Here is a 576,716-nt window from a genome sequence, read left to right as displayed (position 1 = left end):
ATTGAGATACTTGATGTGCATTAGCTTTCGGAGATTGTGCAGTATACTCTCACCAAGCACAAAGGCGAATGATCAGTTTGAACCACAGGAGTTTCACTGCAATAGACAGTAACGAAGCTTTAACATTTTCACATCCACATTCATCAATAACAAAGAACTACACAACTTTACATCAGTCGGGACCTGGTCTGACTGAGGCACCAATACAATTATTGCTTCCCGCACTGAGGGCCAGATTTATAATTTGGCAGACGGCCCATCCTCTGCTAAATTGATCGAGTGAGTTATTCTGTCACCCCCATGGAGATGCCATCCCTCAAATTGTGAAATGTTTGCTGGCCCAGTGGACATTTTAAGGATTGACAAGAACCACCATCATAGTGGTTCTTGTCTATGCATTGTAATTTTGCTGAACAATTCAGTCAAACATGATGAAGCCATGTGTCAAAGTTACATTTTTTAAACTTTTTAAAAAGAAAATCTCAAAGCTGAATTTTCCTTTTGAAAATAAAAAAACACAATGCCCCCTTCCTTGTGGAAGTTTCATCACATAGAAGGTGAGGCACTGAGCCCTCTTCAGTGCCCCTTACTGCCTGTACTATAAAGTGCTAGAAATCTACCCATCTAAAATAGGTGGGCGGACATATAGCCAAACCTCTGATGGCTCATACTGTGTCAGGTAGTTGGAGGAGTTTCACCATAATGACACACGCCATTATTTGCACTACCTGCTTTGCTGCTACTAGGGTTTTGGGTGAACATGAACTTTACTTACTTTACTCACTTTTGAATTGTGTGGAGGGCAGGGCAGGGGACATTTTAATCTTTTTTATTTGCTTATTTTTGCCATGTCTAGTGCCACTTCCTCATTACTTGCTGTTTCTACCGACCAGAGCCACTATCGTGAGTTCGCGGTCTAGTCATTAGTGCTTCTCAGTCCAGCCTGCTACATAACATCATTTGCCCTACCTGCTTTGCTGCTAGTAGAGTCCAACTAGACGTGGGTATATGGACGTTTACTCTTAAAGAAACCACTCCTGCCCTGGAAGGTGACACAATTGAAATGTATAGTAAATTTAAAAGCTAGCTAACTGAGTCACTTAATATATAGGTACCAGGTAAACTTCTGAACTTGAAGCATATTAGTGGTCGGGCTACATTGTATATGTCTGAGCTTGCCGATCTGAAGAAAGAGACAAAGAGAAAGGAGAGAATTTAGAGGAAATCATATGACACTGCCAGTAGAACAATCTAGGAAAGCTATAAAGAGCTACTAATAGGCAATAAGGGAGGCCAGAATCTCTCCTTTTACCACCAGAATTGAAAAAGCCAACAACTCTTCTAATTTTTCGAAGTGGTAAATAGTTTGATGAACACCCACCAGCACTGCAGGCACTCCCCCCTCAATGGACAGATGCAATATGTTTGCTAATGCTGTCATTAACAAAATAAAACATATTGTAAGCTCTCTACCAATGACAGGAGCACACAGCCCGATAATTCTGAAAGACCATACAACTACAATCCAATTACATAAACTCCTCATTTTAGATTCCAAAGATATTGAAGGTATCATAGCCTCTAAAAAAAGGTTCTCCTTTAGACCCAGCTCCACCAGATGTTTTATGAAAAGTAAGCAATACCATCTTACCTTCTCTTCTCGAAATTTTTAATAGCTTCTTGTCTAGTGGTATTGTACCCAACATCTTGGAAACATGCGGTAGTCAAACGCTTACTTAAGAAACTGTCAGCAGACCCGCTTTTGACAGAGAATCATCAGCTAATTTCCTTACTTCCGCTAGCTAGTAAAATTTTGGAGAAGCATGTTAATAAGCATCTTTTGAGCTTTGTGGAAAATAATTCAACTCTTCATCCTAGTCAAAGAGGATTCCGGCCAGGAAGTGGCCCTGAAGCCGCCTGACTGGTAGCTACAAAAGAACTTCGGGCCCTCTTGGATCATGGTGGTTCAGCATTATTAATTATGCTAGATCTCAGTGCGGCTTTTGATACCGTCTCACACCCTATTTTCATTGAAAGAATGAGAGAAGCCAGCATTACCAGATCTGCCCTCAATTGGTTTATATCTTTTCTAGAGAAGTTAAGCTTTCAGGTTTATGATGTGTGCTTCTTGTTAGCCCCATATTCTCATATATAGAAGATACACAGCTGATCCTAGCTCGCACTCCTGAAACACAGCAGTCATCCTGTCAACTAAATGCTTGCCTCAAGAAGGTTACGGTTTGGATGTCAGTGAGCACCCTTAAGCTCAATGGGGGAAAACAGATGTGCTAGTAGTCGGCAGCAATCCATCTACATGGAGTAAGTTAACGTGGACGAACTGCCTAGGAGAACAACTATAGCCCTCCGAGTCAGTAAAGAACTTGGGCTTCTGGATGAACAGTAAATTATCAATGGACACTCAAGCTAATAAATTGTCTGCAACATGCTTTGGACTTTTAAGAAGGTTGAGAATATGTATCCAATGGCTACCTCTGATATCAAGGCACTTGATCATACAAGGAATAACCAAATCCCATCTGGACTATGGCATTTCCCTCTTCTTGGGTAGCCTTAAATACATCTTCAGACTTCTTCAGGTTGTTCAGAATGCCACGGCACGCACTCTTCTCAAATGCTGCAAACACCAATCTGCAGCCCCAGCTTTGGCTGCATTGCAATGGCTTACAATACATAAGAGTATTCATTTTAAAGTTCTGTGCATGGCTCATTGAGCTATACATGGAAAAGGTTGCCCTCTTATTTTGCAACTCTTAAGTTCTTACTCTCCAAATAGAACATTGCGATCCAAGAACACCAGGCTGCTGACCATGGTGTGGAGGTCACTCCTTCACATACTTGACTGCTAAATTGTGGAATGATCTTCCGGCTAATCTCAGATTTGAACCATCTGAAATTTCTTTTAAGAAACGTTTAATGACACATCTTTTTTAGCTGTCTGCGTGTCTCTCTTATTTTGGTTAGGAACTAACAGGGTGCCAGTCTCAAGTGCTGGGAGGCCCTTATGGGTAGCCATGCGCTATATAAAAATACTTGAATAGAATTGAAAAGAATAGATTAGAAAGGTGAAGATGGGGTAGTCGCCTCCGTTGTCAAACTATCATCTGTATGAATTTAAATCAGGCAGTTGAACTATAGTCTTGGTGGGGAGGGAAATCTGTATCTATTGCAAGAGAGGTCTCCCTCTGCCAGGCTATAAATAAGGCCATGAGTCACGAAACTGATCAGCCTTTATTACCTCCACCTTAACAATGACTAATTTGTCTATTATAATAGCAGATGCACACTGGTAGCACTCAACTGGGAATCCATCCATTCTTGTGGTCTTTCTTCTGAGCATATCACCATGGAATTCTACCACAGTAGCCAGCTCTTCCAGTCAACCTAGGCGGCACTGCCCGCCAAGCTATTCCAATTATTCCACATTTAGAGCAGCAGTCCAAGTTAAAATGCCACCAGATAATGTGTAAAGACTTTATTGATAGCCCTCTGAGTGTTACCTGATGCTTCCTGGTAATCCAGGTAGTCTCCCTCGTCAGTAATAAAGCCAACATTCTGCCTAACTCATCCACCTCTCTCTGAAACCTCTGTCTGTAGAAGGCATATGAACACTTATTCAAAGACATAAATATGACCCCTAATTTATGTTTATGATCTGTGACATTCCATTGATTATTCGAGCACAGAATCATGTATATGTCTACATTTGTGATTTCACTACCAACTTTTGAAATTCTGGATTGTATGTTGTTGAAAGCCACACATTTCGCCTAAACAGGCCACCCTCACCACAGTTTTCATGGTCTCCCATCCCAATACTCCAGAGGACATCAGGTGCCAAATGATATCATATTAGCCTCAGAGATCTCTGCATAGATCAGTCCTAAAGTTCATGTTCTTAGGTACGCCAGACCTAAGTTTCAAGGTCGGTATGCAAGGTCTCTGTCCGGCCAAGTATATGCCAATCAGTGTAGCCTGTGGTCTTGTTTAAGTATTCAATGTTTTGGGTAATAAAGACATAGGCAGAAAGAAGGAGGAGGTTGCCCATACAATTGGGGCTTCAACATACATAACTAAAGTAACAGTATATAGTGGGGATCAATTATGTTAAACCTGTATTAATCACAATGAAACAATTGATTATAATTGGAAAACCTGATTTAATCAAGTACCATATTCAAGTTAATGAGAAATATTAAATATGCCAGGACAATAATTACATCCGGCATATCCCAGTCCCTAACTACAATTTTTTTTTTAAACATCTATTTTATTGTTTTCAGCACAGGTACATAGCGATAAATGCAGCTAACGAAGCATCAGGATACCAACTGTTCTGTAATAACATAGTAGGGTAGCAACAAACTAGGTCTAGATCCGAATAGCAGGATTTACATTCATCAGTAAACAACTTTATCGAGAATTATTGGTATTACTGCAATCTTTTACTTTTTAATGGAGTCCACTGCCCTCCTCTCCAACCATTGTGCGCTGGTGGATTGTGTTGTAGTGCTGTGTGATATATAACATGTATTCCGGATGTTTGTTTTTTGTGGAGCGTGCGAGTTTTCACTTGTCATCTATCATGTCCGTTATTATGATTACATGACCCTGTGATATTTTTGGGTGTGCCGGCATTTCTATCTCAACTTTGTTATTTAGCCCATACTTTTAACTGATCCAGCATCGGTTTCCCAGTGTGCTCTCGCTGGGTGTATTTTGTGTGGTTACCTCATTGTGTACATGGAACGGTGAATGGGTATCCCCCCACTCCTGGCCTCCTATGCAATTATTGTGCTATAAGGGGAGAGAGCAAATAATGCAGGAGATGAGTGCATGCAGCGCAATCAAGATACCCCCTCCCCAATATGTGTGCTCCGTGCTATCAGATTCACGGCAGGCACTGATCGTTCTTAGCCTCTAGTCTAGTGACAAATGTTTCCCACGCGCCACTTCCTGTGTGGGTCTGGCCTCTGTCTCACAGCCTGCGTAATACTTGATTCTCCGTACGCACCCAGCGTAGTGTCAGGGCACACCACAACTTAAGTTCTGGTGCCTTGGTGGCCTTCCAGTTCATTGCAATCAATCTTTTGTACATTATGAGTGCTAGGTCTGCAAACTTATGAATGTATATGTTTTGTTTGTTCCTAATTCTGACACCCAGTAAACAAGATCTAGGTTCTAGCGGGAGCAAATAATCCGTTATTTATGAGATATCCGCTACTACTTCCCGCCACAATTCTTCTAGGGGACCGCACTCCCATATCATATGATAGAAGTGGGGCAACGGGGAGCCACAGCTGGGGCATAGAGGATTGGACGCAGGGAACATATGCCTCAAACGGGACAGTGATAGGTACATCTGATGTATATAATTGAATTGAGTGTAGTGAAACCTGGGGTTCCTCAACACCTGTCGGGTGTGACCGAGGGCCTGCGACCAATCCTTAGGGGATAACAGGTTCGGGAGAACAGCGTTCCACCGCCCTCTTGCGTTTTCCAAACCATTTTCGGGAGATCTGTTTAAGACTTTACAGAGATTTGTTATGACTTTAGTTTGACTGTCATACAACAACATGTGGTGTAGTGCAGGGGAAATGGCTGTTTTCTGGTCGCCTGACGTCCACGCCCTCCTGATTAGATGGCATATAGAGTAGTCTGCTATGAATTGACCTGGCCCCACTGACGTAAGATCTTTTACAGCCTCAGATGACATCAAAACACCGTCCTCAAAGCAGTCTCCTAATGTTAATATTCCTGCCTCTGCCCAAGCAGCAGTGGAGTACGCTCTGGTCGTGTTGACCCTTCCCGGAAGCTGTCCCAAGGGAATGAGGGGAGAGTATGGGGACCTCGTGCGTTTTTTTTTGTATATACCGTTTCCAGCATTCGTGTGCAGCTATCATTAAGGGGTTACCAGTGGCACCCTTCACCAAGTTATTCGACAGCCATGTGAGCAACGGCACACCATGTAGCTGCGTGTTAACCCACGCAGACTCTGCCGATTCAGGCCTTTGGATCCAGTTCAGTACCCATTGCAGTTGCGCGGAAGCAAAATAAAGTCCAAAGTTGGGGGCGCCTAGCCCGCCCTCGCTTAATGGCCGGTGTAGGGTGGCAAGCGCAACTCAAGTCCTGCCCTTTCCCCATATGAGTCCCAGTAGTAGTTTATTCAGCTTGTGAAGAAAGCTTTTGGGTACTGCGACCGGTAGTGCAGCGAAATAGTAAAGAAGACGGGGAAGTAGTAACATATTCGTCACCGCTACTCTGCCCAACAGTGACAATGGGAGCGAGCACCAAAAACGCAAAGATCCTTTCATGGAGTTCAGCGTTCGACCCAAATTGCCATCCCTCAGGTCCACGGGTTTATGATAAATATGGACTACCAGGTATTTAAATGTGTCAAAACACCACCTCAGACGACCCGCAGGAGCATCCTCCCTCGTGCCCAGGGGCCAAACAGTCAAGGGAAACAAGCAAGATTTGTCCCAGTTGGCACCAATCCCGATATACCCCCATAATCATCTAACAGGGATATCACTGAAGACATCATCTCGCTCCCCCTTTCCAAATATATCAATGCGTCATCCGCATATAGCGAAATAATGTGATGCATTCCAGATCTGCACACTCCCCACTGCCTCTCCACTGTACGGAACCTAGTCGCCAATGGCTCCATCGCAATGGCGAACAGCAAGGGAGACAGTGGGCATCCCTGCCTGGTTCCTCTGCTGATGGGGAAGCTATCAGATATGATGCCTCCTGTTTTCACCCTAGCCCTGGGTTCAGCATATAGGGGGTCATTACGACCTTGGCGGCCGCCAATGCGGCCGCACTCCCACCGCAGCCATCAGGAGATCCCCGCTGGGCCGGCGGGCGGAAACCTGGTTTCCGCCCGCCGGCCCAGCAGGGATCTCGGCCACAACACAGGAGCCAGCTCCAAATGGAGCCGACGGTGTTGCGGCCGTGCGACGACTGTCGCGCTTTTCACTGTCTGCATAGCAGACAGTGAAAAGCTGCACGGGGCCTTGGCAGGGGGCCCCCGACTCCCCTTTCCGCCAGCCTTTTCATGGCGGTGCAAACCGCCATGAAAAGGCTGGCGGGAGGGGGACTCGTAATCCCCTAGGCAGAGCTGCAAGCAGCGCTGCCCTGGAGGATCACTCCCACTGGGACTAAAGTGGCGGGAAACCGCCGGTCCTGGCAGTGCAACTGCGGCGCTTCCGCCGCGGGCGTAATACCAGGGATTTCACCGCCAGCCTGCTGGTGGTGAAATCCGCCAAAATAACCCTAGCCAGGGCTGTAATGACCCCCATAATGTCTGTACGCAGCGTATGAAGCCGGGGCCAAACCCCATATCATGCATGGTGGCAAACAGAAAGTCCCAACCTAGCGTGTCAAATGCCTTCTCAATGTCTAATGACATTGCCACGTTATCGTATGCCTCCAGCGGAGTGTCCCCAATGACGCTAAGCAATCTACGAATATTTAGGAATGTACTGCGTTTTGGAATAAAGCCATTCTGGTCTTCATGAATTAAAGTGTGTATTATGGGTGCAAGTCTATTTGCCAATACTTTACCCAAGATTTTGCAATCTAGGTTTTAGTAGAGAGAGCGATCTGTATGACCTAACGTTTTGTGAGATCCCGGCCCTGTTTAGGAAGGACCACTATCAGCGCCTCTCTTTGCGATGGTGGGAGCAGACTGCGGGACCACGCCTCCTCGAATACTGCCAACAAGTGGCGTTTCAAATGTTGCGATTAAGTGATGTAGTACTCTATTGGCAAGCCATCCATCCCTGGTGCTTTATTACAGGACATCTGTGCCACGGCCACCTCCAGTTCCTCCACTGTAAGAGGAGCCTCTAATGTCACCTTGTCTAATTGTGACAACTGTGCCAGGGGCGCCCCCCCAAGAAAGGTCCCAAGTTGTTGAGTGTTGCATATGGTTTGCCCCTTGTACAAGCCCGTGTAATATTCTTTAAACGCTTTATTAATCGCTTCCTGGGTGGTGGCCATAGTTCCATCAGCCAAGCATATAGCTCCTATGGGAGTCTGCTGGCGGTCCTCTCGAAGAAGCCATGCCAGCAGTCTCCCCGATCTGTCACCTTCTGTTTGTAAGCGCACCAGGTGGTAATTATAATCATGCCGGCGGAGCTGTAGGTCCGCCTCCTCGTACTTCATCCACTGAGCCCTAAGCTCCGTGAATGGTGCCTCATTTTGAGCTACCGCAACCTCCAAAACTCTCATTTCCTTCTCCAGCTTGGCGACCTCCGCATGGAGGGTACGCCGCACTCCCCAAGAGGCCGACAGGCAGTGATACCGCACGATAACCTTATGTGCATCCCGCTCCATCGCTCTCGTTTCTGTAGAGCCACTGTTTGTTTCCCAGTATTGCCTTATTGTTGTGTTCAATTCTTCCTTAAATGCCTGATCCTGGAGGGCCTCCACCTGCAGGCGCCAATTAGGGACCTCGGGGCGTCTCCTGCCCCATCCCATTGTCAACATTAGCGGGGAACGATCAGGTAGTGTCTTGTCTAAGTGACACCTAGTGTCATAGTGTCGGGTGGCCAATACGCCAAATGTCGTGCAGCCTCATGTCGCCTGCCCAGGCCAACAGTGGACTAGTGTCGCACCTGCATTTCAACCCCCCTGGGGGTGGGATCGATCGATCCAGTGATATATCTGGGGGGCTATTCAAATCACCGCCCCACACGGCAGGCGATGCATTGTTCATCAGCAGAGCAGGAGACAGTGTGCATAGAAATTCAGTCAACGCGCTGTTAGGGGCGTAAATCCCTATTATTGTGAGTTGTTTGCCATCTAACTGTCCCTCTGTCACCACATATCTGCCCCCCTGGTCTTTCCTATGTGTATGTTGGACATATGGCACCCCTTGTGCTATCCACACCAATACCCCCCTTACGTAGGCCGAGAATGATGTGCCTAAGATCTGTCCTCCCCAGTGCCCCCTTAGCGCCCTCAAATCAGCCTCCAGTAGGTGTGTCTCCTGCAGGATAGCAATGTGACGTTTGAGGTAAGTGTAAATTCGGTGTCTCTTGCCCTGTGCAGCCATGCCTCGCACATTCCACGTAATTATATTATACTCGTGCATAATGCGTAATGCACACTGAACCATGTCCTGTGTAAAATGTTTGTGTGTGTGTTGTGTCCCGGGTTCCAGCTCCATTACAAGTTGCACTACTCCATTTCTGAGAATTACTGTGAACTAACAGCTGTGAGGATATACTTTGCAATCTAGATAGACCTAGTAAACATAAACAAAACCACTCCCAACCCCCACCCACCCCTTCAAACCCCCAAGAACGGTGGCATTACTGCACTTTTCTAACTGCCATCCATGGTAGCAAAAAACACAGCACACTTCTAACATCGAGAAACTGTATCCATGTGGATACCATCTGGGGAGCCATGGTAGCAATTGGAGGTGGCCCTTGTAAGGGGTCCCCAACATTTAAGCAAAAAGTAAACGTATTGGCGCTCTCAGGGTTCATAGCCGCCTAATCCCCCAGGGCTCAAGGCAATGTGCTACAGGTGTAAAGGAAAATACTATCCGGCTGATACTTGTATGTAAAAGCAATGTCATTCCAATCCTACTTAACCCTGTAACCTCGAGGTTCCACTGCAGGGCTGTGGAATAAAAGAAAGAATGAAGCAACTCCCGCCCCTCCATGGCAATCACAGTACATCTGCAGATCTGAGCGTGAATGCCAGGCCCCTCAGCGCCTCCAAAACAGTCGAGTCAGAGCTACCAGAGTCCGAGTCCGTATGTTCACTTAGATTAGCCTGTAGCACTCCGAAAGAGTTTTGTGTGTGCAAAGTCATCTCCTTTAACACTTTTGCTCTCTCGGCCGCAGCTTGTGTTTCCGTGGGTTGCGCCTTTGAGTGCTTCCTGGGTCTCCTCCGTGCCGGCGATGTGAGCAATGCATCACCATCTCCTGCCTCCTCTTGGGTCTGTGCTATGCCCTTGGCGTGCATCATGTCCAGGCGTCCGCCGGGGTGGTGAAAACGTGGGTTTGATCATCCGAGATCTCTCTAAGTTTAGCAGGAAACATCAGGGCATACTTAATATTGTGCTCACGGAGGCGCTGTTTGATTTTCATGTAAGAGTGGCGTTGCCGCTGTACTTCCTGGATAAAATCCGGATAGGCAGTGATAGAGGTCCCCTCATATTGGATTGGTCCTTTACTGCTAAAGTGTTGAAGTATTGCATCTCGATCTCTATAATTAAGGAATTGGGCAATCATAGGTCTAGGCGGCAGTCCTGGAGCCGGTTGTCTCGCCCGGAACTCTGTGTGCCCTTTCCACTGAGAACAACTTTGATGGGACACCATGCAGCACCTCCTTGATCAGCCATTGCTCCAGGAATAACTGAGTTTTGCCCTTCCGATCTTTCAGGAAATCCCAGAAAGCGGACACTGTTACGGCGCGACCTGCCCTCAGCTTCCTCAGCAAGTCTCCAAAGGGCTTTCACCTCAGAGTCCAAGCGTTGAATTTGTTTCTGGTTCTCTGAGACCATTTGGTCCATCCCGCCCAGCGTGATCTCTACTGTCCCGACTCTCTCTGCCAGATTACGATGATCCACCCTTAGCAAATTGAGGTCTTAAGATACTGTGTCATGTCCAGGCGTCCGCCGGGGTGGTGAAAACGTGGGTTTGATCATCCGAGATCTCTCTAAGTTTAGCAGGAAACATCAGGGCATACTTAATATTGTGCTCACGGAGGCGCTGTTTGATTTTCATGTAAGAGTGGCGTTGCCGCTGTACTTCCTGGATAAAATCCGGATAGGCAGTGATAGAGGTCCCCTCATATTGGATTGGTCCTTTACTGCTAAAGTGTTGAAGTATTGCATCTCGATCTCTATAATTAAGGAATCGGGCAATCATAGGTCTAGGCGGCAGTCCTGGATCCGGTTGTCTCCCCGGAACTCTGTGTGCCCTTTCCACTGAGAACAACTTTGATGGGACACCATGCAGCACCTCCTTGATCAGCCATTGCTCCAGGAATAACTCTGAGTTTTGCCCTTCCGATCTTTCAGGAAATCCCAGAAAGCGGACATTGTTACGGCGAGACCTGCCCTCAGCTTCCTCAGCACGTCTCCAAAGGGCTTTCACCTCAGAGTCCAAGCGTTGAATTTGTTTCTGGTTCTCTGAGACCATTTGGTCCATCCCACCCAGCGTGATCTCTACTGTCCCGACTCTCTCTGCCAGATTACGATGATCCACCCTTAGCAAATTGAGGTCTTAAGATACTGTGTCAATTCTATTTTCAAGTGAAGATTTAGGCCCTCATTACGACCCTGGCGGTTTGTAACCGCCATGGCCGCTGGACGCGGAGGCACCTCCGACAGGCCGGCGGTGCCCCGCGGGGCATTCTTACCGCGGCGGCTTAGCCGCGGTCAGAGAAGGGAAAAAGGCGGTCTCCCGCCGGTTTCCCGCTGCCCCCAAGGAATCCTCCAAGCCGGCGCAGCTTGCTGCGCCGGCTTGGGGATTCCGACTCCCCCTCCCGCCATCCAGTTCCTGGCGGTTCTCCCGCCGGGAACCGGATGGCGGGAGGGGGAGTCGCGGGGCCCCTGGGGGCCCCTGCAGTGCCCATGCCAATGGCATGGGCACTGCAGGGGCCCCCGTAAGAGGGCCCCAAAATGTATTTCACTGTCTGCCTTGCAGACAGTGAAATACGCGACGGGTGCAACAGCACCCGTCGCACCTTCCCACTCCGCCGGCTCTATTACGAGCCGGCATCCTCGTGGGAAGGGAGTTTTTCCCTGGGCTGGCGGGCGGTCTTTTGGAGACCGCCCGCCAGCCCAGGGAAAAACTCATAATACCCTCCGCGGTCTTCTGACCGCGGAGCGGTATTACGGAGGGCGGAATTCTGGCGGGCGGCCTCCGCCGCCCGCCGGAGTCATAATGAGGGCCTTAGTGTCTATGATTGCTTGTAGGATTTTCTCAAATTAGGCCAAGTGGGATTGTAGCGTGGTTTCCAGGGACTGCAGACCAGGCACCGTCTGTTGCCCACCCGGGAACACTGCGGAGACAGAACGCTCTTGGGCTTTAGCCGCCTTGGAGTTCCCCGCCATGTCAGCCGGCCAGGATCACTCCTCTGTGTTCTAAATTGTTCCTCCAGTGCGTGATCTGCGCGCCAAACTTCGCCTGGGGATCAACACCCACGAACCAGTGAGAGACCACAGTGCGAGCCATGCCACCCCGAACCAGCAATAGTCACCGCAAGTAGGACAGCATGGAATCCAGGAGTCGCCGCTCCTTGTAATGATGGTAATCAGTTGCGAGGCCAGTAAAACTGCCAAAGCGGCCTAGTCCTTCTTGGTATTGTTGTGACATTTGGGGCATCCCAGTGCCCAAATCAGGTAGTCATGTGCACTCCCTGCTTCTTCTGTGGCCCATTGTCTTGACACTATTTAATTATTTATGATGGTGTGGCTCACCGCAAACAGGCCTTTGGTCTCTCAGATGCACTCCTTTCAACAGCGGAGTAGCGAGGAGTGGAGAGGGGGGAGGAGATCCCCATTATATGGATTTGAATTGGGCCCATTAGTTTCAGCGGCGCCTTGCTCCCACGCGCCATATCACCAGTTTATGCAGCATCTCGGGACACTGGCAGGAGGGGGGATAAGGGCCTCCTGGCTGACAACAGCCCCTCTTGCTGGCGACCACCCCCAGCCACTCACTGCACCCTCCTACGTCTGGCCACTCCGACCGCAGTTCGCTCCAGGGCACCGCACTGCCGCATCTCCTCTGTACGCGAGCCCCATGCTCTGTCGGCCAGCAAGGCCTCACTCGCATCTGAGGTCCGCAGGGACGCAGCAGCCGCCCCGCGTCGCTTCTGTGCGTTCCAGCCGGCTCCTGAGGGATTCCGCCGATCGGCGCTATGGGTTTCTGCCATACCGGGAGCGCCGAGCAGGATAATTTGCTAGGCCCGGATCGGAGCCTACATTTTAGGCGACAGCAGCGGCCACCATTTTAGCCACGCCCCCAGTCCCTAACTACACATCTGTCTAACTGTACATGAATGAACACTCAAGTGTAAAATTACACAACATTCACCACAAACTAGTATATACAAGCTACAAAACATATACAACATTAAGGTGCCTGAATAATTTGTCCATTTCAAAGTCCACGTAAGAGGTAGTTAATCTGACAAGGAGAACACAGAGAAACTGCACTGAATTTTTTTCTCCTCATCGTCCCAGTGCATTGGCACAACCTAATCCATTTTGTGAAGACCCCTCCACAGAAAAAGTCAACATGTTTCGGGTATGACAATTTATGGCCTCCTTAGGACAAAGAAGAAAGGCAAGAATGTATGTGGCACGCCACAAAGGCACTCGTGAGTCAATCAGAAAGTGAACAATTTATGTCCTCTAAGTTGTTTCTTTAAACACATTTTTTTCAGAAAATGGCTGAACAAGTTTACACCAAATAACAAAAAATACACTTTCTGCCAAATTTGGTGAAACTCCATTCAGCTGCTTTTTCCCTAAAACTTCCCAAAATCTTCTATGAGAATGAACATGGGGAAGCAATGTTTTCCTGCTTTTCGTTTGTTTTCTTGGCCCACACTTAATGGATGCAAGTAGCTTAAGTAGATGAATTTTGTTTTGTGAAAGTTTTGTGAAGATTTGTCAAATTGTGTTAAAGTTCTCAGAGACACTAGTTACGACCATGTTTCCATAGGAAATATTTTTTTTTAGGTTTGCAAAGAACTTTGGTGACCTTAACCCGTTCGCTGCCAGGTCTTTTCCCCTCCTGTGCCGAGCCCTTTTTTGGCTATTTGGGGCAGTTCGCACTTAGGCCCTCATAACTTTTTGTTCACATAAGCTACCCACGCCAAATTTGCGTCCTTTTTTTCCAACATCCTAGGAATTCTAGAGGTACCCAGACTGTGTGGGCTCCCCTGAAGGAGTCCAAGAAATTAGCCAAAATACAGCAAATTTTTTTTTTTTTTTTTTTAAATGGGAAAAAAGGGCTGCAGAAGAAGGCTTGTGTTTTTTTCCCAAAAAATGGCATCAAAGGGTTTGCGGTGGTAAAATCACCATTTTCCCAGCAGGCAGAGATGAATTAGAAAACCCAATTTTTCAACACAATGTTGACATTTTACTTGGACATACCCCATTTTTACTATTTTGTGTGCTTTCAGCCTCCTTCCAGTTAGTGACAGAAATGGGTGAGAAATCAATGCTGGATCCCAAACAACTAAACATTTCTGAAAAGTAGACAAAGTTCTGAATTCAGCAAAGGGTCATTTGTGTAGATCCTACAAGTGTTTCCTACAGAAAATAACAGCTGAAATAAAAGAATATTGAAATCGAGGTGAAAAAAACAGCCATTTTTCTCCACGTTTTACTCGTTCCTGCGATGTCAGATTTTTCAAAGCAATATACCGTTACGTCAGCTGGACTCTTTTGGTTGCGGGGATATATAGGGCTTGTAGGTTCATCAAGAACCCTAGGTACCCAGAGCCAATAAATGAGCTGCACCTTACAATGGGTTTTCATTTTACACCGGGCAGTTCACTTGCTGAAATATAAAAAGTGAAAAATAGGTATCAAGAAAACCTTTGTATTTCCAAAATGGCCACAAGATAAGGTGTTGAGAAGCAGTGGTTATTTGCACATCTCTGAATTCTGGGCTGCCCATACTAGCATGTGAATTACAGGGCATTTCTCAAATAGACGTCTTTTTTACACACTGTCTTACATTTGGAAGGAACAAATGTAGAGAAAGACAAGGGGCAATAACACTTGTTTTGCTATTCTGTGTTCACCCAAGTCTCCCGATAAAAATGGTACCTCACTTGCGTGGGTAGGCCTAGCGCCCGCGTCACGAATCACAAAATGGACACATCACATTTTCACAAAGAAAACAGAGCTGTTTTTTACAAATTGCCTAGCTGGGGATTTTGGCCTCTAGCTCAGCCGGCACCTGGGGAAACCTAGCAAACCTGCACATTTCTGAAAACTAGACACCTAGGGGAATCCAGGATGGGGTGACTTGTGGGGCTCTGACCAGGTTCTGTTACCCATAATCCTTTGCAAACCTCAAAATTTGGCCACGAAAACACTTTTTCCTCTCAGGCACAAATTTCCTTCCAACCAGCGTTTCCCCAACTCTCCCGATAAAAATGGTACCTCATTTGTGTGGGTAGGCCTAGCGCCCATGACAGGAAATGCCCCATAAAACAACGTGGACACACCACATTTTCACAAAGAAAACAGAGCTGTTTTTTACAAAGTTCCTAGCTGTGGATTTTGGCCTCTAGCTGAGCCAGCACCTGGGGATACCTAGCAAACCTGTGCATTTTTGAAAACTAGACACCTAGGGGAATCTAAGATGGGGTGACTTGTGGGGCTCTGACCAGGTTCTGTTACCCTGAATCCCCTGCAAACCTCAAAATGTGGCAAAAAAACACTTTTTCCTCTCATTTTGTTGACAGAATTTTCTGGAATCTGAGACGAGCCACAAATTTCCTTCCACCCAGCGTCCCTCCAAGTCTCCCGATAAAAATGGTACCTCACTTGTGTGGGTAGGCCTAGTGCCAGTGACAGGAAATGCCCCATACCACACAATGTGGACACACCACATTTTCACAAAGAAAACAGAGCTGTTTTTTACAAAGTGCCTAGCTGTGGATTTTGGCCTCTAGCTCAGCCGGCACCTGGGGAAACCTACCAAACCTGTGCATTTATGAAAACTAGACACCTAGAGGAATCCAAAATGGGGTGACTTGTTGGGCTCTGACCAGGTTCTGTTACCCAGAATCCTTTGCAAACCTCGAAATGTGGCCAAAAAAACACTTTTCTCTCTCATTTCGGGGAAAGAAAGTTCTTGAATCTGAGAGGAGCCACATATTTCCTTCCACCCAGCGTTCCCCCAAGTCCCACGATAAAAATGGTACCTCACTTGTGTGGGTAGGCCTAGCGTCCACGACAGGAAATGCCCCAAAATACAACATGGACACACCACCATTTCAGAAAGAAAACAGAGCTGTTTTTTACAAAGTGCCTAGCTGTGGATTTTGCCCTCTAGCTCAGCCGGCACCTGTTGAAACCTAGCAAACCTGCACATTTTTTTAAACTAGACACCTAGGAGAATCCAAGATGGGGTGACTTGTGGGGCTCTGACCAGGTTCTGTTACCCAGAATCCTCTGCAAACCTCAAAATGTGGCCAAAAAACACTTTTTCCTCTCATTTCAGTGACAGAAAGTCCTGGAGTCTGAGAGGAGCCACAAATGTCCTTCCACCCAGCGCTCCCCCAAGTCTCTTGATACAAATGGTACCTCACTTGTGTGGGTAGGCCTAGCGCCTGCGACAGGAAATGCCCCAAAACACAACGTGGACACACCACATTTTCACAAAGAAAACAGAGCTGTTTTTTACAAAGTGCCTACCTATGGAATTTGGCCTCTAGCTCAGCCGGCACCTTGGGAAACCTACCAAACCTGTGCATTTGTGAAAACTAGACACCTAGAGGAATCCAAAATGGGGTGACTTGTTGGGCTCTGACCAGGTTCTGTTACCCAGAATCCTTTGCAAACCTCACAATTTGGCCACAAAAACACTTTTCCCTTTCATTTCGCTGACAGAAAGTTCTGGAATTTGAGAGGAGCCACCTGGGAAAACCTAGCAAACCTGCACAGTTTTGAAAACTAGACACCTAGGGGAGTCCAAGATGGTGTGACTTGTGGGGCTCTGACCAGGTTCTGTTACCCAGAATCATCTGCAAACATCAAAATGTGGCCCAAAAAACACTTTTTCTTCTCATTTTGTTGACAGAATTTTCTGGAATCTGAGACGAGCCACAAATTTCCTTCCACCCAGCGTCCCTCCAAGTCTCCCGATAAAAAGTTTACCTCACTTGTGTGGGTAGGCCTAGTGCCAGTGACAGGAAATGCCCCATACCACACAATGTGGACATACCACATTTTCACAAAGAAAACAGAGCTGTTTTTTACAAAGTGCCTAGCTGTGGATGTTGGCCTCTAGCTCAGCCAGCACCTAGGGAAACCTACCAAACCTGTGCATTTCTGAAAACTAGACACCTAGGGGAATCCAAAATGGGGTGACTTGTTGGGCTCTGACCAGGTTCTGTTACCCAGAATCCTTTGCAAACCTCGAAATGTGGCCAAAAAACACTTTTCTCTCTCATTTCGGGGAAAGAAAGTTCTTGAATCTGAGAGGAGCCACATATTTCCTTCCACCCAGTGTTCCCCCAAGTCCCACGATAAAAATGGTACCTCACTTGTGTGGGTAGGCCTAGCGTCTACGACAGGAAATGCCCCAAAATACAACATGAACACACCACCATTTCAGAAAAAAAACAGAGCTGTTTTTTACAAAGTGCCTACCTATGGATTTTGGCCTCTAGCTCAGCCGGCACCTTGGGAAACCTACCAAACCTGTGCATTTGTGAAAACTAGACACCTAGAGGAATCCAAAATGGGGTGACTTGTTGGGCTCTGACCAGGTTCTGTTACCCAGAATCCTTTGCAAACCTCACAATTTGGCCACAAAAACACTTTTCCCTTTCATTTCGCTGACAGAAAGTTCTGGAATTTGAGAGGAGCCACCTGGGAAAACCTAGCAAACCTGCACAGTTTTGAAAACTAGACACCTAGGGGAGTCCAAGATGGTGTGACTTGTGGGGCTCTGACCAGGTTCTGTTACCCAGAATCCTCTGCAAACCTCAAAATGTGGCCCAAAAAACACTTTTTCTTCTCATTTTGTTGACAGAATTTTCTGGAATCTGAGACGAGCCACAAATTTCCTTCTACCCAGCGTCCCTCCAAGTCTCCCGATAAAAAGTTTACCTCACTTGTGTGGGTAGGCCTAGTGCCAGTGACAGGAAATGCCCCATACCACACAATGTGGACATACCACATTTTCACAAAGAAAACAGAGCTGTTTTTTACAAAGTGCCTAGCTGTGGATGTTGGCCTCTAGCTCAGCCAGCACCTAGGGAAACCTACCAAACCTGTGCATTTCTGAAAACTAGACACCTAGGGGAATCCAAAATGGGGTGACTTGTTGGGCTCTGACCAGGTTCTGTTACCCAGAATCCTTTGCAAACCTCGAAATGTGGCCAAAAAAACACTTTTCTCTCTCATTTCGGGGACAGAAAGTTCTTGAATCTGAGAGGAGCCACAAATTTCCTTCCACCCAGTGTTCTCCCAAGTCCCACGATAAAAATGGTACCTCACTTGTGTGGGTAGGCCTAGCGTCTACGACAGGAAATACCCCAAAATACAACATGGACACACCACCATTTCAGAAAGAAAACAGAGCTATTTTTTACAAAGTGCCTAGCTGTGGATTTTGCCCTCTAGCTCAGCCGGCACCTGGGGAAACCTAGCACACCTGCGCATTTTTTTAAACTAGACACCTAGGAGAATCCAAGATGGGGTGACTTGTGGGGCTCTGACCAGGTTCTGTTACCCAGAATCCTCTGCAAACCTCAAAATGTGCCCCAAAAAACACTTTTTCTTCTCATTTTGTTGACAGAATTTTCTGGAATCTGAGACGAGCCACAAATTTCCTTCCACCCAGCGTCCCTCCAAGTCTCCCGATAAAAAGTTTACCTCACTTGTGTGGGTAGGCCTGGTGCCAGTGACAGGAAATGCCCCATACCACACAATGTGGACACACCACATTTTCACAAAGAAAACAGAGCTGTTTTTTACAAAGTGCCTAGCTGTGGATGTTGGCCTCTAGCTCAGCCAGCACATAGGGAAACCTACCAAACCTGTGCATTTCTGAAAACTAGACACCTAGGGGAATCCAAAATGGGGTGACTTGTTGGGCTCTGACCAGGTTCTGTTACCCAGAATCCTTTGCAAACCTCGAAATGTGGCCAAAAAAACACTTTTCTCTCTCATTTCGGGGACAGAAAGTTCTTGAATCTGAGAGGAGCCACAAATTTCCTTCCACCCAGTGTTCCCCCAAGTCCCATGATAAAAATGGTATCTCACTTGTGTGGGTAGGCCTAGCGCCTGCAACAGGAAATGCCCCAAAACACAACGTGGACACACCACATTTTCACAAAGAAAACAGAGCTGTTTTTTACAAAGTGCCTACCTGTGGATTTTTGCCTCCAGCTCAGCCGGCACCTGGGGAAACCTACCAAACCTGTGCATTTCTGAAAACTAGACACCTAGAGGAATCCAAAATGGGGTGACTTGTTGGGCTCTGACCAGGTTCTGTTACCCAGAATCCTTTGCAAACCTCGAAATGTGGCCAAAAAAACACTTTTCTCTCTCATTTCGGGGACAGAAAGTTCTTGAATCTGAGAGGAGCCACAAATTTCCTTCCACCCAGCGTTCCCCCAAGTCTCACGATAAAAATGGTACCTCACTTGTGTGGGTAGGCCTAGCGCCTACGACAGGAAATGCCCCAAAATACAACATGGACACACCACCATTTCAGAAAGAAAACAGAGCTGTTTTTTACAAAGTGCCTAGCTGTGGATTTTGCCCTCTATCTCAGCCGGCACCTGGGGAAACCTAGCAAACCTGCGCATTTTTTTAAACTAGACACCTAGGAGAATCCAAGATGGGGTGACTTGTGGGGCTCTGACCAGGTTCTGTTACCCAGGATCCTCTGCAAACCTCAAAATGTGGCCAAAAAACACTTTTTCCTCTCATTTCGGTGACAGAAAGTCCTGGAATCTGAGAGGAGCCACAAATGTCCTTCCACCCAGCGTTCCCCCAAGTCTCTTGATAAAAATGGTACCTCACTTGTGTGGGTAGGCCTAGCGCCTGCGTCAGGAAATGCCCCAAACACAATGTGGACACACCACATTTTCACAAATAAAACAGAGCTGTTTTTTACAAAGTGCCTAGCTGTGGATTTTGGCCTCTAGCTCAGCCGGCACCTGGGGAAACCTAGCAAACCTGTGCATTTTTGAAAACTAGACACCTAGGGGAATCCAAGATGGGGTGACTTGTGGGGCTCTGACCAGCTTCTGTTACCCAGAATCCTTTGCAAACCTCAAAATTTGGCCACAAAAACACTTTTTCCTCTCATTTCGGTGACAGAAAGTTCTGGAATATGAGAGTAGCCACAAATTTCCTTCCAACCAGCATTTCCCCAAGTCTCCCGATAAAAATGGTACCTCACTTGTGTTGGTAGGCCTAGCACCTGCGACAGGAAATGCCCCAAAACACAACGTGGACACACCACATTTTCAGAAAGAAACCAGAGCTGTTTTTTACAAAGTGCCTAGCTGTGGATTTTGGCCTCTAGCTCAGCCGGCACCTGGGGAAACCTAGCAAACCTGCGCATTTTTTAAAACTAGACACCTAGGGGAATGCAAGTTGGGGTGACTTGTGGGGCTCTGACCAGATTCTGTTATTCAGAATCCTCCGTAAACCTCAAAATGTGGCCAAAAAAAACACTTTTTCCTCTCATTTCGGTGACAGACTGTTCTGGAATCCGATAGGAGCCACACATTTCCTTCCACCCAACGTTCCCCCAAGTCTCCCGATAAAAATGGTACCTTAGGTGTGTGAGTAGGCCTAGCGCCCACGACAGGAAATGCCCTAAAACACAACGTGGACACACCACCTTTTCAGAAAGAAAACAAAGCTGTTTTTTACAAAGTGCCTAGCTGTGGATTTTGGCCTCTAGCTCAGCCGGCATCTGGGGAAATGGTGGAGGCTGGCCTGGCTTATAGTGGGTACCTTGTGGTACTTAAACCTTGTGCCAGGTCCAGTTATCCCTTATTAGTAGAATAGAGGTGTTTCTAGCAGCTTAGGCTGGTAGAGGTAGCTATGGCAAAGCAGCTTAGGCTGAACTAAGACATGCAAAGCTACTACTATACCACTTATATCATGTAGCACAATATCATAAGAAAACACAATATTCAGAGTTCCTAAAAATAAAGGTACTTTATTTTAGTGACAATATGCCAGAAGTATCTCAGAGGATACCCTCACTTAGGAGGTAAGTAATATACACAAATTATATGTACAGAAACCCAAAACAGGTAAGTAACAGTAAGAAAAGTAGTGCAAAAAATGTAGAATCACAATAGGATGCAATAGGTAGACATAGGCCTAGGGGCAACACAAACCATATACTCCAAAAGTAGAATGCGAATCACGAATGGACCCTAGGCCTATGGGAGATTGTAGAGGGTCACTAGGACTGTAAAAAAACAGTAAGGGTGTCCAAACTACCCCACCCCAAGACCCTGAAAAGTAGGAGTAAAGTTACCCTACTAGCCCAGAAAGACAGTATAGTCGTGATAGGGGATTCTGCAAGAACCACAACTGCTACCAAAGCACTGAAGACGGATTCCTGGACCCGAGGACCTGTAAAAGAAGGGGTCCAAGTCCAACAGTCACGCAAGTGTCTAGGGGGGCAGGAGCCCACTAAACCCCGGATGAAGGTGCAAAAGGGCTGCCTCCGGGTGGAAGAAGCCGAAGATTCTGCAACAACGGAAGGTGCCAGGAAATTCTGCTTTGGTCAGAAGATGTCCCATGGCATGCTGGAGGTTGCAGAGGTGTTTCCACACAGAAATACCCAAACAAGCCTTGCTAGCTGCAAGAGTCGCGGTTGAGGATTTTGAGTGCTGCTGAGGACCAGGAAGGACCAGGATGTCGCCCCTTGGAGGAGGAGAGGGGGCACTCAGCAACTCAGCCCCCGCAGAAGGAGGCAGCACCCGTAGAAGTACCGGAACAGGCACTTAGAAGATCTGAGGACAGCGGTCAACTCAGAGTCACTAAGGAGGGTCCCACGACGTCAGAGTCCAACTCAGCGAGTTGGGCAATGCAGGACGGAGTGCTGGGGACCCAGACTAGGCTGTGCACAAAGGAAGTCCTGGAAAAGTGCACAGAAGCCAGAGCAGCTGCAAATCACGCAGTATACAGGGTTGCTGTCTGGCGTGGGGAGGCAAGGACTTACCTCCACCAAATTTGGACAGAAGGGTCACTGGACTGTGGGAAGACACTTGGACCCAGCTCCTGTGTTCCAGGGACCACGCTCGTCAGGATGAGAGGGGACCCAGAGGACCGGTGATGCAGAAGTTTGGTGCCTGCGTTGGCAGGGGGGAGATTCCGTCGACCCACAGGAGATTTCTTCTTGGCTTCCAGTGCAAGGTGAAGGCAGACAGCCCTCAGAGCATGCACCACCAGGAAACAGTTGAGAAAGCCGGCAGGATGAGGCGATACAATGTTGCTGGTAGTCGTCTTGCTACTTTGTTGCGGTTTTGCAGGCGTCCTGGAGCAGTCAGCGTTCAATCCTTGGCAGAAGTCGAAGAGGGAAGTGCAGATGAACTCTGGTGAGCTCTTGCATTCGTTATCTGAGGAATAGCCCAGAGGAGAGACCCTAAATAGCCAGAAAAGGAGGTTTGGCTACTGAGAAAGGAGGCTTGGCTACTGAAAGAGGTAAGCACCTATTAGGAGGGGTCTCTGATGTCACCTGCTGGCACTGGCCACTCAGAGCTGTCCATTGTGCCCCAACACCTCTGAATCCAAGATGGCAGCGGTCTGGGACACACCGGAGGAGCTGTGGGTACCTCCCCTGGGAGTTACTGGTCAGGGGAGTGGTCACTCTCCTTTCCTTTGTCCAGTTTCGTGCCAGAGCAGGGCTGGGGGATCCCTGAACTGGTGTAGACTGGCTTATGCAGAGATGGGCACCATCTGTGCCCATCAAAGCATTTCCAGAGGCTGGGGGAGGCTACTCCTCCCCAGCCCTTCACACCCATTTCCAAATGGAGAGGGTGCAACACCCTCTTTCTGAGGAAATCCTTTGCTCTGCCTTCCTAGGACTGGGCTGCCCAGGCCCCAGGGGGGCAAAAACCTGTCTGAGGGGTTGGCAGCAGCTGCAGTGGAGACCCCGGAAAGGCAGTTAGGCAGTACCCGGGTTCTGTGCTAGAAACCCGGGGATGAATGGAATTGTCCCCCCCAATACCAGAATGGTATTGGGGTGACAATTCCATGATCCTAGACATGTTACATGGCCATTTTCGGAGTTACCATTGTGACGCTACATATAGGTAGTGACCTATATGCAGTGCACGCATGAAATGGTGTCCCTCCACTCACAAAGTCCGGGGAATATGCCCTGAACAATGTGGGGACACCTTGGCTAATGCCAGGGTGCCCATACACTAAGTAACTTGGCACCTAACCTTCACCAAGTGAGGGTTAGACATATAGGTGACTTATAATTTACTTATGCGCAGTGAAAAATGGCTGTGAAATAACATGGACATTATTTCACTCAGGCTGCAGTGGCAGTCATGTATAAGAATTGTCTGAGCTCCCTATGGGTGGCAAAAGAAATGCTGCAGCCCATAGGGATTTCCTGGAACCCCAATACCCTGGGTACCTAGGTACCATATACAAGGGAATTATAAGGGTGTTCCAGTGTGCCAATGAGAATTGGTAAAATTAGTCACTAGCCTGCAGTGACAATTTTAAAGCAAAGAGAGAGCATAAACACTGAGGTTCTGGTTAGCAGAGCCTCAGTGATACAGTTAGGCACCACCCAGGGAACACATACAGGGCATACATTATGAGCACTGGGGTCCTGCTTGGCAGGATCCCAGTGACACATAGGCAAAAACAAACATACATACAGTGAAAATGGGGGTAACATGTCAGGCAAGATCATACTTTCCTACAGGAAACCTAGCAAACCTGCCCATTTTTGAAAACAAGACACCTAGGGGAATCCAAGATGGGGTGATTTGTGGGGCTCTGACCAGGTTCTGTTACCCAGAATCCTCTGCAAACCTCGGAATTTTGCAAAAAAAAACACTTTTTCCTCTCATTTCGGTAACAGAGACTTCTGGAATCTGAGAGGAGCCACGAATTTCCTCCCACCCAGCGTTCCCCCAAGTCTCCCGATAAAAATGGTACCTCACTTGTGTGGGTAGGCCTAGCATCCGCGACAGGAAATGCCCCAAAACACAACATGGACACACTACATTTGCAGAAAGAAGACAGAGCTGTTTTTTACAAAGTGCCCAGCTGTGGATTTTGGCCTCTAGCTCAGCCGGCACCTGGGAAAACCTAGCAAACCTGCACAGTTTTGAAAACTAGATACCTAGGGGAGTCCAAGATGGGGTGACTTGTTGGGCTCTGACCAGGTTCTGTTACCCAGAATCCTCTGCAAACCTCAAAATTTGGCCACAAAAACACTTTTCCCTCTCATTTAGCTGACAGAAAGTTCTGGAATTTGAGAGGAGCCACAAATTTCCTTCCAACCAGCATTCCCCCAAGTCTCTCGATAAAAATGGTACCTCACTTGTGTGGGTAGGCCTAGCACCCACGACAGAAAATGCCCCAAAACACAATGTGGACACACCACATTTGCAGAAAGAAAACAGAGCTGTTTTATACAAAGTGCCCAGCTGTGGATTTTGGCCTCTAGCTCAGCCGGCACCTGGGAAAACCTAGCAAACCTGCACAGTTTTGAAAACTAGACACCTAGGAGAATCCAAGATGAGACTTGTGGAGCTCTGACCAGGTTCTGTTACCCAGAATCCTCTGCAAACCTCAAAATGTGGCCAAAAAACACTTTTTCCTCTCATTTCGGTGACAGAAAGTCCTGGAATCTGAGAGGAGCCACAAATTTCCTTCCACCCAGCGTTCCCCCAAGTCTCCCGATAAAAATGGTACCTCACTTGTGTGGGTAGGCCTAGAAGCCGCAACAGGAAATTCCCCAAAATACAACGTGGACACAACACATTTTCAGAAAGAAAACAGAGCTGTTTTTTACAAAGTGCCTAGCTGTGGATTTTGGCCTCTAGCTGAGCCGGCACCTGGGGAAACCTACCAAACCTGCACATTTGTGAAAACTAGACACCTAGAGGAATCCAAAATGGGGTGATTTGTTCGGCTCTGACCAGGTTCTGTTACCTAGAATCCTTTGCAAACCTCAAAATGTGGCCACAAAAACACTTTTCCCTCTCATTTCGCTGACAGAAAGTTCTGGAATTTGAGAGGAGCCACAAATTTCCTTCCAACCAGCATTCCCCCAACTCTCCCAATACAAATGGTACCTCACTTGTGTGGGTAGGCCTAGAGTCCACAACAGGAAATGCCCCAAAATACAGAGTGGACACACCACCATTTCAGAAAGAAAACAGAGCTGTTTTTTACAAAGTGCGTAGCTGTGGATTTTGCCCTCTAGCTCAGCCGGCACCTGGGGAAACCTAGCAAACCTGCACATTTTTGAAAACTAGACACCTAGGAGAATCCAAGATGGGGTGACTTGTGGGGCTCTGACCAGGTTCTGTTACCCAGAATCCTCTGCAAACCTCAAAATGTGGCCAAAAAACACTTTTTCCTCTCATTTCGGTGACAGAATGTCCTGGAATCTGAGAGGAGCCACAAATTTCCTTCCACTTAGCGTTCCCCCAAGTCTCTTGATAAAAATGTTACCTCACTTGTGTGGGTAGGCCTAGCGCCTGCGATAGGAAATGCCCCAAAACAAAACGTGGACACACCACATTTTCACAAAGAAAACAGAGCTGTTTTTTACAAAGTGCCTAGCTGTGGATTTTGTGCTCCAGCTCTGCCAGCTCCTGGGGAAACCTAGCAAACCTGCACATTTTTGAAAACTAGACACCTAGGGGAATGCAAGATGGGGGGACTTGTGGGGCTCTGACCAGGTTCTGTTACCCAGAATCCTCTGCAAACCTCAAAATCTGGCCAAAAAAACACTTTTTCCTCTCATTGCGGTGACAGAACGTTCTGGAATCTGAGAGGAGCCACACATTTCCTTCCACCCAGTGTTCCCCCAAGTCTCTCGAAAAAAATGGTACCTCACTTGTGTGGGTAGGCCTAGCGCCCGTGACAGGAAATGCCCCATAACACAACGTGGACACACCACATTTTCAGAAAGAAAACAGAGCTGTTTTTAACAAAGTGCCTAGCTGTGGATTTTGTCCTCCAGGTCTGCCAGCTCCTAGGGAAACCTAGCAAACCTGCACATTTTGGATAACTAGACACCTAGGGGAATGCAAGATGGGGTGACTTGTGGGGCTCTGACCAGGTTCTGTTACCCAGAATCCTCTGCAAACCTCAAAATGTGGCAAAAAAAACACTTTTTACTCTCATTGCGGTGACAGAACGTTCTGGAATCTGAGAGGAGCCACAAATTTCCTTCCACCCAGTGTTCCCCCAAGTCTCCCGATAAAAATGGTACCTCACTTGTGTGGGTAGGCCTAGCAGCCGCAACAGGAAATACCCCAAAACACAACGTGGACACACCACATTTTCAGAAAGAAAACAGTGCTGTTTTTTACAAAGTGCCTAGCTGTGGATTTTGCCCTCTAGCTCAGCCAGCACCTGGGGAAACCTAGCAAACCTGTGCATTTTTTAAAACTAGACACCTAGGAGAATCCAAGATGGGGTGACTTGTGGGGCTCTGAACAGGTTCTGTTACCCAGAATCCTCTGCAAACCTCAAAATGTGGCCAAAAACACTTTTTCCTCTCATTTCGGTGACAGAAAGTCCTGGAATCTGAGAGGAGCCACAAATTTCCTTCCACCCAGCATTCCCCCAAGTCTCTTGATAAAAATGGTACCTCACTTTAGTGCGTAGGCCTAGCACCTGCGACAGGAAATGCACCAAAACACAACGTGGACACACCACATTTTCACAAAGAAAACAGAGCTGTTTTCTACAAAGTGCCTAGCTCTGGAGTTTGGCCTCTAGCTCAGCCGGCACCTAAGGGAAACCTACCAAACCTGTGCATTTGTGAAAACTAGACACCTAGGGGAATCCAAAATGGGGTGACTTGTTTGGCTCTGACCAGGTCCTGTTACCCAGAGTCCTTTGCAAACCTCAAAATGTTGCCAAAAAAACACTTTTCCCTCTCATTTAGGTGACAGAAAGTTCTGGATTCACCACCAGAGGGTTACTACTAGTTCAGGGCCATGCCCTTTGCGTTGAAAATGCCCCAGCCACCTTTCAGAGGTTGTTCAACCAGACTTTGGCTGGGTTGGTGGATTTTAGCGCTGCCTACCTGGATGACATTGCAGTGTTCAGCTCCAGCTGGGAGGACCACCTGCAGCAGCTCTGTGAAGTGTTGAGGGCCCTGCAGAAGGCAGGGCTCACTATCAAGGCTAGTAAATACCAAATAGGACAGGGATCAGTGGTTTACCTGGGACACCAGGGGGTGTGGCCAGGTGCCCCCTACAACCCACATACGAGGCCATTCTGGCCTGGGACCCCCCCCCCCCCCCCAGACAGAGGTGACAGCCTTATTGGGTCTCACTGGGTACTACAGGAGGTTTGTCAAGGGGTATGGCACCTTGGTCTGGTTTCCCCTGTCTTTTTGCCTCTGCTTCCTGTATTTTTGACTGTGTGCTGGACTTTGTTTTTGCTAGTTTTTGGCACTCTGGGCACTTTTCAACTGCTGACCAGTGCTAAAGTGCAAGTGCTTCCTGTGTAAATTGTGATTATGATTAGTTATCCCTGGTTGGCATATTTGATTTTCTAGTACATCCTTAGTAAAGTGCATTGGAGGTGCCCAGGGCCTGTAAATCAAATGCTACTTGTGTGCCTGCAGCCCTGATTTTGCCACCCACATGCTTAGCCCTGTAAACATGTCTCAGACCTGCCACTGCAATGTCTGAGTGTGCGATTGTGCACTGCCAATTCTACATGGCAAGTGTACCCACTTGCCAGGCCCAAACATTCCCATTTACTTCATGTAAGTCACCCCTAGGGTAGCCCCACGGGGAGGGTGCAGTTTATTTAAAAGGTAGGACATGTACTGGTGTGTTTTACATGTCCTAATAGTGAAATATTGCCAAATTCAATTTTCACTATTGCAATGCCTATCCCTCCCAAAGGTCAACATGGGGACTGCCTTTAAATATCTTTTACTTGCAGTTTATCATTGAGAGCAGATAGATATATGGACTTCAGGGTCTAGGGAGCTCAATTTTAAAATACATCTTTTGGTGGAGATGGTTTTGAAATTGTCTGTTTGAAAATGCCACTTTTAAAAAGTGGGCATTTTCTTGCTTAACCATTCTGTGCCTTCGTCTGCCTTTGGATTCCACATCTGGATCAGACTGGCAGTTGAGGTATTTGTGAATTCCCTCTAGACAGTGACACAAAAGGAGCTGAGGAGTGTCCTGCATATTTCGATGAGTCTCCTGGCCTAGAGTGGGGAGGGGGAGCTGACACTTACACCTGAAAGGGTTGTGCTTATCCTCACACTGTGCAGTCTCCAAACCCCTAGTGTGTGTCTGGGGCCAGGCACGGGTAAGGTAGGATCTTGTGAACAACAGAGACTTTACTTTGAAGTCTGCCTACTTCAAAGTCAGAAATGAGTATATGTAGTGGACCCAAAACCCCAGACTTCCAGAACACTTCTGGATCAATAGGAACCACTGCCAAGGAGAAGAGTTGAAGAGCTGGAGTACTTCCCCTTTGCTGTGTTTGCTTTCCTGGGTTCGCATGCAGTTGCTGCTTATGCCTTAAAGAGGACAAAGACTGGGCTTTGCTGGTATCCTGTTTGTGAAGTTTCTCCAAGGGCTTGGACTGAGTTTGCCACTGTTCTGAAGTCTCAGGGCCATCAAAGACTTCATCTGCCAGCAGCTGGACTTTCTTGCTGAGATCCCTACCCTGCCAAATGGTGCCACATCCAGTCCCTGGGGCCTTGAGAGGAGAAGCTGGTGAACCCAGGGTGAAAATCCACACACCGGAGCCAAGTGTCAGGAAAATCAATGCATCGCCGCTAAAATTGACGCATCACCAGCTCAGTGCAGATTCATCGCTGCCCTGCATCCAGATTTTCCACGCATTGTCCATGGGCGTCAAAACCTGCAACATCACTGCACCAACCTGAGGCTGCTGGTGGGGAAACCAACACATCTCTTCCCTGCAAGGAAAGAATCAACGCATCACTTGCCTGAAGGAGAAAGAACTGGACGCACGTCCTCACTTGTGAGTAAGGAATTGACGCATTGCTTGCTTTTCTGACACACGCTCGCCTGTGCAGCTTTATTTTTGACGCATACCAGATACTTTGTGCTAAAACAACGCATCCATTGATTTCAATGGATTGAGACTCATTTTACTTTAAAAACTAATATCTTTGTTTGTGTATGTTGCATTTTTGTTGCTTTGGTCTTATTTGATTTGGACAGATAATGGCTATTTTTATAAACTGGCGTGGAGTCCTTTTGTGGTGTTTTCATTGTTACTGTGTGTGTTGGTACAAATACTTTACACAGTGCCTCTGAGATAAGCCTGACTGCTTGTGCCAAGCTACCAAGGGGTGAACAGGGGTTATCTGAGCTTGGATCTCTCTTATCCTTTCTAGAGTGAGGGGCCCTACTTGGTCAGGGTGTAAACTAACTTCCAACTAAACACCCAATTTCTAACAATGAGTATTAGAATATACTGTGAAACTCTAACAGGTATTATTATTAGTATTATTAAATTATTTAGATTTCAGTACTTCATAATATTCATCTGTCTCCTCTGCCGACACTCTCAGCCTCCTGGACCTCACAGGCATCACCACAGCCACAAAATCATCGGTTGGAACCAGCTCACCACCCAAATCACCACCAACATCATGCACTCCTTTTACTCAGGATCTCCTGCAGACCCCTGCCCCCACCACATGTTCAAACTCAGGCTCAACACCATCAGCAACAAGCTCTCCTACATCCTTAACTCATCCATCACTGCAGCCAACTACATGGACAACTGGAAACATGCCGGAATCAGACCTCTCTTCAAGAAACCTTTGGCCAACCCCAACAAACTGAAACACTTCCGACTGATCTCTCTACTCCCCTTTCCCACCAAAGTCCTCGAGAAATCTATCAATCTGCAACTTATGGAATACCTTGAAAGCAACAACCTCATGGACACCACCTAAACAGGCTTCCACCCCAACTGCAGCACCAAAACCACCCTTATCACAGCCACAGATGACATCAGGACCCTTCTGGACCAAGGAGAATCAGCTGCTTTCATCCTCCTCAACCTCTCAGCCTTCAACTCTGTCTTTCATCATACCCTAAACAAGAGGCTCCACCAGACCGGCATCCAAGACAATGCCCTCAGACTCCAGGCAAACAAGACTGAAGCCATGATCTTTGGAAGCACCACCTCTCCATGGGACAACTCTGGGTGGCCTGCCACCCTCGGATCCCCAAGGCCCAAGCCTGCAAACTCAGCAGATCAATGCAGCCCCCTCTGCCTGCTTCCTCACACTCCGCATGCGATGCAAGGTCTTCGAGGGGCTACTGGTTTCCATCAGATGCACTGTCAAACAGGCCTTCATCACCAGGTCTATGGCAACACTCTATACACTGGTATCACTTCAAGACTCACATATATACTACAAATCAAACACAACGCAGTGGCCCGACTCATCCTGAAACCCCCTCAGAAGGACCCACATCACTCTCCATCCAAGAAACCTCCATTGGCTCCCCATACACTAAAGATGTCAATTCAAGATGCTGACCACGCTTACAAAGCCCTTCATAACCAAGGAGCAGCATACCTCCACCACTGCCTCTGCTTCCACTCATCCCCTAGACACCTTTACTCTGCGTCCCTCTCTCGCTAACACCCCTTGCATCCACTGCTGCAATATCGGAGGCCACTCCTTCTCCTACCTTGCATTGAAATCTTGGAACAGCCTCCGCATCCACAGCAGAACGGCACACTCCCCCTGGAATTCAGAAAGGGGCTTAATACCTGGCTCTCTGACTGATCATCCAGCAGCAGAACACAGCACTGGGATACCCTCATGGATTATTAGCGTGCTATACAAATCCTGAATGATTATGTACAAACGTCTTAGAGTGTTCTAACATGTTCATATCTCAATTTACGAACAACACAGATTCTACGGAAGAGTCAGATTTACATTTTGGGAGCCTCTGTGCATCTCCCCTGTGTCCTGATACAGCCCAGTGTTCAAGGATTGCAAAAAGACCTAGGTAAGGAGCCCAGAGATTTTTCAGGGTAAATAGTATTATTTGTTCAAAATTGTTTGTTTCAGCTACCTGTGTGTGTTTTACTGTGGAGTCTCTGTGTTTCAGGCAGCCTGGCCTCTTTTAAAGTGGTACCCCCCCCCCCTTTTTTTCTCTCCTAAGTAAAAAGGCTACATACATCTTGCAGAGTGTGTCTTTTAGGAGACTGTTTTAATCTGTTTGTGGGATTTAAATTGTGCTTAAAAACTGTCTGCCCCCCTGTATTTTTGCCTTTAAAAAAAAGCCCGATTTTAGAGTGTGCGCCCAGCACTATTGCAGTGTTTGTATCTTAAACAATCTCCCCCTTACCTGGAAAGTAGACTCTGCTAGCTTGGAAGTGTGGATTCAGCCTGTCTGTATCCAAGGAGATTCTGAATAGAGCAGCAGTTGCCTTTCCCTTTGACCACAAGGACTGGAGTTCAGTTAACTTGCTCCTTATATAAGTTCCTATTGGTTGTTGCATATGCTGTTGTGCTAGGTTGTTGGGAGACGGTCTTTCATTGGTTGCTGGCTCCAGGGCTGCAGTTATGATTGGTGGACAGGGTTGGGATTCTGATTGGCTGTTGGCTCTAGGTCTGTGATTCTGATTGGCTGTTGGTTCTAGGGCTGTGATTGGTGGATAGGTCTGAGATTCTGATTGGCTGTTGGTTCTAGGGCTGTGATTGGTGGATAGGGCTGGGATTCTTCACCAATTACACACAACCCCCACATTTCACTCCACCACACATATTACCTCTTCCGGGCATCGCAACTAATACTAACTCCCCTGACACACACCCATCACCTCTTACACACCTCATACATTCATCTCCAAAACACAGCAACACCCCATCTAACACTCAAATTCCACTTAGAAGCACTAACTCACATACAAATCCCTCACCAAAAACAACTACACAAATATCCCCTCTCAATATTCCACAAAAACAATACCAACCACAAACATCAGCACATCAAAGCAACACAAACTTACATTACACTCATCATCATATCCACTCCCACCCCTAGGACTACACAAAGAATACAAATTCCATCCTATCTCCACCCCGACCCCCCCCACTCTTCACAAACACCTACCACAAGCACCCCAACCCAGCAACTTTCATACACTCACCTCTCCTCCATTGCACAGTTTAGAGACTTACATCATTATCCACATGCTCCTCCACCACCCCAACCCATACTCAATCCACACTAAACAAACGCAAACAAAATAAAAAACATGCCACTCATAGCAACCTCGCATCCCCTTGTCTGTTACATAATAAAACTACCCTACAAAAAACACTACACTCCTCATGGCTCTCTCAGCCACCAAGTCCACCACCCACACACACAGACCCAACAAAATGCCTCCTTAACCTGCTGGAAGAGGAACACTATGTTGAAAAGCAAGACTATTGTGAGCCTCAATCAGTTATCACAACTAGCAACACTCCTGCTTCAAGCTCACATTACACTACTTACCCTTCTACTAAACAAAACAACACTACCACTAACACACCTTTTCTAAACTGCCAGCTCATAAATGTTCGATCGCTCTCAAAAAACAAGGACCACATCTACGACCTGCTCACAGACACACAACCTGACTTACTATTCATTACTGAATAATGGTTGGGAGATGACATGGCACCAGTGTTGCACGAAGCCGTTCTTCCGGGCTATCAAACCATCACTTAAAACCGTATAGGCAAGAGAGGAGGTGGACTAGCCAATATAGTCAAACAGGCAATGAACCTCAGTAAAACAGACAACATCTCCAAACAAGGTTGTGAAGCCCTCCTTAGCAGATGCCACCCTACTCCAACTTCCTCCTGTAACTTTCTCCTCCTTTACAGACCTCCACCTAACAACTCCACTTTCCCAGATGCTTTTCTAGACACAGTCTCAAACCTTATTACACTATACTCCAATCTATGCATTCTTGGGGATCTAAACATTTGGTTTGACAAACCCAATATGCCCCATCCAAAAGCTATCACCACTGGCCTACTCGCATTGAACCTACATCAGATTGTACACAATCCCACACACATCGCTGGTCACATCCTAGATGTCATTTTTGCTAAGCCTGAACTAGTTACTATTCATAGCATCACGCCAATCACCTGGTCAGACTACCATATGATAACTTTCCGACATACAACTCCGCAAATCAACACACCCCAAAACTACTTACATACATACACCTATCGACCATGGAGCAAACTCAATTTGGATCACTTAGAAACACAACTAACAGCAAACACAGATCTAGATACAATTAATTTTGTACCAAAACTTTATGAGTGGCTACAGGAAGCTTTTGATGTCCTAATACCACTCAGAAAAACTAAACACGACAAAAGAAAACCAACACCTTGTAGAAACACAGAACTTAAAAAGATAAAGCAACAAATCAGAAAGTTGCAGCGGACCTGGCTCAAAACAAACAACAGTCAAGACAAACTGCAGCTACACAAACTTAACAGGATATACAAATCATCAATCAAAAAAGCTAAAAAAAGATACTACTCAGACAGAATTCAAAATGCTCAATCTACAACCAAGGAATTTTATAAAATTCTCAATGAATTTCAAAAACCGACATGCATGGAAGGAAGTCATCCCACTACTCAAGATTTCACAAACAAATTGGCAACTCACTACACAACCAAGGCAGACACATTGGACTCCTATTTAAAACAGAAGAAAACCATCAGCACCAACCCCTTTCCTAAAATACCCTTTAAGAATAAACCATCCCAACCTCTACAGTCCTTCAAACAAATATCCCAGGATGAATTTATGGATTTGGTCAAAGCAAGCAGACCTTCTGGTTGCCCTTCTGACCCTTGCCCACCACAAATCTTCAAGAACATCCTTCTATCTACTTCTGCTGCCACACCTGTAAGAAGAATCATCAACAACTCTTTAACTTCAGGGACTTTTCCTGCAGACCTGAAAAAGGCATACATACGACCTTTATTAAAGAAAACAAACCTAGACCCGCAAGACCCCAACAACTACAGACCAATCACAAATGGACCTTTCCTGTGCAAATTGATAGAAAGGGCAGCATTCGCCCAGATGTCACAATTCATTGAAGACAATTCTATACTTTCAGACTTCCAAACTGGATTCTGCCCAGGAAGAAGCACTGAATCGGCACTCATGGCAATCTGGGATGATCTTAAAAACACAGTAGACCGAAATGGAGTTGCTGCACTACTTCTCTTGGACCTCTCGGCTGCCTTTGATACGGTTGACCATGACACCCTAACTCAAAGACTCCACGAAGCCGGCATACAAGGGATTGCTCTCGACTGGATTACTTCCTATCTTCAAAAAAGATCAAATATCATCCACTCGCCCACCTTCTCGTCCGAACCCTACCTCACAAAAGCAGGGGTCCCCCAAGGGTCAATCATCTCACCTTTGCTTTTCAACATCTACATGATATCTTTACCAGAACTGATCAATGATTTCCATCTCACATGCTACAACTATGCAGATGACACACAAATACTACTTAAATTAGAATGCCCCAAAAACATTGAAAACTCACAAATCTTCAGTTGCCTCAGAGCCGTTGATCAGTGGATGACCTGGAGCCATCTCAAACTAAATACCTCCAAAACAGAAATACTCATATGTGGTGACTGGAAATATTATGACCCTCTGTGCGTCTGGCCCGACGATCTCGGACCACCTCCTCAATTATCCAAGGAAGTTAAAAACCTAGGAATCACCATGGATTCCAAGTTAACTATGAATGCCCAAGTAGACAAATTAGCACGCACAAGCTTCATCACCTTAAAGACTTTATGACGCATCTTCCCCCACCTCAGATTTCCACACAAGGTGCAAGCTACTATCTCGCTTGTACTATCCAAACTGGATTATGCCAATAGCCTCTACCATGGATCATCTCTATCTGTTATGAAAAAACTACAACATATCCAGAATTCTGCAGCCAGGCTACTATTACATATAAAGCCGCAAGCCCACATCTCCCCTGCCTTGAGAGCACTACATTGGTTACCCGTTGCCAGAAGATGCACTTTCAAGCTGCTTTGTATCACCCACAAAGCTATACATGGAACAGGACCGCTTTTTATCAGAAAGAAAATTACCAAATACATCCAACAAAGAACCCTCCGCTCAAGATTGGCACACCGCCTTAGAACACCACCATACAAGAAAAAGACTATAGGTGGTACATCCTTCTCCGTCCAAGCAGCTAAACTATGGAATTCATTACCCCCAACTATAAGAGCCACAGATAACTTTCTTGTCTTCAGAAAACTACTCAAGAGTTGGCTCTTTCCTTCATAACCACCTTATTCAAACAAATATGAACTGCATATGCCTATGTTGATAAATATTTTTTCAGATTATATGTATATTTCTATTTATTTATAGTTTCTTTCGAAAATATGTATTGCTACTATGTCATAACAATAAAATACACACACACTCTTTAAACCTGTTTGACTAAGTATTTTTTACCCATGATTCTAATTATGTATTGTATGTGCATATGTGTGTGTATTCATGTGTATGTGTGTGTGTATATATATATATACATATATATATATATATATGTATGTATGTGTATATGTTGTTTCTGTGCTTGGCATGGTCGTAGATCATTGCATGGCTCCTGGGTGGGTTGTTATACTAGATATCTATGAATTCCTGCTCTCATCTTATCACACTTATCTACTCATCACTCTTATGTCATGTCCCTATCAAACTATCCTCCATTCTCACTCTGACTCATCCCAAATCCCTTCTACCACTTTCATCTCCTAAATATCTCTGCCTAAGCTCTTCCCTCTGCTTCCACATCTAACTCACCAAACCTCACTCTGACCTCCCACACAACCCTACTAAATTCTCCTGCATTTATCTCACCCTGCTAATATGCTCTCCCTAACCCTTCCACATACTCTTCCCCCTCCGCCCCCCTTTACTCATCCCAAGCCTTTGGATTGAGTAAATGAAGGATATACTCCCAATTAACATTTCTGGATTTCTTTCCTCCTCCACCCCTCCATTACTCCAGTCAATCTAACTAACAAACTCTCATATCCGCGGCTCAAATTAACTCATAATAATACTAAAACTGTACTCATTATTTAACGATACGAATCCAGCACTAATTCTTGTTGGGTTCCAGAGTAGCGTGCTAATCATCGAAAACCGCTTTGACGCCTGCCTCGTCAGGGGTAGTAAGCGCTATATAAATACGATTACAATACAATACAATAATTAAGGAAATCCATGAATTACTTTATCAAAAATTTAATTATTATGATTTTTCTAAACCTCTGAAAATACTCCAATGTTTGTGAGGTTTATGTAACAAGAAGAAATACTCTGTTAAAGTTACTCCATCAAGTACGAAAGCAGAGCTGAAATGCATATTTTAGGAGGAAAGAGTTTGATACATTAAATTTGAGATATTATAAATTTTAAAATAGTTTCAGTACCTGATACAGAATCACAACATCTTACTGAGATGAAGTTATGTTTGCAATTCCACGGTCAACACTAGGAGCAGATTTCCATACAAAAATAAGCAACATCCATTACATAAATTGGTACCCCAGGTAGAGATGGAATTCAAATTCTCCAATCAGAACATCAGCACTAAATGAAAACAGACATCTTCAACAGAACTAGAATTAGATGTTTTTTTTCTAAGACTTTGCTTTCGTTCAACCACCCTTTGCAGCAAGTATTCATTCTTGAACTTAGAATTCACTCTTTAAGAACACAGATGTGTAATTTCCTGTGGTAATTTTTTAAATAAACGTTTCTCTCTTGTATATTTTTATTTAGTAAACCATTGTTTTCTGGCTAATTTCAACATTTGTATTTGATATGCCATAGTTGCATGACAATTCAAATTCAAATTTGCATGACAGTTGTAACATTCATATAAAGAACAAATTGCGTGTTTGACTATAACAAACGATATAACCACTGCAGGAAAATCAACATGATAAATTGTAATTCCTGTTGCATGCCTAAGTCACTAATGTTGTCATCTCCCACGGAGCAGGATGCTACCCACAAGTAAAGAGATTCAGCTCCTCGTCAAGAATAAAAAGCTCTATATAAAAACTCTTACAACACCTTTTGCTTCCCGCCTCCCTCAGACTCCCAGTGGATCTTTTTCATTTTAGGAAAGCCCAACAAAATTGGCTTTTCCCTCAGAAAGCATCTTTTAATTTATTGGAAGTGCAGCCGCCTTTTCTTCCTGCCATTTTTGGCTACCAGTGCCATGATACATTTTGGTGATAAGTGCACCATATAAATATAAATAAATAAAAAATCTATAGCTGCTTCATCGCTTGTGCATCATCCCCTGTATGTCCATACTTGCTATTTATAAAAGGGCATAACGTAAAGTGGGCAAAGACCTGTATGGGTTCTGGTTGGATTTTTCTTTAAATTTTAGGTATTTCCTAAATTGAAATCATTTTATTTGGACAGAATGGTCTGTACTTTTTTTGTTTCTTTCTGGAGTTTTTGTGGCATAGTTATGTTTCCCCTTTATTTTCAAAAACGTGGCTTCACCCTCAACTTCCCACCAGAAAGCAAGTACATTCTCCTGGAGCTTGTTACCCTTTTTGTACCAGGTAGGTGGGTAGGTAGAAGGGAAGGAAGAAAGGCAAGAAGAAGCAGTGAGGGAAGTAAGAAAATACAGACAGAAGGAAGTAAAGAAGGACGAAATTAAAGAAAGAAGGATCTCAGAGAGGAAGATATGGATGGAGGAGATATGAAGGAAGGAAGGGAGAAAGGGTGGGAAGGAGGAAAAAGGAACATTGGAAGGTTTGCATCACTTTTGATTGGGTGGGCATGTAGACTTTTGATAATCCTGCTCCTTAAAAACAAAACGCATGCACTCAGAAGAGCCTCAGCCTCCGGTGAGTTAGCCGGATACAACAGGCCTACATGTACTGTACCAGGAGCCAGGAAAAGGAAAATGAATCTCTGTAGTCTGCTGTCCTCTCATACTGAGGATAGGTTTGATTTGGAAACGTGCTGCTCCCGAAAGTGGCGGATAGCTTGATCTCTATAAAGGACTTGAGGGGGTCATGTTCCTTAAAATCAACAACTATTTCCCGGATTATCGTTCTTAAACCATTGGAAGGAGACTGTTCTGTTCAGGATGAAGATTAAATTTACATGGCATAGTAAGTACCCTGGTTTAGTAAACCTGGGCTTTTAGCATGTGAATCCTGTTGAAGCAGAAGTTGATAATTATATTTTCTGGACACTTGACTTAAGTGATGGTCCAGCCAATGCCCCGGAAAAAAAGGACAGCGGCTAAACCACTTGGAGGTGATTTGCCTTGGTAGTGCACAAAGCAGGCTTAAGTCACATGACCACACTGCAGTTTTAAACTAATATTGAAGCGTCAAACTCAGAATGAAAACATAGGGGGGAAATTTGAGGATTGATCATGAGTGCTTTTCGGGTGTTATAGGTTCATCTACTGTAGACTTTATCTTTGGCAACCGGTTATCAGAGATAAGGGTGAGGTGGCTTGAATTGATGCCCATAAATAAAACCGAGCATCGCCTGGCACTACTGTGTCTGGGTTGGTTAGCAAATGTGTAGCACGGATCAAACCACAAACAGTACAGAACAATTTGACTATGTACACCTTGGAAGACCTTCACCAGCAGGTCAATGTAAACATGAGTATGTTGAATAAAATTATATCTGTAGCCCACATGAACACAACTGACAATCTGTGATACTGAAGGCATTTTAGTTAGCAACAAGCAATTGGAAAACTCAGTGGGGAAAAGTATTTTAGGGAGAGAAGGTAGGAGGGGGGGGGGAAGAGGGAGATATGAAGAAAAGAAAGAAAGGAGGAAGGAAGGAAGGAAGGGAGGGACGGGGGAAGAAAGAAGAAGGAAGGGAGGAAGGAGTGCATGAATGAATTCCATAGCCCTGATAAGGCACTTCCGGGAGGAAGCAAGCTCACGTTGCTGGTTTTGCCGGCTGCAGTGTGCTGGGGCCCTATATGCCATGAGAAAAAGCTCACACTCACGGGGCACAGCTGGGGGCAGCTAGCAGTGCGGGGCACACATTTCACTGCGGGGTACGACAGGGAGGATGCTCGTTCTGCTGAGGCCTCAAACAAAGCGCTATGGTGACACACTAAAGGGGGCGTACAGTTCTGAAGGGGCACCGTTAGGCAGGAGCCTCCAGGGAGGTAACAGAGAGACCGCATTGTTTTAGAGACCAACACACACAGCCCGTGAGGTGGGAGAAAGAGGATTAGCCGAGAAGAAATGAGAAATATGTGCCATAATCTGTCTAATCCTGTAATGAGGGCGGGAGATTTCACCTTTCCCTGCTCAGAGTCCTCTCTGAGAATCAGACTAACAGATCACCGCGAGTTCTTGGCGCTCCCACCACTCCGTCCCCCCTCACATACACACTTAATGTATAGATCACATGAAATGTACCTAGAATTAGCTGTCGCGCTCATTAAATCATTGACTGGGAGGGCTAGGTCCTAAACCTTGCTCCCTCTGGCGTCGAGGCGATAATCGTCCCCGCGTCTACGTATAACGTGAGTGATGCCAACACACAGGGCTCTGGGGAGGGATTTGAGGGTTGCAGGAAGTTTCTTCCATCTGCCACAGTCCCCTCAGAGTTTGCTACCCCTTTCCAGTGTGGGAACTCTTGTGCACTAAAAGCGGGGACCAGAGTGTCTAGGAATCTGATGTTTCTGTCTACACAACGACGTTTCAAAGCATGATTAGAGTGGGCAATTGCCTCGGGCCTCCACCTTCCAAGGTGATAATTCACTTTATATCAGCTGTTTCTCTTTCTCTTTTTCAACCTCTTTCTGCCTACCTCTACCCACTACCTCTCACCCTTTTTCCTATTCCCCAGTAACAATCTAAGCATTTTGGGCCTCAGAGCAAGACATATTACATCTGTTTTCGTGTGACTCGATTTTTAAAAACTGACGTATACATCTATATTGTTTAGTATCACGCGTGCTTTTATTTTTATTTTTTTTAACGCGTTTTATTTTGTAGAAAAACACAACCAAAACACACATGGCAGGATAGCACAGTACATTTTCAATAGCATTCCCCCGGACTGACACTTTAAACCCCAAAGCCCCTCCACCTCCACAAAGGCACTTGTCATTCATGACCGTTATCCCAGGTGGGATACTACTGCCCCAAAGGGCTATCCCGGAGGCCCCAATAGGCCCCCCACATACGCCATACTTTCTCCCACTTGCAGGGGCACCCTCTACCTTCATAGACCTGTCGCTCAGGAGCCCTGCACCAATCCCTGTCAGATTTCCACCCCTCAACACTCGGTGGATTAGGTGTTTCCCACCTGCGAACAATATTTTGCTTAGCCACTGCGAATCCCAGGGTGGATAGCAGGACGGGGTACTTTCCAGGATTCTCCTCTCCCCAGACATTCGCGAGGATCATTTTCGTGAGATCTTAGCTAATAGGCTGGCTCCCTACTGGAGTCCCTCCACGACACCTGTTCTCAAGTCCGCTAGTCATGCACAGTCCTATATTGTATGTAGAACCCCCCCTGCAACCCGCATCCCCTAGCACACTTGTTGGTGGTGGCCCTCCATACCCTGTGCAGAAGCACTCTTTTGTAATAGGACCTATGTAATAGTCGTAGCTGGATCAGTCTAAATTGTGCTCTGTTTGCCACTTCTCTCGGTGAACTGATCACCTCCTCCCATTCCTCGTCCCTTAGCTCCCCAGTGTCTGACTCCCGGGCCTCTTTCAACTTCAAAAAGGGGTTGGGGCGTTATTCATCAACTTGCTGTGAGGGAGATAGCATTTTTGAGGAGTGGTTCAGTCAACAATCTATCCTCTAATAGCGAGGCATCTTCCAGCAGCTAGTACAGCTCCACATGCACCCGTAAAAGGAGTGAGGAGTGCCTTAGCTACTGATATTGAAAAATGTCTTTGGGTGCCATCTCATGTTCTACCTGCAATGCATCCCAGGCAATCAGGTCCTCCTCTTCCACACATGTGCCAATGTTGAGATGCCTATCAGGTCACAATCAGAAAACCCTTCAAGTCTCCCCATCTCAGCCAAGTTATCAGTATCCAACAACGGGGTCATCACCAGGAGTCTTCCCTGTTAGCCCAAAAACCTGCTTGCTGCCCACAGATGGAGGCCGTGAATTTCATGGAAGGCAGGAGAGATCTGCAACCTCTCCAGCAGAATAATGCCCATGGAAAGCCCTTAGGACTCAGGGCCCTGTGGTTTGCATTGATCAGGGCTCCGTCAGGGGGTCAAAGGCCCACTCATGGAAAAGTATCAATTGCAACGCCCAATAGTACCTGGGAGTGCCTCACCGCCCCTTTTAGGAGCTCGAGCCGCAACTGCTTTCACCCACCCTATATAGTGAGGACCAAAGCCCATGCTTTTTAACACACCCCCCAGGTACTCTCACTCAAGGGTATCAAAGGCCTTGGCCGCATCAAGTGACAGAACCACTGCCATCTCAGACTCTGTTCTGGTGCCATCAATACAAGCATATAGTCGCCTAAGGTTCAACCGCGTCCCTCTGTTTGGCATAAAGCCTGAATGGTCAGGGTATATTAGCTTCTGTGTCATTCTTCTTAGTCGGGTTGGCAAGAATTTAGCAAGGATTTTAACCCCACATTCAGGGGGGAAATTGGTCGTAAGTGGTGCAATCTTTATAATGCTATCCTTCCTTGTGGATCTTTGGTTGTGTAGGAGGACACTCCAATGCTTCATGTCCTAAAACATGTTGCATAGGTGCGGGGTCAGCTCTCTGCACAGTTCTCTGCATAGCTCTGTCGGTTGGCTGTTCAGTCCCTGCATCTTTCTTCATCTGTATATCGCTAACTATCTCTTCCTCACTAATGTCCACGTCCATGTCCGGCCTCGCCTCAGTCATGAGCTCCTGCACAGTAATATCCCCAGAATCTCCCTAACATCTGCATTGTATCGTCTGGTGTATTTACTATAGAGGGAGTGGTAGTAGACTGCAAATTCTTCTGCAGTTTCCCCATTGCCTCTGGCTACCACGCCCTTCTCAGTCTACAGCTCATGGAAAAAGTGTATCTCCCAATCTCTATTGCCCAATCACACCTGTAACCACCTCACCTTGTCTCCCACCCTGTACACCCTCCTTTGGGTGGCAACAGCAATGCTGCGGGCTGTGTTCTCTACCAGGTCCCTTTACTCTTGTTTTTGTGTAGCAACTTGCCATGCTGCTTCAGCAGTAGAGGTTTCCTCAACCCTCTCAGCCCATTCCAGCTTCTTTCTTTTTCCTCCTACTATCAGTGATATTGCTTCGCCACTGATGACCATCTTATAGGCCTCCCATAACATGACCAGCGACTTCACCATGCACACATTTTCTTGGAAATATAGTATGGTGCCCTGCCTGATGCCATCCATAATACCTTTGTTTCTTAGATACCAAGGGTCTAACTTGCAACTTACCCTGGCCACCGAGCAGGGTCCCTGAAGCTCCACCCACAGAGGTGCGTGGTCTGATATTTCTTGCACTATAATTCTGGCATCTCAGAAGCGTGCCAACAATGCATGATTGATAATGAGGTAGTCTGTACAGGTGAGGTAGGGTGTGACCCAAGTAATATGTAAACTGTTTTCTCCTAGGGTTAAGAGTCCGCCAAGTGTCTCCTAGTCCCATTGCCTCCAGAAAAGTCTGATAACCCAAGCATGTGAGACCCTCACATGTTCACAAGGTCTGATCTACCTTTATGTCTAGTATATGGATGAGGTCACCTTGCAGTAAAGAATCCCATCCGGTAACTGTAGAAGCACCTCCCCCAGATCTCTCAGCATTTGCACTTTTAATGTGGGTGGACCTACACCGCATTCAAATTTAGAGTTAACCCATTCCAAATGCCAGATTGAGCAACATACCTCCCCTGACTGTCATCCCAGGTGCAGTGTGAAAGATGTAGCTTTCCTAAGCAGAATCCCCACCACCCTAAAGTCCGAGGTGAAGCTCGCATGAGGACTCATTTTATACCCTTTTCTGTTTAACAACTTTATCTCCGTTCCTTTCGGATGGGTTTCTTGCATCATCACAATGTTGGGCCATGACGTCTCAAGCATTGCATAATAATCCCTCTCTTAAGTTTACCCCTTAGGCCATTCACATTCTAAGATATAAGGTTAAATTACCCCTATGCCTACCTAGAAGGGTTTGAATCTGTAAGGCACTGATAGTAAAGGGTCTGTAGCCCTAGGGCAGTCAGTCCCACCATGTGCCTGTGTTGGGTCCACGGTTATGATACAACAGCGTGCCAGCAACATGGTAACAAAACTGTTCCCTCCCAACTACTCCCTACCCCGCCCTCCTTGCAACATAGCTCCAAACAACCTGTCACCCCCAATTCGCAGTGTGCCTGTCGCCTTAACAACAACATTCCCCCTCATGTTCACAAGAACTCGTACTCATAAAGAGTTAGTACATCATAGTAGTCCCTGTGAGAGCTACACTGACCATGTCTACTGGCTGATACCTCCTAGCATATGAAACAGTACCAATCAGCAGTTTCGAGGTGTATGCACAAATGCCATCCGGGCGGTGGGATGAGGGAGAACGTCCCCCTCTACGACTGACCCAAGCATTGTTTCAAGTTGTCTGCAGAACCATTCAAGGCACTCAAATGGGTTATGAACCTCCATTTGAAAAGAGGGGTGGAGATCGACACCCCACTGCAGTCGCATTGCCAGTCTCCTCAGTTTCCTCTTTATGAGGTTGCTTAGCCCCTCGTGTGACTGGGCCGTCGAGTATCTCAAATCTGCCATTCCCTAGTTGCTCCTCCGGCCCCATGCTCTGTGTCCTAGCTGGCCTTCAGGCCCCAGGTCCCAAACCAGTCAGGTGCCACTCTCCAACAAGTTCTGACTCACCGCTTCTCCACACATCTCCAGCCCTCAAGCCAGTCCCAAGCCTCCTGTTGAAGATCCAGTATTTGCCCTCATGAAGCACCCCGAGGCGCGCAGGGAACAGCATTATGTAAACTTGGAGTTTATCCTTGGTGTACACGGCCTGTTAAATCGCATCCTTGTCTCTGTGGTTAAAGATGCATGCAAGAATTGTTCTCGGCGGGGCCCTGGGCCACAGCGAAGGAACAGCCGCCCTATGGGCACGCTCCACAGAGAAGAATTTTGACAGTCTTTTGGGTTTCAGTATCTGGAGTATAAACTCTTTCAAAAACAGTTCGACACTAAGCCCTTCCCCCTGCTCCGGGATCCCCACTACTCGGAGATTATTACATCTGGAGTGGTCCACACTGTCCTTTAATATTGCCTGAACTGCTGTGCTCCCTGTAATTGTTCAACCTTGACTTTCAGAGATTTTGACTCCTCTTTAAGTTGAGACAGAGTTTTTTCAGTCTGTGTGGTTCTTTCATTGACCTTTCTTAAGTTGGCCTGTAATAGGGTGACCTCCGTAGTCACAATGTCAATTTTTGACTCCAGAGGCTCCAATGCCACCTGGGTGCCATGAATAGCAAGGGTTCCTCTGCATCTCCTTCTTTCTTAGCCCCTTTCAAGCCCGGGGTCCCGACTGCTAAGTCCACTCCAAGGGGTTGCAAATTTGATCATGCTTGTTTGCTGCTGGAGTCTGCCACTGCAACCCTCCCAAGTCATGATCGTACTGCAAGTGGGAGGGGGTGGGGAACCTTGGGGAATCTGTCAATGGGCCCCAGCTCAGATAAGATCCTGAGCAATTGCAGATCAACCAGAGTGAGGAGGGTTTTGTGGGGGGATAGTTATCGCTACCTACTGGGTATGGGCAGGGGGCCCCTTACAGGAGGCCCCCCAGTAACCTGTGGCTTGTCGTTTTTCTCCCCTCCCAGCCTACTACCCCACTACTCCCATGTTACTGCGCTCCTTTCTGTTCTTGGTGAAGCATAGGACAGCAGCTGGGGTTCATTTTATTTGAAGGGTTGGCCACAGGATGGGCACCTCAACCCAGGCTTCTCCTCTGGCTGTGATTGTTTTCCAGTAATGCACTCTTCATCCAGGCCGAGGGCTCGCCAGACTCCTAAGCTGGGAGATCCGTGGGCCTCCAGACTTGCCCCAGGCCCAGTCTGCTGCAAAAGGGTCACGATGCAGCAGTTTCAGGCACTTCGGTCCTGCCCCCTTGAGTTGGCACTTCACTGCTCTAGCCGACTTGGCCCCTCCCGACAGGGACCCCCAAGGGAGCTACATTCAGACAACACCGGCTGCATGCACTTCAAAGTCACTGCTTTGCCATTCTGTGAAGGGCGCGCCCGCCTCACAGGTACAGAGGCCTGTGGGCTGACTCATCTGCTGAGTCTCTGGCCCGCTGCCTCCATCTCTGGGGTCACATCCAGCATCACCCACTGGTTCCTCCAGAGCCCCGCTGGTCTGCCTCATGAGGGGCACGCCTACTTCCCATGAGGGGAGTCTACAGGTCAAATTACCTGCCATTGGAAAGAGAGGCCAAGGCGCCTTCCTGCATGCAGGCCACAGACACACTGCTTCTATTGGGGCCACCACTGCATGTCCCGGGACTGCAAGCAGCAACAAAAAGGTGCTGCTCCCCCAAAAGCACTCAGGGGAAGGGGCAGGTGGTGCCAACAGGATTCCTGTTGGATTCTGGGGGATTTTGGGCTCAAGTACAGAACTCTAAAGAAGTGCAGCCATCTTGCCTGCCAGTCAGGCCACAACCCCTGGATAATGCAGGCTTGAATTTGCAAAAAATTTGTACTAAGGGATTTTCTCTTTATTCCATGTCATATCGATTGTTATTCTCAGGTAGGTTCCTACCCACGTTGGGGGGCAGAGGGGTTTGGGCCCTTCATATCGGTGCATTGGGCGCCTTTTTTGGTTATTGTTTGATGTTTTTCGTATATTTGGTTATATGTTGTTGGACACATTGACACGTCTAGGCCAATCTTATCATGGGAAGACATGCACTGACCTGTGTGTGTTTCACTGGGATGGTGCTTTCTATCTTGTTAACTTATGGCACTTCATTTGGTTACTCTGGCTGTACAGGGACTTCATCCCCCCATTAAACGCAGGACGCTGACTAACTGGCTTCATTGTCAGGAAGTCGATGTCGCCTTCTTACAGAGACACATCTCCTTAGGGCTGACACTAGATGTCTGCAATCATACTGGTACCTTACACAATTTCACTCATCTTAAAGTTGTAAAGCACAGGGGTTGGCCCTGCTATTTCATAGGGGGCTTTCCTTCCAACTCAAAGCTACTCATAGGGTTGCAGAGGGGCATTTGGTGGATGCCAGGGTTTTCCTGGGTGCTTCTATAGTTATCTTAATGTCAATCTATGGTCCCACCACGAATGGTGACTCTTTCTACCTTACATAGTTTCCCACCATCTCCCATTTCACTTGTGATTCTATTATTCTGGGGGAAGATTTAAATGCCACACTTGATCCTTGTACTTATAGATCTGGAGAGGGAGTGGGCGGGAGACAACGTCCCTCTGCTTTACTTCAGGGCATGGGGCCGATCTCTCCCTGCATGATGCTTGGAGACACCTTCATCCTCGAGAACATGATTACACGTTTTACTCCAATGTTCATAAAACTTTCTCATGCATTGATTATTTTTTGGCCCCCAATGCTGTGGCCTCGTGGCTTTTCAATTCTCTAATTGATGTCAGGGCCCTGTCAGACCATGCACCTGTGTATTTAGATATAGGGCCAATACCCCTTGGTCCCCTTTCCCTTGTCCTTGGGTGATGAATGAAGTGGTGTTTCAAGATCCCTCCCTTCGTGATAGGATTAAAGGCACTGTAGAACATTATTTTTTGGAAAATGACACAGGGGATGTGCCTTCAGTGACCCTCTAGGATGCGGCAAAGGCTGTTTTCACGGGCAAATTGATATCTCACACAGGCACGCACAACTGAGAAGGCGGTAATTAGAATCTAACTTGGTTGAGGCAGAAACCCATTATACGCCCAAGGGTATGACCCGCACTTTCAAGGGCCTCAGAAATATTAGGGAGAGTTAGAGCACTTCCTTATGAAAGAGGCAGCTAAGAAACTTTTTTACATTGGTCTGACATACTATGAGCGAGGAGATAAGGTGGATAGATTATTAGCGCACAAATTACGCCTCCATTCCACACGTAACCACAAACATGAAATTTGGGATGATGGAGACCGCAGTTTCTCCTCTACCCTAGATATAATGAAGGTCTTCCACGACTACTATTCGGCCCTCTACCAGTCTCAGGCTCTGTCTGAGCAGTTGCAGGATGATTACCTGGATGGTTTTGACTCCCCTGATTGCAGGTAAGATTTACTACAGCTCGAGTCCGAGATAAACTCGGATGATGTTAAATTGGTCATCACTGGGTTACCTGCATGGGTTTTCAGCTACGTTTTATAAGGCCTTTGTTCACCTCCTAGCCGAACCCCTAACACAAGTCTTCAACTATTTGTCAACTACCGGATCGGTCACTGACACAATGATGGATTCTCATATCACTCTGCTTTTAAAGCCGAACAAACCTCCCACTAGATGCACATCATACCGTCCCATCGCCCTCCTCAACTGTGATGTCATCATTTTTGCATCTGTCTTGGTTAGGCATCTCAAATATGTCTTGCCCCACATGATCACCCCACAGCAGTCGGGCTTCATACAAAACCGCCAAGCCAATGACAACACACGTTTGGCTATTGCTGGTATGGAAGTAGCAGAACCCATTGGTCAGCCCCTGCTCCTTCTTTCTCTGGACACTGAGAAGGCGTTTAATAGGGTAGACTGGGCCTTCCTTTTTAAACTTCTGGTTAAATTCCACATGGGCCCCAAACTGCCAACCTATATCCAATCCCATTTCTGTTGACCCAGGGCAAAATTGAAAATCAACTAAACTTTTTCCGCGTCCATCCCCCATCCCCCTCATGAGGGGGGCTCGTCAAGGCTGCTCCCTCTCACCCTCTATTTTTGCGCTCTCTATGGAGCCCCTGGTTGCCAGAATCCAGGGCAACCCTGACATTCAGGGCATAAAGGTAGGGGGCTAGGAGCACGGGGGCTGGAGCACACATTGGCTCTATTTGCGGATGCCGTTCTTTGCTTCCTTACCCAACCCTCCACTTCTATTCTGGCTCTGAGGAAGGAACTCAGGCCCGTATTTATACTCCGTTTGCGCCGAATTAGCGTCGTTTTTTTCGACGCAAATTCGGCGCAAAACGAACGCCATATTTATACTTTGGCGTTAGACGCGTCTAGCGCCAAAGTATGGGCAAATAGCGTAATTTTTTTGCGTGAACGCCTTCCTTGCGTTAATGAGATGCAAGGAAGGCGTTCCCGTCTAAAAAAATGACGGCGACGCAAATGCGTCGTATTTATACTCCCGGGCAAAAATCACGCCCGGGAGTTGGCGGGTCAAAAAACCCCGCATTTGCGCCACTTTTTAACGCCTGGGTCAGGGTAGGCGTTAAGGAGCCTGTGGGCTTAAAATGAGCCCACAGGTGCCCTCCCCTGCCCCCAGGGACCCCCCCTGCCACCCCTGCCCACCCCAGGAGGACACCCAAGGATGGAGGGACCCACCCCAGGGACATTCAGGTAAGTTCAGGTAAGTATAAATTTTTATATTTTTTAATTTTTTTGGGTGGCATAGGGGGGCCTTATTTGTGCCCCCCTACATGCCACTATGCCCAATGACCATGCCCAGGGGACATAAGTCCCCTGGGCATGGCCATTGGGCAAGGGGGCATGACTCCTGTCTTTACTAAGACAGGAGTCATTTAAATGGCGTCTGGGCGTCGAAAATAATGGCGCAAATCGGGTTGAGGCGATTTTTTTGCCTCAACCTGACTTGCCCCATTTTAAGACGCCCTAACGCCATTTTCCCCCTACGCCGGCGCTGCCTGGTCTACGTGGTTTTTTTCCACGCACACCAGGCAGCGCCGGTCTGCTAGCGCCGGCTAACGCCATTCCATAAATACGGCGCCCGCATGGCGCTTCAGAATGGCGTTAGACGGCGCTAAATATTTTGACGCTAAACTGCGTTAGCGCAGTTTAGCGTCAAAAAGTATAAATATGGGCCTCAATACTTTCTCAGCAGTCTCAGGCTTTAGGCTCAATTTAACAAAATCTTGGGGTATGGGTGTGGCTGATACCCGGGGCCCTTTGGAACAACCCTTGTGACAGGCGGGGTTTCAACGGACATCAGACAACATTACATATCTAGGAATTCAACTCACATCCCCCACCACAGCTTTGTTTCTAGGAAATGTTCTCCCCCGTTAAATGCCTTATTTAAAGATCTTTGCCGATATGGCAAGCTGGAGATTTCTTGGTTAGGCAGTCTCGACTGTCTTAAGATGAATTTCATGCCGCGTCTTCTATATGCCCTCAAGACCCTTCCTCTCCCTGTTCCCATATCCACACTAGTCCACATCCATGCTAAAATGACTAGTTTTGTCTGGGGCAATAAATCTCAGAGGGTGGCAAGGGTGACTAAGTGCCTTGTTAAATCTGGTAGAGGCCTAAGGTTTCCAGATATACGTACTTATACACTTGCAGTGCAGCTATGCCCCGCCCCTGATTGGAATCACAACCCTGACAACAAACCATGGGTTCAGGTCGAACAAGCTTACCCCTGGGTGCCCATGGATGGCCTGTTGTGGCTTTTCCTTATGAGAGTCCCTCCAGGCCCCCCTCTTCTTCCACTGACTTCCCTTTTATTGTGATACTGGTGGAAATATGGTCTAAACGTATGTTCCCCTCTTACCCCTTTCCTCTTACACCACTGGCTGCTAATCGCAACTTTCCGCCTGGTGCTACCCATCCTGGTCTATATGCGCGGAGCAATAATGAGGCTCTGCGGATTCAGGCCTTTTACAATGAGGGCACCCTGAAGTCAGGTGACTCCCTCCGGGAACAGATTGGTCTCTCCAGGCATGTGTCATATCGCTTAGTCCAAGCTTTACATTGAGCAGGACCGCCAAAGAGCCCGCGCTGCGATGGAGCAAGACAAATCTGACATTGAATCACTTTTTCGCTCAAAATACTTGACATACAGGCATTTCATTACTCTGCTGCTATATCTTGGCCCTCACACCTTCCAGGAAGCATACCTATGCAGCACAGTGGGAGAGGGAGCTGGGGATGGCGATCCCGGAAGCCACATGGCAGTTCATCTGGCAAAGGGCTTCTGGCTCTTTCATATGCCCGAAACATAAAGAAAATGCATACAAACCTATCATCCGTTGGTACCTGACCCCTGTTTGTCTGCATAAAATGTTTGGAAGGTCAGACATCTGCTGGAAGGGGTGTGGGGAGCGCTATTTTACATGCTTGGTGGGCATGCTCCTCCATACAGTCTTTCTGGGATACTATCCTGCAGAACATTTACTATAACACCAACATTACTTTGCCACACAAGCCACTGCTTGTTCTGTTGGGTGAATTTGGGGCAGAAAGGGCTCTCCCTACAACTACTCCTAGAGGAAAATGTATGTCCTTTCTCTTATTAGCAGCACTCCTCGTGTATAGCCCAGATGTGGAAACAGCCTCACACACCTACCCTTAACATGTGGTGGACAAGGTGTGGAACATATACGCTATGGAGAAACCTACTGCAATACTTAAAGGCAAATAGACTAAATTTGAGTCCATGTGGCGTCCCTTTCTTACTGACATCGGCTTCCAAGGCAGGTTAGGGGGCATACACCTTACTATGTCAAAAACACTTCGAGTCTCAGACATGTGGACACTTTTATCCCCGGAGTCTGAAGAGGATACCTCATGATAGAGCTATAACATAGCTACCTGGAGAGTTTGAGGACTGCCAGTACAGCTACCCATACCTCCTTTCCTTGGGCTGTCAGATATTGATATATGGCCCTGTTTATTGCCTATCACTGTACTTAGTGCTACCTCATTCATCCAATGTAGTAACATAATAATATTGATATTGTGAATTGTCTTTCTGATTCATTTTGATATACTACTTTGTCTCCCACAAGGTTGATTGTTTTGATCAATGTGTCATGCTTATTAATAATTATTAAAATGCAAAAATAAAGCTTTCAAAAATGTGTACTAAAATTCAAAGTTGTTTGGAACAAGAGGCCCCAAAATATGTTTTGCCTGAGGCCCCAAAAATCTTTTAGATTACACTGTTTCTAGAGCTGATGCAACTGCGCTCCGAGCTGCTGCAAGCTTGAAACATTTGTCCAGAGCACCTGAGGATTTGATATCTCTACTGCTATCCAGAAGTCTCAGGTCCTGAGGATGTGTTACCTATGTTTCATGACCCTGGAAGTCTGACACCAGTGCCATTACATCCTCAGGGTGCTTGCTTTTCTCTTCAGCTGATCAAGTTTGCAAACCTCAGCCTAGGTCACCTAAGGGTAGCTGTGCGCTGAGTGCCTAAGGGTGCAAAAACTAGAAGGAGGTAAGTTGCTGCTTATAAAATGCACTGCCATAAGGGCCTCATGATTTTCCTAGCCTGTTAATTGGAAGATGGGTTTGTGAATTACTCCTGTTGGAATTAGAGTTGGGCGAGCCCACAAATTAACAGAGAGAGTTGAGACGGAGGCGAGTCAGCGTTCTAGCCTGGCTCTAAGAGCCCCTGCATGAGCTGAGCCTTGAAAGCAGTTGGCACCAAAATCATGCAACAAACATTATTTGAACATTTGATAGTCTTTCTAAAATAAAAAAGGAATTTCTTTAACACAGAGAAGTGTTTCTCCTTAATACAGCAGATTACAGGGGCGGTTCCTTATCTATGGCGTTGGGGCGTTGACCCGCCACCCAGCTGGTGTGAGGCACTAATGCATAATTTGATAAATTAAATCCTGCTCATGCTCGTTACGACGCTGTGGGGGCAGTGTAACAAGGCAGGGAGAAAGGGCAAAAGTGGGTGATTGGAGTGGCATGTACGATCATCGGAAGTGTGCATGTCGGGCTGGACAAGACTCTGGTTGCGGCCAACTCGACAGGCACACTTCAGGACTCTTATCGGTGCTCTATTACGGAGACAAGGGGAACTCAGCACATCTCCCCTGGTCTCCTTTGGAGCGCTGGGTTTGTCTGACCCAGCCGTTCCTTGCTTTGCTTTCATGGAGTTTTAAGGATAAAAAGCATGAGAGCAAAGCCAAGATTGGTTTGGACACCTGCGCTTTCAATGAGGTGCGGGGTAGGGATGATGAAAGACATGACCAATGGCTGTGTGGAGCAGTCATTGGTTATGTTTTTGTAATGATGACGCAATGGTGCTGCTTTTTCCTCTCATGCACAGCGCCAGTAACTGCATTGTGCATTAGAGGAGGGGAAATTAGCAGTCGTCACATGTTGTAGTTGCAGGCCCACATTCAGAGCATGAGTGACTACACTCCAGGCCTGTGCGACGTTAGAACATGACTGTGATAATTTTAAACCGTTTGGTGCTGTGGACGTAATGGTTACGCTCTGCCAAGGATGTAACCATTACGTCCTGGCACAGACCCCGTGGGCCACCCCCTAGCAGAGATGGAAATGGAAGCGCTCCTGCTGCCACCCCGACCATCCTCATGGCATCTAATGATGTCAGTGTGCACAAGCGCTGACGTCATTTAGAAGCCGGCCTCACCCCAACAGCGCTGGAAGCAATTTGCTTCTGGCGAATCCTTGGAAAAACTGGTGAGTTTCTCCTTGGGGAAGGGGATAGGGGATTGGGAAGATCAAAGAGACATTGGGGGAAAGGAGAGGATTTTCCTTTCCTCCAATGTCTCTTTGAGCATTCCTGCTGCACGATTGCATAGCAGGAATGTCCACTAGACACCAGGGAGTATTTTATGTAGGGGGAGCGGCCTCTAGGGAAAGAGTCATTCCCCCTTGGGGGCACATTACTTTTGACCATTTCTGCCTCCTTTGGGGACAGAATTGCCTATTTATGTGAGGCCTATCTGGCCCCGGGGGGCAGAAACCACTAAGCACAAGGGAATATGTTGTGTGTATATGTTTTTTAGTTTGGGGGGGTGGACCATTAAGCAAGGGTCGCTCCCATTTTGGGGGCTTTCAAATTGGCCGTTTCTGCCCCCCTTGGGGGCAGCTCAGCCTCCTTATGTTAGGCCCATCTGCCCTCAAGGAAGGCAGAATCCACTAGGCATCAGGGATTATGGTGTGTGTGTTTTGTTTTTGTTTGGGTGGGGTGGCTCATTGGGCAAGGGTCACTCCCCTTTGGGGGCATTCATTTTGGCCATTTCTTCCCCCTTTGAGGGCAGTTCAGGCTAGTTCAGGCTTTAAACCACTAGACACCAGGGAGTATGTTGTATGTGTTTTGTTTTTGTTTGGGGAGCCCTTAGGCAAGGGTTGCTCCCCTTTAGTGGGCATTAGTTTTGGCCATTTCTGCCCCATTTGGGGGCAGATCGACCTATTACCATCTGCCCCAAGGGGGGCAGAAACCACAAAGCACCAGGGATCATTTTGTGTGTGTATGCTTTTTGTTTTTTTGGGGGGGAGTCACGTTGGGCAATGATCGCTCCCCTTTGGGGGGCATTCAATTTGGCCAGGTGCTGCCTTGCAAAAAACAGGTAGTTTTGTAATAGATCATTTTGATGTGTCCGCATTCAGTTTTGGGCCATTCTCTGTCGCGGGCACTAGGCCTATCCACACAAGTGAGGTACCAGTTTTATCGGAAAACTTGAGGGAATGCTGGGTGGAAGGAAGTTTGAGCCTCTCCTCAAATTCCAGAACTTTACATCACCGAAATGTGAGGAAAATGTGTGTTTTTAGACACATTTTGAGGTTTGCAAGGTATTCTGGGTAGCAGAATCTGGTGAGAGCCCCACAAGTTGCCCGATCCTGTTTTCAGTGTAAAAAATGTATGTTTCCAAGTTGCGTTTTGGGGTGTTTCCTGCTGCAGGCACCAGGCCTACCCACACAAGTGAGGTACCATTTTTGTCAGGATACTTGGTTGAATGCTGGGTGGAAGGTAGTTTGTGGCTCCCCTTGGATTCCAGAACTTTCCATCACTGAAATGTGAGGAAAAAGTGTTATATATCCATATTTTGAGGTTTGCAATAGATCCTGGGTGACAGAACGTAGTGAGAGCCACACAAGCCACCCAATCCTGGATTCCCCTTAGTGTCTAGTTTAAAGAAATGTACAGGTTTGGTAGGGTTCCCTAAGTGCCAGCTGAGCTACAGTCCAAAATCCATAGCAAGGCACTTTGCAAAATATACATCAGTTTTCAGGGGAAAAATGTGATGTGTCCATGTTGCGTTTTGGGCCGTTTCCCATCACTGGCACTGGGCCTACCCAGTATTATTGTCAATTGTCTTTCTCTAAATGTAAGACTGTGTGTAAGAAAGAAGTCATTTTGAAAAATGCACTGTTATTCACATGCTAGATTGGGGACCTCCAAATTCAGAGATGTGCAAATAACCACTGCTTCTAAACTCCATATCTTCTGCTCATTTCGGAAATACATAGGTTTCCTTGATACCTATTTTCCACTCTTTATATTTTGCCAAATGAGTTGCTGTATACCCGGTATACAATGAAAAGCCATTGCAAGGTGCAGCTCACTTATTGGCTATGGGTACTTTGGGTTCTTGATGAACCTACAAGTCCTATATATCTCCGCAACCAGAAGGGTCCACCAGATGTAACAGTATATTGCTTTAAAAAATCTGCCATAGATGGAAAAAGTTACAGAAGAAAACGTAGAAGAAATGGCTGTTTTTCTCAACTCAATTTCAACATTTGCTGTTTTCAACTGTTACTTTCTATAGGAAAAACTTTAACAATCTACACAAATGACCCCTTGCTGAATTTAGAATTTTGTCTACTCTTCAGGAATGTTTAGCTGTCTGGGATTCACCATTGGTTTCATGCCCATTTCTGACACTAACTGGAAGAAGATTGAAAGCACAAAAACAGTAAAAACAGGTATGTCCCAGTAAAACACCAAAACTGTGTTGAAAAATGTGTTTTTCTGACTCAAGTCTGCCTGTTCCTAAAAGCTGTGAAGATGGTGATGTTAGCACCGCAAACCTTTTGTTGGTGCCATTTGCAGGGAAGTAAACAGATGCTTTCTTCTGCAGCACGTTTTTTCCCATGGTTCCCCCCCAAACAAATTTTTGCTGCATTTTGGCTAATTTCTCGGTCTCTTGGAGGAGAACCCACAAACTCTGGGTACCTTTAGAATCCCCAGGATGTTGGAAAAAAGGAATGCAAATTTGATGTGGTTAGTTTATGTGGACAAAAAGTTATGGGGGCCTAATAGTGAACTACGCCAAATAGCCAAAAAGGGCTTGGCACAGGAGGGGAAAATGGTGTGGCAACGAAGGGGGTTAACAGATTTTATTCTGGCCCTGGTTCATTGCTCCTTGCTCCTCTGTATCGTGTATGCACAATTATGCTATTACGGCGCTCTCAAAGGTAGCGACTCGACGTTGGCAATGCAGAATATTCTCAGATAAAATGTGCTTTGCCTTATTAATCTGTATGTATTTTACCCTACAGTCTCCTAGAGATTTGTGTCAGCACACAGGCAATGTTGAAATCTCGAGAAAGAGAGAGAGAGAGAGAGAGACAGAGAGAGAGGTGCCACCTGCTCCCCTATAATAAATTCAGTGGTGTGAGGTTTTGTGGAGAGCATAAATCCCTGGCATGGAAAGGAGCAGGGCTGTCACAGGACAGGACATGGGTTGGAGGGTGGGCTGGCGCACACACTAGCAATGTGAAAACTTTGCTCTCACCTGATTGTAGCTTGTAGGTTAGCCCTTGGGGTGCAGCCTGCAGGTGCTCTTACTCTGGATCAGTGAGCATGATGGTGTCCTTGCCTGCAGGACTCTGGCTCCAGGCTGCTTCTGCCCAGCAGAGCCTGCAGGATCCTGGTAACAGGGAGAATGTACTCTGCCCCGCAGGTGGGAGTATCAAGCTAAGTTAGCTGGGCTATCCATGCTGAAGCCCTTTGTGCTGCTGCCAACGATATTCTTGAGCTAGACACACAGCCTGGAGCCGGAAAATTAGTTGCTGTAATCTCAGCAGTTCTGGTCCTGTCCAGATCTTGGGATCTCTTACGTTATCCCAGTAGAAAGATAACTTTCACTGCTCCTGCCCACTATGTGGCACAGCAAACATTGAGGAGGGCTACACATAAGACAAGATGAGCATGAGTATTTCCTTTCATCTGTCTAAAATCCCTAGATTTCCGAAACTCTAGTCTTCAGAGTCCATAGAAGTGACAGTGACATTTGAGGGGTTTGAGAAAAAGATTCGTGTTTTGACCCCCCAAAAAGTATTTAGCCATGGTACTTTTTTTAAAAAGCCATGCTACTTTCTAAAAGTAAATTAGTATTGGAACAGACCAACGTTGAGGTGCAGTACCTATCAGTGGGACACATTGCTTGTCTCAAGATGTGAGGCTTGCATCAGCCCGTACCATTGTATGAGACTCTCACATCCAACAATTAGACTGTCTCCATTGTCTGAGACTCAGTGACTGCTGTGAGTCACTGGTCCATGTTGCGAGTTTGAGTTCCGTGGGAGACCTACACGGAGTTCCAGTGTGTGAGAATAGCATCTAGTGGGTGATGCTGAGCACCGAGGTGTGAGACGCAAACTCGCTGCATAATCCTGTACTGGTGAGTTGGAAGGTGCTTCAGGGTGAGACTCAGACCGTATCCAATTGTTGCAACTTTTTCCCAAAGTGGGAGAAATATAAGAGTGAGGCTGTACTCTAAGGCATGAGGCTCTACAATCTGCAGCATGTGGCATTTGAGGAGGACTCGAATGTAGTGTCTGCCTTGGTTTCTGAGAGCAACATGATATTTTGAGGACCATCAGCTATTTTTAACGCACTTTAGTTGGCACTGCACACTGAAATGTTTCTGCGCGCTAAAATAATAGATGAAGGTAAACCCTTCCCTTCAACATTCATAACCTGTGTGCGTGGAGCCTTCCTGTAGCACGCAGACTAAAGCCAAGCTCTTCTCTAACCCCTTGGCACAATGAACGAGCAAGCAAACGAAAACACTGAAGGGAGAAAACAAACGTGTATTCTCAACACAAAACAAGCACGAGTTGTCTTCACTCCACACAGAGACAGTCTAGTCGAGAAACTAACGATAGCATGCTCTAAAGCAACAAAACAAAACTAAATTCTTTCTCTCTCCTGTTCTTTCCCATTTTGTTAATTAATGTAGCTATGAATGTTCATTCACCAATCACTTATTATTATCATTACTATTATAGTTATCAAATGACATTGAATTGTATGGTGATGAGAGGAAAAGAGTCAGGGAGCAGTGGAACGAAAGACTTAAAACTGACAAAGATGAGACTGGGCCCAAAAAAAACAGCACTACACCAGAGAGGAGGATTGAAATGCCTTCCCCCTTGATTAGCGACGATATTTATTTTGCAAAATCAAAGTAATTCCTATTCTGAAAGGTTTCTACTGACACAGAGTTGTGCTCATTGTAAACTAGACAATATGCCATGAGAAAAAAAACATCACAGTTCAATTATTAGGAAAAACCTCTTGAATAACAAGAAAACACATGCTTTGTTTACCTTCTTGCTTTCTCACTAACTTGTTTATTGAATTTTGCTTTAGCCCCTTGTATGCCAAGGAGCTAACAGTTACGTCCTGGGGCACAGTGCTGCTGTGCCACGGACGTAACTGTTACATCCCAGCTGTGATGTGCGGGGGAAGTGTTGATTCTCCCCCCGTGGGCCACCAACCCACACCCCGACTGGGAATGGCAGCAGAAGACCTTCCTCTGCCACCCCTGACCCCCCCGGCAATCTGATGACATCAGCACGCTCATAGCGCGCCAATGTCATCACATGCTGCCATGGATGCGCTGGAAGTATTTGCTTCCAGCGCGCTGAGGAGAGAAGACCCAATCTAGGTAAGTCCTTCTCCTGGGGGGGGAACAGACACAGGGGGAATGTAAAGAGTTTTTATTTTCCCCCTGTGCCTGTTTTGAATGGATTCCTGCTCCACGGTCGCAGGCAAGGCGAGGCAAGGGGGTCGAAACCCACTATGCGCCAGGGAGTGTTTTTAGTTTCTTTTTTGGGCAGCAACCCCTTGGGCAAGAGTTGCTGGCCTGGGGGCAATATGTTTCTCTGTGTTTCAGCCCCCGGGACTAGATCAGCTATTTTTTAGGCCGATCTGGCCCCTGGGTTGTGGGGGGGGGTTGAAACTCACTAGGTGCCACGGATTAATCTTATTTTTTACATTTAGCGCAGCAACCTTTTGGGCAAGGGTCGCTGCCATAGGGCAAAATGTTTTTCCTTGTTTTGGCCCCCTTTGAGGCTAGATTGGCCATTTTTGGGCCAATCTGCTCTATGGGGCGTCAAAACCCACTAGGCACCAGGGATTTTTTGGTAAATTATTTTTTTAAGGGTAGCGACCCCTTGGGCAAGGGTCGCTGTCATGGGGCAATAAGTGTTTCTGTGTTTTGCCCCCCTCCTGGACCTAGATCGACCGTTTTTGTGGCCGATCTGGCCCCCAGAGTTGGGAGTGGGTCAAAATCCATTTTTTTGACATTTTCTTTCACATTTAGGGCAGCGACCCCTTGGATAAGGGTCCCTGCCCTGGAGGCAAATTGTTTTTCTGTGTTTTGCCCCCCCCCCAGCTAGAGCACCCATTTTGCAGGTTGATCTAGCCCCCAGGGGGTCCAAACCCACTAGAAGCCAGGCATTTGATGTATAATGAATACGGGGAGAAACCCCTCCGGCAAGGGTCTCTCCCCTTTTGTAAGTAAATACTTTGGCCATTTATGGCCCCCCTTGTGCCAGATCAGCCTTATGTTTTAGGCCCATCTGCCCCCAAGGGAGACAGAAGCCCCTAGACCACTAGGGATTATTTTTATGTGGTGCATAATGTTTTGGGGAGGGGCCCCTTGGCAAGGGTCACTCCCCTTTTGGGGATGAATGTTTTGGCCATTTCTGCCCCTATTGGGAGCAGATTAGCCTTATATTTGCAGGCCCATCTGCCCCCCAAGGAGGGGAATGGGCCACTAGACCATCAGGGATTTTATTAAATATGGCACATGTTTTGGGGGAGAGGCACGATTGCCCTAGGGTTGCTCCCCTTGAGTGGCTATATATTTTGGCCTTTCCTGCCCCTCTTGGTGGCAGATCGGCCATATTTTTAGGCTCATCTGCCCCAAGGGGGGGGGGGGGGCAAAATACCACAAGACACCAGGGAAAGTCTGTATGTGTGAGCCTGGAGTTCAGCTGACGGTCTGCGTGTACTTGGTGTGTATGGGCTAGCGATTGGCTGGCGGTGTGCGTGGGCTGGTCCTTGGCTAGGGGTGTATATGAAGTGGTGCTCGGTGGGCAGTGCGCGTGGACTGGTGTTTGGCTGACTGTGTGTGGCGGGCATTTGAATGGTGATTTCATAGTGTTTTATAATGTTAACTGTTTTATTTTTTGTCATCATCTGTGACTGTAATGTTTTATTTCTCCTTTTTATTCGAGTGCAAAACTTTTGCTTTCTTTTGGTGTGACTCATGCTTGCGGTTTCAGCACAGGCAGGTCTGCAGTTTGTGTAGTTGCAAGTGTTTGGTAAGAAAACTATTTTTTTTACTGTTTACTCCAAATGAGTATCAATGACTTGCATGAATGTGTTTTTTGGAAAAGTAATAATATCAGCATATTTAGCCTCTGTTTGAATGTATATGCAATTTTCCTTGTATCCGTGCACAACGAGTATTGTATTGTCCTTTGTGCTTTTTTCTTTCCACTTGGATATCATTGGTGCTTTCTGTGAGTGTGCAGAGTAGGTGCTGGTGAGCCTAGCTGTCTCTGGCAATTGAGTGGTATTTTCAGTGTATAGGTCTTTGGGTGCTTTGATTTGATTGACTTTACCTTGCATTTGCTATATGCCATTAATTGTACTTTTAGTTTGATCAAGCCACACTTTGTTAATTACTTATTTTACAGAGTGTTGGGTATTGTCAAGTTACTTGCTCTAGTAAGGATTGTGGTTAGCCGCAGGGTGACCGCTCAGCAAGCTGTTGGTATGCTTTTTGAGGGTTTCTCTGACCATGATTATGAGACTGACTGCATCTGAGGCAGAGAAGGAAGGCCAGGATTCTGGCAGTGAATTTTCTATCCGAGAGGAATCATCTGATGATGATGCCACTCTCAGTGCGGATGAAATGCCGCTTTTAGAGGAAGACACTAATGAGCCAACAGTGCAGCAGGAGGTATCTGGATTGCAGTCTGGGGCTGAAAGACTTACCATTGGAAGTGCTGGACTGTGGGTTGCCCTAAAAACGGTGCAGCTGGTGTTGCCTGCCTTTTGGTGGTGTTGCAGGGTATAGAGTGAATATAGAAAACTTTCTGCCTATACATTTCTTTCACCTGTTTATGGACAATGTATTTTTGGATGAGATTGTTCAGCAGACTAATTTGTATGCTGAACAGTATTTGAGGGACAACAGTTCCAGGCTTAGGCCATACTATCTACCCGGTGGATCCCCTCAAATCTGGAAGAGTTGAAGAAGTTATTGGGTTTAACTTTTTTTGATGGGGCTGATAAGGAAGCGATCACTGTCTTCATATTGGTCTACTAGTCCCTTGATGGCAACAGCTATATTTCCTGCAACCGTGAGTCCTAATCAGTATTTGCTTCTTCTTCGGATGCTGCATTTTGTTCATAATGCTTTAGCATTGTCACAAGATCACCCTGATTGTGGCCATCTTTTTAAGATTCGGTCTGTCCTTGATCACTTTGTAGATCAGTTTTCAGAGATCTATGTTCCAGGGAAAGAAATAGCTGTGAACGAGTCTTTGGTCCTGTTCAAGGGATGTTTGGCTTTTAGGCAGTACATTCCAAACAAGAGGGCAAACAAGAGGGCACGTTGTGGAATTAAGATGTATTTGCTGAATGAGAGTAGTACAGGATATTGCTATAATCTCTGGGTCTACACTGGTAGGGATTCCATTATTGACCCCCCCATGTTGTCCATCCACTTTTTGAGTTAGTGAGGAAATTGTGTAAGGAACTTGGAAGACGACTATTTAACAAAGGTCACCATTTGTACCTAGATAACTTTTACACTTGTTTGCAATTGTTCAGGAAATTATTCAAAGTGGACACGGTTGCTTGTGGCACAATCCGCTCTAACTGTAAAGGTTATCCAGGGGAGCCTGTATGAAAAAACTTGAGAGGGGACAGTGGAGTGCCTTGTGTAATGATGAGCTGCAAGCTATGAAATTTGCAGACAGGAGGCATGTCTACATGCTGACTCCCATTGCACCTGGGACCGTTTGGGGTCAGGTTATTGAAGCGATCAAACCGGCATGCATTTCAGACTACAATAAGCACTTGGGTGGTAGAGATAGAGTAGGTCAGAGGTTGGAACATTACACTGCTGTTCGTAAGGCTTACATTTGGTATAAGAAGTTGGCTATACATCTCTTTCATTTAGCAACTTTTAATGCCTTTGTTGTGTGCAAGGATTTTTCTCCTGAGTCAAAGATGACATTTGTTAAGTTCCAGGAGTCCGTGATAGAGAGCCTTGTTGTAGTGGAAAGGGCACGAGTTCCTAGAGAAGCAGTGGTGGAGGATGTGGCTAGATTGAAAGATGGCAACTCTCCTGATCATATTCCTCCCACGCATGAAAAAGACTTTCCCTCAAAGAAATGTAGAGTCTGTGCCCGAAGAGGTATCTGGAGGGAGACTCGTATGTACTTCCCTGATTGTTCTTCTAAGCCTGGGCTGTGTGTCGCCGGCTGTTTTAGAAGTTACCACACCCAAACCAATTACTGAGAAATACCGTAAAGTGAACTGCCTGTTCTGTATTGTTTTATATTTTTAGTTCAGTTTCACAGTTGTCATTACTGTCATGTATTTAGTTAAAGCTTTTCTGTTTGTAGTTTTGTACTTACTTATAATTAGTGTTCTCCTTTTTGTTAAAAAACAGTGATGGCGGTGTGCGTGGAGTGGGGCTTGGCTGACGTGCGCGGAGTGGCGCTTGGCTGGCGGTGTGCGTGGAGTAGCGCTTGGATGGGGTGTGCATGGAGTGACGCTTGGCTGGGGTGTGTGTGGAGTGGCGCTTGGCTGGCGGTGTGCAAGGAGTGGCTTTTGGTTAAGAAAACGTTGGAGGATCCAAGCAAGCCAAACCTCCCTTGACTCCACCGGGTTTCTGGGTTTGGTAGGTTTCCCGAGATGACATCCGGGAAAAATGCAGATGCCCCCCTTGCAAAAACAGGTAGTTTTGTAATAGATAGTTTTGATATGTCCTCATTGCGTTTTGGGGTGTTTCCTGTCATGGGCACTAGGTCTACCCACACAAGTGATGTACCATTTTTATTGGGAGACTAGGGGAATGCTGGGTGGAAGAAAGTTTGTGGCTCCCCTCAGATTCCAGAACTTTTCAGCACCGAAATGTGAGGAAAATGTGTTTTTTAAGCCCAGTTTTGTGGTTTGCAAAGGATTGTGGGTGACAGAACCCAGTGAGAACCCCACATGTCACCCCATCCTGGATCCCCATAGATGTCTAGTTTCCAAAAATGTACTGTTGTGGTAGGTTTTCCTGGGTGCTGGCTAAGCTACAGCCCAAAATTCACAGCTAGGCACTTTACAAAAAACACGTCCGTTTTCATTGGAAAAATTTGATGTGTCCACATTGTGTTTTGGCCATTCCCTATCACAGGATGGAGACTTGGGGGAACGCTGGGTGGAAGGAAGTTTGTGGCTCCTCTCAGATTCCAGAACTTTGCAGCACCAAAATGTGAGAAAAAAGTGTTTTTTAGCCTAATTTTGAGGTTTCCAAAGGATTCTGGATGACAGAACCAAGTAAAAGCTCCACAAGTCACCCCATCCTGGATTCCCCTAGGTGTCTAGTTTCCAAAAATGTACAAGTTTGGTAGGTTTTCCTAGGTGTCGGCTGAGCTAGAGGCCACAATCTGCTGCTAGGCACTTTGCAAAAAGCATGTCTGTTTTCATTGGAAAAATGTGATGTGTTCATGTTACGTTTTGGGAGGTTTCCTGTTGTGGGCACTAGGCCTGCCCCCACAAGTGAAGTACCATTTTTATTGGGAGACTTCGGTAGACTTGGGGGAACACAGAATAGAAGAACAAGTGTTATTGCGAATTGTCTTTCTCTACATTTTTGACTTCCAAATGTAAGACAGTGTAAGAAAGAAGACATTTTGAGAAATTCCCTGTAATTCAAACACTAGTATGGGGCCCCCAAAATGGGGTGTGTCCCAGTAAAATGCCAAAATTGTGTTGGAAAATGTGTTTTTCTGATTTAAGTCTGCCTGTTCCTGAAAGCTGGGAAGATAGTCATTTTAGCACCACATACCCTTTGTTGAAGCCATACAATATGCAGGGAAAACAGGCTTTTGCAATGCACGGGTCTCGCATTAAGTCGACTTAGAGCTATGTGTTATAAACTCCTAACCGGACTTTTCTTGCCACATTAAATGAAAAAAAAACGAGTGCGAAAGCGCGATCGTGCTGAGAAATAAAGAGAAAAAGTAGATCAGAAACCATACAGAAAACATGGAGCCTCGTATGTTTCCAGTAGTTTACCGGTGCTCGTGGGGAGGGCTAAACACTGTAAAAGGCATGACGTTTGCATGCCTTTCACAAATGAAAACAAGCTGATTTTAAAAGACAAACCCACGAACCAATGAAAGTGACTGATGTAACATGGGCATGGTTAAAATCCCCCTAAAGAGAGATAAGAAGAGGGACGCCCCTAGAAAACTGATACTTTCTTCTGCAGCCCTTTTTTCTCATTTTTCCCCCAAAGAACGAAGTTTAGCTGTCTTTTGGCTAATTTCTTGGTCTACTCCAAGGGAACCCATAAACTTTTGGCACCATTAGAATCCCCAGAATGTTAGGGAAAAAAAACACAAATTTGGCGTGGATACCTTATGTGGACAAAAAGTAATGAGGTCCTAAGCATGAACTACCCCAAATAGCCAAAAAAGGCTTGGCACAGGAAGGGTTAATGGCCTGGCAGCAAACGGGTTAAAATGCAGCCTTTGTCACTTTCTTTCCAACATTTTCTTGGGGGGTGGGGGAAGAATCACCCATAATATCCTAGGTCAGTAGGGCTCACTCGCTTTGCTTGCTTGTCATCCCCAACTTTTACCCCCAGCCACTTAGAAATGTCACTATCCGTCCCTCACAGATTATTTTTGTACAAGTCACACCCTGAACTAACATGTTGAAGGTGTTCTCATATATGATAACGAAGAAAAAAGGAGACTTTGTTAAATCAAATATTTGCCTAGGATCACACAATTTGGTAAAGCAGGGAAGCTAGGACTGTTCCTGTGATTTCTTGTTTCACATTATGCATTTCATCCGCTAGATGAGTACCTTTTTCTCTCATTTTAACACCAAAGGTTAATGCTTTCATTTTTGTTCTTGGCGCATGATGATATGGCAAGGGTGGCAGGCAGAAGCCACACCAAAGCTCGGCTCGTTTTGGGCTTGAGGTTCTAAGACGACCCGCAGCCAAGTCAGAGCCAGATCTCTGGCTCGAGCCTTAAGTGGCTGGCATACCTCAAACTGAATTGGAGAACCTTTGGTGCACACTTCACAGGCCCGGGGCTCTTGGTCACGCTGCTCCGGGTGAGGGCATACCTGTATGTGACGCAGCAGTTCTGATCCATGGACGCCTGCATTGGCACTAGGATTCCTAGACCCCGTCCTATGTTCGGCCGGAGATATTAACAAACTTCCAAGCTTGAAAGGACAGAAGGAAGCTGTCGACAGAGATGGCTGGCGGATAGGGCGACAGCTGGCTCCATGGTTCTGTACAATCACGTGGAGATCTGACAAAACAAGGCAGGTAAATAACTTTCTCTCAGCGCACGAAGGGAAACGGAGGAGATAGATCTTGCGAGACTGGAGAGTGGTGAGAGGCGAGGGATAAGCTGAGGGAGATGGAGAAAGCAGATATCCATGTAAGCCATTCTACAATAATACTACAGATTCACCGTAGAGACAAGTGAATGTCTAAGCCTAAAAGACATGCCTGATGGCCTAAAGTTTTTCTTAGACGCCCACCGAAAGCATTGCAGAATACCAAGGCTTCTCAGTCTTCTTGATTCCTCCTCATACCTCTTTTTTCCACCACCCCACACTTCCTATCCCTCTATTCCAATCTCACAAGTTCTTTTTCCTCCTAACTTGCCCACCTTGTCATTTTTTGTCTTTATTTCTCTTCCTTCTTTGACCCTTTTCTGCCTTTCTATCTCGGCCTGCGGGTCAGAGTGTGAGGATGAAACGCACGTTCTGGTCCCCGAAAATGAGTGCCTAGGCCCACAACCTGAAACCACTGGCAAAAATCAAACTCTGGATGACATTACCTGCCACATATTATGCTCCATTTTAGCAAAGCAATCTTAGGACAGCAGTGCAACGTAAAGGACTAGCCAAAAATGTATCTTCAGAAAAAGGGGTATTCTCTTAATATTCTACCAAAAAATTACATTCCCAGTAAAGCATATATCAATATTCTTTTATGCCTGGCAACCTAGGCCACCTCCTGCAAGATTTGTCTTTCGAATTTCCAGTGTGCTATGCTCTCTGTGGCATGCATCTATTCTCGTAGTCCGGTGTGGTTGTAGGCCACTGACCTGTACTAGAGCCGTTGGGCTTCATGAGAGGTAGGTGGTTAAAAGACGGTGTTAGTCTGTGGGTTGGCATGTGTGATGATGTCTTGCATTGTGCTAAAAAAGCCTCCTCTACCTTTTGTGCTCACAAGACCACTATCACAATGGAACACATTAGGACCTTGAAAGTAAATTAGGAGGGGACACTTTGGTTGCTGTTACATCAATACTTCACACAATTTGATGCAGAAATTCTTCCTTACTGTAAGACTCAAACCCCTGGCACCAGCTCTACATTTGACTTCTTCAACCGTCTGTCCTGTTCTGCTCCCAACCTTCTAGCGACCAAGCCTATTTACATTCTAGAGCTTCATACATTCCCATGACAACCCTGCATGCCAAGGTAAACCCAGCATGCCCACAACACATCTTCCCCCTTTTATTTTTCAAACAAAAAACGAATTCTGACTATTCTGGCTAACTATTCTTAATGCTTCTGCAAGGGTTCAACAGTTTAAAGGAGATAAATTGAGCTAGAGAAACAATTAGACAGAAAGAAGACTTCTACTAATTGCCCCTGCAATAAAATTACATAAAGGGTCTCATGATTTAGGTGGACGGTTTAAGCTGTCTGCCGAAATTCCGACAGGGAGGCTGCTGCCAATGTGGCTACCTCACTGCCAGGCCCATTATGAGCTTCTTGCTAGGTCGGTAGGTGGAAACTTGAGTTTCCCCCTGCCGGCCCAGCGGGAAACACCATACAGCACTGTCTTTGGCTCATAATAGAGCTGGTGGCAATGCTGCGGAGCGCAGGGTGCACCAGCACCCTCGCAATGTTTACTGTCTGCAAAGCAGACGCTGAACATTGCAATGGTGCTGGCCAGCGGGGCCCCTGCACTGCCCATGCCAAGTGCATGGGCAGTACAGGGGCCCCCTGAACCAGTTCTCCGCCAGGCTTCTCATGGTAGTGCTACTGCCATGGAATGGCTGGCGGAGAACAGTCATAATCCCCAGGGCAGCGATTAAACCCAGATCTGTGACTGGGGGTGAATGTTTGATTTGTTCTGCATTCCGTCCAATATCTGTTGTTTTTGCATTTGTCGCCCCAAGTGGGAAGGGTATGCCCAGACGTGGGTCCCGTGCTGGATATGCCACAAGATCCAAGCTAGCCCGGCTGATGAAGGGTGATACCCTGAAACCAGTCTCAGGATGCTTTTTTCTGGTCTAGGGAGGACCTGGCAGTTCAGGCTGGACTTTTCCCAAGGGGAACAAGGTCAAGACTGATTTGCATTTGGCTGGGTTCAAACTGGAATGGCATGGCAAGCAAAAAAAACTGATGAGTTAAACCCAGATCTGTGACTGGGGGTGAATGTTTGATTTGTTCTGCATTCTGTCCATCATCTGTTGTTTTTGCCCTGGCGAACTAGGACCGCCACGACCGCCAGACCGCTGGGACAACTAATCCTGGTGGTGCTGGCAGTCCGACCGCAGCAGGACTGCTGAGGTCGTAATATCGGCAGTCCGAATGCCATCCGTGAACCTGGCGGTCATAAGACTGCCAGGTTTGTAATCAAGGCCAACGTTTGTACATATATCTTTTAATTAATAAGATAAAGAAAAGTCAATACTTTAAGTGCAAGAATTTTTATACAAACATAAAATCATTGCAACAATTCCACAAAATCATCAAAGTGCTTGGGTTTCACAATCGGTTTTCCTAGTCTAGATATTCTGGGTAATTGAATTTTCTTGGTAGAACTAATCTCTTCTCTCTGATATTCTTTAGTTACAGATGTTGGAGTAACCACAGGTCTTTCCACGCTAGACATACTAGTTTCAGTTGAACAAATGTACTTTCTCAGGCTTCTTTAGGTAACACAATTTAATTTGGGATTCCACTGGTTCTTGTAGTTGCATCTCAACGATTGGATACATATCATCAACCCAATCATAACTTCTTACATTAGGCTTATTTCCTTGCCCCACAATAATTCTTTCATTTTTAAATAATGACAATCTTTCTGCATGCCAAACGTTCCCATCACTCAATAAAGCAGAGTCACATACAATATTTTCAACCCTAAAGGATCCGAATACCTGCTCTCTCCTTTCTTAACTAGTCTTCCTTTTGTTACTTTCACAAAGTTCCCAATCTTGAGGTTGTCTTTCTTTACTCCATGTAATGAATCATATCTGTTTTTGTACTTTACTTGATTCATTTTCATTCTCTCTCTAACCTCAGCGGCTGACCAATCTACCTTTCTCGTCATACAAAACCATTCCATATTATCTTTGCTACAAGGAGTTCTTCCTCTCATTAATTTGAATGGACTGTTTGTGGTAGAATCACATGGAGTGATCCTATATGCTGCCACTGTCTTAATTGATTCTTCCTCCCTATCCATGTCATTGCTGTTTGCTAATTCAATGATACCTTTGATTACCATATTAAAGCACTCAACATTACCATTTCCTTCAGGATGATAAATGGCAGTGGTTTTATGCTCAGTACCACTGGTAATTATAATTGTTTTGAAAATATCTGAAATAAATTGTCCTCCATTGTCACTCACCAAAACCTTGGGCAAACCTTCTCTACTGAAGATTTCTCTTAAAAAGTTCACAACTTCTTTTGCATCTGCTTTCCTTACAATTTTAATCTCTGACTATTTAGAGAAATGGTCTATGGCTACTTAAATGAGTTTATAAGTTCCATACACATCTTGTACAGGTTCAAAATTATCCAGTCCTATCCTTTTCCACAGCATGCTAGGCATTTCCATGGGATGTAGTGATGGGTTGAATGTAGCCATGGCTTTATCTGAATTCATTCTGAATTAATTCATTTTAAACATTTTCTCACCAGTATTTCAATTTCTTTATCAGCTCCTGGCCACCAATAAGAATGCTTGACTCTAGCTTCGGTTTTTATTATCCCAAGGTGACCCTCATGACACAGGTTGATAACTCTTTTGCATATGATCTCAGTGGTATTAGTCTTCCCCCTCGCCAAAGGGAATCCTTCTTCTACAGACAATTTGTCAAATCCTTGTAAAGCTGGAGCTCTGCAAATATCACTTTTGACACTATTGATAGTTTCTTGACATTCTTTTGTTCATGCAAATTTACAACCTTTTTTGAGTAATTGCTTAATAGGATACATCTTGCCGAGAATTTACATACAAATTTGGAATAGAATTCTGCAACTCCTAAAAAGAAACAGACCCTATTTTTATTTTGAGGCATGGGAGCTTGTTTAATAGCCATAATCAATTCTACCTTGGATGTAAAGCTTTTCAAACTGATTTCATGTCCTAAGTAAGTAACCCTCTTTATTGCAAACTTACAGTTAGACAATTCTGCTGTCAAACCATAACTTTCTAGTGCAACCCTGCATGTCCACAACACAACAGTTGCCATGTTTGTCTGTCTGTCAGATTTCACCTACTGTCCATGCTCTCGTATGAAATATTATGTAGGAAGGAGGGTAAGACAGCAGTGATAGGTTGCTGCACAGTGGTTGGTGCAGTGACAGAGGTTGTTGGTGCATCAACAAGCCCTATTTCGTGGGGGCCTTATGTATGCATGTATGTGGTATTTGTATAGCACAAACCTAGCGAAACGTTAGAAAAGTGCAGTGCAGTGTCAAAGACAAGCATACGGTCAAGGTGTTATTGGAGAGGTAGATTCTGTGAGCAGAGGTGTACTGTTACTGCATTGTGATGTGGAGTTCTTTAAATAAATTAGATATTGGAAGTGAGGGAGCTTGGAGGCAAGTCTGGAATTATGTGTGCTAAGCGGATTTCGTTTTCTTAATGTGGAGAAGCCAATCTTGACTGTAATGGTTTTGGCCTGGTGGATGAGTGGAATATGCACCACACTTCAGCATTGCTGCATTTAAGCAAAAACGGCAGCTTGGAGAACCCATTGTTAGTTCAATGGTTCTTAGCATGTGCATGTGAGCAGTACATAATATAGCTTGTGCTTGCTTGCATTGATGGTGGTATTTGCTTCTTTGCCTCTCCTCTTCATAAGCCATATGTGAGTGGTTTGGTCCTCCTGCAGCCCTGTTCATTTGTGGGCTCTTCGGCCACAGGCTGTTGTGGCTTGTTTCTGTGGACTTTCTGAACCTGAGTGGCACTGGACCGCAAGTGGGTCTTAGGACCATTGGCCTTTCTAGTGCTTTCTACAATAGTACTGTTTTCTTTGGCCCACATTACCTTTCTGAAAGTTAGCAATGCTGGGAATGTTTACTATACCCTACTGTTGGCCTCCACCATTTAGGCTGCGGTAGACCTGTCTTTAGTGAGGTTTGCATTCATAGTAGAGTTTGCCGGCATCTGGAGGTGTTTGCCTGTATGTGCACTGGTGTAGCATAGGCCACCACGTATGATGTGAAGGCAGTGTGTGGTCGCTGTTGTTGCAGGTTTGTGGTGAGTTTTCTTGAGGTGGTCCGTGGGCAGTTAACCCAAGACAGCCATTCCAGATTCCTACTATTTGTATCTGATGTCTGGCAGGGATACAAGTACAGGCATGAGCTGCAGCCACCAATTAGAGTTGGCCTTTGGCGGCAGTGGATGTGTGCTGAGGCCTGTGCTATATGGTACAGTGGATTTGTGGCTGCTGCTACTTCCTGTAGGGTTGCAACTGCCTGTCATGCCTTATACCTCTTTTGCATACTTCACATTAGTAAGTGGCATACCTGCATCACAGGTGCGTGGTTAGCTCCTTTGGCAGGGCTTGGCTATCTTCGAGGGGGGTTGTGAGAGGACTTCAAAAGAGACTCGGGATAGGAGGAGGCGTCATTGTGTAGTGATGAAGAGATGATATGAATGTAAGAGTTCCAGAAGTGTCATAATTAGTGGTTGAGAGATTGTAATACATTATAACTTTGAGGTGTGTTTACCACATATTGTTTGGGGTGTTTTGTTTTTATGTTCAATGATTTTGCCATCACTTGCTGTTTGACATATGTATAAGTGATCCGCTAAAAATTATGTACAAGCAAGCTAATGTTTACATAGTTCCATAGATAAAAAAAACAAATACACCTATGTAACAAATAGTCAGAAAAAGACAAGAGCAATCCAAATGTCCACATGAACATGGGTATCAAGTAAAGGTTCAGACAAGCATTCACATGAAACTCATTTTGCAATATCAATATGGTTAAACAGGAAGTTCTGCGTGGAATAAATCAACAAACAAAGATTTCTATTAAGAGTACAAATTCTGTCAGGCCTTAGTCCATAATAATAACTGGACAACAACTAGTATATCAGTATGTTACTCAATCAGACTGGATTGAATTATATTTATATATGCACTAAAAGTAGCATAGACCATTATATCATGAATGGTGAGTGGTGACGTAGTAGCAAGCACACCATGAGTGAAACGAACCAAAACCAAAGAACGAGGAAGGGTGATCTATATTGTGGAAATAAATGGTATATTGCTATCAAATTCAAAGACAACCACAAATATTTAGTGCAGATAACCACATGGGGTAATTTCCCAGTGTCCAATTGACATTGAAAAAGGTCTGACTTATTTGGTGTCGATGGCGTTTTGACCCTATATGGGGTATCAGTTTCTCATCAGGACATGAAGTAACATGGGGGACTAATGAAATGTATGCTCTTTCTGTAAATTATTTCTATTCGGGCGTGACTACAACCAAAAATGCTCAGGGACATCTATGGTAGCAATTTCTGCACAGCATCTGGCAAATCTCTATGTCAGCCAATCTGAACATGACTTTATCAACACAGAACTCCACCTGTCTGACAGAATTTGCACTGCTAAAAATAAGTCACTCATGGCTATGGTAATCATTGGTGTTTTATAAAGCCCAGTGACTTGATTCCACTGCTACTGTTATAATTACAACTATGTTTTCATCCTGTCTGCGCCACACAAAAGGCCATGCATTCCTTTTCATCCACCTACCTAACAGGTACAAAATGGGGTTCAAGAAACTCACAATCCCTTCCTGTGTGGCCACCTACCTTCAAATGAATGAGAGCAATACATGAACCAATCATTCTTGGGAAATGCTACAAGAACCAGGAACTCCTTCCCTGTTTATGACCCAATGCCATGCTACCTTTAAGATTGAACTTCAGACCAGTGACCCATTTACACAAAAATTACTCTGGGAACCCATTAATTGGGGATCAAGGTAGGCAATAAAAAGGGGGTGGAGTCACAAGGGGTGAAGTAATGCAAACTACCCAGACAGTCAATGAATACATTTCTTTTTTAAAAACTCTAAGGAGAAACATGACAGTAAATCTGTTCTGGCTTGGGTGCAAAGGCTTAATTTTAAAATATCTAATGGTGTTAAAACACTTGCTGGAGAGAGGTGTATGTGCCCAGTACATCTCAGGTAATAATAATAATGGTAATATATCTCTGTTGGTGACCCTGAGCAGCATAGAAGGTTAACATGTCTCCTGCAGAGAACATGTGTAACATGCAGATGACAGATTTTTATTTAATCAGATGACACAGAGATCCTTTTATTACTTGCGACTCATACACTGCAATCCTTTCATCCCTAATACAGCACATTGAGCTATGAATCAGCATCAAGGACTTTCATGCAAACTGCAAGACACGGATTTAGAATCTTATTGTTTTTTTCTCAATGTGTTATTATAAGTCTGACAAAAAGGGTTTCTTTGGGTAGTAATAAAGAAAAACCTCAAGCGTTGCATTATATTTTAAATCCTGGCATTATGTTTCTCCCAGCCATACAATCTTAACATATAATCCCCACCAGTAAAGACAATGTGTGACTCCTAACAACTTGAAACCCTGTTTGTCTTATGTAACATCCTTCAGAATGATTTACACAACATACTTGTACAATGACAACTGTTTATATTATTTAGATGCACAATGAGATCCATATTATAACATATGCAAAATACATAATCAATACAAATCTCAAAACCTTTACAAGTTTTAAATATTTTAAACACATCATTTAATTCCCAGGGTTGAATAATAATTAGAACATTCGAACGTTGGCAGCTCCATTGAAAACAATGGAGTGCTGCGGGCTTTTACTGGCCGGTAAAAGCCTGCAGCGCCAACATTCCAATGTTCGCTTTGTTCACAGCAACAGCTGTGAACAAAGCCTCACGGAGCCCGAGGGGATTTTAATCCCCTCGGGCTCCGTGAGCAATTTGGTTTTTTTAATAGAACATGCTGCCCTGAGTGGCAGAATGTTCTAATAGCCTTAGAACCCGCCGTAGCGGGCTCTACCGGCTATTAAAGGCCCTTTCCCTTGTTAAATGTCCTCGCCTTCGGCTCGGGCATTTAACGCGGGAGCGGGCCTTTAATAGCCGGTAGAGCCCGCTACGGCGGGTTCTAAGGCTATATTAGAACATTGGAATGTTGGCATGTCCATTGCAGACAATGGAGTGCTGCGGGCTTTTATTGGCCGGTAAAAGCCCGCAGCGCCAACATTCCAATGTTCGCTTTGTTCACAGCAACAGCTGTGAACAAAGCCTCACGGAGCCCGAGGGGATTTTAATCCCCTCGGGCTCCGTGAGCAATTTGTTTTTTTTAATAGAACATTCTGCCCTGAGTGGCAGAATGTTCTAATAGCCTTAGAACCCGCCGTAGCGGGCTCTACCGGCTATTAAAGGCCCTTTCCCTTGTTAAATGCCCTCGCCTTCGGCTCGGGCATTTAACACGGGAGCGGGCCTTTAATAGCCGGTAGAGCCCGCTACGGCGGGTTCTAAGGCTAAATTGTAGCGTTTTTTTTTGTTGAGCGAACCTCATGTTCAAACAAGCATTTGCAATGCATTTTAAACTCCTAATTGGACATTTCTTACCACATAAACTGAAAAGCAAAACAGTTTCACATAAGCGAGCCGACGGCCCCCATGAGAGCGAATCAGACACACAAAAGAAAACAGAAGTTCACTTGCAGTGAAAAGTATCGGCAAAGTGCAATCATCCACGTAACCCTCAAAAGTGCAATTATCCATGTAACCGGCAAAAGTGCAGTTATCCATGTAACAGGGTCAATGTCATGCAAAGCGCTTGATGTTGTGGCTGTGCCGCTGGGAGGAGCTTCTCTTGGACCCAGCTTGGTGCATGCCCTTCTTCGGAACCCACAACTGCCTAAGACGTGCACGACCTGAGACACCTGGGCTGTGCAGTCGGGAGGCACAGGAGGGCCTTGGAATGTGGCTGAACTGCATCTTCTTGCTTCTCCCTCCCGTAACCTTGCTGCCCACCAATTTATGCTGCAGATGGCGGTAAGAAGGGGAGTTAACTTTGTGTTCTAGAGGGACAGATGCATTGGGGGCCTGTGCCCCCCCCCCCCCTTGCTGGCAACTTGAATCATGGCCTGATTTCAGTCTTTCACCCATTATATAACCCCCGAAGGTCTTGGGATGCAGAAAGTGAAGCACAAGTGTTGTGCACGCTGGGATGCAGCGTGCACAACACTTGTCCTTCACTCCCCCGCAGGCCAGAAGTTCAGATCGACCTCGCTCAGTGACACTGACAGTCCTTGCACTTCATATGCATTATCTCAATGGGAGGTCTGAGGCTAGGGCCTGGAATTGTAAATCATAGTCCCCATTCCACTGAGGTAAATTTACATAATGTTTACACTTCGCCATGCGCCCCGTACACTGGTGCCTTGGACGGCGCAGTCTGAATCTTCACTTCCTCTGGAGGGTACACGACTGCATCCCTTCCGGTCTTCTCCCTGGACCTGGTATTTCTTCATACCCACTACTGCAAATAGCAATCCACACAACTAAGATGGGCTGTGGGGACCACAAACAAAAACAACGCACCCTTGAGGCTGCAAGCTGAGGGCCTCTCTGGTAGCGGAGACGCAGACCCCTGCTTGACGAGCTGCTGCTATTATGATTGAGCTGCGTGCTAGCTTCAAGGCCATTGACTCTAGATTTGATGCCCTCTCTCACCGCTTGGACAGTATGAGTGAGCACCTCGATCAGCATACCACCAGGCTTGACAACGCGGAGTGCAGAATTTCGGTGGCCGAAGATGGGAGCTCAGAAATGTTAAAGCACCTTGAACGTGTTGAGCGTATTTTGAAAACCACGGCCACCAAGAACAAGGATTTGGAGGCATATCCGGCTGCAATAACAATTGTGTAACTGGCATAGCAGAGTACATCAACACTGGGAGTATGGACATTTTTGTGGAGAGACTACTGATGGAACTCTTTGCCAGAAACTCTTTCACTGACACCTTTGTAGTTGAGATGGTGCAACAATCACTCGGCCAGCTTCTGTGGCTGATCATCGCTAAACTCAACTTTAGAAACTGAGATACTGCTCTACACCTCGCTCGAGACAAAGGCCCTCTGCAATACCAGGGTGCTGCAGTATCCTTCTTCTCACACTTCACTTCATTGGTTCAAGAGGTCGGTCGCAAATTTGCTGATGTCAAGTGCACTCTCCAAAATCGAGGCTTCAAATACGGGATGCTGTACCCCGCAAAACTTCATGTGGAGGTTGATGGTCACCACTATGTCTTCAATACCCCTGCTGATGCCATGCAGTTCTGCAAACAGAAACAATTGTGTGGAACCTTCCCAATCGCTGTTCCATCATCTGGCACCCCCACCGATTCTGAACCTGACTCCCCCTCTGTACTAACGCAATAACTGTTCTTTATTTCTTGGACGCATTGTTGATTGCTGAAGTGAGGGCCTTGCTGCATCCTGGGGCTCCCCGTCCTCATTTGGTTTAGCAGTCACACTGTAACTAGCTTCCTTTCTCCACAGAGGTTTGCTTGATGACCTTCTACTGTACATGACAACATTGTTTATAAGGGCTTTGCTCCTCTGAGCATTGCCACCCCGAGGTGTAGAGCACTAGGTTTGTACTATTGATTTGTTTTTGGGTGTTTGGGGCTCTCTGGCCTTTGTTACTGCCGCAATGGAAGGGGAGTAGGGGCATTTGTTCTGCTGTTTTTATGCTTATTGGAGCTACACCTTCATTACGTTGTGTGATACTTTGACACGTTGTCCCACCACATGCATGCCATTGTATTGCTCGGTATAATGGTTGTGCATACTTATGGGGTCTGGTAATTACCCTCTTCTGCATGACATGGATTACTAGGGGACTTAACAATCCAAGGGAAGGGAAACAGGTCCTCACATACCTTAATCTTCACTGGGTTAAATTAGCCTTCTTTCAAGAGACCCACATGTCACCCAGATCTGAGTGCACCTATGCCACCTCATGGGGCCCTCACTGCTAGTTGTCCTATTACAGTTCCTACTTCCTCAGGGTCTGGTTTCTAATCCATAATAGTTCCTTTTACATGCTTTCAGAGTGTCTCGGACCCTGAAGGATGATACTTGTTGGTATTGGATAAATTAGCAGGCAGCCTATCTTGCTTGTCAACGTGTACACAACAAATACAGATTCCTCTGAGTTCTATTCTGACCTTGCTGTCCAGATTAGTTGGCATCATACTGATTACATTGTACTGGGTGGTGATCTAAATATTACATGCCAACCCAATCTCGACTCTACTGGCCCCTCTGCGATCACTAACCCATGCTCTTTTCAGTTCCTCACCGACCTTCTCGATACCTTCCAGCTTACTGACGCGTGCCACCACAACCACTCACAAGGGAAGGACTACACCTTCTATTCGGCCCCACACAATGTATGAACCCATATTGACCACTGGTACATGTTTGAGGGTGCGTTATTATGGCCGAAAAATATAATACATTTCCCTCGCATACTATTGGATCACACCCCTGTGCTGGCAACACTACACATATCTTATCACACTCCCATCACTTGACACTGGTGCTTAGCTGCAAGTGCACTCCACAATGCCATTTTCCACACCAAGGTCAAGAGATGCTACCACTAAATACTTTGCCATCAATAGAGGCACAGTCCAGAATTATTCTACCCTTTGGGAGGCCTTTAATGCCTATATAAGAGGCATATGTATTGCTAAACAGGCTGGGATCCTCCGTCATATTCATAACAATCTGGCCAAATTGGAAGGGAAGTGGTGGGACATAGATATGGCTGGCAAAGCTTCCACACACACTGAGACACTTCATACCAGGTCAGCACTATTACATGAGCTTTGCGACCTGTTGCCTATTTGGGCAAATACGCAGGAGCTCTCAGATACGGTGAGCAAGAGAGACCTGGCCGTACATTGGCCCGTCTGTTACAGCCCCATATCATGCTATTTAGGTGACTCACCTGCAGAGGACGGATGACACGGTCACTACAGACGAGGCCACCATCCTAAGAGACTTTACAGCATATTACAAAACACTCTATACGTCTCGGTAAGGTGCCAATGAAGCCACCCTGGCCGATTATTTGGCTGAGATAGCCACGGTGTGGCTTGAACCTGGCCAACAGCAATTCTTAGCTGCCCCCAATACTTATGAAGAAATATTGCAGGCCACCGATGTCCTGAGTGGCTCCAAGGCTCAACGAGTTTTCGGGAGACTTTTGTAAAGCATACAAGACAATTTTGCCCCCCCCATCTCTTGGAGGTATACGCTGAATTCCTCAAACATGGTACACTTCGCCCCATGCTCCGGGAAGCATTGATCACCTTGTTGCTCAAACCCAATAGACCTCCCCACCTGTGCACTTCATACACACCATTGTCCCTGATAAATCTTGACAATAACATTTTGCCTAAAGTGATAGCTACTCGTCTCTCCTTACTAATGGACCGCATAATCTCCCCCATGCAGTCTGGTTTCGTGCCATACCGTTCAACCTCCATTAATCTCCGTACTCTCTTTGCAGTACTCAATCAGGTCTCCCTCAATATCCCTGCCGCGGTCGCCCTCTGGGATGCTGAAAAAGCATTTAATTCCCTCGAAAACTGGGCATGCCCAACGACTCTTGGAACGTTATTAGGCTATTGTACAAAGATCCCCGGGGTCTACCTGTGTTTAAATGGTGCATGGGGCATCCCCTTTAACATGCTGCACCCAACAGGGCTGCCCGCTCTCTCCCCTCCTGTTCATTATCGCTATGGACCCCCTGGCCCGGCATTTGCAGGAATTACGTCTTCAGAGGGCCTGGTATTCCCCCACAGGACACTATTTTCCTCCCTCTATGCAGATGATATATTGCTGTTTATTCACAACCAGTCTACCAATCTTCCCCCTCTTATTCGAGAGGTGCAGCGATTTGAGGAATTTTCCAGATTACATGTTAATTGGGATAAATCAGAATTGTTCCCACTCACTGGTGCTACTGCACCATGTGACCTTGAGTCTCCTTTGCCGTGGTGTACGGGCTCCACAAAATACTTGGGCATCTATATCTATAGAGACTGGTCTGAGGTGATCCAGCGAAACTATGGCCCGACCACAAACAAGCTTGCAACACAAGTGGATCACTTGATTTAAATTACCATTTGGTATGGATGGGCGCATAGGCATTGTAACAAGCATTTGCAATGCAATGGGTCTCGCATTTGCTTGAGTTAGAGCTACTGGCATTGTAAATTCATAACTGGACTTTTCTTGCCACATAAATTGGCCAATCCTGCCTCATATTTTGGTCTTTTCCTGCCACATAATTCAGGTGGCCCTACATATAATTAAAACACTTCCATTTACCTTCTTCTTCTGGTTGCAGCCAAAAATGAAAATGTTGCCATTTAGTATCCTAATTTAAATCTGCAATGCTAATGTCAATAGAATACCACTTTCACCACCCCAAAAGCAGAGTTGCTGTCTGGCTAACACAATTCCCAAACAAAAAGGACACAAGGTAGCCACGGAGGAGTAACAAGGGAAATAAACTAGAAAGGTCACCCAAACATATCAAGAGTGTTCAAACAGTCATAGTGTAATAAGGATGTTAAGCTGGCCTAAATCATGGTCATAATTGCAATAAGGAGAGATTAGTAAAACATATACAATTATCATATAAACCCAATAAAAACCCTTATCAGAAATATACTCTTGGCATTAGACTGTAACGCTCAGAACAGCCCCTAAAAAAACAACACAATAAAAAATAGCATTTGTAAGAAACATGGTCATGTAACAATATAGTTAGCCCCTAGAGGGCATAACCACATGAAAACAGAACAGCTGAACGTAGTGCAATGCAACCGTAGATTAAGCCTCTAGAGGGCGTAGTGCATTGCACATTTCCAGAACCAGCAAACCTACTAGAATATTATTACAAACTAGGCCCTTAAAACACAAACTACTCTCAGCTGTAAAATAAAAGTTCCAGCCATAAGAGAACTTAGAAAGACATTGACTGGTGGGAGGGGTTATTATTTTAGGGTCCCCACTAACCTAGTATGGGGACCCAGAGATGACCTAAACAGAAAGAGTCTGTTGTGCTGAATGTTTTGGTGGTGGCCACATTATCCTAGGACCACCACAGGCTGAGTTATGGGGAAAAAATTTTGGGAAAAAGAATGCCCTGCAAAGAATTATGGGATGAGTTTCCGAGTGCAGCGAATATTGTAGTATTTTGACTGTAATGCTCAGAACATCCCCTGGAAGACACCACAATAAAAATAGCATTTGTAAGAAACATGGTCATGTAACCATATAATTAGCACCTAGAGGACATAACCACATGAAATGAGAATCACAGAAAGTAATGCAGTGATGCATATATTTAGCCCCTAGAGGGAATAGTGCCATTTACATTTTCAGGCCTAGCAAGCCCACTACAATACTATTACAAACAAGGCCCTTAAAACACAAACTGCTCTCAACTGTATAATAAAAATTCCAGCCATAACAGTGCTTCATAAGACACTGCAAGGTTTGAGGAGTTAATATTTTGGAGGCCTCACTAACCTAGTGTGGGTACCCAGAGATGACCTAAGTCGGAAGAGTGTGACATGCTGAAGGTTTTAGTGGTAGTCCTATTGTCCTAGGACCACAACAGGCTGAGTTATGGGCAAATATGTTTTGTTAAAGAATGCTTGCAAAGCATTATGGGGCGAGTTTCCCTGAGTGCAGTGAATATTGTAGTATCAGCTCTCCCGCTGTGTGGGGAGAGCCACTTTGAGATTTCTGTGTTTTTTACGTAAAGCATTTACCAATTTGAAGTGTTTTTGTGAAAGCTATGGTGCGCAAAGGGGAGAGCCAAAAGAAATTACTTTCATTAGGTAACAGTGTGAAGAATGTGATCAGCGCTTCAGTATTGCCAATGGAGTACACACGGCTGTTCTGTGCTATTTGCGCTGTGAGCGCCATGGCCGCAGTGGAGCATGAAGGGGAAAGACAAAAGTGAAACATAGTTAATTTTTTTCACCACGCTGCAGGGCTGTTGATACGTCTTGTATGGGCAGGTAGCCGGCCACGTATTTCCTCGGACGTACTAACTCTCACTTATGAACGTTGCACCTTTGGAGTCCCCAATCTACAACTATATTACCTAGCGGCACAGGCTCCTTATGGCTACCATTTGTACCACCCAGGTGCTAGGCTGCCATTTCTTAAACCCGAAAGAGCACAAATATCTTATCTCCAACTGTCCACTATCCTACCACAGGGCCTGCCACGCAACCCTGCTGAAAAACAGATGCTTGCTACTACTAGCTGGGCCTGGTCTAAACTTCTGCGCTACCTTGGCATGGACACCCTTTATTTCCCACATCTTCCTCTTATAAATAATCCATGGCTCTCGCTGACTCCTGGTGCAACACACCCTTCACGCCCATTGTCTACGAGTCACAGGGAATTTATTTCTTAAAGGTATGCTAAAACCCAGTTCTGCCATGGCCGAGGGGGGTGACATGACACTGATGGATGGCTTCACATTTCATCGTTTACACAGCATACTTTGTGTGACTCTACCTACCTATCCAGAGGAGCCTGCAGATTTCCCTTCTCTTACCCTGGTGATGACCTCACCCCATAACTGCCACATTATCTCGAAGCTGTGCCATGCTTCCTTGCACTTTAGACTCACTGGCACAGAGAAAGCTAGGGCTGCATGGGAGCGCAATCTGAATATCTCCATCCCAGATGAAAACTGGTATTAGTGCTGGACACATACAAAACTCATTTCCAGCAACCATCGGCACAAATTGCTGCATTACAGATATCTTCATCTATCTTACCAGACCCCTAAGACCCTGACCAAACTAGATCCCACCAGATCCCACCATTGTCCTATGTGTCAGGCGGAACAGGCTGACTTTCTTCATCTCTCATGGACTCCATGGGCGACTGTCGCCTATTGGGGGGAATTCTATGCCACGTAGTCTCTCGTGCTTTAACAGCCACTTGCCCCAGACCTCCTCAGGGCCCTGCTGGGGTATGTCAAACCGCTGACCCTGGTGATACAGTTGCTATACCACTGTTGCGTTGCTTCTGGCTAGACAGCAGATCTCGTTTAACTGGGGCACTGGTACCATCCTTACAGTGTCTGCTTGGCTGGCGGACATGTCATTTTGCGAAACCTTCTTTGAACTCTATGCCTCCCTCCAAATAATCACTTCCAGACCCAGAGATATTTGGCAGCCACCTCGTGACTACCTCCTGACACTAGATCATCCTGAAGATAGTGGGAAGGTGGACTTGGACCCCATTATTCCCCGATTGCCGGGGGACCCCACCAGGGCGCCCACTGTGTTGCCCTGATATGCTGTACCATGTGTTTTTTTGTTTCTTTTTCTCTCTCGTTGTCACATGCATCCTTGGTATATTGGATCCTTAGCACTGTTCCCCTTTCTTTCACTCACTGCTTATCCTTGTTTCTTTCATGTCTCTCTTCCATTTCCTACTCCTGGTGTATCACACCTGGCAATGTTTTATTTTCTTTTAGAACATTAGCGTTGTTGTTTGTATTATGTTGAAAAATTATAACTTTTGTAAAAAAAAAAGTATTGTTGTTTGATACTTTCATATTTCGTTTTTCTCATATAATTTGGGTGTGCAGATAACACTTGATTCTATGCTCTAGCAATGGACGGTACAACACACTGAAATAATGTAATTTGGTAAATAAAAAACATTGGTCCGATAATAATCAATATGTTATTGTTGACTAAGTATTTACATATCTCCTTCAAGAGTCATAAGTTTGTTTGCTGCTCCTGTGAGACGCCCAGGACGCAAAAGGGTTAATTTGGGCAGCCCCCTTATTTTGCTAAAAATCCTTCTAAAAAATCATTATTTTCCAAAAACAAGTTTACAATAACTTTGAAGATGAAAGTGACCCTTGATCTCTTATCAGTTGAGGACTTCTTTATTAGTACAGCTGAAAGATCGTTACTACTTATCAACCTTAAGGGACCTATTTCTGACATACATTTTAGTAACAGAACAATGCAAAAAAAAAAGTTCTTCTTCAAACAGAACAATAAAATCAAGAGATAGTGAAGGATCTTTCGTTTCAGGGACTACTCAAAATAAAGCTGAAGTAGTCTGAATACTATGGCAATAAGGGGACTAAATAGGGTTGAATGAATCTGCCAGTGGACATAAGATACAGTGAGGACCAGGGGTGTGGAATTTAATAAAATATCTATTTGTCCATGGAATAGGTTGCTTCTGAAATCTACTTGTCCTGTAAAAGAATGTACTTGTCTCTTTGGTGCCATGTAGTGTGGCAACAAATTATGGCAGCAATCTCATTATGTAAGAGCTCTGATAATATCTTCTCTGATTATGCCAATTCAATCCCTACTATAGCAATTTCCTTATTTTGCCACCTTCCTGCAGATCTACATACCTGGGCTGGGGGAAGCAGTAAGCACTAGTTCAGGGATGGAATACCTTTGAGTCTGCAAACCTACTAACGTGCATGTTTTATGGCCTTCCACCAGCTATTCTATAATCTTTTCCCTTAATAAGAAAGGTTGGAAATTTACTACTGACAATGGCAGAAGTAGAAGTTCTTCCAAGGTTGGGAAAAAAGTGGTTGGAGGGAAAGTGAACTTCTAAACGCTCAACAGATTTTCACATGAGCAAATCTACCCATGCATATTTGCTTGCGCTAAAATACAGTCCACAAATATTTTCTAGGAGTACGATATCCTGGTCTACTTCTGTAAGTTCACGAAAGCCACTAATTCAAAAACATATACCATTGCTGCACTTTTGTGACTTTCTTTAAGAATTGGGTCCCTAATTAAGTCTGGCATTAACAAGTACATTTTGTTTTTATTACATTTCTATTTCTCTATCGATTGGCTGGGTTTACTGTGAGTGATCACATTCTGCTCTTCCACAAGGAACATATCGGCACCAAAGTAGTTTTGTTCAGTGCCAGGAACTACTGTGGCAATCAGTGGTGTAACGAAACTAGAGGGGGCCCCCCTGCAAAGAGCCTGGAGCCCCCCCCCTCCAGATTCACTCAGGACAGGTGCTGTGCTGAGAGTGGGCCCTGCAGGAGGGCCATAGACCTCTGTTACACCATTGGTGGCAATGTTTGAGACCAAAAGAACGAGTTACTTACCTTCGGTAACGACTTTTCTGGTGGATACATTAGCTACCTGTGGATTCCTCACCTAATGAATACTCCCATGGCGCCAGCATTCGACGGAAATCTTCTTCCTAGTCTCTGCACGTCGACGAGGACGTCATTCCAGCCACGCGACGCCGTCTGACGTCATACAGGCAATAAGAGGTCCTCGACGATGTGCCGACGTCAGTACCAACATTTTTTACGTGCATGAGAACAACAATCCAATGCAATGAAAGAGCAAGGTAACATCCCATAACATTGTAAAACACACAACATTGCAATGAATAGCTGTAAATTTAATATAAATCTCTTTTTTTTTTTTTTTTTTTTTAAAACCAACAAATATATGCAAATCATGTATATACACAAAGATATATACATATATACATATATATATATACAGATAAATATACACAAATATCCATATATACAACATCTATTGCAACCTTGAAGACCAAGAGGAGCGCACTCAAGGATTACTTGGTAAGACCAGAAAGGCAACGGGGAGGCGGGTGGGACCGTGAGGAATCCACAGGTAGCTAATGTATCCACCAGAAAAGTCGTTACCGAAGGTAAGTAACTCGTTCTTCTGATGGATACAACTACCTGTGGATTCCTCACCTAATGAATAGAGTCCCAAAGCAGTACCACGCCCGGTGGCGGGTGCCTAAATGGTCAAACCAAGAAATCCTGCAGCACTGACCGTGCAAAATGGCCGTCCCTTCTAACCTCAGAATCCAAACAGTAATGTTTCGCAAAAGTGTGAAGGGACGACCAAGTTGCGGCCTTGCAGATGTCGACCACAGGAACACCTCTGGCCAAGGCCGAAGTGGCCGACTTAGCTCTGGTGGAATGAGCTCTAATGCCCTCAGGAGGATCCTTCTTTGCCAAAGAGTAACAGATTTTAATGCAAAGAACAACCCACCTGGATAGTGTTCTCTTGTGGACTGCCTTTCCTCTCCTCTTGCCCACGTATCCAATGAACAGCTGATCCTCCAGCCTGAAATCCTTTGTTCTATCAATAAAAAAACTCAACGCCCTCTTTGGGTCCAGCCGGTGCAGTCTTTCTTCCTCTTTGGAAGGATGAGGCGGAGGATAGAACGTGGACAAAGTAATTGTCTGAGCCAAATGGAAAGGTGAAACAACCTTCGTGAGGAAAGCAGCCTTGGTCCTCAACACCACCTTATCCCCATAAAAAGTTGTATAAGGGGGCTTTACCGACAAGGCCTGCAACTCACTCACTCTCCTTGCAGATGTTATAGCTACCAGGAAGACTGTTTTCATAACCAGATACCTTAAGGGGCAAGAATGCATAGGTTCAAAAGGGGCCCCCATAAGGAAAGACAGGACCAGGGACAAATCCCATTGCGGCATAACGAATGGTTTTGGAGGATATTTATTTAGAAGACCTTTCAAGAACCTGATAACAATAGGGGATTTAAATAACGATGGTTGGTCTGGAAGACATATGAAGGCTGACAAGGCCGATAAATAACCCTTAATGGTAGCCACTGCACAGCCTTTCTGCGCTAGAAACAGAGCAAAAGACAAAACGTCCGATAAATGAGCTTGCAAAGGATTAATCTGCCTCTCTCCACACCACGTCACAAATTTAGACCACCTATTAGCGTAGATAGATTTAGTGGAGTGTCGCCTGGCCGCTAATATAACATCCACTACATCAGGCGGGAGAGAAAAGGAACTCAGGTTGCCCCGTTCAATCTCCAGGCATGTAGGTGCAGACTCTGGAGGTTGGGGTGTAAAACCTGCCCCTGCGACTGCGAGAGGAGGTCTGCCCTGAGAGGGAGACGGAGCGGAGGGCACATTGAGAGTTGGAGAAGGTCGGAGTACCACACCCTCCTTGGCCAATCCCGAGCTATAAAGATGACCTGGGCCCGGTCTTGGCGAATCTTCCTCAATACTCGAGGAATCAAGGGTATGGGAGGAAACGCGTAAAACAACTGGCTGCACCAGGTTATTTGAAACGCGTCCCCCAACGCTCCCTGCATCGGATACTGGAGGCTGCAGAATAACGGACAATGCGCGTTCTCCAGAGTGGCAAACAGATCTACCCGAGGAAACCCCCAACTTTGGAAGATTAAACGGACTTGATCTGGATGGAGACGCCACTCGTGGTCTGCCGAGAATTGGCGACTGAGACTGTCCGCACGTACATTCAAGACCCCGGCCAGATGATTTGCTACCAAACAAATCTGATGGTCCTCTGCCCAGGACCATAGTCGAAGAGCTTCTCTGCAGAGAAGGTACGACCCTACTCCTCCCTGTTTGTTTATGTACCACATCGTGGTAGTATTGTCCGTTAGGACCTGTACCGACTGACCACGAAGGGAAGGGAGGAAGGCCTTGAGAGCCAGACGTACAGCCCGTAACTCTAACAGATTGATATGAAACATCTGTTCCTCTGGAGACCAAAGGCCTTTGATCTCCAGATCCCCCAGATGAGCTCCCCACCCTAGAGTGGAAGCATCCGTTATGACCGTGGCCACTGGTGGCGACTGCGCAAACGGCTTTCCTTGTGAAAGATTGTTGCCCGCAATCCACCACCTCAATTCCACAGCAGCATCTCTGGAGATCTTGACAGCACCTTCTAGATCCCCTTTGTGTTGAGACCACTGCCTTCGGAGGCACCACTGAAGAGCCCTCATGTGCCAGCGAGCATGCGTGACCAACAGAATGCAGGAGGCAAACAGACCGAGCAGACGAAGGACCTTGAGGACTGGAACTACCGCTCCATTTCGAAACATTGGAACCAATTCCTGAATATCTTGGATCCGCTGAGGCGGAGGAAAGGCTCGACCCAATGTCGTATCCAGTACTGCCCCTATGAACAGGAGGCGCTGAGAGGGCTCCAGGTGAGATTTGGGCTCGTTCACCGAAAAACCCAGGTCGAACAACAGCTGGGTTGTTGACTGCAGATGATGCGACACAAGCTCCGGAGACTTGGCTTTGATCAACCAGTCGTCCAAGTAAGGGAATACTGCTATCCCCTTCCTTCTGAGCTCTGCCGCAACCACTGACATCACCTTCGTGAAGACTCGAGGAGCTGAAGTAAGACCAAACGGGAGGACCGCAAACTGATAGTGTTGCGACCCTACCACAAACCGGAGATACTTCCTGTGCGACTTGAGTATCGGGATGTGAAAGTAAGCATCCTGCAAGTCGACAGACACCATCCAATCTTCTTTGTTCAACGCCAAAAGCACCTGTGCTAGGGTCAGCATCTTGAACTTTTCCTGATTGAGGAACCAATTCAAGATCCTCAGATCCTCAGATCCAGGATCGGTCTCAACCGACCATCCTTCTTGGGAATCAGGAAATACCTTGAGTAACAACCTCGACCCCTTTCCTGCTCTGGGACCAACTCCACCGCGCCCTTTGAAAGGAGGACTTGAACCTCCTGTTCTAGCAACAGGAGGTGTTCTTCTGAACAATAAGATGGGCGGGGCGGGATGAGGGGCGGGAACTCCCGAAAGGGAAGGGTGTAGCCTTTTCCCACAATACTGAGAACCCAAGTGTCCGTTGTAACAGTCTTCCATTTGCGGAGAAAATGCTGTAATCTCCCCCCTACAGGAGAGGAGTGAGTGGGAAATGGTGGAAGCCTAAGGCTGCTTCCCCTGCTGCACCCCTCCAGAGGATGAGGAAGAGGCAGAGTGCTGCTGAGAGGCTCCTCTGGTGCGGGCCCTACCTCTCCCTCTAAAAGATCTATAGGGATGGGAAGAAACAGGTTGCTGGTATCTCCCCCGAAAGGAAGAGGAGGAAGAGCCACGCCCAAATCCACTAAACCTCCTGAAAAATCTGGAAGAGGCAGAGGAAGAAGGAGCTTGGAGCCCTAATGATTTAGCTGTGGCCCTGCTCTCCTTAAAACGTTCCAAGGCCGAATCTGCCTTGGCCCCAAACAGCTTGTCTCCATCAAAAGGGAGATCCAATAAGGTTGACTGCACATCCGCAGAAAACCCCGAGTTACGGAGCCAGGCCTGCCTCCTTGCCACCACAGTTGTGCCCATCGCTCTGGCCACCGAGTCGGTTGTGTCTAGCCCAGTCTGAATAATCTGGGTCGCGGCAGCCTGGGCATCTGAAACAACATCCAAAAGACCCTGGGGAAGCTCCGTAAATGATGAGGAAATGTCATCCATAAGAGCATGAATATATCTCCCCAGGATACAAGTTGCATTGGTGGCCTTCAACGCCAGACTGCAGGACGAAAAAATCTTCTTGGACTGCGCATCCAGTTTCTTCGAGTCCCTGTCTCCAGGCACCGTCGGGAACGAACCAGGCGCTGATTTGGATGAACAGGAGGCCTGCACCACCAAGCTCTCCGGTGTAGGGTGCCTAGAAAGAAAGCCAGGGTCAGTTGGTGCAGCTCGATACCTCCTGGCTACGGCTCTGTGAACCGCTGGGGAAGATACTGGTCTCTTCCACACCTCTAGCACCGAATCCAGCAAAGCGTCATTAAACGGCAAGAGTGGTTCCGCCGCAGCTGAGGCCGGATGTAGCACCTCTGTCAAAATGTTCTGTTTTGCCTCTACCACCGGCAAAGGCAGGTCCAGAAAACTAGCCGCCTTCCGTACCACTGCGTGAAAGGAAGCAGCCTCCTCCGTGTATTCCCCTGGAGACGAAAGATCCCACTCAGGGGAAGTGTCCAGCCCACTGGCCGTCTCTAGACCATGCAGTCCATCACCCGAGTCCTCTAGTTCTCCTTCTTCCAGGACTCTTTGGTACTCCTGCTCCTCTAATAAACGGAGAGCACGTCTCCTCGAATGAAGCCTATGCTCGATACGCGGAGTCGACAATGCCTCCGCCGAATTCGAAGATCGGCGCCGATCTTCAGAAGCCACCGACGCCACGTCCGGCGCCACAGGTAACTTCGGCGCCGATGAAAGAGCACTCGGAGCGGATGGACCCAACGGAGTCACAGGACGAAATCCCGACGTCGACGGGATGGAAATCTCTGGGGCCAATCCCTCTGAAGCCACCGGAGCAGCCACCGGCGCCGACACCGGCGCCGAGCCCACGTTCCCAAAAGGGAGAAAGGGCATAAAGGGTGCCGGCCGTAGAGGCGCAGGATCACCCAAAGAAAAGGCCAAAGGGCCAGCTGGAGCACCCCCTGGAGCCATCTGTTGGAAGATGGTATACATCGCATTTAGGAATGCGGTACTATCGGCTCCAGGGGTGGGGAAAGCCGGATACTGGGGTGCCTGTCTCGAAGGCGACCCCGACGCCGGCCTCGACGTCTGAGACGCCGGAGACAACACTTGAGGCTGCACCACTTCAATCACCGACGCCTGTCCAGGTGAAGTCGGCGACGCCGGAGAGGGCAACGGCGTCGATGGATGCGGCGTGACCGTGGGACTGACCTCCCAAGCCCTCCGGCACCGATCCGAAGACCTAGAACGAGTCTCCTTGCTTGAATGGCGCCGTGATTCTTTACGGCGCCGGGAGTCTCGATGACGCCGATGCCTTGGTGAAGAAGACTTCTTGTGATGTTTTTCTTTTTTCGACTTCGCCATAAATAACTTTGCCTCACGTTCCTTGAGGGCCTTTGGATTCATGTGCTGGCATGAATCGCAAGTCGCGACGTCGTGGTCGGAGCTCAAACACCAAAGGCAGTCGGAGTGAGGGTCCGTAACTGACATCTTGCCCCCACACTCACGACAAGGCTTAAAACCCGACTTTCTCTGCGACATTCTTACTGTAGCGAAGGACTACGCAGCAAAAATACACTGTAACCATGAAAGTAACAGTTGCTCCCTCGAAGATAACCGTTTCGAATGCACAGAAAAAAGGGAACTGACGTCGGCACGTCGTCGAGGACCTCTTATTGCCTGTATGACGTCAGACGGCGTCGCGTGGCTGGAATGACGTCCTCGTCGACGTGCAGAGACTAGGAAGAAGATTTCCGTCGAATGCTGGCGCCATGGGAGTATTCATTAGGTGAGGAATCCACAGGTAGTTGTATCCATCAGAAACGTTTTTTTCTTTTTGCCATTATCTGTTACAATGGCGAGGGTCTGGCAGTTCCCACAATAATAAAGTGTTACAAAAGCTATGTCAAAACAAGACACACATTGACAAAACAGAAAAGACTCACAAAAAATGTCAGGTCAGTTGGCTTTGCCAGTGCTTGTTTATTTTCATGCTTCCCATAAACATGTTGAAAATGGTTACACTGATTTTCCATTAGGAATATTTTTTGGAAATACTAGCATAGCATGTATCAACACATGTTACTAAATGACACTTCAAAGAAATAGTACATAAGAAAACAAGTTACTTACCTGTAACTACAGTTATCCAGTATTGGTATCTTTCATAAATTCACATGCTTGAATCATCCCCGTCGTCAAAGTGGGAGTCCCACGGTACATAAAATAGCAATAAATAATAAATAATTTTTAATTGCCATAGGCTATAATGGAGCCAGAGCTTGCTCATATAGCCTATCCATGTCCTTTTGTGAAAGGACCCAAACCTGCCTGCTGTCCAATCAGGCACCAGCACCCTCTAGAACCTTCTCCAGAGAAGCTCCCTTCCTCAGATTTTGATAAAATTTCATAGTAACGAAACTTTTTTTTCCTACTTGCATTTTTTTCTGAACATTTTATTTTGAAAGCAAAGAATCATCACTCTTGCTTACAAGCCTCTGCAAATATTTGCAAATAATCAGAGAACATTCTGGGAGAATGTAGATTTTCCTAGTAATTTATGAAGGAAAGTCTTAATTTTATTAAAGACACGGAGGCGAGTATTATGCAGTTGTCTTTTCTTTATTTTCAATAGCAGCTCCAGTCAAGATTCACTACAACTCCCATAAGGCAAACCACAAGTAGCCAATGGGAGAACAACAGTAGTCAATAACAGTGCACCAATCACTGTCGATTCCACGGAATAATACCCATCTTGACTGAAAACAGCCCTCTTTTCTTGTGCGAAACTCAATAAGAAGTAAACAATGGAATAATAACCCAACAAACACAAAACGCCAAACAAAGCGAGAAAACTTCTTGCAGATAAAATATAAGTCTCTGGAGGAAAACCGGCAGGTCTTGTCTACTCGTCGCTTGAGATTCCTTGAAAGGAAACATCACGGAAGCCACCGCACCTAAACGATCTCTATGCAGAGGTTTGCTGTGTTGAAGTAGAAGCTAAAAGGGAGGGCAATAAAACACAGAGTTAGAATTTATAGTGGTGGGATAATACTTGCCTCCGTGTCTTTAATAAAATTAAGACTTTCCTTCATAAATTACTAGGAAAATCTACATTTTATGACAAGACCGGAGGCTCCTATTATGCAATTTTAAAGTGAATCGATCACATTAAATGAAGCATGCTGAATCGGTTTGCAATAAAACACTTTGAATACATTATCATTAGACCAGTCAGCCGATCTGAGAATATCCTCTAAACGAGAACCAGCCCAAAAAGCTTTAGATGCCATGGCTCCCCTAGCTGAATGCGCACCAAAAGCAGAGGTATCAATACCAGCTAAAGTCATAATCCAGCGAACCCAACGGGCCAAAGTAGGAGAGGATACAGGATTGTAAGGTTTCCTAAAAGAAATCAATAACTGAGTAGAAGAAGACTTTCTCAAATCGGCTGTCCGTTGTTCATAAACTTTTAAACATTGACCCACACAGAGCTTGGGATGATCAGGAAAAAAGGGATAAAAAACTGAAGAAAGGTTAGTTTTGGTACGTCTCACTACATTAAACAGAACTCCGGAGGGAGTAAAATAGCGAGCAGTAACGTCGAGAGCTCTAACATCGGATAACCGTTTAAAAGATACCAAACATAAAAGCATAGCTAGCTTAGCCGATAATTGCTTCAAAGATAACAAAGGATTGTCGGGCCAAGAGACAAACAACGTTAAAACTGTATTAACATCCCATAAACAACTGTATTTAGGTTTTGGCGGGTTAGAAAATTTTACTCCCTTTAATAGACGACAAACCAGTGGATGTTCGCCAATAGGCTTACCTTGAAAGTAATCATGAGTCGAAGAAATCGCAGATCTATATAAATTAATAGTACGAAAGGACTTACCTTTACTGGCTTCCGACGCCAGAAAATTGACCATCAAAGACACATCCGCTGTAATGGGATCAACTTGTCTTCCCAAACACTAGCAACACCAGAGAGACCAAGCTGATCTATAAGCCTTCTTTGTCCCAGGAGCTGTAGCCTGGTCAATGAAGGCTGCAGCTTCTGTCGAAATTGAACGCTAGATCGAGATTCCCTGAAATTTTCCACGCCGACAAGATCAGGGACTCTTGAAGAATTAAACTGTGACGGAGGCCTTGATGATTGGTCAGGAGATCTGGAAAGGAGGGTATCAGAATCGGGGATTCGATTGACAGTTCCAGGAGGGAAGGGAACCACACCTGGGAGTGCCAAAAAGGGACTATGAGAACTAGAGAAGCTTGCTGACGTCTGACTTGTGCCAGAACTCTGGGAATCAAAATAAAAGGAGGAAAGGCGTAATTGAGGGAAGACGACCAATCCTGAGTAAACGCATCGAAGGCTAGAGCTAGAGGGTCTGGAAGCCAACTGAAAAATCGTGGAAGTTGAGTGTTTAACCGTGAAGCAAAGAGATCTATGTGGAAGGGTCCCCACTTGTGTAGTAGGGCGTTGAACACCTGTAAGTTGAGCATCCAGTCGCTGGAGTCCCGAAAGAAACGGGAGTACCAGTCCGCTACCAAATTGAGATTGCCCGGAAAATATTCGGCTTGAACCGAGATTTTGTTTTGAAGACAGAACTCCCAAAACCCTTTCGCTAATTCCGCTAAAGGCCTGGATTTTGTGCCTCCTAACCGATTGATGTAACGCACCGCCAAAATGTTGTCCATTCTGAGCAGAACTGAACAAGAAATCCTGTCTCTTGCGAGGCTCCTGATTGCAAAGGAGCCTGCAAGCATCTCTAAACAGTTTATGTGCAATTTTGACTCCTCTAGAGACCATGAACCTCCAGTCGAGATTGCACCACACCGGGCTCCCCAACCCGTCAGACTTGCATCTGACTCTAATACAAGATCTGGGGCTGATGCAAAGATAGTTCTGCCGTTCCAGGCATCTAAATGGTCTATCCACCACTGGAGTTCTGCCCGAGACTCCTGATCCAGAGCTATAACATCTGAATAAGCTAGGCCTTTTTGGATATGCCGAATCTTTAGTCTTTGCAATGCCCGATAATGCAGGGGACCCGGAAAAATCGCTTGAATTGAGGACGAAAGCCGACCCACGATTCTTGCTAAAGATCTGAGGGATAAAACAGAACTGCGAAGAATTAAGAGAATTTCGGACTTTATGGATTTGATCTTTGATGACGGTAGAAGGAGAGTACCTGATATGGAATCTACCAGAAAGCCTAGGAACTCGATTTGCTGAACTGGATCTAGAGAAGATTTCTCGTAATTTACGATAAAACCTAGATCTTCCAATAGAGCGCAAGCTAGACGCACTTGTGACAAAAGCAAATCGCGAGTCTGACTCATGATCAAGATGTCGTCCAAGTAAATCACCAGACGAATGCCTCGAGCTCTGAGGAAAGCCGCCACTGGCCTCATTAACTTCGTGAAGCACCACGGGGCGGAGGAAAGGCCGAAAGGAAGAGAGGTGAAACGAAAATACTGACCTGCCCAGTGGAATTGGAGAAACTTCTGCGAGACGGGATGAATGGGAACTGACAGATAAGCATCCCGAAGATCTAACCTCACCAACCAATCGCCCCGAAGAAGGGTATCTCTGAGATGAAGAATAGTCTCCATCTTGAAATGCCGATAAAGAACAAACTGATTGAACTGTTTCAAATTGATGACCGGACGCATTTTCTTGCTCTTTTTCTGAACCAGAAAAACAGAACTGAGGAAACCTGAAGGATCTAGAGAACAAGGAACAATAGCTTGTTTTTGCAGTAGAGATTGAATCTCCAACGAAATTAAATCTGTCATTTGATCTGAAAACTGAGGAGGGGGAGGAAAAACCTCTTGAAAAGGCTCTGACAAGAGTTCTATAACATAACCTCGCACTGTGTTTAGAACCCAAGGATCCCTTGTGAGATCCTCCCATTTTGATAGACATAGCGCAATGCGTCCCCCCACCACCGGAATAAAGGAAGTCTGACTTACCGAGTTGGGTCGCACCTCTGGAGTTACGTCCTCCTTTTGCCCTGAAGCCCCTGCTTCTTTGGGGATAGAATTGAGGCCTGTAATCCTGATAGGTGTTCTGGTAGGCACCGCGGGAACCTTGATTGGCATAAACTCGGCCGGCAAAGCGGTTCCTACCTCTGCCGGCCCTGGTGAAAACCCGAGAAGCGAACATCTTCTTCAAAGATTGCTGTGCCTTATCCAACGAAGAAAAAGTGGTCACATACTTGCTTAACTGTTTAATGAAGGAATCACCAAACAATAATCCTTCTGCCTTCACCCCCGGATCCGAACCGGCTAAGTTAACCAACTTTGGGTCCAACTTGAGCAAGAGTCCTTTCCTCCGCTCGTGAGTAATAGAGGAATTAGCATTTCCTAACAAACAAACAGCTCATGCGCCCATAAAGAGAGGTCTTCAGGGTCAATAGCGACTTGTTCCAGCCGAGCTGCTTCCGCTATATCAAAAATACGTGTCAAGGGACCCACGATGTCCAAAAGCTTATCCTGACATGTGGACCAGGCCTTATCCACTCCTTTACGGGGATCTTTGCCGTATCTGGTAAAGAAAGTCAGGAGCGAAGAATCAATCGCTGGAGTCGCTGTTATCTTAGAAGACAGAGCCGGGCGGGGACACTCCGATTTTAACTTCGCCCGGACCTGTTTATCCAAGGGAGTACGAAGTCTTGCAGTGACATAATTCGCCACATGTTCTGAGGGAAGCCACTCTGTGGAATTCGGATGTTGTATATCTCCCGGATCAAACATAGGCACCCCTTCAGAATGGCTGAGGACTCCGAAACATATTTGGGCTTTTTAAGAGGAGGAGGGAAAAGTAACCCTCCAACATCCTCATCCGAACTACCCTCATCCGACTCTGGAGCGTTTTCTTCCTCATCCGTGTCCAAAATCTTTGTTATTCTGATAGGAGAAGAAATGTGTTTGGTTTTAACCATGCATTTTCTCATAGACTTAGCTATTAACCCCTCCTTATTAGGAGGCCCATGAGGAACCACGTCCTCCGCCATGTGTGAAACCTTGTCACTTCCAGTTAGCGTCTCTTTTTTATTTTTTGAGGAGATTGGACGCTTTCTGCTTTCCCCCGCAGAATGGGCCAGCATGGTCTTGGACACGATATTAACTACCGAATTTTCCAAATTTTTTGACAGTTTTTGCCAAGAGGTAGCCATAGCCTGATCCACAGAAGACTGAATAAAATCATTTAAATGTTCCTTTAAAACATCTTCCTCCTCCTCATGAGTTAACTGAGGCTGAGAACTATCCGTAGTAACAAGATGAAACACAATCCTCCCTCAGCAAAACCAGGTAAGGGTTAAACCTCTCACACAGAGAGAAAAGAAAGTATCTGGGAAAGGGTTAAACCGGAAAGGGTTAAACCTCTCACCCAGAGAGGAAAAAGAGATATCTGCTCCGACAAGTCTCAGCGATCCCCGGAGCACGGGTGAAATATGCCAACGCTGCCGAAGAAACTCAAACGGTCACAGAGACCGTTACCGGCCCTGTGCGAGCCGGGAAATGTCAAAACCTCAATGTCAAACTCATACAAAACGACGCGCCACCATTAAAATTGAGGAGAAAAGCTAAATAATACTTATCTTGACTGAGGAGCAGCAAGAAAAGAGGGCTGTTTTCAGTCAAGATGGGTATTATTCCATGGAATCGACGGTGATTGGTGCACTGTTATGGACTACTGTTGTTCTCCCATTGGCTACTTGTGGTTTGTCTTATGGGAGTTGTAGTGAATCTTGACTGGAGCTGCTATTGAAAATAAAGAAAAGACAACTGCATAATAGGAGCCTCCGGTCTTGTCATAAATTATACGTAGCCTCCTATTGTTAAACTTTTCAAACATGTGTGTACACTTTTTTTTTATTGGAACCACTTTCAGTAGCGCAGTGTGACCTTAAAAGGTTTATTTACAGGATTCACCGTAATAATGAAGGCTTTTCAATAATGAACCATAAATACATGTTTCAACAGCATTAACAAACGGAAACATATATTACCTTAGCTGCAGACAGTTCGCTTCTCTGTAAACTGGCAGCCAAAGGGTTTTTGCTGCAGTGGGTTGGGCCTACTTGTCCCTCAGACGAAATAAACATGAAAACTTGTTGCCTTTGACCCCAAACTATATGTCCAGGGCGTCGGCGATAGGAATTCCACATCCCTGAAGGACAGTCTGATTTACGATCCAATGGCTGCGACAAGAGAGTCTAGTTTTGTGTGAGATCGCATTCAACACCATCCAACAGTCGTCTTTGGTCAATAAGCACCTTGGGAAAAGCAGATTGAAAGATACAGGTTGGTTCTAAAGTCTCTACTGGCCAGTCCGAGGTTTGAAACTATGTAGCATCCTTGGTATAAAATATTATTTTCTTTGTTCCCTTGTTACTTATCCTGTGAAGTTTCCTCTTAACTCTCCGATTTTTTACATTTTTTTGCAATTGTTGAACCCCATACCTTATTGAAGACTCGAGACTCTCGCTTTTCTTTTGTATTAAAAATCAGGACGGAAGCTCAAGGGGCATTCGAGGAGAGGCTGCTGGTCTCCTTATGGAGTTCATGTGGGAGCTTTAAAAGGTCCTCGAAGGAAATAGTCAGTGCCAATTTCAGGGACTTTCCCTGCTGTCTTGCAGGCGCCGTCAAGAACGAGCTTCAGATTTATTTTCATTGGTCATGACCTCTGCTTTTGTAAGGAGTTCTTTTAGCATGACAGTTAAATTATTGAGTATATGATACGAGTTATCGGTTGTTTTTTTTCAAGCAAATTCAAGACAGAGGGGAAGATTTTATGCAAGCAGTGGAGAGCTTCTGAATATTGGATTTTATTCCAAGGAAACTGGGTTCCAGTGATTTTGATAAACTTTAGACCAACAATAACAGTTTACTTGAAGTACTGCAGAGTAAGGACATTAGGATTTTGTTGACTGGAGAACCCCAGGAATTTAGGGTTGTCTACATTTTAGATGATCGAGTGCAAGCAGCAGGTAGAGCAGCTGGGTTAATGTCTGGCAAAGTATAATCTAGCACTAAACCTCTTTATTGGGCCTTCCCCATTTATCAATTGTAGGCAGTGGGGAATTTGATTTGATGAGCTGATGCCAATGTTACTTTGAAGCTCTACCCTGTTGTTGGCCCCAGATAATTTGGGAAAATACACAGAGATTGAGGAGAGCCATTTCAGTGTCCCGATGTGATTAGATATATTTTTGGGGGTTTAATTTTTTTTATAACAGAGTCTGGCATACAATAGTCTTCTCGATCTCAATTTCTTAGCCGTCATTTTGGAAAGGAGGAACCATGCAGTCCCCACAGAGGCATAAAAGGAACTTCAATCCTTTACCATTAGCCAAACTGGGTAATAGGCCTTCTCTGACTTAAGAGAGGTGTTAGATACATGAAGGCATTGGTTAAACTTAATCCCAGTGGGGGAGGGGAGTGGCTGGGAAGGGAACTCAACATCTACATTGCTTGGTCGTAATACGTGCTTCCTGATTGGGGGGGGAGGGATGGGGATGTGCACTGCCAGCAGCAAACTGCACCAACCAACGCTGGCTGCTTTTGTGGACTGGAGGTGCCATCACTACCTATTGTGCGGCCCTCCATCTCAGCCGATCTGGTCACAAGTCATGACTCCCTTGATGGCTCACAAATGTATACTGGTGTCGCCAGACCACGTAAAAAGCCTACCCCTGGCAGCAAAAAAGAGGATGCACTCCAGAAGGGCCCCTCCTTTCCACTTGACTCCTTAACACTGTGGGGGCCCCCAGGAAAGCAGGGACTATGGGACCAGGTTCATCACAACCCCTTCAAACTAATCACGGCTGAACAGTGGGTCCCAGCATGAGCACACAAGTGACCTAAAGCTCCCAAGACCGGAGGCTAAGGGAGATATCTGAGAAGAATATCCAGGGAGAAGAAGGAACTCAAATCAGAGTGAGTACGAGCTCCAAAAGCAGTATCAGAAGAAAGCACCAGAAAACAGCAGAAGGTCCTCTTACGGAAGCTCAATCCCTGATAGTCATAGCCACCTAGATGTGTGAGACAGCAGGGATTGCAGCAAAAATTGCTCCAGGCCACTGAAATGTGTGGCCCCTGGGCTCTCTCCACAGCCTGTCTACCTCCTTCCTCTCACAGGACAGTAAGAAGGAACAGTGCACACGGCAAACTCTAAGCCAAGCAGCAACCGCTCACCTCTGGCTGCGTCGGGAACACCTCTGGCAGCTCACGTGACCCCAGCAGGTGTGACAGTGTCCAGCAGGACCCTTTGGGCCATGTGAGCCTTGTGTGCTCCTTCTTCTCGGGGTAGCGTAGCGTGCAGCGTGACTGAAGCCGACTGCCTTCATGGCCACACCCGACAGATCTCAGCTCAGACCTGGCGGGCTAGACAAGCCCCAAGTAAACTCTTTTTTTCCACTTACAGCTCCTGGGACACAGCAACGGCCACAACTCGAGCCTTTTCCATGTCGCAAACAAGCTTGAGATAGCCACAGCTGACCTGAATCTGGTGCTCTTTAGGTCTTGTAGGATTTACTGGTAATGTGTGCGTGTGAGATAAAGTAGTCAGATACCATGGAGTGGGATGAGTAGCACTAAAAAAGTATTAAATTAAAAAACAAAGCAGCACGTGCTGTTTAAATTGTTATTCATGTAAATACTTGCACACACTGATACTTCTGACATTAACATTTCTCAAACAAAAGGAAAGCTAATGGCCCTTTAAATTTACCTTTTCTTTTGGGCCCAAGCTGGAATGGAAAATAAAGGTCCCCTCGCCGCCTGCACGTTGCTGCTCTGAACAGAAAGCAGACAGTGGACAGTAGCTGCTGAATTGTGTTCTGGTGTTTGCAAAATACACTGGGGCCAATTCGCCATATTTCACCGGGGCCAGATGACTACCCGATCTGGCAGAATAATAGCTCAGAGAGCCAGCTGGTTCCACTTCATTCCCGCACTGCTGTAGACTCTTCTCTTTGAAAGACACTTGGGGTAAATCTGTGACCTCCAATTCACTCTCGACTACCTGTTTCTCACTTTTCCTGCTTTGTATTTTAATTATTATCTCGTTTTTAATTCGTTGGTGACTGTACTCTTGTAAAGTGCTTTGGTGCTCCTGGGCCATGTTTGAGCTATTGTAAAAAAAAAAAAAATCCTTGTTGGGGATGATATGTGCTATTGAGGAACCTTCATCAAGACAGATTGAAGGAGCCCAATTGAAATGGAAATATTTGGCTACCTTCTTCTGGTATGTAAGGGCCCAACCATGCTGTGGAGGCTGAAGGGTTTAATTCATGACTTCAGCTTGCATCACATCAGCAATCTTCTTTTCACATGGTGGATCCAAACACCGTGGCCCAGATTTACAAAGGTTTTGTTTCAGATTTTCAATATTTTTTTAACGCAGATCTAATGCACAGTTTTTGGGGGGATTTACAATCCAACGCAAATTAGTATTTGTGTTTTCTGTATGAAAAAGAAACACAAACCAGTGTGAGGTGCTGCTTTGTGTTGCTTTGCAACAATGGGGCATTTTGTGGATGGCACATTAGCAATGTCGTGCTACCACCTAGGGGGGGTTGATGGAAAATCCTATCACCTACCAACAGTAGACATTGTTTTGTGGCAAACATTAACGCCACTTGAATGCAGGGGTTAAAAAGAGAAATGCTTATCTCTCTCCTTGCTTTTCCAACTTTGCATGTGTGCTGCACACGTACAAAGTAGGAAAAGTGGTGGTCCGTTTAAGTGTTGTATTTTTTACTGGAAGGGTACCCCTGCAGTACAAAACCTATGCTAGACATATGCAGACACCATTGCACTACGGTGCAAAGGTGTGTGCCAGGTGCTCAGCAGCATAATTCTGCACCAGCGCTAAGGACAGAGGAGGATATGCCCAGACGTGGGTCTCTTGCTCACTGTGCCACTGGATTCAAGCTAGCCTAGCTGATGAAGGGTGATACCCAGAAACCAGTCCTAGGATGCTTGTTTCCGGTTCAGGGAGGACCTGGCCTGGCAGTTCAGGCTGGTCTGTTCCCATGGGGAACAGGGTCAAGACTGGTTTGCATATGGCTGGGTCCAAACTGGGGTGGCATGGTGAGCAAAAGAACGATGGATTAAACCCAGATCTGTGACTGGGAGTGAGTGAGTGAAAAGTTTCAACACTCCGTCCATCATCCTTTTGTGTTGCTAAAGTTGCCCTAAGTGGGAAGGGTATGCCCAGACGTGGGTCCCTTGCTCACTGTGCCACTGGATTCAAGCTAGCCTGCTGATGAAGGGTGATACCCTGAAACCAGTCCTAGGATGATTGTTTCTGGTCCAGGGAGGACCTGGCCTGGCAGTTCGGGCTGGACTGTTACTATGGGGAACAGGGTCAAGACTGATTTGCATATGGCTGGGTCCAAACTATGGTGGCATGGTGAGCAAGAGAACGATGGATTAAACCCAGATCTGTGATTGGGGGTGAGTGTTTGAAAAGTTTCAACACCCCGTCCATCATCCTTTTGTGTTGCTAGAGGAGGATAGTGCCATACCAGTATATATTGCTCTGTCCTTCTCTTTCCCTTTTAATTAATGCAGCAGCACTTTGTAAATCTGGGTCTCAGTTTTAGTGTATTCTATGGAACTGGACCTCTTCACACCTGATTCACTGAGTGGAGAGCTGGTCTCTTAGGCCCTAACCACAAATTGCAGGCAAATTCAGATGCAAACTACGCACCCAGAAATAACCGATTGCACTGGATTTAGTATTTTCCAGGAACACAAATTGAATCAGGTTCTGAGTCTAGACCTCAGAAAGGGCGTAACATGCTAATTATATGTGTTTTCTCCCATTATGGGGCGTATTTTGCTGCACAACTTTGGCAAGGTTTTACCAGGTAAAAATCAAGCTGGAAAACCTATTGGGTGCATAGATTGCACCTGGGTTGTAATACTGTTCTGAGCACAGCCATGAGTTTGCACTTGGAATAGGATTTGTGCTTGAATCAAAATCAGGCTTTTTTAGGGTCGAGTGCGCAAATCGCTCAGTCCCTGTTGTTATCTATCTACGTGCTTGTAAAAATGCCCATCAGTTTGGTTGGTTCTTGGGCTTACATTTTAAAATTTGCTTGGTTTGATTAGTGATAGGCATGCATACATCATGTCTTTTCCGGTCTTTAGCCTTCCTCGAGCACACAGGCCAACTACTGAAAATGTGTTTTCCTTATGGTTTCTGGGCTACTTTTTCTCTTTGTTTCGCAGGGAGCATGATCTCGCTGGGCAGTAGTTGTGCGCTTTGCATGACTTCGATCCTTTTACACAGATAATTGCATTTTTGCTGGTTACATGGATAATTGTACTATTGCCAATGTTTCACTGCAAGCAAACTTCTGTTTTCTTTTGTGTTTGGTTCGCGCTCATGGCGCCCATCGGCTTGCTTATGTGAAACTGTTTTTTCTTTTCATTTTCAGTTTATGTGGCAAGAAAAGTCCGGTTAGGAGTTTACAACGCTAATAGCTCAAATTCCAGCAAACAGGAGACCCATTGCATTGCAAATGCTTGTTTATTTTGCTGGTTTTAATGTGAAGAAAGTAGAAAATTAAAAGCATGCCTCATGATTAAAATTAAACCTTTGGATCTCTCCATTGCCACTGGTATTGAAGCATGCTTTGTATTCTTTTTTATGTGATCTATTACAAGTATGAAATATTTTAAGGCTGGTAATTCACATTTATGTTTCCTGGCCCTATTTTTTTACTGACATTTAGGCAGTGAAGACTTAGCCACAAGGGAAGCGTTGTGTTTGGCATGTCTGATCTCGCTGTAACACTTTGACCAGCCAGAAAAGTAAGTAGAAATTCACACAATTGTACTGGTTCTTGTAACCCTGAAATTGCATTTCTATGTAAGAGCCATGCTGTTAACTCTAATTAAATAAAAACACCACAATATTGTGTCAAAGAGGATAATTTAGGTCTATGCACAGTTGGTAAAGGTTTGTTAAATTTGATGTCCAAAATGCCATTTTTCACAAATATGTGCAACGCAGTAGCACACTACAATTTGAGTCGCCAGGATTAACGGGGATCTGGACAGGGAAGTCATTCAGTCATTTTGAATCTTTTCTTAGTCAGCATGTCTGTCTTCACATTGACAAACTCTGTTTTTCCTCTTGGTTTTTAGATTTTCTTTCTTCACCATTAACTTTTCAGTTTCTTGATGTAAGCATTCATCAAGTCAGAAGACAGGCTGTAGCTCTCTACTATGATAATTTGGCTAGTCAGGAGATATTGTCCATTCACATTCTTAGGCTCGACCTCTTGAACACCCCTCATCAATGGTCCTAGTTTAGACTACTCCTTCTGCTGTTGTATTTCCTTTCTGGGGTGCCTGGAAGCACCCATTCATTTGGAAGGGGCTTCACACACAGTCTCAGTTTCTTGTAATATGCAACAATAACACGTGATCTAATGCTGAGCAAAAACACCGAGTTTCCAATAGAGAGGATAATGTCGGGATTATAAGCTTTCTTTCCGTTTTGGCTATGACAAGTTGTAGGAAGTTGGCTCTGTATGTGCTATTTCAAAGTAAGGAATAGCATGCACAGAGTCCAAGGGTTCCCCTTAGAGGTAAAATAGTGGTAAAAAGAGATAATACTAATGCTCTATTTTGTGGTAGTGTGGTCGAGCAGTAGGCTTATCCAAGGAGTAGTCTTAAGCACTTGTTGTACATACACATAGACAATAAATGAGGTACACGCACTCAGAGACAAATCCAGCCAATAGGTTTTGTTATAGAAAAATATATTTTCTTAGTTTATTTTAAGAACCACAGGTTCAAATTTAACATGTAATATCTTGTTTGAAAGGTATTGCAGGTAAGTACATTAGGAACTTTGAATCATTTCAATTGCATGTATACTTTTCAAGTTATTCACAAATAGCTATTTTAAAAGTGGACACAGTGCAATTTTCACAGTTCCTGGGGGAGGTAAGTTTCTGTTAGTTTTACCAGGTAAGTAAGACACTTACAGGGTTCAGTTCTTGGTCCAAGGTAGCCCACCGTTGGGGGTTCAGAGCAACCCCAAAGTTACCACACCAGCAGCTCAGGGCCGGTCAGGTGCAGAGTTCAAAGTGGTGCCCAAAACGCATAGGCTTCAATGGAGAGAAGGGGGTGCCCCGGTTCCAGTCTGCCAGCAGGTAAGTACCCGCGTCTTCGGAGGGCAGACCAGGGGGGTTTTGTAGGGCACCGGGGGGGACACAAGCCCACACAGAAATTTCACCCTCAGCGGCGCGGGGGCGGCCGGGTGCAGTGTTAGAACAAGCGTCGGGTTCGCAATGGAAGTCAATGAGAGATCAAGGGATCTCTTCAGCGCTGCAGGCAGGCAAGGGGGGGCTTCCTCGGGGAAACCTCCACTTGGGCAAGGGAGAGGGACTCCTGGGGGTCACTTCTGCAGTGAAAGTCCGGTCCTTCAGGTCCTGGGGGCTGCGGGTGCAGGGTCTTTTCCAGGCGTCGGGACTTAGGTTTCAGAGAGTCGCGGTCAGGGGAAGCCTCGGGATTCCCTCTGCAGGCGGCGATGTGGGGGCTCAGGGGGGACAGGTTTTGGTACTCACAGTCGTAGAGTAGTCCGGGGGTCCTCCCTGAGGTGTTGGTTCTCCACCAGCCGAGTCGGGGTCGCCGGGTGCAGTGTTGCAAGTCTCACGCTTCTTGCGGGGAGATTGCAGGGTTCTTTAAAGCTGCTCCTTTGGATAAAGTTGCAGTCTTTTTGGAGCAGGTCCGCTGTCCTCGGGAGTTTCTTGTCGTCGTCGAAGCAGGGCAGTCCTCAGAGGATTCAGAGGTCGCTGGTCCCTTTGGAAGGCGTCGCTGGAGCAGAGTTCTTTGGAAGGCAGGAGACAGGCCGGTGAGTTTCTGGAGCCAAGGCAGTTGTTGTCTTCTGGTCTTCCTCTGCAGGGGTTTTCAGCTAGGCAGTCCTTTTTGTTGTTGTTGCAGGAATCTAATTTCTAGGTTCAGGGAGAGCCCTTAAATACTAAATTTAAGGGCGTGTTTAGGTCTGGGGGGTTAGTAGCCAATGGCTACTAGCCCTGAGGGTGGGTACACCCTCTTTGTGCCTCCTCCCAAGGGGAGGGGGTCACATCCCTAATCCTATTGGGGGAATCCTCCATCTGCAAGATGGAGGATTTCTAAAAGTTAGAGTCACCTCAGCTCAGGACACCTTAGGGGCTGTCCTGACTGGCCAGTGACTCCTCCTTGTTATTCTCATTATTTTCTCCGGCCTTGCCGCCAAAAGTGGGGGCCGGGGCCGAAGGGGGCGGGCAACTCCACTAGCTGGAGTGTCCTGCGGTGCTGTGACAAAGGGGTGAGCCTTTGAGGCTCACCGCCAGGTGTTACAGCTCCTGCCTGGGGGAGGTGTTAGCATCTCCACCCAGTGCAGGCTTTGTTACTGGCCTCAGAGTGACAAAGGCACTCTCCCCATGGGGCCAGCAACATGTCTCTAGTGTGGCAGGCTGCTGGAACCAGTCAGCCTACACAGATAGTCGGTTAAGTTTCAGGGGGCACCTCTAAGGTGCCCTCTGTGGTGTATTTTACAATAAAGTGTACACTGGCATCAGTGTGCATTTATTGTGCTAAGAAGTTTGATACCAAACTTCCCAGTTTTCAGTGTAGCCATTATGGTGCTGTGGAGTTCGTGTAAAACAGACTCCCAGACCATATACTCTTATGGCTACCCTGCACTTACAATGTCTAAGGTTTTGCTTAGACACTGTAGGGGCACAGTGCTCATGCACTGGTACCCTCACCTATGGTATAGTGCACCCTGCCTTAGGGCTGTAAGGCCTGCTAGAGGGGTGTCTTACCTATACTGCATAGGCAGTGAGAGGCTGGCATGGCACCCTGAGGGGAGTGCCATGTCGACTTACTCATTTTGTTCTCACTAGCACACACCAGCTGGTAAGCAGTGTGTCTGTGCTGGGTGAGGGGTCTCTAGGGTGGCATAATACATGCTGCAGCCCTTAGAGACCTTCCCTGGCATCAGGGCCCTTGGTACCAGAGGTACCAGTTACAAGGGACTTATCTGGATGCCAGGGTGTGCCAATTGTGGAATCAAAAGTACAGGTTAGGGAAAGAACACTGGTGCTGGGGCCTGGTTAGCAGGCCTCAGCACACTTTCAATTCAAAACATAGCATCAGCAAAGGCAAAAAGTCAGGGGGTAACCATGCCAAGGAGGCATTTCCTTACACAAGTCATACAGGTCGATCAACTTGGTGTGTTCAGGCTTTAACTGGTCACTCCCCATCAGAGGTTAAGGGTCACACACGGAAGTAATAACAGCAGACATATTTGTAGAGCACACACTCATCTTCCCCTAAGCCCCACAGAGGAGGCACCCTGGCACTTTTGACAGATAATGGATGTCCTTTGTTAACCAATACAATGGGACTTATTTTATTGACATTGGAAGCTTAAAAAGGCGACACTGCTGGATTCAACTCTGTGACCCTCTGGCCAAATGCAATTCTTTGAGCGGATAGAAGACCACAGAACCACTAGTCCCTAGAGTAAGATAGATAACAATCCTTTATATTTGTAAAATACACTTGTTAGAGGTTGTACATGCAGAGTTGTGATCGATGAAGGATAATTAATGTAAACAAATCTTCACTAATTCCAAGAAATCATGTTTCTAGATGGAGTGCAAGCTTAATTTATGTGTTGGAGCAGGTCTGCATCTAGTTTTTAAGCTGCCTCCCTTCAATAGACCAGGTCAATAGAAGTTACTCACCACAGTGACTTGAACCTCTTGGGGGCAGCCAGTACATAATTTGAGCAGGTGTCTGCCAGTGCTCACAACCAGCACTTGATTGTCAACACCTGCTCTTATGACAGTCCACTAAATGGTGGTGCTGTTGTTCTACTTTTTGAGGTGAGGCCTACAAACAGAGTATTTAATAATTCAAAATACAATAAGAATTGATAATACAAGCTGTCCAGGCCATTCATATAGCTTTGGGTGGCCTAGAATAGTCCAAATTGTCACACTTGTGGGGGTGTGATGGTTACTTGTGTTTATATTAACATTTGCAGCGCTGGCAGAGGAAATGAGTGGTGCAAGCTCCAGGGGCCCCCTGAGAAGGGCCCTGGCACTTTTTCACAAATCAAGCAGGGGAGGCAGCCCCCGCATTTCTTGACAGATCATGCACTTCATTTTAAGGGTGCATACCTGAGCAATTTCTGAACCGCGTGAACAGAAGAAATCAATTTTGGAAGCAGGGCACATACAAGAACCATAACCCCCCCCCCAGCTCCCACTCACATCCCTACCCCTAAGCAAGTTCCCCCTACAAGATATCAGCTCACTTCCCCAATTTTGTTTACTTTCTACACAAATGCAATATAAAGGGAAATGACGGTCGCACATCTCACTACCATGAGTCCAGACTACTGGAAAAACATTCAAGCCTTCTAAAACCCAAATGGAGGGAAGGAATCCACTATTGAAAGAGAGTGGAGATCTACCCAAATATGATTCAAAGTTAACCTTGAGCAAGCTGTGCATTGGCTTTCAACGTCTAATAGATCGTTTTTACACAAATGGGGGTCTAGCCTACATGGCTGGTTTGCCAATCAATTTGTTTTATGGGACTGTCATACTAAAAGGGAGCTACCTTGGCTTCAAATGCAATAAGAATACTCGGACGAGGAGTCCATCCATCACAATCGTGCACAAGTGTTAACATGTGTTCGCTATGAAACGATCGGTGCATAGCTCCGTCCCTAATGGATAACACTCAACATTCCACACTTACCCTACACTATAAACTCCACTCTATAAATCTAGCATAATGAAGTAATTATCTACTTATCTGATCATTCAGAAAACGGTAGACCTCTTCATAAGTCTAAAGCACTATAGAGATGCTACAATACAATACAGCTGTGTAATACTACAGGATACTGAGGATGACCCAACAGGAAACAGAAACCTGGAAGCTCTGTCTTCCAGGGATAGTCTATCCCTCCAAAATGGATTTCCGTAGAAGGTTGGAAGCAAGATTTCTATGTGGACATTTTGAATGAAGACATTTTTTGAGCGCTGTTTTGCATGTATTAATACATACAGTATTAATTGGAGAGAAGGTTTGCAGCTGAGCTGTGTCCCTTGCCAGATTAAATGCACTGGGGAAACTGATCTTCAGTGTAAGTTAATTAATTCTACAGGGTACCAGTGACAGAAATGGCTAGAAACTCAAAGATATTTTTGTGATAAAGTTAGTACTGCTTGTCTAAGGCCCTCTCCTATTCCTTAGATGTTTCATCATGTCACTTGGTGGCATGTCAAGAAACTGCTAAAAAAACTGTGTGTTAGTGGTGCGAATCATGCATGTGCACGTAGTACATACCCTTTCCCCTGCAGATGTACACTCTTACCAGATCCCTCATGAAAAACAAGCCAATTGGTGTACTGTTCTTTCTGGTGGAAGACGTCTGGCAGGAGGGCGTTTGGAATAGAAGAAAGTCTTGGAGTGCAAGCATTCAGGTAACCAAAAACATCACCTTTTGCTACTTCCAAAGCCTCTCTCCTATCTCCAACCAAAGGACAGATTCCCTTGGAAGAAAATAAAAAAGAGGAGGATAGATTTAAAGCACAGGGCAATTGTCTTTAGCTGAATCCATTTATCAAAACTTCTTGGTCATGCCTCTAACAGGATATGTGAAGATCGTAGCATCAATAGAATGCGTGTGCGATAGTAGAAATAATGATTTTTCTTTTATTTGTAGGCTCCGTGGGCTACTGTACTTTTGTAATGAGTAGCATTTGTGTGTTATGGCTACACGGATAAGATTACGTGACCGCAATCTTTGTATCTTCCACTAATAGTCCAGTGGTAGGTGATTCTTCTAGGTCTTTCCTCCAGATCAGGAAGCCTTCCGACTGGAGGGGAATTCTAGAAAGATAGTTTATTCAGGTGAATCCCACAAGCAACTCAGCTAGAGCAGCATCCTCGTCTCGCCCATTGGCTCTCTTTGAAGCATAGGTTAATTTCACTGTATCATATGTCTTTCTTCCTGCGCTGCTTAAAGAGAGTTTTGGGAGGATGCTTTTTTGGCAGATTGAGTTGAAACCTTTTCAGAAGCCAACAAAACATGCATTTTATTTTCCTTTATGTATTATTTGAACATATTGATATAATAATGTGTGAAATACGTTTGGTGATCCCTTCATTGGTGAGAAATCCTAATTCGATTCAGAGAAGACTATCTTTATCATTGATATATGACTGGACCCATGATTGAGGGGTAGAATGCACATTTTCGGATCACTTGTTACACAACCACTACTTTATTTCGTGGCCATTTCCATTTTTTTGCATATAGGTGTGATAAATCCTTCTGATCTCACACTGTCGTACTTACCTGAAATGAGTGTCAAACTCAACAGAATCAATCTTGCTGACTACAGTGTAAAGGTGCTAGCAATGTCTTCGTTTCTGCCGTTTTATCAGATTTTATGTTTAGCAGTTAGAGGCGAGTGGCCACTTGAAGCGTGAGCCAGGCTCGAGCCGCCAGATGCCTGGCTCTTGCTCAGCTCCATGTCCTCCTCGAAACTCAAGTCCAAAACGAGCCGAGCTTTCATGTGGTTCCTGCCTCCCCCCTGACTGTTCCCTCATGGCAAAAAGTTCAAAGCAAAGCAACTAATGTTTCAAGTAAGAAAGAGACACAAACACAATTTAGTGCCTGGTTTGTAAAAAGTGAACCAGAAAACATGGAATAAATGCTGGCCGAAGCGTCGTGAACCCCCTTGCTTTAGCAGCTAGAGCAGGCTGGAGTCCATGATGGGCCTCTTCTGTCTGCAATCCCACAGGTAAAGGCTCATAACGTGAAAAGGTCAGTGGGTGGATGAGTGAGTAAAAAGATGGATGAATGTGTCAGTGAAAGGGAGGTGGAAAGAGGTGATCGGCTGATGGATGAGTGATAGGTTGGATGAATTAAAGTCTTATAAATGGATGGATGGGTGAGTGAAAGGATGGAGTGACTGGATGTATGTATGAGGATAGATGGTTGAATGACTGAAAGAATGGATGGGTGAGTGAAAGCGTGGATGGAGGAATGTGTGAGTAAAAGGAGGGCTGGGTAGGTCTGGAGCAGGGGTGTCATGAACTTCCCTGCTTTAGCAGCTACAGTGCGAGGGAGTTCTTCAAGGGCTATGTCTGCTTGCAGATGCGGCAAACAAAGGCTAATAATTAACATGAAAGTTAGTGGATGGATGGGTGAGTGAAGGGATGGATGGAAGAGTGAAAGAATTGATGGATGAGTGAAAGGGAGAGTGGGTGGATAGTTGAACGTGTTGATGGATGAGTGAAAGAATGGACAGATGGGAGAAAGGGAGGGTGTATAGATGGACAGGTGAGTGAAAGCATGGATGGATGAGTGAGTGAAAGGATGATGGATGAGCGAAAGGGTAAATGAATGGATGAGTGAATAGATGGGTGGGTAGATGGATGAGTGAAAGGGTGGAAGGATGAGTAAAAGGGGGCAAGGATGGGGTGAAATGATCGATGGGCAGAGTGAAGGCGTGGATGGGAGGATGAGTAAAATAATCGATATATGAGTAACTGAAAGGATGAATGGATGGATGAGTGAAAAAGTGGATGGATAGTGGTTGGATAGCTTTGGAGATGGAGGGATAGAGTTGGATATGGGAGGGTTGCGATTACTTGCTTCGCTTGTTTAGTGTCATAAGAGCTTTGGTTTGAAGTGGGGGGTATTTTAATTTTATGGCTACTCCCTTGAATCCCCGCGTAACGAAATTCTATTATCTTAAGCAAATATTTGCTTTTCCTTCGATCCTTCTTTTTGTGTATTACCTCATACGAAAGCATCTTTAAATAATTGAGTTCAGAATATGAGCAGTACAAACACGTATTGTACTTAATTTAACAGACTATAATATTTTAGTGTCTATAAGAATCTGAGCCACATATATGGTGCAGGTGACAACTGTCTTGTCTCTTAATTCACTAATGGCATTGCCGACATGGTGGGTGCAGGGACGGTTTTAAGTTCAGATTAAAAAAATATCCCTTTCAATAAGTACCTCTCAGTGCAGTGATATAAATTAACATATTAAGCTCAAACCTTCCACATGTTAAAGTAATAGGCTTTTTAGCATTTTTAAGGTGTTAATTGCACTGTCTCACTTGGCAGCCTGTCGACAGTGTTTATGTGGTGTTGTTCAATGTATTCCTTTTTTCTTTGCTTTGTATAGGCTTGAAAAGTGTTGTTTCCAAGTATTCCTGCACTGGGAGATTTTCTCCGTTTTCCACATAAGGTTTTCTTCTGACTTTGGCCCTCATCACGACTGGCCTATACAATTCTGAGCCATGCACAAACCCATGTTTACAAAGGGTAAGAATTAGAAGGTATGCGGAGTTTATCAAATCCAATAGTAACGGAGTGTTATAAAGCCCAAGCCTGGAGCTAAATTATGGCAGGTCAGACGTGCCGGAATTTAATATGGAAGAAATGCCCGACAATTACAAGAATATGTGTGTTTGGATGTGATAAGTAACAAAATACACGATATTCCCCATTACCGAGGGAGAATCTTGTAATGGGTACTATTTCTCGCACCCTCCTCCAGCCCACTCATAATGATGGACTTTTTCGATTTTTTTTTGTTTGTTGTATGGACACAAATTCTTTCTCGTAGGAGTCTTGCTATTCTTTTCAATGGGCTCGTTTTGTACATTAACCGCCACACTGCATATGAACAATTTATGTGCAGTGCTTTTTGTTTGCACTGTACACAGAAGCTGGTTCTCCCACTTCAAGTCCAGTACATTTTTGGAGGGGGGGCATGGCACATTGCTCCAGTGGGAGGCACCTCGTTCCCAACATGTGCACTGTAGATTATTAAAGATGGCTGCCAGAGACATCCCACGCCGGGCTTGAGTTCATGCTTCAGCTGAAAGCGGGGGTGCGTGGGGGTTCATATCCTGAACTGGCAGATGGTTTACTTCAATGGTTATGATCTGAATTTGCTGACCAAGCCATCTTTCCTTTCCCATCTTCGGCAGTGTTGACAGGGAGTGTGGACACCTGTCATCCCCGGCAGAAACGGTGACAATGCCAATAAAAAATGACGTTCCAAGGGAACAAGCTCCCCCTCGGAGCCGCTTCCTTGAAGTTCGCAGAGACCAGGGTAGGACTCCAGTCCATGAACGGGATTCCAGTATTGAGAACCACTCGGAGGGAAATGTGCACCCTCAGCAGATTACGCAGTAAAATGGAAATGCTACCTCTGGAAGGCCACTCACAAACGTCCTAGCTGACCATGGTTAAGTAAGGACGGATATGTCCAGTAAAGTTTCTGACTGGACATCGCACTCCTGGGAAGGCAACCCTGGATGGTGATGGAATGTTAACCAATATGCAGTCATTTACTTCTAGACACAAATGGCGACAAATAATCCCAGAGGTGCATTTACTTTTTAAAATCTACAGCTAGTATGTCAGGACAGTGTTTATTTGAACTCCACTGTGTTTTTACTTTAGTATTATTAGTGGGTTTATCGTCCAGCCCTTGTTATTCAGTTCTTGCTCACTGTTTACAATGTCTTAGTTTTGTTCACGCTTGTGTTCAGTATTTGTGTCCTGTGTGCTTCCTGATCATTCAAATGCTGATTGCTTCTGATTTAGGGCTGTTTGCTTGTGGACTGTGTTTGCACTAGTGTTTTGGTAAGTGCTGACTTGTTCAATTACTTTGTTTAAAGTTTTCTTCGTATGTGCATAGGCTGTGTAGTGTTTGTAGTGCAATCCCCACTTGTTAGCCGGTTTCCTAGGTTCTGTGTGCTTGTCATTAAGTGTGTGCTGCTCTTTCGTTTTCAGTTTGTTTTCATTCACTGTTTGTACCGCACTGCCCATCATTCAGTGCTTGCAATTTGTCATTTATTCACATTTTCTAGTGTGTATGACTTAGGGACTGTTTTGGAGTTTGGCGGATGGGGCTTCTCCATCGGCTGTGTTACGATTCCATTATATCCTATGGACATCATAAAATGGTGGACAGGATATCCGTTACGTTTATGGCAGAGTGACCCGTCTGCCAAACTCTAAATCAGGCCCTTGGTGTTGCACGTTGTGTGCTTATTGTTCAATGTGTTTCCTATTCAGTGTTTGACTGTTTTTGTTGTTTTGTTTTTGAAATCAAACACGTTTTTCAGCATTTTTTTGTCAACATTGCGTGACATAAAACGTCACTCTTTCAGGCAACTCTTCGAGTGTAACATATGGGCACATTTTCTTGCAAGTCCGAAGGAATATTACAGTACTGAAACACACTACATCTCGCTGCAAATCCAGGGTTTTGTCATGGGCCTGGAGCCTCATTGCAATGTATCTCTTGGGTTTTGTGCAATACTTCCGTATTCCATCTGTTCCCCACATGTTTTGGAATGTCACTTATAGGAGCCTTGTGCTTCGTATATCGGTTTCAAGTGCCAGACAATGATCTATGCCCAGGTCTCCAAAGCAGCCGGATTTTCACTTATTCATGCTCTGGCAATGTCTTCTTTCACAACTGCAAAACCTAAGTGGAATAATACTGATTTGTACCTATTTATATATAGATCTGAGGTTATACGAAGCAGGGCCAGTTAGAGTTTGGGGTCTCAATCCTACCATGTTACTCTCCTCAGCGTGGCACCTTGTCACGGGCCATGACCGTGTAGTATGAATAGAGTAGTTGTGCCCTCTGTTGTAACTCAACCAATTGGGGGTTTAGATTTTGCCTGATTTTCATAATTTCGTTTGAGTGATATATACTCTGTGGAGTAAATGTAGTAGTTCGATATTGAATTGAGTGGCAATTGCTGCCTCTCGTGGTGTCATTCTGGCCTCTCGTGATTCCTCATCGGTGAGTTCCCCTACGTCTTGTTACCAAGGGTACTTGACGGAAGCAAAGGTGTCTGCAGTGTGTTTAATCAAGGAATGATAAAGGGTGAATATTTTCTAGTGCTCCATATTTCTCATTAAGAGCTTGTCCTCCATGGGGTTGAAATAAGAAAGTCTGAGCAGGTCTTTTATGTATGTGATGGTAAGACATGCAGAAGCTGAAGGGATTTATAAAACTGATGTTTATGCGTGGCATTGTTGGAAATGAGCATGCATGTATAGGGGAGACATTATCCCCATAACTGGAGATTCCTAAATTATCCCAACCTTGAAATCCATTGAGAGTGCTGACTTCGTGAATCATTATGCCTAACCATAGCTGGGTTTCTTCTATTAATTTCTTGTGCCATCCCATATTTGCAGCATCTCTCACCATAATCCTACTACCCTGTTGGTAGCAGGTGGGAGGTGAGCAACTATCATCCCCACGAACAAGAAGTGTAAGAAAATGTATTCCCCCATGCCCCATTTTGCTATTGCATATGCTGGTTCTAGCCAAGATTGATTAAGCCGCTCATTTATCACTGTGAGGTGTGCTTCACAATAGTATGCTTAGATGTCTGCAGTGTCAACGCCTCCATCAAAATGTGAATTCCAACATTTGGTCATTGCTCTTTTAGGTGCACCATCATTCCTGAAGAACTCTGTGATCATGTGGTTGATGCAAGTAAAGGTTATTAATCTTGAAAGGGTAGTTCTGTAGTTGATAGAGGAGTCCTTGCAGGGAGACCATGTTAATACTAGCTTCTTTCTTCATTAAGGACAATGGGAAATCGAACCGGGAAAGTTATTTTTGTAAACTATTCAGTTGACCCAGTAGATTACATTCCTGGGTGTTTGACTCATCTCTAGGAATGCATACCCTGAGATACTTGAAGACATCTATGCTGTCTCTTAAATTAGTGCCCCCCTGTATATCTGATTGTTAAACACAGATTAGATATGCCATTGATTTAGATGGATTTATCATCGAACCAGAGTATGTACCTAATATCGTTAATACTTGAAAGGCTCTATGGTTGGATTCTTGTGGGTAATGAAGGTATACTAGTAGGTCGTCTGCGTAAAGTGACACCCTGTTTTTTACCTATGAGCTAATTAAAATCCTTTTAGCATAACATTTATTCTGAGCCATTTGGAAAGAGGTTCATAAGCAACAGCGAAGAGCAGAGGGGGAGTGAAAATTCCTGCCACATTTTCTTTGGATATGGAAGGCATCTGACATGTCCGAGCCCGCGTGGACTCTTGCTGTTAATTTGATGTATATTAGGAAATAGGCAAGTTTCAAGAACTTGGGCCCCTGATTGTCTTTCCTGAGCACTGCAAATAAATAATAACATCCCACAGTCAAAGGCTTTTTGAAGCCCATCATCAAGAAAACTAATGGGCCCTGTAATTGGTCTGTGAGTGCTACAGCATTTTGTAACCATTAAATGTTGTGTTGGTGGACTTTCAGGAGATAACCACACACTAATTAGGGTGGATGATGAATTTGATTACATTGGCCAAGCATGTGACAAGCACTTTTGTAATAATTTTGGCCTCAACATTGATTATAGGCTGATATGAGGCACACTGGTCTGTCGGCACCCCTGGTTTCACAATCATTGTTATCTTGGTAATCCAGAGACTTCATAGGAGTTCTTCCAAATGTAACGCTTTGTCTAACATTGCTGTATGGGCCGGCATGGTAACCTAGGCTGCATGTTTGAAGAATTCTGCCAGGAGGCCGTTGGGACACTGAGGTTTCCCTCCCGATTGTTGAGCCAAGGTCTCCGTCAGTTCTTCCTCACTTATCCCCTCCTTTAGGAGGTTTCTTTCTACATTAGTAAGCCATAATTTCCTACAGCATTGTGACGATAAGCATTCAGACACTGATTGTCATTATGATTATTCAAAGGTTTCAAATCTAGTATTGGTCTTAATGTTCCATCTTTCTTTGGCATTAGGAAACAGGTGGAGTAGCCTTTTTGATTCCTTTTTTATTGAGGTACTTACTCTACATTTCCATCCACAACCAGAGACTGAACCTCCCTTAACAGGGTATATGATTCTGGCTCTTGTTCTCTGGCCTGATATTTTGTGGTTTGTTGAAAAAAGTCTGTGTTGTATCATTGGCTTATCATCCCCAGGAGCTTCTAGTTTGAGATGATCTCCTCCTACCCTTTTGATAAATCCCTCAGATTTCACCTGATCAGGGGAGTACGGCTGAAAGGTAGGGTTGGGGGTCAACTACTGTGCTACTTTGAGATAACTGTTGAGCCTCTTGAGTGCTGGCCTCTTCCCTTGCCTGGGCAGAAAGGGCTGCCTCTGTGTTGTGGCTGTTATTGCTAAGTTGTGCCTGGGTGATGGAATGGGACTGTTGTTGTACATATTCCTGCTATCTTCCTATCTGTCCTATGATTTTCTTTCTGTTGGTGCGCTACTTAAATCAAACTGCTTGTCTGTAAAGGACCCACTGCATTAGCAGTGTCATTGTCTTTTTTCAGCCTTCAAAGCATTCTCGCCCATAGGGCAACCAAATAAATGCTTTCAATCTAATGGCAAATTAATCACCTCAATCTATATATGTCACTTGAACTCCAAAAATCCTGATACAGGCATACCGTCTAATCACGGAGCCCCCGCACAACATCATATCGACTATGTCTGTCGCTTCTCGAGATGATATCAGAGATGTATTTTAAATAGTCTTTCCTTCCGGAAAAATAAGAGATGTCCTTTACCTTTGTTTGTGAGGAAGGTGATGAAGGCTCTCCCTAATCGCTGCTGGTGATTCTCGATGCAGTAAAGCTTGAGATGTGCTATTATGTTATTGTAGCTCGCTCAGTTTTGTTTCCCATTACCTACAGTCATTTATTCTTCATATTATCATCCACTGAAGGAATTATTTGCAAAGTGTGGCCTGGTCAACCCCTAATACTGGGAAGTAACCATAACGCTATCCTCCTTAGATACACCATTTGGGTCATCCTAAAATGCACTGTACCTCTTAGAACATATTCTGAAACGTGAAACAGAGGACCCTCAAGACTGGCAAGCTGCACCTGAGATGCACAAATGGTGATAAATCATTAGTGAAAAAACCTATTCTAGGCAATAAGGAGGACAATAATGGCCCAGCGGCAAAGCAAAGGAGTGTATGATGAACAGTTTTGAAAACCATGTGAAACAGGTCCTGATTTGGCTCTCTAGATTCCAAACAACAACAAGCATTTGCAATGTAATAGGTCTCACATTTGCTTGAGTTAGAGCTATTGGTGTTGTAAATACATAACTAGACTTTTCTTGCCAGTTAAATTGGTCAACCCTGCCACATAATTGCCCCTCTCTGCCACATAAATACAGTGGCCCTACATATAATTAAAGCACTTTAATTTACCTTCTTCCTCTATCTGCAGCAAACAAATGAAAATATTGCCATTATTTATTTTATTATAATATATATATAACCAAGAAAAAGACAAAAAACACCCAAATAATTTACAAGAAATCATACTACATTTTACAGTAGGGTTACATGCAGTCTTAGACTTAAGTACAGTTACACTAGAGGCAAGACTCAATGACTTTATATTTGGAAGTTATTACATAGTGAAATGAGTTAACAGTTCGCTGAATTCAAAATGCAACGTGAGTAGGTTGCAAGTTTGAATGGGCAGAGACACTTAATCTTTTCATCCTTACGAGGTCAATAAACTCAGTATCATTGAATTAGGAAATGCAGTCACCTAACCCTACAAAACTACAAGCTTGTGGTAGCAAGCAGCTCATGAAAACAAGTATTGTAATTCAAATACACTATTTTTTATCAAGGTACACAATAAGAAAATTCCACATTTTTTAACTACAAAAAATGTTTTTAATCCAGTGCAGTACTACACAATTCATGTGAAAAAACAGGCGTCAATGCGTGCATAAATAATATGCTATGCAGACGTCACTGAATAGACAACCGTGCACTGAGTTCGACAGGAACTCTTTCAAATACCTCTTGTTACCAGAACAAACATTAACAATTATGCTCCCGTAAACTGAGAAGATTTACAGCTGTCACCTGACTCTACTTAAAGGAATCATTCATTTTGCACATGATTGGGTGACTGAGTATTTCAGTGAGGTGTAAAATATAACAACATATACAAACAATTGTGACGCACTGTTCGTACACGTTAGTGCCAACCACAACAACCTGAAAGTGAAAGTTAAGAATGGAGACCTGGAAGCCGTGACTCACCAGAAACTCCACATACAACCGAACATGTCTGAAGTTTCCCAGTATCATCAGGTTACTCACTGTCTAGAGGACTTCAAGAAAAGCCCATTGACTGAATTATTTATATTCGGCACATGCTGCATGTTGAACATTATATATAGCAGCTGTAACACAGAAATATGGTAGGAGACGAGGAAGGAAAGAGCACCTCAAGGCAGGGGTTTTAGACACACGGTCAACTAACACTAAAATTACTATGAATGCAGAGTGAAACATATACCAATGGTTTCTCAAGTTCTCCAAAAAGTGACAGTCACATATGATCCCTAGGAGGGATGCAGTTCCTGCCCTTAATGTATGCAGATGACTCTAGGTGCTAGCCAGAACACCCATTATACACCAACACTTCTGGAAGCAATCAAAGCCTAAATGCAAGGTAAATACAATTGAGACCAACAGGCAGAAATCTAGCAGCTTATCTCCCGGCAGGAAGTCACAGACAGCTATAAAAACACTACAAATATATCCACGATCAGACAGAAGGGCTTCATGGAATTACCAGAGGAATAATTATTGATGACTTGAACGAAAATTGATCCTCCGGTTAAGGCCTATGCACATGAAAAAAGTCACAAAAGATATTTCACTAACTTCTCACGAAGAGCTTACATTTAGTTCATAACTTTTGCAATATCGCTTTCACTTCCAAAGTCCTCACAGTGCACCATATCCACCCTATTTCAGCATACAAGTCCTTATAACCATGGGTAAAGCTATGTGCAAATTCAGGTTCATTAAACGCATCTTTTTTTTAAATGTAGTGTATACAATAGTCAACTTTTGACTGAATTACATATACAAATTCCAAAAGCTATGTATGGGTTTCGCTGATGACACTGATGGCAGAATCTAAAGGGTGTTATGTCTATTGCCGAAAACAGAGAAAACTTCTGCAAAAACAAATACAAAACAAAATCGCTTGCAAAAGCCATTGTATGACTTGCTTTCTCATTTTGATCTAAGTCTGCTTTGAACCCTCCCTCAGACTTCCCCCTCCCGAAAAAAACGGTCTTGCATTGACATTTTCGGTCCTTCTTTTGTGTCGATTCTGGTGTCCTCTGGTAAGTGAAAAAAATAAATGTTGAATATCAGATTATGTGTATGCTTCTAAACCAAGGGCGGCTCCTCCACAAGAGCAGAGGAGCATTGCCCCCCCTCGCGGTAGCAGTGGCAGCTGCAAATCTTTTCCCCAAAAACCATAATAAACTTTGCTTATTATCATTTTTGGGGAAAAGGGGCGAGCCACGGGGGTGACGGGGAGCGAGGGGGAGTGTTCAGCACTCCCCCTCAGAGCGCATGTGTGTTTGGCTGACCGTCTCGGGCCTGCCAAACACACAGGCGCACAGGGCTCTCACCAGCCCAGCAACTGTGTTGCTGGGCTGGATAGAGCCTGCACAGGCACCAGTCTGCCTGGGAGCGCCATGGCTGGGCGCTCCCAGCCAATTCTGACGTTGCTCTGAGCAGCAACAGGATTGGTGCAGGACAGCCTGGGAGCCTGTGCCTGCCGAGGAGCGGATGGAGCGGCACGCGGCAGAAGAGGTAAGTGTTTTCTTTTTAAATTATTTTGTTATTTTCAGTTTAGTCCCCGTTAATCCCCCTCCGCCCGCACACCGCCCCGCCTCTTATGCATCGGGTGAGCTGTGACTGCTCTAAACCTGATAGTGGAATACAGAATCTGAAGATGGTGGTCTCCGTTAACTTTTTCTACATGTTTTCTTGACCCAATCACTATATGGCGGAATAATGCAAGCCATGTGAACTTGGATTAGGTGAACACTAATATCTGAAAAGAAATAATGTAGAGAATGATCAGCATAGGAAATGCAAGTTATTCATCTACTATATTGATTAATTAGGCTTAAAAAGTGGCCGCTTTTGACTGATTGGCATGTATTTTTCACACTTTTAAATGTGTTTTAAACTTGAAGAATTTGTATTCTTGGATACAGGACCAGACAGTGTCACATTGAATATACCGTGAGGAAGCGTGAAACACATTAGTTGATCATAAATATGACGCATGCCTTAACAAGATCAACAAGTTACTTAACTTTGGTAACCTGCTATCCAACCGCAGATTCCTCACTTTGTGTATACCCCCAGGCGTCAGACTGGATCTGGAGATTTTACTTACCATCGCTGTTGTGTGTCAGCAGATGCCGCCTTTAAGTTCTGCATCAGCTTCATTCTGCCCCAGACGTGACACTGGAGCAGCATATCAGCGCTAATCCTGTGCGCTGATGTCAGTTTCTTTCTTGACTCTGTCCGCATGTGTAACGTGCTCTTGGGACTGCAGGATGGGGATATAAAAATAAGCATTCTGAAGGTCTAGTGCTACTACTCAGTGTCTGGGACCAGGAAAGATAGATCCTGGTCCAACATGACCATCTTCAATTTGTCCTTTTCGGGAAGAAGTACAGAGGGCAAAGATCTAAAATAGGACAAAGGCCTCTTTCCTTCTTTGGCACAAAGAAATAACAGGAGTAGCGTCCTGTCCCTATTTCTGATGTAGGAATCCTCTGTATGGCTCCTTTCTCTAAAAGAGCCTGGATTTCATGCCACAGAAAGGGCAAACAGCCTTCCGAAAGTTGCTTTCATGTGAGTGAGGTATGCAGCTGATCGGACAGGAATTGCAGGGTGTATCCTTGTTGAAATATCTGGTACAACCATTTGTCAAATGTAGTGCTCCACCACTCATCAAGGTAATAACTTATGCTGCCCTTATCCTTCCCTCAACTGAGTGCCCATGTGCCACCGAGAGCAAGGAAAAGCGATTTGGAAGCGGGGTACGGGACTGAGTAGTATGCTACCCCTGACAGAACCCTGACCCAAGCCTTAAAAGGAATGTGGGGGTCTGTTGATGGGGATATGGTCCATGGTGTTGTCTTTATTCAAAGCAAAGCCATGAAAAGGGCAGAATTGCTGGGGATACTGCTTCACAGGCACAGAAAGACAGAGAGATAGTGTTGCGACTCTGCTTTCTTTGAAGTGCTCCAGTGCTGATCTATATTGTCCTAGAAGAACCAGATGATGTTAAATCCCATATCCACTAATGACGTCTACATGTCACCCAAAAAACCTGTGAAGCTCATACATGTGTGGTGTGGAAACACCATGCTGGTACTGACTGCCCTGCCAAAACCATCAGTAATGTCCAGCCTAGAGAAGTTGATGAATTTGCTGTGTCTTGGCCATCCTGAATGATCTACACCAAGTTACAGAGAACATCATTGGGGACTGCCTGAAAGATCTCGCTGACCATGTCTCACAGTCCATGCGAGTATCAGCCAAAGTAGCAGCTGACATTGACTGAACGAAGGGCCAGACTGGCTGAGGAGAGCATCTGTTCCCCAAATGCAGCTGTGCTTTTCAATTCCCTATCAGGAGAACACGTAGAGAACACGGTTGGGTTAAATCTACTAGCAGAGGGCTGAATTACTAGGATCTCAGGTGTGGGATGCTGCCTGAGGCAGACAGAGTCACTTGAGGCATGTTTATAGCAGCTAGCCACTTGCCTATTTACCTGCGAGCAAGAACAAGTTTTCACCCAGGTGCCTATCAGCGTTAGTCAGAGTGTCATAATCAGAGAGAAGTGGTTCCGTGGAGGACTCCCCAGGCTGCAAAAACATAGTCAGTACATCACTTTTGACCGTAATAAATGATAGCTGCAAGCCAAGAACTTCAGCTGCACACCGGATGACTACAGAGAAGGAGGGGGAGGCCCAGTGATAGTAGAGATATCCAAGCCGCTGGCCTGTTGTTTGTCCAGAAAAAGGTTGTTGCCACTGTAGTACTGGGATGAATAATTCCAGTTTTCTCCAGTGACATCACCCAGATAATGTTCTGAATCGGAACCAAAAAGATTCTGGAGAACTTGAGGGTGAATCCTGGGCAGTTGTATTGTTATGCCTGAATCAGAATGCGGTTGGACCGGCTTTTCAGAATATGTATACAATGCAACTTTAGTTGCAGTTTTAACAAAGTCATCTCGGAGCCGGAAAAAAGATTTGGGTCCTCCTCTGGCTGTGGTAAAACCATTGTTGACATGGCAGGAACCAGCGTGGGTCAAGAGGCAGAGGTGGCACTGAGGATGGATCCCCCAACAGTGACCCGACTGAAGGCCTCTTCAGATCCGTGGGGGCCCAAAGGTGCACCAAAGGGAGTCAGAAGTGTGCAGAAGATCCACAGCATGATTTTTTTCAAAGCCTTAATCTGCTATGGTGTTGCTGACAGACCCATAACCACAAGTTACGGTGTGCCCAGTTATGGTACTGATTCCTAAGTGGAGATTGGGACCAAGAGGCACCTTGATGACCATGTGACTTTGTTGAGCAAGAGTGTCAGGATGGAGAAGAATCCTGCTTTGTTTTCTGGGATGGAGAAGAATTTTGCTTTGTTTTTGACTTTGACTTACTTGAGTACTTCAAATGTGAGGAGGTTCTTTCACAGAAATAAAAAGAAATATCGATTGATAATAATGTCTGGTGGAAATAGGGATGCAGGCCTCCAATTTGGTGGGATACAATGGGTGCAGTTTCTTATGCTTGTGGTTGAATCCAGACATTATCATGTTCTGTTTCAACATTGTTGAACTCCACTGGGATTTACTACACCCTCAATTGATCACTTAATTGAGTTTTTCCTTTGGGTGTCAGCTACTACGGTCTAGTATTGCTGCTGTCATCGTGGAAAGGTGTTGGAAAGTGGAATGTCTAAGGCAGTTTATCATCACTGCAGCTGAAGAATCATTCCCTCAGCTGGACTGCATAACTCTGAATTGTTTCTTTATGTTCTGAACTTGAAATGGCAGTGAGGCACCATGTTACTAGTTGGTAGTAATGCAACAGTTGTTTGTCTCTTAGAAAACAGTGTAGCTATGAACGTGCCAGGAATGTCACCAGCCATCTCTTGGCAGGTAGCCCCAGCATGATTGGTGGAGGCATTGCAACAAAGAACTGATATAGGTGGATCAGTGTTATGTATTCCACGTCGGGTCAGAGGAGGGAGGTGTGTCTAACACTTAGTAAGTCAATCTGTGACTCTTACAAGTTTGAATCATGACTCCGGTCACTCAGCAGCTTGTTCCATTGAAGCAAGAAGGTTGCTGCTACTTCCAGGAGTTTTGTTAGGTGGCGATATTTAACATAGGGTAACAGCTACGTTTCAGTATTTCATCAAGTTTTTTTTAGTTTTTTTAGGAGAAATTGCTTCGGCTATTTGTAATGCATGACTGGAATCCTTGTATGAATCCTTGGTTTAGAGTGTTATTTAGAGCTCTCAGTACTTTGTGAAATACAGGAGACTGAGGAGCAGGAAGAGAATTCATGATTTATGCTCCATTAGGCGGAGTGGACAGGGAATGCTGTGTTTTTTGTTTTGTTTTTTGCTTGAAAGCCTCATACTATATATGTGTGTGTATATATATATATATATATATATATATATATATATATATATATATATATATTTATATATGTATGAAGTGTTTTTTTAACTTGGCTTTTTTTTTGGTGCTGTTTGATGTATCTTCATGAAATTTTTAAAAAAATGTCAAGTTGGGTTTTGTAGTGCATGGAAAGTTTCGGGGTGATCTGCCAAGCGGGGGCTGAGAAAAAGGGGGAGTGTCATAAAAAGTGTGTTTCCCATGGTAATTCCCAAAGAGAGTTTAGACACTACTTCAGCCCAAACCGCTGGATGGAATTACAACAAATTTGGGAGAAAGGTAGCTCTTGGTCAACAAAGTGCCCTTTTTTGTTTTTTGGGTTAAATCCGTTCAATAGTTTTTGAGATATTAAAGGAAAAACAAATTTGTATATATAGTTGCGCCAATACTTCCCAAATACTCCTGATCTTGTGCAGAAATCTGATTCGTTACCAACACTTCAACCAGGTAGTGTTGGCGGCCATTTTGGGACTCGGTCTTAGCCGAATCCCCCCCAAAAATGTTAAAAAAAAAAAAAAAAATAGTGGCAAGCAAGGAATACCCTGATCCCCTAGCCTTGGGTCTGTGGGCCCCCTGGAAGCCCACAATGGCTAAAAGGCATACTTTAAAAAAAAGTCACCACAAAATCGCAGCAAATTTGGGCAAAAATAATAATTATAAAAAAGCCTGGTCTTCCACACTTGTTAACTATTTGGCCCCCTGCTGGGACAGGTCCCGGGGTAAATGTTCATATATGTTTTCACTGCTTTCTCCTTGCTTCCTCCCCTGTTTTTTTTGCACGCCTTCCCTGCGCCTTTCCCTCCTCCTCACTGCTTTCTCCTTGCTCTCACCCCCGGTTTTTGCGTGCCTGCTCCTTGCCTTTTCCTCCTTCTCACTGCCCTCTCCTTGCTCCCACCCCCATTTTTGTGTGCTGCTCTGTGCCTTTCCCTCCTCACTGATTTCTTCTTTCTTTCACCCTCATTTTTGCATGCCTACTCTGCCTTTCCCTCCTTCTCACTAATTTCTCCTTGCTCTCACCCCTGTTTTTTGCGTGCCTGCTCCTTGCCTTTTCCTAGTTTTCACTGCTTTCTCCTTGCTCTCACTACCGTTTTTGCCTGCCTGCTCCTTGCCTTTCCCTCCTCCTCACTGCTTTATCCTGTTTTCACTACTTTTGCCTTGCTTCACCCCTGTTTTTTATGTGCCTACTCTGTGCCTTTTCCTCCTTTTCACTGATTTCTCCTTGCTTTCACCTGTTTTTTGCGTGCCTGCACCATGCCTTTCCTTTGTTCTCAATGCTTTCTCCCTGCTCTGACCCCTGTTTTTTGCATGCCTTTTCCATGCCTTTTCCTCTTTCTGACTGCTTTCTCCTATTTTCACTAGTTTCTCCTAGTTCTCCCGTTTCTTGCATGCCTGCTTCGTGCCTTTCAATCCTTCTCACTGCTTTCTCCTTGCTCACAAACCCAGTTTTTGCGTGCCGGCTCCATGTCTTTCCTTCCTTCTCACTGCTTTCTCCTTGCTCACCCCATTTTTTGTGCGCCTGCTCCGTGCCTTTCCCTCCTTTTCACTGATTCCTTGCTCTCAACCCCATTTTTTGAGTGAATGCTCTGTGCTTTTTCCTTCTTCTCACTGCTTTCTCCTTGCTATAACCCCTGTTTTTTGCATGCCTGCTCTGTGCCTTTCCCTCCTTCTCACTACTTCCTTCTTGCTCTCACCCATTTTTTGCGTGCCAGCTCTTTGCCTTTCCTTCCTTCTCACTGCATTCTCCTTGCTCCCCCCCTGTTTTTTGTGTGCCTGCTCTGTGCCTTTCGCTCCTCACTGATTTCTCCTTGCTTTCACCCTCATTTTTGAATGCCTGCTCTGTGCCTTTCCTTCCTTCTCACTGCTTTCTACTTGCTCTCACCCGTTTTTTGCGTGGCTGCTCCTTGCCTTTCACTCCTTTTCACTGCTTTCTCCTTGCTCTCACTACCGTTTATGCCTGCCTGCTCCTTGCCTTTCCGTCCTCCTCACTGCTTTTTCCTGTTTTCACTGCTTTTCCCTTGCTTCACCCCTGTTTTTTGCGTGCTGTCTCCATGCCTTTTTCTCCTTCGCACTGATTTCTCCTTGCTTTCAACCCTGTATTTTTGTGTGCCTGCACCATGCCTTTCCTTTGTTCTCACTGCTTTCTCCCTGCTCTGACCCGTTTTTTGCAGGCCTGCTCCATGCCTTTTCCTCCTGGCTCCTTTCTCCTGTTTTCACTAGTTTCTCCTTGCTTCCCCTGTTTTTTGCATGGCTGCTGCGTGCCTTTCAATCCTTCTCACTGCTTTCGCCTTGCTCCCAACCCCAGTTTTTGCATGCCTGCTCCGTGTCTTTTCTTCCTTCTCACTGCTTTCTCCATGCTCACCCCATTTTTTGTGTGCCTGCACTGTGCCTTTTCCTCCTTCTCACTGCTTTCTCCTTGCTCTCAACCCCATTTTTTGAGTGCCTGCTGCATGCTTTTTCCTCCTTCTCACTGCTTTCTCCTTGGTCCAACACCCGTTTTTTGCCTGCCTGCTCCTTGCCTTTCCCTCCTCCTCACTGCTTTCTCCTGTTTTCACTGCTTTCTCCTTGCTGTTACCCTGTTTTTGTGTGCCTTCTACTTACCTTTCCCTCCTTCCCACTGCTTTCTCCTTGTTCTCAAACCCTGCTTTTTGTGTGCCTGCTTCCCACCATTCTTTGCGTACCTTCTTATTGTCTTTACCTCCTTCTCACTGGTTTGTCCTTGCTTTCTCGCCTGTTTTTGTGGGACTTCTCCTTGGTTTTCCCTCGAAGACTTTATGCGGTGTGTGGTTGGATGTATGCATGGGCAGAGGGAGGGCTGTTGGTCAGGCCTTGCGGTCAACCCCCTGCTGCATTAAAAAAACATAGAAATTAACTGAAAAAAACAAAGGTTACAGGGACAGATTTTACACGCACAAAACCATAGAAACACAGCCATTAGAGTTATTTCAAGTAACTATAACTTGTGCACTAAGGTAACTATAACACGCGCCCACTATGTACTGCTAATTACCCCAGATATTACATCACTCATGACATCTTCTATCACATCATTGATAATAACACAGTAACATTTGCAGTAACATTATTAATGAGAAAACTGTGCATCGCGGGGTGCGAGTTATAGTTACATCTTAGGGCACGAGTTTTAGTGACTTGGAATAACTCTAACAGCTGAATTTCTATGGTTTTGTGCGTGTAAAGTCTGAACCTGACTATAATGTCTATCATTGAACATATATATATATATATATATATACACAATACCGCAACAGTCCTTGCATAGATCAGGTTGCGTCCAACAAATGGGGCTGGGGCAGGGTGCAAGTCCCGTTTTAATATCCAAAATGAATGTAACCAACCTTATCAACTGACCAGTGGAGTGCTGGACTCCTTGTGCCTTTATCATTGGTTATTTTTATTTTGTAAATATATATATGATGTCACTGACCATGTCATGAGTGATGTAATATGTGAAGTCATAAGCATTGCATTACAGGAGTGCCAGTTATAGTTAGTTGAGGTACCTGTAACTGCTGAATTTCTACGGTTTTGTATGAGTAAATTCAGAACCTAACTATAACATCCATGCAACCTTTGTTTTTTTCAGTGAATGTCTAAGGTTTTTTTAAATTCTATTTCCTAACTATAACGTCCCTGTAACCTTTGTTTTTTTCAGTGAATATATATATATATTCACTGAAAAGAACATATATTCACTGAAAAAAACAAAGATTACAGGGACGTTATAGTTAGGTTCTGGATTTACACGTACATAACCATAGAAATTCACCTATTATAGTTACAATTACCTCAAGTAACTATAACTCGTGCCCTAAGGTAACTATAACTCGCACCCTCACCATGCACAGTTTTTCATCAAACATTTTACTGCAAATATTACATTGAGATTATCACTGATGTTATCAAAGATGTCATGAGTGCCATAATTTGTGTGTTAATTAGCAGTGCATGGCGGAGGCGTGAGTTATAGTTACCTTAGGGCACAAGTTATAGTTACTTGCGGTAACTCTAACATCAACTGCTGAATTTCTTTTTTTTGTACGTTTAAAATGTTAGCCTAACTATAACGTCCCTGTAACCTTTGGTTCTTTAAGTGAATTTCTATGGTTTTAAAAAAAAAATCTATTTCCTCACTATCACATCCCTTTAACCTTTGTTTTTTTCTGTGAATTTCTGTTATGTTCATCTGCCAATCACATCTTGCTACTGCCCACCACAGCACACATCATAAGCGAATGGGCCAGTGCCAGGACAGGTGGGCCAATACTATAGGTTTTTTTTTGCTTTCCATTCTTTATCCTTTTCAGTTTTTAGTTGCCGTTGGCTTTGTTGCAATGTGAGTAATGGCATGTTACCTGGATTTTATATCCAGATCTGCCGGAAAAAAAGCTCATCAGTGCCAGGACTGGTGGGCCAATACTATAATTGACAAATGTTTTTTCCTTTTATTCTTTATCTTAGGTGTGTGTGTGGGGGTGTGTGTGTGTGTGTGTGTGGGGGGAGTATATTACATGCTCCTGGCTGCCACCTTTAGGAAGTGGTGTTTTTCTTTTTACGTTTCAGGCATATGCTCTCAATAAAAAATAACTAAAAAATTGGCATGGCACCAGCTTACCAAGGCCAGTCTTATGCCTTTGTCATGGCTCTGCTCGTTTGTGAATGAGGTCTTGTGAAAGGTTTGCTTTTCAGGGGGCTGTGGTTTCCATGAGAGAGCACAGGTATAAAAGTAGATGGCTGTGATGCTGTTAATATTTTATGGTAATAAGAGTTATAGGATAATCTTCAGGGTTTGACTTAATAGTCTTGAGTTGGATTTTGTTTTTGTCAGATCTTTTGAGGAATTGGTATTAGTGGGATCTTTTTGTTTCAGTTAGTTATTCAATATGTGTTTATTTAGCTTTATTGTTAAGAGTTGCAGCTGCTGTGTTTGGTGCTCAGTGAACGTTTTTATATGAACTATATGAACTTATATAGTTCAAAACAACCCTGCAGAATCAAAGCATATGTTATGTACAGTTCAGAGTCTCGAATACATAGTGCATCCTGTGCCTGCAACACATTATTTAAGAAATATGCAGATTTGTTAAGTATTTCTGGCTCATTATCCTGTTGAGTGGTGTTTGTTGGTCAGTTTTAGTTGCTTGATGCTTATCTGTTTCCTACAGTGTGTACATGTGTTTCTCAGTGTGTCTGCTGCTAAGCATTTGTTGCTCTGTGGTATGTGTTGTTTTGTGTTGCTGTTTGTTACTCTAAGGGTTTTACGTATTGAATGATCTTTGTACCCAAATATGTTGCTTATTATTTATTGATTTGAGTGATAAGAGTTCAGTGTTAAATGATGTGTGTGCGTGCTTGTTCAGTGTTTGATGCTAGGTGTATTTATTGTTTTGTGTGTTGCAGTTTCAGTACTTTGCTCACTGAGTTTGTTGCTAAGTGTATGATCAGGCTCAGTCTGGGTTTGCTGTTACTTTGTCTGTGGTTCAGTGTATAGTATTTAATGTGTATTCATTGTTTAGTGTTCAATTAGTGCATTGTGTGCTTGCTGTGGATTTGTGTGTGTTCTGCTCAGTCTTTTACTGTTGCTTTTGTGTGATTTCTGCGCAGGGTTCTGGTCACGAAAATAGTAGTACATTTCTATCTGCAGATTTGTATATGTGTGTGCAAGTTTACTACATTTTGGAATTCACATGTTCCAAATAAAAGCAGCAGGGAAGGCTGCGTCTAGCACAGGTTTCCTTACCAGTTCAATGGGCAACCTTGTGAAGCCTAACTTTTCCTTTCCATTGCCCCTGTTTATACTTGTTTGCCACAGAGAACTCTGTAGAGAGGGAATGGATTGCCTCATGCAAATGCACTTTTTTTAGCTGGGAAAACATTTTTCACTGTGGTGAAAGCCCCTCCCAGACACCATGCAGAAATGTTGCAGTGATCCCTTCTCTTCATACCCTCGAAAAAGAGTAAAGCCAGCACTGTGATGGAGTACATTTCTGATGATTTCTATGGTGAGAACAGGTTAAACTGCAGTTTGGGAATGCTGAAAACTCTCCATGTTTGTGGGTGTTACCAAACTTTGCAGACAAATCATGCCTTGTGACACCCATTCCCCAAAACTTCAGTGGATTTACAGCAGTAAAGGTCTCCATGCTTGTGGTAGAGATATCCATCCTTGTAAATGGGCTCACGCTTGCATGGAATCCATTTGTGAATTTATGTCAGGTGTAGAAAAGCTAAGTTTTGTTGTAAACGTAAGTTTCCGAGCAAATTTGCCTTTGTAAGTAGGGTCCTCAGAGTCTACTGCTGTTCAGTGAGTTCAAGTGTTTGTGCATGTGTGTGTATGTGCATGTGCATTTTTGTTAAGTGTTTGAGGCAAGGTATACTTATTGTTCTGTGAGTTTGTTGCTCTGCAAGTCTTTTACTCTATGAGTTTGTTGATCTGTTTATGCTCAGGCTCAGTCTGGGTTTGGTGATTAGTGTGTCTTTGTTGGTCATTGTGTGGTATGTAATGTTTATTTGTTACTCAGTTCATATGTAATGCATTGTGAGTGTTGCTGTTTTCTGGGTGTTTTATTAATTGTTATTGATCAGTGTTTGTTGCTAATTATTTGTTGCTCAATTCATGTCTGTTGCTCATTGTGTACTTCTTGCTCAGTGCACAAGTGGTGATCATTGTATGTTGCTTGATGCCTTTGTTGTTGATGATGCAGTATTAACAGTTGTGTGTTTGGTGATGTGTATGTGTTTCCTGGCATGCTTTTCTTGATTAATGTATGCATAGTGGTGTTGTTGCTTTGTAATTCAGTATGTGTTTCTCTTCATATTTTAGTTTTTCAATGCGGTATGCTACTCATTGTCTGTTAATGATCATGGTGTATTCGTTGTTGTGTTTGTTTGTTTCCTGCACACTTGTTGCTCAATGCACTGCTCAGTGAGTTAGTTGCCCAGTTTACATTCATTGCATGGAGTGTGCTTGTTCCTTGTTTTATGTTTATTACACGGTTTGCATTTGTTGATGCTAAGTTTGTATGTGTTTCTTAGTATCTGATAGTGCATATTTGATTCTGTTCAACTTTTGTTCTGTGGTGCAATCTCAGTCTGTTGATTGGTCAGGTTTTCTTGCATAGTGTGTGTATGCTAAAAATATTTATCATTGTGTATTTGTTGCATACTATTGGCTTGGTGTTCTGTATTGGCTTTTAAAGGTTTCCCGATGTTTGTTTGGTTGACATATTTGTGTGTGTTTTGTTTAGTGTGTTGCTTAGTGTGTTCATTGCTTGGTCAATAATTGTTACTCAGTAAGTGTTTCTTGCTTAGCATTTGCTCCATTGCGTTTTTGTGCAGTATGTTTCTATTGTTCTCTGCTGGATGTTTGTTGTTTATCGTATGTTTGATAATCTGTGTATTTGTTACAGTATGCATTCTTTGGTCAGTATCCTTTCTTACCTAATTAACGTTGTTAGTTTCTGTTGCTTGGTGTGTGTTTGTTGCTGCCTGATGTGTATTTATTGTTCAGTGTGTTATTTGCACCATGTTTCTTTGTTAGTATACGTTGCTCATATGCACAGTTTGCAGTTTGTATTTTTTATTGAGGGCAATGGTTGCTTTGTAGATGTTCATTGCTCACTGTGTGTTGTGCAGTTCATTCAGCATTGTTTGTTGCTCATTGTACGTTTCATTGGTCATGTTATGTTGCACTGTCTTTATTGCTCCATGCTTGCTGTAATTTGCAAGTGGGTAAATTTATGCTGCATTGCTCTGTGTGTTTTTTCTCAGAGTTTGTTTTAATGGTTCTATTGCTTGCCATTTATCTATGTGTACTGTGCAGTGTGTGTTGGCTAGTGTGTGTTACAACATATTCTGTTCTGTGTCTAATTGTTTTTCAAAACGCACTTGTTGCTCAGTGAATGTGTTTCCAATAATTTTGCAATATTTGATTCTCACTCCGGATTCTTCTGTGTGTTTCTTTGCTGTTGAACACTTAATATTCTGTGGCTGTTATGTGGTGTGTGCTTGATGCTCAGAGTATGTTGTTTGGGTGTGTGTTTGTTTATGCTATATTAGTTGTCCAGCAATTGTTAGTAGTTCATTGTTGCTTTGCCAGTTTGTGTTGGTTGGTGTGTGCTCTCCCTCACTGTATTTGTGCTCCTGTTTGTTTATGTTGCCTTTAACTTACTGGCTTTTTTGCACTGTGTTGGCTGCTCACTTGTGGTTATGTTGCACATAATTTATTTGCTCTTTAGTGTGTGGCTGCTGTTCAATGTTGGTACAGTGGTATGTACCAGTGTGTGTCCTCCTGAATGGTTATTTTCCTCAGTGTTTGTTGACTAGTGATTGTTTTGGACCTTCTTGGTCTTGCAGATCTTACAAGGCTTTTCAGACCATAACTCACTCATCAGGGGCTCAAGGACTAACCACATTTTGCACCTTTTTGCTGATTTATTAATTTGACTACTTAAAAGGTTGGCATTTACTAGCTCGAGTTTGTAGGCTACATACAGATGTCTTGGTGTGGGTGGACTGCAAAGTGTCCAGGATGCACACTTTCGCTTTGCACAGGGAAAGGTGGGCACTTGAGGTAGTCTTCAGGTCCTGATATGACATCCTTTGTCTCTCATTTTACGAAGGTCTTATTTTGATGCGCCATCACTTGGAGACTTCCTGCGATACTTCTCTGCAAACTGTGCATGTTTCTCAGCCAGAATCTCCTGCTGCTTCTTCAGACCGTTGGTTCTAAGTAGGAACAACAAGAAAAGAGAATGAACGAGGCTACACATGATAAGAGGCATAGGGTTGTGCGCAAACAATTGAGAGGGTGAGGCATAGGATAAAATATATCAACACCCCTTCTCCTGTAACATAACATACAGGTCTGTATCATGACTTAAGTTCTGTGGAGGGAAAAGTAGGGACCTTGACATTCAGGTTAAAAAGACTAACCGCCACCCAGCTTCAACCTACAGTCAATCAAGAGGATCAGGCCACTGAAGATTTGTCTAACCTAACCTAAAGACATTCTGGAAAACGTAGCTATTGAAATAACCCAGAACCCTATATCTCCCACAAGGACATGTAGTGCCTTAGTCGTAAGCATAACTCGGCGATCACCATCAAGCCTAACCTGTGCAGCTGGACCAGGCCATAGATCATACAAGCAGTCTCCATTAAGGATTTGTGTCAGACTTACTAGTTAAAAGATTAACTCAAGAGAAAGCCCCATCTAAGGACTTGCTTCAATGCAGTACTAAAGGGCAATTCATCAGATCTTAAACCTCCCTTCAGGGAGCTTTGGCTACACAATAATATCTCATACTACAACTTCTGTAAAATGTGTAGGAGCCCTACAACACTATTCAGCCTCATCACAAACCCATCAGATATGAGTGACACTCAATATACTCAATATTCACAAAGTATATGGTTATGAAATACATCGCCAGTGTCCCTAAAAAACTAAGAAGTAGCTTTGCGCACACCACTTACATCGTTATGCTCGGCAGAAACAATTAACTGGTGGAGATCACTGGACGGCCATCTAGTACAGAAACGTTTACTTGGGTTGCATCGCCTCACAACATGTACATTTCTAGTTATTTAAAACGAGGGGGTATGTCCTCTTTACGCATATTGGTGTGTATCTTGTGCACTTTCTTGCGCCTATTTTGGGCTATTCCGTATTACTTTCAGGCCTCGACTATAAGTGCCTCTGCAATTTATGGTCCTGTCAATTCAACTGGTGCGAATTTATTGCACCTGGTAATTACTTGGTGTGATAAAGACTGCACCTTCACATTCCCACCGATAAATTTTGGCAAGTCAAACCTGCCTGCCAAAATGTAATGCCTGAAAGGACTAGTAAATAAGCAACGATATCTGTATGTTATTCTCCATTTTGCAGAACTTAATTGGTGTAGGTGATTTTTATAGATCCTGATACACTGAGATCCACATGGTTTAGTTATTTCTCTGGTATGATAAGTATCATCTACCCATCTGGGGCACTTGTAATCAAGCTCACAGTTATCATTTCATGTTTGTGACAATCGACTTAATTTGACAAAATAAAAGAGTTAAAAGAGCTTATAAGTGGCTAAGCCTTAAATCACATTAAGGGCTGTGAGCTTACTGTCTTTTTTTTAGATCTATGATGGTAACTACTGGACGACAGTGCGTAAATTGTTTGCCTAACATGGACTTTGATCAGCGGGGGTATTGCCCTGTCCACAGCTCCCTGTCATTTTAACTTTTCACTGCCTGTCACAATTGAACCATGCCTTCTATTTTAAAACAAGTAGTTTGACGACTAAACAGCCAGAAAATATCTGGATACTTGAGGATATTTGTAGAGTTTCGAATCCTTATGTTAAAATGTTAAAAAGAATAAGGTTTAAGTCTGACTCGAAACTTAGAATTAAAGTTATTTATAAATATATATATATTATTTTTTTTCACCGAAAAACCCAAAGGTTAGAGGCACGTTATAGTTAGGCTCACATTTTAAACGTATAAAACCATACAAATTCATCAGTTATAGTTACATTTATCTCAAGTAACTATAACTCGTGCCCTAAGGTAACTATAACTCGCACCCCTGCCATGCACAGTTTTTTTGTCAAAATATTACTGCAAATATTACACTGATATTATCAATGATGTTATGAAAGATGTCATGAGTGACATAATTTGTGGGGTATTTAGCAGTGCATGGCGGGGGCACGAGTTATAGTTACTTTAGGGCATGAGTTATAGTTAAAATTAAAGGAGGGAAATGATCATGGACACGCCTGGAATAGAACTGTCAACTTTCAGTGTGAGGGTCTGGGACATTAACCATTTGGCCATTTGTTTTAATTTTCCATTTTTTTCCCCTTTATAGGGTATCTGGGACCATGGGGAGTGTGGAAGGGCTGGGGGGAGAAGGCCTCAAGGCCTACCATGTGGTCCCTGCTAGTTGTTTTGTGGTCCCGTTGTCAGAAAGCGGAGATATGTCTGCTTTTGCTTGGTGGAAGCTGTGAGCTTCCACCAAGTAAAAGCAAACAGCTATGTCCCAGGGGTGGGCACCCTGGGACATAGCAGAAGCCGGACCTGGCAGGGTGGAGGCCCCACCATGCACAGTTTTTTGGTCAAAAATGTTACTGCAAATATTACATTGATATTATCAATGTTATCAAAGATGTACTGAGTGCTGTAATTTGTGGGGTAGTTAACACTGCATGGCGAGGACGCGAGTTATAGTTACCTTAGGGCACGCGTTATAGTTACTTGAGATAACCCTAACGGTGAATTTCTATGGTTTAGTACGTTTAAAATATGAGCCTAACTACATCGTCCCTGAAACCATTGATTTTTAGGTGCATTTCTATGTTTTTTTAATTCTATTTCATAACTATAGTGTCCCTGTAACCCGTTTTTTTTACCGCAAAGTAATTTTCATTACCATACGTTAATCCAACCACCACCGCACATAGCCAAAGGGCCTGGCCTGTGGCCAGGCCCTGAGGCCAACCCCTATAGCCACTCAACCCTGCGCTGCACATGGTCTTCAGATGCGAGCAGCGGGAATTGGCCACAGGACCTGCAGGCAACCTCTATAACCACCGAACCCTGCATTGCACACATCCTTTGCCTGTGCGCACTGGAGGTTGGCCCCTGGGCCTGGCCAACACCCCTAACCACCCTACTCTACACTACACACAGCCTTTGGTCATACACAGCAGTAGTTGGCCGCAGGTCTGAATGCCCCCCTCCCCAGGCCGATCTCAACCCTGGGGCTCCATCCCCCAGGGTACGGTCTAAATATTTATTTTCTGGGGGGAGGGGAGGGGAGCTGCGAGGCTAAAGCAGCTCCCTTTCTGTTACAGCAATGTTTCCTATGTTTCCCTGCCTGCATCTCCGCGGGCAGGGAAGCAGAGGAGCTGTGCATAAGTCCACCATATAGTGTTGGGCTCGATGTGTTACAAGTTGTTTTTCTTTGAAGAAGATTTTCGAGTCACGAGATCAAGTGACTCCTCCTCTCGGTGATAGTGCGCATGGGCACCGAGTCTTTTGTTAGATTGTTTTCCCGCAGGAGGTTGAAGTAAAGAGTGTACAAGTGTATATGTACGTATATAGTAGAGAAATGAGATGTCCATGCAATGTATATACATATTTACAATATATAATACTACAACGGCCACAGGCTTCTGGGGAGGAGGGAAGGCGCATATGAATCTACAGCACTACATGACGCGAACAGATGCCTACTGAGTAAATAAAATTTTCCGTTCAATGGCATGTGTAGCTCTAGATACACATGCTGTGCATAGACTTGAAAGCAGTCCTTCCTATGAAATAAGCAGTGGCTAGCCTGTAGGAGTTGTAGTAGTTTGAAATAGTGTTCTATGCCTGTCCAACATTTGCTTGTTGGCGAGATAATACATCCGCACAGTAGTGTTTAGTAAATGAGTGTGGTGTAGACCATGTGGCTGCTTTACATATGTCTGCCGTTGGTATATTGCCTAAGAATGCAATTATAGCCCCTTTCTTCCTAGTGTAATGAGCTTTTGGAGTTACTGGTAACTGTCTTTTGGCTTTAAGATAGCAAGTTTGTATACATTTGACTATCCATCGTGCTAGTACAGTTTTTGAAATAGGATTACCTTTGTGAGGCTGTTGAAAAGCCACAAACAGTTGTTTGGATTGTCTGAAATATTTTGTTCTGTCTATATAATACATGAGAGCTCTTTTAACATCAAAGGTGTGAAGAGCTCTTTCAGCAACTGAATCTGGTTGTGGAAGGAAGACTGGCAAGTCCACTGACTGACTGATATGAAAAGATGAAACCACTTTTGGTAGGAATTTTGGATTTGCCCTAAGAACTATTTTGTTTCTGGGAATTTGAAAGAAAGGTTCTTCTACAGTGAATGCTTGGATTTCACTAACCCTTCTTAAAGAAGTAATTGCTACTAAGAAGTCAAACTTCCATGATAGAAACTGAAGAGGGCAAGAATGCATGGGTTCAAATGGTGGTCCCATAAGTCTTGTGAGTACAATGTTAGGATTCCATACAGGGGCTGGTGGTGCTCTAGGTGTAATAACTCTTTTAATATCTTCCATAAAGGCTTTTATAACAGGAATCCTAAACAGGGAAGTATGTTGCCTGTTCTGAAGGTAAGAAGCTATTGTTGTTAAATGTATCCTCATAGAGAAGTATGCGAGGTTTGAGTTTTCTAAATGTAGCAAGTAGCAAACAATATCCTGTACTGAAGCTTTAAGTGGGTTAATGTTTTTAGGTTGACAGTAGTAGACAAAACACTTCCATTTAGCTGCATAACACTGTCCAGTTGTGGGTTTGTGTGCTTCTTTTAGAGTACCCATGTATTCAGATGGAAATTGTAAGTAGCCAAATTTTGTGACTTCAGGAGCCAAATCGCCAGGTTTAGTATGCTGGGATTTGGATGTCTGATTTGACCTCTCCTTTGAGTCAACAGATTTGGTCTGTTTGGTAGTTTTTTATGTGGTACTACAGACAGATCTAACAGTGTTGAGTACCAATGTTGACGTGCCACGTGGGAGCTATGAGTATGACAGTGAGTGTTGTTTGTTTCATCTTTTTGATCATAAATGGAATTAGTGGGAGAGGTGGAAAAGCGTAAGCAAATATCCCTGACCAACTGATCCATAGAGCATTGTCCTTGGATTGAGGGTGTGGGTACCTGGATGCAAAGTTTTAGCATTTTGTGTTTTCTCTTGTGGGAAACAGATCTATGTCTAGGGTTCCCCACATTTGGAAGTATTTTTGAATCCCCTGTGGGTGAATCTCTCATTCGGGTACTTGTTGCTGCATCCTGCTTAAGAGGTCCGCTAGTTGATTGTGTTTCCCTGGGATATACTCTGCCACTAACTGAACTGGATTGTGAATTGCTCATTTCCAAATTGTCTGTGGTAAAAGGGACATTTGAGATTAATGTGTGTCCCCCCCTTTTTGCAGATAATATATTGTGGTCATATTGTCTGTTCTCATTAACACTATTTTGTGTGTGATTTGTGTCAGAAACGCTTTGAGTGCTAGGAATACTGCTAGGAATTCCAGGTGGTTTATGTGATAAGTCTGTTGGATTGAGTCCCATTCCTCCTGTATGGTGAGGTTGTTGGGATGAGCTCCCCAACCTATCATTGATACATCTGTTGTGATTATGGTCTGAGGCACAGGGTCCTGAAAAGGCCGCCCTTTTGATAGGTTGGTGTGATTCCATCATTGCAGAGAGCGGTAAGTTTGGCGGTCCAACAACAATAGATCCTGAATTTGAACGTGTGCCTAAGACCATTGTTGAGCGAGACATTGATGTAGTGGCCGCATGTGAAGTCTCGCATTGGGCACTATTGATATGCATGAGGCCATCATTCCCAATAGTTTCATCACTAACTTCACTGTATAAGTGTGGTTGTATTGTAGTTATGATATGAGATTGTGAAATGCTTGAATCCTGACTGGATTTGGGTATGCTAATGCTGACTGAGAGTTCAGAATTGCTCCTAGATACAGTTGTATCTGTGATGGTTGCAGGTGAGATTTTTTGGTAATTTATAGTGAATCCTAGATTGTGTAAGGTGTTTATAGCATATTGAGTATGTTGTTGACAAACGGCTTTTATGAGCCAGTCGTTGAGGTATAGGAAGACATGCAAGTGTTGTCTTTTCAGGAATGCTGCAACTACAGCTAAGCATTTGGTGAACACCCTTGGTGCTGTTGTTACTCCGAATGGTAGCACCTTGAATCGATAATGTTTTCCTGCTACAACAAATCTTAGATACTTTCAATGTGCTGGATGTATGAGAATGCGGAAATAAGCATCCTTGCGGTCTAATGCTGTCATGTAATCCTGTTTTTGTAATAGGGGAATGACGTCTTGTAGAGTGACCATATGAAAGTGTTCTTAAAGTATGTATAGATTGAGAGGGGTCTGAGATCTAGGATTGGTCTGAGAGTACTATCCTTTTTTGGTATGTGTAACTATAGTAAATATACTCCTGACCCCTGTTGGGATATAGGTACTGTCTATAAGGCTCCTTTGTTCAGTAGTGATTGTACCTCCTGTTTTAATAGAGTGAGATGCTCCTGAGTTAGTTTGTGTGAACGAGGTGGAATGTTTGGTGGAGTGGAAATGAGGTCTATACAATAACCATTTTGATTAACTGATAGAACACGCTGATCTGTAGTGATATTGCGCCATTTTGGATAGAAATCTTTTGGTGTTCTGGAGGGAGGTGTTGTAATAGCTCTTCTATTTCATCCCAGTGTGCCCTATCATATCTAGCTAAAAGAGCTTGTGAATTGGCTATTCTTCAATGATTTGCAGCTTGTGAAGCTACTCTTTTCCCAGCTGCATCTATTTTCATACTTTTAGTCTGGAGGAGGGCAACTCCTGTGGTCTGACTGTTAGCCCTTTTTCTTGCTGCACCAACTACAATTGAATCAGGAAGTAATTGGGTTCCTATAAACACTGGGTCTGAGGGTGCTGGTTTATACTTTTTATCCACTCTAGAAGTGATAATTCTATCTTTAGCAGACTCCTGGAAAATATCAGAAGCATGTCTGAGCATTCCTGAAAGCATTGGAGGACATTTGTATTGTTTATGTGTAGACGCTGGGGTGTCAAAAAGGAAATCTTTTTCTATCTGATCGGTATGCATTTGCACATTATGATAGGCCGCAGCTCTAGCCACTACTTGATTGTATGCAGTAGTGTCTTTTGGTGGCAAGGGTCTTGCAGGATGTAAGTGTGGATCATTTGGCAGAATGGGATCAGTGTCATATGTATCCCATGGATCTCTATCATGCTGGTCATCACTAAGATCATTCCTATGTGGTGATAATGAGGATGTGTGTGGTGATAATTGTGCTTCATATGTGGGTGATGGTGGTGTGGAAGGAAGAACAGGAGAAAGTGGCGGTGAAGGCTATTTATGTTTTATAGCCTTTTTCTGTTGCTTATCTTTCAAGACCTTTTTTGATTGAGGTACATCCTTTGAAGTGTCTTTAAAAGTTAATTTCCTTTTAAAGGACATTGGAGGGGAGGCAATTATTCTTCCTGTGTCCTTTGGAATGTGTATTTTTCACTGTTTAACGTACATCACCTCTAAAATAGGTCCAAGGATTCATGGGTAGAAGTAGTTTGCTTGCTACCCGTGTCTTTCGACTCCGAAGGTTTGTATTTTGTTCAAACCAAATTCATCGGCTCTGAAGGCTGTGCAGATTTTTTCGACTCCGAAGATGTGCTTTCTGGTTTTCAGCTCGATTCCAAGACTAGTCTAGGAGTCTGTTTGGTCGATGCCGAATGCACTTTAGTCTTTTATCTCTATGCCAAACCCACAGGTTGGTCATCCTGGCTTTCTTTTCTAGTCCGACCATGGCCCGAAGGCAGTGGAGGGCCAACAATTAGTGCTGGCGTCTTTGTAAGTATTTTTGTGTGGTGCGATGGGGCAGTTGTACTCACGTACTGCGCCGGAGGGACATAGTGGCTATCATCACCAGAGTGTTGATAGGAGTCCGAGTCTTGGATGGAAAACACTGCCCCTAGCTGAACTTCTTCTTCAGCGTGTTCCTCACCAAAGATATCAGGTGTGTCCTCTGTGGATTTAGATGCCATTTTGAGACGAAGAGCTCTATGGTCCATGGTCCCTGAGGGTCTTTTTAGATCGAAATGATCTCTAGGCGTCGCAATTCTCTTCTCAATGATCTTGATATAGACAGAGATTACACACGGAATGATGATCAGTGTATGGAAATTTAGCGTGACAACGAAGACAGAATCAAAAAGGAGTTTGTTCCATTAGACCTACATTGAAGTAGGCCCTAAAAGGGTGATACCCTTGTAAGGGTGAGAATTCGACCCCAGTGGTCTAAATCGGATCAAGTATAGATGGAAACACGATTGAAACAATGCTAATTATATTATAGAAAACGTAGAATAAGTTCAGAAGTACCGAACTGAGATCCACCGGAGCGAGAGGAAACGTCCGAACCCGATGGCGGAAAGAAAACAATCTAACAAAGGACTCGATGCCCATGTGCACTATCACTGAGAGGAGGAGTCACTCGATCTTGTGACTCGAAAACCTTATTTGAAGAAAAACAACTTGTAACACTCCAAGCCCAACACTAGATGGTGGACTTATGCACAGCATGTGTATCTACAGCTACACACGCCATCAAACATATACATATATATTAATCACCCCCGCCCCCTGGCTACATAAACTACCTTTATAGACACAGTATTTACTCACACTTTATATCTGACTTGCAGTAATGACTACTCAGTCGCTTCAGTTTACTGGGTCTGCTTCTTGCTATATGGATTATATGGATCAGTACATAATGGTGACAGCTATTTATTTCCATCACTATAGTCCGCATAAGGTTGATGAAAAGATTACCATATAGACATTAACATTACTTTATAGTTAGGGACCCAGCATACAGAAAGTGGGCTCTGGTCAACTGCTGTTGAAAGCGGTTGTATGTCAGAATATAGTGTTTTAAGTATCATTATACAAAACTATTGCATCTAGAATATCGACTACGATATTTTGAACGTAAGAATGTATAGCTAAATGCTGGATCCCACTTCTACACACACCTGAACATCATATACAAAAATATCTCCACAAGAGCTCCTTTCATCGGGAGCCCATACAGACAAGTAATCAACTTCATTGGAATGAGTGTCAGATCCACTAGGGAAGCATGCTGCGATTAGTGGGCGAGGGTCTTGAGCTTTTATAACAGAAATATTCCTTTAATCAGCCATGGTTCCATCAACCATTTCTCAAACAAGTAGAACCGCTACAACTTTTGTTTTGCTGGTACTTTCATTTGGGAAGATAATGGACTTTCAATTAATTGCTCTCACTCCTTTCTTTTTTTTGCTGTACACTCGTAATCTGCACTATGTGACTAACGAATCGGACAGAAGGGTAAACAAAACAGAAGTAATGTGTCTTTATGAAACTCAAAGAACAATTATTATGAATGAGGAGTCTATTTCAACAAATAATTGTTGATGAAAAGCATTCTGTGTTTTTATCTCAATAGGACAATTTCCCTTCCATCTTATGTGGAAAGCCCACGTGTCAGCTATTTTGCCTGCAACTGGCAGGCAACAAGGCAATTATTCTAGGCGCAATGTCACCCCAAAACATGCAAGGATCAACTTAGTAAATCAAATTCCTGCACGTTGTTACAGGAAATCTCACAGCACCCGTTATTACCCCCTACTCCACAATTACTGGATGGTAAATCTAAGGGAATTGCTGCTCATAAAAACGGTTTGTGTATTATTATTATCTTTGTAATACATACCGTTTTCCTTTAGGCCCATCATGCCTGTTATTGTAGCTAATCGTAGTGGGTTTCAGTTTACGTCTACCTAATGGATGCTTATGAGGTAGGTTGAACTGCGACCAACTACAGATCGGTATTTAAAGAACCAACCTATTAATACAAGCGACGTTTCGCAAAATACCAATGGCTTTGTTAGAAGTTGTTTCACAAATTGAGACCACTTCTAGCAAATCCAATTTTGTACATTCCAGTTAAGGAATCGCAAATTGTGAATCATTATTTGTTGCAATTTATGACTCCATAAATGGAATCTTTGTACATGAGGGCCTTGATTTGGTAGAAAATTATGAATATTTTAATTAGAATGTTATTTATTATATATTATATGTAAGTGGCTCGATATCTGGAAGTCACCAGAACAGTCTGGACCTCTGGGAGGACCTAACACCTGCTCCCCAGTTCATACTGTAGTGTGCTGAATGCCTCTCTTAAATTCAACTGCTGTGAAGTCACCAAACAATTTCCCTAAAACTGAGATAAGTACATGAAATGTCTACTGCAGCTTTAATAGTCGGCTCTGCTGCCCCGGAGAGGAGGCGCAGTAGTTGTATACACTATCCCAGTAACTCAGGTAGGCAGCTGGATGGTGGAGCTGTTAGTCCAAAGTCACAGAGTCAGCGTCAAACTGGGAAAAAAGGCATACAGGAAATATGGGTTCATACGAGGTCACTAAATCCATGGCACACTGGCGTCAGATAAGGCTGCCTTAGTTAACGTAAGGATGGTGTGCCTGGCCATGGCAGGGTTGAGGCGAGGAAGACAAGCACACGGGTCGAAGCTCTGCTTCACTTGGTCTCGTGCCCTATACCACCTACAGGCCGTGCTCTGACTTCCCCTACTCTCCAGGGAGAGTACAGGCCAGTCTCTCGGGCTTTACAAATGTCACCCGAGGCCAGAGAGGGGAGGCACAACGAGGTAAGCCTGCCCCGTTCGGAGTACCGCATTCAGTCTAAGAAAAAATCTGAGCGCTCACAGCTCTTTGGATTGGTCAAAGACCTGTTATGACAGGAGACAGAGAGAGCTGTGCCGAGAAGTGCGAACGATGCCCTTTGGGGCGGACGGGCTTCTCTATTCTTGAGGTACAAAGGTTCTTCAGAGAGGCGGAGCGCTGCGGACATTTCGTGTTTGCGACGACAGTGCTCTCTGTGAGCCCAACTGGCACCCCGTCAGCAGCTTAGCCAGTAGTAGGAGGAAAGCATAACAAGTCAAGGGCCCTTTTGCACAGAGTGCGCCAGCATTCCTGCTAAGAGAGAAGAATGTGCCTTTTCGCTTTTGCGCGCTCTTCCTTCTTCTTATTGCATAATGCCAGCCGTCTCGATAAGGCCTGCATCCCATTAGCTCCTGCACAGAGAGGACCGAGACCGGATATAGCAACAGTTAGAGCTGGTCACAGGAAGCCCCCTGTCTTTTATGATGCTTTGTCTCAATACATTCCACCTCAGAGCCAATCACTAAGACATAGCTCTTACCAATGATCATTCTCAAGTCTCTCAGGACCATGTGTGAGAAGCTCTTTCAATACAGGTTTGTTTCTTTGCATTCTGAGACTTGAAATACTGATTTTGTAGTGGAATGGACAAAAATAAAAAGTGCACAATGCGAAGCATATCGGGACTGAATTAAGTACTCACGCCTGGACCTGAAAGCCAAAGCGAAGCAAACCAGAGCACATCCTGCATGACTACTTTCAGAACTACTCTGAATTCTGGTCCGTGTTCTGGCGCCTGATGTTTGTTGCTGTGCACGGGCTGTGAATCAGTCTCCTATGTCAAAAAAATCTAAATATCCACACATTCTTACAACTAAAAAGTCAACCAGGAAAGTACACTTCGTCTATCCAAAAGAGCTTGCAAAATGAAAGGATATGGATTTCAAATCGACTATATTAACTTCCAAATCACACCTAATACGCTTTAGCAAACGGATCACACATTTGTCACTCCAGTTTTGACCAACAACAAGTACAAACTTCAAACTCCTACAGCAACCCTAAAAATGCAACAACTCTACCATAACGAAATAGTTAGATTTATCAATCTGTTCATGGAATATTGCAGGCGTGGATAGGCACCACTCCAGTCGTAACAATCTACTCACATTCTTAAACAACTACCCAATGATCTTTCTTCAGGAATCTTGGACGAATATACCTAACGTTATCACACATGAAATAATGGCTACAACAAACACATCAATAAGCTCACTCGAGTGGAAGACTCCTAACCTTAATAAGTAACAGTTTAGAAATGACTAGATCACTAGAACATTATTACCAGAACAGCATCATAGTAATACATATAATTTTTTCTTCTATCATTTTTAAAAAATAAGTCTTTGTTGACATTTGAAAAAATACACATACTTGTGGCGTAGGTAGTTGACTTCTCACAATTAGAGTGTCAGATAGGTCCTGTAATTAACCCAGTCGTGCACAGTGTAACATTAAAGATGCATACAGAGGGCCCCCGGTGAGCGTACAGTGTACAAAGAGTAGCAGTTACCTTAGTAAAATAGCCGATAATCTCAGGATTACATACCTTGAAGTAAAAATAAGAGAGCTAGCTATATTCAATTGTATTAGTTTTTAAAGCATGGTAAATGATGACCTTACAGTTCACTAGGATCGCCAATCATAAGTGGGATTCTTCAATGATTCCCTCACCATCACCCTCTAACAGTGCCTCTCATCTCTCCATAGCCCCTCTCTCACTTGTATTCCATTTGTTTTATAGAGCCTCTCTTACCAGCGTAGGGTGTTGGAGCACTTTATATCACACACACATACAATCAATCCTGCATGTGTAAATCAGAGTATGGAAAATGATGACAAAGTGGACTACAAGGTGTAGGATTCACATGTCATCCATACTGGTAGCCTTTTTTAAGAGTGCTTGGGCTGGGGAAGTACAAACTCAGTATTCAGAACGTAAACAGTGGTTAGGGTTGTCTTTACGAAATAACACATTATTTCTACCCAACAAACCTTTTTCAGCGCAATTAGGATAATCAAAGACTGAAAAAAACTAACTTCCCAACCTGTACAATGCAGTTTGCATGCAGCTCACTGATGGCAATTCATAGCTCACTGTGCTTGATGATCGTAACTTATTTACTGCACAGTAACAAAAGGATCTCACTGACAAATCAGTATCCCACTGAGCTATGCACATAAAATACTGTTCTATGATCTGCATAGTACATGTTCTTTGCAGCAGGTAATGAACCCTCTGCGCTGCCTCGGATGAGTCAAAACTGCCACTAGATAAAACCCAGATCTCTCTCTAGCAGGTATCTTAATCACCAGAGTTATCTTGGCACTTTTACTGTTGCCTGAAAACTGTTGGATATACAAGGAACTCTGCAGTGTTTTTAAAACTGCTGCACTGCTAAAAAAACTGCCCCCCCAATAAAAAAAGCGTCCCCAACCCTTCCAGCCTTCGGGGGGAAATGACCAATGCCCGGTATGGCCAGTCTGGCCTTGGGCGAGGTGAAGTGTGGAGAGGCAGAGCAGGGAAGTAGGGGGCATTCATCAAAAAGTGTAAGCTGGCTCCACTTCCTGGGCGGAATGAGTTCATAGTGAGACATGCAGCATGTCGCAGAGCCAGCAAGCACTTGTGTACTTTATCAGGATAGTGCGAGGGTCTTATGGATTCAGGGTGGTCTGTCATCAGATTTGGCCTTACTGAAGACTTTCCAGATCTAATCTTTAACATTCAAGTTCCTTTTTTATGAAGGAAAAAAAACAACAAAAAAAGAGACATATTCGATAACTAGCAGTCACACATACAATCTATTAACCCACCGAGGTAACCAATCATTAAACGGAAGATCTACAAATAATTAACCTGTTAAAACACATTCCAGACCGGGATATCAAAATATTATTCATTAATTATTCTAAATTTCACACCTGCATAAACTTTGAATTCGTGTGCCGACGAGAATTTGACCACGAACCTCAGGTGATCCTACTTCAACTTTATTATAATCAACACATCCCCAAAAAGACTGTAAATAACAAATCATCCATGTAAATAAATAACAAACAAATAAGATGAAATGCAGAACTTAACCCCTTCGCTGCCAGGCCTTTTCCCCCTCTGGTGCCAAGCCTTTTTTTTTTACTGTTTGGGGCAGTTCACGCTTAGGCCCTCATAACGTTTTGTCCACATAAGCTACCTATGCCAAATTTGCGTCCTTTTTTCCAACATCCTAGGGATTCTAGAGGTATCCAGACTTTGTGGGTTCCCCCGAAGGAGACCAAGAAATTAGCCAAAATACAGCAAAAATTTCGTTTTTTAAAAGAAAAGTGGGAAAAAAGGGCTGCAGAAGAAGGCTTGTGTTTTTTTCCCTGAAAATGGCATCAACAAAGGGTGTGCGGTGCTAAAATCATCATCTTCCCAGCTTTCAGGAACAGGCAGACTCGAATCAGAAAACCCAATCTTTCAACACAATTCTGGCATTTTACTGGGATATACCCCATTTTTACTATTTTTTGTGCTTTCAGCCTCCTTCCAGTTAGTGACAGAAATGGGTGTGAAACCAATGCTGGATCCCAGAAAGCTTAACATGTTGGAAAAGTAGACAACATTCTGAATTCAGCAAGGGGTAATTTGTGTAGATCCTACCAGTTTTTCCTACAGAAAATAACAACCGAAATAAAAATATATTGAAATTGAGGTGAAAAAAACCAGCCATTTTTCTCCATGTTTTACTCTCTAACTTTCCTGCTGTGTTAGATTTTTTAAAGCAATATACCGTTACGTCTGCTGGACTCTTCTGGTTGCAGGGATATATAGGGCTTGTAGGTTCATCAAGAACCCTAGGTACCCAGAGCCAATAAATGAGCTGCACCTTGCAATGGGTTTTCATTCTATACGTGGTATACAGCAATTAATTTGCTGTAATAGAAAGAGTGAAAAATAGGTATCAAGAAAACCTTTGTATTTCCAAAATGGGCATGAGATAAGGTGTTGAGAAGCAGTGGTTATTTGCACATCTCTGAATTCCGGGGTGCCCGTACTAGCATGTGAATTGCAGGGCATTTCCCAAATAGACGTCTTTTTGACACATTGCCATACATTTAGAAGGATAAAATGTAGAGAAAGACAAGGGGCAATATCACTTCTTTTTGCTATTCTTTGTTCCCCCAGGCCTCCTGATAAAAATGGTACCTCACTTGCATGGGTAGGTCTAATGCTCGCGACAGGAAACAGAACATAGACACATCACATTTTTACATTGAAAACTGATGTGTTTTTTGGATAGTGGCTAGCTGTGGATTTTGATCTCTAGCTCAGCCGGCACCTAGGAAAACCTTTCAAACCTGTGCATTTTTTAAAACTAGACACCTAGGGGAATCCAGGATGGGGTAACTCACTAGGTTCTGTTACCCAGAATACTTTGCAAACCTAAACATTTGGCTAAAAACACTTTTTCCTCATATTTCGATGACAGAAAGTTCTGGAATCTGATAGGAGCCACAAATTTCCTTCCACCCATTGTTCCCCCAATTCTCCTGATAAACATGGTACCTCACTTGTGTGGTTAGGCCTAGCACCCGTGACAGGAAATGCCACAAAACACAATGTGGACACATCACATTTTCACAAAGTAAGCTAAGTTGTTTTGTGCAAAGTGCCAAGCAGTGAATTTTGTCCTCTAGCTCAGCTGGCACCTAGGGAAACCTACCAAACCTGCACATTTCTGAAAACTAGACATCTAGGGGAATCCAAGATGGGGTGACTTGTGGGGCTCTCGCCAGGCTCTGTTACCCAGAATCCTTTGCAAACCTCAAACTTTTGCCCCAAAACACTTTTTACTTACATTTCAATGAGAGAAAGTTCTGGAATCTGAGAGGAGCCACAAATTTCCTTCCACCCAGCATTCCCCCAAGACTTCCGATAAAAAAGGTACCTCACTTGTGTGGGTAGGCATAGTGCCCGCAAAAGTAAATGCCCCAAAACACTACATGTACACATCAAAATTATCAAATACTAAACTACTTGTTTTGCGGGGGGGCCTGCATTTTTGGTCCTGAGCTCAGCAGCCATATAGGGAAACCTACCAAACCCAAACATTTCTGAAAACTAGACACCAGAGGGAATCCAGGGAGGTGTAAACTGCGTGGATCCCCCGATGTTTTCTTACCCAGAATCCTCAGCAAACCTCAAATTTAGCTAAACAATCGAATTGTTCCCACGTTTCTGTGTGGGATGACCGCACCGGGACAAATTTCCTACCACCCAACGTTCCCCTCAGTCTTCTGGTACAAATGATACCTCACTTGTGTAGGTGAGCCAAGTGCCTGTGACAGGGAAGAGCCAAAAACATGTTGAAATTGAGGGGGAACCAAAGTGGGTCCAAAAAGGCAGTTTGAAAAAAAACATTTTTAGGCGGACAAGTGGGGCAAAAGTTTTATCGGTGTAGATGAGACAATGGTGGGTGGTAGGAATTTTGTGGATTCTTGCAGATTCCGGAAGGTTCAATCACAAAAATGTGGAAAAAATGTGTGATTTCCAGCAAAGTTGGAGGTTTGCAGGGCATTGTGGGTAAGAAAATGGTGCAGGGTGCATGTGACACACACCACCCTGGACTCAACCAGATGTTTAGTTTTCAGATGTGTCCAGGTCTTGTGGATTATTCTACATGGCAGTGTCCCAAAGTCCAAAAAGTGCAACCCTCACCATTCCAAGTGGGACGATTTTGAGTGTTAGCCAACCTCTCATGACCCAAATGTAAAAACCAAAACCCAAAATAATCAAATGACCTCTTGCTTGCCGTGGGATAAGATGTTTTAATGCGCAGGGGGAAAGCTGAAAGACTGTTACCCCCTTCAGTTGGGGAGGGGGCATAACCATGCCCATACTGGTTGGTAGCCACCACCGCACTATTTTTAAAAAAAATTCCCTGGCATCTAGTAGACTTCTGCCCCCCTGTGGTGTGGATCGGGGGTAATTGCCCCATCTGCCCACTGGTGGGCAAAACAACTTTGGCCCCATTTATTTGGGGTGGGGCCATACCCACACCCTCTTATTTTGAAAAAAATCTTCACTCGTCCCTGGTGGGGGGAGATGGAACGTCCAAAAATAGGCTGACCTGCCCCCGGGGGGGGCAGATATGGCCAACAGTAATGTCCCCCCATGGGGAGCGACCCTTGCCCCCAAACAAAACACACACATACACACACACACACACCAATCCCTTCTGCCTAAGTGGTTTCTGCCCCCCCCGGGGACAGATCAGCCTAATAAAAATAGGCTGATCTGCCCCCAAGGGGGGCAGAAATGGCCTCAAAGTAATTTTGCCCCCGGGGAGTGACACTTGCCTAAGGGGTCGCTCCCAACATATGATTTTTTTATTTTTTATCCCTGGTATCTAGCGGTTTCTGCCCCCCTGGGGGCAGATCGGCCTAATTATAATAGGCTCATCTGTCCCCCGGGGGGCAGAAATGGCCTAAAAATACTCTGCGCCCCTGGGGAGCGGCCCTTGCCCAAGGGGCCACTCCCCTGATTCCAAAATACAAAAAAAAAAGAAAACACCCTGGTGTCTATCTGCTGCCCGATCGCATCGTGATCGGGCAGCAGAAATGCTAAGAAAGACATCAAAAGGAAGGGAAGGCCTTTCCTTTGATGCCTTTCTCAGCCCCTCCACGTGATCGCAAAAGCATTTCTCCACCGATCGGTGCTGGAAGCTGAGCTTCCAGCGCAGAGGGGAAGGTCTCTGATGAGGTCATCAGATGCCACAAAGGGGGGGGGTGTTGGGGGAGCAGAAGCGATTCCCCTTCCATCCCTGCACTGGGGGCGCTGAGGCGAGACTCATGGGGGGAGCGCTACTGCAGCGGAGCAGCCAAGGACGGAACCGTTATGTCCTTGGCTGCAAATGGGTTAAATCCAAACAACAAGGATTACAAGAAGCAGACTTCATTAAAGCTTAACTTTGTTTCATCAGAGGCAGCCAATTGAGATAAGCTCATGAATAACACCGGTTCATGACACATAAATAATAGTTTAATCACAAAAACAACAAGTACTAGCAATGTCAATAGGTTGGGCTTATGAACGAAAGTGTATTTTGTGTCACTGATGGGCATAGACACTCAATAAGTTATCATACGTACACTCTGTCACCCATCTTTGCATTCATGCATACTTTCATCAGTCCTCTGACTTCTCTTTCCACTCACCCTGTGACAAAACTGAAATAAAGCACACGGGGCGTGTCCAAGATGGCTCCGGTCCGAGCTCCGCCGCCCTGGCCTGAAAATTGCTGTTTGGCCCAGCAGGGGACGCCAGATGGTGCAGGGCGCCCCCGAGGGCTTCCTACGGCCTGGCGAGGGCCCTAGGGAGAGTCACGCTGCTCCCGCGGTGTGAGGCGGGTGGCCCCGAGACTCGATCGGGCCGCGGAGCGGCGTGGGCGGCGGCTTGGGCCGCGAGGCGGGCCCCTCTCCGGCGGCCCTCTGAGCCTGGCGCCGGGAGGACCGGGGCCCTGGAAGGCTTTGTTTGGACCCTGTGAGCTGCAGGACCGTGGTGGGGGTTGCGACCCCAGGCTGTACGGTCGCTTTGAGCGCAGAGGGCTCCTCTGCACACGGGACCGGAGAGGGGGCTGGAGACCGGTGCCTCCCACTCTGGCACCCCTTGGAGGGGTGGACTGAAACCCTAAGGCCCCGAGTATCGACTGTGAGCCCCATCGCTCTACCTCAATTCTGCAATACTTACCTGCTGGGAGTCTGAGCATTTGTGGGTCCGTGCATATGGAGGCAGAGGCGGCAGAGGCAGCAGGGGCCACGTTGCGCAGGTGGTGGCCTCCGGGTGTTAGGCCTAGGCGTGGTCTTCGGCACAGCGGCATCTGGGGACTCGCCTCAGAAGGAGATTTTGGAGAGACTTGAGGGATTGCCCCGGCAAATCGAGATCAGGTTGGTGTGACATGGCATCATCTAAATCCAAGCGGGAGCGCTCAGTGAGGGACATGCTGACGGGGGCCCGCCTGACATCCGGTGGCATGGCTGAGGACCCACTTGTCACGAGGACCCTGGAGGGTCGGGTGGAGACGGACTCAGACGAGGGCGCATCTATTCCGAAGGGCTTTTTGACCTTCCTGTTTGAATTGCTTCAGAGCGACATCCAAGAGCTGCGTAGGGACATATCCCAAGAGGTGAAGGAATTGCGAGGAGAGGTTTCCTCCTTGGGAGAGCGAGTCTCGCAGCTGGAAGATGGTGAGATCCCCCGTGGTAAGGAAGTGGCAGGCCTGTAGCAAGAGGTAGTTCGCCTCCGAGAGCAGCAGGATGCCCTCCAGATAGTGGTCGAGGATTTGGAAAACCGCTCGAGGAGACAAAAGATTATCATCAGAGGGGCTCTGGTAGGCGCTGAAAAGGAGGACATTGGAGACTATGTGAAGGGCCTGTTTCGCTCTTTGCTTGGCCCGGACGAGACACAAGAGGTAGTCCTGGATAGAGTTCATCGTGTCGGCTGCGCCGGTGGCCCTGGGGATCACCCTCCAGACATTCTAGCCTGTCTTCATAATTTTACTCTTAAAGAAAAGATTCTTCAGCGGGCTCGTACTGCTCAACAGGTACTTTTTCAAGGGCATGAACTCCAGCTATTTCACGACCTCTCTGTGCGCACTCTGCAGAGGCGGAGAGAATTTAGACCGATTACGGATCACCTGCGAGCGCACAGTGTGTCCTATTCTTGGGGCCACCCGTTCTGCCTGGACTTCCGCTGGGGCGATCAGTTTCGGCAGGTGAAATCCATTTTGGAAGCAAGCCGTATACTGGGTCTGGAGGACACAGACCAAGAGGCGAGTGATAAGGTGGCCCTGCCCGGGGGGGGGCCTTTTGCGCTGGCGGCGGAAGGAGAAGAGAGGGAAGCTGCAACGCCCAACGGCCTCTGAACTGAGGTCGGAGAGGGAATCAGTTTTGGAACTTCAGCTTAGAGACGGGGTGCCATTGATGACCTTGGACCCTGCTCCTATTGGCATGCTGATTTTTGAACTGGGTAGGGGCGGCAGAGGCGATGGACCTGGTTACTAAACATGGTAGGATACAATGCCCCATGGAGATTCTATCTCGTGAAGATGGATGTTCGAGGACTTCTGTGTTCTACGTACCTGTTGTGCATATCAGTTGAATGTTGTTGGGTTTCCCTGAAATATTGGCTTCTGGTAGAGATAGTCCCAGGCCCTGGGGTTATAGGTGGCCTAGATTTTGACACGGGGTGGTCCTTTTGCGGGCTCCCTTCTCTTTGCATGCTCCCTAACTTTAAGAAATGATTATTAAATGTACGAGCTTGAATGTCCGGGGGCTCAATAACCCTACTAAGAGGTTAGCCATCCTGTCATCCTTACAGAGATCGGGGAGTCATATATGCCTTCTGCAGGAGACACACCTTCTTTCAAAAGATACTTATCGCATGCGCTCTAAGTGGTTTCCCAGGCAGTACTGGTCGTCGTTACCATCAAAGCATGCAGGGGTGGCGATACTCCTAGTGCGCTCATTCCCTGGAGAAGTGATATCACAATTGTATGAGGTCCCCGGGAGGCTTATAGCCATGAGATTGAGATTGTTTTTTTTTTCCTTTACGGTCGCTTTCCTGTATGCGCCTAACTCCCAGCAGGAAATCTTCCTAAAACAGGCTTTGACTCCGCTGCTGCAATCTCCTGATGGTGCAATCCTGGTGGGGGGTGATTTTAATCTGATGATGGATGGGTATCTGGACTGTTCGGGTCACCGGTATGGACAGACGGGGTCCATGACGTTGGCTGGTCGTCAGTGGTTGAGTGAGTGTGGCTTGGTGGACGTGTGGAGGAGTGCGCACCCCACGCTAAGAGATTACTCCTTTTACTCTGCAGCGACTAAAACATATGCTAGGTTGGACCTTTTCCTGGCCTCGCAGGAGTTCCTTCCCCAGGTTAGGGATTCATTGATTGAGCCTCGAGCCCTGTCCGATCATGCCCCGGTTACAGTTGAGATTCATATGAATATGGTGCGCGTAGGCGCATCGGGCTGGCGATTTAGGGATTCGATGCTTCAGAACGGGGCAACGTTAGAGGCGATTCGAAAGGCAATAACAGACTATCTCAGCTTTAATGACGATGGGACAACAAGCACTGCGATGCTATGGGAGGCATTGAAAGCGGTTGTGAGGGGTGAGGTGATGTCGCTCTCGGCTAGGGACAATAAGGCAAGGAGACAACTCAGGGAGGATCTGGAACAGCGAGTGAGGGTGCTGGAGCGTTCACATAAACATACAGGTGCACCGAGAACATGGCGAGAGCTTGAGAAAATTAGGAAGCAGCTGAGGAGGCTGGATTGGGACAGGGCAGAGTATGCAGTAGTCCGCCTTAAACACAAGTATTATGTCGGAAGTAATAAATGCGGGAAGCTATTAGCACACAGGTTGAGAGCGCAGTGCGCAGCATCTATGATAAAACTGATTTGCTCACCCTCAGGTCTGGAAGCGCGCACGAGCGACGAAATTGCGGAGGCCTTTGCGGGATACTATCAGGGTTTGTATGGGGCTGAGGAGCCTGGCGACTCAACTCCGGAGTCCTTCTTAGAGGGCGTAGCAATTACTCCCTTGACTGAGAAGGAGGCGACTCTGCTAGATCAACCTATAAGGGCAGAGGAAGTTATATCAGCAATTGCGCGCCTACAATCCAGGAAGTCGTCTGGCCCTGACGGCTTCTCCGCGCTATTTTAGAAGTCCTTCTGTATGGAACTAGTACCCGTTTTAGTGCGACTTTTTAATTCCTTTCGGGACACGGGGGCTCTTACGACGAGCATGTTAGATGCCACTATCGTGGTTATTCCGAAGCCTGGGAAGAACCCCGAGGAATGTGCCTCGTACAGGCCGATTTCCCTCTTGAATATAGATGCCAAATTATTCACTGGCATTCTGGCACACCGGCTCAACTATTATATGCCGAGGCTTGTGGATCCCGACCAAGCGGGATTTATACTGCATAGGCAGTGTAGTGATAACACTAAGCGACTGCTTCACCTATTGGATAAAACTGAATGCTCGCATAGGGAGGCGCTCTTCCTATCTATTGATGCTGAGAAGGCGTTTGATAGGGTCCATTGGCCATACCTGTTCAAGGTGTTAGAGCGCTTTGGGTTAGGCCCTGGTTTTATGGCATGGATCCGCTGCATTTATCAGGCGCCTCGGGGCGGCGGTCAGAGTTAATGGAATGCTCTCTTTACCATTCTCTGTTCAGAGAGGGACCCGGCAGGGGTGCCCGCTTTCGCCCCTCTTGTTCGCTCTTTATATGAAGCCGATGGCGCAGAGGCTCCGGGACGACCCTAGGATTACGGGGGTGAAGTTTGGGGGTGATAAGCATATTATATCGCAATATGCGGATGACGTCATTCTTACTGTGGCGGAACCTGCGACTTCACTACCGGTACTAATGGGTGTCCTAGAGGAATTCGGGCGGGTCTCGGAGTTCCGGATAAATATGCAAAAATCACAAGCTATGGGCAAGTTTATTAGTGCTGAGCATGAAAGGGAGCTGAAGTCCCGATTCCATTTCATATGGCCTTCCTCTGGCCTTCCGTACCTGGGGGTCGAACTTGGTTCTACGGTCGCTCGTACGGTGACGCTGAACTACACTAAATTGATCAAGGAGGTGCAGCGCAACTTAGACACCTGGGGGAGACTTACACTGTCTTGGCTGGGCAGAGTGGCTGCAGTGAAGATGACCATCCTGCCACGTATACTGTATGTATTCTAGGCACTCCCGGTAGAACCCCCGCCACGAACGACAGCAACCCTCCAAACAGCGGTTCTAAGATTTATATGGGAAGGGAGAGCGTCGCGGCTACCACGACGGGTGCTTTATCGCCCTAACTAGGAGTGCGGACTCGCGGTCCCCTGCCTACTTCGATACTTTCAAGCAGCACAGCTGTGTTTACTCTTGGAATGGAGCCGCCCGTCTTCCGAGAAGCATTGGTGCTTCATGGACCAGGCAGTGGCTGGTTCTCATATTTGGAAAGAGCCCTGGCTTAGGCGCTGTCACAGAGCGCGGGGCTTATATGTATCTCCGGTCACGGGGGTCTCGATGAGGGTGTGGGATCGGGTGGCCAATAGGGTGGGCGTGACGACCTTCCCGTCCCCAATGACTCCCTTGGGAGCGAACCCTGATTTTGTTCCGGGTCACCAGTCGGAGGCATTACGTCGATGGCATGAAGGGGGCTGTAAAAGGGTAGGATATCTATTTGATGAGCAGGGGGTGATCCCCTTTGACCAACTGAGGGAGACATACGGCCTAACCGAGGCTGACAGGATGATGTATTATCAAATACGGCATTGGGCCATGTTACCAACTAATAGAACATTAATAGACAGGCCGTTAACGCCGTTTGAAAAATGGCTCCTAATGAAAAAGGGCGATAAACGTGTGATTTCTGAGCTTTACGCTCTTCTGCGTGGAGGGATCCTTCCGTCTAGGACTAAGGGCCACCTGAGATGGGAGAGGAACCTTGAAAGGGAGCTCTCAGAAGAGGAGTGGGAGAGCATTTTCTACAGGGCACACCACACAGCCTACAATGCAGCAGGTACAGAGACAGCTTATAAAGTGGCCTCCTCTTGGTACTACACCCCAGCAAGGATTCACGCTTGGGATCCCGCTAAATCTAGCCTTTGTTGGAGGGGGTGTGGGGGTGGGGGCTCGCTCGTCCACTTATTATGGCACTGCCCTAAGCTCCTCCGGTACTGGGAGAACATAATAGACATAATTGATAAGGCGTTTGACACTCAGATCCCTAGACTCCCTGTGTACATTCTGCTCGGCCTTCCCAACCCTCTCACTTTCCCCCTGAGATCCTTGAAGTGACGGCAGGTGGCCTTAGCTCTAAATGCGGCATTACAGCTGTTGCTATCCATGTGGGGGACTGACCAGATCCCGACAGTAATTTCATGGCTACACAGGCTCTGGTTTATCCTCGCTATGGAAAAGCTCACTCTTCCAAACTACCCCTTTTTTTTGGCATCGGAGCAAACATGGTGCCAGTGTAGTCAGTGCGGCTCACTGGCCCCGCCCACCAGGATCCAAGCAGTCTGCCGCTGAATCTGCTGCTGTTACGGCAGCAACCGAAAGCGCCGCTCTTCGATTACACGCCGCCTGTGGAGGGCTCGGGGCTCCGAGCTATCCTCGGCCGCCTGGGACCGCTTAGGGCCGCTGAGGATATCGCGGTCCTAAGGGGAGGCGAGGCGGTAGCAGCGGCGCTCGGGAGGAGGACGCCGAGCGTCGCATGGACTGCGGTGTGAAGAGAGAAACTGGCAGAGCATGACTCAAACTATCCAAGAGCCTCAACATTTGCCGGGGGATCGGTGGAAGCTCAGAGGCGGTAGGACCTTTCAAGGGTGCATGTAATTGTTTCTCTCATTTAGAAGAGAGAAGGATCAAACTGAACTTTTCTTGTGTTTGCCTAAGTGGTACTTCCAATACAGGCGCTGAGCTGTAGATTGCTAAACTATCTTTTCCCCCCCATTTTTTTTTCCAATATGGACTATACGGGCCATTTAACCAAGCTGTTAAGTTACCTTTACAGGCTGATGTAGCCTGTACAACTGGGGAATCGCCGAAAAGAATACCTAATGTTTTTCTCCTATGGCTATTGAAGACCAGGGCGCCAAAGAAGTGGGGGAAGAGATTTAAAAGGCTCACGGACCCCAATGCTGTCGGGCACACAAGCAGATTTATTCTGGCACTTAAATACCTCACTATGGTCACTAAGAAACGGCACGCAACAAAAAATAGCTGACGTATTAACAACAATTAGTGGTGCAATTGCACGTTTTGGGTCATTATGTCTCATGTTTAAAGTAAATATGGCACCTGAGACTATCCGGAACCCTGGAGACATGAATGAAGGAACTAAGAGGACTCGTATTGGGAGAGATAAAGGCGAGCCAGCACGAGTAAATAAGCATCTGACGTCAGTAGCAGGCAAAACAGGAGGGGGGAAAAATATGCCAGGATTGGGGAAAAACATTAAGACAAGCGACAGTTTTACCCCCTCACTGGAAACTAAAAGCAAAGACAAAAGCCAATCTACTATCATGACTTTTTTTGCAGGCGGGCCACAAGACAATGTCTCTGTAATTCCCTCCTCTGAAAATGGGGATAAATTAGATGAAGAAATTACTCTCCCGAATATGACCAGTGTGGAGGTATGTAGTGAGAACTGCGAATCTCATAAGAAAATTACACAAGACACTGATATTATGCTGGAGATGAAGGCGGGGGAGGGTAGAGCAAAGGAGCTCAGTCTCCCTAAGGGGAACAACCACCCCCAAACGCAACAAGCCGATGAGAGTAAACACCCGGAGCCTCGGAGTAGGGAAGAAATTGTAACCCTAACGGGACCTATTATTGGAAGGGTGGATCAACAGGAAACTTATGGAAGCCCTAAAAGAGGGGGTAAAACTACAGGGAAAGATTCTCAACCCACGGACTGGGGGAAAGATAGCAGTGATAAATTTTACTCTTTGATAGAAGAGTCTGATCCTAGCAGTACTGACTACAGCCTGAGTGAGTCAGAAGACAGTGAAATATCGGTAACTGGAAATATGTCTTCAAGTAATGAGCCTACAGTACGACAACCGCGTCGACAGCGGAAATCTGTGAAAATACGGCCCTGTTCTCAGGAGGGTTCTGAGAACTCAAGGTCTATGGGTGGCAAGACTTTGAAATGGGACTACTCTGGTATCGGGCTCTCAGACACTCCCATCTCAAGCCAACAGGGCTCAACTGATGGGAAAATAGAATTAGAGACAGGAATTTGCCCTAACACTTCGTCTACGGTGGGTACCGAGGCTGGGCTGTTGCAGTCAATATACAGTTCAATCAAAGAACTACAAACAGAGACCAGGACGGAGAGTCGACGCGCAAGGATAGCTACAAAAAGGCTGCAGGGCTCGGTTCGTAAGGTTGTAAAATCATGCACAGAAATAGAAGCAAAGTTAGGCTTGATGGAAGAAAGAATCATCGCCGTTGAGGAGGAGGTTGAAACACTTAAAGAACAGAGCACTGCGAGGAATGAACAACTGACGGATGTTATGTGGAAAATGGAGGATTTCGAGAATAGACAGAGAAGGAACAACCTTCGATTTTTGGGCATACCGGAAGGGCTTGAAGGAAGTGATATACGGACTTATATGGCCAACCTTTTACGTGGGGCCTTTCCAGAACTGGGGAAATGGGACTGGGAGAGTGAGCTGCAGCGGGTTCACAGGTTCCCGCTAACTCGACGGGAGGGGGGCCAACGGGCAGACTCGAAGTATCCTAGGGCTATCCTAGTCTATTTTGGAAATTATCTACTTCGACAGGAAATATCTGTCAAGGCCCGACCAAACTCGCCATGCACGGTGGATGGGGTTACCTTCTTTACCCGCCCTGACTTCTGCCACGCCACTGTGGAGCGGAGATGGCGGCTCAGACAGCTTATTAAACCATTTTTAGAGAAAGGAGGGGAGGCATACCTGTTGGCCCCTGCTCAACTCAAAACAGTTATGAATGGGAAAGTAAAAGTATTTACGTCAGAAATCAAAGCAAAGGAATATCTGATGGGGATTCAGTAATAGAGTAAAGAGATATCTGGAAAACAAAGGGGCTTGGGAGACTGGTGGGTGGGTGGGCCCACTTATACACGGCACCAATATCCAGGCCATGATTGGTCTGATTGCTCAACAGGATGGGGGGCCAGTACGGGGGGGGGGGAGGATGGGTGCTTGGAAGGGAGATGGAGGGGACTGGTCTGGGGCAGAGGGGGGGGAAGGGAAGGGGGGAGGGAATGGGGAGGAGGAGGGGAGGGGAAGGGGGAAAGGAATAGGTAAGCGTGGGTGTAAAAAGGAAAGGAATGGACCAAGGAAAGTGTTCGAAATCGTAAAAAATAGAAGGAGGGGAATAAAGGGAGAAGTAAACTTAAGAGAAAGAGCCGCTAGAATTCAAAGAATTGGGGTGTGCAGAAGGAGAAACGGAGGGGGGAGGAAAAAAAAGAAAGGGGGAAAAAAAATAGTATATGGCTAGACTCCGAATTGCTTCAACAAACATATGCGGTCTGAATGACCCCCGTAAAAGAAGGAGAGTGGCTGAGGAATTAAAAACCTTTAAGGCAGATATTTATTGCCTACAGGAGACACATGTGGAATATAATAATATCAGATGTCTTGGCTCACTTGGCATGAAAGTGATAGTTAGTTCAGCACAGGATGCCAGAACTAAAGGGGTGGCGATACTAGACCGGACGCATAGATTGAATTTTAGGAGGCAGAAGGCGGACAGGGGAGGGAGATGGGTAATTGTAGAGTGTAGCTATGGGCATAGTAGTTTTACACTATGCTCTTTATATGGGGCCGTAATGGACGATTCAGCTGTCTTAGACACCCTTGCTATTGAGCTAGCAGGATGGGCCTCTCCCTATATTTTATGCGGTGATTTTAATTTTAATGGTTCCTGGGAGGGACTACAGGATCTACTCGCACCCACAACAAAGAAGTATCAGGGGCGTAAACCTCGGATGTATAAAGCAATGGTCGCCATCCAGAGGGAACTAGGACTGGTGGATGCCTGGGCGAGATTATGTAATCCAGACCCCGGGTATACGTACTATTCGGCTCCTCATATGAAATTAGCATGACTTGATTACTTTTTGACTTCTCCCGAATTGTTAAATCAGGGGAGTATGGAATTATATCCTCGGGTTGTCTCAGATCATAATCCCCTAGTATTGGATGTGGAACTGGACTGGTTAGAATCAAGGGCTAGGGGCTGGACATTTGAAAGGGGGCTCCTTAATGACCCGGAGTATTGCAAGTATATGAGAAACTGGTTAGCTGAATTTCTGGGTTTCAATCAAGGGTCAGCCCCAGTCGAGATAGTCTGGGATACCTTAAAGGCAGGAATACGAGGTGAAACTCTGAGTTTTGGTATCAAAAAGCAGAAAATCGCCCAAAGTAGAATACGGGATCTTCAAACGAAGCTAAGGGTATTAGAAAGACAATTGGTGATTGCAATAGAAACCGGGGGTGATATAAAAAAGGCTCAAGAGGAAGTTGTTATAGCTAAGGCCGCAATCAACGAGAATATGGCTTAAAGAATAGCGGAAAAATATCTAGCGAAACGTGAACAAGGGTATGAGTTTGGAGAAAAATCCGGACGTTTGTTAGCAGTACGAGCTAGTCAGAAAGTAGCATTCGGGGTCATCAGAGAGATTGAAGATTGGCAAGGACAGATTATATCAACAGCGGATGGAATCAGAAAGGTGTTTCATAGATATTATGCTGAACTATATGAGGAGACATCCATATGTTCAGAGGAAGATACGTTGGAGTTTCTAAGTCCCATTAAGGTTAACAAATTATCTGAAACGGATATCCTAAATATGGGAGAACAGATAGATATCTCAGAAATCGATAAGGCATTGAGCGATCTTCCCATTGGAAAAGCTGCAGGCCCTGACTTGATCCCCCTGGAGTTTTATAAAACTTTTAAAGCAGTATTGCTCCCGGTAATGATATAACTATTTATTCAGGTTCAAAGTGGAGGGTCAACCCCACCATCATGGGATAGGGCCAACATATTAATGTTTTTGAAGAAAGGGAAACCTTCATTAAATCCGGCGTCATACCGGCCGATCACATTAATAAATAGCGATGTTAAAATATATTCAAAGATATTGGCCGCTCAATTGTCTACGGTGATCAGGAGACTAGTCTCCCCTAGACAACATGGGTTCGTACCAGGAAGAGATACTACGGATCATATTCGGAGAGTTATTGCACTCTTTGATGCTACGACAGCAGCAGAGGAACCTATGGCAGTCGCATTATTAGATGCAGAAAAAGCGTTTGACCGGGTAAATTGGAAGTATTTGTGGTGTGTAATGGAGTATTATGGGTTAGGGAAAAAATGTATTCTAGCAGTAAAGGCTCTATATAAATTTCCGACAGTGAAAATACAACTAATGGGGGGAAAATCTGAGAGTGTACAAGTTAGGAGGGGTACTAGACAGGGATGTCCATGCTCTCCCTTTCTGTTCGCTCTATACATAGACCCCTTGCTTAGATATCTAGAAGCAAATAGTAAGATCCCATCGATACATAGGCAGGGATGTGATACAAAAGTACTAGCATATGCAGACGACATAGCTATATTAACCCCTGCCCCTGACATGGCAATGAGAGAGGTCGAAGAGGTGTCAAGGAAATTTGGAATATTTTCCGGATATCTTCTAAATAGAGCTAAAACACAGTTATTGACCAACTCATATACAAGCACTCAGGACACGCGAAGGGTGGCTCAGGCAGTATATCTGGGTATAAATATTACATCAAAAATAGAAGAAATATTTAATTTGAATTTGGACCCCATACTAGCCAAAGCTAGAAAAGATATGTGCCGATGGAATAACTTACATTTGACTATTATGGGAAGGTGTAATATGGTAAAAATGATCTTCCTCCCTAAGCTGTTATATGTGTTCCATGCTATACCACTGAACTTTACTAATGCTAAATTTAAAGAGATAGAAAGAGTGGTCATGAGATTTATTTGGGCATATGGGAAGTGTAGAAGAGCTAGTAAATTCATGTCTCTCTCCCGAGAAAGGGGGGGATGGTCATTACCAAATATAAAATTATACCAAATGTCAGCAGCCTTCCAGTATATGTGTCCACTTTGGTGTATTAATGAAGAAGGGATAGGCGAAGTGGACTGCCCTAATATTTATGAACTCCAGATCGGAGCCGAAGCTAATGGGTGTCTGGTAACATTTCAAGAGCCCGGATATTATAAGAAAACTCGATTTAAGGTATTGGAAGCAGCTTATAAATGTTGGCAGATATGGTATAAAAAGAAAGGATTTGGTAGATATAACTGGTACACCAAGATTGAGAACAATCCATCACTCCCCGAAATATTTAAGGATAGATATATGGAAAGCTGGATCGCTCTGGGTATAACGAGGCTAGGGAATCTTTATGACAAGTCGGGGCTCAAGGCGTTTTGTGATCTACAGGAACAGTACGGGTTAGAGCGCAGGGATTTCTTTAAATACTTACAGATACGAGATTTCCTTATGAGGAAAACAGGGGTGCGCATGGTTTCAGAAGCGACCAATTGCTGAACGAGATCTTGGCCAATCCCAATATATCCATTAGGTCAATCTATCCATTAATGCTGGCAGTACAGCCTGATGATCTAGAGAAGAACAAGGAAAGGTGGAGGGATAAGCTGGCAGATGGGAACAATAATTTTTTGAGGTCATTAGAGCTGGGACGCACTATCCTACTTTCATCTTCCCTGCAAGCGCAACACTATAAGACTATATTCGATTTGTATCATACCCAGCTCATCTTGTTAAATGGGGCAGCCTATCAGGAACAAATTGCCCAAGATGTGGGATGTACGGAGCAGATATTGTACACATGATGGCTACATGTGGGGAACTAAGGGCTCTGAGGGAGGGTATCCAAAAAGTTCTGAGGGAGGTTCTGGAATATGAAATGGCTCTTACCCCCGAGATATTGATTCTAGGGGTAGTGGGAGAAGAGGGTGGCCCAGACGAACGAGTTACTTACCTTCGGTAACGACTTTTCTGGTGGATACATTAGCTACCTGTGGATTCCTCACCTAATGAATACTCCCATGGCGCCAGCATTCGACGGAAATCTTCTTCCTAGTCTCTGCACGTCGACGAGGACGTCACTCTAGCCCACGCGACGCCGTCTGACGTCATAGAGGCAATAAGAGGTCCTCGACGACGTGCCGACGTCAGTACCAACATTTTTTACGTGCATGAGAACAACCACCCAATGCAATGAAAGAGCAAGGCAACATCCCATAACCTTGTAAAATACACAATATTGCAATGAATAGCTGTAAATTTAATATAACGAACAAATATATGCAAATCATGTATGTACACAAAGATATATACATATATATATATATATATATATATATACAGATAATATACACACGTATCCATATATACAACGTCTATTGCAACCTTGAAGACCAAGAGGAGCGCACTCAAGGATTACTTGGTAAGACCAGAAAGGCAACGGGGAGGCGGGTGGGACCGTGAGGAATCCACAGGTAGCTAATGTATCCACCAGAAAAGTCGTTACCGAAGGTAAGTAACTCGTTCTTCTGATGGATACAACTACCTGTGGATTCCTCACCTAATGAATAGAGTCCCAAAGCAGTACCACGCCCGGTGGCGGGTGCCTAAATGGTCAAACCAAGAAATCCTGCAGCACTGACCGTGCAAAATGGCTGTCCCTTCTGACCTCAGAGTCCAAACAGTAATGTTTCGCAAAAGTGTGAAGGGACGACCAAGTTGCGGCCTTGCAGATGTCAACCACAGGAACACCCCTGGCCAAGGCCGAAGTGGCCGACTTAGCTCTGGTGGAATGAGCTCTAATGCCCTCAGGAGGGTCCTTCTTTGCCAAAGAGTAACAGATTTTAATGCAAAGAACCACCCACCTGGAGAGTGTTCTCTTGTGGACTGCCTTTCCTCTCCTCTTGCCCACGTACCCGATGAACAGCTGATCCTCCAGCCTGAAATCCTTTGTTCTATCAATAAAGAAGCTCAACGCCCTCTTTGGGTCCAGACGGTGCAGTCTTTCTTCCTCTTTAGAAGGATGAGGCGGAGGATAGAACGTGGACAAAGTAATTGTCTGAGCCAAATGGAAGGGTGAAACAACCTTCGGGAGGAAAGCAGCCTTGGTCCTCAACACCACCTTATCCCCATAAAAAGTTGTATAAGGGGGCTTTACCGATAAGGCCTGCAACTCACTCACTCTCCTTGCAGATGTTATCGCTACCAGGAAAACTGTTTTTATAACCAAATACCTTAAGGGGCAAGAATGCATAGGCTCAAAAGGGGACCCCATAAGGAAAGTCAGGACCAAGGACAAATCCCATTGCGGCATAACGAATGGTTTTGGAGGATATTTATTTAGAAGACCTTTCAAGAATCTGATAACAATAGGGGATTTAAATAACGATGGTTGGTCTGGAAGACAAATGAAGGCTGACAAGGCCGACAAATAACCCTTAATGGTAGCCACTGCACAACCTTTCTGCGCTAGAGAGAGAGCAAAAGACAAAACGTCCGATAGATGAGCATGTAAGGGATCAATCTGCCTCTCTCCACACCACGCAACAAATTTAGACCACCTATTAGCGTAGATAGATTTAGTGGAGTGTCGCCTGGCCGCTAATATAACATCCACTACATCAGGCGGGAGAGAGAAGGAACTCAGGTTGCCTCGTTCAATCTCCAGGCATGTAGGTGCAGACTCTGGAGGCTGGGGTGTAAAACCTGCCCCTGCGACTGCGAGAGGAGGTCTGCCCTGAAAGGGAGACGGAGCGGAGGGCACATTGAGAGTTGGAGAAGGTCGGAGTACCACACCCTCCTTGGCCAATCCGGAGCTATTAAGATGACTAGCGCCCGGTCTTGGCGAATCTTCCTCAATACTCGAGGAATCAAGGGTATGGGAGGAAACGCGTAAAGCAACTGGCCGCACCAGGTTATTTGAAACGCGTCCCCTAACGCTCCCTGCATCGGATACTGGAGGCTGCAGAATAACGGACAATGCGCGTTCTCCCGAGTGGCAAACAGATCTATCCGAGGAAACCCCCACATCTGGAAGATTAAACGGACTTGATCTGGATGGAGACGCCACTCGTGGTCGGCCGAGAATTGGCGACTGAGACTGTCCGCACGTACATTCAAGACCCCGGCCAGATGATTTGCTACCAAGCAAATCTGATGGTCCTTTGCCCAAGACCATAGTCGAAGAGCTTCTCTGCAGAGAAGGTACGACCCTACTCCTCCCTGTTTGTTTATGTACCACATCGTGGTAGTATTGTCCGTCAGGACCTGTACCGACTGACCACGAAGGGAAGGGAGGAAGGCCTTGAGAGCCAGACGTACAGCCCGTAACTCTAACAGATTGATATGAATCATCTGCTCCTCTGGAGACCAAAGGCCTTTGATCTCCAGATCCCCCAGATGAGCTCCCCACCCTAGAGTGGAAGCATCCGTTATGACCGTGGCCACTGGTGGCGACTCCGCGAACGGCTTTCCTTGTGAAAGATTGTTGCTCGCAATCCACCACTTCAAGTCCACAGCAGCATCTTTGGAGATCTTGACAGCACCTTCTAGATCTCCTTTGTGTTGAGACCACTGCCTTCGGAGGCACCACTGAAGAGCCCTCATGTGCCAGCGAGCATGCGTGACCAACAGAATGCAGGAGGCAAACAGACCGAGCAGACGAAGGACCTTGAGGACTGGAACTACCGCTCCATTTCGAAACATTGGAACCAATTCCTGAATATCTTGAATCCGCTGAGGCGGAGGAAAGGCTCGACTCAATGTTGTATCCAGTACTGCCCCTATGAACAGGAGGCGCTGAGAGGGCTCCAGGTGAGATTTGGGCTCGTTCACCGAAAAACCCAGGTCGAACAACAACTGAGTCGTTGACTGCAGATGATGCGACACAAGCTCCGGCGACTTGGCTTTGATCAACCAGTCGTCCAAGTAAGGGAATACTGCTATCCCCTTCCTTCTGAGCTCTGCCGCAACCACCGACATCACCTTCGTGAAGACTCGAGGTGCTGAAGTAAGACCAAACGGAAGGACCGCAAACTGATAGTGCTGCGATCCCACCATAAACCGGAGATACTTCCTGTGTGACTTGAGTATCGGGATATGAAAGTAAGCATCCTGCAAGTCGACAGACACCATCCAATCTTCCTTGTTCAACGCCCAAAGCACCTGAGCTAGGGTCAGCATCTTGAACTTTTCCTGTTTGAGGAACCAATTCAAGATCCTCAGGTCCAGGGTTGGTCTCAACCGACCATCCTTCTTGGGAATCAGGAAATACCTTGAGTAACAACCTCGACCCCTTTCCTGCTCTGGGACCAACTCTACCGCGCCCTTTGAAAGGAGGACTTGTACCTCCTGTTCTAGCAACAGGAGGTGTTCTTCTGAACAATAAGATGGGCGGGCGGGATGAGGGGCGGGAACTCCCGAAAGGGAAGGGTGTAGCCTTTTCCCACAATACTGAGAACCCAAGTGTCCGTTGTAATAGTCTTCCACTTGCGGAGAAAATGCTGTAATCTTCCCCCTACAGGAGAGGAGTGAGTGGGAAATGGTGGAAGCCTAAGGCTGCTTTCCCTGCTGCACCCCTCCAGAGGACGAGGAAGAGGCAGAGTGCTGCTGAGAGGCTCCTCTGGTGCGGGCCCTCCCTCTCCCTCTAAAAGATCTATAGGGATGGGAAGAGGCAGGTTGCTGGAATCTCCCCCGAAAGGAAGAGGAGGAAGAGCCACGCCCAAATCCCCGAAACCTCCTGAAAATCCTGGAAGAGGCAGAGGAAGAAGGAGCTTGGAGTCCTAGCGATTTGGCTGTGGCCCTGCTCTCCTTAAAACGTTCCAAGGCCGAATCTGCCTTGGCGCCAAACAGCTTGTCCCCATCAAAAGGGAGATCCAATAGGGTTGACTGCACATCTGCAGAAAACCCCGAATTACGGAGCCAGGCCTGTCTCCTTGCCACCACAGTCGTGCCCATTGCTCTGGCCACCGAGTCGGTCGTATCCAGCCCAGCCTGAATAATCTGGGTCGCAGCAGCCTGGGCATCTGAAACAACATCCAAAAGACCCTGGGGAAGCTCCGTAAATGATGAGGAAATGTCCTCCATAAGAGCATGAACATATCTCCCCAGGATACAAGTTGCGTTGGTGGCCTTCAACGCCAGACTGCAGGACGAAAAGATTTTCTTGGACTGCGCATCCAGTTTCTTCGAGTCTCTGTCCCCAGGCACCGTCGGGAAAGAACCAGGCGCTGATTTGGATGAACAGGAGGCCTGCACCACCAAGCTCTCCGGTGTAGGGTGCCTAGAAAGAAAGCCAGGGTCAGTTGGTGCAGCTCGATACCTCCTGGCTACGGCTCTATGAACCGCTGGGGAAGATACTGGTCTCTTCCACACCTCTAGCACCGGATCCAGCAAAGCGTCATTAAAGGGCAATAGAGGCTCTGCCGCAGCTGAGGCTGGATGAAGCACCTCTGTCAGAAGGTTCTGTTTTGTCTCTGCCACCGGCAAAGGCAGGTCCAGAAAACTAGCTGCCTTCCGTACCACTGCGTGAAAGGAAGCAGCCTCCTCCGTGTATTCCCCTGGAGACGAAAGATCCCACTCAGGGGAAGTGTCCAGCCCACTGGCTGTATCTAGACCATGCAGTCCATCAACCGAGTCCTCTAGTTCTCCTTCTTCCAGGACTCGTTGGTACTCCTGCTCCTCTAATAAACGGAGAGCACGTCTCCTCGAATGAAGCCTCTGCTCGATACGCGGAGTCGACAATGCCTCCGCCGAAGCCGAAGATCGGCGCCGATCTTCAGAAGCCACCGACGCCGCGTCCGACGCCACAGGTAACTTCGGCGCCGATGAAAGAGCACTCGGAGCGGATGGACCCACCGGAGTCACAGGACGAAATCCCGACGTCGACGGGATGGAAATCTCCAGGGCCAATCCCTCCGAAGCCACCGGAGCGGCCACCGGCGCCGACACCGGCGCCGAGCTCACGTTCCCAAAAGGGAGAAAGGGCATAAAGGGTGCCGGCCGTAGAGGCGCAGGATCACCCAATGAAAAGGCCAAAGGGCCAGCCGGAGCACCCCCTGGAGCCATCTGTTGGAAGATGGTATACATCGCATTTAGGAATGCGGTACTATCGGCTCCAGGGGTGGGAAAAGCCGGATACTGGGGTGCCTGTATCAAAGGCAACCCCGACGCCGGCCTCGACGTCTGCGACGCCGGGGACAACACCAGAGGCTGCACCACTTCAATCACCGACGCCTGTCCAGGTGAAGTCGGTGACGCCGGAGAGGGCAACGGCGTCGATGGATGCGGCGTGACCGTGGGACTGACCTCCCAAGTCCTCCGGCGCCGATCCGAAGACCTGGAACGAGTCTCCTTGCTCGAATGGCGCCGTGATTCTCTACGGCGCCGGGAGTCTCGATGACGCCGATGCCTTGGCGAAGAAGACTTCTTATGATGTTTTTCTTTCTTCGACTTCGCCATAAACAACTTCGCCTCACGTTCCTTGAGGGCCTTTGGATTCATGTGCTGACATGAATCGCAAGTCGAGACGTCGTGGTCGGAGCTTAAACACCAAAGACAGTCGGAGTGAGGATCCGTAACTGACATCTTGCCCCCACACTCACGACAAGGCTTAAAACCCGACTTTCTCTGCGACATTATTACTGCAGCGTAGGACTACGTAGCAAAAAATACACTGTAACCACGAAAGTAACAGTTGCTCCCTCGAAGATAACCGTTTCGAATGCACGGAAAAAAGGGAACTGACGTCGGCATGTCGTCGAGGACCTCTTATTGCCTGTATGACGTCAGACGGCGTCGCGTGGGCTAGAGTGACGTCCTCGTCGACGTGCAGAGACTAGGAAGAAGATTTCCGTCGAATGCTGGCGCCATGGGAGTATTCATTAGGTGAGGAATCCACAGGTAGTTGTATCCATCAGAAAGAGCATTTATTTTTGTAGCTATGGCTGTGTACCGAATATGTATATCCTCTGCATGGCTGAATGTTCAACCCCCAACCTGGCAGCAATGGCTGGCTAGATTGCTGGCTGTATATTATCTGGAGAAGGCATTATACGAACGCAAGGGGAAGCACGCCAGGAGGAAAGGGAAAGCAATCTGGGGGTTACTCCAGGTCTGGATTCTTGCGCACACTGATTAATGTTTAAATTAATTAGATTATTTCCCCCCCCCCATTGTAATTAACTTTTTGTCGGTCAGAATTTGTGTTTGGGTTTTTGTCAATGTAAAATGATATTAGGGTATATTGGTTTCCTTGTTGTATGATTCCTTTCCGAATAAAAAAAAAAAAAAAAAAAAAAAGGAAAAGCTCACTCTGACCTCTCAGCAGCGAGGTGCGGACTTTAAGGAACTATGGCAACCATTCTTACAAATACTGTTGGGGGAGTTTACAGAGTTGACATATCCGACCTACTTGAGTGTTCTGAACTTGAACTGGGAGATTGGGGGCTTATTTGCATTAGAAATATATATGGGACCACGATTGTATTGTTACAGGGCCTGGGACCGACTGATTTTTATATTGGTCGCTAGCTGCGGGGAAACAAAGTTGTATTTTGTATTAAGTTTTTCTGTCACTGTACATGGAGTAAGCTTTATGTCAATTTTATGCCCTTGCTCCCCTGTGATGCATCTGTGATGTTTTATAATTGAAAAGCCAATAAACAGATTTGATCCATAAAATAAAGCACACACAATCTCAACAATATATATGCAAGATAAATTAAAAGAATGCAAGTAGTAAAAAGAAAACATGCTGCCTTCTAAACATTGCAGGATTATGTGTGCAATAACAAAACTAACAGAGCAGTGGATATCCGTCTTGCCAAGGTAATATAGTCTATTGTTGTTTTAAAGTTCAGGCATAGCCACGACCTATAGAACCAGCGTATGGGCCATCTTGAAATAGTAACACTGTTGTATAGATAATTTAGCCATATTTTAGACATGTTACTTTAGCAAACTAGACCTGCCGTTGTGCACTTTAGCCCAGTTACATTTTTCTCAGCATCGCTTTATTTTTCTAGCAATAGCCACATTTGCAGTTTTGTTTTATTTTTCTCTAATTCTTCTTTCGCCTAGGAAAGCATTACATTCTCAGTAGGACATTCATTTCACTTTGTGCTTTCTTCAAGGCTGCAGTCAGATAGGGTTGCCGGCAAAAGTGGTACACTGTCTCTCCAACATTCATAGAAACACACATATTCCTACGTGGGGACCCTTTCTTAGAATGCCAACAGTTCTATTATAAAAACAGTCCTTTGTCCCATACACGTTAGAGGAGGATTCCAGCCAGATGACCACGACTGCATGCTGATTGCCTCGCTACAGCTGCTTCCTTAGACTGCCAAACCCCTGGCCTACATGCAGACAGTGTCTTTCGAGACTACAGGCTTTCTTACTCCTGTATGAGGGATGATGTCTTCCCGGGGGGGGTGGAACCTGAAGGGCAGATTAAGGTTTATTATGCTGTGCTCTAACATAGCTTAGGTAGGAGAACTATATATCACTCCTAGTGTGACAGTATGGCGGGACTGTTTTTGTGTTTCACTCTCCTTGTCACCATTTTGCTTTTATTGTGTTTTATCATCCTAGTTATTGCAATACATGTCATTTTATCTAAGATGCAGTTACTTGAATAAATCCAGACTGAATTATATTCTGCCTCTGTCTTTGCCTGTGTGAGACTAATGCAACTGAGAGAAAGGGATGAGACCTGATCGACCACGATTCCCCATGAGGAGTCTTTCTTGTCATGCACCCGGTTGCCACAATCATCCCTGCTCTTGGTTACAGGTGAAGCACTGCTATTTAGCCTGAAAACCCGGTTTAGGCCGACAGGTGCCACATGGTGTGGAATTGTACTTAGTACCCTACAATGTATGCAAATCTGCTGCCCAAATCCAGTAGCCTCATTAGGATAATGAGAACCTACGCAACAACACAATGATAAACTATGGACAAAAGCATTCCATGATGACCTCCTGGTTTGAAGGAAGTGGTCATGTGGAATGCAACGTGGTGCAGATGAAATGAGCGGAAAGCAAGCAACCCAAAGCACTGCCTAAAGATCTGTACTATCTTTTTAAGAAACATTAAAATAAAACGAGGAGAAACAAATAAATGAAACTGGAATTATAAAAGGAGAGATTTCAAAACGAAAGGCCTAGCCAACCAGCACTGATACTCAAGCACACTCATTTTCAGGTAAATATACATATGTGACCAGAAAATGCCATTATTCACAGGGCAAAAGAGCCAATGACTGATGCAGACTGAACCATTACCCCATGCAGTTTGCTGTCATGGAATGAAACAGGTTGTAAATGACACTGAGACGGACCAGTGGTAGAGCGGAGTGGACTGGGAGACCCACTGAGTTTATAGATATATGAATGTAGATGGATTTATCTATTATTTAATGCTTTTTGTATTACACAGTCCTGGCAGAAATCTAAGAAGGGATTGTACCTCCTAGGTTTTATCAGAGGCAGTACCCAACACCAAAATCATTCCCTACAAAGATAATTTGACATTTTGTTATACAAAATACCTATCTGAAGACATACCAGAGAAGTAGCAGCCCCCCTTAAATGCCTGTTGAATTTTATCATATGCTTTCAACAATCAACATGTCAAGCCTAATGTGTTTAACTTTTCACAATGGATAAATCAGACTCATGGAGACAGAAATATTCTTTCCTAGTGAACCAATCAGGCCTGTAGCTATTATCAATGGCTTATCGCCATAACCAACTGAGGCCTCCCGTACCGAGCATAAGCTTTCCAACAAGGAAACCATCAGGGACACAGCCAAAAAATGACATGGTATACAAAATTACAGATGGCAAAGCAAAATACTAGCTCTTCTAAGAGGGCCACACAAGAATTATGACAGGACAAACCTTCTATACCCACAGTTAGAGAGGTGTATCGTGGCTACATGGTAAACTAATCTGTGAGATTCCATGTAACAAAATCTTTATATGCAGGCTTTAATACAGAGTAATAAACAATCTATCGTAAACTATAACATATGCTTTTCACAATCAATATATCAGGGCTAGTGTCTTTATCATAACCTTTAATTATAAGCAATCATGCTGGTAACCTTCTTTATTGGCCTGTCACCATAAGCAAGTCAGACCTATAGTGTTGGTTGCAACAATCAGGTATACCATAATAAGATTACAAATATGTGCAAAATACAGTTGTCAAACAATGTAAAATCTCTACTAATAGAGTCAAATAAGGAATACCATAGTGCAAACTGTCTGTCTCCATGGTTTGTTCAGGTGGGTCACCAGTACCTAAACCCTTGCCTACTACAGTAATCTGTGAAATTCCATGTACCATAATGCCTGCTTCAGGCTTTGGGTGTTTAATAACAATCCAGCCTTACATGCTGTGTGCCCTAAACCCATACTTTTCACAATAAGTAAGCAATGCCTACTTGCCTTATCATAACATTTCATTTTAAACAGGTCACTCCCTAAGGAATCTGACATTTTCCCTGTGAAATGATAAGACCTCTGCCCTTTACCAATGACTTGGCCCCATAGACAGCCAAGGCCTACGGAAGCAAGCAGAAGCTGGCAATCATGAACCACACATTCATATAATTAGAAGGTTGCACAAAATTACAGTTGACAAACCAATTTACAGCCCCTTTCAATAGGGCCTAAGAAGAATCATCACAGTAAAATTCTACTCCCAGGGTTTCTCAGAGTGGGTGACCAACACTATTACCCTTGTCTACGATGGTAAGCTGTGAGATTGTAACCAAATACCTTTCTACGGCCTGTAACAATTTGACAACAATCCACTATTAGAGGCCTACTGGCTTCACCAAGTACTTTGCACAACAAATAGGTCAGGTCTACAGCATTTACGATAACTTTTCATAACAAAAAGGGTGGACCCATGGCATTGAGCATAACATTTCCCTGCACACAGATCAAGCCTATAGCCGTTAATATTGGCTTGTCCCCAAAACCAACTCAAGCCCACCGGATTGACCACAAGCTTCACCACAAGACAACCATCAGGCATACAGCATGAAATCACAAATGTATACAAACTTCAGAGTAATAACAATCCTTCCTTAAATGCCTATTGACGTTAACATATGCTTTTCACAGTCAGCATGTCTGGTCTACTGCACTTATTACAACGTTTCATAATAAACAATCAGGCACATAGCATTTATCGGCTTGTCACCATAACTACTTAAGCCCATTGTACTGAGCTTAAGCTTTCCACAGGGCAACCATCCAGCATACAATCATAACAGTGCAATTGTATACAAAATTAATGTTGCAAAGCAAAATACTATCTCTCTTAGGAGAAACTAATAAGCCCTATTGTAGAGCATATTTTTTTATCCCCACCAGCTCCAAAACCCTTGCCTACCTCTGTAGACGTCCATGTAACAAAGTACCAACCTACAGGCTATTGCACAGTGTAATACCAATTCATCCTTAAAAAGACTTTTGTCTTTAACACAAACTTTTCACAAAAGGTAGGTCAAGGTTACTGGCTTTGCCATAATGTTTCATAATAAATAGATCAAAACTATGAAATCAGGAATGCCTTTACCAATGTACTGATGAAGCGTCGGCCCTTCAACATTGGCTTTGCACTTTATCGAACACCGGCCAATTCAAATACACACAAACTGGTAACCATCATACATACAGTTTTAACATTACAAATATGTAAACAAATACACCTTGTAAAACAATATACAACCCAACTCAACAGGATCTAACACGAATCATCCCAGTGAGACCCCCCAGGGTTTGTCAGACTGATTGGCCAATGTCAAAAACCTTTTTGTACTACTGTAATCTGTAAGATTCCATGTAACAACATGCCTATCTGTTGGCTTTAATGTAGATTAATAACAATCCACACCTAAACCGTCTTTAACATATGCTTTTCACAATAAATATGCCGGGCCTAGTATCTTTTTCATAACATTTTATAATAAACAGATCAGGTCTATAGCCATGATTACTGGCTTGCCACCATAACCAACGTAGTCCTGATGCATCACGCATAAACTTTGTTGAAAACAAAAAAGTGCAATACATGCAGTCTTTTTACATGAACACAAACAAGGCACAATCAAACAAGAGGGTGGAGCCTAGAACCTCTCTTAGTAGGACTCTGAAAACTACTTTTTGTTGCTCACATAAGACTATGTGACAGTGGCATAAAAATCCATGTAGTTTAATGACTACCCTCCTCCCATCTGTGCTCTTGCCACAAAAAAACACCATGAATTAATTAGTTATCTAAGATACTTTATTAGTATTTCAGTTTCATCTGTGTGCCCCTGAAAAGTTCGAGCTCTAGACCACTGGATAAATAAACAAAATTATCATAGTTGTGTGGTGGACAAACACTTTTTTTTGTGGAAGTAAAAACTTCTGCCCAATCTCAACAATTGGGCGAAACCAAAGCTCCTCTACTGGTGATTATCACATAATCTTCTGTCAATTCAGACCATAAAAAGGCAACATAATACAGATGTATAATATAGAACATCATACACCTTTTAAATTTACATGCAGCTACTCCCCCAGAATAAACTCAGGCTGGAGCTAAATGGTACAATCAGCAACTACTTTCCAAACAGCCTTGCTAATAAATTACATATCTGATTGCAGCAACGCCAACACTTCTACACTAAAGGGGTTAATCTTCAAATACTAAAATGAAATAAATATAATAACCTGGATCTTAATCTAGATGACATTGGCAAGAAGATTAGACAACATAATCTCTCAGACTTGAATGTGCTTTCTTCCTTGCCGCGCTTGGGGCATAAACAACTGATAAAAAGAACTCTTAGGCAAAACTGTTGCGAGAAAGACCTTGAAATGCTAGTAAATTATAATAGTTCTGAACTGGTTTATAAGTCTTGCTCAAATTTTAAGCAACCCTAACTCTACTCAAATCTAGATGCGACCAAAAAAAAGGAAATATCAGAGATACAGACTGCTTTACATATCACTCTACCAATTTGAAAGATCCTGGAATTCTTATTTCAAAGCTAAAGGTACATGCCGGCTACCAAGCTATAAAGCAGAAACCATAGACCACATCATCTGTATTTGTCTTAAACTGTTAACTCTAGAAAAACAAAACCTTTTGGCATTTTTTTATTGAGGTGAATACAAGGACTTTTGAAAAGGTGATAAACTATGGTTTTATGACACAATCTTAAGCTTTTATCAGTGCACTAATTACATTTTTAGATTTAGTTTACAATTACTTGCAACAGGTTCCTAAATTTAGTTAATGGGCGTATTCTTTTTGTACTGGTCTTTTAATATACCTTATTATCTGTTTTTATTTTTTAAAATTTATGCTATTTTGTACTGATTGTAATCACTTAATTAATCACTAGATTAATAATATAAAGTTACTTACTCTGAACTTATGTGTGGATGAGCTGAGGGCTATCCAATGAATAACCCTTCAGGAAAAAAACACATGGAAAGTAGTTAATTGGATAGCTATACCTATTGTGTTATGGTTTCCTGAGCATGATGTTGTAAGTAGCACCCAATACCAAATTGTTTAATGGAAAACCGAGCAAGTACTGGGGGGCAATAAATCTATGTGGGGACAAGGCTGACAGATTGTTATGTGATCTGTGCGTGTTATTTGTTAATTTTGATCTTCCCTTTTTTCCTGTTTTTGGGGCAGCTACATAATACAGAGCAGACTAAGTGCTATGCGGTGTTGTCATCCCTTTCTGACCAATGCCCCCCCTCTCTTTTGCAGAGGTCAGTCAACATTCCTTTTTTCCCTTTCACTCTCCATTAATATCTGCAGTCGAGCAGTCAAGACTCACTCTAAGAGGTAGGTAGGGGGTTTAACTCAGATACAATATATCATTGTTGCAAAGTGACCACTTTCTAGATGTTTACCCTTTTTTGGGGGGCCTCACCTGGTGGTGATCTTGAACTTTAACAATGGCACAATAGTTTCCAGTGTATCGTGTATGTGCTCTGACCCCTAAAACAAGTCACACATGGCTTAAAACCAGATTTACACATTGCATGGAAAGTTAAATGCTACTTCTTGACTGCAGCACCTACTGTGTATTTCACTACAGTGGCAGTGAAAACATGGCTTAAAGTCTATCTTGTGTAGCTTGACGGCATCAGCCTAATCCCTACCACCCGGAACTGTCAAAATCACCCTTTTGACAGGTAGGAAAACCTGATATGCAATATTAAATAAGTCACCCCTAAACGCACCCTGCTGCCTTCAAGATAGGGTGCATAATATTTTAAGAGTGGAAAATATGTGCCAATAGAAATGGCATGTTCCCCCCATTCACTAGGCTTTAATGACATTGACACTTGTCAGTATGAAGCTGACACATAGGAATGGTCAAACTATAGTGTATACACTTTAATCTATAACATAACTTTTGACCCATACCTGCTACAGACACCATCGAAGGACTTATTTCTGCATTTTATCTATTAGTGAAACTAATGGTTTTTAAAAGTTCCCCTTACCATGCTTGAAGCTGCTGGAGGCGAATTTGCATTACATCTCCAGCAACTGTTCAGCCCGTACTTGGACGAAATTAGGTGTGAAAGAAGTGTGAAACTGCTCCCAGACAAGGCAATGGCTTGGGAGCAGGGAGATGCTTCCTTTCCCTGGCAGGAAAACCCATTGGAATGGGCCCAAGAACTTAATTTATTTCAAAGGGACATCCCTTGTCACAAATAGATGTTAGGTTAAAGGCCTCAGCTTTTGGCTCACTAGTCAGGCTGGCACCAAACCCAGTGAGAGGAAAGCTACCTCTAGAACCAGTTTTGAGTGGCAATAGAGGAGGGGACTGCCCATTACTATGGCCATACCTCTGGGTGGGCACATAGGCTCTGCACAAGGAGAGAAAAGTTTCCCAAACTTGAAGTTTGAGATGAAGGCACTCTCGGAATGTTTGCAGTAAGGCAAACTGGAACTACTGAAAAAGTGGAAAGGGTTAATCAATGGAACCTTTACTCCATTCGTTAGGGAGTACCCATGAGTCACCCCCATCCACTAGCCGGAGTGAGAATTAAAACTGGCATTCCCAGAAACTTCCTCAGAACACTTACTAGATCAGCAGAAGATCAGAAGAGGACTAGACCACCTTTAGGTAACCTAAGAGGGATATTGAAGGACTGGAGGTGCTCCCTCTTGTACCTAGGACAAATAAGTGAATTCTCAGGGTAAGTTGGCTGACTGTCCGAGTGGCTAAGGGACACAACAAGCTATAAGAGGCCATTTTCTGCAAATGCCCAGCTGGCCACTAGCAACTGGACCCATGACTGGATTTTGCTGTTGGCATCTGTCTGACACATTGAGAGTCTCTAATGGCCACATGTATGTATGTTTGCGATTCGGTAATTGGTCCCATCGCTATTTGAGACCGCAGAAATGGCAAATGGTATGTACAAATGGCATTTCCTAATCCCAAATAGCAATGCAACCAATGACCATTTCTAAAAAGTTTGCAGCTGGATTTTGCGAGTCGCAAATAAGAAATTGCAATTTGCGATTTGCAAACCATATGCTCAAGGCAGTCGCAACTAGCGACTAGTCGCAAAAAGGCCAGTTTGCACATCCCGATTAGCACTGATTCCAAGCAGATACAAACTATAAAAGCAGACCCAGAATGGATCTGGGGTTTCCACAATGGTTGCACTCTATGTGAATACGTTGAGGAGGCGATTCCAGGCTGCCGAGCAGAGAAAAAGGAGGCGAAGGCAGGAACGGATATACAGAACCCGGCAGTCCATATTTCAACAGAGGAGAAAATATATGAGAAATATAGGTTGAGTAGCACAATGATCTTAGAGTTGATAGAACTGCTCAAGCCTCAGCTAAGAAGTTGTACACTAAGCAGCTGCTCCATCCCCACACATGTGCAAGTGCTGTGCTCACTGCACCTTTTGGCCTCGGGTAGCTGTCGCTGTTGGGGTGTCTCACAGTGCTTTGTCATGTTTCTTCAGACGGTTCTTAGATGGCATACTCTCACTCATGTCCAACTACATTTACCTTCCCAGGAATGCTGGGAAAATATACAATACCACAGTGAATATTTATAGGATAGCCAACTTCTCTCATGGATTAGGAAGTGTGGATGGGACACATGTACCCATTTGTCCTCCTGCACATCTAAAATATGTCTTCCGCATTAGGAAATGTATTCATTCACTGAACATCCAGGTGGTATGCGATGCCCACAATGTCATCACAGATATAGTGGCAAAATACCCAGGGAGCACACGACTCATATATCTTCAGGCAGAGTGGAATATACCAATGCCTGCAACATGGAGATTTTGATGATGGATATTCACTAGGTGATGTGTAGTTGTAAACCTAAACTGCAGATATGTGTCAGTGCATAACCAGGTAATACCATGCTCACAATCACATTTTTGTTACACAGGTGACAGTGCATATGCTTTGAGGCCATGGATATTGACTCCATACCTATCATCTGCAGATCAGAATGAGAGGTGCTACAACATAGCACATCAGCGCACTGCGATCTTTAGCATGCTAAAATCACATTTTGGATGCCAGCACAAAAGTGGAGGTGAACTCTAGTATGCCACTGAGATTGCATGCAAAATTGTGGATACCTATGCTATCTTATATAACATAGCAACCAGGCGTGGGCTACATCTCAACATAGATGACACCGAATCAGAGGATGAGGAGCAAGAGCCACCACTACGACAGCCTGCTGATGGTAGCATAGCAGTGGAGAGTAGACAGCGACAGGATCACTTTGCAACCCATTACTTTGCTAGGTATGTGAAGGATGGCACTTCCCTCACAAATATTAAACACACATTGCCAATTTGTCCAAATCAAATATCCTTTAATCTCAGGATATCCTTTTGTGAATCAAGTGGCAAGTGCAAATAATGTTAAGGATATGGGATGAGGTCACAAAACACATTTTAGACATGTGCATTAGCAAAAATCAAAATGTTGGTCCATTACACCCTCCTACGGAGACGACCACCATGGCCTTTGCCTGGTCGGTCTACAGATGTGTGGCAGGCAATGCTATGCTGCAGGATGCAAGCATCAGAAGCTGAAATGCTGCTCACACTTGAAATCTCCTCACTGTCCTGAGGGGTGTGTTCATTGCCTCTTGCTGCCTGGGCCTGTAGCAGTTCAACAGCTGCGGTAATGCAGCCTAGTCCCCATGCCACATCACCAGCAACATGTCCCTAATCTACCTGGAGTGTGACTGTGCATTGAAACAGGTATGTTGTTGTGGCCAAACAGCCTATAGACTGACTCAAGCGGTCCATCCATGCACCAGCGCTGCACTCATGGCGCCTTACTTCAGCACGGTCCGGCACCGTTTCTTTACATAGGTCATGGATGGCGATGGTGAAGCTGACTATGTGTCTGCATACTCTCAAAGCCCTGTGTCAGGATCTGCTGCATGTGATGTAGGTTTCTGTTCATCATGGGCAACTGTTTGTTTTGCTGGCTTTGATTGCGGAGCAGGGATGCCTCAAGACCCAGAACAGTTGTGTGCTGCCTTCCTCCTCCCCAGCATCATGAGCCTGACAACACCTTCTGTACCCATGCCCTGCAAGTCGCTGTGGTTGACTCACATTTGTCTGTGTTTGTGGACTAGGAGACAAAGTTACATCCTGGTGGTCCATTTCTATGTGCTCTGTGGGTTCTGGGTTAGGTGAAAACGTAGGGTGGTGTGTTGCACTCCTCTGTATCAATGGGGGTTGGCTCCTCTCCTGCCATGTTAGCATCATCCACTCCCTTCACACTCAATGGGTACCTGAGGGAGATCTTTGGGACATAGGAGATACACTGTGAATATCTATATGATGTATTGCTCAATAAAGTCACATTTCATCCCTAAGCTGACCACTGGACTACATTACCCATAATGCAATATACTTGCACTGGACTTGTAAACTTATAAACTTCTGACTGATGCATGCTTTTTTAATCTGTGGATGTGTGCATGGTGCCCTGAGATGTGTGAAAAGGTAATATATGCCACTTAATTTTGAAGGTGATTGGTGCTGAACATTCAAGGTCCCCAATTCCAACAGTCTCTGGCTCCAGTGTGGTCTCTACCATGATTTCTATTGCTGTGGGTGGTGGTACTGTGTCAACCACCTGTTCCATGTGACTCCTTTAGTCACTTCGCAACCTTTTCATTGGTCCTAGACCTGAGGTCATACCACCTCTTGCGTACTTTGTCAATTGAGTGGTGGCTGACTCTAATGGCATTGATTTTTTACTGTACTTCATGACATTTGTTTCCTGGGAGTCAGATACAGTCAGTGCTGCCCTCCCAAACAACACATCGTAGTGCAGATGTCACATCTCAGTGAGAACTTCCAACTCCTTTTTGGAAAACTTCAGCTTCCTCTTTCTCCCTGCTGGGTTTGTACCCTTTGTTTGGCTCGCCATGGCTGCAGTTGCTTCTCTCTGCTTGGTGAGCCTCTGCTGTGTGTGCTGGCTAGACTCCTCCAACACTCACAGGAGGCACTTCCTAGTTCAGCGTTTATTGCCCTGCACCAGGAAGTATAGTTTCCCTGTTACTGGATCCTGTTCGCTATTTGCGACTCGCAGTTGCAATTTGCAAGACAAGTTCGTATTTGTTCGATTTGGTAAACAACCTGTTTGCAATTTAGGTAATCGCAATTAGCGATTATGCAAATTACGATGCAATTGTGTACCGAATCGCAAAGTGGTCCCTGCCTACGTACATTCCAAATTGCGATTCGGTAACTGAGATTCACATGGATTCGCAAATACAGACTCTCAAATTTCATACATGTGGCCTTTGGTGCCCTCCACTGAGGTCTTGGGGGCCTTAGAAGTGTACTTCTGTGGTTGTTTGGAAACCAAAAGAAAATATGGAAACTTGAAAGTTTCTTCTCCAGGGCTTCAGGGGAAAATGCGACAAAAAGTATCCATCCAGCAGGTTAATGGTGTCAGACTGAATTTCAGCTTAGTCCTGCTTTAGAATCCCAGCATCTCAGAAAAAGACAGCAGCTACAATTTCAGTGTGGACCGCTCAGAGAGGATTTTTCTTTAAAAAAAAAAAAAAAAAAAGTGATAAGTCCCTTACTAATAAGCCGTTTCACTTTATTTTAAAATTGGTTATGGAATTTCATTGTGTTTTGTGTGACTTTGTCTAATGTGTATACTCTGGTTAAATACTGAACACATTGCCTTTGATTTAAGCCTAGCTGCTGCGTGTCAAATTGCCAGGGATTGAGCATGAGTTTATTAATTTAATTTGTGAATTCGTGTGCCATCTAGCAGGGAGTGGCCTTATCCTCTGAAGTGGACACTTGTCCACACAAAATAATAATCCACTTTCCTACAAATAGTTATCACAATTAATTGCAACTGCCTTTGTATAACGCTTCATATGTCTTGCAAGATGCTGAAACTCATGGTCCTGATTGGTAGCACACTACACCATAAGGGAGTGCTTGGTTGCAAGGATGGTGTATTTGCTGCAGAGTTTTAGATCCTTTGAAGTTTGAAAGCAAGAGGTAGGAAGTTGCTTGTTAGAAACAATTTGCATAGTTTATCGATAACATCACAAAAGTGGGATTGGTTTGTAGTTTTCGTGGGTTACGAGGGATCAGGTGTAGGCTGGTTTCTATGGTCATTCCGAGGTATAACGTCTTCCTTGATATCACTGGTGAAGCCTCTCATTCCCTGGGCCAGGATACTGTAGGATGGGACTTATTCTAATGTGTGATTGTAATGATCTCCATTCTGGAGAAATTGAACTTAAGGTGGCTGATCATCATCCATTTATCCACAACAAGATGACACACATCCAGTCTGGTTGTGTCTACCAGGGTTTTCCAGTTTTAAGATAATGTGTGTAGTTGTAACATATTAGGTTGAATGAGCAGATGAAATCTGGTAATGAGGTTAGGTACAGGTTTTCGACCAATGTAGTGGTTGTCAATGCAGGAAGAGATCCAGGTTAGTTTACTTACTTGTGTTTTGATCTTTTCTAGTCTCTGTAATGGGGTTTGGTGGAAGACGGTGTCAAAAGCTGCAGGCACATCCAAACATAATAGTAGTACTGCCACTCCTCTTCTGCCTAATCTTCTTTTTGGGTCACCTAAAACTGTAAGAACGCAGATTCCATGCATATTCTTTGGCACTGTTCCATGAGTGGTCTTCTGAAGGTGGGTTTGAGTTTGGAGAGACAGGAGTCTGTGTTTAGAGTGTTGTTAAGTATGTTCCTTGCCTTAAATCTAGCACACACATTTGGGAGGATGATTTTCAAGACTCTTTCTGGGAAGGGCTTTTGTGGGGATTTGGAAGGCCTGCTTGCCTTGATGAGGCAATGAATTCAGTGAAGTATCAATGACTGAAGGAGGCTAGTGACTGCTGGTGATTTGCAGCTTTTACTCTGTCCTTCCAGTTCTTTAGTCAATAAATTTAGGTTTTTGTGCTTCTGAGGTATCCTTCTAGTTTCTTTGTTTCGTTAACTAGCTACTTGGCAACTGCACCACAGATGACTTGCAAGAGTGGTGTCTGAGATAAGAAGCATTCTGGGTTACAGAATTGTAAGAGAATGCTATGGAGTTCTTTTGAAGAGAATTCCAAATTGGTGATCCATGTGGAATAATAAAATCTCTTTGCACTCATAATGTCTGATTTGTGTGCTCTGCTGTACGGTAGTTGACAGATTTTATTGGTCTTGTCCTTGACTTTGTTCCTTCACATAGTGATGCAGACAATTAGTTTATCAATGTCTTTATTGTTTCCTATGCGCTGCGGGAGCCCTTTGTCTGTGCCTAGGTCCTGTGTGTGTGTCATAGCTGGTATTTGGTGGTCCAAACCGTCTATGCCCCACTTGTAGACATCCACCACATTGGTTACTTTTTTTGCTGAGTGAGATCTTGGTGAGATATGTTTCTTCTAGCATCTGTATTGCTCTGGGCCTTTTCTGTTGACGTTCTTCTGTTTTGGAAATTTATATGGAAAGGGATAATGTGCTGATTGCTTCAGATTAGGGGATTATGACTTATTATCGTATCATGTCCTAATAGTGCAAAGATTCCATCCAATGTGAAAGTTGAATGCCTCTACATTTGTGGCAGTAGAATGTGTTTGTGCAAGCTCAAAATGTACAAAAAAAATGTTTACCCCAGAAGCGCAAATCTGGCTTATACTAAAGTTTTCACAAGATTTATAAATATCTCTCCACCAATACGTAAGGGGCAGAATCATGACAGATTGGTAAGGTCTCATCATTGAGCTAGGCTTCAGTTAGGAATAGCAGTTGTGGTGAAGTCCGAAATCAAAAAATAAATAAAATACAAGGTCTGTTTGTTGATTGAGCACTGATGAGGAGGCAATGTAGTTTATTGTGAACTAATCCATTTTTATCTGAGGATGGAAAAAGGGAGTGTATGAGAGGTGAGGGGTGAGGATTGAGTACCCAAGGATGAGGAATATGGGCTCATGGGTGATGACAGAGGGATAAGGCGGTATAAGGATTGAAGAGAGGGGGCAAAGACTGAGGGGGGAGGGATATGGAGTGAGAGATGAAAATAAAGAATGAGGTGTAAGGAATGAGGGATAAGCAACGAGGAAAGAAATGAGGTGTAAGGAGTGCTAGGTGAGGAACGCGGCGTGAATGATGAAGAGTGATAAATAATGAGGGATAATAATGGAGGAACGAAGAGTGAGGGATGTAAATGAGAATATACAACGTGTATGCTCTAAACAGACTAGGCTGAATCACCTGGAATATACCAGTAGCATGTCCTGTGATCAGATATCACTGTGTAGCGTGAGCATGACTGTAGTGACATTTGCATATTCCTTGCCACAGTCCTTTTATCTCTGTCACTAGTTTATGGTTAACGGAACTGGCAAGACACACAAATGTTTGCTTCTTATTTCTTGCTTCATTTGTTGTTGCAATAAATGCAGAGCTGCAGAAAATTCCAGCTTAATGGTTGTTACCAACTGCTATTTCAGGGATTCACACTCTCTAATTATAGTTGTTACCAACTGCTATATCAGGGATTTACACTCTCTAATCTACATGTTGCTTATTTTCCATTGCAATTACTTGAATAACCCACCTGGACCTAAGATTTCAGCATCTCAGGCTTTCAAGACTGTCTCAGCTACCACTTGTACAACCCACGCTAACTGTTAATGTTTTTACATTACACACCACGGAAGTAAAAGGGGGACTACCAAGACCAGTGCAAAACAGAAACATGACACACACCTGCAATCTCCTACTCGCGGGCCTCCTACAGTTTTACATCATGACTCCTACTCCTGAGAATTCCGTTTTAATCACTTATCATGACCTTTTCTTGATCATCCCCTTCTTCTACTTTAATACTTTGACTGATTCCTCACAGGCCCCTACATTCTCCCTCTGAGACCTCTCAATCTTATTCCCAATCCCCTGGTCCCATCCTCAGGTGATATTTTCAACAGTTGCCTTCTAATTGTTGTGGGCAGACTCTCTCTCTTTCAACCATTCCCCATCACTTGTGGTGTACCAGAGGGCTCAATGTTGACATCATTACTTTTCAACATTCATGTCAAACCCTGTGGGTCACCACTTCCTGAACTAGGGATCTGGTATCAGCTCGAGCCACATGATCCCCTGTTGTACACTAGAATCTGCACGAGCTCCAACAACACATTCCTATCCCCCTTTTAACTAACATCCAAGAATAGATAAAAAATGACACCTAAAACAACATGAACTAAAAGTAAAATGTATTTACTTGTAACCCTAGTTCCTTACCATCGGTATTCCCTCTAAATTCATAAAAGGTAGAGTATCTCCATGCATGAGTAAGATAACAGAACCCACATTTTTGAGATCTTTTAATGCTTTTCAAATTCCAACTAGTCAAATAAAGGTTACAGGGACGTTATAGTTAAGTTCTGAATTTACTCGTACAAAACCATAGAAATTCAGCAGTTATAGTTGGAGTTATTTCAAGTAACTATAACTGGCGCCCCGCCATGCCCAGTTTTTTCTTCAATATTTTGACTGCTACTATTTCATTTATATTGTTAATGAGTGCTGTAATATCTGAGGTGATTAGCAGTGCATGGCAAGGGTGCAAGTTACAGTTACCTTAGGGCGCAGGTTATTGTTACTTGAAATAACTCTGACTATAACTGCTGAATTTCTGTAATTTTGTACGTTTAAAATGTGAGCCTAACTATAACTTCCCTGTAACCTTTGTTTTTTTTAGTGAATTTCTATGTTTTTTTTACATAAAGTTATTTGAATTACTATACGTTAATCCAACAACTACCGCGCATCGCCTTAGGCTGAGCGTAGCGGGGGTTGGCCGCAGAAGCACCCAACCCCCTATAACCACACAACCCTGTGCAGCGCATTGCCTTTGGACTTGCACAGCTGGGGTTAGCCGCTGGGCCTGGCCTGGGGCCAAGCCCCTATAAACATCCAAACACTGCGTTGTTTCTTGCCCTCTGTTTCTGCCTTTCTACTCATTCTTGCCCTACGTTTGTGATTCTGTCCTTTTCTTGCCCTCTGTTTCTGTCTTTCTTCCCATTTTCTGCTTGTTTCTTGCCCTCTGTTTGTGCCTCTCTGTCTGTTTCCTGCCCACTGTTTGTGCTCCTCTGCCCATTTTCTACTAGTTTCTTGTCCCCTGTTTGTGCCTCTGCCTTTTTCTTGCCCTCTGTTTGTGCCTCTCTGCCTCTTTTCTGCTCACTTATTGCCTTCTGTTTCTCCCTTTCTGCTCCTTTCTTCCCTCTGTGTGCCTCTCTGCCTCTTTTCTGCTCATTTCTTGCAGTCTGTTTCTGCCTTTCTGCTCTTTTCTTCCCTCTGTGTGCCTTTCTGCTAATTTTTTGCCTTCTGTTTTTGCCTTTCTGCGAGTTTCTTGCCCCGTTTGTGACTCCTTGCCTGTTTCTTACCTACTGCTTGTGCCTCTCTGCCAATTACTTCTCTCTGTTTGTGCCTTTCTGTCTGTATTATGCTCATTTCGTGACTTCTGTCTCTGCCTTTCTGCTCTTTTACTGCCGTATTTGGGCTATCTTGGGACAGAAGGGGGAGCCTCAGGCCCCTGCGGTCCCAGCTGGCTCCCTGCCTCCTGCGGGAACCGGCATTGCTTTTGCATATAGGGAGCTGATAACCATGCAGCTTCCTGTGTACAAGAGCAATAGTTTTCTATGTTTCCCTGCCCCTGGGCAGGGAAACAGAGGAAACGTCCGCTTCCACCAAGCGAGAGCTGTTTGACAACTCTCGCTTAGTGGGAGCGGAATGTTTGCTTCGACTTAGCAGCAACTGTAAAAGCTTACAGGTTACCTCCCCCTCGCATATATTTAGAATGAAGCCCAGGGAAGTTGGCGGTCCCCGGAGCAAATATAAGCCCTGGAGGGGGGGGGGAGCCCGTGCGCCCCCCCTCATTATATTTTCCATGGCCCCATAAGAGGGAATCCAATAGAAAAGAAACAGATTACAATTATTCCATTTCTAGTTAGATAGAAGTTAGGTTTTGGTGACAGCAGAATGAATTCTGATTTGCGGGCTCTAAGCCTCAAACTGCTGTATTGGCCAAATCCTTAGAAATCATATCAGACAGGAAACTTAATCTAAAAATCTACATTAAGAATCTGTTCAGTGGGCATTTTTTTAACAAGGATGTTTATGTATCTGTAAACCTTTCCTTTCATCAAATGAATTTTAAGCTGCAGCACAAACCTATTGATCCTTGACTACGGCAATGCTCTTCTCAGTGGATTTCCGAAGAAGAGCCGTGCATGTGAAGGCTACCCTGCATGCTGCAGCATGACTTGAGTCAAAGTCCTGCAACTATGGCCATATCTCACCAGCCATTTCCTCCTCAAAATGGTCCAGAATCTAGGAAAGATGCCCTTATAAAACTGCTTGACTACAATACAATGTGTCACACCTAAATTCCCTTGAATGTCTTTTGCAAAAAACACAACCATCTTATCAGGCTATCACGCGATTAGAACCAAAATAAAGTATTATTGATGGAGCCAATGATTTAAGAAAATATCCTCAACGATTTGATCCTTCTCAGGGCGTGCCCTTAATATGGAAAACTCATTACAAATGTTATTATACTGCTTAGCTTATTTAAGCACTCCCTAAAATGTCACCTGCTTGAGAAATGTTTTAACACTTCATGCTCCTTTTCTCTAATTTAACAGATTACTGTCTATCTTAAATGACATTCTTCCAATAACTGTTTCTAAAACCAAGGAAATAACACCTTGCCTGTATTTTTTGACCTTTGGTGTTCTTGATCAAACGTCTTTGAGTTTGTGATATACTGACACACACGTTACATCTGATGTAATCAGTAGGACTGCTTTCAAACATCTCTTGTGTTTATATTGTATTACTAAATGATTAAATGTTTTAATGTGAGGCGCTGTGACACCCCAAGGACCTTGTTCACGCTTGTATGAAACTTAAAAAAATAAATTAAATAAAAGGTGCTGATTGCAGCCACGCTCCTGCTGAAGAACACAGCCCCTTGTTACGTTGAAGACTGAAACCCTGGCTCCGGCAGAGGCGTGCTGGTGGGGTTGCATAGGGGAAGTTAGTCAGAAGCTGTAGTTACAGCATGACCTCACCTCCCACAGCAAGTCTCTGCACTAAAAGTGTAACAAATGAAGGCAATTCCTGAGGGAGTGCAGTTTTAGGAACAACAGCTCTCAGTGGTCAGTGACCTTGCTTGGGCTACAGCAGCACTGAGGCGAAGAATGACACCATGATGAGTCAACAGTGCTGAACAGTTCATTGCCAGGCAGCCATGTATCATACACTGGAAGGATCGGCTGTTCATGTCTCGTCTGTCCCACATGCAAAAGACTGTTGAGGCAGCTGGTGTACCCGCCCAAAAGGCAGCTGTCAGCAATCTCTGCTTCTGTCAAGGCTAACAAGCAACAGCCTGAGATAAAACAGACTGAGCCACAATGGGTGTAACAGACATGAACTGTTGTCAAACACTGACCACAGCCAGCTTTTCCAAACCACTGCAGCCACAGACTGTACACACCGCCACTAATACCGAGCTCAGCATCTGCTAATACTAACACTAAGCTGAACCATCCCCACTGCTGTGTAGGGTGCGGAGCTCCGACAGAGCTCAGAAGCATCTGAATGAACCTAGCCGAGCCATCCATAATACCACCAAGTGCAGCCTAAACAACAGCTACTTATGAGCGTCAGCTCACCTACATTGTAGGGGTAGCAGAGATGAAATCACACACACACACACACACACTCGTTGATAGCTTTCTGCTCGTGTTGCTGCCTTCAGCCCCCTGAGACCAGGGGTAGCAAATGACGTGCCACGGACCCCAAAGGGAAAGCAGGGAGTAGCAGCGGCTACGCCTGGTGATTCCTAATTGACGGCTATGCTGCAAATGCTGAGCCCAGCAGCTCTTAAAACAGCGCCAAACACAGCTTTTCCTGCTACCAGCACCAAGGTACACGCTTAAGCACTGTCATTTGACCCTGTGGGGGTATCTCACAGTCTTCTGAATATGGCACAGCCTTTAAAGCAGTGTTAGACGTTTGTAGTGTCGGTGAACTGACCAGTGGTGAAACACTGCAATGGTGGCATTTGGCCCATCAGTACACTGCCTGGTACTCAAGTCCAAAACAAATGAATCTAGAGAGAAATGTCTACTGGAGAAAGAAAATTACTTGATTTAAATGTGACGAACACTTCAGTTGCTGAAAGGGGTGAACGTACATCCATCGTCCACAATATGAACTCAAATGGCTCATGGAGGGGGAGAGGACTGCGGGAATGGTCTATGTTAACATAGCTTTCTCTACCTCTGAAGAGGGTGACTCCTAGTGGAGTCTAGGGACTCCCCCATGCATGTTTTGAAAGTGTTTTAAAAAGTGTTACAAGATCCTTCTATAAAGCAAACATCAAGCCAATGATTTTCCGGAGTATATCCATATCACTGTTACACGGAAGAATCCTTACACCAAACTGGCCTTCCCCTTGCACTAAAACCAAGCTCAGCACTTGTGTTGCCCCCAAATGGTCAAGCTGAATTCAGCCAATATGCCTGTAACTTTCTCAGCTGCAAGTGCAACAGCTGCAAAACACAACAGCCTACAGTAGTAATTCTACATTTTGCATACGCAAAAAAACACTATACCTGGCTCTTTCCTTAGAATCATTGTAGATCTTGGAGAAGATTCGATTTTGTTCTTCCAAAAAGTTACTGTGCACTTCCTTTATTGTCCTGCAATTACAAAGAAATAAAAGTTATGTGAGGCACAAATATGGAAGGCCCACACCTAGGGAAGTCGTACAGGTAATATTGGCTAGCACGTGGGGTCAAAGACCACGCATAGCATGCGCTGGTTGAAGCTAACTCCCGAACCAGCACCATTTCTCAATATTTAAGACGATAGTGTAGAGCAGATGTGGAAAGCATGCAATGCATTGTGGCGATCATTGCTTCAGATCAAACAAATTCACTGTTAATACAAGTAAAAAAAATAATGAACAAAAAATTCCATTGTAGTGTCCAATAAAGACTGCCCTGGTGTTTATTCTCCTTGGCCTAGTATTTCTCTACCAACCCAACTTGAATTATATTCCACAGACAGGACCATTTTCTCTTACAAGAAAGAGGGATACTCATATCCTCAATGACTCCAGAGTTTGACCCCGTTTATCTCTCTCATTCGCGCTCTCTTTTTTTCCTCTCCCCCTATTTTTCACTTTGCTTCTCCCTTTGCATTTTAAGCATCAGCATTCCAACTGTACAGAATGACGCCCAGATTTAAAAGGGCATTTAGTGCCACACTAATGCTTGAAAATGCTGCACAAATGCAGACAACATAACGTGCATGTGTAGGCTGGACCTGCATGTTGGGCTTGACAACACCATGTTCAAATAGAGAATAACTAGTGCCCCCACCCCCGCCCAGAGAAAAATGGAAAGGCCTTCAGCACACACATTCATACATATAAAAGACCACAAAGATCCTGCTTGATCAAACTATTTGAGTTTTGCACTACCTTACACAAACTATTTAAAAACTTAACTTAATGCCTTTCAAGCTGAGAAAACATAACCTTGCGATCCTGGCACCTTAAACGTTAATGCTTCCTTACACATGTGCATCACAATGTGCACTGATATATTATGTCATCAAATTTGAATGTCATTTTTTTTATTAACCTGAAGTGCTCATCAGTATGAACATGTATGCTAGATGTTATGAGTCTCATGGGTCTAGAAGGCATTTCATTTGAGGTAGTACATCTGTACATTTTCTGCATCTCGTAGTACAGCACAGTCGCACTGTCGCACCTTCAGTGCTGGAAAGCAGAAGTGTGTTTTTAGTAAAATAACGAATTCAGCAGTAAGTTTTGTACCTTTATCCTCTAATCCAGGCCTTCTCACATTCTCTCCGTGAGAAGATCCTGCTTGCTGCTCATTGGGTATTTTTATTGATGTAACAGTTTCTGTCACGTTTGTCTTCCATAGGTTTGTACTGAAAGCAAAGTGCATAAGAACCGCTTATAACTGCATACATTTTGGCATTACATGCTCCATTTGGATTTTTTGAGCGAGAGCGCTGGTCATTGAAATGACAATTGTCGCCTTATTAAGTGCTGTGTCTTTTGCTGGTTGTGCATTAAACAATGTTAGACTTTTAGGTTATCCGATGAGTCACTTTTTATTTTTAACAATCAAGTGATGAAATCCCCTCTGAAAAGAAAGGCAGGAGTTTCTCCAGGGGCACCACGGTAGAACAAGGACAAGCACTAGACCTAGTGGCCTGGCAAACCAGCATGAGCACACTGAACCTAAATTCTAGGTAAAATCTAATTGTGCTTAACGTACATTTGCTTGCTTTCCATGGTCTATATTGTTTTATGGTTGTCAGTGTATTGCTAAAAAGAGTGCATACAACTAGTGTCTGGATAGATGACAGTGAAAAGAAGTTCTTTTGATAGGTAGGATTGGGAGGAGTCCAGTGAACATACAAATGTGTATAAGTTTGATTTAGAGGAAATTGGCTTTAGAAATAGTGCAGTGATGGGGAAGATAGGCAGGAGTTCCAAGACCTGAAGCACGGACCCCTGAAGGATAAATGTGTGCGATAGAGTCCCTCTGATCCAGCCACCCTGGCACCTTCACGCCCCCCATCAGGTGTTGACAGAAGAAAAAAAATGTCATACGCAAGAGGATCTTTGGGTGTGAGCGTACAATACCTTACTTTCCCCTTCCAAAGATGAGTTAGAAGAAATGTAACTGTGAGAACCCTACATGGTTTCTTTCCTACCTCGGTCCACAAGCAGAGCTGAGGGCACAAGGCTGACAGACCCCTTTCCTGGTTAGCAATGTGTGCTTGTAACTGTAAGGAACACTGATGGGGTGAGCGGAAAATCTAAATACAGAATGTCCTCACCCAAACAGACTCCTGCCCATACCATGTGCATCAATATGGTAAAGGCACATGCAGGTGTTTTCAATAGTGGGAAGGACTCACTGACAAGGATTGGAAGTCCTTTCCTGAACATGGTACCTTTGACATAGAAAGATTAGCAAACTTACATATGAAATTGAAGCGTACCAAAAATAAAACAGATGCAAAACAATGGCCAATCTTCCTACAATGGCATGATGAGGCACACACGCTTAAGCATGAATCAGAAGTCTGAGTTATGAAAAATACCCAGAAGAAACTAGAGTACTATATTAGTCACCAAAGGGAAATTTAGGTCTTGTACTCCAACTGCTCCACCACCTTCATATTTATTCCCCCAGGTCACTGAACCTCTGGAAAAAGGCAAAAGAGAGCGGATGCCAAAGAGAGAAGGACTTGCTGGATATGTGTCGCACTGCATCGTATCTTCCACAGTTGAGATGGCAGAGCACATTCAGGCCCACTTTCAAGGGTCCAGAATAAGGACCACTTGGGTGGGGCAATATTCACAGCAGGCAGAGTCCATGTGCTGAGTTTAAGGTGGATTGAGCCTTTTCTATCCCTGAAGCTCTGATTATAAGGCCAGCTATCTAGCCCTTGAAGTCACTCTTGTGGTCCTGGGTTAAAGATGAAGGTCTAGCCCTTTATACTCAGGACAGCATGAAGCAGTCCTCATTGCAGCACAGCAGTCCTTCAGAGCCTTCCACAGATCTAGAGGTGTACGGAAGATTTGGGTCTGAGGGTCCCAAATTTATACTTGGTTCCAGCTTTGAAGTAGGAAAAGGTTCTGGGGGTTTCCACCCCAGAAGTATTTGGAAAGTCCCGCCTTCCTGCCCTGACCCCAGCTTGTCTTGGGGCACAAAAGACTAGTGTGAAACCCTTTGTGAGTGTGCTGAGGCAGAATTTCTGTTATGTGCAAATGTGGTAGGTGGTAGCTCCTCCCCTCTATCATATCAGAGATTCAGAGATGGCGGACCCTGCCAACACCTATTCTCTATTTGTCTCATTGACTGGGAGCAATACACAAAAAACATTCTCCAGCTGACCTCGGATACAGGCTGCAGGCACCAAATGATTGGGTAAAGAAAATGGCAACTTTCTAAGAGTGGCTTTTTCAGACTTGAGACTTAAAATCCAACTTCACCATTAAAGAGGGTTTTAAAATACAATTCTTTAGACTCCAAACTCGACAGTCCTATCTGCTTCCAACTGAAAGTTATTACTTATTAAATGTTATAAGATAACCCAATTCTATCCTATGGGAGTGTTAAGCCTTGCAGTAGTGAAAAACAAGTTAAAGATTTTTCCACTACCTCTGCATGTAAACCTTAAAAGTACATGTCCAACTTTTTAGATACACTGCACCCTGCCATATGGGCTATTTAGGGCCTACCATAAGGGTGACTTACATGTATTAAAAAGGAGGGGTTAGGTCTGTCGAAAGGTTTGTTTTGCCATTTCTAATTGGTAGTTTAAAACTGCACACACAGGCTGCAATGACAGGCCTTAGACATGTTTAAAAAGGCTACTGCAGTAGGAAGCACACTTACTGCTGTAGCCCCATTTGTAGCATTTAAGTTACAGGCCCAAGTACATGTGGTACCACTTTAATAGGGACTTACAAGTAAATTTCATGTGCCAATTGAGTGTAAGCCAATTCCACCATCTTTAAAAGACAGCACAATCATTTTAGCACCGGTAAAGCACACAGAGTCATAAAAGCCAACAAAAACGGGATCAGAAAACAGGAGGGTGAAGGCAAAAAGTCTGTGGATGACCCTGTAGAAAGGGCCAAGCCCAGTACTGTGGATTGGACAAGGGAGCATGTAACATCAGCTCTAGGATGTAAGAACACCCGAGAATGTACCTCAAAAACAATGGAGTAACAAACAGGTACTGCCGCTCCGCTTGCAAAGTACACAAAGGTCTCCCCACAATATGTCTTTCCCAAACCTTTTCTAACTCACATTATTCAAAAATGCTAAACTATTGACCTTTTTTTATATAGTTTATTAATCCCTTGCCCATTTCATAGACAAATTCAGAATTTCAAAACCTTCAAAATGCCACAAGATAATTTAAAGAATGTTTTGATCTCAGGAACTGTGTCTCGGACATCACAGCCTCTCATCTTCCCATCTAGGTTAAAAAGACGTGACTCAAGGAAAAAAAGGGGGCTCAACCCTCCTGCTGAAGGTCAGTGGTGATGTATACCAGGAGAGGATCATCAACACAGTGAAGAAAAAAAGATGTACTGTAAGATGAACAGAAAAAACGTATTTTCTCAGATTTTACCTCAGATACTGCAAGAAGAAGAGTTCTAAGGCTGTAGGTGTTTCAAAATGTACTCTCAGGGGACTACACTGAAGCGAGGACTCAGGAGGAGTACAATATTTACTTAGAACTGGACAGGGATAACGTTGTAGCCATAGATGAAAGTTACGGAATAACAGGTTACAAATCCAACACATGCTTTTCAGAGTCAGTGGATAGAGGGGCTGCTTTTCACCTGAATTTGTATATTTTTTATTTTTTTCATGCTAAAATGTAATAAAACGTTAGACACATATGGCGGCAGCAATGCAATTTTCCATCATAGAACAGGTGCAACTAACATCAGTTTAGAATTCTTACTCTTCTAAGCCCTTGAGAGGAGAGACCACTGATGATAATGATGATGCAAAAGTGAACCCTTGTCCTATGCTTAGAGTTGGGTTGGAGGTCAGTGCTTTCCAAAAGAATAAGTGCTGAGGCCCAAAGTTTTGCTCAGACAGATACGACTGACACTATCAAACGCCAGGGTGTCTAATACCAAGGCTGCATAGTCTTGATTCCATCTCATGCCTCTTGCACCCACCATAAGACACTATTTATCTCACTCTAGCAGGTTCTTTTGCATCCTTCATATCTCTCTTTGTTACTCTTCCGTCTTTCTTTCCCTCCTTCTTTCCCCCTTTCTTGTTTTTTCTCTCTCTTGGTATGAGTCAAATTCTGATGAGAAAAATAAGTTCTGGTCCCCAGAAATGAGTCCTGGTGGGCCCCACCTGCAACTATCGGCTCAAATTAAGTACTGGTTGGAGTGAGATGAGCGTGAGATAGAGGCAAAAGGGGGGCACAGTGGGTGGTGGTAGAGGTAAGGGGGCAATCCAGCGGCAGCGGACATGGGAGCAAAAAGAGAAGTATGATGAAGTAAATAGAGCAGGATGAAGGGGAGCTTGACCTTGATATTTTCACTTGCATTTTCTACAAAGCCATGGGCGCGAAAAGTGCAGTCTGAAGAACACTCATAAAATAGGCAATAACTTTTATGGTCCGGTTTGAAGGGTGCACCTTTTCTGTATACCCCGTACTAATAGTTTTACTGAATCAGCTATTGAGTGTATTATTACTGAGAACGGACCAGAGATTTCACTGATAAAGAAGCCTGAACAACTATCCACATTGTGAGGCAGATGGGAAAGAGATACACTGGTCAACCAGCTACAGGTGACCTGCTGGGGCAGACACCGGAACCCGCCAAGATTCTAGAAAGTGGTAATGTTGAAAGAGAGAGTGGTCATGCATTAGTCCACAGATTGCACTATACATAACTACCTACTAATGAATTCCTTTCTGGAGCAGGGGAGCATTGAAAGTTGAGGTCAGTGTAAACAATAGCAATAAAAAGTGAAACTTGTGTTTCACTGAAGTGTAACTAATGTATTCTTCATAAGTCAAGCTCTCGTTGTCGCCCTCTCTCCCTGATGCAGGTGTAATGTCCAGCTGAAATTAAAGCTGTGCATGACGTATGTGTGAGATGTCTGTTCTAGTGTGATCTCTGTGTTATAAATACTGCATGTGTGTCTTCAGTTCGTGTGCTGTAACTGTAATAAGCCATGTTATTTGCCTTTCTGCTACACATGTGGTATGCTTTGTGTTGTACTGCATGCTTAAGTAGGTGGGTGCTGCATGTATGGTTAGGTAGGTCAATGTTTGTTGTCAGAAACTGCTATTAATATTCCTCCAGTAGATGGTTATTGAGGCAGCCCGCTCACTGTGCTGTATAGTCTGTGCATTATGTGTATTCTGCCTCGTGAGGCTGACGAGCTGGGCAAGAAGCTTACAGCTCTTAATTAAAAAAAGAATAAATAAGCTCTAGGCCTAACGATTTTCTTAGCAAGTCGCTCACAACTCTACCTACCGCTAACGTTGTCCCTATCGTACTGTTCCTTTCCCTGATACATCAAGTGTGACAGCCTCATTGTGTACATCTGTTTACTGATTTCCAACTAAGATTGTGGTGCACTATAGAAGCACCGGGACAATGCATATCTTGCCATTTTCTGAAAATAGGCAGCACCCCACTTTACCAGAGTTGCACTGATCCAGAACTGTTCCTTGTTTGCTGTGAGTACCTTCTCCAGTGCAGCTTTACATTTGGATTCTGGTACTTGCAGTCCATAAATCAAAATACAAGAACACGAATCTGGTGGAAAAAAACGTAACTCCACAGTTTACTTTTCTGCCATAAATGTACTCGGGGGCTCCTTCTTGTTTTCACTGGATATTTAAATCTCAGTGTAAATAAATATGGTATTGCAAATGCCAGGACAATTGGCCACTATTATGACAACAGGGCACTATTAAATCACTGCTTAATTATCCCTAACTATGCAGATAGGAGAGTAGTGTTCCGGTGCAGCCTCTCTGCTTGGAGGTACGATGATTCTATGAGGAGAACTTGGTTGACCGTGGGTGACACTGGTACCATTGCTTATTTTCACAGTAGCAGTGCCATTGATTCCCACTCACAACGGTGGATAAAACAATACAACTGTCTGTCCACTGCAGTGAGTAAAAACAAGAATACCAGCACCTCAATTTATTTCTGGTGCGCTCAAATTACAAACGGCTGATCCTAAAATGGCTACTATTTAACATAGATGCTTTCTCTTCATGTCTTCTGTTGTTTAGCTGCATCTAAATCACGACGCATGGATGAGTCTGGAAAATGTATTATCACACTCACGTGCTTTTCCTCGGGTGGAAATTAAAAAGCACATTCCCATCTCTTCATCGCATAGACATGGCTACTTACACAAACACACTACAAATAGCACTTAAAAAACAAAGGTTATAGGGAAATTATAGTTAAGTTCTGAATTTACTCGCACAAAACTATACAAATAAAGTAGTTATAGAGTTATTTCTAACGCGTCCCCCCCTCTCACAATACTATTATAATCCTTGGGGAGGTGGTGGTCCCCAGGGGAGTATCATGCCCTTGTAATGGGGGGACATGAGCCCCCCTCTAGTTTTTTTTATATGGCCACATGCCCCCAGGACCTGGCCTACCAGGGGGCTACAATTAAAAGAAGCACAGGAACCAGCACTTGTTTTGTTTTTAATTCATTGTAATAGTCGTGAATTGTGCCGTGAATTTAAAAAAACATTTTTTTGCCCTGGCAGGGTCCCAGGCAGACCCTTGGACCAAGGCAAGGGGGTTAAGGTAACTTACCCTGCCCCCTTTTCTATTTTATGTTTTTTTTTTTTGAGTCCTAGAATGGCAGCCAGCACTTCCTGGTTGAAGTGTTGACAGCCAATCAAATCTCAGCACCAGATCAGGACTATTCGTGAAGTATTCACACTTCTAGATATACAAATTTGGATTTCCTTTAATATCTCTTAAACTACTGAACACATTTTACACCAAATAACAAAAAGGGTGATCTGCAGACCAAAAGCTGCCTTTCTGCCAAATTTAGTGTAATTCCGTCCAGCGGTTTGGGCTGTAGCCGTGTCTAAAGAGTCTATGGGAATTAACACAGGAAACACTTTTTTTGACCCCCACTTTTTATTGGCTCCCGCTTTACAGATCGTCCCGAAACTTTCATTGCACAATAAGACCAAACTTGACACTTTTTTGGGAACATTTAATCAAGATTCATCAAGGATATAGACAAGTCAAAAAATGTTTTTTTTCTATGGAAATTAGGTCCTAACTTCAACTAATTGCCGGCGACCACCAGTAGGTTTTTAATAATGTGTTATAAACACATACATACATACAAGAACACATACACATGTGCTCTGGAGTCTTGTTAGGGGTACCCAGCACTGTACAATACACTCACACCCTGTGCGTCGGAATCTGAAAAATCTACTAATGTTGGTCAAGTCATAATCTGCACTTCCTGCAACTGACATCATCCTAACTGCCCTCTGTCATCAAGTCCACATAACCCTTGTAGGTCTGCACACCCTTATGCAATACAAACCTATTTAATAGTCATACACAAACATTAATTTTCTCTCTTCCACCAGTATAGCGCCATGATAAGATGTTTAATTCCTCTCGGTTTTTCAGTATCCTGTTGCTGTAAATAGTTTCTGAATTTCAAAGTCTCATCCACATTGTAAGCATAGCTTCAAAGTTCCTCCAAGGAAACCTATAAAATGCAGAGAAAGAGGCTGAAGGGACTCCTTTTCACATTGGCATCTGTACAGAAACAAAGGGTGGCATTTTGCAGTTCTCTGGGTGGGTCATGCTTGCTTCTTAGATTTTAGTCTTGCAGTAAATTTGACTCTTAAACTGAGACATTCCTGCCCCTAGTGTGCTTGTTAACGAAACAATGAGAGAGAAGAAACTACCAACAAAATAGTGTGTAACAAAAAAATAGGTTTCTAACCTTCTCACCCAAAACCCACTGTTCACCTGCATAAAACATTGTCATGTCCCATTTTAACAGGTTTTTAGGCTGCAGACGTGTATAGGGGAGGGTAGACATCTCTTGATGCCCATCTCTCACGAAGAGGTGGCGCATGCTCTCTGAATGTGGAAGAAAATCCAGTCCACTAAGAACATTTTGGAAAGATGAAAATACAACCATACAGAGAAAAGTACAGTGCTTAGGCCAGAAAGCGGTACAGTTTTGTTTCTTCGGTCTTGTCAGACTATGATCGGAGTAAAAAGTGGGTCACACGCAGCAGTGTGTCTTGGGTACTGGTAGTCTCAAACGGCATTAGCCACAGCTGCCTCCCAGTGCTTGGCTCTCTTGCTTATGGGTATGGCAGCTACGGCCAGGGAGAAGTCTCCACTTGTGTGCCGAAACTCATACAGTTTAACTTTCTTCCCTATTCCAAAAAAAACATCAGTTTCATTCAAGTTTCAGATATGCAAGGGGGAGAGTGGGTGAGGGGGGGGGCGGCCGCCCAAGATGGCTGATAAAACGTGTCCTTGAGAAGCTCCTGCACCATGCTAGCAGTTTAATGTTGCTTCCTGACTGGGGATTCCTTCCCCCTCCGGTACCATGAAGGGCTGTATTGCAGTGCTGGGGACCTGGCTGGAGTGCGACCGGCAGTTACACAAGGCCCGCCTGGATTGGGAGAGCAGTGAGGCCTGTGCAGTTGTCTCCAAGTCCAGGCAGCGCCTGGGGATTGCTCGGCTGGAGCCGCAGCCAGCGTAGTGCAGTGCGGCCCACCCACCAGTGCTAGCAGCAGCGCTGGGGATGTGATTGCGGCCCCCGGAGCGTGTTGGGACCCACGCTGGAGCTGCAGAAAGGGGCATGAGGACTGTGACCTGGATTTGGCTGCTGCTGCGATTCTGTCAGGTTGATATCCCCCATTTCCCTGAGGGCATTTGGTCTGTGCTGGGGGTCACCAGGGCTAGTGGCCGCAGTGTGGAGAACCTCAACTGATGCAGAGCTGCGGTGGCTGGAGAAACCCTTCCACAGGAGTGCAGGGAAGTGAGGACAGCTCTGTGGGCCTGGAGGACATATCTGCAAGGAGGCAGGGCTAAGACATCACTTATGACTGTGGCTGCATCAGTGGTGTCTTGTGAGCTTGATTGTCTCATTGACTTTTGTGCTGCTCGGGTGCTGGACAACCCTGGTGCATCAGCTTCTCTGGAGGGGGTCCCTAAGGGCATTGCGGTCCACCTGGAGCTGACATAGGGGGATTGTGGCCCCCTGGGGGATGTAGTTTTGTCCCACTGTGCGGTGCAAACCTTTGGTGGTGACTGCTGATGGTCCCTCTCAGGGACGGATGCACGTGGCAGATATTTGAAGATAGATGGTGGACTGCTGCTGCTGCCCTGTCTTCCCCTCCCCACTTTGGAGTCATCGCTCATTGATGGTATCGCGCCCCTTGGGGAGGGGTAGGCCCCTGCCAGGGCAATACCTAGGAGCACTATGCCAAGCCTCAGGCAAGCTTTCACAGACAGCTGAGCCTGGGGGGCTTTCAGGATGATCCTAGCCTGGACTTGCCAGTGGGGTAGTCTTCCACAGCGGAACTGTTGACGACATTTCAAAGCTCTAGAGTTGCGCTGGAGGGGACAATAAAAACAGTGTTGACTGAGGTCAGTCTACTCCGTGCAGAGCTACAAAAAGTCTCTGAGAAAGTACATAAGGTAGAGGAGACCTCTTGGAGTCTCAAACTGGAAGTGGCTACTCCGAAAAAGCAAATGGTTGGTGTCCTCTCCAGGACGTAAATACTGAAGGCCCAGGCAAAAGATGCAGAGGGGAGGTCACGTCGCAATAATGTTAGACGTCTGAGCTTTCCTGAACATGCTGAAGGGAAATCACCAGAACAATTAATTGAAAAATGGGTGTTGGATGTCCTGCAGCCAACAGAGCTTTCCGCATATTTTGTTGTGGAACGGGTGCTGACTACTCCACCACCACCTGGGACGCCTCCTCAGGCGATCATAGCTCGTGTTCTTAACTATAAACACAGAGACAGTATCCTTCGGGCCACCCCTTAAACAGATACTGCCCATTATGACAACCACAAAATTTCCATTTACCCTGTTTACACACACTGACTTCAGGGGGGACAGAAAATCATTCATGGCAGTAGAGGAAAAACTGAAAGCTATGGGGCTGAAATATATGCTTCTGCATTCGGCCAGACTGCAAGTGATCTTGGATGGAAAATCACACTCTTCGACTGCCCAGAAGACGTCTGGAGATGGCTGGAGATGTGGGATAAGGTGCAGAGGGACAAGACTCGGTCTTGGAGCTGTCAGCTGAGTGAGGAGCGGGGTCCTTGTCATGGCTGAAGGGCCAGAGAAAAAGACAGACAGTCGGAACTCTGTTCTAGTAGGGGACCAACAATCTCCAGAATAGTGATCCAAGCAGATGGCACCATGGCGCGGGATCCTGCTTTGATGGAGTCGGAGATAGAGGGTCCTCATTAGAGATAGAGGAATCAGAGCCGAGTGGCACCGGAACAGAGAGGGACTGTTCAGTGCCTGCCTAAACCTTTGTTTGCCTTCTAGTCTGCATAGGGCACTTGTGCTCTGGCTGGAAATGTGATCAAGACTGTCTGCAGGGGAAACAGGTCTGGTAGCCATGTGTACCCACTGCATTATGAATCTTCCACTTTTTTTTTGGGGGGGGGACATGGTGTCATGTCATATTTAATGTTTGGATGGTTGAGGAGCAGATAAGATGGTGAAGTCGTATATGCTTTTTGACCTTGTATCTGTGCACCGGGAGGGGGAGATCTTCCCTCTTTATTATTGGTAGGTCTCCTTCCTTATGTTTTGGGTTTATGCTGTAGGTCTTGAAGGCTTTATATTGATGGGAAAACATTAGTGTTGTTAGTTTGTTTGGCGGGAGTGGAGGAGGGTGGAAGCGTTCAGCTTTTTTGGGGCTGGCCACTCCTTTATGTGGGGTTCATTGGAAATGGGTTGCTGCTCATTGTCCTTTTTTCACCATGACATGGGGAGGGAGACTGATATCTTTGAGCTATCTGTGCATCGAGGAAGGGGGTGCACGGAATAGTTCACATGACCACTCATGATAGGCTCCAGTAATGTGATCTCCTGGAATGTTTGGGGGTTGAAGGACTATGCAAAAAGATACTGGGTCCACTCCTTCCTGAAGCGCACTAAGGTCCACATACCATGTTTGCAAGAAACACATCTTGTGGCCAGTGAAATACAAAAATGGGGAGGAACTGGAGGGGGCAGCTCTATTCAGCCACATATTCTTCATATACTAGTGCGTGGATTATATGGGTTGCCTCGGGAGTGCCCTTCCATCGCACTTACATCGAAGTGGATGTAGAGGGCCTATACATATTAGTACAATGTACATTAGACAGGAAAGCTATCACTATTCTGAATACCTATGCACCTAACATGCATGATAGACATTTCTTTACAGGGATGCAAGACCTGCTCCACAATAGCATTGGCTCCCCTATGTTTTGGCAGGGGATTTTAATTGTGTTGCAGATGGTGACATAGATCGTTACACCCCGTGCGGGGACAAAACAGCTAATGACTAGGTCACTCACTGAGGTCATACTGAAGCTGGGTTTCCTGGACAGTTGGAGAGAACTTCACTTGCAGAAGCACAAATATATCTGTCATTCTTTGACACACAATTCTTAGTCACTTGGGTGGAATATTGGTGACAGGGCTCCAACGCGTGGGTTGAGGGGTGTGGGGGTCGAGGAAGGTGCTCGTGAGGGTATGTGTAGGGGAGGTATTTGGCCAGTGCTAGCATCGCGCACAGTACTTTACAAGTGAACCCCTGAGCCTGTCTGGCTCCTCATGCCTGTCACCCTGCCCCATATCACACTCACATGCCACCCCCTTTTGTGGCCCTCAGGGCTTGTGGTCGGCGTACACTCCACCTGCTCCTGGGATCCATTGCTCTGCCTGAGTGCCTTGCTTGGGTCCTGTTCCTTTCTTCTTTCTGCTTATGGCGTTCACGGGTCTTGCGTCTTCTCTCTGCCTACACCCGACCTCGATGGGTCCTGCTTCTTCTCTCTGCCGACTTCCACGGGTCCTGCGTCTTCTCTCCCACACACTTGCTCCGTCCACACTGCTCCAAAGTCGACCCATTGTACCCGGCTTGTTCCACCTTTTGGCTGGGATTTACCCGGAAGTAGTTCTTCCTTCAGGTACGCCAATCCTTTGACATCCCCCGGGGCACAGGTTGGTGTCGCTTGTTACGGCAGTCCTGTGACAGGACTCCCCTTCCCAGCATGGCCGCTGTGGCCATGAGGATACGGGTGAACGAGACAGGTAGTCCGCTGTTGGTCTTTGCCAGGAATATGGAGCGTCTGAAAGGAAAAGGGTTGTAAAGCCAGAAACCAACAGAGAATTCTGGGGTTTGTGTCTTTATTACACTAAAGCCACGTTAAGAGTGCATGATCTGTGAGTAATGTAAAGGTTCTTCCCAGCAAGTAATGTTGGAGGACTTCAACTGACCATTTTATTTACAAGCATTCCTTCTCTATTATTGGATAATGCAGTTCTCTAGGTAACATATAATACTGCATGACGAAGCTCCTGACTATCAGGTTGAGACAGGACTGCATCTAGCCCTTGATTGGATGCATCTCTTTGTAAGACAAATGGTCTAGAAAGTCAGTACGTTTTAGGATAGGATTGTCACAGAGGATGGATTTAAGACTGTTGAAGCCGTCTTGTTGTTGAGGGGATAGTTCTATTATTTGCTGGTTTTTTGTTTCTATAGTAGGTTGTTGAGAGGGGCGGCTTTATCAGCAAAGTTTGAGATGAACCGCCAGTAATATCTGATCAGGCCGAAAATGGATGGGATCTGACATTTTGTAGTTGGGTAGGGGAGTTCCTCTATGGCTTGTAATTTGTCTAATTGAGGTCTTATAGTGCCTTGGGTTATGTTATATCCCAGATATTGTATCCCCTCACGTACTATTCAACATTTACTGTGGTTTGCAGTCAGGCCCGTCTCTCAGACTGTGGCTAAAACCAACTCCAGGTGTTGTAGATGTCAGTTCCATGATGGACTAAAAATAACAATATCATCAAGATAGGCTGCGGCATGAGATTTATGGGGTCGAAGGAGAGTATCCATCACCCTCTGGAATGTTGCTGGGGCTCCATGTAACCCTAAGGGCATTACCTTGAACTGATAAAGACTGGAGGGAGTAGAAAAAACAATTTTTCCCAGTTGTTCAGTGACATGGGTATTTACCAATACCCTTTGGTCAGGACCAAGGTGGTGAGATATTGGGCCGCCCCTAATTGTTCCTCCACCCGAGGCATGGGATAAGTGTTGAACTTGGATATGGAGTTTAACTGATGAAAGTCAATATAGAATCAAAGGGATCCATCTGGTTTTGGTACCAATCCGATAGGGGCACACCAGGCACTTGCGGAGGGTTCGATAATGTCCCCTTCTAACATTTTCATCCTCTATGGATTTCGGCGTGCTTCAGATATTCTATATGGTTTTACACTAATGATTGGCTCTACTACCTGGATTTTGTGCTGGGTGAGTATCGTGCGCCCAGGGTTTGGGGAAAAAACATCACAGTTGTGGTGTATCAACTCTAGGATTTGTTTTCTTTGTTCTTCTGTGAGGTTATTATTTATATCAGGCAGCACTTCTTCCCCCTCCGGGTTTTGGGGGAGGAAAATGTATGTCTAGGGAATGACTGTTAGTGATAAATGACACAAGAAAGTTTCCATCTGGACTGGCCTCAGTCTCTTTCCATTCCTTTAGTATATTTATGTGGTATATTTGTCCCTTTTTTCTGGGATGAGGTATAACTACTTTGTAAATGACAGGAGACACCTTTCCTATAACCATATAGGGTCCCTGCCATTTTGTGAAGACTTTAGTATTGGAGAAGGGGAGCAGTATGAGCACTTTACAACTGATGGGGAGTACTCATAGTATACTGGCCCAGTCATAATATCTTTTTTGTTTCTCTTGGGTCTTCTCCATCTGATTCCTGACCTCAGCCCATAAGGAATGAAGGTTTTCTTTAAGGGTCTGTGTGTAGTCAAGGAAGTTCCTACCCTCATCCTCCTCTTCTTCCCACTGTTCTGCTGCCATATCCAATATAGTTCTAGGCTGCTGTCCAAAGACTAGTTTGAAGGGACTGTTACTGGTGGACGAGGGTAAATGAGTATGGATGGCATATAGGACCTGGGTTAGTTTGTTATCCCAGTCCCTGCCTGCGTCGGAGATGGTTTTCTTCAAGAGGGACTTAATCGTTCGATTAAATCTCTCTATGAGTCCGTCTGTCTGGGGGTGGTATACATATGTTTTTATTTGTTTGATACATATATACACAACTAACTTGTCGCATATCTGGGTCAGGAGTTTTGACATGAATAGGTTACCTTGATCTGTCTGAATTACTTTAGGGAATCCAACTCTGGAGAAAAACTCTATCATGGCCGGAGCCACTGTTCGGTTAGTTATACTTTTCAGGGGGATAGCTTCTGGATATCTCGTGGCATAATCAACAAGTACCAATATATATCTGTAACCACAAGAGGAAGGTGGTAATGGACCTATCAGGAAAAGGGTATGTCAATGATGGGTAACAGGATTAAAGGGGCTTTGGGAAGTTGGGAAGAGTTGGTAAGTTGGCACCGAGGACAAGAAGCACAGAATTTTCATATATTAGAATAGACTCCCGGCCAATAGAAATGGTCAGTGATATAACGCTCCATCTTTTCCCTGCCATAATGTCCCCCACCTGGTTGCTGTGTGCTAAGTGTAGAACTTGTACTTGATAAGGACCTGGTACATCAACTGGATATCAACCGTATGATGGCTCTTTACATTTCTATAAAGTAAACCCCGCTTGACAGTAAAGTATATCCCTACCTTCTCTAGAACCTAGGGGACCTGCACCCATGAATTTTGGGGAGATGGATCTTCTCTCTGAGATCCCTGAAAACTTCCCAGAAGGTTCTCTCCAGGATCTACTGTGGAAGAGAGGGAAAGTACAAGGGTTGAATTGGTGAGGCGGTATTTCGTCTTGTTTTCACTTCTTTGCTTACGGCTTATTTTCTTCTTCTCCTTACCTCCCTCTATACCTTCCCTATAATAGGTGGCCTCCAACAACCATTTTGAGTATCCTCTGTTTTGACCGCTTTATCTAACAGGAGTGAGAAATCATTATAATCTGTTCTGAGAATGAGATCTTCTATCAAGTGGGGAATACCTCCTACCCTGAGGGCTTCTTTATAACACCTCCACTCAATCTCAACCGGAGTATATTGGGTATATTCTTGTTTCTCCATGCGCACAAGTGACAGCGGTGTGGCTGTTCTCCTTCCACTGATGAGGAGATACCATCTCAGCCTTAATAATCGAGTGTCGACATCCTGAGTCAATAGGGACCAAGGCCGGCCAATTCTCAACTTTCATTTCAAGACCATATTGAGGTTTAAACCCAACCATACAGCATACTCTCCCTCTGGCTATCCCTACTTTCATGGGTTTGGACATTCGGCCCTATGAGGACAGTCGGCTTTGTGTCCGCATTCTGCGCAATTGTAACACTGGGTTGTTGTGCTATGTCTATTTCCTGGGATTGAGGAAATCTGGGGACCTCTAGGGTAACTCTAGGAGACAGCTTTGCTGGTAAAAAAGGCTTCCCTCCAGGAGCTAGAGAGTTGATTCCACGAGGGGGGTATCCTCTGGTTTCAACAGTATGATGATAGGCACTAGCTAAATCAGTGGTTTTGGAAACCGTTACATTCGGATGTTGTCGCATCCACTGTCGGGTGGGAACAAGGAGGGCTTGAAAGAACTATTCCAGAAGTATTTTGTTCACCAGATCCTCTTTGGACGACCTGTCAGGTCTTGTATTCGATAAAACAGGGCCCTTGGGTTACAGTGAGTGCCCCATTTTTCTCTCCTGAATTTCATTCGATAGTGTTCCTCATCATAACCGAGCCTTTCAAAATGGTCCTTTGTACCTGTTCATAGGGGGTGTTACCCCAGGGTTAGTAGCTTAATAGGCCAGTTGCAGCTCACCAGTAAGTAAAGGAGCTATATATTGGTTCCACCGTTCCCTGGGCCAGATGGCGGATGTGGCTACTCTCTCAAAATCAATTAACAAGGCGTCAGGGTCTTCCCCTGCTAAATACTTTTCGAGTACCGAGCTCGGTACATTAGGGTGAACGTTTGAGCTAGCAATGGTCTCCGTAAGTTTTTGAAGAGCTGTCTCATGAACCAATTGGTTGCTAGCCGTAAGGGTTGCCTGGGCTTCAATGCATCCTGTAACTGTTCTCTGTCTCTTTGGGTCATTTTTCCTTGATCTTCGATTACTAACTGTAGGTGTCTCTGGCCCTCAGCCAATTGTTTTACCACCTCATCCATTGTTATGGTGGGTTCCATGATTGTGGGTGGTAGGTTCTTCAGGAGCAGAAATCCCACTTCTGACACAACTTTGTTGTGAGTAGCCTCCTGAAAGAGCTAGACGTCAGGTTTATTAGGGTTCTAGTGTTTATATTTATTGGCCCGATTAAGTATATTGGACCTCTGTCTCCTCAGTATATATTCTTTTAATTGTATTTGCTCCTTAAGGCCTCTAGTATTCTCCTTTGCGCGTTTCTTTTGGTAAGTGTGAAGACGCTTCCAACCTCTCGCTTCGCCTGTCCCTTCAACCTCGAAGAAATATGGAGAGGATCCAAGATCAGGTAAGTGCACAGGTTGGGGTAATGGGGGGCTGTGGGCGGTGGGTAAAGGAAGGTGCTCCTGAGGGGAGGTATTGAGCCAGTACTCGCACAGTGCTTTACAAGTGAACCCCGGAGCTTACCTGGCTCCTCGTGCCTGACAGCCTGCCACAAATCACACCCACACCCACACGCCACCCCTTTTTGTGACCCTGATTGTCTTAAAAAATTACCCTACCTTGTGACACTACGACCCTCCTGGGTCGTGGCCGACATACACTCTGTCTGCTCCTGGGATCTGTAGCTCTGCCTGAGTCCATTGCTCGGGTCCCGTGCCTGGCTTTTTCCTGCTTGTGGCGTCCACAGGTACTGCGTCTTCTCTCTGACTACTCCCGACCTCCACGGATCCTGTGTCTTCTCTCCACTGACTTCCAACCTCCACGGGACCCGCATCTTATCTCCCACACTCCTGCTCTGTCCACATTGCTCCAACATCGACCCAGCCACTGCCCCCGTCCTGCCTGGCTTGTTGCAACTTTAAGGCCGAGATTTACCCGGAGGTAGTCCTTCCTTCCGGTACGCCGATCCGCTGACATCGGAACGGGGTGATGTTGTTTGTCACGGCGACCCTGTGACAGGGAGGCTATAAATGTAAAGATGCGTGTTGTTTGCATTGGGCCTACAATTGGGACAAGCAAACACCTGGAGGCTGAGGTGGCCCAGCAAGAGAAACAGTTAGCGAACCATCAAAGGGGGAAGCGGACTCCCTTGAGACTCAATGGGGGGTTGTAGAGGCGATGCACAAACTACATGACCTCTAGAATACGTTGGACAAGTATTCAGTCACACAATACAGACAAAGCCTACAAAAGTCTGGGAAACTCTGGCCTGCATTTTGAGTTGCGAACAGGAGGTGCACCCTCTGATGCTCCTGCAAGCCCTGTGGGAGAGAACTGTTACCGGATGATGGGACATATGATGACTTTTCAGACTCACCTTCAGACAGTGTATAGAACCGGGGAGACTGTTAACGGGGGTGAGGTGGAGGCATTCCTCCAGAGGATGACAGTCCCAGGCTTGCCCCAAAGAACGTTTTGGAGTTGGACAGGGATGTCTCACTGTAGGAGCTAAGGGGGCCATACACAACTGTAATAAATCTAAGACGATGCAATGGCTTCCGGACGACGTTGTGCCAAACTTCTACTGCCCGTTTGTCAGAGTAGCTACTAGAAGTCTTTCAGAAAGCATTAGACAAGATGATTCTCCCCCTTACCATGCTTTGATAGCATCCTATGCTTATTGCCCAAACCAGAGGGTTGGGGGAGGCGGCAGACCCCTACTAATAACAACCTCTTACAATGATTAACTCAGATGTCAAGGTCTTCTGTAAACTGTTGGTGACTAGACTTTGGACAGTGACACAGGACCTAGTACATGCCCATCAATGCAGCTTCATCACGAGTCATAGCACAGGGATGAACATACAGCGACTGACTAAAGTCTTACATGAGGTTGCTGATGAGCAGCAGGAAATAGCACTGGTGGCTAATGATTTGGAGAAAGCCTTAGACACTGTGGAGTTGTCATACCTAATGGCAGTGCTGGGGGGCAATGGGGATTGGTCCCTCCTTTAGAGACTGGGTGCGGCTGCTAGACCCCTCCTCATACCGACCCCTTACAATGATTAACTCAGATGTCAAGGTTCTTTGTAAACTATTGGCAACTAGATTTCGGGTAGTGATATGGGACCTAGTGCATATTGATCAATGCGGCCTCATCCCGAATTGTAGCATGGCTATGAACAGACCGCAACTGACTCAAGTCTTAAACGAGGTTGCTGATGAGAAGCAGGAAATGGCACTGGTGGCTATTGATCTGGAGAAAGCCTTAGACACTTTGGATTTGTCATAACTAATGGCAGTGCTGGTGACAATGGGGATTGGTCCCTTCTTTAGAGACTGAGTGCAGACGCTACTCAAGGAGCCTGTAGCTGTAGCTGGGTTCAGGTGGGGGGGTGGGTTCGGTGTCGAATAGTTGAGTGGTGGTGAGGGGTACCCGTCAGGGTTGCCTTCTCTCTCCATTGCTCCTTGCCTTGGCACTGTAGCCCCTAGCTGTGTTGTTACGTCAGGAGCTGAGGGACTGTGGAATCTCGGTCAGCAACACTACGTGCATTGTCTCACTCTATGCAGACAATGCGCTTATATATGTCTGCTCCCCAAGAGAGTTGGTACTGGCTTTAATGAGACATATGGCAGCATTCGGGGAGGTCGCTCGGCTCTAGGTCAAAAGGTGCAAGACCCTGGGTAGGTTAGTGACTGTCCTGTGAGATCCCATTCCGGAGCTCAGATTTAGTTGGGAGACTAAGAGTTTTTGGTACCTGGGTTCATAGTGGCCCATGCGAAGGCATGACAAAATCGCTATAACATAAATCGGTTGCTGGGGGTCTTTGCGGGTCCATTCAGTTCTGGAACATGCTTCCACTACCTGTCATAGACAGGGTGGCTACAGCCAAAATGGTTTTTCTTCCTTGCTGTCTGTACACTGTCCAGAATTCCTTGTGTGCAGTTGCCACATGAATCTTTAGGAGACTAGATAGCCTATACACGTCCTTTGTAAGCGGTGGTTGATGTAGCAGAGCAGCTCTACCCGTGTTGAAGAGAGACATAATTGACAGGGGCTGGCCCTGCCAGACATGCAGCACTACTACTATGCGGCCCACTTGCAATATGCAGTACAGTGGCTCACTGACTCAGACAACTGGGAAAAGCGATTGCTACATGGCACAATTGGTGGTGAGAGGCTGCCACAACTCCTAATTGGTGAGGGGGCAGACTTCATGGTTCCTTATTTGGTATGGCAGATAGCAGATGTCTGTGAGGAGATCGCTACTAAAGTGGTCCAAAGGGCTTCCTTTGATCGGAAGCTGAGACTGTGGGACCTTGCCCCATCCTATACTATGGATACAGACATATCCATGGAGCGCAGGAGGAGTAGTGGCTGCTTGTTGGCCAGTGACCTTTATCCTGGGGAGGATTTCATCACGTTTTAGGGGCCCAAGACACATTTCAGGTGGGAGCTGGGCAGTTTTTACAATGCGCAAAGCTGGAAAATACTGCACAGGAGGTATGGTGTACATTTTGGCCTACACCGGGCCATCACTGGTCCTAAGTGGGATCCTAAGATGACAGGACCCCATAAATCTCCTGCATAAAGCCCTCAGGGACGGTATCACATGCCTGCCTCTGCGGGCCCAGCAAACATGGGAGTCGGAACTGAATGACCCCTTTTCTGATGCGGACTGGGATAGGGCAATTGCACTGGTTGGTAGGGTTCCTTGCAACAGCATGTTCAAGCTTATACATTTTGCATGATCTAACCTACTAGGGAAGCAGAATGCCCAAAATGTGGTGACGAAAAAGCCTCCTTTTTACATTTGACATGAGCTTCTGAGGAGGTATGGGGGTACCCGGGAGGAAAGAGTGCCAGGGATTGAGGCTGCTGCTGGTCTCCCACTTGCGCTCACACCAAGGGTGTATTTGTTGGGTGTGGTACTACAGCTTAGGGCCAGTAAAATGCTGCTGAAATTTAGGCACCGATCTCCCTTATTGGCCAAAAGGAGGGTGGCTATTGGCTGGATGGGTATTTGTGTGCCCCAGGTGAATATGTGGGTCAGGGATGCTCTGGAGTGTGCAGTAGCTGAGGAGCAGCACATCTCGCTATCCAGATTGGATGAAAATGTGCAGGACAATATTGGGATGGGGGGTGGTGCTGGAATGTTTTCAGATCTATGGGGAAAGAAGCACTGGGTCTGATACAAACATTAGCTCTGGTGAGGGAGAAGTGGGGCCACCTTATTGAGCATTACTCAAAGGGGATTAGGACTCCTGGTGATGTAATCATGGAAATGGCTTATGTGTGACTTCTGTCCTGCTATACATTTCTGTAATATTTGTTTCTGTCTCAATGATATTCAGTGTACCAGATGGTGCTGGGGATATGTAATGGGTTTGTTATCCCACGAGAGGGAGATATTGGAATAATGCGACAGGCGCAAGATTTGAGGGGGATAACCGATTTATTTAATTTCTATTTACTGCGGAGTGTTTTAATCTCTTGTTCTTTTCACAAGATTTGTCCGGTTACATTCACTCAAGGCCCTTTTCTTTTCCTTGCAGGGCTCTTGCGGTGATCCCGATGTGGTTTGGTCCAACCTTGAGAGAGGTCCGGTCTTCCCCTTGGTCCAGCCGCCCAGGTTTCCCAGAAACGAAAAAGAAGAACAAAAGCATATAAGTGGGGCGTACGGGGAAAAAAGTCTCTATAGGGTTAGTAGGGTAGTGCGGGGATAGGTGGAAGGGGTGGCGGTTGTGACGGGATAATCTTTAATTGTTTGTGCTCTTAGCTCTTTTGGTGTGTTCCCAGGACTTTCCCTTTCTCATGATAGTTCTTGGAGCGGCGCTCCTATCTGTGGGTTAGGGAGTTCGAGGTTAGGTTTCCCTTCTATTAGAGGGTCTACCCTGCCCTGCAGGACCTCCCCGGTTTCCTCCCTTTATTCCCCCACCCGCCTCTTATTCCTGACAGCCACTCTGTCAGAGCGCCCCAGTTACGGTACACACGTACCTGAGGAGGCCACGCCCCTCCGGGGACACGGCCGGCTGTTTGGCGGTCTCCCGGCTTCTCTTCCAGAGGGGCGGGAGGCGCCCTGTGGTTCCCCTCCTTTCCGTGAGGCTCCGTTCGGCCGGGTTCCGTTTCTCCTTTTTCTCCGTCCTCGGTTTGTCTCCGCGGCGCGTCTCTCTCCGTCTCTTTTCTTGCGCTCTCTTTCTGTCCGTCTTCTCTGTTTTTAAACGTCCCGACGCCTCCTGCGTCAGACGTCATACCCCCTAGGCTCTCTCTGGTGCCCCGGGGGTATGTTGCTACGGATGCGGCCAGCACTGTGGACCTGTTGTCGGCGGCCGCTCCGTCATACATCCCCTCCCTTGAATGGGGCTGTTCGAGCCCCAAAGGCTCCGGGTACCGAGACAAATAGTCAGCCTGTCCCATAAGATCTCCAGGGAGATGGCAAACCTGGAAGGAGAAAGGTTGAAGCTCCATAAACCATCTCAGAATGCGAACGTTGGTATCTTTATACCTCGAGAGCCAGGTAAGTGGAGCGTGATCCGTGTATAATAGGAAGGGTCTCCCTAGGAGGTAATATTGAAGGCTTTCAATGGCCCACTTAATGGCGAGACACTCACGTTCTATTATTGGATATTTCTGTTCCCGGGGAAAAAGCTTGCGGCTAATAAAGACTACTGGATGGCTCACATTGGTTTTATCCTTCTGAAAAAGCACAGCCCCCAGACCTACGTCCGAGGCATCTGTTTGAAGGTGAAATGGAAGATCAAACTCAGGGCATTTTAAAACCGGTTGTGTAGTGAGACACTTTTGTAAGGTATGATAACTATGTAACTGTACCGGGTTTAGACTTGAAATAATTTTGGGCTGACCTTTCCTTAGGAGATCCGTCAGAGGGGCTGCCAAGGTGGAATAATGCGGTATAAATCTCCGATAGTACCCCACCAGGCCCAAGAATGAACGGATTTCTTTTTTTGTGGTGGGGGTACTAATGCGTAGGATAGCCTCTACTTTATTCATTTGGGGTCTAATGCTTCCTTTTCCGATATGATATCCCACGTAGGGGATTTCATTAAACGCTAGTCGGCTTTTTGAGGGATTGGCTGTCAGTCCAGCCATTCGTAGTGCTGTAAGGATTTTGTCTAAATGCGTTAAATGGTCTTCCCAGGTCTCGCTATAAATAACGATGTCATCCAGATAGGCGGCCGCGTATCTGGTATGAGGTCGTAGGATGGTATCGATGAGTCGTTGAAAAGTGGCGGGGGCCCCATGTAGTCCAAAAGGGAGAACATTAAAATGATATAGGCCGGAGGAGGTGGAGAACGCCGTTTTTTCTTTATCTTCTTTGGCTAAAGGTATCTGCCAGTAACCTTTTGTTAAGTCTAGGGTAGACATGTATTTAGCTTTACCTAGTCTTTCTAGGAGTTCATCTACCCTTGGAAGGGGATAAGTATCAAATTGGGATACAGCATTGACTTGTCGAAAGTCAATACAAAAGCGTATAGACCCGTCCGGTTTTGGTACTAACACCACAGGGGAACACCAGGGACTTTGGGAAGGCTCTATAATACCCAGGTCTAGCATTTTTTTGATTTCATTTTCAACTATGACTCTCCTAGCTTCGGGAATAAGGTAGGGCCGTAGCTTGACTATCTTACCAGGTTGCGTTATAATCCGATGTTGCACTAGTTCGGTTTTACCCGGTATCAGAGAAAATACATGGTTATGAATGTTGAGGAGTTGGGTTAATTGTCTGTTCTGTTGAACCGAAATTTCTATATTCCGATGGGGTACATCGTCTCGTGAGGGAAGTTCGGTGGGACACCATCCTATTTCCAGTTCCTTGACCGTATTAACTAAACAGCCCGTGGTCTGGTCTACCTGCGGTTCTTCCCACCTTTTCAGCAGGTTAACATGAAAGATCTGAGATCGTTTGGGATTAACTGAGAGTTGTATGTTATATGTAACAGGAGTTACCACTCCTATCACCCTATACGGCCCCTGCCATTTGGCCAAAAGTTTGTTATCTGAACTGGGTAGAAGCACTAATACCCTGTCTCCCTCCACAAAAGTCCGCATTTGCGCATTCCTGTCGTAATAACGCTTTTGCTTCTCCTGAGCTTTTTCCATATGTCCCCTTACATCTTCCCATACCGTTTGTAATCGGGATTTTAAATCGCTGGTGTATTCCAGAAGAGACTTTTCCCCATCCTCCTCTTCCTCCCATAACTCTGCTGCCATGTCTAGTAATGTCCTAGGCTGCCGTCCAAACAGCAGTTCAAATGGACTATGACCTGTCGAAGCTTGTTCATGGGTCCTGATAGCATATAATACCAAGGGTAGTTTCCTGTCCCAGTCCTTACCTGACTCGGAAATTGACTTCCTTAGGAGTGTCTTTAGGGTGCGGTTGTACCTCTCCACTAACCCGTCTATTTGGGGATGGTAGACCGCTGTCCTCAACTGTCTGATCCCTAGCAATTGACAAATCTGAGCCATCAAATTGGACATAAACTGGGTACCTTGGTCCGTTAATATTTCCCGTGGAAAACCGATTCGGGAAAAGAACCCTATCATGGCTTTGGCAACACTTTTGGTGTTAATACAGGTGAGGGGTATGGCCTCAGGGTATCTAGTGGCGTAATCGAACAACACTAAAATATAACGGTAACATCTGGAAGAGGGTAGCAGGAGACCTACTATGTCCATTCCTATCCTAGAGAAAGGTATGTCAATAATGGGAAGGGGATGTAATGGGGCTCTTTTCTTAGGTCCAGGGTCGATCAACTGACATTTAGGGCATTGCTGACAGAATTTCCTGATTTGAGAAAAGACCCCAGGCCAGTAGAACTTCCTTAACAGGTACTCTTCTGTCTTCTCCCTCCCATAATGACCACCCCCCGGTTGGTTGTGAGCTAGATGCAGCACCTGTTGTCTATAGGGTTCAGGAACCAGTAGTTGTCTCTTTTCTTCTCTGCCGCTATTGGTGATTCGGTATAACAAGTTTTTAATTATCGTAAAGGAGGGGCCCTTATCATCTAGGGTTCGGGGTCTGGCATTTTTCCAGGCATTGATCAAGCTTGGATCTTCTCTTTGACTACTACGGAAAGGGGGAAGACCCGTGAGGGTGTGTACCCGTGTAAGTACCCTAGCGTGGCTCGCGTTTCCTCTTACATAGGACTTCCTTGCTTCTCGTTTTTCTCTTTTAGTAGGTTTATAGCGGCCAACAGGGGCTTGTATGGGTAGCTTAGAAAAAGGAGCACTTCTCCACCAGGCATTCAGGTCCTCCTTATTCCGTGTACTGTCTAACAGTATCGGGAAATCTTTAAAGTCCGTTCCTATTATGGCTTCTTCAACCAAACGTTCAACCACCCCCATCTTTATGGGGATCTCCTTTCCTTCCCATGAAAGGGTGGTCCATATTAGGGGATATTCTCTTGTCTCCCCGTGTATACAGCAAATAGATACTGTGAGTCCCGGAGTGAAGGTAAGGCCGGCCATTAAATCTGCCCTCACTACGGATTGACTGCACCCTGAGTCAATGAGGGCCACCATTTTTCTTCCACTGATGACGAGCTCCTTTTTGTATTGGGTTTCTCTTCCCCCGGTGTAGAATACCCTGCCCCTAGTAACCCCTATTTCCATAGGTTCAGGTTTTTCGGATTTTAGAGGACAGAAGCGGGCAATGTGACCCCATTCCCCACAACTAAAACATTGGGGTTGTTGCACATAGGGCTTCTCCGTCCCGCGTGATTTTCCTGGTTCTTCTACTAGTCTTTTCCCCATGGTCGAGGATTGTCCCAGGCTCAGTCTAAGGGGGTTAGGCAGTGTGCGCGGGAGGGGCGTTTTAAACTCGAGGGAGCGATGGAAGGCACAGGCTAGCTCAATGGTAGTGTTTGTATCTGGATTTGGGTGTTGCTTGATCCAGTTGCGTGTATTGGTAGGTAGGGCGTCTAGATATTGTTCCAAGAGGACGACCTCAATAATATCTTCCCTATTCGTCCCTATGGGTCCTAGCCACTTGAGACCCAAATCTTTGATCCTAAAGTATAACGCTCGAGGGTTCTCGGAGGGCCCCCACTTGGCTTTACGGAACCTAACCCGGTAATGCTCTGTGTCAAAGCCCACCCGTTCCAGGATGCTCTTCTTGATGTCCTGATAGGGCGTTGTTCCTCCCGGGTTAACCGCTTGATATGCTGCTTGGAGAGTCCCTGTTAACAAAGGAGCGATATACTGACCCCATCTATCTTGCGGCCAGGTGGCTGAAGTGGCAACGCGTTCGAAGTTAGTAAAGAAGGCGTCGGGATCCTCGCCTTCCTGATATCTCTGTAAAACTGAACTGGGTACATTAGGATGTACCCGGGTGGCTGCAATAGTATCAGTCAGGGTTTTTATCGCGTTTTCATGTACCAACTGGTTGTTGGCCATGATAGTGGCCTGACTTTTAAGAGCGCTTTGTAGTGCCTCCCTTTCCACTTTGGCTTCTTTCTGTTGCTCCTCCCACACAATTTGTAGATGTCTCTGTCCTTCAGCTAACTGCTGCATCATGTCCGCTATTGTGGGAGTACCCTCCATGTTCTTGAATTATCCTGTCGCCTGTTCCAATATCCCACTTCTGACACCACTGTAATGGGTTTGTTATCCCACGAGAGGGAGATATTGGAATAATGCGACAGGCGCAAGATTTGAGGGGGATAACCGATTTATTTAATTTCTAATTACTGCGGAGTGTTAAAATCTCTTGTTCTTTTCACAAGATTTGTCCGGTTACATTCACTCAAGGCCCCTTTCTTTTCCTTGCAGGGCTCTTGCGGTGATCCCGATGTGGTTTGGTCCAACCTTGAGAGAGGTCCGGTCTTCCCCTTGGTCCAGCCGCCCAGGTTTCCCAGAAACGAAAAAGAAGAACAAAAGCAGGTAAGTGGGGCGTACGGGGAAAAAAGTCTCTGTAGGGTTAGTAGGGTAGTGCGGGGATAGGTAGAAGGGGTGGCGGTTGTGACGGGATAATCTTTAATTGTTTGTGCTCTTAGCTCTTTTTGTGTGTTCCCAGGACTTTCCCTTTCTCATGATAGTTCTTGGAGCGGCGCTCCTATCTGTGGGTTAGGGAGTTCGAGGTTAGGTTTCCCTTCTATTAGAGGGTCTCCCCTGCCCTGCAGGACCTCCCCGGTTTCCTCCCTTTATTTCCCCACTGCCTCTTATTCCTGACAGCCACTCTGTCAGAGCGCCCCAGTTACGGTACACACGTACCTGAGGAGGCCACGCCCCTCCGGGGACGCGGCCGGCTGTTTGGCGGTCTCCCGGCTTCTCTTCCAGAGGGGCGGAGGCGCCCTGTGGTTCCCCTCCTTTCCGTGAGGCTCCGTTCGGCTGGGTTCCGTTTCTCCTTTTTCTCCGTCCTCGGTTTGTCTCTGCGGCGCGTCTCTCTCCGTCTCTTTTCTTGCGCTCTGTTTCTGTCCGTCTTCTCTGTTTTTAAATGTCCCGACGCCTCCTGCGTCAGACGTCATACCCCCTAGGCTCTCTCTGGTGCCCGGGGGTATGTTGCTACGGATGCGGCCAACACTGTGGACCTTTTTGTCGGCGGCCGCTCCGTCACAGGATATGTATGGTGGGCAGCTGTTTAATCTTTGATGTTTTGTTTCTTTTTATTCCTTATGATCCACTATTGATGTTAACATTGTAAAATTCAAAACTAAAGATGTTAAAAAAAGTTTCAGATATGCAGAGTTGCTGCAGTGTGTCACTGTGTGCACTGGCTTTGCAGTTACAGCAAGCCAGCTGATGGCTAAGGGGGTCCCAGGACAGGTAGACTGGAGGCTATGGGGGCTTCTGTTATATCCCTTATCCACCATCACCCTACAAGGTGTAATGCAAAACACTAAGAGATTGTCTAGAACTTGTCCCTCCTCAAGTGAGGCTGACAAAGAGGACTTCCATTTCTGCTCTTTTTCCCTTGAGGGACTACTCAGTGGCAGAAATATGGTCCAAGGTCCTTGGACCCCTCTGCTTTGATGAGCAGTATGAAACTATTCCGCAACGTTAGAGAGAACCCTACTCATTCTGAGAGGAGCTGCAGAGTGTGTTTAAAGAACACAAACTGAAGTGGGCAGAAGTTAATCGGCCACTACGATTGGTGTTGCCTAGAGAAGTGAGAGAGAGGTTTGTAGAGAAATCGGCTTGGCCAAGGGTTGGCCCTGGCAATGAAGGAGCACTAAGTACAGCAAAGGATGCATTGCTGCATGGCATTGCAGATTTATGTCTTGAAAAAACTGATTGGACTATGATCTTGAAATGTAAACAAAATAAGGGGGAAGCACCGGCTGACTATTTGGATAGACTTAAGGATGTGTTCAAAATACTTAGGCATATCACAACTGAAAGAAAGAGTTCAGGAGGCTGTAGGTGTTGCTTTTGTACTGCGATTGTTACAGAATGTTAAAAGCCAATTTATGACCAGATAATCCACACTGAATGGAAGGCAAAGAAGCTGGCTAACTTAGTGATGGTTGACAACTACTGCATGGCCTCACAGGAAAAAGAGATAATGTTGAAACAAAGCTGATTCCACTGAAGTGGATAAGCATGCAGAAAACAGTCAAGGGTAAGGGACATGGAGCTCCACAGATGGGTGAGCCAAGTGGAGAGGGAAGGGAAGGACAGAGGAGGAGGAGAAATGGGAAAGGGAATCGAAGGGGCAGGGGTGAAGCCTCAGGAGCAGGAAGTTCATGATTCACTTGCAGCCAGCTAGGACATTGGTAACAAGATTGTCTCAATACCACATCTACTGCACAAGGTATCTCCAATCAATCTGAATTTCATCAGATTATCCAAAATACATATCCTGAGATTTAGGGCAGCCCAAGAGGTTCTGAATGTGCCATGAATACCTTAATCCCAGTAGAACCTCTAGGTAGATTGTGTCATTAATGATAAGCATACCACCTCTCGTATTCATTGAGGCTCTAGACAATCACCTCCAAAAACCTCTGAATTTCCCTCTTTACCTCTATCTAGCATGTCCACAAACACAGTTGGTATTTCTAATCAACGGGTCCCTCACAGAATTTCAGACCTGTGTCCATCTCCCAAGGACCCATTAGCTATAAACATTCCTTTTGGCTTAGTTCAGCTTCCCCAGCTAATCTACTAGGCAGAGGTATTCTCTGTAAATTGAACTGTACTGCATTTTGTACTCTGGATGGTGTTTTCCTAACTATCCTCCTACAGCAAGAAAATGAAGTGTTTGCACTACTGGGTGAGAGAATAATTTGACAAAATGATGCATATAAAACTGGCATGTCCCCTCATTTAACTGAAATACTTTTGTAAGTACCACCCACACTGGGGGCCACAGGGGCAAACGATGTGGGGTTCATATCATTATTGGAACCGATAAAGATAAAGTGTGATCCTCAAAGGACGTTACCCAGGACACCCCAATACCCACTGAAACCCACGGCAGAGGATGGAATCCACCTTGTAATACTGTAATAATGGGTCTATTTTAGCAATGGGTTTTAGTGTCTATTGTCAGTAGTTATAATATCCAGATTTAACAAGTTACTTACATTTGGTAGTGCCTTATCTGGTAGAAACTCTATCTAGTGCAGATTCCTTACCTTAAAATGTTCCAAGGCGTCAGATTGGATCTGGAAATTGTTGGGCAATCTCCTTAGGCACCAATAGGTGGTGGTGTTCAGCTCCATAGTGGCATCAATGACGTCGCCCACCCAGGAAGTGATGTGTAGTGTCTCTATAGGCGCCACCCCAGTGCGCTGACCTCAATTCTTGCCTATTTTTCCACACCAGAATCACAGAGCCAAGCTGAAGAGGAATGAGTAGTGTGCCAAAAGTGAGGTCCTGAAGGATTTATTTTATGTGAGAAGACAGTTAGCAGAACAGGAAGCACGGGCGGGTCAGAAACTAATGTGCAGCTAGATGGAGTCTCTATCAGATAAGGAGTTACCAAAGGTAAGTAATTTGTTCATCTGATAGAGACTTCTAGCTGCAGATTCCTGTGTTACAATAGATACCAAAGAAATCTCTCCACAAAGGTGGGTCTGCGGACTGTTTTAAACTAAAAAGTCTTGGAGGATCAAAAGACAAAATGCGCCTTCCCTTTCTTTGCCCCTGAAAATCCAACAAAGAATTGTTCGTCCACATGGAATTTTTGGTATGATCAATGTAGAACAATAACACTCTTTTGGATCCAGGTGGTGGATTCTCTTCTTTAGAAGGAAGGGGGGGAGGGGTAGGCATGGTGATGCTGTGCCCAGCGTGAAAAGGGGTGACCCCTTTTGGCAAAAAAGATACTCGAGTATGAAGAACCTGCTTGTCTAGGAAGAATGAAGAACAGAAAGGGTTAAAACTGAAAGTGCCTGTAATTCCCCAACCCTCCTGGCAGGTGTTATTGCTACAAGAAAGACAGTTTTGAGAGTTAAGAGCCATAGAGGTAAGCTGTTCAATGGCTTAAACATGGAACACATGAGGAAGGAGAGAACTAAACATAAGTCCTATTGGGGAATAATGAAGGACATTTGATTAAACATATGCTGTAAACCTTTAAGAAATCTAGTCACAACAGGTGGCTTAAACAGGGAAGGTTGGTTCGGCAACTGTAGAAAAGCGTAAAATATCCATTAACCTTGTCCAGAGCAAAAGCTTAGCCGGGCTAGGGATAGAGCAAATAAGAGAACTTTAGAAAAGGATGCAGACAGAGGATCCACCAATTTAGACCTACACCAAGCCACAAACTTGTCCCATCGGCAGGTGTAAATAGTTTAGGTGGAAGAATGCCTAGCTTCCAGAATGACATCATACACTTCATGAGGGAGAGCAAATACCATCAACTGTTGACGCTCAATCTCGACACATAATGGTGAAGTGTGAACCGATTTGGGTGCAGTACCCTATCCTGTTACTGTGACAGAAGATCCATACTGGAAGACAGATGCTCTTGCTCAGGAGTTTGGGGTAATATACTCTCTGTGGGCAGTCCGAAGTCACTAGGATGACTTAGTCCCAGTCATTCTTAATGTTCTTGAGGATTCTGGACAAGAGTGGTATTGGTGGAAATGCGTACAGGAGTCCTGAGCTCTACTCAAGACGAAATGCAGCTCCAAGCGAAAGCCGCTTCGGAAACTCCAGCACACAGAAGTGCTGATATTGTGTGATCTCGGCGGTGACAAACAGATCTAACCAAGGGTCTCCCCAATCTTGGAAGACACCTTGCACTACCTCTGGATTGAGACACCATTTGTGATCTGCTAAGCATCGACAGCTGATTTCATCAGCTGTGGCACTCACAGAGTCCGCCAGATGTTGAACCACTAGGAATATGACCTGACATGCCAGCCATGTCCAGAAATGCAGAGCCTCTTGACATAGGATCCTCAACCCAACTCCGCCCAGCTTGTTGCAATACCACATGGCAGTGGTTTTGTCCATGAACACCTGAATGAGCCTTTCCTTGACAGAAGGAAGAAAGGCCTCTAATACCAGTCGGATCGATCTCAGTTCCAATAGGTTGATGCAGAGCTGTGACTCTGCCAAAGACCAGAAGCCTCTGATCTCTACCTCTCCCAGATGGCCGCTCCAACCCAGAAATGAACTTCTGCCACCACTATGAGCTCTGGGTGGGGAAGGGATAACTGTCTGCTGGTGACAACTATTTGCTGTCCGAGAGCCACCACTGCAGGTCTTTTGCAGTTCCCTCTGATATCTGGACCAGGTCTGAGACATTTTCCTGATGCTGTGCCCATTGGGTCTTCAAGTCCCACTGCAGAGCCCGCATATGCCAATGGGCATGTTTTAGCAACAGGATGCAGGAGGCAAAGAGACCCAGCAGCCACAGAGTCAGCCTCAACTAAATTCCAGGATAGTGGCTCAGACATCATGTCATAGTCTGAATATCCTGGACTCGCTGTTCCAGAGGCTAAGCCTGAAACTGCACTGTATCCAGAACACGGCCAAAGAAAGGGAGCGTCTGAGAGCCAGGTGTGACTTCGGCAATTTAATAGTTAACCCTAATGAGTGCAGGAGGTCCTCTGTAGTCTGGAGATGACTGCCTGGAGCAAGCCCACCTTCAGCTGCCAATAGTTGAGGTAGGGTAAGACTGAAACTCTTGACCTCCACTGCAACCACTGCCATCACTTGGTAAACACCTTAGGGGCAATGGTAGGGCAAAAGGGAAGCACAGTGAACTGATAATACTCCTGGCCCACCAAGTCCTGCTGTGAGCGTCTGTGGGCAGGCAGGACGGGAATGTGAAAACAAGCATCCTGCAAGTCAAACTCTACCATCTACTCTCCAAGGTCGAGGGCAGATAAGACCTGAGCCAGGGTGAGCATCTTGAATTTTCCCCTTTTCAAAGAGTAATTGGGAGAGCGCAGATCTAAGATAGGATGGAGGCCTCCATCTTTCTTTAGCACTGGAAAGTAGTGGGAAAGTGGGAATAGCAACCATGACCTTCTGATGCTGACACCCGCTCAATGGTTCATTTGGTTAGAAGGGCCAGTACTTCTTGAGGCAAGAGCACAAGGTGGTCCTCTGTCAGCGGATCTGGAGACAGAGAAAGTGGCAGCGGGGTTTGTTGGAAGGGAAGGGCATAACCCTGTTGGACAATCTGAATCACCCATTTGTTTGTTGTGATCTCCTGCCATTAGGGCACAAGGTGTGGATGCTGCAGCCAACCTTATGCCCACGCTGGACCAAAGGCATACTAAAGAGGCTTTGACGACTCTGACTGTGAAGCTGTCCAAACTATGGCTTTGGAAGTGGCGTAAGGTGGAATGCAGCTGTCAAGGGGCCACAGACAGCCCCAACAACCTAGCAGTAGCCCTACTGTCCTTGAATATCTCAAAGGCTGAATCCACCTTGCTGTCAAAGAGGCAAAGGGCATGTCCATAAGGGATGCCTAGACATCCCCTGGAAAGCTAGTATTACTCAACCAGACATGACGTTGGAGTACCACTAAAGAAGCAATAGCTCTGCCCAGTGAACCCACATCTTCTCGTCCATCAGCAATAGCTTGGGTGAGTATTGTCCAGGCCTCATTCAGAACCATCGGCAGCACTTGTGCAAACGTATTCCACACAGTATGGCAATAATGGCCCAACGAGCATGTGGTGTTCACGGACCGCAGTGCCAGGCTTGTGGGAGGGAAACCTTCTTACTGAAGGGATCCAGCCTCTTGGATTCCCTGTCCGGTAGGGAACATGCCAGGATTGATCTGGGAAGTTGAGGCCGTGACCACCACCAGGCTCTCAGGGGTGGGCTGCTCTGAGAAGAAGGCTGGGTCCCCAGGAGAGGGGCAATGAGGTGAGCAATGGTCCTGTGCACAGGAGTGTCTTGCATGGCTTGGTGCAGGCCCCGAGCAGACACCAGTGAGGGCTTTGTTAAAGAGTAATAAGAGTTCTGAAAGAGATACCTCGGGCTGAAGCACTTCTGTCAAGCCATTGGTCTTGACCTGAACCAAGGGCAGTGTTAGGTCTAGGACCTTAGCCGCCCTCCAGACCACCATCATGAAAGAAGCCCCTTGCTTCGTAGCCACTGTGGAAGGAGAGAGGAGTCCAGTGACAGGTGAGGTGTCCAGACCACTGGCATCAGACAGGGGTCAGTGTAGGTATAGGGAACCTCAGATCCCCTCTGTTTGTTTTTCTAGGTGGGCCCTTCAGGAAAATTGAGCTCCATCTCCAATTCAGGCCATGTGGACTTGACTGGCGCCACAACAGACATTGTGCAATGCCAGTCTGGCTCTATATCAAAGTCGGAAATCGCAATGGTCTTTTCGCTGCCAATGGGCATCGGCAGCACTGAGAACGGTGACATTGGAATTGTCCACAAGGAGGTCAGGAAGACGGGCCGATCCAGAGGTCATGAAGCCGGGGTCAATCCAGACCCACTAACGGATCTTCAGGGGTAAACTGGCACTGAGGGCAGGCTTGACAGCAGAGCCCTGGCTAAAGTCCCTGCCATACCCATGGGGCCCAAGGATGCTCCAGAGGAGTACTGCTGTCTACAGGGAAGGCTTCTGGCCTGATAAAACTCTTAGAGTTGGGCAGAGGTTGTTCCGGGAAACTCAGAGAAGCACAGAGAGAACCCAGTTTCAGATGCCAGCTGCACCAGAACAACCTGAGAGCGGGGCCTAAATTTGTGGCATTGTTCTCTCACGTCATCCAAAGAATAAGAACAACAGGGAGAAGTTGAAAAGGGCTTCTTGTTATGGGGAAAATCCCAGAAAATTAGAAAAAAGGGCACACTAGTCGTTGACAAAATGGTTGAAGAATCTAGTCAAAAAGTGACTGAGAGCAGCTTGTGCGGATCCGTGCTGATGGCACGGGAAAGCAGGAACTGAGGTCAAGGCGCTTGGTGGTGCCTATATAAACACTACACACTTTACTTCTGATACAGATGATGCCATCAGCGCTATGTGAAGCTGAATGACGCCACCTACCGGCATGCAAGAGGATTACTCCAAAATTTCCAGATCCAGTCTGACGAATGGGAAATACTCTAAGATAAGGAACTGGTGGCTAGAAGTCTCTGTCAGATCTGCTGATACGCAAGGTGGGGTTGGTCAATATGTACAAATTTGTCTAAGATCCTCAGGTGATTAATATTGTTATCCCTGCCACCATCCTTTTTTTTCCATCCCGCTGATGCTAAATGGTTTATTGTGTTTGATCTCTGTTCCGCTTTCTTTTCCATCCCAATACACGAGGAGTCAATATCTCTTCTCTTTCTCATCCTGAAGGTTTCAACTTTCATAGACCCATCTTCCTCATGGATTCACTCACTGAGCCACTTTCAATCTTTTCCCAAGCCTAGAAAAAAGACCTGGTTATGCTGGTCTTCTCATGGGGTTTCCCCTTTAGTTCAATAAGCTGGTCATCTGTTTTGGCATCTGTTATCCTTGAACACTGCAAAGTAGACATTATCTACCTCTCACTGAATTGGCTATCAAAGTAACTAAAGCTTCAAAGGAGATATTGCAGTTCTGCCTCCCCCAAATGTGATATCTTGGTCATGAAATTTCTCCCTTTAAGTGAACACATCCTCTGCTCGATTTGAAGCTATATGTGTATTGCCCCGCCCTAAAACTATTTCACAGATATGTACTTTTTGAGGCATGGCTGTGTATCACAGAAAGTTGGTCATGTGTTATGCAAAATTGGCCACGCCCTTACAAGATTACGTCAAGAAAGATACACCATAACCTTTGCAGTGGTCTATCAAAGCCGAAAAGATTTTTGTAAAGATTAAACAAGCATTAATTTCTGTGCCTCTTTTAGGGCTCCCGATAGAGCAAAACCTCTTCTTTGTACTATTACAATTGTAACAGATTTGTGCTTGGGAGTGTTAGTTCATGCATATCAAAAAAATCGTGTTCAGGAGTCTGAAAATATTGTGTTGAGATCTCCCCTAATAGTTCCTATATCTCACTCTGTGAGTGCGCTTCTCCTCACTACGAAAACCCAGCATCTCTTTACAGCTCAATTATATTGGTATGACATCTTACTGTTGTCTGCTTCTTATAACACCCTGAAAACCTTCAAAACAAACTGCAATTACCCAAGAAGGTGGCAGTAGTAAAGTGTGCTGTGCACCAGCATCCTCATGAACGTCTCAAGGCCAAGCCAATTCAGCTACTTACAATACTAGCTTGTGTAAAAGAGCTGATGTTGGTATGCATTTTGCGAGAACTGGTTTATTTCCAATGCCTTCGCTGAAGGATTTTTTTTTCAATGACAGGAGCAAGTCTTGGTAACTGAAAAACAGACTCAAATTAACCAGAAATGTGAAGGAAACCCTGAGGAGGCGTGGTGAGATAATGTTGGGCTTGAGGTCAAACCAAACTTTCAACTCACCAACCTTGCCAGTTGTATCATGGAGCAGCCCATGTTGGTAGGGAGGGTAATATATACGTGCCTCAGGAAGCCATTTGTGGCACCCTTTTTTTGCCCAGAAGTATTGTCAGCCCTGTGCTATATGTCTTCCTCATGGAAAGGGTAGCAAGACCATCCAGGCTCCTAACCCTCCTGTTTGGGGCCCCTCCTTGCACCTTCAAATAGATTTAATCCTGAGAAATAAGGTGTGCTATCTTCTTGTGTGTTTTAGTAATTGTATGCATGTTTTCAGGATGGTTGGAAGTGTACCCCTGTGCCCAGGCCCATGCCATTAGAGTAGCTAAATGATTACTCAGAGATTTTATTCCTCGATTAAGGGTATTGAACCAGATCTCGAGTGACCACAGAACACACTTTGTGTAAGTAGTAGTTCATCTTGTGTAAATAGTAGTACAGAAGGCTTGCAAGGCTCCAGTGATAGACTAGTATTTCCATTGTGTATATCACCCAGAATCTTTGGGGAAAGTAGAAAGGAATAATGGGACCCTTAAGAATAAGAAAGTGAAATATGCTTAGAAACCCAGCTGAAATGGCCTGATGCTCTGCTACTAGCACTAGAATCCTTCAGAGTGATGTCTTCATAAAAAACAAAATTAAGCCTGACCTGTGAGGCTATCCTCAAATCATCCCATCTGACCTGCAAAGTTAGATTTATAACTTTATAATGATAGTCTTGCAGTACGACAGAATACAATTCCATTCTCAGATTGAAGCAACCTTACCTGAGTGTCTGACTGAGGACTTCCACTCCCTCAAACCCAGGAATTGGGTGTACATATGTGCTGGAAAATGGCCCTCTCTGAAGGGTCACCCCAAACGTTTGACTTCTTCCGCCTCTTTTTCAGATCTAGTTTTTTTGTGCTTTAGGGCTCTGAGCACTTTCCACTGCTAACCAGTGCTAAAGTGCATGTGCTGTCTCCTCTAAAAAGGGTAACATCAGCTTATACCCAATTGGTATATTTAATTTACTTATAAGTCCCCAGTGAAGTGCAGTACATGTGATCAGGGCCTGTAAATTAAATGCTACTTGTGGGCATGTGGCACTGATTGTGCTACCCACTTAAGTAGCCCCTTAACCATGCCTCAGGCCTGCCATTGTAGAGCCTGTGTGTGGAGTTTTAAACTGCCATGTCGACCTGGCAAGTTCAATCTCTTGACAGGCCTAAACCTTCCATTTCTATACACATAAGTCACCCTAAGGGAGGCCCTCTGTGACCCCCAGGGCAGGGTACCCATGTATTTAAAAGGCAGGACAAGTACTTTAAAGTTTTATGTGCCCTGGTAGTGAAATACTTCCAATTTATTTCTCACTACAGCAAGGCCTATCTCTATCATAGGATAATATTGGTATTATCTTATTAAATCTTACAAGTGTAACTGCCAATCTGGAAGAGATAAGTTTGCCAAGTTTGGTGTCTCTGAACTCACAATTTAAAATCACTCCTTATGGTGAAGTCGGATTTTATGCTGCAGTTCTGAAAATGCCACTTTTAAAAAGTTGGCATTTTCTTACTTTAGCTATTTGGTACATGCTGTCCATGTCTCCAATACACGTCTGGGGTGGGGTGACAGCTAGTCTTGTGCATTCCCTCTAGACAGCCACACACAAAAGGAAGCTTATGTGTGACTCATAAGCCATCAATCTTCTGATGGGCCATCCTAGGCAGGATGAGAGGGAGGAGCTGACACACTTGGAAGGGCAGTGTCCTGTCACACACAAAGAGCTGCTTACCCCCTATAGTGAGTCTGGAGCCAGGGCAGGAAGGAAGAGCTTTTGTGCACTTCAAAACCCTGCTTTGAAACCTAACCCACTTCATAGGCACAACTGGTATAAGTACTTGAACTCTGACACCACCAACTCAGTGGACCTGCGGACACTACGCCAGGAAGAAGGACTGTTGTGCTGCTGAAAGGACTGTTACTCTGCTGAATCCTACTGGTCTTCTGCTTTGTTGAGCTGACCTGCTGCTTGCTGCCCTCTTGCATGAGACTCAGAAGGACTAGGTCTGCATTGCTGGCTTGACTCCTGTTCTTCTGAAGTCTCAGGGACACAAAAGACTTCCAATACTGCTACAGTTCTTGACCCCAAATAGGTGCCCCTCCAGTCCTGTGCCCTTGAGAGTGGTTTTGTGACTCCTGAAATCAAGCTTTTTGGCTCTTAATGACCGGGTTCACCCACACTGGAACCGTGTTGCTCGAATGAAGAATTGGCGCATGCCGCCAGAAGTTTCTTTCTTCGTACAGCCAGCATTGCCACTCGCAACCACGTGGCTCCAGCCTGCCTAACCACAACATTCGGCTGTCTCCTTGTGCCTGCGGACCACCACCAGTGACGCTCTCCTTGAACATGGCGAACACTTTCCCCGTGAACAGGAAGTTTGGCTCAATTCTGAGAAGATTAAACTTCAGCTGGACTTTATCAGACTCACGCTCCATCGTAGTGAGCCTGAACTTTTGGATTGACCTCAGTCTAATGCAACCAGAAATCTTTATGCTTTTAAGCACTTGCACTTCTTGCATTTTATTCTTTGAAAATCAATATCTAGACTTCTACTTATTTTCTTGTTGGTCTTGTTTTGTTCATATTTCTCTAACCAGGTGTGGTGTCTTTTTGTGTGGTGTTTTCACTGTGTTACTGTTTGAACTGTTGCACAAATACTTTACACATTGCCTCTTTAAGTTAAGCCTGCCTGCTATGTCCCAAGCTACCAGAGAGTGAGCACAGTTTAATATATGGTGTGTATCTGAGTTACCCTGACTAGGATTGTGGTTCTTGCTTTGACAGGGTACATACCTCTGCTTATCAGAAACACAATTTCTAATAATATGAGTGCACCAATGGAAAACTACAAAGCAGCATAACCGATGTCGACCTTATGAGATTTTGCTCATCATCAACACGAGTTTAATGTCATGGGTTGGTGACATGGACCAGCTGTTTCACTGCAACTGAGCCTTTCCTCCTAGAGACAACAGCATTTCTGTTCCTGCTTTCAAACCTGTGCTTGGCCAGGGGATCCTGATCCCCTGCTGGAGTTACCTCTTTCCTGACACCTGCCAGTAGAGTTTGCCTTTCAGGGCTGCCCTCTCTGGCTGATCTCCCACCACTGCACAATGCTGCCCCGAAGCCTTTCATTATTATCACCTTCGTCTGAGGTATGTCTGACAGATAATGGATCTGGTTGTGAATCCTGTCTGCTATCTTTGTCGCTGCCTTAAATGTTTGGTTGAGGTGGGATACATCCTCAGTGTGGAATGAGGAATTATTTCAAAGGAACAACTCTTATATCCTGCTGCTGGAAAAATGCAGATAAACTATTAATCTTTCTTTTTGCTCGATTTTCATGCATTTACCCATACATATGGGGGGATGGAGAATTGCCTTGACTGTTGTGCCTGCCAGTCATAAGAACACGTGCCTTTATCTCTTCTACCATGGACATCAGCTGCCAGACTGTGCTAGCATATACCCCACTTCTTATCTGTGCTTTGAAAAGTTTAACAATCCTCTGGGCCGGAGCTGGCCAGACATGACACATCTTCCACTGAATGACCCATAATTAATCTGTGAACACTATAAAGAAAACGTCTCCAGAGTGTTCATTGGAGAGAGTGATTCTGACCTTTTTGCAAAGAACATTCTTTTAAAATCACCCCCTTGTGATTGCCTTCATCCCACTGGACTGTTGTTTCATATGTGTCATCAACAAGAGTGCTATGCACATTGAATTTGTGGATCCCAAGCCTATCCACGGCTGTCCCTGGACTGACTGGGATGTGTTATCGTGGATAAGTCACACCTGCAATGAGGCACTGTGGTGACACCCTTTACAGAGAAGGCAGGGCAGGCAAGCTACTTTAACTACAAACAGATTAACGTCTCCCTTAATCCCAACATATGGCATCCCTGTTGCTTCACACGCAGGAAGATGAAATGCTCAAAAAATTGAAGAGATCGCTAACACCACTGCATTAGCTTACAGTTAGATGCATGGTCGAAATGGCCTTTTTGCAGGGTCTTTCCCAAACCTTTTCCCTCTGACCTCCTGTTTTTGATTGTATGCTGCATTTCATTTTTGCTGGCTTTAGGGCTCTGGGCACTTTACAGCTGCTGACTAGTGCTAAAGTGCAAGTGCTCTCTGTCTAGATTGAATTGGTGATTGGTTTATCCATGATTGGCATATCTGAATTAATAGTAAATCCATAGTATAGTGCACCGTGTGTGCCCAGTGCTTGTAAACCAAATGCTACTAGTAGGCCTGTAGCACGGACTGTGCCACCCACAGGAGTAGCCCTGTGAACATGTCTCAGACCTGCCACTGCATTGTCTGTGTGGGCAGTTTTAAACTGCCATTTCGACCTGGCAAGTGCACCCACTTGCCAGGCTTAATCCTTCCCTTCTGCTACATGTAAGTCGCTCCTAATGTAGGCCCAAGGCAGCTCAATGGGCAGAGTGTATTGAATTTAAAAGCTAAGACATGCACTGGTGTGTTGTACATGTCCTGATAGTGAAATACTATTAAATTCGTTTTTCACTATTGTAAGACCTTTCTCTCCCGTAGGGTAACATGGGGATTGCCTTAACATACCTTCTAAGTGTAATTTCCCATTGGGAGCAGATAGACATATGAAGTTTGAGGTCTCTGAATTCACAATTTAAAAATACACCTTTTGGTGAAGTTGGTTTTTGAATTGTCAGTTTGAAAATGCTACTTTTAGAAAGTAGGCATTTTCTTGCTTAACCATTCGGTGTCTCTGCCTGTCTGTGGAATACATGTCTGGATCAGGATGACAGTTAGGCTGTTTGTGCATTCACTCTAGACAGTCACACAAACAGAGCTGAGGTGTGCCTTGCATATCCTGATGGCCCATTACCAGGCTGGCTGATGGGTCTTCCTGAGCAAGTGGGGGGAGCTGACACTTGCACCTAAATAGGGCTGTGTCTGTCCTTCCACAAAGCAGTCTTCAACCCCCTGGAGTGTGTGTGGGAGCCAGGGCAGAGAAGGCAGGGTAATGTGCACTACGAAGACTTCTACTTGAAATTTGACTACTTCAAAGACAGAAATGGGTATAGCGACTGGACCTCTGACCCCACAGTCGTGAACACTTCCGGACTGAGGTCATTCTGCCAGGAAGAAGAGCTGGATGCTGTAAGATGGACTGCCACTCCGACTGTTGCTTTGTTGTGCTGGCCTGCTGCTTGCTGCTTCAGTCCTTGGAGTAAAAGGACTGGACGTTGCTTTCTACATTCTGCTTTCCAAGGTTTTCCAAGGGCTCGAATTGAGCTTGTCTCCTGTTGAGAAGTCTCAGGGTTATCAAAGACTTCACCTGCCAGTGCCTGGGCTCTCTTTCTGAAAGTCCTGACTTGCCAAGTGGTGCCAAATCCAGTTCCTGGACTATTGGGAGTGAGTTCTGGTGTAACAAGAAAGGAAAAGTGCAATGATGTCCAGTAAGATTTTAGGACCATCGGAATTCTCTGACTCTGGGCTGCTGCCTGCACCGGAGCCATGTTCCCAGCTGAAAGCAACAACTGTGTCCTCCACCGCAGGCCCGATGCCGCTGCAGCATCGCAAAGTCCTGTTACAGCATGAGTCCAGAGCGCTGTGTCACTGACGTCTGTGGCAACTGACTCAACACCTGTGGCCCTGTGGTGTGATCGCGACACCACAAATTTAACGCCTCATGTCTTGACCTGCAGGATTCATTGACTCCGCCTCGTCTAAGGAACCACGCCTCGCCGCCAATGCCGCATCACCTCTCCTGCAACTGTAAGGCACTGTTGCCTCACATCCCCTGCCTAATAGTGAAGAACCAACACCTCACCTCCACAGTGACAGTAAGGAACCAACGCTACAGTGACTCCAGTGCTGCCTCAACTTCCCGACTCCGTGCAACATCTTTGGGGGTAGGTGGGACTCCGTGATCATCCCACACTCCCTAGTGAGTGCCGTCAGACTGTTAGAAGCAACTCCGTCAAAACACCGTGATAGCCTCAGTTGGAGCTTTTGACTTCTGAGCGCTATAATACATTTTTTTATTTTAATTCATATCTTTACTTGTGAATGTAGGATTTTTGTAATTTGTCCCTTGTTTTACTCAGATAAATGTTGGCTATTTTTCTAAACTGGTTTGGAATACTTTGTGGTGTTTTCACTGTGTTACTGTGCAAATACTTTACACATTGCCTCTAAGGTAAGCCTGACTGCTGGTGCCAAGCTACCAAGGGGGTGAGCAGGGATTATTTTAGCTGCGTTACTATGACTAGAGTGAGGGTCACTCCATGGACTGGGCGCAAACCACTGCCAACTAGAGACCACTTTTCTAACAATGCACATGCCAAAATGCTGATGCATATCAGGAGGGAACTAGATTACATTTTAGTAGCAAAAGGGGGAGGGGTTGTGTCTCCCCAGCCTGTCTCTCAGTATACACCAGCAAATAGGCCACATTTGAGATATCATTAAGCATCTACACAAGCTTCAGAACAGACTAGATTTCAATCTTAGGGACATTTGGACATGTCTCGGTAGAATTTTTGGGCACATGGAATGAAAATATTTCAGATATTCATTGTTATTGTTTTAACTGTGGTTGTTGTTTAAGGGGTAGTAAAATTAATAATGTGCATCATGCTAGGCACTTGAGTAAAAAAAGGCACTGCCAATACCCCTCTGCGTTTGCTACCTTTGAGGACGATGAGGATAATGAAGATGTAAAAAGCAGAAGCTTTTAGGCTATTTGTGAATAAATTACTGTGAAGAGTTTTGTCTTTCGGAGAAAATATATCTGTGTTCCTGATGAAATGAATATTGTTGCTTTCTTACACATGTATATCACAACACGCAGTTATTTATTACATAATCAAATTTGAATGTAATTTTTATATTAACCTCAAGTGTTCATCAGCATTACCATGCATGCTAAGTTTCACAACTCTTGTAGGTCTAGAAGCCATTTTATTTGAGGTTTTACATCTGCACATTTCCTGCATCTTGCTGTAAAGCCTAGTTTCAATTTCATTACTGCCAATGCTTGTTTGTGGTTGCATTTAAAAGTGATATTATCTTTAGAAATCTATATCTCCAGAACCCACCAGTGAGTTTTGTTCATCAAGGTCTCTAAAAATTCATAAAAATATAATCTAGTTTTATAAATTGGTGTCTTCATTCGTGTGTCGTTGCTTTCTAATTCTGTTGTTAGGTGCTGGTAAATGCTCGAATCACAGTTCCTTTGTTAAGCCTTACTGTTCCCAGACATAGCTACCCAGGGTTGAGTTTAAGATTAAGTAACCGTCCCTGACTGGACCCAAGATGGTTATTTGTCAGTGTACTGCAGGGTAAGGCCCCACAGATTTATCACATAGTACACCCAAATGCTCACAGCTATGCTACACGAATGCGAAAAACGTATCATGATAATTTCAGAGCACATATTGTTTAGGAAAGCCCCTAATCAAATATCTGGGGAAATTAGAATGTATCGCTCTCTCCACCCTCTAAGCCCACGGGTAACAGTTTATGTAATGGAAGGGAACATGAGGGTGTGTAGTCTCCTTCTTCCTCTCTCTGGCTTGCCGAATAATGCGCTGTAATGCCTTGTCAGAGACAGTAACCTCTGTATAAATACTTTTAAAATACAATAGCTAGATGTTGAATTCTGATCCTGGTGCCAACAAGAGATAGCACAGGAATTGAAGTTCCAAGCTATATGATAATGAGCCCACCTGATGTTCAGTAGGTCACACATCACAATATATTGTAGGAAAAGGCCCGGTAAATAATTTAAGCATGCTGCATTTGGTGCAACAAATATCTATTCTGCATGTCATGCCTTATGCCTGAAAACATGAAGAACAGGTATTTATCATGGACAGTAGATAGCTCTTAAAATGCAGTATATCTTTACAGTCTAACATGATTTATACTGCTTTGTCCGGCTCGTATTTCATATACTGTCCTTCCACCTCTCACGCTTCCTACCTCCTTCTGCATGTATTTTTCACTTCATCCCCTTAGCTCTTCTGCCTGTTTCCTCACTAGACGCTTTCGCAGTAAAATAAAAAAACACTCGTGACCCTCAATTGCATGTTATGTTCCTCAATTGAAGGTGTGCTCAAACAAATATAACCCCGTAAATAATGAGTATTCGTGATAAGTTCGGTAAAGTAAATATCTATACTTTGAAGTGGCCTTAGATGACACGAATAGGAAACCAACAATGTATAAAATCGAATGGGGAATTGCACTTCACAACCCAGACACAAGCAGAAGCTGTGTGTTTACAAGATCTCAGTGAGTGACTGTTTTTAACTTCACAGGTAGCAGTGTAAAGCTCAAGGATAAAACCATAACTTAAAGTGTGGCATCAAAAACATGAGTTGGTTCAGAGAGGTGAGAGTTTTGCACCTCACAGCCTACTGAATCTTCACGACAGGTGAAGTTAGTAGTTTTTTGGTTGGGGGGGTGGTTGGGGGATCATCCTTTTGAAAGCAAAGTGCACAATATTATTGGTGGGTGAGTTCACTTTTCAAGAGTGGCGATCCAGAGGTGTCTAGCTTGTTTGGAGAATGAAGATAAGCTATGGAAGGTAACACCATTCAATAGACTTAAAGGTGGCTCGCTGACTGAAAAGCTCACCACTGTGGCTTGAAGGTCCAAAAATTTAAATTTAGCAATGGCAACTCCGGATTCCCTGCTTCTGAAATAAATCAGTAAATTGAGTATTATTAAATAGGAAAACAGTAACTAACACCTGTTATTTAAAACGACTAGAAAAGGCAAAAGTGTGGTGTGAAATTCTATACCTTTCAAGAATTAATTTAAACTAACTTTATTCTGAGGATTCTGGAATCCTTTTAAGCAGCGCTCGATGCTCTATATATCACTTTGTGCAGATACAGTGAAATCATCCCTACCTTTGATTAGGGGTTTTCATCACTATTTTGCTAATTGTTTTTTTTTGTTGCTTGAAAGTGACGATTCTTATTGAAAACAAGCATTTTTAATTTTAAACGAAATTTTATGCTAGAGCTTGATTTTAAGATGAGGCGAGAAAGAAAGACGACAAAAGAGAAAAACCAGAAAGTGTTTGTGTTTGTGTGTGTGTGTTTGTGTGTTTGTTTGTTTTCGGGGCCTTTTGAGACATGAGGTCAAAGAGCGGGAGCAGATACACTCCCGAGCATATAACATGTTCCTATATGCATGTGGTACTTGCATTCGGCTGACACCTGTGCGCAGATAAATTGGGAAATACACGTGCAGATAGTGTTAGCGCACGGTACAAGACCAATTGTTACTCAAAGGGCAGGGGCAACTCATCTTCCTTTTCAAGCACAACAAATGGCCACAGCTTCCTGTGCACCTGTCTACACGTGAAGGGGTAAGAATATGCATGCGTCCATTACTTACCAACAATGGCATTACTCCTAGTCCTACTCCCTCGCCTTCCTTATTAATTAATGAGGCCCCTTGCCTCTCCCACACCGCTCCCTTCCCGAAAATAAAATACCCCCCACCCCTCTCCTGTATGTAAACAAGTCAACCAGAAACTTCGTTGTACCGTACTGGGACAGCAGGAGGGAACTATAAGGAAGACGAGGGAGGAGGACTAGGAGTAATGCCATTATCGGTAAGTAGTGGAAGCATTACCTCACGTCCCTTCACTCGTCTTTCTTAATAACCAATAAGACACAGCAAGTAAACACAGAAACAGACAACTGAGTTGCTACATCCAAAACTTTAATAAAGTTCCAGATTAGACACAGAAATACCTCTATTCCCTCATAGAGGACAAAACCCTGTGACCCAATGCATTATCTAAAAGTTCCAACTCAGCAATCCGATAGTGTCAAACAAACGTGGAGGGAGTAGACCAGGTCGCTGCCCTACACATCTCCACAATGGAAGACCACTTCAATTCAGCCACTGTAGCTGCCATATCACATGTGGACCGCTCCTGAATCCCCTGAGGAGAAACCACATCCTTCATGACATATACCAACAAGACCAGAGACCGGATCCACCTACTCAAAGTAGCAGTAGAAGGCTTCTCCCCTTTCTTAGCGGGACCAAAATTCACAAAGAGTCCCCTTTCCGGAATGACTTAACGACCTCCAGGTACCCTAGCAAGGCCCTTCGCACATCCAAACAATGCAATCTGCACTCCTCTTCGGAGGAAGGATCAGGACAAAAAGCAGGCAGGATCACTTCCTGGTTCACATGGAAAGCAGAATTAACCTTAAGGATGAAGGAGGGAACTGGAACCAGGACAATCCTATCCGGAAAAACCTTGCAAAAAGGGAAGTTACATGACAAGGCCCTCATCTCTCCTAAGCGTCTGGCAGACGTAATGGCCACCAGAAACAAGTTTGAAATGTCAAAAGCTTCAAACCAGCACCCTCAAGGGGCTCAAAAAGAGGGCCAGTCAAGACATCCAATACCAATTGGAGATTCCAACTAGGAAAAGTCCAACCAGTCTAGGAAAAAAGTTCACCACACCCTGAAGAAACCTCAGCATCAATCCCCCCTCATTCTTCAAATTCTGCCAAGGACCACAAAATGCCTGAATTGCCTCCCATTGCACCTGTAGGATGGCCACTGACAAACTCTTGCCGGCCCCATCCTGCAAAAACTGCATCACCAAAAACAAAGAGACCACCGTAGAAGCCACTTGTTTCCTCACACACCAAGAAGAAGTGACCTTCCAATGCCTAGCATAAGAATATAGAGTGGATGATCTCAGAGAAGCTTGCAAAGTCACAGCCAGTTGCCCTGGAACCCCCAGATCCGTCAAACCCCTCTGTTTATCCTCCATGCCGTCAAATGCAGTCTCCCCAAGGACCCCAGAGAGAAGCTCGGAAAAACCAGAAGAGATGACTGAACTGGAAGAACCCACTCCAGCTTGCTCTTCAACAATTGCACACAGGTAAACCAATCTGCTCAAGCCCAACGTGGGGCTACCAAAATCACAAAAACCCCATCCCGCCGGACTCGCACTATGAAAGACCTGACAAACTAAAAGGGCAGAAAGGTATAAAGGAGACTCAGAGGCCAGCGACAAGTCAATCCATCCACCGCCCAAGCCAGAGGACACCGACATTGGGAACAGAACCTCCCCACCTTCGCATTTCCTTGTGAAGCAAATAGGTCCACCACTGGAAGACCCAACCTCTGTACCAGTAGATCGAACAGAGACGGGTGTAGGGAGAAATCCTTGGAGGACTGGATCTCCCTACTCAAAAGACCCGCCCTGACATTGACCACCCCGAATGTACATTGCCTGGAGGGATAGAACCAAAACCTAAGCCCACAAGAAAATGTCCTGAGCAATCGAATTCAGAGTCCTGGACCTGGTACCCCCTTGCCTTCTAATGTACGCGTTGGTGACTAGATTGTGCATTAGCACCAGCACCGCCTTCCCCCTCAGGAGCCCCTGAAAGTGCATCCGTGCCAGAAGAACAGTGTTCAACTCCGTCCAATTCAAAGACCTCTGCGATTCAAAGACCTCTGCGACTTCTGTGATTCAAAGACCTCTGCGACTCCTGAGAGACCAAAACCACTGAACCTGCTCCTACCCCAGCCACACACCCCCACCCGGATAGAATGGCATCTGTTATACCAATCACCAGAGGGGACAAGGGAATCCCCTTAACCAGATGCGACCCCTCCAGCCACTACATCAGCTCCCTGTGGATCGGATGTGCCATAGGAAGGTGCTCCAGAGGACTAAGAGTCCCAGGAGACCAATGGGAGAGAATCCAGATGACCAGGCAGTGCAGGTGAAACCTGGCCCAAGGAATCAGAAAAAGCCTTCTGAGCCACCAAAGATAGCACCTGATACTGCAGGCTGATCAGTCGCCTCTCCGACAATGTCACCAGCCTTTTGAGAGTCATAAAGCGAACCCCGATGAACATCAAGTCCTGAGAGGGGTCCCAATCTGACTTCACCCAGTTTATCAAAAATCCATGCTCCTGAATGACCTGCAATAATCTTGACACATGAACCTGCAACTGGGCCTTGCTTGGGGCCTGAACCAAGTTCGTCCAAATAAGGATGCAGGAACACCCCTTCTGCATGAAGGATTGTCATCAGAGGAGCCAGAACCTTTGTAAACATCCAGGGTGAGGACTTGAGCCCAAAGAGAAGAGCAATGGACTGGAAATGTTCGCCCCTATCGCAAACCTTAGGAATTTTTGAGAGGGCACCGCGACAGGGACGAGGAGATAGGCATCCAACATTTCCATGGATGCCAGAAAATCTCCCGGACCAATCAACAGGAAAATCGTCTGAAAGTCAACATCTGGAAATGAACAGTTTTGATCCACGCATTGTCCCACTTCAGATCCAACACAGGACCAAAATCCCCAGACACTTTCTGAACCAGAAACAAGATGGAATAAACCCCTTCTACTTGTTCTGCCACCGGAACCCTGGACATGGTCCCTTTCTCTAATATGTCTCAGAGCCCATCTAGAAGGGCCGACCACTTTACCCTGGAAACCGGAACCGGCGTCGGCCCAACACCAGTATCTGGAGGAACCTGATCAAACTCTATTGCGTAGCTATTTGTCACAATGTTCAGCACCCACTGGTCTGATACATCCTGCAGCCAAACGTGCAGGAATGGCACAACCTCCCTCCAACTGGCAATGCTCCCCTGGCACAGTGATTATCAGGAGCCCTTCTTGGAGACCCCTTCTGGGCCAGAACAGCACGTTTTAGAGGAAAACTGGCCTGAAACCTCCTCTTCCTAGAGAAAGAAGACCAGGACTCATACTTAGGGGAGGACTTATAAGCCTTCTTCCAACCTTTGCCAGCTGGAACCTCTGTTATACGGCAAAGCATGTTTCCTCTCTTTTTAATGCCTTAGAGATCATGGGCGGCAGCTGATCCCCAAAGAGCACCTGACCCTCAAATGGTATCCTCGTGAGGATGGCCTTTTCCGCATGAGCTGCCCTTCCATTGCCTCAACCACAGGGAATGTCTGGCAGTAGTCAAGGCCCCTGAGGCCATAGCAGAAGCAGAGGTGCATATAATATCAGAGGAATTGTCAGCCAGAAACCTTGCCTCTTGTTTCATCACCACCAATACGTTAGAACACTCAGACCCCTTCTGAACCGACACAGCCAATTTATCAAAGCCCTGCACCAAGGATTGAGCAGAAAAGGCAGAGAAAAGACTAGCCCTCAATGCCAAATTCTCAGCTACAAATGCTTTTTTAAGGCCAGAGTCCACCTTTCGATCAGTGGCATTAGCAGGGGTACAGTTCCCTGGATTGACACCCGCCTTCCCAATCAAAGTAGCCAGGATCAAATCCAGCCAAACAGAATGGGGAAGGGCACCCTCCCCTTCCAACAAATACAGTTTTTGAGAAGCCGTGGGACCTGAACCTTATCCACCTCCTTCCATTCTCGGTAGACCATATCTTTAACCAGACCCTGGAAGGGCATCGCAAATCGAGGAGTAGCATACTTTGGAAACAAGGTAGATTCTATCTCCGATGACTGAAAAGACGGAATCCTCAGGTTCTCCCTCACATGAGCCAGAATATCCCACATCTCCTCACGGGAAACATATTTCCCTCCAGATGAAGTAGAAGGAGCCTCACAATCCAAGTAGGAGGACCCAGCATCCTCCACCAATGTCTTAGATCTGGATGACATCCAGGGTTGCATTGGACGAGCCTGAAGAGACCTCGTTACTGCCACCTCAATCGTGTCCTGCACCTCTTCCCAAGACATGAGAGGTGCACTCCCCCCTCCAGAACTCTGGGAGTCCCGAGACCTCTTCAGAGGAACAGGAACCTCCACCTCCTCCAAGAAAGAAGTAGTAGATAGGACATGTTTCCTCTTTGTGGCTCTCTTGCCCTCCATGGTGCAAAAGAAATGCCCAAAGCACCACTGCCCACCTTAAATAAGGGACACAACCCATGAACATCAATTTGCCAAAATGACATGGGTACCGGAGGTGACATCACATCCCATTTGACCTTACTTTTACTCACACCATACCTACAAATGCACACTTTTACACATACTCTCACACAAACAGACTCTCACCTGCAAACACGCACACATCATTCATTTAAAAGTATGTTTTACTTACCTTAGCTACCAGTGAAGGTCATATTCCAGCTAATTGTACTCCATTCTTTATTACACTAACACTGAATAGTATATTATTCACTAGTGAATAATATATTATGTACTATTAGTGAATCAAAACACTGACAGAAAACTAGGAAAGTGGACCTCCAACTGACTTCAGCAAGGACAAGCTGCCCCCATGCTCCTGGTACTGAGTTTGCCACCTCTGAGCCTAGGGGTTGCAAAGGAAGTGCCTGGGGTCACAAGGGGAAAGAGAGGGGTCACAACTGCGACCAGTGGCAACCCCTAAGTGACGTCCATAACACAACCCTTGCCATACACCAATGAGGAAATGCCATGAAAACCACTACAGCCACCAATCACAGCCCCCTTGATTTACCCCCAAATCGGAATAAAAAGGGGGCATAAAAACCCGTTCCTCCCGTACAGTAGAGGGAAAAATGCTCCCGAAAGCATATCCTTCCCCGCTGAGGTGCTCACCCGGAAGTGCAGCCCCAGCCACAGCAAGACTGCCCGACTCTGTCACAGCGTCTGCCAACCGTGTTCCAGGAAGAGCCACTCTGCCCAATAAGAACGCCACCAAGCCGGGAGACCGCAGCAGAGAGCACCGCACCCCACTGATATCCAGCACTGAAGTTCCCAAGCTCTGCAGTGGAAGACAAAAAGAGGTATGTCTCCTGGGAGACAAAAAAGAACAGAAAGGGGTGGTAGGCGTTTATTTTTGGGAAGGAATGGGTCCAGTAGAGGCAAGGGGCCTCATTGCTTAATAAGGAAGGCGAGGGAGGGACGGGAGGTAATGGGAGACACTGCCACCCAGATTTAGGGTTTGGTGGATGGTGTAAATGCATACAGGGTGCAGGACGAATTTACGTCCATCACCCTTCCTTTACTCCGTCTGCTAAAATGAGCGATGTCTGCGGGCCAATATGGAAACCTCCATACACTGGCAGGAACTGCCATCATGACATGACAGCCAGAAACCAACTTTCCATAATTTTTTTATTTTCAAAAACAAACTCTGAAATTGGTAGTTAGTTTTTAGGGAAAAAAAAAAACCAAAAAACTAATGGCACCCACAAATTGGGAGTGTTCTTTCACATTGTGGGGGGACGATGGGGGTCATAATTTTATTTTTATATCCCTCATCTCCAAGTTTTATCTGGCAGTGACAGACAGAAAAAACAAATACATAACACCATCCACACTAAATAGGGCAGACAGTGTTATGTCTTTTCTCCCTACTCCATTGGGCCGTTGACGAAGGTTAGGTAGGCCGCCCCACTCAAAATCCGTCAGGCAGACTGAAATTTCAACAGTTTGGGTACACCTTCCCTGTTACAATTGAGTACCCTTTATGCCAAACTCTAAATCGACCCTACATCCTGCAGTACAATTGGGAAAGATGGTGGTGTAGTACTTACCACACTCGGTACATAGGCTTATCCCAGGGTTAGATATCTATTGCAGGAAGTAAATACCTCCTATTCATATTTTTCACTTGAAATGGGCATGCCATGAAGAATCGACATTGGCTGTACTAAATTCAGCATGTCTGCCTTATTCCGAGTTTTTTCCTAAGATATGTTGCAGCGAGTGCTGAACACCAGGTTGGATCATTATCATAGATCTTGGAACTTCGATCCCTATGCTAATTCATGTTGGCACAGGGATCAGAATTTAACATCTAGCCTATAACTGGGACCCCACATTTCAATTCTGAAATTTGCAGTTATAATCGCACCCCTGCAGTTCTCCCATGCAAAGTTTGGTAGGTCAAACTTGTAAAAATTTATGAAGGCTGTGATGTGAATATTTCTCACTATAACAGGAGGTGCTGCAAGAAGACATCTATAAGTCTTACGCCTTCATTACGACCCTGGCGGTCTTAAGACCACCAGGGTCGTGGTGGTGGTCTGACAGCACATTACGGCCACGGCAGTAGCGCTGCAATCGGACCACCAGCACCGCCAGTTTTCCTCCACAGGACGGACTGGCGGTCCTAATCCGCCAGGGCAGCGCTGCCTTGGGGATTACGACTCGCCTCTCCTCCAGCAGCTTCATGGCAGTAGCACTGCCATGAAACAGCTGGCAGAGACCAGATGCAGGAGGCCCCAGGGGAGCCTCTGCACCACCAATGCACTTGGCATGGGCAGTGCAAGGGACCTCCTGGCCAGCCCTGTCGCGATGTTCACTGTCTGCTTTGCAGACAGTGAACACCGTAACAGGTGCTGGTGCACCCTATGCACTACAGCATTGCCGCCGGCTCTATTATGAGCCAGAGACAGTGCTGTAGGCAGTTTCCCGCTGGGCCAGCGGGACGAAACTCTGTTTGGTAGGAATTAGTGTTAAAAAAAAAGATTTTAGGTGAGCTAGAAAGGGTTAAAAAGTTTATGGTATCTGGAGAGGTAATTTGTAGATCATTTGTGGACCCAAATTAAAAATATATTCAAGATGGTTGGACAGGGGAGCTTTCTTGCCCATTGTCCAATTCAAAGCCACACCTGTGGACCCTTTAATTGTATGGCTATGATTTGTAGGAAAATGTTGCAGCCACCGTTTCAGGGCTTGTGGACTCTGATCCTGAGTCCTGAAAAACAGAATTGAAGGAGCTCTGAATAGGCAGAGTGATGCAGAGGCTGAAGTGGGGTTAGTTCCAAAGAGATCCCTCTTAGGTCAAAAATCTGGAAAATAAATACCTTTTGTCGTGAGATTTACACACCAAGGCTTTCTTTGTGTATACCATCCACAATGTCTCCAAAGGTCTGCACATCCTCGCAAACTTATAGGTCCTACTTGGACATCCTCCACAGTCTGAACACCCCACCTCTCAGGAGGTCGATCAAGGGCCCAAGAACGCAAGGGCTGATGGAATCGCCACAAAAAAATTGGTGGTGTCTGTGTGGATGTCGTGTGAGTTCTGGATTGTGTAATCAACCATCACTTTCAAATATCAGTTGATTTTCGTATTTAATCTGATACACACATATACATCCTTTGACTGCCTGGCCATGGCTTGTAGAAAAAAAATATATATATAGGTAAGTAGGCAGTCATAGTTAGGGCCTAATTCGCATAGGAAATACAGTTTTTTGTTTTGGTAATAACTTTGATGCCATTTTACGAATCTTCAAAAAAATTTCAAAGCTAGTTTGCCACTCATTTCAGCAACTGTCTGGAAAGTTTCAGCGTGATTTGTCAAGCAAGGGTCAAGAAAAGGGGAGAAAGGGGGTCCCAAAACGTGTTCTTCCCATGCAATTTCCCATAGGGATTTCAGACATGACTACAGCCCGAACCGCTGGCCAGAATTACACCAAATTTGACAGAAAGCTAGATCGTGGTCCAAAAGGATACCTTCGATAATTTGGTTTAAACCTGTTCAGTAGTTTTAGAGTTATTAAAGAAAAAGGATTTATGTATATCTACTCGTGCCCTAAAGTAACTATAACTTGTGCCCTCGCCATGCACTGCAAATTACCCCACATATTACATCAGTCCTGACACCTACCATGACATAATTGATAATATCACTGCAAGACTTGCAATAAAATTATTGATGAGAAAAATGTGCACGGCGCAGGTGCAAGTTATAGTTCCCTAAGGGCACGAGTTATAGTTACTTGAGATAACTCTTAACTATAACAGCTGAATTCCTATGGTTTTGTGTGTGTAAAATCTGAACCTAACTATAATGTCCCTCTAAACTTTGTTTTTTTAGTGAATTTCTACATTTTTTAAACTCTATTCAAAACTGCAACATCCTTGTAAGCTTTGTTTTTTTCAGTGAATACACACACACTTATAAACAAAAGTTAAAGACCAGTTTTACATAAGTAAGGTAGTAAGATTTTAACTTCCATCTTCTGTCAAAGAAATTCACAGAAAAAAACAAGGTTAAAGTGGAGTTATTTGCAGGTATGCTAATAATTTCATAAATATAGAAACATACTCTTCCATTAAATTCAAAACATCATGATTGTTCCACTTACTAACACAGCTATGTGAAAAGTAAAACTGCAAATGAAAATAAAGCTTAAAGCTTAAAAATAATGAAGCACAGTACTTAAGATGTACAGGCTGGAATAGAAATATACAACGGTGCATAAGAAAACATCAATGCATATCAGTCTCTTAATTAACAGATTAGTAGCAACAACTCTTTTAAATGTCCCTTAGTGTGGAGTTCTAGCACAGCAGGTTAAAATTAGAAATTTCCACACTATGGGGGTCATTCTGACCCTGGCGGTCGGTGATAAAGCGGCGGCCAACCCGCCAACAGGCCGGCGGTAAAAAAAATGCAATTCTGACCCTGGCGGGAACCGCCAACACAGCCCGCCGCATTAACACTCCGACCGCCACGGCGGAACAAACAAACAGCGCGGCGGTCACCGCCAACAGCCAGGCGGCAGACAATGTACCGCCCACCCTATCACGACCCACCAATCCGCCACCTTTTCCGGGGCGGGAGCCCCGCCGATAAAAACACGGCGGAAACAGACATTTCCAATGGAAAACGCTCACCTCGAGACACTCCACGCGGAATCCGGACAGCATGGAACCCGAATTGAACATCATACCTGCTCTCGTCTACCTGCTCATCTACCACGAGTACGAACTCCGGCGCAGACGTCAACGATGAGTACTGCACCTACGACACACGGGAGGGGGGAGGAAGAAAGGTTACGGGCATACACATATGCGACCCCCCCACCCCCCCAATATGTACACACCAATGCAGAGCAGGAAGTCACAGTGACACCACACAAAGACCCTTTAAAAATACAATGACACAACCAAATTTGGAATAAATTTTCATGTACAAAAAAAGCACCTGGAAATAATTGAGCAACCGTGAAAAATATTTACAAAAAACAAAAAGATATACACATCAGTGTATCACTGAAGTAACAAGTCCTGCACATCCTACGAATCTAACATGTCCGTGGGCCAAGGTTCTGCGAAACAAGGGCAAAGCCCACACACGAGACCTGAGTCCTTTGGAGAGAACACTGCAGGGGCATCTGATGTCAAAACTACAGGCACCTCAGGGGGAAGGGAAGGGGGGGCCACCACAGCCACATGAGTCCACGACGCCAGATCCACGAGGAGCCACCATGCCCACTGTACCATCCTGGGGAGTGCAAAGCCACAGTCTCTCAAGTCTCTGCAGTGGGTGGGTTGCCCACTGGACCATCCTGGGGAGTGCAAAGCCACAGTCTCTCAATGTCTCTACAGTGGGTGGGTTGCCCACTGGACCATCCTGGGGAGTGCAAAGCCACAGTCTCTCAAGTCTCTGCAGTGGGTGGGTTGCCCACTGGACCATCCTGGGGAGTGCAAAGCCACAGTCTCTCAGGTGGATTACAGAGTCCACTGGTCAAGGAGGAGGCATGGTGGGCACAGTGAACCATAAACAGTGCCTGAGACGGCGGGACCCAGCGCAGCGGTGCATGACATGGCGATGTCCAGCGGAGCGGTGCTTGAGAGGAAGGGCCCAGCGGAGCGGTGCTTGACAGGAAGGGCCCAGCGGAGCGGTGCTTGAGACGGCGGGGCCCTGTTCAGCGGTACCTGTCTTCACGGCGGGGCCCTGTTCAGCGGTGCTCTTCTGCACGGCGGGGCCCTGTTCAGCGGTACCTGTCTTCACGGCGGGGCCCTGTTCAGCGGTGCTCTTCTGCACGGCGGGGCCCTGTTCAGCGGTACCTGTCTTCACGGCGGGGCCCTGTTCAGCGGTGCTCTTCTGCACGGCGGGGCCCTGTTCAGCGGTACCTGTCTTCACGGCGGGGCCCTGTTCAGCGGTACCTGTCTTCATGGCGGGGCCCTGTTCAGCGGTGCTCTTCTGCACGGCGGGCCCTGTTCAGCGGTACCTGTCTTCACGGCGGGGCCCTGTTCAGCGGTACCTGTCTTCACGGCGGGGCCCTGTTCAGCGGTACCTGTCTTCACGGCGGGGCCCTGTTCAGCGGTGCTCTTCTGCACGGCGGGGCCCTGTTCAGCGGTACCTGTCTTCACGGCGTGGCCCTGTTCAGCGGTGCTCTTCTGCACGGCGGGGCCCTGTTCAGCGGTACCTGTCTTCACGGCGTGGCCCTGTTCAGCGGTGCTCTTCTGCACGGCGGGGCCCTGTTCAGCGGTACCTGTCTTCACGGCGGGGCCCTGTTCAGCGGTACCTGTCTTCACGGCGGGGCCCTGTTCAGCGGTACCTGTCTTCACGGCGGGGCCCTGTTCAGCGGTACCTGTCTTCACGGCGGGGCCCTGTTCAGCGGTGCCCTTGCAGTATGTCAAGGGAGTCATACCTGGCCTGGACACCCTGCTCACTTGCCCTCCGACCGTGCTGTGTCAGGCCCCTTCGGGGAGTGAGTCCTGGGCCCTTTGGTGTCGTCCCTTGCAGCCGGGATGGGGCTTGTGGGGCCCTCCTGCTCCGCGCTCCTGGTGGTTGTCCTCTCCGCCCTGCTGTCCTTCCGCTCCTTAGATGGGGCTCTCGGGCCCTTGCCTCCCCTGGCTGCTGTGGCCGGTGAAGTGGCCGGAGTCACCTCCTTGGGGGCAGCCGTCTCTGTCCGCTCACGGCGGCCCTTCAATTTCCGGGTCCTCTTGCCTGGGGGGGGGCTGGCTGTCCCCTTGCTGCTCACCGAAGTGTTACTGCCGCCAAAGGGTGGACTCCACATGCCATGCACCACTTGCACTGTAGAAGTTGGGCTGGTGGTGGCTGAGGTGCCCTTGGGACTTTTCCCAGTTGGAGGGGGTGGGTCGGGGGAGGGAAAGAGGTCAAAACTGGAGAGGTAATTTTTCTTGGGACCAAGGTAAGGGGTAGGAGTAGTGGTGAGAGAAGTGGAGGAAGAGGATGTGGTTGTATGAGAGCCAGGTGTGCTGTCCTTGGGTGCAGGTGACTGGGACGTAGGCTGTGGTGAGGTGGTTGGCTGTTGTTTGGGTGTCTGCCTGCGTTTATGTGTCTTGGAAGAGGGGGTGACAGACACAGTGGGAGAGGACACAGGGGACGTGTAAATGCCAGTGGGGGTGGTGACTGCAGGTGTGCGGACTGTAGTGGAGGGTTTGCTGGTGGTGGAAGAACTGGCTGATGTTGGGGTGCATGCAGGTGTGAGTGTAGACGTCACAGGGAGGGAGGAGGGAGACGAGGAGGACGGGGACACAGAGGTGGTAGTGACTGTTGATATGTCTGCATCTGTGTGTTGCTTGGGTGAATGCTTGTGTTTTCTGTGGTGCTTATGTTTGGATGAGCTGGCCTTGGGTGTTGAGGTGTGTGCAGGCTGGTCTGATGGTGTGGATGGGATAGGTTGAGGTACAGGAGACAGAGAAAGGGTGGAGGCAGATAGAAGAGGGAGACTGGAGACAGGGACAATGGCTGCCGTCAGTGCTGAGGCCAGAGCAGTGAACGCTCGTTGATGGGCAGCCTGACCCGAATGAATGCCCTCCAGGTAGGCATTGCTCCGATGCACCTCCCTTTCCACCCCCTGGATGGCATTCAGAAGGGTAGTCTGCCCAACAATGACCGTCCTCACCAGGTCAATGAGCTCCGCACTGAGGGCAGCAGGGGTAACAGAGGCAGGGGCTGAGGTGCCTGGGGCGAAGGAGACGCACGCCTTCCTGGCCGAGCGGCCACGGAGCGAAGACTGAGGGGCTGCTGGGAGGGCGGTGCTGGTGCGCTGGGTGGCGGCTGTACCTGTTGTTGCGGGGGGCACAGATGGTGCCGCCACCGCTAGGGAGCTCCCAAACGAGGACGTGTCCGTGTCGCTGGTGTCTCCACCGGCCCCCGTTGTGGTGCTCCCCTCGCCCTCCGGATCACTGGTGCCCTCGGTGTCTGTGTCAGTGCCCACCGGGGCCTGGTGACCTGCAGCTCCCTCCTGCTCCGACGCCAAATCTCCTCCGTCGGATGATGCTAAAACACAAGAAGACAAAGATTTAGGGTGGGGGGAGAAATGAAACAAAGTTGAGTGCATGCCTTAGCAATACCCTTTGCGGAGAGGACAGACACAGGTGCCTCGTGCACTAAGTCGCGAACTTGGGGTACACTACTCAGTACTTCTGACTAGGCAAACAGGTCTAGGGACAACACACGCGCACATGTGTGATGCTGGAGCATGGGTAGCTGCACTTGGCACCCTACAGAGGTGGGGGGCGGGGGCACAGGGCCATGCCTAAGGGAGCGGACTACACTACAGAGAGCGCCCTGGCCTAATGTCACCCACAGCCCTCCTCCCCCACCCAGACGCCTCCAATGCGCATACAGATAGGAGAATGTGCGGATACTCACCCCCTTGTGTCTGCTGTGCTGTCCTCAAGCGCCCATCCAAATTAGGGTAGGCCACCGCCAGGATCCGGGACATCAGGGGGGTCATGGTGCGACTGGCACCCCTCCTAGGTCGGGAGGCCATCCCCAGGAGTGTTTCTGCGGTCTTCCTCGTTCCGCGGCGGATGTCCTCCCACCTCTTGCGGCAGTGGGTGCCCCGTCTGTTGTAGACCCCCAAGTTCCGGACTTCCTTGGCGATGGCACGCCAAATATCGATTTTCTGGTGGGCGCTCACCTGTTTGACATGTACAGGGTGGGAAAGAGAAACCGTCACATATCTGCATGTTTGGAGTACATGCCCCCCCTCCCCAACCTTGTCATGGTTCCCATTCTCTCATCTGTCGTGCGTTGCACTCCTCATTCCCTCCACACCCCACCAACTTACATCCCCCCCCATCCACACAGGCATAACCCATTCAATGTGCACTGAGTGTACTCACCTGTTGGTCTGGAGGACCGTAGAGTAGCGCATACTGGGGGAGGACCCCGTCCACGAGCTTCTCCAACTCTTCTGAACTGAAGGCGGGGGCCCTTTCACCAGTAGCAGCAGCCATTGTCACTTCCAGACCGAGTTCACAGCAGCACTTGCAGTATAGGTCCTCTCCTGTGGATGATCAGGTCTCGAATGATTGAGCAGATAGAAAATGGCGGTCACGCCAGCGGCGGTGCGTACCGCGGCGGTGCGTCCCGCGACCGCCGGCGCACATCGTCATTGGCTCCTGAAACCCATAGGCTTCAATGTTAACCAATGCGTCTTCGCACAGCGGTCTTCGACCGCCTACCGCCACGGTGTGCCCCGCCAGCGCAGTGACCTCACATCCCATTGTCCCACTTCACAGGTCAGGCATCGGCCATTTCAAGGGCCCACATGGCTTAATTTCTAATGCGTCACACAGGCCTAGGCCTTGCAATGGCACACATACAAACATATCAAACCATACATTTACCTGTACTGTGCAAGCTGTGTTGTACGTACCTGTGAGTGGATTGACTCTGTACTCCATATTCTCCTTCCTAGGCACCGTCCGCTGGGACTAGCGATGAGAAGGAGGAATCCTCGCGTGTACCGGCCGCTGGTGGACGAAGAACGCAACATAATACTACGATACCGACTTGACCGAGCCTCCATCCATGAACTGTGTGCCCAGCTGGAGCCAGCCCTGATGTCCCCCATCCGCCAACCCACAGGAATTCCCCCTCTAGTGCAGGTTCTGTCTGTCCTCCATTTCTTTGCAACTGGCTCATTCCAGACAACAGTGGCCATGTCATCTGGGATGTCTCAGCCTATGTTTTCCAAGATCTTATCCAGAGTGTTGTCTGCCCTGATGAAACTCATGCGGAGCTACATCATTTTCCCAGAGGAGGGTGATTTGCCTACAGTGAAAGCTGATTTCTATGCCCTTGGACACATCCCCAACATCATTGGTGCAATTGATGGGACCCATGTGGCTTTAGTCCCCCCAAATGACGATGAACAGGTGTACAGGAACAGGAAGAATTACCATTCAATGAATATCCAGGTGGTCTGTTTGGCTGACCAGTACATCTCCCATGTAAATGCCAAGTTCCCAGGGTCAGTGCATGACGCGTATGTTATGCGAAATATCAGCATTCCCTATGTGATGGAACAGCTACAGAGACAGCGTGTGTGGCTAATAGGTGACTCTGGTTACCCCAACCTGCCGTGGCTATTGACCCCAGTGAGGAATCCCAGGACCAGGGCAGAGGAACGGTACAATGAGGCCCATGGGCGTACTAGGAGGGTGATTGAGCGAACCTTTGGGCTCCTGAAGGCCAGGTTTAGGTGCCTGCATATGACAGGTGGATCCCTAATGTACTCACCAAAGAAGGTGTGCCATATCATCGTGGCGTGCTGTATGCTCCACAACCTGGCTTTGCGACGCCAGGTGCCTTTCCTGCAGGAGGATGGTCCAGATGGTGGTGTTGTAGAAGCCGTGGAGCCTGTGGAGAGTGAAGAGGAGGAAGACTCTGAGGACGACACAGACAATAGGGACAGAGTGATACAACAGTATTTCCAGTAACACACAGGTAAGAATCACCCACGCCATTTCACAATTGCTTATAGCCTCCTGCATCTGTACTTTCTGTAGTTCCCCACAGATGTTTTTCATTAATTTTTGCCTTTCCCTTCCCTTCTCAGTGCTGTCTGACTCAGTACCTGACTTCTGCTTGGTTCGCCCATGAAATACAGCGTATTGACATTGGTATGTTGTCATGACTAATTGACAGAACAGAAATTGAACAGTAATATGTAATACATTTGTTAATAATACAGCATGACTCAAAACAGATTTGTGTGCAAAATGTGATTTATTTACAGTGCTAGATATCGGTACATGTGATTCTAAGGGTGATGGGTGGGGGTGGAGGAATATCCATGGCAGAGTCCAGTTCTCAGTCTCACAGGTGCATTGTCCTTTTGCCTGTGGAAGGATGGAGCATAGGCAGTTCATGGTTGGACAGGGTGGCAATGTGGGACAGTGGGAAGACTTGAGGGGGTATGTCCTGCTGGCGGGGGTCTTGACATCCTACTCTGTCTTTTTTTTTGGTCTCAGGCTCCTCTTACGGGGTGGTTGTTCTTCAGCAGGAGGTGGGGTTCTGGGGGGCTGTCGAGGTGTTGGGACCTCCTGTCCACTAGCGCCGGCGGAGGTGGTAGGCTGTTCCTGGTCCGGGCTAGTGACAGGGGCCCTGTGTGGTGCACCATGGTCCCGCAACGCGTCCTCTATCCTGTGGAGGGCCAGGACGATGGTCCCCATTGCGGTCCCGATGATTCTCAGCTCCTCCCTGAACCCCATGTAGCGTTCCTCCTGCTGTGCCTGGATCTCAGTGAACCTGGCCAGTACCGTCGCCATCGTTTCTTGGGAGTGGTGGTATGCCCCCATGAGGGTGGTGAGGGCCTCTTGGAGAGTGGGTTCCCTGGGCCTCTCCTCCCCCCCCTGTCGCACAGCAGCCCTCCGAGCTGCCCGGTTTCCCCCGGCCTCTGTCCCCTGGACGGTGTGCCCGCTACCACTGCCCCCAGGTCCCTGTTGTTGTTGGGGTGTTGGGTTAGCCTGGGTGCCCTGTAGTGGCAGACACACCGCTGATTGAGCTGTCCTAGAGACAGAGGCATGGGCCCGCTGGGTGGGAGCTGTGCTGGTGTTGGCAGAGGGGGTCGGGTCTGGTGTGGCCTGTGGCTGCCTGAGGGGAACCGACTGCCCAGAGGTCCCCGATGGTCCGGGCTGGTCATCAGGTTCACTGTCGACAGAGCTGCTATCCTCAGTGTGGGCCTGTTCCGGTGGTGGGATGGACACTTCTGGACCCTCCTGGCTGGTGTGTTGTCGTTCGGGTCCTGCATGGGGTAAGAGAGTTTGGTTATTGTTTCTGTGTGTGCAATAGCGTGCGTGTTATGGGTGCCCTTGTCCCCCAGTGCAGGCATTCCCTTGAGGGAGGTGTTGTGAGGGTAGTTAGTGGGGGGGGGGGTTAGTGCAGTGGTCATGCTTAGGTGATGGGTGCCCATGATTTGTGTTGGCATGCAGGAGTTGGTGTTGGGATGGGTGGGTTGTGCTGGTGAGACATTGTCAGGGAGGATGTGTGCTGGGGGGTTGGGGGTGGGGGTGTGGGTTGGCATGCTGGTGGGGTGGGAGGGATATAGTAGTTGAGATTGGACTTACCAGAGTCCATTCCTCCGGCTACTCCTGCGAGGCCCTGAGGATGCAGGATGTTCAAGACCTCTTGCTCCCACGATGTGAATTCGGGAGGGGTGGGTGGGGGTCCGCCGCCAGTCTTCTGGACCGCGATGTTGTGCCTGGAGACCATCGATCTGACCTTCCCCCGTAGGTCGTTCCATCTTTTGCGGATGTCCTCCCTATTCCTGGGATGCTGTCCCACCGCGTTGACCCTGTCCACGATCCGCTGCCATAGCTCCGCCTTCCTAGCTATACTGGTGTGCTGCACCTGCGAGCCGAAGAGCTGGGGTTCCACTCTTAGGATTTCCTCCACCATGACCCGGAGTTCTTGGTCCGAAAAGCGTGGGTGCCTTTGGGGTGCCATGGGGTGGTGTGGGTGAGGTGTGGGGTGGTGTATGTGATGATAAGTATGTTGGTGAGTGGTGCTTTGTGCTACTATGTGGTGTGTGTGATGGTGTAGTGTGCCTCAGTGTGTCTTGCTATGGATTGTCTGCTGTGTCTCTCTCTCCTTCTCTCAGTAATTATGGTCGCAGGGGTTTGTGGGTGATGTGGGTGTGTGTTTTATAGTTGGTTGATTGTGTGGGAGTGGTGTGTGTATGTGTATCAGGTGTGTGTATTTCAAATTGTCCAATGTGGCTGTGTTTTGGTGCTGTGTGTGTATTCTGACCGCGGCGGTGTGTAGCGCCAATGGAATACCGCGCTTGAATGACCGCCGTGTGGATTTGTGGGTCGTAATGGCATGGGCGTATTTCTGTTGGCGTGACGGTGGAGGTTTGGTCATCTCCAGTTTCTCGCTGCCCGCTGATGTGGCGGGCTGCAGTGGAGGACGGATTTTTGGAGGTTTGGCCGTTGTGGGTCAGAATGACCGTGGCGGTTAACCGCGGCTGCGGCGGTGTTATGGCGGTCTTCTGACCGGCGGTAAGGGCCTTTTACCGCCGAGGTCAGAATGACCCCCTATATCTCATGTGACATATTAATGGAACAGTGTTTTAACAGACGCAGCTCCTTCGCTAGGTTGGAGGAGTGTCACCCTCCTGCCAGCAGCAGCTGCTGCAAAACCTTTTGCTAAAAACGATAATAAACCACGTTTATTCTAATTTTTAGTAAAAAGGGTGGGACCACAGGCTGTTAGGAGCACTGAGGTGGAGTGCATAGCATTCCCCCTCACTGCGCATGTATGTTTGACCGGCCGTAGTCGGCTGTCTTGGGCCGGCCAAACACACATGCTCAGTAGGTTCTCTCCAGCCCAGCAACACAGTTGCCAGACTGGAGAGAGCTTGCACAGGCTCCCAGTCTGCCTAGGAGCGCCCTGGCTGGGCACTCCCAGCCAATCCTGATGCTGCTTTGAGCAGTGTCAGGACAGAGCAGCGTCAGGATTGGCCACAGGGCAGGCTGGGAGTCTGTGCCTGCAGCATTCCTGCATTAGAGGAGCAGCGTGGCAGCGATGAAGGTAAGTCTAAAAACACTAGGGGATCCATGCAAATCACACCTCCCTGGATTCCCTCGGGTGTCTAGTTTTCAGAAATGTATGGGTTTGATAGGTTTCCCAAGACAGCTGCTCAGCCCAGGACCAAAACCTCAGGTACCCCCCGCAAAAACAGGTAGTTTTGTATTTGATAATTTGATGTGTCCACATAGTGTTTTAGGGCATTTCCTGTCGCGGGCACTAGGCCTACCCATACAAGTAAGGCACCATTTTTATCGGGAGACTTGGGGGAATGCTGAGTTGAAGGAAATTTGTGGCTCCTCTCAGATTCCAGAACTTTCTGTCACCGAAATTTGAGGAAAAGTTGTTTTTTTTGCCACATTTTGAGGTTCGCAAAGGATTCTGGGTAACAGAATCTGGTGAGAGCCCCACAAGTCACCCCATATTGGATTCCCCTAGGTGTCTAGTTTTCAAAACTGCACAGGTTTGGTAGGTTTCCCTATGTGCCGGCTGAGCTAGAGGCCAAAATCAACAGCTAGGCACTTTGCAAAACACAGCTCTGTTTTCTTTGGGAAAATGTAACGTCTCCACGTTATGTTTTGGGGCATTTCCTTTCGCGGGCACTAGGCCTACCCACACAAGTGAGGTACCATTTTTATCGGGAAACTTGGGGGAACGCTGGGTGGAAGGAAATTTGTGACTCCTCTCAGACTCCACAACTTTGTCACCGAAATGTGAAGAAAAAGTGTTTTTTTAGCCAAATTCTGGAATTTGCAAAGAATTCTGGGCAACAGAAACTGGTGAGAGCCCCACAAGTCACCCCATATTGGATTCCCCTAGGTGTCTAGTTTACAAACATGCACAGGTTTGGTAGGTTTCCCTAGGTGCTGGCTGAGCTAGAGGCCAAAATCCACAACGAGGCACTTTGCAAAAAACAGCTCTGTTTTCTTTGGGGAAAATGTGATGTGTCCACGTTGTGTTTTGGGGCATTTCCTGTCGGGGGCACTAGGCCTACCCACACAAGTGAGGTACCATTTTTATCGGGAAACTTGGGGGAACACTGGGTGGAAGGAAATTTGTTGCTCCTCTCAGATTCCAGAGTTTTCTGTCACCGAAATGTGAGGAAAAAGTGTTTTTTTGGCCAAATTTTGAGGTTTGGAAAGGGTTCTGGGTAACAGAACCTGGTGAGAGCCCTACAAGTCACCCCATCCTGGATTCCCCTAGGTGTTTAATTTTCAGAAATGCACAGGTTTGGTAGTTTTTCCTAGGTGCAGGTTGAGCTAGAGATCAAAATCCACAGCTAGACACTTTCCAAAAAACCCATCAGTTTTCAATGTAAACATGTGATGTGTCCATGTTGCGTTTCCTGTCGCAGGCATTGGGCCTACCCACGCAAGTGAGGTACCATTTTTATGGGGAGACTTGGGGGAACACAGAATAACAGAACACGTGTTATTGCTCCTTGTCTCTCTCTACATGTTTTCCTTCCAAATGTGAGACAGTGTGTAAAAAAAAAGACTATTTGAGAAATGCCCTGTAATTCACATGCTAGTATGGGCACCCCAGAATTCAGAGATGTGCCAATAATCACTGCTTCTCAACACCTTATCTTGTATCCATTTTGAAAATACAAAGGTTTTCTTGATACCTATTTTTCACTCTTTATATTTCAGCAAATGAATTGCTGTTTACCCTGTATAGAATGAAAACCCATTGCAAGGTGTAGCTCCTTTATTGGCTCTGGGTACCTAGGGTTCTTGATGAACCTACAAGCCATACATATCCCCGCAACCAGATGAATCCAGCAGACGTAACGGTATATTGTTTTAAAAAATCTGACATTGCAGGAAAAGTTACAGAATAAAATGTGGAGAAAAATTGCAGTTTTTTTTCACCTGAATTTCAATATTTGTTTTATTTTAGCTGTTACTTTCTGTATGAAAACCTTGTAGGATCAACAGAAATGACCCCTTGCTGAATTCAGAATTTTTTCTTTTTTTCTGAAATGTTTAGCTTACCAGGATCCAGCATTGGTTTCACACCCATTTCTGTCACTAAGTGGAAGGAGGCTGAAAGCACAAAAAATAGTAAAAATGGGGTATGTCCCAGTAAAATTCCAAAATTGTGTTGAAAAATGTGGTTTTCTGATTTAAATCTGCCTGTTCCTGAAAGCTGGAAAAATGGCGATTTAAGCACCGCAAACCCTTTGTTGATGCCATTTTCAGGGAAAAAACACAAGCCTTCTTCTGCAGCTCTTTTTTCCAATTATTTTCAAAACAACAACATTTTTGCTGTATTTTGGCGAATTTCTTGGTCTCCTCCAGGGGGAACCCACAAACTCTGGGTACCTCTGGAATTCTTAGGATGTTGGAAAAGGATGCAAATTTGGCGTGGGTAGCTTATGCGGACCAAAAGTTATGAGGGCCTAAGCGAGAACTGCACCAAATAGCCAAAAAGAGGCCTGACACGTGAGGGGGAAAAGGCCTAGCAGCAAAGGGGTTAACATGTTTCATCATTTTAACTGTCTAGATGTCTTTTTCTTATACATATCCAGAGGACAGAGTAGGATATTGTCATCTTCATATGAGTTACTCAAGCACAGACTGATCTACTCTAACTTGTTAATGGAAATATTATATTCTTTTTGCTAGCTGCCCCCATCATGTTTTCATGTACAAATTCTCAATGTCGTGAGTGACTTATTCTGAGTAAATGTCCATTGCATCCCTCTGCTTTCAAGGTAAGAACCTTAGCTTGGGTTTTAAATACACAGGCTCTTCTTCAGATACATGCAGCCCCGTGCTGTCAATTATTGCTTCTTTATCTATACGATAATTTTACTTTCTAACACCTGTATTCCCCTCATTAATTTCAGATCTGCTACTAATGTATGTCCTTGTTGAGCACCGATTATCTTTCTTATTGTTATGCTGTGAAGCATAAAATGTATTATAACTTACATTTAACAATATACTCAGAAAATCAATGCAAACACAGTTAAATTAAGGTAGCTAACCAAAAAACCCCAAACATTCAAATTTGCCAGCTAAGGAAAGGTAAACTAATCACAACTCTGACACCTGTCATGCACAGCTCACTGCATCACACATGACATAATTGATGAATATAAAATGACTTCACTGACAACTCAGATAACATCACTGTTGGCATAGGCAGAAAATGGCAGATTTAACTGTTGCATGTATGTGAACAATACCGTTAGTTAAGGAGTACTATACTACCCGAATTATAAGCTTGGCTAATAACTGATGTACAGATTCCAAACAGAGCTTCACTTCATTCAGCTTGTGATTACTAAAGTCTCTACATCTTCCCCCTCACTCAAGCCATTTTGGAATGTCTGGAAGTCATTGGTGGTCATTACAACCCTGGCGGACGGTGTTAAAGCTGCGGAAATACCGCAAACAGGGCGGCGGACAAAAAAGGGAATTATGACCCTGGCGGTAACCGACAACAAAGACAGCCACTTTAACACACCGCCCGCCACGGCGATACAGACAAGCAGCGCGGCGGTCACCGCCAACAGACAGGTGGGAGACAATGTACAGCCCACACTATTACAACCCGCCAATCCGCAACCTTTTCCGGGGCGGATTCACCGTGGATAAAAACACGGCAGAAACAGCTTTTGCTATGGGAAAACGCTCACCTCAACATACTCCACGAGGAAGGAGGACACCATGGAGGCCGAATTACAAATCCTACCTGCCCTTGTCTTTCTGCTCCTCTACGACCAACAGCTACGTAGGCGCCGAAGACACCGGTGAGTACTGAATCTACGACACAGGGGAGGGGGGAGGCAAAAGTTAGGGGGACACCCACCAAACACCCCCACCCCCACCCTCGCATATTACAACATACACACCAATGCATTCACAAAAATCACAGTAACAACCCACAATCCCCCCGGAACAATGAAAAGACAATGCGAAATTCGGTCAAACATTGTAATGTGCCAATACACATGTCATACAAAAATATACATATATATATATATATATCTCAAAATCACTCGTATTTACACATACAATCCGAGAAGTAGTGCAGATATGTACACAACAATGTCCGTGCACCAACAGTACAAAAATGCATGGGCGAGGCCAACAAACTATACCTGACCAAAATCGGAGAGAACACTGCCGGGGCATCAGATAGAAACACTACAGGCACCTTAGGGGGAAGGGAAGGGGGGGCACCTCAGCCAGATGAATGCGAAGCCAGATCCACGACGGGGCTCCATGCCCATTGATGTATCCTGGGGAGTGCAAAGCCACAGTCTCTCAAGTCTCTACAGTGGGTGGGTTGCCCACTGTGCCATCCTGGGGAGTGCAAAGCCACAGTCTCTCAAGTCTCTACAGTGGGTGGTTTGCCCACTGTGCCATCCTGGGGAGTGCAAAGCCACAGTCTCTCAAGTCTCTACAGTGGGTGGTTTGCCCACTGTGCCATCCTGGGGAGTGCAAAGCCACAGTCTCTCAAGTAGATGCAGTTCTCTACTGGTACTGGGGGGGACTGGTGCCCAGACTGGATGAGTCTCCCTGTGAAAGTTCATGTCCTGTCACTGTCCCAGCTGCACATGGGAGAAGGATGCCTGATGTGGCACCCTTTTCATTCCTACACGGTGCATGCCCTGTTCAGCGGTGCTATGCCATGGCGGTCTTTGCCCTGTTCAGCGGTGCTTTGCCATGGCGGTCTATGGACTGTTCAGCAATGCTTTGCCATGGCGGTCTTTGCCCTGTTCAGCGGTGCTTTGCCATGGCGGTCTATGGACTGTTCAGCGGTGCTTTGCCATGGCGGTCTTTGCCCTGTTCAGCAGTGCTTTGCCATGGCGGTCTTTGCCCTGTTCAGCGGTGCTTTGCCATGGCGGTCTATGGACTGTTCAGCGGTGCTTTGCCATGGCGATCTTTGCCCTGTTCAGCGTGCTTTGCCATGGCGGTCTATGGACTGTTCAGCGGTGCTTTGCCATGGCGGTCTTAGCCCTGTTCAGCGGTGCTTTGCCATGGCGGTCTTTGCCCTGTTCAGCGGTGCTTTGCCATGGCGGTCTATGGACTGTTCAGCGGTGCTTTGCCATGGCGGTCTATGGACTGTTCAGCGGTGCTTTGCCATGGCGGTCTTTGCCCTGTTCAGCTGTGCTTTGCCATGGCAGTCTTTGCCCTGTTCAGCGGTGCTTTGCCATGGCGGTCTATGGACTGTTCAGCAGTGCTTTGCCATGACGGTCTTTGCCCTGTTCAGCGGTGCTTTGCCATGGCGGTCTATGGACTGTTCAGCGGTGCTTTGCCATGGCGGTTCTGGATTGTTCAGCGGTGCTTTGCCATGGCGGTTCTGGACTGTTCAGCGGTGCTTTGCCATGGCGGTCTATGGACTGTTAAGCGGTGCTTTGCCATGGCGGTCTTTGCCCTGTTCAGCGGTGCTTTGACATGGCGGTTCTGGACTATTCAGCGGTGCTTTGCCATGGCGGTTCTGGTACGGACATTGGTGTGTGGCATGACGATCTCTACACTGGGCATTGTTGTGTGGCATGACATTCTCTCCAATGGGCATTGGTGGGTGGCATGACGTTCTCGACAATGAGCATTGGTGGGTGGCATGACGTTCCATCATTGCCCAGCGGGGCTGTGGCATCCGGGCCCCTCCTGGGCTGTGACTCCGGCGGTGGTTTCTGGACCAGTGACGATACTTGGGCCCTCCTGGGCTGTGACTCCGGCGGTGGTTTCTGGACCAGTGACGATACTTGGGCCCTCCTGGGCTGTGACTCTGGCAGTGGTCTCCTGACCAGTGACGATACTTGGGCCCTCTGGGCTGTGACTCCGGCGGTGGCGGTGGTCTCCTGACTAGTGACGATACTTGTGCCCTCCTGGGCTGTGACTCTGGCGGTGGTCTCTGGACCAGTGACGATACTTGTGCTCTCCTGGGCTGTGACTCTGGCGGTGGTCTCTGGACCAGTGACGATACTTGTGCCCTCCTGCGCTGTGACTCTGGCGGTGGTCTCTGGACCAGTGACGATACTTGGGCCCTCCTGGGCTATGACTCCGGCTGTGGTTTCTGGACCAGTGACGATACTTGGGCCCTCCTGGGCTGTGACTCCGGCGGTGGTCTCCTGACCAGTGACGATACTTGGGCCCTCCTGGGCTGTGATTCCGGCGGTGGCATTGGTCTCCTAACCAGTGACGATACTTGGGCCCTCCTGGGCTGTGACTCCGGCGGTGGTCTCCTGACCAGTGACGATACTTGTGCCCTCCTGGGCTGTGACTCTGGCGGTGGTCTCTGGACCAGTGACGATACTTGTGCCCTCCTGGGCTGTGACTCTGGCTGTGGTCTCTGGACCAGTGACGATACTTGTGCCCTCCTGGGGTGTGACTCTGGCGGTGGTCTCTGGACCAGTGACGATACTTGGGCCCTCCTGGGCTGTGACTCCGGCAGTGGTCTCCTGACCAGTGACGATACTTGGGCACTCCTGGGCTGTGACTCCGGCGGTGGTCTCTGGATCAGTGACGACGGTGCTGGCGGTTGTGTCTGGACCGCCGGAAATGATGGAGCACTTCTCCGCCGTGACACTCACAACAGGCTGGGCAGACTTCCTCTGGACCTTCCCCACCTTTGTTGGAGTTACACCTGACTCACCAATCCCCTTCGAACCCATGTCACTTGTTGTCCCACCAGGAGTCTTAACACGGTCCGTCGTCCACTCTCCAATTTTAGAGCCTTTACAGGGGGTGGGCTGCCAGTGCCTTGGCTTCGGGTCCTACTGCCTGCCCTGGTGGCCGGTGCACTCCACAAACCTTGAACAGGCACCACTGGTATTGGAGGCTTTTTGGCTGAGGCGCTACGACGGGACTGATGAATTGGAGGGGAGGTGGGGGCAAAAAGGGGCAAAAAGGTCAATTTGACATAGGGACAGTTTCTGACGGACACTGGGATGGGTAGATGGAGGGGGTCTGGGAGTGGAGGAAGAGGAGGGAGTTGTAGGAGGTGTCACTTTAGGTGTTTTAGGTGCAGGTACTGGAGGCTGTCGTGAGGTGGATGGATGTTGGGTGAGTGATTGCCAGCGTTTGTGTACTTTGGGAGGGGGCGTCACAGACACACTGGGAGAGGACACAGGGGACGTGTAAATGGGAGTGGAGGTGGTGAGTGCAGGTGAGCGGCTTGTGGTGCTGGGTGTCCTGGTGTGAGTCCTAGTGCCTCTAGATGTGGTGCATGCAGGTGTGTATGTAGACAAGACTGCGAGGGAGGAGGGAGAAGAGGAGGAGGGGGACACAGTGGAGACAGTGGATGTTGCTGTGTCTGTATGTGGGTGAGGCTTGTGTGAATGCCTATGGTGTGTGTGGTGCCTATGTTTGCTTGAGCTACTTGTGTGTGTTGACTTGTGTGCATGCTGGTCTGTAGGTGTGCTTGGGATGAGCTGGGGTACAGGAGATTGGGTATGGGTGGAGGAAGTTGGAGGGGGGAGGCTGGACACAGGGACAATGGCTGCCATCAGTGCTGAGGCCAGAGATTGCAGGGTTCGCTGAAGGACAGCCTGACCAGAATGAATGCCCTCCAGGAATGCATTACCGTGTTGCAACTCTCGTTCTACACCCTGGATGGCATTCACAACGGTAGACTGCCCAACAGTGAGTGACCTGAGGAGGTCAATGGCCTCCTCACTGAGGGCAGCAGGTGCCTGGGGCGAAGGTGATGCCCACCCTCCTGGGTGAGCGAGCACGGGGCGAACACTGAGGGGCTGCTGGGAGGGCGGTGCTGGTAGGGGAGGTGGCGGCTGTACCTGTAGAAGTGGGGCGCACAGATGGTGTTGCCACCACAGGGGAGCTCCCATCGGCGAACGAGTCCGCGTCGCTGGTTGGTGATCCGGAGGCCGACGTGAAGCTCCCCTCGCCCTCCGTCCCACTGGTGCATTCAGAGTCTGTGGCGTGGCCCTCCATGGCCATGTGGGATGCAGCTCCCTCGTGCTCCGGTGCCACTGTACCTCCGCCTGATGATGCTGATGTACAAAAGGACAGGGAGAGCAGGAAAAGGGGGGGAGACAGAAGAAAGAGAGTTTTAGTGCATGGCATTCCGCTACCGTTGGCGGACAAGACAGACGCAGCAGCCCCCTGCATTACGCCGTGCTCCTGCCCTCTGCACATGCAATTTCTGGAATATGGCCTACATGGCAATGGTGGACATCTGCGCACATGGATGCCACAGGGGCAACATTACCTCAACTTGGCAGTCTGGTGAGGTGGGGTAGAGTGCCACATGGCCTACATTATGGAGGGGCCTTGCCTACCGAATTCGCCCTGGCCTAGGGACACCCACAGCCCACCTCCCCCACCCAGACCCCTCCACTGCACGCAAAGTCCGCAGAATGAGGTTGTACTCACCCCCTTGTGTCTGCTGTGATGTCCTCAAGCGCCCATCCAACTCTGGGTAGGCCACCGCCAGGATCCGGAACATCAGGGGGGTCATGGTGCGACGGGCACCCCTCCCACGTTGGGAGGCCATCCCCAGCTGAGCCTTTGCCGTCTTCTTGCTGCAGCGGCGAATGTCCTCCCATCTCTTCCGGCAGTGGGTGCCCCGTCTCTGGTGGGCCCTCAGGGTCCGGACCTCCTTGGCGATGGCACGCCAAATGTCCCTCTTCTGGTGGGCGCTGACCTACATGACATGCACAAGGGAAGAGGTACAGTCATTACCAACTACACCGTCAATGTGAGTGGCCCCCTCCCTACTCTGGCCATGTGGCCCATTCATTCCCATGCATAACTGTTCTATGTACTCTGCCCCCTTCCCTCTTCCACCCAGCCCTCTCCACCCAGGCCTAGCCCATACAACGTGCTCCCTCTGTACTAACCTGTTGGTCTGGAGGACCGTAGAGTAGCACGTACTGGGGGAGGACCCCATCCACAAGTTTCTCCAACTCCTGTGCAGTGAAGGCAGAGGCCCTTTCCCCAGACGCAGTAGCCATCGTCGCTTCCAGACCGAGGTCACAGCAGCACTAGCAGTGTAGGTCCTCTCCTGTCGAAGGTCAGGTATCTAGTGATTGAACAGATAGAAAATGGCGGTGACGTCCGCGGCGGTGCGCATCATCACCGCCAGCGCACCTGTTCATTGGCTCCTGGGACCCATAGGGTTCAATGTTAACCAATGCAGCATTGCGCCGCGGTCTACGACCGCCTACCGCGACGGTGTGCAACGCCAGCGGAGTTACCCCACAATCCCATTGTCCCACTTTAGAGGTCAGGCAGCCGCCATTTCAGGGGCCCACATGGCTTCATTTTCTACTGCGTCACACATAGCTAGGCCTACACTCAACACACATACAGGAAGGGTTTTGTGTCTGGTGTAGTCTTGTGTGTAACTGTGGGTACATACCTGGAGGAATAGTGACAGGTTCTTCGCTGTTGTCCTTCGTAGGCACCGTCAGCTGGGACATATGAGAAGATGGCGGAATCCGCCGGTGTACCAACCGCTGGTGGACCTGTTGAAAATGGAAGAAAGACATGTCATCGTCACCTACAGGTTTGACCGTGCCACTATCCAGGAACTATGTACTCAGTTGGAGCCAGACCTGATGTCACCGATCCGCCATCCGACTGGAATCCCCCCTGACGTGCCGGTGCTGTCAGTGCTCCATTTCCTTGCAAGTGGGTCATTTCAGACAACAGTGGCCATGGCATCAGGGATGTCCCAGCCTATGTTTTCCAACGTCTTGTCCAGAGTGTTGTCTGCCCTGCTGAAACACGTAAGGAGATACATCATATTCCCTCAGGTGGAGGATTTACCTACAGTGAAAGGTGACTTCTATGCCCTTGGACATATCCCCAACGTCATAGGTGCCATTGATGGGACCCATGTAGCTCTGGTCCCCCCCGCAGGAGTGAACAGGTGTACAGGAACAGGAAGAGTTATCATTCTATGAATGTCCAGATGGTCTGTTTGGCAGACCAGTACATCTCGCAGGTAAATGCTATGTTCCCTGGCTCAGTGCATGACGCCTACATCCTGCGCAATAGCAGCATCCCTGATATGATGGGTCAACTCCAGAGGCACCGTGTATGGCTATTGGGGGACTCTGGTTACCCCACCCTTTCCTGGCTATTGACCCCAGTGAGGAATCCCAGGACCAGGGCAGAGGAACGGTACAATGATGTCCATGGGCGGACTAGGAGGGTTATCGAACGCACCTTCGGCCTCCTTAAGGCCAGGTTCAGGTGCCTCCATATGACAGGTGGATCACTATTCTACTCACCGAAGAAGGTGTGCGACATTATCGTCGCCTGCTCCATGCTCCATAATTTGGCATTGCGACGCCAGGTGCCTTTTCTGCAGGAGGATGATCCAGATGACGGTGTTGTAGCAGCTGTGGAGCCTGTGGACAGTGATGAGGATGAAGCTGAGGAAGAAGAAAACGACAACAGGGATTCAGTCATACAGAAATATTTCCAGTGACACACAGGTGAGAACATTTTCTGGTTTAACATTACATTAACTTTCACACGTCTACCTCTATCCTGTACCTACATTTCACTCACTATTTGTTAATTGAGTTGTACCCTTCCATTTCAGTTTCACAAGTGTGGTAACCTACGTGTCAACTGCTTGCATCCTTCAAGGGCTTGTGATGTGTGACATAGGTATGTTAGCCTTACAATGGGTAACCCATTATGACACTGTGATTGATAATACAAAGTACCAAATCATAGACTGACTCCAGATTTTTGGGTGTTTCAAGGGTGTTTATTGAAGTGCTAATTATTGGAGGGGGTGGTAAAATGGTGAGGGGTGATGGTGGAGGAATGTCCATGGCAGAGTCCAGTCTATTAGTCTCACAGGTGCACTGCCCATCTGGGCATAGGAAGTGGAGCTGGGGCAGTTCGAATATGGACAGGGTAACAAAGTGGGACAGTGGGAGGACAATCAGGGTGGTCTTATTTCCTGGCGGGGTCTTGCCATCTTGCTCTGTCCTGTTCCTGGATCTCAGGGACCGCTTGCGTGGTGGTTGTCCGTCTGCAGGGGGTGGGGTGCTGGTGTGGTGGTCCTGTGGCGGGGCGTCCTGTCCAGTAGCGCCGGCAGAGGTGGTGGGCAGTTCATCATCGTGGCTAGTGTCAGGGGCCCCTTGGTGTGCCACGGTGTCCCTCAAGGTCTTTTGAATGTCCGTCAGCACCCCAACGATGGTGCCCAGGGCGGAGCCGATGGTCCTGAGCTCCTCCCTGAACCCCAAATACTGCTCCTCCTGTAGGCGCAGGGTCTCCTGCAACTTGTTCAGGACCGTCGCCATCGTCTCCTGGGAGTGGTGGTATGCTCCCATGATGGAGGAGAGGGCCTCGTGGAGAGTTGGTTCCCTTGGCCTGTCCTCCCTCTGTCGCACAGCAGCCCTCCCAGTTCCCCGGTGTTCATGTGCCTCCGTCCCCTGGACCGTGTGCCCATTACCACTGCCCCCAGGTCCCTGTTGTTGGGGTGGTGGGTTAGCCTGGGTGCCCAGTAGTGGTGGACACACCGCTGATTGACCTGTCCTGGGTAGGGAGGTTTGGGCCCGCTGGGAGGGTGCTGTGCTGGTGTTACCAGAGGGTGGCAGCTCGGTGTTGGGCTGTGGCTGGGCAAGGGGAACCGACTGTCCTGAGGCCCATGATGGTCTGGGCTGGTCATCAAGATCCAGTGGGGCAGAGCTGCTGTCGTCACTGTGGGCCTCTTCTGGGGGTGGAGTGGTGTTGTCTGGACACTCTGGTGTGGTGACGGTCCTTCGGGTTCCTGCAGGGGTATGAGAACATGATTATTGCATGTGTGTGTTTCATGGTGTGCAAAGGGTGGGTGTTTGTGTACCCCAGTGCAAGCATTCCTGTGTGGGGGCTTGTGTGATGATGGTTGGGGGGGTGTTCTGGGTATGTGCAGTGAGCTTGCTTTAGTGAGGGGTGCCCATGCTTAGTTGTGTCATGCAGGGCTTGGTGTTGGGATGGGTGGTTTGTGTTATGGGTACATTACTGAGGATTTGAGGTGATAGGGGAGGTTGTGAGGGTGGGGGTGTGTGATAGCATGCAGGTAGGGTGGGGGATGTGATAGTTAAGATTTGACTTACCAGTGTCCCATCCTCCACCGACTCTTCCGAGGCCCTCAGGATGCAAGATGGTCAAGACTTGCTCCTCCCATGTTGTTAGTTGTGGGGGAGGAGGTGAGGGTCCGCCGCCAGTTCGCTGCACCGCGATGTTGTGCCTGGATACCGTGGAACGCACCTTCTCCCGTAGGTCGTTCCACCTCTTCCTGATGTCCTCCCTATTTCTTGAGTGCTGTCCCACGGCGTTCACCCTGTCCACTATTCTGCGCCATAACTCCATCTTCCTGGCTATTGATGTGTGCTGTACCTGTGAGCCAAATAGCTGTGGCTCTACCCGTAAGATTTCCTCCACCATGACCCTGAGCTCCTCCTCGGAGAAGCGGGGGTGTCTTTGGCGTGACATGGGGTGGTGTGTGTGAGGTGTGGGGTGGTGTATGTGGTGATGAGTGTGGTGAGTGTAGTGGTATGTGGTGTATTGTGCGTGGATGCTGTGTGGGTGATGGTGTTGTGTGCCTCTGTGTGATGGGGTTGTCAATAGCTGTGCTCTCTTTCTGGCCTTCTCTCAGAATTTTTGGTTGTAGGGGTTTGTGGGTGATGTCGGTGTGTGTTTTATATTGTGTTGGGTGTGTGGGAGTGGTGTTTGTATGTGTATCAGGTGTGTGTATTTGGAATTGTCCAATGTGGCAGTGTTTTGGAGATGTGTGTGTATTTTGAGCGCGGCGGTGTGTACCGCCAATGGAATACCGCGGTTGAAAGACCGCTGCGTGGATTCGTTGGTCGTAATAGCATGGGCGTGTTTCTGTTGGCGTGGAGGTGGAGGATTTGTTTCCCCATGTTTATTGCTGACCTTTGGTGTGGCGGGGTTGTGTGGGTGTCTGAATTTCGGCGGATTCCGTGATGTGTGTCATAATAGCTGTGGCGGTGTATTGGCGGTCTTCTGCACGGCGGTAAGCGCCTTATACAACCAATGTTGTAATGACCCCCATTGTGTGGATCATGACTTGCAAATGGATAAATCTGCATTTTATTGACATAGAAGTGAGACTTGAGGTCCTTCACTCACATCAAATAGAACAGCGTGTAAATATTATACCAGATAGAAGAGATAGTGAGGAGATTTGAGGCTTTCCAGATTCCACTGGAGTTTTCGTTGTAAGCCAACAAGGGAGTGCTGAACGCTTGTTGAAAGAAAAAAATGGAATCATTTGAGTTCACTGGCAGAGATGAATGCCATGGCTCAAAAACTGACAATGGCAAATGCTGCAGACAGATCTAGAAGATGCAGCAGAAAAAGCAATCCTTCACCCACAGGAGATAGGAGGGTGTAACACAAAGAAACCAACATTGTTTTGGTTCCATGTTAGGGTCTGAAACCTAATGACTTTCTACATTACAATACAGTCTAAATTTAGACCTGAGAAAAAATGTAGTTTTTGGCAAGGAGGTACCAAAAACAAACTGTTCACTCCCTTGTGGTGCAGTGGAGTTCCATTTAACAGTACCTAATAGTGCAAATGCACAATCTTAAGATATGTGTACCAAGGTTGTAATATTGTAATGTTTTCTGATAATAATATGGATGCTTTCGAACCTATACTACTGAATACTGATCAACAAATTGGAATACTGCAATCTGGATGCAGAGTTTTTCTCTTTTGTATTACACTAACATCAGTAACACTTTTGGAACAAAAACAATCTTTTTGAAAAAGAGCCATGCCAAGAATAGGTGAAGGAGTGCAGAGATGTTGCGTACTCATATGGTGATGTGACTCAGTAGTGTTCCCTAAAACTCTTCAGTACATCCTGAACCTGTTCTTCTTCTTCTAACATGTAATCTAGGTTTATTCATTGATCTGTGCCTACTGCAGGCTAACACAAATATAACTCCTCCTCTTGATGTCATGGGTGCAATATTCTGCACTGAGTGAGATAATGGCCTTTCTGTATGTTCGCTAAGCTTCTAGTAACTAATGTATTGCTCAAAGATTCATGTTGCAAATTCTAAAGCCTCTTAAAATTGGCATATGTTTTCGGGGTTTAACCACCAAAATGTCGATGCCCAAAGCTAAGTAAATGGCTGCTTCACCCCTTGAACGTAGTGTTAAATTTCTACAGTTCATTTAGACATACACATCTACGGTGTTTTGTGGTTAACAGAGCCAAATGCTTTTGAATCTTTGAGGCAGATAGTTTTCAAATTTAACCCTTGGCCCCAAAGATGATGAATGTGTTCATTATATTTATTTCTCACCTTCGTCCTGATTGTGAGATAAGAATAGTTCTCCTTTGTGAGTTCTATGGACGTGCTTGTCCTGGGGATGTTGCTACATACGATTAGCAAAAGTGTGCATGTTTTATTTTACTTTTTCCTGAAACCGACAGCCGCAATTTAAGAGTCTGTAACTGTTTACTGGACGTTCTGCTTTTGGATGCTTTACTGTCCTCATCCTCCAAGAAGTTGGCCTGCGTGCCATCCAGAGAGATTCCAAGGTGTGCACAGCACAGGTGTCTTCCTCTATGTAGGTACAGTCTTTTAGACTTAAATCTTCCACAAGCACTTCACAAGGTGTTCTCAAGGCCCCACTACAAACACCCGTTCACATTCTGTGTTTCGTCTATCTGTTGGAATAAATGGTTGTAACACAGCCAGAACATTAAGGGACGATTTCAATCAACCGACACTGAAAAACACACGCCTTGAAACACTAAAAAAATACAAAGATGATACAGATTCTAATTTTACTTTTGCCATAAACAAAATTGTCAAAAACATAAGGAGCTACGAAGTTATTTGCTCCTTTTTCGGCCCTTTAATTTTGCTGCATTCTCCTGCAACCAGTCAGTGAGGCTGGAAAAAAAGGCCACATACGTAGGGGTCATTATGAAGAGTATATCAAGAACAACAGAATACCATCACTTGTATCTGACCTCCATTTTCTTTAACTTTTAGAGAAATCAAATGGCCAGGATTAGCTATTAGAATGCAGTTTTACACCCAGGTGAATCGAACAGAATCAAGTTACTAAAAACATGCTAAATGTGCCATGTGAAAAGTGTTTGAAAAAGGTTCTTCTAAGGCACACTACAAAGCATGATAGAATGTTGGACAGCGTAGTTGTCTATGCGAAAGACATCATGTGGAGTGTCAGAAAGTTTACCTGGGAATGCATTCTGCCCGACACTTGCCATTGGATTTGTGGTTTGTAACTCATGTTTTCTGTCTTCTTATTAGCTGACTTTATTTGCTTGAGGCTGCCCAGCTCGAGTTCGTCCCCCCCAATGCAAAAGTCATTTTTACAGAATCCTTCCATTAACTCGTTTTCTGCAATAAATAGGCCTGTAAATATTTGCTTACCTCGTCAAGTTTGCTGGGCGTTCAAAGACGGAGGTCAAATGTCAGGCGCTGTCTTCCGAGGGAGCTTCTTTCCAAATGCATAGGCGGGCATGCTCCCTGTATTCAGGTTGCCTTTTTTGTGTGTTCCAGAGGGAGCGTGGTGTGACTGGGATAATTATGCAGACTCCCTGGAAAGCATTACGGTGGTTTAAAGCTAAAGAGTGCCATGTCAAGGAGAGTGGACAGGACAGAGATGGATTGGTGCTCACACTCCAGTGTGAAATAATCGGGGGAACATGTGCTCAAGATCAGTCTGTAGAAAATTGTTGCAGGTTGGCAGGTCCCGCGTGTTGCCCTGGGGTTCATTCAGGCATTCACTGAGGATTAAACAAAGGTATGTTCTGCGTGAAGGCTGCGGAGATCCTGCATTATTTATGTTGTGGTTGGAAGAGGAAATTATTCGTTTCCACCGGGGCTTCCAGACTTTTAGTATGGCCAAGTTAGGATGTACTGTTTTCGAGACTTTGGCGCTTTTGACTGCTGCCACGTGACCAATTTATTATAGGCCATTTATGTATCATTACTTCACTATTCACACCGAGCAGCACATGCTGAACCACACGAATTCACAAATCCCAGCTTCATTATGAACAATTAGCACCACACACAGCACCATATGGCATCCACAGCACGCTCTGCTGTTAGCACTCAGTGGAACCCGGATTATTGCTTCAATATGAGCACCTATAACAGCACTCACACAGAGCGAGGCTTCAGGATAAGCACCACACGTTACATCTTATCCGGTTCTGCATTGTGTAAGGAAATGCCTCCTTGGCATGGTTACCCCCTGACTTTTTGCCTTTGCTGATGCCAAGTTATGATTTGAAAGTGTGCTGAGGCCTGCTAACCAGGCCCCAGCGCCAGTGTTCTTTCCCTAAAACTGTACCTTTGTTTTCACAATTGACACACCCTGGCATCCAGGTAAGTCCCTTGTAACTGGTACCCCTGGTACCAAGGGCACTGATGCCAGGGAAGGTCTCTAAGGGCTGCAGCATGTCTTATGCCACCCTGGGGACCCCTCACTCAGCACAGACACTGCTTGTGTGTGCTGGTGGGAAGAAAATGACTAAGTCGACATGGCACTCCCCTCAGGGTGCCATGCCAACCTCACACTGCCCATGGTATAGATAAGTCACCCCTCTAGCAGGCCTTACAGCCCTAAGGCAGGGTGCACTATACCATAGGTGAGGGCATAGGTGCATGAGCACTATGCCCCTACAGTGTCTAAGCAAAACCTTAGACATTGTAAGTGCAGGGTAGCCATAAGAGTATATGGTCTGGAAGTCTGTCATACACGAACTCAACAGCACCATAATGGCTACACTGAAAACTGGGAAGTTTGGTATCAAACTTCTCAGCACAATAAATGCACACTGATGCCAGTTTACATTTTATTTTGAAATACGCCCCAGAGGGCATCTTAGAGATGCCCCCTGAAAACATACCCGACTTCCAGTGTGGGCTGACTAGTTTTGCCAGCCTGCCACACACCAGACATGTTGCTGGCCACATGGGGAGAGTGCCTTTGTAACTCTGTGGCTAGTAACAAAGCCTGTATTGGGTGGAGGTGCTTCTCACCTCCCCCTGCAGAAACTAACACCAGGCGGTGAGCCTCAAAGGCTCACCCCCTTTGTTACAGCGCCACAGGGCATTCCAGCTAGTGGAGATGCCCGCCCCCTCGGCCACGGCCCCACTTTTGGGGGCAAGGCCGGAGGAGATAATGAGAAAAACAAGGAGTAGTCACTGGCCAGTCAGGACAACCCCTGAGGGTGACTCTGACTTTTAGAAATCCTCCATCTTGCAGATGGGGATTCCCCCAATAAGATTAGGGATGTGCCCCCTCCCCTCAGGGAGGAGGCACAAAGAGGTGTAGCCACCCTCAGGGCTAGTAGCCATTGGCTACTAACCCCCCAGACCTAAACACACCCCTAAATTGAGTATTTAGGGCCCCCCAGAACCAAGCAAGATAGATTCCTGCAACCTAAGACGAAGAAGGACTGCTGACCTGAAGCCCTGCAGAGAAGACAGAGACACCAACTGCTTTGGCCCCAGCCCTACCGGCCTGTCTCCCCACTTCAAGAGAAACTGCAACAGCGACGCGCTCCCCAGGGTCCAGCGACCTCTGAAGCCTCAGAGAACTACCCTGCATCTAAAAGGACCAAGAACTCCCGAGGACAGCGGCCCTGTTCCAAAGAAACTGCAACTTTGCAACAAAGAAGCAACTTTTAAAAGACCACACGTTTCCCGCCGGAAGCGTGAGACTTTCCACTCTGCACCCGACGCCCCCGGCTCGACCTGCAGAAAACTAACTTTACAGGGAGGACTCCCCGGCGACTGCGAGCCCGTGAGTAGCCAGAGTTGACCCCCCTGAGTCCCCACAGCGACGCCTGCAGAGGGAATCCAGAGGATCCCCCTGACCGCGACTGCCTGCTTCAAAGAACCCGATGCCTGGTAACGACACTGCACCCGCAGCCCCCAGGACCTGAAGGATCCGACCTCCAGTGTAGAAGCGACCCCCAGGTGGCCCTCTCCCTTGCCCAGGTGGTGGCTACCCCAAGGAGCCCCCCCCTTGCCTGCCTGCTTCGCTGAAGAGACCCCTGGTTCTCCCATTGAAACCTATTGCGAACCCGACGCCTGTTTGCACACTGCACCCGGCCGCCCCCGTGCCGCTGAGGGTGTACTTTCTGTACTGACTTGTGTGCCCCCCGTTGCCCTACAAAACCCCCCTGGTCTGCTCTCCGAAGTCGTGGGTACTTACCTGCTGGCAGACTGGAACCGGGGCACCCCCTTCTCCATTGAAGTCTATGCGTTTTGGGCACCACTTTGACCTCTGCACCTGACCGGCCCTGAGCTGCTGGTGTGGTAACTTTGGGGTTGCCCTGAACCCCCAACGGTGGGCTACCTTGGACCCAACTTTGAACCCTGTAGGTGGTTTACTTACCTGCAAAACTAGCAAAAATACTTACCTCCCCAGGAACTGTTGAAATTTGCACTGTCTAGTTTTAAAATAGCTTATTGCCATTTTTGCCAAAACTGTACATGCCATTTTGCTGATTCAAAGTTCCTATGATACCTATATGAAGTACCTTTTATTTGAAGTATTGATTGTAAATCTTGAACCTGTGGTTCGTAAAATAAACTGAGAAAATATATTTTTCTATATAAAAACCTATTGGCCTGGAATTGTCTTTGAGTGTGTGTTCCTCATTTATTGCCTGTGTGTGTACAACAAATGCTTAACACTACCCTCTGATAAGCCTACTGCTCGACCACACTACCACAAAATAGAGCATTAGAATTATCTCTTTTTGCCACTATCTTACCTCTAAGGGGAACCCTTGGACTCTGTGCACACTATTTCTTACTTTGAAATAGTACATACAGAGCCAACTTCCTACACATAGGTATTGGCACCCACTGACACGAGTATTACCGTGCAGCCTCACAACGCACTCAAAAGCAGACGCGTCTTAAAGCATACACCCATACAAAGCTAGGCTTCAAACACCTTGCACCATACGTTAAACAATATCCAGCACCATTTTACAGTTAGCGCCTAGAGACACGAGTATTACTGGGCCCTCTCAAAGAGCACTCAAGAGAAGACGCGTCTTAAAGCATACACCCACACAGAGCTAGGCTCCAAACACCTAACACCACACGTTAAACAATATCCTGCACTGTTTCACGGTTAGCACATAAAGCCATGAGTATTACTGGGCATCCTCACAGAGCAATTATGAGCACCTGATACCCTGTGCCTTAAAGGATACACCCCAGCAGAGCAAAGCTTCCGTATAAACGCATAGCACTAAATGTTAAGCCACGCCCCATGCACAGCTCTGCTTTACTATTAGCATCTTGTACAGTATTATTGTGCACGCTTGCCGAACATGGCTTCACTCCAGGGAGCTATAACTACAATAATTAAACCTACACTCTACTAGCACAGCTTCACTAAGGACTACTGTTCATCTTGCAACCTCATTATGCATAGTTTTAAAATGCACCTACCACCTTGTCTTACAGCACACCACCATAGCACAAATTTACTGTTCACCCAGCAACACATACCTTACATTTATACAAACTGTAAATTTAAAATCTTGCAATACACGCTTAGTATAATGCAAAATTCACATTTGTACTTTGCATGCTTAGCATGCACTTACATGCTTCTCTTCGTGTGAATCTGTAACACTCTTTCTCTTTCGCCACACAGAGTTGCATTCTGCCCACCAGCTGTCCTGTACGCTAGTTATTTAACTTTGTTGCATGTAATAGATTTCTTGCAGCAATGACCCCTAAATAGCTACCAGTTGTGCAAACCACCTCTTTTCCTGATCCTCTTGCCTGGTCCAATCATCACAGGACATCAACCCTCCATTTATAGGTCTAGCGGGAGACACGCTTGCAAAACATTTTGTTTACTTACAGGGGGTTGGAGCCCGCCCACGGCTTATCATTAGCTGGGTTTGTTACTCTTATTTCCTTGCTGCTCATTCATCAGTGTTTGACAGCTTCACATACTTCATGTGTGACCCTCCCTGGAGCATGCCCCAAGTACTGCTTCCTTGCTTAGTATCTTTCCACTGATCGAGCTTTTGGAGTTACTTTTTAGGTCACAGTCTACCAGACAGATTTACTAAAGACATCTTGGGGACATTCAAAAAGCTGACCTAGGAATACATTCTGCCAGTTGCTTGCCATTGGCTTTGTGGTTTGTAACTCACATTTTCTTGTTTTCCTTTGCTGGCTTTACTTGTTTTAGGTTGTCCAGCTTGAGTTTGTACCTTCCCTTACCCAAATCATATTTACAGTATCATTTTGAGTGCTCCCTTTATGTAAACAGGCCTGTAAATATTGTTCTTGTCTCGTCACATTTGCTGTGCATTCAAAGACAGGTGAAATTTCAGACACTGCCTTCCGAGACGCTTGTTTACTTTTCTCTCTCTGACTTCAAAAAGAAAGGATTTATGTGACAGTCGTACGGAATCCTAGGGGTAGGAAAAGGTTTTTTTCTAGCACATGACAACATTTAAATCAGGTGTCTCCAACCAGTTGATCGCAAGCTACCAGCAGTTCCAGACCCCTTCAGAGTAGCTTGTGGCCCTGAGTACATTTTAAATAAGCACAGGGACACATTTTTACTTTTGAAGTTGGGGGAATGTTGTGTTTATTTTACATTATTATCATCAGGCTGCCACAGCAGAGCCTGATAAGGAGCAGTGCTGGAGTCAGATTTATGACCCTGAGCACAGAGGTGAAGAATTGAAGCACTAAAGTATTTAACCCTTAAATAAAAGTTCTTGTCAAGTCAGTTTTTGAGGAGAGAACAAAATTATGTTTCTCAGTGCTTTTAAATCGGAGAATATTACAATGAAAAAGTTACCTTATAATTAAGTTAACTTTTCATTTTAATTTTCTCAATTTTTTCCCCCAGAGTGTTGCATTTACAAACAGCTGGTCTCTTGCTCCCAGTGGCTAGGAGAACACTGTGCCATATTTATAACTGCAAAATAGAGTCATTTTTTTTAAGTAGGAGAAATTTAAAGTGCAATAAAATTTTCAACATTGGAAAAGTTTTGCACTTTAAATTCCCCCCATTTAAAAAAATGGCTGCATGTTTGTGTTATACATGTAATGCTGCCACATATGGCAAAATGAATATCCTGTGCCGCAAGAACATATGACACAGGCTCTCAGTTACCCATGCACATATATCCCATTCAGATGCAAACATGTTCATACCATCCCAAGACCACGTTCTCGCTGACACACATGGCAGTCCTGTCATACTGCCCCTAGTCAAAGTATTTTGTTCAAACCATAGTATCTGCCTCTTTGGGCATTAGGCTTAAGGTCATGGAAGCTAGGTGTGGGGGTGTCTGGTAATAATTCACAAGTTGTTTAGCCTTCAGTAGCCAACGTTGATTTTTAATGGTCAGAATTAGCTCTCGCTACAGAAATGGTTGGAGACTCCATGATTTAAATGAACTGTGTAGCTATTTCAGAATATATCAGAATTAGGAACACAAACGAAGCACATTTATTTATGGAGTGTTTTGGAAACAAATGCTTTAATATGATTAAATCAAATCATTATGGTAGGTGATGCAATTTCCATATATCTGTGCACTGAATAGTTTTATTAGTAAAACTGTATGTCTATGGAAATGTAACGGTCACTTCCATTCAAAAGGTGTTGTCTATAATGGCAGTGTGCTACCACACCATGAATATTCCAATCTACACCACTCCTCTTTACTTTGCACCATCCTAACTACTATGCTATACTCTGCACCACTCCACTCCACGCCACTGCACTCTGCACTACTCCACTCTCCGCCACTGCACTCTACCCTCACCACTCTACTCTCCGCCACTGCACTCTACCCGTACCACTCTACTCTATGCCAATGGACTCTTCGCCACTCAATTCTACGCCACTGCACTCCTTGCCATTGCACTGTACACCACTCCAATCTAGGCTACATCAATCTACTATGTACAGCTCCACTCTACGCCACTGTACTCTATGCCACTCTGCAACACTCAACTCTATGCTCCTGCACTCTATGGCAATCTACTATATGCCACTCTAATCTACTCTGCACCACTGCACTCCACACCACTTTACTCTACACCATTACACTCTATACAACTGCACTCTACCCTGCACCACTCCACTCTATGCCACTTCATTCTACTCTGAAGCAATCTATGCCACTCTATTCTGCATCACTGTATTCTACGCCACTTTACTCTACCACATTCTGAAACTCTACTCTGCAACACTGCACTCTCTGCTAATGTACTCTACTCCACTCTATGCTACTCCACTCTATGCCACTATACTCTACTCTGCACCACTTTATGCTATTCCACTCTGCACCACTATTCACCACTGCACTCTATGCCATTCAACTCTACTCTGCACTCTACCCCTCTGCACTATGTGCCACTTGACTCTACTCTGCACCACTACCCTCTTCATGGCTCAACTCTACGTTACTCTACTCTGCACCATGCTACCGCAATGAATGTTATGCCACTGCACTCTACACCACTCCACTCTACTATGCACCACTTATCTATGCCACTGCATTCTAAGACGCTGCATTATATGCCGCTGAATTCAATGCAACGGCACACAATGCCACTATACTCTGCAACACTCTATGCAACGCCCTCTTCCTCAGTCTACTCTACTTTATGCCACTCCAGTGTATGCCACTCTACGCGACTCCACACTATGCCACTTCAGTACAAAGCATACTCTGCCACTCCACTCTACTTCATTCTTGGCCATTCTCCTATGACACTCCACGCCACTCTCCTCTACACCACTAACTTTTGGGCATGCTAAATAGCAGCCACACTGGTGTACAACATGACTAAAACACACTGGCAAAGCCAATAGCTCTTGCATAGGCGGGATCTATTGTCTTTGCCATTGCTTGTTACCCTTTGTATCAGTCCTGGTGAAGGAATAGAAAAGGAAACTCTTAAGCTGGGAGGTAATTTACTGAAACGTCCAGAAGCTGTTTCAGTTTCTTGGCTGCCTACAGATCAAAACAAACTAGTTCCATGTGATGCTCCAAGCTAAGGTAAAAAAATGGTTTTGTCGTGTCTATCCTAAACCTTGAGAATTTCTTCCACCTCCAAACACAACGGTTTCAATATATTATTGATCATCTGCACTTTTCAGAGACGAAACAAGTCTCGGTCATTTGACCTCAAAGAAGCAATGAAAAGCAAACATGTGAAGACGAGTACTAGAAAAGTCTACAGTTACCTTTTATAAGTCTGTAACTGCCATTCAACCGCACACTGGGCTTGAATGTAGGAGCCAATGAGGAATTTTGCAGAAAAATTCAAAGGCTTTACTAATGAAACATGTACTGAGTAACTAAAAAATAAAAAAGACACACTAAGAAAAAACAAGATATGTGAAAATAAGAAAAAGAAAAAAATACATTAATAAGTGAAGAAACAAATTGAAGAATAAAAATAAAAATAAAAACACGGAACAGGGAGCCGGTCTGTAGAGAATTGACCCCTAGGGTCCTTTTCTAGGCAGAATTCTATTAGTTCAAGTACTGGTGATCAGTTTTATGAACGTACTTTGGGAATAAATTTGGTATCTGCCTTTGATTGTTTTTCGGGCCCTTACACGAGCTGTCAGTACCTATCTGTCACCTCCTGTCAGCTCTCTGCATCGCAGGGACCAACCCAGGTTGTTTTTCCCCTACATATTTTAGGGTGATTATTCCACCAGAGTCATAGACTCTCCTAACTCGCTAGGTCCCCTAGCTCCATATTCCTTCCTCCTATGGCAGACATGGAGGCTTGATATTATGAATTGGAAGCAACCTCTTTCATGCCTATTAATGAAGAGTTCTGTGAGGCGGTAGACGCCGCAAATCAGCACGCAGTATCTTTGGCTCTGGCTACTTAGGAGAAAAATTTGACTGGCTGGCTCAGGCCCATGGTAACAGGCCTCAAAATTCACCTGAACACACTTTATCTTCTAGGTCACTGGCTAATTGCTCTCTGGAACAGGGCATTGATATGGACACTTTTGATCGTCTTACAAATGCCTTCCTACAGTTGCAACCTAGGTTGCAGGAATCAGATTCTCTGGACCTTCTCCTTTGGACTTCTCCCCCAGGGAATGGTGATGACTCACAAGGCGACTCTAATGGTGAACAAAGGTCCTTCACAGCCTTGGCACCCTTCCTCCGAGACCTACCAAGACTCCTTTGTGGTTGATATGTTGGACCTAGAGGATTTGCTGCATCCTAGGTCTTCCATGTGGTCCCTCAGTGACAAGGTGAAATTCTACGAGGCGAGTCATTTGAGGAAGCCTCTTTAAAACACCAGAGATCAATGAAACGATGAATACCTTCTGGGTCAAATACATCATGGAGCGAAGAAGGGCATTGACAAGATAAGCTTTTGGACAGCAGAGGCTCCCATACCAATATATTTGACATGGCTGAGGAGGTCAAACAATCAGGTTCCCTCACTGCACCCAAGATCCTTTCAATGTGGGATCAATGTGCAGTGATTCTCCTGTAAAATGACAATTGCGCCTTATCAGCGGAACAGAGGCGGTTTCTCCGAAATAAGGTGGATCCCAAATTGACCAAACTGGTGTCCTTGGAGAAGGGGTCTGAGGCACAAGGGGGATTGTTTGGAGACCCCTTTATTAAAGAGTTGGGAAAGTTTGTGCAGGCATTCAATTCCATTGACAAAAAGCAAGCCTCATGAAGAAAATATTTTCTTCAAAAATTTTGGAGGGGCAGGGATGGTAGGGGGTGCTCATCCATCTGTTGCCTATCTAACTCTTCATAGAAAGGCCAAGGCTTCCGTCAAAACCAGTGGCAAGATCCTGCATGGTTTGGTGGGATTCTATCCCTCTTGTTGTTTCCAAAGAGCAAGGGGAGACAGAGGCAGTGGTTGTGGGTGCTCCCAAGGATCTTCCCAAGGTAAGAATTCTCCCTTCTTCCCAGTTAAAGGTTGATTGGTGCTGTTCCTAGACAACTAGAAGGAACTGACAAGCAACGCTTGGGTTCTTCAGACCGTCCAGGGTTACCATCTGGAGTTTGTAGGTTCCCCTGTCCAGACAGTCAGAACTCACCCTTTGGTGTTTGTAGAGTCAAAGATCACTTTGATCGATTAGGAGATTTTGGAACTCCTTTCCAAAGCGGCTATTGTCCCAACTTCCATTCATCCAAACAGTTATGTAAACAATCTCTTCCTGGTGGAGAAGAGGGATGGGGCCCAAAGTCTGTTGATCAATCTCAGGGACCTCAATGGGTGGTTGGCTTACTGGCACTTCAAGATGGAGGGGATCCATCTGCTGTGCGACCTTCTACGTCCAGGGGATTGGCTTGTTTAATTGGATCTCATGGATACTTACCTTTCAGTCAGGTCTTTCCCCCTCATTGCAGGTTTCTCCAGTTCATATGGAAAGGGCAGGTCTTCGGGTTTCAGACTTGTCCTTTTCGTCTGTCCTCTGCTCCTTGTTTATTCATTAAGGTACTCAAACTGGTGTTGGAGTTCCTCCGAGGCCAAGGAATCTGATTGATCGTCTACCTGGACGACATTCTTCTGATGGTTCAGTGCCCGCAAACCCTGGTAGAACATCTTCAAATGATGGTGGACTTGTTCGAAAGTTGGGCTTTGTGATAAACTGTGGACATTGCTACTCTGTCCAGAACAGAGGACCACCTTCCTCTGGTCTGTCATTAATTCCAGGACTCCCACCCTGAGTCTTTCTTCCAAGAAAATGATGAAAGTTTGCCACAAACTGTACAAGACTTTAGCTTGTCCTCAGACCTCCCTCAGGAACTTGACCAGGTTGGTGGGGCCGCTGGCGTTCCTCCACCCAGGCTTTTTTCCCCAGTCTACTCCATTACAGGGCTGTACTGAGGTTGAAGGCACATCCATCTGCGGGAAGTCTGTCCCACGCTGCTCAAGTTCCTCTCACCGACATGGTCAATGACGAGATGAGGTGGTAGCTAGACCACATGGAGGCCCGGAACAGGTGTGACATCTTTGGTTCCAGTCCTGACCTGGTGATAGAGTCTGACGCCATCCTCTCCGGTTAAGGGTGCCAGTTGTGAAGGTGTGTCCAGAGGTGGAAAGTGGTCTTAGGAAGAACGGTCCATGCACATAAATTGCCTGGAATTGCTAGCAGGCTCTTTTGCGTTTCGCTGTTGGACGAAGGACAAGGTCAAGTGCTCGGTCCTTCTGAAGATGGACAATGTGTTGGAAACTGAACCCACCGGTGGCAGATAAAGATGCCCTCCTCCAGGATTGGAGTGCAGAATCCGGTATGCGTGCCCAACGTTTACAATACTGATGATGTTGAGAGCCCAAGTTAGCAGACAGGAGGCATCGCTGGTGGTGATATTGATGTTGTGGCGGTCTCAAGCATGATTTCCAGTGATAATGGAACTTTCTTGGGATTTTCTAATCTGTCTAACCCAGAGACAGGATATCCTTTGTCATTCTCCTTGGGAATCATCACTGCATGGTTCAAAAAAGGCAACTACCTCTTGTGGCATGGAGGATTACCAGAGTAGGTGGAAGATCCAAGGACTTTGGAAGTGGCTCAGAGTTTCATGTCCGAAGTCTGGGCAGATGGGACAAATAAGAGATACAAGTCAGTGTGGACCAGGTCAATCAGTCAATCAATCAGGCACTTGTAGAGCGCAGCTTATCACCCTTGGGGTCACAAGGCACTGTTGTGGGTGTGCTGATCACTCAAAGAGGCAGGTCTTGAGATCCTTCCTGAACTGCTTCAGCGAGGTGACCTTTCTGAGTTTGAGTGGGAGTGTGTTCTATGTCCGAGCTGATAGGTAAGAGAAGGATCCGCCTCTAGCTGTGCTCTTCCTTTTACTGGGGATGGCGGCAAGAGCAAGTTGGGAGGATCAGAGTTGCCTGGTGGGGGTGTAGAAGGTCAGGCGGTAGTTGAGGTAGTCCGATCTGATGTTGTGAAGGGCCTTGTAGGTGTGTGTCAGTAGCTTGGAAGTGATGCGTTTGTTAATTGGGAGCCAGGTATGGTCTCTGAGGTTGGCAGAGATGTGGCTGTGGAGGGGGATGCCAAGTATGAGTCTGGCAGTGGCGTAGTCCAATTTGCTGCTGACAAAAGTGTGGGTGACCGTCCTTCTCGTCTCGGTGGGGATCCATTTGAAAATCTTCCAAAGGAGACGCAGATTGTGGAAGCAAGACAATGAAAAGGCGTTGACTTGAAGGGTCATGGAAAGCCTGGAGTCCAGGATGATGCCCAGGTTGCGTGTGTGGTCACTGGGGGTGTTTCCTAGGGGGGCTGGCCACCAAGAGTCGTCCCAGGCAGAGGTGGTGGAGCCACGTACAAGGATACCTGTCTTCTCTGAGGTGAGTTGAGGCAGCTGGTTTTCATCCAGGCGGCGACTGCTGTCATTCCGTTGTGGAAATTTCTCTTGGCTGTTGATGGGTCATCAGTCAGGGAGAGGATCAGTTGGGTATCGTTGGCGTGGGAGACAATGTTTAGGTCGTGCTGTGTAACAATTTTAGCAAGCGGGCTATGTAGACATTGAAGAGGCTTGGGCTTAGTGAGGATCCCTGGGGTACTCCATGGCAGGTTTCTTTGAGTGCTGAGGTGAACAGTGGGAGTCTGGCATTCTGGGTTCTTCTGGTAAGGAAGAATTGAATCCATTCCAGTGCTCTGCCGCGGATGCTGGCGTCATGGAGTCTGGTGCAAAGGGTGGAGTGGGAGACTGTGTCGAACGTGGCAAAGAGGTCGAGGAGGATGAGGTCGGCCGTGTCTCTGTGGTCCAGTACGGCGCAGATGTCGTCTGTGGCTGCGAGGAGGGCTGTTTGGGTGCTGTGATTGCTCCTGAATCCGGACTTTTTGGGGTCTAGGATGTGATTCGACTCGAGGAACTCCATGAGTTGCAGTTGGCCTTTTCTGTTACCTTGGTTGGGAAGGGGAGCAGAGAGATTAGTTTGTTATTCTTCATCTCCTTGTGTCGGCGGAGGGTTTCTTTAGGAGTAGGTTGATCTCTGTGTGCTTCCAGTCAGATAGGAAGGTGGCGGTTTTGATGGAACTGTTGATAGTCCGGCAAACTTCTGATGCGATGGTAGCACTGGCCAAGTTGAAGATGTGATGTGGGCACGGGTCTGAGGGTGCCTCTGAATGGATGGCGTTCATGAGTTTCCAGGGTGTCTTCTGTGGAGATAGGGAACCAGTGGTTCAGGGTCTGCTGTGGCGTGGGGTCCATGGTGATGCTGGGGGGCAGTGGGGGTGGTTTTTAGTTCTTGAATCCTTTGTATGTCCTGGATTTTCCAGTGGAAGAAGGTGGCAAGGTTGTCGCAGAGGTATTGAGAGGGGGGGGGATGTCTGAGGAGTCTGTTCCTGGGTTTGTGAATTCCTTGACTATGGTGAATAGCTCCTTGCTATTGTGTGTGTTAGTGCTGATGCGTTCTTGAATGGCAGCCTTCTTGAAGGTTCTGAGGCGCTGGTGGTGCGTGGTGACTACTTCTTTGTAGGCTGTGTGGTCTGCAGTTGTTTTGCTGGATCTCCATTTTCATTCCAGTCATTAGCAGGTGCGTTTTGACTCTTCGAGTTCTGTTGTGAACCAGCTAGGTTTCTTACGGTGCTGGTTTCTGTCAGGGTTTTCTGAAGGGGTCTACGGTGTTAGCGCAATTTGTGATCCAGTGGTGCAGGTTGTGCGCTAAGTCGTTCACATTTGTGGCACCCATTGGGCAGGGAGTGGCTGATTGTGTTGGTGTGCTGGGCATCGTTGACTTTGCTCCAGTTTCTGCCGGGGGAGCAGGGGGTGTGGTGGCTTCCGGTGGTCTTCGTGAAAGCAAAATGTATGTATCGGTGGTCGGTCCCGTAGTGTTGGAGGTGTGGGAGATGGTGATATTGTTTCCTGCCTGAACTGGGGCCAGGGCCCAGGTGGTGTGTAGATGAGAGTGCCACGAAGGGAGGAGTTCGGGTTGGTCTGAATTTGGAAGTGTGGGTGTTCGAGGATGGTTGCCTGGTTTTGCGTCTCGATGGTGGTCAACAGGTGGAGGATGTTCCTGTGGTCTTTAGCGATGCCTCCTCCTGGTTGACTGACTCTGTCTTTGTGGACGATTTTGTAGCTGTCAGGAATGGCAATGGCGATGTCCAGGGCTGAGGTTGGGGTGATCCAGGTCTCTGTGATGAAGGAGATGTCAGGTGCGATCGAAACGAGGAGGTCCCAAACTTCTACTGCGTGTTTGGCGAGGGAGCAGGTGTTGAGGAGTATGCACTTGAAGTGTCCGTCTGGGCTATGGGTGGGGTGGTGTGGTGTGCGGCGGCAGGTGAGCGAGCAGAAGCGGCTGGAGAATGGTCCATGAGTATTCTTCGGGTCGGCTTGGTGGCAGGCTGAGGATCTTCCAGGGATGAGGGCGTACAGAGCATTGGCGTCGATTCAGTTGGTGGTGCTGGACCTAGGGTCCGTGGAGCTGGGCGCGGTCCAGGCGCAGACGGGCTTGCCTTTTGCCTGCCTTCTGCACACCAGTGGCACGCCCGCTACGCAGTCGCGCAGTGGCTGCCATTAAGAAGGGAGGGAGGCGGGGTGGCTGGTCAGCTGGAAGGGCAGAAAAGTTTCTCTCAGGGAGGGAGTAGGGCCGCAGGGGCAGCAGTAGCAGGGACGGAGCGCTGGCAAATGGCAAACAGCAACAGATGCAGCACAACAGAGACAAAAATAGTTAAAAAGGTGAAAGAGGCCAGAAAGCCAGAGACAGACAGATACAGATGGCTACTAGGCCACTAGGGATGAGGTGCACACCCGTGCCTGCAGGTGGAAGTGGGGCTTGATCTCAGAGCCGGCAGGCTCTCAGAGGGATCAGCAGGTGTATGTGCGCAGGAGGGAACAAACAGACGCTGACCAGAGGTTCAGTGGAATCGCTAGGTGGTTACGCAGGAGTTTGCAAAGGGACACCGTTCCGTTGGATTCAGGAATAGTTAATGTCTTGAATTTTTTGTCATCCCTGGTGCTGGAGGGGATGGCTTACAGGTCAGTTAACACCTTTCAGTCAGCCATCTCGGCAGGCCATTTGTCTATTGACAGTATTCCTGTGGGGGATCATCCATTGGTGAGGAAATTGAATAGAGGAGCATGGCTATTGGTTGCTCCTGAGCCCAGATATTCAACATTATGGGATGTTAATAAGGTTCTAGAGTTATTTCTTTCTTGGCCACAAAATAAATATGTGTCCAGAAAGCAGTCATCAGGTAACTTGGCAATACTATAGACTCTGATTTTTTGCCGAAGAGTACCTGATGTCAGAGCCCTGGATAATTTAGGGAGGGTCTTCACCCCAGAGGGGGTTTCATTCCATATTGCCAGAAGGACAAAGTGCCATTCCAAATTGATGTCCTATCCTTCCTTTCCTCAAAAGCCTAAATTATGTGTAGTTTGATGCCTTAAGGCTTATGAAGTTGCCACAGAGTTTCGTCCAGCTGGTGAACACCAACTGTTCATTGCTTTGCGTAAACCGTTTAAGGCTGTTTCGACCCCCACCAATGTTCAGTGGGTGAAGGGTATTCTTCAGGAAGCTAGAATCAACATCTCCATTTTTGGTTCACACTACACAAGAAATGCTATGGCTTTGAAGGCCTTTGCCTTGGAGGCTTGCCTGGAGGATACCTTGAATGCGGCTGACTAGTCATCTCATTCCACATTCATGACTTTCTATTTCAAACATGGTGTACACATGGCGTCCTTGATGATGGACAAGCTTTGAACAAGCATTATCCGAGCCTCCGGTCCTGACAGAATGAAAAAAATCCTAGCTATCGTAACAGAAAGTTTCAATTCTATTAAGGACACGGAGGTGAGGATTATTCCCTCCCATACATAAATTGTTTTTTCCCACTCTTTTCCAGAAATAATATCTTAGGTGGAAGATCGGATTCATTGTGCATAGTGGAAGTATTGTTTTTAATTGTGCCTTGATCACTGGGAGGTTGAATTATTTCATGTAATGGTTGTTTACTCATGGTTGTTCTACTAGTTATATTGTTACATATTTGCTGTTTTGGAGATCTTAATGACCCACTCCAGTTGTGCACAGTTCTTTACCAGATTGTTTTTCTTTTGCAGAGATGGGACATAGACAAAGTTGTGGCACTGTATGGAAGAAACTACATTATGATTGGTTGTTTGTTGTTTCTACTTTCCCTAGGTTTATGCAAAACGTAGCTTTGTTTATTCAAGGTGGCTGCTGTATCAAGAAAAGTGAAGAAAGAAAACAATATTCCTTGCCTCCGTGTCCCTAATAGAATTAAAACTTTCCATTACGACAGCTAGGACATTTTTCCACTCTCTGGTATTTTTCTTACAAAGTAAAATTCCTAATGAAATTATTAGAACTAAAAAGGTTTCTATTGTTTAAAGTGTATTATGGTAAGTGTCTTGGAATCTCCTGACAGCAAAGATATGATTGTAAGGGTTTGAATATGAGGAAGAGCCCTTCCTAGAGTACTAAACTAATGCTTTTGTGCACCTGTCTGCTGGCAGTGGATGCTGTAGGGACTTATGCATATGCCCAACTTTGGGGCTTCCAGTGGCTGTCACAGTGATAAACAGCATGCAGAGCAGCGAGGATCTTCCTATGCACATTGAAGCAAGTGCCTAAAACCATCCCCAGGGCAGGACTAATGGGTAACATTAGTTTGAGCACTCTGAATTATAGAGCAATGGCTGAGCCCATAAAGTTCTCATGCATAGGTAACAGTACCTGCACCTACCTGAAGCCAACATAGTGAGCCAGCAGGCTGCCCAGCATGATAAGGACACAGTATCCCACCAACATCTTGTTCCGCCGGTGTCGCTTCTCAGCGCTCTCTGAAGAATACTCGCCGGAGTTAGGCTGATGGAACTGCTGCCAGTACCGCTCATCATCTGTTGTGGTCGGGCTGGAGAGAAACATAGGTATATTGACTGTGCAAGCATGCCAGTGCTACAAGGGTTGATGTCCCTTGCAAGGACAAACAATGCATTTGTTTATTTATGGTTTTGTACAGCACATACCAGACGCATCAGAGGGCTTTGCATGTAATAAAAGAATGTACAATACACCACAGGATGGTGATGCTCATACTGTTCAACTCAAGGGTTATCTGTCTATTATCCGAGCAGAATGATTTCTTGGGTATCAGCCAGGATGGACAGAACTGAGATGAAGAAAGATCCACTGAATGAGTATGGAGAGTGTATACCCCTGTCTCAAAGTTACCAAAGCCACCTGGAGTGTTTGAAGAAAGATCCACTCAATGAGTGTGGAGAATGTATGCCCTGTCTCAAAGTTCCCAAAGCTGCCTGTAGTGTTTTTGACCCTCAGCTTTAGCACACACGACACTTCTTCTTAGTCCTAGCCTATGTGTTTGTAACATCACGGTTCTCCGAGTATCCTAGAAAAAAGGCCCTGCAGTAGCCCAGGACACAGACATGCAGGTGCCTCTGCACAAAGCACTGAATGTGCCGCACCTATGGGCAAAGTATGGTAGTCTTCAATGCACACTGGGAAATAGGCCTCTCCCAAGGCTCACTCAGCGTCGCAAGCAGGGCATACCCTTAAATCCATGACATTCAATTACTGGGAGACCACCAAGTCATGCTTTTGTGCCCCACATGGCCTTACAGGGCGTACTCTGCACAGCTCTGCTAATGCACCTTAATCATGAAGGCCACAACAAGTATGCCAGTGCACCTCTAAGCCAGCCCTGCCCTTTTACTAATGCCCTATCAATCCATCACACTAAAGACTGCTCGAACTGAATACTTTGAATATGATTTCAAAGGACTATTAATGTCACAAAAGGAGCGCTGTCTGTGTCCCAAGCAGAGGTCGGCAAACTATGCCCGCAAGATAGCTCAGTGAGTTTACTCTCATTGCTGACATTGTGCGCTGTGATCTGTATTTTACAAGCTTGAAACCATGCAAGGCCAACTCGAGCTCCCTTCTTTCTGAAATCGGTAAACTGAGTAATGTAAGTTGGGCAACAATAATACGACCCATTTTCACGCTTAGAAACTAAACGTGCGGTAGGAATTCACATAAAAGTAAGTTGATATTATGAATAAATGACATCTTTAAGCTAGCTTACAAGAGACCCATTTTAAAATCAGTTACCAGAGCCATTAGCAAGCAGCAACACAGCTGTCCCTCTTGCCTTCTGAAATGTTACTGGCACAGGACCAGACGGACACAATGCCCAGCCAGGGTTTATATCGTGCCAAGTACTTGTTAGATGCGCTATACAATGACGCTGGGACCAGCTCTTCTCACATGCGATAGTTTAGCAATATTTATACTCCCTTTAAATGCTCCCACAAAAACCCTGTTTACATTGCTAATGCCCCCCTCTGCCTGCGTCTTAATGGCCTTTGATTGCTAGTCATTACGAGAAGTTCGCCCCCTCTGCCTCAGATCGCAGGCCCATCAGTTTACAGATCCCCAGGCGCCCCGGTGTATGAAATTATACAAATATCGAAAAATGCTGCCATCATTAGTGTTTGCCGTGTATATTTTGTTTTCCCTAGAAGATGTTTTTATTTCTCCACTTGCACCATTTAACATGTTTTCAGAACTTCAATTTCTTCCTCTCCTGTTTTTCCCTGGGGCAATCAGCACCGCTGGCAAGAGCTGGCGTTTCAAATAAGGAAAGTAGTAGCAAACAGAAAAAAATAGGACAAGTTCAGTTCCTCACAGGCAAAGCAGGACCCTGGGAATCTATACTTGATGAACGAGTGAGGCCGACAGACAAGAGACATATAACCTGATGCCCAGCGCCTGGTCATGGAGGACTTACCAGCAATTATATTGGGCGTCTATCATTAAATCACCATTATTGGGTGCATCCGCTCCAGGTTTAATAAAAAGGATGGCATGAAGGATGTGCCTTCAGTTTGGTAGTAGAGTTCTTGGTGGCCATGTTCTGAAACTGTGCAATGGAATACAGCCTTATATATGTGGATTAAGGCTACGGTTGAGAAAATCCAAAAAGGAGCTATCACAAACCTCAGGTGGTGAAATCACAACTACAATGAAAGGAATCACAAACAAGATAAGGAGGAAACATGGACCAAAAGAAAATAAATCACAAATTCGAGGAGGAATCCAGACCTTCAGCAGAGAAGAATCAAAATCACCAACCAAAGAAGATATGAATAACAAACCAGAATTGATGCAATCACACACCAAAAAGGAATAAAAATGCAGATGAAGAACAATGAAACATTAAAAGAACCACGATCTATAGAACAAATGTAAAAAGCGTAAAGAAAGAATTTACAAACCAAAGTAGAAATCACTAATAACAGGAAGCACATTCAAAAGATGGAGGAATCACGAACTGGAAGGGCAAAAATCATATGTCCTCAAAAGAATCACAAATCAGAGTAGCACAGTTACTAGCCAATATAAAAGTAACACAAAGACGAGGAGGTATCTAGATCCACAAGAGAAAAACACAAATCGAAGAAAACAAAAACACAAATGACAGAAGGAACCAAAATCAATGCAATGCAAGAACATGACAAAGGCATTCCATGCCCCAAAGAAGAGAATTGGCTGCGTCTTGGATCCACATGTAGCAGATGTGAACAGATGACGACAAGAGCTTGCTGAATGATTTCAAAGAACAGAGGGTGACTTCAGGACATGGAAGAACAGATAGAAGAAACGTTGAAAAACACTGGTGTTTTAAGAAGCTTTGTACACAAGCTAACTCCACAGACTTGGAAAAAGATGCCACAATCACAGATTCTGGTGAGAACTGGGATATCATTACATGCAAAACCCACCCAAAACAAATATAACAGCTAAGGCAAGGCACAGCCTTCTTCCCAGAGATATTAACAAGGTGACATTATTCACCCAAAGGGCCACAGAAAGCTCCGTAGTAATGATTTAGGCCTGAAGGCATTAAGCTTAGAGTCTAAGCACTTCCAGGTTTGGAGAACTGAGGAACACAAATCCAAAAACAGGTATTCCCTCTCAAATAAAGAAGTCAATTGAGATCTGTTTGACGTGGCAGTCGCTGCAGGGTCATCCCCAAACTTTCTGGCTTCACTGCTCCTATGTCTGCTGAATTCGTTTTTGTCGGCCTTACAACTCTGTGCACTTTATCATTACTAACCATTGCTAAAGTGCTTGTACTCAGTCCCTAAAACATGGCAAAACGAGCTTACACCTGATTGGTATATTGGTACTAGTGAGCCTGCAGCACATATTGTGGCACCCACTCAACTAGACCCTTCAAACATGTTCCAGGTCTGCCACTGCAGCCTGTATGCAGTTTTAAACCGCCAATTCAACTTGTCAAAATACTCTACTTGCCAAGCCTAAAATTCCCCTTTAATTACATGTCACTTCTAGGATAGGCCCCACACAGCCCATAGGGCATAGTGCATTGTATATGAAAGGTTGGACATGTACTATTAAGTTTTAAATGTCCTAATAGTGAAACACGCACTGAACCATTTTTCAGTGGTGTGAGGACCACCTCTTGCATAGGATTATATTGGGTTACCTTTATAACATTTAGTAAGTGCTAACATTTGAGGGGGAGCAGGTAGAAACAGCATATTTGGTGTCCTGGACATTCTAATTTAAAATCCTCTTTAATGGTAAAGACAGTTTTTATGTCACAATTCTGAAAACAACACTTTTAAAAAATTGGCATTTTCCTCTCCTAATCCTTTGGTGCCTGTTGCCTGTTCCTGGGGTCACATGACTAAGTGTAGTTGGCAGATAGACTTTTTGTATTCTTCCCAGACAGCCACACAATAGAGGGGCAAAGTGTTGCCTGGATTGGCATTCTCATGCAGGATGGAGGAGTGGAGCTATGCACAGCCCACTTGCACTTCAAAAGGCTGTGCCTCAACTGTTACAGAAAGAGCTTCACACTAATCTATTGTGCCTTTCAGACAGACTGGGACTAGGGTAGGGAGGCAGAGACTGCAGACATTTCTGTGGAAGGAAGCCTCTAGAAGTTTCTCTCACTTCAAAGGGGGCTCCAGATACAAAAATAGGACCCTCAGACCCGTTTCTCAGTTTACTTTCTGACCTGCAGAAGGGCTCTTAAAGGACTGCCTGCTATCCGTGGCCTACTGTATGTTTCAGAGAACTGCTTTGTTGCACCAGAAGGGCTGCCCTGCTGCCTAAAGACTGTGCTGCTGCTTGAGCCCTGCTTTTCCACTTGAACCCAGGACCTCCAGAGAGGCTCCAAGGGCTACTTGGCTTGCCTCCTGATCAGAGCCTCAGGGGAAGAAAATGCTCCAACCATCTTGGATCCACACCTGGCCCCGGGCTGAGTGAGTTCTGATCCTCCAGGCGGTTTCCCCTCCAGTGCTGAACCTTTGGGAATCAAGCTAAAGGTGCCCAGATAGCCCAAATCCAAAACTAGGGACAGAAAACTTTCGAACAAAAAGTGCTCTGAGAACCAAGAGGAAACCAAGACATACCTGCTTGCTGATCCGCTAAGACGCACTGCTGATCGGCCTGACTTTGCGCCACCTCCCACTATATTCTTCTCTGTACAAGCAAATGGTGTTCAGCGGCTGCTTGCAGAAGAGTTATCCAGCCTCGTAGTGCCCCCATTTTGGCTACAGCCTGCACTTCTTCCGGTCGACATTTTAGACTTCCAAAAAAGAGACTATGTCCGAATGTAGAAATCTTCACTGTGATTTTCTGCAGCAGCTCCCCGATAACAACACTTTCTCATCGGACAAAGCCGGCTACCTAGCCCCACTGAAATCTTACCTTTTCAGACATTTTTATTCAAATTTCTAATAACTCTGAAGGTAAGTGGGGACTTGGCACAATCCATTTTGTGTGTCTGACTGGTGCTCTTTTGCGGTCGGCCATAACTTTTGCCTTTGTCCCAGTCTTGTGCAACTAGATCACTAGAAGTCCACGTTTATCGCTTTGATCTTTTAGGTGCTACTTTTCACTTTATGGAACAATTCTCTTTTTATTTTGCATAAATCACATTATACAGCAAAAAGCCTACAACTCTTTGGGCCGGCCACAGATTAGCAATCAGTAGATACTGAACAATCACGGACATCGCAGAGGCCCGAGGGCACTAGAGTCCAACAGTCTTTGTAGAAGGCTGCGCAACAAGGAGACAAAAAACACCTGGTAAACACAAGGACACAAACCCTGGTGCCTGAGCGCCAATGTAAGTCTAAATTGTGATGCTGTAGTGAAATAAGCAACTTTGAAGGGGGGGAGGACGTCTGTACCACAGGGTGAAAGTAAAGGGGCACCGCCGTCCAAGGCCTAATCAGGAATCATCCTCAAAAGTTCGAGCAATAGGGAAAGTTTGCTCGCTGAATTCAAATGAAAGGAAGTTTATGAAAGGGACCCATAAATCAGCATATGTGATTGTGTTTGTTTCAGAAAACATAGCTAACGTCTCCATCCCTAGGGGAAACCAGAGGTTATGTAGGCAAGCAGTGTGGGTTGCTATCTTATCGGTGCCCCACAGGCAGAGAATGACCTCCTGAGGCGCCGCTAAGGCCATAGCCATTTGATGCCCTCGTACGGAGCGTAGTGGGTATGTCACAGGGTTGGGGAGACCCAGGAGGATGTAAGCAGGGAATCGAGGAATCAGGGTGTTAAATGCCTAATCAATATCATCCAAGACCTGCTCCGAATAACGTGCCAGTTTTGGACAATGCTATAGGAGATGTGCTAGGGTTCCTGTTGCACCACAACCTCGCCAGCAGTCCAGTGATCGTTATGTGTTTCACTTGGGTATTCGAGGCAGGGTCAGGTACCAGTAAGTTGCGATTTTGTATGCAGACTCCGTGCCTACAATGCTGTATATAGTGTGGTGAGCCAGTAAAAGACATCTCCTCATTCTCGGGGTGTCACAGTTCTACCCAGTTCAGTCTCCCAGCTGAGCTGTCCCTTAGTCTTGGGTGGGTTGTTCCACTGTGTTAGGAATTATAGAGTTCGGAAATGAGGCGCTTATCATGTTGTTTAAGCAGGAGCCAGTTCTCGAAGGGAGACATTGACCTGCTTGCTCCTGAGTGGGTCCCTGGCGGTGTCACCCAGTGACAAACTTGGAGGTACAGTACATAATCAGCATCAACAAGAGCATAGTCTGTCTTCAGTTGGGCAAAGGGAATGAGCCCTTGGGTGTCAAAGAGACTACCTATTCGCTTACAACCACCTTCCTGCCAGTGAGTGAATCGCTCAGTCAGATTGCATCCTGAGAACAAAGTCAGGGTTGGCCAAAATAGGAGTCATGTGGAGGGGTAGGTGTTGAAGCCTGCCTTAGTAGCGACCGAGTCCCATACTGCAAACATTGTCTACTTGACAAGGGAGGAATATAGGCCCCACGTTCTATGTTTGCGGGGAAGACACAGTTCTTTCCAGATATGCAAGCCCGCTACAGCTTGGTCCATAAAGGTCCAATGTTCCTCCGTCAGGGGACGCTTCCATTCTACCATATATATCGTAACTGGGCTGCCTTGAAATAGCAGTCCACCTTCTGTTTTGGGGAGTGCCAACTGAAGTTGATCTAAGGAGGGTTTCTTACCATCCCAGGTGAACCTGTTGACTTCCAGTTCAAGGGACTGGATTACTCCTGGTGGATAGGCCAGCGGCAGGGTCTGAAAGAGATAGAGAACACGAGGCAAGATAGCCATCTCGACAGCAGCAATCCTACCCATACAGGATAGGCGTAGTTGAGACGATGACAACAGGTCCTTCTGGATCTGCGGGCGTAAGCAGAGTAGCTTGCTGTCACTGTATTGGGGATGGAGCAAGCCAAGAAGATATCTAGATAGGGTATGGTATCTTTTGTCCAACTGAAGGGAAATAGGACCGCAGAGTATGCTCATGGTCAGGTGCCACCAATAAGTTCAGGATCTGGGATTTCTGGAGACTGACTTTAAAGCCCAAAACCTGGCCAAAGAGTTGGAGCTCGTCAGTAAGTGTGGGGAGGAAGGTCATAGGGTTTGCAATAGAGAGTATAATGTCATCTGCGTAGAGGCCGATAAGATGTTGGGAACCTCCGAAAGAGATCCCTGATATTTCTGTGTTCTGTTGCAGACGCTGTGCAAAGGGCTCCATGTACAGGGCAAAGAGTAAAGGGGATAAGGAGCAGCCCTATTGTGTTCCCCGTCAAATCGGGAAGGAAGGGGAGGAGACCACGTTGACTCCAACTGAAGCTGTGAAAGTGTTATATATGCTTTGGATCCATTTGCAGAAGTGGTCTTTGAACCTGAAACCATGCAGTGTTTCGAGGAGATAGGTCCAGAGTATTCGATCAAGCACCTTTTTGGCGTCAATGGACAGTAGAAGTGTCTCCCTGTGCTAACGTTGGGTCTTTTCAATTAGATGTAGTAGGCACTTAGTATTGCCACTACATTGCCGAGTCGGGATAAAACCTACCAGATCAGGTTTGATTAGTCCCAACATCAAACGATTAAGGTGTTGTGCAAGGACGCCCATAAAGGGTTTCGCATCATTGTTAAGGAGGGAGATGGGCCTGTACGAACTGCAAAGGGTTGGGTCCTTTCTGGGTTTGGGGATCACCGAGATAGCTGCTTCTAGCATGGTGTTGGTTAGGGTTCCTGTATCTGTGAAGGAGTTCAATAGGGGGTAAGCAAAGGAGCAAGAACCAGGCAGAATGTTTTGTAAAATGTCACAGTGAATCTATCCGGGCAGCAAGATTTCAGTAGCTTAAAGCGAGCTATGGCCGCAATTACCTCTTCTATCTGTATAGGTCATTCTAGTGCATCCACATCTGCCTCTGGAAGTACTGTGAGGGAGGCAGGGAGCATGTAATTCTGGGGGTCTCTAAGTAGGGTGTAGACTGCAGAGTAGAGCGCCTTATGATAAGATTGAAAAGCCGTGGCCATCTCCTCAGCGTATCTAGCTTCTTCAGATGTAGGTGTGTGGATCATGTTAATAGTGCAAGCAAGGGTTTTGGTCCGTAGACAGCATGCAAGCATCCGTCCTCAACGGTTGCTCCCAAGATAAGATTTATGTTAGAGAAGAAATATTACATATTCGGCCCTATCTAGATCCAGTTGCTTAAGAAAGCGCCTGGTCTTTTCCAGTTCCCTACAGATTCTGTGCGCACCCGTGCGTTTATGTATAGTTTCCAGCTTGGAGACGGTCCTCTCCTAGCTGTGCCTCTTATCCCGCAATCTTTTATTTTCAGCTGCTGATATAGCTATGAGCTCTCTGCGAATAAGAGATGTAAGGGCCTCCCAGATGGAGGTTAGGGAAGTCTCTCCAGTGTCATTGGTCTGTATATAAGACATGATCATTTGGCAGAGAGAATCATCTGTTCCGGGGGAGTAGAGTAGAAATTTCACAAGCGCCAGGTGTTGCAGGAAGGTCAAGATGTAGTCAGGTGGTACTAAGGGGAAGTGATCGGAAAGGGATTATGGGGCAATAGAGATATCTCTGGTAAGTGAGTGCAGGGTTGGTGTCGCAAAGAAGTAGTCAATGCATTCATAGGTCTTATGGGCAGCTGAGTAGTGCATGTAATCTCTTGAGGTAGGGTGGAAGTGTGGCCAGGTTTCCTGGAGGCCACAATCCTGAAGCCACTGTCTGCCCACCTGCGAAAAGGCTCCAGTTTGTTCTGATCTCTGTCAGGTCCTGGATATGTTGGAGTACATTACTAGGTTCAAGATGCCCCCCACCAGAACAACAGCATCAAGTGGTTGAAGCACTGGGGCTAGTGAGTTCAGAATGAAGGCCTCCTGGTGAGTATTGGGACAGTAGATGTTCGCTAATGTAAAGTGGAAAGGGTCTATTTTGAGGCTGAGTGCCAGCAGCTGCCCCCTCACCTCTGGCATTGTGGAAAGAACCTCACCCCAGAATCTGCAGGGGAAAAAGAAAGGCCACCTCACCCTTCTTGGAAGGATCAGAGAACCAATGTAGGCGGGGGAACCAGCGGGAGTGCATCCTGTGAACGTCCTTGGGAGAAAATGTGTTTCCTTTAACAGACATATGTCTCTTTCCGACTGCTCCAGAAGGGAAAGGACAGCTAATCTCTTTGTGGGATTATTGAGGCCTTGGACATTAAGGCTTAGGAATTTAAGTTCCATCACCCAGTAAGAAGTAGGGAAAGTGACGTGGGAACTCTCCACCGGGGTCCCATCAGTCCATGTCAGCGAGGCATCAGATGTCCACCCCACATAGTGTCAGAGCAAAGGCGACAGGTAGGGAAGCCATGACAAATGGAGGCACCAGGGTAGCTCAAATAACCATTACCAAACAACAAAACAGAAAGGTCAGTCTCAAACACACAACAGTCCAATGATCTTGGAAGTATTACCATAGTTCGTGGGCCCAACGGGGGCTGCAAGAAAGAAGTGTCCACTCAAATTTCAGTAGTATTAGTGGGAGTCTAGGTCAAGAGTTTTGAGTCCCCTAATCCCCACCCGCCTCCCTGTGACCTTCTAACCACAGAGCAAAACTATGAGCGGGGACCCATCTTAAGTAGGGTCTGTTCCAGCAGGGTCTCTAGATAGGTAGTTCAGAACTGCTTGTCTTTATAATGCCATCGTTGTAGGATCCGAGCAACACATGTTAGTGATGCAAGTTGTATGGCAACGCCGATGTTAGTTCTGTGATGTCTCGGTTCCGGGGCTATCTGGGCTGGCATCGGAGGAAGTCTCCTCAATGCTCAGCAAGGGACAGGCCTCCTGGAGGGATCAAATCTAATATTGCTTGCCTTCGTGCTGAAAAATGATTTGGAAAGGGTGGCCCATGAATGGGCGATTTCCTGATTGCGTAGATGAAATGTGACAGGGTGCAAAGCCCTTCGTTTCTGGAGCGTAATGGCTACAAGGTTCTGAAATAGCGACAGAGTATGACCCCTGAAGCGGAGTGGGTGTGAGGTCCACGCCTTGTGCAAGATCTCTTCTTTCTGCTGGAAGTCATATAGGCACACCAGGATGTCCACAGGGGGGCCTTCACCGCTCGCAGGAGGCCTACCCAGTGGAGCCTGACCAACTTGATATCCGCTGCAGGGGAGTCCCCCAGTATTTTCTAGAAGAGAGCAGTAATGTATTCGTAGAGATCAGATCCCTTTGCACCATTTGCGACTCTTCTGATACAGATATTATTTGGTCTAGATCGATTTTCTAAGTCGTACGTGTGTGCTTGGAGATCCAATTGTTGGTCCTGGAGAAGAAGGATTTCTTGTTGGAGCCTGTCTATTTCCTTGCTGCGGGTCCCATTCATGACATCTAGTGTGGAGACCCTCTTGCAGATGTTGTCCAAGTCATGGTGTATTACCTGCAGGTCGGCTGAGAGGTCTTATTTGACCCCTTATATGTCGTTGCGGAGGGATGAGAAAAGAGACAAAAAAAAAAGCCTGTGTGACTGGGATGTCCTGATCGTGTCTGCGGTCAGGGTCGCTGGCAGTAGTGCTGGCCCCGGACACCCCCCTTGGGGGGTCTCGTTAACATGTCTCGAAGTGTTCATCTTTTTTTTCCGTGTTGTGGACATGTCGTCGGCTTCACCGAGCGGGCTCTCAGTATCTCGGACTTAAAGCACTGTATGGTACCATGTTCCACCCGTGGCTGGGAGACTGACTGACTAGAAAGGGGGCCCTAGCAGGAAGCGTCCCCCGACGCCTTTATATCTGTCTAGTGTGGCGTGCATGACCCCCGGAGGTCCTGAGTCCATTCCGGTGGTGGGTGCCGAGTAGGCCAAAGCACCCCTCGAATAGCACCCGGTGTGTGGTGGCCACTCCGCCCACCTCAGCAAGAACAGAGGGGTCAGTTAGAGAAGTGGTGTAGCAGAAACGGCCCTGTACCAGGGAAGAAGCTAGTCCAGCAATGCAGAGGTATCCCTGAAGCAATGGACCCCAGGGTTATATGGAGTGAGGCCCCAAGGCCAAGGGACCCTCCCAAGTCCACCTCCCCATGGGGGGGCATTCATGGGGCTCTGGTAAATCGCACAGGCCTCCCTCACAGATGTGGGCTAAGGAACAAGACAGGTAGGCCCAGACTGATGTGTCCCATCAAGGATGGGTGTACTTTTTTGCAAAACAGTAGGCCCCTGCATCCAGGAGAGTAGTGATGGGCCTCATAAATGCCACAGCGGGCCAACATCCACGAAGAAAGCTTTATGGGTCCCAGGAGTTGCAGGCATATATCAGCATGCCAGTGCATCTCAATCGGTGCACCCTGGATCATATGCCTTCGATTGTGGGCAGTCGCCGTCCATCTGCACTCCCAGGAGTCGCTATGCTGTGCTGCTTGTTCTGGGCCGTGGGATCACTGGAGGGGGGGGGGGAGAGTAACGCCCCCTGTCAAGGACGTCACTGTGGGGGCACGCTGCATCCAACCCCGGTGGTGCCGTGTCAGCCCTGGGCTGCGCTCTAGCCCGGAGGGCCCCCCGCACCACGGGCCATGAGTCCCCAGCCATATCGACTGATTCTGCCATCTTGATTTGGCCGGCAGCTCCATGTAGGCCACCTTTCGGTCATATTGTTGGTGGCCATGGGGAAGGCTTCAGGGTGCCCGCACGGTGTCTGCGGTTCCGGGGCAGAAAAAGGGGGGGGGTCGCACAGGGAGTGGTAGCTGCAGGTAGAAGGGTGCCGTGAGCTGATTTGTGTGGCGGCTGGCGGAGAGACAGGGAAGCACGCCCTAGCCGCCCACCATCTTGGCCACCCTATTTTTCACTTTAAACTTTAAAAATTCTTAACTCCAGTTCTACTGATTGGATTTTTGTCGTTTTGTGTCAAATAATTTATTAAAATGTACTCTACTTTTTAAAAATTGTGTGGGATTTTTCTGGTGTTAAGTTTTCACTTACTGTTTGAGTGCTGAATAAATTATTTACATATTGCCTTCAAGTTAAGCCTGGCTGCTTTTTTGACACGCTACCCCAGGCTTAAGAACAAGTTAGTTTAGTGAGTTTTTGTGGTTCATCCTGACCAGGTTTGTGGCTGATGTTTAAGTAGGGTTACACACCCTTTAACCAACAACCCAATTTCTTACAAGATCAGTGCAGTGTTCCTCTTAGTACATAATGGGCTTATAACAGGACTGAACATTGTATCCACAACTTCCACCAGAATGGCTATACCCTGCAGTATAGTGACAAATATGTAATGGTATCTAATGCAGGCAAGGAAAATGTCTCCAGCACCCCCGCCCCCCACTAATCTGGTTTAGCATTTACTGGGCCACTCACACTTCTGGGCCTCATTGCCACTGCACCTGCTGCACCATTGATAGCTACACTCTTTGCACTCTGCAGCCACAGCTCCATGAGAATGGCTCTGTGTACTCTGCACTCACACGAGGAAGTTTGCTCCTGTGCCCAGAGGCTACTCAGACATGATCTTTGCCACCTATGTGAATGGCTGCCTGATATCCCCCACAACTTCCACAAAAACCATGTGTTCCTTGAAACCACAAGAGCAGATGTGCATTTTGTGTTTAGCAAGCACACAAGGACCGGCCCTGAGTTCAGGCCACCCACAAGACGGGATGCATCCTGTGGCAGTGACTCCAGCAAATGCAGCTTGGCAACTGGCCATGAGTCCAAGGCACACACAAGACTTGGTGCATCCTGTAGCCGTGACTCTCACAGGTGCACCTTGGCACACAAGGACTAGCCATCATTCCCCTGCATCCATTAGGCTCGATGCGTTCAACAACTAAGGCTTCCTCATGTTCAGCTTAGCACACAATGACTAGCCATGAATACAAGTCACCCACAAGGCTGGATGCATCCTGTAGTAGTGACTCTCACAGGTGCACCTTGGCACACAAGGACTAGCCATCAGTCCCCGGCATCCATTAGGCTCGATGCATGCATTCTATGGCTAAAACTGTCTCAGGTGCATCTTGACACTCAAGGACTAGACGTGAGTGCCACTATCTGACACAGTTTGGCTAACAGAAATTTTGCTCCACTCTGTGCCACCAAAGGATTAAAGTGTAATGAGTTGTTTATGTGACATAATTTCTCTGAGTCCCTAGACTCTTTCCCTTTATCATCCTTGCCCCTAGTGGTGGGACTAACAGCTACTTCTATATCTCTTTACAATTCAAAACTATCTCTCTGGTACCCTGAATACATGCATAGGTCATGTAAGGTATCCTCCCATCCCTGCATGTCTCCACACAATCACCAGATTCATCGTTTTTAAAACAAAAGAGCCCCAGGTGTGTGATGTATGACTAATGGCAGTGGTACCATTAATCAGCTCTTAAATCCTGGCTCTTTGCCATTCCTTACTTGTAAGTTAATTCTACATTGGCTTAGAATGTGAAAGGGACAAGGAAAATTGCAGCATGGGCAACCGAGACCTAGCCTTGCTAACCTCCATGGCAAACCTATGCTTCACTCTGCGAGAAGCATATAGAGCATATTGTCTGCAATATATATGTCGAGCAGCCCACATACAAACACAGCAAATGTCTCTTGCAGGCATATACTGGGAAAATGCTGCACACATTGAATTAACCCTCACAGAGTGAGTCCTGACACAAAATGAAGATTATCTGCAGTGTAGCAATAGGTGATACATGATGTTCTTCACCTAGACATGGTGGCCGCTCTGTCAACATTTATTGCCTCCAAAGGTCGCAAAAAGCAATCTGAAGAATTGTGGCCTTTGTTCAAACCAGAAAAAAAGCATTTTATGTCCAATTTATGGTCAGTATCCTCAGGTAAAGGAGGCAGCGAACTGCAGAAAGAAGGCCAAGATTTTTGAAGGCCAATCCTGCTGAAGCCAAACATTTACTTATGTGATGGGAGAAAGTGGTGTAATACTTTCCTTCACTCCATAGACAAATGTTCGTTCTTCTGAAGGAAGGATACATGGTCCATCTAAAGAAATGGAGCAGATCAAAGAAACAAATATATCAATGCCAAGCTGGAAATGCCATTGCAAAGTTGATCATCTGCAGAACTTAGGAAATGAGGTGAGTCAGGAGAAAGGCATATTCAAATACATCAATCCAGTCCAACATCATTCAGCTCTTAATGTAAAAGAGTCCGCTGCCCATCCAATAAGCAAACTGTTTTCGTTGGAGTTGAGAGTTGATGGTTTGCTAAACCAACAATGGGAGGTCGACCCTAGGCTTCCCAGGTGAGCTTGAAATGGAGCTTCATCTAGGATCTCCTGCTAGTGGGAATGGTGAATGTAAGTGAATATAGTTGCTTAAGCTGTACACTCTAGTGTTGTTAACCCACACAACGTGTGAGAATAGCAGAAGCACCTTTGTTGCAGAAATCACCTCTGTAGAGTCAGATCATCTGGCAGATTTGTGGAGAATAGCTGCCTCCTATTTTCTGGTGTAGAAGAGGTTTGTGGTATTGTCCTTTGGACCATCAACACTCTGGATTTCTGCACTAGTAAGAAAGTCTTCATTAGCAGGGAAATTGATTTTAGCTCTAATATGTTTATGTACACAGGTATATTTAATTTGTCACACAAGGTAGTGATGAAGAGTTCACTCCAATGTGCTAACCAGGTGGTGATACAGAGTTGCAAGTGGGGCAGGTGGAAGGGTGATACACCAAGATCCAGGGACAGTGCCCTTAGTATTTCAAAGTGGCTTACAGGGCAGGTGGGCTATGCCATGTTCAACTGCTTCTCTAGGATATGGCCCCAGTGCTCCGCTAGTGGAAATTGTATGCAGCACATGTGTAGATTGGCATGTTGTATCATGCTAGTGTTTTGTTCCTGCCATCTCATAGGCCTGTTGAACCCCCAGGATATACTGCCAAAACCTACAAGCAGTACCCCTACATCTCCATTCGAGGGTTGTTGTATGCTTAGATGTAGAAGATGATATCCAGAAAAATGGATGAGAAAAGCAAGATACTCAACATGTTAATAAACAAGAAGAGACTTAAGAGTTCTGGAGACATGTAAAACATATTTTTATTCTCCAGCACACCCAGTATATGCATGAAGAGATATGACTATCTGCAGTAGATTATTTAGTAGAAGTGCAAGAAAACGTAATACATTACTGTGCTTGTATGTCATGTATGCAGTTGGAAAGCACCTGTGACAGGAAAACAGGAGTAGGAGTCCCAGAAGGCACCCTTCCTTAAGCAATGGGTGTAATCCAAGGTTTCAGGTGTCCTTTAGAATGGGAAACCCTGGGCCATTCGAACATAGTTCACTGAGAGGTGCAGGACAAAGCTGAATTTATATGAGATATATCTTTTGGTTATTCCACATATAAAATAATCCAAAATTCTATGTTGATGCAAGGAGTTTTGTAGGATTTATTGTAGTTTCATAAATGCCCACAACGATCACAAAAGACAGACAACACATGTTTCGCCCCCTCTTGACATAATAGCCTGCGGCTTTTTCAAGGCATATGGGGGTGGTAGCCATGAGGAACCTTCACAAATGAATGGTTTTGATATGAAACTAGTCAGAGGGACACTCATAACATATAGCGATCATGAGTTCCATTGGGGAACAATGCCATATGATAATGTAAAAAGAACAGGGTCCTGTATATCAGTAGGAAGAAAAATCTCCTGGAGTCCCAAGCCGTCTTGTGCAGTTGTGAGAACACGTGAGAGGGCACTGACTGTGGGTAGAATGAGAGGGATCTTGGAAAAGGTGGGTTTCCCTCACACGACCAGTGGCTAGGGAAGCAGATAGGGTCTACAGATGGCCATGGGAACAGGAAGGGGAGTGTGTTTGTGTTCCAGGTATTTCTTGTTCTGGCAGTCACCTGCTCTCAAGCAAATGGCATCCTTCCGAGGAACAAAACATCTGGTCTTTGAATGTCGGTGAAGAAACTGATTTACTAACTTGTGATGGTGTGTCAACACCAATGGCGTGCCAAAGCTTGGAAAGAGGAGTACTGACACAGCAAATCAGAATAAAAAGGAGAACACCACAATCTTCAGCGTAAGGCAGCCTGGCATATTCTTTCCTGCTGTAGCGTGATAGCATGTGCTGTAGACTCCTTCCCCAGTTGTCGTGGAACAGTACAGTTCAAACAGGAAAACAGAGTTAATAATCCTCCAGTGGAAACCAAACAAAAACCAAGAAACGCAGAATCCTTTCTGGAGAAACAAAAGTCGAAAAACACAGAATGCATAATCCTTTCCTCAGAAAGAAATTTTAGGAGGCGGTCTAAAGCGGGTGTTCTTCTTGTAACAAGGTCAGGATAAAAAGTAGCACTTAAAGCTGGCGTCTTTTGACAGTGGCCATGCCTACATGTGCTAGGAACTGGGTCGATAGCGATCATCTTCCCGCCATGAGGTCCTTCCTCTTGAACAGCTTATGTTGTTTGTTTTATTGATTGGCACATTCTGCTTCAAAACTCTGGAAAAAACTATAATACAATTCTGAGCGTAACCAGCATCTGGCGTGCTGTAATGCACAGCATGTGCATTTACAATAACTGTGATACAAATCTCCAGTTACAGGACTGTAACATGTTTGTTTCTCATTGACAGCACTACTGATTTCTGTTCTCTCTTCTTCTGTTGTCAGTGACAGGAACCTGACCTTAATTGAATCCTAGCTTATAACTTATTTTGTCAACACTGACATTACGTTGTTAAGGAGTGAAAGCTTAGGAACTATTTTGTCCGTGACTGGACCCCAGTCACGTGATTGCTAAGGTTTAACCTGAATCCTTTGGGTGTCCAGGTAAAGACAAGCTGGTTAAGGACCTGCTAGGGCCTGGAAAGGGCACTGGCACGAGAAACTTCGCCCCTTTTCATGTATTAGAAAGTACTCGCTCCTGGGCACAGCCCGTAGCTATCTGCTGTGGGATAGTTACTCCTGCGCACAACCCTCAGACCAGTTAAGACCACATTGTTTCCCATCGTCAGACTCACGGTGGACCCGAGTTATGGATACCATGAACAGCACAATATTAACTCTGAGAACTCTCACTAAATTAATAAATCCAAAGAATAAAACTCTCCTACTTAAAAACGAATACCAAAACATCTTCTTATACTTCTACTCATTGCATGACCGTGCATACAAATATTTCCCAAATCAAAACAGGCTTGTTCCTACGGCTATTCCTTGAACCAGAGCCTGGACGTCAATTCTCCAAAATGCCAGGGGTAGCGGAGGTGACATCATCACTGAACCTTTACTTTCAATCACATACACAGACTCTCACCCGCAAGCGCACACAAAACATACATTTAAAATCATTTTTCACTTACTTCAGCTGCCTGGGAGCGTCATATTCCAGCAAACTGTAGTTCATTCTTTATTACACTAATTGTGAATAAGAAGATATTATTCACTTTCAGTGTAATAAATAATTGACAAAAAACAAAGAACGTGGGGCTGCCCTTGTGTGCCTGGCACTGATTTTGCCACCTCTGAGGCCAGGGGGGTCACAGGGATCGCAAGGGGCAAGCCAGGATTCGCGGTTGCGACCACTGGCGACCCCAAATAACCTCCACGACGAGTTTGTGCGTATCTTTTCCATCCTATAACTCTTCTAGCACATGTACTCACTGCATGACAAAACATGAGAACCACTCCCACATTAGCATGAATTACACAGCTCCACCTATCAACCTTAACCCACGACTGTCCATAATGCCTCTGCTGTATAATTCTCAACTTTCCTGGACAGACCTCATTTACTTCCTGTAAGAATAAACATATCACAAAATGCGTAGATCTATAGCAGAATTTAAACAACACTATGCCCATTTTCTAACAAAGTGCACTGGGACAATTAATTATGACAAGGAACATATACATGAGTGCTTGCTCCCCACTGTTTAAAAAAAATGCTCATTAAATGTTATGGTTCATCAGTTGTCATACATCTATGTACACTACAGTTATATTGTAATTCTAAATGTCATGTATCTGCATTTATATAGCTCTTACTACCCCGGATGAGGCGTTGAAGCCGTTTACGCCGGGCAGCACAATAAGGCAGAACCCAAGGTTAGTTGTTAGTCCAGTGCACTTTGTTATTGTTAGTGGAATTCGTTTTGTGCGCTAAGCAAACCATGACATTCCTTCATTCCAGTTTCTTTGTAATTACCTTAATATGATTTAGGTGTGATCATCAGTAGGGGGTTATGTGAGTTCATGCACATGGTTGGTGAAGTTAGAAGTGTTTGAAGAGATTAAGTATTGTTATGTGGCAGGGGTCTGACTTTCAAGGAAAGAGAGGTTGTGGGCAGTTTTCAGAAGTACAATTAGAGATTAAGGCAAACATGCACGTGACTTTGAGGAGGTTGTGCTCAACCAATCAATCAATCTATTTATTTCATGGTTTGAAACTCCATAGAGGTCCACGTACACAAGAGATTCATAAAATGCAATACATAAAATAAAAGTAAAACCTTCAATAGAATATAAGAGATGAGTTATCTGTAAAAATTCGATACCTCCAAATCGCTGCCCAACAAACATGTATTACAAAGTCATTACCATTCAGTGCTTCAATATATAAAGTGCATCAATCCTAAGAAAAAAGCTTCTATAAAGTGCATTCGAATCTCAACCCCTATGGCTTGTTTCACAGAGCAGTGCTTATAAAGTGCATTGTAATGTGCAATGTTAAAATTCAGATAAAGCGGTTTCAGCCATTTTGTCCTCAAGGTAGCTAAAGAGGGACAAACAAATAGCACATGCTTAAAATCCTGCACCCCCCAACTGACAGAAATCACAGATTTTGGAAGATCCATCCCAACTGGAGGTTAAGGGCCAGATATATCATTTTATTCAATAGCGATTACCTAAAAGCGTTTTTTTGCGAATCGCAATTAAGTAATCGCTACTAGAATGTGTGAAACTCCGGGAGTTTCATACTGCGAATCGCAAGGGCTCGCAAATTGACATAACTCATCAATATTCATGAGGTAGGTCGCAATTTGTGAGCCATTGTGAATGTCTACAATCACAGGGATGGTGGCCTGTTGGGCTCAGCAGACCACCATGTCTGTGATTGCTTTTTAATAAAGCAATCTTTTTTTTTTTTTAAATGCAGCCCGTTTTCCTTAAAGGAAAAAGGGATGCGTTTAAAAATGAAAAATATAAAGTTTTCTTTTCATTTTTTAAGAGTAGACAGTGGTCTGGGGGACCACTGCCTGCTCTTAAATTTTTTTTTCGCATGCATTCACAAAGGGCAAGGGGTCCTTTAGGGACCCCTTCCCCTTTGCGAATGGGTTACCATCTACCTGAAGTAGGTGGTAACTGCGATTGTTTTGCGACCACATTCTCGGTCACAAAACAATCATACATAACTCTGCGATTTGGTATTAGGAAGGGACGCCCTTGACACGCCCCTTCCTAATACCGAATCGGTATGTAGTTGCAAATCCAATTTGCCATTCTGTAACAAGATACTGAATCGCAAATTGGACTTGTTACATACCAAAACTAATTTTTGCGATCGCAAACGGATCGCAAAGATGTTTGATACATCTGGCCCTAAATCTTTGAGGGGCAGCCTATCTAATCTCAATAAAATATAGAAGCGCCTCACCCCATGTGATGAGTTCCAAGAAAAGTATGGTTGAGAATGTTTAAAGATCACCGATTTAGTTAAGACCACAAGACTCCTCTTTTGGTGACGGAGCTCGATGTCCAGCAAGAAACCTTTATGCATTATAGCCTCTTTTAGGCTCTTTTTAAATAAAGTGGTGGTAGGGATAAAATAGGGTCAGAGTCGAACTCAAGCATTTGCAAAGCAAGGTTATAATTTCTGAAAAACTGTGATTTTTCTCTTACCGTACCAAAAATGTCTTTGTATGCTAGATATCTCAGAGCAGATTCTGCACTGTGTACTAGGCAAAAAGCCCTCTGGACCATTGCTGCTAGGCCCTGTACATATACTCTCTTAATACCGAAGTCAATCCTTAAGGCTGCCACAGATGCCAGGTTATTACAGGAAACCAAGAGTCTTAAAATATGCCCTTCTAACTTATTTAAAAACTCCTATTTGGAAATCGCTATACATTCTGTGGCATACAAGAGAGTGGCCGGGATCTTTGCTGATAAGCTGTCAGTAAATTAGTAAAATTCAGCTGGCCAACTGCATTATAAAAGGCCATTAAACCTTGTCCCTGAGAGAGAACTTTACCAACATTACTACGCATATGATGTAGGTCACTGAGTGAACAGGATAAGGTTTTCCCCAAGAAGCAATAAGTTTTACCCGCTCCAGCTTATGTTGACCCAGGGACCTAGAGAAGGTACTTTTTATGTGTTTTTTCCCTAAAAAGCATACCACTTGATACTTTAATGCATTAATTTTTAAGTGATGCAGCTCGGTGTAATAATTTAGAGTAGCCAAGCGCCTATTTAGACCTTTTGGGGTGAGATCAATCACCACTATATCATCAGCATATAAAAGGCAGGAAATCGGACACCCCCGATTTTGGGTGCAAAGCCTTCGGTGTTCCCTAAAGCGAAAGGCAGATCATGGATACATAGTGAAAAAAGCAGTGGCGCCAACAGACAACCCTTCTTCAATCCATTTTTAGTGGGGAATTCTGAAGACAGACCCTGCTCTCCACCTAAAAGAATTTTACACCAAGTGGAAGAGTGCAGGGCTATGACCAAACGTAACAAATTTGGCAGGACGTCCAAGTGAAATAATTTGTTCCATAGGATCTTACAATCTACCCTGTTAAAAGCTGTTGAGAAGTCTTTATATGTAGCATATACCACCCCATCCCTCATCTGCACATATTTTTCATTTAAAATTTGCATTAATAGGATGTTATCTAAAGTATTGTGTTCCTTTCTAAAACCTGCTTGTTCCAAGGGAAGGATTGAGTTTTCCTCAACCCAGGACGTTAAGTGAGCAAGTATACTTTTAGCAAAAATCTTGCCAGCTACCTCCAGCAGAGCCACTGGGACCTCGTCAAGGACCATTGCTCCAGAAGCCCGCATCGACCATATAAACCCCTCAAACTCAATCACTGAGGAGGGAGGGGGCAGTAACTATCAGATTCAGCCCTACTACCTATAATAAGGCCCATTTCACATGACTCAGTGTCCCGTTTTCCGCATACAGGGAGAATATGTACTTCCTCTATTCTGCATCAGCTATCGGTGGGGCAAGAGAGGATTTACGAGACCCTCAACCTTCAGAGATGATTGTCTAAAATTTGCGGGCATTTTTAGTCACAGCAGCTTCCCTCAGGGCTACCCACCTCTATTCTACCTCCTCCTTCCTTATGCCTATCTTCATTCGCATACTTCTCCTCTTTAATAGGGAAATTCTCAAACTCCTATCCTTTAACTCCCGCCTTACTAATTTATTGATTTCCGTACTCAATATTAAAACAGATAGCCTTCATTTATTTTGTGGTGGCTTAATACACTTTGGCTGCCCGCTTTGAATTATATTTCCCATAAATTTAGTAAAGCAGTTAAGCGTGTCCCCACTCCATTCATCAATGTGTCTCACGGTCAATTCAATCAATTATTTCACAGATTATATTTTTGAAGATGACCAATGGATTCTACCTGTTTTCCCAATAAAGTTGATATCCCGGCCCTTTAAATTCCATGTTTCTATTGAGGACAAATACAGTTTTAGCGTGAGAGTAAGTGGGTCATTTTGACCCTGGCAGTAAAAACCGCCTACCGCCCACCCTATTATGACCACAGCCGGATTTCCGCCAGAAGGATGGCAGAAATCCGGCTGTGGCCATGCCGGTGGATGGCAGTAAGGTGGCGCTGCTGCCAGCAGCAGCGCCATGCCAGTAGACCGCCGCAGACCGTATCATGACCCATGATACGGCCTGGCAGTGTTCTGCTGGCAGACGCTGCTGCTGGCAGCAGCACCCCGTCATGTCTCCTGCTGGCGGACCCCCTCCACAACAGGTAAGTCGGGTGCTCCGACAGGGGAGGGGGTGTTGTGTGTGTGTCTGTGCGTGCGTGAATGCGGGTGTGTGTTGAGTGTTGTATGTGTGTGCATGTATGGATGTGTGAGTGCGTGTATGTTGTGTTGTGTGAATGCGTGTGTGCTTGTATGTATGTAAGTGTGCGTGAATGGATGTCTGCCTGCGTGGATGTATGTGGGAATGAGCGTGTGAATGTGTGTGTGCGTTTGAGAATGAAGGTGCATGAATGAGGGGGTGTCTGGAGAGGGAGGGGGGTTGGGGATTAACCTGGGGAGGGGGATGGGGGCGGGGAAGACCACTATCAGTGACAGGGAAGGAATTCCCTGTCACTGATAGTGACTACTGCCATGGTTTTCGTGGCAGTACGGTTGCCACGAAAACCATGGCGGTAGGCGAAGTCATAATCCTGCAGGTGGGCTAGTGACGGCCGCCGGGCTGGAGACTGAAGTCTCCAGCCCGGCGGTCGTTACCGCCGTAGCGGGCGGTGTGGTACATTCCAATGTCTTAATATGGAGAAAAGTACCACCAGCCTGTTGGCAGTACTTTCCTCCATATTAACGGGGTCCCCCAGGGTTGTAATGACGGCCAAAGTAGCTTATGGTCACTGAACGGGGTATCAGCAATTATTGTGTCCTCCACCGACTGTGCTATAGCATAGGAGACGAAAAATAGTCAATAATGGAACTACTCCGTTGAGATTTATGTGTAAAAGCTGCAGGGGAGTCCGAGTGAAATCGCCCATTTAAAATTGTGTAGCTGAGTACCCTCAGACCTTTTAACAAAATGTAACCCCTTTTGTCTGTCCTAATTCTTGGGGGGAATAAAATGGGAGGAATATTGAAAAGAGATTCCCTGTCTATGTCACAAAATATGGATACAGATAAATTAGAAATTTTACAGTTTAAGTCCCCCATTATGAATACCTCGTATATGCTTTCATGTGGATTTGAACAGATGGAGGAAATACAATTAAACTTGTAATAACATTTTATCACGGTCCTTATCAGGGGGAATATAGGCATTTACTATTAACATAGGCGTTAGCCTATCATCCTCTGTAGTTGGGTAGACTCTCACTATCTGGTAGAGGTTTAGGGGGACTGGGAAGCTTTCATACTCCCATTTGTGATTATTACTTAAAAACACTGAAATTCCCCCTTTTGCATGCCCTTTCTTAGAGAGCTGTGCCTTTTGACATAGTACTGTGTACCCAGCACAAGAGATATCAATTACACTCTAGGTCTCTTGGATGCAGATTAAATCAGCCTGTAGAGAACTAATTAATCTAATTTTCCTGTTTGGTTCATTATTCCCACATCATTCCAAGAGACCACATGAAAGTTAGGGTTAACAGCCTGGTTGCAGTGCCTTACTCTTTGCCAGAGTACTATTTAAAGCCCCCGCCAGCCAATTCCAGTTTTCCTTTTAAAAACCTTAATGTTGAGAAGGAACATCTTCCACAAACTTCACTACCATTTTTCTGTGAAAGAGAGAAACCTTAACATTTTCCAGAGGAGAAGTTGGATCACGCACGAGGTGAAGGCTACTTCTGTTCAGATATTGGGCAGAGGGTGACTGCTGCCTATTAAACGTGGGTTATTTTTCCCATACTGGGACCACATCTATGCCTCTATGTTGTAATTGCTCGCAGTTGACTAAAATCAATTTTGAGATGGTTTTAGAATAAAACCAGACTTTTGTCTTTTGCTGCTCCTAAACCTTTTACTAGATACACATGGGCGACATCATTGCTTTCAATTACTTTTTAACTTATCTATATCTGTAAAAAAGGAGATTAAAAGTGAGCAGTTCAAAATTAAATTTGAATCAAATAATACAGAAAACTTTAGACATGCTGTAGTTTCAGTATACCGTAAGCAATCCTCCTCCTTACAGTTAACATCCCCACCGCCTAAAGGATCAGATATAGAGTTCGGTAACACTGAATTAGATTTCACATTGCAGAATGAATCAGCGCATGGATTTAAGGAAGCCAAAACCCTCTTTATAACGAGGGGCTTATCCTGATCATATTCTTCCCTAGAAGTTCCCAAGTCTTTGAACCTGTCCTTCCATGGGTCCTGTTCGTGTTCTTCCCTGGGAGAGGAGGTTCTTGCAGATCCCAAGTCCTCGAACATGGCTTTTTTTGGGTTCTTTCTAGAACTTTGCTGTTTGCCCTTTTTCCCACATTTTTTCCTTTCCCATTTTCCGCTCTTTGTCTACCTTAGTGGCCAGATTCCCATTATTCTCTGCAATCAAAGGACCGGATCGTACTTTAGAGAGCAGTTGAAATTTGGGAAAAGGGGCCACCATGGAGTTCGGTTCTTTTTTCAGGAAGACGGGATCCGGAGTACTAGGAATGAGGGGACATGAAAAGAGATTTTCCAGAGAATAATCAACACTATCTTGGTGGAGGATTTCCTTGAAGTTCGGAGATTTAAGGAGCACTTGGGGTTTGCCAGCCTCGGTTCCCTGGTCTGTGCGGTGAGGCTGTTTAAATGAGTTTGCAGACCGGCATGTGTCCTGGGTAAACAAAGATACCCAATTTTTATGAACTTCCTTTGTGGCCATCAAGACTTTCTCGTCTAGAACTGACTCGTCCTTCTTTTGGTCCATCAAGACTTTCAATATAACCAGGAGTATGTCTTGGGTATGATCAAAGTTATTTGTTGATTGTTCTAATAGCACCAAAATAGACAATAAAATTCTCTCAAAGCATTTAATGGACTCTGAAACTACTATTTATTGGTCCGGAGGGTCACTGGGGAAGATCTCAGGGTGCACAAAATCAGGGGTCAAGGATGACAGTAATGAAGAGAATGCTTGATCAGAAGGAGTACTACTAAAGAGCCTTAGGCCGGGAGATTTATTTCTACCATCCAAAGGCGTGGTCTCACAACAGGCAGAAAGACTCCTGGCACCTTGAGCACTATTCACCTCAATATCTGGATGGGTAAAATCTCCTGCTCCAGGAATGCATACCACATTGTTTGAGGGAGAAATGTTGTTCGCAGAGTCACCCCTAAAAAAGAAAGGCTTTCTAGCCAAAGAGTTTGAATCCACATCTTTTCCACTGGTGTCCGAGATTCTAGCAGTTGAACCAGCTTCCTCCTTGGAGACCGGTTCATCGGGTGACTCCTTTTGGAAAAAAGGAAGAATAGAGTTTGAGCTTTTTGTATTCAAATGAGGGATACCCTTATTTCTAAGGGGGTTAGACATAGTATTTTTGCCTTCCTGGTTGAGAAAAGCTCTACTCATTCGAAGGCGTTTGGCGGTCATGCAAAAAAATGTGAGTCTTCCTCGACCGAGACCCTGATAGAGGGAACGCCTTGAAGGGTTAGCCAACAAATTGATATATAATGTACTGAGCATTTTTAATCTTTTCCAAGGAAACAAATGCTCCAAGCACTAGGCAAAGGGGACTCTTAAAAGAGGTCTGAGGAGGCCGGTCCCCCTGAGAAGAACAGGCCGCATAGGCCTAATGCCAGCCGCTTCCGCACCACCTCATGGACCCACAGCTCTGACCTTTATCTTCTCAAATCCTATTTCAGTTCTTTAAGACTCCCTGTCAGCACTTGTCCATCCCTGTACTTGCAAGCTTAGCAGTGCTTACTGTCCAAGATAAAAGTCTCTGGGCTAAAAAGCATATGGAGTAGAAATTACCGAGGGGCAAGGAGCGGGGAGGGCTAGGCAGCCAAGAAATTACTTAATTATTGATTTGGTGAGAGCTGGCCAGGACACCCACCTCACCGCGCTCCACTGCTGCTTTATCACTTTGCACCCTTTATTCACCGCTGCCACCGCTCATTGTGCCTTTGCTGCAGTTGCTACCCCTGCTAGCCCCTTCTAGCCCCTCCTTGAGAGTCGCAACGTTCAGATCTCCACAGGCGCCCCCACCGGCGTGTGGCACGAGGCAGCAAGGCAGCGTGTCAGCACCAGTGGGTCTCCTCCAGGGCTCCTCCACTAAGTACAGGCAATTACCGTACCACCCAACAACCCACAGCAGGAGCACGTGCAGGCGCGAGCACAAACGCTGCGCTGTAATGCGCTGTAAGATTCTTGGTTCCCACAGTCGTGCAAGCCTCTCGAGCCCTGCTGCATCCATTGTCCGATCTACACATGTTACAAACATACACTGGTAGTCCTGAGGTTGTGCTCAGAGAGAAGGGGAGGGCCATTTGAAAGACAAGAAGAGAGGCAACAATCAGATTTTTTATAGAACAGATTTTATTGATTATTAATTGATATAGAACAGGTATGAACATTATCCTGAGGAAATAAGTCAGATACCGAAAGCAACAGTGCCAAAAAACAGTTCCAAAGACAATGCTTTGCACCATAGGAGAACATATAATCAATACATATTGTATGTGCTGAGCTAGGTTGAGCACAAAGTGACGGCAAACCATCAGGAGGGCTAATTAATTGTGAGCAATGTAGTATAGATACAAGCCCCAACCCAAAGTAGAGATCATCATTTAGGAAGAGCAGCCGCCACTCAATTTTTGTAGGGGTTCGCAGCAGAGTGGGCTACCATGCCTGCTTCACTAGCCGGCCAGTCCATCTGGTGCCTTGTTATCTGTCTGGAAGACGCTACAGTGCAGGGGATCCCAGATATCATTTGGTTGTTTGTGAGGGGTTTAGGGGGTGAAGAGATAGTATGTATCTAGGTGATCTTGACAGTATGTTAAATTGTGCATCCAGTCAATCAACTATGGTGGAGTCATCCTTCCCCATTGACAGGCCAGTCAGCATTTTACCATTAAGAGGGTGACAGACACGTATTTACGCTCACACTGTAGTACTGTTTGAGAGCACCCCAATAGGGTAATTTTAGGGGATGGTGGTAGGGTCAAAACAATCATGATAGAAAGAGCCTGGAACACTTAAGAACAATCATGATAGAGAGAGCCTGGAACACTTAAGAACAATAGGCAGCTACAGGGGGCAGTAGTAAGAACCATGCAAGTCGGCCTCTGAAGCACCACAGCAGTCAGAGGTTGAACGGAGACCCCATGTGTGTAACCGGGGTGCGGTAAGCACAGTGTAGGAACATGAAATGAATTAACCGCAGTCGACCACTAGGAGATGGAGCACCAGTCTGTGCAGAACAATATGGGCCTCATTACAACTTTGGTGGTCCTTTCACAGGACTGCAGAAGCCGCTACAGGCAAAAGACTGACAGTAATGGAGGTCTTGTGCCCGCCATATTAGGAGCGTTTTCACCTGCTGGCCCAGCGGAACACTCACCACAACATTGACACCAGCTCGTAAGTGAGCCGGCGGCAATGCTGTGGTACGTCGGGTGCGACAGCACCCATCGCGCATTTCACTGGCCATAATTCAGGCAGTGAAATGCGCAATGGGGCTATGCATGGGGGCCCCCTGAAGCCCCTATTCCGCCAGCCTTTCCATGGCAGTGTTCACCGCCATGGAAAGGCTGGTAGATGGGGAATTGTAATCCCCCTGATGGATTGCAACCGCCAGGACCCCCAGGCTGCAGGCTGGATGCAGCCTGGCAGTGTCAGCAGTTTGACCGTGGTGGCTCCGCCACGATCATAATGGGGCGGTCAGACCGCTCTGTCTGCGGCAGTCCGACCGCCATCGCGAGGCTGGCGGTCTTAAGTCTCTTTCCCAAGCAGTCCTTGTGTCCAGTGTAATAATGGGGGCCATTGTTTGGATAGCGTTGTACAGACTTGTGAGCGGGTGCTTACAAGAGTCCGCCATAAGCAGGACAGGTAGAGCACGACATTCAGAGCGTGTTTTTGTAAACTTCGACTAATGTTTCCTACATTTCGCCTGAGTTTGCAAATAAAGAAAGGAGTCTAGGACATTAGCGTCAGTCCTCCCCATCACCACCGAAGCCTGGGTGAACTCACCAGTGGGGAACCCAGAGGCAGCAGCCCCCACGAGGCAAGCTTAGTTAGTATGTTAGAGCTGAGCTCAGCAACAGAGGAAAATGAGTGAGGGACTGACGTGGTGAGTACAATCTGTGTCGGCCATAGGGTAATTGGACACTCTCCCAAGCCAGCTGCGTTTGTGCTACTTTATGGATTTCAGTCTGCTTGCGTCTGGGTACCTGAACTACAAGTCAAGAAAGTGGGGTCAGGGAAGTCATGTTGTGTTCAATGGCCAGGTGTGTAATGTATGGCGGAGAGTGTAACCAGTAGTATGCAAATTGTGCTTGCGCACAAAGATAGCACAGCTCAAAATCAGGTACTGACAGGCCTCCTTGGTCATAAAGAAGCGCAAGGACTTTCCATCTGATTCTAAGCTGTCTGCCAGCCCATGCAAGCTTGATCATGAGAGATATAAGTGAGCTAAAACAATTTCTGGTAAGAAGGATCGGTATGTTGTTAAAAAGGTACAAAAATGTCAGCAAGATGATTATTTTCATCAAAGCAACTCTGCCATGCAAAGAAAGAGGAAGTCTGATCCAGCAGGCCACCGGGTCCTCTAGTTTGGAGACAGCAGTGCCATAGTTTTCAGTAATAACAGGCTCAGCATTACGGCTCACCCTGATACCCAGAAACTTCAAAGATGACTCACACTAAGGAATGGGATCAGCAAGTTGTTGCTTCATCTTCACGTCTGAAAGAAGAAAGATGGCAGACTTATTCCAGTTCACCGCTATCCCAAATAAAATATGAAAAAGAGTACATTCTTGTATGACTGGTGTAAGGTTCTGAGTCTGGATGCACAGGTATAAAGTAATATTGTCTTTGTATAGAGAGATTATTGGATTCTGCGGTGCAAATGCTATGCCTCTTTACCCATGTCATTACCGGGTTGCACAAGGCAAGGTTTCAGTCACAAGAGCAAACAGCAAATGTTACAGCAACATCCCTGCCTAGTGTCATGCTCTATGTTGAATTGGTCAGATGTCAACCCATTTACCAGTACTCTGGCTCCAGCTGTAGTATGGAGCATCCAGCTTAAGCAGGTTAAACAGTCAGGGAATCCTCATGTGGTGAAGAACCACAGAGGTGTCCCCACAATCAAATGCTTCGGTTGTGTCTAAAAGTATTGCCCCTGTCTTCGGCACTTGCTCTAGCAGTGCAAAGAGGGTATGGAGGTTGTGCAAAGTAGATTGTCCAAATATGAACCATGCCTGGTCTCAGAGGACCAGATTTGGGAGATGAAGTAAGATTCTACTACCAAGGAGTTTGGCAAAGATTTTGGAGACTGCATCTATCAGTGTAAGTGGACGATAGGAGTCTGGGTATTTTGGATCCTTGCCAGGTTTTAGCAAGGTAGTAATGATTGCCTCCTCAAAGGAAGGTGGGACTGCCTCTGCATACAAACATTAAAGCCTGGGTGTCAAGATATCAGCATAGACTTTATAGAACTTAGCCGTCAATCCATCGCTTCCTGGAGCTTTGCCAGTATGAAAGTCAGAAATTGCCTCCATAATTTCGTCCAGCGTGATGGATTCTTCCACGAAACGGTGACGTGGTCCCTCCAGCCAGGCCAGCATCACCCTGTCAAAATAAGAAGCATACTTGTCTGCACAGAGGGAGTGATGGGTAGAATATGGATGGGTATAGCAGCTTACAAATTCTTGTAGGATCGCCTTCTAGTTGAATTTGAAGGTGCTATTGTCACCCTTGAATTCAGCCACCGGTATGGATGCCCTGTCTTGCTGCACAATGCAAGCCAGTGTGTGCCCTGGTTGGTAAGCAGTGCCATATGCTCTAGAAGTAGCATCAAATCAAACAAAAAGTTTCACCTTCCTTTTGGCCTCCTCTTTAAATTCTGCAAGCTTTTTGCAAATGCTTGCTAAGATAGTTGTCGATGGGGCACAGCTATACCGACGCTCCAGAACTCGCAGGTCATTCTCCAAAGGGGAAAAGCTGTGCGCATGCCATGTTGTTTAGCAATACATGTCGCTCGGACATAGACCTGAATGCATCCCAGACTAGTACTGAGGAGTTACCAGAGCCCTGCCTGACCGAGAAAAAGGCCATTACAGTGAACAAAGCGCTGGTAAATGCCAGGGAGCAGAAGTGCCATGTGAAAATACGATACCAGGAGTCAAGTAATGTGATGGTAAACAACACTGGTGAATGATCATAGTATGTGCGTAGGAGATGACCTACAAGTGTAAACCAGTCCCGGATTTCTTGACTAACCAGCCTGTAGGCAAGCTGAGCCTATGTGCCATGCACTGTGGAAATATGTGTGCCCTCTCGCAGTTCTGCATGTGTTTCTTGCCATAGATCTAGAAGGCCATGAGTGGTCATAATGGGGGTCATTCCTACATTGGCGGGCGCCCGCCGGCCCAGCGGGAAACCCCCTTCTACGAGGATGCCGGCTCCGAATGGAGCCGGCAGAGTCGAAGGGGTGCGACGGGTGCAGTGGCACCCGTCGCGATTTTCAGTGTCTGCTTTGCAGACACTGAAAATCTTAGTGGGGCCCTGTTAGGGGGCCCCTGCAGTGCCCATGCCAGTGGCATGGGCACTGCAGGGGCCCCCAGGGACCCCACGACACCCGTTACCGCCATCCTGTTCCTGGCGGTGAAAACTGCCAGGAACAGGATGGCGGTAAGGGGGTCGGAATCCCCATGCGCCGCCATGGAGGATTCCCTGGGCCAGGGGTAAACCGGCGGGAAACCGCCGGTTGCCCTTTTCTGACCGCGGCTTTACCGCCGCGGTCAGAATGGCCAAGGAAGCACCGCCAGCCTGTTGGCGGTGCTTCCGTCATTTTAGCCCTGGCAGTCGCCGACCGCCAGGGTTAGAATGACCCCCAATGTCTTGTAAAACTTTAGCAGCTGCATTATGCATATGTGCGAGTGGGTGGGGGCTGTCCAAACTACGGTCTAGAGGACAGTAACTCACCTTGATCCCAAACTTGACGAATAAAGCCAGAACCATCAGTATTTGGCCCATACATTTTGATAACAGTGATGCTTTGTGTGGCAATGCATGCTTTCATAATATTGTATTTCGCCTCTGGGTCAGCCTCAGCATGGACAATAAAGGGCAGTCCTTGTGCACCAGAACAGTCGTCCCTCGTACACAGGATGAATAGCAGAAGGACCAGTACATGCTCCCGCAGGTGCCGAATACTGGTAATCTCTGGGGACCCAGGGAGTCTCCTTTAGGAGTGCCAAGTCAACTTTATGTCTGTCTAGGAATGCCAGTATTTGACAAGCCTTAGTAGAATTGCCTTCACTCCCAATGTTCCAGGAGAGAGGTCACCAAAGTATTGAAATTAGTGCAGGGAGCCATGGATCAAGTCCTTGTGTGCCAGTGACATTGTAACATAGCAGGTCCTCTCGTCTGCCCTCTTTCGCCTCAGCAGCACAGAGAGGAAGGTAGTGGAACAAGCATTTGGCATTCCTACCCAGCCTCCCTCCCACACCAGCCACCCCAACTCACCAGTGACAAAAAAGAACCCAATATCCCAAAAATGTACAATACAACATTCATGAACAACCAAGCGAATCAAGCAACAGTACCAGCTAAGAGTGTCTTGTCCATGTAGAAGGGACATCCACCGGGCACATAAATGGACATCTGAATGATTCAAAAATTACAAACCTGTCAAATGTATTCTGTCAAAAAGGCTAGGAGGTCAGACCCAGCCTAAAATAGCACAACGGGCAGGGTAGTCGGCACCAACAAATCAGATACAAAAAGCCTTCAGCTACATCTGCTCTTTGACACTCAGAGTAGTATCACCAGCCCTACAAAAGGGAGATTAATGATGCCGAAAGGAAATGAATCAAAAGCATTCACTTAGCGGCATATATTACAAGTCATGTCATTCAATATCACTATGGTCCGTCATATTTGAGCCATGCGAACTCCCAGTGGGAAAGGATCTTGTTTTCTTTGCTTTCCCAAGAAATCATGTTGCAGCTTGCAGGTCTGAAAAACATATAGGCCCTCATTACAACCCTGGCGGTCAAAGACCTTCCGGGTTGAAGTGGCGATCGTACCGCCAACAGACCGCCATGGAAAGGCTGGCGGGAAGGGGAGTCGCGGGCCTATGGGGGCCCCTGCACTGCCCATGGGGGCCCCTGCACTGCCCATGCACTTAGCATGGGCAGTGCAGGGGCCCCCAGGCACAGCCTGTCGCGATTTTCACTGTCTGCCTGTCAGACAGTGAAAAGCGCAGTGGGTGCTGCTGCACCCGCCGAACCACCACATTGCCGCCGGCTCCATTAGGAGCCAGCTGCAATGTTACAACCGACATCCCCACTGGGCCGGCGGGCAGAAGCTCTGTTTCCGCCCGCCAGCCCAGCCGGGATGTCCATATGCGGCCGGCGGGTTTCCGGCCGGGTACAACTTGGCAGTCGGCCACGTCCAACCACCAAGGTTGTAATGAGGGCCAGAATTTATTGTTGAGAGTAATCTTGACGAACGCCGGGTCGCACATGGAACAGGGAATATTATCCTGGCTTGACTTTCGCTTAAGTGGTATGGCCTTTGGTACTTTTTGTATGAAGTCTAGATAAACAGAGAACATAGTACCTTTGTGAGTAAGGGGGTGCTGTTTGCGGGCCAAGTGTAGCACCACACCACGGTCCCAATAATTGAATAGACAAGCAATAAAAGGACAGGGGGGAGCCGCAGGAGGTGGCTGTGGTCCCAATGAACTGTGCTCCACAGCAAAAAGGTGGGAAAATGATTTAGTGCCAAAAAAGTTTTTGAGGAGTGTTAGAAATGGGGTCTTTGGCTGGCAGTCAGGTTACCTCCTGTCCAAGCAAGGACCCTCACTCTAGTCAGGGTAAAGGAGAATCACAGTCAGTTAATCCCCGCTCACTCGCTTGGTAGCTTGGCACAAGCAGTTAGGCTTAACTTCAGAGACCAGGTGTAGTAAAGTATTTGTACCAACACACACAGTAATATATTAACACACCACAAAATGACTCAACGCAGGTTTAGAAAAATAGCCAATATTTACCTAAACAAAACAAGACCAAAACCACAAAAATCCAACATACACAAGTCAAGTTATAAATTTTTAAAGATTAAACTCAAAAACAGCACTCAGAAACACAAAATGCTTTGATGAGGTGATAACATGGCGTAGTGACGGAGTCGTTCCCAACAATCCGACGCCAATGGCGTCGGGTATGGAGTCACGCAGATCCCCAAGTAAAGTACCTTAGTGAAATGTGAAAACAAGCCGGAGCGGGAAGTCAGGGATCGTAGCATTGCTGGATCCGAGGCAGCATCGGTTCCGGTGCTGTGGGTCGAAGGAGCAGAGGCATCACAAAGAGGCGTTGGATCCTTGCTGCAGAGCGGTGGAGGTGAGGCGGTGTTGGTGCTAAGCGTTGAATCCGCGCACTTTGGGTGGAGTCGATATCCCACGGTCTCGACATGGTGCAGCGATGTCGGGCCTGCGAGGGTCGTCACACTCCACAGAGGACAACGGAGTCGGTTGCAGGCAGCGTCACATGATTCAGCAGCGGCGTTGGTCCGGAGTCGTCCAAAGTCAGTCTTGGATTTTCACCAGCTTCTCCTTTCACAGGCCACGAGACTGGATAGGGCACCACTTGTCAGGGCAGGAGTCTCAGCAGAGAGTCCAGGTGCTGGTAGGGGAAGTCTTTGATGACCCTGGGACTTCAGAACAGGAAGCAAGCTCTTGGAGATTCTTCTCAAGCAGGAATATACCACAAAGTCCAGTCTTTGTCCCCTTTCACAGGCAGAAGCAGCAACTTCAGGAGAGCTCCACAAACCACAGTCACAGGCAGGGCAGCACTTCTCCTCAGCTCTTCTCCTTGGCAGAGGTTCCTCTTGATTCCAGAAGTGATCTGATTTTCAGGGTTTTTGGGTCCTCTTCTTGTACCCATTTCTGCCTTTGAAGTAGGCCTACTTCAAAGGAAAGTCTCTCTTGTTTGTGAGATCCTGCCTTGCCCAGGCCAGGCCCCAGACACAAACCAGGGGGTTGGAGAATGCATTGTGTGAGGACAGGCACAGCCCTTTCAGGTGGAAGTGACCACTCCTTCCCTCCCTCCCTCCCAGCACAGATGGCTCATCAGGATATGCAGGCTACACCCCAGCTCCTTTTCTGTCACTGTCTAGAGAGAGGTGCAAAAAGCCCAACTGTCAAACTGACCCAGACAGGGAATCCACAAACAGGCAGTGTCCCTGAATTTTTTAAGCAAGAAAACGCCTACTTTCTAAAAGTGACATTTTCAAACACACAATCTAAACACCAATTTCACTAAAAGATGTATTTTTAAATTGTGAGCTCAGAGACCCTAAACTCCATATTTCAATCTGCTCCCAAAGGGAATCTGCACTTTAATAATATTTAAAGGCAGCCACCATGTTAACCTATGAGAGAGATAGGTCTTTCAACAGTGAAAAACTAATTTGGCAGTATTTCACTGTTGGGACAGGTAAAACACATAAGTACCTGTCCCACCTTTTACATACACTGCACCCTGCCCATGTGGCTACCTAGAGCCTACCTCAGGGGTGCCTTACATGTAAGAAAAGGGAAAGTTTAGGCCTGGCAAGTGGGTACACTTGCCAAGTCGAATTGGCAGTTTAAAACTGCACACACAGACACTGCAGTGGCAGGTCTGGGCCATGTTTACAGGGCTACTAATGTGGGTGGCCCAACCAGCGCTGCAGGCAAACTAGTAGCATTTGATTTACAGTCCCAGGGCACCTCTAGTGCACTTTACTATGGACTTACTAGTAAATCAAATATGCCAATCATGGAAAGCCAATTTACACATACATTTTACAAAGGAGCACTTGCACTTTAGCACTGGGTAGTAGTGGTAGAGTGCCCAGAGTGACAAAAACAGCAAAAACAGAGTCCAGCACACTTCAATAACCTGGGAAACAGAGGGAAAAAGTTAGGGGAGACCACGCCAAGGATGCCAAGTCTAACAAGGACCTGCTCAACAAAGTCAGACACAATACCCGTGTTGGTGATTCCAGAAGGCCCAACTGCCTTATGTTGTTCCGAAGAGACTTGGCCTCTAAGTCTTGATTTTTGGCCTGAATGACATCAAGGAATTTTTTCATGCCCAATAGTTTTTCTGTGGCAGTATTTGTAGTGCCCTCCACCTCTGAAATACGTGATTCAGCGTTTGAATTACATTTCTCCTGCTTTGTAAGTGCTGTGGGCATAGTGTTGATGCGCTGTGTTAAAGTATCTATTTTGTTGTCAGTAGTCAGGCTTTGGTGCATCTGAAAGAGAAGGGCCTGTAAATTCGGTGTGGCAGGCACAGTGGGTTCTGCTGCCCGGTCAGCAGACATGGTTCTAGCCGCTCTCCTCTTGCTGAAATTTAATTTAGCTTGTTTATGCAGTCCTACCGATTCTGTACCGCCGATGGGAGCGACCTATGGCACTTCACCAGGGTACACCCTGTGCAGGCCTGAGGATTTTGTTGAAGGGAAGAGCTTCAACCCCCTGCGTCCAAAGGGCACACCAAGGGCTACAACAATGGCAAGGGAAAAGCTGAACAACCTTGGCTGGCAGCTTTGTAGGGCAATCAGTACAGGAGGGCAGAGTGACCATGGGTACCAAGTGAAGTGTTAAGCAAACCTCAGCCACTAAAGCCAAGTACACACTCCGGGACAAGAAGAACCAGACGGGGGTCTAATGGTCTAAAGCAGATCTTCATGAGGCAACAGGAAAGTAGAGGCTGGGTCAGGTGGTATAGTGACAGGGCCCCAATAGCAGTCAATTTATCTCCTCCAATCACCTGTGGCAAGGACTGCTCACCAGTTGGCACAAGCAGGAGCTATACGGGCCCCCTCCCAAGCCACTGTCCACCCAGGTACCTGTAGTGGCCCAAGAGGCCAGGAGTGGGTAGTCACAGTCCTCTGCATAATTTATCAGCTGCGCCCTCTCTTCTTGAATTATCAGCTCCAAGCTCCGAGCGAAGGTCATCATGAGCCCTGTCTGGCAGAGTGGACTCCAGCAGGGCCGGCAGGCTCCCCTACCATTCCTCTGGGTGCCCGCTGGACCTGCAAAGCAGATCCACGTCAGGGCTCAGGCCAACGGGTTTCCATCCTTCCTGAAAGAAGCGGGCGGCACCGCAGTTACAAACAAACTGGCCCTACAGTTGGCCTGTTCGGAGAGGCCTAGTGCGTTGGCAGCACGGCTGACAGGGTAGCTGAGATCTGCAGGGTGGGAAAACTGAGATTCTGCTTTCAAAATGGTGTTGGATAGTTGTGCTCAGGCACAAGGAGCTTCACGAAAGTGGTGCGGCTATCTAGTTGCCAAGCACTCTAGCACCCCGACAATCAGAAATTTTTAGGAAAGGTCTAGTTTGATTCCGGATATAGAAACATTGAGGTTGATTTAAAGAAAGCATGCAAATTAAGAAACAAGACTGAAAAAAAGTATCAGTATATTTTGCATGCAAAGATAGGGATTTATTTTGTACTTTTGGTAGACTCTACAATCTGTTGAACATTCTATCTACTGCGTGGCTCTCGCTAGAACACCTCCACAGCAAAGTCATCTGATCAGCGCAAGGGTTGCAAAGCATTCAGTAATAGCTGGACGCATATACTGGGAAATATCAGGAGCTGTAGGCTGTGCTTGAAAGAAGCAGTAACCTCATGATTGTGGCAATGTGAGAAATTATATGGGCAAATAGTGCTAACATTGGAAAGTAGATTCCGCAAATGATGGAGGCGATGTCTAGTGAAGTTTATTCTCAATTGCAGCAAAGGAGGATCCTTTTGGATAACCCCTGGTTGTAGCATGGACAGCTTACCTTGACAGGGGAAGTGTATTGCCTCTATTACTGATGCTGGAGGGTGGGGGCCCAGACACCTAGGTGAGGTCATTGTGACTGGATTTCATTGAGAAATTAAATGAATGGATGCAAACAGATGCATAAATATATTTATGTGCTGTCTTTTATTCTCCATGATGTTCAAATAATTTGATCACTGGTCCCAACAATTTCAAGGTGGGCAGTCGTCTGTCTTATTAGCAAGAAGCAACACTATGATATCCCAGGCAGTATGTGATGTGCCCCACGCCTGTGAATATATGTTGTCTTTGATTAGTTGCCACCACATGTGCTTCCCATGTTTTTAACATCACATAGACAGTGTGGGGGTCTACTTGCCTTTCAATTCATAGCTATGTTTCTCTTGGCTGAAACATGCGCATAGCCTCTGAATCTACAAACTTGTTTCACACCTTTCGGCCATTGTAATTGTCCTAGTAAACTTGTCAAAAGAGGAAATTTCAATCCTCTTTTCTGTCACTTCTGATGTTAGCACTATTACGGCTTCCCAGTAGAGTTCAATCAGGATAAACATCCATACCATGTGGAACACAAAATCAGCTTTTTAACATTCCGCAGCTAGGGCAATTATCTACGTTGCCCGCGTACATCTTTGCTATTCTGGATGGAGCCAAGTAAGCCTGCTGTAATTTATTAAATTGAGTGAACCTAGAATGTGGGTTTCTTGTTGCAGTCCAGGTGTATTCTGGGATATTGTTACAAACTCATTCGGTGAATTCCTTGCCGGTGTTCACCTCCTATCGTTCCATCAGTGCCTTGGTGGTATGAAATGCGAAAGCTATAGTATTATGACATATGGTCACTGCATGTCTGATTTATACTATATGTTAATATTTTAGTGAATCTGCTCTAGGCGGTTTGGTAGCTTCTTCCCCCCCCATGTTGCCTTAGCCACTCTTATTAGCGCACTGTAGGCCACAAATTGACCTGCTCCCACTCCAAATGTCTCTCTCAGGTCTGCAAACGTGCCTAACACTCCACTGAAGTATAAATTCCCTATTTTGTCTATACCAGACTTCTACCATGGTTGATTGCCCTGTGTTCCCCCAGTTAAAGAAAAACTTTCAAGACTCCAAAGTGGGTTGTCTGGTGAGTAGTCACTAAGGGGGTCATTCTGACCTTGGCGGTAAAAGGCCTATACCGCCGGTCAGAACTCTGCCATACTACCGCCGCGGCTGCGGTAAACCGCCACGGTCATTCTGACCACCAACTGTGAATCCGCCAAAAACCCGATATCCAAGGAAGGCCGCCTCATTAGCGGGCCGCGGAAAACTGGAGATGACCAAACCTCCACCGCCACGCCAACACAAACACGCCCATGCCATTCTGACCCACCAATCCACGCGGCGGTCTTTCAACCGCGGTATTCCATTGGCGGTACACACCGCCGCGGTCAAAATACACACACAGCTCCAAAACACTGCCACATTGGGCAATTTGAAATACACACACCTGACACACATACCAACAACACTCCCACACATCCATACAACTATAAAACACACACCCACATCACCCACAAACCCCTACGACCGAAGATCAGAGACGAAGGAGAGAGAGACACATCACAGAATAGAGAGCTACATCACACAGAGTCACACTACACCATCACACACACCACATAGAAGCACAAAGCACCACACACCAACACACTCATCACCATATACACCACCCCACACCTCATCCACACCACCCCATGGCACCCCAAAGGCACCCACGCTTTTCGGACCAAGAACTCCGGGTCATGGTGGAGGAAATCATAAGAGTTGAACCCCAGCTCTTCGGCTCACAGGTGCAGCACACCACTATAGCCAGGAAGGCGGAACTATGGCAGCGGATCGTGGACAGGGTCAACGCGGTGGGACAGCATCCCAGAAATCGAGACGACATCCGCAAACGCTGGAACGACTTAAGGGGAAAGGTGCGCTCGATGGTCTCGCGACACAACATCGCAGTGCAGAAGACTGGCGGGGGACCCCCACCCACTCCACCCGAATTCACAGCATGGGAGCAAGAGGTACTAAACATCCTGCATCCTGATGGCCTCGCTGGAGTACACGGAGGAATGGACTCTGGTAAGTACAATCTCAACTACTTCACCCCCCCCCAGCATGCTAACCCCCACCACCACCCTCACCCCCAACCCCCCATCACACATCCTCCCTGAGAATGTCTCTCCAGCACAACCCACCCAACACCAACCCCTGCATGCCACCACAAACTATGGACACCCATCACCTAAGCATGACCACTGCACATACCCCCCCCCCCCCAAACACCCCCACAACACCTCCCCCAAGGGAATGACAGCACTGGGGGACAAGGGCACCCATAAATCGCACGCAATAGCACACACAGAAACAATAACCATACTCTCTTACCCCATGCAGGACCCGAACGCCAACACACCGGCCAGGAGGGTCCAGAAATGTCCACCCCCCCCCCCCCGGAAGAGGCCCCAGTGATGACAGCAGCTCTGTCGACCTGGAACCTGATGACCAGCCCGGACCATCGGGGACCTCTGGACAGTCGGTTCCCCACACACAGGCCACAGCAGACCCAACCCCCTCTGGGACCAACAGCACAGCTCCCACCCAGTGGGCCCATGCCTCTGTCTCTAGGACAGGTCAATCAGCGGTGTGTCTGCCACTACAGGGCACCCAGGCTAACCCACCACCCCAACAACAGGGACCTGGGGGCAGTGGTAGTGGGCACACCGTCCAGGGGACAGAGGCCGGGGGAAACAGGGCAACTCGGAGGGCTGCTGTGCGACAGGGGGGGGAGGAGAGGCCCAGGGAACCCACTCTCCAAGAGGCCCTCACCACCATCATGGCAGCCTACCACCACTCCCAAGAGACAATGGCGACGGTACTGGCCAGGTTCCAGGAGATCCAGGCACAGCAGGAGGAACGCTACATGGGGTTCACCAATCAACTCACCAACATCTCTACCGCTATGGGGAGCATAGTCCAGGCCCTCAACCGGATAGAAGACACGTTGCAGGACCATGTGGCACCACACAGGGCCCCTGTCACTAGTCAGGAACAGCCTACCACCTCCGCCGGCGCTAGTGGACAGGAGGCCCCACCACAACGACAGGCCACCAGAACCCCACCTCCTGCTGAAGAACAACCACCCCGCAAGAGGAGCCTGAGATCCAAAAAATCGACAGAGTAGGATGTCAAGACCCCCGCCAGCATGAGACACCCCCTGAAGTCATCCCACTGTCCCACATTGCCACCCTGTCCAACCTTGAACTGCCCCTGCTCCATCCTTCCACAGGCATATGGACAATGCACCTGTGAGACTGAGAACTGGACTCTGCCATGGCCATTACTCCACCCCCACCCATCACCGTGTTTATATCATGTACCATTATCTAGCACAAAAAATAAATCACTCAATGCACTGAAATCAAACAGGAGTCAGGCTGTATTATTTACAAATGTATAACACATTACTGATCAATTATATTCTGTTAACTTTGTGCTGAACACATACCGAGATCAATAAGCATTAGTCCATGGGCTAACCAAGCAGAAGTCACGCAGTGGGTCATACAGCACTGAAAAGGGAAGGGAAAATCAAACATCAGTTTAAAAGAACTGGGGGGTCATAGACAAAGTTGAGAAGCAGGAGGCTTTCAGGAAAAGTAAAATGGCGTGGGTGATTCTTACCTGTGTGCTACTGAAAATACTGTTGGATAACTCTGTCCCTGTTGTCTGTGTCGTCCTCTGAGTCTTCCTCCTCTTCACTCTCCGCAGGCTCCACAGCTGCTTCAACACCACCATCTGGACCATCCTCCTGCAGGAAAGGCACCTGACGTCGCAATGCCAGATTGTGAAGCATACAGCAGGCCACGATGATCTGGCACACCTTCTTTGGTGAGTACATCAGGGATCCCCCTGTTATATGCAGGCACCTAAATCTGGCCTTCAGGAGGCCAAAGGTCCTTTCTATGATCCTCCTAGTTCGCCCATGGGCCTCATTGTACCGTTCCTCAGCCCTGGTCCGGGGATTCCTCACTGGGGTCAATAGCCAAGGCAGGTTGGGGTAACCAGAGTCACCTATTAGCCACACACGTTGTCTCTGTAGCTGTTCCATCACATAAGGGATGCTGCTATTACGCATCACATACGCGTCATGCACTGACCCAGGGAACATGGCATTCACATGGGAGATGTACTGGTCAGCCAAACAGACCACCTGGACGTTCATAGAATGGTAACTTTTCCTGTTTCTGTACACCTGCTCATCGTCTTTTGGGGGGACTAAGGCTACATGGGTCCCATCAATGGCACCAATGATGTTGGGAATATGTCCAAGGGCATAAAAATCACCCTTCACAGTGGCCAAATCAACCTCCTCAGGGAATATAATGTAACTCCGCATGTGTTTCGTCAGGGCAGACAACACTCTAGACAAAACTTTGGAAAACATAGGCTGAGACATTCCAGATGACATGGCCACTGTTGTCTGGAATGAGCCACTTGCAAGAAAATGGAGGACTGACAGAACCTGCACCAGAGGGGGAATTCCTGTGGGTTGGCAGATGGGGGACATCAGGGCTGGCTCCAGCTGGGCACACAGTTCATGGATAGTGGCACGGTCAAGTCGGTATCGTAGTATGATGTGGCGTTCTTCCATTGTCGACAGGTCCACCAGCGGTCGGTACACGCGAGGATTCATCCTTCTCCTCGCAAGTCCCAGCGGACGGTGCCTAGGAATGACAACATGGAGCACAGAGTCAAGCCAATCACTGGTACGTTCACCACAGCTTGCATAGCACACGGTTATCTATGTTTTGAAAGGCGTGTATGTGTGGCAATGCAAGGCCTAGGCCTGTGTGTCGCAGTAGAAATTATGCCATGTGGGCCCTTGAAATGGCAGCTGCCTGACCTGTGAAGTGGGACAATGGGATGTGAGGTCAATGCGCTGGTGGAGCACACCGTGGCGGTAGGCGGTCGAAGACCGCTACACGGAGCCGCATTGGTTAACATTGAAGCCTATGGGTTTCAGGAGCCAATGACGAGGTGCGCAGGCGGTAGCGGTACGCACTGCCGCGGGCGTGACCGCCATTTTCTATCTGCCTAATCACTCGAGACCTGATCATCCACAGGAGAGGACCTATACTGCAAGTGCTGCTGTGACCTCGGTCTGGAAGTGACAATGGCTGCTGCGACTGGGGAATGGGCCCCTGCCTTCACGTCTGAAGAGTTGGAGAAGCTCGTGGATGGGTTCCTCCCCCAGTATGCGTTACTCTACGGTCCTCCAGACCAACAGGTAAGTACACCGGGTGCACATGGAATGGGCGATGCCTGTGTGGAGTGGGGTGGATGTAAGTTGGTGGGGTGGGGGGCGAATGAGGAGTGCAACGCACGACAGATGAGAGCATGTGCCATATGGCAAGGTTGGGGAGGGGGGGCCAATCACATCTAACATGCAGTAAGTTGATGAATGTTTCCTTCCCACCCTGTACATGTCACATAGGTCAGCGCCCATCAGAAAGTCGAGATTTGGCGTGCCATCGCCAAGGAAGTCCGGGCCCTGGGGGTCCACGTCAGACGGGGCACCCACTGCCGCAAGAGGTGGGAGGACATCCGCCGCGGAACCAGGAAGACCGCCGAGTCACTGCTGGGGATGGCCTCCCAACCTAGGAGGGGTGCCAGTCGTACCCTGACCCCCCTGATGTCCCGGATCCTGGCGGTGGCTTACCCTGATTTGGATGGGCGCTTGAGAGCATCACAGCAGACACAAGGGGGTGAGTATCAAGACATTCTGCTATCTTTCTGCGCAGTGGAGGCGTCTGGGTGGGGGAGGAGGGTTGTGGGTGACATTAGGCCAGGGCGCTTTCTGTAGTGTAGTCCTCTCCCTTAGGCATGGCCCTGTGCTCCCGGCCCCCACCTCTGTAGGGTGACAAGTACAGCTATTGATGGTCCAGCCTCACACATCTGCGCGTTTGTCGTCTCTTGACCTGTTGTCTTAGTCAGAAGTACTGAGTAGTGTACCCCGAATGCGCGGCTTAGTGCATGAGGCTCCTGTGTCTGTCCTCTCCGACAACGGTGTTGACATTGCATGCACTCAACCTGGTCTTCTTTTTTCTCCCCCCACCCTTCTTCTTCATCTTCTTGTGCATGTGTTCATTAGCATCATCAGGCGGAGGAGATTTGGCATCGGAGCACGAGGGAGCTGCAAGTCACAAGGCCCCGGTGGGCCCAGGAACAGACACCGAGGGCACCAGTGATCCGGAGGGCGAGGGGAGCACCACAACGGGGACCGGTGGTGAGAGCAGCGACACAGACACGTCCTCGGATGGGTGCTCCCTAGCGGTGGCGGAAACATCCGGGACCCCCGCCTCTACAGGTACAGCCGCCACCCAGCGCACCAGCCCCGCCCTCCCTGCAGCCCCTCAGCCTTCGCTCCGTGCCCGCTCGCCCAGGAAGGCGGGCGTCTCCTTCGCCCCAGGCACCTCAGCCCCTGCCCCTGTTACCCCTGCTGCCCTCAGTGCAGAGCTCATTGACCTTGTGAGGACGCTCATTGTTGGGCAGACTACCCTTTTGAATGCCATCCAGGGGGTAGAAAGGGAGGTGCATCGGAGCAATGCCTACCTGGAGGGCATTCATTCGGGTCAGGCTGCCCATCAACGATCGTTCACTGCTCTGGCCTCAGCACTGACGGCAGCCATTGTCCCTGTTTCCAGCCTCCCTCTTCTGACTGCCTCCAGCCTGTCTCTGTCTCCTGTTCCTCAGCCTATCCCATCCACACCATCTGACCAGCCTGCACACACCTCAACACCCAAGGGCAGCTCATCCAGACACAAGCACCACAGATCCCACAAACACTCACCCAAGCAACACCCAGATGCAGACATTCCAACAGTCACTGCCACCCCTGTGTCCCCCTCCTCCTCGTCTCCCTCCTCCCTCCTTGTGACGTCTACACTCACACCTGCATGCACACCAACATCAGCCAGTGCTTCCATCACCACCACACCCTCCTGTACAGTCCGCACGCGTGCAGTCACCACCCCCACTGCCATTTACACGTCCCCTGTGTCCTCTCCCACTGTGTCTGTCACCCCCTCTTCCAAGACACACAAACGCAGGCAGCCACCCACCCAACAGCCATCCACCTCACGACAGCCGACAGCACCAGCACCTTCACCCAATGACAGCACACCTGACTCTCCTACAACCACATCCTCTTCCTCCACTCCCATCACCACTTCTCCTACCCTTTACCTTGGCCCTAAAAAACTTTTCCTGGCTAATCTTGACCTCTTTCCCTCCGATGACCTACCCCCTCCATCTGCAAAGAGTCCCAAGAGCACCACAGCCACCACCAGCCCAGCTTCGGGTGTCACTGTTGTGCATGGGTTCTGGAGTCCACCCTTTGCCAGCAGTGACACCTCCATCAGCAGCAAGGACACATCCAGCCCCCCCCCCCCCCGGGCAAGAGGACCAGGAAACACAAGGGCCGCCGTGCGAGGACTGACACGGCTGCCCCCAAGGAGCAAAGTTCGCCCACTTCACCAGCCACATCATCTAGGGGAGGCAAGGGCCCGAGAGCCCCATCTAAGGAGCGTAAGGGCAGCAGGGCGGAGAAGTCAGGCAGCAGGAGCGCGGAGCAGGTGGGCCCCACATGCCACATCCCAGCTGGAAAGGAGGACACCAAAGGGCCCAGGACTCCGTCCCCGAAGGGTCCAGAAGCATTGCGGTCGGAGGGCGACTGAGCAGGGAGTCCAGGCCAGGTCTGGCTCCCTTGACCTACTGGATGTGCACCGCTGAACAGGGCCCGCCATGCAGAAGAGCACCGCTGAACAGGGCCCGCCGTGGAGATAGGCACCGCTGAACAGGGCCCGCCGTGGAGAAGAGCACCGCTGAACAGGGCCCCGCCGTGAAGATAGGCACCGCTGAACAGGGCCCGCCGTGCAGAAGAGCACCGCTCCGCTGGGCCCCGCCGTCTCAAGCACCGCTCCGCTGGGCCCCGCCATCTCAAGCACCGCTCCGCTGGGCCCCGCCGTCTCAAGCACCGCTCCGCTGGGCCCTTCCTGTCAAACACCGCTCCGCTGGGCCCTTCCTCTCAAGCACCGCTCCGCTGGGCCCCGCCGTCTCAAGCACCGCTCCGCTGGGCCCCACCGTCTCAAGCACCGCTCCGCTGGGCCCCGCCGTCTCAAGCACCGCTCCGCTGGGCCCTTCCTCTCAAGCACCGCTCCGCTGGGCCCTTCCTGTCAAGCACCGGTCCGCTGGGCCCTTCCTCTCAAGCACCGCTCCGCTGGGCCCCGCCGTTGCAAGCACCGCTCCGCTGGGCCCCGCCGTCTCAAGCACCGCTCCGCTGGGCCCCGCAGTTTCAAGCACCGCTACGCTGGGCCCTTCCTGTCAAGCACCGCTCCGCTGGGCCCTTCCTCTCAAGCACCGCTCCCCTGGGCCCCGCCGTCTCAAGCACCGCTCCGCTGGGCCCCGCCGTCTAAAGCACCGCTCCGCTGGGCCCTTCCTCTCAAGCACCGCTCCGCTGGGCCCCGCCGTCTCAAGCACCGCTCCGCTGGGCCCTTCCTCTCAAGCACCGCTCCGCTGGGCCCCGCCATCTCAAGCACCGCTCCGCTGGGCCCTTCCTGTCAAGCACCGCTCCGCTGGGCCCTTCCTCTCAAGCACCGCTCCGCTGGGCCCTTCCTGTCAAGCACCGCTCCGCTGGGCCCCGCCGTCTCAAGCACCGCTCCGCTGGGCCCCGCCGTCTCAAGCACCGCTCCGCTGGGCCCCGCCGTCTCATGCACCGCTCCGCTGGGCCCTTCCTCTCAAGCACTGTTTATGGTTCACTGTGCCCACCATGCCTCCTCCTTGAGCAGTGGACACTGTCATCCACCAGATGGACTGTGGCTTTGCACTCCCCAGGATGGTGAAGTGGGCAACCCACCCACTGTAGAGACTTGAGAGACTGTGGCTTTGCACTCCCCAGGATGGTGAAGTGGGCAACCCACCCACTGTAGAGACTTGAGAGACTGTGGCTTTGCACTCCCCAGGATGGTGAAGTGGGCAACCCACCCACTGTAGAGACTTGAGAGACTGTGGCTTTGCACTCCCCAGGATACATCAATGGGCATGGTGGCCCCTTCGTGGATCTGGCGTCGTGGACTCATGTGGCTGTGGTGCCTCCCCCTTCCCTTCCCCCTGAGGTGCCTGTAATTTTTTCATCAGATGCCCCTGCAGTGTTCTCTCCAAAGGACTCAGGTCTCCTGTGTGGGCTTTGCCCTTGTGTCGCTACAATGTAGCCCACGGACTGTTCCATTTAACTTTCATGTACAGGACTAATTGCCTCGGTTCTCCATGGCAGTGTATATAGTATCATTTTGTTATGGATATTTTGCATAGTTGACCGCTCCATATCAGAGTCTATTTTTTATATAAATTTTTCGTCCCAATTCATTTCTGTCTTTGCATTCTTAAGGGGGGTTTGGGTGGTGTCACTGTGCATTGTTGCTCTGCATTAGTGTGTACATAGTTTGCGGGGGTGGGGGTCGCATATGTGTGTGCCGTAAGCTTCCCTCCTCCCCCCTCCCGTGTGTCGTAGGTGCAGTACTCACCGTTGTCGTCTGCGCCGGAGTTCGTACTCGTGGTAGATGAGAAGGTAGACGAGAGCAGGTAGGATGTTTAATTCGGGTTCCATGCTGTCCTCCTTCCTCGTGGAGTGTGTTTTGGTGCGCGTTTTCCCGTTCGTAGTCTGTTTCCGCCGTGTTTTTATCGGCGGGGCTCCCGCCCCGGAAAAGGTGGCGGATTGGTGAGTTGTGATACTGTGGACGGTACATTGTCTGCCGCCTGCCTGTTGGCGGTGACCGCCACGCTGTTTGTCTGCACCGCCGCGGCGGTCGGAGTGTTAATGTGGCGGGCTGTGTTGGCGGTTCCCGCCAGGGTCAGAATTCCATTTTTTCGACCGCCGGCCTGTTGGCGGGTTGGCCGCCGCTTTATCACCGACCGCCAGGGTTAGAATTACCCCCTAAGTTATTCTACTGCTCCAAATATTGTCACGAGCAGTAAATCACATTCCGCAATGGCTTACCGTGCAATTTATTTAACTAGATGTCACCTAAAATCACTTCATGCACTATGTGTCCTCTGAAATGTGCCTCCATTTCTGCTTGTCCAGGCCTAGAGAGGACAAATTCCCATTCCATGATCCTCTCACTCTCCTCTTTTACTCTGTGACCCGTTTACTGCTCCTTTCCCTGCGCTTCCCCTCTCTACTACCCTTCTGCTGCTTCTTCCCTCTCCTTAACTGCTCTCCTATGCCTTCCTGCCTTTTCCCCACCCACTGCCAACCCGCTATCCTCCCCCCTCCCAGGACCTACTTAATGATGGCTGCAGAGTGGCCACGAGCAGCAGGCATGTCACTGGCATGCCAAATCCAAGCTCATATGTGCCCGTCCACACCTGGAATGCACCCAGTGCCACAAAACCTTGCCAATTGCACCCTCCTCCCCCGCAGCTACACCTCTGCCACACTACACCTGCTCGACCCAGGGCACTGTTACGTCCGCTGCTGCCTCATTTCATACTGCTGTAGGCCCTTTTACCTGCACTTACTGCCACTTCACCTTCCACCACACACCCGCACTTGCCACATTGACACGAACCACACCACACACAACTTTTGCACCACAACAACTCACATGCATGCCCCTCAACACACTCTCACTCAGAAAACGCCACTGAAGTCTGAGACCTCATCAACACTGGACCTCTTAATTCTCACCAAAACCTGTCCTAACACAGCATCAGCTCCCAGCATTGCTACACCCACACCGACGGAATACAAGATTGTACACCAAGACTGTCTCCACAAGCCCGGCAGAGGACTATCGATCATCCACAAGAAAGCTATCAGGTGTGCCACACTCAAGGACCCAGACTCATGCACTTCAAGCTGCAGACACATGAAAAAAACACAATCCAAGGAATTCTTGCATACCGATTCCCCCTAACCCCCTCCAGACCTCAGACCAGCTTCAGCAATTGCATTACTGACCTCTTTGCACCCCACTCCATCAGCTCCAAAGACTTCATTCTCCTGGGAAACCTCAACTTTTACCTGGATGACTTCATGGACCCCAACTTCACAGTCCTGCTAGAAAGACTGAAGAACACTGGACTTGCCTAGCTCGACCAGGGTGCAACGCACAACAGTGGACACACCCTGGACTCTATTTTCTCCTCTAAGAACAAGGTGAAATTCAGCCACACCACCCCAGTCACATGGCCAGACCACTCCATCTTGCACTTACACATCTCAGCTGGAAAAAGTGACAGAAACAGAATGGCTCAATACCCTCTATACCAACCGACCAGAGACCACCAACAATCTAGACAGCTACATAGGTTAATTTAACAGTTGGATCACAGACTGCGCAAACACCCTTGCACCTATCAAGAACACCAAACATAGAAGAACCGACAAGCAAGGCAGTTGGTACAATGATAACCTCAGAGAATCCCAGTGCTTCTGCAAACAATTGAAGAGAAAATGGAGACCCAGCTGAGAGAACCACCTATAAGAACCCACTCAGACGCTACCACCACTAGCTGAGAGAAACAAAGAAAAAGGCCCTGGCACCGAGAATAGAAACCAGTTCCAAAAACAGCAAAGAATATTCTACATTGTCAAAGAATTCTACAACCCAGCAGCTGCAACAAACACTATCACCCCCTCGCAAGAACTCTGCAATGGACTCTTCGACTTCTTCCACAACAAAATCTCCAAGATCTCTAGCAACTTAAATCCCCAGCCCAACCCACCAGACCTCGTTGGACAGCTAATCACCACCACAAAGAACAAATACCTGATGGACTAGAACCCACTCACCAACAAAAGCACAGTCTCAATTATGAAGATGGTCCACTCAGGGGCCCCCACAGACCTCTGCCCCCCAGCACATCTACATTCTAGGAAAAACCATGATCAGAGATGCTCTTACAAGGATCATTGACACCTCTATCAAAAAAACTAGATTTCTGGAGAGCTGGAAACACGCTAAGGTTAACACCTTCTTAAGAAACCATGGCATGGGCTAACCCAAGCAAACTCAGCAACTTGCGGCCCATCTCACTGGTACGTTTCCCAGCCAAACTCGTAGAGAAATCAATCAATGAACAAATAATTTGTTCCTTGAGCTCCACAATCTTCTGGACAGCTCTCAATCAGGCCTCCGCCACAACCCCAGCTCAAAACTGTCCTCATTGCAGCAACATATGACATCCACACCATCCTCAATCAAGGACAAAGAGCAGTGCTTATCCTACTCAACGTCTTCGCAGCCTTCAACACTGTATCGCACCACACTCTCTTCATGAGTCTTCCCGACAAAGGAATACTGGGAGCAGCACTCAAATAGATATCCATGTTCCTCAGATGAAGAACCGAGTATGTAAGACCCACCATTCACCTTGGAGCCCAAGGAACTCATCTGCGAAGTCCCGGAAGGCTCATCACTCAGCCCCACGCTCTTCAACATATACATGACACCTCTGGCCAACATCATCAGGAACATAGAATCAGAATCGTTTGCTTAGCAGACGACACACAACTCATGTTATCTTTAACTTATGAAAACACCACCACCAAAATCAACTTTCCAAACGGCATGGCTAGTATGGCCATATGGATGCGTGAAAACTGCTTGAAGCTCAACACCAAAAAGACAGAAGTAATGATCTTCGGGAACAAGAGTTCACCCTGGGACTCCTCCTGCTTGCCTAAGTAAAAAGGACCCACACACCTACCCCAAAGAACCACTCCAAAAACCAAGGACTGATCCTGGACAACAAACTCACCATGGTATCACAGATCAATACCGTCACCTCGTCTTGCTTCCAGATCCTATGCATGCTATGGAAGATCTACAAGTGGCTTCTACTGAACACCAGATGCAAAATCACGCAGGCCCTCATCCCGAGCAGACTGGACTACGGCAACACACTCTATGCAGGAATCTCAACCCACCTACTCTGCAGACTCTAAACCATTCAGAAAGCCACCTCCACACTCGTCCTCAGCCTCCCTCGCTGCACCTACATCACACCACACCTCAGAGAGCTCTACTGGCTCACCATCCAGAAATGCTGCCAATTCAAACTTCCCACCCACACATTCAAAACACTGCACAACATAGGACCCACTTACCTCAATCACCACCTACACTTCCACCAACCCACCATGCAACTACACTCAGCGTCAGTGTCACTTGCACACACCCCCAGCATCCACAAAGCAAAACTGAGGTTGTTCGTTCTCATTCACCGCAGAAAAGTACAGGAACAATCTCCCCAGTACATCAGGGCCTCCACATTGCTTCTTGAGTTCCAAAAGAGGCTGAAGACTTAGCTCTTCAACTTATCAATATCCTTGCGGTTCCTGAAAAGACATCCTGTAACTCTAGCTTTGTCTCACTCCTACACACCTACTTAGCACCTGGATACCCTCGTGGGTGACAAGCTGAGCTCTACAAATCCACATAACATACCATACCAGAACATAACAGGACCCATCCAACTTAACCATTGCAACTTCATTGCAAAAAATACACCTCAAAGTTTGGAACTCCAAAACCTCCTGGGTGGCTGCTTATGACTAGTCTTCTCCTTCCATTTACTCATGATAATTCAAAGAGCAGAATCCAAGGTTCTTTAAACAAGTTCCTAAGTATTACAAGTAATGCAACAAAGTAGTATTAAGGCCTGGGAATGATTATCATTTTCACAATTGTGATTCTTCCCACTGGGCAAAGGGCAAGCTTTTTCCAGAAGGGAAGTGACTGCTTGATGGATATTATTGCTTACTATACATTTCCAGAAATCCAGAAATTAAATCAAACCAGTTTATTTTAACCATGACTTATCAGTAGGAAAGGAACCTGCTGAGCTATCTTGAACCCAAAGTAAAGAGAGATTGTTGTGCTGGACTCCACTACCATCTCTTGCAACTGTGTTTATATCTCCATTGATTAAAACGCATAAATAGCATTGATGACTCGAAGCCAGAAGCCTTTCGGAAAGCCCTTTGGATCAGGCACCATGAGTGTACCTTTCAGAGTGTTTTGGTCCCATGTCATTAAGCATGATAGTGTCTGTGGCCATATCTCCTCCACCGCACATTGCACGTACTGTTGGCATTTCACTACTATGTTCCGTTAAAACTTGTGTTTATTTATTGTCATAATAAGGTTGCATTCCTAACCAAAAAGATTTCACTTTTGATACATTCTGTATTAACTGTGCCATTGTGTTATACTGTATCTGATCACATACCCCAAAGCAACTCCTTTGAGCGAGTCTTTGCTACTCGACCAGAGATACCAGTGACGAGTTAAGGAAACTGGGAGAACCTTGGATAACCATTGCAACTGACAGATCCAGGGCCCTGCTACAATGAGGGAAAACAGTAGCCAGAAAAGCATCGCCATAACTCCTCACCTCACCCCGGATCCTGGGGGCAGGTGCAGCCATAAGATAGCCTGAGCCACTTTCTGACACCCTAGTCTAACAGAAAGCTCTACCTGCCACTGTCGGCTAATAGAAACTTCCCTTTCCCACCACAGGATAAATGAAAATGTCATCTGCTGTCAGATGTCTTTGCGCTAACAGAAGGTTTCCTGCACTGCCTGCCAGTCTCGATTAATTTAGGTTTCCTCTGCACCCCTGTGTCATTAGACAGCTCCTCTGCTCTGCCACCTTGTGCTAACAGAAAGCTCTGTTCTCCCTCGCCACCATTGTACTAAATAAAAGCTACCTCGGCTCTCTGCCACCCAGGGTTAACAGAGGGTTTTTATTTCTTTAGCCACCCTGGGCTAACATAAGGCTTACTTTGCTCTCAGCCACCAGGGGCTAATAGGATGCCCGCCTTCTTTCTGCCACCTGGGATAATAAAACCTCCCTCTGCCACTTCAGGTTTAACAGAAAGCTCTGTCTGAACTCTGCCATCCAGGGCTGACAAAGGGCTCCCTCTGCTCTGTGGGTCTCCTAGAAAGTTCCCTATGCTCTGAGTCACCCTGAACTAGCAGAAAGCTCCCCCTGCTCTTTGCCACCCTGAGCCAGGAGAAAGGTCCCTCTGCACTCTGGATCTACCAGAAAGCTTCCCACGCCCTGAGTCTCCCTGGACTAACAGAGGGCTGCCTCTACTCTGTGCCGCCCTAGGTCTAGTAGGAAGCACCCACCTCGAGCTCACAGAAAGCTAGACCCGCGTTCTGCCGTCGCTGGGATGTCAAACCAGCCCTCATACCTTGCCCCTCAGAATCGTTGTTTCTGCCCTGTCGACTGCTTCTGTGATTTGGTCATCTGAAACCTCTCGAACCCCAGCCCCTTCAGTAAAACGCTTCTCCTTTCTTCTAATTAATTCCATTAGTGATTTCCGGAATTAAAAACAAACATGAAAGAGGTCATAGTACGCCCAAGGGCTGGCCTGATGTAGCATATTCCCTCGTGCAGGGAGATTGATGGCAGGGCTTGGTAACGCTGGGCCGGTTGTCCTGACCTTGTGTGGGCGAGAGTGGGGGCATAGAAAGCGGGATCAGGAGGCAGGGGGGCGCAATGAGAGGAGACAAGAAGAGACAGAGGCAGAGAGAAGAAGAGGCGCAGGTGATAGAACAGATGTAGATGAAATGAAAGGAGGGAGAGGCGAAAGTAAATGAAGGTAGAATAAAAGGAAAGGTGGAGAAAAGAGAAACGGGGAAAGGAAAAAGACGTGTTATTGGAATGAGGGGAACCATGCTGGAACGAGGAAAATAGTACTGAAAAAGTCAACAGTTTTGCTTTTTGTATAGTGCTGCATACAGAGGGAGGCGTAAACTTGTGCGCCAGATTTACCCAGTGCCTGGCACAGCATCAAACCTCGGTGTTACAGTGGAGGTCAGTGACGAACAAGGGCACAACCTGGAGCCAAGAAGAGCTGCGGCTCACCAAACAGACTGGCATATGCACCAACAATTAACTTGCCAAAGCCAAGAATGTTTTGCTTTAGTGGGTAAATAAAATGAAACACACCCAATAAAAGAGACTAAGGAATAGAAAAATTTCCAAATTCCAACTAAGAAGAGCACTTTTTGATCATGAAGTTGCAAATCTGGGAAACATATAATCTGGTTACAATCCCCTTTTCTAAAGTGCGCTGCAAAATCCATGACACTCAAATGCGTAAGAAAAGTTATATACAAAGTAATGCGTAATAAAAGTTATATACAGAGTAATGCCATTCCCCGCCAAATGCCAATGCCCATGTCAGAAGCGCCACTATACAGGGAGTGCAGAATTATTAGGCAAGTTGTATTTTTGAGGATTAATTTTATTATTGAACAACAACCATGTTCTCAATGAACCCAAAAAACTCATTAATATCAAAGCTGAATATTTTTGGAAGTAGTTTTTAGTTTGTTTTTAGTTTTAGCTATGTTAGGGGGATATCTGTGTGTGCAGGTGACTATTACTGTGCATAATTATTAGGCAACTTAACAAAAAAAAATATATACCCATTTCAAATATTTATTATTACCAGTGAAACCAATATAACATCTCAACATTCACAAATATACATTTCTGACATTCAAAAACAAAACAAAAACAAATCAGTGACCAATATAGCCACCTTTCTTTGCAAGGACACTCAAAAGCCTGCCATCCATGGATTCTGTCAGTGTTTTGATCTGTTCACCATCAACATTGCGTGCAGCAGCAACCACAGCCTCCCAGACACTGTTCAGAGAGGTGTACTGTTTTCCCTCCTTGTAAATCTCACATTTGATGATGGACCACAGGTTCTCAATGGGGTTCAGATCAGGTGAACAAGGAGGCCATGTCATTAGATTTCCTTCTTTTATACCCTTTCTTGCCAGCCACGCTGTGGAGTACTTGGACGCGTGTGATGGAGCATTGTCCTGCATGAAAACCATGTTTTTCTTGAAGGATGCAGAGTTCTTCCTGTACCACTGCTTGAAGAAGGTGTCTTCCAGGAACTGGCAGTAGGACTGGGAGTTGAGCTTGACTCCATCCTCAACCCGAAAAGGCCCCACAAGCTCATCTTTGATGATACCAGCCCAAACCAGTACTCCATCTCCACCTTGCTGGCGTCTGAGTCGGACTGGAGCTCTCTGCCCTTTACCAATCCAGCCACGGGCCCATCCATCTGGCCCATCAAGACTCACTCTCATTTCATCAGTCCATAAAACCTTAGAAAAATCAGTCTTGAGATATTTCTTGGCCCAGTCTTGACGTTTCAGCTTGTGTGTCTTGTTCAGTGGTGGTCGTCTTTCAGCCTTTCTTACCTTGGCCATGTCTCTGAGTATTGCACACCTTGTGCTTTTGGGCACTCCAGTGATGTTGCAGCTCTGAAATATGGCCAAACTGGTGGCAAGTGGCATCGTGGCAGCTGCACGCTTGACTTTTCTCAGTTCATGGGCAGTTATTTTGCGCCTTGGTTTTTCCACACGCTTCTTGCGACCCTGTTGACTATTTTGAATGAAACGCTTGATTGTTCGATGATCATGCTTCAGAAGCTTTGCAATTTTAAGAGTGCTGAATCCCTCTGCAAGATATCTCACTATTTTTGACTTTTCTGAGCCTGTCAAGTCCTTCTTTTGACCCATTTTGCGAAAGGAAAGGAAGTTGCCTAATAATTATGCACACCTGATATAGGGTGTTGATGTCATTAGACCACACCCCTTCTCATTACAGAGATGCACATCACCTAATATGCTTAATTGGTAGTAGGCTTTCGAGCCTATACAGCTTGGAGTAAGACAACATGCATAAAGAGGATGATGTGGTCAAAATACTCATTTGCCTAATAATTCTGCACTCCCTGTATATCCAAACGAACTGTATGTAGCATCTTTGTAATAGGGTTATTTAGCGTACATCACTCAATAAAGAAGTGAGAGCCCTAGTCGCACCGAGGGTGTGAAACACTAGGTCATCTTTTCTCTGGTTCCCAGTAAGGGGACTGATTGTGAGGTTTCTCCTGCTCGGCCCTGTCACCCCTCCCCAAGTCAGCACCCTTTGGTTGACTTAGTTTCTCTGAGATTCTCCCTCTTTTCCTTCCCGGAAAGGAGGAGGGGGGTTCAGGACTAACTGGGCCCACCACGAGCGATGGGCTTAGGGAGGGAAGGACACAGGACCTTTCAACCTAGACAGGCCTCATCCAGCACTCTTTGTTTCTGCTCACACCCCTCGCCAATGCAGAGCAGTAGTTTCCCACCTACCCCTCACTTTCATTTAGATATAACAAGGGAGTGCAATAAAACAAAAACGATGGACAAGCTTATGGCACCTTTTGTTAGTTAAAATTGATAAAAACTGACTTTGACATGGGCTAGCTTGAGGTGAAAAGGAGGCCTGCAGGTGACCTTGCCTTCTAGCTCTACCCTGGTGTTGCTCACATCTGCTGTCTTCATTGACTAGAAGCACTGTGATCTGGCTTTTCCCACAGGTGACAGTCCCTGGTTATTTGGCACCTATCTTTTAAATTCCTGGTATACCACAATGTAAAGAATTCATATCATGACGAACATAATGTTTTTCATTTGACGATGACATTAGGAAAATAAATCAAGTAAATCTCTTCAAGATGTTAACACTTGCAATGTTGTAATGATGTCAATATGTGTTAGGTGGGATATAAATTAACCACCACAGATTGTGGCATGCCAAGGAATAGTCAGTGGACTTGTACCAATCACCCGCATGTGTCACGCTTGACGTTGAGAAAGCTTTTGATTCCTTGCATTGGGAATATATGCATGCAGTACTGTAATCGTTTGCGAAATACACTCCCACTCCCCTACAAGGGAGGAGTATTTGTGTAAGATCAGATGGAAAGTGTACTGACCAGCAACGAAATCTGCCACTCTTCTAACAGTCCTATGTCCAATTTTGGCCAGTAGAGCTGAGGCAGAGTAAAATGTGATTTGACTGTTAAATTGACAAATTGCTCTGTAGGTAAGACTCTTGTGACCTCATCCTACGATCTGAAGACGTGGAGTGCTGCAACACTGCCAGGGAAAATACTGGTGCACCATGGCTTGAATTTCCTTGGACCGGTATTACTTCTCCATTATGAGAACCACAGGTTGAAATGGTGAATAATATGGCTGTACTGCACATTTTCACCCATTCCAAAAGGCAAAGTTTGGACTATTTCCTGACATAAATTTCTCTAGGTTTTATGTAGAGATATTTGTACTGGGAATGTCTTTGCAAAATTAGCACAAACCATGTCATTCCGATTTGAGAGCAAACAGTATTTTGCACCTAAGTCAGGTTCAGTGTATCAAATGAAACAAAAGTCGATGTGATATACAAGGCAAGCCATCACAGTCTTCCAAATCTATTTCTTATTAAGCCAACTGGCCACATGGTAAAAGGGCTAACTTCAGTCTCTTCTCACTTTTTAATCAAAAGAAATTCTTATGCTGGGGCAGACATTTTTACCTTTTCTATTACAAGAATGGGCATGCTACATTCCCAGTATGTAAAGTTCCACTGCTTCAAAATTCAATGTGTTGAGGGTGATCCTCATGATACAACTCAGACTTCAAATCTGGCTCGTACTACTGAGACAGGGGCGTAGGCTTTGCCCCTGTTTTGGTTACCATAAGTACAGCATTTGATCGGGCAGATGTTGTGTGCTTCCACTGACAAAAGAGCACTTGTATTGTATTTTTTGCTTTGAGGCACAGGTAATGCTCAATAGTAGAAGCCTGAGTTGGTTATGACTATAGGTCTGATCTGTCTATTATAACAAGTTACAGGGAAAGCAGTAGCTCAGACATATTTATTGTAAAAAAGCAGTGTTAAGGTCAACAAGCATATAAGGGTGGATTGTTATTATTCCGCATTAAAGTATTCAGAGAGTTATTTTGTTGTATGAAATCTCACAGATTACTGTAGTAGGTAAAGAGTTTTGTTGTTGGTTACCCCCCACTGACAAACCATAAGATTAGATTTGTTTTGTGAAACACCTTTCTAGACCCTCTTATGAGTTATAGTATTTTGCTTTGCCACCTGTAATTCTGGATATATTTGTAATTTTATGACTGTATGTATGCCTGATGGTTGTCTTGTGCAGAAGCTTATGATTTGAGCCTTTCTACGGTGCATAAATACCCAGGATTAGGATATGCTGGTGCTAGTCCATAGGACAGTATAATCATCTGCACTGACGAGAGGACCTTTCAATAGAAAAAAGATACATTTTCAATGACTTGCAGAACTTGAGTAGTACATCTTAATTCTCAAAGGTAGGGCATTTCAAACTTTGGCAGTGACCAAAGAAAAAAGGCACTTGCACCAATTTGAGAGCTCCAGAATTTGGGCATGAGAACAAGGTGAGAGGAACTTGCACAGAGAGTCCTCGATGGGATGTGTAGTGAGAAAAGAGAACGTTTCTAGTTTCCAGTAGGGAAGCTATGGACAGCTTAGTTACAGGAGGAGAGAGACTTAAAACAGGCAACATTTTCAAACAGATAACCAATAAAGGGTGGTCAAATGAGAGGAGGTATAAATCCAGTGGTCCAAGTGTACTAAAAAAAGGATAGGAACTGTGATGCTGTGTGTCATTGGGAGGGAGGGGGAGGGGAGTGGCTGAGTGAGCATGGTTGTGGGCCAATAGCACAGGTATAAAAAAAATAATATATATTCTTTACTTTTTTTCAGTCTTTCAGTTTCAGGTAGCTATATAAAATAAGGCACATCTTAAATGCAAAATAAATACAAATTAGGTTTATCAGTGGGAAATGCACTATCGTACATTATGAACCCTTTATTAGATTTTGCACTGCAGAGGTCTGGAGTTGTACCCAGAGGGCCACAGAACTGAATCCTGATTGCTGCAGTGGAGAATACTGACTTGTGTATTTTTTCCGATATGAGGTCCCAGCCTGGCATGAAACATGTGAATATGTAAGTCATTATTTTAAACTTGTATTACACACAGTATAAGACATGCCGCCACAAAATGCGCAAAAAGGTTTAAGATAAAAAGTACTTCCAAAATAGAGATTTTAGAATTACCTAGACTGAACATAATGACATTTTTATAGCTGTCTTTTAAAAGCACACACTTCGCAGCTTGGCATGGTAACTCCCTTGCAATACCTCTCAAAAAGAATAAGGGTCTCCCATTAAGGAAGCAAAGGCCATTGCCGTCGCACAACAGCACCCTCAGAATACACTTGTCTGCAGAGCAGACAGTGCGCATTCCCAGAGTGCTGGCTGGGAGGCCCCTACACTGCCCATGCCATGGGCATGGTCGGTGCAGGGGCCCCCTCCTGGCCCCCAGCACTGGCTTTCTGCCAGCCTTTCCATAGTGGTGAAATCAAAGGCTCGCCCAAAGTGGACTCGTGATCAGCATGACAGTGTTGTCCACAAATTCGACTGCCCCCACTTCGTCAGGATCCATGATCCTGGCAGCGGTCCCACAGCGGTCTGACCGCCAGGAGTGAGGTGGTTCGACCGCCATCGCAGGTTTGGCAGTCTTAAGACCGCCAAACTCATATTGAGGCCCTAAATCTGTGTCATCAGGATACTTCAAGCAGTCCCATCAATTGAAGCCAATACAGCTTGCAATCACCCTTTACATTTTTGGATTAACTGGCTGTGCACATTTACATTTCCTTCAGGTAAGCAGGCACCCTGGCAAGAAGGCATATGTAGCTGTCTGCCCCTTCCTCAGTTTCACAGCACAGAAGACTCCATGGCTTACACTTCAGCTGAAGCATTTCAACTTTCGGAATTAACCATTCCGGGACAGTTATTGTTTCACAAAAAGCTGGGGAACTGTTTTTCATAAAATAAAAACAAGTATGGGCACGCTGTGTCCCTCAGATGCCACACACTTTGGCCACTGTGTACATCCATTTACTCAGGCCTAGAATGAATTGAAGCTTTTTGAGAAGATATTAAGACAGATCAACAAAAAGTGAATTACAGTAGTCTAACCTGAATATGGCAAGGGCTTGAACTAGGGATTTTCTCCTTGTTGAGCAGAGAAGCAGAGGAAGGGGTTTCCTGATTATTCTCATCATAAAAAAAACAGATTGAATAGAGCTCGTCTATTTGTGCTTCGAAAGTCAAACGTTAATGAAATATAATGCCTAGCTCATGTGCTGAGGAGACAGGGACTGGGGGAGAGCCAAGGTTTTTAGAACTCCAACCGAAGGACCAAATTTAGAAATTTCCCAAAACAATTAACTCTATTTTGTCAGTGTGTAATTTAAGTGCATTACAGTCCATCCAGCGGCTTACGGGTAGAGACACTTTTTTAATTGGTTTTGTATGCTTGATCACCACTGAGCCTTGGAATTAGCTAAGTGTTATCAGCATAGCTAAGAACCCTGAGTCAATAGGACACAAAGAGCTTAGCAAGGAGGTGAAAGCTGTAATAAACAGTATGGGGTTGAGGAAGGAACCCTGTGGGATCCCACATATGTTCTTCTTAAAAGTGGAGCAAAAAGTGGGAGGGGTTACAGCTTGAGTGCAGTCTTCAGGAAAAGAAGCAAGCTATGCATGGACTGTACCTTTGACCCCACTATGCCCAGAATTGATATAGAAGAAGGTCATGGGATACCATGTCAAAAGTGGCAGACAGACACAGAGGGATGGCAGCAGGTGCCCCCAGAATTCAGGATCATTATGTATTGTTGAATTAAGTGACAGAACAGTCTCTATTGTAAATACAGTAGACCTGATTTGGTTATGGTGACAAGTCAAAGATAAGGGGTAAAGGACTGATTAGTTCATTCAGAAAAGTTACATCCACTGCCTTAAGTTTGATCTGTTTATTTTGAAAAGGTATGACAATGGCAGCAGGCTTGGCTATTTTATAATGAAAATAAATTGTTGAAGCTATTATCGCATTGTTTTACAGTCTGAAGCCCATTTTTTAAAATATGAAATGTAACAGATTCCCACAGTTGGCAAGGATGTTTAGTGTTTGTCTGACAAACACTGGGGGGAGCGGATTTTCACTTTAATAAATCTATCAAAGCAGTTTTGAAAGGGGTTGTATACTGTTTTGTCAACTGTAATTTTGCACCTATTTCTAATTTTATAACTGTATGTATACTGGTTGCCAGTTAATGGACACCTCAGTAGGCTTGTGTTGGTTATGCCAATGGTAAAGACTGTAGACCAGAAATCTGCAAAGAGATATGAGGCCCTTTAGGGGGGTCAAAATTGATTATAGGGTGGGTCTGCCATTTCTACAGACTCTGAGGTCACAGGTCGGAGACTAAATGCATGTGAAATGAGGCATCTCTAAAGTTCTGTTGTGACTAGTTCCAAGAAGAGTGCATTTATTGCTAATGTAAACTGCACGGCCTTGAGTATTATATGATTTGAAGGTGGACTATATTTGTGGATACCTAGGAAATTGATGTCCTGTAGTATGAACAAATGAATGAGTAATTTCGAAAAACTTTAATGCTGTTTGCTATGACATCTATATAAATACATTACCCACTAGTTGGATTGGGTTATAAAGGAATCATTACAAGTTCTAGATCCTGAAGAAGGAGGTTGAAAAAATCTGAATTCCACAGAAGAATGCATTGACTAATACTGTCTGAAGAGCCCAGCTCGAGATGTATCAATGGAAGGCTAAAGAAGATTGGCGTCCTCGGTTGTCTGTTCAGTTTACTATTCTGAGGTGTTTGAGGCATTGTGTTACTGGAGTGTGGATGAGTGTGGCGTATGAGTGAGAGACAGTAACTGGCAAGTGGTCTGATCCTATGATTAACTGCTGTTTATTATACTGTTCTGGTTTCCAATCGTAGTCTTGTTTGTGTAATCTATGTATGAGTTTAAATTATCATATTTATTCAAAAGTATTTTAAAAATGAATTATATCAAAATAAGAAAAGCTGTCAGAAATGTAAAATAAAATAAAAATGTAAATGAATTTCGGGGTCAGTCTACTTTGAATTAATTTTATTGATGAATGTAAATAGGTTAAGCGGGATGTTTTATTATTGATTGCCGTTTTTCTTCTTTCCCGAACCTCAGACTATATATTTGGGGCTACCCTTCGTTTGATATTGGTCATAGAGTGGGCCGTGCACAGGCCAAGAGGACTATACAGCTAACAATATTCCTGTCCTTTAATGAAAAAGAAATTGGTAGTGAGCCATTCTGCAATGGCCCATAATAGCACCCTTTTCACTCATGTCCTGCCTGGGACTGCGTGTCAAAAAGGGCAGGAGCCCCAAGCAATCCTAAAGTACCTTCCCATATTTCTGATAAAGGATCACAGTGTAGATACACTTACACTTTAAGGAGACCAGGCTACACAAAGCATGTTAGAAATTATGTATTTGATAACATTTGTAAATGGATAAATCAGAGTAACTGCAATGTTTGAACTAATAAATATGTTTAAAGTTACCAATGTTATATTATAATTGTGAGATAATAAACTTGTCATTGTGGGGGGCCTTGATGATTTTTTTAAAAGAGGGGGAGCACAGCATTAAAATGTTTGAAGACCACTGCTAAAGACCTTATTGGGTACTCTGGGAAGTTAAATCAGATTCCATTGATTGGATCTGTTTATTCTGAAGGTATTACAAAGCCAGTAGGCTTGAATTACTTATTGTGAAACGTATGCGTTAACAGAGATAGGCTTTTATGGTGAAGGGTGAATTGTTACTACACTGGGTAACACCTGTAGGCAGGTAGTTTGCTGCATATAATCTCACAGATGACTGAAGAAGGCAAGGTTTTTGGTGTTGGTGACAAACTGAAACAAACTGTGAGATCAGAAGAGCTGTAGTGTGATAATCCTTTTTAGGACCTCTTAGGAGGGATTTTATATTGTTTTGACAACTGTGATTGTGTACGTATTTGTAATTTTATTACAATGTACCTGATGTTCCCTTATGGGGAACTTATGCTCAATATCATAAGTCTGAGTTGGTTATGGTAACAAGCTAACATTAAAGGCTATAGGTCAGATTCGTTCATTGGGAAAAGGTATTTCATGCGCAATAGATCTTAACTGCATACTATGAAAAGTTACAACAAAGGCACTAGGTCTGACTTACTTACTATGAAACGTATAGATTAAAACCAATAGCTTTTTAAAGGTAGATTGGTACTGCACAATGTTAAAACCTGCAGATCCGTATTTTTTGTAACATTAAATAACACAGATTCCCTCTGCAGGCTAGGATTTTAGTGTCGATTACCCCCTTAACAAACTCGAGGGGTACAAGATTTGTATTGTAAAAAAAATCTTTGCTAGAATCCCTTCACGAAGCTTTACAGCCTTAGTTGCTTTTCAGAATCATGTAATCAAAAGCTCCATCAAAAATACACCCATAATTATATAGAAATCTTAATTCTTGAATAAAATAATGGTTACTTAAAACCTGCTCCAGAGTCTTTGATCTTCAAACATGCCACTCAATCCTATGGACACATATAGAAATAAACATACATTAAAACACACATGGGACTTGAATAAGCCATGGGAATGTATGTGTCTCATTTACACTCTGCTTGCATCCATTTCAGCGTACAGCATAAAGCAATGGGTCAGGCCAGTTTAGTCATTGGTTCTCTTGTCCTGTGACAGATGCCATTTGTCTTATAACTTGTGCACATCTGCTTGCAATGAAGTGTTCCATTGCCAGTGCTGAGGTCTAGTCTGCTGAGTTTCCATTTTCTCCATATGTCCTCTTTCATTTCTTTAATATTTAACTTCTTATTTTCATTTTTTAGCGTGTACTACAGCTCCTGATACAGTTCAAACGAGCCATTTGCGTGCAGCTCATTATTTCTGCAGTGCACTGCATCCTGTGAAGCCACTGGCTCTAAACCAGGCAACCATCCTGGAATGGTATTCTGCACGACATATAATTATTTTACCACTCCAAGATAACCAATGCATTGGTTGTGAATGTGGTGACCATGTGGGAACTGATGCACTATGTACAGTACTGTTGCCAGACTGCCATCTACGCCTAAGTTTTATTTGATTTATTATTGCAAGCATATGGCGTCCTTGTTTAGGCAGCAACATGTTTTCTTTTGTCTACACATATTCTTTTATGTATCTTGAATTGCTGAGTTTGTGTATGTGTGAGTTTTGTAGTTGTGTAAGTAGGAGAATGCAAGAATGATTCACTGCGTGGATGAAAGGATGCATGAGTGCAAGGATAAGTGAAAGAGGTTGTGTGTGATGATTTACTGAGTGACTAAAGCCCAGCAATGACCCATCAATGAATGAATGAAGAGAGTCTCTATTTATGTCAGACTATTGGCATTGCCAATGCTTGTCTATATTCTAAATCTTTTGACAGAATAATACAACAGAAATTAGTGTTTGGCTACTGCTGCTTCGGGTCCCACTCTTTTTAAGTTGATTCATCTAGAAGTGTTTCATAATTTGTTTTTAAAAAAGCTAAGCTTGTACCATCACAACATTAAAACTGCCTACACAATTTACTAGAATTGCGTTACAAAAGTGACAGGGTAGTCTTTGAAAACAGGACTGAAAACCCAGTCAAAACGAAAGGTTTTGTGTGTCAAATCATCACCATGCTAATAAGAACAACATGGAAGACAGACTGTGCTAGAAGGACATTGTCAATACAAAAACATTACAAATCACAAACTCTGATCGCCTATCCTAGCAGGCCGCAGCTATACAAGCAGTTTTGAAGGAAACTGATGAAATATTGTTATTACTGTTATTCATGCCTTCCTCAGTAAGTGACAACAAGATTTCGATATAAAGACATCTTATGAGATATCAATGAGAACACGTCCTTTTAGAACCTCATTCCAGGAGTAAACACAATTTCAAACACGCTGACAGGACATGTTGCTTTTTAATGTTCTAGTGTGACTTAATATTCCATCATAATTTACATTTCAGGTAAATAGAAGGTCATCAGAAGTAAGAGCTAATCCTTCATTAAAGAGTTATTGCCCCAATACATAAAGAAGAACATTGCTTCTCCGAGATCAACAGTGGTTCAACGGAATAAAATTAATAGCAACAAGTAAATGCCCTCTGACACCTAGCAAATGATGCGATGAACATGAGCGTTAGGATGATTGACTGAAGAATGACAGAGTACGTTTAGGCACGGATCTTGAGATCAGTCACAGGAGATCTGTCACCAGAAAGACCTAAAGTGATCACATGTTTGTCGGGGAGCATTTGTTGGCAAATAAAAAGCCAGCATGGATTGACAGCAGCAGTTTGTGATTAATTTTTAAATTAACTTTGGTCCTAATTTAGATGTTGGCAGTAACAGTTCAGCCGTTGAGTTTTCAACTGAAAACCAGTCCGCCACCGTGACGGTCCGCCTGCCGTATTTAGATGTTTGGGTTACCATAGCCGAAAGCTTGCATTCAAACCTATGTCTCTGCCAAGAAACACCGCCCGTGTCGACAGCGGGATAGTGAAAAGTGGCTGCAGGCTGGACCCCAGCCACACTTTCTGCCATGCAGATTTGAATATGCCTATCCACCATTCAAAAAGTGGTGATCTGACCTCTACTTCTGTGCTGGTGGATTGGGGGTGAGGGGGTGACAACTCACCTTTTTTCTCAAATCCACCTCTGTTTTCGACTGGACACAACTGGATAACACCTGCTGGAACTACTGCCACTGACCCACAGAGAATACACGAACCTCCCATCACTGGACTCAGAGGTAGGAACGCTGCATTGCCAGGGTATGTTGGGTAGGCGGTGCACAGGAGGTCAGGACCTCTGCAGGCATATACATGTCACAGTATATATATATTTTTTTTATCACTGTGACATGGATATGTCCGGGAGATAGTTGCGTCACACATGGTTGGGGACACACTGGCACAACACACATTTCGCACACATAGACATGTCATTGTGGTGTCATCATTCATTGCCAAATGAATGCTGGCAGCACAATAACGGTACAATCACATTTGATAATGATGTCCATGTGTGCACATTGCAAGGGAAACCATACTAATAGATTTGTGCTATCTGTTGTGTATGTGAGTCAGTAAATGTGTGTGGGGGGATTGGCTGGTTGAGGTGGAGGGAGCTGGAGTGGGTGATGTGTTTGTGTCTGTTTATGTATCACTTGCATGTGAGACTGATGTTATTGTGTAAGTTGTGTTGCCATTTGACACATTCAAGTGAGTGGTGTTGCTGTGTGGTGGACGTTGTCGTGATGTGTTTAGTTGTGCTTGTGTGTGAGCGTGCTTGTGTAGCTAAGTGTGCAGTTGTGTTGGTGGTTGGCTCGTGTGAGTGCAGTATCAACAATTCGTATGTGTTGTGTCATGAATGTATGTCAATGTGTGTTTTCAGCATGTACGAGTTGTGTTGTGTTGGACTTGTAGTGGATGATGGTGTGTATGTGTTGTGTAGTGCAGGGGGACACATATGGCTAAGGTGCATGTGTGAAATCATAAAATTCCCCCACGGGAAAACCCGCGTCGACGCGTTTCGGTGGGCTTCCAGACCTTTTTCACCACCTTCTTCAGGACTAAATATTATATTCCCCAAGGTTGTTCAATCAAACCTCCATAAATGCCAATTCAAAACATCCACACTGATCCAAATGTAAACATAGATACTTTCCTCGACATCCCCAGTCTATAGGAAGTATATTTCGTGGAAGCCAAATATATTCGAATAAATTAAGCCAGAACCAAATATTATTCATCTGGTTCAAGCCTTAATTCGCTCAGTCGGCGTTGTTATATTTAATCATCCACTTTGCATTCTGTCGGCAAAAGGTGTATGTGTGTCACGTACCTCTATTCCATACCCCCTGTCATTGCATTGGGCCCCATCGCCGTCTCACTCTGTCGGCAATCCGTCGCCAATCCACAGCTTACAGAGCTGCAACATCTAAATACGGCGGGCATAGCACCGTCGTCTTGGTGATGTGTTGTGTTGTGTAGTGCAGGGGGACACATATGGCTACGGTGTATGTGTGTGTGTGTCACTTACCTCTATTCCATAGCCCCTGCATTGCATTAGGTCCCACCGCCATCTTACTCTGTTAGCAATCCGTTGCCAATCCACAGCTTGCAGAGCTGCAACATCTACATCCCCCGGGCATAACACCGTCGACTTGGCGGTGTTCTCGGGTCCGCTGCTGACACCATTTGGCGGTAACACTGTCAAGATCTAAATCAGACCCTTTGGGCCACATGTAGCAACATTCAGAATTGCGACCTGCAATTTGCGAGTCGCAAATCCGAATGTGGGATGGTGTCCCTGACACCATCTGCGATTCGCAAGGGGGTCGCAAATGCCCACCTCATGAATAATCATGAGGTGAGTCGCAATTTGTGACCCCCTTGCGAATGGCGGCCCTCACAGGGATGATGGCCTGCTGCAGACAGCAGACCACCATGTCTGTGACTGCTTGTCAATAAAGCATTTATTTTTTTTGTAATGCAGCCTGTTTTCCTTAAGGGAAAACGTGATGCACTGCTCGCTCTGAAAAATTTTTTACAGTGAGATTCACAATGGGGAAGGGGCCCCATGGGAACCCCTTCCCTTTTGCGAATGGGTTACCACCCATTTGATATGGGTGCAAAATGCGATTGGTTTGCGACCGCGTTCGCGGTCACAAACTAATCCTACATTGCACTGCGACTCGCAATTAGGAAGGGAACACCCCTTCCTAATTGCGAGTTGCAAACCCGTTTTGCAATTCGGTAACCAGGTTACCGAATTGCAAAACAGGGTTTGAGCATTGCGATGTTTGCAACGTGCAAAAAGCTTGCTACATGTGTCCCTTTGTCTCTTATTACATTTGCTTTATCCTTCATCTCAAGTAGTGAAATATGTTTCCTTAATTCATAGAGCTGGAAGAAACAGACCTTCACCGTCGCCCCCAATATGTGTATTTAGTTTAACTTCGTAAACCACATATTTCGATTGAGCAACCATGATAGTAGGTATAACCTAATCTCATTTCTCCCTCATTATGTTGAAAGGTTTTTTCTTTCAGAACCTCATAAATTAGATTTTTTTACAAGACCTGCCAGCATGAGAGCAGGACATCCTGTCAAACTCCTGGGCGAATGGGTTATACTCAGTCCTCGTCTGGCATGGGGGGGTGAGGGGGGAACTGACATCAGGTGCCACAAAACAATTGTTCCTAAACCAGGCTAGCCCAGCTTGTGGGTGGATGTATTTTCTGTCAAATGGTCCTGAGTATGAAAGAGAGTGTAATCTGATTCAAAATCTCACTTAAGGCTAAAAGTTTAAACCACGTGTGCAACATACAATTGATTCACCAGTTTTTCAAGTAGATTAGGAACCTCAGTTTAGATACTATAGCATTTACATTAAAAACTCAGAGGGTATGTAATACTGATAGGAATAAAGAGGAATTCTCAACCAAAAATGTAAACGTTCTTCAAAAATGCTGCTATCCAATCCTAACATAAAAACAATCACTGGCAAAGCCAACAGACCCTCCAAGCCTTAGCAGGTTGGTACAATGGTTACTTCTTCATTTTTTTATTGCAAGTCCATTTCACAAAAATAAGAAATGAAAGAAATCATCCTCCCACTTAAAAAATGCAGTGTTATGCTAGCAATAACAATGTTTAAAAAATAACCGCTGCATATAAGGGTTTCAGTTTATTATTTATTGTTGATTATTTAGAATGTTAGAATTGAGAGAAACGAAAAACATAAGAAAATTAACCAAAATAGACCCTAAGATTTTACAGAATTGATGAAGCTCATTGCTTTGGGTGCACTGCAAATAATGCTAAGTATAAAGTAACTCTGTCAAGAACAGAGGCAAGGGTTATGCCAGGGGTGTCAATTCACCAAAATGCTAGGGGTAGCGGAAGTGACATCATATACCCTTTGACCTTAATGATGTCACAGGAATCAATCAATCAATCAAGGATTTATAGAGCACACTAATCACCCGTTAGGGTCTCAAGGCGCTGGGAGGGGGAGCTACTGGTCGTAGAGCCATGTCTTGAGGCGTTTCCTGAATGTCAAGAGGTCTTGGGTCTGGCAAAGGTGGAGCGGTAGGGAGTTCCAGGTCTTGGCAGCTAGGTGAGAGAAGGACCTTCCTCCGGCGGTGGTGCGGCGGATGGAGGCGAGGGCGAGGCTGGCGGAGCGAAGATTGCGGGTGGGGGTGTGAAAGGTGAGTCTGTCGTTGAGGTAGGCTGGGCCTGTGTTGTGGAGAGCCTTGTGTGCGTGGATGAGGAGTTTGAAGGTGATCCTTTTTGATACCTTCAAGCGACATCATATGATCTTTGACTTTAAATCTTCATAGGCAGTTATGTCACATGACCTTAATACCAATGACACCACAATAATTAACACTGGTGAAGTTCCATAATAATAGCTTGATGAATATTACTCAAACAAATGTCTATGTTTGTATATCATCTATGTAAAGGTGCAGATGTAATATGTTAAAGGAACAGTTAATTACATGAATTGAAGTATGCAAGCAAAGGGAGGGTGGGGTCTTCTCTCCCCTGGTAAAATTGTCTAAAAAATAGATTCTAATGGTACACCTCGAGTCCTTTCTTGGTGTGCCAAACTACTGAAATCTGACAATCCCCATGAGTTAACCCAATTTTGTTTTTAAAGTGTCCTATGTGTCCCCCATATGTCAAAAATTACCTATATTGCTAGGCCAGCATTTTGACATGGGTGCTCCTTTTGCCAAAGCATTGCATTCAATATGCCAGTGCCAGAAAGAATTTTGCTAATACTGCTGTTCATGTACTATGAGGGGCCCTTATGTAAAAAGTTATGTCTAATATGCTGAGGACCACATTTTGTCATGAATGCCCCCCTTACATATGCCACGTTGTCCTCCCATATGCAAAGAATTTCCCCCAGTGTGCCACTGTCAGCAATTTGCCACAGGTGTCAACTATGCCAAGAATTTTCTCCATTATTCCAGCACTGACATTTTTCTGTGAGTGCCCCGTACAAAAACTGACCTGTAGTGTGGCTAGCTCTAGCATTTAGCTGTGGGTATCCCATATGATAGAACTTCCTCCACTATGCCATTGTCAGCATTTTAACAATGGTGTTTCTATAAGCTAAAAAGATACTAGGTCAACATCAAACATGCAAGCATAACACATTCTCAATTATGCTTACTTACATTCACTTACACTCATTTACTCACACCTTCATTTTCAACTCTCTCTCATGCACTCACTCTTACCCTGACTACCTCATTCACATTTTCTCACTCACTCTTACTTATATTTACTCACTCACACACACACGATCCCACATACAAACATAAATGTTCACAAGTATACACACTCTTTCAGACAACTTCACTCTCACCCACATGCCCGCACACAACATACATTTAAAGCCATTTTATTTATTTACCTTGAACGCTAGTGAAGGTCCATTCAAGCTCCTGCTGCTCCACTTTTTTACCACACTAATTTTGAATAATAGACTATTATTCACTATTAATGTAAAAAAAAAAAAATAAGCAGAAAACAATTTAGGTACTGGAAATGTGAGATACTCCTGTGCTCTTGGCACTGATTCTGCTACCCATGAGGTCAGGGGTCGCAAAGGGTAATCCAGGGGTCGCAGCAGCGACCTCTGGCGACCCCTAAATGATGTCAATGGGTTATGCCTTCTAACTTTGATTTATTTCCAACAGCAGTGCAAAGAGCAACAAAGAAACCCACATTTTACAATAACCATAGAGAAAACACTAGTCGAATCATCAACCAATTAGAGACTGTTTATCCTGATGCATTCTTCTTTGTTTTCCACTGTACATGTATCGTACATTATTATACTTATATGTTCATCGATTGCGGTCTTTTTTAATGCTGTATTGCAGGCTATTATGACCCACTCATGGGCTTCCGGTTTGGATGTGTTTAATTTATTAAACTTTTCCTCTCATAGGGCCAGATGTATCAAAATATTTTGCACTCGCAAATGGCGAAATCGGCCGTTTGCGAGTGCAAAATCGTGGTCTGCAATGCATCAAAGGCATTCGCAGACCACAAAATAGAAATCGCAAAAATTTCGATTTTTAGCGTTGCGACCTGGATTTTGCAAATCGCAATTTGCGATTCGCAAAATCCAGGTCGCAAGGCAATTCTGCAAAAAATCGCAAATTGCGATTTTTCGCAGAATGGTATTTTGCACATGCAAAATACCATTGTCTGCAACCAGGTGGTAACCTGGTGCAAAATTAAAAAATGCAGTAAAACTGCATTTTTAAATTTAATATGTAAAGCACACATGCCCTTTTGGCATGTGTGTACTTTACATGGTAAAAAAAAAAAAAATTGGGGTGCAGGAGAGGGGGCCTTAGGCCCCCAGCACCCTGGCCTTTTGTATTTCCCAAATTGCGATTTCTGGTTCAGAAATCGCAATTTAGGAAATGCAAAAAATTTGCAGCTATGGGCCAACAGGCTAGGATAGTCGGCCTGCCGGAAAAAATTGAGCACAATGGCATGACTTCCTACCTGGAGAACCGATTCCGCACCAACGTGGCACCGGAGGGACTCTCCCCTTTCTACGCATTCGAGAGAGCTCACAGGGTACCCGCCAGACCGCCGCCTGCAGGGCCCCCTGTGGACAGTAGTGGCCAGACTGCTATACTACAGAGACCGAGACCATATCATTGGACTAGATAAAAAAAAGGGGGAGCTGACAGTGGAGAACAGTGTGGTCTGCATCTTCCCGGATTTCTCACGAGAGGTGCAAAGAAAACGAGCCACCTTCCCGGAGGTGAGGAGACAGTTGCGGTCATTGAACATCTCCAATGCTATGAGTAGCAGAGGGAGGGGAGCATTCTTCTTATGGACCCCGCAGGAGGCATGTGAATGGTTGGATGGCCAACCGAGGGCAGACATCAACTAGAGGCGTCAGGGGAGCAGACCACAAAGCCGTTGCCGGTGACTTGAGGGGCCCTGCCACAGCAACGAAGCACATCCATTGAGGAAGTGCAAAGAGAGAGGCGGAGAGCCACAGCAGGGTGGCATCCTTAAGCGGAGGTAAGGCCAGCCCCCGGTCTGCTGCCTCATAAAAGAGGGTGCGTAAAATCAGAGTCCGACAGAGAGTCTGGATCCTCGACGGCTCCTAGTGTGGAACTACAGGTGGTAACACTGGGGATCTCATTGGATATCATCTGAAGCTCCTCAACAAAGCGGAGACGGGAGCTGCAGGGGTCACCTCATGGCGCCCAAGGGAGGTCGGAACAAGCCGTTCAGTGGACAAGTGAAACCAGATGAGGCAAGACCCGGGGCTGAGGAACCCTACACCACCTTGGGCCTCACTGCGCGTACCTTACAAGAAGTAGCTTAAGTACCAGTTTGGATGGAGGGTTGTTTTTCACCTGTCCTGGGGAATGGGAGTTGAGATGTTATCCGGTTGTTGAGTTATGGGAATTCTTTCGCTGCACCCCTAGAGGAGAAAAACAGTCAGGGGATGATTGGACGAAACAGGCTGAATGCGGCAGAGGTATGTGCAGCAGGGACTGTATAACAAGCAGACCAGATGGGGGCACCACAGAACTATAGGAATGTGTCCTGGAATATTAGGGGTATGCACACCATGATTAAACGGTACAAAGTGTTCTTCTATCTACAGAGGAGAGGGGCCCACATATCAATGTTTCAAGAAGCACACATGACTGCCTTAGAGGGAATGGCTCTGCAGAGGAGATGGAGGGGCCAAGTGAACCATACATCCTGCTCCGCCTATGCTCGGGGAACTCTTATCTGGGTTAGGTTGGGAGTCCTTTTTCAGAAAACAGGGACATTCGTAGACCCTAATGGCTGATTCGTAGTGGTCACCGGCCATCTGGAGGGGCGGGACATAGCTCTTATTAACATATATGCCCCAAATACTGATCAGGGAACATTCCTGGGGCACCTCTTGGGGCATTGGCCCCTTACTTAATGCAAGCTGTATTGATGGGGGGAGACTTCAACTGTGTAGCGGATCTGACATAGATAGATCACATCCCCCGCTTGGGAGTTTCTCCCCAGTCTGTAGAACTGCTGATGCGTTTCGGGAATAGCAGGCTGAATGGGGCTTGGTGGACTTGTGCCGATGCTTCTACCCACACACTAGGGACTATTCCTTCTTTTCAAACATGCATGACCTACATATTCGATTAGAAACATTTCTCTGCACCCCGGGGGTGCATGGCCAGATTAGGGACGCGGAATATCTAGGGAGGGTGATATCTGACCACAACTCTGTCCTTTTCCAACTGCTCTGGGAGAGAGCCAATCCACGAATACCGACTACCGTCCTGGCAGCTGAAGCCAGAATCACTAGAAGATCCTGCTTTCCAGGAACAGCTAGGGGGACATATTAGGCAAATCTTTGCAGAGAATGAGGAAACTGCATCGTCTCCCCAGATTCTATGGGATACCTTCAAGTGATACGAGGGAGTTGTTTAGCTGAATCGGTAGGGATACGGAGGACATTAATAGGGGTGAAGAGCAAGTTACGAACACTTGAACAATGACGGTAGGGTCACCCTGAGCTGCAACAGGCGGTACTTGAGGCGAGGGAGAGAGTAGCAGGGCATACTGAGAGGCTCCATTGCTTTGACTATAAGAACTATATGATAAGGATGCATGCTGAAAGGGACAAAACAGGCACACTACCGGCATGGTTGGCTAAGCCTTCGAAAAGGGGGTCGCCCATCATGGAAATTAACACCTTGACAGGGCAGAGAGTATACCGGCAAGAAGAGATTAACCAACATTTGTATAGATACTACACCTCTTTCTACATCAGCCTAACACAAGGCAAGGAGGCGGACGTACAGATCTTACTGGAACCAATACCAAGCCGGAGCCTCTCTGTGGAGGAAAAGAAAACATGGGAGGGGCAGGGAGGGACATCGAAATTGCAGAAATCCAAGCGGCCATAAAAGGCCTTGCAAGAAGAAAAACGCTGGGCACAGATGGACTCCCCATAGAATTATACACCACATACGCTGCTGACCTGGTCCCCAGACTTGTGACACTATGCACAGCAGCGAAAGACCGAGGACGCCTGCAGGACACAACCAAAGAAGAACTGATAGTCCCGCTGCTGAAACCTGGCAAACTGGCGCACAACAGCAAGGTCTACAGGCCACTATCAATGCTCAATACGGACTATAAAATCTTCATTCGTGTCCTCGTGATGAGACTGCTGGCTTTCATGACTCACCTAGTCCCACGGACCAAGCGGGATTTATCCCCACATGGAACACAGCCCAGAATGTCCGCCGCCTTATCACTCTCCTCGACGCGGACATTCCAGACAGAATATCTGCTGCCGTATTTGCTATTGATATAGACAGCTTGGACAGGAAATATCTGTCTGAAGTACTAGAGCATATGGGACTGGGGATGGGTTTACTGGATGGACGCAGCTGCTATACACAGACCCCAGAGCCAAAGTGCGAAGTAGGACCACGATTTCAGAATTCCATAGAGTGGAGAGGCATATGCAAGGGTTGTCCCCTCTCGCCCTTGTTGTTTGCACTGGCTATGGAGCCACTGGCCAGCCAGGTGCGGACAGCTCACTGGTATCAGGGACTACTGCATGGTGACACCTCCCATCGCATAGCGCTCTATGCAGATGATCTGCTCATGTTCCTGTGAAACACAGTATCGGAATTCCTAAAAGAATTCGGCTCGCTCTTAGGGTTACAGGTGAATTGGCAAAAATCATAACTCTTCCCCCTGATGGCAGACCGAGACCCACCTGAGAACTTAGGGTATGTTCCCTGGGAGTCAGAGTTTACCACAATAGAGCTGATCTACTAGAGGGCAATATAAGCAAAGCCACTAGAGCACTGAAAACTAGTCTAGACTACTGGAAGACGCTCCCTTTGTCTGTGGCGGGAAGAATAGCATTGCTCAAGATGGTAGCTCTGCCTATGCTACTATACTAATTTGTGGTCCTACCACATTGGATCCTGCCTGCAGTCTTCAGGGAGCTGGATTCCCTGATCACTTCATTCATATGAGGACCCGGGAGGCACCGAGTGGCCCTGGCCACCATGAAAAGACCGTGGACTGAGGGGGGCTGGCGGTCCCAGACTATGAGTTGACTTATCTGGCGGCCCAGCTGCAATGGCCATCCCAGTGGATAGTAGAGCGCAGAATACCGAACGGCAGTATGAACTCAATGGTCCCACACCTTCCTCAACTGGTGGGAACCCTCCTGAAATTCACAAGACCCACTCATACTGACACTCCTGAGGTCCGGGTCATACAAAAATGCTGGAATAGATGTCTCCAAAAAACTGATATGGCCATCCCTTACTCTCCTGACAAATCAATGGCTTGGTTGCTATGGGTGCCCACCGGGGAGCTGGTGGGGCATCGCATCCTGGGTAGACACTGGAAATACACAACTGGGGGACATGTACAGGGATGAGAAGCTTCTCTCCTTCGAGGGGTTGCAACAGGAGTACAGCCTTCCACGTGGCCATTTCTTACTACGTCACGCTATTACCCTTACTATTTAAAAGCAATGGCACACTGGGCGAACGGAGCCATGGCCCAATGGCATCAGCAACTACATAGTAGTATCGGAGGGTACTTTCAGGGCGGTAACTTGCCTATATGGGGCAACCCAAGAAGGGATCATCGCTCCCCCTGGAGGCTCTGCGAATAAAGTGGGAGACTGATTTGAGGATCCCGATACCAGAGAGGGACTGGGAACTAATACTAGAGAGAGCACCAAAGGTATCTAGAAATGCCAGATTTCTATTTATAAACTTCTACATACTACATAGGACCTATCTTACCCCTAGGCGTCTCCACAAACACTTTCAAGTAGTGGACGCCAGGTGCCCACGATGTGGGGAGGCAGCAGCAGAGTTTCTACATATGATGTGGACTTGTCCGAACCTCACCTCAGGGAATTTAACAGCCTACATGGCTGACGTCCTGTCTCGGGATGCCCCTTGCACACCTGGGCCCTGTCTTCTTCATTGGTTCCCTCACACCCCCAAGAATAGGGCCCCCAGTGGGCTACAGGATCTCGCTTATATACAAGCAAAGAGGGAGATAACAAGGAACTGGAAGCACCCCGTTAGCCCTAGACTTGCTAGTTGGTAGAGGGAGTTAGAGCGCTGGGCGGGCTAACAAGAGTATGATACTAACACGAGCGGCAAGGCAGGGCAGAGGATCACTAGACTAAGCACCAAATTGGGAACGCTTGGTAGATGACCTGAAAAATATGGGTCGGCCGGCCAAGGGCGGCTCCCTAGGGGCCTCGCTAATAGCCACCAGCCAATAGTACCCCCACAACGACCCAAGAGGCTAATGGAACTTTAGAAGCGCTAGATCAGTAGACCTACCAACATCACGCACTCCTAGGCTGATTGGTGATAGACACACACATATACGCACAGGACAAAGTTACACCTCAGGACTGGGGCGGCGGCACGGGGCTAAGGAGGGAAGGGGAGAGGGGCTAAATACAAGTTGACTGAAAGGAACATAGCATAAACTAATATCCTTCTCTAAGTATACTGTATGTATATGCTTAAATATTACAAACCTCTATAAAATCTGTTAAAAAAAATTAATGAAAATAAACCTCTTGGAGGAGGAACAAGGTTGTGAGCACTCACGGAGCTGGCCCAGTGTTTCTGGCACATCTGCTTACACAGCCAGGTAGCACTAACAGTGAAATACCAACTGTGTCATCAGAATGATTCAGCAGACTGACAGTCAAGACAATTTCTTGAAAGCTTCAAATCGCTGATGCGAAGGTGGGAAGCGTTATCAGCTGACGTGTAAATCCGGACTGGACCATTATCTTTCCCATTATTTCAGCTGTCGGCGCAACCCAGTGACGAAAACCATCAAGGCGTTCCGTCAAGGTTGGATGAAGGAGACAGGGTATGCATTTCCACCATTTACCATGAGTGGAAGGATGGTGGCAGAGGTAAGGATGCAGGAAGTGGACCTAACACTGATAGCGCTGATATGGAGCTCCTAAGTGCGGCTCCCAGTTCTGATGAAACTCAGAGATTTAGCTACCACTAGGTGGAGGCAGCGCCCTCCAATTCATGGCCTGGAGGATTACTGGGAACGCTGGGAAATCCTGTAACTTTCTTAACGGCTTCAGATTTTACCAAACAAGTCTGATCACAGAGTACCGTCAAGATGCACAAAGCAGCTTGGCTATGATGGACTAGTTTGTGTGTCCGACATAATTTGGATCCAATAGGTTTCAAGCTTCTTCACGTTCTAAATTACCTCTCAGAAATGAGGAAGGAGGGCTGAGCTTACAGGTCGGCAAATACTTTTAGAGAAGTTATTTAAGCAGGTCATCTTCTGATTGATGGAGTGGATGGAGAAAAGAATCTGCTGGTATGGAAATTGTTGACATGAGTAAAACTTTCCTCCGGAATCCAGGTATTTTGCAGTCTGGGATACGCACAGAGTGCTACATCGCTTCCTTTCATGGGAAAAAAAAAAATTCATCTTGAGGAAGCGATATCAAGTAAGCTGGCCATGTTGCTTTGTGCAGCATCGTGTAGCAGTGTCAAAAGTTAGAGCCCTGAATATTTCAGTAGGAATGTTTACACCACATGGGATACTGTTTGCAATTTCTAGAAGGACAAAGACAAATGGTAGAGTTATTTCATATCCTGAATTAAACAACTGTCCCAATCTGTGTGTGATACAGTGCATCAAAGCTTATGGAGCCTTGATGGAGGATGGAGGACCTCATTGACTTGCTAAGGAAAGAGTTTATTGCTGCCTTCGCTCCACCTACTGCTATATGGGTTTGTTGGGTTACGCAAGAGGCAGGCATTGATGTGTCCAAATGTGGGACTCACTCAACAAGAAGGGCCATGGCATCTATAGCTTTTTCTTTGGGTGCTCGGATGGAAAATCCTGGTCCCTCAAATCCATTATGGAGGATGTTGGACCTCCATGACTTGTTCAGGAACAGTTTATGGCTGCATCCTCTCTACCTATTGCTAGATGGGTTTGTTGGGTAATGCAAGAGGGAGGCACTGATGTGTTCAAATTTGGGGCTCACTCAACAAGAAGGGCCAAGGCATCTATAGCTTTTTCTTCGAGTGCTCGGCTGGAAGATCTGATGAATGTAGCTACTGGTCACCAGAATCCACATTCAAGCATTTTTACTTCAAACTTGTGGTGAACATGGCTTCGCTGGTGGTGAGCAAGCATTAAACTGACATAATCCTCGCCCCTGGTCCTGCCATAAAATATTACATTTCCTTGCTTTCATGAAGGGAAGTTTTCAATTATATTAAGGGCAAGGAGGCAAGACCTATCACTTGCAACAGGACCATAATGTGAGGCTTGGATACTGCACTGCTGACCTCCCCTTCTGGTACTGATAGTAAGTAAAGAATATTGATTTTCAAGTAGTGTATTCACTTTCAATGATGGCGATGGTGCTAGATGATATGATCCATATCGTTATGGTATTTCGATAAGTTGTTGAGGTTGTTGCAACATATGATAAGAGGATAGTTATAAATGTAGTCTTCTGTGATGTATGTGCTGATCAGAATCATTGGGCGTTAAAGGGAACATTGCTGCATGAAGAAAGAAGAGGATGATAACACATGTCTGGAATGTCATCAGGATAAACAGACTCTATTTAGGAAATTGTTTATTCCTGAGCCATCTCTGCCATTCCTCTAACAGTTTAACAAATGCACATAATATGTAACAAAGTTTGTAAATATTTATTTCAGAGACAGTCTCAATTTTTACTTTTTCAAAACTATACCAAGATGACCTACATATGGATAGCGGGATTAATAAAAAGTGAATGTGCAGGAACCCGCTTCTTATTTCTCTTGCCAATAGTGTCTTGTCTATATGTAACTAAAAATTCTTTTTTCAAATGAAATTCTTGGAATCGCTACTAAATGACATTCCTGTGAACCTATTTTTGTAATTATGTTAACGTTTTGAGAGAAAATAGATGTACACCATAGGCTCTACAACTATACCTTAAGTACTGGTTCTTTCAAGTAATGGAGGGTGCCTCAAGGTTCTTTTTCCAACCACACAACAGACTTTAAGGAGTTGTTAGGCGCTGAACACAATGAATAGCAAACACAAAGACACCGTAACATTAGTTTTAGACGCTGTTACCGCAAATCAATTTGAAGAGCAGTTGGTTCTGGGACCTAGAGTGTGGCAGTCTGAAAATGAATCTGAAAGCAATACAAAGAATTAGATCCAACCATTTTGCCATTCTCCCAGCGAATAAAACATGACCATAACCTTGATGCTATCACAGATAAAATCAAAGCAACAATTAGGGAGTAGAAGTTCTTGCAGTGCCAGTGTAGAGCACATATAAGTGAACTAACTTTTGTTTTCAAATGTGTTAAGTGAATTTTTGGTATGGCACCTTCCTGTAGCCACACCCCAAAATAGTTATATTTTTCCCTAGACCCTGAAACATCACTGATACACCAACTGTAACCAAGTTGCAAACATTTTAAATTGCGAAAGTGATTATTGCTTAGACTTATTAGAGTATTCTTAGGCTGTTGCTCCCTGCCAGCGGCATGACCCGTGGTACACTGGACTGAAGGTTTTTCCAGGTTGGGTTGGGCCTTACAAGTAGAAAGCTGTGGCGACAACACAGTAGCGAGGTGCTATTTAAACAGCACACCACACCCACCCTTTTGCCGATTACTCCTGATATTTTCTCAAAAAGTGCTTTGCTCATCATGTGAGGCCAAGACATTTATTGCAGAGGTCCTTAAAGCACTAGTCCATTAAATCAGGTTTAGCATGGTTAGCAGCATTCTTGATTTTAAGACACAATTGCGCTTAACCACCTCTTTTTAGAGCTAGCATGTATAGTTTGCCTTGTACATGCATTCTGTATTTTCCTCACATTTCCATTATTCCCTCTTAGTTTAATTAAGCAGGCGGTCCTTACCCATTTCATAGGCACTTCATGTTTTTTTTTGCTTTATACATGTGTGGTTTTCATAAAATTCAATTGTAATAGTTCTCAATATTCACAGCAGTGAAGCCCTGGGCTTGTCGCTGCTACCAGAAAGCGAATCGCTTGAAGGTCCCTTTCAAGCTGGCTGAGACCTTTGAGAATCTGCACTGTATTTGAGACCTTTATTACAAAACGTGCTCTTCTTCACATCCTTAATGGTATGACGAATCTCACAGGACGGTGCATGCCTTAATTACCCCCTCCCAGAAATCCTAGTGTTCCAGCAGTGAGGCCTCTGTCAATGCCCTTCAACCCCATCTATTGCCTACCTTCACACAACTCTGTGATTAGGCGTTAGTGTACGCGGAAGAAAGGCTCTAGCGTGGTGTAAGTAAGTGTATTAGCCCTTTTTGGGGGTGCAGGCAAGAAATAAAATGTTGCTATCAGAGTGACAGACGAGACTGGGGCCTGTGCTCTCGTTGTGATGTCATCCGTGATGTCAATGCGCAGGGGGCACAGCACATTTATCAAAACACCGAGCGCCTCTTATGAGGGCAGCAATGGGAGCAATGTCAACAACCAGGAAGAATGTAAAGCAATGAGTCAGGAATGTAAACAGAAGCTCCCTGTCCGGCATCCATGGGGGAGCCCAGCGACTGCTCCCCCCACTCCTTGAAGATATGTAACCCTTAGGCCATACAGGCTGCAAGGGTGAGAGGAAGCTAGTTGCACAGCTGATAGCAACTCGTGCTATGTACAGGAGGTGAGAAGGGATCTTTACAAAGTTTACATGGTAAGTGGGAGATCCCAGATTCTGTTTGTAGTTTAGAGAAGGCACTGGGGTGAGACGGAGCTTGCATATGGCTCACGCCACCACGTCATACAGGCATATGGTGTGAGAGGAGCTCCGTTCAGGCTCAAAGTAACACATCATATAGAGAGGAAGGTTTGCAGCAAAGCTCATATCAAGGGGTGTGGCAAGTTTTTGCATGCGGGAGAAGTTTTGCCAAGTTTCTAATTTTCAACTCCAGCAAAGTTTTCTTGTTGAAGATCTAAACCCTTTAGCTGCTAGCACCATAAACCCGCCCCTCCCACTGAGGCTCAAAGATTTAATTAGGAGCATCCTGCGGATGCTGCGGAAAACCAAGACAGCTTATAGTTGATTATACCTCATGCCACTTTGTTTCGTCACTCTACATGTCCTGTTTCTTCATCTATCAAAGGTTCTTCTTGTCCCTGCTTTCCCCTTTGCCATTTTACCTATATTTCTCTTCATTATTTCTCTATTTTCTGTTTTGCACTCTCTTCCTCTGGGTTAAAATATGATTATTAAAATAAAAAGTCCCAGTCCCCTGCAAGCACTGAAAAGCAACTCAAAATGACTAGTCCTGGATGATGATGCCTACGTTAGCATGTGTCACCAAGTATGTGCACATATGTGTCATCATGCTGCCATGCCCTTTTTCTCAGATGCTAAACAGCATGGGCAAAAACAAAAAGTGGTGCCATGGGAAAAAATAAAAGCCAACATTTTTACTTATAATTTGTTATTCCAAAATAGCAGACAGCCATTTTCAAGAAGTAAATTAAAAAATATTACAAAAATGTTTGTGAATGCAGATCATGGGAGAAAGGAGCAGACTGGTACCAAATCACAAGAAAAAAAGCAGAACAGGGAGGTGTGGAGAGCAACTTAAAAGCAGTGGAGAACAAGTCAATACCAGGGAACGGAAAAGTGAATTGGGAGGGGGGGAGGAATTGAGGCAGCAATGGAGGAGCTGCATAGGGGCTGTAGGTGTTGTGATGGTCAATAAAAGCAAATAAAACACGCTGAGTGAAGTAGGGAGAAGAAACAATGGATGAGTGGCGCAACATGAAGAGCATAGGGAGCAGCAGGATGTGAGGCCGAAGCAGCTCATGATGAAAACCCACATGAACTCCATGAAGTACTGATAGAAAAAGAAAAACATCATTCTATGACGTCAGCCATGGAAGAATATAGGTCATCCAATGAAATGGATGGCAAAGAAGCAATGTTCCTAGGGAAGGGAACTTGCAAGAAGAGAAAGGAAAACCGTCAAATAAGAAGCCTGCAAATGAAACTGTCCGAAAGCCAATTAGTGATAAGCGATGGACTGGCCCAAAACTAATGGTAAGTATTTATTTAATGTTTTATTTACTTATTCCTGTTTTTTAGGACTCGCCTGAGAAGCTTATACGCTGTCTCTTGCAAGACCTCTTGTAGGCCACTCATTGCTTACTATTGGTTGGCTTCATTGACACCCTCATTTGCTTGTCATTATCGGCTTTAGTAGGCTTCCCTCATCTTCGTGTTTGTCTTTTGACTGGAGCATGGACGCATTATTTGTGTCCTTCCACTGCTCATTTTCTCAGTTAGTACATTTTTCTTTCTGTTTAAGTACTCTACAGAATGCATGTATTTCAGCTGTCTCCCTCATTTACTTCTCCCCCTACGTATTCTTCTACTAGTACCATTCGTTCTCAGCGTGATTGACCCTTCCACCAGCTCTCGGTTCTCTGTGTCATCGTGCCTGCTCCTCCCACCCACTCTCTGTTGTCCATGTTGTTACCTTACCCCTCCCACCCACCCACTCTTAGTTGTCCATGTGGTTGCCTCTGCACCCCCCACCTATGCTCCACTGCCTGCCTGCATTTCTGTCTCCCGTCTCTACTTTTTGTTTTTTTCAAATATTTTTATTGTTTTTTTATTGACAACATATACTGACACAATCAACATCTTGTGTTAACTATCCCCTCCTCATTTCCCTCCCCCGTATCAGCTCCTCACATTATGATTTCTAAAGTGTTCAGTTAGGGTTTCTTCTCACTTGATCGGCTTGGATCAGAGTCGGGGTCGAATAGCGTTCAGCTGGTTTTGCTGGTTAAGCTCTCTTCATCGCCGTCTGGTTCACCAGATATTGGGGACTGATTCCCTGTTTCTGTGTTTGGTTCCTTAAGTCAGTCTACGAAGTAGTCCCATGTCCTTGCCGATTCTACAGGGCCGCAGCCGCTCGCCGCTTCTTGGTCTAGTGCCCTCCCTTCGGCTTTGGCCCATCGTATTAATGTGTTTTTCCAACTTTGTAGCTGTGGATCCCTTGGGTCCTGCCAGTGCAATGAAATTGCCCTTTTGGCCAGGATTAATGCTAAGTCAATATACTTATATGGAATCTTTTTGGTTTTGGGTCGGGCAAATTCCCCTAGTAAGGCCGCCAGTGGTGAGGCCAGCAGCCCTCTTCCTGTCACCGCATTTATGTTCTGGAACACCCCTTCCCAGTAGTGCCCAATCTCTGTGCAACGCCACAGCATATGGACGAGTTCTGCTTCTGGTTCAGAGCAGCGGGGGCATCCCCCACCCCTGGTTTTAAACATCTTTGCTATCTGGTTGGGAGTAAGTTATGCTCTGTGGAATACTTAGAGATTAATCAGTTTGAATCAGGCATTTCTAGATACTGTGCACATATATGTGCTGTGATTCTTGCCCATTGTTGTTCATCTATGGGCGCCCCAATATCCTCTTGCCATACCATTCGTAGTTTATCGGAAGAGAGTAGAGTGTCTTTTTGCAAGGCTTTATACAGGGTAGAGACCACTTTCCCCTCCCCCCAACCGTGCAGATAGCTTGACATCCTATGTGGGTGGGCGGTTTAGACAGCCCTTGTTTCCAAGTCGTATAATTGCTACTAGCCATCTGTGGAGCAGAAATAACCATGGGGGACATCAAATGTTTCCATTAGGGCAGTGAAGGACAGCAATTCTCCATTACTGAACAGATCCCCCAGTGTACCTATGCTGAGTGCAGCTAGTTTGGTAATGCCCGACACATCTTGCTCACCTGGGAGAGTGGCCAGACTGCATAGTGGTATGTCCGGTGTATATGGGGAGTTGGTTCTTGCACGCTGTAGGCTGCGCAGCCAGCAGCTGCGCAGAACATGCAATTCTGGCAATTTCAATGGGTGTTGCCATCTGGGGTTCAGTAGGATCCCTACAAGGTCTTTAACTGAGTATTCTGTGTGATGGTTCGTGGTGGATTCCGACAGTGCAGCATGGAAAGCCTTTGCGAACCACTGGAGCTGGCATGCCATATAGTAGATTTCAACATCTGGTGCTGCCATCCTCCCTTCTACTGTGGGTCTTTGGAGCTTATGTAGTGCTAATCTGTGTCTGCCCGCTCCCCAAACGAAACCAGTCTGGATGGAATTGATGTCCCGAAATACTGAACAAGCTATTCTCCCTGCTACTGTCAATGGGAGCGTTTTCCAAAACAGGACTTCAGCACGTAATCTCCCGATCGCCCGGCCCACATTCCCCTCTAGCAGGTCTTCAGGTTTGTGGTATATGTTCACTCCCAGGTATCGGAAGGTGGACGAGGTCCATTCTAGCCCTCGTGTATTTCCCACCTTCGGTGTCCCCCCTTCTAGGGGGAAATGTAAGACTTCTGCCAGTTGATCCTAGTCCAGACATTTCTCCAAACTTCTCGAGGAGAGCCATTGCTCCGGTAGTTTGCTTTCTGCATCATCTAAAAAGAGTATCATGTCATCTGCGTATAGCGTGATTTGGTGAGTATGTTCCCCAATGTTTAACCCCTTGTGGTAGGCGCCTGTTCTCCCCGCCTGCGCCAATGGTTCTATAGGTATGGCAAATAAGTGGTGGGAGAGGGCAGCCTTGTCTGGTGCCCCTGCTGACCACATATGGCTCCGATATTATGCGGCCTGTGCGGACACTCGCTGTGGGTTTTGTGTATAGCAGGTGTGTCCATTTAATGAAACCCTGGCCCAAACCCATCCGCATGCTCTAGGAAATACGATCGAACACTATTGAAGGCTTTTTCAGTGTCTACTGCTATGATCGCTGCGCTATGCAGATTTGGGGACTTAGACTGTAAAATCGAGACCAATCGTCTGATATTGGTAGCAGTGCTACGATGAGGGATAAACCCTGTCTGGTCTGGGTGAATCAGTGTTGGCATATAAGGCAGAAGTCGTGTGGCCAGAATTCGGCCAGGATTCAGCTGAGTATTTTATAGTCCATATTTAGCATGGACAAAGGACGGTAGGAGCGCACATCAGTTGTGAGCAGTCTGGTTTTAAGAGTGGTATCACTATGGCTTCATTCATGGATGGGGGCAGTACTCTGCTTTGTAGCGCCTCTGAGTACAGTGCGCCAAGTTGAGGTGCCAGTAGGTCTATGTTTGTACTGTAAAACTCTGAGGGGAATCCATCTGCGCCAGGTACTTTCCCTCGAGCCATCGCTCCAACGGCCATGGCTATATCCATGGAGGAAATCGGTTCCTCCAGAGCTTGCAGAGCCGCCTCCCCCAGTCCAAGGAGGTGAAGGACATCCAGGTCCTGCAAGTGGGCAGGGGTATAGCCTCCTTCGGGGGGCATATAACAGGGACCAATAGCTTGCAAATCTATCATTTATTTCCCCCTGTCAGAAAAGCTGCTTCCCCGCCTGATCCTCAATTTCCATCAACAGGTAGAGCTGCCGTGGCAGGCGGAGAGCCAGGCCAGTAGTGTTCCAGCTCTATCCCCCTCCGTATGCTGCCTAGTTAAATATTTTTTATAGTCAAAGCATCTTCATTTTTCGATCGCCAGTGCAACATTTTCCCTGGTCTCTGCAGGCAGAGGGGCCACGTCCGGGGAACCAGGCCTCCTTCGTTCCAACTCTCTAAGCTCCCCCTCACTTTTATCAATTTCTATCTCTGATGTCTTCCTGACACCCACTACCTCCGCCATGCACTGGCCCTTAATGACCGTTTTAAAGGCCTCCCATCCCAACGCGCAGGATGATGCGGTTTCGCGGTTGTGTGCAAAGTAATCTTGGATTTTGTCTTTAATTGATTGTCTGAAGGCACTGTCTTCAAGTGACTCCACTTTGAGTCACCAATCCGGTGTATAAGGGAGGTTTCTTCTCCAAGCCAGCATTAGCAATAAAGGATTATGGTCTGAGGCCGTGCGGCATAGGTATTCTGGTGCTATTGCTGTACTACTGACTTCAGGGGATGCTATAAAGAGGTCTAGACGGACATGTAGGTCATGTAAATGAGAGTAAAAGTAACAGTCCCACTCCGTGGGGTGTAGGTGTCTCCAACAGTCTGTGAAGCCCCAGTGTCGTTGCCAGTTAATAAAAGTCTTGGCCAACCTGTGTGTGGGGGAGTGTTGTAGTGGAGGGTGGGACCTGTCAAGATCTGTGTCAGCAATACAATTAAAATTGCCACCTATGATGGTTGTCTGATTGAGGTGTGATCCCATTGTGTGTGACAGCGATGTCAGGAAGGCGCCCTGTTCCTGATTTGGTGCGTAGATTCCACCCAGTGTAATGTCTCTACCCTCTAATCTCCCAGATACCAGGACAAAGCGGCCCTCTTTATCTATACTTTCCTTCAGTTTTTGGAACGGGATTCCCGGTCGAATCCAGACAAGGAACCCCCAGCGTATGCCGAGTAGGTTGTGGCGTAGACTTGACCGCACCATCTTTTGGCGATAGCCTTAACCTCCTGACCTGTTAGATGTGTTTCCTGGATAACAGCTATATGTACCCCTCTTCTTCTACGTTGGCTGTAAACTGTATATCTTTTATTCATGCTGTTCAATCCCCTGACATTCCAGGTTAGAAATTTGTAGGTTAGGGGGCAAGGGGCTGTTGTTATGCAAGGTAAAACTATCTGCACTTCCCCGTGTCCAGGATCTGCAAACCAGTAAGGATATACCCTTATATATTGGTGAGTGTTGTGGAGACGATATGTCTATGGTTATCAGAACAGCATTAACCAAAACAGTTTCCCCAACTTCCTCCCTCCAGACCGGCATCAAAACTATCCCCGTCCAAACATTCAATAACTTTGTTAACATTGTACTTGGGGTGAGGTGTGAAAGACCAGCAGCAGGCCCACCGACGTACCCCCGCCATCCAGTAGTGCATATTAATTCTCTGTGTCCCTGCCGTGGTGTAACCAGTTCTAATGCGTATTCGAGGTGGGACATATAGTAACAAGGTAATGCTTGTGATGCCATGTTAGTACACTTTGCAAGTTCAGTATGTCTTCCATCTGATCAGTGGCATAAGATCAAGGGTTACCACTTGCCCTCTATTGCGTCCATGTGGATGCACTCAGTCTCCCCATCCATGGAGGGTCGGTGCGGGTATTTACAGTTGGTGCCCATTATAGAATTTCGTCAGAGGTCCCCGGAGTCACTTTCGGCAGGATGTCTGAGGTATCATGAGATGAGAGGGATGCACTTCCAGATGTGGATTCGTGTTCCTAGAGAGCCTTGGGGGGGGGAGTGGGGTGTGTGAGGATCCTGGGCCTCTTCCGTGCAGAGATACCACGATAACCACTGCTTACCGCATTTCCTGTAGTGCTTGTTTTCGAGGCGGCCAGTTTCCCGGTCCTTCTTCGCGCCCTGGTGCACGATCGATTTGTGTTTTCCATGGTCTCAACTGTGACAGGGTCCATTGTTTCCAGCCATTTCCACACCTGTTGCGAGGTCGTGAAGAAAAGAACTTCATTATTAGTGGCTACTCTTAGTTTAGCTGGGAACAGCATGGCATATTGGATTCCCCACTCTCAAAGTTTTTTCTTTGCTTCAATAAAAGATGCCCTTTGCTTCTGTGTGCCTTTGGTGAAATATTATTATATTTTGGTCTCCCATTTTAAGCTCTCCCCTTCAGCCTTGTCTGGGTGAGGATGTGATCTCTATCTTTGAAGTGAAGCAGCTTAGCAATTATTGGTCGCGGCTTCGCCCCCGGAGTCGGGGCCTTGCAGGCACTCTGTGGGCACGTTCGATGGCAGAATATGGTGACAGGCCCTCAGGGCAACTTCGTCACATATCCACCGTTCCAAAAAAGTTTCCATATTTTTCACTCCCTGTTCCGCTCTTTCTGGAAGACCCACTAGTCTCAGATTGCTTCTTCAAGCTCTATTTTCCGCATCTTCTGTTCGAGTCTCTAATGTTTTAATTTGTGATGTTAGTTCTGACATTTGTTTTGTTGTCTTTTGACAGTTTGGGGCAAGTTGCTCGAGGAATTTTTCATTCGTGACAACTCTGTCTGTCAGTTGGCGGTGGTCATCTCTGAGAAGGGTTAGGTCCATGGTTAATGTGTCGATCTTCAATTCTAGGGCTTCTTGGGATGCTTGTATTGCTTGAAGTATGGTGTCAAGGGTGGTCTCCCGGGCTAAGATGCGAATTACTGCTGCACTTCCGATGTTGTCCATCTCCAGCTGGGGCCCCACCGATGCTCCCCTCTCTGGGCTATCCCCTTTTTTTCATCTTACCCATTGTTATATTGACTGCTCTCTCTTCTGTTACAGGCGCAATTCGTGGGGAATAGGTCGTATTGTCTAAGAGCCGATCACCGTATTGGGTTGACGAACGTAGGGCGACTCATAGACCTTCTCAGGAGGAAGCTACGCTCTTCGGTTATGTGCTGTGTGCTTGCGCTTGCTCCAGGACTCCGCCACCCAGGCCGGCGACGCCCAGCTCTGCGTTCCACTTCACGAAGAGCGGGACCGTTCCCAAGGCCATTGGGGTCTGCAGCGAAGGTCCGCTCAGGCCCCACAATCTAAAATCCTCCTTGACACTGGGGAAGCAATCAGGCAATCCCCGTCAATGCTAGGGATGTATTCCGGGTGCAGGTTGCGCAATAGCGCCCCTTCTAGTACTCCTTCACACAGGCCCAGATCCCGAACACACTCCTATGGGCCGTGTGGAACCTTCACAGCAATCAGCGCGGGTCCCCCAGCCCGGGTAAGAGGCGGCAATGGAAGACTCCCACCGTGGAGGGCGAGCCAATACTTCCCCCCACCTCGTCACCCCCGATCACTCCAGGTGGAGGGAGAAGGAGGTGGGGGCAGTGGTATCTTTTGGGTTCCGGCGCACCAGTAACGGGTCCACGTCCCTGCAGCCCCCAATCAATCGTCCGCCAGCATAACACTGTTGCCGATCTCCATTCACCTCGACTGTTGGTTTCCTCAGGGTCACTGCTTGGTCATGATATACTATAGGCAATTCTCAATTGCTCAAGAAAACGCCTAGGAGGATGATCGGCTTTGTTCTTCATAGAAGTTTGATTTTGAAAAGCATTCTTTTAACTAGGAAGCCTGCATATTTAGATTTTTGTAAATTGACAATCTTAAAGATTTAGTATAGCTCACAATTACTGCATTGTAATCCAGTATGTTTGTTGCATTCAACCAGGCCCAGATTGTATTGGAGCATTTTGGGGGGAATATGAGGAGAGTTCACTGTGAGGTAATGAAGTGACATCTAAGATTGTTGGGAAATTAGGGTATACACTGAACAAACAAGTTATTCTGGAGAGGCAACTTCCAGGTAACACCAAGTATCATTGGGATAGATGTCGTGAAAACATTTGAATGATTGAGTAATGTGCCAAGAGACTCCATTTAGAAATCAAATAGGGTCAGAGAAAGAATCGATTACTGAGTTACTCCTTAGTGAAACGGTAAGCCTTTGATGAGAAACGTACTAGTTTTATTTTCCGGTTTAGATGGACAAGTATGACTCAAAGCACCTCGGCACTGGGCAACATAGTTCAATCTGAAGAGGCAATGTTCATTGTATAAAATGCTGCAGACAGGTCGAGGAGTGTAAGGAGACAAGAATCAAAAAATTGTTTTACTCTAATGTGCAGAGTGTATCATTGAATACAACCAGCAATAAAGTGAGATTGTAGATCATCAAGTAGTTGGTTTACATTGATAACAAAAATAGTAATTATTTGCCAACAGTGCCCCAGAACTTTAACTAGGAAAGGGAGATCAGACATATGTCAAAAACTGTTCAAATCTACTGGGTCTGCTCCCGCTTTTTTGAGGGAACAGGTTACTTGACCCATTTTTAAGATGTCCAGTATTATGCCATGTTTCAGCGATGAACTAACCAGGTTTGTAAGGTAAGGGATGAGTGAAATGCTCATTTTCTTCACAGGCTTGGATGGGATAGTTTCTAACAAATGAAAGGATAGGCTTAGATCAGTAATGTTCTTAGTCAGATCTGTCTGAGTTATCACTTGGAAAGGTGACCAGGGCTTGAGGTGTTATACTTTAAATTGCTGAAAGTTGTATCCAGACTTTGGACGCCAGGAAAGAGTTCTAAATTTAATTTGTTTAAAAGAAAGTAAAGAGTTTTTCTCAGTTTTCTTTGGAGTACTTGATGTTGCAGGGGTAGGGGGACTTTTGTGCTATTTAAATGTTTCAAAATGTTTCATGGGACTAGTTTCTGCCCCATCGATATCACATTTGATGAAGGAACCCTTAGTTTTAAATATATTTCTTCTGTAGGCTTTCCATTTGGATCTCAGGTTTGAGAGGAAATATGTTTTCATCATATTCTCTCAGTCATTCTAAAACATTTTCCTTTCTCTGTGTAATTGTCTTGAGAACCATTGTGAAGAAGAGATCTGTCTTTTTTCAGTGGAGCTATTTTGTACACTATTTCTTTCAAGGATGAGTTGTAATGAGTTCTCATACTGATCATATCCATTTCAGTTTTGGGCCTTCAGTAATTTTACAGCAAATTTGTTTTTCAAAATAGACCTCTCTGTGTCTTCAACATCTCTTACCCAGGCCTGTTATTTCTTTAACTGACCCATTACATAGACTTTGGAGAAGAGAAGGTGAATGGTACGAGAAAGTGATCAAACCAATCTAGTGGATTTGAGGTTTCACTCTCTATGCAGGCAGTTTAGGTGACTATTAGGTCAAAGGTCAACCCCTTTAATAGGATGCGTAATAAACAAGCTGATCAAGATTATTGGTTTTAGGAAAGTTTGCCAGTTGTGAAGCCTTCAAATTACTTGAGACTCCCCAATGTAGAATGAAATCACCCAAGATGTTATTTGTAGCTAAATTTATTCTATCAGCTTAATGTTCCTAGATAATCAATTAATAAAGCATTTCATCTGATGGGTTGAGGTGCAAACAGGTTGGCTTACTTCTGCCACTGGGTAGACATAGTAAGGTGGGGAGCTGATACATTTTTAGAGATTTGCATTGTATGGAAGCTTTGTGAACTACAGTCATGTCTCCACCTAGGTTCCTCTCAAAATCCAGATGTATTACTTAGTAGACTAAAAAGAGATTAGGTGGTGGCTGTGAGGAATTCATAAACCTTGTTTCCACCAGAAATAGTATTTCAGCATCACCAGATGTAATAAGATGTGCGATTTCTAGACAATATTTGGCTGCAGATCTCCAACTGTGCAGAACACACTTGCTGGAGCAGTGCTCCTTTTTGACAATGGGGGAAAAATGAATTGCGATTTAAACAAGACTAGGCATTGGCTCTGGATATGTTGAGGCAATGATGAGGGTTCCTGTCATTTATAATGCCTGAAATCTCCACAAGAGACTTTCTACAGCTGCTAGTGAGTTCATGAACAATGAGAAATTGTGTGACACTGGTAAGATTTGTGGAGCAAGGGCTTCAATTTAACTCACCAGGAAGTTTAGGTCTGATTCAGAAAGAGGAAGGAAGGCTCTGTGAGAGTCAAGGACAGCATTGTATGGGTCGTCCTCCCTCCCCACCCCTGACAGCTGTAGTTGAGCCCAATCATCAGGTAGGGTTAATAAGGTATGTGCTTAGGTGGTGATTTGTTCAATGACACTCAGGGAGTAAGGAGGAGAAGGACAAAGCACGTATGAGAGCACTGTATGAGCTGGGTTTGCGAGCAGAGAGGACAACTGTGAGGATTGGGGTGTATTATATGGTGTGGTTGTGCGACCTCACTGTGTAATACACTCACAAAACCATCTTGGGTCCAGTCAGGCTCGTTTGTTATACCTATAGCTCAACCCTGGGTAGTTGTGACTTTGAGCAGCAAAGGAAAAAGTGGCACTGAGAAGCACCAAACAACAAAATAAGAAAGTTCCACAACACCAAAAAAATCCAACACCAATTTATAAAAATAAATTACATTTTATGTATTTTTAGACACCAAAATGAGCATAATCCACTGGTGGGTTCTGGAAATGTAAATCTAAGCTTTTTAGTCCCAACCTCAAACAAGCACTGGTATCTGTCAAGTGTGGTCACAAAAGCAGTCTCAAATCCAAACTTTATGCAAAAGCCGCCTTAGACTTCAATGGAGTGGTCCTGATGCTGAGGATACAGGATGCTGAGGATGCTGAAAGATGCTCTGGGTGCTGTGCGGATGACGGGGGTCTTCCTGGGGTTCTTGTCACACTAAGGGTGGCACAATCAGTGCTGCAGCCCATGGTGTACACTTTAACCTACATCCCCTGTATATCCCTGGAACCATATACCAGGTACTCATAAGAAAGGCAGCCTATGCCAATTGGGAGTAGCCAATCCAACATACATTTTGTAAAGGGTTAGACACTGGCGCTGAGGTCTGGTTAGCAGGCCTCAGTGCACTCTCAGAGTCAAAAAACCAGCAGCATTAGTCCAAGACTTTGGAGGGGGGGCAGGGTGATTCTGCAAATAGAGGCATTTCCTTACACAGCCCCCTCCAGACGACAGCAGATAAACAACTAACCCTCATCCTGGTAGTTATCATCTTATTGGAAGAACCTGGAAAGGCAATCAGAATTGTCCTGGACTGCCCCAAGCTTGTGTTTCACTGTAAAGTCCTGTGTGGAAATGGGCTACCACAACAGTTTGAGTTTCTCTCCTCTTATCTGTGTTGGCCACCTGAGAAGTTTTTTGTCAGTTTAAACTCATGTGAGTCCCAAACAGGTAGGGTCTCAGCTTCTTCAGGGACTAAACCACAGCAGAGGCTTCCTTCTCAATGGAACTCCAAAGCTGCCCTCTGGGAAGGAGTCGCTTACTGATAAAGGTAACTGACACTCAACATTTAGCTGTGACAATACTGCCCCAATCCCATATTCTGAAGCATCTCTTTGGAGAACAAACTCTTTGCTAGAATAAGGTACTTTTAGGACAGGTGCTGAGCACAAAGCTTCCTTTAGGGTATCAAAGTCCTTTTGACATTGGTCAGTCCAGATGACGTTTCTTGGCTGCATCTTGGAGGTTAGTTCTGTCAAAGGTGTGCCTATGCTACCATAACTTTTGACAAATCTTCTGTAATACCATGACGGGCCAAGAAAGACACCGTCTTGGGTTTGGGTCTCAGGAGCTTCCCAGGCCAGAAGTGTCTGGATTTTGGGCTTGAGAGGTTGTACGTGGATTCCACCTACATGGTGGCCCAATTACACAACAGAACCTTGCCCTATTACTCACTTTGTTAGTGAGCCTAACCTGTTGCAGAACTTAAAACACTTACTTGAGGTAGACCAGGTGATCCTCCCAGATGGAACTAAACACAGCAATATCATCTAAATGAGCTGCACTAATGTTTTCCAAACCTGACAGTACTCTGTTCACCAACCTCTGGAAGTTGCCAAGTGCATTGTTCAGTCCAGAAAACATTATTTTGAATTGAAAGACTCCTGGTTTCCTCCCAGGCTCTGGGGGCCTTCTCCAGGTCCTCCTTGTTAGGCAGCGAGCCCCAAGCTCATATTTTCATCCCTGCACAGCACCCTCAGGTCATTGATCTTGAGTGTGAGAAGGGTATTCAAGTCAATTTCCCTGTTTCCATTCTTTGGAGACACAGCAAAAAAGCTTACCAAAGATTCTCTAACTTCAACAAACTTTTATGAACTTCACTGAAAGTCTGTAAACTTCTGGAAAACGGTACCTTCGATATTCAGAACTTGGCAAAAAAACTTTTTAAACTTTTGCTCAGTGTCAACTTAGCTCATCCCTGGATAGCTGTGGCTTCGAGCAGCAAGGCTTTAACACATGAACTAGTGTAAAGCATTTAGAAGCATCAAACAACGAAATAGAAAGTCACACAACACGAAAGAAATCCAACACTAATTTATAAAAATAGATTCTATTTTTATGAATTTTTAGATACCGAAATGAGCATAATCCTCCAAGGTCTTCTGTAGATATAGATTTTTAAGTATAACATAAATATCAGCTTTTTAGTCCCAAATGCAAACAAGCATGGGTAACCGTGAAGTTTGGAAACTTTCGCTACATCTGACTACTTTGGCCCGGACAGGGACAAAGTCAGGGGGGTGATAAGGAATAGCTGGACAGCTACCTGGTCACCAAAGGAGTCTCAACTCCAGTTCCACACTTAATGCAAGGACAGCCATAGCCTTCAATAGAGTGGTCCTGATGCTGAGGATACAGGATGTTATGGATGCTGAACGATCTCTGGGTGCTCTGCGCTTCCAGGGGGTCTTCCTGGGGTTCCTCCTTGGTCCACAGTTGAGATTGGGTGACTTTGGCTACAGGAGTCGGGGTCCCTTGAAGTCTTCTTCCAACCAGTAGACATCCAGCAGCGACTGGAATACCGGGCTCTGGTCACAGCAGGTCCAGCGGTTTCCTTTGGCACAGACTAATGTCCTTCATTGGCGACCACTCCACCCTCTAACAAAGCTCCCAGGTCCGGAAGACACAGGTGCAATTTTTGAGTATCGATGGGTGGTCTTCTTGGCTGCACATCAGTGGTCAGTGGCAATTCTTTGGAAGTGGCTGCCAAGTAGCCAGAATGGACAATTTCAGCCTTTATGGCCATGGTGCTGGAACAAGGAAACAGCTGACTGATTCTTGGAGTTCACATTTTCATAATTGGAACAGCAATCAGAGAAGGGCTCTTTTTTTAAATGTTTTTATGATACAGCAGAATGTGGAATTTGTTGTCAATTGGGCATCAACGCTACCTGACCTATGGATCATTACCATTCGCCTGCTGGAAATGCAGATTGAGGCCTTCTCAAATATAAGTGAGAAGAAAGCAGTGTGGAGTTTTTTTGTTGTTTTTTTTTTTTACTTCAGATACATTCAAAACCTTTGTGATGGCTTCGTCCCATTGGAGGGAGCCATGATTGGAAAAAAGGAAGTCCATTTTAAGGGAGTTACTTCTACAGCAGGGGGACTTTTCAGCAATTATTATTTCTGAGAATTCTTGCATAATCTTGTGTTGTCTTTAGAGAGATCAGGAGGGTATCACATTTTATAGGAGTTACTACTGAGCCTGGAAAGTTTCTTTAACACAGAAGGCTTGTCTAGGCTTGTGAAAACGAATAAATGTAGCTCACTTCTCAATGTGTATAGATACTATCTGCTCAGGTGTGCGGTCACTGTAGACTGAATTTATTTTCTCATGTCAGTGATGTTATTGCTTGGGGGCAACAGGAGAATAACAAGGAGTCTGTAGTACAATTTATCTCCACACTACTTGATTTCAACAGCTTTTATTCAGACACCAATCTTTGAGTATAAATATTCAATCTAATAGGCTATCAGCTGAGCTCTGCTACAATGATAGTTTAGCCCCCTGAAGCAGGTATATCCTTCTGTACTTGCTATGTTAATTACTGAATAGAGCTTAGTTCTGCTATTAGCTCCGATAAGTGATTTTTCAAACTAAGAGTAATTTTCATACCTTCTGTTCTGCTGGGAAGTAAGACGCACTTAGGGGTTTTGTTAATCCTTCTTGATTATTTGTAGGAAAGGAGGAAGCATTGAGGTGTACTGAAGAGTACATCTTTGGTTTCAATGTGAGTTTTTTAGTAGTCCTTCTTCAGTATCACTGAGAAGAAGTATTTCTGATAGATGAGTAAGCACTGAGGTACAATAGATCTTCAGTTTCCAAGAGATCTGTAGTAGGAGGGACACTGACTCACTCACATGCGGTCTTTATCCAATTTCCTTGGACTTGCTGTGGGCTGGAAACGAATGAACTTGATCTCTTGAAGGTAGTGCTGTGCAAAGTCTAGTTATTCATTTTTGGATAGTTGCCACTGTGGCAGCCTCCAGGAGCTGATTTATGGCCCATCACCATCCCACCAAGGCCAAGAACAAATACCCTGGGGAGGAGGAGGGAGAGGGGTAAGGCCTGTCGCTGTACACTACTCAATTATGTTGGACAGCAGTGCTGTCAGCAGTGGGACCTGCCCTCCTAGGCCTTTACTGCCAATGTTCACTACAGGCTTTTCGCCACACAGAGCTAAACCTGTTTGTAGGTTCACGTTTATCCCTGCAATACTTGTCTGTAAACTGCAACATAATTTTCGTGTTTAGGTTGAGAGTTATAGCTGCTTTTTTAGAACATTTTCAGTCTAATTCACTCAGACATTGTTTACTTTTTGTAGTGTGTCTGTTGACAATGACAAATGCAGTTAGAAGTTTGCGAGAAAGAATTTTGCAACTTTACACACTACACCAAAGAAATACACATACTTTGGACATAACGGGTGAGAGGTAGCAGCAGCCCCCAGAGTCAACAGCGAAAAATGTTGTACAGACAGTGGAAAAGAAGGGACTCCTTCAAGGCTCACAGTCATCACCATGCATAAAGTGAGAGAGAACACACTGCAGAGATAACAGCAATATATGAAATCTATGGTGGTGGAATGTTGGGCTGGGATGCAGCCCTTAGGAGCAGTTAATTTTATGGGAGGAAATCCTTCTCATGGTGGGATGTGCTTTAGATATACCTTAACGGTAATCAGGTTCAAAATAACTACCTGTGTATTTGGTTGTGTCTTCTAATTCCTAACGTGGAAGCGCAGTGATCAATTCAAGAAGACATGTGAATACAAGGGGTGAAAAGTGGCCCCTAGCCCACAAACTTTACACAAGTCAACCAGGCACAGGGTAGAGGCAGAGCTTCTTGCTGTGCATGGAGTCGAACAAATCATACAATTTGTGTGACAGATCTCCCTGCAGTGTGCAGGGTACAATAAGTTATACTGGCACACAAGGTGAGAGGGTGCTTCCGTCAGAACTTACAATAACAAAAGTCATATTGGGGTGAGCAAGAGCTACCAGAACACAGAGATTGGGACCGAGGCTGATTTGTATAAGGTTGGTCTCTAAACAGGCCCAGTGAGTAAAACACAGCAATTCTCGAAGTATTGCTCAAATTCAATATAAGTCCTAAAAAGAAAGAAATTTACCCCAAATGTAGAAACATTCTCAATAGGAGTAAATTTCCACCTTTTTTCTCTTTATTTTATGAATAAGGCCTCATATGTCTGGCGCAAGAGGTAGAGAAGAAACACATTTTGAGTAAAAAAAATAAATCTAAAAAAAGACAACCCATCTAGTGGTCTTTGTGAGTGTTGCAGATTTATTTTTGCACAGGTAGAAACAAGGTATTTAACTTTGGTAACACCCCTTTTGGTGGGTAATCTATCTAACCATAAAGTCCTCATCTTAGAATACTTCCCAGGCGCAAGAATGGATCCAGAAAATCACAACAGCATTTCTCCTGGGCATTGCTATGTGGCGATGTGTGGCTCAGGGCTGGCTTCGTACTGCCCCAGAAGTGACGTACTGGATTTGAATAAAAGCACCCCACCAGCGTGCTGAGATCAGTTCCTTTTTGTCAGTACCATCCGATGGGGATCTGGAACTCTGCTCCCACATTTGTCTGCCTACGATGATTTCTCAAATTTTAAAAACAAATGTGCTAAGGACAGATGTCCCCTCCTAAAACACAATGTTTTAAGTCATGTCATGTAGCCGAAAACAGATTTCGGTTGCAGACTTGCACTGGGTGTGTGTCTGCATTTCTGGCACGACTCGAAGTGATGCGACAAGAGCGCCATCATGCACCCGAAGGAGCCAAGGGACCAAGAGGTGAAGATTTATGGAGCTGAACATACAAATCTGACAAGTAAGTTCTACTCTAGATTTCAGGTCTCGGTCTCGCTCCCAGAACCGTTCTCATAAGAGGTCCCCCTCACAGTCAATAGCTAAGAGATTTGGACCCTTTCCTGCCAATCTGTGGCCAAGGAGAAGGTGGGAGGGTGTCACAATGTCTCCTCTGGGGTGCACGAGCGTAGAGCTGACCCCCCCCAGCTGTTACTTGTGTACTCAGGTTTCCCAGGTCCTTAGCAATGCCACAGCAAATCAAGTAAATTCTGCAGCCTTTCAGCACTTCCCGGCTCCTTCTGGTGCACCTTTGAACTCCAAGGATCCCCAGGGTCCTCCAGTCGGGTTACCATTAGCTTGTACGAACTTGTACTTCATTTACCATGATGCACTGGAGCTGACTGCATGCTGGAGTGTGAGACAGGGTGCTCCGTCTCTGGTTATTCTGTTTAAGAAGGCTTCCTTGAGCCAACGGGCTGACGAGCTCTGGTTGAAGCACCTGCGGGCCAGTGAGTGGTACACAAACCTGAGAGGACTTTTAGCAGCATTTCCAGCAACCCCACAGACAAAGCTGCTCTCTGCTGATGAAGGGCTTACCCAGAAGCACATGTCCAGAGATTTACAGCACTTGCTTCGCTTACTAAGGTGAAAAACGTTAGTATACTTTATGGATAAAAAACGAACTTGTACTGCATTTAGCATGATGCACTGGGGCTCACTGCATGCTGGAGTGTGAGACAGTGTGATCCCTTTCTGGATTTTCTGTTTAAGAAGGCTCTCTTGAGCAAACGAGCTGACGGGCTCTGGTTGAAGCACGTGCGTGCCAGTGACTGGTACACAAACCTAAGAGGACTTTTGGCAGCATTTCCAGCAACCCCACAGACAAAGCTGCTCTCTGCTGATGAAGGGCTTAACCAGAAACAAGTGTCTAGAGATTTACAGCACTTGCTGCACCTACTAAGGTGAAAAACGTTAGTATACTTTATGGATAAAAAAACAAACTTGTACTGCATTTACCATGATGCACTGGGGCTGACTGCATGCTGGAGTGGGAGACAAGGTGCTCTCGTTCTGGTTTTACCGTTCGCTGGGCCTTCTCCAACTTTGACTGAATCACTGGAACCTCTTTCAGATCCAGTACCAACTCCGTAGAGATACCTACTCCCACATCTGGACCAACACCAGGTCACCACTCGTCACAGCCAGTGCTGATGTCACCCACGCCAGAAGAGGATTTGCTTCCGATTTGATGTATGACTCTAAAATTACTTCATACCATTGATGTGGATATTTTCCAGATTCAGTTTTAGAGTATTCTAAGATGAGCAATCTGTGCTTAGAAGTATCCATTAGAAAAATATTTCCCAAATTGATACATCTCTAACTGTAAAAAGGAGGTACGTAATTACAAACATCAAAACCCCTCATTCGAACAGATGAACAATTGCTCATTTTGAGTTCTTACTCTAAAGTACAAGTTACTGACCTTCAGTAATGATATATCTGGTAGAGACATATTCTAGTTGCAGGTTTCTTACCTTTGAATTTTCCTAGGCGTCAGACTGGATCTGGAGATTATTCTTCAAGGAGTACCTCTGTGCACCGTAAGGTGGCATCAGTTGACTCCGCGGCCGTCGTTGGTGTCATGTTTGACGTGATGACGTTGCAGTTGTATACAGGTGCCACCCTGGTGTGCTGACGTCAGTTTCTTTTCACGACTTTTCACACCAGTAGCGCAGAGCTATGAAGAACACTGAGAGTGGTGCGCCAAAACTAGGGCCCTTAAGGGACAGTTCCGGGCCCTAGAAATCAGTTTGCAGAGCGGGGAGGATGTGCGGGTCGGTAAGGAATCTGCAACTAGAATATGTCTCTACCAGATATATCGTTACCGAAGGTAAGTTACTTGTACATCTGATAGAGACTTCTGGTTGCAGATTCCTTACCTCGGAATAGATACCCGAGCAATACCATCCCCAGTGGTGGGCTGCGAACCAAGATCACACCAAGAAGTCCTGCATGACCGAATGACCAAAGTAGCCGTCCCATCGGACCTGACTGTCCAGGAAGCAGTGTTTGGTAAAAGTCTGCAGAGATGCCCATGTCGCTACTTGACAGATGTCAGGGCCTGGAAAGCCTCTTGCTAGCGCTGTGGTGAAAGCAGTAGCTCTGGTGGAGTGAGCACACAAACCTTCAGGAGGTTGCTTTTTGGCCAGAGTGTAGCACATTTTGATGCATAAGAGCACCCAGGGCGAAATGGTCCTCTTCTGCACGGCCATCCCCTTCTTTGCACCCACATATCCCACAAAGAGTTGATCGTCCATCAGGACGTCTTTGGTACGATCAAGGTAGTACGGCAACGTTCTTTTTGGGTCCAGACGGTGGAGTCTCTCCTCTTCATGAGAGAGATGTGGGGGTGCACAAAAGGTAGGCAAGGTGATAGACTGTCCGACATGGAAGGGTGTCACTACTTTAGGTAGGAAAGAAGCCCTTGTGTGAAGTACCACTTTGTCAGGATGTATTGCCAGGAAATGTGGCTTAGATGACAGGGCCTGGAGCTCACTTACTCTGCGGGCAGAGGTAATGGCAACTAAAAAGACAGTCTTGGTGGTTAAGAGCCGTAAAGGGCAGTTGCGAAGCGGCTAAAACAAGGCACACATAGGCCTGAATTCCGATAGCGATGAAAGGCGTCGCCAAGCGAGTTTCGCCTTGGAATTTACAAAGTGCAAAACAGGTGACATTGCGTGTTCTCTAAGGAGGCGAACAATTCTAACCAAGGTTCTCCCCACTGAAGAAAAAGACCTTGCACCACCTCTGGATTGAGATGTCATTCATGATCGACCACGCATCGTTGGCTGAGTTTGTCTGCTCTGGCATTCAAGGAGCCCGCCAGGTGTTGAACCACTAGGGAAATGCCCTGATGTTCCAGCCAAGTCCAGAGGCGAAGAGCATCTTAACAAAGGGTCCACGACCCCACTCCGCCTTGTTTGTTGCAGTACCACATGGCGGTGGTATTGTCTGTGAACACTTGCACTGCTTTCCCCTTGAGAGAGAGAAGGAATGCTTTCAATGCTAGTCGAATCGCTCGGAGCTCCAGATGACTGATATGGAGCTCGGTTTCCGCTGGACACCAGAGGCCTCTGATCTCCGCTTCTCCCATGTGCCCCCCCCCCATCCCAGGAGTGACGCATCTGTCATGACTGTATCATCTGGTTGGGGAAAGGAGAGGGATATGCCCTTGACCCAATCCTGATTCGTTAACCACCACTGCAGGTCTCTCGCAGATCCTTCCAAGATCTGGACCTTGTCGGAGAGTTTTCCCTGATGCTGCGCCCACTGGAAGTTCAGGCCCCACTGCAGAGCCCGCATATGCCATGTGGCATTTTGAACTAGCAGGATGCAGGAGGCCATGAGGCCCAGCAGCCTCAGAATCATTCTCACCGAATCCAGGGCAGAGGCTGAAACATCGGTATCATAGCCTGGATATCCTGGACTCGCTTTTCGCGAGGATATGCCTAAAACTGCACTGTATCCAGAACAACTCCGATGAAAGGAAGCGTGTGAGAAGGAGTCAGGTGGGACTTTGGCGCGTTAATAGTGAACTCTAGCGAATGCAAAAGGTTCGCAGTAGTCTGGAGGTGGGAGACAACTGTCAGGGGTGAGTTTGCCTTCAACAGCCAATCGTTGAGGTAGGGGAAGACTGGGACCCCTAACCTGCGCAGATGAGCTGCCACCACTACCATCACTTTCGTGAACACCCGAGGGGCACGGGTAAGGCCAAAGGGAAGCACGGTAAACTGAAAGTGGTCGTGACCTACCATGAATCGTAGGTAACGTCTGTGGGCCTGCAAGATGGAAATGTAGAAGTATGCGTCTTGCAAGTCCAACGCTACCATCCAGTCTCCGGGACCGAGGGCAGATAGGACCTGAGCCAATGTCAACATTTTGAACTTGTCCTTTTTGAGAAAGAGGTGGAGGGACCGCAGGTCTAATATAGGACGAAGACCCTTGTCCTTTTTCGGCACCAGAAAGTAGCGGAAATAGCAACCACGACCTACTTCTGGCAACGGAACCCTCTCTATAGCTCCTTTGGCCAAAAGGGCTTGGACTTCCTCACGGAGAAGCGCCATATGATCCTCCGATATTCTATTGCATAAAGGTGGCATGGCTGGAGGAGGTGTTTTGAAGGGGAGGGAGTAGCCCCTTCGGACAATCTGGAGGACCCACCTGGCCGAGGTTATGGATTGCCATTGGGGCAGGTGATGGCGAACCCTGCCACCAACTGGTTCCTGATGTACCCGTGGACTAGGAAAGTTTGGAGGTTGAAGCGGGGGCTGTGGTGGATTGGGTGACCCGCTGGCTCCCTGATCCCCGGGGGCGTGGGATCCTCCATTCGTGCAGGGGCTGTACAGCATGCGTGGGTCGATGGCCAGGGGGGAAAGGACGCAGTTGGGTGCCCCTTCTGTAGCCACGAAAGGGGCAAAAGGAGGACTTTTGGGGTCTAGAAGCGGGCGCGAGGCTAAGGGACCGGGCCGAGGCTCAGGAATCCTTAAAGCACTCAAGCCCAGAGTCCGCCTTGTCTCCGAAGAGACTTTGCCATCAAAGGGGATGTCTTTCAAGGATTGCTGGCCATCCCCTGAAAAGCCAGATGTTCTCAGCCAGGCGTGGCGTCTCAATGCCACCGTCCATGCAACCGATCTGCCCAGAGAGTCGGTCGTATCCAGTCCACAACAAATCATGAACTTCGCTGCATCCCTCCCATCTGTTAGAGCTTTGGAAAGGATAGTCCGGGCCTCCTCCAGAACTCTAGGCAGCACTTGTGTGACCGTATCCCAGAGAGTATGGGAATAGCGGCCCAAAAGGCATGCGGTGTTCACAGACCGCAGCGCTAGACTGTTGGAAGAAAACAACTTCTTCCCCAAATAGTCCAGTCTTTTTGATTCCCTATCCAGGGGTGCCGCAGGGAATGTGCCAGATGAAGAGGAAGCCTGGATGACAAGGCTCTCAGGCGTGGGGTGTTGGGTGAGGAATTTTGGGTCTGTCGGCGCAGGCCAATGGTGGCGGGCAATCGTCCTATTCACAGTAGCCCCTGTGCTGGGTCTGGACCAAGTACCCAAAAGGACGTCTGTCAGTGCCTCATTAAAGGGAAGAAGGGGTTCGGAAGAGGAAGACCCCGGCTGAAGCACGTCGGTTAGGATATTAGGCCTAACCTCCCCAGAAGGTAGCTCGAGGTCCAAGACCTCAGCCACCCTTCTCACCGTCATGGAATATGAAGCACCCTCCTCCGTAGCCACGGTAGGAGGAGAGAGCATACCAGTGTCAGGGGATGTGTCTAGACCACTGGCATCACCCAAATCCTGCACCCAGTCCATTTGGAGGTCAAGCTGGTATTCTAAAGAGTCCAGCGTCTCCTCCAAACTATCCCTGTATCCATACCCATAAGCATAAGGGTCTGGATCAACCCAGGGCCCAGGAGAGCCCATAGAGAATGGAATCAGCGTCGAGCGATGTTGTTCCAGCTCCGGGTCGTCGGGCATGAGGAAGGGATCGACATCGATTGTGGGCCCAACTGACGTCGGTAGCGCCGATGTCTGACCCGATGCCGGGGAAGGTCGCTGTGGCATGACTGGCATCAGGACAGATCTGCGATTGGATCCAGAGGAGCCGTGGCCAAAGCCGACAACTTCGAACCCGAGGGGGCCCCCATCAACTCACCTGTGCCCGAGGACACCGAAGTTGGGTCGGTCTGCCCAAAAATGAGGCGCATTGCCTCATAAAATTCTTTGATTTTGGGCAGGGGTGGCTCCGGCTCCTTGGAAGTCGGAGAACTGCGGAGCCGACCCAGATAAAGGCTCCGTGGACGGAGGCCTAGAGCGTTGACGCTCTTCCCGCGCTGCATCGTCCGAGCGACGGGGTGAAGTCGAAGAACGCTTGTCCTTCTTTAACTTCTTTTTGTGACCCGAATGTCCTGATGACTTCGAGGACGAAGAGTTGTGGTGCCTCCACAGCCAGACTCGAGACCTTCTTCTCAAACGAGACCGTGAGTCGAATGTAGGGCCGCCATGAGCTTTAGGGACTGCTCCCTCAAAGCTTTTGGGTTCATGGCCCGACAATCAGAGCACAACTTCGGGTCGTGGTCATGCTCCAGGCACCAAAGACACACGAGGTGCGGATCTGTCACCGACATAGTTCGGGGACAGGAGTCGCAGGGCTTGAAACCGGTCTTGCGGGACATCCCTCGAAACATCCACAAACTCGTCAAAAGAAATTGACAAAAGTGTCGACGTAGTCAAAAAATGACTGAGGTAGCTCTCTCCGGATCTGCGCATAGGCTGGCTTGGAAAGAAAAGAACTGATGTCAGCGTGCCGGGGCGATGCCTATATACGACCCCGACGTCATCACTGCAAACACGACGGCAAAGATGCCCGTGGAGTCGACCGACGCCACCCGACGGCGTGCAGAGGTACTGCTCGAAGAAAAATCTCCGGATCCAGTTTGACGCCTGAGGAAATTCAAAGTTAAGGAATCTGCAACTAGAAGTCTCTATCAGATAACAGAGATGCTGAACATCAAAACTACTATTTGCAGAGTTGGAGAAATTCAGGCCTTTGCACTTTGTTTGCCTTTCACAGTTTTGACCTGGATACATTGACCCTCTGCACTAACCCATCCTTCTTACCCTTCCAAATTTTTTTTCCTATTCTACTTCTATTCAAGTAGGGCAGGCTACAACTCCTGGATAGGCTATAGCCAAGGCACTCACAATTGCCATACAACAACAGCGGAAACAGAGTTGATGTCTTGCTTTTTAGGGTTTACTTGGAGCTAAACCGGGCAATGTAGTGACCAAAAACACATGTTCTTGTTGTGTCATCCTCTGTTTAGAGATGGAATCTGCAAGAAGATGTATTCAACAGAAGAAAAAATTACTTACCTTGAGTAGCAATATTTCTGGAAGATACATAATCCTACAGATTCCTCATCGCCCTCCCTCCTCCTCGATGAGCTAGTGCCAGCTTTAATAAGATCCCAAGGAATGCATACATGCTATCTTTTTTATTTGTTGCTGTTGTGTTTCTCTCAGTTCCTTTCTACACGCCTTGATGGGTCGCAAAAAGCAAGAACTGACACTAGCATGCTGGTTGGTGCCTAATACCCCGCTGATGTCACTTCCGGAAGCAGCATATCACCTGGAGCCACTTGGCACGACCTGGCGGCACTGGTGACTCATTCCTGGGAAATAACTATTCCAGAATAGTCTGAAGTCTGGAAAGAGTATTCCTAAGGAGAGAATTTTCCAGGACGATGTGTCCATTACAACTTTCATTGCTTTTATAATGGATAAGAAATTATAACAATCCTTCAACATCCTCTGGTATCCTAGAGTGCTTAAAATGATAAAGAAAAATATAACGGCAAGGGCCTAAAGATTTTCTCAGGAATATACAGCTGAATTTCCACATTGCCAAAAGCCAAGGCGGCACAGTCTTCGTTCATCCTCATGCCTCCTTTTTGGGCCACCCTACACATTCTGTCTCTAGCTCACTCTTGCAGGTTGTTTTTCATGCCAGCTTTCGCACTTTTGCACTAGTTTCCTATCTTTTATATCTCCCTATTTCTCCCCTTTCTGCCTCACTCTCTCTTTCTCTGGGTCAAAGTCTGATGATAAAAAAAATAGGTTAAGGTCCCCAAAGGTGAATAACAGTCCCCCCCATTTCCAACCAGCATCACAAATTAAGCATGGCTATCTTGATTGTAGAAACTCCCTTTGACTTAATGTTGTAAAGAGAGACAACTACAATTGACACAAGCACAACAAAACAAAAAGCTACTGGAAACTAAACAATGAAAGTTATCACAGTGAAAACTTGACAACTCATTTAAAAAAGATGTGCTTCATTTAAGAGCGATCACAGACATGGTAGTCTGCTAGTCCCAGCTGGCCACCATCCCTGTGATGGCCGCCAATCGTACTGAGTTACAATCTGTGACCTACTCATTAATATTCATGCAGTAGGTAGGATTGCAGCCCACAATAATTCCGAATTTTATGAAAATACATATTAGTACATAGGTTGGCTGATCAAATTCTGCACTGGCCGCAAAAATAGCGGTTGCAACTTGCAACCAGTGTACTGCAACCAGTTATTGGTACATCTAGCCCCATGTTCTTTGGCAAATCTACTTGGGAACACACACTTCACTTGAGCTGATTAGCAGTGGCGGCCGGCAGCTTTAGGAGGGAGGGGGGGGCGGGCGAGACACACACACACACTCTCATTCTTTCACACACAGACACGCACGCACATCCATTAACAACACATACCATTCAAACATGCACGCACACACGCACCAAACATTCATTTTAAAAGATCGCACACACTCATTCTTTCACACACACACGCACGCACGCACATCCATTAACAACAATTACCTTGAGCCTCCAGGTCCCAGGAGGGTTGGGACTGCTGCCTTCCCTCACTGGCTGACAATGAGGGAAGGCAGCAGTCCCAGCCTCGTCACAGAGTGGGATGGGGTCAGTGAGACTGCTGGCCCCACCCCACTCTGTGACGAAGTGTCACTGATTGACACTCACCCTGGGCACTTCACGGCTTAAACTGAAGTGCCCAGGGAGAGTGTCAATTGGTGACGCTTTCCTCGTCACCCAGGGGAGGGCCTCGAGGCACCTTTGCTGAGCTGAGGAGGTCACGCCCATAGGAGCTGTGACCTCCTCAGCCCAGCAAAGTTTAGCTCAGGCAGCCAGGAGTGTGCGCAAATCGCGCATGTCTGCTCCTGGCTGCATGAGCTGAACATGGAGAGTGTCTGTCAGGCTGACCTTTGTTCAGCCTGACAGACACTCTTCATGAAGGGGAAAAAGTGGAGGGGCAAGGCCCCTCCGCCCTAAAGGAGGGGCCGCCACTATTAGAGACCAGCATTCATGTTTTAAGAGATAAACCTCACCTCTACTTTTTGACATGGTTTGCACAATGCAGTGGCAGACACAGACAGAGCTCTGTTTTCTTCCTGCTATTGAATAGTCTACAAAAGAGTGTGAAATGTATATCTGGTTTGCTATACTATGTCCAAGCTAGAGATAGCCATGAAAGTTCCATAACGAATTACTGTAATTTTGACACTAACCACCTGCTACAGTGCACTAGCTAAACCCTACATTGAAGCAGCTTTATACTTTGAACCCCTGTGCATAAGGCTACCAACACATGGTTTTATGATCTGGTTAGGGTTTTGGATTTGGAAACTTGATAGGCGAAAATGAACTCTGAGCCCAAAAAATATTCCAATATTCACAGGGCTTTCCGATACTTTGAATGCAGATGGTCAAACGATTAGGAGAACGTTAAGAAACCAACAATGCAGCTGTCTGTCTAATCATCGAGTGTTTTATAAACTTGCAAGCGGCAAGCATTTTTTTTTATCACTTAAACTCGTAGTGAGGGATAGGCCGCAGCAAAAACTAAAACAACTAGTAACAGTAGTTGAAGCAGGTGTATTGTATTCTTACGGAAGTGAGTAAAGGGTGTTGCATGTTTTAACTGTGAAAAAAATAGTACTTTTTCATACACCATATCCCTCCAGAACACGTGAAAAGGCACATAACTTAAATTATGTACCTTGATCTTCAAAACCATCTCCAGATCAGTTGCCAAAGGAGGTCAGCCTGTGTGGAGATGCTGGAATGACTTGAATGAAACAGATCACCAGGATAGCACATGTGGCAGGAAGAGACAGATTCGTATATCAGTTATTCACTTTTCTCTTGAGGAATTCTTTACAATTATCGTGAGTCTGGGTACTATCTACTAATGAGGAATGTTGTCTTGCTATTGTACAATCGTGGGTGCTTTACATGCCATTAGGCTTTCTCTATAAATTGCCTATTTATGGGAGACGTTGATTGCTTCGGGGGACTGCTGTCTGCAGTAGTGTTGGCAAGCAGGCACACTTGCTGGACTCGGAACTGCACAGCCATTGCCAAATCTGTCCTACAACATGCAAGAAATAAGAAGTAGAAGGGCAAGAAGACAAATAAGCAAACACAAATCCAGCTTTCCTATGTTAAATATCTCCTTACCCGGTTCTAGACTTCGTGGACACCGGGCTCGTATAACTGAAGGGGTCAGTCCTTGTTGCACCAGTGAATCCCTGGCGCCACAGTCGTAGGCTGAGGTCATACTCCCTTCGGCTACTCTCCCGACTCAGCACGCCATAGGCCTCATTCAGCTTGACAAACCGGGTGTGCAGGTTGGGGTTGGCTGGATCACTGTCAGGGTGCAGCTGAACAGGCAATGATATAGATTTAGTTTGGATAGGCTTGAAAGAAGGGTGTATGCCAATGGACATTACACAGAAGTGAAGAACACAAAATTAACAAGTCCTTGAATTGTCAGCAACAGCAACAATCCCTCGGGCCTAGGCATTGACCCAAAACAACTATAAAATAGATAAAAGGAACTCAGATTTCTTTACAAATTATATTAAATTGCTGAAATTAAAAACAAGTATAATATGCCTCTAAATAACCCTAAAATAATACTCATTGTTCCTAAACTGACGGATATGTTGATGCAAGTTATACTCATCTGGGAAACTGTAACAAATGTATCCATCCTACCTGAGATTGGATACCATGGTTTGAACCCTCTAGAAAACCATAATAACAATACAGTATGCTTCCTATTTTTTCAGAACTGTAACTGTGCTTCAATTTCTCTAATCAAAATATTCTAAGAATTCAGGTTGCAAAGAAATTCAACTTGATATCTGTCACAGCAAGCTGATTGAAAACTTTGAGGATTTCTATAGCCTAACCTGAGAGTTTAAGTATCTGTATATGTCTGCATAGTGTGCAAACATAGTGACCAGTATAGAACTCTCCCAAAAAGGAAGGTGAATTAGTTTTAATAAACATACACATCTTTGTAAACATACAGCAAAAGTTAGAAATTCTCATTAGAGTTATATGCAATTGTGTACATTTTATAACAGATTTCTTGACAGCCTTAATAAAATGTATACAGCTGCATATAATACTTTTTTTTTTGCAACAGCAGATATTGGTTTTAGTGAATGGTAGCATGAGCCACTTAAGAAAATTCATACATATTTTAAAACATAAAGTTGTAAGTTTCCGGGTGATCCGTCAAGCAGGGACCAAGAAAGGGGGGGCTTTCCCAAAATGCTTTTTCCCTTTTTTCCCCATTCATTTTTCCATAAGGATTTTGAAAAACGATAGCGCCCGAACCACTGGACGAAATTCCACAAAATTTGGCAGAAATGTAGCTCTTGGTCTAGAAAGAGAACCTTCTTTCGTTATTTGGTGTAAATCTGTTCAGTAGGTTTTGAGAAATTAAAGAAAATCCAAATTTCTACACATAGGGACGCAAAGGATTATGAACCCTCCCAATCTTGTGCTGAGATCTGATGGGCTGCCAACACTTCAACAAGGAAGTGTTGGAAGCCATCTTGGGACTTGGTTTCAGCCGAATCACAGGAAAAAAGTAAACAAATAAGAAAAGGGGCCAGAGTAGAGTGACCCTGACCCTTTAGCTCTGGTGCTAGGGTCCCAGAGGCACTTTTTAAAAAAAATGTCACCCTGATATGCGGCAGAACCGTGGCAGATCAATGGATATGGCAAACAATAAAAAAAAAAAAAAAAAACAAGCATGGGCTCCTGCGCTTTCTGTGAGGGCATTCATATTTTCAATTTGGGGCTCATCCACCAGGGTCATCATCAGGACAAAGTACGGTGCGTGCAACCGGTGAACGGCGACAAGCCCAAACGTGGGAACGTAGGATGGGCAGCGCTCTACTGTTAAGCGGGATAGTGACGCTTCCCTCTCTTTCTGTTTGCAGGATACCTCAGCTCTGATTTACCAATACCTTTTTAAGTCCGCCCACTCTCCCTCCTCTTAGCTTTGGCACCCGCAGGTTCCCGCGTTTGGGCTTGTCGGCGTCCACAGTTGTGGAGACACCAGCTGAGAGGGGTTTCATGCCCCTTCGTTCTTTATCTCATTGTGCCGCAAGAGTGTAACGCGTAGTACAAGGGTTGCATTTGCACACATCATACTTTTTACTTTTTATTACCACCCTGCATACCTTCGGTGAGCCTTTCTTTGGGGCCCTGTGCTGTTATGACTCCGTGCGTTTTGTATTAAAGAAACTTGGATGGAACTGCCTTCAATGAGTATGTCTCCGTGACTGTGTCTGGATTGGTGTCTACCTTTGTTTGTCCTGATGATGACCCTGGTGGATTTATCCTGAATACGGGGTTGAAACGTCGACTTTACTTTTCATCCATCCAGAATTGTATTTTTGAAGATTCTGGACTTCTGTATATTACAATCATTCTTGAGCTTTAAATGTGGAATCCAGTAAATCATTGAGTAATGGGCATTTGGTGCATTGTATTGTATATATATGTTTTTATATAATTATTCACCTTCGTTCACTTCTTCACTGCTCCGACACTTGGAGCACCTATTTATTTGCTTGCTTTTGAAATACAACTTAATTTGTAATCAAATGGGGTATACTGCCTTGCCTTGAAAGAACGTGACTATTATGATTGGTCAATGTATTTATTACCCATGTCTTGCTCTGTATAGTTTGTTCATTTTGATTTCCCGGTTGAACACTTTGATTGAATGGTTATTGGTAATAGTCATGTGCACGCAAGGAAAAAACATTTACTCCAATTTCATAGTGCTAGATTACATTTTTAAGAGTTAGGTTTGATCATTAGAGGAGACTGTGTAGGTTCATGCACATGGTTGGAGAGATGAATAGATAGACTGGCAGAGATTAGGTATTATTAGGCTGCAGTGATAGGAGTCTTAAAGAAGGCAAAGTTGAAATCTATGAAGTGGGATGTGAGCAATCTGAAGCAATACAATACCAGACAGGCATCTGACTAAGGGAAGGATATACTCAAAAAGAGGAGGCATGTAGACGATGGAAGATAAGGAGAGGGTCACACTGAAAAAAACCGAGATGAATCAAGAGCTGTAATTCAAGGTCAATGTTTCAAGTAGGGTTTTAGGATACAGTGGAATACAGCTTCCTGTGATAGCATGCAATCTGAAATGTGTTAATTGTAAAGAGAAACAACATTACATAGCGCTCTATGTACAGGCCAGATTGCTTAAACATACAAGTCAAAGTGTGCAGATCATTTAAATGTTATGGGCCAGAGCCTGCTGTGAACTAAGCTTATGGCAGCCTTCTAAACACAGTCTGGAGTATCCCAAGCTTGAGAAAGGGTTTGTGTACTGCACAAGGGAAAGTGGTGCTGATTTCTTTGTTAGGAAATGTTTCATTTAATAATCGTCCCTCGTCATTCTAGCTTCCCTGCACTAAAAGTTTGTTTTAATCACTAGAAAATGAGTTAGTTATTTCACAATGGCCGAGAGCATCTAGCCAACACACAGTCAGATTTGAACTCCATGTTGCCTAATCCCATTCTAGGTTTTTTTCTACAGCAGAGCAATCACGGATACAAAAGGAACCTAGAGCTAACCTCCCAACTATATTTTGTGCATATTTATTTATGGAATCTGCATGGTACATGGTGTCTGAGTGAGCCAGTGTAATGGAGGCTTGTGGGATTGCTTTGGAATCCCTGGGCCTGGACTTGTGCACAAAATGAAGGTAAGTTTTTTTCCCAGATATTGAAGGTGTATTGCTGACATTACTTAAGCTGGAGTGATGGGACCTAGACACTGAAAATATGTGTAAAGCAAGTTTTTCACACCTTTCACTATTTTATGGCCTGCTGTCCAGTTATTGAACACAAGATCAACAATTATCTCCTGCCATTAAGTGAAGAGTCTGGATCACCTCTTTCGTAAGAAATGCTAGTGCGACAGAGGTCTGTGCCTTACAACCTCCATGTTTCAATAAACCTTTGCAATCCGAGTCCACTGGAAATAAAAGGAAATCCCCTTTTAGTTCAGATTATGATTATGCCTAAAGCCCTGAAAATGTAGTCAGTCATCACCATCGTAGCTACAAGAGGTCAAGGTCTGTCATATTACCACGCTGGGAGGGCTTTTCCCTCAATCCTGGGGTAGGTGGCTTTCTTTAATACTGATATTCCTGCACTCCATCATTTCCTCCTAAAGTAATAATCAGCTGGTCTGAGCAAGGCGGGAGGGGACAGTTCAGTCAAGGTAAAAATGTAAAGCATGCTGAACACTGAGCTTGAGCAGCATTTCCTCAACCGAAGAAGCAGAAGGATAAGGAAAAAAATGTGTGAAGTAAAATCACATCCAGGTGAAACTTAGTGAACATCTTGGGAAAAAAGGTAGGTTGAATCTTCAACACCATTGCTTTTAGATGAAAACAGTATACGTTTTATAAGTATATAGGGCTTGAAACTCACTAATGCAAATGGCAGATGTTATGATAGCTGAAAAGGCACTTTCAGAGGAGAAGATTAATTTTGCAGGAGGTGACATTACTGAAAGATTGGACAAATGCCACAGGAGGCTCCTTGGGAGAAGGGAACGGGAGCGTTAGGTCCAAGAACTGTTGCTTGATGAACTCACTGGTGGCAGAGAGGGGTTCCCCTTACCTGCTCCTATACACCGGCTTGTGTTACAGATGTACACCTGGATGACTCATTCAGAAAAAAAGAAAGGAGCAGGTTGGTGTTCTTGGCAGGACCCATTGGAGGTCCTAGTAACAGAACCTACGCCGCTTGCCCTTGTATTGTGCTCTGGAACAAGACTTCTTGCAGAGGCAAGGCGTTCAGTTGTCTGAAGAGAGGCTGAAAAAGTGATATAAAGCTGCTCAGGAAACAGGTGCTCATGCTGAGTGATGCTCCAGGGATATACATAAATATCTTCAAGGTACGTAAATGTGAAGTAAAGAATGGTAAATCCTTACCTCCCTACGTGTACTTACCTTATAATATTTTGTCCCTCGATTGTGGTAACCATATTCTGTCCTGTCGATATTTGGGATTCGATATTCCCTACTACAATCGTGGAAACAAGGCTTCTCATTCTGTGACCCACTGGGAGTCCCTCTAAACGCCTCTCTCGCACGGAGCAGAAGCTACACTAAACTGCAGCTTAATGTCCGAAGGACCTCGTCCAGCTGAGACTGCTCCTAATTCGTAATGATGGGAGACTCAAAATAGGGGGGGTGACCTGCGAACATGTACCCCTTATCATTCTGTTAGTGAAGCATCAACGGCCGTTTCTGCTACACAAAAGTAAAAAACACTGTCTGAAAAACCTGGTAATATTCAGTGCTTGAAATTAAAAAAAACTGAGTACCTGCTTGTTTCTGAGAAGTGCCGGTACTCCAATTAAAAGTATTACGTCCTTCTTGAGAAGTGCAGGTACCCTCCCTCTCAAAATAAAAAAGTGCCGGCTCTCAGTACCGGCCCATTTAAAGCACTTTTTTTTGCTGTCGTCCTGATTCCCCGTGAACTGGCTGTTTCAGGCTGTGGTAACAACGTGTTAGGGGTTAAAATGACATCAAATCTGTCGTAGGGAGAGAAGGCCATGGTCTCTAGGAGCCTGACTGGCGGGGTCAGCAGGATATTTCCTTTGCTTCCTCCACACTACAGAATGCCCTGACCACGAAGAGCTGCGGGTCCGCCGCGGCCTGTCACAATATTGTCTGAAGACATAAGTATAGGCCTCTTGGACGCTGGCGGAATTTCACACGACCGCATGCCGAACATGCCAAAGGGAGAGCTGTCTGTATGCCGGGAGCGGTACACAACGCATGGAGAGCTGAGTGCTGCCAGTAATATACTGTCAACACCAGATGAAAAGACCAGAAGAGAATGGGAAGTGATAGCCGGGACACGCTGCTCGGCTTACAAAGGACGACAATGCCGGAAGTATGCCCAGCTGTTCAACTACCTGAGGAGAAAATACTGAGAAAGCATGGCAGAGGAAGGCCACGCTTGGCGCACGCAGATCAGGTACAGCCTAGCCCCACGCACTGCAAGCTTCTCACACACACAAAGCAGGTACAACAGGGACATCAGCTATGCCAGCTGCAATGACATTCACAGACTAAACAGCACGCAGTCCAAGGAAGGGACCGAAACAAAGCCGTAAAGCACAAGCCGAGTGAGGGCATGATATAAGCATGCCGAACATGTGAAACACTGGCTGTGCAATGCTAAGCTTCAAACACAAAGGAAGCTAGAGGCCTGCACAACAGTGCTTATTTTGAGCTGGTGGTTGCCGGTGGGGTCCAGCACTTCTAGGACACGCCACCTTCAGGGGACCAGCACTTACTTGTCCTCATCAGACTATGACATGAAGAAAGAGAGTGAACAAAACCCAAGTGGGAAAAAAGGAGGAAGAGAAGAATGGAAAAACTGACAAAGGGAGAAAGTAAAGATAGAAAATAATCTTCAGGAGTGAGGTTACGGAGCAGGGGCTGTCCGGTGGGCCTAGGTATCCTCCACCCTGACACACAGTAATGCTGACTGCAGGCTACTAATCAAAACTTTGGGCCCGGCACTTATTCTTTTACCAATTGACCAATCTCATGCATGGTACCCATTATTTTCCTGCACTTAGGATAACCAACCTATAACCAAAGTTCTTAGAATCATACACCCTAAGGTCAAGGAAACATCAGTGGTGTCATCTTTGCGCACATATAAAACAAACACAAAAAAACATACAGTGGCAAAGTCAACAGGTCTCAGCCAGGAGAGGTTTTGGCTTTGCTACTACTTTTCTTTCAAATCGTTGATAGCCATCACAAACATGCGGTGGCCATCATAGAAATGGGAATTCTAAAACTTCTGTAAAACTTTTACAAAATACAATAAAAAATGGCTACTGCAGATGTGTATGTGCCAACAGTGGCCATCATTGAATACATTATGTTATGTTTTAACGAACCCCTTTCAAAGATGCTTTAACCAACCCTTTGTTAAGATGGCTGCCTGCCAAGAGTGTCTAAGCATTTGTAAGGAGGCAAAATAATGTAAACAATCATCTTTTCAACAAAATTATCACAAAAAGTGATTGGGTGAAGATATGGTCAAGGTGAGTAAAAGAACAAGTTACTTACCTTTGGTAACGCCTTTTCTGGTGGATACACTAGCTACCTGTGGATTCCTCACCTAATGAATACTCCCAATGCGCCAGCATTCAATGGACATTTTCTTCCCAGCTCTGCATGTCAACGAGGACGTCACAATTGCCCGACTCCCACGCGATGCCGTCTGACGTCACTGAGGCAATAAGAGGTCCTCGCCGTCGTGCTGACGTCAGTTTTCACCATTTTTTAAGTGCCTTTGAGGCAAACAGGTGACAACCAACAACATATTTGACATGAATACCTCAACCAAATATTTAAGATCATCATTTAATCAAAAACAACTGCAAAATATCAATTTAAAAATAACCATACACAAATGGACATATATTTACACACAAATATATATATATATATATATACATATACCCATATAAATATACAATTGCATCGATATATACATATCTACAATATACAGATGCACACCCAAGGAAATCTTGGAAAGACCATACAGGCAACAGGGAGGCGTGTGGGGCCGTGAGGAATCCACAGGTAGCTAGTGTATCCACCAGAAAAGGTGTTACTGAAGGTAAGTAACTTGTTCTTCTGATGGATACAACTACCTGTGGATTCCTCACCTAATGAATAGAGTCCCAAAGCAGTACCGCACACGGTGGTGGGTGCCTGAATGGTCAAACCAAGAAATCCTACAGCACGGACCGTGCAAAATGGACATCCCTCCTAACATCTGAATCCAAGCAATAATGCTTCGCAAAAGTGTGACGGGACGCCCAAGTTGCGGCCTTACAGATATCAACCACAGGAACACCTCTAGCCAAGGCCGAAGAGGCCGACTTAGCCCTGGTGGAATGGGCTCTAATTCCAACAGGAGGAACCTTCTTTGCCAAAGAATAACAGATTTTATGCAAAGAATGACCCACCTGGATAGTGTTCTCTTGTGGACAGGCTTGCCTTTCCTCTTCCCCATGTAACCGACGAAGAGCTGATCCTCCAGTCGAAACTCTTTCCCCCTGTCGATGTAAAAGCTCAACGCTCTTTTAGGATCCAGTCAGTGCATCCTCTCTTCCTCCTTTGATAGATGAGGAGGAGGATAGAAGGACAAGAGTGTTATAGACTGCCCTACATGAAAGGGTGTAACAACCTTCGGTAAGAAAGCCGCCTTGGTCCTCAACACCACCTTGTCCACATAAAAGGAAGTGAACAGGGGCTTCACACAAAGCGCCTGAAGCTCACTCACCCGCCTAGCAGATGTAATGGCAACCAGAAAAACAGTTTTCAATACTAACAACCTTAAGGGGCATGAATGCATCGGTTGAAACGGCGAACCCATCAGAAATGTTAGCACTAAATTTAAATCCCACTGAGGCATAATAAAGGGAGTGGGAGGAAACCTTTTAGTTAGGCCCTTTAAGAACCTTAAAACTATAGGGGACTTAAATAAAGAGGGTTGTTAGGAAGGCATAGAAAGGCTGACAGTGCCTTTAACAGTCACAACTGCACAACCCCCATGCACCAAGGATAACGCAAATAATAAAACCTCAGACAAGTGTTCACGTAAGGGATCAATTTTCTTCTCTCCACACCAAGTCACAAATTTAGCTCACCTGCTAGCATAGATAGATTTGGTGGAGTGTCGCCTGGCCGATAAAATAAAGTCCACCACTTCTGGTGGGAGAGAAAAGGAACTCAGATTGCCCCGTTCAATCTCCAGACATGAAGGTGCAGGCTCTGGAGGTGGGGGTGTAGAACGTGCCCCTGCGACTGCGAGAGGAGGTCTGCCCTGTGAGGGAAATAGAGTAGGGGGCACAGTGAGAGTTGGAGAAGATCTGTATACCACACCCTTCTTGGCCAATCCAGAACTATCAAGATAACTTGGGCCCGGTCTCTGTGAATTTTCCTCAGAACCCGAGGGATCAAGGGCATGGGGGGAAACGCATAAAGCAACTGGCCGAACCAGGACATCTGAAACGCATCCCCCAACGTTCCTTGCATCGGATACTGGAGGCTGCAGAACGACAGCCAGTGCGCATTCTCCCGAGTGGCAAACAGGTCCACCTGAGGAAACCCCCACATCCGGAATATGTAAAGGATCAGGTCCGGATCGAGACGCCTCTCGTGATCGGCCGAGAAGTGCCGACTGAGACTGTCTGCACGTACATTCAGAGCTCCTGCCAGATGGTTTGCTACCAAGCAAATCCGATGGTCCTGAGCCCAGGACCAGAGCCACAGAGCCTCTCTGCAGAGAAGGTACAACCCTACTCGTCCCTGCTTGTTTATATTCCACATCGCAGTAGTGTTGACCATCAGGACCTGGACCGACTGACCGCGAAGAGAGGGGAGGAAGGCCTTGAGAGCCAGATGTATCGCCTGCAATTCCAACAGATTGATGTGAAACATCTGTTCCACTGGAGACCAATGACCTTTGATCTCCAGGTCCCCCAGATGAGCTCCCCACCCTAGAGTGGAAGCATCTGTTATCACCGTGGCCACTGGAGGAGGCAGCAAAAACGTCCGTCCTCGGGAAAGGCTGCCGCCCGCAGCCCACCATCGTAGATCCGCTGCAGTGTCGCTGGAGATCTTTATCGACTCCTCGAGATCCCCTTTGTGTTGAAACCAATGCCTGCGGAGGCACCACTGAAGAGCCCTCATGTGCCAGCGTGCATGAGTGACCAACAGAATGCATGAAGCGAACAGACCGAGCACACGAAGGACCTTGAGGACCGGAACTACCGCTCCACTTTGAAATATTGGAATCAACGCCTGAATGTCCTGAATCCGCGGAGGAAAGGCCTGATTCAATGTCGTGTCCAGTACTGCCCCTATGAACAAGAGGTGTTGAGAGGGCTCCAGGTGAGATTTGGGCACGTTCACCAAAAACCCCAGCTCGAACAACAACTGGGTTGTCATCCGCAGATGATGCAGCACAAGCTCCGGAGAATTGGCTTTGATCAACCAATCGTCCAGGTAAGGGAACACACCGCTATTCCCTTCCTCCTGAAACTTGCTGCAACCACCGCCATCACCTTCGTGAAGACTCAAGGTGTGGAAGTAAGACCAAAAGGAAGGACCGCAAACTGGTAGTGTTGCGACCCCACCACAAACCGGAGATACTTCCTGTGAGACTTGAGAATGGGGATATGAAAGTAAGCATCCTGCAAGTCGACAGACACCATCCAATCTCCTTTGTTCAATGCCAAAAGTACCTGGGCTAGGGTCGGCATCTTGAATTTCTCCTGTTTGAGCAACCAATTAAAAACCCTCAGGTCCAGGATAGGTCTCAACCGACCATCCTTTTTGGGGATCAGGAAATATCTTGAATAACAACCCTGACCCCTCTCCTGCTCTGGAACCAACTCCACTGCACCTTTTGATAAAAGGACTAGAACCTCCTGCTGCAACAACAGGAGATGGTCTTCTGCACAGAAGGATGGACGGGGAGGGACGGGAGGGGGAAACTCCTGAAAGGGAAGGGCATACCTTTTCTTCACAATGTTGATGACCCAGGAGTCTGATGTGACTGACTCGCACATATGGAGAAAACAAATTAGCCTACCCCCACAGGAGAAGAATGGGATGGAATGGATAGAGGACTAAGGCTGCTTCCCCTGTTGCACCCCTCCGGAGGAAGAGGCAGGGTGCTGCTGGGTGGCTCCTCTCGTCCTAACCCTGCCCCACCCTCTATAGGTCCTATAGGGGAGAGTAGCAGGTTGCTGGCTGGAGACAAAGCCGGCGAGATGTAAGGGCTCTGGGGAGGCTCAACTTCATACACCGACTGCGCCGGTGAATCCGCAGGGCTCTGTGGCTGAGGCGTCACTGTCGGGCTGACCTCCCAGGACTTTCGACGCCGAGCTGAAGGCAACCTTGATCGAGACCGGCCCTGCTCCGACTGACGTAGTGACTCGTGTTGGCGCTGAGAGTCATGACAACATCACTTCCTATGGCTCCTCGAAGATTTCGAGGAGGATCTCCAATGCCGTCTCTTTTCCTTTTTCTTGGACTTCACCAACAACAGCTTCACTTCACGCTCTTTCAGCGCCTTAGGGTTCATTTGCTGACATGAACCGCATACATCCACATCATGGTCGGAACTGAGACACCACAAACAATCATTGTGCGGATCCGTAACAGACATACGGCCCCCGCATTCCCTACACGGTTTAAAACCGGATTTCCATAGAGGAGACATGTTTTAACAAAGTAGCAATCAAAGCAACAGTTGCTCCCTAGAGCATGAAGAAAAACCATTACTCGAAGGTATGGAAAAAAGGGAACTGACGTCAGCACGTCGGCGAGGACCTCTTATTGCCTCAGTGACGTCAGACGGCGTCGCGTGGGAGTCGGGCAATTATGATGTCCTCGTCGACGTGCAGAGCTGGGAAGAAAATTTCCGTTGAACGCTGGGGCATTGGGAGAATTCATTAGGTGAGGAATCCACAGGTAGTTGTATCCATCAGAAACCAAGTTTACTCACTGATTAGCAGAAGTAGTTCCACCGAAAAAGGAAGCAAAGAATAAACTTGAGGATGATCAGTTATGTGAGGACAGTATGAATCAGGACATTACGATGGATATTAATTCAAAAGATTTAGGGGCTAATTTAGAATTTGGCAGAAGGGGTAACATCACACAGTCCAGCAAAGACACACAAAGTGGCAGAGGACTTTTACGTCCACCACCCTGTCTTTACCCTGCTTGCCAAATTTAGAGATGTTTGCCAGCCCACTGGTCATCTCTATACATTGGCAGAAACTGCCTCCCAATGTAGGAAAAGGTTTTTAATTTTCAAAAACGAACTCCCATAATGGGAGTCTGATTTTGAAAAAACAAAATCTAATGACCTGCCAAACCATGGGAATTTTCTCCCGTGGTGTGGGGTATTTTTTCTTTTTTTTTTTACTATCACTGACTGTCAGAATATACCTGCTTGTGACAGAGAGTAAACAAAAAAGCTAATCTAAATAGAGTGGACTGTCTGATTGTTTATGCGTGGTGGTCCACTCACCTCTAAATCTGGCAGGCGAACTGAGAGTTTGGAGGAGATAGTACTTAGTCAATACTGAGATGGAGTATCTTCTCCGCCAAACTCCAAAGATCCCACTACGCATGTTTGTTGAATCCATCTCATTATATAACTAAAAAGTAAGCTTGCACTGTAGGAGGTACCGAGACAGATATCCTATTAGCACAGATGTTAAAAACAAGGTGGTAGCTTCTAATAAAGAGGAAGCTGAATGGGAGTTTATAGAGGAATACATCTGGCACGCATGTGTATGGGAATGCCAGCAAGTACACAGTCAAACAAACACAAATGATGGATGGAATGTGGAACCAATCAAACATTCACCCTCAGTCACAGATCTGAGTTTAATCCATCAATTCTTTTGCTCACCATGCCACCCCAGTTTGGACCAAGCCATATGCAAATCAGTCTTGACCCTGTTTTCCATGGGAACAGTCCAGCCCGAACTGCTAGGCCAGGTCCTCCCTGGACCGGAAACAAGCATCCTGGGACCGGTTTCAGGGAATCACCCTTCATCAGCCAGACTAGCTCGGATCCAGTGACACAGTAAGCCAGGGACACACGTCTTGGCATACCCAGTGCACTTATGGCAACAAAAGCAAACAAACACAAATGATGACAGAATGTGGAACCAACCAAACATTCACCCCCAGTCACAGATCTGGGTTTAATCCATCAATTCTTTTGCTCACCATGCCACCCCAGTTTGGACCCAGCCATATGCAAATCAGTCTTGACCCTGTTCCCCATGTAAATATTTTGACTGTGGTACAGTGGGCCATAGCTTTATTTCACGTCCACCCAACCTGACTGTTGCAAACCTTTGAGCAACTGAGTGTATTCTAAATGGAAAAGTAAATGTGCAGGTACCTATACCACACTACCTACTTGCTTTTGGGAAATGCTGGTTCTTTCCAACTGAAAGTATTGCATCCCTGCTGAGAAGTGCAGGTACTCTCCCGCTCAAAATAAAGAAGTGCAGATACTCAGTACTTGAGAATACCAGCCAATTTAATGTACAGACTGAATCTTTGAAAGACTGACGTTATTTTAGCTGATCAGGAACCCTGTACTGACCTGAGCCAATCTCTGCAATGCTGGCATTACATTAGATAACCGCTCTAATCCTGCTGCCAGCAGAGCTGGGCTCTGTAACACCAAGAGCATCATAGCTGGTATCTATAATCCTTTGCTCATCTGAGCGAATCTCTAACCCTGCACCCACCGGAGTAAATCTGGTGGGTGCAGGGTTAAAGAGTATCTTACCCTACATCCGCCAGAGCAGAGCTCTGTAAACCTACAGCCACCTTTGTTGATCTCTGTAACCCGGCATCCACCTCAGCAGAGCTCTGTAAATATTACATCACATTAGCTGACGTCCATCCCTGCATCCATCCGACGGAGTTGTGTCACACCTCCCCCATCTGGGATGGATTCTGTTAACACTGAGATCAACGTGGCCACTTTCTGCAGCTCCTCAACCACCTGACCTCGGTTTAAGTTCTTTGCTTCAACCTGGCCTCATCTCTGTAGCCCTCTGTACGGGTATTTGTATCTCTGAGATCCAATTAACTGGCCTCTATAATCATGCACCTACCCCAGAGGGGCTCTGTAACCTGCTGCTATCAGCCGTGTAGATACACATTTTAGTGAAAGGCTATTTTTCTTATTCTCTGGGAACATGTCTGCTTACCCTGGTGGGAATAGCTGGATTAGGACTGGTGCCAGGACTCCGCCTCTACCCTACTGTGCAGAGTATGTAGGTGCCAGGGCAGTCCTCAAGGGCACATGGGAACCAAAAGCTGTCTCACGCAGCCTCGAACTCTGGTTACCCTGTCACATACACGACCGACCATTTCACATCCGTGTCTGGCCAGGAAAAATTACTTTCTCTGGGATTTCGCCAGGTTTTATTTCATCGACGCCGTGATAGACCTGAAACTGCCTCGTGTCCGTTTACAACTGGCGAAGGGCTCCATGGATGTTTATTTGCATATGGTAAAGTCGAGAGTTCACGTGAGTGCATTACAGACTGCTAGTATCGTGCTCCACACCCCGCTTTGAGGCATAAACGCCACCCCCAAACCTTTCACAGAAGAAGAAAACAAGGATTGCAAGTAGCCCTCCAAAGGCTCGGTGGTCTCTAGAAGGGACAATGACTGAAAAAAACGGCAACCCCTGCTCGTCCCAATACGTATCTCCGAGAAGTGTCCACAACCACTCGGACAACAAGTGACTAAGAGTAAATGTGTTTCCTCAATCCTCCCACATCAAACCCCTTCCCAATATGGAGGGACTCGTGTGAAAGAACCCGCCATCATGCCGGGGATGAGCACACACGACCGTATGACGTTCATATGCAGTGGGCAGGCTCCATCATCTCTGGCACTCTCTTATGCCTTGGTGCCCCAAGGAGTAAAGTGTTGTGAGATACTTGAGTTCCGGCACGGTAACCCCTACAGAGAAATGCTGTCAGACTAAGGTACAGTTTAGACACAAGAGAAAGACACAAAGACCACAGGCATCATCAATCTACAAGGCCACTCGCATATGTAGAGACACACAATCATGCACGCGCATTCTTTTCAGTGCACAAAGCGAGACTTTTTTTACTCTAGTGTCTCCTCAGCTTCTGCTCCTGTGCCTGGTTTAGATCGTCGCAAATACTGACGTACTGAGGGACTTGTTGGCAAAAGTGGCCCCACTTGGTTGGTCTACTCACTATGAGGGCCTGATTACAACTTTGGCAAGGGGGTTAATCCGTCCCAAATGTGAGGGATATCCCACCTGCCGTATTACGAGTCCATTATATCCTATGGAACTCGTAAACACAGCGGGATATCCGTCACATTTGGGACAATTAACCCCCTCCGCCAAAGTTGTAATCAGGCCCTAAGTGTCTCAGTGCAAACAGCTTGGTTAAATGTTACTGTGGGAGTCTATGAGCAGTTCTAAACTGAAGGACAAATCCCAACATTAGTCATAGCGTGGCACCGCATAGAACACACACTAAAATGATATAATATCCGAAGGCGCGTGGATGGGTTTTCCGCAGTGTTTGTCAGCTGAGCGCTGCCTTCGAGTGACAGAGGGAGTGTGGCCAGATGTGTTAGAGTAGGAATAAGGTTCACTGGCGGAGCTTATGTGGCATGTCTGTGCGAGCCTCCACTGCTTCTGCTGGGCTGCCAGGGCAGTGGTTCGGTTCCAGTCAGGGAGTGGCTTTGGGTGCGGCAGGACAGTCCTGAAAAGCAACGGCAGAGCCCTGTGTGGGCTTCAAATTCAGAATGGCATGTGGCCTGACTGACCTCCTGGAGTGGCGCGTGCCCCTCAAGAGACCTGTGCACTTAGGTGAGGCTCTATCTGAAAGGCATGTCGGAGCGGGCTCTGCGCAGGCCTGGAGGTGGCGAGGGCTAGTCCGAGGTGGTGGTGCGGGCTGCACACAGGCCCGTAGGTAGTCAGAAGAGTGGGGTTGCGGGCGGCACACAAACTTGTCAGTGGTGGCGCCTTGAAGAATGACAGCTTCATTCTTCCCTTTCACCATAGCTCTTGTGATGGATGGGTCAGAGAGCACCGGCTCTGAAAAGACTCGTGAGAGGTGCTGGAGGAAACAAAGGAGGCGTGGAGTTCGTACTTACAGAGTGTAAATAGGGCACACTTCGCTCCTTTGTGCTGCCCACGGACTCTTCCGCCTGCTGTATGGGGAATGCAAAAAGACAAGGGACCTACAGCAGTCGAAATCCGGAAAGAACACTAGAAGTGGAATTTTTATCACTTTATTCGGAACAATGACTGCCTTGAACATTTGACGTGCCAACTCGAGCCTCCAACACCTGCATACTTACCCTCAACTTCCAGTTTTCAAACCTACCTGCACTTACGTAACAAAGGTGAGCTCTGAAGTCTGCACCCACCGAGCTGAGTTCTCAAACCGCACGCTCATATGACAGAAGCTCTGGCTAATCGTGGTCCCACTTAAGTCGAACCTTACTAGGATGCCCCACCCTAAGCCAAGTGCTAAGGCCGTGCGCCAATCTGAGCTGGTCTCTGTTACGGTGTTCTAACGTGAGATGGTTTCTATAACTGTGCATCCACTTAAGCTCGACTCTAACCATGCACACATCTGAACACAACCTAGGCCCACCAGAGCGGTGTGCCTACAACTTATGAGCTGGCCGAGCTCTTCCACCAGAAAACTCCAACTCTACCACTCCCAACCTGTTCAGCTCTTACTTATAACGTAATAAATGCTAGATATCTTGGGCCAGTAAGTGGAAGTGTTACACTTCCATAGATTTATGTGGAGACCGCTAGTGCCTGCTGGATTCTGAAGCTGCAGTATGCATGCAACCTTGCTCAGACTGATGCCAAGAAAGAAGTCGACCATGACTTAATCTGACTGCTGAAGATCTTGTCTGGGGAAAGAAAACTACTCCATTCGAGAAAGACATCAGTGACCAGCCCTGCAACCACCTGCCTTAGATTCTCAGACGACAGCATCAGTCCGAAAGAGAAGTTGCAATGGGAGAGCAGGTCTAGCGGAAAGGACAACACAGCAAAGTGTAGATGAGCAGCCTTGAGTACTTACCATATACCTTGCCTGTGGGCCCTGATGACATCCCATTTCCCATGTGCTGTGGCAGTGTTCAAAGACACTTTTGGCCTCCGCCAGATGAGGTGTAAAGTTCCAGAAACTGGCAGCCAGCTACCAGATTAAGATTGCAAAGATCTTTAGCACCAGATAGAAAGTCAAGGTACCTTTCCCCAGGATCCCCAAAGTATGTCCAAATATTCCCAAAGTCGGAAGGGACAAATTTACAAAATAATCTTTTTCAACAGCATCCAGGAGATAGCAAGATATTACCTTTTAAAGTTTACGAAGTAAGCCTGACACTCGCTGCAGGGGGCTCAAGAATCAGGCCTGTGCCCAGGCAGTTTGGAGACACAAGCCTGTCAATCTTGGCAGGTAGCTTCAGCCCTGACCCTGAGGCACCATTACCCCAAGGGTGTAGCGTAATATAAAATTATTGAGGTCACACTGTGGAGATTTCCTAATCCATAAAAGAAGACTTCAGCCTTTTCAGAGGAAAGGGAAACTGGTGTCTCTCACACATCACTGCAGAGTTATGCTGGGATTTAGAAAAAGCAAGTCAGAGAATCTCTTCAATGCAGATGATATGGTATAGCCAATCCTCGTAAGTCAGCACACACAAAAGTATTGGATATTATATGATTATTTATTATACACTATTTACCTACACATTATGAATAAGAATTCTTGTAATTATTTTAAATAGTTAAGCCAATAATATACACATTAAGACAAATAGACAGTGATGACCCTAAAATATTTCATTTTGCAACCCTTAATCAATTAGTCTTATGCCTACCTAAGTTATAACTAGCTAAAGAACAGTGCAGTTTTGTTCATTGAGTTGCGTATGCCAAGTCATGTAAAGCTTCTCCCAATCCCTTTTTATGCCATCAGGCCTGTAGTCGGAACTCTGCATTGAAAAATCCCCCCAGCGTCTGGTCTGTAGGGCCTACTCACAATAGTACATTTGTTCATAAATGTAAGTTTATGACCAAATGTACACACTTCAATGCGTTCAATGCACAGAGTATCCATGTTAACAAACATCAAGTCCTGTGTTATATACAACATTATAAAATACATAAAAATATATGCTACAAATGTCAAAAGCACCAGAAAAACTTGTGAAATTATTGGCCATTTTTTCAATTACTTATCTTTAACCAGAAAATACAGAACAAACGACCTGTTCACTCTGTACCACAGGCCCATACCCAGTGAAGGCAATCATAGCTATTTTGTTTTATGTGACAGTAAATTATGCAAAACCTAAAAAATGGCCCTCTCTCTGCAACCTCACTTGTAAGGTATGAATGATTTTCGCTTAGGTTATTCATCTTATTTTCCACTTTTGAATCGTATATCTGAAACAATCACTCATGCTACCTCCTTTAAGTAGGCCATGACTACTCATGCCCAGCTAGCCACACTCTGTCAGGAATCTACAGAACAATTACCCTGTCAAGCAAATACAGTAATATGAACTGTTTTTTGTCAGTTACAAAGCAATGAATATGAGAGTGATTTCTTTCAGCCCCCTTTCAAACAATTTTCAGAGAATCATTACTAAACATTGGAAAATACTGGGGTCACAGGGTCTTGACCTAAAAATAACCAATGCATTCTTTTAAGAGGGCTAGGAATTTCAAAGACATGCTAGTGCATATACGCCCCCAAAAAACGTCATTCCAGGGTGATTTGGCCACCGTTTGAAATCTACCTCCATCAGTGGGTCACTCATCCTGTAGAAACCGCAGCTATGCCCACTCACAAGAAGTACAAAAGAATTGGATCTTGATCTAAGGACCCTCGTAGAGACTGAAAAGTCTGATGAGCTGCAAGTCAAAAGATGTAATTCACATGAATAGGTGCCCTTGCAACCATGTATATGGACAAGACGACTAGGAGTGTGCGCACCAGTATCATTGAACATCGCAGCACAATCTGGTGTAAGCAGGATGTGAAAAAGTTGACAAGGCACTCCATAGAGAATAGACATGGGGGAAATGAGAAGAAGTGGTGCGTGCTTGAGAAACTGAAAGAAATGAGCAGATAGGACCAGACCTTTGTTGTTCTATGAGCAGAGATGGATCTATACGCTCCATACAGACTGCCATGGGCTAAATGATGATGTCCGTTGGGGTAGCATGAGTGTATAACCTCTGTAGTGCTTGAAATTGGAGCTTGGAGTCCTAATACAGGTTGTTTTACGGGATCCTTAGCATTTTATGGGGATCCCCACTTACCCTAGTATCAGTGTAGATGCACCCCCAGTAATGTTTCAGATGTGAGAACTGTTAGGGTAGCATGAGTGTATAACCTCTGTAGTGCTTGGAATTGGAGCTTGGAGGCCTGATACGGGCTGTTTTATGGGGTCCCAATTATTATATGGGGCTCCCCACTTCCCCCAGTATAGTGTAGATGCACCCCCAACAATGTTTCAGATGTGAGAACCACTGAATATTTTTTGACAGAAATCATGTATGAACCGTATTCCCGCTTTATAGCAAAAATGGACAATAAATAACGCATGCACCCAATCAACGAGACATGGGTACTGCCCCCACTAGTCACCATGCCACGAATGGACTCAAATTCCCAGAATCCTCTGACCCGTCATGACACGAGGACATGTCCCAGGTGACATGGAAGCTCTGCAGTTTGGGAGAAGGCAGGCAGGCTTAAAAACAGCCACAGTCTGCCCGTTCCTGTACCAACTGCAAGGAGCGGGTGACAATATGTGGATTGGCACAATGTACCTTAGTAAGTGGGCGCAGCATCCCCGTGGAAGTGCATGTCCAAAATGTGCTGGGTGTAATTGACTGGTATGTGTGTGTCACAACCTTGGGCAGAGACTATGGACAACAATAAGAAGTAAAACGTTCTGTGTATGTGTATTGGATGTGTGTGAGTGGCTTGATAGTTGAAACTGTGAAAGTCAATGGTCTGTAGCATTTTGTGACCCTGTGGATTATGTATGGTGGGTATACGCGATTGTTGATATGAGATCCGGTCATAAATACCATTTAACATCCCAGACTTTGAGACACCAGGGATTGTTGAGACTATGAACGCCTGAATAGATCTTCACGAGGAGAGGTTTCTCCGTGGGCTCACCACAGGGATGTGGCACAAACATGCGTCAAAGGTAAGGGTGTACCTCCTTGCCTTCTGGTCCTCACTACTAGATTGAGGATAATGCTGTGCTGATGAGCTATTATATGGCAGCAACTAGATGAGATTCAGAGTTGTTTTATTTTACATGGTTTCCTTTTATCGCACATATGGTATTCAAGGATTCCATGTTTCTTACGGTTAACCTGCGCATTGCGTTTTGATTGTCCAGTGTGTGACAATAAAGGACATCATCCCCCTCCTTGACCAGGAAGTAGGTATTCCCTAAAGTGTAGGGTAAGGGATTTGTTTTCTAACAGATTTTAATTAGGAAGTTTCTATAATATGTCACAGCTTTGATTATCATTGTCATTAGCATAATATTGCACACAGTGCATGTGCTCCGTCCTTTCATGAAGTGTGTCACCCATGATGTGTATTTGCAGTGGCGTGCTGTGTAGTGTCATGTGTATGCCCACATCACTTGAGTTAACCAGGGAACTGTAAGGTATTTTTAACTTACTGATCTGGATCCCATCATTATCCAGTAGTCCTCCCTCTTGCTTTGAGTCCAACAGGAGGTCGAGTCCTCCCTGCTGGCACCGTCCTACCAGGGTAGCGAGAGGTCACCGATAAAGAGGCATGAGACTTTTATGTGTGTGAGGCTTCCTCTGCCATAAAAATGATCTTCCATCCCTTTTTCCCTTGCACCTGCACAGGAATTCTGGTAGCATCCAAATTGGAGGCAGATCCGGCAATGTTGCAGTAGGAATACTGTAATTTTTCTGCCTATAGCTGACACACTGTTTTGTGATAGTTGTGTATTTTAAAGAGCAGCTCAATCTCCTCCTCTCCCTTCTGTGTTAAGATAGACTAGAATGGCAAAGCCCTATGCCTGGCAGGCCTGCAGTACCTTGGTCAATTACCATGCAGCATCCAGTAACAGTCATGCATGGTTCTTGGGCTTTGCAGTAGGGAAGCTGACAGTCACATTGCAAGTGTGAGTGCAGTGCTTGCCTGCTGTGGTGCTAGAGTAAGAAGTCAATGATCCTGTCTGGGTCTGGTCCACTGCAGCATTCCTGTGACAGATACCCAACCATAAAACTGTCTCTAGTGTTGGACTACGCGCCTTCAGACAAATTGCTAGGCCCATGCTTCTGGTAGCCGTGACTGCCTGGAAAAGGTAACTGGTGGTTGCCATCTCCTGACAATGGCATCCGGTAACTGCCACCAACATCTGGTGCTCCACCTGATAAGGTTCGACTGGCAGAAGATAGCCCTTTCTGGCATATTGTGGGTATCCTAGGTGTATGAAAACAGCCTTGTCCGCTTGGTAACCTATATTTTTCATCTTTTGATAGACCTTACATTTTTGATGGCTTTAGAACCCCGAGACATTTGCTCTGCTAACAGTGAAGAGTCTGTGTCCCACCTTTTAAATATGATCAAATTGGCATAACCCTATTTGGCATATTTAACTTACCTAGAAGTCCCTTATATATGGTGCAAGGTGCACCCAAAGCCTATTAAGTTAAATGTCACTATTGGACACAGACTCTCCTGGGTCATCCACTACAGAGACAGTACAAACATGGCTCCAGGCTTACCACTTTAGCCGTACTGTATCAGTGTAAAAACTGCAATTTAACCTGTCAAAATAAACCCTTTTGTCAGGTCAAAACATTCCTTTTAAATATTGCTAAGTCACCTTTATATAGGCCAACATGCCCACAAGACAGCGTACATGATATTTTAAAGCAGGACATGTAGAACTTTAATGTTAACAGGTCCTCACAGTGACTAGTACCTAACACCTACTTTCACAGAAGAAAATCTAGCTGGCCTATAGAGAAACACTGGGAAGTGATATTAAATACTAATACTGTATCTCAGGAAATGGAAACACTAGAAAAATAATGAAGATATTAGTTTTAATAGCTACTAAAAATGCAATTTAATGGAGAAGTCAGGTTTTTAAATGAACATTACTGAAAGGTAACTTTAGAAAGTTACCTATTTTCTGACTAATGTTCCTGAAGCCTAATTTGCATTGGCTCTCCAACTTCTCCCAGCCAATAATTATTCTTGAATTGATGTGAATAGCTCCGAAATGCCTCCAAGAGCCAAACAAACGGCTGATCTTAATAGGCAGAAATGCCTCCTAAGAACCCTACAGAATATACAACGTAGGGGGCATGGGCAACCTTTTTCCTACAGCATCAAACCCTGCTTGAATGTCTAATTCTGCTTAACTGGTTTGTTTGGTTCACATATAACACTTTGGGCACAGTTGAAAAGGGTGAGAACAGGATGGCAACATAATTCTTGTAGATTATCTGTCTGCCAATGAAGGACTCTGCCTACCAGAGGTCGGTTTCTGGGTTTATTGTGGATTAGCTGCCTTAAACTGTATTTTGGTGTTATGTTTTGGGGCACTAGAATCACCACAGTACACTCCCAGTCACAAATCTAGCCCTGAGAGCCAAAGTTTATGTATGGCTGAAGACTTCTCCCATCTTGAGAATTCCCTAAGTGGCTGGCGCTGGGTCGCAAGCTTTTATCCCCTTGGTTAGGGTATGCCCAGGAGACATTCCCACCCAGTAGCTACTACCAGATATAATTGTGGCACCTGCAGGCACCCACTTCAGAACACTACCTGGACGTGCTGAAGATCAAAGAGAACTGGACCTGCTGTCTGTGACCTGAGGGGAGCCCTGAAGAACTGGCCCTGGTCCCTCTTATACCCAGGACAGACTCCAAGGGTCATAAGGCAGACCCTGTTCAAACTACTGGGATACACCAAGCCACAAGTGGCTCTTCCTGTAAATACTGAGCTGACAAGTGTCAACTGGACACTCTTGTTGGCCTCTGTTCGATACATTGTCAGCCTCTAAGCATCTTCTGGCTTTAGAACAGTACTGCTGTGGTGGATTGGGACTTAAATGACTAAGTCAGAATGCAAATTCTTTGATGAGGATGAACCTGGTTGATGTTTCTAACATGCAGTCTATTGCGGTCAGCCTCAAATTGCACCTAGGTCTCAGCCTACTGCGGCCAGTGACTATCATTGGCACTTTGTGCTTTTTCGCACTATTTCAACTGTAAATTTTAAAGATTTTGCTGTCATTTTGTTTATTAAATATTGCTTTCTTTTTCTAATTCAGTATGGGATAATTGTTTTCCATTCAACTTTAATTTTGGTGTTAGACTGCAACAGTACTTTAAACACTATCTTAAGTTGGCCTGTCTGCCCCATGACATAGTTACCAGGGGGTTGAGCTCATATTAATTTAGTGACTTTGAGGGTTCACTCTCACAAGGGTTTTGATTATTCCTTGCTGTGGGTAGTCACTGTAATACATGACAAACTCCAACTCTCACATATACTGTCTCAAACCCACTCAGCTGCTGAGCACTTCTCTCTGCATGAGGTGACAGCCAGCTCGTTCGCAGTGCTGAGTGGTGTCCCCCACCTTCACAAATCTATTGCAGGTCTGAACTTAGGCTCACACACTGACCTCTCTGACACCTCTAACAACTATGCACATAAATCACTCCAAGACCCAAAGCCTTCCTGTCTCTAACGGACAATCTACAAGTAAGGTCATAGCTTCCCTTAGTTGGGTACACTGTACACCTGCTTATTATGTTTTGCTTGTACGATATTTGTTGTATGTCATATTTGGCACTGTGCCTTGTGCTCCTTGCGCTTCACCTACAAATTCTATATGCTTTCCCATGTTTGGCACTGAGACTCTGTTGGTTTCTGATGCTGTTGCTTTTTGTTCAGGTATAAAAAGGCTGAACTATGGCAGCTTGGGAGAAGGAGTCTGAGAGCATTGTTGTGCCCACTACATTCTCCCTTGCTGGCCAGCTAGCCTTGATACCTGCAAATACATTTCATCTGCTCTCACACAGCTGCTGTTTCTGGTGTTTTTCTGTTGTCTCTCTCTGGGAAGGGATGTAAATGTTTTCCCCAATGGTCACTCACCCCAAATAATAATCCAGTTTCCTACAATAGGCATTATGGTAGCCTAGTATAATTTGCCCATCCATGGTATATTTAGGCATTCTAGGCATTTTTGTCGTCATTACATTAAGTGACCATTCGTTGGTGTATAGCAGACATCCTAGACATTATGGTGACCATGGCCTAAGGGGTCATGTACTGGCATTTTGTGGGCAGTGTCGGCATTAACGTAGCCCTGATATAACAATGGGCTGTCCCTCATTGGCATACTGTGGTTAGTTAGCCTAGGCTTTATGAAAGCTTTGACATACGCTGGCTGTCATTGGCATATTATGGGCTTTGTAAGCATTATATCTTTCCTCTTTTAAGGCACCCTATTCATAGGCTTTTCGCAACCCCGGCACAAAATGGCCACATATGGCCTCTGACAGACATCCTGGCATAATAGGGGTATCAGTAAAATTCTGATGATGATGCTAGCATATGAAGGGCATGGACGGTGATGCATAGGCAGGTGAGGTAGACTGTGTGCTGCAGTAACACATACGAGTATTTGTTGAAAATGACACGTTGATAATTTGGACCAAACCTGCAGAATTGTTAAATGCAAACTATATAGGGAACATAGGAAGATATTTTATAAAACAGAGCAAGTTTTTGTTGGGGGGCAGGAAATTAGTTACTTGCTATATCCTGATTTTTTTCCATTTTCAACCTGTGGGCATTCCTACAATCTCGTGGTGAGACTGGACACGTTCATGTCTGTTTAACTACAGATCTTTTAGCCACTGGTACCATGTTCGTCACTCGGTGCTTGTTTTATCTCTGCATGTACACGTGACTTTACCAGTTTTCCTTTTTGCACCCACTGGGGTGGATCACACCCTGCTTCTCTCGTGCACAGGAGATTCATAGAAAGGTTTTGCCTCTCTCCTTGAGAGCAAATTGGCTCATTCTGTTGTTGGATTAACCCTCATCTTCCTACAGATCATGTAGTTTATGTTGCAACACTATGAATAAAAACCATGCATGTCATGCCATTTGCTGCCCTTGACCCACACATGTCTTGAGCAACAGTCACTGGTGCCTGCACCTGCTCTGTGTGCTCCCATTTGTACAAGGTCTCACCAGAACCAAATGCATGCATATCAGGATTTCATGCAGAGTAAGGGTCTACCAATCACGAGAAAGAATTTGGATTTTATTATCAGGAAGATGAACTAGGAGGTAAGTTCAGGGTCACGACCTCAGGAATCAGGCTTGATGCAAAGTATACGTCTTGCCAGTGCCATAACACAGCAAATCAGTCAGAGCCTACCCCATTCATATAGTTCAAACCCTGTGGTTCTTAACAATTGTGAGCATTCTCAAAGGAAAACTGAAGCACCAAGGCAAAAGACCAACTATTTCCTGCACCTTATGACTTATTCCAGCCAGACCTTGTTGTCATGGCACAGGTTGAAGGGTGTGAAGCACCTGACAGCAGAGTGTCATACGAGCCCAAAACCCCCAGCTCTGGAGACTCCATCGCACAACTGAATTTTACTGCACTCCTTGTCTGGATGAGAAGGGCCCAAGCCGATATTGCACCCGTAGGTGACCAAATTTGTCCTTTTGTGATTGAAACTGTTGGTCCATTACACAAATCGTTTGAATCAATCTCCATCTCCGGGCATGAGCCTGGGTTCAAGTCATCATCTACTTCATTGACTCTGGTCACTTGCAACATAGAGTCAAACCTATATGTTATTGTGATTGGTCTCTGATGCAGTCTCAGTCGCCATAGATCCCTTTCCTAATTCCTTCTCCACCCCCACTGTGGAGGTGGTTGATGAGAAAAAGATTGCTAGGCATTTAGCAAATGGTGAGCCTCAGCAAAGGAAAGAGGGCATGAAGCGGGACCCTGCTTGGAAAAGACAAGAGTCCATTGTGAAGTATAAGAGTCACAATGGAATTAGAAACACAGGGAAGCACCAGCCTCTGCCAAACCATCTCCCCTGGAAGTAAACCCACACTGGCACTAATGGGAGTTTCTCTGACAATGGAAAGGCAATGTACTAAGGAGTATGTGTCCCACCACATGTTTTGCTAATCTATTTCTATCAGGTGAAGAACTTGGCACCAGTTTCTCTGGTAAAGCTGGCGGACTTTTATGACACTGATCCTGTACAGGCAGACTGTGACTACATGCCACAGTGCCTTATACATGCCACCGTGCCTTATCTTCCTTGGTTGTCCTTCCCCCAGGAATGGGGGCTCCCTGGCAGGAAGGTCACCTGATTCTTCAGACAAAGAGCAGCTGGAGATGTCACAACCTCCAGACCTTTGTGTATCTAGTTGAAGGCTCTGCCTTTTTGCTCTCCTCCGTGCTTTCCTCATATGTATTCCTAAATGTGGAAGTGGGAAAATGAAGGCAAGAGAGACTAGAATAGTCATTTATTTTTGCAGAATGATCCACAACAAATATTTACATTGTTTTACGGAAGCACCAGAGCTACACTTTTCCAGCACCAATTCAATTTTTCATTTTTACCAGTTTATGAACGGGCAACCCTTCTAGGAGAAGTGCTTGCATAATATCCAGCTGTGCAGAGGGACAATAACACTTTCAGTTACTACACAGAACTAACCTAGTAACATGATAATTTGAGAAAGCAGGGAAACACAAGTATTACAAAAGTGGAAGGATATGCTTTGGGGGAGGTAAAGGTGTATTTCATGTGCATGCCACACAGCCAGCATGTTAATCTTTGAATGTAAATAGGTGAACGTCTACACGGGGTCAATTCATGTAATTCGTTTGTTTGGGCAATACTGAAATATGAGCAGCTCTTTACAGTAATGCAATAATTATAATTGTGAAAAAAATATACAGAAGTTGACATTCATGTCAAAATTGTTAATTTGAGGATTCAAAAAATGTTGTCATTGCATGGGACTGAATTCATAAGTGATTTTATTGGTGTTGAATGAAGTATAACAACATGCTGGGTGTGAATGGTATGTATTGAGGTTGCGAGTGTGTGTTTTTATATTTGTTGTGGTCGTTGGGTAGCCATTAACTATGTGATTAGTCTTTACCATCTGTGAAGTTGAAAAAAATAAACTTCTGAATAAACAATTGTTGAAAGGCTAAATTGTATAGTGCATCAATCTGTCTAGGAAACTCTTTGTTCTGCAACTTTCCATGAGGGAAAAATTGGTTTGGATGTGGGTTGTGTTTTTTGTTTATCTTGTGCCTTCCCTCTCTCTCTCCTGTATCAGGTCGTGCTTGGGGAACCACAGTGTTGGTCTCGGAATAATGTTAAAGGTGCTCTGGCATCCCTGCTTGTGGCCAGGACTATTTAGTGCTTGCAGCCTAAAGAAAGACAAAAAATGGGCAAATTTCAATTCATTTTCATTTAAAAAACACAAGCCAATTACATTAAAAACTAGAAACTGCTTTGAGGGCGGCAATGCCACACCAGACATCATCTCGTACCACAAAGTATCCTAAATAGTAGTCCTTAATTACGGGAGTCATGGCAGAGCCAGAGATTTGGCTTACGCCTCCGAGATGTGGGCAATGCAGGGTCTACATATTGCTGGCGTGATGTACGAACAGTTGCCCCTGCAGATCCCCCCCCTTCACCATGAAGGCAGTGTTTAACATATGGGGAGCCAGGATCGGTGCCTAGGGATGATTTAGGCACCTTACAAAAGAGACCCCTCTAGAGGCCAACAGATGGCTCCAAGAGGTGTTTTGTAGCGACAATTGTTTAGAGGGTGGGACATATTTGGGATCTCCAAGTTGGGGGACTTGGTGAAGGTGACCACTCTCAAAGTCTTCCTGGAGTTTCAAAAGGAATATGACTTACACCGGGAACAGTTCTACTGCTATCTACAGATAAGTCAAGCCCTCGCCTCCTACATTTCACACTTTGAGAAAATTCCCAATAACAACCCTTTAGAGGCCAAAGTACTTCCGGAGAGCTCAATGGAACAGAATCTTTCTCTCATATGGAAATCACTAGCTGTTCGGAGGCTCTGGCAGCACCTAGAGAGGCAGCTATTGCAGCCCAATTTCACTTCATATAGCTAAAATAAGTACAGCAAGCCAACTTCACAAGAGACTGATTCTGGAAAACGGGAGTGATCAGCTCACAATACCAACTACATTGTAATACCCAAATGGGAGACTGTATACACAAAGTCTTGAGTTCAAGCATCTGATCTCGTTCTGGTAGGAGGCAATTATATGCTTAGGTCAAGTACTGGGCTGGAGTCTTCCCAGAAACCCCAGGTTTGTGCTACTACACATTACACAGGATTTGAATAATTATGGATACAAGGTGGCTCTTTTATGGCTTAGCCTGTTTGTAGCAAAGTGAAACATTGATAAAGGCTGGTAGGATACCGGAGTTCCCTCGCTGGAGGGCTTGAAAAGAGGGCTGCACCACTGTCTCAGCTTGGAACAACATATTTTTCTTGCTAGTGGGCACCTGCAGAAACATAGCAAGATATGCAAGAACTGGGGCCAATACCTGGGGATCCAGGACGACCCGTGCCATAAAAGGGATTGGACACTGGATAATAAATTACATGCCTTTGAGTCTCAGAGAGTGCACTGATCATGAAGGCTGGTTAGAGAGTCTTCTCTGCGAGACACAATCTGTAGGGGAGGCTGATGGGACGGATGATTGATATGCAATATGCCAAGTACCTCATAAAAAGGGGCTCTCCATTTTGGTTGTGTTTATCTCTACATATGCTAAAAACTGTTTTCATGAAAAATTAGTCACTGATATTCTGAAGTGTGTCAACTGGGGTACGCCCTCATTACCCCTGTATTAATATTCAATAGTAATACAGTGGTAATGGGGACGCATACCAACTTTTCCTCCGATTTTCACATTCACCAAGCTATCTCTTTGTCTACGTTATTTCCTATTCCATCAACTCCAACAGATAAATCTCTGCATTCTCTAGACGTAAAAAGAGTTTTGAAATTCTACCTAGACCCTAGACAAAAACGAATAAGACAATCAGAGCATCTTTTCATGAATTACGGTAAAGAGAGAAATGGTTTACCTTCATCAGAGCAGCATATTTCTAGAGAGAGAGTTCTTGTTTATTACTTTTATACCAGCTCACTGGGACCCCTACCAAGTAGACATAAAGTGCATACCATTTGGGGGAAATTATCCCACTATAGCCCTTCTTAGAAATCTTCCTGTTAAATAAATATGTAAGGACGCTACTTAGAGTTTTGTTCATACTGTCAGCAGACACTACTGTCTGGATCCAGACTTCAGAGAGGATACTCAATGAGGCAGGCTTCTTTGAGGACATTTTTGGGTGAATTTAAGAACTGTTTGTATTTCTACCAATATACATGGGGTGGGTTTGCTATTCTATTCATTGCTCGTGACTACTGTGAGAATCCCCTAGAAGAAAAGGAAAAGTAACTCGCCTGTAATCCTAGTTCTCTTCCAGGAGAATCCTGATCAGTCATAAGCAGCCCTCCTACTTCTCTGGACAAGACACATTACAGCTTTCAGCCATTTTCACTCAGGATCCTCTAATGTCCTCATGCTTGGGCAGGACTATTCAGTGCTTCTGACTATTGATGAGGTTTCCCAAGAAAATAAACCACTCTACACTTTGTCACTAATGAATACTGAACATGAATCTTAGGCAGAGAATGCATGGTGTAGCTAAAATCTGTCCATCGAAAAAACTACAACCAAAAAGGTATCTTCAAGGATACCAGGCAAACACCACTGCAAGCCATCTTCCAGACTGAAGAGACAAAACATTCAAAATGACAGTAAGATCTCAACTTAAATGCATTTTTCAAACCTCGAGCAACTGGTGGAGGAAACAATAAACGGGACAACAGAGTCGCCCTGTGTCCAAAAAATCAAGACATGATTAACATTATTTTTCTGTGAGTAGTTGTGCCTAAGGGGTGAGTTAATCGTGTTCCCAGGAGTAAGACATGCTTGCTCACACAGAAAAGCGAAGTGAATCACAACTTAATCTCCCATGGGTAAACATGTCTTAGTCGAGGAAATTAAACAGTAAGACACACAGGCCTGCAGTAAAACACAACTCTTTATAGAAAAATCAGTATAACACAGACCCGTGTAGTCTGCGTTTCTATCATTAAAAATAAGGCAAAAAGCTTTGCACTGGCAGTAGGACAATCAAACTCTGGTAAACCCCATGAGCTCCTTGAGTTAAGATGTTTATCTAATCAATTAATCTTTTTTTTTAAAAGCGCAGGGAACAAACAGCTTTAGGCGGCCCCTCGCCTGTCGCTCCGCATGCAGGCAAATCATGGCGAGAATTAATTACACATACCCTGCAATGAATCTCTTTAAATGCCCACACAAAATCCGGCGTGATTAACGCTTTTTCAAACCAGTATTCACTCCCCCACTTGCAGCTGCATTCTTCCTGAAATGTACTAAAACGTATAACAATAAAATACGTGTCGTACATTTCAAATCATAACTATTTGTGTGGGGGAAATAATCTGCAGTCCAAAATCATTTAAATTTAAATTAACTTTACAAATTCATCATCTCCCCAGTCAGTAACTTTTATTTATGTCTAATAGTACCCACATGTTGCACTGTTAAGGAAAAAAAGGGCATGCGTCCAGCACCACCTACTGGATAGTTTTCTACATACTTTTATTACACAAGTTTAACGTGTAAATGCAATATTTTTATTTGAGATCTGCAATAGCAGGAACAGCAATATCCACAATATAATATTCATAAAAACAATTCATTTAGCTTATGTTGTGAACTAACAATACTATTCAGGACAATATTTTAAGATCCTTATTTATCTTTATAATTTCTCTTTTTTAATTTTTTTTAACGTCTGTTCAATTTAATTTACTTGGAAACTGATTGATTCAATTCACCAGACTTGTTATTACCAGTACATAATGTCGTATAAATAATTCAGCTTGGTCAGGTGTGCCTTCGTGTTTCATAAACGTCTGCCCTACATTCTTCTATTTAATGCCCAAAATTCATCAAAAGTCAATTCTTTGGTATGACTGGGGGTTCGTAAAGTGCACCCACACGTGAAGCCTGTCCATATCATCTACCCTTAACCTTTTTTTCCTTAAAGACAGCTTGGAACGAGTATTAAATAAATAAGTTACTTGCCTGCAAACGTGGCTGGCCAGCATTGGTATCTTTTTATACATTCACTTGCTATTTTATGCGTTATGTGTAACATTTGCTTACCTGTTTTACTAACAATCTTGAGGGGTTTGTTGCATTACACTACGGTAACGGCGGCTAGCGTATTTCAACCACCAATGTTTTTAAATGCAGGTTAGGAAGCCAATTTACCTAGGAAACAATGAGTTATTTGAAAAATGTTTAATTGCTATAGGGGGAATAAAGTTCCTTCATTTAAGAAAGTATTACATAACTCAGGAGTTGAAGGAAACAAGTGCATGAAAGCCTTCGGCACAACCTAAGATACAGGTGCAGGAGAACATAGTGACGTATTCTAAACCACTTTAAAAAAACTGCAGGATCATTTTGGGTCAAGCATTAAAGTGGTGGTAGAAAGCCACAAATGTTTTGGTGGGATGCAAGCAAAAAGTGAAACATTTCTAAGTTACATTGCAATTCTTAGGGTATTGTTAAATCTCTGAGATTTGTGGGAACTGGGAGACTCTCTTACCAGGGACCAAGTTGTTTGGGGTAAAAATAACCCATGGCTTCCAAGAGAACCAAAATAGTGGCAACTACCAAGGCCAGGGGAGGGAGTGGGCATACCTATGTTAATGGATTTGAGGGACCTTAACTTGAAAATATTGAACATGACTGATTGGGACTCACGTTTTACTGTCATAGATTTATCTTCAGCAAATTGCCAACAGTCGCGGCTCACGGGGCTACAGGGGGAGGCGCACACGGGGGGGATATTAATAAAATAAAATAAAATAAGTTAATTTTTCAAAAACGTACCTCCGTTCCTGCACTGCCGCTCCTCTGTCTCCTCAGGCTGCAGACACAGGTTCCTAGCCTGCCCTGCAGCCAATCCTGACACTGGTCAGAGCAACATCAGGATTGTCTGGGAGTGCCCAGCCAGGGCAGTCTCAAGCGGCTGGGAGCCTGTGCCTGCTCTATCCAGACCAACATCACAGGGCCGGGTTGGATAGAGCACACTGTGCAAATACGTTTGCCCGGCTCGAGACGGCTGGCCAAACACACATGTGCTCTGAGGGGAGGAGCAGCCATTGATTACCAAGTCACATTACATTCAAATTCAAGACCACTCTCATCCTTTACCACACCCTCCTTAGAAGCTTTCAGGCCCAAGAAGATGCTGTTCAGTTTATTCTTGGTGGCAGCTGTTTTTCAGCATAGCATTTAATCATCTTAGTAGTGTTGCCAGAAGTCTTATGCTCCCAGGACAATATTTTAGTCTATGGGAGCAGTGTTTAATTTGAGCCGGTGGTGCAGGTGGGGCCCCCCAGCATTTATTTTTGGGGATCGACACATTTGTTTTTTTAGTCCTCAGATTTTGACTTTGAACAACAGAGTGAAAAAGACACAAGGGGGAAAGGAGGAGGAAAAGAGAGAAAAGCAGTTTCATAGGGAGAGAGTATGAATCTGTTAAAGTGAGAGAAGGGTGCAATAAGTGTTTGGTGGTGGATTAAAGAGGCATGAGATGAGGGAGTGTGGCCTGGTGCCGACTAAAATAGCTGCACCATAGTAGAGCTCTCAAGATCAAAGGGAGAAATCCCCCAACATCCACCAAATAATTTAGCCCACAGGCAAAGAATTCACAAGGCTAGACATGAAAATCTAAATGGACGCCTGCAAGAGTTGCAGAGAGGCATCTGAGGTGTCTGTCAGCTGCAAGGAAGAGAAAAAGCAGTTGCGGCCTGGAATCCCTGGCTCACACGGGAATGGGGCTGCTGGGCTGCAATGAGAGAAAGGGAAGGAGAGAAGCCTTTGGAGGCCTGGGGCATCCCTACCAAATGAAGCGGAGCATCCTGCACACTAGGGTCGGCGGTGGGAGAAGGAAACTGAGGAAAGACCAGGGACCCTGCCCTGCGAGTGGGGGAGGTATACACCAAAGCGTCAGGCTCAGAGCTGGCATCCCCGGCCTGGTTGGCAGGCGCAACAGGAGGGGAGAGCAGGTGAGAAGATCTTGCCCCATGGTCACAGGAGCACACTGAGCTGTTAAATCTCCCCCTGCCTGCAATAAAAGGCAGCGGACCAACCATCGAGTGCTGCATATTCCTGGGTGACAAAACCTACTGCCCCCGCCCCTTCTCTAGAAAGGACCCCGAGTGGGCAGTGAAAGCTGAGAGGCCACAAGAGGAGGAACTGCAGGGCATTTCCAACTGGGACATCAGCCCCTCCTCCATTCTCAGGGCTTGCAACCGGCTGCGGCCTAACCATCAGAGTAAGCAGGGGTGTAAGTGCAGGCCACTAAAGCTCCCAGAAGGATATGGTGCAGTGTACAGCCAGCAAAGGAGGGTATTCAAATTAAATGAACAAGTATGCATTACAGAAATGCTGCAATGCAGTGGAAAAACACTGCCCTCCAAGAAGCAGTGGTGAGAGAGAATAATGAAAGATTGGAGTCCTCCCTTGTGGACGTTCTGAAAGCCATACATGAAGTCAAACATACACTTGAACTGTGACTTAGTGACGGTGGAAGTCACCCTCCTGAGGACAGCCATCCAGAAAATGGCAACAGAGTGACAGAGATAGAGACAAAGTGAAGGCCTTAACAGACAACACTAAGGTTTTACAAGAGCAGAATAACCATCTCTGTAACGTGAATGATCACATAATGGAACGACATGAAGATTATGAAGGACGCTCACAGAGAAATAATATTAGAGTGGTGGGGGTTCCTGAAACAGCAGAGGAACCCAGCATCCAATTCTTTTTGGAAGTCTTTATCCTCAATATCCTGAAGCCAAAGAGTATCTCTAAATTATTTTCAATTGGGAGGGAACACAAGGTTCCAGCCCTGCCTCTGCAGCCTGGAGCACAGCAGAAAACACAGTTTGCAAGGATTTTTAACCACTGGGACAAACAAGCTATCCTACAGGCTGCTCATCAGCGTGACCATATCCAATACAAAAACACATCTGTACACATATTCCCAGATTTCACACTCTGGTTGCAAAGACTGCACCACAATTTTGATGAGGTTAAAAAAGCTCTCTGGGCCAGAGATATTAAATATATGATGATGTTCCTTGCGATGTTCCAGATAATTGCAGAAGAGAAAACCTGGCACTTCAGGAGGAACAGAAATTTGCTCGAGGGGGGGATACCCATTGTGCACAAGTCCTCTAGAGCAAAACAGAGAAAAGGTGACAAGAAGAACTCTGATCTTCCCTGGCTGCAGTGGAGGCAAAAAGGCAGGACTGATGGGAGGTAGATAGAGTGGTTAAACTGAGTACGGAGGCGCCCAACGCTAAACAACAGGAATAGTAGTGGGAGCCAAGAGGTAGACATGGGCAAGAAGCGACTCAGTAGGGAGGACTACAGGGAACCTTCAACAAGGTATGCCCACAATGGCTCGCTGAAACCTATGTAAGTTGGTACCTGTCAGAGGCAAACAGAACATTGCAAAATAGAGGGATTTGAACCTAATCTAATATCTTAGTAGAGGTTTTCACATGTGGTGATGGGCACACTGCATTTGGGGCGACAGTCACTCTGTAAATTGAAGGCAGAAGTAATTTGGAATCTGCAGTGCAGGGAGGTGGGGAAGGGGGATTTGAGTGGTTACAAGACTCACAGTTTACTTGCTTTCTTTTTGCAACACCTACTTGAGAGATATATACGAGAGCTGCTGCTATGCCTTGATGAATGTGGAGGGAGAGAAGAGGAAGGTCTTAGCAGGTTTCACCCAACACAAAAATGGCTTAGATACACATGGTGACCACACAAACAGTAAAGCTGATATCCTGGAAAGTTTATGTGCTAGGATGTAAAAAAAATAAAGGGGGGTGGTCCAGCAGTTCCTCAAATGGCATGGGCCGGACATGGTCATTCTTCAGGAGACTCACCTGAAAAGGAATAGCTACAAAGCACTTGAAAGTTATGGTTAAAAGGTCCTGGTCCACTGAGGCTACATCTCAGACTCAAAGGGGTTCAGCTCCTAGTCATGAAAACGATACCCTTTGTCTCCCAAAAGGCATGAATAGATGAGAGCACTGAAAAATATTGAAGACATAGGTATGGGAGGACTGTGAACCTTTGGTCACTCTACACCCTACCTGGCTGCACAACTTAGTGTTGGCAATGGTAGCCTCACAGCTACTACAGATGCCGGATGGTATACTGATACTGGGAGAAGTTCTGAACCTAGTGGCCAAGGAGGAAAAGGACAGAGACCACCCAAGGCCAGCCAGGAAGATACAAAGCCCACTGTTCTGATTTCTGGAGGCCTTCAGCGTTACACATCACTGGTAAACTCAATCTCCCTCAGAAAGAGAATAAACCTTCTACTTCGGGGCACATAATATCAGGTCCTGGATAGACTATTTCCTCGCAAATAGATTCCGCTGAGGATGCTTTGCAGTGCCACGACATATGTCCAGGGGGATATCTGGCCATTCCCTCCTGTGGATTGAACTCAAGGGATACACAAAGGGAGAGTCAGGTGGATACTATGTCAACTCCTGCTATCGCCAGGACAGGGAATTTACACAGAAACTGCGCACATAAACAAATCAATATTTTGCAGAAAACAGGGAGACAGTGGGCTCGAAGGCAATACTATAGGAGGCACCTAAGACGGTATTGAGGGGGCAGGCAATCTCACTTGTAGCAGGGGAAAAGAAGAGTGACAGAGACAAGTTGGAGGAAACTGAGGAAGAGATCCTTAGGTTGGAAAAGACAGACCAGGCATCTCATAACCACACTGTAGGGCACCAACTCTGACTAAAACAATAAAAATACAGGAGTATCGCTGAGGGAACTGCCTGGGCCAGCTACCTGGCATGGCAAAGAAGGATATATGAAGTATGGAACAAGGCATGTAAACTACTAGCCTGGCTGGATCAAGGGGACCGAAACAGTCATTGCGTACTGGAGGTACAGTTGCCCACCAGGCAGACAGTACAAGATAATAGAGAGATTGCTGAAGCCTCTGCACACTACTACAGACAAATGTACCCACCTGTCTCAAAGGTGACCTCCAAGGAGATTTACAATTTCCTCAGGGATGTGAAGATGCCATGGTCCTCCACAACGGATAAGCAGGACTTGGAGGCCTCAGTCACAGCTAATGACACAGGCATGGCAATAAGGGGACAATGTCTAGCAAACTGACAACTCACATGCTGAGCATGTTCAAGGAGGCCCAAGCAAAGGAGAGGCTTCTCCCCAACAAGCGGCTTGCCACAATCACCATCATACTAAAGGACAGCAAACTGCCCGACAATTGCGCCTCCTATAGTCCTATTTTCTTGTTAAACGCAGGGGCTAAGAGCCTCACAAAAGTCTTGGAGTCCCGCTTGCAGCATGTTATATCAACCCTAACCACCAGGATCAATCGGGCTTCATGCCTGATAGAAGTATGAGCCTCCATTTGAGGAGACTGCATTGATGTATGGGATATAATAGGGAGATAAAGGAGCCCACACACTACTGCTACACCTGGAAGCAACTAAGGCTTTTAATACGCTAGCATGACCCTCCATGCTTGAGGTATTAAATAAACTGACCTTCGGCATGAATTTCAGACTATGGATTGACCTTTTGTGCAGTGAACCGCTGGCAAGAGTGAGGGTTAATGGGGTGTGGCCCATTTAAACTAGGCAGGAGCACAAGACAAAGCTGTCTCCTGTAATCAGATATACGCACAGGCTCTACAGCCACTGACCGCACGGGTCAGGGAAACCCCCCCTGATAACAGGACTACAGTGGGAGGGAACCTGGGAGGAGAGAATCTCCCTATATACAGATACTATCCTGGTGTATGTGGCACAACCAGAACTGGCACTAGATAGGATACTGCATCAAGAAGCTGGAGTCAGAAATTCATCTGGTGCTGTTGGATGGGGGGAGGAGGAGTGAGAGGAAATTAAATGAACTAAATGAAAATTATTTTTATATAGCGCACTACTACAAAGACGTCTAGGCGCTTCCCGCTGCAGAAGTAAGAAAACAGAAGAAATGCAAAACTTAGTAGGGGAGATCCTGACAAGGGGAGAAAAAAAAAAAAAAACTATTGATTAAAAAGCCACGTTTTCAGGGCTTTCCTAACAAAATGAAGATCTGCACATTTCTTCATATAAAAAGGAAGGGCGTTCCATTTTTTGGCTGTGCAGTGAAAGAAACTCATACCTTCCCAGTGAGCTCTTTTAGCTTTGGGAGACATCATATTAAGGGCTGAGGAAGGCTGCAAGCTTCTAGATGGGTGGTACCAAATTCATTTCTGTCTCAAATATTCTGGGCCAAGACCACTCAAAGCTTTAAAAGCGATGCAAAGTGCTTTGGAGTCAATGCACTTGCAGATAGGTAGTCAGTGGAGCTGAGCTACGGCTTCAGAACCAGAAGGTTCATATGTCTCATAAGCGCTGCCGAGTTATAAAGGACTTGTAATTTGTTTATAAGTCTCTGTGTAGATTAACATACAGTGCATTGCTATAATCAAGTTTCGAAAGTACAAGTGCGGTAACCACCAGTTTTTGCATGTCTTTCGAAATAATAGGACAGATCTTCCTCAGAATTTTAAGAACGAAAAAAAGCCGAGGAGGTCACCGCATTGATGTTTTAGTCAAATGACAATTTGTCATCGAAAATGATGCACAGAAGAGGCATTAAGAGCCCTGCATGAAGTAGCGATCAGATCAGGATTTCTATTGGTTCAACTCTGTATTCTCTAACGATCAAACTGTTCCCGGGTAGCCCAAAAGAAAATGGTCAGAACTGCCCCAGAATGCTGTCTTATAGGCTGCACCCAGTAGGATTCTTCATTCATGCTTTGAGGACATGCCCCACTGTGCAGGACAACTGGGAGGAAATATGAAATATAACTGCAGTTCCAAGTAAGAAATGCAGGAGGAAAGGGGGATAAGGAGTGATGTGGACCATGTTAGAAAATAACTCAATCATTGAGAAATGATGCTCTGTACAATCATTGAACATTGTGGACTATTGTCAAGAGGTGTCCTGATTTAGACACAGTTGTGTTATGATTGGTTAAAAAACAAGATTTTTATTTTTTTATTTTTTTTAAAAGAAGCATGAGATGGAATCGGGACTATGCAGCCTTAGTATTCAGCATACTGTAATTCAATAGGGCCAGCTGTGGGCTTTTGAGCAAAATTGTGGGACAGACACTTGTTCTTTTACAAATTAAGCACTGTATGGGAGTGGTGTTCAACAACATGATATTACACTGGATTAAGTCCAAGATAGGCCATTGAGAAGCTGGGTGTAATTTGAAGAAAGTTAAATGCAAGCTACATGTTGGGTCAGTAACTTACCTCGAACATGTGCTTTCCAAAGATGGGGTAAATTCACAGAAAACAAAAAGGAATTTAAATCCTTCTTGGGCCTATTTGAATAACATTTCTAAACCGATCAACAACTTTGCTAGTGTTGTAGAACCTTTAAAATACAGTCCTGTTTGTCAGAGTATTGTCAATAAACCTTTGAAAAGATTAAGGCCCTCATTACGACCTTGGCGGGTGGCTGAAGCCGCCCGCCAAGATCGGACCACCGGGCAGCCGGCAATGCGGCCACACTCCCGCCGCAGCCATTAGGAGAGCCCCGCTGGGCCGGCGGGCGTAAACCCAGCGGGGATCTCGGGCGCAACACAGGAGCCGGCTCCAAATGGAGCCGGCGGTGTTGCGGCGGTGCGACGGGTGCAGTTGCACCCGTCGCGCTTTTCTCTGTCTGCATAGCAGACAGTGAAAAGCTGCACGGGGCCCTGTCAGGGGCCCCTGCACTGCCCATGCCAGGGGCCCCCAGGTGCCCCGCGACTCCCCGTACCGCCAGCCTTTTCCTGACGGTTCAAACCGCCAGGAAAAGGCTGGCCGTAGGGGGACTCGTAATCCCCTGGGCAGCGCTGCAAGCAGCGCTTCCCTGGCGGATTAAAACCGCCCTGTGAAGTATCCTGTGAAGCACCGCCAGCCTGTTGGCGGTGCTTCCTCCGGAACAGCCCTGGTGGTCTTGGACCGCTAGGGTTGTAATGAGGGCCTAAATGTAAGGACAGCATGGCTTCCACTTTTGGAAGATTCCCCATATCTAGGCTTACTATTCTAACCACATACACTAGCAATTAAGGCCTTGAGGCTACTCTGTCACAGGCGTCTTCTTCACACGAACTAAGCGGTGCAGAAAATAACTATTCAGTGGTTAAACATGAAGCACCGGTGCATTTTATGGCTGTATGCCTTTTCACATTTTAGCTTTGGGTATCACCTTCATACCTACTTATCATAAGCCTTTATAGTGAAAGTAAGCAAGAATCTTGCCGCCAACAGCCTTTCTTGCTTGACCTGAGAGGGTTCTTTGGATGTTGAAGAAGATGAGGAGGAAGTGGTCCTATCACTAGATAAACAGGGCATCAATGGGGATCAGTGCAAAATAAGTGAGTCTGCTGAAATTACACTCAAGAATGATATGAGAGTGGGAGGCCGCATTACAAATATTCTCACAAAAGCATAATTGATCACAGTAGATTGCTAGGGATCTGTAACATGCTACTGGACTGAAGAAGGCCTCTAACCTTAATAGACATCAAAAGAGGCGGAAACATGTTGGTAAATCACTCAATATCCAATAAATATCTCATTTAATCAAGCCATGCTAGGGATCTGTAATGTGATATCAGCCTGAAGGAGGCCTCTAACCTTATTAGACATTAAAAGATGAGAAACATGTCGGTGCATCAATGGATATCCCACAAATATATCTTTTAATCATACCATGGGAATCAATTAACCAAGTGAAAAACACTCTGGGTATACCCATAAGGTATTATTAATAATTATCCAGCAAAAACATTATATTGAACTCCCTCATTTGGTTCAGTCCCTTATAGTGTCACTTGCGTTGACGGGACACCCATGTTAAAGCATGCCACAATAAAGTGAGTGAAGTGCCCATTTCCATTATATAAGGATACCAGGAGATATTAACAAGAACCAAGAAGAAGGATGTTATTACCTTACATACCTTTGATGTTCAGAGTCGATACCTAAGGATACCAGAATATTCCAAAGCTTAGCTCTGTATCTAGAGTACAGATAACTGAGGAGGATAGAAATGGAGTATTTCTCAACGCTGGGATCTGGTGACGAATTATAAATGTGAGAGAAGTGTGCAACCAAAATATCAAGCATAAAATGAGCATCCAGTTGGATATTGTACAGGCTGCTGAAAAAGTCACTTTTCACAACCTTCCACAAAAGGGCACCATCTCTAGTTATACTTACCAATTGTAATTTTTCCCTCACAGCCTCCCCTATGCACCTTTTCCTGTACTTCAGGGCATTCTTGACATCCTTCTGCAAATGGCAACCTCATTATGAGAGAATGGGGATAACTTCAAGGCTTTATGGAACTGATTACAGAACTTGGAACAGGAAGAATCAAATGAATTCATGACACTAGTTGGTTGCTTAGAATTTGTAGTAGCAAGAAAAGAACTCACAATAGAGCATACCTGCTTAAAAGATGTATTAATGGCAGCAGCATACCCATTATATTAAAGGTAGTTTAGAATGTGTCCAAACAGTGATACAATATATTCTTCTGAAAGATGTCATGGTTTAGCAATTCCAATTTCAAACTACACCCACCATCGTGGGTACCCAGATCACATTGTGCTATAAAATGGGGTTCATATGAAGGAATCAATAAGGCATGTTAAAGGATTACGATTGCTAAAAAAAAGATCTAAAAATGGCATTTCCCCTTAAGCAAGCAAACAAGCACCTCAAAACAAAAACATATTCTATACTATACTAGAGGAACACCCCCTATCAGTATAAGTTGAGACAGGCTTAGTTTCAGAGTGTTTGTCATGTAGATTAACAAGATATCTCTTTGATACTGAATGATATAGAGCCTCACCCTCAGGGTTTAACTTCTGTCCACTATTAGTAAGGCGTCCATTGTTCTGAAAGGGGTTGATTACAGTAGAATTTGCACCAAGGTTCACATTAAATTTACCAGCTACTAGAGGAAGTTCACCACACACACAGTTGTGAGAAAAAATACATTCTTCTATACATCTAGAAATTTAAAGAAACAAGATATGCAGCACATGCTAATGATATTATGTTGCTATTATAAAAATGAAACAAAACAATAAAGTGCTGAGTGCCCCTAATGTACAACAATTGTATATTGGGAAACTCAGAGAGGCAAAATTAATTTTGTCGATGCCCAAAGTCACAACCCATAGCACCATAAGACCACCGCTGGTGTGAATTGAGGGAGTTGCAGGTATTCTAAAGTAAGAAAAAATGACTATAAAACATAATTAGTGAGCCAGTTATCTTGGAAAAGGAATGTGCCATACTGTTTAACCAATGGTAGTCAATGATCATTTTTTAATTTGTAATTTATTAACTAATCCAAACCGCCAGATTTAGCGACAGAATTAATAGCATGTTTGTTGTTCATTGATCTTGCACTAGTATAAGACACAACCGGACACCTACCACAGTAACAACAAAGTCATTATCTTCAAGTGTGCCAACAGTGAAAAATGACTGAAAAGAGAAATAAGAGAGGGGATTGTAACTGTCAGTAGCCAGTATTTTTTTCTTTTTAGCTGTCTGTGTAAAAGGGTGGTTTGTAGAAATACATCTGGGGCTCGGCTTAAATCTTCCCAGCACTGAATACCATTGAAGGTCAAGCTGGAAAATATGGTCCGAGGAAGACAAGGGTTCCTAAAATTAATTACAATAGAGCCAAGTGGATCGAGATTGGAGAGGGACCTTACCACCAAGTACGCCTCACGGTAATAATTTTATTAAAGGGTGAGAATTTACAGCTGGCGTTTGGCCATTATCATTGCAATACCTTGTTCTTAAATTGACCACTTGCATCGAGGGGCAGATGTCACAGTAAAAGGAGTGAATTAGTACTTAAAGGTAAAGTGGGTACTTCAAATTCCTACCAGTAACACTATGATTGCTGGGGTTCCAGTAAGTTGCACAACAGGTGCTATACTCTACAGCCGTTCTTTTCCCCATATTTCAAAAGAATAAGTAAGGTGGGAAATTAAAGAGGGAGGTGGGAAAAAAATTGAGGAGGGGTGGCCTAGTTCAGCCTCTTCTGGTCACAGACGAGCCATGGATGGGCCCGGGCTTAGCCCAAGGAGGGCCCCTCCTACACAGGGGGGAATTAAAAACATGCTTTACAGTTCTGTAGCAGGTGTAAGGGACCTTTCTGGCCCAATGCCCTCTGGGAGCTGTAGTCTCCCCTTCCAAAGTCAGCATTACCAGTACAGTCTCACATTACCTTATGCTTCGTCGGAGAGAACTTTCTCAGAAGATAAATGATACAATTATTGAGAGCAAGGTTGTTGTCCACTTCACATGGGCCCCAGAAAACGGGGAAAAAGTTTAAAGTGCAAGAGTGCGAACAGGTCAATCTGTAGTAAGGATAACCTCCGCGTCACTTGGCAGTCAAGCAGGGGACAGAGCCCGATAATAATGGATTGAGCAAGTATGTCCACAAGTAGCAGGCTCATTAGGACTGATCTCTGTAGATGGGGGCCTATGTCTAAGATATCAACTTACCTGACTCTTCCTTATGTGAAAACCCCAGAGGTTCACCTGGTACCAGCACAGGTGATTTCTCTTGGCCCTGGCTTAAAGGAAATTGCAAAGAATACAAAGGGGAATTTGGTGCTACACAGCAAAGAGTGGCTGTTATGACCAGTCTCAGAAAAATGATACTAGTAAGATCGACCTGTCTGAGAAGCCTCTGACCAGTAGAATAAGTAAACATTCTGGTGGCACCTAAGGCCAGTCTTTTAAAAAAACACACAACTGAAAAATTAATGAAACAAAATATGTCACCTGAGAACACCTGAGTTCTGAAACAAAGGCCCTCCATCCTCTTGGACAAGTATTAAGGAAAGGGTATTTGGAAACATGATACAAATTAAACATAGAGTATGGGCACACATCTGCCTCTATAAATCTTTTTGATTCAAAAGCGATCTGCATCTGTCCCATGCCAGATGGACTACACATGAGTATAGACGGAAGACATAGGTGGCTCGTAGTTGATAGCCATATGTTAACCCCTTGCATGCTGAGGACGGAACGGTTCCATCCTCAGTCGCAGTGGGCATGTGCTGAGGACGGAACTGGTCTGTCCTCGTACCTAACCATGGGGAAACACTGGTACTCCCCCGCGGGCTGCCTACTACACCACCCTAATTTAGGGACAGCAGCGGAAGCGCTTCTGATGCCATCCCTGACCCACCCCTCGGCATCAGACAATGCAAGTGCACTCACAGCAGGCCGACCTCCCAGCGTGTTTGGGAGAAGGACGCATTTCAGGAAATTTCTTCTCTCGGGGGGGGGGAGGAGGGGTGGTGGGCTGGTGTCTGAAAAACAGACACAGTGGGAAACGAAGCGTTTTTCCTTTCCACCGTTTCTGTATTTCTTGGATTCCTTCTCTACGATCTCGGATGTGACTGCGAATGCGGAGCAGGAATCCAAACCCACTAAACACCAGGGATGCCTTTTTTTGTTTGGGGAGCACCCCCCTTTAGCAACTATAATGTGGCTATGTTTCATCCCCCCGGGGTTAGACCAGCTGTTTTTGTCAGTCAATTTGCCTGGGGGCGGGTATAATGCTTGAAAGCCACTAGACTCCAGGGATGACATTTTGTGGAAAACTTTGGGGAGTGACCCTTTGGTGCAATTATAAAGAGCCTATGTGATCCTCCACGATCTTGGTAAGAAAACATTTGTGAACTATTTACTCTAAATGAGTATCATTTTCCTGCATAAATGCGTTTTTTGTAAATGGTGTAATAATAGCTGCATTCTTAGCTTCTGTTTTAATGTGTGTGGACGTATCCCTGCATTTGTGCACAATGTGTATTGTGCTGTCTTGTGAGTACTTACTTTTTTTGTTTTTCTTTTCTAGAGGGATATCATTGGTGCTTGCTGTGTCTGTGCAGAGTAGGTGCTGGTGATTCTAGCAGTCTGTGACACGTGAGAGGTTTTATTTTTGAGTAATTAGGTCTTTGTGATAAAGCCACGCTTTGTTTATTACTTATTTTACACTGTGTTGGTTATTGGTGACTTATTTGCCAAGTTACTTTTATTAGTGATGATTATGCAAAGCCTAGGAATACCACTCAGCAGATTGTTAGTATGCTTTTCGAATCTTCCTCTGACCATGATTTTGAGGCTGACTCTGTATCTGAGGCCGAGGAGGAAGTGCAAGATTCTGGGAGTGAATTTTCTGTCCAGGAGGAATCATCTGATGATAAAGCCACTCTCAGGGTGTGCCTCTTTTAGACTGGGGCTGCAAGGTTTCCCATTGGAAGAGCTAAACTCTAGGTTGCCCCAACATGGTGCAGTCAGTGCTGCCTGCCTTTACTGGTGTCACAGGGTGTAGAGTGAATACTGAAAACATTTTGCCTATAAATGTATTGCAGTTGTTTATGGATGATGTATTTTTTGAAGAGATTGTTGAGCAGACTAATTTGTATGCTGAACAGTATTTTAGGGACAACAGTGGCAGATTTAAGCCCCACTCTAGAGATAGCTGGTGGACCTCCATAAATCTGGATGAGTTGAAGAAGTTCTTGGGCTTAACTTTTTTGATGGGCTTGACAAGGAAGCCGTAACTGTCTTCATATGGCTCTACTAGTCCCTTGATGGCAACAGCCATATTTCCTGCAACCATGAGTCGTGATCAGTATTTCCTTCTTCTTCTGATGCTGCATTTTGTTGATAATGCTTTAGCATTGCCACAAGATCACCCTGACTGTAACCGTCTTTTAAAGATTATACCTGTCCTGATCACTTTGTAGCTCGATTTTCAGAGATCTTATTCTAGGAAAAGAAATAGCTGTGGATGGGTCTTTGGTCCTGTTCAAGGGCCGTTTTGAATTTAGGCAGTACATTCCACACAAGAGAACACATTATGGAATTAAGATGTATATGCTGTCTGAGAGTAGGACTACGTATGTCTATAACTTCAGGGTGTACACTGGTAGAGATTCCAGTACTGACCCCCCTAGTTTCTGTCCCCTTTCAGAGTTAGTGAAAAAATTGTGTGGGAACTTGGTAAGGACTTTTTAACAAAGGCCACCATTTGTATGTATATAACTTCTACATGGGAGTGCAATTGTTCAGGGAATTGATCAAAGTGGACACCGTTGCTTGAGGCACAATCCGCTCTAACCGTAAAGGTTACCCAAAATAATTTGTTTGTAAAAAAAACACTTGAGAGGGGACAGTGTAGTGCCTTGTGTAGTGATGAATGTCTAGCTGTGAAATTTGTAGACAGGAGAGATGTCTACATGCTGACTACCATCCATGACGAAAGTACTTCATCTGGGACTGTTTGGGGCCAGGTTGTTGAATTAAGCAAACCTGTGTGCATTTTCGACTGTAATAAGCATATGGGTGGAGCTGATAGAGTAGATCAGAGGTTGGAACCTTACACTGCTGGCTGTAAGGCTTACATTTGGTATAAGCAGTTGGCTATCCATATTTTCCACTTAGCACCTTTAATGCTTTTGTGGTGTTCAAGGATTGCTCTCCGGAGTCAAAGATGACATTTGTTCAGTTTAAGGAGTCTGTGATAGGCAGCCTTGTTTTAGTGGAACAGACAGGTGTTCCTAGAGTTGGAGTGGTGGAGGATGTGGCTAGATTGAAAGATGGCCACTTTGCTGATCACATTCCTCCCACACCCAAAAAAGACTTTCTCAGTAGGAGATAGAGTCTGTATGCGATAAGATATGCGGAAGGCGATTTTTATGTACTGCTCTGACTGTTCTTATAAACCTGGGCTCTGTGTGCCCGCATGTTTCAGACAGTACCACACGGAAAAGAGTTTTTGCTAGCAACCGTGAGCATAAAAGTGAACTGCTTGGTCTGTATTGTTTTCAAAATTTTTGTTCAGTTTCACGGTTGGCATTGGTGTGATGTATTTAGTTAGAACTGTTGTGTTTGTAGTTTTGTATTTACTTACAATTGGTTTGTGTTTTCTTTTTGCTAAAAAAATATGATGGCGTGTGCGTGGACTGGCGCTTGGCTGGTGGTGTGCGTAGGCTGGTGCATGGCTGGCAGTGTGTGTGAGCTGATGCTTGGCTGGCAGTGTGTGAGTAGTGACTTGTGCTGGTCACTACACACTCTGCTAGCCAAACGCGAGTCCACACACTCTATCAGCCAGTGTGATTGCTGTGTCAGGCATGTGGGTGTATGAAAGTGACGGGCCCTTGAATGGCGCTGTCTGTTGATGTGAGTGTTGTAATGTGCTGGGCCCACGGCTGGCTGCGTGAATGGTCTTGTGTATGTCACGTATGTAAGGTGTGTGAATGGACTGTAAAGGGGTTGGTGCCTTGATGCAGCTTTACAGCTCACGAACCGTGAGTCATTGGTTTAGTTTTTTGACGTTTCAATTATTAACAGTGCATTTCATTTTTGTGAAATCTCTTGTTAATAAAATGTTATGTATTCAACTATCACTCACCCCCGTGCCAAATCCAACCAGCATGTGTGTGTACTTAATGAACATATAATTGTGCAGTAATAATTGTCTTTTCTGTCTTTCTCTGCCAGGGTGTACACTGTCTCTTGTTGTGAATGTTGTAATGTGATGGTCCTGCGACTGTTAGTGTGAATGGTTGTATGTGTGCCACGTATGAAAGGAGTGTGAATAGCCTGTAAAGCGGTTGGTGCCTTGTCGTGGCTTTATAGCTCACAAGCTGTGAGTCATTGGTTCAATTTTGTGACCTATCAATTAACAGAGCATTTCATTTTTTTGAAAGCTCTTCTTAATAAAATGTTATATATTGAACCACTATTCACCCTTGTGCCAAATCCAAACAGAGTGTATATGTTATAAGGACAGTGGGTAGCCACAAGACCATTTTATGGCACGTTTTCTCTCAATTGGGAATTCAACTCATGAAAAAAACCTGCTTTGCTGTAATCAGGTGTCGAAGCACACTCCTGACACACTAGGGTGGATCCTTATGACCCTGGCGGTCCTGGTAGCACCGCCATGAAAACCATGGCGGTAGGGTTACCGGTGACAGGGAATTCCTTCCCTGTCACTGGTAGACGGCTCCCCCCCACCAGCAAGCACATGACCCCTCCCACCCCCTACTCACATAGCACCCCCACCCCATCCCCGCATACATGCACACAGACACAGACATGCACTACGCATACAGCCACTCACCTACACTTCCAGACATGCATCCACTCACACTCATTATTACATGCATTCACTCACACACATGCATCAATGCATTCACTTACGAATACTTACACGCATTCAGGCATGCATACACAAAAAATCCAAACATGCATACACACTGACATGCAGACACACACTCACTTCAACATTCATGCACGCATTCACTCACACGCATACAGCCACGCATACACCACAACACTCACAGTTGCATTCACACACGCACACACACACACACACATGCACACACTTAGACACCACACACTTAGACACGCACACACAACACCCTCCCACCCTCGGACGCCTGACTTATATTGTCCGGCGAGGATGTCGCCTGGCAGGGAATGGGAAGGGGCACTGCCACCGCCGGCAGCACCCCGCCAGCAGGACACAGCCAGGCCGTATTAATAGTCTCAATACGACTGGCGGCGTCCTTCTGGCGCAGCGGTGCAGGTGGTAACACCGCCAGTGTGGCACTGCCCGCCAGCATGGCTACTGTCGGATATCCGTCCAAAGTGTGGGGGAAATCCAGAAGTACTCATTATATGGCGGGTGGAAGACACAATGGAAGAGGCTCGACAGCTGCTGGATGGGGAGGCTGCTGGATCGGGACGAGCCCCCGCGCACTTGGGGGATCCTGGCCCTTGCTGGCACTGAGGGGGGTCCACCCGCAAGGGTCAGGGGAAGAAGATTAGGAAACCATCAGCCCAAGAGAAAGGTCGTGAATGGGCCGCAGAGAGACAACGCCTCAGATCCGGACAATGACTGAAAGATGCTCCCCCGGAGAGTAATCCTAGTGGAATGCTTAGTCGCTGGGGTTGAGAGCGGATGAGAGGCTCACAGGTTTTCGCCTTAGTAGCAGTCGATAGCTGCTGGCGGCGGAGCTCACCCCAATAGGTGTGTGTTGATGAGGAATCACGCCATTGACACAGACCCCCAACATTATGTTCCAGATGCTGGTTCCCAGGCGGGGAACCTATCAGTTAATTTGCTGTTTGAATGTTTATATGTTTTCCTCACAAGTAGCCCAAACAGGTGAAAAATGTCACGACTTCCATACATGTGTAACAGATCTTGAAAGGACACAGGAGGGACCACCCCATCTCCCCAATAACAATGAATCAGTTCAGTTTATGCACCTATAGTTAAGGTCCTAAGCCTGAACGTCCTGGGGTTGAATACCCCAGTTAAAAGCTTGGCGCTCTTTTCCTTTCTCAGAGATGCATCTGCTTAGAGCGGATTGGAAGAGCATGCGCTTGAAATGGTTTGCCCGGCAATATTTCACCTCCAGCCCTAAGAAAACAGCCAGAGTAGCAATCCTTTTGGCCACGCATTTTCCAAGCCGGGTAATCCAGCCCCAATTTGAAAACGCGGGCAGAGCACTCTCTCTGCGCATTGCCACTCTGGGTTACACGTTCAAGCTAGCAAACATATACGCACCAAACTCCCAGCAGGAGGCATTCATAGAGGAGGTGATAAGGCAAATACTGACCATACCAGATAGGGATATTATGATCGGAGGAGACTTTAATTTGGCACCTCATGCCACATTGCACAGGTCCACATAGAGGGTAGGACAAGCGGGTGCACACTCCTCGACATTCAGACAGTGACTAGCAGAGGGGGGCCTCCTAGACATTTGGCAGTGATGTCACCCACTAGACAAGAGCTACACCTTCTTTTCCGCTGCACACCAGTCCTACACCCGGATTGACTACTTTCTCCTCTCCCAACACTTGTGCACATACACCACAGCAGCAGACATTGTAGTGGCAGCCCTGTCCGATCAATTGCCCATCTCAGTTACCTTCTGGCTGCCAGGGCCACCTATACAACAACATTCCTGGTGTTTAAATCCCACACTTCTGAGACAGGACGAGATGGTTTCAGAAATAACCTTAGCTATCACCAGTTCCTACAGACTAACGACAAGCCAGAAGTCCCAGTGACCCTGCAGTGGGACATAATGAAGGCGGTAATCCGCAACACCTTCATTGCAAAGGCAGCCTGGTTGAACAGGGATAGGACAGATAAGAGGGCCCAACTGGAGGCTGAGGTAAGGGACTTAGAGGAGGAGCACAAATGCACAGATGCCTGCAGAGTCAGGAGGCAGCTAACTGCCGCACGCAAACAGCTCAAAGCCCTAGATATAGGCAACGCGAAATATACTCTTCTGCACCTAAAACAGAAATCTACGTGGGAGGCAACAAAGCAGGTCGTTTACTTGCCCACCGGCTCCATGCTCAAACCCTCAGCCAGCAAGTAGTGGAGGTAGCAGACTCTCAGGGCAATCGGGTAACTCAAGATACCCACATAGCACAAACGTATAAACACTTCTACACCACACTGTACGTGGCCGAACGCCTAGACCCCAACCAGGCAGACTCCTATTTTGACCAACTGCCATTGGACAGCCTCGCCGCTCCAGAGTCAGTAGCTCTAGAGGAAGATATTGAGGTTGAGGAAGTACTGCAGGCCATACAAAAACTTGCCTTAGCCAAAGCACCAGGCCTGGATGGCTATACAGCAACCTTGTACAAGACCTTTGCCCCCACCCTGGCGCCTGTCTTAGCTAGACTCTGCATTTAATTTAGTGTAACTGGCCCCCTAATAGAATCCAGGCTTCAGGCCACTATTATTGTCATTCCTAAACCAGGCAAGGACCTGAATTGGTGCTCATCATACCATACCATCTTGCTATTAAATGTAGATGCAAAGATCTATATGGGAATTCTGGCGGTGTGGCTGGCCCCCATATGCAAGAAAGCATTCAATAGAGTGCACTGGCCATACCTTTGGCTGGTTCTCACTGGAATGGGACTGGGAGAGAGAGATTCAGCGGATGCGTATGGGCCAGTTATAAATCCCCAAGAGCTGCAGTCAGGGTGAATGGCATACTATCGCTCACATTTGCTATCAACAGGGGAACCCGTCAGGGCTGCCCACTGTCACCGCTACTGTTTGCTCTCTACATGGAGCCAGGGTGCAACTCAACCGGGACATTTGAAGCTTGAGAATGGGCGGCAGAGAGCACAAACTTGCGATTTATGCTGATGATGTGATGCTTGTGCTGACGGATCCCAAGTCCTCCCTGCCCCCACTGATGGGGGAATCGGAGAGATTAGAGATGACCCCCGGTTTTAGAATCAACCATGCAAAATCTAGCATCGTTAACATTGACTTCCCAGAGGCGACCAGATATACCTGGAATAACATCTCCCCTTCACGCGGGCACCTCAGGGAGTTACTTACCTGGGCCTCCAGATACTCCCAACGCTGGGGCGCCTGATATGTAGCAACTATGTGAAGCTCTTGCAGGGAACCAGGGCAAACCTAATACCCTGGAAGAAACATCTACTATCCTGGCTGGGCAGATTAGCGGCAGCCAAGATGTCACTGCTTCCCAAGTTGCTGTACGTTATGCAAACCCTGCTGCTGCAGACTCCCCCCTCAGTCCTTGCTAAACTACGATGGCTTACAGACAATTTCATTTAGGGAGGCAAAAAGGTGCAGATCGCGGGGAAATACGCGCATCTGGCTCCAGGGGAGGGAGGGTTGGGCATCCCATGTGTAAGGAAATACTATCATGCGGCTCAACTGCGATACATGGTGGAGTGTGCCAGAACCCACACGGAGAAGCACTAGTGCTTCTTCGATCAAGCAGTGCCCGGCATCCACATATGGAAGGTACTTTGGCTGCCTAAGCCCCATAGGCCACTGGGCTTATATATCTTCCCAGTCCTACGAGCTACTCTGGGAGTCTGGGATGCAGTCCAGACATGCTACAACCTGTCTTCTCGCATATCGCCCCTGACTCCCTTCATAGGTAATCCAGAGTTTCCCCCTGCAGCACAAGGTGCCTCCTTTGACACTTGGCAGAATGCAGATTGCAAGAGGCTGGGAGATGTCTTTGATGAGGAGGGCCTCATGGACTTCTCGCAATTACAAACATGTTACAACCTGCCCTCCACTGCTCAATGGCAATACTAGCCCCTGAGGCATTGGCTTCTACAGCCAAACATCCACCCTCATGCAAGCCGCCCGCTGTCCAGTTTTGAAAAGTGGCTGATTACTCGCTCAGAGGACAAGCGCATCCTCTCAAATATCTACAAATTCCTCAACACCCCTCCAGAATTTAACAAATCACTGGCGCAGAAATGCTGGGAACAGGAGTGCAAGCATACCTTCACAGACAAGGAATAGCAGGACATCTGTCACAGAGCACACAAATCGGCATCTAGTGCGATGGGTAGAGAGACATTGATTAAAACAGTTCACTACTGGTATTACACACTGGCTAGAGTGGCTAATTGGAAGAGGAATGCAGACGGGCTATGTTGGAGACACTGCGGACAGCATGGCACCCTGGTGCACATGTTGTGGCACTGCCCCCAACTACGGGCTTACTGGGACGCAATGCTGCCTGACATAAACAAAATTTGGAACACGGATCTGCTGAGAATCCCTAGCTACATTCTTCTGGGCCTACCAAACCCACTCACATACCCCCTCTCTTTGCCAGAGGTGCGAGTGATCACTTTGACACTGGGCACGGCTAAAAAAGTCATACTGGCTTGCTGGGGACAGACCAAACTCCAAAACACTTAAAATGGATCCATAAACTATGGGATCTCCTTGGTATGGAACAGTTAACGGCTTGTGTAATGCACGCATTGCCACAGTTTGAGAAAACTTGGGGAAGCTACGTGCGTTTCCTGTCTGATGAATTCAGAGAACTCACCTGCCCTACCTACTTATGAATATTAGGGCTCACACGATCCCCGTACACTACCTCATGAGTGCGAAAGGGGCCTTACTTCCTATTGTCCTCTCTCACGCCCCAAGCTACAGGCGAAAGCAGCGCTTTGTGAGGTTGTTTAATGTAGGTTCCCCCCCCGGTTCCTACCCCTGGTCTAATATACGTTTTACACACCAGCCATTGGATGTCAGTGGTTGTATGTTGTATTGTTTGAAATATGAATAAAACAGATTTGAATAATAAAAAACTGCCCTTTTGGACCTATTTTGGTTCCTTCTCATACTCTACAGGTTTTTGGCCCTTCCATGTTGCACAAGTGTGGCATCATTTTTATCAAGAGACTAGGGGAAATGCTAGGTGGAAGGAAGTTTGTGGCTCCCCTCAGATTCCACACTTTCCCTCACAGAAATGGGAGGAAAATGTGTTTTAGGCACATTTTGAGGTTTGCCAGGGATCCTAGGTAACAGAACCTGGTGAGAGCCACATGTCACCCCACCCTGGATTCCCCTAGGTGCCTACTTTTCAAAAATGTACAGGTTTGCTAGGTCTCCCCAGATGCTGGTCATTTTTTAGCTAAATTTGAGGTTTGCTGAGGATTCTGGGTAAGAAAACACTAGGGGATTCACGCAAGTCACACCTCCCTGGATTCCCTCGGGTGTCTAGTTTTCAGAAATGTTTGGGCTTGGTAGGTTTCCCGAGATGGCTGCTGAGCCCAGGACCAAAACTGCTGGTGCCCCCCGCAAAAACAGGTAGTTTTGTATTTGATAATTTTGATGTGTGCACATAGTGTTTTGGGGCATTTCCTGTTGCGGGCACTAGCCCTACTCACACAAGTGAGGTACCATTTTTATCAAGAGACTTGGGGGGAATGGTGGGTGGAAGTTTGTGGTTTACTTCAGATTCCAGAACTTTCCTTGGGTAACAGAACCTGATGAGAGCCACAAAAGTCACCCCATCCTGGATTCCCCTAAGTGTCTAGTTTTAAAAAATGTACAGATTTGCTAGACTTCCCTAGGTCTGGATTGTGCTAGGGCCCAAAATCCACAGCTAGAAACATTGCAAAAAACGAGTTGGTTTTCAGTAGAAAAATGTGATGTATCCACGTTGCCTTTTCGGCTTTTTCCTGTCCCTGGCACTAGGTCTACCCACACAAGTGAGGTACCATTGTTATTGGGAGGCTTAGGGGAACACAGAACAGCAGAATAAGTGTTATTATCAAATGTTTTTCTCTGCATTTCCACCTCCCAAATATAAGACAGTGTGTAAGAAAGAAGTCATTTTGAGAATGCTCTCTAACTCCCATGCTAGTATGGGTACCCCAGACATGTGCAAATAACTCACTGCTTCTAAACTCCATATCTTGTGCCCATTTTGGATATACATAGGTGTTCTCGATACCTATTTTTTACTCTTAATATGTTTCCAAATTAGTTGCTGTAAACCTAATAGGCAATGAAACACCATCACAAGGTGCAGCTCAGTTACTGGCTCTGGGTACCTCCGCTTCTTGGTGAGCCTACAAGCCCTATATATCCACACAACCAGAAGGGTCCGGCAGACATAACTGTATATTGCTTTTGAAAATCTGCAATACTTCCAAAAAAGTTACAGATGAAAACTTAGACACAAATGGCTGTTTTTTATTCAACTCAATTTCAATATTTTTTTTATTTCAAGTAATACTTTCTGTAGGAAAACCTTGAAGGATCTACACAAATGACCCCTTGCTGAATTCAGAAGTTTGTGTACTTTTCAGAAATGTACAGCTTTCCCGGATCCACAATTGGTTTCACACCCATTTCTACCACTAACTTGAAGGAGGTTGAAAGCACACAAAATAGGAAAAATTGGGTGTGTCCCAGTAAAATGCCAAAACTGTGTTGAAAAATGTGTTTTTCTGATTCAAGTCTGCCTGTTCCTGAAAGCTGGGAAGGAGGTGATTTTAGCATCACGAGCCCTTAATTGATGCCAATTGCAGGGAAAAAACAGACACTTTCTTCTTCAGCACTTTTTCCCACGTTTACCAAAAAACCCAGAATTTAGCTGTATTCAGGCTAATTTCTTAGTCCCCTCAAGGGGAATCCACAAAGCCTGGGTACCTTTAAAATTCCCCAGGATGTTGGGAAAAACGAAAGCAAATTTTGCATGGATAGCTTACATGCACAAAACGTTATGACCACCTAAGCGCAAACTACCTTAAACAGCCAAAACATGGCTTTTGGGGGATGGGGGGGAGGGGGGTCAAAAGCATATCAGCGAAGGGATTAAAAACTTTCTGTTCTCAATCACTGGCTCTTACATAAATTACCATGCTCTCAGAATGATGAACTTCACTTTATGTAGACAATGGGGCGACTTCTTTCTAGAACAAACTCTTCAGAAAATATGTCACACACGAGTTTCAGACAAGATATAAATGTCTAGGCAATAGCCCTTTCTGGCGTATGTACAGACTTTCATAAGGCCGCCTTGCAAAGGTGCTTTGTTGAATATATCATTCTTCTAGGAAGTAGCCTATTTGCTCTGGATTTTTAGGTCGAAGCCTGCCAGAGAGCGCAACAGTCTGGTTTCCTAACAACATCTTGGGGACATTCAGAAAGCTTAGCTGGGAATGCATTCCGCCCACTGCTTACCCTTGGGTTTGTGATTTGTAACTCACATTTGCTTGCTTTCTATTTGCTGTCTTTATTTGTTTTAGGCTATGCAGCTTCAGTTTGACCCTTCTGTGGACCATAACTAATTTACTGTATCCTTCCACCAGTGTTCGATTTCTGTAAACAGGCCTTTAATTCTTGTTCTTATCTTGTCACATTTGCTGTGCATTCAAACTCAGAGACCAAATACGTCTCTGTCTTCCAAGGAGCTTAGTGTTTACCTTTCTTTCTATGACTTCAAAGCGAAAGGATTTATGTGACAATCAGAGAGTGTGCTGAAGGAAGGCAGTGAAATCTGGTGGAAACAAATATTTTAATACATTTGAGACGAATCAATACATTTATCTCACCCCGGGGAGGTTAAAAAGATACTTCACGCAGACAATGCATGCCCGTGCTATAATGAGATAGGTGCAGAATTCTATCATATGTTGTGGAGCTGTCCTGAGATAGCTACTTTCTAGTGGGGAAGTGGGGAAGTGGGGGAGGGTTTGTAGAGACGCTATCCGCCAGCATAGAGCGCGGGGTCCCACACAAGGCCCACCGTTGCCTACTGGGATGGTTCATCCACAAATCCAAGACGAAAGCCACTAGTCGATTCCAGGACCTGGTGTTAGCCCTTGCCAAAAGGGAGATTGTGAGGTGCTGGAAAAATTCACAAGATCCTAGCTCAAATGCATGGAAGCGACAGCTTAGGAAATGGGCACACTACAAGTCAAAGGGGAGGCTCCGGGATGCGAAGCGAGGAAAGGGTTCCATAGATGCAGCACAAGCCTGGAGGTGTTAGTAGACTGACTGAGGGATCTAGAGGAAGACCCACCCGGGGAGGATTAAAGCATCCCAACAAGAAAGCAGCTGACCAACCCACAGGCAAAGGGACTCCAGACAAATGCAGATGATTGAGCTGGGCATACCTGAATTTTGCACTAATTCCCACATGTAAAAAAAATATTAGGGCAGCCTAATTGCACAGAAATACCAGATGCTCCATGGGGAGAGGGGAAAGAGGGATGGCTGGGAAATGTTAAATGCAGAATCAAGACGGCTTACTATGTTTTGTTAAGACTGATGAATGTTGTGATACTAGATGAACTATTGGCTCTCTGAGATAAGACTGCTAAGGGGTAATAGCAGATCGTCCATCCTGTTGAAGGCTAACCAACGCTAGAACATGAGGAGCTCACAATGGCATAGCAATTGAATATCACTGTATGACCTTCTTGAAAACACAATAAAGTTTGTTTAAAAAAAATATAAACAAATCAATACACTGCGTGATGACATTTTCAAATATTATTGTTGTGAGCTGTCTACTTTTGTTAGTAAAACTCTATGTCTGTGCAGATGTAATGGTAATTTGAACTGAAGATGTGTTGTCTGTAATGTCAGTGTGCCACCATGCTATGCATACTCCACTTTACCCTACTCCACTGTACTCTGCACCACTCCACGCCATTGCACTCTACTCTGCACCACTCCACACTATGCCACTACACTATAGGCAAATGCACTCTACTCTGTACCACTCCAGTCTAGACCAGTGGTCTAAATGCCAACCCACTATACACCACTCTAATCTACTCTGCACCACTGACCTCTACACCACGCAATGCTACTGCACTCTGGCCCGCACCACTCCACTCTATTGTGCACTACTCCACACTGCAATACTTCACTCTACACTGAAACAACCTATTCTATGCAACTGCACTCAGCGCCACTCCACTCTACTCTGCACCACTCCACTCTATTCCAATGCACTCTATGCCACTACTCTATGCCACTCCACTCTACCCTGCACCACTCCACTCTAGTCTGAAGCAATGTACTCTACGCCACTGCACTTGATGCAACAGCACGCTATGCCACTCTACTCGCTCTGTGCCACTCCTCTTTAGGCCAATGCACTCTACACCACTGCAATCTATGCTGTGCCACTCCTGACACTCTACATTGCTCTGCATCACTTGCCACTCTACTCTATACCACTGCACTCTCCGCCAGTACACACTACACCACTTTACTCAAAACGAGTGCATTCTACGTCACTGCATGCTATTCCACTGCACTTTACACCACTATACTCTGCAACACTCTAACCTACGCCACTCTATACCACTGCACTCTACATCACTGCAATCTACACTGCTCTATTCTACTCTACACCACTGTACTCTGTGCCACTGCCCCCCACACTATCCTACTTGGCACCACTCTATGCTACTCCAGTGCACTTTACACCAATCCACTCTACACCACTGCACTGTATTGCACTCTAGTCTGCAAAACTGCACTCTCTGACACTGAACTCTATGTCACTCTACTCTGCAGCACTGTACTCTACTTTGCACCACTCAACTCTATGCCATTCAACTGCACTCTATGCCAATGCACTATACGCCACTCTACTCTGCATCACTCCACTCTACAACACTGTACTCTATCCCACTCTACTCTACACTCTATCCTGCACCATGCCACATTACACTGCACCACTCAACACAGTGCCACTTCACTCGACTCTGAAACAATCTACTGTACGCCACTGCACTCTTCCCAACTGTACTCTGTGCTGCTCCACTCTACGCCATTGCACTCTATGACACTGCAATTTAGGCTGTGTCACTCCACTCTACTCTGCACAAACTCCACTCTACGCCACTGCAATCTAAGCCTCTTTACTATATGTCACTTCACTCTACGCCCATGCACTGTACACCGCTTTACTCAAAATGAATGCACTCCAAGCCACTGTACTCTGTACTTTACGCCATTCCAATCTAGGCCACTCTACTCCACTACACAATACTCCACTCTATGACACTGTACTCCATTAAAATCTGCTCCACTCAGACACTCTACTCCAGCCCACCTCACTCCACTCTACAACATTCTATTCCACTCTTTGTCACTCTATGACACTACTCCACGACGCTCCACAAAACTCCCTCTATGCCACTCCATGCTGCTCTACTCCATTCTATTCTACAACACACTACTCTACTCCTCTCCTCTATTCCACTCCACGCCACTCTACTACATGACACTCTACTCCGGTCCACGCCACTCCACTCTAAAAGACACTACTCAAATCTATGCGATTCCACTCTCCAACACTACACCATTCTATACCACTCCACTCTAAAACAAACTACTCTCCTTTATGCCACTCTACAACACTCTGCTCCACTTTATGCAAAACCCTCTATGCCAATCCACTCTGCTCTATGCCACTCCCTGACACTATATTCCTCTCCATGCTACCCCACTCAACCCTACTCCACTCTATGCCCTTCCAGTCTACAACACATGATTCCCTCCACAACACTACCACTCCATGCCACTAAATGGTACTCAACTTCACTCCACGCAAATCTACGCCACTCTGCGAACCTCTATGCCACTCCATAACAGTCCACTTGACTCCATGACACTTCACTTTACAACACTCCACTACACAACACTCTCCTTTACACCACTAACTTTTAACCATGCTGAACAGCAGCCACGCTGGTGTGTAACATGTCTAAAACACATTGGCAAAGCCAATAAATAGCTCTTGCCTAGGTGAGACCTACTGGCTATGCCAAAGCTTGTCAATAAAGCATGCTGGAGATGACTGCATACTAACTGCAACATGTAGGAAAGGACGTGCAAGTTGTGAGTACTGAAGTATACAAAAAGTCATAGAATAATTGGATTAATCTCAGCCATTGATAAATACTCAGGGCTGCTTCCCAGTACATCATTATTTTACACACCAGGTCACCTCAGTTTGGACCCAGCTATAAGCAAATCAGTCTTGACCCTGCTCCCATGAGAACAGTCCACCCCAAACAGCCAAGCCAGGTCCTCCTTGAACTGGAACGCAAGCAACCCAGGACAGGTTTTGCCCTTGTTATGGGCTCATCAGCCAGGAATAGCTTAGTTCCAGTGACACAGTGTGCACAGGACCCACGTCGGCATACCTGTCCCACTAAGGACCACATATTAAAGTATATACAAAAGTGCTGGATGGGATGCTTGGATTAATCTGAGCCACTGTAATTACTCAGGGCCACATCCCAGTCCATACAGTTCTGGCCTTCACTTACTTTCTATTCTTCTCTCCATTCCATATTTGACCTCATCCTATGTTTTCTAATCACGGAGCCCTCAGAAATGGGTGCCAACATAGCCTAGGCTGTTACTTACGGGTAGAAGGTTAACAAAACTGCCTCATTTTCCTCAGCTGAGAAATATTGTCCAACTTTTTGTTGGGAGTTTGCATGGTGGTGGCAATACATGATTAGCTTTGGGGTATAGCCAATAATTTACAACTATAGGGTGACTCCCACTGCCTCCTACCTACAACACATGCAAGCCCATCAAAGGGACTCTGTTACCACTATAATCACATGGTTTCACAGAAATTATTCAAGGGTCTGTGAAAGTAATTAGGAAGCTAACCCTAGGGGACTGGGGTCGATGAGGCATTTGCAGACTTGATTCTCTTAGCTGCACATGGCATCTTTCAGTGCTGTGGCCAAAGTAACAAGTACCAAATAAACAGCTTTTTTGTGTCTGGAGCTGGGTGGCTGGCATACACAAACGCCCACACCAAGACTGCTCCCTCCTGAGTTTTGAGCCTGTGCCTGAAAATGCACTGCCCCCCTGGGATGACACAGGACTTTAAGCTCAAACATTTCCCTTTTTGGTTGGCATTTGTGACTCAAAGTATCTCAAATCTTGCATCTGCACTGGCTCCCTAAGATCAATACTTTGAGTACCAGGCAGAACATAATAAGATTTTAAGAGTGTAATCCGGGAGGTGTCACGTCAATCCTAGTATAAAGGTCCAGCTACAAAGAGCTTCTTACCGGTTATCCAGGGTCAACCAAATTAAGCTTTGTGCACAAATGAATCTGCCTTCACTCCCTGTCTGCAAACACCTCTGTAAAAGGAGAGCAAAAGGTGACATAGCCTGAACTAAACTCCATAGAACTTTGAAAATACTGTCATCCAGCGAAGAGCCAACCAAGTAAACGACAACATAAACAGTGAAAAGGACAGGTGTGCAAAAGGGTGATGCCCCAGTACTCCTGGGGCCCACACTACCATGCTATAGCGAGTTGGGCCTGGGATCTATCCACAATAGGATTGTCTTTGGTCATGCTGCAGTGTACCCTCCACAACCTTTAATGACCTGGGCTGCAGTGTTGAGTGCCAGAGCTGGTGCAGTGTGGTATGCACTGATGTCCAGGATCAAAAGCTTAGCATTACCTGCTCAACCAGAAATACCAACTGGAGAGTCAAGAAAGCTACAGAATTCATTCTACCTATTACCTACTCCTGAGACAGGAGGACGAATATTCAGTATTTTTTGAAAAACAACACATTTTTACAACAAACTATTTGATAAATATGAAATTAATCTAAAAAAGAAAAATATAAACATTACTGTACTAGGAACAATCTATAAATAATTACTAAATTGATTGTAGAAGATCTATATTATAGTGAGGTGCTGCCAGCATCCACTCTGCTGGGCTACAATGCTTGTCAGCTTGCTTTGATAGTAGCAATCAGGCTTTATTGATTGATCTTCTGGGTTTGGAGCTTCCTCTTTTGTGTCTGGTCTTTGCATATTCTAGTTGGATTTGCCTGGAGGGCGATCAAAGCCATGCACACTTGCACTAGTAAATCCTCATGATTTCAGGGCTAGGACAAGGAATGGAGGTAATGCTTCAACTACTTACAGTAATCTGAGTTTTCTTCCTCATTCCAGACCGCAAATCACTTCCATCATTCCTAGTCTCAGATATGTTGGCACTGTGCATAGGTTAGCAATGATGTTAAGAATTGCTGTCTAGTACATGAACAGCAGCCCTACGGAGAGGTACTGGAATTTTCCATCATTACGATAACCATTCTAGAAGGGGCTTGGTGAGCTGTGAAAAATGGCATATGTGAAGAGCTAGATCTCATGGCTTGAAAACAGTAATCGTCTTACATCTGGTGTGCTTAGGGCTCTGTAAATTTCTGGCTTTTCCATATAGTTGGCTCTTGTATAGCGTGGACGCACAGTAAACCTACAGAGCCGGTGTAACAGGTTTCTTCTCAAGAGGATCCTGAAGCCCACACACACATTCTGATCCATCCAGTCGGAGCTAGTTGGCAGCCCTTGGAGAACTTTGTCCTCAATCGACATGCTCTGAAGAGTGACTGACTTCATGACTTCCTTTCCATATGCATAGGTGTGAGCGCAAGGTCTGTGGGGGAGGTTTATCACAGCAACGTCGATCTATCCGATCTCCTGCTGGAAGTCCCCACCTCTCCCCAAGTTGGTTGCTCGTGTCACTTCCAGAAAAAATGATAAATGTATCAAATTGGAAGAATTTGGGCTGCTACAGCTTAAGATGCTTTGATTTTTTTTAAAGGTGCCAGGCATAAGTTGCCTATCAACCTCGATGTTTCTGATCAGATCAGATACCCTGGCATTCACCAAACTACCCCTGCTTGCACTCCAATGGGGAAGAACAAAACTACCAAAAAAATACTTTCTCTGAGTGAAATGGATCTATGCCCAGCTAGAATATTGGATGCATCCCTATCCAACTTAAGAGACCAGAACACCCCTCAATGACCCACAAGACTCTGACAATCTTGAAAATAACCTTGAAGACATAACACACACCAGAAATGTGCTAGATACACACAGTGGAGAGGGCTCACTGAGTTCCCTGTGGATGGCCTCCTCTGGGATGCCCTCCTTGTTCTACTGTTGTAAAGCTCCTCAAATGTATGGTTTCTTATGTGGTCCTGCAGACTACCAGAAGAACTGGCTACTCAAGTCAAGTCAATAACCTTTATGATTTTCTTGCATGAGAACCATCAAAGAAATGATAAAATATAGATAAAAATATTAACAGATAAAATACAAATTAAAACTGTATCCTCAGCTGCATGAAAAGGAATTAGCTTCACATCAAGATTCAAATAAGACTTTTCTCACACAACCAGCACCAGATAAAAATAGGGCCACATTAAAACATATGAACTTGTCTGGTAGTAACATTAAATAAAAAAGTGCAGGACGGACTTGTGCAAAGTGCTTGTCCACAAACAGTGGTAAGATATAAGACCTCCTTAGGCTTTTTATAAAAAGTGCAAAACATAATGAAGTGCAGCGTTTCCGGAGCTGAATTAATATTACGGCTACATGGGCTGGGGTTAAAACCGTAGGAGCTAGCACGAGGAACTGCTAATAAATGGTGTATTACATTTAAACTAAAATGGATCAAAAGAAACTGGTGGTAAAGAGACATGTTGCACATAAGGTACGGTTCAAGTGAAAGTGTGGTATGTAGCAGTAGATAAGCTCTTACAGTAACTCTATCCTGGGCCAGTAAAGCTCTCTCGTTGGCCCTCCAATCCGCAAAAGCTTTCTTGGTCCAGAGATTGTCTTCTGCAACTAGAGTTTCAGGGTGATTAAACATTTCAGGGCAGCCTAACCTGGTAAAGCCAGCCTCAATGTGGCAGGTCCATGGGATACTAGCAGTTAAGCCAAGATCCAGGCAGTCCTTTAAAATGGAATGGTTGAAATGCTTAGCTGGGTGAACCCACCCCGAAATCCTAAGGAGTAACGGTAGGGCCATCAATGTATTCTTAAGGTACCCAATACCTTGTTCCTTATGGATAAGGACAGAAGATGTACCTTGGGGGAGGGAAAGTAGATTTCTTAAAAATGTATGTTCAAGAAATTGCAGCAAAGACACATTAATGTACTCCCATATATCACTGCAGTACGAGGCTATGGCAACACATTTGGATCTATAAATATGGAGCACAGCCTTGATGGACTTATGACCCAGCCTACAGACAAAATCATGGACAGATGCAATACTGACTTCTGGATAAGATATGTCCTCTGGCAGATACCAAGGGGGACCAGGATAAAAAGGAGTCAAAAAGAACACCTAAATGGGGTAATTCAGTCACTTGAGTAAAGTGACTGCCTTTCACGCAATATGATCTAGTCCTGGTGTTCTAGGGGTAAACATTACTGTATCCCCATATACCACTGCTGTATGAAGCTATGGCAACACATTTGGTTCTATAAATATTGATCGTAGCTTTGATGGACTTATGACCCAACCGACAGACAAAATCACGGGCATACACAATATTGACTTCTGGAGAACATATGTCCTCTGGCTGATAGCAAGGGGGACCACGAAAAAGAGGAGTCAAAAAGAACACCTAAATTGGGAAATACGGGCGCTCAATTAAGGTGACTGCCTTTCATGCGATACGATCTAGTCCTGGTGTTCTATGGGCCTAACACCATAATGTGGGACTTACTGAAATTCGTATTTAAATCGAGGCTGTCCATAGATTGCACAAATCGGCTGAGTAAAACATCTAATCCCAAGGCTGTTCGTGAAATTAGGGCAGTGTCGCCTGCATATAGCAGTAACAGAATCGAGCAAAAACCAACTTTAGGTAAGTCTTTGCCCACTTCAATCACTGATTTTTCCAGGCTATTGATATATAAAGTGAACAAGTAAAGGAGCCAAGATACATCCTTGGCAAACTCCTCAGTTAAGATTAAAGTGGTCAATGTATTCTTCCCCGTCCCTAAATCGCACTGAGGCTGACAAATTACAATGTAAATTGTGCAGGATATAAACTATCTGAGGGTCAGCGTCCATCTCCATCATGATGGACCATAGCTTCTCCCTATTGACTCAGTCAAAGGCTGTGCTGAGGTCGATAAATGAAACGTGTGAAGCCCCCTTTTTTTTTTAGCAACAGTGTATTTGGCAATAGATAAATACAAATTAAGGAACCAAAGCCCAGACGGAAATCATACAGTGTATTTGATAAAACATTACTTTCTATGTCCCAATCGACTAATCTGTTCATTAAGATGCAGCCCACAATTTTGACTGTGGAACTAGTCAGAAAAATGGGCATGTAACGCTTAGGGACTTGTAGGTCACCTTTCTTTAAGTTAGAAACAATTACAGGCGTGGACCATGCTTCTGGAATGCTTGTTGTAGTAGCTGAAATCAAGTATAGGGTCAATAAAGGAGCCCAAAAGTCGATATTGGACTTAAATAAATCAAGAGAGACCCCATTGAAACCAGGAGCCTTATTAGCTGGGAGCACCTAAATAGCATTTCGGACGTCGTCCAGTGAAAAATTAATAGGGGTAATGGATCATCAGACAAAACAGAGGGGCTGGTAGCATTAGTCAAATCGCATATGTATTCAGTGTTCGGCCCATAGCCCGAGGGGAATAGTAGACTGCGTAGCAGTTTCTAAGGCTGGGTTGAACAATGGGTAATTGTCAATTTCCAAAAACTTTGTGCTGTCCCTTAGTTGATTAGCAGCCACCAACTGTTCCTAGGCTGCTTCCTCTCTCACAGAGAGCGCTTTTAGCTAGCGGGCCAAACAGAAACCCTCTGGCGGTCTCTGGGAACTGCCTTGACAGCCTGGAGTAAAACAAGATGTGCTCTAGAAATACAGTTTCTGCTGTTATTACGCTTGCCAGTTAACACAGAAAGAATACAACAGGAAATCACATTGAAATAATTAATGTTAACTATCGCAGCAGTGTCGACATTCAAACACGAATCAATCTCGGTGGAGCATTTCTTAAGCAAATCACTAAAAAGGGCTTCCGGGAGCACGCTATTCCATTTCAGTCGACGCCTTTGGGCAGAGTCTCGTTGAGTTCAGCCAGATGTACTGAGCACTTACGTCTGTGGTCCCATTTAATGACAAGTGATAAGGAATTATTGTCACTCAGTGTGAACCAAGTGGCCTCGGACTTTAATACAAATTCTATAAAGGGAGGGGAAATGAAAAAATAATTGAGGACACTGCAGTCCCTTCAGGGGAAATAACAGAACCAGGGGCAGATGCGGAAACCAGGTTGTACTCAGCTAAAAAAGAATTCATGTAATCACCATCAATGATGTGCATAAAGTGCTGGGAGACTGAAGAGTCACTGGGCATATGGCCTGTCAGTTTAAAGTACCTATTCTGCCAAGAATAAAGGTTAAAATCACCCGCCAGAATAACAAAGCTATTCTCTGTACTCGTTTTAGGCAAGGAATCAAACAATCACGTGATGGATGTTACGTGGCTACGGGTTCTAGAGCATTGTAAAAGTCTACAACAAGTAAAATGTGAGAGTTAGGAAATGTTAACATAACAGCGACCTAATTGGGAGACCCGGTATGAATCACGGACACAGTACAGTTCAAAGTTAATGAGACTAAAATTAAGAAACCTCCCTTTGACCCTACCATGCTTCAATGGAACAGTTGGGACTGAGTACGAAATTTTTTTTTAAAAAAAAGAAAAAATCAGAAAACCTGTCTCATGTTTCTTGCAGCAAACAATTCTAAGATGGGACACAAAATCACAGAAATTTACATTATCCCTTTTGGTAGCAAGACCAGCAACATTTCAACTACGTAAAGAAATAGAATCACAGTTCAAACGACAGGCCTGGTATAACCTGCCTTGGGCCGAAGAGACCTCATCGACAGAATTCGTCAGTCAATCATTATCTCTTAATGAACTTAAAGGAATAAATCGGTTTAGGATGGCTATTATAACCGTAAGTGAATTGACTGGAACAGAAGTTAGAGAGCCAATTATCAGTAGATGATATGGCAGGAACATTGGGCCCAGTAGGATGTACAAGTGATGGTGTGTAAAAAAAATATTAAAAAAGGGAAAATGCTAAAATGCTTGTGGTTGGCGGTGGTCTGAACTGGCCACTCATTATAGAAGCTAGTAAGGTCATGACCTTAACTGATTATACCCTAGCCGGTCCGTACTCAGAGACATGGGCCTTTAATATTCTTTACTATACCCAGCCAGGCTCAAACTAGCACATGACCAGAAGGCGTATTTTTTTCGTCGAGCCTGAAGAAGCCTGAAATTGAGCCAAACAATATGCTGCAGCAGGAGCAGACCCTGGAACTTATAGAAAATCGTCTCCACCACCCCACAAAACTTTGGTGAAAAAAGGAAAAGACCCCCTGGAAACAGGAACGGCAAGACAAATGACACCCCTTTGCCATCACAGCCACTCGAGGAGAGGCAAGCAGCATTAGCAGCCACCAGGGCCCTTTGAGAACAGACCATCAACTCCTACTGCACAGTCCTGAGCGACACGTCTTTATTGTTGCACCAGCGGGACAATGGCATGGATCTCACCGTAAACAGCAGATGACTTGATCTTAAGGCTCACAGCAACTATGCAAATAATGTAATCATTTTGATGATACTTGGAATATACATACATGAATGATAGTGAATGATTCTGTTTCTACATTGGACACAGCTGATTTCACTATGCCACTATACTTAATTCTAAGACCACACACAACAACCTAGTTATTTGGGCAGAGGCCTGTACGTTTGCCACTCTACTACGCGTGTGTGCTGACCCACCCAGTTAGCTCCACATTAGCTATCTACACCGACAAAAGAACATCACAAAACATTTCTAGTTCACGGTTTGGGCTTGGACTATTTGTTCTTTGCTCTTGGGTAGGGAGTTGGGATTGATTTTCAGACAGGCAGAGGTTTACCTGGAACCTTTAGGGGAGGCAGTAACACTCACCATAGGTGACTTGTATCTGAGGGGTCTATAATGACTTTTGACACAATATTAGAGCAGTCAGGGTTACACAGAGGACAATTCTTAAAGTACAGATGGTCTGTTCTGTACTTGGTGGGACACACAGGATACAGAACCACCTATATATGTCTTTATACAGATGATGTATGTCATGGGCAACACATGTCTAATATCATGGCTCAGTAAAGCAGTGCAATCTCACATTGGAGATGACTTAGACAAACTGAAACTTGACTGGGAAGTGGAGCTGCCTTTGTGGTCCAGAGTGGAAGAGCAGTCTCCCTAATGTCAAACCTAGGTATATTCAAAATAATATATTACACAGAGTTTATATTACGCCCAACTGGCTATAGATAATTCCCTGGCATCTAGCCCCGGGTATTCTATATGTCACACTGCTGCAGCAGGGGTCAAACACGTTATGGGGCTATTGGATTAAAAGGACGGATATTTTAACTACCACAACGGTTGCAGTCATGGCGAGTTTCATACTCTAGCTATTGACTATCTCAAAACCAAAAGGGCCCATAAAAAAAGAAGTTCATCGATCTGGCTTTAATATGAGCTAAGAGACGGATTATCAGGAAATGGAAGGCTAACTCTTCTCACACCATACAGGCCTGGCTGACCTGTACACTTCGCTGGTCTGTAACAGAAAGCACTACAGTACACAAGAGGGAAGAGACCTCAGCAAAGTCCCAATTGCACGCCAGTGGTATGAAATAATGCAATCCATTAAAGAGCATTCATGTGATGACACAAAACCCCTTTTGCTCAGATATACGTACAGTACGTTACACACCACACTTTTTACCCTTAGACACCATGCCACCTCTACAAGAGTTGTCATGATGCACCCCGTTCGACCAACCTAATTTTTTTTTTGTAATAAACCTTTTTTATTAAACTTTTAATATTGGAAGGTAATGCAAAACAAAAACATACATTTGGTTCGATCTGGATCGAGCACACCAATCCAACTTCCACATACAGTATTAAACAACATGGATGGTATAGGGACAATATGGTGCCTGCAGGCACAATGTCTGAATCACAGACCCCCACCTCCCTTCCTTCAGGGAGTCACTGCACCTCAGTGACACCCAGTTCCTGGTGCCGTGGAATCATAGTCTTGCCACTGTTACTGGAGGCTTCCGTCCATTTCTCCAAAGTACCTACACTGTCCCCAGACTTTCCCTGCTGTGCATGGGCAGAAACAGGCTCCGAACAATCTCTTCTGCCCACATGCACAAATCCATATTTATAATCCAGACTTCACTTCTCGGCGCACCGGGCTACCCCACAGTCTAATACTGTCTTGCTTGGCCTTAATTACCACCATATTACAAAACAGAAGTGCCCCAAACTCCCAATGTAACCAATTAAGGGTTGAGATCTGTTGCCTTCCCCACCATCCGTGAGACTGTACTCCCCACCAATGTCCAGACTGGTCAGATTTGCAGGCGGCCCCATAGGATATGGATTAATGTCCCAGCGTGACCAGTAGCCTCTCAGGCATTTTTCATTGTCCATTTACCTCATGAACCACAGCCCTTAGAATGTATGCCCGGCACAGTACCTTAAGCTGCACCAGATGGAATCCTGCCCTGATGGTCAACCAATATCATTCTTAGTAAATCATGTCCCCTACAAAAATTCGCACTGAGATGAGATATGAACACCATTCTACCTAGGACACGACAATATTACGTACATGGAGGTAGTTTGTAATACAAGCTGCATGAACCACAAAAATAAGTCAATAATAAGCACATGCAACCCATCTTGTCTTGGATTTGTTACACTCTTGCATGTTTTTCTCTGTTCTTCTTTTCATTATTCATTGAACATTAATCTATACTTGTACTCTTCACAGTGTTGGAATAAAAATAAAATGAAATGACAAACGTGCTGAATATATATAGCAACATAGATTGTTCTTAAAGAAAATACAAACAATTATGATTTTTTTTAAATCAGTATATCCACTTTGAAGGAAAGTCCACTCTTTCCGGCATGGTTACCCCCACTTCTTGCCTGCTGTTGGACTGTTTTCACTGTGATCCTGCTCTCTTCTCTAAATTTGGTTGTCTTGCTACTTCTTACACCGCCCAATTGGTATATTGGTGTACCCCTGTAAGTCCCTAGTATATGGTACTTAGGTATCCAGGGCATTGGTATACCCGGGGCCCCCCATGCGCTGCAGCATGTATATGCTACCCATGGGAGCCCATGCAAACTGTGTCAGCAGGCCTGCCATTTGAAGCCTATGTGAAAAGATGCATGCACCCTTTCACTGCTGGTCACTACACCAGGTCACTGTTAGTCACCCCTATGGTATGCCTTTTCAGCCCAAAGCACAGGCTGCAGGCCCCTGTGTGTGTGGACACTCCTGCATGAGCTGAGGTGCCCCTACGAACTCCAGTTCCAATTCTCTGGACTTCGTAATTGCAGGGAAGCCATTTTTGCCATGTATTGGCCACTGATCACTACCTGTGGTCCAGCTACATAATGGTAACTCCGAACCTAGGCATGTTTAGTATCAAATAGGTTGGAATAATATGCCAATACTGATTCCAGTATTGGTGGCATGATTCCATGCACTCTGGGGGTTCCTTAGAGGATCCTCCAATTCTGCTCCTACCAGTCTTACACCGTCTGCGGGCAGCCCCTCAGACACTATTCTGCCCTCCTGCTGCTTGACCAGCTCAAGATGGAGACAGCAGAACAAAGGATTTCCTGTAGGAAAGTGTTGCAAACGCCTCTCCTTTGAAAATAGGTGTTACTGGGCTGGAGAGTGGTAGCCACCCCATGCAACCAGTTTGCTTTGAAGGGCACAGTTGGTGTCCTCCTTGCATAATCCTGTTTCAACCAGTCCAGGGACCACTGGGTCCCTGCTCTAGCGTGAAACACACAAAGGAAAAGGGAGTGTTCAATACCCTGTCAAGCACCACCCCCAGGGTGTTGCCTAGAGCTCCTCCTTGTGGCCACTTGGTTCTGCCGTCTTGGAAACAAGATGTGCAGAGGCCTCTGGGAGCATCTGACTAGTCAGAGACCCCTCCTGATAGGTGGTCACTCCAAGGTGTGATCAAACCCCCTTTTTGGGCTAGTTAGGGACTCCCTTGAGGGTGAGTCCCCAGATTTGTTGTGCAAGATTCCACCAGGCTACTCTGCAAAGACCTCTTCTGCTCCTGGCCTCCAGAACCGCTGCTGGACAACACAGGAACCGAACAAGACTGCAACACCTGAGAAGTCTTCTCCTTGCAACATTGTTCCTGCAGCTCCTGTCAGCAATGTGCAACATTTCTTCAGCTGTGCATCCTCTGGAGTCAGCAAGACTTCAGCTGCACCAAAGAATCAAGATGGAATCTCCCTTGGATTGAAGGGGTCACTCCCCTGTATCTGCAGGCATCGAAGGCAACAATGTCCGGCTGGTGGGATCTTCTATCCTCCGGATCTGTGAAGATTCTCCAACACAGGTGGTGGTTCTGAAGGATCCCCTGGGTCCCCTCTGCCTTCTGTCCAATGTGGTAGAAGGTAAGCCCTTGCCTCTGGGACGGAATCCCTGTGCACCGCGTCTGTTGAACCAACCAAGGCTTGTTGACCCCTACTCCAAGGGATCTTCAGGCTCCAAGTAGCCCCAGCCCCCAGCACTCTACATCTGCAAGGACAGTCTCCTCTCCCGCTGCTCCACCGACATGGGACTCCTCTCCAGGTGTGCTGACTGGGCCTCACTGTGACTTACTGTGCCTGCTGCCAGTGGGTTGCTTGTGGGGGCTGCGACTGCTTCTGCAGGCTCTCCTGTCTTCTGAGGGTCAGCCCAAACTCCTTTCTAAGGGTCGAGGCCCCAGAATCTTGCTGGTCCTTCACAGGTCTGCAAAAATTCCCACAGCTCCTCTTGCATTTGCTTGTGCTTGTTGGTGGCCGTCCTAACCACTGACCCATCTGCGATCCAGCGACCATCAAGGGACAGCTCGTAGGTAACTTTAGGGACTCATCTGCATCTCCTGGACCCCACAGCTAGACTTCATCCATCACCGTTGACCTGGATCTTCAGCTGCAGAAGGGTGGGCATTGGCTCCTGTCCTACCTGGACACTCCTGTGTGGACTGGACTTGGTCCCCTTCTTTTCCAGGTCCTCTTCACCTAGAATCTGCCCTTGGGTTCTACTGGCCCAGTCTTGCTTCTGCATTTTCCAACCGTGACGTCGCCATGTTAGCCTATGGGAAAACCAGTTAACTTACCTCTCTGCACCTAGCCGCTGGGGATCTTCTAGGTACTTACCTTTTGGGGTTCCACTCTCTCCCAGTGCTTGTCTAACTATACCATACTCTCTGGGGGGAGGGGGCCTGTTCACATTCCATTTTATTAGTACATGGTTTGCCCCCACCCCCTTATAGGGCTCTTGCTAATTTATGCTCTTTCTAATTACTCACCTGTGTATATTTGGTGTGTTCATACTTCCAGAGGGAAGTATACCAATGGTAGTCTAGTTTGGTGTGCCTATAATAAAGTACATTTATTTTTGCAACACTGTGTGGTTCCTTTCATGTGTGATAAGTGACTGTGACTGTGTGACTACTGTGGTACTGCAAGTGCTCCACATGCCTTCTAGATCCGTTTTGGCTGTTCACCACAGCTACCATAGAGAGCCCTGGCTGTCTAGAAACTGTAACACTCACTAATTACTTGGTTTGCTTGGACCCAGAATAAGGTGTAACACCATAGGTGTCCACCACACACTGGGCCAGCTTTCTACACACTCTACCAACAAATCCTGCTATTTTTCAAACTTAGCACAGAAGTCCTTATGGCATATGTGGCATTGTCACTGCTGGTATAACAATCCTATTGGGAAGTGCTGAGACTGTCTCATTATTACATGAGCGCTCTGATGAGAAATGCTAGTACTACCCATTCCAACTATAGCAGATATTTTGCGTACTGCAGGTAGTATTACTACAGTAGCAACTCTGCCTAGAAGTGCTGTTAGTAACATTAGTAGTATAGCAGTCCGCCTAAGAATTACTTCTACTTCTCATTACAACTACTAACGTTCTACCGAGAAGGGCTGGTACTGTATACAAACAGAAGTGCAACTCTGCTAAGAAGTGCTTTCACTGCCCATGACACGAATAGAAACTCTGCTGAGTAGTGCTGTTATCAATAGAGGTATAGCAGCCCTCCTCAAAAGAGCTGTTACTGACCATTATAAGTACGGAAGTCCTACTGAAAAGGACTGGTGCGCTACACTACTAGAATACCAATTCCGCTGAGAAGTGCTGCTGCTGTCCATTAAAAGGGTAGAAACTCCCCTGGAAGTGCTGCGAGTAACACCAGAAGTCCAGTAGTCCTCATCAGAAGTACCATTACTGTCCATTATAAGAACATTACTCCTACGGAGGGGGCCTGGGACTGTACTCTATCAGACTAGAAACACTGCTGAGAAGTGCTGCCACTGTCCAGTAAAAAGATACAAATTCCTCTGAAAGTGCTGTAACATTAAAAGTCCAGCAGTCCTCTAGGAAGTGTTGTTACTGTGCATTACAAGTACGTACCTTCCACTGAGATGGGCTGCTACGTCTAGGGTAAACTACTAGAGGAGCAAATCTGGTGAGCAGCGCTGTCACTACCTATTGCAAAGATAGAGACTCTTTTGAGAAGTGCTTACACTGCCCATTACTGGTGTAACAGCCCATTTCAAACGGGATTTTCAAGGAATTTAGTCAGAGAGCGGAAGAGATTTGTTCTGCACATATGAAACATGTTACTGTAAATTTGCCACTGAAACCTCCAGGCCCCTTTGACAGGGCTAGTACAACCCAGAGGATGTGAAGGGCCGCATGCCTGGGCTGTAAAGTATGAAGTATTTCAGCATATGGTGTGTGGGCAGGCGACTACATAAACAGGAAGGCTATAAAAGTGACACTGAAAAGATGGCAGGATAGAAAGTGTTCCTGAGCCACTAGTAAAGCAACCGTGGGAGGCTGGGTAGCAGAGAAGTTGACCAACAAAAGATGTAAAGGGAGGCTCGTTGGCAGGGCTGTTAACATTAGGGTCAGGAGGATATTGAGGGGGCGTGGTGGAATGATTCCTGGCAGAAAGCCTTGAACACAAGGAAACGATTGTTCAGAAATGCTTGTGAGGGAACTTGGGCATAAGCCCTCACCATTACCACCTTCAGTACAGACCTTACCACTCGACACTCGGCTGGGCTGAAGAATTGTGTTTTCCACTATATATAAGCTCAGCCGGCCTGATATATTCATTATGTAATTTACTATTACCCCTTGGTCCTCCGTGTGAATTGAGAGTGAAGGTGTGAGTGTAATTCCCATTCTGCTCCAAATGACCAAACATGACAAAAACGGTGGTGGCAACAAGGGAGGAAGCTTCCTCCCATGAAAGTGGGTTCATTCAATGAAGTATGCACCCAACAAGAAAACTAATACCAAGGTGCCTCCGCCTGATTTTGTGATAGGTCAGGACCTGCATTAACAATTCACCCTCCAATTGAGCATTCAGAAAAGGTTGTTATTAGGATATCTGCCACTAAGCAGTGGGTGCCTTGTCTGTCCTCCACTCGGCTCGCCTGCCTCATTTAGAGGTGAGGAAATCATAAAGCTCCCGTGATACTTACAGAGGCACTTTTAGTGAAAAAAACAGACGAAAAATCAGGAAACTCTAAATAGGAAAGGCCGGCCACAGTTGGGATGGCAAGAGGCTGTGCCTCCGGCACCACATTAGGCTAGATCCAACCCTAGGAAAAGTGACAGTACTGAAGAGGGTGGGTAGTGAAGGGCTTTTTGGTCTTAAATGAATGGTTGGCCTTCCCAATTCCTCCCTCAGTGAACAGTTCAAAGACTGGGCTACAAAGATTCTGAGGTCAGGATTTCACCTCGCTTTCTACTGAGTGACAGTCAGGGCTATGAACATTCCCACCCAGCACTTACATAGGAGCGGACCAGTGCCGAGACCAACTCACAGTGTTGATGGCCCCTAGTAGTGACCCAGCATGTCTGCTCACTATTTGTTCTCTCCCTTGATTCCATGGCATTGTGTTTCCAGTGCGTGTGGGGCTATTCTATCCCCAGAGTGGTTGGGGGGGCCAGGGCCCTTAAGGGAACAATTCCCAGAGGCTTAGGCTCAGTTTGCTGTTAAATTGTCATGCTTCTTGGCTCCCCCTGTGGCCTGTCCAATCGTGCAGAAACCCTTTCCAGACACAGTTTCTCACCGACTTCCAGAACATAGAGTTCCAAGCAGACCTTAGATTTGTCTATTCACCCATCTGAGCAATCAGTCACCCTGAATACTCGCCGCCAGACCCCGAGCAGTTAATTAGTGTGTCCTCGATTGCTAGGTGATACAGTCCACTAAGGGGACCAAATGGAGCATACACACAGAGTGCACTCAACGTCCTAACATTGATATTCACCCCTCTAATTAGAAATCTGAGAAATACCATATACACAAAAATCATACACGATATTAGTGGGAGACTGGTACCAGCATAAACTGCCCGCGGCACACATGAGTTTCACCACATGGGCAAGCTATTTACAAATGAAGGAGCTGCACCAATACAAGCAGATGGAGGCTGGCCCAAGTGCTCTATAGGTATGTGAAGCACTGCCATGCTAGAGGCATAGAACCCATGCTCAAGCAGGCTCTGGGGCACTGACAAGGGTGTGCTTGAGAGCAGCAGGAGATAGCCTATTCTCCAGATGCAACAATTCACTAATAATGAAGGGAAAAGGGATAATTTGCCTATAACACTAGTTTTGCAGTTTTTTATCAACTAGTTTCAAACTTTATATATATTACGTCATTGAGGGCCTCGGATGGTGTCCTGTTTGGTCTACTCCTACTCTGTGAATTATGCAAACAAGTGACGGGAGTGATGCTTAAATTACTCTCAGCCACTGGTAATTACTTGGCTGGCATCACTGCATTCCAGTCCATCATTTTTTGCCCACAATGCCAGCAATATGCAAATCAGTGTTGATCCTACTACAGTAACAACAGACTTCCAAGACAGGTCCTCTCTGAACTGGAATGCAAGCAATCCAATACCGATTTTGCCCTTGTTGGGCTTCGTCCGTCAGGTACAGCTTGGTTCCAGTAGCAAAGCAAGCACAGGACCTGCATCTGGGCATACCTGTTGCACTTAGGGCATCGCATTTAAGTATACAAAGAAATGATAGGTGGGACACTTGAATTAATCTCTGCCAATGTTAGTTACTGGGGCCACTTCCGGGTCCACCTTTTTTGCCCACATTGCAAATTAGACACGGCTATCTGCAAACAAGCCTTGGCCATGCTACAGCAGCAACACTCCAGCCCAAGCTGCTGAGCTAGCCAAGTTTTTCCCTTGTTAGGGCTTGTTAGTTGGGTGCATCTTGGTTCAAGTGGCAAAGTGTGCACAGGACCCACGTCTGGGTATACCTGTCACACTTACAGCTAGCACTGAAGTATACAGAAAGGTGATGGGTAAGATGTTTTAATTAATCTCAGCCACTGGCAATTACTCGGGCCACACCCCAGCCCATCTTTTTTTGTCCACAATGCCACATCAGATTAGGCCTAAGTATATTTAAATTAACCTTCATCCTGCTCCAAATGGATCAGTCCAGCCAGCAATGATACCCACTTCTAGGAATCAGATTCACTACGCAGCACAGTACATGCGCGATTGCATGGGTCTAGCTAAACATTTAGTCAATTTGCAATCATGGGACACTCTCTTCTGAAAATTACCCAGGAGAATTTAAGGTCACCACAGCAGTTAAAAGCAGTGGTGAGTGCAATGAGTGGCCCTCATTCTGCGCCTGTGAGATTAGAGTACAACACAATGTTTTACAGTGGCTAAACTGCCTACATTTTGTGGGTAAAAGCCTAGCTTTTTAGAACATAGTAAAATTCTGTGCAGTGAGATACAGGGCACTTTTCTCATCTAAATGCCAAGGAGTTGGAGACAAGTCCTCTTAGGAAACAATTTCTCTTAGTGCACCATCTTGTAGACATTTGCTTATTGATCCAACCACCTCTAGTTCCGAACACCTCCAATAAAGCTCAAGAACTCACCCACTGGAGCTCTGAACCCCTCTGTGCCTCTCTGAAGGTTTCTGTATTTACTTCTATTCTACAGAAAACTGAAAGCATTACTACTTTTGTGACACTACTCAGTAAACCTGTTGCCTCACAACATGAACAACCCCCGTATGAGACACAATGCTGATACATTCTGATTGCCACAAGCAGGATTTTCTGGACAAAATGGGTTCAGGTTGAGACACTATTTAATGCTAGATAGAACTCTAGCATACACAAGACTCTTAAGTTGCAAGTGGCAGCATTTCGATCCTAAATGCATTTCTTTGGTTTGCCTCTTGATTCCACTCTTTACCTCACGCTGGGATTCTAGCCCCCCAAGCACGTCGTGATACCAACTTCAGAAAATGTGAACTAGCAGCACCTATGCTACTGTTGACTCCAGATTAAGCAAAGTTTCTCCTGTTTTCTTCAGGAGAGTAATCTCACTGACCCCGTGTGGAAATTCTGCCTGTTTCGAAGTAGTTTATGAGTAGAGTAGCTTTTGGGAGCAATTGCCTTGCTGCAAGCTTAGAGTGAGGCCTACTTTCCACCATGTAGCGAAGTGCTAAAAAATGAAAGGCGCCTCATATATATCAGTGTATTTAAGCAAATCACCACCACTGGAGTGTCCGTTTATACATTACAAAGGTTTGTATCCCTCCTTGTACAACACTGCCTCATTATAGTCACTGCCCAACCGAGCAGCAGTTTTCCATTTACCAAGAAAGCTTGCACGCTGAAATACACATGTTCCAGCCTGGATAGTTCTCTGAAGTTCACTAGAGATGAGTTCATGGTACAGGGGGGGGGGCAGAAAAACTGAAGTTCAAACAATGTCGGTTTAATCTAATTTGGAGTGTGAGTACTGTCTCCCTGAAACTCTTCCCTAAATGGAAGACCCAAGAGGCCTCCACAAGATTTTTAGCGAGAGGTACACATTTACTTCCTAGAATGAGCAGCTACAAAAAGCTTTCTCCTGTATCACTGAATCGGCCTTGACGGCACACCAACCGGCAAGCACTCCTTCAAAAGTAGAACCACCGTCAGCCCCGGTCTAGCCACACCAGCCTCTCCAGCCCCAAAGAACTGCTGCCTATCCAAATTACAGCCTAGTCATAGAGGAGAACTGATAAGCTGAACATCAACACAAGAAGCAACATGTACAGGTGAGGGTGAGGAAGAGGATGGTGATTCAGCATAAACAACACTTCCACTATACCAACAACCAAATAACTTTCACCAGGAGATGGTGTATCAATGTAACAGAGTATCCCGGGTGACACATCACCCAGATCTGGTAGCCCCCTTAGTGTTTTGCTGTTGTATGCAAGTTAGACCTGCCATTCTTAGGGTGGTCTTGCCACTGGCTTTTTGCATTTCCCCTCTTGTTTTGTTGCTGCATCTTTTTGCTGGCCTTAGGACTCTGAGCACAACCCAGTAACTGCTAACCAGTGCTAAAGTGCATGCGCTTCTCGCCTAAACATGATAACATTGGAGTATCTACAACTGGCATATTTAATTTACCTGTAAGTCCCTTGTAAAGTGGTATACCATATACCCATGCCCTTTAAACTAAATGCTACTAGCAGGCCTGCAACACTGGTTGTGACACCCAAAACAGGCTTGCCACTGCAGGGCCTGTGTGTGTGTGTGAGCTGTGTGTGCCGTTTCACTGCTACTTCAATATGCCATTTAAAATCTCTTGCCAAGCCTTAAACTCCCCTTTTCTTATATGTGTCACCCCAAAGTTAGGCCCTAGGTAGCCCACAGGTCAGGATGCCATGTAAGTAAAAGGCAGGACATGTACTTTTAAGTTTTACATGTCCTGGTAATGAAAAACTCCCAAAGTCATTTACCGTTATTGTGAGGCCTGCCCCTCTCATAGGCCAACATTGGGAATTCCTTAAAATACTTCTAAGCCGTAATTCCTGATCAGAGAGGAGTAGCTGTGTCATGTTTGGTATCACTGGATTGGTAATAATTTCTTTTTACTGGTAAAGGCAGATTTATTATTACTATTTTAGAAATGCCAGTTTTAGAAAGGGGACATTTCTCTGCTCTCGCTGCCCTACAGCCGGTCTCTATTAAACGTCAGGCCTGGGCTGGGCAGCAGCTACACTTGTGCATTCCCTTAAGACACCCACAGCACAGGATACTCAACTGCATGTGCCTTCATCTGCATACTGATGGGTCTCCCTGGGGAGGCGGTTAGGAAGGGCTCACACTTAGACACTTCAAAGGGTAGTGGCCTGAGCCCACAAAAAGGTGCTGATGAACTCCCACTGCTAGTCTGGAGTCGAAGCTGGGCTGAAAGCTGTGCACTTAGGAGAAACTTTCTAAAGTCATCCTCCACATCAAAGGCACTTTTTGGTATAAGTACTGGGTCCCTGACAACCCTAAAATTAGCATGTTTCTGGACTTAAACAGAACCCTGCTAGAGTGAAGGCTGCTGTGCTAAAGTATTGCCACTCTGAAGTGCCTGACTTTTTTAGGGAACTGCTGTCCTGCTTTGCTGAGCTCCCCTGCTGACCTCTGTCCTGCAATAAGGAACCAAGAACTAAGCTCCAGAGCGGCTCCAAGGGCTTGTCCCCTATTCTACTCGGGATCTCAGGGACGACAAAGATCTTGAGACTGGTTTGACTGCGGCTCATCGCACCATCTTACCCTGTCTCCAGCATCCACTTGGCACTAGTGCCTCAAATTGTAAGCTGGTGCTGCTGGGAAATGAGCACGGCGCGTAAGCCCCGTGTAATTGCGCGTTTTACAAGCCTACATTGGCTTATCCCTCTAAGACAAAGCTACTGGCACTATCAACCTTCATGCTTGTCGGAGTTCCTGACTCCACATTCTGCAAGGCCCCACCAAAGAAAACCCCTCTCCAGTGCGGCCCCTTCTGCCTTTCATCACTGAGGAGCTGTGCCTGCCCGCAGCCGCAGCGAAGGAAACCTCCAGCGCGGCTAATGCGGCTGAGCCTGGTGCCAAGTGATGTAGACATCCAGATTTAGTGCACAAGAACACTAGCGGTTTGCCCAGACCACGGCCGTGAGTGCTCACCTGGGTGTAAAGACCACCTACATCAGGACCCGAGTGGTCCAAGCATAACGTACAATGCTCCTCGCCATTTCGGAAACATACTTTCTGGACACCCGCAGGATTCCCTGTATTGATCACGTCAAAAGAGTGCTGCTAGCCAGCTCCAGAGGCTGGCCAAAGAATGGCATGTCGCACAAACTGCAGAAGCAGAAGACCCCATGGGAGAGAAAACAGCAACAACTCTCGCAGGGATACTTTTAGCGCAAGAGGGAAAGAAGGAGACGAAGTCTCTTGAACATCAGGTCATAAACACATGCTGGAAGCGCAGCCTACAGCGCACACAAGTTAAATCCCCATACTCACCGAAGATCCCGCAGAGGTACCTGACCCTGCTCTCCGGAGGGAGCTCCATAATGGGGATTAAAAAACTACAGACGTATGGTGTCACCATGATAGGAGAGCTCTTCAGGAACGGAGAGCTCGTGACATACACAGACATGATGGCACATTACGGAATACCACCCGGGATGTTCCTCATGCACAGATCCCTGGTAGCTTTAATACAACGACATTGGAAGAAGGGACTAAGGGAACCACCTACACACGCTGGATGCCACATCATCTGTACAATAGGGGGAGACTAAAAGGTAGTATCAACGATTTACAAAACACTACAAACAGATGCACTAATCCTTCTCGAAACGCTAAAAACCTTATGGCAAGCTGACATTGCGGAAAACATAGATGACGAGCGATGGGGAAACATCACGGCCCAGGTCTACAAAGTATCCAGAAATGCCCGGTTCAAGCTGATAAACATATACATATATCACAGAGAATACCTTAGCCCTGCCAAAATAGATTTAATGTACAACAACACAAAAAGCGCATGTCCTAGATGTGCAGAGCTAGGGGCAGACCTAATACACATGCTATGGAACTGTGAAGAGTTAAAACAATACCGGGAAGAGGTAATACGACACCAAGAAGGTTACGGGCAGGAAACTGGCGACCACCCCTGCAGTAGCATTGTTGGGAAGCTTTCCCAGACCTCACTCAAAGAAAGCAACAACTAAGTTCATAGACCTAGCACTGATTCTAGCACGAAGGGAAATCACAATGCTTTGGAAGGACCTTAGGGGCCCAAGGGCGCTTAGATGGAGGTGCACCTTAGCTAAATGGGCTGAAGCAGAAGGGGAGGCGTTACGCCAAGAAATGGCAACAGGATTGGGAAGTGCAGAGGGGATCCAGCAATGGGATAGTCTACTAGACCGCTTAAAAGACCCAATAATTGACTCACTGGAGCAAAACACATCATCGGAGGAATCGGACGCGGCTGAGAACAATGGTACTAACCTGCAAAGAGACTAGCATCATACCAGACAACTAACAGATTAACTCAGAGTGGCAATGCCTGGGAGGAAGGAGCACAAGGATCTGAGCTGAAAAAAAGTATTGGGTGGGGGGAGGGAGTTGAGGGAAAGGCAGTTAATTGAATGTGTGTTGGAAACAATAACAATAAAAACATATTTAAAAAAAGAAAAAATCAAAAGTGTGCTGCTCGCAAACTCCCGGGTGGGAGCCCTAATCATAGTATGAGAAGCACACCGGCTTCTAGAGCTACAGGATTATCAATGCTTTAGCAAAAGTTGATATTTTAAAGCACTACTTTTTATTAATTTAAAAAGTGAAATATTTTGAGATCTACTGACTGGAGTATTGTCGCTTTGGTCTTATTTTTAACAGATAAATATTGTCTATTTTGCTAAAACAGTTTGGAATCTTTTTGTGGAGTTTTCATTGTGCTGCCGTGTGTGTGTTGCACAAATTCTTTACATATTGCCTCTAGTTTAGCCTGACTGCTTTGTGCCAAGCTACCAGAGGGTGAGCACAGGTAAACTTCTGGTGTGTTTCTTACTTACCCTGACTAGGACTGTGATCCCTACATGGACAAGGTGCATACCTCTGCCAGCTTGAGAACCAATTTCTAGAAATGCTCATTGTTAGACCTGGCATCCTTGGCATGGTTTCCCCTATCTTTTCGCCCCTGGTTCCTTTATTTTTGACTGTGTGCTGGACTTTGTTTTTGCTGTTTTTTGGTACTCTGGGCACTTTACCACTGCTGACCAGTGCTAAAGTGCAAGTGCTCCCTGTATAAATTGTGATTGTGATTGGTTATCCCTGATTGGCATATTTGATTTGTTAGTAAGTCCCTATTAAAGTGCATTGGAGGTGCCTAATGCCTTTAAATCAAATGCTACTAGTGGGCCAGCAACATTGATTGTGCCACCCACTAGCAGCCCTGAAAATATGTCTCAGACCTGCCACTACAGTGTCTGTGTGTGCAGTTTTACACTGACAATTCGACCTGGCAAGTGTACCCACTTCCTAGGCCCAATCCTTCCCTTTTACTACATGTCGTCACCCCTTAAGCAGGCCCTACGTAGCCCTATGGGCAGGGTGTTTTACATGTCCTGATGGTGAAATACTGCCAAATTCAGTTTTCACTATTGCAAGGCCTCTCACTCTCAGAGATTAACATGGGGACTGCCTTTAAATATATTTTAAGTGCAGTTTCCCATTGGGAGCAGATAGAGAGTTTGGGGTCTTTGAACTCACAATTTAAAAATACATCTTTTGGTGGAGTTGGTTTTTAGATTGTCTGTTTGAAAATGTCAAATTTTAGAAAGTGGGCATGTTCTTGCTTAACCATTCTGTGCCTCTACCTGCCTGCGGAATCCACGTCTGGGTCAGGGTGACAGTTGGGCTGTCTGTGATATCCCTCTAGACAGTGACAGAAAGTGAGCTGAGGTGTGTCCTGCATATCCTTATGGGTCTTCTTTGGCTAGCGGGGAGGGAGGAGCTGACACCTGCACCTGAAAGGGCTGTGCGTCTCCTCACACAATGATGTCTTCAATCCCCTGGAGTATGTCTGGAGCCAGGCCAGGGTATGGCAGGATCTTGTGAACAACAGAGACTTTCCTTTGAAGTTTGCTTACTTCAAAGGCCAAAATGAGTATAAGTAGTGGACCCAAAATCCCAGATTTTTAGAACCCTTCTGGATCAAGAGGAACCTCTGCCAGGGAGAAGAGCTGGAGGAGGCGGAGGAGGAGGAGTGCCCCTTAGCTATGTGTGCTTTGCTGGGGTGGCCTGCAGTTGCTGCTTCTGCCCTAAAGAGGTCAAAGACTGGACTTTGCTGTGCATCCTGCTTCTGAAGTCTCTGTAAGGGCTTGGACTGAGCTTGCCACCTGTTAAGAAGTCTCAGGGACATCAAAGACTTCCTCTGCCAGCACCTGGGCTCTCTTCCTGAGACCTCCTGACTTAGCAAGTTGTGCCACATCCATTCCCTGGGCCCCTAGAAGAAGAAGCTGGCAGAATATCCACAAACTGGTGCCGACGGCAATAAAATTGAGCGCCAGTGAAATCGACACATCACCAGCTCAGTGTGGATTCATCCCTGCTGTGCATCCAGATTTTCCACACATTGTCCCTGGGTGTCAAAATCTTCAACATCACAACACGGACCCGAGACTGCTGGTCGGGAATCCAACACATCGCTTACCCGGCACAGAAAGAATCAATGGATGGCCTCACTTGCAAGCTTTTCCGACGCTCGCTCGCCCGTGCAGCTTTATTTTTGATGCATACCAGGTACTTTGCACTAAAACAACAAATCCATTGATTTCTATTGATTAAGACTCTTTACTATAAAAAGTCATACCTCTGCTTGTGTATGTTGGATTTCTGTTGTTATGGTCTTGTTTGATTTAGATAAATATTGGCTATTTTTTTAAGCTGGTGTGGTGTCCTTTTGTGCTGTTTTCACTGTGTATGTTGGTACAAATACTTTACACATTGCCTCTGAGATAAGCCTGGCTGCTTGTGCCAAGCAACCAAGGGGATGAGCAGGAGTTATCTGAGCTGTGTATATCCCTTACCCAGACTAGAGTGAGGGTCCCTACTTGGACGGGGTGTAGACTGACTGCCATGTAGAGACCGCATTTCTAACGCTCATCATTTTCCTCTTTTCAGTAAGAGCTTGCATCTCTAGACCTCCACCAAATTAAACTAGGTGAGGTCTAGGACTTTGTCACTCCTCCCAGTATATGTGAATGTACACTACTGTACCACCACAACCTTCACGGAAATTTGGTTGACGTGAAGCTCCAAGGTCAATGATCTGTGCTACAGGGATCTAAAATCCTATGGAGTTCTACCAGCGAATTGGGGTCCCCAGACCTAAAAGTAACAGCATCTTTAGTCAATCAAGGTTTGATGGTGTGACTGGCACTATCCACAGACCTTTGCTGGTTCTCCTGCAAGCTCTTGACTACAGCTGTCGGGCACCAGGTATCTGTGAAGCCAAGGGGAATCAGAAAATCCTGCCCATCAACATCTAGAATTCAGAGGCAGGCAAATTTGTCTCCTGATGGCCCCTAATTGTAAAGTACCAGAACGAGCAGGTAACTTAAGCAATCGGAAAAGTTTGACAATGATGGACAGCAGTCACAGATACAGCATTGTTTCTCCTCTTCGTGGCTACCAGACGTTAGTATGAGCTAGCCAAGGCCTAAAAACACAAAAAGAGGAAATAATTTGCACCTACTTGATTTATCTCTCTTAAAGTAGGTGTGAAAAGGCAGGCGAGAAGGGAAAGTAATACTTTCAGCATTGATTCTTCCCACTACCCCAATAAAACCCCAGAACCACATTTTCATGACAACAAATTGGTTGCATAAACTATCTCTCTATATGACATTGGACTAAAGACAGCTCAAGAGCTATCTATGACGCTGAATACAAGCCATAAGAAAAAACGAACAAATAGAATGATAATATGTCATTCATTTCCACATGTTAATAGTGAAGATCACGAATACAAACCAAAGATTACTCTTGCCTACTTGCCCAAGTCCCATTCATTTCACTCATATTGGTATGCTCTGCCTTTATGTCAAAGCTATTTTGAGAAGTACCTTTACAGTAGTTAGGGCTTAAACCTTCTGATGTTTCTGGTAGTGGTTAAGTACATGTGATGTTAATGTGCTAATTAAAATAGAAGTTAATATATTCTTCATCAATTTGCATACATTGCGAACCAAAGCAATTTGCAAAGGGGCATCAAAGAGGTGTTCCTCCTCCCTAGAAACCTGTATACTAATGCATTATTGGTTTCAGACCATCTTATGATTACAAACCATGGTATAAGTACCAACAGCTGCAAGCATTCGTAAAGTGTAACCTGTACATTTCTTACATCTTCCTCCCTTTGTGCGTAGGTCACGGTAGTCCAATGGATCCGCTCAACATCTGTCCCTTTCACTCTGTGACATTTTTTGTGGGGTTGTGAGTTTTGACCCTTGCCCCTTTATGAGACAGGGTCATCATTTCGGCACACTGCAAATGGAAAGCTGAGAAGGAGGTATGCTGTCAAGTGCAGGCCTTGTCCAAGCATTCGCTCCTGTGTGCAATGAAGTGCACAATCGCTTCCTGATGTATTAATATTAATGAGGCTGGCGGTTTGGGCCTCACTGTGCACAGCCCACTGCACAGTGAAAGATGGGTGAAATACCTCACTGTGCAAGGACAGGCTGCTCGCAGAACAATGTAAACCTTGCACTTCACCTGAGTGGGACTCTTCGTAAACACGGCCTGAGGTAGATACAGAATCGTCCTATCTAACAACCATAGTACTAGCATCCAGACTTCTGGGCCAGTGAGGACATTCAGTAGGCTGCCAGGTCAAATAAAGCCAGTACAAAAGGTACCATCACAGAGAGGAGAGGTAAGTCGTTAACGAGGCTCACAAGAGGTCACTTAGGGCAGAGTGTAAAGTCACGTGCAATGCAGATGACATTCAGATGAACCTACCACCATCTTAAAGTAATACTCCTCTCCACAGAAATGCGACCATCCCATGAGGTCTTTACAGCAGAAGTGGCTGGCGGCCACATCCACGCCTCTACACTCAAGAACCCAGAGACCATCTCCTTCATATATGAGATCGTTGGTCCCAGTCAGTGACATAAGTAAACCTGCCTTCAAAACCTGGGTGCCTGTGGCTTCGCCAGCCCGGAAGAGTATGGTGCTTCCAGCCCATTCCTGTGACACTGCAGACCTATGTTTTAGAACTTCTTGAAAAGACTGGGAAATATACCTCAGGGTACATGGGGACTAGAGTCTGCTAATCTCAAAATGCATACCTTAGCCTGCAAGCAAGCGCCAAGAGGCTTTTCAACTACTCCCTAAAGAGCCTGGCACCAGCCAGAGAAGCAAATTCTTGAACACAGTTGCTCAGCGTTCTAGTAGCGCCTCGAGTACAATCCACCCCCGACCACAGCTCCCACATCTCCAGCTCTCTCAATGCACTCTGTTTCAGGGTTTCCCAAGCTGGTTCAGTATTCCCCATCATAACATACGACGTTTGTGATCGAACACTTAGAAGTGCAGGATCCCACTACGCCCAAATTACCTACTTGAAAGAGCTGGTATTACAACATTGCTGCTGAGAAGTCCAAGGACTCAGTGCTTAATAGTGCCTCACCATTTAAAGGTCAAAAGGACACAATAATTAAACACACTTGCTCAGCTGTTGAAACGAACTCTCGACACTTTGTAGTAGCTTTTGATCAGCATAAGCTATTTACAAACAACCCAGAGCAGAAGTGAATATTATCGAAAAATGAGAAAGGAAACCAGCGGATCGAGTTCAATTGGGCCTACAACAACAGAAATAAGCATTGGCAAAGACAACAGGTCTCGCCTATGCAAGAGCTATTGGCTATGCCAATGTGTTTTAACCATGTTGTATACCAGCGTGGATGCTGTTCAGCAGGGCTAAAAGTTGGTGGCATAGAGGAGAGTGGCGCAAAGTGGAGTAGCGTGGCACAAAGCGCAGTGGCGAAGTGTAGATTGTTTCAGAGTAGCATGAAGTGGAGTGGTACAGGGTACAGTGCAATTGTGTAGAGTGGCATAGAGTGTAATGGTGTAGAGTGCAATGGCATAGAGTGCATTGGTGCAGAGTAGATTAGAGTGGCATACAGTGGATTGGCATAGAGAGCAGGGGCATGTAGTTGAGTGTTACAGAGTAGAGTGCACCAGCACAGATTGCAGTGTTGCAGAGTGGTGTGGAGTACAGTGGCAAAGAGTGGAGCTGTGCAAAGTAGATAGGTGTGCACTAGACTGGACTGGTGTAGAGTGCAGTGGTGTAGAGTAGAGTGGCAAAGAGTGCACTGGCATAGAGTAGAGTGGTACAGGGTAGAGGAGAGAGGCATAGCGTGGAATGGCGTAGAGTGCAGTTGTGTAGAGTGGAGTGGTACAGAGTGCAGCAGCGTAGAGTGGAGTAAAGTGGAGTTGTGCAGAGTAGTGTAGAGTGGAGTATTCATGGTGTGGCAGCACACTGCCATTACAGACAAAAAATGTCAATTAAAGTGACCATTACAGTTGCACATACACACAGTTTTACTAATAAAACTACACAGTGCACAAACGAAAATATGTGGGAATTGCATCACCTAGTGTGATGATTTGTTTTGTTTTGATTATATTAAATTATTTGCTTCCAACGTACTTCATAAATAACAATAAATGTGCTTAATTTGTGTTCCTAATTCAGATATATTCCGAAAAACTTACACAGTTCATTTAAATGCTGTAGTGTGCTAGAAAAATACTCTTTCTTACTCCCAGTAGCCAGCTAGATTTTCACATAAATCCTCTCACTTTGAAATCAGAGAAAGAAAAGTAAACAAGAGCTGTGAGAAGACAGCGCCTGACATTTGCCTTCGGTCTTTGAACGTGCAGCAGATGTGATGACATAAGAGCAAGATTTACAGGCCTGTTTACAGAAAAGGGAGCATTCAGAAGGATGATGTAAATAAGGTTTGGGTAAGGGAAGGTACAAACTGAAGCTGGACACCCTAAAATAAAGACAGTAAAGGGAAAGCAAGAAAATATGAGTTGCAAAGCACAAAGCCAATGGCAAGCAACAGGCAGAATGCATTCCTAGGTCAGCTTTCTGAATGTTCCCAAGATGCAGCTGTCTGGTAGGCTGCAACCTACAAAACGAAGCTGGAGGCAAAATGGCACCTACAGAGGTGTACGAAATAGGCACGCAACGTTGTGGGGTTTCAAGTGCCTATGGGAAATGGAGCTGGCAGAATACCTTTCACCCCACTATCTCACAACATACAGGACTGTGCAGGTACATTTCAAGGCATGGGCGAAGTCGGCAACTGCTATGGGCCTCATTTTCTAAAGAGTTCCCTAGAAAAGTGAACTTTCTCTTTATCTAATATCTATTTCTCCATCTCAATCTTTAATATATTTAATATTGTTTGGCATCATGGAACTTAAACTAGCAGAAAACAGGTAATTAAATGCATTACTCTTCTAGATAGGGGGCCCTAAAGGTTGTCTTCCCAGGGCCCCCAAATCATAAAAAGGACACTGGTGCCCTGTTTTAGAAAGGTACACTGTTCCTGTCACATCAGTACTTGGGACCACTGTCTGTAAAGCCCCCTACCCCCGTGGGATCCCAGTGACCGTGCTGTGCCCCCAGTGCACACATACCGCCTTGGTTTTGTTTGGTTTATGGCGTGGGCAGATCTAGACGAGGAGCAGCAGGAGCGCCTTGTTTGGATCTCCTTATCAGCAGGTACCTAGTTACATAAATCTGAATGTGTGGGCCAGCTGAGATTGCAAAGTGGTGGAAAGTCTTAGCATCGGGTTTACTTCTGCACCTTCAGTGAGAGATCTCCCCCACAGCGAAGATCAAACGTGTAACATTTCTGTCTGTGCACCAATGTTATGGAAACCCCGTTAAAATAAAACGTGTATGAATATTACATCCAAGGATACGAAAATACACTAATAGTCACGCTCAGTAAGCAGCTTTTGCGGACTCTACGAGTATTAGCGACACAATCCACTGCAAAATGTCGCCGAAGGTCAAATTTACAAAGCTACTCGTTGGTATAGACCGCGTTTAATTTATTATTTTTGTTTAAGAAAAAACCTAAGTGTAGCGCACAAATTTTTACTCGAGAACAAGTCCCCGACACTGTCATAAGACAAAACTGTAAAGCATTAAGGCTGTCTATTCTTACTTTCACCTCGTGCAGCTTTCTTCCACCCAAACTTGAATCTCTCTCTTGCAGGTTCGTTTTTACACCAGCTTTCATCCTTTCTCACTGTTTTCCTGTCTTTCTCTTCTGTCTTCTTCCTCCCTTTTCTTTCTTTCTTGACCTGGGCCAAAGTCCCCAGAAATCAGTAAAGCAGCGCGAATTAAGTACCGCTTGTAAATTTAGCTTGCACATGCGAGTAGCATTTTAGGTGCACAAACCACGTTTTACATACACAAAAAGTGGTTTTACACCAGTAGGAAGAATTACAGACTCAAACATGATCGAGTGAGTAAATCTACAGCCAGGGGAGGGAAACGGAGGCCCCATAGCAGGAACGTCCTGGAAAGTTAATTGATACACATTTTCGCAACCCATTTTCACTCTGGAGAAAATAAGAGCCATTTACTTCAGTCAAGCACAGGAGTAAATCCCTTTCCAATTTGAAGGATTAAAAAAAGTGCAATTGCACTAATACAAATGCATTTTCTTGTGTGAAATTGTACACTTAAAACAAAAAACTACTCAGTGAAACCTGCCACTGGTGCATACGTTTGTGAATTCTAAAGAAAAATGCAAAACAGTGTAAATCTACAGGCATGTGCAAAAGCGCAAGGCAGGTCTGTGGTATTTTAAGGAAGTGCGCGCCACTGTACACTGTGGGGTCTGGTTATTACAGAAGCAGAATGTGATGCTGGCTGTTGCCATGCGTGGGTTCTTCCAATCTGGCCTTGTCAGCGCACTGACCTCACACGAGACCTGACCTACCGCCTCCTTCAGCATCCCCCTCCAGGCCTGCGCCTTCTCCTCTTTGCCCTGCAACGCCCTCTCTGCGCTTCACGCGTGACCTCTCACAGACTGTTCTTATTTTTAGCGGCTTCCAATCACCACACTCGTCGTGCACGTGTCATGTGCTTTAGAACTCGCTTACGTTTCTCAACACATTTAAGTATGTGCTGGCAAAAAGCCGTGGGTTTGTTAAAAAGAGCTTTCAGTCCCTTCAGAGTAGAGCTCGCCTCGGCGCTCCAGAAAGGGTTGGTATGGAGAAATGCCAGTACAAAGCCTAAGGTCGCACTACGACCTAAAGCAGTTCTGTCCCCATACTGCACGTAAGGAGTTAGTGCAGTAAGAAACACTGCACAGGGGACGTGGCCATGGGCGTCAATTCATCAAAATGCCAGTGGCAGCGGAAGTGACATTACACAACCACCCTTCGATCCAAAGACATCATAGGAAGTGAGGATGTATGATCTTTGAAACGGAATCATCCCAGGAAGTGGTTATGTGACCTTAATTCAGGCGACATAATAACATCTGACATTGCTGAAGTTAAAGGCATACTTAATGCACAGCTGTATTATTTTACAGCAGTTACTAATAAAGTACATTTATACTACCTACATTTTAAATAGGGTGCAGACATGATAGGATCATTAGACAATTCTCTTTTTTTTATTACATGAAAAAGTATGTTTTTATTGGGAGAAAAGAATATATAGTGCCACAAAAAAAAACAACAACAATGGGAAGCCAAATTATTTATACCATAAACTTTCAAATATTAATGGTTCTCCTAGTATATAGCCCAATACAATAAAATGTATTGGTAAATTACAGAAAGTCATTCAAAAATATTTATAAAACAATAGTAGTACTGTCCACCCGTATTACTGCATATCGACCATCGATTGAATGTGAACTATGTAACTGACTAAATTATTCCTTAGCATTGGTAATATATTTTGGTTAGCACCACTTATAAAGCAATCTCACTTATTTAAGTACAGAAGTGAGGTGACATTATAATGAAAACTTAGCAACATCTCGTTTAAAAATGTTCCTTTTTATTATTTTTTTCTATTCAGGAGAGTATATATTGCATAACTGCATTTATATGTGTTACAGAACTAAGAAAGTATTGCCTCTGTTCACATTTGGAGCTACCGAAAGTAAACAGTGTACATTACAGCAATGTTTACCTTCTGTTCCTGGGATTGCCTTTGTAACTACTGGGGCCAGGGGTTGCAAAGGTAATGCCGGTGGTCATACAGGGCAAGCCGGGAGTCACAGCTGAGACCCCCTGGCGACCTCTACATGACGTCCCCGGACTTGGGAGAGGAGGGTCACCCTACATGACATTTTTGGAAAACAAATTGAAAATATAGTGTGTCCTACAACAAACACCTTTCCATTACCAAACCTTTAATCATTAAATGACTGGATAGATAATGAAGACAGGGATGCATGGCTTCATGAATATTTTTTTGGGTGGTGAGAAGTGGGTGGATGAATTAATTCAATAATGGATAACAATGAATAAAGAATTAGTTTAGCTATGTGGAGCAAATGGCCCCTATTAGGCCTTGATCTAAAACGGGAGAGAGAATGAGATATCTAAGTAGTGGCTAAATTGCACAAACATCTTGCATCCATCCTGGCTTTCATTTGTCTACCTAGTGTGATCCTAAGTAATTATATTTTTCACAATGCCTTCTTTTCTATTATCACATGAGAGCACCTTGAATTACAGCAGTTTGGGGTGCGCACTGCACAAAAGCAAAATATTATAATGTTGCTCCATATATTGGACCCTCTTCTCACCATGACTAAGCAAGTCAACGTCGTGTCCTCCACCTGCTTCCTCACCCTCCGCATGCTCCGTAAGATCTTCCGCTGGATCCCCGCCGACACCAGAAAAACCGTGACCCACGCCCTCGTCACGAGCCGCCTGGACTACGGCAACACCCTCTACGCCGGGACCACAGCCAAACTCCAAAATCGCCTGCAACGCATTCAAAACACCTCGGCCCGCCTCATCCTAGACGTACCCCGCAACAGCCACATCTCCGCACACCTGAGACACCTGCATTGGCTCCCAGTCAGCAAAAGGATCACCTTCCGACTTCTCACCCACGCACACAAAGCGCTCCACGACAAGGGACCGGAATACCTCAACAGACGCCTCAGCTTCTACGTCCCCACCCGCCACCTGCGCTCCTCTGGCCTCGCACTTGCTGCTGTCCCTCACATCCGCCGCTCCACGGCGGGTGGGAGATCTTTCTCCTTCCTGGCGGCCAAGACCTGGAACTCCCTCCCCACCAGCCTCAGGACCACCCAGGACCACTCCGCTTTCCGGAGACTCCTAAAGACCTGGCTGTTCGAGCAGCGTTAACCCCCCCTTTTTTCCCTTAGCGCCTTGAGACCCGCACGGGTGAGTAGCGCGCTTTATAAATGTTAATGATTTGATTTGATAACACTCTATGCTACGTATAGGGGACAAAAGATAGCTTTCTTCCTGGTTCACTAATGGTGTTGATGTAGGGGTCGTGGTGGGTGCATGAATGTTTCGAAGTTTGTGATTAGAATCTGTCACCTCTAACAACTGCCACTCAATGCAATATTTAGTTTAAAATAATAAGCTGAAATGCGTTGCAAAAATAACATTATAAAGAAATAGACTGTTTTAAATTTATTTTGAAGAGTCTTTATCATATATATACTGATCTCTCTGCGCCAACCTCTAGCAGACCTGTCATTACCTCTCCACACCACCCCAACCCCAAAACCTTTAAGGACAGCCCTGCTTGTGCTGAACCTGCAGGAGACAGGGACGACCGAAATGCAAAAAACAAATGGTTTTAAGCACACTTAAAAACAATGAGTTGCATTGTTAATTATAAACATGGCTAGACTGTTCCCTCCAACAGAACTGCCCCCCACCAGCAGTGAAGCAAGACTCATCCTGCCAACCCACCGGGAAAATGCCTGGTGCCCAGTAGCACTAGTCCGAGTCCTTACTGTGCAAATCACACCTCTATCCATCCCAACACAGCTTGAGCAAAGTCCCTCTCTCCCTGACAATAAAGCATAAGAATGGCAAGTCTTAGGCCAGTGATCTACAATCTTTTTAAGTCTCGCCTACCTGACAGCACATGCTCTGTCTGGTGCGAGACGTATTGTTAGCTTACTGTGGGTTTAGAGTCTGTCCATAACTTATCACTGGTTGGCTTCATTGTCACTCTTATTTGCATACTTCTTATTCATCAGCTTGTGTGGGCTTTGCCTTCCTTGTCTCTGACCCTTTTTCAGAAGTGTGGAGACACTTCTTGTGTCCTTCCACTGCTCATTTATTATTTTTGTTCAAGAGCCGCATACGAGTCCTTGTGTTCTTCCGCTCTCTCCCTGGTGTGCTTCTCTTCTCCTCTCTGTGCTTCATGGGAGCTCTCTCTCTTGCCCATGTGCTTCTCTCCACCCGCTCCCATTGCTCCCTGACATGTTTACTTTTCCTCCCCCTCTGCCTTCCATGATGCTCTAACTTCAGATTGTTTGCTTCCCTCCTCATGTTCTCTATGTTGCTTCCCCCCACTTGCGCCTGGAGTTGCTTCCCCACCCTCTATGTTGCTTCCTCCGCTCTCCTGTTGCTTTCCCCACCCCACTCTTTGTGATTGAGACCCTCATCCGTATTGCTTTTGCCTCGCATTCCATGTCACTGTCTCTTGTCCGTGTTTCTTCCTTTGCGCTTGATTCCCAGAGAAGCTGAGGATATTTGGATCAGCTCTGCCACAGAGCAAATGTCCTGCACAACTTTTGGATCAACTCTGCTGGGAAGCAAATACTGCAGTTCCACTTCTGAAGATGCACAGTGGCACCAAAAGCCCCAGGACTTACAATTACAGCCTGGGGTGCCACAGTGGAGGAGATCAGGCTTGTTGGCAGCTGGTAATGCGAGCAGGAGAAAGAGGCAGAAGGGCCACACGTGCACACACTCACACATCTATATGCTCACTCGCTCACATCCAGGCACTTGTAAGTGTGTACACATACACAGACTATTCACAAGTACAAACACACGCATACACCCATTCCTAGCATGCACGCACAAATACAAATACATTCATACATATTCACAGTCATGCACACACTAAACATAAAAAAAAAATGTTTACCAGCTTTTGCTGTGATCATAGCCACCAAGGTTCCTGGAGGATTGGGACTGCTGCCTCCTCTGATTAGATGACCTTGGGTCAGCCAATCAGAGGAGGCAGGAGTACATCACTCATCCTAGAGTGAGATAGGGGTCAGTGGGAGCTGCTGACTACACCCCAATCTGTGATGACGTTTCACCGATAGACAATCGACCATAGGCAATTCATGGCTTAAAACTCAAGCGCCTAGGTCCAAAGCTATTGGTGATGCTCCTCCTTGTCATGAATGGAGGACCACCAAGAATTCTGTCCGGCTGCAGAGGTCGCACCCACAAGGCTGTGACATCTTCATCCTGACTAAGTTCAGCTCATGCAGCCAGTCACTTGCGCAAATAGTGCATGTTTTTTAGCATATGACTGTCTGACTTGCAAATAAAGAGTCTATAGGGCTGACCCCTTGCTCAACCTGACAGACACTCATGTCTGCAAAAAGGTGGAGGCGAGGCCTCTCTGTCCTTAAGAAATGGCTGCTGCTGTTCTGGTCCTCCACTTTCTTTCACTGAAGTGTACTACTCCCCACTTTGACATGCAACACACGCTATGCTGCTGCCCTCACAGAAGTCCTTCAGACTTCAGACTGCGTGCTGCAGAGGAGCAAAGTGGGCACTACTTCTTTCTGCTCCACAGGATTTAGATGTGACTCCAAAGGCGCCGCAGTTTTACTTACAACATCACAACGTTTAGGTTTTACGTAGAAGATACTTTTAGCTGTCTGAAGGCAAAAGCCTATTGTGGACCACAATGTTTTGAGTGGGAAGAAAAAGGTGGTAAGGGGGGGTCTATAAAAAGGGAGTGGTCCAAGGGTAAGAAATTGGATTATTGATTGAAAGGGGTAAGTAAGTAAGCGCTGAAGTAGAGCCACCATTCATGAATAAATGCAAAATGTTGCTGTTGTTAATTCAATAAAAACGTAGCACAGTCAAGATTACATTCATTCCTAAAAATATTGAATGAATTGAACTTCAAAGGTAGTGGGCTTCATAACTAAAAATATAAAACAATACATCAATAAAAAAAAATCGCGTTAAACACCACCAAAATATACTTTCTTTATGAGAAATTCTGCCTAGTCGTTTATTAGTAATACTCTTTAAAATGTAACAATCTTAGCACAAAGGGAGACATTGACACCTCTAATACACAGTGAAAAAAACAGCAATCCTAACGAGAGTGCAATGCGAACACAAACACAGCCCAGAATGTGAACACCTATTCATTACAACATGTCGGCTGCTAAGATACTGTATGAAACAAGTCTAATAATAAAGGTACATGCAAAGAACTGTTGGTGAAAGGGTATAATTCTGTGATGTTACCTAAGTACACCGGTGCTAGCTTGAGGAAACACACTTTACTATGCTCAAACTGAATACTTTCGCTATTATACTTCACATAAAAACAGTACAGCATAAATCAAATGTGCAAACAGAGTAACATCAGGTGTGAATGGCATCATTACACCTCCCCGCGCCATCTCTCCAGCCTGTTCAAGCGCTTTACACATACATTTTATATAGAGACAGAAGCAGAGAGCGTGCAATGTAAACTGAAACCTTAAACTAAACACACACCTGTTGCCCGCCGCCCCACATTCACTCCCAGCCCTGCTGACATTATTACGCCCGGTGGGGACTGACGACCCTGGGCCTGTGCCCTGGATGTAGTGTCCGCTCCCCGAGGCCACAGCTCTACCTACAGTCGGGGCCGGCAGCGGCTGATGCACAAGGTGTCTCCCAGAGAGCATGAAAGCAGCTCCCTGGATGTGTCATCATCTGAGCCGGAGCTAAACCCTTCCCGAAGAGGAGCTAGGCTGCTGCAGTGTTTCACAAGCCTGTTTGCAACCCTGGGACATCGGCTGTGTAACATGGGCCAGGATGGGCTGTTCTTTGCCAGAGTGGGGTGCACATCCACCCTGTGCCCTCGCACCAATGCATGTATTGTCCAGAACACAACCAGGCCCTTAGGCCTTGAAGACATGCAGTCTGCACCGCAGGATGTCAGACGGCATCTGATGCATACTCACACACTGCCTCCAATGACAGGGGCAATCACATTGATAACAGAGGGCTGAGACCTGTCTGAAGCAGAATGTAAAACATAGAAGGGTAAATAAAAACAGGAATGCAATACTTTAAAGTTAAAAAAAACTATGATGCTGTCAGCATTGCCTGCGCGCTATTGTTTTTTTTCTTTTCTAAAGCTGCTACATCACTGCAAGGTGGGGCAGGATGGTGGGTGAGCACAAAAAAACAACTGGCTGTGGGGGGAGGGTGAAGCAACATGAGACTGGAGGAGATAAGAGCTGAAAGAGAGGGACTTCAGACACATGCACTCTCAATGCATGTGCAAAAGTAACTAAAAAAAAGAGCACCTCACAGTGAAGTAGCCAGTGGAAGGAGACTGGCCAGTAGCGAATGGCAGTGACCGAAAGAAATCAAATCAAATTATAAACATTTATAAAGCGCGCTACTCACCCGTGCGGGTCTCAAGGAGCTAGGGAGAAGGGGTTACTGCTGCTCGAAGAGCCAGGTCTTGAGTCGTCTCCGGAATGCGGAGGGGTCCTGGGTGGTCCTGAGATTGGTGGGGAGGGAGATCCATGTCTTGGCCGCCAGGTAGGAGAAGGACCTTCCACCTACCGTGGTGCGGCGGATGCGGGGGACGGCGGCGAGAGCGAGGTTGGCGGAGCGAAGATGACGGGTGGGTGTGTAGAAACTGAGGCGGTGGTTGAGGTATTCGGGTCCCTTGTTGTGAAGGGCTTTGTGTGCGGGGGTGAGGAGACGGAAGGTGATCCTTTTGTTGGTGGGAAGCCAGTGCAGGTGTCTCAGGTGGGCGGAGATGTGGCTGCTGCGGGGTATGTTGAGGATGAGGCGGGCGGAGGCGTTTTGAATTCGCTGCAGACGTTTCTGGAGTTTAGCGTTGGTTCCTGCGTATAAGGTGTTACCATAGTCCAGGCGGCTCGTGACGAGGGCGTGGGTCACGGTCTTTCTGGTGTCGGCGGGGATCCAACGGAAGATCTTTCGGAGCATGCGGAGGGTGAGGAAGCAGGAGGATGATACGGCGTTGACTTGTTTGGTCATGGTGAGAAGTGGGTCCAGGATGAATCCGAGGTTGCGTGCGTGGTCTGAGGGGGTTGGTGCGGTGCCAAGGGCCGTGGGCCACCAGGAGTCGTCCCAAGCGGTCGGAGTATTTCCGAGTATGAGGGCTTCCGTTTTGTCTGAGTTCAGTTTCAGACGGTTGAGTTTCATCCAATCTGCAACGTCTTTCATTCCATCTTGCAGGTTGGTCTTGGCGCTGGTGGGGTCCTTGGTGAGGGAAAGTATCAGCTGAGTGTCATCGGCATAGGAGGTGATGATGATGCTGTGTTTACGTACGATGTCGGCGAGGGGGCTCATGTAGACATTGAAGAGAGTCGGGCTGAGCGAGGAGCCTTGTGGGACGCCGCAGATGATCTCGGTGGGGTCTGAGCGGAAAGGTGGGAGGTAGACTCTTTGGGAGTGGTTGGAGAGGATGGAGGTGATCCAGTCCAGGGCCTGTCCTTGGATCCCGATGGAGCGGAGGCGGGTTATTAGGGTGCGGTGGCAGACGTTGTCGAAGGCAGCCGAGAGGTCGAGGAGGATGAGGGCGACTGTTTCTCCGTTGTCCATCAGGGTTCTGATGTCGTCTGTGACTGAGATGAGGGCGGTTTCTGTGCTGTGATTGGCTCGGAATCTGGACTGAGAGGGGTCGAGTAGGTTGTTGTCTTCAAGGAAGTTGGTAAGTTGCTCGTTGACGGTCTTCTCTATGACTTTGGCCAGGAAGGGGAGGAGCGAGATGGGGCGGAAGTTCTTCAGGTCGCTTGGGTCCGCCGTAGGTTTCTTCAGTAGGGCGTTGAATTCAGCGTGTTTCCAGCTCTCGGGGAAAGTAGCAGAAGAAAACGAGCTGTTGATGATGGTCTGGAGGTGCGGGGCGATGATGTCGTCGGCTTTGTTGAAGATGAAGTGTGGGCAGGGATCCGAGGGGGCACCGGAGTGGATGGAGTTCATGGTTGCTTTGGTCTCTTCCGTGCTGATGTGAGTCCAGGCGTTGAGGGTGATGGCTGGGGTTGTAGGTTCTGTGGTGGTTGGCTGGGTCTGGTGTCCGAAGCTGTCGTGTAGGTCGGTGATCTTACGATGGAAGAAGGTGGCGAGGGAGTTGCAGAGGTCTTGTGAGGGCGTGATTGCGTTGGCGTTGGGGTTGGAGAGCTCTTTGACGATTTTGAAGAGTTCTCTGCTATTGTGGCTGTTTTTGTCCAGTCTGTCTGTGAAGGAATTTCTTTTGGCGGCGCGGATCAGTTGGTGGTGTTCGCGGGTAGCGTTCTTGAGGGCAGTCATGTTGTCTGCGGTGTGGTCCTTGCGCCAGGCTTTCTCGAGGGTGCAGCAGGTTTTCTTTGATTCCTTAAGGGTGTCCGTGAACCAGAGAGGTTTTTTGGTGTTGGTCTGTCTTGGGAGGCGTCTGAGGGGAGCGAGGCTGTCTGCGCAGTTGGTGATCCAATTCGTGAGGCTGAGGGCTGCGTCGTTGGGGTCGGAGGAGAAGGTGGGTTGGTTGTTGCTGAGAGCGGAGAGAAGCTGTTCCTCTGGGATTTTGTTCCACTGTCGGCGTGGGATGGGTTGTGTGCGGAGGTGGCGAGTCTCGCGTCGGAAGGTGAAGTGGACACATCTGTGGTCGGTCCAGTGTATAGCGGAGGAGTGGCTGAAGGATACGTGGTTGCTGGCGGAGAAGATGGGGTCGAGCGTGTGTCCGGCGATGTGGGTGGGGGTGTTCACCAGTTGCTTGGGACCGAGGTTGGCGAGGTTGTCGAGCAGGGCGGTGGTGTTGGGGTCGTTGTTCTGTTCCAGGTGGAAGTTGAGGTCACTGAGGAGGATGTAGTCCGGTGAGGCAAGGGCGTGCGGGGAGATGAAGTCAGTGATAGAGTCGCTGAAGAGGGCGCGTGGTCCAGGGGGTCGGTAGATGAGAGTTCCTCTGAGGGTGGTCCTGGGGTCTGTGTGGATCTGGAAGTGCAGGTGTTTGGCGGCGAGGGGGGTGTCTTCGGTGGAGGTGGTGACGTTGATGGAGTCCTTGAAGACGATGGCGATTCCTCCACCTACTTGGTTGGTGTGGTCTCTCCTGGAAATCTTGTAGCCGTCGGGGATGGCTATGGCGATGTCGGGGGCCGAGGAGGCGTTCATCCAGGTCTCAGTGATGAAGGCGACGTCCGGTGGAGTCCAGGAGGTCCCATAGTTCAGCGGCGTGCTTGTGGACGGAGCGTGCGTTGATCAGGATGCATTTGAGGTGGTTGTTTGTGCGTAGGCTGGCGGGCGTGGTAGTTTCGCGGTGGAAGGTGAGTTTGCAGGTGCGACATACGAAGGGTCCGTGGGTGCGTTTCGGGTTGGCTTGGAAGCAGGTGCTGGAGCGCCTCGGGTTGAGGGCATGGAGGGTGATGGGGTCGTAGCGGTGCTGCGGGGTTTGGGAGTGCTGGGAGCCAGGGGTCGTGGCGCTGGGCACGGTCCAGGCGCGGACGGGCGCAGACGGGCTTGCCTTTGGCGCGCCTTCGGTGTGCCAGCGGCGCGGCCGCACAGCGGCCGCCATAAGAGGGAGGAGGGGTCGGATGGGGGGCGGGAGGGGGGCGACGAATGGGAGCAGGGGGGTGGGGGCGAGCAGGAGGTGGCGGCGGGAAAGTGGAGGGTGGGGGGGTCAGGTAGAGGGGAGGGGGGTTAAAGGTGGTGGGGAGTAAGGAAGAAAGATAGGAAGATAGGGGAGGGGGGGTTACAGAGGTGGAGGGGAGTGAGGAAGGTCAGAGAGAAGAGTCAGGAGTAGAAGAACCGAAGAGAGAAGAGCCAAGAAGAAGGTAAAGAAGAAGAGGAGCCAGGAGCAGAAGAACCGAAGAGAGAAGAGCCAAGAAGAAGGTAAAGAAGAAGAGGAGCCAGGAGCAGAAGAACCGAAGAGAGAGGAGCCAAGAAGAAGAGGTAAAGAAGAAGAGCCAGGAGTCGGGAGCAGAAGAGCAGATGAGAGAAGAGCCAAGAAGAAAGGTAAAGAAGAAGAGGAGCGGAGAGTCAAGGAAGAGGAGTCAGGCAGAAGAGGAGAGACCTGAGAAGCAGAGGATACGAAGAACACAGATGAAGAACACAGATGAAGAAAGAAGAAAGCACACGCAGGTCGCGGTGCAGAAGAGAAGGAAGAAACACAGATGAAATACACAGAAGAAGAGCACAGAAGAAGAACACAGAAGAAGAGCACAGATGAAGACTACAGATGAAGAACACAGAAGAAGGACAAAGAGGAAGAGAGAACACGCAGGACGGGGTGCAGGGAAGAAAGAAGAGCACAGAAGAAGAACACAGATGAAGACAGAAGAACGAACACGCAGGACGGGGTGCAGGGAAGAAAGAAGAACACAGATGAAGAATACAGATGGAGAGCACAGAGGAAGATCAAACATGAAGAAAGAAGCAGGAGAAGAGGTGAGTAGGGCAGGGCGAGGGGCTGGGCGGGGGGAGTATTTACTGTAGTTTCGCAGGACTTGCTTGGAGGTTTCAGGAGCCTGGGCTGGTGGAGCTGCAGTGGCAGGGGGAGAGACCTACCCTTGGGTCAAGGGTCGCTAACTCTGTCGCGCAGCGGCCGCCATAAGAGGGAGGAGGGGTCAGCTGGGGGCGGGAGGGGGCGACGAATGGGAGCAGGGGGGCGGGGGCGAGCAGGAGGTGGCGGCGGGAAAGTGGAGGGTGGGTGGTCAGGTAGAGGGGAGGGGAGAGAAGATAGGGGAGGGTGGGTTAAAGGTGGTGGGGAGTAAGGAAGAAAGATAGGAAGATAGGGGAGGGAGGGTTACAGAGGTGGAGGGGAGTGAGGAAGGTCAGAGAGAAGAGTCAGGAGTAGAAGAACCGAAGAGAGAAGAGCCAAGAAGAAGGTAAAGAAGAAGAGGAGCCAGGAGCAGAAGAACCGAAGAGAGAAGAGCCAAGAAGAAGGTAAAGAAGAAGAGGAGCCAGGAGCAGAAGAACCGAAGAGAGAAGAGCCAAGAAGAAGGTAAAGAAGAAGAGGAGCCAGGAGCAGAAGAACCGAAGAGAGAGGAGCCAAGAAGAAGAGGTAAAGAAGAAGAGGAGCCAGGAGTCGGGAGCAGATGAGAGAAGAGCCAAGAAGAAAGGTAAAGAAGAAGAGGAGCGGAGAGTCAAGGAAGAGGAGTCAGGCAGAAGAGGAGAGACCTGAGAAGCAGAGGATACCAAGAACACAGATGAAGAACACAGATGAAGAAAGAAGAAAGCACACGCAGGTCGCGGTGCAGAAGAGAAGGAAGAAACACAGATGAAATACACAGAAGAAGAACACAGAAGAAGAGCACAGATGAAGACTACAGATGAAGAACACAGAAGAAGGACAAAGAGGAAGAGAGAACACGCAGGACGGGGTGCAGGGAAGAAAGAAGAGCACAGAAGAAGAACACAGATGAAGACAGAAGAACGAACACGCAGGACGGGTTGCAGGGAAGAAAGAAGAACACAGATGAAGTATACAGATGGAGAGCACAGAGGAAGATCAAAGATGAAGAAAGAAGCAGGAGAAGAGGTGAGTAGCGCGGGGCAGGGCGAGGGGCTGGGCGGGGGGAGTACTTACTGTAGTTTCGCAGGACTTGCTTGGAGGTTTCAGGAGCCTGGGCTGGTGGAGCTGCAGCGGCAGGGGGAGCGACCTACCCTTGGGTCAAGGGTCGCTAACTCTGTCGCGCAGCGGGCGCCATAAGATGGAGGAGGGGGGGAGGAGGGGTCAGCTGGGGGTGTGGTTGGGGGCGGGAGGGGGGCGACAAATGGGAGCAGGGGGTGCGGGGGCAAGCAGGAGGTGGTGGCGGGAAAGTGGAGGGTGGGGGGGTTAGGTAGAGGGGAGGGGAGAGAAGATAGTGGAGGGGGGGTTAAAGGTGGTGGGGAGTAAGGAAGAAAGATAGGAAGATAGGGGAGGGGGGTTACAGAGGTGGAGGGGAGTGAGGAAGGTCAGAGAGAAGAGTCAGGAGTAGAAGAACCGAAGAGAGAAGAGCCAAGAAGAAGGTAAAGAAGAAGAGGAGCCAGGAGCAGAAGAACCGAAGAGAGAAGAGCCAAGAAGAAGGTAAAGAAGAAGAGGAGACAGGAGCACAAGAACCGAAGAGAGAGGAGCCAAGAAGAAGAGGTAAAGAAGAAGAGGAGCCAGGAGCAGATGAGAGAAGAGCCAAGAAGAAAGGTAAAGAAGAAGAGGAGCGGAGAGTCAAGGAAGAGGAGTCAGGCAGAAGAGGAGAGACCTGAGAAGCAGAGGATACGAAGAACACAGATGAAGAACACAGATGAAGAAAGAAGAAAGCACACGCAGGTCGCGGTGCAGAAGAGAAGGAAGAAACACAGATGAAATACACAGAAGAAGAACACAGAAGAAGAGCACAGATGAAGACTACAGATGAAGAACACAGAAGAAGGACAAAGAGGAAGAACGAACACGCACGACGGGGTGCAGGGAAGAAAGAAGAACACAGATGAAGAATACAGATGGAGAGCACAGAGGAAGATCAAAGATGAAGAAAGAAGCAGGAGAAGAGGTGAGTAGCGCGGGGCAGGGCGAGGGGCTGGGCAGGGGGAGTACTTACTGTAGTTTCGAAGGACTTGCTTGGAGGTTTCAGGAGCCTGGGCTGGTGGAGCTGCAGCGGCAGGGGGAGCGACCTACCCTTGGGTCAAGGGTCGCTAACTCTGTCGCGCAGCGGGCGCCATAAGAGGGAGGAGGGGGGGAGGAGGGGTCAGCTGGGGGTGGGGGCGGGAGGGGGGCGACAAATGGGAGCAGGGGGGGCGGGGGCAAGCAGGAGGTGGCGGCGGGAACGTGGAGGGTGGGGGGGTCAGGTAGAGGGGAGGGGAGAGAAGATAGGGGAGGGGGGTTAAAGGTGGTGGGGAGTAAGGAAGAAAGATAGGAAGATAGGGGAGGGGGGTTACAGAGGTGGAGGGGAGTGAGGAAGGTCAGAGAGAAGAGTCAGGAGTAGAAGAACCGAAGAGAGAAGAGCCAAGAAGAAGGTAAAGAAGAAGAGGAGCCAGGAGCAGAAGAACCGAAGAGAGAAGAGCCAAGAAGAAGGTAAAGAAGAAGAGGAGCCAGGAGCAGAAGAACCGAAGAGAGAGGAGCCAAGAAGAAGAGGTAAAGAAGAAGAGGAGCCAGGAGTCGGGAGCAGATGAGAGAAGAGCCAAGAAGAAAGGTAAAGAAGAAGAGGAGCGGAGAGTCAAGGAAGAGGAGTCAGGCAGAAGAGGAGAGACCTGAGAAGCAGAGGATACGAAGAACACAGATGAAGAATACATATGAAGAAAGAAGAAAGCACACGCAGGTCGCGGTGCAGAAGAGAAGGAAGAAACACAGATGAAATACACAGAAGAAGAGCACAGAAGAAGAACACAGAAGAAGAGCACAGATGAAGACTACAGATGAAGAACACAGACGAAGGACAAAGAGGAAGAGAGAACACGCAGGACGGGGTGCAGGGAAGAAAGAAGAGCACAGAAGAAGAACACAGATGAAGACAGAAGAACGAACACGCAGGACGGGGTGCAGGGAAGAAAGAGGAACACAGATGAAGAATACAGATGGAGAGCACAGAGGAAGATCAAAGATGAAGAAAGAAGCAGGAGAAGAGGTGAGTAGCGCGGGACAGGGCGAGGGGCTGGGCAGGGGGAGTACTTACTGTAGTTTCGCAGGACTTGCTTGGAGGTTTCAAGAGCCTGGGCTGGTGGAGCTGCAGCGGCAGGGGGAGCGACCTACCCTTGGGTCAAGGGTCGCTAACTCTGTCGCGCAGCGGGCGCCATAAGAGGGAGGAGGGGTCAGCTGGGGGCAGGGGGTGGGAGGGGGGGTGACGAATGGGAGCAGGGGGGTGGGGGCAAGCAGGAGGTGGCGGCGGGAAAGTGGAGGGTGGGGGGGTCAGGTAGAGGGGAGGGGAGAGAAGATAGGGGAGGGGGGTTAAAGGTGGTGGGGAGTAAGGAAGAAAGATAGGAAGATAGGGGAGGGGGGTTACAGAGGTGGAGGGGAGTGAGGAAGGTCAGAGAGAAGAGTCAGGAGTAGAAGAACAGAAGAGAGAAGAGCCAAGAAGAAGGTAAAGAAGAAGAGGAGCCAGGAGCAGAAGAACCGAAGAGAGAAGAGCCAAGAAGAAGGTAAAGAAGAAGAGGAGCCAGGAGCAGAAGAACCGAAGAGAGAGGAGCCAAGAAGAAGAGGTAAAGAAGAAGAGGAGCCAGGAGTCGGGAGCAGAAGAGCAGATGAGAGAAGAGCCAAGAAGAAAGGTAAAGAAGAAGAGGAGCGGAGAGTCAAGGAAGAGGAGTCAGGCAGAAGAGGAAAGACCTGAGAAGCAGAGGATACGAAGAACACAGATGAAGAACACAGATGAAGAAAGAAGAAAGCACACGCAGGTCGCGGTACAGAAGAGAAGGAAGAAACACAGATGAAATACACAGAAGAAGAGCACAGAAGAAGAACACAGAAGAAGAGCACAGATGAAGACTACAGATAAAGAACACAGAAGAAGGACAAAGAGGAAGAGAGAACACGCAGGACGGGGTACAGGGAAGAAAGAAGAGCACAGATGAAGACAGAAGAACGAACATGCAGGACGGGGTGCAGGGAAGAAAGAAGAACACAGATGAAGAATACAGATGGAGAGCACAGAGGAAGATCAAAGATGAAGAAAGAAGCAGGAGAAGAGGTGAGTAGCGCGGGGCAGGGCGAGGGGCTGGGCGGGGGGAGTACTTACTGTAGTTTCGCAGGACTTGCTTGGAGGTTTCAGGAGCCTGGGCTGGTGGAGCTGCAGCGGCAGGGGGAGCAACCTACCGTTGGTCCAGGTTCCAGAGGATGGCAAAGCAGCAGATTTTTGGTTTTGATTTAAATCACTGACGCCCTAGATCCTACGGCTGCACAATAATGTACAAGATTGGAGTATTAGTTGAGGACTGGGTAAGAACCAACCTCAAATAATAATCACAATCGTTGTCAGGGTGAACCACAAAAGTCAATAAAGACACCTGTGATTAACCCTCTGGTACCTTGGCACTAAACAATCGGGCTTATCTTAGAGGCAATGTGTATAATATTTATGCAGTACTAACACGTAATAAAGATGAAATGCAAAACCATGAAAATTCCAAAACAAATTAGAAAGAAGAGTATAATTTAATAAACAAATCAACACCAAAATGACAAAAATCCAATAAGAGGAACCAGAGTTATGAATTGTTAAAGGTTTAAGTACAAATAGTGCGAAGAAACACAAAGTGACAATAACAGTCAATGGTTGTGGTAGAAAAGAAACTAGACAGTTCTGGCGGTGACGCGAGGCAGCATGGTCAGATACACCAACCAGGTTTGACCTGACTTTCTAACTTTAGTCCTTTAAGTCCCAATCCACCACAGGAGTACACTTCTAAATCCCCCAGTACTGCAGGGTGGCGCTTAGAGGCTCACAGGGTGGCAGGTAGAGACCACAACAGGGTCCAGTCCTGATTAGCTGGGCAATTGTAGGAAAAGGTATTTTGCAGCTTGTTGTGTCCCTGCTTTAACATAAGGTCAGCCAGCAAACCCTTGGAATCTCTTCTGGGGTCCTGGGCTCAAGGCAAGTAGGTTCACTCTTCTTCAGACAGCAGGGCAGTCCTTCTGAATCTTCTCAGGTCCAGCAGTGTTCTGACATCAGGTTCTGAAAGTGCCTCTTGTAGACCCAGTGCCAGCATGGGGTGGGGTAAATCCTTTATGTACCCTCAAAACTATTTCTGATGAGTTCTCCCTCTAACCCAGATTTGGCTCCAACCTGGTGTTAGCTTCCTTTGTGAGAGCTGTGGCAGATCCCTTTGAAGTGCAATCAGGGCAGGGCACAGCTCCTCCCCAGCCATTCTGTCAATAAGACCCACCCCCCTCTGCGCCAAGATCCTTTATCCACTGTCTGGTTTCAATACACATTTCCTAGTGGGGGAGTCATTAACAGTACAGGCGCAGTAGGCCACCCACAGCAAGGCCCCAGAAACGTGAGGTAGGGAAATGCCAATGTTCTAAACTTTCCAAAACAATGATTTGAAATCAAACTTCACCATCAAAGAAGATTTTAAGTTACAAAATTAAAATGAGTGGGAGAAGTATTTCTCTAGCTGCTCCCAAACTGAATTTATCAATTATTGAATGTAATAAAGTTTATCAGTGTTGATCTATGAGAGGCTAGCCTTGCCACAGTGAAAAACAACTTTGAAGGCTTTTCAGTGCTCAAACCTACAAAACATTAAAGATACAAGCCACACTTTTTAAATACCATGCACCCTGTACTAAGACCCAGGTCAAACTAGCAGTTTAAAAATCACTAATTGCTGCAGTGACGGGGCAAGACATGTTTTAGGGAGCTACTTTAGTGGATGGCACAGTGAGTGCTGCAACACACTAGTAACATTTAACTCACTGGCTTTCGGTACCTGTAGTACCATTTACTCTAGACTTATAAGTGAATTAAATGTACCAATCAGGTGTATACCAAGTTTACCATGTTTGCAAGCACTTTATCACTGGTTAGCAAGAGTAAAGTGCAAAGAGCCCTAATGCCAACAAGAACAGGTTCAGCTACAGAAGGCAAAAATCTCGGGTGACCCTGCAGAAAAAGCATATTTCCCAAACTAAGAAATTAAGGGTATGGCTTAAAACATGTGAACTGCATACTGCACTCTATACAGCACTCTTTGGGAGTTTTCTGCTATTGCATCCAAATGTATCAACAACAAACATATGCCTAAAACAATTCAGACCTATTGGCACTGTGAATGCTTGTTAGCAGTTTTATATACACGAGTAACAATAATAATTTTGTTTTAAATAATTACAATTGGTAATTACAAATGGTACATATGTAACCATGACTATGAGCGCACAAGAGAGAAGCCAAGCATTGGATGAACTTGCAATCTGAACCCTGCTATGATACACTGAGTCACACTGCTTTCAGCAGTAGCACCAGAGCTCTCACTCGTGCCCCATTATGAACACCCTCCACAACCAGAACGTATCCAGAAACCTAAATGAGACTGAGATCATATGTGCTATACAAATACTGAAAACCCAAACAGCTCAGCCTTTTAAAGCCGATACCTATTGGTTTTACCAGTCCTTTACTTTGTAAAGTAAATTCAAATTCCAATACTAAATTGCATTGAAGCAAAGAGACTTTACAAATGTTCACACAAAGTCTTTACCTACGTAAAATATGCAATGTATATACAACAACATATTTCTGTGACCATTAACAAAGTCCCAAAGATGAGACCTATTGTTTTTGTCAATGCATGCTATGCAAAGAGCAAGATAAATAATAAAAACATAGTTCTCCCCTCTTCCACCAAGTGGTGTAATTTGCTTAAATGATTAACCCCAAATGCTGCTGGTGTGCACAACAGCAATTAAGGGGTGTTTGTGAGTAAACTCAGAGGTGGGAGAACCCTTTATAAATTTAATGTAAAGCATGCCTGATAGTGTCTACAGGACGCAAAGAACAGTTACAGCACAGGTAGCATCTGTGCAAGCTTTCTCTCAGAAACAGAACAAGAATAGCAGCTATAGAAGCAGTAGTTACAAGATTCCGTCACACAAGCTGATAAGGCACAGCAAAGGCAGCAGTAGTGCAACGTTCCTTCAGACACACTGTACAACCACCAAGCCTCAAAAACGAAACAGATACAGTAAAAGCAGCTGCCTGGCGAGCTTCGCCCTCACACAGACCATAAGACAGACGAGGAACCAGTAGTGCAAAATTCCCTGAGACCCAAACCAGGTGTAGCAATGCAAACTGACCTCAAAGACAGAACAGCTACAACACCGGGATGTTTTGAGCAACCTAATAAAATAGAGACAGAATTTGGAGTGACCTCTAACCCAAGACAATTTTGTCTAGCTTTAAAGATAGCATTGGCGTTGTGCTATTAGGAGATCCTAACCACCCAATCAACTGCTCAGTAAAAAAAAAAAGATTATCCCGATTTTCAGTTTTGTTTAAAGAAAATGAAAAGAGTTTATAAACTGTAAAGAATCCTATAGACGTGTTAAATAAGTTTGAACGAATCTGGAAATCATATTCTATGTAGTCCTGTTTACAGAAAAATGTATTTTAACTTATATATCAGTTTTCCTGTTTGTATAGGAAACTTAATTAAAAAAAAGACCAAATACAGAAGGGGCAACAGCAATACAAGCTCTCCTCAAACAGAAATAATCTATCTAGCTGCAGATTCTTCATCTTTGAATATTCCCCAGAAATCAGAATGGATCTTGAATTTTTTCAGAAGTACCTCTTCGGGCCAGAAGGTAGAGCCATGCAGCTCCACACTTACACCATTGTGCTCCAGAAATGACATGCAAGGCCTATAGAGGTGCCACTTCCGTGCACTGACATCAGTTACTTTCGAAATTGGCAGCACCTCCAGATCAAGAGCCCCAAAAGCAAACTGATGTGACATGAGTGCATATTCCTAGACTTGGGATCTTATTGCTGGATAGAGTCCAATCACAGGACGGGGAGGATGGGTGAGGAATGTGCGGCTAGACAGTTTCTGTACCAGAAAGACCATTACTAAAGGTAAGTAACTTGTTCTTCTGATAGAGACTTCTAGCTGTAGATTCCTCACCTTTTGAATAGATACCACAGCAGTAACTATTGGAGACCAGTCAGTGAAAAGACTCAAACCAGAAAAGTGCCCCTCTTTGCAAACCTAGTTGTCCAGACACTAGTGTTTTGTGAATGTATGAGGAACATGTCTAGGACAGGGACTCCTCATGCTAACACAGGGGAATCAGCTGCTTTGGACCTGGTAGGATGAGCATGTAATCCTTCCCAAAACTGCTTTTTAGCCAATGCGTAGCAGATTTTAATGCAGAGCATGATCCAACAGGGGATGCTTCTCATCTGCACAGCTTTGCCTTTTTTGGCTCCAGCAAACTCCACAAAGAGCTCATTGTCCTCCTGGTGTTCTGTGGTACGGTGTATGTAGAATACTGGCGCTCTCTTGGGGTTCAAGCAACGGAGTCTCTACTCCTCCTTGGAGTGGTGAGTTGGAGCATAGAATGCCATCTCAATTTTTTGGCAGAAGGCATACCCAAGTTCAGAGAACCAGTTTATCTGGGAAGAAGGTGGTTTATTGTGGATTAACACAGAGCCTGAAGCTTACTGACACACTGTGCCAACGTGATGGCTATGAGGAACACAGACTTGATATAAAGAAGCCAGCAGGTTCTCCACAAGAAGAAGCCTTATCGGAGGACATACACTCAAGCCTAGAAGTTCTGGATACCACACTCTCAGTGTCACATCTGGAGCCAATGGTTGATGTGGGCTTGGTTGGTCCTCATCTTCTTGAGAACATGGGGCAGAAGTGGTATCAGGAGAAAGGCATACAGGATTCCCGAATTACCCTTGAGGAGGAACGTGTCTTCAAGCAGGAGACACATTGGAAATTCCAACACACAGAATTGCTCACAGTGCGCATTCTTGTTGGTGGCGAACAGATCATGCTAAGGTTCTCCCCATTCACAAGAGACCATATGCCACCTCCAGGTGTAATTGCCACTTGTGATCTGCTAGGCGCCAGATACTGGTCTCTTTCACTCTGGCATTCAATTATCCTGCCAGGTGGTTCACCAGTAGGAAGATGCCTTGGTGGCAGTGGCGGCCCCACCTTTAGGGCGGAGGGGCCACGCCCCCCCACCTTTTGCCCATCATGAAGAGTGTCTGTAAGGCTGAACAAAGGCCAGCCTGACAGACACTCTTCATTTTCAGCTCAGACAGCCAGGAGTGAGCCATGCGCAATTTGCGCAGACTCCTGGCTGCCTGAGCAGAAATTTGCTGGGCTGAGGAGGTCACAGCTCCTATGGGCGTGACCTCCTCGGCTCAGCAAAGGTGCCTCAAGGCCCTCCCCTGGGTGACAAGGAAAGCGTCACCCATTGACACTCGCCCTGGGTGCTTCAGGTTTAAACCCTGAAGCGCCCAGGACAAGTGTCAATCAGTGACACTTCGTCACAGAGTGGGGTGGGGTCAGAAGTCTCACTGACCCCATCCCACTCTGTGACGAGGCTGGGACTGCTGCCTTCCCTCATTGGCTGACCTCAGGTCAGCCAATGAGGGAAGGCAGCAGTCCCAACCCTCCTGGGACCTGGAGGCTGAAGGTAAGTGTGTGTGTGTGTGTGTGTGTGTGTGTGTATGTGTGTGATGTTTTAAATTGAATGTTTGGTATGCGTGTGCATGTTTGAGTGTTATGAGTCTTGTTAATGGATATGTGTGTGAAAGAATGAGTGTGTGTGATCTTTTAAAATGAATGTTTGGTGCATGCGTGCATATTTGAATGGTATGAATGTTGTTAATGGATGTGCGTGCGTGCGTGCGTGAAAGAATGAGTTTGTGTGATGTTTTAAAATGAATGGTGCGTGAGTGCGTGCATGTTTGAATGGTATGAGTGTTGTTAATGGATGTGCGTGCGTGTCTGTGTGTGAAAGAATGAGTGTGTGTGTGTGTGTGTGTGCCCCACCCGCCCCCTCCCTCCTAAAGCTGCCGGCCGCCATTGCTTGGTGGTCTAGCCATTTCCAGAGGTGCAAGGCTTCCTTGGTTCCTAGTACAGGGCCCAGGACCCCACCTGCTCTGTTTGTTGCAGTGCTGTTGTCCGTGCCCTTTTGTACCTGTCTCCCTTTGGTGGATGGAAGGAAGGCTTTCAACGCCAAACAGTTGGCCCTCAGCTCCAGAAGGTAGATGTCCACAAGGCCGATGTGGAACTGGACAAAGACTAGAGATCTCTGATTTATACTTATCCTAGTTGGCGGCCCCAACCGAGAAGGTGAGAAGGGTGTGCCACTGACCCCATTGTAACCACCACTGAAGATCTTTTGCAGTCTCCTTCTAAATCTGAACATGTTCAGAGAGGTTCCCTAGATGACAGGCTCACTGAGACTTCAGAACCCACTGCAGAGCCCGCATATGCAGTCTGGCATGCTCAACCTACAGGATGCAGGAGGCCATCATTCCCGGCAGCCTCAGAGTTGATCTCACTTTAAGTCAGGACCAAGGCTGACAGATTGGGATCATAGCCTGAATGTCCCGAGGTTTCTTCCTCAAGGGAAAGGTATGAAACCAAACTGTGTCCAGAATAGTTCTGATGCAAGGAGTGTCTGAGAAGGAGTCAGGTGTGACTTAAGAACATTGACAGTGAACACCAAATATGATAGGAGGTTCACCTCAGTTTGGATGTGGCTAACAACTGCATGAGGTGAGCCCGCCTTCAACAGCAAGTCATCGAGGTAGGGGGAGACTGGCTCCCCAGACCTCTGAAGTTGCAGTGCTAACACCGCTATCACTTACGTGAACACCCGAGGGGCACTAGAGAGAACAAAAGGGAGTAAACTTAAAATGCTCCTATCCCACTATGAACCGCAGGTAGTGCAGATGGACAGGCAAGATATGGAAATAGACGTCCTTAATGTCCAATGTCACCATCCAGCCTAGAGGGTCAAGGGCAAAAAAGACCTGGAACAGGATAAGCAATTTGAATTTCTCCTTCCAGAGGCAGGCGTTGAGAGGGCGTAGGTTTAAAATAGGCCTCAGGTTTTTGTTGGGCAGCAGAAAGTAGCAGGAATAGCAACCACAACCTACTTCTGGCTCAGGCACCCTCTCAATAGCCCCTTACGCGAAAAGGGCTTGCAATTACTGCCACAAAATGGAGAGGTGGTGTTCCGTCGTTCATTGGAGAGACTGTAGAAGGTGCTGCAGGAAAGAAAGGAAGTGCAAGGCATAGCCTCTGCGAACAATCTGTAGAACCTACCTGTCTGAATTGACTGCCTGCCAGCCTGGGTACATTGGGTGGATTTTTCCTCCCACCAGATTGCTGTTCTTCTGTACGGACATGCTAAAGAGATTTGGCAGGTGGGGCAGCAACAGGGGAGTGGCTAGGCAGAATGGCCCCTTGACCTCGGCCACGGGGGCGGTGGGCATCATGGCCTCAACTGCAAAACTGCTGGGTTCCCTGTGGAGGCTGGACAGGCTGGTGATAGGAGGCACCTCAGTCAAAGCCATGAACGGGGGGGTGAAACTGTTGTGGTTGGCAAAGTGGAGCGGTAGGCCCTGAGAGCGAGTGGTAGCCCTGCTCTCTTTAAAATGCTCAAAAGCGGAATCAGCCGTATCCCGAACAGGTGAGTCCCATCAAAAGGCATGTCCATCAAGAAGAACTGGACATCACCAGAGAACACAGACGATCACAGCTGTACTAGGAAGCAAATGGCAACCCTGGTTTCTCTGGCCTGCACAATGGGATTGGTGGTGTCCAAGTCACAGTGAATCATGAACTTGGCTGCAGCACGACCATCTTGAATTCCCTGAGAAAGCACAGGGCAAAGGATTTTAGGCAGACCAGGAAGGACCTGGGCCTCAAAATACCAGATAGAGTGAGTGGCACCCCAATAAACAGTGGGAATAAACAGATCCCAGAGCCAAACTGGTAGAGGATAAGACACATCTGCTGACTTTCTCTACTCACTTAGATTCCCTATCAGTTGGGATGGTAGGACACATGTTGGGATTACAGCGACTGGCAGAAGCTCGCACCACAAGGCTTTCTGGTGAGCGATGCTACAAAAAAAATGCCAGTTCACCTGGAGCAGAGCAATGGCAGTTAGAAATTTGTTGATTGACCATGGGCTAGAGCATGGCTTGGTCCAAGCTCCCCATAAGGTAACCGTTAGTGACTCACTGAAAGGAAGAATAGCCTCCAAAGATGTCTGCCCCAGTTGAAGAACCTCAGTCATAACATTTGTCTTAACCCTCAAGGTGGGGAGCTGGAAGTCAAGTACTTCAGCCACCCAACACATCACCATGACACAGGAAGCAGATGCTTCTGTGGCTGGTTCAGGGAAAGAAAAGAGACCTGTATCCGGGGAGGGTATTGAGGCCTCTTAAGTCCTCTTACCATTTGTCAACCTTGTAGGGCTGAGCAAACCTATCACCTGGGTCACAGTTATTAGTTGAATCTGTCCCAAAAAGGGAGCGCAGAGAGTGCTGTCTCCCTTGTGCGAAATCAAGCAGATTAAGTGGTACCTCAGGAGAACGCAGGTGAGAATTCGGTTGAAGTCGTGCCAGCACTGATTTGATTTTGGATAGAACTATCAGGGCCGCCTCCTTTGTCATTAGTGAAGTCGGCATTGCGTGCCCAGGACCGGCATGAGTCATGGCATTAGAAGCAGGGTCAGAACAAGAGCCGGAGGCAAGACAGACTCAGAGAGTCCAACTGGCGCCTTGGGTGAAATCTACCAGTAGTATTCCAGGCTGAGGGCCTTTGGGCTCCTTTGGGCCTGGAGGTGAGCCAGATGGAGTCTGCAATGATCCAAGGAGCCGGAGCGTGGCTGTATGGCTCAAGATCCAGATCTAGAGGCACGGAAAGAAAGGAATTGTTGTGAGCGTGCAGGAGTGGCACCTACATAGGTCCTGCACATTATTTCCTGAGTGGAACAGCACCAGTGCAGAGCTGCATGACACCACTGTCCAGCATGCAGAGGCACTGGTGAAAAGTTTACAGACCCAGACTGACACCTAGAGAATTATCAAAAGGTGAGGAATCTGCGGCTAGAATTATGTATTAGAATAGTACATGTTAATGTGGGTAGAGGTCTTCTAGGGGGACCTTTGCTCCTGACAAAGTGCCCTTAAAACATAGCCAGGGCATAAGCGTACTTCAGAGGGCCCTAATCCAAAAAAGCAGGAAGGTGGAACTGTTGACATTGCATGCTGCTGTGGGCGTTGTCATCCACTTCTCCTCTGGCATCCCACAGAGCCCCTCTGCTGGCCATCCAGCTCAACAGAAGTTTTCAGTTTGCCCTAAGAGCTCACCTGTTCATTTCTCGGAGTCTCTCAGCATACAATTAGGCACCCCGAACCAGCTTGACAAGATAGTCTTCTGGATCCTAGGGGCAGCTAGATAGTTCGCACAATATCTAGGTTAGCCTTTACATACTCTAATCTGGTATTCAGAACCCAAACCAGCCCTAGGCGATCTTAAGCTATATCTAAGCCAACCATATGCCATTCCTCTACAACCCTCAAAGAAACTCTGCCATTTTGGAGACATCCTCGACCAGACTCAGATATTCGTCGGGGAACAGAAAGATACCATCAGGCAATCTCAGATGCCTTTCAAATCCTCCACTTGCCACCAGTCACCTTCAAACGACTCTCAGACCCATTCAGCAAGCTATCAAACCTACATTGCCAGCGGCCAGTGTCTATTACCCAATCTCCCGTGGCCTCATCCTTCCAAAAGACAGCCTTCAACTAACCACAATGCCCGCTTTGCAAGGCCTCAGATGGCCCAAAACACCTAGAAGATCCAAGAAAGACAGATATACCTTGCCTCTCCCTTAGAAGCTCAGCTCTTACCTGACCCTCACATCCCCTCAGCCTACCCTCACAGACCCCATCTGGTACCCACAAACCCTCAGCCCAACATGCTGGCCCCCAAAGGCGCCAAGACCTTCCCTAATGGCTCTTATATTTAATCACCAGCCCTGAAGCACACCTCAGTTAGCACGTGAGACTGTCTGAATCAGTCACTCAACCCCCAGAGTGCTGACACTCCTCTGTTAACTCCTCTGTCAACTCTGAGAAGCTCACACTGATAAGAGGCCACAGCAGCTACTCCTATGTAGCTGCCGGGGACTTGCAGACACACTTACCCCAGGGAATCCTTTCCCAGCCTGCACACCCCATTTGGCTGGTGCACTGAGTCCACATTTATTAGTCTTAACAGTACAGTGGGGCACTTGATTTATCTGCAGCTCCCAGCATAATCCAGACCTTACGCCCTGACCACTGAAAAGGGACCTGCCCTTTTGCAACAACCTTTATCGCATCCTGTGTACAAATATTTATGTTCATACACCCAACTTTGTTCTTCTCTTATAAATCCAGTTTGTTAGCACAATCTTGCATTTCAGTAGAAATGTTAAAGTGCCTACTGCACAACACTGAGTGTAAGTGCATATTGACATTCTAGCAAAATAGCCCAGTGGGTTAAAGTGGTTGGTGCAGATATTTTTGAGTAACCCGCAAGTCTTTCATTCTTTAGGCAGCAATAAAATGAATGTCACTGAGTCAGGGAATACAATGATTATGTACACAAAAAAGTTCAGATTTATTGTATGCCGGGAAGTGTGATGTTTAGTTTAAGTATACATATACAGCTTCCTCCACGATACATTACAAGTAAAAGAACAGACATTCTGTTTCCCGTCCGCATGCATAAGCCCACATGCGATATTCTAGTATCACCACACATATTTTCTTTACATTTTGTAAATCTTTGTTTTTTTCCTAAAGAGTAATTCAAATCCCAGTTTATCCTTTGGCCGGCATGTGAAGTGGCAGTGCAGAGTGCATCTTTGTTCTTCCAGTAGGCCTACTGAGTCTTGCTTCACTGCCTTTGACACCTAAAAGGGTACTCACATAGTGCAATGAAAGAGTATCTCGTTTCTTTCAGTACTACAGTGCTGGGTGGAGCCGGGGACACAGCGGCTCAGCAAGCAGACGTGTACTACTACAGTGCACACAGGATGGTCTTTAAGCTGTGACAGGGCTGTTCCCTTGATAGGCCGTGGACCCCTAAGGGATATGCCCAGTTCGAAGCCTAATGCACCACAGGGCGTAGAATGAGGCCTGCATCTCTCCATGTACGCATAACAGCTAGCCAGACACAGGGGGCTGCTGTCAGCCATTGAGAAACAATGTCCATAAAGTCCGACCTTGCCAGGCGTAAACGGCACTGGATCTGACGAAGGTGCGGATCCTGGAGCGCAGGCGGGCATGAAAGCATAGGCGGCAGGCCGATTTCTCTGAGCCCCTCCCCGTTAAGAGTCTGGACGTTACCACTGGCAAAAAAAAACAAAGGGCAGTTCCGGTATATATCGCCTTCGCCTGCCTTTGATGAAAATCTTTAAAGAACTGGCTGAGCTCATTAGTTGTCTTATAGTGCCCTCTGCAGAGAGAAACAAACAATAACGGTATTCAGTGGCAACTGTGGACGATGCATTGACTAAATGAATTCAAAGCATGAACTGAAGGGAAGTGCCATAAAGTGGAAAACGCATACAATTTTTAGGAGGTGAATGTCATCAGGTTATGTTTTGTTTCTTTAATAACCCAGATGGACCATGACTCCTGACTTCTTGTTTGCCTCCCGGGCATTGTGGGAATGGAAAAAAAAATACTCTCGGAACCCATAAATTGCCAGTCAACTTGTGCATTTAATTACAAAGAACTCAGCAACAATGATATACGTGACAGTAAATCTGTTCTAGCTCACTTAATTGGTCACAAAAAGACTGCATTTTAACGTATCTTACAGAGTCAAGACATCTGCTGCAGAGATCGTTGTGTGCCCAGGTATCTTGTGGAAATGAAAATAGCGTTAAGCTCATACATACCAATAGAATCAATTGAGGAGGGAGACTCCCGATTTTTTAATCCAAAGAAATAGTTTAATTTTGGCTGTTTCCCACTTGAAATTGTCTCTCCAGCAATAGAAATTAATGGGAGAAATGCATTCTCCAGATTATCATTGTTTTTTAAAAAAATCTCCCACTTCCCTCTTTTAAAATGTTGGCATGTATGTAAGATAACCAAAGTGGTTAACAGTTCTGGGAGACGTCTGTGTTTGTCCACTCACAGTTTTGGCTCATGAAATAGCATGCAGGGTTAATGTGCCTGCTGCAAAGCACACTGTGTAACATGAAAATCACAGATTTGTATTTTATTCAGGAAAGCAAGCGAGATACAGATTTTGACACTGAGATCCTTCTAATATAGCACAGTGATCTAATTACCAGCATGAGTAAGTGCATGCAAACTGTAAATCATGATTTAGATCCTTACTGTTTTTTCTCAGTGTCATTATTTTATAATTGCAGTGAAGGGTTCCTTTGGGAAGTAATAAAGTCTTGTTAGTATAAACAACCACACACAATCACTGCGTTAAGTTTTAAACCCTGAATTTGTGTTTCTCCTGATCAGTCACTCTTAACATGTAGGGCCAGATGGAGCCAGCAGTTCTGCCCATTCTGTGTCTATGGGAAACTGTGTTTGTACATATGTAATGTCTACAAACTATGGATGATATGTAATTCCTTGATTTATATGTTTGTATGATTTATTGTTGGTGATGTAAAGCTCGCTGACACTACACTGGGAAGAGTGAGTGGCACTAATACAGGAATTAAATACAAAAATATCAGGTCCCATTTAAATCAATATTTGTATAATTGCTTATACAGACAAATAAATCTTGCATTCTTACAGGCAGGACAGGTTCATCTCTCACACAGGAAATTGAACGTAATCAAAAACCTGATCTTAAGTACTTGTGAAGTGACACAAGCTTTGTGCCTTTGTTTGCTTCCATTGCACTGGCCTAGGCGTTAGGCTCCAGATGGAACCAGCCGGGATCATATTTGAACAAACGGAGGGCTGAATTTGTTCTGGGCCCTGCTGAAAGTGGGATTAAGAAGGCCCCCTTGCTGCTTTCAACTTGCAGCTTTGAATGGAATGCAGACAACTAGCAGGCACAGTTGAATTATGCCCCACCAATTCAGCCTGTTTCACTCGGAATTGGATCCCTGAACTGGCGGTTTCCCCTTACTTTCCAGCAACGCTCCTGAGTAGTCTATTTAGCTCAAATGCCCCCATTTGGTTGCACTTGCCCGCTTTCCTTTGTTTTCCAGATCGGCAATCACACAACCAAGACCCTGACCAAACTCATATCTGTCAACTTCTTGAAACCGAAACAAGGGTGAAAGTTGCATGTGGACAAGGACTCTGCACCTGAATGGAATATTGGCTTGTGGCAGAAATTTTAGACAGGTATGCATTCTACAGCACCAACGGCCAGATGTACAAAGGCTTTTACCGGTCACAAACAGATGGGCCGTTTGCGACTGGTAAAATGCTTTCTAGGATGTACCATCCCCATTTCGTGAGTCAGTAACCTATTACCGACTAACAAAGCGTGTTTGCGACTCGCTATTAGGAAGGGCGTGCTAAGGGTGTCCCTTCCTAATTGCGACTCGCAAGGGGATGTAAGAATGTCTTGCGGCCGGGAATCCAGTCACAAAACATTTGTAAATCCATTCACAAACGGGAGGGACCCCTTCCTTTTTGTGAATGGTAGTGAAAATGTTTTTTCACAGCAGGCAGTGGTCCCACGGACCACTGCCTATTCTGAAAAAATGAAAAGAAAACTTTTCATTTTTATTTTTGAAATGCATCCCGTTTTCCTTTGAGGAAAACGGGCTGCATCTCAAAAATACTGCTAAGCAGTCACAGACATGGGGGTCTTTTGACCCCAGCAGGCCACCATCCCTGTGAGTGCGACCATTCCCACATGGGTCACAAATTGCGACCTGCCCCATGAATATTAATGAGGCAGGTTCCTTGCGACCCGTTTGGAAATTGCAAACAGTGTGGTCAATACTGTTGTACATTTTGTTTTGTGACTCGCAATTTGCCTGGCCCCAAGATCCAGGGTCATTGAATAGCAGTGGAAATGGTTTACAGACTTCTTTCCTGAGGGTAGGAGCTTAACTGGCAGGGAACTTTCAGGATTGGTGTGAAAAACTAGTCTTGTTCAGAGAAGCAGCATGCAACAGGCCTTTCCTCTGGTATTATATCTAATAAACATAACAAATACATTTCACATACAGAAGTAGGTCCTGAGGCTGCACCTTATTATACCTGTAATGTCCCTGGTGAAAGCCATATGTACAGAAGCAGCATTATATGAGTTGCTGTCTCAGACAAGACTAGGGATCTGATATGTTCACTGTGGTCAATAGTTAGGTAAATCTAATAGGGACTGTAATTCAGTTGTGTTGGAACAACGCAATCCGTCGCAACGCACAAGTACAGGACTTGCTGCACCCACAGAGGTGAAAGACTTTATTACCTTTTGAATGGACTACGAATTCAACTGCATTTACCATTATGCATTGGGGTCATACTTTGTTGCTGGAGTGTAGGCAGTGTGCTCCCTTTCTTAGAAACTGACATTATAAAGTAGTGATGTCATTTTCTTAATGAAGGAGCAATGTTGCCACAAGTACACCATAGAAGACAAATTATGCATAGTCCTTTGAACAGGTATCATAGGTATCTTTTGCAATTTTTGGGGTATATTTAAATTTACCTATGATTACTGATTTCAAAGAATACACATTTTTCGTGCAAGAAAAGGCGAGATTGTCATTTTCATCACACCACAGCAGTCGCGGCTTGCTGCCCGTTAAAGTGTTAGGGTAGAGCGCAGTAGGAGGGTGAGGGGGAAACATTAAATTTAAAAAAAAAACATACCTGCTCTGCCGCGCCAATTCCTCTTTTCTGGTCACTGCAGGCAGCCACAGGCTCTCAGCCTGCCCTGCGGCAAATTCTGACGCTGCTCAGAGTAGCGTTAGGATTGGCTAGAGTGCCCAGCCAGGAAGCTCCCAGGCAGACTGGGAGCCTTTGCCTGCCCTCTCCAGCCCGGTCACACAGTGCCAGGCTGGAGAGAGCACATAGCGCATGTTTGTTTGGTCGGCCCGAGACAGCCGGCCAAACACACATGCACACTGAGGGGAGTGCACAGTGCACTCTCCTTGTCCCCGTCATCCCCAGTGGCCCCACTCCTTTAACATCAAAAGGGTAATAAACATAGTTTATTATCCTTTTGTTGTTAAAGTTTTGCAGCTGCTGCTGCTCGCAGGGCATGATGTGCCGCTGCTGCACCACAGTCTGTGTGCAAAGACATGCTATGGCATCAAGAAGCCAACAAATTGGCGACTGTTGTGCTATAAAAAAATTGCAAAGTAGCTGTGAAGAAAAGTAACACTTTTTACAAGACCAGGTAGAATATCAACATTACTTCCTCTTCAAACCTTTCCTCACATGGGCATATGCCTACCTGAGAGACAACCTGTTGACAACCAAATTAAGTATCCCAATGCACCCTCAAAATGAATGCCCACCTCCACACCCATTTTGGTACCTTCTTGCACTGGCCAAAGAAGGCCTGCTTGATTTCATCGGGTGAGGCATTTTCTTGGACTCCAAGCAGGTCATAGTGACTGGGTCTGCAATATGAAGAAGAGAGAAATGTGACATGTGAACTTACAGGATGCACACACCGATGACAGCAATATAACCCTTACTAATTTCTCAGTATCTACCTCAGCAGGAAGTGACATCATCAGGTTTCCCAGCTCCATTTGTACATGAAGTAACATCACTGGCTTCCCACCAAAATCATCTTTACAAAGAGAAACCAGGCAAACTGACCCCATTTCCAATCACCCATCTCAACAAGAAGAGACATCACCATATTTTCCAGCATCTGTGTCTAAGTAAGTAGCATCACTAGTTTTCTACCAGAAACTTCCAGCCCCATTCCCTACTTTTGTCAACTCCTTAGGACATCCAACTAACCATGTGTCCCAAGATAAGGGCATTTCCCGTTTGGACCTGGCACAACTAGGAACAGCTTTTAGTCAGAACACCTGTCTGACAGTTCTTCATGAACAATAGTAAATTTGTGTTGGTAGGTGCCAGTCAGCCAACAGGACTCTTAGTTTGTCTATGGGAAGCAATTCAGACAGTGCTGGACTGAATTCCAAGACAGCTGGGATGATTCAAGCATATGAATCTATAAAAGATCCAGTAGTGAAGGAGCAGTGTTCTCCTGAGATCTGACCCCTACATCTACATAATTTGAAATGTGCTGACACTGTTTGACCTCAGTGCATGAGTGAATATTCATCATCACTGGCACTACTTGCTGTTTCTTACACACGTCAGTTTCAATGAAGATACAGGCACGCAAAACACACTGACTGTTCACCAGATGACTCTTGATAATCTGCTTGGTGACCGACCAATGTATTGCCAGCATGTTTTCATTCACTTTGTAAGCACACTGGTTCGGCCTACCATGAGAAGATATTGCATTAACTCTTGCTTTTCTTCCCTCCTAACCCTTCGCTAGCAGTAATGGCGGAAGAGAGAGGCGAGGAGAACTGAGCTAGAGCAAAAGGAGGCAGCCTGGAAACAGACCCTGATGAGTGAGTGCAGTGGGACGGCAGGACCGCAACAACTAGAACAGTAATAGTGGGGCTAGGTGACTGAACGTTTTGTGGCATGCCAGCACTGGGACTACATTTAAAAGAGACAGGATAGAGTGCCCAAAAAGACTGAAGACAATACTTGAAGGAGTGATAGAAGGTTGGGCTACTCTATGTGGTGGAGCAGAGAAGAAGGGACTACTGAGGTAAAACAAGACAAACAGCTACAGAAGATTAAGAATGAAAGGTGGAAAGTGAAAAGAGGTAAGAAGGCAACAGAGAAAACTGTGCATTAGAAGGAACAATGAAGGTTGAAAAAGGGAAGCTGCTAGATGTGAGGCAGGATCACAGAATGCATGGCTAAAGGAGGTAGTGGAGGAGTGAGGACCACAGGATTTCAGAGGAAGGGGTACGAGTGAGAACTGAATGGAGTAATGGAGCTAGAGTGGTCATGGCTGTAAAACATGCTGAGAGTGGAGAGATTTAAGACAGCATTGCAATGTGTGAAGGGAACATATGAGAAAGCTGCAGAGGATGAGAGGGGGCACAGAGAAGGGAAAGTTGTAAAAGGTAAAAGGGTGATAGGGAGACTGCATGAGATGAGGAAATCTGCGAAAAGATAGAACTGCAGAATGTAAGAGTGGGAGAACGAGGAGCAAGATCTTCCTGAGGTGAAGGAAGCGTGGCATCAGATGATCAATAGGGTACTGGGAAGGGATGTGGAGAAGGAAGGGAATGGGAAGCAGATAAAGGAAAGAAAGGGTAGAACTTTAACAGAGGAGAAAAGTCGAAGGGAGAACTGCAGGAAAAGAACTAGGCAGCTTCAAGAAGAGAAAAAGGCTGTTTCTAGAATCCCTGGTCTATAGCTGCGTAAAAAGTCAGAGCTAGAAGTGGAATTGCAAATATATATATATGGTTGCTTTTTGACTTATGACTATGACTTTGTGTTTTATTTGCTGCTTGGTGGGATTCCATCCTCCAGCAGTTTCTGCAGCAGCCTCTGTTGTGGCCAGGAGGAGGGGGCACGCCGAACAACGCACTCATTTGCCGAAAGAGGCTGGGAGACCTCGCTGTGATTTCACTCCAGCTAAGTGCCCAGTTTAAATACTTATATATTTGTATAACTTGTTAATATCGTAGACATTGCTGTTACCATAATGGTTAACACAAAGTCTGTATTTACATTGGCCCACTATCAGGCTCCATTGTGTCTTATCGTACGAATGATGTGGGGATGTCAGAACAGGAAATTGGGTCTGTGAAGGAACAGAAGAGGGTTCGGCTATGAAACCAGCAACTGGGAATGGCACCAGCAAGGAACCCAGAGTGTTAACAGAAGTGAACCGCAAATCTAGACTCCTCCCCATAACATTCTGGCATAAGGGTGAAAAACCTGTGCCTAGTGGAGATTTCCAACAAAATAGTACCCCTGGAGGTGGTGTCCAAAGATCCAACTGTATCCGACTCCTGCTGTTCTTCACCTCCAGCCAAAAAGAAGCCCCCCAGTGCAAGAAAGGTACGCCTGCTCAGGATAACCACCCAGAAGCAGAGGGCCGAGCACCACCTGGGTTGGAAAATTCACTCTTAGCACCTGAGATGAGCAAAAAACTCATCTGCTTGGAAAATAAATTAACTGATTTATTTCTGTTGTTTTTGGCCGGTTGGAATCATTAGAGGCCCTTGCTAGGGGCCTGAGGCAAAGTGGGCAGCCTTCTACACTCTCAACAAGGGATGTTTATACAGCTACTCGAATGGGCTGGGGGCCATTGGAAAAACAAAGGGATGTTGCAACCTTGCCCCAACGGTCCACAGGAACCCACGTGGCACCTCGTTTTCAGCACTCTTTTCAACCATCAATGGAAAACCAAGGTTCAATGGCCGAACCCGTTGCGGGTCCAGGGGGCACTACTGCATGTGTTCCTGAGGGAGGGGAAGTTATGCTCAGACAATTCTTTCAAGAGAACTCCCAATTCTTTAACTGGACCCTAGATGCCACCATGTTTGTGCTGGTCCTTATAGGAAACCCCTCTGAGGCCAGGCACACTTGAGGATCACAACCAGCTATTAAACAAGGTGGTGATGCACTGGTTCAATCACAGGATGAGTGAAACAAGGCACCTCCATAGTCAGATTAACCTAGTGCAGAGAGTCTCCTGGGTGGGTAATCATCCCAAACCTGATAATACAGACTGCATTGTTGTAAATGTCAGGAATAGAGCTGTTAAGAATATTTTGGAGAGGCCTAGCTTTCTGGAGCAGTTCCATCTGTAACTGAGGCACTTCCTCTGGGCTCCTTCCACAGGCCAGAAAGTAACTTGCATTTGACATAATCAAATGCTCCTAATCCTATTACTATCACAAATAGGTTCTTGCCCCTTTCACAGTTAGACCAGCTGGATTGGCTCCCAAACCAGGTAACTAATCTCAGCTTCTCAACTTGTCAAAGTGCGGAATGTCAGACAGCAAGTCCCCTGCTCACCATGCATAATGCAGTTACCCCTACTGAGAGAAGCAGTGTCAGTAAGTGTTCTGGGGATGGTGCAGATAAGTTATTATAGTTAGCTTCATGGAATGTGGCAGGATTAGCTGCCAAGGTGACAAATCAGGATTGGTGGAACTTTACTAAACATTATGCAGTACTTTGTATGCAAGAGACATGGTTGACAGAAACTGTTTTGTTCATGGATTTGCTACCTACTTTACACCTGCTATATCGGGATCCATGAGCAGGGCCAAGGAAGGGTTAGTCACATTAGTCTCTCTCACGTTTCCAGGCCGGGTCTTGTAGACAAATCTTGACTCTCCACATTATCAACTATTGCTTATGAGCTGTCAGGCAGAATACCTGGTTTTGGTACATGTTTATAATAACATTTTTGATACAAACAATTTTGTTACGGCAAAATCGCTGTACGAGGATACTGAACAGAGCCTGAGTAGACTAAATGATAGCTACGTGATTGTATGGATAAGGGATTTCAATAGAAAGCAGTGTCAATAGTCACTAGCATTGTCCTGTGGTTTGACGGGTGTCGATGGGGATCCTATGACACATTTTAATCATAAACAATATGGTGATGAAGTCAATTTAATATTGATGAGATACGATCTTATGTTTGCATTTGATTTATGTGCAAGTCCTAAACTACAGATATGATTTCTCATGAGGTGTGAAGCCTGAGACCTTTAACCACTAGGAACAGATAGGAGGGTGCTTCACAATGTAGCCTAGCATGTTTCATGGAGTAATGCAAGCACCGATAACATCGCACTTCGTCTCTGAATAGTTAATATTTGAGAATGTAAGCGATTTAAGTGATGAAAAAACCTAAGATCTGACTATTCAGCACACCGAAGAGTGGGTTTTAGGCAGGTGAGTGAGGGGTGGACATGGGAAATCAAGAGCCTGCACTTTTTCCTTGCAAAAGGTGTACATTTGAAATCTGAGGAACTGAGTATCCATTCCACATTTAACATTTTTACCAGTCCCCTGCTTGCATTTGCCAAATTCAACTAGTCCTCAACATGTGTTTTAGTCAACAATCTGATAAGATCCGTATTTATATTAGAACTGCACCTCACGAAAATGATATCCCACCGTTGTACTTCTATCTTGGCAACTGTATTAGGTTTTGCTCTGACGCGGAATCTAAGGACAATCTTACGTTTTTTGAGCGCATGGATAGACATATGGTACATATCGAATAGTGCAGTGATATTTTAGCTACCCGTCAGCTTCAGAGAGATTTTGAATATTTATAACTATTTAAAAACGATTCTGAATGTATTTGTATTTGAGCGTTTTTATCCATTTTAATGATGTCATTTCCTGTAGTGGCATCATGATCTAGAATCATGTAATGCCCTTATGGTGATATGTTGATGGTCCAAAGTTCCATTATATGTTATAAATAGCATCAAGGAATTAGACTGAAGTAGGGAGGCCCTGGGTGCTCTGTGCGGCAAGGTTGATGAGTTCCTTCAGGTGCTTTGCGGTGAGGGAAAGAGCATTATGCCTCTATGTGGCGTGTACAATAAGGAAGAAGAACGAGTTACTTACCTTCGGTAACGACTTTTCTGGTGGATACATTAGCTACCTGTGGATTCCTCACCTCATGAATACTCCCATGGCGCCAGCATTCGACGGAAATCTTCTTACTAGTCTCTGCACGTCGACGAGGACGTCACTCTAGCCCACGCGACGCCGTCTGACGTCATACAGGCAATAAGAGGTCCTCGACGACGTGCGGACGTCAGTACCAATCATTTTTTACGTGCATGAGAACAACCAGGCAATGCAATGAAAGAGCAAGGCAACATCCCATTATATTGTAAAAATACACAACATTGTATGAATAACTGTAAATCTTTTTATATAAATATATATATAAAACTTTCTCTTTTAAAATATATACACACACCAAGTATATACACAAAGATATATACATATATACATATATATAAATATATTATATACACATCTATTGCACCCTCAAAGACCAAGAGGAGCGCACTCAAGGATTACTTGGTAAGACCAGAAAGGCAACGGGGAGGCGGGTGGGACCGTGAGGAATCCACAGGTAGCTAATGTATCCACCAGAAAAGTCGTTACCGAAGGTAAGTAACTCGTTCTTCTGATGGATACAACTACCTGTGGATTCCTCACCTCATGAATAGAGTCCCAAAGCAGTACCACGCCCGGCGGTGGGTGCCTAAATGGTCAAACCAAGAAATCCTGCAGCACTGACCGTGCAAAATGGCCGTCCCTTCTAACCTCAGAATCCAAACAGTAATGTTTTGCAAAAGTGTGAAGGGACGACCAAGTTGCGGCCTTGCAGATGTCGACCACAGGAACACCCCTGGCCAAGGCCGAAGTGGCCGACTTAGCTCTGGTGGAATGAGCTCTAATGCCCTCAGGAGGATCCTTCTTTGCCAAAGAGTAACATATTTTAATGCAAAGAACAACCCACCTGGATAGTGTTCTCTTGTGGACTGCCTTTCCTCTCCTCTTGCCCACGTATCCAATAAACAGCTGATCCTCCAGCCTGAAATCCTTTGTTCTATCAATAAAGAAGCTCAACGCTCTCTTTGGATCCAGACGGTGCAGTCTTTCTTCCTCTTTGGAAGGATGAGGCGGAGGATAGAACGTGGACAAAGTAATTGCCTGAGCCAAATGGAAGGGTGAAACAACCTTCGGGAGGAAAGCAGCCTTGGTCCTCAACACCACCTTATCCCCATAAAAAGTTGTATAAGGGGGCTTTACTGATAAGGCCTGCAACTCACTCACTCTCCTTGCTGATGTTATAGCTATCAGGAAGACTGTTTTTAAAACCAAATACCTCAAGGGGCAAGAATGCATAGGTTCAAAAGGGGACCCCATAAGGAAAGTCAGGACCAAGGACAAATCCCATTGCGGCATAACGAATGGCTTTGGAGGATATTGATTTAGAAGACCTTTCAAAAATCTGATAACAATAGGGGATTTAAATAAAGATGGTTGGTCTGGAAGACATATGAAGGCTGACAAGGCCGATAAATAACCCTTAATGGTAGCCACTGCACAACCTTTCTGCGCTAGAGACAGAGCAAAAGACAAAACGTCCGATAGATGAGCATGCAAAGGATCAATCTGCCTCTCTCCACACCACGCAACAAATTTAGACCACCTATTAGCGTAGATAGATTTAGTGGAGTGTCGCCTGGCCGCTAATATAACATCCACTACCTCAGGCGGGAGAGAGAAGGAACTCAGGTTGCCCCGTTCAATCTCCAGGCATGTAGGTGCAGACTCTGGAGGTTGGGGTGTAGAACGTGCCCCTGCGACTGCGAGAGGAGGTCTGCCCTGAAAGGGAGACGGAGCGGCGGGCACATTGAGAGTTGGAGAAGGTCGGAATACCACACCCTCCTTGGCCAATCCGGAGCTATTAAGATTACTAGAGCCCGGTCTTGGCGAATCTTCCTCAATACTCGAGGAATCAAGGGTATGGGAGGAAACGCGTAAAGCAACTGGCCGCACCAGGTTATTTGAAACGCGTCCCCCAACGCTCCCTGCATCGGATACTGAAGGCTGCAGAACAACGGACAATGCGCGTTCTCTCGAGTGGCGAACAGATCTACCCGAGGAAACCCCCACCTCTGGAAGATTAAACGGACTTGATCTGGATGGAGACGCCACTCGTGGTCTGCCGAGAAGTGGCGACTGAGACTGTCCGCACGCACGTTCAAAACTCCGGCCAGATGGTTTGCTATCAAGCAAATCCGATGGTCCTTTGCCCAGGACCATAGTCGAAGAGCTTCTCTGCAGAGAAGGTACGACCCCACTCCTCCCTGCTTGTTTATGTACCACATCGTGGTAGTATTGTCCGTTAGGACCTGTACCGACTGACCACGAAGGGAAGGGAGGAAGGCCTTGAGAGCCAGACGTACAGCCCGTAACTCTAACAGATTGATGTGAAACATCTGTTCCTCTGGAGACCAAAGACCTTTGATCTCCAGATCCCCCAGATGAGCTCCCCACCCTAGAGTGGAAGCATCCGTTATGACTGTGGCCACTGGTGGCGACTGCTGGAACGGCTTTCCTTGTGAAAGATTGTTGCTTGCAATCCACCACTTCAAATCCACAGCAGCATCTCTGGAGATCTTGACAGTACCCTCTAGATCCCCTCTGTGTTGAGACCACTGCCTTCGGAGGCACCACTGAAGAGCCCTCATGTGCCAGCGAGCATGCGTGACCAACAGAATGCAGGAGGCAAAAAGACCGAGCAGACGAAGGACCTTGAGGACTGGAACTACCGCTCCATTTCGAAACATTGGAACCAAATCCTGAATATCTTGAATCCGCTGAGGCGGAGGAAAGGCCCGACCCAATGTTGTATCCAGTACTACCCCTATGAACAGGAGGCGCTGAGAGGGCTCTAGGTGAGATTTGGGCTCGTTCACCGAAAAACCCAGGTCGAACAACAACTGGGTTGTTGACTGCAGATGATGCGACACAAGCTCCGGGGACTTGGCTTTGATCAACCAGTCGTCCAAGTAAGGGAATACTGCTATCCCCTTCCTTCTGAGTTCTGCCGCAACCACCGACATCACCTTCGTGAAGACTCGAGGTGCTGAAGTAAGACCAAACGGAAGGACCGCAAACTGATAGTGTTGCGATCCCACCACAAACCGGAGATACTTCCTGTGTGACTTGAGTATCGGGATATGAAAGTAAGCATCCTGCAAGTCGACAGACACCATCCAGTCTTCCATGTTCAACGCCAAAAGCACCTGTGCTAGGGTCAGCATCTTGAACTTTTCCTGCTTGAGGAACCAATTCAAGATCCTCAGGTCCAGAATTGGTCTCAAACGACCATCCTTCTTGGGAATCAGGAAATACCTTGAGTAAACTCCTCGACCCCTTTCCTGCTCCGGGACCAACTCCACTGCGCCCTTTGAAAGGAGGACTTGCACCTCCTGTTCTAGCAACAGGAGGTGTTCTTCTGAACAATACGAAGGGCGGGGTGGGATGAGGGGCGGGAACTCCCGAAAGGGAAGGGTGTAGCCTTTTCCCACAACACTGAGAACCCAAGTGTCCGATGTAACAGTCTTCCATTTGGTGAGAAAATGCTGTAATCTTCCCCCTACAGGAGAGGAGTGAGTGGGAAATGGTGGAAGCCTAAGGCTGCTTCCCCTGCTGCACCCCGCCAGAGGATGAGGAAGAGGCAGAGTGCTGCTGAGAGGCTCCTCTGGTGCGGACCCTACCTCTCCCCCTGAAAGATCTATAGGGATGGGAAGAAGCAGGTTGCTGATATCTCCCCCGAAAGGAAGAGGAGGAAGAGCCACGCCCAAATCCACGAAACCTCCTGAAGAATCTGGAAGAGGCCGTGGAAGAAGGAGCTTGGAGCCCTAACGACTTAGCCGTGGCCCTGCTTTCCTTAAAACGTTCCAAGGCCGAATCAGCCTTAGCTCCAAACAGTTTGTCCCCATCAAACGGGAGATCCAACAATGTGGACTGTACATCTGCCGAAAAGCCCGAGTTACGGAGCCAGGCCTGTCTCCTTGCCACCACAGTTGTGCCCATTGCCCTGGCTACCGAGTCGGTGGTATCCAGTCCCGTCTGGATAATTTGGGTCGCAGCAGCCTGGGCATTTGAGACAAGATCCAAAAGACCCTGGGGAAGCTCTGTAAACGAAGAGGAAATGTCATCCATCAGAGCATGAATATACCTCCCCAGGATACAGGTCGCATTGGTGGCTTTTAACGCCAGACTGCAGGACGAAAAAATCTTCTTCGACTGCGCCTCTAGCTTCTTTGAATCTCTGTCCCCAGGCACCGTCGGAAAAGAACCAGGCGCTGACTTGGATGAACAGGAGGCCTGCACCACCAAGCTCTCCGGCGTAGGGTGCCTAGATAGGAAACCAGGGTCAGTTGGAGCCGTCCGATACCTCCTGGCCACGGCTCTGTGAACTGCTGGGGAAGATGCCGGCCTCTTCCACACCTCTAACACCGGATCCAGCAGAGCGTCATTAAATGGTAACAGAGGCTCCGCCGCGGCTGAGGCCGGATGTAACACCTCTGTCAAAAGGTTTTGTTTTGCCTCCACCACCGGCAAAGGCAGGTCCAAAAAACTAGCTGCCTTCCGTACCACTGCATGAAAGGAAGCAGCCTCCTCAGTATATTCCCCCGGGGACGAAAGGTCCCACTCAGGGGAAGTGTCCAGCCCACTGGCCGACTCCAGTCCACGCAGCCCATCACCCGAGTCCTCTAGCTCTCCTTCCTCTAGGGCTCGTTGGTACTCCTGCTCTTCTAATACACGGAGAGCACGTCTCCTTGAATGAAGTCGTTGCTCAATACGCGGAGTCGACAATGCCTCCGCCGAAGTCGAAGATCGGCGCCGATCTTCAGAAGCCACCGACGCCGCATCCGGCGCCACAGGTAAGTTCGGCGCCGACGGAAGAACAGCTGAAGCAGATGGACCCACCGGAGTCACAGGCCGAAATCCCGACGTCGACGGGATGGAAATCCCCGGGGCCAATCCTTTTGAAGCCACCGGAGCGGCCACCGGCGCCGACACTGGCGCCGAGCCCACGTTCCCAAACGGGAGAAAGGGCATAAAGGGTGCCGGCCGAAGAGGCGCAGGATCACCCAAAGAAAAGGCCAAAGGCCCAGCCGGAGCACCCCCTGGAGCCATCTGTTGGAAGATGGCATACATCGCATTCAAGAATGCGGAACTATCGGCTCCAGGGGTGGGAAAAGCCGGATACTGGGGTGCCTGTCTCGGAGGCGACCCCGACGCCGGCCTCGGCGTCTGCGCCGGAGAAAACACTTGAGGCTCCAATACCTCAATCACCGACGCCTGTCCAGGTGAAGTTGGAGACGCCGGAGAGGGCAACGGCGTCGAAGGATGCGGCGTAACCGTGGGACTGACCTCCCATGTCCTTCGGCGCCGATCCGGAGACCTGGAACGAGTCTCCTTCGAATGACGCCGAGATTCTCTACGACGCCGGGAGTCTCGATGACGCCGATGTCTTGGGGAAGAAGACTTCTTGTGATGTTTCTCCTTTGACTTGGCCATAAACAGCTTCGCCTCACGTTCCTTGAGGGCCTTTGGATTCATGTGCTGACATGAATCACAAGTCGAGACGTCGTGGTCGGAGCTCAAACACCAAAGGCAATCGGAATGAGGATCCGTCACCGACATCTTGCCTCCACACTCACGACAAGGCTTAAATCCAGACTTTCTCTGCGACATTATTTCCACAGCGAAAGACTACGCAGCAAGATATACACTGTAACCGCAAGAGTAACAGTTGCTCCCTCGAAGATAACCGTTTCGAATGCACGGAAAAAAGGGAACTGACGTCCGCACGTCGTCGAGGACCTCTTATTGCCTGTATGACGTCAGACGGCGTCGCGTGGGCTAGAGTGACGTCCTCGTCGACGTGCAGAGACTAGTAAGAAGATTTCCGTCGAATGCTGGCGCCATGGGAGTATTCATGAGGTGAGGAATCCACAGGTAGTTGTATCCATCAGAAGCATGGGAACGGTACCCCTTATTGTTGTGTTTAATACACAGTACAATGGTGTTAGCTAGCTTTATAACTGTCCACATGTTCTATGCATAGGAGAGACATGGAGAAAAGACATGATTCTCCCACCAACATCTCAAAGCTTGTCAGGACTTGTACTTTCACTTTTTTATTTCAAAATACAATGAAACAGACTATTATGGGATTTTTTTGAAATGTAAGTTTAAGGTTCTTCAAAAGCTTAGCTCTATACACGGATATTCTCTGTCTCACACCATGTTTCAATATACCATAAAGATTTCCACATTGAACTAATGTGTGACTTGTAGTTCGATTCTGCATACATCTAGCACTCTTTCCTCTGTGTATACGTCATACATATTTGGCATTTCTTTGAGTTGTGTAATTAAACAGATTCATCCTCAACATTAATACTGCATTTTATGCATTTTTTATTAACATTTGTTTTAAAATAAGGTTGTGTCATGTACACGATTCTGGGCACTCCTAACAGCTATCCGACAGCACCAGCACTCTCTTCCGTGCTCTAAACAAAAGAGTAAGGAGCACCTGTAAACCGGCTCTTGTGGACAAGGAAGGGCGTTCTTAAGACCAGCGGAATCCAAACTCTGCTCTGTTCTAGGTACAGCAGCTCATGTTTTAGATGCTCCAGCAACAATAACAATGTTCTACTTTATGAGCTCCACTATTCCTTGGAGTCACAGTTATGCTGTAACAAATAGCTAAACATAATTAAACAAGTAATATGTACCAACTACGGGAACCTTATGTACCAACTACGGGAACCTAATGCAGTTTTTTTCTGGTGGAAGTGGTGTGGTGATATATGCAAGACCACTAGGTAAATTACGAAATGTTGCACTTTTTGAAGTTTTAAGATATCTTTCTTAGCTCGTATCCCATAAATAGTTTAACAGTAATCAAATCAGCATTTTATTGAATGGCCATACTGTGAAAGGCCAGTGGGCAAAATGCATAAATCGAATCATTTTCCACATCAGGAAATCTGAAAGTAATAGACTTTAAAAGAGGTATTACTGTGACTAGAAATTGATAGGCACGTATCAAGTATGACTACAAGGCTTACATTTTGATAAAGCGTTACTCAATCAAAATGACCACAGGATTTTTTATGTTTTGGATAAAAAAAACGTATTATATTTCCCAATGATCTGTCTGGCTTTTGGAGTCCAAGCAAGGAGAGGTTGTACGCAGGTATGGGGCATCCCAGCTGATAGTCATCAGGAAAATAAAGTGCTACAAATGGGGACAATGCACTTATGATTGTAATCCAACTGTCCATTAAACAAGAATATCAGTGGAGTATGGAGAGCTTGAAGAGTATCGTGGACGATACAGTAACCTAACGTTCTGTTCGAGGGTCTGGTTGGCAGTCCTCAATAACTACTGACTACTAACGAGTTTCACAAATGCCCTGACCCACACCAATGCTTGTTCTTAGAGCTATCAACTGTGCTCTTCTGAGGAGTAGTGCCACGTGATTCACAGTTGTAGATACAGAAGAGTGGTACAGCCATTCCACTATGGAGTGCTGAATCTTTCTTGCCTGCCTGTTTAGGCCCTCATTACAGGTGGCCTGGTAAACTGTGGCCCCACCGCAAACCACCTATTTACAGAGAGGCTGCAGTTACACGTTTGTCAGAGTTTTCTGATGACTGAAGTTAAATTCTATTCTGTTAAACTTGCTGAAATATAATGGTTAAAAAATGCCCGGTAAACTCTGAGTTATCTTGAATTTGGAGCAACTGCACCAACATCCAAGTTACTCTCCATTTAGATGGGGAAAAGTAGTCATATAAGTTACTTATCAGCCCGATAAATGCCAAGAGAACCACTATATCTGTATTTACTGGGGCTGATAAATATCCTATCAGCAACCAGGTCCCTAGTAATGAGTGTAAGACATCACACACTTTCACCAATGTTGTGTTAGCCCCATGCTCAGGCAGGAATCCTGTCTATGGTGGGCCCAGAAAATCTTAAGAGTTTATGTGTTCCTGAAGCTTACGGGCTACTTGATCCGAGATCATAGGCATTTGTCTATCAACCTGAAATTCCCTGCTTTCTCAGGTAAAAGTTTTTTTTTCAGCCATGTCAGTAACCAGACTGGAATGAAATGTATAAACCTACATCAGAAACAAAAAGACCATCTTCTGAAATGTAGTAGCCATAGAATACCATCCTCTTCAGGGAGGATCACCATGTGTATGAACAAACACCACCTGTAAAAAAAAGTACTCGAGCAGGAGCCACTTTCTCAGATTATGGCCTTGCAAAGGCTTTCTCAGATCCTTTTTACCTTCAAGATTAGTTATGTTTTATCTCTAGTATTTCTGTCAGAGTGATGGAGTGATTTACTCACACCTACCCTGTCCCCCAAATCTAGAGATGTCCTTCAGCTCAGTGGACATCTCTTAACATTGACAGGAACATTGGCAGGAAAGTGAGTGGGCCACTGATTAAAGTGTGCTTTGTCCAAACCAGAAGTTCAAAGGGACTGAAACCCTCTCTCTTCTGTGCAGTTTCCCAGTAAATGGAAAACAACAAGGCAGGAGAATATCTCACTTCCTCCTAAGGTACAAAGGTAGATTTCCCATCATTCTCTTAAGGGTCTTAGTCAAACTTTCCACTAACCTGTTAGTTTGTGGCTGGTATGTTATGGAGAAGTGGTAGGTCACACCAAATTAGTCTCACATCTCTCTCACTTAAGGTACAAGTTACTTACCTTCGGAAACAAAATATCTGGTAGAGACATATTCTAGTTGCAGATTCCTTCCCTTAGAATTCCCCCCAGGCATCAGACTGGATCCGGAGATTTTTCTTCGAGCAATACACTAGCGCGTCGGTCGACATCGCGGGCGTCGTTGGCGTCGTAGTCACCTTGATGACGTCAGGAGTAGTATAAAGACGCCGCCCTCGCACAGTGACATCAGTTTCTTTTAACGACTTTCCACGCCAAAGCGCAGAGCAGCTAAAAACACTGGGATTGGTGCCCAGAGATAAGGACCTGAAAGGGGGAATCCCTGTCCCTAGAAATCACTTTGCAAGTGGGGAGGATGGGTGGGCGGTAAGGAATCTGCAACTAGAATATGTCTCTACCAGATATTTCATTACCGAAGGTAAGTAAACTTGTACATCTGATAGAGACTTCTAGTTGTAGATTCCTTACCTTAGAATAGATACCCAAGAAATGCTATGCTCGGTGGTGGGCTGCGAACCAAGATCATACTAGAAGTCCTGCAGGACCGAACCACCAAAGTAGCTGTCCCGACAGACCTGACTGTCCAGACAGCAGTGCTTAGCAAACGTGTGCAGGGACGCCCACATAGCTGCCTGGCAGATATCCAGGACAGGTACTCCGCGTGCTGGAAGCAGCAGTTGCTCTGGTGGAATGTGTTCGTAAGCCCTCAGGAAGTTGCTTCTTGGCCAAAGCATAGCACATTTTGATACAAAGAAGCACCCATCGAGAGATGGTACGCTTTTGCACCGCCTTCCCTTTTTTCACACCCACATACCCAACAAAGAGTTGATTGTCCACCCAGAAATCTTTAGTACGATTGAGGTAGAACGCCAACACTCTTTTTGGGTCCAGATGGTGGAGTCTCTCCTCCTCATGGGAAGGATCTCGGGGTGCGTAGAAAGTAGGCAGAGCGATGGACTGGCCTACATGAAAGGGTGTAACCACCTTAGGAAGGAAGGAAGCCTTAGTGCGCAACACTACTTTGTCAGGGTGCACAGACAAGTATGGAGGTTTTGAGGCAAGGGCCTGAAGCTCACTCACCCTGAGAGCAGAGGTTAATGCAACAAGAAAGACAGTTTTGAAGGTGAGGAGCCGTAAGGGACAATTATGCATAGGCTCAAAGGGATTACACATTAAATAAGAAAGTACAAGATTGAGGTCCCACTGAGGCATGACAAATGCAGTGGGAGGAAATAAATGGGTGAGTCCTTTTAGGAATCTACTCACAATAGGAGATTTAAAGAGTGAGGGCTGATAAGGTAGCCTAAGAAAGGTCGAAATGGCAGATAATACCCTTTAAGGGTGCCCAAGGCAGAGCCCTGCTGGGCCAAAGAAAGATTGAACAGAAGAACCTCCGACAGAGGGGCAGAAAGAGGATCAACAGATTTATTGGTACACCATGCCACAAATTTATTCCTACAACAGGCGTATACAGTTTTGGTTGATGGACGCCTGGCTGCCAAGATAACATTGCAGACTTCGGTGGAAGTGCAAAAGCCGTCATCTGTCGCCGCTCAATCTCCACGCATGAAGGTGGAAGTTGGACAGGTTCGGGTGAAGAACCGTCCCCTGTTGCTGCGACAGAAGATCTGCCCGAACAGGCAGTCTGAGTGGAGTATTGATGGACATGCTCAATAGCTCTGGATACCATACTCTCCATGCCCAGTCCGGAGCCACCAAGATGACTTGGGCCCGGTCGTTCCTGATTTTCTTTAGAACTCTGGGCAGAAGAGGTATAGGCGGAAAGCCATGAAGGAGGCCGGAGTTCCACTCGAGATGAAAAGCGTCTCAGAGCGAGTGCAGCCTTTGAAACTCCAATGCACAAAACAGCTGACATTGCGCGTTCTCTGCGGAGGCGAACAGATCTAACCAAGGCTCTCCCCACTGCTGAAAGAGACCTTGCGCCACCTCTGGATGGAGACGCCATTCGTGATTGGCTGTGCATCGACGGCTGGGTTCGTCCGCTCTGGGGTTGAGGGAACCCGCCAGATGTTGAACCATCAGGGTAATGCCCTGATGTTCCAGCCATGTCCAGAGGCGTAGTGCCTCCTGCCAAAGGGTCCAGGACCCTAATCCGCCCTGTTTGTTGCAGAACCACATGGTAGTAGTATTGTCCGTGAACACCTGCACCACTTTTCCTTGGCGAGAGGGAAGGAATGCTTTCAAAGCAAACCTGATCGTCCGGAGCTCCAGAAGATTGATATGGAGCCCAGACTCCGCCGGAGACCAAAGCCCTCTTATCTCCGCCTCTCCCATGTGGCCAGAAGTGACGCATCTAACACTATAGAGAGATCTGGTTGGGAAAGGGAGAGGGATCTGCCGTGACCCAATGCGGATTCAAAAGCCACCACTGCAGTTCTTTCACAGTCCCCCAGAGATCTGGACCATGTCGGAGAGATTCCCCCTGAACGCTGCGCTCACTGGAACTTCAGGTCCCACTGTAGAGCCCGTATATGCCATCTGGCATGTGTTACTAGCAGGCTGCAGGTGGCCATGAGGCCCAGCAGCCTCAGAGTCAGTCTCACCGAAACCCAAGACTGAGGCTGAAAGATCCGAATCATAGCCTGAATGTCTTGGACTTGCTTTTCGGGAGAATAAGCCTGAAAATGCACTGTGTCCAGAACAGCTCAGATGAAAGGGAGCATCTGAGAGGGAGTCAGGTGTGACTTCGGCACGTTCATAGTGAACCCCAGCGTGTGCAGGAGGTTCACCGTAGTCTGAAGGTGGGAGACGACTTTCTGGGGCGAGTCCGCCTTCAACAGCCAGTCGTCGAGGTAGGGGAAGACTGAGACCCCTAAACTGCGCAGATGAGCTGCAACCACCATCATCACTTTTGTGAACACCCGAGGGGTGCTGGTAGGGCCGAAGGGGAGCACGGTAAACTGAAAGTGCTCGTGACCTACAACGAATCGTAGATAACGTCTGTGGGCAGGCAGGATGGGGATGTGTAAATAAGCATCCTGCAAGTCCAACGCTACCATCCAGTCTCCTGGGTCCAAGGAAGGCAGAACCTAAGCCAGGGAAAGCATTTTGAATTTCTCCTTCTTGAGGAAGTAGTTTAGGTCCCGAAGGTCTAGGATAGGATGTAAGCCCTTGTCCTTTTTCGGTGTCAGAAAGTGGCGGGAATAACAACCATGACCTACTTCGGGCACAGGGACCTTTTCTATAGCTCCCTTGGCCAAGAGAGCTGCGACATCCTTGCGGAGAAGTGCCAAATGATACTCTGGAAGGTGACTGAAGGATGGAGGCGTGGTTGGTGGCGCAGATTTGAAAGGGAGGGAGTGGCTCTTTCGAACTAACTGCGAAACCCACCTGTCCGTGGTGATGATTTTCCAGTGGGGCAGGTGATGGCGAATCCTGTCACCAACTGGACGGGAGTAAGGGGACGGACTAGGAGGGTTTGGAGGCTGCAGCAGGGGCAGAGGTGGACTGGGCAGACCTCTGATTACCTGGCCCACGGCCACGTGGGATTCCGCGTCCCCGGCCACGCAGCGGCTGAACATCATGGGTGGCACGGTGGCTGGGCGGAGGACGCGATAGGGAGCCTCTTCGTGGCCACGAAAGTGGAGAAAAGCAGGCTATTGGGTGTAAGGGGCAGAGGAAAGACCGAGGGACCGAGCCATTGCCCGTGAATCCTTGAATCTCTCCAAGGCCGAGTCCGCTTTGTCACCGAAGAGAAGTGAGCCATCAAAGGGCATTTCCATGAGTGACTGTTGGCCATCCTAAAAAAAAAACAGAAGTAGGCAACCAGGCGTGGCGTCGTAAGGCTACCGTCGCAGCAACCGATCTGCCCAGAGAGTTGGTCGTGTCCAGCCACAATGGATTGTGAACTTTGCCGCATCTCTCCCATCATTCACAGCTTGGGACACGATAGCATGGGCCTCCTCTGCTATCTGCGGCAGGACCTGCACAAACGTATCCCACAAAGAGTGGGTACAGCGGCCCAAAAGGCAAGGGGTGTTCACAGACCGCAGCGCGAGACTGGAAAATAACTTCTTGCAAACTGTTCCAGCATTTTGGATTCCCTGCCCGTGGGTGCGGAAGGGAATGCGCCTGAAGAAGAGGAAGCTTGGATAATTAGACTCTCAGGCGTGGGGTGTTGGGACAGGAATTTAGGGCTGTTTGGAGCAGGCAGATGGCGGCGTGCAACAGTCCTATTCACAGGAGCCCCAGTGTTGGGTTTAGACCAGGTACCCAAAAGGACATCGGTGAGGGCTTCATTAAACGGCAAAAGGGGTTCTGAAGTAGAAACCCCAGGCTGAAGCACCTCCGTCAGGAGATTAGACCTGACCTCAACTGTGGGAAGCTCAAGACCCAGGACCTCAGCTGCCCTACTGACCACCATACCATAAGTCGCTCCCTCCGCCATAACTACGGTAGGAGGAGACAGCATGCCAGCGCCAGGAGAAGAATCCAGACCACTGGCATCGCCCAATTCCTGCACCCAGTCCATAGAAGGGTCATCCTGGTATTCATAAGGGTCCAGGGACCACTCCAATCCCTCCCCATATTCATACCTAGAAGAGAAAGGGTCAGAATCCGACCTGGGGTGAATAGGCCCCATCGAAGTCAAAGGTGGGATCGGCTGACACCGCTCCAACTCCGAGTCATCGGGGATAAGAATTGGGTCGACGTTGATAGTGGGCACTACTGAGGTCGGGAGCGGCGACAATCGACCAGACGCCGGGGAAGGTCTCAAGGGTGCGACTGGTGCGGATCCGCATGCGGATCCGGGGGGTGACCTCAGTGGCCAGAGCAAAGCTGCCGGTGCGGAAACCGAAGGCCCCTCATCCGAATCCCTCAGTTTGAAGGCCTTGTGCGTGGACTCTCCTCCCGCGTCGCGTCAGCCGAGTGACGGGGCTAAGTCGAACAGCGATGGGATCTCTTTGACTTCTTCTTCTTACCTTGACCCGAGGATTTGGAAGAAGATGAGTGGTGATGGCTCCGCGACTGGTCTCAAGACTTCCTCTCGATTGAGACCAGGACCTACGTGGAGTCGAGGGCTGGGCCGCTCCCTCAAAGCCTTCGGGTGCATGACCCGGCACTCGGAGCAGGACTTCGGGTCGTGGTTGCACTTGAGACACCACAGACAAACCCGATGAGGATCCATCACCGACATCGTACGATGACAGTCCTCTCACGGCTTGAAACCGGTCTTCGGGGACATCCTCGATGCACCAAAGTTCTCGACAAAACGGTCGAAGTCGGTCGGTCAAAAAAAAGACCAGGGTAGCTCTTCTCCGGATCAGCACGTGGCGCAGAAAGAAAAGAACTGACGTCACTGTGCAAGGGCGGCGTCCATATACTATTCTCAACGTCATCACGGCAACGACGCCGCCCACAGAGTCGACTGACGCCACCTACCGACGAGCAAGGGTATTGCTCGAAGAAAAATCTCCAGATCCAGTCTGATGCCCTGGGGAAATTCTAAGGTAAGGAATCTGCAACTAGAAGTCTTTATCAGATAAGAGCCTTAATCACCATCTGGGTGGTTACGGGCACACACAAGCCACCCTTTGACTGGGCACTTGAGTCGATTCACAGGCTGATCACAACTTGAACAGGTACAGTCATGACAGGCCAATCTCTCACTTGGCAGCTATGCACAAAACAATTAAAACCTTAGCAGGCATGGCCACAGAACCTCAATCTTCCACTTGGCAGCTGCAGCCAGGCACAGGATGGTCACAACACACAATCAAATTCTAGACCAGCCCACAGCAATTGCAGTCACAGAGTTATGGTTCCTGCCAGGAACTGGCCCAAAAGTCTGCAAACCTGCTGATGATTAGGTCAAACAGACTGCTTTACAGCAGTCCTCTCTTATTGGATTCCTGAGACACAGAAATGTATTGAACCTCACCCATTCCTAGACAGAAACTCCACCTGCAGAGTTTTCAGTCTTCTTCCTGCTCTCAGCTACCAAACAGGTTTCTAGGAGCTACAGGAATGGTGCACAGATCCTCCACAAAGAGATCCAGCCCTGTGGTATTGTTGCCTCACCTATGAGAGACTAGCTGTTAGGCAGACACTAGCGCTCATTGCACAGTTGTCTTCTGGGCTTTCTTCAGAGCACTACCTTTCTTGGCCCTAATGGACCTGGAATTAAAAACAACAAATGGGGCAGTAGGGTCTCACATTTATACACAACTGGCAGACCAGAGATAGGGAACCACTGCTGAAACCATAGCACCACTGTAGTGTGGTTCTCCTGTCAAGTGTCTTTCCTTAAGCACTCGCTGTTGGTGTGGGCAGCAACAGCGAGTTCTTACATCTACAGGGGGACAACTCTGACCCCTCTGCTCGGACCAACGACGCTCCCCTCAATCTCTCCAGTGGATCTACTATTTGTCCAGAGGAACTATGGCCTCAGCAGCTTAGCAGGCTCTCTCTGGATTCCGGGGCCCAGGTTAGTGAAATCTCCCATTGTGTAACGGAGGGGGGTGCTGCGCTTACTCATGTGCAGTCTGAGGAGATGGCCGTCTCAGAGGGGTTGCATCCTTCGGCTATATTGTCTCACCCCAAGATGTCTGTTACTACAAATGTGTATAAGTCTGACCCCTCTCCCAGCAATAATGGGACAATATACCCCTAGTGGCAAAAGCAGATAAGACATCCCCGTTGGTCCTATCTGGAGGTGGCAGCATCCACACAGTTAACGAGGCCCGTGTTAGCAGAGCTGATAAAGATTCTCTAGAATTGGCCAAGGTCTGTAGTAATGGCATAGAGCTTACCAAGGCAGCTCTGGAATATGCATGACGCTAGATGAACCCCCAAAGCTGGGTGAAACATTTTTCTTATTAACTAAAGGCTCAGATTGCTCTTGGGCTGAAGATGTGGACTGTTCATCACCTTTGGTTAAAACTACAAGTGGCCCATTGGAAGAGCTGAGTCCCTCAATGGCATCTAAACATGTAAGGCGGCACAGGGGTCTAAATCCCGACAGATAGAGAAGAGGGGGGATCTAACTTATTGCTGAAATTGAATTATTTAGCAACTCAGTAGATGTACGACGATGTGCCTAATCTGCAGCAGAACCCTTTACCACTGCCAGAGCTGAACTGGAGCTCATATACAACTTTTTTAAACAACAGCAGGAAGAAACTTGCTCTGATGGGTGCAAGACAGGTTTAGCAACAAAGAAACTGCAGGGAGCAAAAAGAAAGATTTCTAAAGCCTATATGGAGAATAGAGAAATAATTGCAGCAGTGGAAACCTAGGCCTCAAATCTAGAGACAGACTTGATGGGTCTTAAAGGCCAATTAATAGCCCAAGAATCTCAGATCTTAGATAGACAATGGAAACTTGATGATTTTGAGAATACACAACATCAAAATAAATTGTGAATCCTCAGCCTTGAGAAGGGGGATAGAGGGCAACGACATTAGATTCTTTGTGGTCAAGCTATTCAAGGGAGCTTTTCCCAAACTAGAAACCTGGAACTAGGAACAGGAGTTGCAGAGAGTTCACTGGCCCCTCCATAAATGTGGTTGTTTGAAAGGGAGTTACATTTTAATGAAGACTATGGAGGTCATTACAACCCTGGCAGTCTTTGACCGCCAGGGTTGTTTTGGCGGATTTCACCACCAGCAGGCTGGCAGTGAAATCCCGGGCATTATGACTGCGGCCGAAGTGCCGCGGTCGCACCGCCAGGACCGGCGGTTTCCCACCACTTTAGTCCCGGCAGGAGTAGGATTACGAGTCCCCCTCCCGCCAGCCTTTTCATGGTGGTTTGCACCGCCATGAAAAGGCTGGCGGAAAGGGGAGTCGCGGGACCCCTGCATTGCCCATGCCACTGGCATGGGCAGTGCAGGGGCCCCCTACCACGGCCCTGTGCAGCTTTTCACTGTCTGCTATGCAGACAGTGAAAAGCGCAACAGGTGCAACTGCACCCGTCGCACGGCCCCAACACCGCCGACTCCATTTGGAGCCGGCTCCTGTGTTGTGGCCCAACGGGGATCTCATAATGGCCGTGGCGCGAGTGCGGCTGCTTTGGCGGCCGCCCGGCGGTCAAACCTTGGCGGGAAGGTCGTAATGACCCCCTATATCTCTCTTATAAAAAATAGATCCCAGAATTTATGGAGAGAAACAGAGGCAGCACTCCAGCAGGTGTAGTCTGGGATACATTGAAGGCTGGTATAAGAGGGGAGACTCTCTCTTTTACTCTAAATCGGCAAAGGTCCCTCTCTCAGCTTTTCAGAGATAAATGCAGTGAACTTATGGCTGTAGAAGCTCAAATGGTAGAGGAAACTGTCCAAGGAAAAGAACTCCAAGAATTATTACAGAAGTTAGCAGTAATTAAATCTGTTATCAATAATATATCATCAGGAAAAGCCTCTGAAAAATATATGGCACGTAAGAAAGAGAGCTATGAGTACAGCAAAAGAGTGGATCAATTGTTGGCACTTCAGACTAGGTACAAAAACTGTTTATGGGGAAATATCCAAAATCAGAGATAAGGGCGGGCAGGCATTTACCACCTCTGGGGCAATCTTGGGAGTATTTAGGGAATTCTGTAAAGAATTGTATCAAGCTGAGGCAGGGCGGATAAGCAGGATATATTCCAGTACCTGGACTCCATTGTGGACTTTAAGGTCAATGCAGATGATCAGGCATTCCTAGATGTCTCATTTGGCTATGAAGAAATTAGGGAATTCCACAAACAATTGTATCAAGCTGAGGCAGGGTGGATAAGCAGGATATATTCCAGTACCTGGACTCCATTGTGGACTGAAAGGTCAATGAAGATGATCAGACCTTGCTAGATGTCCCCTTTGGTTGTGAAGAAATTAGGGAAGCGCTCAAATCTTTACCTTCTGGTAAAGCAGTAGGCACAGACAAAATCCCTCTTGAGTGTTATAGAGTATTTTTTTCTGTACTAGAAGAGAACGTGGTTTGAGTCTTACTAGATGTCCCCTCTGTCTTGGGTAACTACTACTATTGTCATTTTTAAGAAGAAAGGGAAACCACCACATGCCCTGGGTCATATAGACCTATTTCTCTGATAAACAGCGAGGCCAAATTATATAAAAAAATGTTGGCCTCTAGGTTAAGATGGATTATTGGCAAATTAATATCTCCGAGGCAATAGCTTTATACCTGGCAGAGGAACTACAGATCATATCAGACAAGTCATAGCATTACTCGATGGGGGTCAGTGTGAAAGGAGATCCCATGGCCTTGGTGCTTTTAGATGCCGAAAAAGGCTTGTGATTGGGTGGCTTGGGATTATCTTTGGACAGTGCTGTAATGGAATAAATTCAGTTTTGGGTTCATTAGGGCTGTACAAGTGGTCTATAGGAATCCAACAGCTAGGCTCCAAATCATGGGTAATGAATCTGAACCTTTACAAATAATGAGGGGCACAAGACAATGGTGCCCATCGTCACATTTACTCTTCGCTTTATATGTCAACCCTTTGATAAGAAAACTAGAAGCCAACACCTTAATAAAGCCAATGAAGTTGCATGGCATCAGCGCAAAATGCGTATACAGATGATATTGCAGTTGTGACAGCGGACCCAGAAGGGGCAATGCTGGAGCTGGAAAATGAGGCCTCAAATTTTGGAAAGCTATCAGGCTACCTTTTGCACTGGAATAAGATACAGCTGCCAGGGAATGACCAGATAAATTCTGTTGATGATTGGATTGTGGACCATGCAGTCTATCTGGGAGTAAGTATTATACCAAAACTTGGTCAGACAATGGAATTGAACCTGGCTCTAGTAATACAGAAGGCAAAACTGGATTTCAGGTGAATGGATAATCTCCATCTTATGATAGCTGGCAGTTGTAACGTCATTAAAATGCTATTGTTGCCTAAACTTCTTTATTACTTTAGTTTAGGGCCATAACGTTAGAGTTTTAATAATGCTGATTCAAAAGAATAGAGGAAGTTTCTAGTAGTTTAATTTGTTCTTATGCTAAAGCTAGAAGGGTCATAAAGTATTTGATACTGCCTAGTGTCTGAGGGGGTTGGGCTGTGCCAAACATTAGGTATTATCCATGGGCAGCTGCTCTACACCACATGAATTTCCTAATGGGTGGTCAGCAGATTGATTCCCAGGCGGCAGAAATGACACCTTCTAACTATTAATTGCCAATAGGAGATGACACTAAGGCTGTCTTCTTGAAAATGGTTGCGCCATGTTATTATAAAAAGGTGAAATTTAAGATCTTACAAGCTGCTTTTAAGATATGGGTGGCAGACAGGAAAAAGATCGGTATTGGGAGATTTCATTTCTAGACCCCCATTTCCCGGTCCCCGCTGTTCCCTATCATTTTCATGATGCATACCGCTCTAGGTGGGAAGCTAAAGGGGTAGAAAAAATAGGCAACCTTTTCAAAACTCAAATGCTGTCATTTGGGAAATTACAACTGGAGTTTGGACTCAAAAAGAGAGACTTTTTAAATATTTACAGTTCAGGGACTTTCTATATAGAAAGTGTGGCGGAACTACTGGATTAACCAAGGAAATATTACTCGAACTGCTTCACAACATGGCTAGTTGCAAGATAAGTCAGATTTACGAATGCTTGAGGGGGTTTATGCCCCACGATCTTGAGAAGCAGTCAGATAATTGGCATAGGAGGGTACGGGCTACAGACGTTCGATTTTTCTAGTCATTATAATTCAGTCATAGATTATTACTATTTGCAGGGTTGCAGTCAAAACACTTTAAAACACTCTTAAACTTGTATTACACTCCGGCCAAGACAGCGAGTTGTGGGAGGGTACAGATATTTCCTACACCGATGTTAGAGTCTGAAGGCAGACCTCGCACATGTTTTGTAATTGTCCAGTTCTAGACCCTCTTAAATAAGAGATATCCTGCTTTCTGCAGTCTGTTTTGCACAAAGAAATGGTATTATCACCTCAAATCATGCTTCTGAGAATACATGATAATGCAGATGGTAGGGATGGTCAATCTTTTCTATTTAGCGCTATGGCTGTAGCCCATATTTGTCTTACTGTGGGCTAGCTTAATTCAGAACCCCCTACACATCATCAGCGGCCAGCAAGGTTGCTCTCATTGTTCCACATCGAGAGCAGCCTATGCATCAGAAGGGCAAGGGGGCCAGGAAGAGAGGGAAGAAAGTTTGAACTCCCTGAAGGGGTGGCCCCAAGGGGGGCTTAGCCAGCACTAAAGTGTCTTAACAACTGCTCTGGAGTAAAGTATCCGCTTTATAACCTGAGGTATATATTATATAATCAGCTTCAGAAAATGGCTCAATATCCTCATGATGAATGTTTGGGCTGTTATATTATTATCACTGATGAATTCTGATATGACCAGTGTAATTAATAATTATTTGTAATAAGCTAAGTGGATGTAATGAATTGTTGTTTGGGAATCTTATTTTTCCTGGCTATTCGCATGTTTTCTCGCTTGTAACTCTCAATTGGTGTATGATGAAATGACTTGTTGATTCCTCTTATGAAACAAAATACAAACTTTCTTTTAAAAAATCGTGTCCTTTCGGGGTTGTTTTCTAGACACTGCCTTTCAGCAGAGTGGTGCTTTTCACAGCAGGATAGTCGCTAACCTGGAGCACCCACAACAGAGGCACAAAGATGTATAAGGTTTCTCAACCTCACTGTCATCAACTCACTGAAGACGTAATCAGAGAAATGCGAAAGGGTAGACCTCACCTAAAGACTTCCTACTCTTGCACAGGAGGGTCTGCAGCACCCCCCCACCCATACCATTCACCAAATGGTAGACTTCAGGAAGTCTAATTAGCAACCCCTTGATAAGCAAAAAGCCCAACTGAATATCTAACAAAGCTCTGTCTTTTTTCCTTCACTACACTGTTTAGGTGTTCTCTCTCCACCTTCAGGAATACAAGCAGTACATTTACACCGTCTGGATATACAACCCTCATCTCCATCTTGGGTAAGGCCAAGCCCAGGATATCCAAAATGGATCCTAGAGCCCTTCAATAATTTGGCTCACTCAGCGCTCCATCTATGCACTATACAGACTACACACTTCATCACACTACACATGCACTCAGGATGTTAGCACTAGGAAGTGGTTAAGCAAACAGAAGCAGAACTTTACACAAGTGAGCCCATAGGCGTCCACTACAATGACTCACATAAAAAGGTCTGATCATGCTATCGAATCTAAAAACTTGCTACATTTCCACACCAACTCTATGTGCTGAATCCATGACATGGACAAGTGTAAGTAAATAAGGCTAATGTGTGTGCCTCTACAAGCTACAAGTCCAGGACCTATTCATGTTAGGGTCAGGTCTAGTCCTCTGCGGTGCATTAGCGTGATGCCAGAGAGAAACATCAAAAATCAGGATAACAGACACATTCAAGCGAGGCACTCAAGAGGAACAAACCTTGGAACACCATGCAGGTAACATTCCAGTCTCCATACAAGCTATGTACAGTTTGGTTAAGAAAGAGTTCACATCTGTATCCCCTCTCTTCTCTGCAACAATACTTGCAAAATGTCTTTCTAAGTACATAAGTTATTTCGGCTTAGCCACTAACATGTCAAGCAATATAGAGGCAAGCGTGTGTACAGTGCATTGTGTTTACATCACATTTTGCCAGCTAATGTCCAACAGATCGTGTAGAGGGAAAACACTCAAGGAAATAATCTTCTATAAAAACACTGTTTAGTAGCTAAATAAAATTGTATCCAAGGTTTTTGTTAGTAGTCCTTCTTGTTTTAACTTCAAAAGGATTTCCAGGTGAATTAAGCTTCTCTCAGGAATTTGCTTAGGTGGCTCTTCCTTACAAGACTCACTAGAAGTTGTTCTTCTGGTTAAGTAAGTCTGTTCTACAACAAAAAAGAAATCTTCTGCAAGAGGTAGTCAACCACTCACATGCCCTTCAGCACCATCACCTTAACAATATTCATTTCCACCTTCTCATCCACTGAAATATTTTTCAGAGGTTCGGGTTACATCATGTTTGCTTCTAAAATGGGTACAAATGCATAAGATGAGTGCGGCCTTGCTTGCTTGGATTTTAAAAGCAGAAATACAATTTGTGTAGTAACTGGGCTTCTTTGAGTTTTGTTGCAAACGAAATACAGATTTTAACATCTGGATGTTACTTTAAAAACGTGTTCTGGGATCTATGTTCTTTGTATGGGCTATAATTCTGAGGATGACACCCATACTGAATACTTTCACATAAGTAATATTTTCATTCTCTACCAGCACACTGAGTATTTGTGAAAAATGAAGATTACGTGCCTGCCATACTGAGTTATCTAGGTATTGACATCAACACCAAGGTGTTTAAGGCTGCTGTGGGGCGTAGTCAACAGATGTGGTCACCCTACTATTTTCACTGATTACAAATCACTCTCTGTAATCCTGGAGATGCTAAGTACCACTTTCAAGAAGGGCAATGGCCATGCCATGGGTAACTATGGATTCACTGCCCTACTAGGGATGAAGGCAAAATGGTATGTGTGAGTTCTAATAGAAGGGAAGGAAGTGGCCTTCTTTGATAGGTCTCCAAACATGAGCTAATAAAAATTACATTTTTGATTTTTTTTTATATTTGTTTGCAAATTAAATAAAATATTTCATCATTTGTTTGATTAATGCTTGTTTCTCTATTTTTGTGTGTTCTTTTGCAATTCAACAATCGAAATTGCTTACAATAAGGATTCAGTGAGGGACCAAAAGTTCCAATAATGATTCGGTGGGGATCCCTGACTTCGAGTAATGATTACGTGAGGGTCCACAGAAGTCAAAATGCTAAGAACCACTGGTTTAGCATACCTGTGGTGATTAACATGTTCATCTTTCAGTAATGTGGGCCAGCAGCGCCTCAATCCTTGTTTACTGCACAGTGCCTTAAGTGACAGTGTTTACTGAGATGATTTTATGATGATTTTAATATCCTAACGAGTGTACAGTGTTTTATGTAGTTGTATATTTTTTGTAATGATTTCAACAAATAGACACTAAATTTGACTTTGATTTGAGTTTGTACAAAGGTCATATATAAATGAGATTTCTGGGTTCTGTGCTGTGCGCATGGACAACAGTCCTCAAAAATGTTTTCCTTTTTGTTCATGAACAGTGAGTCAGCTCTGGTTCATTTTAAACAACTAACTAAATAATTAAAATAAGTCAAACTGCAATCAAACCTATGGTGTCACAAATGAATTAAAAAAAGGTACTCTGCGTACGGTCCTTCCTTCAACGGTATGGGGATGTGGGTGAATGGCAAATAGACAGGAGGCAATACAAAGGTGTTACTTACCCCTAACATATTCATAAAGAAGCACACACAAGCAGTTATAGAAACATGTGCAGGAAACCATGGAGTAACACAATAACCAACTGCAGAACAAACCTTGAATACAATGAAGTGGTCAAAGACCTCTTTAAGAAACACTGTTTTCTTTCCCTAATATACCTGCTTGTCGTTGTGGACATTACTTTGTAGACCCCTTTCCAGCAGCACAGACATCGTCGCCATGCAAGGAAGGGATGTAACATCAGATTCATTTTGCGCACACATAGGACGCAACGCTGTCAGCCCTGGGGAGGAGAGAGAAGAATTAAATGAAGTCTCCATTGTAGAACTAGTACATATGAACTGTCTGTAATTGAGGCTTCGTTCAATAGGCTTCACTTGGTATGGGCCTAAGCCCCACCCATGATTTAGCTTTAGATGGTTGGGCGAAACAGGCCACGATTAACAAAGTGGTGAATGGACAAACATTCACTTTCTTTAACCTCGTTTGTCCCACCTGAAACACTAAAAGTAGGTCTCTCTAGTTAGTTTCACTTCTAGGAAACACAAGTAGTGGCAAAGCCAAAGCGTGTGACTTGCACTATGTGAACAGCTCTGTGGACAGTTAACGAAAGAGACAAACAATTACAAATGCCTGCTTGATCTTTTTTATTTTTTGAACAACCAAATGATCTATGACAATGTCAATAAATAAGTCATTTACTTATTGAAATATTTCTTTATTAGAATCATAATATAATACATACTCAATTTCAATATCATCCATAAAATACATGACATATTTCTTTTCATACTGATTTCCCCGAACTCCCGATATCACCACACATACCCTTTTGTACTACTAATTAAAAAGACAGTTCCTGTTGCCGAAAATAGATAAAAAGAGCAGTGTAAATTTTCCTTGCATTCAATATTTTATGCACTTTTCCTCTACATCCAATGAACCAGCATAAAACAATGTTGACGCACATTTCAGTGGCTACTATACAGCTCAGGCCACCTTCTTCAGGACAAACATCTAAATATATTGCCAATAACACAATAAGGGTCAAAGATTTTCAAATGGAAAGTAGCTAACTTAAGTGCAAACAAAGCACAGGATATAAATAAAGAAAGAAAGGGATTTTTTTTCATTGAAAACCGCAGTTGTTGGTCAATAATTTTCAAAAACATAACATGTTGAAGATGATTTATACCTTAGGATATGCTTCTTCCTGTGATTTAAGTGATGTGTTCTCAAGTACAACACAATGTAGTTTTTTGTATTTTGTGACTGTTTGATATTGAAATTGAGTATGTATAATGGTGTGGTTTTATATTTTTGTTTGTAATAAATTATTTAAATATAGATATTGTGATAGATCACTTGGCGATTCTTCAAAAGAAACAGAGGTTAAAATAGCTTTTGTGATTCTTTGTTTCTCAATTTCCCCCTTCCAAGATCTATAATCAATAGTTCGGGGTACCCTTGCGTAATATGTGAGCTACTATAAGAGAAAGACTTCCAGTAGGAGGGCGTGGGTTAGTACACCTAGTAGGGGTGCAAGCCTGTTCTGTGAAGCTCCTGCCAGGACTGCATAAGTTGTTGCTCACTGTTGTCACCAAGAAACTAATCTTGTACATCACCGAAGCCATAATGTAAAGTCAGTTGCAAACCTTCACAAAATGCCATGTCCTGTACTGATCATATGAACGCTCACAATAGGCAACTGAAGCTATCTGTAGCAAAACTCAAACAAGCACTTGCAATGCAATGAGTCTTATGTTTGTTCGAGTTAGAGCTATTAGCATTGAAAATTCCTAACTGGACTTTTCTTGCCACATAAATTGAAAATGAAAAGTAAAACAGTTGACATAAGCGAGCCATTTAAAAGCGCCACGGCCGCCAGAGGCATGAGCACAAAGGAGAGACACAAAAGTAAAAAGAAGTTAGCTCGCAGTCAAACGTATCAGCAAACATGCAATTATCCAGGTAACACAGTTGATGGCCAAGGCAGTAACAAAATTGCCCCAAAAAAGGACAAACATAAAGCATTTACCTATGATGATAAAGCATTTTTGAAAGGCAAGCCCATGAACGAGTGATAGTGATGGGCATGTGGTAGCCTTGGTTAAAAGCCCACAGATAGATTACAACACGTCAGAGCACTTGCACCCTTGACCTAAAAAGAAACCTTTCATAAATTAAACAGAAACTTGAAGGGTTTACATTCGGTAACAAGCATTTGCAATGTAATGGGTCTGGCGTTTGCTCGAGGTAGAGTTATAAGCGTTGTAAATTCCTAACTGGACTTTTCTTGCCACACAAACTGAAATTAAAAAGTAAAACAGTTGACATTCAAAGTGCTGCCGTGAGCTCGAAGAGAGAAACAAAAGAAAAAAGAAGTTTGCTCGCAGTCAAACGTATCAGCAAACATGCAATTATCCATGTAACAGAGTCAATGGCCAAGACGGTAACAAAACCGACCTAAGAAGGGACAAACGTAAAGCAGTCATCAACTAAAAGAAGGGATTTTTGAAAGGCAAGCCCATGAATGAGTGATAGTGATGGGCATGCAATGGGCATGGTTATAAGCCCAGATACATACCAACATGTCGGAAAAGCAGCCCTTGCACGCTGCTATACTCAACCTAAAAATGTTGTACAAAGCCAAATCCATCAGCCTTCTCATACAGTTTTAAAATAATGAAATGTTGTGCTTTCAAGCAGCATGTAACAATAAGCAGATCTACAAAATTATGATATGACACTATCATTGAAAAGCTGCATAGTAAAGGACAACCTTAGCAAATGAGAAAATGCATGTGCAATTTAGTATAGCCCTCCAGCCTCACCTACAAAAAAGCTGTACATCTAGATTAAACTCACATGCTCAACATTACTGGACGCACAAATCCAAAATACCTACTCCGACTCTGATCTGATGCATGATGGAATCATTTTTAAAGTCATAACCCAGGCTATCGAAAAGCTCTGCAAAGGGGTACTAATGATGCTTCTGCAGTGTCCAAATGATAATTACCGAGAACATCTCTTATTTCAAAAGTGTAATGTTTGATATAAGCAGTTATTAATAATTTACCAAGCTATTTTTTTTACTTTCATGCAACTGTAGACATACTCAGAACTCACAGGGGAATGCAAATGCAAAGCCACAATTGGGTGTACGTACACTTTAATGTGTCAGAAGCAGCGTCGTAATAGCTGCGATGTATTACAGAGAGAGGAAGAGAAGGTCATAATTTTTTAGGAGCGCTAGAAATAGATTTTGTCATATTTGTCAATTATGGGTATCAGCTGCTACCCCTTTTAGTGGAGAAGTGTGGCACAATGGTTAGAGTGGCAGACCCTGATGCAGAGATCTGGCCCGGAGCCAGGGATCAATTTCCACCTCGGCGGGGCTTGGGCTCAATTCCCTTGGACCAGATAATTCTCACCTTGGTGCCTAATCTAATTAATGGGTCCTACTCTGTAACTCTGGGCAATGGCTTGCTTAATCTCCACAACGGCCCTCACAGCGCTTGGATGCCTGGCTTCACCCTTGGGCTGTCCAGGAGTGGGTGCCTCACAGGGAACAGCCAGGAGGGGTTCCACAGCGGTATGCGTACAGCGCCTTGAGACCCTAACGGGTGAGTAGTGCGCTATACAAGTGCAAAGTTTACAGTTTTGTTGCCCTTTAATAACCTTTTGAACCCCAATCTAGCGGACATAAGGGCAGTGGCAGTCACAAAACGCTCACATAGATTGTATTCTTTATTTAGGTCTGTCTCTGGATGGTTGAAACACGGTCCAGTCTCTAGGAGATCCTAGGTTGTCACTAGAGGGGTTGGGGGCTTTGGTGTAAGCCCAAATGGTGTCAATGTGAAGTCTATCTCTTCTGAAAAAGGGTTTGATGCAAGACCCCATAAACAAAATACATCAAAGTTAGACTAACTTGCATATGAATAGATCCTATCTGTAGTTGGCATCATGAAGGCCATGGGCTCTATGAACAACGAGTAAACCAATGATGGACTACAATGCAGCCCAGAGTAATTAACAATGACTGAGATTAATTCAAGGATTAAACCATCAATTTTTGTTCTTATCACCCAGACATGGTTCCTGTATCTCGTCCGGCCATAGACTCAAGTTTCAAATCGCTTATGAGGCCAAACAAGGTAATCTAGGGTTGCTTGTGTATCTATACGAAGTGGACAAGTTCATGCTTAGCTATCTCTTTTAGGGCAGGAACAAGCTTGATTTGCATATCAACAAGACTTTATTCGGCCCTCATTAGGCCATAAAGGTACAATAAAAAGCATTTCATAAATATAGCAGCATCATAATACTCATTACGCATCATAAAATGATCAATCTCCATGAATCATGTCGATAATTACATTAATGGGAAACACTTCATAATTAAAACAATATTATGCTATTGCACATCATAAACCAATGCTTAATAGCACAATAAAAGACACCATATAAAACCCTAAGAGCGAATCTGAATTTAGACTCAACAGACCTAAAATTGGCAATATATACATAAGGGGAATCGTTACACTGGACCATATCTATCTGTAACCCTCGGGCAAGACTTACAAAGTTTCCCATTGCCACACATATTCCGGTATTCTCCAACGTTTGCAAACGTGCGAAAGCCTCCTGAGATTTATTGTTAAAGGAGCGAAAGACAGGGTGCAAAAATCACTTTTAGGCATGGGAATACAGACTACAAAATCAATAACGTGCAATGTGCTTTGTTGTGTGATATTATTGCACAAATACCTGGGCAGTAATGATCCCCAGGCTACATTCCTAGGGAAGGCAACTAGAAAATGCAGTGAGTTAAATCGTATATAGTTAGATAGAACCTCACATTCCCCCGTGAAACCAGTAGAGATAAAACTCACACCCAAACATCAGATTAATTAAACTGTAGTTTACACTTGCAGACGGTTTATCAAATTCCTCCTGGTGGAGTCTACTCTGTCTGCTCCAGAAAGCCTTCCTCACTTTAATTATAGCCTTGCCTTTGTATTTATACTCACCAGGTTGCCAGCCAATTCTAGCAGACCCAGGTCTGTGAATTCCTTCCTTATATAACTAAGCAAAGGTATAGCATACACATTGTCCAAAGAAAGACAATCCTCCATTCCATCTTTTGATAAGTGCGCTTCCGGATTTTCCTAGGCCCTAATCCATAATAAGAGGGGTTCCAGCTTTATCCTATCTCCTAAGAGGAGCCACATACAGGTTTAAAAGACACATAAAGGCAGGAGTAAATTGTGGAACAGCAGCAAGCTATACAAAAACGTGTTTTCTACCTATTGTAATGGCTCAGGGCCTTTATATCCCTACACCCCTGCTCCATAACTCCCCACAGAGATACATTTACTCTTGTGGATCTCGATAATTTCTCTAATCAGTTTTTGACCCCACCTTCTGGCAAAAGAGAATACCGACTCCACAGTTCTTTGTATTTACGCAGCCCTGGAATTGTGTAACTTTGCCCAGGATAGGTTTGGTCAAAAGGAAGACTCAGATACGTGATGGACTTTCACAATTGCTGCCCTCCCCCACACACACACTAGATACAATGCCCTAGTTTCTACATTTCTTGGTCCAATACTCATTGTAAAAGATTTTTGTAGGTTAGTTTTAAGATCCAGATCCCCCATAAAACTATAAAATTCATCTAAAAGAAGCTGTAAACCATTTGGCAGTCCTTGCTATTCTAACTGCATCATGTGCATACAGTAGGGCAAGGAGGGCTCCAGACTTTATTTTAGGCAGCTCTTTCCCCACTTTAGTCAGGTGTGATTTTAAATTGTTCATATAAATGAGAAACAGAGGGGCCATCACACACCCTTGTCTAAATCCTAGCTGTGGATGAATATTCTGAAAGAGTGTCCCATCATTACCATACCTGACCCTTATGGTAATGTCCCTGTCCATTCTTTGTAAAAGCTCAATTAAACCCTGGACGAGCCTAGCCATACCATTCCACACCTCTCCCCTGTTGACCATAATAAAAGCACAGGAAAGGTCCATAAATGCAAGGTGAATGGAGCCCCTCCTATCTTTTACATATCTGATTTGCACATACTTAGGCCTTACTGTAGTGGGACAGTAGGCACAACAATATGATGGGCCAGTGTGTACTTCAGAGTGATTGCCAATGGATGAAATAAATGTAAACATTCCTCCCAATTCCCCTGACTGAAATGAACATTACTACAGAGAAAACATAATAAAAATACACATTCAAAAATCTTAAGTCATGTTTTAGGTTACTCTGACAAGCAGCAGCAAAAAATATACCTGACAGGAGTATACTAGGACGAGATGGAGAACTTGGTTTCAGACTGCAAAAGCTGGACGTTCTATAAAGCAAAGAGTTACACAAGCAAAATTTAGCACATGCCATTCTTCAGTTTCAAAAAGCGTATGGGAACAAAAGCTATACCCACTTTAAGGTCTACCAGGCAAAGTAAAGAGGGCTGTGGACAATCAGGACCTACAAAACAATATACACATTTGATAGGGTCTTTGTCCACAAAAGAAGAAAAACAATTTAAAATGTGCAGTCAGTACCATAAAAGAAAGATACTGAAGCTAATATGTTATTAAAATAAAAGGATGCTTCCTGGGGAGAGTCAATATACTGATATTTTACAGTGTGTATTGTAAATTGTATGCACCTTCGTAAAGCATTCTAAGACAAAGGATGAAATTACACCATGAAGCTTTTCTCCCCAAATAGGAATTTTGAATCAGCCAACACTCAGACAATGACTAAGAAAAAAACATGGCAGCAGATCCCTAGAGAGATACATTTTCTGGAATGCCCCAATCAATCCCAATGCAGAAAAACTTCATACTCTTAAGGAGATGCTTGAAAACTGAATTTTTCCTTCAAACGTATGTAGAACAACTGTAGCCACATGCACGGGGACACCAGATGGCTTGTCTGGGAAGTATTAATAAAACAATTCATTTCTCCTTGTTGCCCTTGCTTTTAGATTTTAAAAGCTTCCCTTCTTTTCCTAGACTCTTGAATAATGACAGTGGTCGAGCAATTAAAGATTGCGTTAAAGGGGGGGGGGGGTTTACTCTTGGACGAAGACTGGAACGGGATTCTGGTGTCTGCAAAAGAATGAGCTATAGTCGCAAGATATAGACTTATTCAGTTTAAGTATCTACATAAAGTATATTTCACAAGACAAAGACTATGGAGGAGCGGAAGGATCTCTTCACCACTGTGCCTGAGCTTTGGTTCACAGATTGGAGACCTCATGCAAACGGTATGGAATTTCATTATAATTGCTCCTTTTTAAAAGGGGGTTTTCAATACTCTGGGGAATGTGTTGATATCAGTTATCACAAACCTGTCCATTCTGCACATTAACATTGATCTAGACTCTAAGAGATACAAATTGGCCCTGCCGTGGCCTGGGCTTCTGCTCTCCAAGAGGGAAATAGTTCACATTTGGAAGGGGCAGAACCCCCCTACCCCCCAAACAATCCGAGGACGGAAAAAAGGATAAGACCAGTGCATGAGTTTGGGGAACTCAACATACCTAGCAGGATGCCCACAGAAATAGTATAAGACATGGACAAGCTGAGTTGCTGTAGGGGAATGACCTTGACCCTGTACGTGCCCAGGCCACGGAGAAGGGATGGTAGCCTGGGCATATGTGATCACTCGTAATAAAGCTATTGCAAGGAGATTAATAAAGCCCATAGAGTAGACCTTTAAATTTAACATTGTGTGTTTTAATAGTTAATGATAAGAGTGTTAGGACTGTTAAAGTGATTCTGCAAAAAGCACTGTTTGCCACAGAGTTTTTACACTCTGAGAGTTTCCAGCCTTTCACATGTTGACTTTGACAGTGAACAAAACGGAGGCGGATGGGTACGAGACCTTAGGAGACCTTTACCCAGCAGGCGACTTTCAATCATTTTAGGCTGTGTGGGAGACATTCACTCTATGTGATGGACATTTCCTCGTATATGCTAGTATAGCCAATACAGCTAAAGAGATATGGCAGAGTTTTCCAACTGCCCCACCCTCCTCCCTGGTATTTCGAGCCCTATTGGAACTGGGAGGTGCAAGACACTTGATACCACATTTATACAAAGCCACACTAGTGGACAGCCGGAGAACACAATTCCTGGCTCAGGAGGCATGGGCCACAGAACTAGGGACCCACCTTACAGACAAACAGTGGTCCAGGATGTGGTCTTTGGTGTGCATGGTGTCCTCCAATGTCAGGTTTAAGTTAACTCGGTCCTACTCCATAGGATATACCACACCAGAACGACAAGCTACCCCCGCTACCGGGCGGACAATGCCACCTTTCTGCATCTCGCTTGGAGTTGCCCACCTGTAAGAGCATTCTCGGAAGAACTGTTCCAACATTGGAGACTGCTTGTGGGATACAATTAGAATGGTGCCCTGTGGTGGGGCTGCTGGGGAGAAATACATTCATGCAAGGCAAAAAAGATGGAGTATAAGTTGACACACCTGGCACTATTAGTGGCAAAACGCAGCACTGCCATCACCTGGATGGGGAGCACAACACCTGGGATAGACACTGGAAAAGAGATGTAAGGAAATAGGCGCTGGCAGAAGAAATTTGTCTTAAATGAGTATGAACAGACGAAAAGTTGGAGGATGACCTGCATGACTGGGGAAAATTGCTGTCCATTTTTGAGGGGAGGGATAGATACCCAAAGCCTAGGAGGATCAACAGATAACGAGGGGTGAGCAGTAGTAAAAGGGACGGGAGCACACCAATGCACTGGAAAAGGGAAGATCATCTTAGACATGGCATGTGTTTGACTATTGCAAAGCTGGAATAATGTGTTAATTTTCAGGAATAAAATGTTGGAATTCAACAATTATATGTAATATGCTTCCACGTGATAGGGAAGTAAAAAAGAAATATGCAATTAACTAATTATTTTTAAAAAATGATAAGACTGTTGTGATGAACTTTGGAAGAATCACAATCATTACTGTCATGGTTTTTGTTATGTTAAGAAAAATGTGTTCTAAAAAAAAAAGAAAACAAAAAAAAAAGAATTGCTTTTTAGGGAAGCTAGTGGTTTGGGCTCAGATACAATAATGTTATCGCAAATAATAAAGAAACAAGTCCATCCAGAGGAATTTCCTTGAATAGAAATACATTTTTTAACATCACAGAACGAAATAAAAAGATAAAAAGGCTCACAAAAGTTAAAAAGTAAAATACAATGGTATGGAGTTGGCGTTCTAAGCACTTCTATAAAGTCTGGGTTAATGGAAGATGCATGGTAGATGAGGATGGTAGTAAGTCCAAATGCCCAGAAACAGTTTTCGAATAATTCCCTTCAAAGTATTATTGGTGTCCATTAAGCCCCATGAATTGCTTAGAGCAACACATAATAACTGCTGTAATATTAATGATTTCGAAATACAGGAAACACGGCAACTTTATTTTAGCAAAACTTGTTACATGCTTTATTATTTCTCAATTGTCATCAACTTAACTACCGACATACGACTAGTCCATCATAATTTATTATACGTTCAGCATCACCCTGTCATCTGGTAAATATCATTAGGTAAATGGATACGCTGGAGTAGAGAAACGAAATAAGCAATTGTCAGGAGTAAAACAAAGTAAACAGCAGGGTATAAATCCATCTGTATGTATGTACATATCCATCAATCACCCCCAACCACATCTACTTTGCCAGGGTTTGTTTCCACTTGTCACCCTGAGTGTGAACTCGGTCGTGTGCAGTGGAGTTAACAGGAAGCAGTATGGCCACTGCACATAGCAGAAATAAATCTAACATGCGATCAGTCACAATTCCTGTTATAACTAAGTATCATGCTAATGTTTATCATAAACAAGAAATGTAGCTCCTTGTAGATACATATCCAACAGCGCAATTACTTGTTGTCCTCATTACAATTACAGAAGTTATTTGTACTGTTTAATGATACCATCAAGTCTTTCTTTCCGCTTTATTGTAGTTTCTAAGAGGTATTTCTCAAATTATTCCCCTACATTGGATTGTTTGGTACTACTCAGTCTTTCCTCACTCTACACTGTAATTTATAACGAACTTTTTCCAGTTCATTGCTACATTGACTCACACTTTGTTCTTTAATATTAATACTGGGGGGCGTGGCTTCGGGCGTCAAGATGGCGGTCGCACTCTGAGAGTGCTCTGGACCCCTCCGTCATCCGCCCATAGTTAGCGCGGTCCGAGGGAGCTGAAAGACGCCGTTTCGGACACCCCTGTGACCCTGGGTCTCGCGGGGGTCGCGCACGGCAAAAAAAAACGAGATCCTGCATTTTATGCCCGCGCGGAGACCAGGCCGATCCCGGGAAGGGAAAACAAGATGGCGACCGCGACGCGCCCGGCTGGACCGTGGCCAGGCCGATAGCTGAGCTGATGGCGTGTGCAGCAGGCTGAAAGAACGGAGAGAGTCCCTGGGAGGGGCCTGGACCGGGCCCCGGCGGCGGATCCCTGTGGCCGGGCGGCCGGAGAAGAAGGCACCGGGTGAGCGGCCCCGCCTTGTGTACTGCCCTGCGGGTGCAGGCCGGGAGGCCTGGACCCCCCATCCATCCTGCCTGGCCCGCGAGACGAAAGTGAAGCGGCCGGGCGAGGACAGGAAGACCCCCGCCGCTGCATGTTCCCCCCGCGGCCCCCTCCTGGTACGTAATAGGGGCTGGGGCCGCGCGGGGGGGTCGGGACTCGACTGGGGGCCGCCCGGGAGGACGAAGACACTATCCGGGGCCCAGGAGAGGAGGAGAAGGAAGGAGAGGGGGTCGACGAGTTGTGAACCCCCCCCTCTCCTGTCATTGCTACAGTGAAGGGGACGGGCAGTGGCCCACCTCCGGCTCCCATTCAGATCCCCATCCAGAGGGGGTTTGCCAAGGCCCACACCAAGAGCTGGTAGCAGACCAGGATCCGAGAAGTGGAGACACACACCCCAAAACAGTCTGAAATTTAAGGCCTCGAACTATAGACAATTGATCCTTGTCGAGACAGATCTGAGAAGTAGAGGCCAGCGTGTGGCGAAATGGGGCCCTTTACGGAAACGCCAGATCCTGGGTGTGGGGAGACCTGAGCCCGGATCTGTGGTGAGTCCCTTTCGCCTAAGCAGAGGGTGAGAGGAGGGGAGCTACCGGATGGGAGCCAACGACCAGGTCTTTCAACGGTACCGGCAAAAGATGCTTCCACAGGGCCCAAGAGAGAGCAAATTAGTCCAGAAGACGCCCCTGAGACAGTGACACCCCACCGTCCCTGCGCGGAGCAGCACACCAATACCTTCCCTGGTCCAAGACACCGGAAAACAAATTGAAAACCTGGGCTTGAAAACATAAATACGGAGAGTGTGACACACCCGGCCCCCACCCCGGGCACCACGATGGGAAAGGACAAGGCGAACAAACAGCCTCCACCCTCCCAACAAAAAATCGATCAGTTCACGACGACGACGGGCCAGCGGGGCGGGGGAGACACAGCCAGCGGGGGTCCGACCCTGGACGGAGTGAGCGCCATTCTCCAAGCTATTCAATCATCGCAGGTAGCCGTAGAAACCAAGATCGGAGAAGTACGAGTGGATATGGGCCTCATCAGACAAGACCTTAGAAATGCAGTAAACCGAATCACTGAGGTGGAATCCCGAGTTTCTCAGAATGATACTGATTTGTCTGACCTCAAAATCAAAGTGGCCCAACTGCAGACCCGAACCAACGAGCTTCACCGCCGTGCAGAGGATGCTGAAAACCGGGCAAGACGCAACAACTTACGCTTTATCGGCTTCCCCGAGGGTATAGAGGATGACAAGGCCCCCGAGTTCCTAGAGAGATGGATCAAAACGTGGATGCCGGACCAATCCCTCTCGCCCCTGTTCGCTGTTGAACGAGCCCACAGGGCACTCGCACCTCGGCCCCCTCCGGGCGGCCCGAAGCGCCCAATGATCGTACGATTTCTTAATTTTAAAGACAGAGACAACATCCTTAAAGAAGCGAGGAGGTTGGAAGATCTTCAATGGGAAAATCACAAAATCCTAATTTTTCCGGACTACACCAGAGAGGTCCAAACCCGCCGCAGGTCGTATGAGCAGGTTAAGCAAAAACTCAGGGCAATGCAACTTTCGTACATGCTCCTCTTCCCTGCTCGCCTCAAAGTTCTCATGGCTGGGAAAGCATACTTCTTTGAATCACCTGAGGAGGCGTGGGACTGGCTGACGGAGGAGGGCATCGGGGCCCGGAGGGGTCCCCCGGGGGCTGCCGGGAAAACCCCTTGTATCGTACCCCCCTCTTCAGAGGGGCCCCAGAGGAGCCGGCGGCGCACCAGATCTCGAAGAGGTAGGCGGAAAGATCTGAACACTCTTGCGGACGGTGAGACGGCCCAAGACTCAGGCTCACAGACTGAGATCACAACAGACGCTCTTCCGGGGCCTCAGACACCTGCCCTAGTGACAGAAGACGGTCGCCTAAGTCAATCTCCGGTGCTCGGCTGACGAGTCGTGTGCGGCCCCCTCGTTGGACGTAGGGAGAGACTGGCCGCGCCTGATGTGCTCGGGCAGGCCCCGGTGGGACTGCCATTGACGACACCGGAGACTTTCTAAAGTATGGTGTCGAATGCTCGTTTTGCGACCGCTAATTGCAATTGATCCGAAAGAAAGGAGGGGTCCACCACTCCACCCCAACGACAGCAATGCTGGCTGTCTGGTTTTGGTTGGGTTTTTGGGCGACAGATGCTCCCGGGGTGGGAGTATGGGGAGGGGGGGAGTTTCAGGGGGGGGGAGTTTGAGTTGGGTTTAAAGGGCTACGAGTTAGTCAGCCTGGTTTGTAACTTTAAGATTTCACCAAATAGTTTGAAATGGTCGTCCCTAGGTTTACACCCGCACACTAAATCTTGCGTAACACCTGCACACCTCACGCTTGGCCCTCGAGGACCCAAGTCCTTTCCTGGAATGTAAATGGCCTATTAGACAAGATCAAGAGATCAGCAGTATTCCACACTCTCCGTAGATATTCCCCCTCCGTGGTCCTCCTCCAGGAGACCCACCTCCTTGGATCTAGATGCCCTATGCTCGCGCGAGGAGGATATGATAGAGTATACCACGCAGGATTCTCCAGAGGCTCTAGAGGGGTGGCTATCCTACTACACCGATCTTTACCCATGGTGATCACAGCCACGCAGTCCGACCCACAGGGTAGATTCGTAGTAGTCACAGGGACTCTTCAGGGGCACCCGTTAAACCTTGTATGTGCCTACGCTCCTCCAGCGGGGCTTGACACCTTCTTACTTTCGCTCCACCGAGTGACCTCAGGACTCCCCCAAGGGACCACCCTACTGGGAGGCGACTTCAATGCGGTTCTTGACCCAACTCTGGACATATCTGGGGAAATCACCACCAATAGATCTAAGAGGGCTTCAGCCCTAAGCAATTGGGCGGAAAGCCTCGGCCTGTGCGAGGTGTGGCGCACCTGGCACCCCAGAGAGCGCCAGTACACGCACACGTCCGCGGCCCACCAGACGCAATCCAGAATAGACCTTGTGTTTATGCCCGCTCTGGACTTCTTAAACATCACGGGGGCAGAGATTCTCCCCCGAGGGGTCTCGGATCATGCGCCAATACGTATCCGACTAGGCGGAGTAGACCCCACCAAGCGGCCTATGTGGCGCCTGAACGCTTGGCACCTGCAGGATAAAGATTACACGCAGGAGCTCAGGAATCACCTCAGTCAATATTTTGAACTTAACGTAGGTTCGGTTCAATCCCCGGGAATAATATGGGCCGCTTGTAAGGCTACTCTTAGAGGGCACGCCAAACACATTCTTCGGTCCTGTGAGCCAGACCAGAACTCCCAGATCTCTGTAATGGAAACCGAGGCCCTACGACTGGAACGCCAGCATGTAAACTCGGCTTCGGCCTCTAACATGAGGCGACAGACTAGGGTGAGAGAGGATATCAAACATATGATGCTGGAGTCGGCCAAACACATGTGGAGAGCCTCAGCAGCCCGAATATATGGATGGGGGGATAAAAACGGGAAACTGCTGCACTGGCTAGCCACCCGCCCCATGGCCGACAGAATTATACCCGAGATCCTAGAGGACTCGGGCTCCCTTGTTAAAACATCTGCAGAAATTGCACATAGTTTCGCTTCCTACTATACGCGTCTATATGCCAAGCACCCACGCCCCCCCATTGAGAGAGAGACCCCACTACTAAACGACATTACCCTTCCGAGGGTGCCCCCAGAGGCGAGAAATAGATTGGAGGAGGCCATTACCCTTGCAGAGATTAGCAGTGCAATATCCAGCCTGGCAACGGGCAAAACCCCAGGCCCGGACGGCTTCCCAGCAGAACTATATAGTAAATGCAGTGACATCCTGGGTCCCCACCTACTTAACATGTACCACGAAGCTGAAAACCAAGGCCGCTTCCCCACTGAGACTGACCAAGCGACAATTGTGGTGATCCCCAAAACCCAGCCCCCTTCACGACACTGCTCAGCGTACCGGCCCATCTCGCTCCTAAATGTCGAAATTAAGGTACTCTCCTCGATCCTTGCCTCCAGACTAAAGGAGGTAATGCCCACTCTGGTTCACCCTGACCAATGTGGCTTCATGCCTACCCGTAGTACCAGGCACTGCATCAGGCGGTTACATCTGGCTTTGGCGCACCGCAAAACTCTGTCACACAAATACTTGGCACTACTTCTACTTGATTTTGAAAAGGCCTTTGATACGGTGGATTGGTCTTACCTCGAACAGGTCCTGCATAAAAATGGGCTCGGACAGAAATTCAGAGGATTGGTGAAACTCCTATACTCTAATCCGACTGCCCGAGTTTGGGTGAACGGAGTAGTCTCCGACCCGTTCCCCATTGGCCGTGGAACGCGACAGGGATGCCCGCTATCCCCTCTACTTTTTGCGCTAGTAATAGAACCCTTGGCGATACTACTGAGAAGCGACCCACTGATTGAGGGCTGGCACTGGCCCATCGGTTCGGAAGACCGAGTGGCATTATACGCAGACGATGTTCTCCTGTATATCTCCAACCCACCCAAAAGCGGCCCGCGCGTCCTAGAAATCCTGAGACTTTTCGCAGAAGCCTCAGGACTGATCCTGAACCCAGCCAAGTCCCTGCTAGTCCCCCTGCACCGCTCTCGCGACTGTATAGACTGGCAACGAAACATCCCAGTTCGGAGAAACAGCTTCAAATACCTAGGAATACATGTTTCACTTCTTCCCGAGTTAGCGTGGGAACTTAATATCGCGCCACTAACAAAGAAAATCAAGCTCGACCTCCTGCGCTGGAAGGTGCTTCCCCTGAATCTACTTGGCAGAATAGCGCTGTACAAGATGATGATCCTCCCCAGGCTCCTATACCTCCTACAGAACTTCCCACTTCCCGTCCCCACTAAATGGTTCAGGGAGATGGATTCCTTAGCGCGCCAATTCATATGGGGCGGAACTCGCGCACGATTGTCGCTTAAAACATGTCAGAGGGACATATACGAGGGGGGCTTAGGCATGTCTAATGTCCAATACTACTATCTAGCGATGCATACAGTTGTGATTAATGACTGGGTGGGAGGTGGTTGGTCAGACCCCGCATACAAACTAGAACTACAAACAATGGGCTACCCACAGATCTTCGGCGCCCTTTATGGGAATCCGATCCCTCGAGATACCCCAGATGTAACCAAAGTGGTACTACAGGGATGGCGGACGGCTCAGAAAGTGACGGGGTGGTGGGGACGCCTTACCCAACAGACCCCGCTATGACACGGGAGGCAGCTGGAACATGTGGCAGGTCTGGAGGGCCTTCAGACCTGGGACAACATAGGTATCTCCACTCTGGGTGATATCTGGGAAGGGTCACATATGCGGTCCTTTCAGGAACTCCAGAAACAATACGCCTTGAACAAGACACAGTTCTACCGATATCTTCAGTTGCGTCATGCCCTACTAGTCCACGTACAGACTGGGGACACCATCCCGAGCATAGCCCCATGGAAGCCAAGGCTCTGATGGGAAACCTGGGCAGAGGAGGGATTTCCCAGATATATCGCACCCTAACTACCGTCGCGGCGGGCCCCCTGGGAGGACTTCGCAAGAGGTGGGAGGATTGGGTGGGTCCCATGGAGGACATGGATTGGACAGAAGCACTGATGGCCCCGCGCTCTCTTACAATGGCCACTCGCCTCCGATTAATACAAACCTACTTTCTGCATGCCGCATATCTCACGCCCGACAAACTACACAGAGCGGGCCTCCGCTCCTCGGCGGAATGCACACGTTGTGGGGGCCCCACAGCTGACTTCTTCCACATGGTATGGGCATGCCCGATAATAGCGGCCTACTGGGGTGCGGTTGTGCAGGAGATTTCTGGGGTCTTACAAGAGGAGGTGGAGAGGTTGCCAGTGCCCCTCCTCCTGGGGGCCATGGGTGACATTGTGCTGCGAAGTTCAGACCGGACCTTTTTAGGGGAGGCATGCCTGGTGGCCAAGAGGGATATAATGACAGAATGGAAGGCAAAGAATGCACCGACACTGACTAAGTGGAGACGGGGGTGGATTGGTGTGCGCAGCGTGAGAAACTTATATATGAGGCCAGAGGTTGCTTAAATAAACATAACAAGATATGGGGGAAGTGGGAGGGCATGGCAGGCTTTTAGGTTTAAAGATTGTATATTATATGTATCAACAAGGTGTGGGGGGGACCTAGGATTCGACCACCATTGTTTAAATGCCCGTTGGCATCATGTTGATCTGTACTTATTATTGTTTTCATGCAAATCAATAAAAAATTCTTTATAAAAAAAATAAAAAAAATACTGACTCAGTGTTTACAATGAAAACATTAGCTCAAGAGTCTCAAAAACAGCAAGAAAAGGAACAGTTTCCAGTCATTCCATCAGGCTGGTAATTTTGTAGGAATTCAATCCACCATAGCACAAAATGTTTAATGGACCCAGAATTCTTGTTATTCCTGGGCCTATATTTCAAAACAGGTCACTGTTGTTAGAATACTTTTGAGCAGTGAGTCTTGGGGCTTTTATTGTTCAAATCAGGACAGTAAAATCTACTGCAAAAACTTCAAAACCCTAGTTCAGGGCCATGGCCACGATCCAAGGTAGATCCAACATGGCTGCTATCTGCACTTAGCTAGCACCCCCAAAACCAGCAACAGCCTTACACTTTCAGGCACCGTGTGTACAGCAACAAGCAATGGCAAAGCCAACAGGTTTTTGGACATAATGACTTTGCCAATGCGGCAAAACACAGTTATGCTGCACAGTAAAATCAGCAAAGCCAACAGGTCTCACCTGTGTGACATCTATTGGCTTTCTAAATGTTTTAGCCATGTTGTACAACAGCATGGCTGCTGTGTATTGTATAGTATGGTATGGTATAACCTGTACAGTAAGGTATGGCCTGTCATTGTATGGTATGGCTCATCATTGTGTAGTATGGCATGTCACTGTATGGTATGGCTCGTTACTGGGTAGTATGGTAGGGTATGGAATGGCCTGTCACTGTATATTAAAGTATGGCCTGTCATTGCATGGTAGAGTATGGTATGACCTGTCATGGTAAATGGAATGGCATGGCCTGCTGTACGGTATTGTATGGCCTACCATTGTACAGGATAGTATGGTATGGCTTGTCCTTAAATAGTAATTTATGGTATAGCTGGTCACTGTATAGTATGGTGTGGCCTGACATTGTATGGTATGGTATGGAATGGTGTGACCTGTCATTGTATAGTATAGTTTAGCAAAGTACAGTATAGCATAGTATTCTATGGTATGATATGTTATATCATTGTAGACTACGGTGCTGTATGGTGGCCTATCATTGTATTGTATTGTATGGCCTGTAATTCTACAGTATGGTATGGTATAGTTTGGGCTGTCATTATATAGTATGGTCAGTGTTGGCTCCTCCATAGGGAGGCAAAAAGGCACCGACTCACTAAATCATCATGCCTCACTGTGCATCTTACGACTTACACTTTACAGCATTTACATGAAAACATAAATTGTTATCCTCCTTGATCATTTGTTTTCATATTAATTCTCTAATATCACCTTGCAGCTGAAAAGGACTACACTGGCAGTATTGAGCACGTGTCAAGCCAGAGCTGGGACAGCACATCCTCACACAGACGTAATAAATATCTCACAGGCTGCACTAGCATCAGCCAGTGCAGCATGTCAGATAGTGGCGATTTGGACCATGTCAATCAATAGCCCTTATGCTCCATCAGAAACCACGATAAAGTTAAAGGGCAGTCTTCCATAATATCTGAGCTTCTGATTGGCCATTAAGGTTGTGAGTATCACTCTGATGCCATTTATTGATCTCGAAGTTTGGGAATCATCGTAGTTGTTTCAAGTGAAGGTAAGGGAGGGACCAGGTAAAGACAACACAGATATATATATATATATATATATATATATATATATATATATATATAGAGAGAGAGAGAGAGAGAGAGGGAGGGGACAATACAAATGAATATCATGTCTGCAGTAAAACTAAAAGAGCAAGGGTTAGAAAAATGTATGTGACAAGCACTTCAAAAATAAACTTTCTCAACTATACTGTAGGGTTTCTGAAGCAGTAACACAGTCGGAGATATGGAAAGGGGTGGAACGGGGAGTAGGAGGGAGGGTGCTAAGGCAGCATGGAAGGATGTCTGTTATACAACAAAAAAAGCAGCAAATTTCAGAAAAATGTAATGAACACACGTTGCCTGAAAATGAACTTTCTCTGCCATAATGAAGAATGTTAGAAGCACAAGAGGGAGCAGGACTGAAATAGACAGCCTGCAAACAAATGCAGCATTATGGAGTGCTTCCTCACACATGCAGTATTGTTGAGTGCTTCCTCCAAAACTAAAAAACAAGGCAGCTATCAAAGCGCAATTAGCTGAAGGACACTGAGTGGAGACAAAAGCAATACTTAAGCCATGCGCCACAGGAGGGACAAACACACAAAAAGGAAATAAAACCAGCATCCATTTACAAAACAAAAGCAAGGAAATAAGAATGACGATGAAGCCAACAAATTGAAAGCTATGGCCAGGCTCTAAGCCCTCTTCATGCTAACGAAATGTCTTGCAAATGCCAGTGCATGCGCTGTGTCAGGTACAATATAAAAACACAGGCAAGATGATGTGACTGCTGTTGCTAGATGCATCATTCTACATGTATGTAGGTGCGTCAACACACGTGCCTGCCTACAGAATGCAGAGGCACATGATTTTTTTAAAACTAAACCATCTAAAACGGTGGATAGCACTTAGCTTGGTTTTAAAAAAAAACAAGTGCTTGATAGGATCTTTTTGGTAGCAACGCAGTTAATGGTAGCTGCCAGGTCCTCAAAAAATGGAAACAACATAACTAACCACAAGTGGTAGGATGGCAATGGGGGAATGGTTGGGGAGAAGCAACAGGTAGGAGAGAAAATAAAAATAAAGCTAGGTGGGGAGAGGAGGGGAAAACCAGAACACAGGAGAGATTAACAAGAAGCACAAGGGGGCAATTGTGTGGGAGAAAGAAGCAGCATACGAAGGAGAGAGCTACAAACACATGCATTCTCAGGAAATGCTGAAAGAAAAATAAGAAAGTAATTCCCTAAAAGTGATAAAATTAAAGAATTCAAGCAAGCCAAAGGACAGTGAACATGTTATACTGCAAAGGTGGGACAACTACAAGGGTGGGACAAAAAACGAGGATGAAAATAAGACATCAAATAAAAAGGAAGGAAATGAGTGACAATTAAACAAACCAGTGGTAAACAATGGGTGGGTTTTAAGCCCACTATATATTCTGGTAGGATCACCTTCAGTCTTTCGTAACCGGCTGGCTGGTAGGAGAGACCTAAAAACCGGAGTTCGTAGTTTACTAAACACTATTTGAACATGTATTCCTTGCCTGCGAAAATACTAACAATACAGTAACCACAAAATATGGGAGCCCCCTAACCCTACACGAGTCACCAAATGCCTTAGCGCTGCTGAAAGCGGAATCCAGAAACATTCATGGACTAATCCTGTCCGTTTTGTGTGACAGGGATGGTGAACGGGGATACAAAGGTTAGTTCTCCAACTTCTCAAGCAACTAGTGGGAGCTGCCTGAAAAACATACACTGCGCCTGCAACTAGTGGGAGCTGCCTGAAAAATGTGCACAGTATCGGTACTACCGATATCTCAGCCGATAACTCCAGCGGATCTCGGCGTTTGGGCTAAAACTCCCACAGGTGAAAGCGTGTTGACTACTGGAGGTGAGGGTTCGGCATATGTGCTTATTTAGGCGCCTCGTCTGGGGTAGTAAGCACCATATAACTGCAATTACAAAACTAGAGCTGTTCAGCCACAGTCACTACAGTGCTGCTCAAAGTCACTCATGAAACTGAGCTTGGTCTGTAAGGAAACAGTGTCAAGGTAGGAACCCCCTCTCAGGCCAACCAATCCAGCTGCAGTGCGTTCTGCTTTAAAGTACCCTTACCTTTAAAGGTACGCTGGTGTCAACGGGTTACAAAACAACTGTCACCGGGGCTAGCCATTCACAGCACGAATCCTCAGAAAGAGTAGAAGGACTGTGACCAGGGCAGACAACAAAACAGAAGAGGGACTAAGGACGTTTCTGACTGCAGTGTCAGCAAACGCTTTTTCATTCATTTCCGTTGGAGTGGAGGAAGTTAAAAGCGTAGAAACCTAAAATAACATAATATAGCATCAATTTTATGACAAGACCGGCGGATCCTATTATGCTATTCTTTTCTTGTTTATTTTAATAGCAACCGCAATCAAGACAAAACTACAACTCCCATCAGGTCAAAGAAAGTGGCCAATGGGAGGCAACAAGTAGTCAAGTATAATGCACTAATCACCAACGGGCTGCCCCTATAATACTCATCTTGACTGAGAATAGCCCTCTTTTCTGCTGCTCGCAGTCAAGATAAGTATCTTCATTCATTTAATATTGTGTTTATATGCACTGTTTAGTACTGATTTTTTTAACGTTGTTGCCCGCGCATATGCTTATTGCACTGCTGTGTTCTGTCCAGTCGGCTGTAGCCGCATGTCTTCCTTGTGGCGCGCGCTCATTCCTGACTTCTTCCGTTTTCCCTTCACAGCGCAACCGCCATTTTCAAACGACGGTCGCAGGCAACTAACGGCAAATTGTTAGCGCGCTCCTCATATTTTCGCTCCTTTGCCTTTCCACTCCATAATTTCTTGTCGGACCTTCCGACAGCTCCTGTTCTCCGTGGCACACCTTGCCTTGGACTGCTCGTGTTGTTTCCCCGCCCCTAGGTGGCATCGGCTCTGGTGAAGAAAAATTAACCATTTCCTCACCTTTTTTTGCCTCTCGCTTCCCAGAGCTTGTAGCTTCATCACAATGGACAGCTCCCCCATTTCTCATGCTGCCATTGAGGAGGAGGAGGTTATTCAAGAAAATATAAACAACTTTATACAACTTTCAGTTGAACAAGCAGTCTCTGCTTCACTGAACAAATTGGGAAAAACTTGAAAATTCTGTGGTAAAATTAGCATCCAAGACGATTTTGGCCCAGTCTGCGGGGGATAGCAGAAAGCGTCCTTGTGCTGCAAAGAATACCAAAGCAACGTTATTGATTGGTGAGGGTTTCTCACACAGGACAGAGGACGCGGCTCCTCAAAGGCCTCCCTTAAGGGAGGGGATAACTTCTAGTAAATCGTCTAAAAAATGCGTAGCTAAAGCCAAACATGTTTCTCCTATTATGATTTTGAAAATTTTGGACAATACTGATGAGGAATTGCATGACCATAACCCGGATTCATACACCTCCGACATTGATAATGCAGATTCTTTCTCCCCTCTTCCTCCCAAAAAAGCCAAACTAGATGCCCACAAGCTTTCCAAGTCATGCAAAGTTACAGATGCAGATCGGGAACCTATGTTCGTCCATAATGACATTCAGCATCCTCACTCTATTGATTGGTTCCCTGCGGACCATGTGGCTGAATACGTGACCTCCAGATTGCGCACCCCCCTTGACAAACAAGTCAGAGCAAAACTAAAATCGGAATGTCCTCGCCCATCCCTCTGCTAAAAAATTTCAGCAACCCAAGTTATTGACGCTTCCCTCATCACTTTTTTCACCAAGTTTGGTAAAGACCCTTGCAAAGGAATAGATAAGGCCTGGTCCACTTGCCAGGACAAATTTTGGGATATTGTGGGCCCTTTAACCCGCATTTTTGATGTGGCGGAAGCAGCCCGTTTGGAAAATGCTAGCTTGGACCCTGTCGAATTATCATTATAGGTGCAACGAGCTGTGTGCTTATTAGGTAACGCCACTCTGCTATAACCCATGAGCGCAGAAAGGGGCTTCTGCTCAAGCTCGATCCCAAACTCGTCAGTCTGGCAGTCTCAGATCCAGGGATTAAAGCGGAAGGTTTCCTTTTTGGTGACTCATTTATCAAAGAACTCAGTAAATATGTTGCTATGTTTGTATCACTAGACAAGGCGCAACAATTGCTGAAGAAAATGTTCTCCAGATGGGTTTTCGCCAGGGCCGGCAGAGGCAGGAACCGCTTTGCTGGCCGAACATATAATAACCAAGGTTCCCGTGGCGCATATACCAGCACCTTCCAAGAGTACAGACCTCAATTTTACCCTCAAAGAAATCATGGTTTCAGAAATAAGGACAACAGAGGCTCCAGATTCTCTTCCCAGCCCGGTAAGTCAACCTTTTCACCTTCCTGTCGTAGGAGGTCATCTTTTATTGTTCCTTCCAAAATGGCAATCTCTCACAGCAGATCCTTGGGTTTTAAACACTGTTCAGGGATACACTATCAAGCTCTACTCAGAGCCTTTTCAATCAATCTTTCCTCATCCTCCCCAGTTTTCTTTAGAAATGACACACTTGATTTCCACAGAGATTCAATCTCTTCTCCAAAAACAAGCAATTGTCCCTTGCCCCCTCAACCCTTCGGGCTTTGTCAGCTCAGTCTTCTTAGTTCAAAAGGAAAACAAAATGATGTGTCCGGTTATCAATCTAAAACACTTCAACCAATTTGTAGTTTAACGTCACTTCAAAATGGAGACCATCCTGCATCTCGGAGATTCTCTACTTCAAGGCGACTGGATGGTTCGGTTGGACCTTCAGGATGCGTATTTCACAGTCCCCATGCATCCGATTTCAAGGACGTTTTTACAATTCCAATGGCTCAATCAAACATATCACTTTTCCTCCCTTCCTTTCGGCCTTTCTTCCGCCCCATAGTGTTTCACAAAACGTATGAAACCGGTTGTAGCCTTTCTCAGAGCCAGGGTAGTCAGATTGATCATTTACTTGGACGACATCCTCCTCATGAACCAAAGTCGTTCGTCTCTTCTTTCTCATGCTCATCTAGCTTACCCTCTTTTCACAGATCTCGGCTTCATTATCAACAATGAAAAGTCTTACTTAGCACCTGTTCAAAAAATAGAGTTTTTAGGTTTTCTGGTGGATTCCGTTTCGGCCATACTTCTTCTGCCATCAGCAAAGATGAAATCCATCAAATCAGAAATTCTCCAAACTTTGCACAGTTCTCTTCTTTCTATCAGATCCCTAGCAAGAATAGTAGGTCTTCTGTCATCCTCAATCCAGGCCATTTTTCCAGGCCAGTTACATTATCGAGCCCTCCAAAGATTAAAGATTCATCATCTTCAAAAAGGTCTGACTTATTTGGACTCTATCGCCCTAGATCAAGACTCTTGAACAGAGCTGCAATGGTGAATAGACCATTTAGAAGCATGGAACGGCAGGACTATCTTTGCATCAGGCCCAGATCTTATATTAGAATCAGATGCAAGTCTGCTGGGTTGGGGAGCCCGGTGTGGTCCAATCTTGACTGGAGGTACATGGTCTATAGAGGAGTTGAGGTTGCACATCAATTCTTAGAGATGCTTGCCGGTTCCTTTGCCATCAAAAGCCTCGCGAGAGACAGGGTTTGTTGCTCAGCTCTTCTCAGGATGGACAATGTCTCAGCGGTCCGTTACATCAACCATTAGGGAGGCACAAAGTCCAAACCTATAGCAGAATTAGCGAAAGGGTTTTGGGATCTTTGTCTTCGAAACTGAATTTCAGTCCATGCAGAATACTTACTAGGCAATCTCAAATCAGTGGCAGATTGGCACGCCATTTTGAAGACTCAAGCGATTGGAAGCTCCATCCCAAAGTCTTCAACACCATTTATCACAAATGGGGTCCTTTTCACATAGATCTCTTCACTTCATGTCTCAACACACAGCTTCCACAGTTCTTCAGCTGGCGCCCAGATCCCTCAGCTCTAGCCTTCAATGCTTTTTCTTAGGATTGGTCAACCTCCCTAAATTATGCCTTCACTCCGTTCATCATGATAGCCCAATTGCTAGCTCAAGCACGACGTCAAAAAAGCTACGTTGGTTCTCATTGCTCCTTTTTGGCAATCCTAAGTGTGGTTTCCTACTCTTCTGGAACTATCAGTAGACTCTCCCTTTCTTATTCCCTCCTTTTCTGGAACTACTCTCCAATCCCCTCGGCCTTCCTCACAATCTTATCCTAGACAATCTCCTAACTCTTTCGGCCTGGAGAATATCATGGAATCTCGGCCCTTCCCTTCTATGTAGGCAGAGGCTTCAAACCTCATCAAACTTTCCTGGGCTCCGGGAACAAAAAAGGTGTACAAATCAGCCTGGTCTCTGGCATAGCTGGTGTGTGGGAACACACATTGATCCCCTTACACCAGATATAACCTTTCTAGTAATTTTCTGGCAGCAGAAGCAAGTAAAGGTAAGACTTACCGTACCATTAACTAGTACAGGTCCGCCATTTCTTCTTCACACACATACATCAACGGTAAACCAGTGAGAGAACATCTGTTAGTGTGTTGTCTGTTAAAGGGAGTAAAATTTTCCAATCCTTCTTAACCTAGATACAGTTCTTTGTGGGATGTAAACGCTGTGTTTAATCTGTTTATTTCTTAGCCAGATAATACTATGCTTTCTTTGAAAAAATTACCTGCCAAGCTTACCATGTTGCTATGCCTTGTTTCTTTTAAACATCTCTCTGATGTTAAAGCTTTGGATGTTACCGCTCGTCATTTAACTCCAACAGGTGTTCTGTTTAATGTTCACAGGCGCACAAAAACTAATCTTTCGTCAGTTTTTTATCCTTATTTTCCTGACCACCCTAAGTTATGTGTGGGGCAGTGTTTGAAAGTTTATGAACAACAGACAGCCGATTTGAGAGTTTCCTCAGCATCCCAACTCCTTATTTCTTTCAGAAAACCTTTCAAACCTGTTTCCTCCCCTACTTTGGCTCTTTGGGGGTCATTCGACCGCCGCCCGCCAAGCGGGAACCGCCACTTGGCCGCTCCGCGGTCAAAAGACCGCGGAGGCCATTCTGGCTTACCCGCTGGGCCGGCGGGCACTCCCAGCGGGAAAGGCCCTGCAACCCAGAAGCCGGCTCCGGATGGAGCTGGCGGTGTTGCAGGGGTGCGACGGGTGCAGTTGCACCCGTCGCGATTTTCACTGTCTGCTAAGCAGACAGTGAAAATCATGCTGGGGCCCTGATAGGGGGCCCGACGACACCCGTTCCCGCCATCCTGTTCCTGGCGGTAAAAACCTCCAGGAACAGGATGGTGGGAAGGGGGTCGGAATCTCCATGGCGGCGCTGCTTGCAGCGCCGCCATGGAGATTCAGCCCAGACAGGGGAAATCCGGCGGGAAACCGCCGGATCCCCTTTTCTGACCGCGGCTTTACCGCCGCGGTCAGAATGGGCAGGGAAGCACCGCCAGCCTGTTGGCTGTGCTTCCGTCATTTTAGCCCTGGCGGTCGCGGACCGCCAGGGTTAGAATGACCCCCTTTGTGTCAAATGTATCATGTCCTTAGCGGGCATCGATACTTCTGCATTTGGGGTCCATTCGGCCAGGGGAGCTATGGCTTCCAAAGCTTTTTGGGACGGTTCCTGGCTGGAGGGCATTCTCAGATTGGCTGTCTAGTCTAATGATAATGTACTCAAAGTGTTTTATTGTAAACCAGTTCATCATGCTTCATTAAATATGATTGATTCGCTTTAAAGTAGCATAATAGGAGCCTCCGGTCTTGTCATAAAATGTAGATTTTCCTAGTAGTTTATGAAGGAAAGTCTTAATTTTAATAAAGACACAGAGGCAAGTATTATCCCACCTCTACAAATTCTTATCTTTCTTTGTTCCCTCCCTAAGAGCATCTTCAACGACTCAACAGGCTTCCTCCTAGGAGCTGCTTCGCTCAATGACACCTTACAAGAGCCCCCACTTCAACTGCGTTTCAAGTCAACCATCTGCACCCAGACGTTCGGACCCTTCCAAGTTCTGTTTCTGGACTGTTGATTGTTCTCCAGGAACTTTTGTCTTTTTCATGGCAAGATGTATATGTTGTTCCATTATTCCATTATTTGTTACTTTTTAATCTCGCACAAGAAAAGAGGGCTGTTCTCAGTCAAGATAAGTATTATAGGGGCAGCCCGTTGGTGATTGGTGCATTATACTTGACTACTTGTTGCTTCCCATTGGCCACTTTCTTTGGCCTGATGGGAGTTGTAGTTTTGTCTTGACTGCAGCTGCTATTTAAATAAACAAGAAAAGAATAGCATAATACTCGCCTCCGTGTCTTTAATAAAATTAAGACTTTCCTTCATAAACTACTACGAAAATCTACATTTGGCTTCAAAAATAGTGTGAGTGGAGTTGTCTCACCTAATCTGGAGTGTTGGTGTGTGTATGATGTGTATCTCTCACTGAATTCTCTGACTTTTGCAAACAACAAAATACTCTGGTAAATAAAAATGGAAACACTCAGTTCATCTTGTCAAACATTTTTTACATTCATCAGGAATTGCATGTGGAACTTCAAAATAATCTCACCATATTAAATTACACTGTATTTGGCAAGGAAGTCACTCCAGAGAAAAATAAATATTAGTACACAGCTCATTCCTCTGCCTTCGCAGACATATAATTTTCCTTTTCTTCATAATACACAATAACTTGTTTTTAATCTACAGTAGTGCTTTCAACATTAATGCTAACCTTCCACAGTGTTGCAGATAAAAGGCGTTAATATTACCTAACCTAATGACACTCTTTTTTAACCATTTTAGGAAGATAAAAAGATAGTATCTGATCTTCTAGGTTCATTGTGCACATCTAAGTTGCATACATGTTAAAGCATTGAACTTTTTTTGAGGCTCCGATGTTGGCATTTGCAAAGACAGCTTGTGGGGACGGTCTGTGGGCTGAGCAATCATTTTTCATTTAGTGCTGGGAACCCAGATCATTGCAGAAGTAATGGGGGAAGACTGTTAGCATGTCGGACCTTATTTAGTTTCTTATCTTTAATTTATAAGGAGGCGCGTTAGAGGTTCGATGGACCTTTTGACTACACTTAGAGTGATTTCCACCATAGATCCCAAATGCAACACAAATCATCAACAATATCAACCAACGATGTAATTAACCTTCGGAGTCAGTAATCTTCATGCACCATGACCCATTTGGCTATGAATATCCACACCTTTTGCTAAAAGTTAGAAAGTTTATTTCCCTATATTGACAATGCTAATATCACGTAAATTAATCTCAAAACCAAATGATACACATACAAGAACAACACTGGTTGACTAAATGTACTAAAGAATCTCAATTTGACTAGTGCATTGATCACTAAACATTCGAGAGACTCAGTACAAGTCAATAGCAGAAACAACTGCGCAATAGAAATAGCATACATTTAGATTCAGCAACATCAATTTTTATTAATAACAACCTATTAACATTTCAGGATTTCCCTTTCTAACCTTCTGATTAGAATAGCATGTTTGGACTTCATGCAAAATAAGTTAGTCAACATAAATTTGAAAAACATTCTAACTAGGGCTCTATGAAAATAGCAGTTGGTACCTAGAAACAAAAGACAAAAACTACAACAAAAACAATAACATTTTGTTATACCTCTCCTCATATGGATCAGCAAGCTGCTATTATCTTTGTCAGTTGGACATCAGTTTGGTCAGCATCAGCAACGGGCAGTGCTTTGAGAGTGAATTAGTGTTCTTCCTTGGTGTGATCTGCCACTTTGACACTTTGTGCCTTGCCAGTCAGTCTACTGACATTTTGGTGCTTTATTATTTTCTGAGTTTATTATGTCTGTTCAGTGCTGAACTAATGATCTGATGGTTTAGAAATCTTATAGTCCAAATTCTAAAACCGTCCCCCTTTCCCTGTCCTGATGTTGATACTGCTGTCCCCCTGATGAAGTTGAAGCTATACTGCTGATTTCCTTAGGGATAGGTAAATGTGTGATCTATGTATTGTTGTTTGTCTTTTGTTTTTCAGGTACCAACCGCTACTGTTTTAATATTGCTGCTAGCCATAGCTAGGTGTTTTCTAAATTAATGTTGCTGAACCTTTTGCATGAAGCCCAACATGCTAATCTGAAGTTAGTGAGATATTTTCTCTATACCTATGACATGAAGGTATTTTATTGCTGAACCAATGTATGTCATCTCTTTTGCTCAAATATTGCTATTATTAATTAGTGTTTTCGCTATTGAAATTGTCGTTTTTATTGTTTTGTTTAAACTAAGATTCTTTAGGCCATTTGGACAACCAGTGATGTTTCTTTACTTGTACCATTTGGTGTTGAGACTAATTTTCGTGACCTTAGCATTGTTAATAAACGGAAATAAACATTTTAATCAACACTAAAAGGTGTGGTTATTTATGATCAAATGGGCCATGGTGCGTTCTTTACTGATTCCATATTGATTTGAATTGTTTATTATTGATGTGCGTTATAACACTTTTTAATAATCATTTAAACGAGTCAAAAGGTTCATCGACCTTATAGTTGCGTCCGCTTTCTATTGTTATGTCAAATTAAATAAGCCAAGGGTGTGCTAACAGTTTTGGTAGCAGAGCTTGATGGTTAAGCCTCTTTACATTTTGTAATAAGGTGTTTCTCAATTGAGATTTGTTGAATTTAAATTGATGCAGAATATGAAGAAGATGTGTCCCTAAACGCTCAGGATGACTTTCTCTGGTCCTTGGAGTTTGTCTATGTTGGTGGAGAGTGTTCTCAGCATTCTATTGTCAGGTTGAATGAAGTATATTATGCTCTTCCACAGCTGTAGCTAATTTGCAGGTGAATTCAGTTGTTTGTGAGATTATAGGGGAGTTTATGTACTCTAATGTTGTTGAAGAAGGAGTTTGCGTACTCCAAATGATTTTTATAGAAGAGGTTTGCGTACTCTGAAGTGTGAGAGTAGGGAAGTCGGCGAACTTCACATGTGTGTAGCGCTTGGTGCTCAAAAATTGCCCACCTGGTTGTTGGAATATGGGCCCTGCATGGTTTAAGACTCCGGAGTATATTAAAAGTGTATTGAGACACTTGTTTTTTTTTGTAATTTGTCTGTTTAGTATGCAAAGTGGGCGTGGTTGGCAAGTTGAGTTTGTGAGTTAAGTCGAGTGTAGGGCCTTTTCGACTGAGATTTGGCGAGTCCTATGTGCGCCAGGACAGACCCATTGATCAGTTAAGAGTAAAATTTGCGGGTCGAATTTTGCTTGCGAATCGGGGGAACTGAGAAAGATAGAATAGTTGTTAGAGCAAAAGCCGTCAGTGAAAATCCGCAAGGTTCCTGAAGCGATTGTAGTAACATACCTGTAGTAAATAGTCAAATTGGTTTCTTTGGCTTTGATGAAGTGCTCACAAATAATATCACATTAGTTTTGAATGTTTTTGAGTTTAGGAAGACAAGCCGCAAGACTTTGTCAGCCACTGTAAGTAAGTGTGACGTCATTTTGTGCCACGCTGAGATAGGTTGGTTAGTGAGAAGGGTCACGCACAGATTGATGGACAACTGTGAAGCGCAACTGGTTGAGAAGGAAGATGAAAAGGATTGTGGGATTAAAACTCACTTATTGATTATTGATTTTTGACATAAATTTGTGAAAATGAAGTTTTTCAAAGCTTTAAAAAGTGCTCTTAGGGGAAATGAATATATTCCAGCTAGGGTAGGAGAAATGTGTCCGCCAGAATGTATTCCGGCATATATCGTAATTGAAGAGAAAGGAACCAGAGAAATCCTCTGGTTCTAGCATTGATGCAAAATCACAGGAAAAGAAGGGAGCTTAGCATTTACTGAAAATGGGACATGTAATTTGAGAATTTTAGAGAATTTGAAACAAGTGATGCATAGTTTAAAACCTCCGCCAAGACCAGCTCAGCTCAAAGCATTAGCAATCTGAGAGTTAGTATCCAGACAACAACAAGTGTTGAAATTTGAGAGAAAAATGAGAAGAGCAGAAAAGTCACTAGCAGAAGCTAGGTGGAAAAATCATCAGAGACAGTGGAGACTAGATACCTTACATGGTATTAGGGTATTTCCTGCGATTTCAGAAGACAGTGAGGAAGAAGCAAAGAAAGCTTCTAAGAAACCAAAACGGAGTTCAATTTGAGATGAAGAGCAGAAATCGAAAGAGGCTAAGAAGTCTCTAACTCCTGATGAGGAATCGGACGATGATGAGTTAATTTTACAGTTGTTGAGAAATCGTCCACCACCATATGTGGCACAAAAGGGTCCAAGTACTAGTGTGAATCCCACTGCACCTACACTAGTTAATATGACACAGAGTCCAGTACAGAATAATATTAACATGATTGAGAGTTCCAGACATGTTAATCCTAATGTGTCTCAGAGCTCAGTACAGACTAGTCATTTTGCGCAAGTACCAATGCAGACAAGCTTCAATCTGTCGACTGACTCTGTACAGTTGCCACAACCTAGTGTTCCTAGGATTTACCCCAATGTGCCTATTATAGATACGGCAACAAATCTAATAGTGCCAAAAGGACAGGTTTATCAGAAACCAATGTTGGTCCAGATTGAGCCAATTCTGCTATTCCTGCCTCAAATGCAGCCACAAGCAATTCTGAGATATACTCCTTTAACAGGCATGCAGACAGATTTGTCTGTATTGATGAGCCAGAACACAGATGTAGCGGAGTCTCAAAATGCAACTGCTAGACCAAGTCCAGACACTGTGGGCCTGATTACGACCCTGGCGGTAAAAACCGCCAGGGCCGTGGTCCGCGGGAGCACCGCCAACAGGCTGGCGGTGCTCCTTTGGGCATTCTGACCGCGGCGGTACAGCCGCGGCCAGAAACGGAAAGTCGGCGGTGTACCACCGGCTTTCCGCTGCCCAGAGCAAGCTGCGCCGCCATGGGGATTCCGACCCCCATACCGCCATCCTGTTCCTGGCGGTTTCGGCCGCCAGGAACAGGATGGCGGTATGGGGTGTCGTGGGGCCCCTGGGGGCCCCACTTAGAATTTCAGTGTCTGCTTAGCAGTCACTGAAATTCGCGACAGGTGCTACTGCACCTGTCGCACCCCTTCCACTCCGCCGGCTCCATTCGCCCTCCTCGTGGAAGGGTGTTTCCCGCTGGTCTGGCGGGCGGCCTTTTGGCGGTCGCCCGCCAGCCCAGTGGGAAACCCAGAATGACCGCCGCGGTCTTTTGACAGCGGTACGGTCTTCTGGCGGTTCCCGCTTGTTCTGTATCAGTCACTATTGGTCCAATCATACCGTTATATGCACAGGGACCACGTGATCAGGGAATCCTAATTCAGAATCATTAGGCCCTCATTACAACCCTGGCGGGGTAACAAAACACGCCAGCAGTAACAAAAAAGGAATCATGACCACGGCGGAAACCGCCAACAGATACAGCCACTTCAACACTCCGACCGCCACGGCGGTAGCAACAAACACCACGGTGGTAACCAGCAACAGCCAGGTGGAAGACAATGAACCGCCCACTGCATTACAGCCCGCCCATCCGCCAGCTTTTCCAACGCCATCAAAAGCACAGCGGAAACAGAACACAGAAGGGAAACGACTCACCTCTCGACACTCAAGGAAGAACTATGACGCCATGGAGCCCGAACTGCAGGTGTTCCCTATGCTGGTGTACCTTCTCATACACCAGGAACATGAAGGCCAGTGACAACGAACAGGGTGAGTACTGCACCTAGCACACAGGGGAGAGGGGGAGGAAAAAGAGAGTGGCACACACACGCAACACCCCCACCCCCACCCTCACCCCCAACACTATACACACAAACACATGCAACAACATTACATATACACCCCGTAACCCTCTGGAATAATGCAAGAACAAAAGGAATGGAGTAAAATGCGTGTAATATTAGTAATTTTAAGAAATACGTTCATAAAGAAAAAACAGTATGTACAATATATACAATATATACAAAAGGAGGGACAATGCCCACTCAAAAATGTCTGTGGCCCACTAGGCCAAAACACGTAGGCCAAGGTCACACTTGACTCCTGCCTCAATACGGAGAGAACACTGCAGGGGCATCAGGTCGAAAACACACAGGCACCTCAGGGGGACAGAGAATGAGGGGGCACCTCAGCCGGAAGATAGTACAATGCCACTGCTCCTGGAGGGGGCTCCATGCCCACTGCTTGGTCCTGGGAGAGTGCAAAGCCACAGTCTCTCAAGTGGGTGGTTTGCCCACTGCTTAGTCCTGGGGAGTACAAAGCCACAGTCTCCCAAGTGGGTGGTTTGCCCACTGCTTGGTCCTGGGGAGTGCAAAGCCACAGTCTCTCAAGTGGGTGGTTTGCCCACTGCTTGGTCCTGGGGAGTGCAAGGCCACAGTCTCTGGAGTGGATGGCTTCTCCACTGGTTCTGGATGGGGCCTTGTGCCCAGTGTGCTTCATCCTGGCAAGGAGGGGCTAAGTGGATGCCTTCTTCCACTGGTTCTGGAGGGGGCTTTGTGCCCAGTGTGCTTCATCCTGGCAAGGAGGGGCTGAGTGGATGCCTTCTTCCCCTAGTTCTGGAGGTGGCATTGCACCCTGTGATGCAGATCTTTTGGAGTGCAAGGTCACAGTCTCTCACCTGGGTGTCACAACGACAGCTTTTGCAGGGGCCAGGATGCACTGCAGCCCATGTTGTCACCACTACACACTGCTCTCCGGCGGTGACGGCTGCTCAGTGTATGCCAGTTGCGCTGCAGGTGGTGGTGCAGGCAGTGGTGGTGGTAGCCTCCAGGCCTTCACCTGCAGCCTCGGACGGCTGTCCACTGGGGCTGCTGCTGGCAGTGGTGCTGCTGGCGGCGGGGCAGGTGGCGGTGCTTGCCGCGGTGCAGGTGGCGGTGCTGGCCGCGGTGCAGGTGGCGGTGCTGGCCGTTGTGGTGGTATTCTCCAGGCCTTCACCTGCAGCCTCGGATGTGCCATGGCTGGTGTTCCGTGCCCCTTCCTGCCCTTGGCAGATGGTGGTGCCTCCTTGCTTCTGCCAGCTGGAGTCTTTGACTTGCCCTTGCTAGCTGGTTGTGCCTCCTTTCCCTTGCTGGCTGCTGTCCCCTTCTTGCCCTTGCCAGGTGGCGGACTCTTCTTGGCCTTGGCAGGTGTTGCTGGCACACTGGCTGACGGGTGCCTCCTTGGAGCCTCTCACAGCTGCAGAAACCACAGTGTCCGTGGACTGGGTGGCTGAGGTGCTGGGCTGGGTTCTGGCCACCCTGGCGTGAGGTAAAGGATGGTGGGGGGGAGGGGTAGGGAATAGGACAATGTTGGCGAGGAAAAGATTCTTAGGGACACTGGGGCGGGAAGAGGGTGAAGGTTTGGGAGTGGAGGAAGAGGGAGCTGTTGTAGGAGGTGTCCGTCTGCTGTGTTTGGGTGCAGGTGCATGGGCTGGATGCTTTTGTGAGGTGGGTGCCTGTTAGGTGTGTGTGTTCTTGCGTTTGTATACTTTGGGAGGAGGGGTCACAGACACAGTGGGAGAGGACAGAGGGGGCGTGTGCATGGATGTGGGGGTTGTGACTGCCAGTGAGGGGCGTGTAGTGATAGGCGTGCTGGTGATGTAGGTAGTGAATGAGGATGTAGTGCATGCAGGTGTGAGTGGAGACGCTACTGGGAGGGGGGTGGATGACAAGGAGGAGGGGGACACAGTGGAGGCAGTGGATGTTGGTGTGTCTGCATGGGGATGGTACTTGTGTGAGTGCCTGTGAGATGAAGTGTGGTGCTTGTGTTTGCCTGAGCCACTTCTGTGTGTTGATTTGGGTGATTGCTGGTCTGAAAGTGTGCTTGGGATAGGCTGGGGTTGAGGGGATTGGGACTGGGTAGAGAAAGTTGGAGGGGGGAGGCTGGAGACAGGGACAATGGCTGGCATCAGTGCGGAGGCCAGAGCCTGGAATGTTCTCTGTTGGGCCGCCACGCCAGAGTGAATGCCCTCCAGGTATGCATTTGTTTGTTGCAAATGCCCTGCTACTCCCTGGATGGCATTCAGTATGGTTGACTGCCCAACAGAGAAGGATCTCAGGAGGTCAATAGCCTCCTCACTGAGGGCAGCAGCGCTGACTGGGGAAGGGCCTGAGGTGTCTGGGGCGAAGGAGATGCCCACCCTCCTGGGTGAGCGGGCACGGGAAACATGCTGAGGGGCTGCTGGGAGGGCGGTGCTGGTACGGGGGTGGCGGCTGTACCTATTGTTGGGGTGGGCACAGAGGTGTCCACCACCGCCAGGGAACTTCCATCGGAAGAGGAGTCGCTGTCGGTAGTGTCCCCTGCTCTCTCCATTGTGGTGCTCCCCTCGCCCTCCATCCCACTGATGCCCTCACCGTTGGTGGATCCGGCCTCCAAGCCCATGTGGGATCCAGCTCCCTCCGTTGCTGGTGGCTCTGCTCCTCCGCCAGATGATGCTAATGCACAGAAGGACAGGGTGACAAAACAAGAAGGGGGAAGAGACAGAGGATACACTTGGTCAATGCCAGCAACAACACTACTGTTGGCATACACAACACACAGGGAACAGCCCTATGCACTAGGCCATGTACTACCAGTTACAAAGCTAGTCACCAGCCCATGGGGTACAATTCCTAACGCCATTAGCTGCACACCTGAAACCCACAGGACCCTGCCCAGTAGTAGATGCCCACTAACACTATTGGGGTTGGAGTGCATCTGATCTTGCCCATCATTGAACATACCCTGCCATGCTCACCCTGGCCTAGGGGCACCCACAGCCCACATCCCCCACCCAGGTAAAACCTTAACACACACAAAATCATGATTCTGATTCTGTACTCTCCCCCTTGTGGCTGCTGTGATGCCTTCATGCGCCCATCCAACTCCAGATAGGCCACCGCCAGGATGCAGAACATGAGGGGGGTCAGGGTAAGACGGGCACCCCTTCCTCGTTGGGAGGGCAGCCCCAGCTGGGCCTCCGCCGTCTTCCTTGCCCTGCGGCACGGGTCCTCCCACTGTTTGCGGCAGTGGGTGCTCCGCCTGTCAAAGACCCCCAGGGTCCACACCTCCTTGGCACTGGTGCGCCAAATACCCTTTTTCTGGTGGGCGCTGACCTTCAGAAAAAGTACAGCGGAAAAGGGATTAGTCATACCGTCCGGACTGTCATACTCATGGCCCACCATATCCCTCCCATCCCCTTACGCACATACATTCCCCACCATACATGCAGCACTCTGCCCAGGACCCCTTGGAACTCCCACTACACGGGGCTTACAACACAGCAATCCATACATTCATGGGCCACACATCATGCTCATAGTGTACTCACCTGTTTGTCTGGAAGACCATAGAGTAAAGTGTACTAGGGTAGGACCCATCCACTAGTCTCTCCAACTGCACCGACCAATAATCAAACAACTTGTCCATGTGCCATCAAAATATCCAAAAGACCGAAAAGGTCATTGTTAACTACCACTAGTGATAAGAAAGAAGTGAAATTAGTATTTCCTAGAGACTGAAAGTTTTACAAAAACCAGCCAAGGACCCAGTTGTGTGTAGTCCAGCCTGTTTTGTAAACGAATGTCCATATTGGCAATAATTCAGATTTTCCTAGCTTTAGTAAAGGAAAGTCTAGATTTTATTAAAGATACGGAGGCGAGTATTATGCTTTCCTTTCTTGCTTTATTCAAATAGCAGCCAAGATGAAGAAATAAAAACTACACATCCCATGAACATAGGGAAGAAAGAAACAAATGATGTCATATCAAGGCAACCAATAATAAACGAGCATGCATAATAACTATCTTCACTACGAACAGCAAGTCCTCTTTTCTTGCAAGAGCAGGTCAAGACTGACGAAATAAAGGGACAATAACCACAATAATGGAAAAGGCCATTAATAATGAGAAAAGGTCTTTAGCAAAGTCCAGAGAAGAGAATTGGAAATCACAGTTCCTGGATAACATGAACCGATGAACTTGAGGAGCGTCAGAAGGAGCAACTTCTCGAAGCAGGCTAGAACATCTAGGAGCAATATCTTCAGGATGAAGTAGCAGGTGCAGGAGAGACCGGCACTGTAAAAGAAAGGGAGGGTTAATAAAAGCGGAGGGATAATACTCGCCTCCGTATCTTTAATAAAATCTAGACTTTCCTTTACTAAAGCTAGGAAAATCTGAATTTTATTACAAGAACGGAGGCTCCTATTATGCTTGTTTAAAGCATATTAACAACTGAATCAACCACCGAAGTAATAGGCTTGCAATAAAAAGTTCTAAACGTGGTAACAGAAGACCAATCTGCAGATCTAAGAATGTCCTCCAAGCGAGCTCCAGTGCTAAGGGCTTTAGAAGCCATGGCACCTCTGGTAGAATGAGCTCCGAAAGTGTTCGTATCAATGCCCGCAAGAGACATAACCCACCTAACCCAACGAGCTAGAGTGGGAGAGGAGACCGGTTTATGAGGTCTAGCAAAGGAAATCAACAACTGGGAAGAGGAGGACGTTCTTAAATCTGCAGTTCTAGCAATATAACTTTTTAAACAGTTCCCAACACATAATTTAGGATGCAAAGGAAAATACGGGTAATGAACTATTGAAATATGAGACTTAGTTCTTCTATGTACTCTAAAAGACACATTGGAAGGAGAGAACTGGACGGAAGAAACGTCAAGAGCTCTCACATCAGAAACACGCTTCAAGGAAACCAAACATAACAACATAGTCAATTTTGCAGAAAGAGCCTTCAAAGAAAGTAAATCATTATCAAGCCAAGAATTGAAAAGATTCAAAACCAAATTGACGTCCCATAAATGTGTATATTTAGGAGCAGGGGGCTTAGAAAATCTTACTCCCTTTAAAAGACGACACACCAAAGGGTGTTCTCCAATCGGCCTTCCATCAATATGAACGTGTTCCGCAGAAATGGCTGATCTATAAGTATTTACCGTTCTATAAGCTTTCCCTTGAGAGGCAAGAGATGCTAAAAAATTTATAATTAGAATTATATCGGCTGAAACGGGATTTGAATTCCTGTCCAGACACCAGCCACACCAGACCATCCAAGCGGACCTGTAGGCCTTGGAAGTTCCTGGGGCCCAAGAGTGACGGATATACTGGGCAGCCTCCTCCGAAATTCCTGGGGTTCTCCAGGCTGACCCGAAACCTTCCACGCTACCGGGGTTAAAGAATGATTGAGAACCAACTCGTGAGGATGACCCTCCGGGTTGAGAAGTAGGTCCGGAAAAGAAGGAATTCGGATCGGAAAGTCTATTGATAATTCCAGAACCGAAGGGAACCAAGGTTGAGTTTGCCAGAAAGGGGTTATCAAAACCAGTGAAGCATACTGACGACGCACCTGAGCCAAAACTCTGGCAATCATAACGAACGGAGGGAAGGCATAATTGAGATGGGGAGACCAGTCTTGGAGAAAAGCGTCGGTACCCAGAGCTTGAGGGTCCGGTCTCCAGCTGTAAAAAGTAGGGAGCTGCGTGTTTAGACGTGAAGCGAACAGGTCTATTGACATGACACCGAACTTTGACGAAAGTTTGTCGAAAACTGAGGGGTGAAGACGCCAATCGCTGGAGTCTTTTAGGTAACGGGAGCACCAGTCCGCTATGGTATTCAGCTTCCCTGGAAGGTATTGTGCTGTGACAGACAATTTTCTGGGAAGACAAAACTCCCAAAAACTTTTGGCTAGATCGGCCAGGGCTTTGGATCTCGTTCCCCCTAGATGATTTATATATTTTACGGAGGAAATGTTGTCCATCTTTAGGAGAATAGAACAACCTACTTTGTCTTTCGCGAAGGTCCTCAGAGCAAAGGAACCTGCAAGCATCTCTAAACAATTGATATGCAAGGCAGACTCCCTCTCTGACTATACGCCTCCAGTCGAGACGCTGCCACATCTTGCGCCCCAACCTGTCCGACTTGCATCGGATTCTAATACTCGATCTGGGGCCGAAGAGAAAATCGCTCTTCCGTTCCAGGCCTCCAGATGATCGAGCCACCATTGTATCTCTGCGCGAGAATCTTGATCTAACTGAACCACATCCGAATACTGCATGCCTTTGCGAAGATGATGAATCTTTAATCTTTGCAGAGCTCTGTAATGCAATGGGCCTGGAAATATGGCCTGAATGGAGGAAGCTAAAAGTCCTACAATCCTTGCTAGAGAACGTAGAGAAAGATAGGCAAGATCGAGTTAAACTGAGCAAACACGGTGGGCGTGAGAAGAAAGGGGTGTGCCCAGGCAGGAGCAACCAGTAAAAGTTTGGGGCGTGGCAGGCCAAACCTCCTGAGACGGAAGGAGAAGAGAAAACCTCCTCGAAAGACGCGAGGAACAAAGCACACTCGACCGAGGGGAGAATTTTTTAAAAGATAATTCCAATTTTTTTGTCATTTGTAACATGGAAGAAGATACAGCTTGTTGAACTGTATTCTGAATAAAGGAATTTAAATCAGCGCGTAAATCATCCATTTGAACTTCACTGGACGAATCATCCACTTTTTTAGCCATTCGGAATAATAATAAAAGACTGAGGATACCAGGTAATTTATTTGACTAAATTTGTCTTTGCTTCTATGAAATGAGTTAAAATAAACTAGCATACATGGGAGGGAGCAACGGAAGAAACACGGCAAAACGGCTCCGAGGTAAGCGCGAACTGAACGCTTACCTCAGGAGCGTCGCGGGAGAACCGAACGTTCGGAAGAACGTTCGACTCGGCCCGAGAGGCGCGAGCGCGCCGATAAAATTCCCACAAAATAGGCAAATTTTTAAAAAACCAAGGAACATATGGAGACACAGAAATAAGCGGAAAACAGTACAATATTAGCGACATAAAAAACAATATGAATATATGTATATATAAATGTGAAAACACGAAAAGAATATAAGGCTGAGGTAATAGAACTTATCTTGACTGCGAGCAGCAAGAAAAGAGGACTTGCTGTTCGTAGTGAAGATAGTTATTATGCATTCTCGTTTATTATTGGTTGCCTTGATATGACATCATTTGTTTCTTTCTTCCCTATGTTCATGGGATGTGTAGTTTTTATTTCTTCATCTTGGCTGCTATTTGAATAAAGCAAGAAAGGAAAGCATAATAGGAGCCTCCGTTCTTGTAATAAAATCAGTGTAAATATACTTCTAAATAACAAAGTTTGGAAATCATAAGCCGTAAAGTGGCATATTGCGGGTGAAAACCGCTGATTAAAGAAATTAACCACCAATTGCTACCTAGGTGTCCTGGGTATACGTATAACTGAAGAGAACAATACAGCTCTTAGTCAAAAGAACGCTGCAAAGTAAGGTGGTGGTAATCATTTCTTAAATTGTCTGGTCTAAAAGGAACTAAAACGTAGACATCGATGCACAAAAACTATACGCATGAGAAAGTTCCCCGACCCTCCAAAAGCATTTCGTACTAGCGGCAATAGTCTGTCAGACCACGGAACGTAACCTGCTGAACAATAAAAATATTCCCAGTGAAAAGGTCATTATACACTAACACAGTGTAAGTATCAAAAATGACATACCGAGCATACCCGATCACAAAGCTACCTGTCAGTACATGTATAGTGGTTCTATCACCAAGTCTCAATGGATCAGGGTGCCGCCATACTTCTTTTTAAAGTACACTCGTCATAGACATAGACAGCGGACTTCCCGCGATTGGAGAAATAGAAGTGGGAAAGTGATCTAAGACCCGTTACGTTATATATAAAATTACGTAAAATGGTCATAACGGGCATAGCAAAAAAACTGGTAAAAAAAAACATGTCATTAAGGTAATTGTTCAAGTCCAGAACATTATGAAGTGAGTAAAAAGAATAAAAGAGAGAATGTATTAATAAGTGAAAGTCTAAACAATTTCACAAAAGGCATAGATAAAGGTAGTGAGAGTTGTAGTATAAGAACCCAAATAAGAGCAGATAGATGAAAAAAACAAAAAACTGAACACTAGGTATCACAATGTGTTATTCTAAAAAGCAGAGCAAATATTAGCATAGTCAGAATTGGGACGAAGATATAGAATGACAAGGCTGCATTGAAGAGTACATGATCATTACATAATTGCAGTATCCTTAAGTGACATCTAATGTTGAACCTTATATGTGCATTTACAAAAAAACATGAAGATCCTTTTCTATGTTCATCCCTTTTTCTACTGCTCTCAATTTAAGGATCCATTTGCTTTCCAAGTGTCTTAGCATTAGAGTATTATTACCACCTCGTGGACACACGCCCAATGTATCAATACCTTGTAAGAGATGCCCAGAATTTCTCTTGCTCCGTGTGCGGAATTGTAATGTGTAGCAAAAGGATAGTCAGGATTGTTGTTCTTAATAGCCCTAATATGTTCCTGTATTCTCTCCTTAACCCCTTCGCTGCCAGGCCTTTTCCCCCTCCTGTGCCGAGCCTTTTTTTGGCTATTTGGAGCAGTTTGCGCTTAGGCCCTCATAACTTTTTGTTCACATAAGCTACCCATGCCAAATTTGCGTCCTTTTTTTCCAACATCCTAGGGATTCTAGAGGTACCCAGACTTTGTGGGTTCCCCAGAAGGAGGCCAAGAAATTAGCCAAAAAACAGTGAAAATTTCATTTTTTTAAAAAAATTTGGAAAAATGGGCTGCAGAAGAAGGCTTGTGGTTTTTTCCCTGAAAAGGGCATCAACAAAGGGTTTGCGGTGATAAAATCACCAGCTTCCCAGCTTTCAGGAACAGGCAGACTTGAATCAGAAAACCCAATTTTTCAACCCAATTTTGGCATTTTACTGGG

The 576,716-nt window shown here is 46.0% G+C and overlaps 1 protein-coding gene across 1 annotated transcript; it reads right to left on the bottom strand.

Moving 5' to 3' along the window:
• Positions 1–130,299: 130,299 nt before the first annotated feature.
• DNAJC4 (DnaJ heat shock protein family (Hsp40) member C4) lies at positions 130,300–556,230 on the bottom strand. Its single transcript, XM_069207103.1, has 7 exons — positions 556,137–556,230; positions 535,758–535,882; positions 507,494–507,578; positions 389,103–389,305; positions 282,552–282,719; positions 187,127–187,213; positions 130,300–130,625 (listed from the first exon to the last, which is right to left on the bottom strand). Exons 2-7 carry the CDS (start codon positions 535,847–535,849, stop codon positions 130,523–130,525), a joined length of 738 nt encoding a protein of 245 aa, XP_069063204.1. The 5' UTR covers positions 535,850–535,882; positions 556,137–556,230; the 3' UTR covers positions 130,300–130,522.
• Positions 556,231–576,716: the final 20,486 nt, after the last annotated feature.

This window comes from Pleurodeles waltl, chromosome 9 (assembly GCF_031143425.1).
Source record: "Pleurodeles waltl isolate 20211129_DDA chromosome 9, aPleWal1.hap1.20221129, whole genome shotgun sequence".
NCBI classification, from domain to species: Eukaryota; Metazoa; Chordata; class Amphibia; order Caudata; family Salamandridae; genus Pleurodeles; species Pleurodeles waltl.
The sequence above is the reverse complement of the archived record's forward strand: the minus strand, read 5'-3'. Positions and strand labels throughout refer to the sequence as shown.

What these genes read in the sequence shown, in the direction of transcription:
- DNAJC4 (XM_069207103.1), bottom strand. Translation starts at nt 535,849, where the DNA reads ATGAATCTGATGTTACATCCCTTCCTTGCATGGCGACGATGTCTGTGC. An exon ending in ATGTCCACAACGACAAGCAG is followed by an intron (nt 507,579 to 535,757) that starts GTATATTAGGGA and finishes TTCATATTGCAG; the next exon opens with ACCCAGTCACTATGACCTGC. An exon ending in TCTTTGGCCAGTGCAAGAAG is followed by an intron (nt 389,306 to 507,493) that starts GTACCAAAATGG and finishes TTGCCTGTTCAG; the next exon opens with CTGCACCCTGACAGTGATCC.